Source organism: Macaca nemestrina, chromosome 1, assembly GCF_043159975.1.
Source record: "Macaca nemestrina isolate mMacNem1 chromosome 1, mMacNem.hap1, whole genome shotgun sequence".
Taxonomy (NCBI): Eukaryota; Metazoa; Chordata; class Mammalia; order Primates; family Cercopithecidae; genus Macaca; species Macaca nemestrina.
This window is the reverse complement of record NC_092125.1, coordinates 125,407,407-125,897,614: the sequence shown is the minus strand read 5'-3', so window position 1 is coordinate 125,897,614 and position 490,208 is coordinate 125,407,407. Positions and strand designations below refer to the sequence as shown.

The 490,208-nt window shown below is 38.5% G+C and overlaps 2 protein-coding genes and 3 long non-coding RNA genes across 10 annotated transcripts; 3 read left to right on the top strand and 2 right to left on the bottom strand.

Annotated features, from left to right (window-relative positions):
- Window positions 1-74,043: 74,043 nt before the first annotated feature.
- LOC105489207 (uncharacterized) lies at window positions 74,044-84,214 on the bottom strand. The gene is made up of 5 exons (XR_011607863.1): window positions 79,325-84,214; window positions 78,414-78,511; window positions 76,619-76,703; window positions 75,380-75,431; window positions 74,044-74,573 (listed from the first exon to the last, which is right to left on the bottom strand). It is a non-coding gene; the product is annotated as an uncharacterized lncRNA (long non-coding RNA).
- Window positions 84,215-84,844: 630 nt separating this feature from the next.
- Window positions 84,845-483,251, bottom strand: LOC105489209 (vav guanine nucleotide exchange factor 3). Of its 6 annotated transcripts, none has more exons than XM_011753897.2 (28): window positions 482,736-483,099; window positions 393,050-393,166; window positions 294,193-294,251; window positions 292,037-292,102; window positions 287,451-287,559; window positions 285,328-285,420; window positions 283,123-283,191; window positions 281,139-281,242; window positions 279,740-279,839; window positions 275,192-275,287; window positions 271,695-271,763; window positions 269,881-269,967; window positions 265,640-265,725; window positions 263,967-264,099; window positions 263,473-263,582; window positions 211,400-211,501; window positions 210,981-211,081; window positions 194,775-194,800; window positions 189,840-189,885; window positions 153,504-153,640; window positions 130,305-130,370; window positions 122,705-122,739; window positions 116,452-116,568; window positions 115,801-115,888; window positions 109,629-109,758; window positions 90,095-90,178; window positions 87,766-87,917; window positions 84,845-87,073 (listed from the first exon to the last, which is right to left on the bottom strand). In XM_011753897.2, exons 1-28 carry the CDS (start codon window positions 482,937-482,939, stop codon window positions 87,032-87,034), a joined length of 2,628 nt encoding a protein of 875 aa, XP_011752199.1. In that variant the 5' UTR covers window positions 482,940-483,099; the 3' UTR covers window positions 84,845-87,031. The 6 variants fall into 6 exon arrangements, with proteins under 6 accessions (XP_011752199.1, XP_070925637.1, XP_011752202.1 ...); XM_071069536.1 differs by having other exon boundaries at window positions 90,095-90,136; XM_011753900.3 differs by lacking the exon at window positions 482,736-483,099 and adding an exon at window positions 481,510-482,600.
- On the top strand, window positions 371,934-390,335 carry LOC139356270 (uncharacterized). The gene is made up of 3 exons (XR_011607841.1): window positions 371,934-372,002; window positions 388,851-388,923; window positions 390,208-390,335. It is a non-coding gene; the product is annotated as an uncharacterized lncRNA (long non-coding RNA).
- Window positions 432,521-433,824, top strand: LOC105468676 (succinate dehydrogenase [ubiquinone] cytochrome b small subunit, mitochondrial). The gene has a single exon (XM_071069705.1). The coding sequence runs from the start codon at window positions 432,532-432,534 to the stop codon at window positions 433,009-433,011; it is 480 nt and encodes a 159-aa protein (XP_070925806.1). The 5' UTR covers window positions 432,521-432,531; the 3' UTR covers window positions 433,012-433,824.
- Window positions 435,286-442,700, top strand: LOC139356275 (uncharacterized). Its single transcript, XR_011607851.1, has 3 exons — window positions 435,286-435,379; window positions 441,703-441,804; window positions 442,569-442,700. It is a non-coding gene; the product is annotated as an uncharacterized lncRNA (long non-coding RNA).
- Window positions 483,252-490,208: the final 6,957 nt, after the last annotated feature.

Below are 490,208 nucleotides of genomic sequence, written 5' to 3'. Positions count from 1 at the left end.
AAGGCAGGCACCATCTTGAGTGCATATACCTGGGCACAGGGAGCGGCAAAGGGTGCATCTGTGTGGGTGGATTAGGGCCTGGGGCCTGGAGTGTTCACTGTGGAATTTACACACAAACAAGGAGAAACAACTTACAGTGAAAACAAGAGTCCAGGGCTGAAAAATAAGGGGATGAGGGTAGGAAGGAGATAGACAAGGGCTACCACGAGGCTGGGGGCCAGTACAGAACACTGAACAGTCTAAGAATTCTAAATCTATACCTGGGCTTCCAAGGGTTAAGAAAGCATCATGTGTCAAAGTGGCAGGATGGAAGATAATTTAAGAATTTGTTAGCTTTATGCATGACTTTTAAATACTTAGACATGTGGCGTGGGGTCCTCCATTGGTACTTTTGCACAAGGTCCTGCAACATTTGGGGTCGATCTGCCTGAGGTGCCCTTGAGTCAGATCCCTAAGTTGGCACAAACTGCTCACCAGGTAACACAAAGAAAGGTCCAGGTTGGAAGAAGGCATCTGCTCCACAGTTCAGCTGACCCTGTAGTTAATGCTCTCCTCACCTTCTCTTGGACCTGTGGTCTGACTGGAGTATAAGAAATTTTGGATGCATTGGGGGACAACTGTGAGGAAATCTTGACATCGAATGTTTTGTTCCATCTCCTTTATGCTCTACCATCAATAATCCAATATGACTGGGATGTAAAGACCCAGCATTCTGAAATGGAATGCTCTGTACTATATGGGAAATGGGTTGTTGTACTTTACCGGTTGTTAAACACTAAATAAAATACCTATTTAACAGACTCTCCACTCACAGGATTGACCAAGATATGTGGGAACTACATTTTCTATATATTTGTTATGTGAAAACTCTGTAGGTATTTTTAATCTGGTACAACTCGGAGCTCAGCTTCCCAAATCTGAACTAGAATTCCTTACCTACTTTTCCTACTCCCAGCCTTAATTGAGAAGGATGGCAAGGTGGCATGGCTAAGCTGTATCGGAGAACAATATGAGCCACCAGGTAAAACTTCAGGTTTTGGTTTTTGTTTTTTGTTTTTAAAGGAAGTCCAATTGGAAAGTTTTAATAATATAGAGGAATGAAAATACAGGTAAGGGACACTCTCATGGTTTTGATTTAAGTATCTGGCCATGCACAAGTCTTTCTTTGCCTCAGGAAAGAAGGATTACATTCTAATCAATTTTATTTCTATGAAACATAAAATGTTCATCTGACATAAATATTCTGTCAGTTCTGACCGTTTCCATATAGAATGATTTTATACTTTATGTTTTTACTTTCTTTAACTAAAAGTAGCTTTCTCCTTTAGTTACCTAACACAGATGCCAACAAATTCCCAGAATAAACTGCATATAAACATAATATGATGTCAGAAAAAATTAAGAATGCCAGCTATTATGTTTTGAATTTTCACCAGTAATCTTGGGAACATAGTGAACTTTTACTCTTCTCAACACCTGGTGAGGTGTGACTCACATATTATTATCTTCATTTTGCATCTGAAAAATCAACTAACTAAGAAACAGACATATCGCTTGTATAAAACATATTATTGCATTGAACTAGAAATGAGAAAATAACATCTGTGAAAAACTCATAATGATAATGAATAAAATGCAGTTACTTGAGATCTACTATGACAGAAAAGTTCTGTCCCTAATACATTTTCAGAGTAGGTTTTGAAACAAGTCTAGCAAGAAGGCCTAAATGATGTTAGGGGGTGTTGTTTAGAGTTACATAATTGAGCATTTATTAAGTGCCGGAATCCCCCTCTGCCTCCTCTCATCACCCAAAAGCTGTTTTTCATTGAAGGATGAATTAAAATGGAGTAGTAACATTTAAAATTATGTGATGTTTTTATTAACCTAAAATGATAGGTGGTAAAATGGGCCATTATTCTGCAAAATCTAATTATGTTAACGCTAAAGATTTAGCTTGCCTGGCTGAAGCAAACTGCAGAGGATTGAAAGTAAAAATAATCCTCATTTTCTTAACTTAGTCCCATTTTTTCATAGACATTACTTTTAAGTATTATTAAATTAGTGAACTGTGAATTCTATGGGGAAAAATGACTGGAAAGAGAAAAAATAATTACTACCCCTCCTACATCTATCTGAATAGATTCTGAAACTCCTGCATGGCAAGAATGTGTCAAGTTCCCTTGAAGACATAATGTACCACAGCTGTATCCTCCAGCCGCCCTGATAGTACCACATTACAGCTTTGCTCTTACAAGGGGCAGTCATTCTAATCTAATAAAAGACAGAAAATGGCAGAAAATCACACACCTGAAGTCCTGTTAAGAATAGGTGATTCTTTTTGCCCCAGGCAGGCAAGAACATAATGTCATTTTTGTTCATTTGTATTTGCACTCTGAAGGAGGGCTGCTCCTGTTGGGGAATGGTTTTCCCTCTGCCAGTGTGAAACACCGCAGGAAAGCATTCTCCAAGGAAATCGCATTTTGCTATTTACCAGTCATGACTATCCCATGAAGCCCTGAGTAATTGTTTTGGCTTTCATGGTGTGATAAACACCTAGAGGCAAAGAGATTAGTGTCATTATTCTCCGTCTCTTTTTCTCTCCCTTTGGAAAAAAAAAAAGATTGGGGGGGTGTCCAAATATAGTATGACAATGTTTTCAAGAATCTTTCAGTCAGTTGATGCTTAATTATAAAGACCCTAGCTAAATATTCCATTTATTAAATTAATAGCGTGACAAGTATTGGAGAGCTTTACAACCACTTAAACTCATGTTTACATCCTGTGTAATTACAATTCATAATTGGGAAAGCAATCAAATATAAATGCATTCTGATCAATGGTTCTCAGGCTGCCAAGTAGACCCCACACAACACATTAGAGTAAGTGACTTCAAAACAGGACTTCTACACCTAGAATTCAAACTAGGTTAGGGGAGGGCACTGTGGGGAGTCTATCAGTGAAATGTTTAAAATTATGTGTAAGATTTCCCATATATATGACACTGTTTTTCTGAATAAAGAAAGAAATTGTTTTTTTTAATTTATAAAAGGCCTAAAAGTATAAGAATGACTGCTCGAGATCCTAAGATTATGATTTACCCCAACTGTGGAAAGTCGCATTACATTTTAAATTGTTGTCAGGGGATGAATGATAATGACTCAGGTATATGAAAGCACATGTTTTTCCTACAATCAGTTATTAATTTATTTCATACTAATCTCTACCTGAGCTGCTAAGGGCATCTGTAGTCCCTCTTGTGTGTGTGAGTGTCTCTACATATTACCTTCTGAAAAAGTCTGATATAGTGTGAGCTCTGATTCTGTTTTCAGGGTGGTGAGAAGCAACCCACTCTGGTTTTTCTTTATTGCAGACACTTTGCTAGAAAGGGCTTCAACCATTTTTTTCCCACACTACTCATAAAATTTATAAAAAAGGAAATAATATATGTGTGACACTGGAACACACGTGGATTGAATGGCACAAAGTCGTTTCCTTTTTGACTGGTTTGTTTCATTTGTATGGCTGTTCTAGCTTACAAACATTAGATCAGGAGCAAAGGTCTTTCTAATTGTGTTTATGGCTCCCTGAGTTGTGGGCACTACTCTGATTATGGGAGGACTTACATTCCTAATCAGTCCTCTAGACCTGCACCCGCCACTAGCTGCTAGCCACCTCTGGCCACTGGGCATATCAATGTTGTCAGTCCAAAGTCTTGTGAATTTAAAAGATACACCATACTTCAAAGTCTTCGTACAAAAACAAAAAATGTGAATTATCTCTTTCATAGTTTTCATATCGATTACACATTAAAATGATAATATTTTAGATATACTGGATAAAATAAAATATATTACTAGAATTTATTTTAACTATTTTTTTCCCTTTTCTAATATGGCTACTAGAGATTTTTGAATTACATGTGTGGCTCACGTTATATTTCTGTTGGACAACACTGCTATAGACACCTAATTTTCCCATTGATTAGCCCCTAAAATGGGACTAATAACATTTAAGTAGTAGAAATATTCACTTCCCAGAGTTAGTATGAAAATCAAAATGAGTTACTGAATATGAAATTCCTTAGTAAATTGTAGTTTTTCATGATAGTGATAATCACGATAAAATGTTCAGGCTCCTGTTCCACATTTGCAGATTTTTCTGGAAGTTTCCAGCCAGAGGTCTTGCCATAACTTTCTCTGAAAGTGCTCCAATGCAATAAATGCAACACTTTCAAAGTTTTGAATGTGACACATGACCTGAACGTGGAGCTTACATCAGCAACAATGACAACAGGAGAATACTAATGGTAATAAAAAGATGAGTAATTAACAACCTTTATCAAAAGTCTTGAGCCAGGTACAATGTTAAGTATTTCTTTTTACCATCTTTATTCTAAATAATACACTACACCTCTATTAATGCAGTTTATGAACACATAGTTGACTTGTAGTTTGCTTTCTGAAACTTAATTGCTTCTGATAAGTTATATATGTAAACAACAAGAAGATGGCTAAATGTGACTTATAGCAACAATTAAATGAACAAAGCAAAATTTGAGTCAACCATATGTATATATGTTTGCATAATAGAGATACAGTATGTAAAAGGTGCCTAAATTTCTATAGTTGGATTCAAGTGTTAAACCTTACATTAATTTAAATTTTATCAGTTTAAAGGATAATATTCATGAGATAGTATTACTGTTATCTCATCACCCCGTTTAACAATCTTACAGGATCAACTTATCATTCCACACCTCAGACTCAAAATCCATCTTCACACTGGCCCCAGGACACCTGCCCAACCCATGAGCCTTAAAAATGCTCTACCCATTCTCATCTTCTCGACTGTATTTAGGTCTTTTTGTAAAAACTTAGAATGCCTTTCAACACTCTTCACCCATTAAAACCCTATCCCACATCAGGTTCTGTCTTTCCAAGAAACCTTGCCAATTCATCTCACTGCTTCTATCCCTGCTTAAAGATTTGACTTAACAGCTAGTTCCTCCTATGTGTGACTTACCTTGTGACTTGTTCTCTCTCCTGCTAGATTATCAGTGTTAATACTGACATGACACATACACACATACACACATGCCCACACACACACTCAGAGGACCCTGCATGTAGTAAGGCTCTATATGTGCATTCACAAGCAATTGTTGAGCATCTAGTAACGTACTAAGTGCTGCTCTAGTTGATTGCAGCAACAGAGTCTAATACACATTTGAGACTGTGTGCCCCTCGTTATAGTTAAATAATGTAATATAAATCTATTGCTGTATTAAGTAATATAAATAAGAGCTAAAATAAAGAGAGTTCCTGAAAAGAAAATGTATATACACTCAAGATTTGCAAATTGAATCTCATTTTAAATTCATTAGGGAATATTCCTAATTAAAACCTGTGGTTCATTCTTTTTTAAAAAAAGTGATCAATATATCCCAATTTACCTTTTCTAATGGGATCAATATATCCCAATTTACCTTTTCTAATGTCAGAGTTTGATATATTTCTCCTTGTCTTAAAACAGAAACATCTGCATTTTTCAGTCTTCGTCATATTTAGCCCTTGGCTGGGCGCGCTGGCTCACGCCTGTAATCCCAGCAGTTTGGGAGGACGCGGCGGGTGGATCAGTTGAGCCCAAGAGTTCAGGACCAGCCTGGGCAACACGGTGAAACTCCGTCTCTACTAAAAATACAAAAAATTAGTTGGCCATGGTGGTTTGTGCCTGTAATCCCAGCTGCTGGGGAGGCTGAGGCAGGAGAATCACTTGAACCTGGGAGGGAGAGGTTGCAGAGAGTCGAGATCGTGCCACTGCACTCCAGCCTGAGCGAAAGAGCAAGACTCTGTCTCAGAAAAAGAAAAATATATTTGGCCCTTGAGCTAACCATTTTCAACCTTGAGTGTGAATCAGAATCTCAGAGGGTTGTAGTAAAACAGTTTGCTGGAGCCAACCCCCAGAGTTTCTCATTCAGTAGGTCTGAAATGGAGGTAAAGGGTGTGATTTGCAACAAGTTCCCAGGGGAGGTTGAAAACTGCTGATCTTGACATGACTTTGAGAACCATTGGCTTAAGCTAATTAAAAACCTCACTGCAATTTAACAAGAAGCTCACTGGGTTTAACCTAAACTCCGCTTCCCTAAGGTTAACTAATATTAAAATGGGCATCATTATTCCTACCCAGAAGGGTTGTGGTGAGAATTAAATGAGATAATGTACATGAAACTGTCTCATCTGAAGTTCACATTTATGAAATGTGAGTTAAAACTACACATTTTCAATTTAGTCATAAAATATGGCTAGCACATGTATTTCACTAGATTCTCCCACTCAAGCAATTACAGCTATTGGAAATTCTGCTCTCTAAATTCAACAATTTTTACTGACAAAAATATAAAATAATAGAATCATACAGCTGGCCAAGACCTTAGAGATTTTCTGGAGCGAGCAGTTAAATGTTTTGGAGCAGGTAAATAGTCAAACCTTTTTTGTTTACTTTCTTGATTCAATAAAGCAATCAAAACAATTGAATGGGTTGCATGTATCATTTCTCAACTTGAATATTTGGTTTTTCCTAAATTGAATTATTTGACCAAAACAAGCTACTTCCAGACTAAAAGAAAAATAGAAATGAGATTCTCGTTTTTCTTGTCAGCTCATGGTTGTAGCTTCCAACGGATGCTCTGAGGCCCTGTGAGAGCCCACTTAATTAAAGCCTGGTTCGTTCTAACTCCAGTTTGCCCACTGACACACTCTGTGGCCTCGCTCTGTGATGTTTCTCTACCCACTAGAAGGGCTCAGGGGGCTGTTAATGTAAGAAACCAATGATCAAAAATTAATTTTAAAGCCTGTGGTAAGAGCGCATTAACATGAACAGTGCAGCTTGCCTAGTGGAGAGTCTGAGCAGCACAGCTGACATCTTCCAAAGGATTGGAGAACAAAATTTTGCAGATAGAATATGTCTTGAGAATAATGATGCATGTCACTAATAACTTAGTGCTAAGTTACAAGCTTAAATTGGAGACTCTGCAGAGGAATACACAGCCTCTGTAATTTTCAGTTTGGTGTAATAATATGGAAATGGCTTTTTGGTGCCGGGATTGGATCAGCCTAAATGAGCTGGAATTGATAGCTGCCTGTAATACTAGGGGCAGGAGAGAGTCATCACGTCTTTGTCCTTGCTGACTTAACTAGGGCTCTCCAGACGTGACAGTTTTGAGGAGTGAGCCTTTAAATATGTTATGGAAACGCCCTACAGTATCTTGCAGCACAGAGAAGTTACTTCTAAAATTGCCTCAACAAGAATACAGAATGGGGATCCTCCTTTCCAAGGAAGGAAAAAGCTTTTGTTCCTATTAAAAGTAAAAGGAAATTCTAATTTCAGAAAAAGTGTGATGGAGGTGTTCTGGGGGAACAGAGAATTTCAAGAAGTAGAGCAATCCTAGCTCTCCCCTCAGAGACCCCCGCTCCAAGCCCCAGTCCACTCTATGCCCTGGAAATCATAGCATTCCAGAGGCTGACACCCACACCCTTTCTTTGGGGGCAACATAATGGACACTTTATTGTTACACTCACAATTAAGATGCTGAAACAGTGAAATTGGAAGTCTATGGTCAGTGACATAGGAAATAAAGAGCTTCTTTAGTTTATATATTATGGATAGCATCTCAAAGACTGCCCAACAATTGGTTTCATTAAGAAGTCAGCAGGGCATGAGTAAATTATCAAGAGTGGAGAAACAGCAGCGAGTTTAGATTAACCTGAACGGAACCAAGCCTGATGAAGGCCTTTGCAAGGCATGCAAGTCTCCTTATTATCTGGTCCCTGCATATTTTTTCAGTCTCATCTTTCTTGCCAGCCTGTGCTCCAGCTAAATGCAAGTGATTGCACTTCCCTGAAGACATCAGACTCTGATATCCCATATGCTTTCACGTGTGTTGTCCCTTTGGCCTGATATGTGCTTCCTCATTGTGCCTATCTGATGAGCTTATCCCTTAGGACCTGGTTGAGGAGCCTTCATTTTGATGCCCTGTTCCAGTTACCATTGCTGCATGACAAACCACCCCAAAACTTAGTGGGTAGCAAGAAAGGATGGCTTCTCATCTTCCCTCTGTGATGTCTGGTGACTCAGCTGGGGGCAATTGACATGACTGGCAGCTGGGACTGGAGGATCCACTCTCCACATGATCCGAGTGCCAATACCTAGCCTGGCTGGCGACACAGCTGCAGAGAGGTCAGACGTCTCATTTCAATGATCAAGATGCCTTTTATGACCTAGCCTCAGAACTCCATCACTCAACACAGTCAGAAGCTAACCCAGATTCATGGGAGGGGACATAGATTTTGCCTCTCACTGGGAGAAGTGTCAACGAATTTGGAATCTTGTTCTTTCTCTCACCCCTCCCAGATAGGGTGGACACTATCTCCTTTGACCACACAGTACCTTGCGACCTCTATCAACACCTTCTTCTGACTGTGCTATGTGGCTTCCATACTAGACCCTGATGTCCTCATGGACATTGTATATGCAGGTCTGGCAAAGCACACATATGATATTGGACACTAAGTACTTAAATTAAGTCACCCTGAGCATTGCCCAAATTAAAGGTCTGTACGTTTGAATTCCAAGCACGCAGAGACCCCTTCTATCAAAGGGTATCTAACCGTCACACCAAGCCCAATTTCTGTGCGCTGTGTGGAAGCACACTATTTCTGAATGGAGAACCTGGTGACCCAGAGAATGTACACTCAGACCTCTCAGGGAGATTATCAGTGGTTACAGCAGTCCACCACCTTCCCGAAGGTGAGTGATCAAAGGCAAATGCCAACCATGATCAAGCCAAGGGCCCCAGGCAAGGAGAAGACCACCCACTGCAAGACATCAGGGCCAGAGATAATACGGGGCACAGGAAAAAAGACTGTTGTAGATGGGATGCCATACAAAATCTGCTGTTAGCACAGTCAGGCCTGGGTTGAGCATGAGGGAATAGGCTCCTGTTGTTAAAAGTGCTGTTATACAAAGCTCATCTCCTTGCAGAGGCCAGGGTAAAAAGTCCTTTTTTTTTTCCATCCGTTACAGACTGAATTGTATTCCCCCAGATGCATATGTTGAATCCCTAACCCCCAATGGGACTGGATTTGGATATAGAATCTTTAAAGAGGTAATTAGGTTGAATGAGGTCATATGGCAGTGGGAGGGTGACCCTTATCCTATACGACTGTTGTCCTTACAAGAAGAGGAAGAGGCACCAGGGATGCATGTGTGCTGAGAAAAGGCCATGTGAGAACACAGTGAGAGGGCAGCCTTCTGAAAGCCAAGGAGGCTGGCCTCAGGAGAAACCAACCATGCCAGCACATTGATCTTGGACTTTTAACCTAGCAGTAGTAAAGTAATACACCATCTGAAGTCCCGAGTTCAAACAAGAACAAACAAACAAACAAAAAGCTCTTGTTAAGTTTGTTCGTTCATTCTCCAGTTACTCATTGAGAACGTAGTATGTGCCAGGAATGATTTTGATTCTAGCACCTAGATATAGTGGAGGACAATATGATCCTGTTCTCACAAAGGTCATATTCTGGTGGTGGGTGACTGGCAAGAGCAGAGGCACAGATGGTGATACATGATCCAGGAATGGAGAGTAACAGTAGGTTGAGGCCACCTGAGATAGAGATGAGATGAGGCATCGTGACACAATGGCTTTTAAGCAGAAACCTAAATTAAGTAAGGAAATAGGCATTACCAATATCCTAGGGAAGAACCTGGCAGGCGGAGGATACATCAAGGGCACATGTTGGGGGCAAGAGTGTGTGTGAGGAGCACCAAGAGGGAAACATGGCTGACCAGACCAAGCAAAGAGGAGGGTGGTACAAGAAGTGAGAGAGATGGCCTGGGCTATGTCATCTTTTATGCTGATGAAGTTATGCAAATATTTCAGTGAGGATTTCTGGTGCCCATAGGAAATAAAATGAGGAAACTAACCCCCTTAGAGGGTTCTGCTTTAATTAGATGTATTTCTGTGCTGCCAGTTTTGCTAATAATTACCAAAGTATATGTAGGAGGTGTTCAATAAATGCTTGTGGAATGAAGGAACTCAAAAATGCATGAATTAGCCAATTCAGCAATAATGCATCTGGACATTCTGATCAGTTTCAACTTTGAACTATTGGTGTTTATCAAACCATAGATTCTGGGTTTCGATTCAGAAAACATGGAGAATAAATTTTCCAGGGTAACCGGTATTTGTTACACAATCAAAAGAGAAACTGCAAAGCCTGGAAATTGTGTCTGAGGAATTATCTAGCCTTCATGAACTAGAACTAGAAGCACTCTCCAGGGATGTCAAAGGCATCCTTTCCCTGGAATCAGTCTTTCGTGTCCAGTGGTCTCTGGGATGCCTACCTAGATGTCTAATAGGAGTATTTAACCAATATGTCTAAAACACCAAACTAATATGCTCCCCTCCTCCAGCCCCTACCTGCTCTCCAACTTCCCCATGTCACAATGTGACATCTCCTTTCACTCGGTTTCTCAGACCCAGAAGCCTGAAGATTACTCTTTCGGTCATACATGCAGTCAGCAAGCCCTTCCAGCTCCACTTTTGAGTCACATATCAAACCCGGCACCTCTCCTCGCTGGCCTACTGAGACAGCATCCTTACTGGTTTCATTTCCTCCAGTCTTACCCCTCTTCACTCCATCTCCCCTTTAAATAAGAAAATACGGTCATGCCTGCCTCTGCTCAAACCTGCCAATGATTTCTCCTCACATGTAGATTAAAGTATGAAAGGCTTACTGAGGCTCACAGACCCTCCATATATAGCCCACAGCTACTTCTCCAGCGAAATTTCTCTGAAAATTCAAACACCCCTGCCTGACTCCCCTTTGGACACATTCTTTGCCTTTCCCTCAAGCCCACTCTGCCTCGAGGCTCTGTACCTGCTGTTTCCTCTGCCTGGAATCGTCTTCCCTAGATATTCTCCAAAATTCAACTAGGACTTGGCTCAGATGTTACCTCAGCAGAGAGGCCCCTCTTTCTCACCATCACTTTCTATTCCTTTATCCTGCTTTCTCTTCCTACTACTTACCACCACTGACATTATATTATTTGTTTGTTCATTGCCTGTCTCCTTCAACTAGAATATCTGCTGTGTTCGCTGCTGAATCCCAAGCACCCAGAACAGTGTCTGACATTATAGAAGGCACTAAACAAATATCTGTGGAATTAGCGAATAAATGAGCAAACGCTTTTGATCGCAGCGTGCTTGTCTGCAGAACCCAGAGGAAGCCTTAGGACCCATCTGAGCAGTGCTCCCAAGGACCACTAGCACTGGAAAAGAATTTCAGTTTAAGAAATGAAAATGACATGCCATCCCTGCATTAAACCATGGGATGCTTTTGTTTTTTGTCTCTCCAGCAAGGACTGTTTTATTTGTCTCTTTGTTCCTGGAAACTAATAGTTTCTGGGCCTAACAGGCATTTGTTAACTGTTTGCCAAACTGATGCTCAGTAGACAAGTAAAAGTACGGTAGATGGCTTTGTGGCTTATGTGTAAAACTTAACTGGTGATATGGTAGCCCTAAAATAACTCTTCAGATATTTTATTGACCCTCAATATGCCAAGCACTGTGCCTTACAGTCTGTGTTCCTTCCCTGTATCCTCCATGGCTCAGCTGGGGGTTTGGAAGGAGAGAAAGCACAGTTCACCACTAATCAGCTGGATCCAAGAAGCATCTGAGCCCTATGACCTTCTTCAGCTTAGCCTGCTCCTCCAGCCTCTCGAACTGGCGTGGCCTAAAGTCACTCTGGGCTGTTATCTCCCCCTGGATCACAGGAAGAGAAGAAACGGTGCCACTTTAGCCTGTGTTTATCTGTAACTTTCAAGGACAATATTGTTCATGTTTGTGACAGGAGCCCTTAATTTACATTTGACATTTTCTCTCTCCTGATGTTAACATCCAGTCACTCCAGTCACTCAGGTGGCATGATCATTTGATAGGTCCCCAGAGACTGAGCTTTCTGCATTACTTTGTGCCAGAATGGCACTCTTGTGATAAGTGCTAAATAAGGACAAAATGAGACAGGGAGTGCTGTTTTGTGCTTGCAAAACTTCTTTCAGCCAAGGCTCTCCAAGCACAGTACAAGCATTAAGAGGAATTATTATCTCCACTTTACATAAAGAGGAGAAACATTTGATTTCTTTAGTAATAGCCTCTTATAACTATTTCCAAATGTAATTACATTGGTTGGAAATGCCAACTTATGCAATGAAATTACCAGCACATTACATAAGACAAATAAAAGGAAACGATACTTCATAGAAGGCATCAAGTACAAGAATAGTCTCCTCTAGATCCTCACTCCTCCTCTAACTAGAGTTAAAACATTAGCATCATCATTGTGAGGAAATATAAAGGACGATTGTAAGCATCTTTCTGGGCCATGGTTGAATGTTCTAACATTATTGCATGAAAATGCTTGATGTAAGAGTTTCCCCTGGGAGTAGGGGGAAGGCTGCCCCTTACCCCTCAGACATTCATTCTGTAAGTGGAAACATGAGCAAGTACATTTTTACCAAACACCAGTTATGCACCTGACATTGCACTAGGTGCATTCGTATGCTTGATCTCCTTCAAGTCTCATCACAATTCATCTTACAGAGGAAAGAGCTGTAGCTTAAAGACACAGGGGGAGCTGGGTCTCAGACACCAGGCTTGATGCTCTTTCCATCCCCTACAGCTGTAATCCCCAGGCCAGGGAAGGGATTACCACCCTCCTTTCCAGCAACTCCAGTTCCCCACTATTCTAGCACCCCTGGAGGGTAGAAGGCTGGCCCTCCTGGATTGCAGAGAGTATGCCTGAGTCACGAGATGCTAAGCTCTGAGAAAAAGTCTGCTGGGGTTAGCCATTCTTATTCCAGTAGCCTCCTCACTGCCAAGAGGACTCCAATACCCATCTAGATTTCGAGCATCTTTCCTTGTTTGGCAGAGTGGTTTGGAGTGTGGTCTTTGAGGTCCAATCGCATATGTTTAAAGCCCAGTTCCTCCAGTTATAAGCTATGTGATCTTGAACACTGACTTAAACTTAGTGCCCCAGTTTCTTCCTTATAAAAGAGTTTAGTTATGTCTACATCACATTGATAAAGAAATTTAATGTATCATTACATGTTTTAAGCTCAGAACATAACAAGCACTTACTAAATATTGGATATTACCATTATCATGTGTATTACTATTAAATTCCTTCAGTAGTATCATCTACTCCCATTGTTTTAGCCTCCACTTTCACATGGGCACTCCTCACTCTCTCCCTCTGTGTTACCCCCTTCTCAGAGTGGCCAGCACAGGTCTGATTCAAATGGGAGCCAATAGCCAGTGCTGGCTGACCTGGTCCCATAGGAATTGGGTCAGGCAGGGTGATCCTGGCATAATCTTGACCATAAATGGCCAAAAAGTATGCACCAATTTTCTCTTACAGGATTCTGAAGGATCAAAGTTTGCCCTGAACATTTTCCTTTTCAAGTTTAAATGGGTAGAAAAAACCAATGCCAGTGAAAAAGCAAGAGACACAGGAGCTAATAAACAGAGAAATGGCAGGGGATGTGGGTGGTGGGGAGGATAGGTGAGGGGAGTGATGAAAAGAGAATTATCTGTTCCTCTCAGTCACAAAATTTGTAGTCATGTTTGCTTCCTCCCTCACGTGCCCGCTCAGTTTCAATCAACACGTCCTATTGATTCCATTGCCACCAGGTGTTTTGGGCTTGGCTTTCTCTCATTCATTCTCACTGCCCCATTTCATTTCAGACCTTCTTTTTCTGCCACCTGGACCATTACAATAGCCTGCCTCCAGCTTTCCCCAGCCAGTTCATCCTGCTGCCTGCTGCCAGGGGATCTGTACAAAATGCGCTCTGAAAATTCCAGTTCTACCCTTATAACAAAATTCTTACAGATGCTCATTTTATCATTTAGTAAATCCACAGACCTTATCCTTTTCTAATGTTCACTAGCAAGTCTGGCTGCTCGCTGTCCCCAGAACACATAAGTCTTGTGTATGCATGAGCCATGTATTATGTAGCCTCTCCGTTTCAGTACCATTGCAGGCACTAGGCATGCAAGAATGAACAGCTGGTCCTTGAATGCCAAGAGGTCATGGCATAGCAGGGGAGACAGGCAGGTACCGACGGGGATATGTGTCAGAAAGAAGTGGAAAGGATCCAATCTGACACATCTGATCGGCAGTGCTTGCTTGGAGATGTCTTCTCATTTAAAATGCTAACAATATGGAGCTATTTCATTAATCACTGAATCATTTTATTAAATGGACAAATCTGAAAGAGAATGGAGAACAAGTGGGTCAACAGTAGAAAGACAAATAGAACAAATAGGGGTCATAACTTAAATACCTTTAGCAGTCAGACAAGGAGTGGCTTGTAAAACCGTAAGGAGTGATGGGAACTTCATGCCCTGCCTAAGCTCATTCACAGTCCATTTCCTTTCAAAACTCTGTGGCAAACCAAATAGCTCCGCAGGGCAGGATCAGCCCACTGGAAGCCATTGGCAAACTGCCCCAGTCAGGTGAGAAGTGCCAAGGATCCTGAGCCTTCGCATCCTAGAGGCTGTTCCATCACCTTGAAGGAGCTGCGTGTCTTTGGACAAGTAACACAAATTATTTGAGCCTCAGTCTTCTGCTCTGGAAACCAACACAACAATTGCTACCCCATAGAGTCCTGTGGGATTCACAAATGTAGAATTGGTTTTCCATTACAGGAGTGCTATTAAATCAAGAAAAACCATAGAGCCACAAGAAATGACCATAGAAGGGTTACTGACACCACCTTAATTTCCCAATTATATGCAGAGTTCAACTTTCACATAAGATGAAATCATAAGCAATGGCACTTGGACTCTTTTGGTTTCCAAGTCTTCCCCTCTTTTTATCCAGGCCACGTTCTCCTTGACAGAGCTCTCTACAGATAACACCAATTCACTTTCACTATAGGATGGGAAATTGTTCTGAAGATAACAATCTACTTATGCAACTGCATACACACATTTTCACTTCTTTTGGAAATAAAGCCTTTTAAAAATGTACTTTTTCAACATGTGGCCATAAAACTATTGTGCAGGACCTTATAATCTCGGGGCCAAGAATTTTGTTAATAGCACAAAAAGGGAATTTTAACCAATATTACAGAACCACAGCAGTCAAGAAGCTGTTTCCTGAACAACATAATAGCTAAGCCACGTGACCTTTGCTGCCATGTGAAGAGCGAGAAATTCTCTAAATTAAATCAGTCAGAATGGTGAACCCGAGAGGCACCTCCTGACTGAGACCTCCAGCAGCAGGGCAGAGGGCGAGTCTGGGAAATCAAGGAGAATTGAGGTTCCCCTGAGAGAGCAGTTAAGAGTAGAATCGGGAGGTGTTTCTGAGTTTGCCAAGTCTTCTCTTGCTGACAGACTGTGGCTTCCCAATTGAGTATTTCACTTTCGTTTTGTGTTTCTGCTTCTGTGCCATGGCCTTGTTAATACCACAGTGTAATTACGGCAGGTTTCTGTTCTCTGAAACTATACCTAGAAGGTAAAAACTCCCAGCTATGCATATGTGTCAGGACTGAAGGCAAAATAGGCTCATGGCCTCGTGATACTTAGACGTACTTCTTTTGAAATGGGCCATTTAGGCTAAGCAGGATCTGGGCCTCAGATGTACCTGGGGAGAAGGGGAGGCCACTCCTCTCTAGCCCTGGGACTCAGCTATTGTGGAAGCTATTCACAGATGGTGTTAAGAGGCACCTTCTCCCACTCAGGTTGTTTAGGATTCAGATGCTACCAAGAAGTGAGTAAGGTTCTCGCCCCTCATTCCTCCCCACACCAAGTATACATTTGCATCTCTAATTTATTAGAACACTGACCTGGGATGGATCAAATCCAGGACCAATTACAAGAAAGGACGTAAGGAGCCATAAGAGGAAGGTAACTCTGGAGTCAGTGCCACAGTCTCAGGTGCAGGGGAGAGGTTTAGATTGCAACCTAGTCATCCTCATGGTATGAGGCTACTTTGGGGAAGTGGCTCTGAGTGTAATCAGTGCTCCCACCCAAACAAAAAAATTGGCCAGGCATGGTGGTTCAGGCCTGAGAGGCTGAGGCAGGAGGATTGCTTGAGCCCAGGAGTCTGAGGTTGCAGTGAGCTATGATCGTGCCACTGCACTCCAGTCTGAATGAGAGAGCAAGACCTTGTCTTAAAAAGTTGGGGAGGGCGAGAAATTGAGGAGCATATAACGAAGGGACGATGAATAAAGCTAAGGATTACAAAATGATAAAGTATTGAGCTGGGGAAACAGATACCAGTCCCTAGGCCTAAAAGGTGAGGATGTGAACTGTCACCAGAACCTGAAGAGACTGGCAGCTTTATGGGAACTGTGGGCTTTGGTAGAGAAACCAGCCTATGCCAACTTGCATCCTGGCAGAAAAGAATCCTGGGAAATAAACTCCCATCCTCTGCTCTTGAGTCTCCTGCCAGAGTCTCTCATTGGCCAAACTCAACAGGGATCGGGAGGGCAAAAGAGCCTGCTCATGTAATCCATGAAGAAGACATAAAGGATTGTCCAAGGCTCTCAGCAGGTGGAATCCTAGAGGGTGCATTTCCAGGGACAAATGGAGAATGCACAGCATCATTCTCCTTACTCCTCCAAGATACTGGCCAACTGGGTCCATGAGAGAGTCTTCACCGAAGTCATCCCAAGTGTATTAGGCATATCTCCAAGGGACTGTCAGGGCATGTTCTTTTTGGCTTGCAGCTCCCCATAATGTTGAGAAGTTTCTGGTTCTACCAAATGCAACTAGGTTGTTTTCTAGCATGGAAGCCAGTACAGAAGAGACAGCAAAAGCTATGGCCTGAGTCCCCAAGGCCAGTTGGAGTGGATGATCCTGTTGCAGTGGCACTGATGCAGGATGCTTAGGGGCCGTCAGTGTCAGAGCCTGACCTCATAAGGATACATGCAAACTCCCAGTTCCTCAACAAGGGACTCCTCGGAGCGATGTGCAGGACTGATATGTAAACACTCCAGGGAAATCTCAGACATCGGAATACAGCTCAGCACACTTTTTCTATAAAGGGCCAAGAAGTAAATATTTTCGGTTTTATGGGCTGCTTGTTCTCAGTTGCAAATACTTAATTCTGTCATTGCTGCATATCTATAGCAATAGATAACAAGTAAACATATGAGTGTTGTTGCGTTCGAATAAAACTTTACAGAAACAGGTGGTAGGCTGGATTTGGCCTTCCAGCAGCAGTTGACTCCTGGTGCACAGGTTTAGGGTATTCATCTACTTCTGCCCTCATTTGTACCTGCAAATGGAGAGGCTGGCGACATTCGTGCTATGTGCGGACATTCCAGAATTCTTTTAGACTGTAAGCCACATGAAAACAGAAGCCATGTCTTATTTGTCTGGGCATCCTTACTACACAGGATTGCATAAATGAATGAATCAATCAAACAATAAAGAAATTAGGCTGGGCACAGTGGCTTATGCCTGTAATCCTGCACTTTGGGAGGCCGTGGTGGGTGGATCACTTGAGGTCAGGAGTTCGAAACTATCTTCGCCAACATGGTGAAATCCCGTCTTTACTAAACATAAAAAAAAAAAAAAAAATTAGCCAGCCATGGTGGCGGGCGCCTGTAATCCCAGATACTCAGGAGACTGAGGCAGGAGAATTGCTTGAATCCAGGAGGTGGAGTTTGTAGTGAGCCAAGATGGCGCCACTGCACTCCTGCCTGGGCAATAGAGCAAGACTCCATCTCAAAAAAAAAAAAAAAAAAAAAAAAAAAAAAAAAAAAAGAAGAAGAAAAGAGAAAGAAAAAAAAATCCACAGGCAGACTAATATAGTTTATACCTCCATTTGCAGTTCTTGTTAACCGAAATTAAACCTTATGCCTTGTTCATATATTTAAAATATTGAATGATCAGAAGATACACAGAAAAATGTAAACCCTGTATGGGTCCCAAATTTCTTATAAAAATTAAACCAAATTTTCATGAGCTGACTGGTGCTACTTTCTAATGATGGTAGAATAGTCTAGCTCAAACAAACAATTGTTCAGTAGAAAAGTAAACAGGATCCTAATCAACGTGTTTCCTAATGAGACTCCCTGAATGGGTGTTTAACCATAACACAGGAATTAGGTGTTTGTTCCTAACATATGTTCAACTTATGGGGTTGGATATCTAGTGCTTTATTTATTATATGTGAGCTTCAAAAACTACAGAAAAACATCCTTACAACTCTGTTTTTATGATCTTGCACAATTTTTTCTCTATATTCCCGCCCCCCCCTCAACCCGCCCCTGCAACCCCCAGAGCATCTATGGTACACCTGCTATCATTAGTGATGTCACAAAAGATGACTTTGGAACCGACTGTGAGACACCAGTCTAAACACCCAACCACTAATGCAATGAGACAAAGAACTGAGGAAGAGAGTATCTAGTACTACCTAAGTTGTATAAGGTTGACCATCACCTCCCTTTCCAAGTGAAAATTGCAAAGTCAGAGTTACAGGTAGCTCTGCCTTCCACATAGTCTGATTCTTCTTTATGATTAATGGAGTAGAGTACATCCAAAAGTACAGCCAACGGAACAGTGCTTCTTCTTTTTCCTTAAGTAAACAGCAGTTTGGGTCATTTGACTATAAAATATTGAAGTAAGGAGTTCTCAGCTTTCCCACAGCAGAAACAAACTTTTGGGTATAGTAGAGTTTAGGGGGCACAAAGACTAATAAATGTGTTTCAGCATGAGCAGCTGGAAATATCTATGATCAAGCATCAAGGAAGAGACACAACCTCCATTTCTAGGTCACTGAATTTATTCAATAAATATTTATTGAGCATTCAGCAAGTATCCAGCAGAGACAAATCCGAATCTGGATGCTGCTAGTTCATTTAGTTCCTTGCTGAGTCTACATACAAACTAGATGTTTGTATGTAGGTGTGTATTTGATACTTGCTTTAGAATCATGATGGAATCAGAAGTCAAGTTTCTGACCACTGACACTTGTCTGTAGGTGTTTGTGCCATCTTTTGCCATGCCCTACCTTGACACATCGAGTCAGGAGGAAGAGACTTTTGGAACTACACAATTATTTTTTAAAGCAAATGAGTTTTGTTTAAAAACAAATGGTTTTGTAGCTTATCAACAGGTAGTAGAAAAATAATATTCTTTTTTTTATTTTAATTTTCAAGTTTTGAAGTACATGTGCAGGATGTGCAGGTTTGTTACATAGGTAAATGTGTGCCATGGTGGTTTGCTGCACCTGTCCATCCATCACCTAGGTACTAAGCCCACCATGCATTAGCACTTTTCCCTAGTATTCTCCCCTACCCACACCCTCCTCCAACAGGCCCCAGTGTATGTTGTTCCCCTCCCTGTGTCCATGTGTTCTTATTGTTCAGTTCTTACTAATGAGTGAGAACATGCAGTGTTTGGTTTTCTGTTCCTATGTTAGTTTGCTGAAAATAACGGCTTCCAGCTCCATCCATGTCCCTGCAAAGGACATGATCTCATTCCTTTTTATGGCTACATAGTATTTCATGGTGTATGTGTACCACATCTTCTTTATCCAGTCTATCTTTGATGGGCATTTGGGTTGATTCTATGTCGTTGCTATTGTGAATAGTGCTGCAATGAACATAGACACCCATATATCTTTGTAACAGAATGATTTATATTCCTTTGGATATATACCCAGTAATGGGGTTACTGGGTCAAATGGTATTTCTGGTTCTAGACCTTTGAGGAACCGCCACACCATCTTCCACAATGTTTAAACTAATGTACATCCCAACCAACAGTGTAAAAGTGTTTCTATTTCTCCATAACCCTGTCAGCATCTGTTGTTTCTTGACTTTTTAATAATCGCTATTCTGACTGGCGTGAGATGGTATCTCATTACCGTTTTCCCAGTGAAATAGAATAGTGAACTCAGAAATGAGACCACAAGTCTACAACTCTCTGATCTTCAACAAACCTGAAAAAAAAAGCAATGGGGAAAGGATTCCCTACTTAATAGATGGTGCTGGGAGAACTGGCTAGCCATATGCAGAAAATTGAAACTGGACCCCTTCCTTCCACCTTATACAAAAAGTAACTCAAGATGGATTAAGAACTTAAATATAAAACTCAAGACTATAAAAACCTTAGAAGAAAATGTATGCAATACCATTCAGGACATAGGCATGGGCAAAGATTTCATAACGAAATCACCAAAAGGAATTGCAACAAAAGCAAAAACTGACAAACGAGATCTAATTAAACTAAAGAGGTTCTGCACAGCAAAAGAAACTATCATCAGAGCAAACAGGAATCCTACAGAGTGGAAGAAAATTTTTGCAATCTATCCATCTGGCAAAGCCCTAATTCCAGCATCTACAAGGAACAAATTTACAAGAAAATAAACAAAACCCCATTAAAAAGTGGGCAAAGGACATGAACAGATACTTCTCAAAAGAAGACATTCATGTGGCCAACAAACATATTAAGAAAAAGGTCAGCATCACTGATCATTAGAGAAACAGTCTTAATTTTTGGTGAAAACAAAAAGCAATGTTTAGTTTATTTCAATCTACGTAAAATGTGAATTTCACCTTTTAGTTTTTAAAAAAGCAATGTCTATTTCTTCCTAAGACCTGTTGTTCTAGTATTCCTATTCTGATAAATTATAAAATATCTTTCTTTTCTCCCGCCTTTTTCTTCAGAGACCTGTTTCTTCCCCACATCTCACCTCTGCCCTTTCAACCTCTGACATGTGTTTGTTACTCAGAGCACCAAATGATGGTCAACAAGTTTACTGGAAAACATCATACAAGGAGAAAAAAATCCTTACTGCTTCTCAACTTATGTTGGCCTGAAAGCACAGTGATTTATATCACATCAGGGGGACAAGTTCTTGGTATGTTGGCCTATGTGTGGGCAGATGACCTTTTCCCCAGTAAATGAATTGGATTAATAGAAATGTTAAATTATTTAAATGCATATATGTTTAAAATTCTATGAAACAAAATAGCACGATAGTTATACCCCAAAACATCCTTCTAAAACTATTTGTTGCCTTATGAACATGACATGAACACAGATTGTGAAAAATACTGACATTTTAGAATAAATTATTAATGGAATTGGAGTTGATAAGAGGCAGATAGGTACATACCAAGGAAAAAACTTGAATCAATCACTTTTATACTCTTTCTGAAATTCTCATTTGCTTTTAAAATAATTGTGTAGTTCTAAAGAAACTATAGACTTTTAGTGAAAGAAGACATACTCAGCTACAGCTTTTGAACCTTCAGTGGACAACACTATTGTCACCCTTAGCCAGTGAATTAAGAGCTCTGTTAGAGAGAAAAATGGTATATTTTCATTTCAGTGTGACACTGTTCAAGATGCAGGTATAACTGACATCTCTTTAATAATACTGTATTCAAATATATCACAGGATCCGAGAAAGTGTCTGATACTTGGAGTAAGCATGAAGTCAAACACTGGGAAAAACACGTTTCAGACTGTCACAGATGTTCTCAGCAAAAGTGTGTAGGATGTTTTAGCTGATGAGAAATTCAACATGTAAAGACTGTTTAATGAGTTAAATCCTGTTCTAAAAAATAAAAAAAAAAAAGAGCTTCCAGCCAGGTTTCTTCATGGTATGACTCTTTGTTTTTAATTTGCTAATGGGAAGTAAGATATAAAGTCAGTCTTCATTCAGCTATTATATTACATTCCTGTGGGTCATCTTTAAGAAAGTCATGTGGGAGAGGAAGGATTGTTAGAAATGATTTTAAAACTCTCTTTGGGGGAAATAATGCAATGTCCTAAAGATATGGAATCGACCAAAATTGTTTGGGAATAAGAAAATCTGATCGTGTGATTGCATGAGACCATTCTATTAGGTTGCTGCAAAAGTAATTACAGCTTTTGCACTAAGTTTAATGGCAAAACACTAAAATAGAGATCAGCATTCAGGTGATCAGCCAAGGGCAAAGATTGCACTAAAAATCTGAGAACATGGGAATATGACTCCTACTTGCCAAAGAAAACTTTAAACCACTGAATTGGAAACACTAGCCCTGAAATGACTGAGTTAGATCTCACCTCCAGCCCTTTTACCTCAGCTCTATTATTTCTTAGATAAAGAGACCAAAGGCCTGAGAGTAAAAGTGATTTCTCTGGTCATACTTTTTACTTATTTATTCATTCAATAAGCATTTAATGAACAACTCTGATGAACCCAGTGCAATGCTAAATGGTAGGCAGGGGTGGATCTCTATTTGCAGATCCAGAATCTTATACAATTTTAAGATAAAAGTGCATAAGTAGGTCAAAAGAGGAACACTTTTGTAGAATAATGGAAAAAACAAAAAATGTTAAAGCCAATAATCATCACAAGCATCATAAAATCCAGAAAAATAGCATAATATTTATATGAAGTAACTACCTATCACACACCTCTATAAATACATACCTAATATTATTGTGCTTTGCTTTATTGTGCTTCACAGATACTGTGTATTTTTTACAAATTGAAGGTTTGTGGCAACCCTGAGTCAAGCAAGTCTATTTCCAACAGCCTGTGCTCACTTCATGTCTCTGTGTCACGTTTTGGTAATTCTTGCAATATTTATTTCAAACTTTTTCATCATTATTATATCTGTTGTGGTGATCTGTGGTCAGTGATCTTTGATGCCCCTATTGCAATTGTTTTGAAGCACTACGAAGTATGACCACGTAAGATGGCAAATCAACCCATAAATGTTGTGTGCATTCCAACTGCTCCACTGACTGGTCATTCCCTGTCTCTCTTTCTCCTCAAGCCTCCCTATTCCCTGAGACATGACAATTTTAAAATTAGACCAATTAATACCTTTCAATAGTCTCTAAGTGTTCAAGTGAAAGGAAGAGCCACATGCCTCTCACTTTTGATAAAAAGCTAGAAATGATTAAGCTTAGTGAAGAAAGCATTTCAAAAGCTAAGTCAAAAGCTAGCCCTCTTGCATGAAACAGTTAGCCAAGCTGTGAATGCAGAGGAAAAGTTCTTGAAGGAAATTAGAAGTGCAACTCTGGTGAACACACAAATGATAAGAAAGCTAAATAGCCTTATTGCTAATCTGAAGACAGTTTTAGTTGTCTGGATAAAAGATCAAATCAGGCCTAACATTTCCTTAAGCCAAAGCCTAATGAAGAGCAAGGCTCTATGTCTCTTCAATTCTATGAAGGCTGAGAGAGGTAAGGAAGGTGCTGAAGAAAAGTTTGAAGCTAGCAAAAATTGGTTCGTAGAGTGTAAGAGACCATTTCTGTAACATAAAAGTGCAATGTAAAGCCGCTAATGATGATGTAAAAGCTGCTGCAAGTTACCCAGAAGATCTAGCTAAGATAATTGGTGAAGATGGATATGCTACACAATAGATTTTTGATGAAGACCATAACTTCTTGTTGGAAGAAGATGCCACCTAGGATTTCATAGCTGGACAGAAAATCAGTGCATGGCCTCAAAGTTTCAAAAGACAGACTGACTCTTCTCCTAGGGTCTAATGCAGCTGGTGACTTAAGTTAAACCAATGATCATTTACCATTCCGAAAATCCTAGGGTCCTTAAGAATGAGACTAAATCTACTCTCCCTCTATAATCTACTCTATAAATGCAACAACAAAGTCTGGATGACAGTGCCTTGTTTATAGCATGGTTCACTGAATAAACTCACCACTGAGACATACTGCTCGAAAAAAGATTTCTTTCAAAACATTATTGCTCATTGATAATACACCTAGTCACCCAAGAGCTCTGATGGAGATATACGAAGAGATGAATGTTGTTTTCATGCCTGCTAACACAACATCCATTGTGCAGCCTATGGATCAAGCAGTAATTTCAATGTTCAAGACTTACTATTTAAAAAAAACATTTTGTAAGGTTATAACTGCCATAGATAATAATTCCTCTGGTGGATCTGGGAAAAGCAAATTGAAAACCTTCTGGAAAAGATTCGCTATTCTACATCCCATTAAGAACATTTGTGAATCATGAGTGAAGCTCAAAATGTCAACATTTGCAGGAGTTTGGAAGAAGTTTATTCCAGCCCTCATGGATACATTTGAGGAATTCAAGCCTTCTGTGAAGGAAGTCACTGCACATGTGGTGGAAATGGTCAGAGAACTAGAATTAGGAGCAGAGCCTGAAGATGTGACTGGATTGTTGCAATCTCATGATAAAACTTGAATGGAGGAATAAAAAGAAATTGGGTAATGGGTACAAACATGCAGTTAGATAGGACAAATAAATTATAAGTTTCCATAGCAAGGCAAGTTGACTACAGTTAGCAACAATGTATTGTATATTTCAAAATAGCTAGAAGAGAAAACTTGAAATGTTACCAAAACATAGTAATAATAAATACTTGAGGTGATGGACACCTCAAATATCCTGACTTAATTATTACACAGTCTATGCATGTAAGAAAATATCACATATATCCCATACATATGTACAGATATTTGTATCAATAAAAATAACTTGAATGGATAAGTTACTTCTTGTGGATGAAAAAGTGGCTCTTGAGATGAAATCTACTCCCAGTGAAGATACTGTGAACACTGTTGAAATGACAACAAAGGATTTAGAATATTACATAAACTTCATGGAGAAAACAAAAGCAGGGTTTGAGAGGATTGACTTTAATTTTGAAAGAAGTTCTACTGTGTGTAAAATGCTATCAAAGAGTATCACATGTGACAGAGATGTCTTTCATGAAAGAGTTAATCAATTCAGCAAACTTCACTGTCGTCTTATGATATAGTTTGACTGTGTCCCCACCCAAATTTCATCTCGAATTATAGTTATCATAATCCCCACATGTCATGGGAGGGACCCAGTGGGAGGTAATTGAATCATGGGGGCTGTTTCCCCCATGCTATTCTGGTGATAGTAAGTTTTCATGAGATCTGATGGTTTTATAAGGGGCTTCCCCCTTTGCTCAGTCCTCATTCTTCTCCCTGATGCCACTATATGAAGAAGGACATGTTTGCTTCCCCTTCTGCCATGATTGTAAGTTTCCTGAGGCCTCCCTAGCCCACTGGAACTGTGGGTCAATTAGACATCTTTCCTTTATAAATTACCTAGTCTTAGGTATTTCTTCATAGCAGCATGAGAACAGACTAATAGAGTAAATTGATACCAGTAGAGTGGGGTGCTTCTATAAGGGTACCCAAAAATGTGGAAGCAACTTTGGAAATAGGTAACAGGTAGACGTTGGAAGAGTTTGGAGGGCTCAGAAGACAGGAAAATGTGGGAAAGTTTGGAACCTCCTAGAGACTTGGAGGGCTCAGAAGACAGGAAGATGTGGGAAAGTTTGGAACTTCCTAGAGACTTTTTGAATGACTTTGACAAAAATGCTGATAGTGATGTGGACAATGAAGTCCAGGCTGAAGTGGTCTCAGATGGAGATGAGAACTTGTTGGGAACCAGAACAAAGGTGACTCTTGTTATGCTTTAGAAAGACACTGGCAACATTTTTCCCCTACAAAGAGGCAAAGAGATCTGTGGAACTTTGAACTTGAGAGAGAAGATTTAGGATAATTGGCAGAAGAAATTTCTAATCAGCAAAATGTTCAAGAGTAAACAGAGCATAAAAGTTTGAAAAATTTGCAGCCTGACGATGCCATAAAAAAGAAAAACCCATTTTCTGGGGAGAAATTCAAGCCTGCTGCAGAAATTTGCATAAGCAACAAGGAGCCAAAGGCAAATCGCCAAGACAATGGGGAAAATGTCTCCAGGGCAAGTCAGAGACCTTCATGGCAGCCCCTCCCATCAGGAGGCCCAGAGGCCTAGGAGGGAAAAATGGTTTCATGGGCAGGGCCCAGGGTCCCCTGCCGTGTGCAGCCTAGGGGCTTTGTGCCCTGCGTACCAGCTGCTCCAGCCATGGATAAAAGGGGCCAAGGTAGAGCTTGGGCCACAGCTTCAGAGGGTGCAAGTCCCAAGCCTTGGCAGCTTCCACATGGTGTTGAGCCTGCAGGAGCACAGAAGTCAAGAATTGAGGTTTGGGAACCATCTGCCTTCACATGATGTATGAAAATACCTGGATGTTCAGGCAGAAGTTTGCTGCAGGGGTGGAGCCCTCATGGAGAACCTCTGCTAGGGCAGTGAAGAAAGAAAATATGGGTGTGGAGCCCCCACACAGAGTCTCCACTGGGACACTGCCTAGAGGAGCTGTGAGAGGAGGGCCATGGTCCTCCAGACACCAGAATGGTAGATCCACCATCAATTTACACTGTGCACCTGGAAAAGCTGCAGGCACTCAATGCCAGCCTGTGAAAGCAGCCAGAGGGGGAACTGTAACCTGCAGAGCCACAGAGGTTGAGCTGCCCAAGACCACGGGAGCCCATGTCTTGCATCAGTGTGACCTGGATGTGTGACATGGAGTCAAAGGAGATTTCAGAGCTTTAAATTTTAATTACTGCCTCATTGGATTTCAGACTTGCATGGGGCTTGTACCCCTTTGTTTTGGCCAATTTCTCCAATTTGGAACTGGTGTATTTGCCCAATGCCTGTACCTCTATTATATCTAGGATGTAACTAACTTGCTTGTGATTTTACAGGCTCATAGGTGGAAGGAATATGCCTTGTCTCAGATGAGACTTTGGACTTGAACTTTTGGTCAATGCTGGAATGAGCTAAAACTTTGGGGGACTGTTGGAAAGGTATGATTGTGTTTTGAAATGTGAGTACATGGGATTTGAGTATGTATTTCATTCAGTTTAATGAGGGGACATGAGGGGTCAGGGGCAGAATGATATGGTTAGGTTGTGTCCCCACCCAAATCTCATCTTGAATTGTAGTTCCCATAATTAAATTACCTCCCACATGTGGTGGGAGGGACCCAGTGGGAGGTAATTTAATCATGTGAGCAGTTTCCCCCAGGCTATGCTTGTGATAGTAAGCAAGTTCTCACAAGATCTGATGGCTTTATAAGGGGCTTCCCCCTTCACTTGGGTCTCATTCTTCTTCTAGCTGCTGCTGCCATGTGAAGAAGGATATGTTTGCTTCCCCTTCTGCCATGATTATGTTTCCTGAGGCCTCCTAGCCCTGTGGAACTGTGAATAAATTAAGTCTCTTTCCTTTATAAATTACCTAGTCTTGGGCATTTCTTCATAGCAGGGTGAGAAAGACTAATACACCCCATTTTAGGAAATTGCCACAGCCACCCCAACCTTTAGCACCCACCACTCTGATCAATTAGCAGCCAACATCAAGGCAAGACCTTCTGCCAACAAAAAGTTTATCACTTGCTGAAGATGCAGATGATCATTAGCACTATAGTAATTAAATATTTTTAAATTAAAGTATGTGTATTGTTTTTGTGACATAATGCAATTGCATACTTAACAGACTACGATATAGTATAAACATAATTTTTATATGTACTGGAAAATAAAAAACCTCATGTGACTTGCTTCATTGCAATATTCACTTTCTTGAAATGATCTGGAATGACACCTGCAGTATCTCCAAGATAAGCCTATAGTATCTTTTCCTGATAATTTTGGCTACATACTTCTTGATCACCTTTTCTATGACAAGGACTTGGTAATATCATTTTCTATAGACAAAAAGGAAAGTTATTTTACCCTTCAGCATCATTGATCAAAGTTTATTTCTGCTAATTGGCAGTTTGAAATGGTTTTTGAAAACTTCATCACTCATTTTTGGTTATGTAATTTAAAATTCAGAATTGCTATCAAATTTGAGGGAACATCTATAAAGGAGAGCTCTTCTCTTTTGATTTGATTCCAGCAATGAAAATCAAATCTTCTATGATTTTACACGGCTAATAATTGGAAGAATTTTTCATAAACTAACTTCTGCCACCATAAAGTTTGAACCTTGTTTCTCCGCTGCTTCCTATATACCTCCCCTGCTTGGAGCCATAGGAATGGCAATTTCAAAGGACAGCCTCTAGTCCCCTATCATTGCATCCCAACACCAGATGAGTTGGCACAGGAGACAATATGATTATTTCTGAAAGCTGTTCTTGGACTGAATCAGCAAGCAAAGCAATAACTTAACTATACAAAGTAGTGAATGTGAATGACAGAAATATGTATCATCAAACTGAAATGAAATACATACTCAATTTAATTCTCTCTTAGCCAAATTCAAATAGCACCTTTGGTCACATTAACAGTTACTCAACATGACAGAGAGTGTGACTGAGGAGAATTCAGTGGGGAAAGGCCTGTAAGTTTAATTGGTGGTGGTTAAAATATCTTACTTATGCAAATTTTACCAAAAGTAAATGACCATATGAAGTTTTGTTAAAGATAACCCCCTTCTTCACTAAGTAAAGGGACAGTGCAACCTAGGGACTTAAAAGCTAAACTGCACTAGCTTCATGGTAAATGTACTTCATGTGGCAGGGATTCAATAATGAACATTAAGTAGCCTCTACCATCAAGTGGCTTTCAGTATACATCAGTGAATCAGCTGTTACCATACAATGTGTTATTTGCTGACATAGATAATAAGCATATGGACCACTTGTGAAAACACACAGAAGACAAACCTCACCCAGTATCAAGGAATAAGGGAAATTGGTTATAACTGAAAGTAGAGGCCAGTTGCAATGGCTCACGCCTGTAATCCCAGCACTTTGGGAGGCAGGCAAATCGCTTGAGCTCAGGAGTTCAAAACCAGCCTAGGCAACATGGTGAAATTCTGTCTCTATCCAAAACGCAAAAATTAGCTCAGCATGGCAGCACATGTCTGTGTTCCCAGCTACTCGGGAGGCTGAGGCAGGAGGATCGCTTGAACCTGGGAGGCAGAAGTTGCAGTGAACTGAGATCATGCCACTGCACTCCAGCCTGGGTGACAATGACAGAGAGAGACTCCACCTCAAAAAAAAAAAAAAAAAAAAAAAAAAAAGAGAGAGAAAAAAAGTAGAACCCAGTCCCAGTTTACTAAAGCCAGCAGTTGAGGGCCAAATAAAGGACCTTTCCAAAGGGTATATGCTAGTTTGAACAGCATTTTAGTTTATGGTCCACATCACGGCTAGTAACAAGGGAGAGAGTGAGAGTAATTGGTGAAGAAGTCTTTTTAGATTTTTAGGAACTGATAAACTAGAAAGAACAGTCCCCAAATTTAATCATCTACCAAGCAAATGTTCTAAATATTACAAATTAGAGATCAGCATCTTGTTCCTGAATCTACTTATATAGTCACCAGAACCCTGTCACCCATTTATAACCTACCTGTAACCACCATTTATTGAGAACTTACCATTCACAGGTTCTAGGCAAAGGACTTTACGTGATGTATTGCATTTAATTCATTTGACAGCATTCATATTTGGAATCCTTAGTACTCTATCGAAATATGGAGACTGCTGCTTAAGGAGTGTAAATGCTTTGCCTAGCATGTACAGATATTAAGTAGCAAAGTAGCATTTGCAATAAAGACCTTCTGACTCCAAGGCCAGTTTTGGACTATGTACCATGCACAGTGATCACTGCAGCAGATGTAGAGGTGAAGTAAACAAAGTCTATGTCCTCACAGAGAAAAAATTGACAAGAAACAAGAACAAAATCCCGAACACGTCCTGTTTCATGGATGGCATGTGCTGTGAGAAGCTGTATTCCTCCCAGCTCCTGGCCCATGCACTCATTTTGCTGTGTCACTCAGGCCTCCTTATTTGTTCCTTAAGTATACAGAGTATTCCCATCTTGGGGCTTTTGCATTTGATGTCTTTTTGCCTTGGAACACTTTCCCCCTAGGTTTCCACATGGTTTATTCCTCATCTCACTGAGGTTTCTGCTCAAATGTCATCTCTTTAAAGAGAACCTTGACCAAACTGCACCTCTTTCCATTGTGTGCTTCCTCTGTTTTTTCTTTATAGTGCTTAGCACTACCTGCATGCATGAATGCGAACGGGCATATACCCATCTAGCTCTCATCGCCTCCCTCATTAAATGTAAACAGCATGAAATCAGGGGCTTCATTTTGTTGTCTGGCTTATCTCCAGTGCTCAGAACAGTGGTCAGTGCATTGCAAGTGACCAATAAGTATTTGTGAATGAATGGATGTGCCACTTGTGTGGTCTGATGTCAGGAACAGTCAATGAGATAGGCTGTGCCAGAACAGCAGAAACCAAAGAAAAAGACAAGTCCCTATACACCTGTTACTCCACTGCAGGTCTGGATCTCTACCCTGACTTGTTAAGGTTTCCAGAGAAGCCTCCTTCTTCTACAAGACAGGCAACACTTTTTTTTTTCTTTGTGGGGTAAGCTCCTTTCTCCCTGTGAAAGGGCCAGTTTGAGGCCAAAATTGAGATTCGGAGCAACACATTCAGTCCTCACACAGACTTTCAGTTCTCTGACATGATCACATGTATTTCTCCTTGTCAGCAAGCCTGAATTTTAAGACACACTTATTGTGTTCCTCTAGGAAGTTGTTTGTGATATTTAGAGCACAACCTTATCTGCCCAACTATCAGGCATAGATACATATATTTGCATACATATACTTTGTAAAAATGACTAAAGATAGTCATATATGCTTAGCAGAAATGGGACCAAGGATTTACATGTCTAAGAGGACGGCCTTAAAACTATTGTTCCTTATCCCTGTAATGCCATCTTCTTAGAAATATCTCTTTTAGTGAAGAGGATGCTTTCCAATGTATCAGAGGTGTAATAACTAAGTAAGTTCCACGGTGGGCTCCAGCTTTGGCCACCAGTAAGTTACTTTCATTTCCCCAAATTGTCTAAGACCACAGTGGATTCAGAGAGGTCAGTGTGTATAGAAGCATCCGCATAGCTCCATTCCCCAGTTAAGTCCTTAATCTCAGCTCCTGAAGCCATGGCTGCCACAAATTATTAGTTATTAAGAAAAAAAACTGTACCTTTTAAAACAATGATGCACTTCATAGATACCGGGGATACTCCTGAAATCTTTATTATTAAATTATCACTTCTTGCTGTTTGCTGTAACCTTGGACACATAATAAGGTGGGAAAATGCATTCATATATTAAAAGCATAGATATTGACCTCGAACTTAATTTTGGAGAAGTGTTGCCATCATCCCCACACTAGTTTAGGAGCCTCTCCATGCCCTGCAGTGGCTGGCCTGTGTCTGCCACTTACAAGTCTAGCCGGGGAGATAAGGGAAATGCTCCCCGGGTAGCACTACATCTAGTGACAATGATGGAAGCTGCACATGGTGTCTCGCCTGTGCTTATCATATTCTCATGACAAGGCCAGTGCCTCTCTAAGGACCTACCTTCTCCTCACGCAGGCCAGGACCTAAACTTGTTACTGAGATAAATTCCCTGCATCCTCAGATGCTGTCTTGGCCACCATCACCTCAAACCACAGACATCAGCTGGAATGCAATATTCAGAAAGACTTGTGAAGTCCAAGACCAGAAATTCTCTAAGCCCACTCTAAACCCTGTTCAAAAGATCCCACATCTGAGGGGCTGTTTAACAGCTCTTATGTATTGTGCCCTTTAATATAAGCCAGTATGGTTGGAGCTTAGTAACCAAAGAGCAGAGAGGTATCAGGTGAGGTTAAACAGATAAATAGGGGGCAGATCAGGAAGAAAATTATTTATAAGGATTGGAGACTCCTGTGAGGTCCTCTTGCAATGGGTCACAAAAGTTGTCATTGACATAGCTGAGACTCAAATCTAGGCCTATCTGACCCCACAGACCAAACTCTCACAATTACAATGCATTCCTGATTATTACTAGAAATCAACTCTCTGTAGAAATTTTAACATTTTACTTGTTACTTATTCTTATTTTTTCCAATTTAATTTTCCAATTTTTGTACATCCTTTCACTGGCAAACTTGTTACAATATTCATTTTTACTCATTACCTCCCCATTCCCAATACCTTCTTACCCTATCTCTCAAAATCTATTCTCTGCTCTCAATAGTTTTTCTTGAAACTTTAATTCTAATGAGATTTGTTTAGTCTTCACTCACCTCAATGTCTCCATAACATCTAATACCCTTTCCTCCCAGAAGTCTCTTCTGTTTTAGTTTCTGTGACACAGCATTGCACCTTCTTATGCTCCTTTACTGGACACTTTTCCTTTCCTGCCCCCTAATAAGTTATCCAGTTGCTGTTCTCAACCCTCTTCTCTAGGAAGTCATTCTATTTGCTTCAGCCACCACCTAGAAGTAGGTAGATTCCTAAATCCCAAGCCCAGTCTTGAATGCTACAATTCCACTTCGTTCATGGACCATATTCTTCTTTCCATCCCAACTAATTTCTGCTACTATGTTTTTTATTTCTATTAAGAAAACCACAATTCTTCTAGTACTCCAGGTAAAAACCTAGTCCATTAGAAGAGTCTAAGGGAGATGTCCTTTAGACTATTTCCTCACCTCTCACAGCTAATCGCTCAACAAATCTCGTGTATTCAATTCTGACAATATTTCTCCTAGGTATCATATATCTTCTATTCCACTGCCACTGTTCCAATTCTTACTCTCATTACCTCCTGCCTAGATTATGGAACTTTCTGCTCTCATATTAATTGACATAAAAGTAGTATTTAAAAAATTTAAGCTCTGAGAATATATGTCACCACCGTACTGTTTTTTATAATAACACACACACACACACACACAACCCAATAAGTCCTCATTATCCCCATAATGAAATACAGACTCTACCATGGCTTATGTATCAACCAGTATAGGCTAGGATTTGCTACAAAGCATCCCATCTCCATGTCTTAAAATAGCACATTTATATCTCATTCATGCAGTCAATATAGGTTCAAATGATGTTGTGTCAAACACCATTAACCTCAGTAGGGAAGCTGCCAGGTTCAAGAGGCTGAAGAGTCCCAGAGTCAACAAACAAGACATGAGGTTTTATTCAGGGCTCACATGTAGGGGAGAGAGTCCAGTGGCAGCGGGGTGGGCAGGAAAACATCTTGCAAACAGCATGTGGTTGATACGTAGCATTTTCCCTTAACACCCTCCCCTTAACGACCGTCACCTGGTAATCTTCATTTAACCCAAAACTCAGGACCTCAATCCCCTGTATGGTCAGTGTTCCACAGGGCAAGTCAGGGGGCTCAGATGGTCCTCATGGACAAGGAATGAATCTCTATGTTGACCACTCTTGAATTCCCTAGCTTGGAACACACATTCAGGTGCATGTGCCATACAGGGTCATTCTAAGGCCATGCTTGTTATTGCTATCAGGTGTTTACCCTACAAGTGGCTCTCAGGAAGCCATCTCCCATGTGCTGCCTCAATGTCGCACTTCCATATCAAACACATTTTCACAATCTCATGGCAGCAGGAGAACCAGTTATACAGTTGAACACCAGAAATTAAACGTTTCTTGCCATACACATTCACTGGCCAAAAAAAAAAAAAAAGTCACACGACCATGCCTAATTTCAAGGCATATAAAAGTACAGTTCTCCCAGTGACCAGAAAAGGAAGGCAAGGACTTCAGCGAACAGTAATAATGTTACCAATAAATCTTTTCTGAATCCTCGAAAATGTATTAGAGGCCCTGGTAATGTGTTTGCATAGACTCTGCATTTACTTTATTATCATGCATTTTAAATTTTGTACTGAAATTGTTTGTGTGTGGGGGGGGGTTGTTTTTTTGTTTGTTTGTTTGTTTTTTGAGGTGAAGTTTCCCTCTGCCACCCAGGCTGGAGTGCAGTGGCATGATCTCAGCTCACTGCAACCTCCGCATCTCAGGTTCAAGCGATTCTCCTGTCTCAGCCCCCAGAGTAGCTGGGAGTACAGGCGCCTGCCACCACACGAAGCTATTTTTTTTTTTGTATTTTTGGTAGAGATGGGGTTTCACCATGTTAGCCAGGCTGGTCTTGAACTCCTTACCTTAAGTGATCCACCCATGTTGGCCTCCCAAAGTGCTGGGATTACAGGAGTGAGCCTCCGTGACCAGTCTGAAATTGCTTTTTCAATTGTGATATTACCCTGAAAAACTAAAGCCTCCTTGAGAATAAGTACCATGTATTATTCAATGGGCCACCCATCTAATAGGTTGCTCAATAAAAATTGTTTCAATAAATGCATTGTTTACCACATAAAGCCCAATTTTTTTGGCTTAACCATAACCTAGTTCCCACCATCTTTCTGGCATGAGCTCCCATTATATGACTTCATGAACCTTATTTTAAACAAACAATTCTTATTAAAATAATTCTTATTTCTACTATATGCTCCACATTTTTCCACCTTTGTGCCATTATTTACTGCTTCCTTATCTTGGAAGCCTCCCTAACCACATTTTTCTATTGTTAAATCCTATAGATTTTTTAAAAAGATCTACAGGTATTTCAATGGGCAGTTCTAAAGACAATTCTCTTTCCAGCCTGAAATAATGTCTCCCTCCTCAGATGCCTATCAAATTTTACCTAAAGCCTATATTACCACTTCATCATACGAAGTGCTCCATAAAGGTTTGTGGGATGAATGTTGAATGTATTACGTAGTATAAAATCCTTCCCATTCCCTCCCCACCTCAGGAACAAGAAATGAACTTCTAAGAATCCATGAAATATTCAACACCCTATTCACTCCCTATTAATAAGCTGCTGGAACAATGACTCTAGAGTGTGGAAACACCTGTGTAACTTTAAATGAATTATCAACAATCAACATTTTGCCAAGGAAAGCAATAGGTATGTCTTATTTGTCGTTTTGCCTTATTCTATCTTCCTGTTGGATTTATTAATGCCCATATCATCAGAGCTATAATAAGCCTTAAAATTAATGTCCAATGTCTTTTGTAGCTTAAGACTTAATTTATTCCCCAAGCCTTGGACTCCGGCACAATTAGGGTTTGATACATGGACATTTCTGCTTACTCGGGACTTAGTAGAAAAGGACTCCACATTTTGAATGGCCTCATAAATATATATTGAATTTAATTTCCTAACATGCAAAACCCATTTTCCTGTTGTTTAGAGATTTTTCAGGCTGAGGGTAGAACAAGTTTCCATACGTATTTTTGTTGTGTGCTATTAATTAGTTCATAAATCAACATGTCTTAGAATTGCACAGATTACCCTAAAGCCAATACACTTAGCATCGGAACATGTAACTGCATTCTTCAATCTCACCTTTATCTCACAAAGGTTTTGTTCCAAGCAGTTAAGATTGCTGGGGTCACATGGACATCAATAAAAAGTCAGTGATACTTCAACCTTTCTTACTGCTTTCCTTTTTAAAAAAAAAAAATGTTAATATACAGGGTGGGATAGAAAAGATGCAACACACAAAACTAAAAAAGAGGTTAAGGAACGTGAAAAATTGAAGTGGAACAGAGCAAGAGACATTTAGAGGTATTCAAAAAGGTCAATCAGACACATGGCGGTCCATAGGAAAAACAATATAAGATGATGTACTGTGGAAGGGGTACATATTAGAGCAAAGTATGCCATATGTCAATACTTTTTTTAAAAGGAGGAAAGACGCCAGGCGTGGTGGCTCACGCCTTTAATCCCAGCACTTTGGCAGGCTGAGGCAGGCAGATCTTGAGGTCAGGAGATTGAGACCATCCTGGCTAACACAGTGAAACCCCGTCTCTACTAAAAGTACAAAAAATTAGCTGGGCTCCCCTGTAGTCCCAGCTACTCGGGAGGCTGAGGCAGGAGAATGGCGTGAACTTGGGAGGCAGAGCTTCAGTGAGCAAAGATTGCGCCACTGCACTCCAGCCTGGGTGACAGAGCGAGACTCTGTCTCAAAAAAAAAAAGGGGGGGGGGAAGAAAAAAGCAGAGGATAAAGAAGTTGAAGAGGTTAAGGAAGAAAAATAAGAAGTGAAAAAGAGAAGTAAATAAGGGAAAATTCCCAAGCATTCTGTATACTTCTGCAAATGTAAAATTGGACCTGGGTGGTGCCTTTCACATTCTTATTATGACTTTGAAAGATGAACTTCAGTGAGGGAGAAAAGCATTGGCCTTGTCTTCAGTTCAAGTTGAAGGACACGCTTCAGGAAACTTTCCATGTGGCCAAGACTGTAATCAGTGGAGCAGATGCTGTCATGTCTCCCATCACTTTTTCCATATATTCAGAATCTATTTTTTTTGTAATTCTCACTCTTTAAGTAGAAAAATAATTTCTTAAGCCAGAGAGGCCTACATAATTGAGAAAGTTACATCAAAACAAACAAAAAGCTATGACCTGCAGAGAATAATGAATATTAGTTTATCCATCCATCTATCCAACCAACCGTTCTTTATCTACTTGTTTGTTGTTAGTTTCTTCCTCCTTTACCAATTCCTATTTATTCATTATTTATTCCACAAAGGCATTATTATTAGATATAAATAGATCAATAAAATGAAGATCTTATTGTCAAAGAATTCACTGTCTAGAATATAATCATTTCCAGTTTGGGAAAAATATGCCGGGTCTCTACAGTTTCTTGTTTTTGCATTAATCCTGGGTTTATTTTTCCTAGGTTGGGATCCCAATCTTCAAGTCAGTTACACAAAAAAACTCTCTTCATAGTGCAGCCCAATTATTTTTGTCAGTTCAAGAAAAAAAAAATCTTTCAATATTCAATAGGTTTTCTTCTGCTAGAAAATCCTTAAAAATAAACTGGACCAAGTTCCCAGCCCAGCACCTGGCATGCAGTAAGTATATGACATATGATTTCCCTTTCTCTTGCTCCTTCAAGAGTGTATCTTATATGATGGATCACATCTACCCTGTGAGGTAAGCTCTGTAGGGCTTGATCACTCCTATTAACATGAGGGGGGAGAATGTCCAAGATTATCCAAGGCGGCAGAGTTGACAGATCCATATGACATCTGATTCCTCATCCATTACTCTTTATACTCAACATGTTACTACCTATTTCTAGGACAAATTGAAGTGCAAAAGAAAATCCCCCTTGGAGCGGAACAGTTAGAAGCTATTACATCACAGTGATTTTTCTGAACCTGCTTGAAGATGACTGACCGCGCTCAGCTACAGGCACCTTGATCTCTACAGAACTCTGAGCCTTCTACTGTGGTAGCAGCAAGGACCTGGGCTTGCTGTCATCTCAGAAATCCTATGTCAGATGGTGAGAGAGCAGTTCCTCAGTGACAACCACTGACACTTCCTACTCATACCATCTGCATAAAAGCCAAAGTTCTCATCACAGGCTTAAGACAAAGTTGGACAAGTCTCTCAGTCTCCTACCACACTCCTCCACCCCAACCTGTTCTGCTCCAGCCACACAAGTCCCCCTGCTGTTCCTAAGTTGGGCCTGCCCTTACCTTAGGGTCTTTGCTCTGCCAGTTTCCTCTGCCTGAAACACAATGATAAACACCTATGCAGCTGCCTTCCTTGTGCCCTTTAGTCCTTGCTAAAATGTCACCTTTCCCATCAGGCTCACCCTGTCCGTATTTAAAATGTCAACTATTTCTCCCCAATTCCCCTCACTTTATTTCTTCTGTTTTTGTGCCATCATACTTATCTTTAAGAGTGTAGACTTCCCTTACTTAATATGTCTATTATTTATCTTCTGCCCTCATCTCCTTTGCCTATCTCATTCAAAGACGTAGCTCAAGCAGCACATGGGAGGTACTCATTAAGTTTTTATTGAATGAATGAATGAATGAATGAATGAATGAATGAATGAATGAACATATCCCTAGACAGAGTCAGGAACTGATGAAGATGGATGCATATGCTTCCTATGCTGAGATTTATGGTACAACTAAGCCTTTCAAACTGTTACCAGTTTATTACTATTAGAGTTACTAAAGTATATTTTGTTTTGCTTTTTCCCGCATGGATACTTCTCAAAGAGATCCAGGGGTCCCTTAATCCTGCATTGTCTCCTTGCAGGAACGATTTCCCCCACAGAGCTGCCTGTAATTGTCAAAGCAGCACTAATTGGAGCTTGTTCATGACCCCTGCCTGAGACAGCAACCACCTTCAATTCAAAGGCCGGCTACCTGGTGAATGCCAATTCAGCACCCAGTCAAAGCCGGTTATGCTTGAGCTTTCCTTGCCAGCAGCATGTTTTCCTGTTTAATCCATGTTAACGTTCCAATTCAGGTTCTCCTAACGGGCACACATTCTGTCTGACAAACATTGTCCTTCCCCCTTCTGTCTTCTTTTTCTCTTATAGAAACATTATTTATTTATAACATATTGTAACAAACAACTCTACAGCCGAGAGGGAGGCATACTTCCTCCTAACAATACCCACGTATGATATAAAGGGTGATTTTTCCACTTGCAAGAGACAGTTTAGGAAAGTGGTGTCTATTTGACAGGAATCAGAGATGGGAGGAGTAGGGATGAGGTCCTGGGAAGTCCCTATCCTCAGGATGTGTGTGCAAAACCCTCTCGTCTCAGAGCCTGCTCAGGGTGCTGCAGCTTTTCGAAGCACTCAGACTGCTTCCTCGTGAATGTGACTCTGGTGTATATTTGGAAGTGGGAAATGCTGACCTCTCTGATCTGTTTGATTGGGCCTCGCACCACAGAAAGCATCTTGTGAGGGGAAGGAGGAAGAAGAGCCTTTAATTTTCTTTAATTTGTCATGGTTTTCATTTTCATTTGAACGGTATATGTCAGAAGATCTCAGTGTGGTGAAATGTCTTACCCTTGTCATCATGTCCTCTCCACAGTCTGCCTCAGGCCCATGAACTGCACCCTGCAGTCACTGTGGCAGGAAGCCGTTCCTTCCTCACGTACACGGGGACCACTCCTCAGTCCACTCTTGTTAACGTTATAACAAAAGATTATGTGTGACCACCTTTAAGGGAGGGAACATATTCTTTCAGGACAGTGATTTGTTAGGGATGAAATAAATAATGATTGATCAACTGCTTAACCACCCAAGTAAGACATTTGTAATCTTGCCATTACGTTATGCGATGTCTGGAAAGCCACGCAATCCACTACCAGAGAGAATCCAATCTTACTCTTAGCCAATCACAAACAAGCTTGAGGTCCAGAGAATGCTGCGAATAGTATCTTCATTGTTCTCCTTGGGTTCAGAGAGAGGCCCTGCCATTCTTCCTTCCTCCTTTTTCCTTTTCTCTGCCTCCCACAGTCCTGTTTCCATGTAATTGTGGCTCTTCCTTGTACAAGTCTGTGGGGTGCATTCCCAGATCTACTGAGAGAAGGGGGTGCTGAGTAGGTAATTACATTCTTCAGTATAAAACATTTAAAAGACAAACAAACTCATTTGCGAAGGGCTAAAATAGATAGAACTCTGTGTACGAGAAACTGTGCTAATCACTTTATACTTATTGTCTCATTTAAAGTTTATGAAACCTATAAGTTGAGTGTTATCATTTCTCTGATGATTTCACAGAGTAGGAAGGTAAGACATATAGAGAGAGTCACACAGGAAGTTGCACAATGGAGTAGTAGAGAATTCAGAATCTCAACCCAAGCTGCCAAATTCTTGAGCTGACATACTGTAAGGTATAGAGTAGTGTCAAGAGGATTGAGGGAGCTAAGGCCTGCAAAGCACTAAAAACACTGCCTAGCATGCGGTGAGACTCAATGCAAAGGGGAATAGAACCAACTCTGAGAAAGGAAAGGAAAGCTGAGTCTTGCCATACGTTCATTATTCAGAGACTGTATACACAGATGGAAGTTGGGGTAAGTTGCTTGGGGAAGCTCTCTTTCTCTCATCAAATATTTATAGAATGACTATTCAGGGCCAGACCCTGTGCTAGGTAGACTCAACCTAATTGTTGCCTTCAAAGGAAACAGAGGAACAGACCTGTAAAAGGACAAATCCCTAAAGTGTTGTAGGCCTTACTGGAGCCAGACTTACAGAGAAGAGGGAGTAGTTGATTTTTACAGGGTGTGGGTCTCAGGGTCAAGAAGGGTATCATAGGAGTGCCACCAGTCAGAATAAGGACATCCAATTTATAATACCACTGCTGTAACAATGAGGGATACATAAATCAACGTTTTTCTGAATTCCATCTGCCAAGTCTGGCAACACCAAAAGCCACTCACAGGTGACCGAAGGATATTTCTGGTCTCATCTCCCTTCATCAGTACAATGGGAAGCAGACATTGTTCACCACTGCATCCTTAATGAAGTATAGAGATTAAATCCAAACACACAGTCACATAAAACTCCTTTAGCTTTGATGACTAAATCACCTCTTTTCTTTGTTCCAAAAAGGTCATGTTTGCTGTAGATATACAGATGTCAGGCAGTGAGCTCAGGTTTACATTTCAGTTTTGTTTTGCTTTTATAGCCCCCAAGCCCTAATCATTTTCTGCCGTACACATACTACCACATTTCTCTGTTGTCATTGCACTGAGTTAAATCAATTTACCTCCCTGTCCAAATTGTATGCCTACAGAGTTAGAATCTACCCAGGAATATACGACCAAGTGGAGCAAATGCTGGGCCTGCAGGTGGATGACTTGACACCCAGTCTCAGCTCTGCCATTCACCTGGGTCACTCTAAGGTAGATTGCTCATCTGTAAAATGGGTTTTGTTCATAGATGCAGAGTGAGTTGCTACTCTGGAACTTGGAGAGAAATAAGATGGACTTTGGAAACTTCAACCCGTCACACAGTAGATGTGACACATATCGTGGGAGTAAACCAAGAGATTATCTGCGCCTTGTAGCTTTAGAAACACCCCAAATTCTAGTCAGGGTGATCTTGGAGCAAACCCAGGGATGGCAAACTTGAACATAATTAATATCTAGCCAGTAGAAAAAAAAATCAATAGTATTGAATCCTCTTTGGAGAAAGGTTTTGAATAGATAGTCTAGGACTGGCACCTCGAGGGGTCAGCAAACAATGGCCTGTGGGCCAAGTCCAGCTTGCTGTCTGTTTCTGTAAATAAGGTTTCACTGGAACATTTGGTTACATATTGTCTAAGCCTGTTTCTGTGCTACAATGATGGAGTTCCGTAGCTATGACAGAATCATGTGGTCCACAGTACCTAAGTATTTACTACCTGGCCCTTTACAGAAAACGTTTGCTAGGCCCAATCAGTCTTTGATCTCTCAGTGTTTGATCTCCTCTGGCTTATCTCCAGAAAAAAACCATACTCCCAACAGTTTTCACATTAGGGCAGGGGGGGGTTTGGTGCTCATCAGAGTCTCCATGTGCGGTGCTTAATTGTACATACCCCCTAGTGTGGTTATACTGATGGAAATGCCAAAGTTTCCAAGTTTGGAAATTTCTTCCTAGATTTGTCTAGGACCAGATGCCTGATAAGTCCAAACAAAGAAGTAGTGTTCCTGACAGCCACATTCCCACCTTGGAGATGAATGCATCAAGCTACCAAATCTTAACACCATTTAATATTCAAATGCATAATTCCCCTTGTTCAGTTCCACACCCCTCAAGCAATCTTCTGATAATTTGACTTCCCACATAGAGTGCCCCCCAGAGAGCAGGCCAAGTTGACATATGTCTGCCTGCCAGTAGCTCTTCTAATTACAGATGACTAAATTGGTGTTCTAGCTAATATATGTCAGTCTCTATGAACTTGGTTTATGTGTCCCAGTCCCTGAGGGGCAAATGGCAGAGACACTCTTAATGTAATGACATATCATTCTGTGTTCTGAACCCACAAGATTGTCTTGAGAATATATGAGAAGTGAACATGGACCCAACTTGTTAAACCATAAAGACCCCACTGTGCTCCCTTGATTTCTAGAATGTGCACATTTGACAAAAGCTGAGGACAGGGGTCAAGGAAACATTTAGCTGTTCTCTGTGGAAAAGACTTTGCTAATAATAAAAATACTATCAGTGTGGTTCGTTAACAGTTTTTAATTGAGGTGACCTGTAGAACTTACCAGCCAGTTTCAGTTCTAGTTATGGCTTAAATGTCTCCTAAATCTACTTTCCCCATACCCGTGGCTCTCCTCCTTTCCTGAGAGAAGCCTTCACCTTCTTTCACCTGGGCCTACAATGACAACAGCCTTCAGTCTAATCATTCCAAATGCTTTCTCAACCCTCACGTGCTGGAGTGACTTACCCCCAAACACGAAGCTCAGCATGCCGGCTTCATGAAAAAAATTTTTAGCAATGTACCATTCAAACTGCTCCACACCCTGGCCCCACCTGACCAGTCACATGAGCCATGATCCAGCTACACTGCACTGTGTGCAAGTTCCGCAACACACTATTCCCTTCTACGTGCCTCTGCTGTGGCAAGATGCTAGTTGACCCCCCCGCATAACTTGTTTTTCCTTTTTCTTTTCATGGGTACAGAACCACCTTATTAAAAGCATATTTCCCTGCCCCCATTGAGGCTACACGTGGTCATGTCAAAGTCAATGAAATATTAAGAAGTGAGTAAATTTCTGTCTTCCCTACTAAAATAAAGTAACTTACCCTGGACTGCTTCTCCCTATTCTTCCCACAGCTGGAACATAGCAAGCCAGCTGATACTCCAGCAGTGTGAAAAATGCCTAAAGGACAGTGGAGCAACAAGTTGGAAGGACCAACAAGTTGGAAGGACGATGGTCCCTGAATGACCTCATGGAGCAGGGCAGCCCCACCAGACTGCCTACCTTGAGACTATTATGTGAGAGGCAAATGGACTTCTGTCTTTTCAAGTTACTGTACTACAGATCTCCTTGTCACAGCAGCTTAGCTTTTACCAGAACAGACTTGCCTTCACATATTCTAATTATTCAGGCTGCACCATCCCTGTTCACATTGTGGTACTTCACAACAATGTAAATTGTTGTGAAGTACCACAATGACCTCAGGACCAAGTAGAATGAATCCCTCCTTGCCTGTGCACCCCAGAGGACATTTACTTGATTGCATTGCCAACGCCATACTGCTGTAATATGATTTTTGGCTTGCCTGCTCTATGAGCAAGGTAAGCACCATTTTAAAATTTGTCTTTGAATCTCCAGTCCAAAGTCTAGCACATAGTAGGGGATCAGCATGTTTTCAAAGGTAAATAAATAAAAGCTCATCCCCTCACCTAGCTTGGCAGTAAGAAGCATCTGAAGAGTTAAGACGTAGAACACAGAAAATTAGAAGAAAGAGATAAATGAAAGGGAAGAAACAGTGAGGCATAGGCCATGCCCTCTAGGTCTGCTGCAGCCTCAGCAGCACCCAGCTCTCTGTAGGAACTCAATAACCACAGATCGATTGAGCTCAACCTTTGCTTGTCATTACTGCTTCCTTCTGCCAGACCCCAAGGAAGCTTCTATAGAAAGTCAGTCCAGAGACTAAAAGAATAGTGAGGGGTGGTGCGTCAGATCAGCTGTTAATTAACAAATCATTCAAATCATGGAGTAAACAAATCTACACTGGCAGTATGCACAAGTTTCAGTGTATGGCTTTATTTAATTTAATATATTTTGGTTTATAGAATGTCTCATGATTATGGGATAGCTGTTCACTTAAAACCCACTTCTTTATTTCATCAGATTTTCAAACTGAAACTTTTAAAAGCAACTGATTCTCTGGCTGATCCCATTTCTTTCCTATAGCCATAACTATTCATGGTACTTTGGAAACACAGCACATGTTGCTTATGGAAACACACACTAAAGTGAGAGCTGGGAAACTCAGTGGCCTTTAATTATTCAGGATTTAATCGTGCAAGCATGTACAATCAATATTTGTTGATCTTAATCTGATTACCTAGTCGTGTTCAGCATCTCCATCAACAGGATAACAACATGACACATTTCATAGACTTTCCCTAAGTTCTTCTAACAAGCTTATTGGAAGGATTTTCATCAGCTAATGAACTTGTCAATGGTGTTTTCAGGAGCCAAGGCACCTTCCTGCACCTGTATCCCACGGTCATATTTGCCTGACATCTTGTGGCCACAAGGAACATGACAGTCTATAAACCCAACATCTGTACGCAGGGCAAGCAGCATCTTTGAATGCTAATCCCTGCATCACAGTCAGAGTGAGTACAAAACTGCTTAAGAGATGTGTGACATGTAATTATTTCATCTAATTAAAATGGAAGCCTGGCTTTTCTTTTTATATTTATGAGGCAAGTTGGAACATGTGGGTCATCTCTTCTAAGAAAAGGAATGGAGTCTCTATCTGGGGTGAACATCTGGCTTGATAGCAACTACCTTGGCCACAGAACACCTTTCCTGTGAAAGACCCACAAAAACAGAATATGGCTCACTGGACTGAGAAAAGTAAGAGCATCTGTGGTCAGCTCCTCTGAGAGAGAGAGGATTTTGAACCGCGATTATTGGAACAAAGAAGGCCAAATCCTCCGAGTAAAGGGACTGAAAAAAGGTTTCATCTCCAACACCACAATGGTATATTTTGTGTCTCATAAACTTGATCTTTTAGCAATAGAAACATTTTGTTTAGAGTCAAATTTAGTGTGGCATTATCTAAATATAGCACCAAACAATAAAGGTGCTTTGGTTGAAGCAGAGAGTCTGAGCGCCACTGGTTTAGCTCTTCTCTCCCACCCCCGCCACCACTTCAGACATAACCTCCAAACCCAGACCTTTCAGGGCACAGTCTGACAACTGTTGAAAAGATGGAAATTGTATTATACGTGAAATCAGAAGTCTTAGCTTTGCATCTCAACTCTACTCTTTAGTACCTGAGCATCATATAACAAGTCATTAACCTTTCTAAACCTCAGGGTTTTCATCTCTAAAGTAAGGAGAATAATATTTACTTCACAGGGTTATTGGGAACATTAAAAGAAGCAGTAAAATGAAGATGCTTTGTAATTACTAGACAAATGATCACATTGCCGTCATCAGACAGTCATAATGGGCAGTCACGCAACCAAGAGCAGCGAGCTCCAGACAATGCCCTGCACTATCTTCCTGCCAGATTCCGATTCCTCCACGTTCCAGAGGCATTTACTGGAAGTCTTGTTTCATGACTACGTCTCTGAGCAGCTTCGAATAGCGAAGACACAATGGAATACTCTCAACACAAGCATACAAGGCCTCTAAACACACGTTGGTTCACCATTATTGCCTTGTAGATGAAGCATAGTTTTCCCGTTTCTCTTTTTCCCTGAATCTGTTATCCACCCCACCTTCGGTTATCACCAAATCAGAAGATCTAGATTCGTGTATCTTGAAAGGTGTAGCTACTGAGGCCCAGAGAGGTTGTAACTCGTCTCTGGGCATATAGCGAGTTTGTGACTAAGCTAGACTAGAATCCACTTCTCTTGTCACTTGAATGATCACCCAGCTGCCTGGGCTGCTTGTCTTATAAAGGATGCCAATCTACGTTAACTAAGGGTGGGAGGGGACTAGTGTTGTACTGAAGAAATCCGATGGAGATAATCAGCAAGGCAACTCCAGAATCACTCTCAGAACCTGGATGACTGAAGGATAAAACAGCAGAGAAACTGAGCATTCGCTTCCCTTGGGAATTGAATGAGTGGGAAATAGAACATGTTCTTTCCACTGGGAAGAGGATCAGTTTATTTCTAGGTGTTTCTGAGAGATTAGTAATTGTGACTGGGCAGCAGTAGGATACCACCCCTTCTAGCCCATGACTCTGCGCAACCCCAGCCCCGTGAGTGTGTGATACCAGATGAGAAGGAGAAGCAGGAGGCCTTGCCACCATGACAGCCAGCTGGGTGTTATCAGTGAGCTAGGACGCAGACCGTCAATCACAGAAGACATGGCTTATCCCAGAGCACACCTTTCACACACGAGAATAAATTCTCAAGAAAAGGTGTATCATTTCCAATGGAAGACTTTTACACATAAACTGTCTGATGTGCGTTCCTGACCCAAAAAGAGGAAATGAATAACGCCCAATGCCCTACCAAATCCTCCTTCAAGGCTGAAAATTATGTGGTTCTAATGTGCCATTAAAGATAATTTAAAAGAAAATGGCTGTTTAATTTAGAGATCATTTCTGGCAGGGCTGAGACCTGTCTTCACCAGCATTTGAAGCTATTATATAAACCACCAAAATCAGAACCACAGGCAATCTTGTCTATTCATGGGCCAGGCATGTGTGCCTTTTTCTCTCATGCTCTTTAATATTTGCTATTTCTTTTATTTGAACCCAAAGGAGAAAAATCTCAGCGGCAGAAATAGAACATGAACTCAGTAGAGTGTTTTTTTTCTTTTCTTTTCTTTTTTTTTTTTATTTGAGAGAGACTTGAGAGACAAGATGATAAATGGCTAATAAGAAACAGGGGTGCCTAGGGGCTTGCAAGGAGGGAGCTGACCATGCACATGAGAATTCAGGATTCAGTGATAGGGAGCTGCTGTTTCAGTCCTCAAAGAAGAAGCTATCGATTCATTTTTAAGGCAAACAAGTTGGATCCTGGGGACTGCTGAAGGTGAAGCGGCAGCTTCTCTGAGCCTGCCGCACTGGGTAACCTTTGCATGGGGCCACAGAAAGAACAATGGCAAGGCAACACTCCTAAATTAGTCATCGGGGCTGTTTGATTTGCTCCTGTGCCAGATGTTCCCTCATTGATCCCTGCCTGGCCCATATGTCCTTTCTGAACAGGGGAGCCAGTGGAGCCAACAGCCGCCACTTCAGAAGCAGCCACCAGAGTGGGCTAATGGAGTCCTTGGCAGGAGGTTGCCGTCTGATTGGTTCACCACTGTTTCTCTTAGAAATCAAGGGCATTATACAGGCAGCACACCTGCCCACTCTCAGGGCCAGGCTCCGGGAAGCCATGCAGCCTCAATTCCTGAAGGGCCCTGGTGAGCTCCCCAGCACCCCTCAGCAGCATCCCTGGCCCTCTCCCTCTTTTCATCCCTGTCACAAGAAGCCCCTGTGGCATTTATTAAACAGTCATTGCCGTGTTTAAAGTGAGGCTCAACCTGGCCTACAGTTTTTCTGTTCTCATTGCTGCTGAGTGGAGGGTTGGGGGGCACTCTGCTCTCCTCTGACTTAAGGGTGGAGAGGGATAACAATTTTAAGCCAGCAGGTAGAGGAAAGAGACTGAAGGGCTGCTCATCAGGGATGTTGGCTGGCATTGTCCTTTTACATCACCAAGAACTGCCATGTGGATATAAGAGACAAAGGCACCTTTCCCAGCTTCTCATGAGGCCTGTAAGGGACATCCCTTTTATCTGCCCTCATCATCCCATTCTTGGGGAAACCCTGCCTCCAGCCATTCTTGGGTACCTTGATCAGGCTGGCCAATCAGAGAACCTCTCTGCAATTTCTAAACCACTGCTGGGCAGACAGTGAGCTCCACTCCAGCAGAGGCAGTTGTGGGGTGTGAGGCCCAGGACCCACCAGTATCTTGTGGGAGAAGCCAGAGTGCTCCAGTGAGGATGGGCAGACACCAGCAATGATCCAGCATGGACCTGAGTCAGGGGCCCCTGAGGACCCACTGCAGCTCTACCTTCCTGTTTGGCTGCCAGATCCTTCCTTCAATTACACAGGATGCTCCCATATCCTTCCTGTAATTTACTATTTGTGCCAAGGCCGTTTTGAGTTTCTGTCACTTGCATCTAAAAGAGTTCAGACAAATAAGCGGATCAAATAAAAGGGGAACAGGACAGTACCCTGAATCACCATGATTTTGAAAGCCAACTCTCTGATTAAACCAATTTGACAAAAATAAGTTCCTCAAATAATGTATTTGCCAAAAGAACTCATCACAAAACAGAATGTCCCCACGCCTTCGTTTAGCCATGTCTTGTCTGAGGCTACTTTAGCATTTTTCTCATTTAGCTATGACGTCAGTCAGATTCTTCTAAGTTGAATGTCAATTTCTTCTAGATTTCACTTCTTCAGTGCCTAGGGTGTCCTGAGTGTAGAAGTTCTTTATCAGTTGGATGAGTTTCTCTTTGATGCCATTTGCTCCCTCTCTGATTCGGGAGGTGTGGCCATTTTCTGTCTACTTCTCCACTTCATCAACTCCTAACTTGTGCCCGTCTTTGCCCTTCACCTTGCTTGCCCTTGCCCACAAAATGGCTGTGACAAGCTGTTCTATGTCCAGTTAAAATCCATATCTGACCACGATAGTAATTTTAGTAATTTAGCAAGCTAGCTGTTAGATGAATTAGATTTGAAAAAGTGATTCCCAGTGATTTGACCAAGATGCTAAGCACTGTAACCAACCAATGAATAAGTTGAAAAATAAAATCCAAAGGGAATCTGCAAAATTTCGCTTTCATCTCCCTTGCCGTTGAGTGGACTAGACCATTGACCCTAGTGGTGGGTATCTTCTGACTGACTCCCAAGACAAATTCTACCCCTGATCTGAAGGGTCTGCAGCTATTGCTCTTGGAGGGACAGGACTCCCTCTTGGACTGGGCCATCCTAAGCTGCTGTGGTGATCAGCTCACTGCCCCACTGTGCCTCCCCTACACATTATACTTCTCCTAATATTGTATTGCTCACCTGCATTAATTAACTTAATTAGTTATAATTTTCTGTTCACTATATCCATCTTCACTGGACTGTAAGTTCCTAGGAGCAGGAGTATCATTTCAGCCTGTGTCATCACTGAATCCCCAGTGCCTGGCATGGGGCTGGTTGCACAGTAGGTGCTCTTCAGCTTTTGTAGGAAATCTAGAGTTAGCCAACCCTGTTAGGTAAATGGCACCATTTGGGAACCATCCAATCTTTGACCTTCTGCACTGACTCTGCTACTGCCTCACTTAAGCCTCCTGAGTTGACCAGACCCAGTCAGCCACACCTTCTTTAGCAGCTCTATTCCTTCTGATGACCGTGTGGCTGGAGGAGTCTGGTCTTACCTGCTGGACAAGCCCTGCTCAGCCTTCCACTTTCAGTTATATGACCTCAACGCCTATTTCCCCCACTTCCCATGTCCTTGCCTGTGGGTAAACCATTGCCACTTCTATGGGCTACCCAATAGAAGAAGATGAGTCACCTAATGTCCATCATATGCCATGGCAGGAGAAGGGGACCCAGCAGGATGCTAAGTAAGAAAGAGCAGGCACCTTAGAAACCGGGCAGGGCAAGGGCAGTTGCGATTGGCCATGTTGGGGTCAATTTCAGGTTCTACCATTTATTTGCCATGTGATGTATTATAAAGGAGAGTTAATGATAATTCCTGGTTTACAGCACGCTGTGAGCACAACAAGCCACTCAATAAAATACAAAATTGGGGTGAATTATAAAGGGGTGGCTCGGCCAGGCCAGGCCAGTAAGGAGGACAGCTGTCTCTAACAGGAACTGGAAAGCTGCCAATAGTCCACCTCTGTCTCTCTCCTTCTGTGCCGTCTCTGCTTCTGTCTTTCACATTGACTTTCTCCCCCTTTTCACTGGCTTTCTCTGCACTATTAATGGCATACACTTGTTAATGTGGCCACCTAAAATGGCAAATCAGTCTTCTGAGACCACAAAACCTTCTAACTTTTTTCCCTGAAATTAAGAGACTCAGTTGCTTCTTCCCATTTCAAAGCTTCAGGAGAGTTTCTTATTGGTCCTGTTTAAATAATAAGATTTACATGGAAAATAAAGCTGTCAAGTCCAGGCTTTGGATGTGTGTATACGGGGAAGAGAAAAGAGTGAAGTAAAATAGATTTCAATAAGGAGCGGGGTGCTGGGGAATTAATAGGCACCACTACTCCCCTTCTTCACAGTTGTTGCTATGAAAATATAGACAGTGGCCAACAGAAAATGCCTGGCTCAGGGCAGATGCTCATCAGTTCCCTCTCTTCCTCTGCCACTACTGGGCCACACTTACCAGCGAGCTAAGGAGAATTCACAGTTAGAGTTTCTGCCTGAAGTCACCCCTTGTCTCCTAGGACTTCCTACCCTTCTCTCACCTTATGCAAAAACAAAAAACAAACAAACAAAAAACAACAACATAAAAACATCTGGCTGGATGCAGAAGTGCTCCCTACAGCTTTCCCCTTGACCTGGTGAAAGTGGGCACCCTGATTTCTCCCCATGCAGCACCCCACAGCAAGCCCGCCTCCTGAGCGGAATCCCAGAGGGTACTTCTGAGTGCAGCTCAGCTGCTGCAACCTGCCTTATCTGACATTTGCCTCCTGAATTTAGGGTGTCCAATTTAGCAAATAAAAACACAAAACACCTAGTTAAGTTTTATATAAACAACAAGTAATTGTTTAGTGTGTGTTTCAAATATTCATTGCTTGCCTCAAATTTAAATTTAACCACGTTTTCTATATTTTATCTGGTACCTCCTCCTGACCAGGTCTTTGCTTGTTTGTTCTCTGACGTGACTATCTAACTACACTCCCCCGTTGGACGTACACTCATATTTGCACTCCAAGCACAAGCAGGCCCATGGTGAATGCTCAATAAACTTAATGCTTTTCCCACCCTCACCTGTCTGCTTCACTTGAGAGTCTCTAACCACAGTCCTGTTCTTACCTGTCTGACCAACTTCTAGCCTCAGCTTTATATGCCTGATAATTTACACTGGGCACCAGCCCAGCCCAACCCCATAACAAACCACGCCATTGGCTCTACACCAGCTGTTTCAGTTGCCAGAATGGGTGCCGGTTTCGCTTATGCACTAAAACATAAAAGTAATAACTTAGTCCTGTCTATTTCATGTCCTCATTTTCATTTCCCTCTAAAAGAGTGATCATCCAGCAAGCAAAGAATCATTTAATGACTTGCACTATTTCATTTCTCCCTCTTTTGCACTATTTCATTTTTGGTGTTATAATCCAGAAAACCTCTTCGGCCCTTTCTTCCTGTCTCTGTTGAACTCTTTGTATTGCTTTCTTAAGGTGTTTTTGTTGTGCTGTCTGGCTTGTTTCCCTGGAACTACATTTCAGAGTGCCTCACTGAGGCAAGAATGAGGGAGGCAGACTGCATTAGAAATTCTCAAGTTTGAGAATTGATGAAGGTCTTGGATCATATCCCTGAAGGGTGCCAAGGTCTTGGAGTATATTCCAAACTATTTCATTCCACCTTATGACTCAGGATATCAGTAGCTATAATTTATATCTGAGACTAAAAAAGAGTGACATTTTAAATTGTCAAAGACCCCTAAAACACAAAGCAGGTCCCAGCCCCAAGAACATCATGATTCTGAAGAGTAAAGAGTGAGAAAAGATCATAAAACACTTAGTCAGTGAGGCCTGGCAGATGTCAGAGAGAAAGAAGCACCTGCTCAAGCCACCATGGAAGACAAAACAGAATATCTCTCAAATTAGAGAAATAATAAAAATTGTTTGTCATCACAAATACAATGTTTAGCAAATGAATGAATTTTTGCATCAAACTCATTTTGGTGGCGGTTACGAATACAAACATCAAAAGTCTTTTTCAGGGAGCCCGAGAGAGCAGATGTTAATTAGAATAAAATTGGAGCAAGGCAGACTAAATTTTGTTTTGTCCTGGTGTTGCATTTATTAGTTCATCACATCCCCTTAGTCAGCACTGCAACCTGTGCAGAAATTAATCTATGCAAATAGCTTGGTCCATAGAAGTCATTCTCAAAGTGTAGTCCTGGGCCAAAAGCATCAGCATCACCCAGCAACTTATTAGAAATACAACTGGTTGGACCTCACCCCAGACCTACTGAATCAGAGATGCTGGCGATGGAGCTCAGCAAGCTACACGTGAAGCCCCCAGGTGATTTTGATGTGTTCCAGCCACAACTAGGTTGCCACTCACATGGTTCCTGTGGATAACCCTAAAACACATCCAAAAACCAAGAGAAATGGCTATTCTTGTCAAAACGTTGTTTAAAAACATATCAGGACTCTAGTTTGGCCCTTTCCTTTGCTTAACATCCAAGCCCTGGTGTTAATTCCAGACCCAGAGAGTTATATGATTATTCCCCACCACAAACCTCCTCAATAACATAAGCATTGTTTTGTTCCTCTTTACCCTCATCTAGTATCCTGACAGAGCAGGGAACCAGGCAGAGAGGGAAAGATGGAGAGACTCTCACAACCTGGCTCTGCTGCTTCTCCCAGGGCTGAAGGGGAAATAAGTCCTAATTGTCACTGGCCGGATGCTCTCCTCCCAGGCGAGGGCTTCTAAAATGAGAAAGGAAACATTAAAAAAAAAATTTCAGTCAGGGAGTTTCACTTTTGTCGTCCAGGCTGGAGCGCAATGGTGTGATCTAGGCTCATTGCAATACCTGCCACAACACCCAGCTAATTTTTGTATTTTTAGTAGAGATGGGGTTTCGCCATGTTGGCCAGGATGGTCTCGAACCCTTGACCTCTGGTGATCTGCCCACCTCAGCCTCCCAAAGTGCTGGGATTACAGGCATGAGCCACCGCACCTGGCCTAATTTCTATGTTTTGAAAAATGTTCCATGGCTAGATAAGATGTTAACATTAGGGGAAGCTGAAGGAAGAGTATATGGGATCTCTCTTATTATTTCTGCAACCCTTCTGTAAATCTCAAATGTTTTCAAAATAAAAATAAAATTATTATACAGCATTTTTGGGGCATTCAAAAGCACTCAGTCATTCCTTTGCCAACTGTGAATCATATACCCGAGCAGCTGTTCTATGATGGCATTGCATTCTATCCTAGAAGATGCAAAATTCTCAAAGCTTCCAATATTCAGTTTGACCATCTCTCAAGGGAATATCACATCCTAGGAAGATGGATGGAATCGCTCCCTGCTTGGGTAAGAGAGCAGCTGAAACAGGAATTCTGTCTGCAGCAATGCCCTGCCTGGCTCCATTGTTGAGCTCGCTCTCACATGACTATCCCACTGTGGCATTCATCACACCTTTCCTGTTGGCTGCCCTAGAGAAGAAAGGGAGCATCTGAATATTCAGCCATTTTATCTCTTTCAAGAGAACCCACTCATCCAATCTGCTTAATTCTCCATTTGTCACAAACACACAACAAGGACATTTAAAATCCATTTTTGCTTGGTTTTATTTTTTCCTCCCAGAATGAAAAGAGCTCTTTTACCTCTGAGGGTTTATGTTCCATTATTTCATTGGCATTGATTTCTTTGCCACGTAGCCCAGCTTATTTCAAAAGTGTGAAATCTGTCCTTGCTATACATTGCCACTGGAGTTCATTTTCTATACTAGTTCTCAGGCATCGCTTTTTTTTGGAAAAACAAAGAATCCTGCCTGTACAGTGATCTTGCTCACAAACTATTTCAAGATGACACCTGACCCAGGAGTTTTGCATTCTGGCTCAGTTGTTCCTGGCACTGTTTATTATACAAGATTTCCCAGTGAGCAAAGACTCTTGTGCCCCATGTGGATCATAAAGAGCATACAATCGAATAGATAAGAAGGATAACAATGGCCATCTAGTATCTACCGAGCCCCTCTCCTTTGGAAATCATTGGCATTTCATCTTCATGATCATTTGCAAATATTCAATGAGGGGCCCTTTGATGAAGGAGATGATGAAAACATTAAACAAAATGAAGAAAAACCTGTCTCAGACATTTGATCATTAATTCTTACTAGAGTCCTCAGGCAAATCAGAAATACAGAAACAAATCAATCATGTGTTCAGTCGCCCAAGACTGGAAAGCAACTGGAAGGAAAGATCTGAGGCTAACGGACTGCATCCATGGAAGCCTGGTGGAGATTCACATATTCTCCAAGGTGCTCTGACTTTTTTCTGGTGGAGAAACGAGGACATACCCAGAAATGAGACTTTTGTGTAATTGTGGGCTGATGTGGGAGACGTGATCTTGGTTGACAAAGTCCATCGAGCCATACACAATTATTGAACTCCATGTTTCCAACTGGCAAGACAGTGCTTAAGATTATCTAAGCTGGAAACTTGCTTGCTTTAAAAACAAAAACAAAAGAACAGAATCCTATTTATCATAGTTGTTTAGCATATTTACTCTACAAACAACATTTTAATACATCAAAAAGAAAAATATCACCATAATTCCAACATTTAGCAAGTCAACTCTTCTAGTTTATTCAAGTGCCCTTTTATGAATTGCCCATGTGTAATCATATTTAGAAAATTATAATCAGAGCATAGTTTTCCGAATTTTGCTGTTTAGCTTTAAACCACAAACACTTTTTCTACACCGCTATAAAATATCCAAAATTATGGTTTTTACCCTCTGTACAATATTCTGTTTTGTTGTTATACTACAATTTATTTAACTTTAATTTATTTAACTACTGTTGGCCATGGACATGTTTTCTAAATTTTTGGTATTATAAACTATAACTCAACGCATATGGCTTTTTTCTTTTTCTGGATAATTTATTTGGGATAATTTCCCAAAGATTGAATTGAGAGGTTAAAGGATGGGTTCATTTTTTACAACTTATAAGTAATTTTCCACAGGCATTATTTATGTGTTTCTTTGTTTAAATGAGTAGAGAGAACTGGGGATAAAGGTGTAATATATATGCACCCTTGTTTCTGTTGACCACCAGAGCTATATATAAAATCATTTACTGGACCTCTCTCCCTGGATGTTGCATAGGTATTCTAAATGAAACATTTCTACAACTAAACTTGTCATGTTTCTATCAGCTCCCCAAATCTGCCTTTACTCCACGGCCCCTTGGCTCACTGAAGTGTCACCATCCATCCCATCACTTGAGCCAGAAGCCTGAGAGTCACCCTGATTCCGTCTTTGCCCCCACCTTTCCCTTCATCAGATCAAGCATGGTGCTATGAGTTCTGTCTTCTAGGTATCTGTTGAACCCGACCATTTCTCTAAAGATTCACAGCCTCTGTGCTAGTCTAAGGCACTGTCATCATCACTGTCATCTACTGCCTAGCCACCTCCTGGACCCTGTGCCTCTGGTCTTAACACCCATATAATCATTCTTGCTACACTCAGAGAGATCTCTCTAAAGCATTGCATTCTGGGCTTAAAACACTTTGTTCTCTCATTCTCCTTTGCATAGTTTTAATTTTTTCATCATGGTTTACAGGGTTATTCAGGATCTAATCCTTTCCAACTTCTCCAGTTTCATCACATGCCTCTCCCCCTTGTTTTCTCTACACAAGCCATCCCTCTCTTATTTCAGTCCCTCAAGTCTCCCCTGGTGGCTCTTGCCCTGGGGCTTACATATGTGGCTTTCCCTCTATTACCCCAGCCCACTGCCCATTCAGCTATCTGAATCCCACCCACCCTTTGTGTCCCATCTTAAATGTGTCTTCCTCGGAAAGAACTGATCACTACCACCACCGTGGCCTGTCATAGTCCCCGTAATATGCTCTCAAACACTCTGTGCTTCCCCTCTGGTAACATTTCTCTCCCCTATTTATTTATTAAATGTCTGTCTTCTCCACAAGATTGTAAGCTTCATGAAGGCAAGAATTTTTTGTATTGTTTAAGACTGTATCTTCAATGTCCCACATGCATTTGAGACACAATAGGTACTCGATACATATTTGTTAAATGCATGAATAAATAATGAATGAAATAACATATTCTCAGACCCTATTTAAGATGGCTTCCATAATATTAAACAATATTGCAAAAATCCTGCTTTCAAAGACCTTGCTTATGATTCACATCTCCACGTTTTATACCCAACTCACACTAAATAGCAAGGGGACTATTTTAACAATTGACTTCCTTCTCCCGCATGCACAGATTGTTAATACAACAGCAGGCCGGTGACTAAAGGTAAGACTAATCCGACATATTTTCTTCTCTTCTCTGCCTCTCAGACTTGTCCTTTTGGAGAGGAGTGATAAAGCAGATGGATTTAGTTTTTATGTCAGTCATCATCAGCTGAGTGGAGGTTTTTGTGTGAAAGAAAAGGCTAGTATTAAATTGATTGATGGTTTATTTTTCCTATTTGCTGTTTGGTCATTGGAGTGACACCAGGAGGGCTGTCTAGTTAGAGGTGTGTGAGACAATAGCTATAACAAAGGCTATTCCAGACACAGAATTCATTGCTCATAAATGATCCCTAGAAATGAGCATATTGACACATAGTCACCAATAAACTCGCATGCAGAACGGTTTGGAAAAACTTATTTTGCACTTATTCAAAGGGCCATAAGGAATTAAAATTAGCATACAATCTTGAGAGGTATATTAGTAAAAGATTTTCTCTTTTTTACAAATGGGAGATGACAAATCATTCATACATATATTAATAATTCCACCTTTGAGTTTTCTTCATTTCTGTTCATATAACCAGGTCCTGGAGGATATGCAAATATGTGATTTCCACGTGCTGCTGTGGGTGCACGTGGCACCGGTGTTATGCCCTGGCAGACCTCATGTCTAGATCCTATTGCTGTCATCATTCCTCTTATTAAAACATCCAAGGTTTTGCCCTAGAAGATGAAGCTCCAGGCAGGAAGAAATAGTTTACCAAGTGGATCCAATATTGTCTGACAGAGTTTTACCTTCCCCCTGGGACTTGCTCATATCAAATTCCTCTGCAACCAGACTGCCCCAGAAATGGCTGCAACTCCTTGAATGCTCTGGCACAGGTGGGGACGAAAACCTCTCTCCCTGTTTATCTTTGGCACAGCTTATCCTGGCTAGTTCTGTCAAAAAAAATTAAGGTACAAAAGGTGCACAAAAACAGGATAAACCGAGAAAGTAAGAATCTTAAAACAGCCTACCTACAAAGAACACATATCTGACCCTTCCCTAGCTACCTTGCTCTGGAAGCTCAAGGGCCCTTCTCTTCCTACAGTTTTTCTCCTGAGGATGTTATATTTTAACCTGAAAAGGGGGCAAAGCACCCCACTTCCTTGCTTCTCAGCAGAGGTGTCAGTCGCTACAAAGGAACCTCCATCCAAAGTCTGAGTGAGTTCTCCCTTTGTTCCTCCCCTGCAGACAATATCAAAAGTGTCTCATCTTTCTCCTCCCAGTAGGAAAAGTGAGTATATGAATAAGAGCGACCATTTGTTGGATTCTTTTTCTAGGCCCGGCATTGTGATAACAGAAGGTTTCTCAGGGAACAGGTGTAGATGGAGAGATAATAGGGGAGAGGTTATTTTGTGGTTCAGAGAAAAGAGCAAGTTCACAAGAAATGTAACATGGATTTCATGGGAATCATTAGGAAGCAGGTCTTTTGCTTCTCTCGCTCTCCCTCTCTTCCTTTTGGTATTGCTAACAGGAGTGGAAACAGACACCAAATGTGGAATTTAGCTCATGCCATGCCTACTGGCCTGCTTATTGGAAACACACTCCACACCAGTGCTGCCCAGTAGAAACTCTCTCCAATGACGAAAATAGTTTCTATCTAATAGTCCTGCCCAATATGGTAGCCACTAGCCACCTGTGACCACTGAGCACTTCAAATGTGACTAAGTCACTCTTGAAATGTGTGACTAAGTAAGCGCATTTAAAAACTTTAATTTTAATTAATGTAAAATTAAATATGTACACATGGCTCATGGTTATGGTAGTGAACAAAACAGCTCAGGAGGGCCGGGCCTCGTGACTCATGCCTATAATCTCAGCACTTTGGGAAGCTGAGGCAGGAGGATTACTTGTCAGGAGTTCGAGACCAGCCTGGCCAACATGGCAAACCCTTATCTTTACTAAAAACACAAAACTTAGCTGGGCATGTTGGTGGGTGCCTGTAATCCCAGCTACTCGGGAAGCTGAGCTACTGGGGAGGCTGAAGCAGGAGAATTGCTTGAATCAGGGAGGCAGAGATTGCAGTGAGCCAAGATCATGTCACTGCACTTCAGCTTGGGCGAGAGAGTGAGACTCTGTTTCAAAAAAAAAAAAAAAAGGAAAAAGAAAGGCCGGTTGTGGTGGCTCATGCCTGCAATACCAGCACTTTGGGAGGTCAAGGAGGGCAGATCACGAAGTCAGCAGTTCGAGATCAACCTGGCCAATATGGTGAAACCTCGTCTCTACTAAAAATACAAAAATTAGCTGGGCGTGGCGGTGCATGCCTGTAGTCCCAGCTACTTGGGAGGCTGAGGCAGGAGAATTGCTTGAACATGGGAGGCAGAGGTTCCAGTGAGTTGAGATCACACCACTGCACTCCAGCTTGGGTGACAGAGTGAGACTGTTCCAAAAAAAAGAAAAAGAAAAAGGAAAAACAGCGCTCAGGAGGTTAAGTGGTTAAGTATGACAGTGACCCAATGGAAACTAGGTCCAGCATCTCAGCAACAGAGGTGACGCCCCACACCCACCAGCCTGCTTGCCACGATGACCCATCTAAAGAGATGCCTCAGGCCCCCTGCTTATTTCCTGAGGTCTGCACACACCCTTCGAAATGCGCTTTAATAGTGCTCTGTAATTTCTCCTTTGAGGCTCTGCTCATAGCTGTCCCCTGAAGTCCTCACTTAACATTATCAATAGCTTCTTGGAAACTGTGAGTTTAAATGAAATGACAACCTACAGCAGTGTCTCTGATAACTTCCTTTCCTTCAATGTCATTTTGTTCTAATGTTGATGAGGAAAAAAAGAGTTTTGTTCACATAATTTCACTTAAAATTGCAGTTTCCAGGAACCAATTGATGATGTTAAGTGATGACTCACTGTAATTTAGAAATTATTTGTGCCAATCATTCATTATTTATTTTGTTTAACAGATATTTACTGAGCAACTACTCTGCATGCCCCAGGCACTGTTTCTGGCACTGGGAATGCACAGGTGAACAAGGCAGGCAAACTGCCTGTTCTCAGGATCTCATGTTCTAATTGGTGAAGCCAGAGCTATACTAGTGAAGAAGTGAGTATATAATAGAACAGGGATTGATAAGAGCTCAGTAGCAAAAAATTACAGAACAATGTATGGGTATGGAGCACACCGGGGTTGCTGTTTTAGATAGGCAAGTCAGGGAAGGCTTCTCCGAGAGCCGTTGTACGCACAGAGCCCTGAATGGAAAGGAGGAATGAGGCACGAGGAAATCTGGGGGGAGAAAACTCTAGGCAGAGGCCTCAGTCAGTGCAAGGCGTGCTTGAGGCTGAGCAAGTGTGAAGAAGGAGCATGGCAGGAGCCAGATGCCTCCTCTCAAACTACGCCCTGGATCTTCCCTCTGCTGCCGCTCTTGGAGATCCAGTCCCAGACCCCAGAAGCCCCACCATGGTGACAAGAGACATGCAGCACATCCTTGGGGAAGGAAAGGGTCCAACACCCTACCTGGAGGCAGAAACTCATCTCAGCCGGCACATCAAGGTCAGGGGCCTTACCTCTCCTAGTATCACAAGGAGGATCTCAAAGCGGAGAAGGGAAGCCGGCTGAGGGACACCTGAGAGGAGATCAGGGAATAAATACTTTGCAACAGAATCCCCAGGGGAAACATGACAAAATTAGTAACAGGAATGAAGCCTCCCTCAGAGGATACATGAATCGTTGAGTTGAAAATAACCACAAGGTCATCAAATCCAGCTGCCACCAACTGCCTGAATATTTTCAACAAATTTTTGAACAAGCAGTCCTCCAGTCTGCAACCAGCAGCTCAGTGCTCCACGTGACAGCCCCTTCTGATGGTGTGAAGGCTCAGAAAGCCCCTGTGGGGCCCAGCACATCCTGGGGCAGGCCTCCAGTGGGCAGAGGGCAGCATACTGAGGTCTGGATCTAACATATTCCTCCATCCAGGTGGTATATTTATAGTCCTGTGCTTTACAGAAAAGACTTCCGGTGAGATCAAGACTTTAGGCTGTTTATGTGGCTTCTTTCATGAGCCAAACTTTAAGACATTCCCCAGGGGAAGGGTAATCTTTTGTTGTTGGCTCTCGCTCCTGTAAAAGATCTTAGAGTCATGATTTTAGAACCAGGAGGAACTTAACAGTGATCTAGTGCAACCTCTTCATTTGACTTGTGAAAATTGAAGGCCGTCTCAAGCCTTGAGGTGAAATTCAGAGAATATTCCCAGTGTTCCCTCTGAGGCTGCACTGCCTAGAGCTCTAGGTAGTCCCTGCCTCTGGGCCCTCTCATGAAGCGGCCCTGGGGCCTCTCTTCTCAGTCCCCATGTGACCTGATCCCCTGTATCCATCGTCCTTGTAGACTCTTCCCTCGGTCTTACAATTTTCCTCCCTTGGCCTTTGCAATACTATTCCCAGTTTCTTCCCACCTCTCTGGTTTCCTTTGCATCTCCTTGGCTGGATGTTCCTCTACGTGCCCCATAAATACACTGCTCCCTATGGCATGGGCTGGCCCTGTCTCCCTACTCACTCTACATATTCCTTCCCTTGATTACAATCACTACCTACATATGCATTATTTAGAAATACCCATCTTCAACCCACAGCTAGGTGGTTGTACTTCAGACCCATAGATCCAATGATTTACTGATCATCTCCATCGGTGTATCTTATAAGCATCTTTATTCTACATGTTGAAGACTGAATTCACTATCCACTCCCACAACCCCTGTCCCACTCCTGTATTTCTTACCTCTTTGATATCTACCTCTAATGATCAAATCTCCAAACCCAGAAGTTATCCTAGAATTTTCCATTTCACTCGATTCCTACTCCTAATCTGTGCCTGCCATGAAGACATGATGGAAGGAATACAGAAAAAGATTGCATCATGGTTTGAGGAAAGCAGCTTCCCCTTCCAACCCCGAGGATGCCAAGAATAAGATACAGAACAAACCCTTCTGATAAAGTGAGCAGAAAAAGCTGTGCTCTCACAGGCAGGACAGCCATGACTTCAGTCCATGGACTGTTCCACCAGCCCCCAGTCCATCCACTTTCTGTGTTTACCTCCTATCAATCCAGCTCAGATTCAGGGTCCACCTCTTCAACTACTTTCTTTCCAATAGGGCAAGTCACTTATCTAACCATCACAACAGCTGGAAAATTTCAACTCCCTTCCTTCTCCATGACTGCACCTGGCCTACTGACTGCTGACGGCAGACATTTTTCCACAAGGATATTGGCTTTGCTATGAACTCCTGGTCACCTGACTCGGCTTCATCCGCACATTTCCCGTTAACATTGCACAGTTTCTGTAGTAAGCTCACTCTTCTTTTCTCCATGATAACCACTGCAAAGCCCCTCCCTGCATGGTCCTTACCTCTTACTGCTACCCATACTCCAACCTTCACTTGCCACTTCACAAAGAAAGTAGACCCCATCAGCTAGGAACAGCCTCCAATAGTTGTCACAAATCTGCAAGCACCCATTCTTCTTGCTCCCATCCTGTCAAAATGGAAGAGGTCTTTTCCCCACCTAAGACCAATCATTAGACATTCATTCACTCAACAGTTAATTACTGAGTGTCCACTATGTGCAAGGTTGACCAATACAGCTACTGCCTGATCACTGTCTCCTTCCTAAAATGTTCAAACACAATGGACTCTCACTCACTTGTCTTAGATGCTAGAGATTCAACAAGACCAAACCATCTGCCCTCCTGGAGCTTTAATTTTGGTGGAGAAGATGACAATAAGCAAGATTAAGTCAAATATACAGAATGTCATATGGTAACTAATTGCTACTGCATATTGAAGGTATTGAAAATTTAGATATGGTATTCAGGGAAGGCCTCACTGACACGGTGACATTTAAGTAAGTGTCATTATAAGGTGAGGGAGAGGACCATGGGGATACTTGGGGGAAGAGCATTCCAGGCAGAGGAAACTGCAGGTTCAAAGTCTTGGCAGCAAGAGCTTACCTGGCAAGCATGGCTCAAAGAAAGAAGTAGAAGGAGATGAGGTCAGAGTGGGGCCAGTTGACATTGGGCTTTATGCATCAAAATGAGGGCCTTGACTTTCATAGTCAGTGAGACAGAGATACTGGGGGCTTTTGGAAAGAGGAGAGACAGGAGTTGACTCATGTTACTAGGAACATTTTTTTGTGAACTCATGTGCCACCATCTCAGGGATGGTGTGCTGCTAGTCACTCCATCTACCTTTCCTGGGTGATGTGACCTATTTCCTGTCTCTAATATCTTTCTAAGGCGTGGTATTGAGAATCTCTGAGCACAATAAAGAACTGGAGTTAGACTAAAGGCAGTGTAGCAGATCAGAAGGTGGCATGGACTTTGTTCTGCGGCAGGACAAGGAACGGCTGCTTTCTCTTGCCTAGGCATGCCTAACATTCATTCCAATGCATTTATATCATAAATCCCTGGCTGAAGCCATCTCATGGCTTAGTGTCATATTGAAAATCTGGAGGCCATTATCTTCCATGAAGTAACTCAGGAACAGAAAACAAAATACCACATCTTCTCACTTATAACTGGGAGCTAAGCTACGGGTATGCAAGGGCATACAGAGTGGTATAATGAACTATGGAGACTCAGAATAGGGGAAGGTGGGAATGGGGGTGAGGGATTAAAAAAAATCACCTATTAGGTACAATGTACACAACTCAGATCATAGGTACACTAAAAGCCCAGACTTCAACACTGTACAATTTATTCATCTGTATAACCAAAAACCACTTGTACTCTGAAAGCTATTGAAAAAATAAATAAAATACAGACTTCTTGCCATGGCCATCAGGGCACTCCATGAGCAGCCTAATTCCCCAAAGTTACCCCCATCCCTTCAACACTAAATTTTGACTACATTGATCTTTCAATTTCTCAAATGTGCCAAACTCACTCCCACCTTAAGCCTCAGCCATTCATCTAGCTGGAATACGTCCCCTCTGATCCTTGTATGGCTGCCAACATGTATGCAGCCACTCTGACCACTGCCTCCTCCAAACATAATTAACCTGCTTAAGTTCCACTTGCCTTAAAAGTAATGTACTTGTCTGGACACCATTTTTTTGCTCTGACAGTTTCCATTTCTCCCTTTCACAGATGAATTTCGCAAAGAATGTCCACCCTCTGCTTCCATTTCTTCACCTTCCCTTCTGCTCTTATCATTATCTCATCTGTTTTATGTCCTCGAAGCTCCCCTGAAATTACTCTCACCAATGGCTTCTATGTTGCTAATTATAAAGTTTAACTTTAGGCCCCATCTTACTTGATCTATTGATAATATTTAGTACAATTGACAATACCTTCCTCTGCAAAATCCTCCTTTCTCTTGGCTTCCTTGACACACTGTCTCCTTCTTTCATGATGGACTTTTTTTGCCTATGCTATCAGGCCTTGAAATATTGGAGTCAGGCAATGTCTGTCCCAGACCTCCTTCCTTGTTCATCCTAATTCACTCCTTGTAATCTCATCCATCCTGATGACTTGGATCACCATCTATCTGCAAACTAATGACTTTATTACTCCTACTCAGACTTTCTCCTAAGCAAGATGTCATCGCAGGGATGCTACATGTGTGTATGTCACACTTGATGTGTCAGAAGCTGACTCATGACCTTCTTCCCATTCTTGCTCTCATCACTCTGCATCCCAAACCTCATTTACTGTAGTATGCCTCCCCGGAAATGGCATACAGCTATTGCTCAAGGAAGAACCCTGGGGTTCATCTGTGACTCTCTCACTCCCTGATTCCTCAAATCCACCCAGTCCTATTCAAACAGGCTCTAAGTTCTCGTTCGTCTCTCTAATGCAGACTGCCCCCATCTCTCACTACAGCAATCACCTCCTATCACATCACTCGGCATCCACTCTTGACCTCTTCCCAACCATTCTCACTTCTCACATTGCAGCCAGAGGGTACTTTACAAAATGCACATGGGACAATATCACTCACCAGCTTAAAATCCTTCAATGGTGTCCCATGATTAGGCTGACACCTCAAACCTAAACAGGGCTTGATATCTGTCTCACAATGCTATTTCTTAAACTTTACTCTCCAGCTCAATTCAACATGTTTCAGTTCCTCAAATGCTTCAACTCTTTCTTACTTCTCTGTTTAATTCATTAATTGTAAAATGACCATAGGCCATCCCCCTTAGATTTTAAGATCCATGAGGTCATGAATCTTTATCTATTTTGTTCACCAGTGTGTGTCTAGCAAGTAGCACAGTGCCTGACATATATTTACAAAATATATGATTCATTTATTCAAAAAAATGTTTTTTGACTGCCTACTCTGTCTCAGGCTCTATTCCCAGTGCTGGTGATACAGAAACAATAATAATTGCTTTAAGGGACAAACCTCTCTGTCCTAAGGAGTTACATTCTAGTGAAGAGAGACAGAATATACAAAACAAATAAGAAAATATGTATATATTTATATATATTACATATATACATATATATGTTTGTGTATATATAGTATATTTGTATATATAGTATATTTAATATAATTTAACATAGTATATTTAATGTAGTACACTTGAAGGTAATAAACGCTATGGAAAAACATCAAATGGGAAAAGGGAACTATGTGATAAGAGGTTTTGGGTTGTCAGGAAAGGTCAAAGATAACATTTGATAAAGGATCCAAAGAGGGAGAAGGAGGAGAAGGAGGAAGAACAGGAGGGAGAGAGAGAGGAGACATTAGGTGAATGTCTGGGGGAATAGTGCTCCAGCACATAGAGCAGCAAGTTCAAGGTCCTAGAAGGGTATTGTATTAGTCCGTTTTCATGCTGCTGATAAAGACGTACCCGAGACTGGGAAGAAAAAGAGGTTTAATTGGACTTACAGTTTCACATGGCTAGGGAGACCTCAGAATCATGGCAGGAGGTGAAAGGCACTTCTTATGTGGCAGCGGCAGGACAAAATGAGGAATATGCAAAAGCGGAAACCCCTGATAAAACCATCAGCTCTTGTGAGACTTATTCATTACCATGAGAACAGTATGGGGTAAATCACCCCCATGATTCAAATTCTCTCCCACCGGGTCCCTCCCACAACACAAAGGAATTATGGGAGTGCAATTCGAGATGAGATTTGGGTGGGGACACAGCCAAACAATACCAGGTATATACCTTGGTACCTTGTGAGTTGATGGACCAGAAAGGGGGCCAATATGGCTGGATAAATGAACCAGTGGGAGGTTATTGCAGAGACAGTAGAGACACCAGGGCTTCATCATACAGGGCCCTGCAGACCTGTGGAACTTTCACAATGAGGGCAATAGGAGGTCACTGGAGGGTTTTTAGCAGAAGAGTGACACAGTGGGACATACATTTTAGCACTCTCACTGAGATGGCTCTGTTGAGGATAGACTGAGGAGGAGAAAAGATGGGAGGCAAAATGCCAGATAGGAGGCTATTGTCATAATATGGTTGAAAGATAATGGCAATTCCAACCAGAGTGGTAGCAGAAATGTTGAATGAGGAACATATTTTGAAGGTAGAGTTGACAAAACCTACTGATGGACTAGATGTTCCATATAAAAGAGAGGAATCAAGAAGTATTCCAAGGGGTTTGGCCTGAGCAAATGGAAAGATGGAGTTACTATTAACCGAAATGAAAAGACTGTGGAAGGAGTAGGTTACAACATATTAATTTTAAGCAGGCTAGTAGACATCCAAGACACTTCATGCTGATCAGAATTGCATCTTTTTAAATTAAAATATCACTTGTCAAAATGGCTGAAATGTTTTAGGATTAGCCCCATTCCTTTCAAGCCCAAGACTCTGGTCCTATCCCAAATTTCATAGATGTCGTAAAACTGGCGTAAGGGGATATTACATTAGTTTGGTGCCATCTGTGGCACCAGATCTCCAGAACTACTGCTGTCTAGATATTTATTCTGAGCATCTTTTAAAAAATCTAATAAGCAAAACATTCCTGGTTGTGCAGAAGGCTCGGAGCTACTCTTCACTCTAAAGCTTCCCAAACTCAGAGGTATTAGATAAGGTTTTCTTGGCCAAACCATGTGCCAGGTCCTCTGATGAACCATCTGCTAGGAATCTGTCCTTCGGTAACACTGAGCCAAGAGCTCCAGATGGGGCTGTATAAGGACTCTAGTCTGGATAGAGAAGGCAAAGGGATAACGGTGGGCATGTTTTCAAATCATTGTGCCTGAGCCACCAAGGACATCACCAGATAATGTCCCTTCAGGCCTTCTTAGACCAGTGAAATCACTGTTGACCCAAGGATGGAATACTCAAGCCCAACAAGTCCCTAAGAAAACTCCTGTATGTAAATTGGGAACAGATGTTACCCTATGAATAAAATGAAAAAAAAAAAAATTACCAAACCTCAACCTGCTGAAAGACAAAAGTTTTAACTTTAATCTACAATGCTAAATGGGTGAGTGCATTTTCTTTTCTTAAAATAACTTGCTTGCTAAGGGAAAAGATGTGCAAATTTCTCAGACTCAAAAGTGCATCCAAGGAAAACAGCCAAGCTCTAAAGACCGTCCTTCATCCACCTGCAAGTTCTTATGACAGACCCTGGGGTGGTTAAAACTTTAATGTCTCAATTTGGAATGAGTTGTCCCCTCTTGGAGGACCCATGGGGTAAGGGTTCCAGTTGAATTCCTAGGGCAGTCTTGAACAGTGCTTCACTTGCTGTTCTCATACTGTCCCATGATAGGGACAAGGAGCATCTATCAAGAACCAGCTTGGTTTCTCGGTCTGCGAAATAGCTCTGAAGACTGATCATCAAGATTTTCAACCTCTTCAAAAAAAAAAAAAAGAAAAGAAAAAGCATCATCAGTGAAGTGGGAATAGAGCTCCTGAGGGAGTACTGTGAAGACAATAACATACATTTGAATATAAAATACCATAGGTTTATGGTCTAAAAATTATTTCATCTAAAGTAGATAAATAAGTAAGGCACTAGGTAAATAGGAATAAATGAAGTAATTTTATTAAAACGTATTAAATAGCATATACTTTCTTATCAATCTAAACCTTGAAAAGCAATAGAAATAGTTCAAGGGTTCTGTTCCCTATCAATATCTAGGGCAGAGCTTCAAGTGGGGGTGAGTCTACAGGGTTGCGTCCGAATCTCAGAGAGGGAAGTTACTTGTAGAAACTACACTGCCCTCCCTTCACCTGGAAATTCTAGCCTGCTACGGGTACAAGGCCTGTACCTCCATCCCCACACAGATACAAAGGGAATGAATGGTCAGTTTATTCATCATAAGATAAATTGTGATTGTAGATGGCAGTTACTCTTTCCTGAGACTTACTCTGGAATTGTGCCTGCAGCACTGACATGCTAATGATGTGTTTGGAAGACCAACCAGAAATGTAGCAGAGCATGAGGTCACAGCAGAGGCTGGGGTCATTTTTGGGGCCTTGCTAGTTGTGATCTGGGGCAAGTAAAGAGAACTCACTTCAACTGGTACCTTGCACATAATAAGTGCTATGTAGTGTTTGCCATTGTAATATTACCAGCATTATTGATATAGACATGGGATCTCTGCCCACTCTGCCAAAGAACTGGATTTAAAAACACAAGGAAACAAGTTTCCCATAGTGTCCACGAGCCTGTGATGATTGCCACCATGAGGATGCCCAGGAAAGCAGGGCACGATGGGTTATCACAGAGCTCAGGAGCACATTTTTAGGCTCTGGTGTGTGGGAGAGAATGAACGGGGAGGGCTTTCTGGCTAGAGGACAAGAGGGTATTCAGATACCTTTCTGTATTTTATAGAAATTAAAATATGATTGTATCTTTCTCTCTTCCACCATACTCCCCACCTCTGAAAAAATAAAATAACTCAAAAGATTTTGGCATCAACATGTGAAGTCAAAGAAAAATGTGATTCCCAATATCAATTTCCCCAAATGACTATGCCCCTTCACTTAAAACTCACAGTCCTTGATGTGACTATTGTCAGGTTTGTTTTTCCTAATCTGCTGATGCTCAAGACAAACACATTTAAAAATTATTATAATATCACTAGGTTGACTCTCATGAAATTGCCCATTTGTGGGTAAAGTAAGATAAAATATCAGCAATTTTCATACGTGTCAATTTATAATATGTCCTGGACCTTGCTGTTCTGTGCAATACAATTTATTGGTTTTTTTTTTTTATGTTTTATACTCCAGGACAGATTTATTAAAGGGCATGCTTTAAAAGATGTATATGAAATAAAGGCATTTCAGGGCTGACTTTCAGTTACATAAACATTGAGTTTACATAAAAACTTTGAATGATTTTGTCTTACTAATACATGACGCTGTTAAAATTGAAAGAGTTTATTTCAAACCTTTCTTCTGATGAACTAACAGAGGTCCTGAGGGGTGAATTTATTTACCAAGGGTCAATTAGAACATATCGGAGCCAAGAACAACTCTCTGGTCCCTGAGATCCTATTCAGTTTCTCCCGTGGAAAAACCAAGTATCTATTGTAAATTGATCTTTAAATTGTTTAAATTGCATTCTTCTTTTCAGGGTGGTCCAGGATACATTTATAAAGAAGCCACAGGCATGGTGTGGAAAACCCAGGGTCTGAGCAGATCCTTCCTGCCCTGAATGCAGTGACCTACTTTGCTTAAGTTCTTAAACACACCCCGATTCTGGACATAATAAAGTCACGATCATAGTCATCTGTATCCAAGAATCTAAGAATTCTCAGACCACTCAGGTGAACGACACTGCCATTGCAATGTCTAGATAAGAAATATTGAAAAAGAGGGCATAAGGCATCTACCACATTTCCACTCAAGGTATTCAATGTTCCCCCTGCCTTACAGATGAAGAAAGAGGTTCAGGGATGCTGGCAACTGCCAGCATTCAAGTCTGTCTACATTGTCATAGAAAGATGGGTCCACCCTCCTGCCAGCTTCCAAGTCTCACATGACTGTACTCAACTGGGAGAACTTAATCGGAGAAACTTGTTTTCAAGGAGTCTTGAACATATTAAACACAATATTTAATTTTCTAGCTCCAGGAACCCAAAGAGGGTAGAATAGAGGTAGTGAGAAAGTCAATTCTAGTAGGAAGCCCTAGAGAGAAAGACATTGTACCTATTGGTTTGGGCTTGTTTACCTGAACCAATGACTGTAGTGCAAAGAACAGGCTTATCCTGATTGGCTGAAAGTGATCAAGGCTTATTCCTTGAGCAGAGAGTGTGCTCCTCGACTAAAGTATATGGGTTGGGAGTAGTAGAGGAGAATACCCTAACAAAAGCTGGATACTGTTAGGAAGGGAAAGGAAGCAAATGTACAATAGTCCCTGTTTGGATGCAGCATAATTTATTCAAGTTCACTACTGTTGGACATTCATGTTCTTTCGGACTTTCATGCTTACACCTTGTCCTGTGACAGACACTTGTGGCTCTGTCTTTGTGCCTATCCGGGATAAATTTCAATGCTGAATTTCAGGGTCAAAGTATATGCATGTTTGACTGGTCTTGATACATTTTCTTCCAGTAAGTTTGTTTCCCATAACTAATATCCTCATATACATAATACTGGGAGTTGTGTGTGCTAATTTGATAGGCAAAAGTTTGTTCTTCTCGGATAACATGCCACAGTGGTGTGCTGGCGCTGGGGTGTGTGAGGCTGAAGAAAAATATGGCACATCTCCACGGAACTGCAATTTTTTCAGATTCACAGAAAACTGTTATGTTTACATTTTATGATATCATGACACAGAATACAAAATCCATATAAATTGTATTGATCAATCATGAGAAACAGAAGATTTCCTGTTTACAATGGGATGCACCTGTCTTCTCTTCCTTCCCACAAATCCCAGAAGTACAAGTTCCCTTTTTGCTGCAGTAGGTAAACCTTGGTAGAAATTTTGAGAACAAATTGTTCTTTACTGGGATTTACCTAATATAATAATTCATCAAATAAAGATGTGAAGATGAAATAAAACAATGATGGACCTGAATGTGAGTACGAATCTTATTCAGTGGCATAAAGCTGAAAAAAAGCAAATGGATAGAAGATACTAAAATCTGGCGTGGAGAGTAACTGGCATGGAAGATACTAAAACCTGGCATGGAAGAGAGTAACCAAGTAGTTTCATCAAGGACAAATAAATTACCCCAGAGGTTTAATGATAGGGCAGTGGCCTACCATTGCCAGTGACAGAATCTAGAGATCCTTCTTTCAGCCACAGGAAATTTCAGCCTGCTATTGCCAGCGAATGGCCAAGGAGACAGGCCTGGCTGCTACATGCCCCACTGTTAGAGGGAAAACCTGTTAATTCCCAGCACAAGTCATTCCACATAGACTTTTTGTGATTATTGAATGTCATTTCTCTGATTAAAATGACTTGTTTTGCTCTGTCAAATCATTTGGTATTTGGAATACTGTGACATTCAAGGAAACCTCTAATGTTGAATGAGGATGAGGCAATATCCAATTAAATTCATTTGAGTCACTGTGAAGCCATCATCAAGGTTTTTGTGCTTCTCAATTAATTTTCCTAATGACAATAAAACTATGACTTTTTTCTTGGTAATCCCAAATGTGAAAATCCCAAAACAGGCCTGTAAGTTTTTATACATAGGTCACTGCAGCTAAATTAAAAATCTATGCCTTCATGATTCTTAAAAAAGACAAAAATACAAAAGAGACATTGAAACCTTTCAGCCGAATGATTTCCACCTGAATGAACATTTGTTATCTTGCTCACTTTAATATGCACCAGATAAAGAACTAGACAGTGTCCTCCTGAGTTAATATGCCTTTCAGGCATATTTGTGGCAGGAATGAGATTCCTAATAACATGGTTGTTGCATCTGGAGGAAGAACACTAGTTTACTCTCACATAAATCTGAATACAACAGCCTGGTGGACATTCTCCGTTTGCCCCTCTGTGCACTCTGTACCATCCCATCCCCCTGCTGCAGGCCCTAGAAGGCTGATCTTCATGGACTGTGCCAACCACAGTCCCTTGCCCTCTGACTTATGATTGAATTTGGGCAATGGGAGGCCTTGGCAGGGATGGGAGGATGGGAGACCCTGAAGTCAAGGTATTTATTCCAGAGATCTCTCTCGTTGGGGTTGTGGGTTGGCCATGACTCATTTCAGGCCCTCTCTTACAGATTCCTCCAGCTTTCCAGGTTTCTGAAATTGCTCGGTCCCCTTGTTTATTTGGACTAGGTCTTTGTTCTTCATTGTTCCTAGCTCAGGAGGTCTTACCAAGCCTCACTGGTTTCACTTAATCCTTAACTCTGCTCTAGGCTCTGTAAACAATCCCTTCATTAAACTCTCCATTACGGATGTGCCATGTTTCTCTCATTGGGACCATGATTAACACAGCTTATGTAGTCTATCAAACAGTATGTGATATAATTCTATAAAATACACAGGAAAAGCACTCAGTTCTGAAGAAGAGAATTTCATGTATCCAAGCTCAGAAGTGGCAATGCCAACAACCAAGGTTAGTTGGGAAACTAGAGCCACTGTGACTTTGGGTAAGAGATTTATTATAGAATTATACCTATCTAATGGTGGCAAATACTAGGGAAGTAATACGTAGAGGGGAGAGTTGGAGGAAAGGAGATAGAGTCACCATCTGGTCCTTCTGAAGAACTGGTGCAGGGTGGACAAGCATAGGCTTACAGGGAAATCTAAAAGAGTTTACTGAGACTGCAAAGGGAATGTCCTTAATAGGGCTAGGGGAAACTATGGCCTCTGATTAGTTCCACCTCTGGGAAACAGCCAAACATCTGGCTTTGAAACTGGTTTTGAAGCCAGGTCTAGTAGTCATAAAGAAGAGCTAGACAAGGAATGCAGGAGATAAGTGACAAGTTTGAATCTCCTGGGCACTTCTGAATCTGTCTATTCTCCATATATTTGACTACTAGACCTTCCAAGATTATGACTAATGATTTACTTCTACTTTCTAAACTTTGTACAAATTCCTCCCATATCAATTGTGTTCAGGAGACATAAAGGGAATGGGATTCTGGGAAATGTAGTTCCACTTTAACCAAGTGATATGGCACACTTCAGCAAAGTTCCAGAGGAAAAAGGCTGGTCATTCATTCATTCATTTAGATAAGAAGTACATTGTGCCAGTAACACTCTAGGCACTCAGCTTGCAGAGCTTCAAAGAGACTTAATGGAGTTTAAAACATAGCGGAACAGACATTATAAACACATTTCAAATATTGAAGTCTATAATTGTAAACATGATAGTGCTATGAAGGAAAATTAACATGGGCCCATGAGAGAAAATGACGAAGTAGGAAGAAGTTAGATTGAGTGGTAAAGAATACTTCACTGAGAGATGACATGTAAGCTGAGACATAAAAAATGAAGAGTGCAGGAAAATACTCCAGGAAAAAAAAAAAAAAAAAAAAAAAAAAGCAAGTAGCCCTATCTATCTCAAAATGTCCTGAAAGGGGCTGAGTACACTTGCAACAACCTCTTCCTTACTTGCCATTTTATCTTAAACCCACTTCAAGCAGAGTTTCGTTTCTACTTCTTCACTAAAACTCAAAATGTCAGGCTGTGCTGAACTCCCTAAATGCCAAGTGCAGTGGTTAATTCACGGCCCTCATCTCACTTGACCTCCACCAGTTGAACACCCTGCCTTGCTGAAATCCTGCCTTCACCTGGATCCCAGTGCATCCTCGTTTGTTTCTACCTAATAGAAGGTGATATGTTCCATGAGAGCAAGGGTTTTGGCTTGTTCACTGCTGTATCTCTAGTGCCAAGAACAATGCCTGGCGCAAAATAGGCAGTACATAATTGTTGAATGAATTAAAGGAGTCCAGGAAGAAGCAGCTAGTAAGACAGAAAAAGGAACAAGAAGAAATGATGTTTTGAGAACTAAGTGAAACAACGATCTCAAGAAGGAAGAGGGTGATCAACGATTTAAATGCTGCAGACAGTTGACTTCTGGATTTGGCCATGTGGAAGTTTTTGGTGAAGGTTTTGTATGGAGTGTTAAGGTCAAAAGTCAGATTAGAGTGGGTTCAAAAGAGAATAGAAGAAGAGGAATTAATGGTAGCAACTTTGGTCAGCTGTTTTGAGGAGTGTTGCTTTCTAGGAGATCATAAAATGAACAGTAGCTGAAGGTAAATACAAGAGGAAAGAAGCTTTCCCTTTTTGTGTATTTGTTCTTTAAGAAGGATTATCTGTATCCTGATGGAAGGGTCTGATAGATAAATGAAGTTTGAATTTGCATAACGGAGAGGGGATAATTGCTGAAGTGATGTATTTGAGCACAGGAAAAGAAATAGGATTCTGTGGGTAGGTGAACTGGTGGACTTTGGAGAAGAGCACAGGCCCAGTTTGTGGAGCAAGAGGAGATAAGGATATTGGTGCAAGTAGACCAGTAGGTGTGGTGGGGAATATTTGTAGATAGTCTCCTGTAATTTATCCCCATTGCTGGAGTACTCTTTTCTACCCAAACTCTAAACACTGGAGAACCCCAAGATTCAGGTATTAGCTTGCTGCTTCTCCTATACTCATTTGCTAAGATGGTATCATTTAGTCTCATGGTTTCAAATATGCTACTCATTTCCAAATGTTTTTCTCCTGACCCAACCTCTCCTCAAACTCCAGACCCAGACCCAACTGCTTACCTAATATCTGTTTAATATCTAATGAGCATCTTAAGCTTAATGTGTCTAGAACTGAATAACTGATTTCTTACCTTCCTTCCCAAATAAGCTGCTCATCCTCAACCATGTATGTATAACACCATGCACAGAGTTGCTTAAGCCAAAAATGTTGACACCTCACATAATGATTTTTTCTCCCATTGTCACTTTACATTCAAACCATAAGCTAGGCCAGCAGTAACTTCAAAATACATCTGAAATCCCAATATTTCTTACACATCCCTTGATATCATGCTAATGTGAGCCACCAACATTTTTCACCTGTGTTACCTAATAGTACTTTTGTGGTCTCTCTGCTTCCACTTCTGTCTCTCTTTAGTAAAACTTCCACCAAGAATCCACAGTGATTCTTTAATAAGGCAAATCTGATCATTTCTCTTTTCTGCTTGTTTTAGTCCATTTTGTGTTGCTAGAAAAAATACCTGAACCTGGGTAACAGATAAAGAAAAGATGTTTATTTGGCTCATGATTCTGGTGGGTGGAAAGTCCAAGATTAGGCAGAAATCACATGGTGAGAAAGAAAGCAAGAGAATGAAATTAAGGAAGCCAGACTTTTCAACAACCTGCTCTCATGGTAACTAATCCATTTTCGAGAGAGCAAGAACTCACTCACCACCAAGGAAGGGCATTATTCTGTTCATGAGGGATCCACTCCCATGATGAAAAAAATCTCCCACTAGGTTCCACCTTCTAACACAGCCACACTGGCAATTAAACTTCAGCATGAGTCGTGGCTGCAACAAACCACATCCAAACCATACCACTGCTTAAGACTCTCCAATGATTTTTCAAAATATAAAATCTTTATATTTTGAATGACCTACAAGGTCATCCTGGACCAAGATGATCTGGCTGAAGATTAGCTCTCTAACTCATCTTATGCCAAGAGAGGTCTTCCCTGACTAGCATGTCTAAAGTAGCACTTTCGTCTTATACTCTCCTTCCTTTGCTTTTTTTCATTGTATTTATCATTTCCTGATATTATGTCATGTATATTCATTTATTGTCTATCTCCCTGTTCTTTCCAATATAAAGAAGACTCTGTAAGAGCAGAGAATTGTCTGTTTTGTTAATCATGTATTTCTAGCACCTGTGCCATGAGTTAAGTACTCCACAAATGCATTAAATAAATGGGAGGTGTTGAAGAGTTCTGAAAAAGGAAATGAAATAATATAATCAAAAGATTAGAGGGAGGTGGGAATGGAAGCAGGGATGGTAGTTAGGGGCTCTTGCAATCATCTAGGTGACATGAGGTTGCCTGAGACTAAGGTGAAAGAAGTGGACATATTAAGAAGAGAATGATGCAAGATTTATGCCCTTCAAAGTTGTCCACCTACTTTTGTTTGAGCCTCGGTTCTCTGTTCCATTTACAAAGTTGATTCCATGCAGATGTATCATGGCCAAACATTTATTGAATGTCTTCATGCAGAATAATAGGATGTTAGAACTGGAAGTGGGCTTGCTGTCTTCATTCTTTAGATAAGAAAACTGAGCCTCAGAGAGGTTGGGAGTTCCATCCAGAGCCTCTTGATTCATTAGTGGAAGAATCAAGAACTAGAATCTGGTTTGTCTTATTTTCATTCCTGTGCTCTTTCCACTTCCCCAGTAGTTGCATTGCAAAATGAGTCTGGAAAAACTATATGTACTTATAACGTATTAAGAACTTTGAAACTGCTAATTGTTGTAAAAATAACTTGCCATATGATTTTAAAAGTTCAACTTAGGCCTCCTGCACAATTTTAATTGTATTTTGGGCTGTGCTGCGAAGTCCCAAGAGGACACAACATATTTTCATTTGCATCTTTCCACCCAACAGCTTCAAACTAATAGTGCAGCATTCAATATATCATTCCAGGATTATTAATTTAGGGTTTATCCACTCCCCCTTTCCTGGATGCCCCTCCTAAATATCCACTCAATGGCATCTTTGAGGCAGGAATTTATAAATGGGATTATGTCCAGTATTTTAAGGACATTGTAAAATAAACCACATAATGAGTAGACCAGATAGGCTGCATAAAGGTAAATAAAACAATTTTTTCGCACTAATGTAGATGCATTGCATCACATATTATTAATGTAAACTTCATCCTTCAAACCACCTAGCAACAATATCTCATCATTAAGTATAATAAATGCTGAGGGCATTTCCCACCTCTCTATAAAACCACAGCACATTTTTTTCTCCCTTCTTCATATTACGCAGGCCTAACTTGCACAGAATCCAGAAGTGTTTCATTTATTCACTTAAATAGGTTGCTTTTTCCTAATGAGCTTACCTACACAAAAGCACCTAGGAGCTTTCCTCTCCCGGCGGGAAGACGTGTGATTCTGACACATAGGGTGAGAAAAAAAAAAAGGTAATTCACTTGGGGCTGATGGCCTGAGAAGATGACAAATACATGAGTGGAAATGGTATTGTTTTTCTATCAGCAGCTACTTGAATTTCTACAAAAGTTTGACCTTTGTTTACGCCCCTTGAGGTTGAGCAGGACAGAGACAGGCTGTGGACACATCTGTCCCTAAGTATAGCCTCTCTCTGGCTCGCTTTCCTCTTCCCACGCTGCACCCTGTCCCTAGTAATCTCTGCTGAAGCATTTGTATCATTTAGCGTGGACTCTAATAACACGAGAATATAAGGAAGAGAGCTGTTATGGATTTAATTGTGTCCCCTTCAAATGCTAAATGTTGAAGTGCTAAACCCTGGTACCTCAAAATGTGACCTTATTTGGAAATGGGGTGGTTGCAGATGTAATTAGTCAAGACTGGGTCATACTGGTGGAGGGTGAGCCCCTAATTAAATATAACTGGTGTCCTTATAAAAAGGAGAATCTTAGATGCAGAAACACACACAGGGAGAATGCCATGTGAAGATTACAGTTATGCTGCTGCAGCCAAGGACTACAGAGGCCCAGAGAGAGCCTTGGAATGCATCCTTCTTTAGTGCCTTCAGAGAGGGCACGGCCCTGCAGGCACCTTGATCTTGGATTTCTGGCCTTAAGAACTGTGAGACAATAAATTTCTGCTATTTAAGCCACTGGGTTTGTGGTACTTTATTATGGCATCCCTGGCAAACAAATACAGGAGCTATTATCAAAGAATGGCAGTGTGTTGATTGCACGGGTCTAGCTCTATCTCAGTCCACAGCATCCAGTGTGAGCCTTCTGAAATGTAAATGAGATCACCTCACATCACGGCTTAAAAGCTTCCAGTGGCTCCTGTCACCCTCCTTTCCCCGTCTATAAGATCTACCAGATCTGTTCCAGAAAGCTCTCTTCCTTTTCACCCTCTCCAACCACACTGGGTCCTTGTAGTTCTCCAAACACTAAACACTCAGATATTCACATATTTTTTTTTATTCTCACTTAAATTAGGTCTCTGCTAAAAAAAAAAAAAAAAAAAAAAAAATCATTTCCTCATAAAGCTTTCTTTGATCACCATATTCAACTAACATTTTCCTCGCTTATTTTGCTTTTTTTCCCCCTCAATAACACTTACCAGTGCCTAACATTATGTACCTGTGTCTTGCTCGTCACCACCTGCAAGCAGATAAGCTTTTCAAGGGTAGGAATTGTGTCAGCTTCATTGTTGGATCCTCAAAGGCTAGAATTATAGAGTTTGTAGAAGGAGCTCAGTACACATTTGTTGAAGGAATGAATGAAAGAATGAAGGAATGAATGATTGGCCACATACTCTGGGATTTTAGAGTTTTACATTCCCAACAGCTACTTCCAGGGCATGCCTGGTTGCCGTTTCCACTTTTCCCCGTGATCCTGTGAGATGAAGCATCTCACATATTGGACACTTCTCCCACACTCCTCTCTCCCCCTTTCTCTATCCCAACAATTTGAGCCTCAGGAAAGGCATTTCCTAAATGAGGAAAGGGGCAAAGAAAATGAGTTCCCCTGGGGACAGCTCCTTCTCTTATGCATCCCTTTATTCCCTGCAGAGGCTGGTATAGAGTGGGTTCAGTAAACACTGATTAAAGGAATCAACAGGAAATTGTTTTTTATGAAGAACTGCATTTTAGATTCACCTAAGTTTCTCTGAAGTAACCCATGCCTTTCAGACAGGCCCCATTGTTGGCTCCAATGACCATTCATTGCACCCATCTGTTGTAGGCAGCCAGTGGGATGGCCCCCAACAATCCCTTCATCCTGGTGTTCGTCCTGTGTAATCCCCTCCCCTTGAGCATGAGCTGGATTTAGTAACTCAATGCTAAGGGATAGAATAGAACTGAGTGCTGGGCTGTCACTTCTAAGACGGTTATAAAAAGACTAGCTTTCATCTCCAGTGCTTTTGCTCTTTCCCTCTTGGATGCTAATTTTGGGAGAAGCCAGCTGCCATGTTGTGAGGCAGCCATGTGGAGAGGTCCACAGGAGTGAACTCAGGAGCAGACTCTCCCTGGGTTGGGCCTGGAGATGACTGCAGCCTGGCTGGCACCTTGAAAGAAGCCTCATGGGAGACCTGAAGTCAGAAATACACAGTGAATCTGCTCCCGTATTTCTTACCCACAGAAATGGTGAAATAATAGATGTTTGCTGGACCCAACTGCGAAGTTTGGGAGCACCGAATTTGTCGGGTAGCAGTAGATAACTGATATATGGTGCTCTGGTAGAGCGTTTGATTTGGGCTCCATTTGTGCATCATTTTGAAAGGATTACTAATGTGAAAAGCTAACTCAAGGCCGGGCATGGTGGCTCACGCCTGTAATCCCAGCACTTTGGAAGGCCAAGGAGGGAGGATCGCCTGAGGTCAGGAGTTCGAGACCAGCCTGGCCAACACAGTAATACCCCGTCTCTACTAAAAATAATAATAATAATAATAAATAGCTGGAAGTGGTGGCGGGCACCTGAGGCAGGAGAATTGCTTCAACCCAGGAGGTGGAGGTTTGCAGTGAGCCAAGGTCACGTCATTGTACTCCAGCCTCGTCAACAAGAGCGAAACTCCATCTCAAAAAAAAAAAAAAAATTAAGAGGTTTCTTCCAAAGGCTAATATATATTCAAAGAGAGTTTTTAACATATCTGAGTTTTTAAAATTTGTAACACTTATTTTTGTACGTATATTTAAAGTAGTGGCCAAAATGCAATTTTAAACTCTCTTGTTTACTGAATGTCTACTCTCTGCCAGGCACTCTCCTAAACATTTTACAGCTATAGCTGGGCACAGTAGCTCACACTTGTAATCTCAGCACTTTGGGAGGCCGAGGCGGGCAGATCACCTGAGGTTAGGAGTTCGACACCAACCTGACCAACATGGAGATACCCATCTCTACTAAAAATACAAAATTAGCTGGGCATGGTGGCGCATACCTGTAATCCCAGTTACTCAGGAGGCTGAGGCAGGAGAATCATCTGAACCCGGGAGGCGGAGGTTGTGGTGAGCGGAGATTGCGCCATTGCCCTCTAGCCTGGGCAAAAAGAGGGAAACTCCATCTCAAAAAAAAAAAAAAAAAAGAAAATTACAGCTATTATTATCATTTCATTTAATCCTCACAAAAACCTCCTGAAGTAAGGTGCTATCATAACCCCATTCTAATTATGGAGAAACAGAGGAACAGGCAGTGTAAGCATCTTGCCCAAGGTCATACAAATAAAAAGTGGTAGAGCCAGGATAGTCTGGTTCCAAAGCCTTAACCACTAGTCTACACTGCTTTTTAGACAAAAAGACAGATCATATAGATTAGTAAAACATGTCAAATAGCCTTAAAAAAACAACCCTAGTGTAGAAGTCTTACTAAACTAGGACAAGATTTTTCATGATTAAAAGATGGGATGATGTTAGTCTGTAATGAGGTTCTCAGAAGGATTATATGAGATAAATCAGATAATATACAACAAATACCTAGCATACTGGCTGGCAGATACCAGTACAAAAAAAAAGAACAGTCAAAAGAGAAAAGGAGATGGACTGTAAATTATCCTTGGGAAAAAAAAAAAGTCACTTTCTGTAGAGAGGTCATTTGGATCACTTGAAAATCCACAAGGTTCATCTATGTCTAGGTAGTAGGTTGCTAGGTTCAGCAGTATGCCTATGTAACAAACCAGGATGTTCTGCACATGTATCCTGGACTTAAAGTAAAATAAATAAATACATAAGAAAATCCACAAGCATTTACTGGTCAGACTCCTGAGTCATTACTATTCTTATTGACATGTTTCAAAGTCATCAAGACAGGCTGACGGCAAGAGGTGCAAGGATTGTGACACAGTCATATTCTTACCTGATCTAGGATCCCAGCAGTCACCCAGAACGATTCCCAGAAGAAAGGCCTTAAGAATGGAGGAAATAATTCTGGAGTCAGAAGGTCTTGAGTACTGATGTATGACAGAGGAATAGAGGGCATTTATTTGACTTAGAGCTGAGACACCCATGTTTGAGTCTTTACCTTGACAGTATTTTCTATCATGACCTTGGGCAAGCCAGATCATGAATTGGACACATTGGTTCTTCTGGAGTCCACCTTCCCTCCTATTCACGACTCTCAACGTGGACCCCAACGTCCATTAGAGGACAGGGTGTGGAGTGACTTTTGTGTACACTGTGTTTCTGTACTGAGGCCTCTTCCCATCTGGCCGTGTGCCTGGGTCATCATTTGTAGTTGCATTGTGCCTAGAAATTCAGGGACTTTGAGAGAGCCAGTGTCCAGAGTGCTTCCAAAGGAGTTTGTTTTCTGTCACAGTTTCCCTCGGTCTGGTTTAATCAATGGCACCGAATGAGACAGAATTCCTTTATGATATCCTTTCTGGGACTTGTTCATTACTTAGAATAAGGTGGCTTCCAAACCACCTATTACTTAGAATAAGGTGCCAGATGAGATGTGGGTGCATAACATTTCTAATCAGAGTCCAACCAATCACAGCAAACAAGTTTCAGTGAAAAATGAAGTGACTAATGGACAGAGTCTAAATGATTATGAGCTGAGTAAAAATTCCATTTTCCTAGTCAAAATAATGTAGAGCTGTTAAATTCAACTTCTGAGATTGTTTGTGGGTTTGCATATTAATGTTCCTGAACATGTATACCTTTAACTCTGTCCATAATTTAAGTGCAGATTAAACTATATGTAAAAAACAAAGCATGAACTCTCAATAATATTCAAAATAAAGGCAGCAAGTACATAATTTGGTGCCTGAGTATCTTATCTTTCATAAAGGGAGGGAAATCAACATTTCTTGCATACCTAGTATGTGTGAGGCTCTGTACTAGGGACCTTTCTCATATGTTATCATTTATTCTTCACAACAGCTCTCTAAGGCACTTTAAATGATCCTTCAGTACAGAAGAGGTAGTGGATGCTCATACAAGTTAGTGGCAGGGTTGGGGTTTGAACCCCGGTCTGACTGATGCTAAAACTCTCCTTCTATCTATGAAACCAAATAGTTTAATTCCCATCCTAGAGAGGCTAATTTAGAATCTGCAGAGTTTTTCTCCTTAATCCGATAAATGAGCCTAACTTATGCTAAAGAAATTCAAATATTGAGATGGCAACTATCCAAACTTGTCAGCAAATCCATCTGACAATCACAACAAGGATGATAATGACAAATATGGCTTTGTATAAGTCAGGCATCATTCCACTTCACATGGATGATCTCAGTTGTGTCACACAACCATTCTATGAAGTAGGTGTTGCGGTACTGATTGACAGAGGTTCTGCATGGTACAGATGAGACATAAACCGAGACAGTCAGCCTGACTTATAGGGCCATGCCTTTTCGCTCTTCTATACAGCTGTCAGATTAAGTAGAACAAAGCAAGATGCCTCAAAACTAACTAACGACCAGTGGCTGGGCACGGTGGCTCACGCCTGTAATTCCAGCACTTTGGAAGGCCGAGGTGGGCGGATCACCTGAGGTCAGGAGTTCGAGACCAGCCTGGGAAATATGGTGAAACCCCATCTCTACTAAAAATACAAAAATTAGCTGGGCCTGATGGCGGGTGCCTGTAATCCCAGCTACTCAGGAGGCAGAGGCAGAAGAATTGCTTGGACCTGGGAGGTGGAGGCTGCAGTGAGCCAAGATCCCACCATTGAACTTGAGCCTGGGTGATAAGAGCAAAACTCTGTCTCAAAACAAACAACAAACAAAAAACTAACTACCAGCATATTTACTTCACTTGTTTGGTGGAAGACAAAATACTTGTTACAAAACTATGTTCCCATGTTAACTACCAAATAAAGGGGTCAACGGTGAGTACAATTGATAGTGGTGAGGATGGTGATGAACTGATACGAGGTCTAACAGTCACATGTTAGTATGTCAAAGAGAAGCGAAAAAGATACCAATGGAGTTGGCTCCTCAAATAATGGATTGAGGGTTGTATAACCCACTGTATTATAACGAAAATGGCAGGAATTTTGTGTTTGTAGCAAGGTTGTGATGGTAAAGTCAAGCAGAAGCTACCACCATGGCCGTTCCTGGTCTTTAGAAGGAATGAAGTGATTCCAGCCTCTCCCTAAGACAGACTCCATCACTGTGGATTATCAGCTGGCCTGCTCCACCATGGGAATCTTGACTCCAAGCCTCTCTGGACTAGCAGCCATTTTCTAGTGCAAGAGTGCATCAAAGTAGAAACGAAAATTCAATCTGATACCAATCTCTCTAGGGAATATCTTTTTTCGGGTTTCTTTTAGGTGGCAGGAATAGTGGCATATTTCTTAATTCTGTGTTAATCTTCCTTTGTTCCAACCACTGTATAGTATCAAATAGTTTCTTCTTGGTTATGTAAGTTTAAAAATGTATGAAATCTCTCTCTTGCCCTACAAAGCGTGACAGGATAGGATAGTGGTTATATGGACTCTGGAGCCAGACTACCCAAGTCAGAATTCAGCTCTGACACTTAGCAGCTGTGTGACTTTGGGAAAACTGCAACCTCTTGATGTACCTCAGTTTCTTCATGTACAAATGAAAATATTATGGGGTTCTACCTTTGGGGGTTGTTGTTAGTGCAAATGAAGCACTTAGTACAGAGCATGGCACATGGTAAGCACGCCAATAAATGCTATTGGCAACTACTGAGTTTACTTTGTAGTTCACTGTTCATAACTTAGGCAGCAATCCTGAGCTAAACCTAAACAAAATTAGGGCTTAATTCCCATGTTAATTTTTGGGCTGGTATATGTGAGTTATGGGATTGTGGGGCCTGTCGAGATAGTCCTTCTAAGGTAAAGGATAAGTTGTCGCATTTGGCCCCTCCTACAACCAAGAAAGAGGCACAATGCCTAGTGGGCCTATTTGACTTTTGGAGGCAACACATTCCTCATTTGGGTGTATTAGTCCTGCCCATTTATCAAGTGACCCAAAAGCCTGCCAGTTTTGAGTGGAGTCCAGAACAGAAGGCTCTGCTACAGGTCTGGGCTGCTGTGCAAGCTGCTCTGCCACTTGGGCCATATGACCCAGCAGATCCAATGGTGCTTGAGTGTCAGTGGCAGATAGGAATGCTGTTTGGAGCCTTTGGCAGGCCCCCATAGGTGAATCACAGTGGAGGCCTCTAGGATTTTGGAGCAAGGCCCTGCCATCTTCTGCAGATAACTACTCTCCTTTAGAGAGACAGCTCTTGGCTTGTTACTGGGCTTTGGTGGAAACTATGGGTCATCAAGTCACCCTGCAACCTGAACTGCCTATCATGAACTGGGTGCTTTCTGACCCACCTAGCAGTAAAGTGGGTCATGCACAGCAGCAGTCCATCATCAAATGAAAGTGATATATACGTGATCGGGCTCGAGCAGGTCCTGAAGGCCAAGTAAGTTACATGAGGAAGTGGCTCAAATGCCCCTGGTCTCCACTCCTGCCACCCTGCTTTCTCTTCCCTAGCCTGCACCAATGGCTACATAAGGAGCACTCTATGATGAATTCACAGAGAAGACTAGGGCCTGGTTCACAAATGGTTCTGCATGATATGCAGGCAACACCTGAAAGTGGACAGCTGCGGCACTACAGCCCCTTTCCAAGACATCCCTGAAGGACAGCACCGAAGGGAAATCTTCCCAGACGACAGAAATTCGAGCACTGCACCTGGTTGTGTATTATATACTGATACATGGGCTGTAGCCAGAGGTTTGGCTGGGTGGTCAGTGACTTGGAAGAAGCATGATTGGAAAATCGGTGACAAAGAAATCTGGGGAAGAGGTATGTGGATGGGCCTCTCTGAGTGGCCAAAAACTGTGAAGATATTTGTATCCCATGTGAGTGCTCACCAATGGGTGACCTCAGCAAAAGATTATTTTAATAATCAGCTGGTTAGTGTGACCCGTTCTGTGGACACCACTCAGCCTCCTTCTCCAGCCACTCCTGTCATCACTCAATGGGCCCATGAACAAAATGGCCATGGTGGCAGGGATGGAGGTTACGCATGGGCTCAGCAACTTGGACTTCCACTCACCAAGGCTGACCTGACTACAGCCAGTGTTGAGTGCCCAATTTGCCAGCAGCAGAGACCAACACTGAGCCCTCGATATGGCACCATTCCTTGGGGTGATCAGTCAGCTACCTGGTGACAGGCTGATTATATTGGACCTCTTCCATCATGGAAAAGGCAGAAGTTTGTCCTCACTGGAATAGACATTCCGGATATGGGTTTGCCCATCCTGTACGCAATGCTTCTGCCAAGACTACCATCCATGAGCTCACGGAATGCCTTATCCACCGTCATATTCCACACAGCATTGCCTCTGTCCAAGGCACTCGCTTTAGGGTCAAAAAAATACAGCAGTGGGCTCATGTTCATGGAATTCACCATCATCCTGAAGCAACTGGATCGATAGGTGGAATGGCCTTTTGAAGTCACAATTACGCCAACTAGGTGACAATACTGTGCAGGGATGGGACAAAATTCTTTAGAAGGCCGTGTATGCTCTGAATCAGTGTCCAATATATGGTACTGCTTCTCCCATAGCCAGGATTCAGGGGTCCAGGAATCAGGGGGTGGAAGTCGCACCACTCACCATCACCCCTAGTGATCCACTAGCAAAATTTTTGCTTCCTGTTCACGTGACATTCTGTTCTGCTGGCCTAGAGGTCTTAGTTCAGAGGGAGGAATGCTGCGGATATGGGTACAGCCTGGTGCGAGATTTACACCCTCTTCCCCGCATTTTCAAGGGCCAGCCAGAGCTCATCAGACGCCACTGGAACTGTGACGCTTTCCAAGGCAGGGACCCCTCTCTCCAGGCCAACCCAATTCCAGGGTGCCCTGCCCTTCACAAGGAGAAAAGAACTCTCCCCCGGGCCTTCCGCCAGCTTCTCTGGGATCTTTCGCATTACCGCGCTGGATGCTTGGCGGCGTCCACCTCCGCCACTCCAGATTCGGGGATCAGAACGGGACTCCCTTTCCATCGGCTGAGGGCAACGAGGCCATCGCCTGTCCATTCAGAGCGGCGCTTGCCTATTTCCCAGGACCGACTGATCCACGTTCAACTGCTATTCACATGCAACCCTTCTCCACTTCGGCCTTGGAAGTTCTCCTTTGAATATTTACTACTATCACCAAGATCTGCACCTGCGGCGGCTCTGCCTGGATCCAGCCCTGGGCTTCAAGACTCACCGCAGCGGCCCTCCTACTAGACGCATAGCGTCGGCGGGGCTTGCAGGGGTGCGGGGGTGACCCCCCCACATACACGGCTCCCGTCCTCTCTGGACTGCTGGCAATGACCGGGTACAGGCCCGACGATCCAGTGTCATCCATTTTCAGGGGAACGCTTACTAATACAGGGATCATTCAATAAAAAGACTCCAACTCTTAGAAATCAACTTAGTCACTATTTATTGTATTGACATATTTACAAAATAATACAAAGTGAAATACCACTCTAATTCACCATATTACACAAGGGCTGCATACAGGCAAGACAAAGTATATGGAAAACATTTACTTCTGTCTTTGGTATTAGAACTCTACACAAATCCGCAGCATTTAAAGTTTCCAATACAAAGTATTAAACGTAGACAAAAATGTAATTGGTAATGTCACAAAAAGGAGCTCTAATAGCCTCTGCTAGGAAACCCCCAGGCCCATGAAATGCAATAGGAAGACTAAACACCATTTATAAGGAGAGGGTCTATTGACTAAAATAAACAATACATGCTACAATACCATCCACAGGAGTGTTTCTGCTTGTGTGAGGCTGCTCCCTCCATAACAAAGTTCAGCTGATGGCAACGGACAAAACATTCCCGAGACAGAGTCACAGATAAGACTTTACAGGAAAGAATCCACTCCAAGAGTACACTTTGAGGTGTAACTTTACTGTACAGAACATTTTATAAAATACATTTTTGTGATCATTTACACATATACAAAGACTTAAATGGTTTTAGCAAATAATAATTTTTCTAAAACACAATCACAGTTTACATAATTCTGAGGTAAAGATCTTGAATCTATCCTAGATGAAAAGTCCTAGCCCATGAGGGTCTCTAACAGGGGGATGTGTCCACTGAACCTTGAGTTCTGGCACCCAAACGGCTTGAGGAGAGGGCAGGCCACACCCGCTTCATTTCAGAGATGATTCAAAATTTCATTACGGAATGCTCCTGGTTCAGCTCTACTAAGTTAATGCTTCTTCTTTTTTTCCAAACATGAAACACTCTCTGAATCTTGTCAGAACACAACTTCTGCTGTGGAGGAAATATTTCATCGGGAAAGGGCCAAGTTAATGTCTTAACTTGACTGCCTTGAATGGGGACGCTGGACCCCAGGAAGAATGCATTTAGGCTCCTCACATAAAAGAGTGATGGCTTGGCAAAACAAATGTACTGCAAGACTCATATTCCTTCCAGTTAATACACTCCCAGGATGGGCTGCAGAGGGGGAGACTCTGAGAGAAGCTGGAAGCCCACAAAAGCCCACTGACCCTCTTTCTGTCCCAGAAATGAATAAAGGACCCAGCTGTGCTTTCCTTCCAAAATCCTCAACAAGGTTGTTTGTGCTCCAAGAAAATGTGGGAATAAAAAAGTCATGTCCCAGATCATCTTTGTGGGGGACGGAAGGGGAGGGGACGGGGAGGTGGATGGGAGGAAAAGGCATGTGTTAATAGATACTGCTGCTATAAAATGACATAAATTATAGCCCTTGATCTGTTTCTGTAAACAATGCCACCTTATTCAGATTATTGGCAACTACTCCTAATATACCTAGCCCACATTCTTTCATAAAGTCAAGTACTATATTTCCAAAATAATCCTATGAAATCATGAAGGTTGTGAAGGTTTAATATGAAGACACCCTCTCTTTTATGTGCTTTTTTCACCTTTTATAAAGAAGTTTGCAAATATAATCAGGACACCACATGAATAATTAAATTCCTTCAGGGATATCTCACTTATGAGGCAAACCTGAGCATTGGCCTCATATTTTATAATATCATCAGTAACATCTGAGGGTAAAAGTGTTTGCCGGGCAATGAGTCACCTTGTTGGACAATTTAAGACAAGTAAGGCTGGATCTTTCCAGTAAGCTGCTCAAATGGCAGAACTCCAATTTTTCTTCATGCTGGGAAAATAAAAATTACACTTCTGCTTCTTTGTACCATCAAATAATCTGGTGAATGGCATGTGAGAATAAAGCAAAAGTGTATTAAAGATTTACTGATGACTGGCACTCATGGTATCTGACCGGATGAAGTAAAGGGAAGCATGAACCAATGTGTTTGCAGGGCTCTTCTGGGAAGAACAGCGCTTGGTTTTGCCCTGGTCCCTGACAATGACAGACTGGCAGGCTGTTTCTTGCACAGCTCTAGGCAAGCCATTAATCTGTCAGTACCAGCATCTTTAGAAATCTCAGCATTAAGACTTAGGAGGGGCTAAGGAGGGAGGATGTTGAACAGCCAGAAATGCAGCTTTTTAAACACTTCAGTTAATTCACAACGCTGTGCAGGCTTTAACTTATCCCTTCTCTGAAATTTTTGGTGCAGGGTGCGATGCTGGATTTGAATTTATTCATCCTCTTCCACATACGTGGACGGAAACCAGCCCACCTAAAAAAGAAAAGCAACCAACATAGCAACATGACTTTGTATCTGACACTTCAAAGGATTCTACAAACAGAGCATTTTGTTTTCATAACACCCCAATTAAACTGGGGTTTTATGCCCATTGTAGGTGAGAAGATTGGTTTAACTGCTCTTAGAAGCCTAATAGAGTGAATGATCGAAATGGAGGAATAAAATAAACAGTGTTCTAATCCACTAGCACACAAATAAATATGTAAATTAAGTATAATACGGGGGGCTCTGCTGCATAATGATTCCTATTTCTGCTGTAGAACAGAATGAAAAGACAGAGGTACTATGTCCCATTCTTTCCAATTTAGATCAGCAGCTCTTATAGATATTTTGCAATACACATAAAGTTTAGCTCTATGGCTCAGGGTCTAAAAAGAACTGAAATGCTCTTCAACTCTTTTCCAAGCAGGAAGCTGTCCCACTTGCCCAAGTGAATTTTACATATGTCACTATCATATTCATTTCAAATATTTTCAGCGAGTCCCTGGTATCAGCAAAATATAGCACCAGTTTCCAGAGGGCAGGGGCCTGTGGGCTGACAGCTGCAATACAGTATGGAGGCTTCTCCCTGGCACCACAATAGGTGCCAACAACTGCTCGGTCCCCTTCATTCATGTGCACCAGCTTACCCTGCCGTTTAATTCTTTACTTAAGGACCAACTTACCCTGCCGTTTACTTCTCCTCTCCACCAGCCATTTGCACTCATCTTTGTGTAAATCTTCACCACATCTCCCTTCAACAAGGACAACTCTCGCATATCTCTTGCACAGAAGTCGTACCGAGCGATGGCAATGCCCAGCACTTTTGGACTTAACACTGTCAAGAAATGACAAGGAGTGAGAGTAGGTTTGCAGTTCGTTAACAACCATAAGAACCTAATCAGATGACTGTTATTGATGCTATCAAATGCACAGTCGTGATTTCATTACAGACCAGTGATAATGGCAGAGGAGCTTGAAAGCAGCAAAATTGCTGTTTCAATTCAATCAGGTGCAGGCAAATTCGCTTCATAAGTTTAAAGAATCATTGTCCTGTTTTTCCGTTCTTCATAAGAACTTCAAAGTTAGGACTAGTTTTTATAAAAACGAAACAAAACAGAAAAAAAAATTAAAAAAACTGGTTAATATCTAAGTATCTAAGGAGATAGATTCTAAAAGAATTTCATCATAAATTTCCTATTGATGGCCCAGTAATCTAACTAGCACCTCCAAGGTAAAGCTTTATGATTTCATCCAGTAACTGCTTCAACTAACACTCAAAACAACGAAACAGTTTGCTCTGATGTAAGTCTCCTATCAAATCTATGTTATCACTTCTGGTTAAGTGGCACTTTCTTCCCTAATGAAGCTTTCTACGTTAAAACTATTTGGGGATAAATTTAGTTATTGTTTTCTATATAATTCAGAGGTGTGAATCAGGTCTCACAGAAGGAACACATAAATGCCATCCATATATTTTCTTTCTTTGAAACAAATACTGCCTTACCGAAAAACTTTACTGACGTATCTAATCAAAAATAAGATGTCAGGGTATTCATGTTCAGTTCAGAGTTGAGTTCTCTCTCTCTCTCTTTCTCTCTCTCTCTCTCTCTCTGTGTGTGTGTGTGTGTGTGTGTGTGTGTGTGTCTTTAATTTTCAATGGCAGAACAGGAGCTAACTTTCTCCCTGCCCCTGCTGGCCCTGTTCTGAAAACAAAACTCCATTCCAGTGGTTCATGTTTGTTAGTCTCTAGTGTTTCATAGCACATTTTATATTAACTTCTCTACCTGTTGCTCTTTGGGGTTATAAAGTGTTTTCAATTATATGTTCAGTGATTCTGAGAATCACTCATCGGAGGTTGGTGAAACTTTATAAATCTTAAATGGTAAAGGAACTTCAGTGTGAGAAAAAGAGACAAATGGGAAACACCATCCATCTGTATTTTTAACAGTTCCCAGGGCTCAGGCAGCAGAAGTTATGACCCGTGTTACCCTGGAAGAGCCTGCCCACTTGGCCACAGGGATCTCTGAACCATTATTCATGGCTTTGTAATGACAGAAATGTTTTTAGACTCCAGGTGTCCATCATGAGATAAATGAATGGCAATACTGTAGATTTCAGAACTGTAAAGGGAGTAAAAATAGGTCATTTTATTTTACTGTTCAGGACACAAACCACTTTAATAGCTTTCTCACTGAAAACTGTCCCATTACTGGGGCACTACTGTTAGAGTCGGTGCACATAAAAACACCCCTGTGATGGAAAAAACCAATCATCAACTTAACTGTGTGACCTTGCACAGGTCTCCTAACCCCTCAAGGCCACATTTTTTCTCATCTACGAAATGAAAGGTTTGTACTAGATGACTTGTAAGTTTTTTCTAGTTCTAAATTCTATGATTTTTATTGGGATGTGCAGGTTAATTTTTAAAAATCTATCAGAAAAACAGACTTTATCTAATGTACACCCTAAATGTCATGTAAACAGCCATTAAACTCTCTGGGTAATGACAGAAATCAAGACCAAAATGCCCGTACACAAACTGAAGAACTGCAGAATTCATGGGCGCCAGTCATCTTTTCAAGTAATGTGCACTGTATTTTACTTTTATATTTGAAAACAAACTTGGGATTTTAATTCTATTTATTTTCTTCATGAAAATACATAAACATTGGCTTTTTTTCAACTAAACTTTCTGGTCTTCAAGAAAAATAATGATTTCATAGATTTTCATCCCTCTTTATACTTTCAGCCCCATCCCTCTGCAAACTCTCCCCAACAGATAAATTATAAAATGTCTCATGGCATGAGCACACACACAAACACCAGAGGAGTGAAATGTCATGATGAACAGTGACTTTATGACGGAGAAGAGTAAAGTGCATGGTGGTAATGGAACTCGAGGGAGTGTCTGTGAGGAGATGTATCCATATGAGAAGCCATACATGGAACTCAAATATTTTATATGCAAGCAGAAGCAAGTTGAAGAGACAAATAAAAGTAGTAAAGCAGTACCTGACCAGAAAGGAGTGGAAGAAGGGGGAACAAAGCTGTAGTCTGGAGGAGTTACAAAAGAAAAGCCACAGAACAAAGAGGGGGCTTCAAGAAAGAAAGAAAAAGAGAGAAGCAAAAGAGCATTTAGGTATTGGCAAAAATATCTCAACACAACTATTTTGTGGTCTGTAATCATGAGAAAACTGTCACATCAAAGTTGGAATGCCAAGCTTCACTTTCACCCACTTCTTTCCTATCACCATTTCTAAATGAAGAACAAGTCGAACTTTTACATTTTGATAGACAATAGTATTTTGCAATTCAGAGCTGTCTATCCTTTTATAGGCAAACACAGAGAATACCCACTCCACATTGCCATCTTTGAACCCCATCCATCCAAGGATGGCCAACAATGGCCTCATCCTCTTGAGGTAGTGCCCAATTCCCACTTTGTTACATCAGTGGAAAGGGGTATCCTGTAGATGCTTACTGTAAAGTAATCCTTCACATCAAAACCATTATAAAGAAAAGCCTGTAAGATTGTATCAATGAAACATGCAGAACCCATGGAAAATTCAAGAAAATCATTCATACAATTTGTTAGAAATTACCGCCATCCTCCCAACCAAGCATGCACATGTAAGCTTATTTTCAAAAGGAGAAAAGTGCAATTAGAAATGAAAACCACTCTGGCTCTTATAGCTGGAAAAAAGCAAATATATCCTCCAAATTGTAGAGATGTACAAAAAAGCTACATGTATATGGATGCTCTAAAACTTTTCATTTTACTGTTAATACAAGAGCTAAATCACACTTATCAAATGGTTTTGAAGTCTTAGATACCATGCTGAAAGTGCCATATTCAGCATTCCACTTAATCGTCACAACTCTAAGAGGAAGGTACTAATATTATTTCCCCTTTACATCTGAGAAAAATCTGGAATCAAACTTAAGTGATGTGACTCCAGGGTACCTGCTCTTAGAGACTGTTGGACTACTCTGCAACTGCCGCTCTGCTTCAGGCACCTCCGCAGGCAGCTATATAACGTGACCTGCTGATACCATGGTGCCACTGCAATGGAAAAGGAAGGTGTGGTTGTATACTTTCTCCCAGTATTGATTCTCCCCTTCTTTCATGTCTTAGATTATGCATTGGGCTGTGTTTGCCTAGAGAGAAGGCTACATTTCTCAGCCTCCCTTGCAATTCGGTAGAGCCATACAACCAAGTTCTGGCCAGTGGAATATAAACAACGGTGTCATGAGACAGGTTCAGGGACCTTTCCTAAGAATACAGTGGGCACAGGCCTTTGCCTTTCTTTTTGGCTCTTCATTCTATCCTGCTGTCTGGAATGTGAAAGCTACTATGTTGGTCCATGAGGAGGAAAGCCTCCCTTTCAGAATGGTGGAGTATGAGCCTGAAGGAACCTGGATCACTAAAGGTTTCCTGGAACAGAGATGACCAGCCCTGCTCTCCAGCCCTGGAGTATTTCCAGGATTTTTTGGGAAAGAGAAATAACTATCTTCTTGAAGCCTATTTAAGGTTTTTGGGTTGCTGTTACTTGTACCATGGCCTAATCTGAACTGTGACAAAAAGTTTTCTACAGCCAAGGATGAGGAAAAAGTGAGCTAAGACAACTGGGAATGAGTTCACATCATCTTCCAATATATTCTGCCTCTCTTCAGGTAACCGCTTGACTTGACAGCCACAGAATTCTTCCAGAGTTAATATTCTTGACATGAAAGGGTCCTAAGTATATCTGTGGATAGCAGGGACTTATTAAGGAGATTCCCAGACACCACCCAAGCAGACTGGCCAAGAGAATTGGAGGGAGTTTAGTTATTCTTAGAATCAATGGCCTTGGAGCCCTCATATACACACTGATGCATTCATGACAGACTTTTCTCACAAATGGCCTCATATTTACTTTTCACCTACCATGAAGTATACTCTTGTTGATAATCAAAGTCCTTTTCTATTCCATTGCACATTCTGCAGTACATTTATTATTTTTAAGTATACTGATATATGCCATTACAAGTAATTTTTATAATCAGCCCAAGTCATGTTCAGTCATGCAGTAGAAATGGCACATTTTCATTTTCTTGAGATCATGATACACTGTTAGAGGATAGGATGTCACCTCCATTTTAATGAGCAAATGATACATCTAACTCTATTACTGGTAGAAAATCTGGTGCTAAGATTCCTATCCCATGTCTGTGAAAACTGTAGTTAGAAGCCCTCATTCTAACATTCTAAACGTTACTTCTGTCGGGCATTAGAATTCTCTCCTTGGACTGTTTTCTTTTCTTTTTTTTGAGACGGAGTTTCACTCTGTCACCTAGTTTGGAGTGCAGTTGAGCGATCTCGGCTCACTGCAAGCTCCTCCTCCCGGGTTAACGCCATTCTCCTGCCTCAGCCTCCCGAGTAGCTGGGACTGTTTTCTTTTCTTTTCTTTTCTTTTTTTTTTTTTTTGAGACGGAGTTTCGCTGTGTCGCCCAGGCTGGAGTGCAGTGGCCGGATCTCAGCTCACTGCAAGCTCCGCCTCCCGGGTTTTTACGCCATTCTCCTGCCTCAGCCTCCCGAGTAGCCGGGACTACAGGCGCCCGCCACCTCGCCCGGCTAGTTTTTTGTATTTTTTAGTAGAGACGGGGTTTCACCGTGTTAGCCAGGATGGTCTCGAACTCCTGACCTCGTGATCCGCCCGTCTCGGCCTCCCAAAGTGCTGGGATTACAGGCTTGAGCCACCGCGCCCGGCCGCTGGGACTGTTTTCTAAGTGTCCATCCTTGTGTCTCTCTCTCTCTCTGGTACTATTTTATCCATAAATAAATAAAACACTATATTTCTCCAAAATTTCCAATGAAGGTAATTTACACCAAGAGTCTGGAATATAACAAGAGATAAGTTAGCTCTAGAAGAGAGAAATGATAAGCCAGTAAAAACACAGTTAAATGCAAATTAAATAATTTCAACAATAGGTAGATAAATTAGATAAGATAACCTATCTGTAATCTTAAAATATCTAATATTCCTGAATGAATATGGGTAATGCTTCACCAAAGGACTTGAATCTCTGTTTCAATTACAGAATATCAGGGTGCTAGCCGTCTCTCTTATCTAACTCTAAAAGTCTTATCATCATTTGCATTCCTATCAAGTAGCTAGAATTAGAATCCTCTTAAATCTTATCTAAAATATTATAATTCCATCCAAACAGCAGTTAGTCCCCACAGTTAGGCTTTGGCCCTGCTGCTGTCTTCACTTAAACTAATTTTTTCCCTGATGAATGCAGGAGATTCTTGGATATGACTTGGCTTCTCAACTGAATTTCAGTCAATGGCTTCAAATGTTTTCATGACACTACTACAAAGACTAGCTTTTACGTCTGATTGAATGTGTCTGAAACCAAATTCCTCATCTTCTTCCCTGTAATCTAGCTCAAACTCCCAGGTTTCCCCTCGGCAAGAACTCCCCTGTTCTCTCTGTGAACTACCCTTGCAAAGTTAGTACACCGTTCAGCCCTTCCTGTCCCTTTTCTAAGTAAAGTGCTTTCTTCCTCTGCAATATGAAGTGAATCTTTCAGTACTTCTCAGCCGCACCATCCCAATTCAGGCATCTATATCATTCCTACCGTCAGAAAACTGCCAGGCAAATGGTCTTCTTTCTTCTGGCTTTCTTTCTCTTCTGTTCTAAATACTGCCTCGCAGCAACTCACCTTTGATGTAGAGTCCATCATACTATTTATTAAATTAGGAAATCCAAACCCTTGACCTGAATTTCATAACAATTCATAATCTGGCCACTCTTGCCTCTCTAATGAAATTTGCATACATTTCCACATGTGTTCTCTTTACCCAGACCAGCTTCCTGCTACCTCCTGAGGCCCTCAGCTACATTTCCAACTCCAAATATCTGCTCATTCTGGAATGCTGCTCCTTCTCTGGCCTCTGCTAACCTTAACTTCCCTGTCTCAAAAGTTTAGCCCAGACCCCTCCCAGGAGCCTTCCCTGACAATCCAGACAACACTCTGGCCCCTTCTTTGACCTTTTCTAGCCCTCTGGTAGGCATCTGCATCATGGCACTTCATGGCTCTGATATTTAATTACTGTAGGTTCTGTGTTGTATCCCCAATTAGATGGTGATTCTGGAGGGCAGGGGCCAGTCCTTATATGCTTCTGCATCCTCCACAGGATCAGGTCCAGTGCTAAGCAACTGAGGCTGCTGAATGGACAAGTATCTCGGCAGGGTATTTAATTTTGCAAGTTCCTTATGTCTCCTCCTTCCATTCCTTCAGCTCATCATCTGCTCACTTAAACTGCTCCATAAGACTTCCAACAAAGGCCAGCAAAACACAAAGGAAAGAGTGAAATATGTTCAGGTCCTATTCCCCAGGCTTCCTGAGAGCCACAATCTATCAGTGATATTCCTACAATAACTATTTTATTTTTTCTGAGATGCTGAACACCTATTAAATACTGTATGTCTCATGGCATTAACTATACTCTATGCCTGAGGAATCTTCTTAGGAGTAAAAGGTTAATCAGTTTCTCCTGCCACCCAGTGTATAGCTCTCAGCCAAACATTTTAAGGATTGGTAGGGATGCTTTCTACTTTTCTACACACTGTAGCGTGACTTATTGTTGTCACTCTTCCTATATATCAGTGGTAACTGCCTTTGGGTCCTTAGTTCCTTTGAGCTGGGAAAACAGCATTTGAATGCCTGGCACCTACTGAGACAAGAGTAAAAGATAACATGTTTCTCCAGGAAAGTATAGATTTAAACCCAGATGCAAGCAATATCAGAATAAGGTATTTGATAAAAATATTTTTAGAATGCTTTAACCTGTAAAATATATTTCCATCCATACTGACAATATATCCACATGTTCCTATATATACAGATGCATGGTTTCATCATCAAACTCCTCCTACAATACCAAGAAACTTCTAAAGCAAAAATTATTGGTAGGTGCATGTCCTGGAATAGAATTAAAAAGAGCTCAGTAACAGTGACTTTTAAATGTGGATGTTGAGGTGATTATCATCTCCTAGACTCTTCATTCACTGACTAACACTACAGATAACCTACCTGCATCATGTTATTCTGGAAGTTTCTTGAGAGAACCCTTTTATGCACATCAGTATCCATTTAGATAATATTACACCAATACTGTGACCTTTTTCAATAGATAATCATTTGCAAACTGGATGCTTCATTTAAGGGCCTAACTTTCCGCCTTTTACAACACTTTCAACTCCATATTAGCACAGACAAGGGAGGACACCTTGCTTACAGAGACCATCACACTTAGGTAGGTATCTGGTTATTTTGCATGTGTATGACACCTGGCTCTCAATTGAGCTAACATTCATGGGGCATTATTAGCAAATGCCTCAGTGGCTCATAATTTAGTGACTTAATGTTTCCAATTAGGAACTATTAAGAGCACAGTCAAATATTATTTATCAAGTTTTCCAAGTTAAGCAAAACCTGAAGTACTAACATTACCTAATGTGAACAGAAGTTATCTGTTAAATAAATAAACTGGGAATAGAAGTTATCAGCATAGCCATAATAACTGACTGGCAAATCATTAGTGGTTATTATTCAGTTCTGAGACCTGATTGAGAAGATAAAGCCACAAAACACGAATAATGTCAATTAAAAAGAAAAAGAACACAGTGTTTATGGTAGGATAAAAAAGTACTAGTGACTGGATATTTGATGCCTATACTTTTGTTGCCAAGGCTAAGGACTGCTTTAAAGTATTATGTTCTGCCTTGATCGTGCTATTAATGTTCATGAGCAAATGAAAATTTACTCAGTTTTCAGTAATATTTGAAATTTTTACACATTGGAAACCAACCTCAACTGACACTCTTCCTTCAGGTACTAGTTATCAAATCCTAAGTATTTTTGAACTAACAATTATCCTTTACATGTATCAGAGAACATTACCCTAAGTTATTTGCTAAGTATTATCTGCCATAGACATTCCTCAACACTCAGCTTTTAGTTGTAACAAGCACATGTGTTCTCACTCACTTCGGTAATAAAAAGTTGTTAGTAAGAATATGAGAAGACTGGGCCAATGGTACCGTTAACACAGTGATCATTGCGTTTGCTGCCCAGCAGTGGCCCTAGATGTTTTCCTGAAGAACTGCACTCCTAAGTGGGATGCTTTGATGAGCAGTCTTGGAGGTTCTTTTTGCCAAGATTGTCTACAGATGGCCTAACAGCAGAGAACATGCTGAGAATTTAATGAATGCTTAATTTAAATTTGTGATCCTTACCCTGGTTTTATTTTAGAACTCAGGCATATTGTTTTAGATGCCCTGCAAAATTCATAGACAGAGTATCAACTAACTGCTCCCAATCTCTCCCAAACAAAATGACCTAAAACCCCATTGTTTAGTGCTTATTGTATATTTTATATATTGTCACTGAAAAAAACTAGGAACAATTTAGATTAATTTCATTTAATTGAATGGTAAGTTGACAAATTTCTGTTAACCCAAAATCCAAAGTTGTAACAAGGAAAACTTATGTCTAGGATTATTGTAAAAAATAAACCACTATTTAGTATTCAATGTTACAGAGTATAAACATATAAAGCTATTAACAAGAAAACAAAGTAAGTATAAGGTCTTTCTTATTGCTATGGGAAACTGCCTAGGGATTTCAGATTATTTGTATGCATATGGTTTATCAAGATGTTAATTCTAAATCCATATTTAAAAAATATTTGGCAGACATTTATTATATTGCTAATGTGCCAAAGACTGTGCTAAGATATTACAGGAGATACAATGATAGGTAGAGCCTCTGACATCAAAGGAGCTCAGAAATTAGTGAAGAGATAGACACAGAAATTAGGTAGAGATATGGAAATGATTCATTTTGGATTGAGAATGCTATGATTAGACTTTAGGCTCTACTGGAGCCCTCAACACAAAACAAAACCTTCCAAACTCCAGTTGTTCAGGGCAAAAACCTTAGAGTTATTCTTAGGACTTCTCTTACTATTATACATCACATCTGATGTGTCATAATATCCTTTTGGATCACCCTCAAAATATAAATATAGTCACCTATATGGCTACGCACTGTTCAGGTCACTATCATTACTTACCTTGATTGCTGTATGGGCCTAACTGGTCTTCCTGCGCCTACCTTGTCATCTCTTTTTCATGGTCTTTTTTACAATACAGAGGCTGGAATAATCCTATTAAAACTTTAAAGGCAGACCATGTTTCTCCTTTGCCTAAATCCCTCCAATGGTTTCCTGTTTCTTCAAGGGTAAAAGCTTTAAGGCCTTAAGTGATCTGGCCTCACTTGTCCCTTGAATCTCATCTCCGGCTACTCTTCCTCTTGGTCCTTCTGCTCTGGCCACATTGCCCAGTCAGACATACCCCTTCCTTAGCACTGGCAATTCTCTCTTTCACCTCCTCGAGTCTTGACTCAAATGCAACCTTCACAATGAGGCCTGCTGTCATGTCCTATAAAACAGTCATGGATCCGTACCACTAGTGCCATGTGATGCTGACAGAAACAGAGCTTATTGTCGGAACAACACACAAGCAGAGAAGTAGGTAGAGTGCCTGCAATCTCCCAGACTCCCATTGTCCTACCGCTGAGGTGAGGCACAAATGCTCTGCACACGCTGTGGTTACAGTTTCAGCATCCTGCTCTATGTATTGACTGGATATTTATGCAAGCTAATAATAACAGAAGCTCCCCGGTCACACAAGTGGCCTGTTAGAAAGGGGAGTTTCTAGAGCCAGTGGCTGCTGTCAGCCTGCTCTACCATTGAACTAACTCAGAAGTGATGAACCAGCTTTCTGCTATGATTCCAGAAAGAGGGAAAATGAGACTATAGTTTTATTGACCCAACCAGCCCAGTTAAAAATTGTAAGCCATCCCTCAGCACTCATGAGTACCACTCCTTTAGTAGGGTTTCTTTTTCCCAGAGCACTCAGTAATGCCTAACATAATACACTTAATTATTTTTCTAAATCCATTAGCTACCTTCCCTACTGGCAAGTGGACTCTCCATAAGGGCAGGGAATTTTATCCATGCTATTCACTGCTGTATTTTAACAGTGCCTGCCCTGAAGTAGGCTCTCAATTAAGATTTGTTGAATGAATGCATTAATGAATAATGAATGAATGAATGTGGGGAACTATGGAGGAGGTTAATGGTGAGGATGCAACAACTAAAGAATAAATGAGGAAAGAAGTGCTTAGATTCGATTCAAATGTGTAGAACTGTACCCTTTGAGGAGGAAGGAGAAAGAGAAGGGTGGAAATTAACTGGGGAAGAATGAGTGTTGAATAAAGAAAAATCTGAGCCAACGAGTCAAGCAATATTGAAATTTTTGTGCCCAGTCTGACAAATTGGAGTGCATCTGTCAGAGGATGGTGAGAGATTGACAACCATTTATATGAGGAATTGATTAATTATTTTAGAAAAGAAAAGAAAAGGAAGGAATGACGAGGCAGGAAGGAAGCGTGGGGAAGGGGAAAGAACATACCAGATGAAAGGTTATCATAAGAGGTAGAGTATATAGTATATTTATTTTGAATATACATTATTTTATAGTATATTTGGGGTTACCTTGGTAGGAAGAATATATATTTATTTTGAACTAATCATAGCAAATAGCTATAGCAAATCAAATTTCTAGATCAATATAAGAAAAAAACTTAATTTTGTTCAGAAAATAGCATGTTTTGTGTGGTATGGAACATAAAGTCCCCTGAGTGTTCAAGCAAAGTCTGATGATGACTTCTCAGGAGTGTTATAGAACATACTTGTTCAAAAAAACCTGTGTTACGGCTAATGTGGATGGTAAGTTTGAAGTGCCGAAATACAAGAAGAGTTTCTCTGGCATTCCTAGCTATTGTTCAGATGTTAAGCTGTATTGTATATAACACTTGAGACGTGTGTGTGATAGAGTATTTAGTGCAAGCAGAGGCTCAACAAATGTTGAATGCACGAAGCAATGAATGAAAGCATGACTTAATGAAAGGAAACCCTAGCTGAATATGTAGTCAGTTTATTAATGCTATTAAGAGCAAGAGAGTTGCAGAGTTAAAACCTGCTACCTTATGCAGACTTGGGATTCCGCAGAGAAAGTCAAATATCAGTCAATATCAGGAAAAAAAGAGATATCAGCATTGATCCTCATAACTAGGATCCTGGTTAAATTTTTAGGAAGAAAAAATGGGAATTTCTTCCAATGTAGATGAATTTCTGTTTGTTTTTCAAGCAAGAGACTAGTAAAACCAATTCTTGGATCAGGGCTGCTATATGAAAGCACTATGGTAAATTAGGGAATGTTACATATATTAACTGCATTGAGACCAGTTATGTATGTATGTGTGTATGTATGTAGGTATGTATTTTTGATATTGAGTCTTCCTCTGTCGCCCAGGCTGGAGTGCAGTGGCGCCATCTTGGCTCACTACAACCTCCGCCTCCTGGGTTCAAGCAGTTCTTCTGCCTCAGCCTCCCGAGTAGCTGGGATTACAGATGCTTGCCACCACAACTGGCTAATTTTTGTATTCTTAGTAAAGACGGGGTTTCACCATGTTGGCCAGGCAGGTTTCAAACTCCTAACCTCTAATGATCCGCCTGCTTCGGCCTCTCAAAGTGCTGGGGATTACAGGCATAAGCCACTGAGCCTGGCCGAGATCAGTTTTCAATTTAGAAGATGAGGTTATATGAGACAGTATAAAAGTATTAATGAACAGTATAAAAGATGAGAAATTCTAAGATCATAAGTACTGCTTCTGAGCCTTGAAACATTTAAAAGATAGCATTGAATGAGGTATCTGAATCTGTAGAATTTACACCTATAAGCCATATTCTGAAGGGATCCTGGATACCGGTTGCTAACTTTTAAAGCCATCAGGCTCAGAATAAAAATGCCTTAGAGTAGCTGGTAAAGATCCTGAAGTAAGTAAGTAAAAAAAGAGAAGCCCAGCATCACTTACTAATGAAGATGTACAATTGCAGTTGATCAGTTGCTCAAGAACTGTAAATTCTGTGGGCACCACAGACGTACTGAGAGAGAAGAATATAAAAATGTCAGCAATATGTTATAACTAACTTAGTCCATAGAATAGTGTGTATACTGGAAGAGAGGAGCCAAGCCCCAGGAAACAGAAGTAAAAACCAAAGTATCAGCAAAAAGGAGAAGGACTTTATAAATATACTTAAAAATTGTCAAATGAGGCTAATGTAACACTTCACACTGGGTAACAGTATTGGAAGTGGTAGCAGGAGCAGCAATGGTAATAGCAGGAGCAAAACACATAGCACTTCCCACATGTGAGATGCTATTCTCAGTATTTCACACCTACTAACTCTTTTAAGGCTCCTAACATGAGCATTAAACACTACGAGACAGTGTTGCATGATGAAATAAACTGGGGAAAACTCTAGATAAACTGTCACTTTCCTAGAAGGGAATATATCATACTAGCAGCATTTCTCATATAACTGTTTGACAAAAGAAATATTTTCATGGTACTTGTCACAGGGCTAGAGATTCCTGGAATACTCCACTGGAGATATTGATCTAATATATGTAAAAGGGGTTTGAAAAGTAAGAGTGTCCTGCTAATCATCAAATTATTAAATTTCAGAATTCTTAGGTACTCTTATTCCGTATCAAATATTTAATACAACATTTCAGACAAATGGTCATGCAAGTATTGTTTAGGAGCCTGCATTGGCAGGAAGTGCAGTCTCTCAGAAAGATAACGCATTTCACCATGGAAAAGCGATACAATTCACTGAAAACACTTTTTTTTTTTTTTTTTGTATTAAGGTAGTGTTTTTCTTTTATAAATCCTATTCACTGACTGCCTGACTGCTCTAATAATGTAGAGTCCTCTTATAACTCCAAGTTACAAAAATGACAAAAAGAAAAATTAGAATAAGGATGGAACATTTTAGAGAAAAGTTTAAAATTAATACAACGAAACTGCAGCAGGTCAAATGGTGGCCTTTCAAAAAGGTATTCCCACCCAGAACCTGTGAACCTGTGAATGTGATTTTATTTGAAACAGGGGTCTTTGCAGATGTAATTCAGTTAAGGATCTCAAAATGAGATCAAGTTGTATTTGGGTGGACCCTAAATCCAATGACAAGTGTCCATAAGAGAAAAGAAGGGACAATAATACACAGAGAAGGTGACATGAAGACCAGCAGAGACTGGAGCAGTGCATCTATACTCCAAGCCACGCCAAGGATTGACACTAGAAACTGGGAGAGGAGCCTGGGAGGGATTCTCCCTCAGAGCCTCCGGAAAGAATTAGCCCTGCTAACACTTTGATTTTCAACTCCTGGCCTCCAGAAAGGTGAGAGAGTAAATTTCTGTTGTTTTAAGCCACTCAGTTTATGGTAATTTTATAGCAGTTCCAGGAAACTAATATAATGAGATTAAAACACATATTTAAATTACAGGAATAAAATTAGATCATATCAAACCCAATTGCAAAATGACTGAGGAAAAGATGACAAAAAACTGAGGATACAATAAAATCAGAAAATAAAGGCAGATGAATATGGGAATGCTGAATTAAAAGGGCAAGGGAGAAACTAAGTTAAGTGGATGTTTGGGAACCTGTATGAAGGAGATAATAAATATTGTCTCCATTATATTGTAACTAATAAATAGTAGTTGAGGAATTATTAGGATGTTTAAGGAATTATCAGGAATAAGAATGCTACTTTATGTTCTACTGAGTTAAATAAATATGACACAAATTATCCAAGTTTCTGTTTCTGCCCAAAATACAGACTAAAAATGAAGGATAAGCATGTTGTTGGATGGTGAATAGAATAATGGGGACAGTGGGTGGCAGGAAAGAGACCACACCCAGAGAGGCAGCCTAGGCTCTGTTCTGGCTTCTTTTTTTTTTTTAATTAATTTATTATTATTATACTTTAAGTTGTAGGGTACATGTGCATAACGTGCAGGTTTGTTACATATGTATACTTGTGCCATGTTGGTGTGCTGCACCCATCACCTCGTCATTTACATCAGGTATAAATCCCAATGCAATCCCTCCCCCCTCCCCCCTCCCCATGATAGGCCCCGGTGTGTGATGTTCCCCTTCCCGAGTCCAAGTGATCTCATTGTTCAGTTCCCACCTATGAGTGAGAACATGCGGTGTTTGGTTTTCTGTTCTTGTGATAGATTGCTAAGAATGATGGTTTCCAGCTGCATCCATGTCCCTACAAAGGACACAAACTCATCCTTTTTGATGGCTGCATAGTATTCCATGGTGTATATGTGCCACATTTTCTTAATCCAATCTGTCACTGATGGACATTTGGGTTGATTCCAAGTCTTTGCTATTGTGAATAGTGCCGCAATAAACATACGTGTGCATTTGTCTTTATAGCAGCATAATTTATAATCCTTTGGGTATATACCCAGTAATGGGATGGCTGGGTCATATGGTACATCTAGTTCTAGATCCTTGAGGAATCGCCATACTGTTTTCCATAATGGTTGAACTAGTTTACAATCCCACCAACAGTGTAAAAGTGTTCCTATTTCTCCACATCCTCTCCAGCACCTGTTGTTTCCTGACTTTTTAATGATTGCCATTCTAACTGGTGTGAGATGGTATCTCATTGTGGTTTTGATTTGCATTTCTCTGATGGCCTTCTACTTCTTCCTGCAAGGTCAACCTTATGGCTCCAATGACAAAAGTAGCCTTTGTCAATCTTTGAAGAATTTCTACACTATTTGTCACCACATTGAAAGGAACATGCTGATCTACATTTTGCTTTCAAACTCACCCATATTCCCATGCTTTTCCAGTATCAACTTATCACTCTAATATCTGCTGAGGCCCCTGTGAACCTTAGACTCTGACTTCACTTGTTTAGCCCCTTCTGAGGCTATTTCATGCAAGGCATGTGCAAAAGTACAATTGAGAATGACAAGCAAAGGGTCCTGGCTCCTAGGGCTCCAGAGAACAATGCACCAGAAGAAATTAAGCCTATATACAAATGCCTATAATTCTTACATCACTATATTCTATGTGAACTATGAAATGAAGTACTAATGATTCATAAAATTCTACCTTCAATTCAGACTACTCTCCTCAGTGCCAGCTGCATCCTGAATCATTGAATATCTGCAGGTATCTAAACACTGCAAAACTGAATATATTACCTTTTCTCTTAAATCTGTTCTATCTCTTCTGTTTCCTGGTTTGTCAATGGTTTTATCACTTGCCAGTTGTCCAAAGCAAATACTTATGTACCATAATTGCACTAAATTGATTTCAAATCCTTTATCCAATCAACTCAACCTCTAAGGTATATGCAAACCTGCCACTGTCCTTCTCTACTGTCACTGTGCAACTCATGTCCAAAGCATGCTTATTCCTCTCGTGGACATCTGCAATAGCCTCCTAACTCATCTCCCCTCAGTGCATGCCTCCCTCCAGGCCACTCCTCAGGAGCAGTCAGCAGTCTTTTAAAACAATGTAAATTAGTTCATGCCATTTTCTGTCTGTAAAACTTCAATACTTTCCTACTGCAAATATCAGAATCCACTCACTATACTCCCAACAAACACATTGGTCCTTTTTCAGTTCCTTAAACATACAAAGTTCTCTACTGCTTATGAGCCTTCACACAAGTGACCTCTTCGCTATGCAGGTTCCCTATTGGCCACCACTCTGCACCCTGCCAGCTCTCATAGATTCTTTAAGTTTAGTCTGACTTCACTTCTTCAAAAAGTCCTTCTCTGACCCTACAGGCTAAATGGCCCTGCTCCCATTTCCTTGTACTTATGCTTCAGCTTCATAAGGATGATCAAAATTGTGATTATTGAAGGCATTTGTTTTTGTCTGTTCTTGTTCACCAGATTGTGAATCTTATTCACTATTATAATTCCAGTATCTAGCACAGGGCCTAGCATATGCTAAGTATTGAAAATATTTGCAGGATAGAGGGATGAATGAATGAATGAATGAATGAAGCAGATCCAGTGAGGTCCCAGGTAAGGAACAGATGGCTTCAAATATGATCTGTTCAGTACAGGCTAGTGTTCCACATTAACGGACCAGACCCTTCCATGTCTGAAGCAGGCAAAAGAAGGACACTGTCACTACCTCCCAATTCTTCAGATATAGCCAGCAAACGGGATCATCTCCACAACTGAAAACTTCTATTCTGAAATATTTCAGACTTAAAGTAGCAGGGATAACAAAAGGAATTCCCACATATTTTTCATTCAGACTCCCCAAATGTTAACAATTTATGATGTTTGCTTTATCAACCTATGCATTTTTCCTGAGCCACTTGATAATAAATTGCAGACATAATGCCCCTTATTGCTAAATACTCAGCACACGTTCCCTAAAAACAGAGGTATTCTCTTCTCTTGTATAACCACACTACAATTATCAAAAGCAGAAAATTGCTTTGATGCGCTACTATTTCTTAAGAGAATTTATTCAAAATTTGCCAATTGTACCACATCTTTTATAGAAACATATATACACACGTTTTATAACATATACAAAATATATGTTACTACACACACACACACACACATATACACACACATGTGTGTGTATATATATGTATCTTTTCAACCCCTGTTCTAGGATTCAGTCCAAATCACATGTTATATGTAATTGTCACATCTGTTGGTCTCCTTTAATCTGAAACAGTTCCTCAGACTTTCTTTTATCTTGAATGACATTGAAATTTTTAGAATATAGACCAATTATTTTGCAGAATGTCTTTTAGTTTGGAATTGTCTGACGTTTCCTCATGATTAGATTCCACTTACGCTTTTGGGGGGCAATAATATCACCAAAGTGTTGGTGTGTCCTACTGGGAGCATTATATTAGGAGGTACATGATACTTATTTGTCCCATTATTAGTGATGTTAACTTTGATCACTTGGTTACTACTACTACTATTACTCTTTTGTAATTAATAAGTTCTTACAGAAGACCCTTAGATATTATATAAATACAGTGACAGCTATTTAAAAAAATTACCCAACTCTACTCTGCAGCCCAACTAATTCTCTACAAATAAAAACTAGGCAAAATATTTAAGTTCCGCTTATGGGTCACAAATAGCTAATCATACAACTTTTCCCGATGCATCAATCTGATAACATTACCTTACCTGCTTCTCTCATGCACACAAAGGAAAAAACCTAAGATGCTATTTTTAAAAGAACATTATAAAATCTCTAATCTCATTCCTCATTTATGAGATGAGAAAGCTAAGGCCCAGACAGGCTAAGTGACTCGCCTAAGGTCAGACAGCTACACTGGCAGACCTGAAAATAATTAAGTGTTCATTGTAGAGCAAGAAAGGCAAAAGTCAATTTAATGCCCTACAAATATGCAAGCCCTACAGGTGAACCTAAAGCAATCTAAGGCAGGTTTGAGATGACCATTTTGGAAAATAATGGGATTTTTACAAAGATCCACAGAACAACTTTCACGGAGTCACTGAAGTTTCTAGGGGAAGCCCAATAGCTCCCTGCTATGCCTGAGTTCTCCCTTTGTTCTTTTTCTTTCTCTCTTTTCTTCTCAGTTAGAAATGCTCTTAAGTCATTCCAAAGACAAAGATAAAATCCCATCTCTCTGGGAGACAGGCTGACAGATGGCCTACAATGGGCTCCTAACTTTAAAATGTTATGCTCCTTGCCCAATACTTTGGACACTTGCTTAATTCTAATCAACATCTTTTTAAATGTTATTTTGCATTTGCATAAGATAGTCCTGTCATAATCTTATCACATTGTACATACTTGAAAAAATAATTGGTAAACATTCTAAGGACATTCTAACCTAGAGTAGCCCAAAAGTAAGTGGCCTCTACAGTGCCCTGGGGCTTTCTTTTCCAAGGTGACTAGATTATTTAAAAATAATAAGAATAAAAAACAGCAGGTTTCAGGAGTTGAATTCTATTCTCAACCTCTACTCAGAACACAGAATGGTTCCAAGCTTTACCTTGCCTGCTCTGTATCCTCCAAGGCCTTTTAGAAGTAATGGAGATGCCATTTCTGTCCAACCCAGTATCCCAAGGTAATACTGCTTGGCGAATGTTATTTTTAGATGATAGCAGCATACCTAAAGCTATGAACCAAAAGTAAGCAATATGAAGACATCTTGCACAATCTTTCTATACAAACATGCTACTTCCTGGGATGTATAAAATGCATAAAAACAGAAGCAGTCTTTCTTTAAGGGTGAACTTTTATCAAGTCTTGGTATAAAAATAAGCAAGTTATATTTAAAATATCATAAAGGCAAAGATGTACATTGCTATGAGTCATAATTAGTAAATGTATTCAAGCCTTAGAAATATAGGAAAGTGCTGTGTTAGAATAAGAGTTAGAAGTAGCAGCAGTAGTAGAGGAAGTAGAAGTTGTAGAGTCAGCAGTAACTTTTACTGTTTACCATGTAAGAGCACTATGCTAAGTGCTTTATATAGAACACCTCCTTTAGTTCCCAGAACCATCTTAGTCTTCCTCTAATTTTATACAAAGTTAGTGTAAAGTAAATAAATCATTGGGATGGTATCACAAATTTGATCTAAGATTGTAATCCTCTTTGCAGTAATGAATGACTAATCTTGGAGTGTTAACCACAGTGCAATCATTACTAACCCACTCCCCTTCTTTCCTTTTAAGTCGCTTTATGATGGAGATCTTCCCTGACCACTCTATATAAAAATATGAAACTCCTCCAAGCCAGACTTGCCTGAGTCTCCCCATTAAAATGTAAACTCCATAAAGGTAGGAACTTTGTCTTCTTAATTGCTATATCGCAGAACCAGAACAGTGCCTTGAATGTGTTAGGTGTTTAATATATATCTGTTTAACGAATGAATAATTGATGAACAAAACCAAACTATAAACAAATATAAAATTTTAAATGAATTGTTTCCTTTCCCTTCACAATTACAAAAAAAAAGTTTTAGTGGCTTGACTTAAGTTGTCAGAATCTCTTAAAAAGACTGGGTAGGGAAGTTTGAACTCATGACTTTATTAGTTGAAAAATTTATCTGGGGCTAGCATGGATATTCAAAGACATTCTACTGCCTATGCTTAAAATGCCCTGTAATTCCCTTCTTAGTTATCAAACAAGTTTGAGCATTAAATACTTCATTAAACATGAGACAACATTTTAAGTTAGGCAACTTCATTCATTGCCGGCGACATTCTCTGAGTACTTCCATGTATTAAACACTAAGGAATTGGTTGGGAGTGAACCACAGAGTGAAATATGAGGGTTAGTGACCTTCCTACCTAACATGGGACATCTGTTCTCCCTGTCTACCCACTTCTCCCTCCTAGGTTCTCTAGAACGACTCAAACAGGATTTTTCATCTAACCAAACTCCCTGGCAACTTTCATTATCTCTTGCTGCTGGGAAGGCAAAGAAACAGAGCTTTGAAAATTACATGTTTCGTGCTGGGGGAAATGTCATAGATTCAACAGAGTTTTAAGAAATTTGTAGGAAAATTGTTTTTAGAGAAAACTTCCATTTTTGAATGAGCAAAAATTATGCCTATTTGAGAATCTAAAATAATCAGGTAATCTTGGGCTACAAAATAACAAGATAAAATGTCATAGCTGTTTAAAGTTTTTTTTGTTTTTTTTTTTAAATTTATTTATTGTTATTATACTTTAAGTTGTAGGGTACATGTGCATAACGTGCAGGTTTGTTACATATGTATACTTGTGCCATGTTGGTGTGCTGCACCCATCAACTTGTCATTTACATCAGGTATAACTCCCAATGCAATCCCTCCCCCCTCCCCCCTCCCCATGACAGGCCCCTGTGTGTGATGTTCCCCTTCCTGAGTCCAAGTGATCTCATTGTTCAGTTCCCACCTATGAGTGAGAACATGCGGTGTTTGGTTTTCTGTTCTTGTGATAGATTGCTAAGAATGATGGTTTCCAGCTGCATCCATGTCCCTACAAAGGACACAAACTCATCCTTTTTGATGGCTGCATAGTATTCCATGGTGTATATGTGCCACATTTTCTTAATCCAATCTGTCACTGATGGACATTTGGGTTGATTCCAAGTCTTTGCTATTGTGAATAGTGCTGCAATAAACATACGAGTGCATGCACTGTTTAAAGTTTTAACATAAAGTTCACTCTACTTTCATTGTACGAGCTTAGGCATACACCATTGATCACTGTGAGGAGAACATCTATTAAGTTACTTGAATAAAAAACATGTCAGTTGATGTGACAGATTGTTTGTTTACTTAAATTGAAATGTATAAAACTTCACTGATGTTGTTGAAACCCAGAGCATTACCTGTTCCCCTTTTAGTTTCTGCTTTTAGGGAAAAAAATATTAAGTTATATTAAACTGATGCAAATTCTGTTTTCAAATACCTCTAGATATCCCAGTTTTGCTTAGGCTAAAGATTCTAAGAGTAATGAAATTGTATTAATTTCTTCCCCAAAACACTTATTTAAAAAAATAAAATGATACCAAATTAAGAGAATAAAATCACACCTTCTTGATGACACTTTTCTTTTTCTTTTTTTTTTTTTTTTTTTTTGAGACGGAGTCTCACTCTGTCGCACAGGCTGGAGTGCAGTGGCCGGATCTCAGCTCACTGCAAGTTCCGCCTCCCGGGTTTACGCCATTCTCCTGCCTCAGCCTCCCGAGTAGCTGGGACTACAGGCGCCCGCCACCTCGCCCGGCTAGTTTTTTGTATTTTTTAGTAGAGACGGGGTTTCACCGTGTTAGCCAGGATGGTCTCGAACTCCTGACCTCGTGATCCGCCCGTCTCGGCCTCCCAAAGTGCTGGGATTACAGGCTTGAGCCACCGCGCCTGGCCTGACACTTTTCAATTTTTTTTTTTTTTTGTTACATGCTATCTCCAGGAAGATTATGTAACATTAAACGATGAGAAAAAAGGTTTTCAACTTAGACTCACAGTCCAACCATAACATGCTTTTGTTTGCATGCTAATCTTTTGTGATTAGTTGTGGCACAGGGCTCATTCTGAAAGAAAGTGGCTAATGTATGGTTTTAGAAATACTAGCATCCAAAAAACACATTAGTAATATCAAAATTCTGAAAGTAGTCACTGAAATAGACCATAAGCAGATTTGAGATACTTGGCGAACTGGAGAGCTGTGTACCAGCCCTGCTTAAATACTATTACTCAAACAGAATTATGACCACATACATTACATGTAAGTTAAAAAGAGTTTAGTTAATATAAAAGTCAATGAAAAGTATAAAATGTAAATATTAGCATATCTTTTACATTTCTGATGGATTTTTGAACATAAACATAATTTTTAATTTGCCATAAAGATCTATAATTAGATATGTTCACAAGCCTGTTGGTCCATCTGACTCTACTGAACTCCAGAAAAAAAGTCCTTGCTCATGCATTAGCACATCCATTGGTTACATTTTAAAATCTGGAATGAAGATGTTTAATGTTATTGTGCATCTAATTTTTACATGACAGTAAATTGTATTATCAAGTATAATACTCACAGCTGTTGCCTGCTCTATTAACCCTCTGTCCAGTTGAATGTTCTGGCTCCTTGTATGGAAACTGCAGAGTTGTATCTAAGGTTCTGAACCCTTCCTTGAGAGAATGATGCTTGTAGTACTCCACAAGTTCCTTTGGAAAAAATAAGCAAACATATTTTTGATAAAGATACTTTTGTTCTCAAACACATGAACTCCTCAGCACACAAATACAATATAAGGATGACCAATTTAATGCTAAATTTTCCATATGTATATGGAAGATTAAGTAAATGATAATCTCTCCCTGTTGTCTGGATGTACATGACACCTACCTAATAGCTGTCCTTGTTACTCAAGCCATTAATAATATGAGTTACCCCCTGTTGTTATTCACAGATGGAGAACATCCTGTTAGTCTTCAGTCAGATGTAGAAAATGAAAAGAAACCACACTAAATCTCAGTTTCAGAGTAGTAATTATTGTTCTTATTTATGAAATACTTGCCTTTCTAAACCAAAATAAAAGGAACAGCTGCTTGCTGAATATATAGCAATTTCTAGTTTCCTGCACTTATTTTCTTTCAAAATGGCAGAAAAACAAACTTATACTTTTTCATGGTAAACAAAACTTGATAAAGCACAAATGGTACTTGACATTGTTTTTAGTTTCTGATGAAGTATAGTACCCGTCATAGCTCCGCATATCTGCTACTCACAGAGGTCAATGTAATTCTTTCCAATTTTCTCTCATAAATAATTTGTCTTAAATACATCTAAGCCTAATGTAATAACCACATGCCATCCTTCAAATTATGGTTTCAGAAAATTTCACAGGTTGGTTTCATAGATTCTGCAGAAATCTGAATCTCTCTACTGTAAACTGAAACTGAATAATAATTCACAATAAAAATGTATCTTATCATCAAATGAGTACTGCAGATATAAAAAGTTTTTATAAACATCTGAAATGAAAATAAAAGAAAAATCACTTTTAACTTAATTATTCAATGCTTCTATTGGAGCACCTGTTTAAAAATAAAAAACAGAAAAAAAAAAAACCACTCGATTCTTCTAAAAATCCCACAGCCATCAACTTAATATCTGTGTTCAGTGGTTATGTTCAAAGTTCCCCAAACAAATCAATGAGTCCAGAAATCAGCTGAAACAAGAAAAAGAGAATCATCGATGATTTATTATTTAAAACAAAACTTGAGTGTGTTGCGGAATGCACTGTACCAGGAGCTTCAGGGGTCACAGAGATTATAAAGCTAAGCCTCCTGCCCTTGAGGAGTTCTCATCAAGGGAAGGGAAAGTTCAAAGGCAGGAGAGAGAACTTGGTTTTGTGTATCCAATGAGAAGGATGATGAAAAGTTTTGTAATACAAGTAGCTTGGCTTAAACTGAAGAACTAGTAAAATTACAATAGCCAGGAACCAGGGAAAGATCATTTTAGCTAGAGCAGGCAGGCTGGAAACAGACACAAAGGTGATAAACAAAGATCACCTTTCACAAGCTAAAAGCAGCACAGTTTGGCTAAAGCATTGGATAAGGCAAATGGCGATTTTTCAATCACACCTACAAAATGGGGCTAATAAACCATTTCACAGATGACAACAAAGAATATATAAAGTACCTAATACATGTGAAAAATCGTAACAGCTACCACATTATCCCATGTGCCAGGCCCTTTACATAGTTTCTTATAACCTTCACTCAAGAACATTATGAAATGGGCCTTATTCCCATTGAAGCTCAAATCTCACTTTGCGTGAACTTACGCAAAGTCACATAGCTAGCGTCTTTCTCCCAAGTTTGTGCTCTTAACTACATCATACTATTAGCAAATAGTGCCTAACAAATGTAAATACAAAAACAAGGGCCGGGCATGGTGGTTTGTGCCTGTAATTCCAGCACTTTGAGAGGTTGAGGCAGGTGGATCACCTGAGGTCAGGAGTTCGAGACCAACCTGGCCAACATGGTGAAACCCTGTCTCTACTAAAGATACAAAGAAGTTAGCCAGGTGTGGTGGCAGGTGCCTGTGATCCCAGCTACTTGGGAGGCTGAGGCAGGAGAATCACTTGAACCCGGGAGGTGAAGGTTGCAGTGAGCTGAGACCTTGCCACTGTACTCCAGCCTGGGCAACAAGAATGAAACTGTCTCAAAACAAAACAAAACAAAACACCAAAAAACACATAAAAAAAACAGGGAGGCAAAAGTGAAGTAGTTTTTGCTATGTGTTCATGATGTACCAGGTACTTTATTTTCTTAAGACTTAAGATGTTAGGGTCTTGCAAATATTATATCTATAACTTGAAAAATACGTATTTCTTCCTTTCTTCCTTGGGCCTAGATAATGTGGGTCCTTGTTGAAGCAAGAAATTCGTAATCAGACTGACCTTTAAAAAAAAAAGAGAAAAAGAAACAAAAGACCCTGTAGAAATTTGTATCTCCAAAATGGTTTCAATGATCAGAATATGCATTTGTATTTTGGTGAATTTTAACATGTTTTGCACAGACAAGGCATAGAATTAAATTCTACTTAGTGACCAATATTTCTATTTTTTTTTTAAACATGAAGCAAAATTTTGTGAGGTCTCTGGAAGAAATACACACACACACACACACACCCCCACACACACACACAATGCCACTGATACAAATGATACCGAAGAGTTTTCTCCTAGTCTTATTACTTAAATTGAGTAAAATGTGTTATTTTCTTTAGCAAATGTGAAAACAAACTTGAAAGGAATTATAAGCTATAGCTTTGAACTTCGACATAATTTTGTTATAGGTAATATGAATTTTATGATTTTTGCTATGAATTACAATTTATGTGAATTTGGCTAGAAACCATAGAATTATTATACTGAGAAAGGATTTGGTCATTATTTAACACTCGCCCACTCCCAAATTTTATGGAAGAAAAAATGAGTTTTCCAAGGCCTAGGGTCATGCGGCTTAGTAAAATGCAAAACACTCTTTATCACTTCACTAAGCATGGAAGATATTTTAGTTCCATTTTTACAGTCTTATGAGGGTAAATCTTCCTACATGTTTCTAACTGGGTAGAATTAAATAGTGTCACTATGGATCTTTTCCAATTTGCCTTTATGCTTTCTGTATTTTAGTCTAATCCACCCCTGCTTTAACAGTCATTGACCTTCAGGTACAACAAGTAAATAAGAAGACTCTAAACAAAAGAAATCGCTAAGCTTTCCTTATCTCACACTGACACAGCAGTGTCAACAATTCAAGTCTCTTAAAAATAATGAGTGAGAGCCAGTCATTCCAATTACCAAGGAAACAGGCAATGGAGATGGTTTATAAACAGCATTTGGACATGGACTGTCTGGCATACATGAAAATTAGAACAAAATTAATGCCTTGTAATCTGGATACAGAAATTCATTTAGGATTTGCATTTAATGACTAAGAAAAACAAAGATTCTGATTAACTAAGCTATTGAAACTCAAGGGAAAAAGGTTAGGTCATAACCACCTAAGGTCAACCTTCTCATTGAGAAACCAGTTAATGTAAAAGCAGCTCTGGAGTTTGCTTATGTTTTACACGCTTTCCAGATTTAAATGTAATTCCAGGCCCTGTTGTGTTTCACAGATAGAAGAGTATACTAAAAACAATAATAAGAGGATACTGAACTATTCTTAAGAAACAACTCCACAGATCACTCCTTACTTATAATAGAGAAGTGTGTTTGACTCCAACATGGTAAAGGGTAACTCTTTGAAGTTAGTATGATCTTGATTTTGAGAAGTCTTCACACCAATTAATCATCTTCTACCTCATTCCAGAAGTTCAGGTTGCTAAAACATGAGCCATCCCTTCTGACCAAGTATTCATGTGGCATTTCCCAGCCTAGGTTCCAAGGAGTGGTCTATGGTGAAGTTCTTGGTGTAGACATACTTACCGATTCTTAAAGCTTCTTTTTAGAACGGTTGAGTCCTTTTGAGTTCTCCAGAAAGTCATTTCACATAGTAAGGACTCAATATAAATTTGCTCAACAAATGAACAGAAACAAAAAGGAGGGGTAACTTCAGATTAGTTCAGCTGCCTCTTCAGTAATTTTTACAGTTCTTTGCTAAACCTGACAAAAGTGCTTTTCTGATACTGAGATTTTTTCCATCTCCTTGTTTTTCTTTCCACAATTACATCCTTTGCTAATGTTTATTAGTTTCATTTTGCTTTGCTAACATTCTTAGTCCCTTCCCTTTAACATGCTGTTATTAGTGCTTCCTTACAAAAGATGCCCAGATATGGAGAAAAAACCACATATGCACATGTCTCTAATAGTGACATTGCTGAGATTTTATACATAACATATACGAAAAGCTTACTTTAGTCCCGTGAGAAGTACTTTTAGTTCTTTTTCCAGAGAATATTATTGTAGAAACTTTTAAGGCTCTCTGACACAATTTTTTTTTTTAATGCTAGGTCTCTATTGCTTTCACTATAATCACAGCTTTACATGCAGATAGGAACTCATGCATCTATGTCTACTAATCCAGGTCACTGGTATTACTGGCTTTTCACATCTAACCTTGGCTTCTGAAGAACTTCCTTGAGTTGAACCCAGGTGACACAAAGCTAAATTGATTGGCCCTTTTCAGTGCCTATTCCTTTCATCTTCTTTGCTTGTCTCTTCTGATGGGAGTTACTTTTGCTACTTTCAAAGTCTGCAAGGCTGGCAGTTATCTTTGGCCCTGCAGCAGTTTTTTAAGTCCCATAGTAACTATAGCACTGTGGAGCAGCCTCATTAGCATCCAAGGAAGTTCTGCAGGTGAAAGCTCAAGCTGGTGTGTCTTGCAGAGATGTGGAGAGCCCCTGTGCATGCTTTTATCATGTCTCAGCTGTGTCTGTCATTCATTATTTGTGCATCCACTTGCCACCTCCCTCCAAGTTTTCGTTTTATGAGGAACCTCCTCTGGTCCAATTCTCTCTGTGCTCAGCCTGCTTGTTTCAACAGAATGTAAGTTACTTCCAGCAGGAAGGATGCCTGGATCTTGGTTACAAATTTGACAGAGTTTACATTTTCCAGGACACGACCTTGCTGCCCATCCTTAGCTTTTGAACTGGGAATGATCTTTACATCCATAGAGATTTTATTTTTCTTTCAACTCAGGATGCTTCAATTTCTTTAAAACACTGACACCTGCCTTGAAGGAGCTCTAAATTTTTGGATAAGGTATTCAAGCTGGCCTACTTTGTAAGGCTCCATTACACTCAGTTTAACTTTAAAGTTAACATCTGCAAAGTGCTTTGAGATGTATTCTGGAAGGATGCAGTATGTATCATTTGATTGATGGTTCAGTCAATGAGTGGTCCTTCCCAATGTTACTCAAGGTACTTAGCAGTACAAATGCATCTTATGTCCTATATCCAAACTCTTCATTATCTCAAGAAACTACCAAACTTGAGAAACATACTTGAGACCACTTAAGGAAATGTGAACTTAGAGAGTTTACTGTTAGCAATGCGTACATGATGACATATACACATTGTTTAAATGACATACACAAAATATTCTTATATGCTAACAAAAGTATGAATCAGTTGTATTTTTTTAAAACTGTGGGAATAATCCTTATTCATTTGATGTGATTTGACAATATACTATTTCCATTTAAATATACAATTCCTATGAAATATCAACTGTTAAGTGGCAAAAATGTTACCTTGTTAATGCATAATTATCCAAGGTAATGAATGAGAACCATGGTAGAGATCACTTAAAATAGCAGAAAATACAATAATCTTTTCAATTTGACTTTATATTGCATTTTATAAAAAATGGACCTAAATGTTAGACATATTTTACTAAATACAACTTTTTGTGTTATAATTTAAAATACTGTCCTCTGCCTGAATCAGGACACAGAGGCAAAGGAAGAAAAAAGAGGAAAGAAAGTTATATTAAAAATCTGCTGTGTCATTTAAATACAAACCAAAACTGTATCTAAAACCTGCAAACAATTTACAATGAAGAATATGATTTGAGCAATATAAAACTTAGAGATTTTTAAATTAGAATTTTCAGGATTTTGTTGCAAAATTAGAATACGATTCTCTTTAACTTTTCAGTGAGCAAAATTTCCAAGAAACTATAGAATTAAAATGACCTTTCTAACAAAAGAAAAATAAGGATCCCAGATTGAAAAGAAATAATCAATGCTTACCATTAAACTTTTAAATTTTCTATTTTCTGCAATGTGAAAAAAGCCATCTCTTGTTAAAATCTTGATGTGCTTTGCTTCATTATTGTACCTGTGGGCAATGAATAACTTATGAATATAAATGTGTTTTTAATCAGTAGAAATCAATAATTACCAGAGGGCATGCCCCAATAACATTATAGGAATTAATTCTGCAGACAAAATATATACCTATGCCAATACACTGGTGACAGCTAATTAACAAAATATATTTACTGGATTGGTTGAGGATACAACCAATATTTGAAGTGAGAAGGGAGGTTGGATTTGACTATTCATTATGTGCAATTTACTTAGTAAGTTCAGTTTGAGAATGTAGAAAAATAAGACAAAAATCTAGAAATTTATACTGTTAGTATTTACTAGAAATATACACACATTAAACCACGAAAACACAATATTATGAAAGAAATCTAATATGCCAATTAGCAGCCTATAACACTTTTTACTGTTTTTCAAAGATATTTTCCAGTATTAATGAACTGTCTGGATAGATGCATTATTTCTTCTGCAATTAGAACTTTGGTTTTCAACTTCAGTGTTATACATGTCAGATGGTCTACGCAATTATGAAAACAGGAAATCTATTTCTGTAAAAGTACTTGTCCTACTTACTTAATGCTAATTGCATATTCTCCTGACTCTTTGGTCCTGTGCCTCACAAGGTAAGTACTATTTACCCTATTAATAAGTTCAGTCTCTGCTTGCAATCTTTCCATTGCTCCAGCATACCTGTAAAAAACAATGACACAGAAAATTTGGATAATACACCTGGAAGAGAACAGAGGCTAAAAGTAAGTATCTCTCAATATTTAATTTAGTGGCAGAGCTGAGCTGTTGGTAATTCTGTACTAATTACATTGTTTAAGAAAAATAAATCAGTAAAAGGTCCTTTAATATGTCCAAACACAAATGCTCTACAAAGCTAACAACAGCAAAATGAACAGTGCCTAATACCTCCTAAGCACCTAGTAAACAAATGGGACAAAGAGGAGTCAGTGGGTATTGGGTAAAAAGACAGTTGTGGGAGCTTAAGGATAGGAAGGAAAAAGACTTGTAGGGAGAGACTGCCCTGTATAAGATACACAGACACACTTATTTTAGCTTTTCTATATATACTATGAAATGAAATCTCCTTTAAGTGTCTTTTTAAAAAAAATTCTAGTAATGTTATTTTAAATAATTATTTTTCTGATATGAGATTAATTCATATATTCCACAATTTTGATAACAAATTTTCTTAAGCAATTAGTTATAATGAGTAAAATTTAGTTTCAAAAGGTAGATATTTTTCAAAACCAGAATTCAATCTCCCTAGATTTTGCTGGCCTTAAGCATATAGAAGCTTCATAATAACTATAAAAACAAAAGGCCCAAATTCAATCTTAAAATAATCTTTAATGACCCCTCAAGTCATATATAGGTGTAAAATCTCCTGGCAAGATACATCAGAGATTTTAGTCAATAGAATGTAAAAGAAAAATTCTGTTTAGATTGGTTCTCTTTCAAAGCTAGTCAATAATTAATATACCTGAAAATCCTCTGGTTCACATATAGACTCATGTAACTCAGTATAAACATTCACCTCCAATGCAAACTTAATATTCATTTAAAATGCACATGGCAGGCATTCAATAAAAGTTTGTTGATGGAGAACATGTTAGGTTTCCATCTAGTATAAAAGAGGAATTAAGGGCATTTTATGCAGATGGTACCTTGTGTTAAAAGAAAAGTTATAACAACACATGAACTACTAGGACCTAGTAATAATCTGACTCATTCATGCCTACCTGTCTTCAACCTTATCTCTTATATCTGCCTTCATCACTAGTGTCCAGCCTTCTTTCAGATCCAGGAGTTTCTCGAGCTCCTTTTGAGCTTAGAGTCTTCTCACAGACTGTACTCTTGTCTGGAAATACTCATGCTCTATCAACACAATATTCCTTCTCATTGTTAAAGTTTAGAGGGGTCTTCTCTGACCATACCATCTAAAGAATGTTGTCCTGCATCTTGTACTACCTGCTCCATATTCTCATTACAATATCCCTATTTTCATGACACTTATCACAACTAGTATTTAGTGTATGCATTTTTATCAAAGCTATGCATTAACGTAGTTTTAAAAGTCCATTCACATTATAATAACACAAAAAGCAGCAGTATTCCAACAGACAAGCATTCTACTCCAAGTCCCATTTCAAACATTGTACCTATTTTTTATTTCTACTTGTGTATTTCTAAACAATTATATGACAATTTCTTATCAATTTTCGACATAAGGAAGAAAAATCATCTTCTTCCTACCACCTGTGCTTACTCCTTTATAGTGCTGTTCCTCACTCTTGTCTTTCTGTAACCTCTACAAAGCCAAGCTGTCAACTGGCCCAGTTTTGGCATGGTGTTCATTCAAAGAATATCTGCTCTCCAAAATAAAATTGCTTATGTTTTTGTTTGTTCAAGTTCTTTGTCTCTATCACAGATTCCTTCCAAATATACCTCCCAATAATACATTTTTCAACACCATTGCTATGGTTTGAATGTCCCCTTAAAACCCACGTTGAAATTTACATTGTAGTCAAAACGCAGTCGAAACTTTGTTTCATGCACAAAATTTAAAATATTATATAAAATTACCTTCAGGCTTTGTGTATAAGATATATATAAAACATAAATAAATTTTGTGTTTACACTTGGGTCCCATCCTGAATATATCTCATGATGTTTATGCAAATATTCCCAAATCTGAAAAAATCTGAAATTCAAAACACTTCTGGTCCCAAGCATTTTGAATAGGGGATACTCAACCTACAGCTGCATTAACTGAATTAAGACAATCACATAATCTACCTGTTAATTTTCTCTGGAGCCTTTTCTTCTGAGCCCTCCACACTCTTCTAATTGATACTGCTTGATCTACTAAGCCTGTTGAATTACTGTAGTCCTGGGACTTCTCTTTGCTCCCCTTTCCTGGTTTCTATATCTCCCCCTTCCTTGATTAGCTCACCCTTCAGCTTTTTCTAAACATACACAGTGTGTAATACTCTAAAGTCCTGCATCTATGAAAATATTTTATTTTACCTAGTAACGCATAGCTTGGCTATGAATATTATTGAAATATTCATAGTTTGGCTATTGGGTAAATAATTCTAGGTGAGAAATTATTTTGGCTCTCAAATATTACTACATTGATTCATTGTCTTCTAATTTCCATTCAATGCCATTTCTAATTCTTTGTATGTGACCTGATTTTTTTCTCCTAGAAACCTTCAAATTCTTTCTGTATTCTCTATACTGCAAAATTTCATGAAAATGTGTGTGTGTGTGTGTTTTTATATATATATATATATATTGTCCTGGCCTTTTAGAAGTATCTTCAATTTGGAGTCACATGTCCTTTGGTTCTGAGAAATGTCTGTATCATTTCTTTGATAATTGCTGTCCTTGGTTTTCTCTTTCTGGAATTTCTACTACTTGAATGCTGTATCCCCTGGGTCAATAGCCTAGTTTCCACATCGCTTCTCCTGTATTATCTATCTCCGACTTTTTGGAAGATTTGCTTAACTTTATTTTCCAAGTCTTCTACAATATTCAACCTAAAAGAGCTCCTTTTTGATTTGTTTTCTAAAACATTGAGCTTACATCCAATGAACTTAAGTTTTCTCTTAATTTTGAAGATGTAAATAAAAGGGTTTTTTTAAGTTGTCTGCTCACTCTAATATCTATTTTCAAGTTTCTCTCTTTTTTTTTTTTTTTCAGTTCAAGGGTTTCCTCAAATGTATGGTTGCTTTTTGTTGTTTGTTCCTACTTAAGAGGGATGCATACACCACTGACTGGAAGCTCTGTGTGTGTGAGCACCAAAGTAGGTCCACTGGGTAGGAGTCTGATCTTTTTTTTTTTTTTTTTTTTTTGAGATGAAATCTCACACTGTCACCTGGGCTGGTATGCAGTGGCGTGATCTCAGCTGCCTGCAACCACCATCTCTGGGGTTCAAGTGATTCTCCTGCCTCAGCCTCCTGAGTAGCTAGGATTACAGGCACCCACCACCACGTCTGACTAATTTTTTGTATTTTTAGTAGAGACGGGGCTTCAATATGTTGGCCAGGCTGGTCTAGAACTCCTGACCTCGTGATCCACCTGCCTTGGCCTCCCAGAGTGCAGGGATTACAGGTATGAGCCACTACGCCCAGTTGAATCTGATCATTTGACAAGAACCTGAAGATCGAGCTGGGAAACACCCAAAGGTCTGGATTTTAGATTTTTAACTCTATTTCGTTTCTTTGGCCAAAAATCTTCCAAATTCCTGTCTGAATACCAAGACACAGTAGTATGTGTATATGGGACCCAGCTGTCATAGTGCTAAAACTGAGCTACACAAGAGAACTGGAGAGCATCATCACTCAGTATACACAGCCCTCTGTTTTCACTATGGCATCTCCCCAGTCTCTGCTAGGCTTGATCTTTCCAAATCTAGGCCCTATAGGGTTCACCTTTTCCACATAATACAGCTTCTAACTCCAGTGTCTCCTACCGCTGCAGGAAAGGGCAATTTGTTCAGACGACTATGGGAAAAGGCAGGGACCCTGACATCTATCTCTTGTTCTGTGTACAGATTCTAGGACAGTTCCCCAGTTTGCAGTCCCAAATCTCATTTCTGTCTTTTAATACCCCAAAACATAGATTATTGAAGATAATCATCTTAATTTTCTATTTTATTTCATTATGTATGCAAGAGACTAAATTTGCCTTGTGCAAACAACTTACTTTTAAATGTAGAAATAATGAGTAGATAATATAGTTGGTGATACTTAACTTCTCAGTGACTTGAGAACTACCATGCCATCATGCAAAGTAATTTTCTCTAAATAGTTTAGTATTTCTAAAATTGAAGGTTCTATTTTCTGGGGTAGTTGATCATTTTGTTCCCTAGCAGAAGACATTTCACATCAAAATGCCTGCTTAGTTTAAATAGATTGTCCAGGTTGCTCAAGAAAAAAAGAAAGGTAATTTTAAAATTCTACTACATCCTTATTTCTTGCTATTTTCAAGGCTCTCCCTTTGCCTGAACATCTTGCTTTTATAAGAATAATATTATTCTAACTGGTCATATTTTCAGTAGGATTTTACTTATTGGCAAGGGTACATTTTAAAACTAAGGGTACAAAGCCTACCCTCGGGTGCCCTGAATGGTTCTCAGGTACCTAATAAGTTTATTTCATAAAATCCATGCAGTTTGAGGTATTAGTATTTCATCTCTCAAATCATTACCTTTGTAACTATAATGCCAGTTACATGAAAAATGGTATAAGAGAAGAAACCTAATCATCACACTTTCAAGATTTTTAACAGTTCCTGATGTTTTTCAGTTTGATTGTCAATGCTATCAGCTCTAGTCTCCAAATTTAATTTCTTTCAGGACTATAGTTTAAAATTCCACAGACACTAATGACTTCAAATTGTCTTCAATCAGGTAAAAATGAAGCACATTCCCAGTTCTATCACAAACCTGCTGCAATTTCTTCAGCAAGCTCAGTGCTGAGGCCCAGGGAGGGATATCAGGAAGGGCAGACAGTAACTACAGAAGACAGAGTGACTGCCAGAGGAGGGGAGGTGTAGGAGGGCCCGAGGAGAATCCCATACGTTGCACAATGGATTCCTACACTTTGAAAAGTAACTCAGCATTTTCCATGCTTTTGTTATAGAACAGAAAATAATCAGAATATGTAAAAAATATCAGATAACTCACATGGTAACATGCAAACCCAACTAGTACTATACATTCCCAGGATATTATATTTATATATGTATTCTGATCTCTCGTTTCTATGCATGTATTTTAATATCAAGAAAATAAAAATAGATTCAGTCTTTTTAAGAGGAGTCAAATGCAAAATTCAGGAAAACAAATAGAAATGAGTAATGTGCTCACATTCTGTATTTTGGGGGCAGTATAGCAATGTACAGATGGCATAACTTGGAATTCCGGCTTTACCACTCACTAGCTGCACGCTCTGTTTCTTTGTTTCTCCACCCATAAAAATAACAACAGTCACCACCATTTTTCTTATATAAATGTTGAAGAAATAAAACAAAACATGTATGGTACAAAGCATATAACAAATAGTATGTATTAGTTATTATGATAACCATAACTATACTAAATCCTAAATATATTTTTTAATAGTTGGAGTTATCTAGAAAATAATAATTACTATCCACTACACTTCCTAGGTTTTGTTAATGATACTGCCAGCTGCCAAGTGGTATGGGTGCCCCTATCTTTATGATATATTTTGTTGCTGCCATGTTATATGTTGTAAATTTTATTTTTAGAAGCTATTAGTGTCGGCCACAAGCAGTGGCTCACACCTGTAATCCAGCACTTTGGAGGATCACTTGGGCTCAGGAATTCAAGGCTGCAGTGAGTTATGATGGCATCACTGCATTCCATCCTAGGCGACAGAGAAAGACCCCATCTTTAAAACTATAACAATTTAAAAAAAAATCTACTGTTGTCCCTTTTGAGCTAATTTTTAGTTTTAGAAAATGAAATCATATTTTTCTCTCTGCTTTATTAAATACATAAAATATAAGATACATATGCATATGTTCCATTCCTTTCTGTGGCTGGTATCAACTTTATCTGTCAAGGGCACTGGGTGCTCATGAATGCACACACACCTCCCTCTCAGATAAAGATATGGAAAGGTCAGCAATACAAGAATTCATTATGGTGTTTTGTTACATCTGAAAACACCTTTAGCCGAGACAAATGGAAATGGAATATGGTTTACTACCCCCACATTTAAGGCATCCTGGAGCTAAGGGTATGGTATTTCAACCTAGCTACATAAACATTTTTAATACTTACCAGGGTTGGCAAGAATAATCTACTGGTTTGGGCACCTAGGATATAAAAAGGCAAAAATAGATTAAGTTTACTTAAGGGAAGCTTTTAGAAATCAATCATTAATTCAGTTCAGCTGACTCAGCTCTATAAAACCCTAAGTAGCACAGTCCTGGAACTATCCACTGGCAATTTTATACAGAGTGAATCATAGTATATGTCAGATAAGTAAAAAATAATTCATTTCACTTTAATTCATTCTTTCATTCATTTTACTGCCACTGTAACTCTAAGAGGAGAGATAGCAGGCAAATATGAACTGGAAACTTTTAATATTTATTATCAAGGCAATTTAATCCTATCAAAGAAAATTAAAGTGAAAACGTTATTAAGAAAACCAAATAGCACTTTACTTTTCCAAGACCTTGGAAAAACATGCAAATTAAACAATATACGGTGGATGTAGATATTTAATATTTTAAATATTTTATTATTTATTATGAAGGCAATTTAATCTTATCAAAGAAAATTAAAGTGAAAACATTATTAAGAAAACCAAATAGCACTTTATTTTTCCAAGACATTGGGAAAACATGCAAAATAAACAATATACACTGGATATAGACTCTTATTTTGTAATAAATTCCAAATTCTGATTTAAAAATCTACCAACTAGAAATCTTTATTCAGAAAAAAGGCATGAAAAATACTTATTTTTCCTTTTATTTTCTCATAGAACTTTGCACAAGGAAAAATACTGCATTTTCTATTCAAACAAAGAAAGAAAATTTGTAGCAGCTGATGGTCAAATAGAAAATGAACAAAGACAGAGCAGGTATATTAATGTTAAAAATAAGAAATAAAATACATTGTACAGAGAGGGTTACAAAGTTTAAAAATTCCTACGAATAGGAGTAGAGATAGTTTGTCTCATGTCCAAATCTCTGATATATTCATCCCATGCTATTACTGGGATTTTTATATTAGGTGATTGAAAATATTGTTCCCTCATTTGGAACAGTAAAAACTATAGTATTTCAGAGATTAGCCAAGGTGAACATGTCTCTAGCCATGCTAGTCTTCATAACGTGCTGTTACTATTTTGCCCTTCCAGGTTAAGAGTTATCTACAGGTTGAGCATCCCTTATCTGCAATGGTTGGGACTAGAGATGTTTCACATTTTGGATTTACAAAAAATTAGAGTATTTGCATTACATTCAGCATCCCTAATCCAAAAATCTAAAATCTTACATTCTCCAATAAGCATTTCCTTTGAGCCTCATGTTGGCACTCAAAAAGTTCAGACTTTAGAGCATTTCAGATGTCAGATGTTCAAATGAGGAATACTCAAACTGTATCAAAAATCATCTTTCTAATCAGAACATTTGATTATTAATATTCAAATATTTTTATCCTACGGATTACATTTTTTAAAAAACCACTTTGTAAAATCCTGATAAGCAGCAATTAATACTGAAGGTAAATTATACCCATTCTAATCATTCAAATAGTTTCTTACAAATTTTGTTTTCACAAACAAATTGATCTTCAATAGTTTCCCCTTTGATAATAAGATATACATGGCTTCTGAAATCTGATGGGAAAAATATTTACTCTTTCCCCCTCCCTGTTCTTTAAAAGTATAATGTATATTTATTCTTAAACCAAGCTTTCCATAGAGAGTCAAAAAAAAAAAAAAAAAAAAAAAGGAGACAGGAAGGAGGAGAGTAAAGAATTTCAAAATATTCTGGCTGTGGACTCCTTTGGCTGTTAAAAAAGTTGGAGATCCAAAAAAGGAAACAGTGACATAAGATTCTAAAACAGAACAGGTAACTGAGGCTGTTCCACCCTGAAGTGTCCCACTAGAGCTTTTCTCTCTCCAGTGGGTGCATTATGACATGTGAAGATCCAGGACTACCTTCCCAGCCATGATCCCTATTACTCAGGTGGACCCTATCCTTTTCCATCAGTCATGGGCCCTCTGCACTTTCTTCTGTGTACTATGGGTCTTTGTCTGGACAGATACTTCATATTTAAGATTATAGTTAATTTCCTTTTGGGAACTTTTTCATCTTTGAGCATACGGTTACTATTTTTCCCTAACGCCATTTTCTGTCAGCACCATAGTCTATTAACACTGCTAAACTTCAGCTATGAACATATAGTTTTTAAAAAACATTTTATTGAGAATATAGAATCCATACAAAATTATATATATATATACACACACACACATACACACATACAGAAATATTTATATGGGTCTAAATATATATAAATAAATATATATGTGTGTCTATCTATGTGTGCTTCTTCCTGAAGTATATACCTTATGAAGCTAGATGACACACTTAGAAGTGAACTTTGTGTTTGTTTGAATAAACTCTCACTATTTCATCTTTTTTTTGAGAAATTTCTAAGAGGATAGTAATTTCCTCTCACAACTTCTAACATATTCTTATTGTTTCAGATATTAATCCAGACACTGTAGGTTCACATTGTATAATCTCTATTTGGTTCTTTTTTGTAGTTCCTATTTCTCTTTTGAGGTTTTCTGTCCATTCATTATGAACATGTTTTCCTTTGTGTCCTAGAGCACCATAATAGCTGCTTTTAAGATCTTTTTCTAAGTCATCATATGGGAAATCACAGGGTTGATCTCCCTTCATTCTCTTCTCTGTTGAGTATGGTTCACATTTTCCTGCTCCTTTGTATACTGAGTAATTTTATCCTGTATCTTGGACAATTTGAATGAATGATCTACTGCAGAGGCTCTGGATTTTCTTATGTTCCTACAAAGACCTGGCTTTCCTTAAAGTTTATACACAGAATTTGAGGTTTCCTCTCTCTGACTCTTTTTAAGATTTCCTACATCCTTTTCCAGCTGCTGAGACTGCATTAAACTCACTCCTTAGTCTGGTTCTTTAAGCCAGAAATATCATAAAGTTTCTATCTGAATTTTAGCCACCCTGCATGGTACAATCCTGTGCCTATCTTAGAGCTAGTCATAAAACAAAGAAACTCACCCTAGTACCATTCCTTTTTCCAAGTGTCAGTCTTCTCCTGGGCAGTGCCTTCAGATAGTTTTGTTTTGATATTTTGTCCACAACTTGTAGTTATGTGTGGGAGGACTGGCCAAATAGGAGCTATTCAACAGTTACCAGAAGTGGAAACTCTTGTTGCTTCTATTACTGCTGTTGTTAGCTGGGTCTCATAATCAATCCTTTATAGATAACCTATCTTTTGTCTCAGTTAGTTTTAATATTTTGTCTTTAATGTCTTCTAGTTTCATTACAATGCATCCAGGTGTTGATTAATTTTAATGTATGCTCCTTGACTCTGAAGATTAGTTTTATTATAGAATCTGGGAAGTTCTCAGGCATTGTTTATTTGAATATTGCTTTTCTACAATTATCTATTCTCTCCTTCTATTAAATGTATTTGCATCTCATCACTCCATTTTCTGTTTTATTTTTAATTTCTTAATCTCTCTGAATTGTTCTTTGAGAAATTTCTTCAGATTTCTCCTCCAATTTCCTACACAACTGTGTCTGATATGCCATGTAATATGTCCACTAAGGCTTTCATTTCAATTACTATACCTGAATCTTTTTCATAAATACCCAATTAGTGTCTTGCTTTCCTCTTAGATTTTTTCCCTTTAATTTCTTAAACTATATTAAGTATAAAATTTTGAATTTAGTATCTAAAATTCAAATATTTGCTATATTTGTCAGTTTAATTATATATTTTATTGTTTCTGCTGATCTTGGCATAAGGTGGTTTGTTTCTGGATTCATTTAAAGATTCCAAATTGTGAATGTATGTTCCCTAGGACATTATGTATAAAAGTCCTTTGGGAAATATGTGCAAAGAGGCTCTGATCCAGAGAGAATTTGAATTTTCATTGGGAGAATAATTAATGTGGAATTTTTTTTTAATTTTAATTTTTTATTTGAGACAGAGTCTTGCTCTGTCTGGAGACTGGAGTGCAGTGGAATAATCTGGAATAATTTTAAACTACACTTCCAGCTTAGAATTATTTAGGTAGCAAAGCTGGTATGAATTTCAGCCCTTCATCTAGATGGTTTTAGATTTAAAGTTAGAAATTCTCAGGGGAGACTACTTTCCTTTTTTCTTTCCAATCCTGAACCAATACCAAGGTAGGCATATCATCATCAGTGGGATGGATTTTCTCCTAGTTCATCCACCGAGGGCTCCTGGAATCAGAGGTATACCCAATTTTGCATTGTGCTGCAGTTCCAGGCTTTGTCTCTAGTTGCCATATTGCCAGAAATGAAGTTGACTCATTTATGAACTGCCTGTGTTTTCCTCAGTTTTAGGTTTCTACCTGCCTATTTCAGAACTTTTGAGGAGAAGGATGTAGCACATGTAGGAAAATAAATTTTAAGCCCAGAATAGAACATTCAGCACTACTCATGGACCCCTGATAAACAATATATCCCAGAATCAAAAGCAATACCATTTTGCAAACTCCCTCAAACTATCCTCTCCCCTTCAAATTCCCCTCTATGTATCTTCACTTAACTTGCCCTATAATTAAAAAAATGAATCTATAATTTCATTAAGCAGTAAGATTTTAAGTAGCTACTTACTAATATAAAACAACCATATTTAGTAGTCCTGCTTACAATTAGAAGTTACCCTACAACTCTGTCATCTTAAAATTTCTGAACATATTTCTCCTTCTAGCCACTTCTTGGGTCAGCAAATATCATTCCATAGGATTCTATAGGCTGTCTTAATTAGTATTTACCATTGGCAATGTTCTATATACAGCGAGGGACTTGCATTTGCTTTTTCACTCCTTTGTTCATTCATTCAACAGTAATTTATTAAACACCGACTTTGTGCCAGACTATCACTAAAATTTCAAATGCTCATTTTTCAGCCTTATTCAAGAGGATGTAAACAGAAAACAGTACATGGTATATTCAATGCTTAATATTCTTGATTTGATGTCTTTAGGTTCCCAAACTTCTTAATGTTAGAATGTATAATATCCTGCCACCTGCCTACATATATACATCACTCCTTTACAGATAGGAAGCCTGAATCTTGTTCTTACAAAGTCCAAAAACTAGATAGACAATCATTTTAGCTTATCTAATTAAATAAGAGTGATATCAAACTTCAATAATCTTTCAAGACTGTAATGTAATATAAGACAAAAATATGTAACATTATAGATCAATGGAACAGAATAGAGAGCCCAGAAAAAATGCCACACACCTAAAACCATCTGATCTTTGACAAAGCTGACAAAAACAAGCAATGGGGATAGGATTCCCTATTCAGTAATGGGGAGAAACAAAATTATGTCCTTTGCAGCAACATGGATTGAGCTGTAGACCATTATCATATGTGAACTAACACAGGAAAGGAAAAGCAAATAACATGTTTTCACTTATAAGTGGGAGCTAAACATTTGATAAATGGTGCTGGGATAATTGGCTAGCCATGTGCAGGAGACTGAAACTGAACCCCTTCCTTATATGATACAGAAAAATCAGCTCAAGATGGATTGAAGACATAAATGTAAATCATAAAGCTACAAAACCCATGGAGGATAACCTAGGAAATACCATTCTTGACATAGGACCTAGCAAAGATTTCATGACTAAGATGCCAAAAGCAATTGCAACAAAAACAAAAATTGACAAATGGGACCTAATTAAACTAAAGGGCTTCTGCACAGCAAAAGAAACTATCAAGAGAGTAAACAGACAACGTACAGAGTGGGAGAAAATATCTGTAAACTATGCATCTGACAAAGGTCTAATATCCAGCATCTATAAAAAATGTAAATAAATTAACAAGCCAAAAAACAGCTCCATTAAAAAGTGGGCAAATGACATGAATAGACACTTTTGGAAACAAGACATACATATACACGGCCAACAAGCATTTGAAAAAATGCTCAATTTTACTAATCATTAAAGAAATGCAAATTGAAACCACAATGAGATACCACATCACATCAGTAAGAATGGATTTTATTAAAAAAAAAATAACAGATGCTGACAAGGTTGCAGAGAAAAGGGAATGCTTATACACTGCTGGTGGGAATGTACATTAATTCAGCCTTTGTGGAAGCAATGTGGCAATTTCTCAAGGAACTTAAAACAGGATTGCCATTTGACCCAGCAATCCCATTATTGGGTATATACCCAAAGAAATATAAATTGTTCTACAAATAAAGGTATGCATGCGTATGTTCATCCCAGCAATATTCACAAACATGGAATCAATCTAAATGCCCATATGTTTCTGGATAAAGAAAATATGGTACATATATACCATGGAATACTATACAGCCATAAAAAGAAACAAGATCATGCCCTTTGCAGCAGCATGGGTGGAGCTGGAGGCCATTATCGTAAGTGAACTAACACAGGAAAGGAAAAGCAAGTAACACATGTTCTCACTTATAAGTGAAAGCTAAAATTGAGTATACATGGACATGAAAAGGGAACAACAGATTCCAGGAGCCTCCTTGAGGGTAGAAGGTGGGAGGAGGGTGAGGATCTAAACACTACTTACCAGGTACTATGCTTAGAAACTGAGTGACACAATAATCTGTACACCAAACCCCTATGACATGCAATTTACCCAAATAATAAACCTGCACATGTACCCCTAAACCTAAAATAAAAGTTTAAAAAATGTGATATTAGATCACAGAACCACAGAGTAACAGAGACTTTTCTATTCTCTTTGTTTTTGAAAATAATTAAGCTTGAATGAGTGGAGTAAATTATCCTTTAGGGCACATTCTAGAGCCAAGGATGGCAGATTCTCATGTTTCTAACATTAAAAAGAATGTCCAGTTTGGAAATTCAGTAACTACTGAAATACAGCAAGCAAGATAGTTCCCCTCAGGCAATCATCTCCATCATATTAGTAAACAAATTTCATTTATTCTGGAGTCAATAACTTAAAAAATTGTGTGGAAAACGTCACCCATATTACCAAATGGTGATATTAAAATCATGTTACCCTAAATAGAAATTTATCAGTATCATAACACACCAAGGAGTACATTTTAGGTTACATTCACCCATAATATTAATTGAGCAAATGTTCATTTATTCTCCTTTTAGCTGTGTTTTATATTTTCAGAAAATTCCATTATGACATTATATAAAAAGTAATGACACACTATATAAAATATATGTAGACCTTTGGCTGAAAAATTTGTGGACTTTTCATTTTCTAGCAAGCTTTCAAAGACATCAGCTGAAGTGTAATATCGCCCTATAACCCAAGTGACTGGAGGCAGACCGTACCATTCTCAGTTCAGTGGGAAAGGGGAAACTTGTACAATGCATCTAATTTGTGGCTGTGGTTTATTTCTTCTAAAACCTTTTAGACAACTTAGTTTTATAAATTCTGCTAAGTAAAATTTGCCTCTTCTATATATTTTCTTAATATTTAAAAACACATTCTGACAATAGAACCATAGTGATGTTGAAAATAATGATTCTTCCAGAAAACGGTAATAAAATGAATAATCGATTTGGCCAGCATTCTTTGTAGATTTTTGCACAGTTAATCACAGCGTCAAAAACAAAATGAAGCAAGAGAAAATTAAGATACTTACACATGGGCAAGGCTTGACTGCATCACTTGGAAAAAATCCAACCTCTCCAGATGCTAAATTTCTGCCCTAAGAGAAAAAAAATGCCAGTGTTGAAAACAAATTTACCACAAATGATAACCCCATGATACCCCATACATAGCACTGTTACTTAGGATCCTTAGAATTCCTTATGTGTTATATCTAGTCCTGAGCATTAACTTACTGTGGTTCAGAAAAGGAAGTAAAAGCAGAGATAGTTTTCCTGGTTGTTCAACTTTACAGGTGGTTTCAAGTCATGATCATAAAATAATTCAAGTTTATTTTTCAATCTACCCTTCAATTTTGTTAGCTTTGTATCTCTCAATCCTGTAGAACACTGGACACCAACGTTTTTGGCCCTAGGGATGTGGGCTGAGGTGGGGTAGGTGCTGGGGGCGTGACAGGTGGCTTCGGGAGGAAACTGTTCCACCTCAGGCATTAGATTCTCATAAAGGGAGTGCAACCTAGATCCCTCATATGAGCAGTTCACAGTCAAATCTGCACTCCTATGACAATCTAATGCCGCCACTGATTTGACAGGAGGTGGAACTCAGGTAGTAACGCTTGCTCATTAGCAGCTCACCTCCTGCTGTGTGGCCCAGTACCTAACAGGCCACGGTTCGTGGCCCGGGGGTTGAGGACCCCTATGATAGAGAGATAACAGCAGTTTCTATCTTTCACCTTTATATTCGTTGGCATAAGCAGATCATATGAATTTTGTGAAGGCATATAATTAATTATGAATTCCATATAAATGGATGCTATTGGTCTAACAGAAAACATGAGAATGTCTATCTAGCAAGATGAAATTTCAAGATGTGAAAATAGAAAACAATGTAAGTTTTGGATGATTTTCAAATGTAAAAAGAAATAGGATACTTATTAACAGAAGAAGACCATAAGATTTTGGAGAATAGGACTCTATTAGGTTGGTGCAAAAGTAATTGTGGTTTTTGTCATTAAATTGCAAAAATACTAATACTTATTGAATCCTTAATATGTGCTAGACACTGCTCTGAGAGTTTTATTTAATCCTTGCTATAATCTTTATGGTAGATCCAATTACTATCCCCACATTACAGATGAGGAAAATGAGACACAGAGAAGGTAAATAATCTGTCTATGGTCACAGAGCTAACAAGTACAGAGCCATAAATCAAACTCAGATGTTCTAATTTCAGGGCTCTGCACTGCCTCTCTGTACAAGCATAATAGAGACTCATGAAAAAGGACAGTGGGACTTAAATATAAAAAGTAGTTAGGAAACAATTTGACAGTGATAGCTGAATTCTATCATTGGTGATGGCATTTCTTTAAAGGTGTTGTATGTTTTAGAAGACTTAAACTTGCACCAATGTGGAATATGGCTCCTAGATGAGTCTCACTTTTGGAGTTGTGAATATCACAAGGAAACTGATACCACGGTAAGGAAAGGGATTGGAGGGAGAGAAACACATGCTGAAGATACTATATAACGGAGTCTGCTGAACTGGCCAGTGGATTAGATGTGGGAAGAGAAGATGATCTGTTTCTGAGTTAAAGACTGGAAAAAGAATGAAGAATGGAGGTAGGAGATGACTAGAGAATCCATCCAAACAACACAGACTTAGATGACTTAGAGTGGAATCTGGAAACTGGAGCAAGGCTTCATCACTTGGAAAAAATGTAGAGAGAAGATAGAAGACAGAATTTACAGAAATTAGTGAAATAACAAGGCAGAAAGAAACGATAAGGAGAGAGAGGAATCAGAGACCTGGGAGGGATGGCAGCAGTAACTGCAAGGTTGGAAGAACTGTTTCTTTCATTCAGCTGTGTTTATCAAGTGCTCTATAATAGTTTATATTCAGCATGGCAGTAAGATACAAATAAATAAATATGGTATTTGTGACTATACCACTAGCCAGACTTCTATATATAAATGCACTGCAATGCTACCTGAGTGCAAAATATAAGGGTGTGTGGTGGGAACCACACACTGATTAAGCTCAGAAGAGAAAAGAATAAGAATGCTTTAAAAAACAAACAAGACCTTTGAGAGTACACAAAGGAAAGAAGTCTATTTTGCAGAGGAAAGTCCAAAGAGAGAGCTCTGAAATAGTCTTTCCAAAGTACATTTGAAGACGTATCAACAAATTGGAAAATTATGGCTATTATAAAAATAGTAAACTGCCAACTTCCACTCTTCTTCAGAACAACAACAAAAGACTTTATTCTATAGAATGCAGAGTACACGAGAATAAGTGATATTTTGTGACAGGGTATGTTGGCCAATGCAATACTATCTACTTTCTCAGAGCAAACCTGATGCAGAGCCCCTCATGTACATTGATACCTTCATTCTGTTCCTCCTCCAAAACTCAGTTCGCACATTACCTACTCAGTCATCTCTTCCCCAAGGAGCAGATCCCAGATTGAATCCCATGCCTATTCTCCCACCGCACCTTTCCATACGCTTGGTGATACATAAAGTATTAGTGCTTTGGTAGTATTCACTTCTAGTAGTATATGTAATTATTGTTCAACATGGTCTTCTCTATTAATAGACTGTGAGTTCCTGGCATAAGGGATAATCTCTCAGTCATTTTTGTATAAGAAGATGTCAGACACAGAGTAGGCCCTTAACAAATGTTTCTAAGGGGAGATATAACTCAATCTGAGAGTTCCCTGTCACTGAGGAGCATGGCCCTAAATTCTTCCTCATTAAAAATAATAAAATACAGCCATGTGCCACATGATGACATTTCAGTCAATGACTAACCTTATAATGATAGTGGTCCCATAAAATTATAATATCATATTTTTACTGTACTTTTCCTATGTTTAGATACACAAATGTTATAACTGCCTACAATATTCAGTGAAGTAATATGCTATACAGGTTTGTAGCCTAGCAGCAAGAGGCTATACATGTAGCTTAGGTGTGTAGTAGGCTACACTATCTAGGTTGGTATAAGTACATTCCATTAACACTTGTACAATGATGCATTTATTGTATGTATCACTGTCATTAAGTAACCCATGACTATATGTCACTTTTTTTTTTCACACAGGCAAGCACTGAAAAGGATTAAGCTGCCCGTTTCTATAGGAAAATATTCATACAGTGACATTCTTTGACTTGTCCCTGACATGTTCTATAAGGACAGTGTTGGGGAGTGCAATGTCACAAAGCAGAGAAAAGAGGATGAGAACCCAAAGAATAAAAGAGTGGGAAAAAGAGATGAATTTTTTAGCTGGTGAAGGCATATGGACTGGCATAGTTGTTTCTTTCTTTCTTCCTTTGTAGAAACAGGTGTTACACACAAAAGACATAAACGGGAACTGGAAGCATACTAGACGGTAGAGGAAGAGACGGCGGTTGTATAAGAAATGCTCTAAAACTAGATGAACATATAATTTTCCATTCAAATCAGGACCTTTTGAGAGTAAACGGGTAGTTACTAATAACTATGCCAGAGCAAACGGCATAAATTGAACTGTTCTGGGTAAACAAGTACACATGGTCATCATATCAAAACTCATTTTGTTCTTTTCACCTCGTTTAAAGGACACTCTTGGAGGTCCTTCAGGAGGGAAAAAATTTCACTAAACAGGCTGCCAATGTCATTTTGAATTGTTTTTTTCTTTAATAAAATGCCCTAGAAGTTCAGGACCATTTCTTAAATGGTCATAGGCATTCCTTAGATGACAGAGTGATGAGAGATAATTTAACCTACTTTAATATATGAATAAGGTTACAATTACTTACTAATTCCTAGTCTCATCACTTTTAGCTATAATATGTGCTATATTCAATAACTTCTACTTATTAAAAATATAGCTATCCTACAACATTTGGAGGATTCAAAACAAAGTAGTGTGTAGGAGGGGTTTCTTTGGTTTCTTGGTGGATGTGTGTGGGATGTTGGTATGGTAATTCATTAATACTAATGGATGGAGCAGCTGTCAATCCCCTACTCATGGATGAAATTGCAGACTGTAACTATGAAATAGAACAACTTCAAATGCAATGATTTAGTGCACTTTATGTGATGATATGAGGTTTTTACTAATCTTAGTGAGAGACATGCAACTGAATTTCCTTCTTCTTTACATTACTGTGTGGGCATTTTATTCTGGGTCAGATAATAAGCTTGTCATCCCTTTTATGAGTATTACAAATGCCAAAGATAGGGAATCATCTTTCAGTTATCCTCCTGCCTTGTATTTGTTCTGTAAGTCCCTTAACATCTTCAAGGTCAACTTGAAAACATTCCTCTCTCATACTCACGTGTCATCTGATATACCATACGGTGCTATCTTTATATGCATTTATTCTGCAGGGCATCTCTGTACTATGTGATGAGACTTCCGTAAATCTAACAGTACAGGTTGGGTCATTCTTATGAAAATACATTCTTTGGAAAGCACCTGAGAAAATAGCTTATGGGTAGTATATGGGGAGAAAAAATCCACCTTTATAATTTTCATTCAATCACCTAGAGCAGACATAAAGCCAAAGCATATTAAATTATAATTCATAAAATAATGCCTTTTTCCTGAAAAACAATTTTTTTTTCCTGTAGAAAATGTATCAAACTAAAATTATTGACAACTTCCTCTGACATTCCTGAACATCACAAACATAAAGGCATACTCAGGCACTTATTTATTTCTAACTGACCTTAGGTTTTAACTATTCTTCATTTTTCTTCAATAAGAATCCACACTGAATCATAATGAATTAAAACTACTTCGGTTTGCTGGTAGAAATGATATTCACAATCTACCTGTACAGAGAAATACATTAAGGTATGCCAGGATGCTAGAGCTAAAACCTCGTTTTTAAACCCACAGACAAGGATGGCTTAAAATGACAAAGCATATCTTCTGAAAATCTTAATCGTAAATTGCTTGGCTTCTAACTCTGTAAAAAGGAGAAAGAATTGCTTTGAGAAAAATACAGTGTCTCTTCCCTGTGCCTCATTTATCCCTTTAATACTACCTGGATTGGAGCTTTAATGCACTCCTGGAATAGCACTGAACAATTTGAAACAGATGTGGAAAGCTGAATGTAAAAGGGACAGATTAATGGATATTTATGAACGATTGGAAATTCTCCCAACTTACAATGCTCTAAACACTCTCAATGTATGCACGACGGTGCTGTGGAGATTACTAAGCAATTTATCACACATGGGTAATGGCCAGAGCAACTGTCACCCTGCCCAGTCACTTCCCGCTGTCAGAAATATACAGGTTGAATGTTTGGGGAAAGAAGATGTACAGCAGGGCCATGAATTATAGGAATATAGGTGAATACACTGTACACACAAATTAGTTTATTGATTGGATGGGCAGATGGAAGGAAGGAAGGATGGACGGAAAGATGAACACACAGCTTTTGGAATTATTCTGATGATGTTTGTGAGGACAAGCAATAAAAGAAAAAAAACAGCAAAGAGGAGGCGATCAGGAAAAGACCCAGTCAGAAACTGGCCATTGGTAAGGAGAGATTTTTAATCACAGCTGCAGCCATATTGTAACCATCATCAGTTACATATACATAAGGGATAGTTCTTGGAAAACACAGAAAGGCAGTATCATAGGATGTGTCATCAGAAGAGCTTGTTCTATTTCTAGCTCTGCTATAAAAAGATGCGCAACCTTTTGCAAGTCTCAGTGGTAAAACAAGGATGATGACAAGATCTGCCACACATGCCTCACCAGGTTGTTACAAGGATCAAAGAATTAATATGCATGAAAGTACTTTGCAAATGCTAAATACTTGTTTTATTTTATCCATAATATTGCTTTTTGATTATTGTCAATCAGTTATTTCATTTCTAAGTTTTCCTTTGTTATTTGGCCCATCCATGTGTTATTAAAATAGAAATGTCTAATCCTGTGTATAATCCTACCACTCTCTTCATATTTCAGTAAACTTGCTAAGCCGCAAGGAACATAGACTCTCATATCACTTTCATCTGAACAGGAACTATTATATTCCTGATAGTCCATTCCTTTACTCAGATGCTTTCTTGGCAGTACACATATTCTTTCATTGTTAATTGCCTCCTATATGATGAGTAAGATATGCATTTTCTACCAGTAAACACCTTGAAAACTTGCCAAGCATAACTGCATATGGTTATATGATGGCCACTACCATTAATTCCAAAATACTCATGCACACATACAAAACCATAAGCTATGTATTTTTGTTATTTCTTAGTCAAAAGGGGATATGATCCTTAACTTTTGTCCAATGTATAAACAGTGAAAGTTCATGAGGTTGTTCAAAAGACAATATAAAATATCCATATCTCTGGCATATTTCTCTTGTAAAGTGACTGTCATTGGCTTAGAATTCTGAATAAGTCTAAGAAACTTGTACCTTGGTCCAGGATCTCTGAAATTAAATTTACCTTCAATTTGTATGGGTTTATAATTGCATCGAGTCATCAAAACATATGACAAAGGCTTCAATTATAGTTGATGGTTTTTCCAATTCATACAAAATTGTGTTTACTACATCTCTGAAATTTTGGCAGATGGAAGTGTCAAAAACCCTTAAAAATTAAAAGTTGTGAAATGTATACTGAGAAAAAAAAAACCCACTAAAAGCCATAAGCTGTACATCTACACTTATTAGATTTGAGATGAATACAACACTGGAACGAGACTTTACCAAGTGTTTTTCCTGTTATTCAAAAATGTATTTGGTGAGGTCCCTGTGTAAGACCTGCAGCAAGAAAGGGAATCCTCTGATTATGGGTGTCTGAATGCTTTTTCTCCAAAGTCTCACTGGGTGGGATGTACATGATACAATCCTAAATTATAGTCTTATGACTGTGTGTGTGTGTATGTGTGTGTGTGTATGTGTGTGAAGTAAACAAGAGAATACCTTTAATGACAGAAAAAAAAATTTGGGCAAGCAAAAACCAGTCTACATGTAGGTAAGTCAAAGCCCACATTGTTACTCAATACAAAATCTGGAAAGAACCAGGTTCTACCACATCTTGGTGAGAAGCCATATAACCCAAAACCAATCCAGGCTTAACAAAGGTCCAAAGAAATCTGCTTTTCTAATACTGGCAGACAACAAATGAATGTTTTTCTATCCTTGGCAATTTTAATCATAACTAATCACAAAAGAAAATACTCTGAGTCATAGAACCACACACACTAAATGCTCATGGCAGCATGAGATATTTTTAAAGAATGTTACTTTTCTACTAAGAGCAAAAGTAGTGCTTTAAAGAAAAGTTTACTGACTTCTTAATATGCACAAGGCACTGTGTTACAAACTAAGGAATTAAAAATGAATAGACATGGACAGGATCTTCAAGGATCTCATTCAGACAATGTCATTTCCTTAAATTCACTTTAGCTTTGGTTCTTTCCACAGATTTTTGTGGTATTTTTGATGAGGAAAAAACCTGTGAGGTGATAATTTGATACGACTAGGGAATTGGGTGCCTGGGTTTTATTTTTGGCCTTCTGATCTTGAGTAGGTCATTCAACCCCTCTTGGCTTCATTATCCTCACCTGTGAAACAGAGTGCACGACCTAAGGATTTCCAATGTCTCGGCTACCACCAATGTTCTTTGCTTATATAAGCACTTTTGCAATGCCCCCACAGTACTCCACTCAGTCATGGTTGGTCAAAAAATATTTGACCCACAAATTCTTAATTAGGGACAATGTGTGCCAGTAATTTAATCTTTTTTTTTTTTTTTTTTCTTTTTGGGATGGTGTCTCACTCTGCTGCCCAGGCTGGAGTGCAATGGTGCGATCTCTGCACACTGCAACCTCCACCTCCCAGGCTCAAGCGATTATCCTGCCTCAGTCTCCCAAGTAGCTGGGATTACAGACGCACACCACCATGCCCGGCTAATCTTCGTATTTTTAGTAGAGACAAGGTTTCACCATGTTGGCCAGGCTGGTTTCAAACTCCTGACCTCAAATCATCCACTCGCCCCAGCCTCCCAAAATGTTGGGATTATAGGCATGAGCCACCGTGCCAGGCCAGTAATTTAATCTGATAGCATTTATTTACAGAAGACAAGGACATTTCAGCTTCTTAATGACATTTTTTAACTCAGTGTGAAGCGGTCTATTTTCCAAAGCACATAAAGGTTGATTTGTTAGAAATTGCATTCATTAATTCATTCTTCAGGAATTCAAATTATCATGAATAATTAAAATTCAATATATGTTATAATTTGATAAATTATTTGGCCACAATTCTTAGGGGCATGTGCATGTGCATACTCTACTGAAACCACTTGTGGTGTCAAATCAATAATCATGTCAGATGGAATTCCAAATTCATGGCCCACTGAAAGTATTCTGTGATTGACACAAACTTTTAGTAATTATGGCAGAATGTAGCTTATATAGTAATAAAATAATGGAAGAAAAAGGACCACAACAGAATTTCTCAGAACTTTCTCCCATAATGTTACTCCTTTACTCTCCAGAAAAAAAGAGATAATACTTCATTGTCTGAACTTCTACTTAGATGGCAGTGTCCTCATCTAGGTACATTATAACCTACATTGCACTATACCAAGTATTGGAAAAATACAAGAACTGTTAACCAAAAACATCCATCTTGAGAATTAACAATGAGGACCTCACCCATTTTGTCAGGAGGCCTGCCAATTCCCATAATACAGTCTGTACACTTGGAAACATTCCTGCAAACTCAGTTTATTATCTATTTAATCAAAGCCAGTTGACAATCACCCAGGGAAAATGTTTCTTACAGGCCTTTACTAATGCCTATTATCTTCTATAATCATCTCTCCCAAGGCCTCCCTTGTTCTAGTGCAGTCACACACTGCCTTTTTCTCCTTTCCTGTAATTAGGGACTCTGATTTAACTCAGTATTTACAGGCAAATACCTGTCAAAATCAAGGTCTCATGATTACAGGACATATTAATGCCAACTGCGCCTCTACGCTTTCACAGAGCTTTTTATCCCCATGGCCACAATTTCAATTCTGCCTTGGCTTCTACTGATTTTACACAAGGGATGGGGCTAATACATCAGTGGTGAGAGGCAGTTTAGAAGAAAAGCCAAGATGAACAGTGGGACACCGGGAAAACAAGCTCCAACACTGCCTTAAAAGGATCATTGCCATGATAAAATCTAAGTTTGAGACATTATGAAGAAATGCCCTTGGATAGGAATCTGAAGGGGAAAAACGCTTACCAGTTCCCAGAGACGTTTACTCTCTGGTTTATAACCCAAAGCAATGAGTCTTGTGGTGTCCAGAATCAGTTTTCTTAACAAAGGAGATCTGATTCTTTCTTGCATTTCTGTAATGTTCTTATTTGCCTCTGACTATGATGCATACTAACACTTGAATTTTTAGATCAGAAGGAAAAATACACAGCTTTCGAAAATTCTACTGGAGCTAATATTGTTGTGTGGTCCAGAAAGGATTAGAAGTCTCCTTTTAATGTAGGGCAAAGGAAAAGAATCCTTTGAAGTGACTGACTTCTGAAGCTTCAGGGAGAGGTGCTGGAGGAAAGATCTACTAACTCCACTCAGCCGCACCTCCCTTCTCCAGGCTCAGAGGGTTTCTGGGTTGTGCGTTATTGCACAGATCACTCACATTCTCAGTCACATTCCCTAGGCAACGTTTGTTTTCTGTAAACCCCTATCTCACTCTTTCCTTCCCCATCTCCGTCACTCTCTGTGAGGTATCTTGGGTCTTCCTCAATCAAACCTGCTCTGAGAAAAGGGCTCATGATTTTTACCCTGATGATTATTTAAATCAATCAATCTCTTCAGAATTGATCATTTGCATTTTTATGTCTAATTATGAAGTAAAAAGTTTAATCTCTGATTAAAGAAATTTCAAAAACTGGGTATGAGAATTGGGAAGGCAGAATAGTCTTCCATGAGACCATATGTGCCAGTGAGACTCTTCACATTAAATACGGGGAAGAGGAAACCTAAAAACAAAACCAGAATCAAAAAATACCTGATTATCATTTTCCATTTCTGGAAAATAAAGCATATCTTTCAAAATCATTAATCATTATACCCAAATACACTTTTTTCTCCTTTTCAATCTCTTTTCAACTTTACTTCCTATGATTCTCACAACACTCCATGAGTCATTTAAGAATTAAAATCTCATTTTATAGATGAGAAATTTGAGGAAACAATGTTAAGTAGTTTTAAAATTATTCTGAGAGAAAAAAGACACATTTAAATCTGACAAGATGAATAAATACTTTAATGGTCTTTCAAATGACACCATAAAGTATAATTTAATAAACAACTCATTTTAAAACTTGTAAATAACACTTTACGGAGATCATAACTCTGAATAGACTTATTCATTCCAGACCTATGGACTAAATGCCTATTTCATTCTAGGAACTGAGATAAAGTAATGAAAGTCATAGCTCTTATATTTCTGGAGTGCTCTAACCAGGCAGGAAGAAGGATAAAAAGACCCTTAGGACACAGTATGATGGGTGTTACGATAGAAACCCTTTTGGTTCTGAGAAGACCTCACAAAAGGTGACCCAGTGTTGTGCCTTGATGGTAAAGAAGGATTTAGCTGACAGAATGGGGGCGAAAGGGAAAATCCAGGAAGAGGGTAACATATACACCAATGGTTGGAGCTTTGAGAAAACAGGTCTCCTGTGAAAAAGATCCCCGTAATCAGCCCTTCATTTTTTTTATTCAGCTTAAAATGAAGAAAAAAATACTTGTAAAAAAAGAGAGTCACTCGGACTGTTTGAAGACCAAATACAGCAGTCCCTTGGGAGGTAAAAATTCTTGACAAGGTAAACTAAGACAAGGGCCAGTTTACAGAACATTCATCACCATTGTGTCTGGATGGCTGAGAGGATGGTAGTGGGGAACCCAGCACCTGGTTGCCCCTGGCCAAGTCAAGAGCCCACCACCCCCCAGGTTCATTGCCTCTGAAATCAGCACAACTAGAAATGCTTCCTTCCTCCTGAGAACCTCCAAGTTCTCTCTAAGCTCAACTTACTGTCTGACTTTTTATTTTCTGTGTGACTCTTCCTGTTACACAAAAAGTTATACATAAAGTGATGCTTTGTTTCCTAATTTTTCTACCAAAAAAGAACAAAACTGCCTTTAAAAGTGTGTTTTCCTTAGAGGTGTTAGAGAATTAAATGACTCTCCTAAAACAAAGTACAATGGTCTAACATATAGAACTAAAGTAGGAGACCAAAAAGTCTGAAAAGGACTTTAGTTTTAATTCTACAACTGCAATTTTATAAACAGGTGATAAATTTGGCCCTTTAAAGTCACAGTTCTAGACGGAGGTAACACGATTTTCCATTTACCCTCTTTATGAAGACCTTGTGAATTAATCAGAATGTGGGTAAAAACATTTTCACTCCTTAGAATAAAGATCATGTAGATGCGTGATTAGTAAGCGTGAAGTTTCACAACTATTTTCTAAGTTATTTAACTTTCATTGTGGATAAAAATATATATTATTTTTGGCACTGATTACAGTTCTACTGCTTATAATTGCCTTTTGGTTCCAATTAGCTTACAAAATTCTCCCTGTGGAACATTTGAATATTTGTAAATGACAATGGAGCAAATAAAACCCCATGATATAAGACACAGAGTCCTCATTGTTTCACAGCCTTTATTCTAAGAAGAAAACACATGTAAAGCATTCTATTATAGTAGAAACCATAGATGATGCGGCTTAATTTTACATTTGCCTGTTTCTCTGTCTTGCCCTCTCTTCCTTTGTGATAAGTATAGTTTATCTTTTCTGGAAAAATAAAGTTTGTAATATGAATAATTTCTTCCAGTATGAGGGATATTCTCAGGAGTTACTAAGACTTTATTATCACATATTGTAACAAAGACTTAAAAGCAACATGCTTATCATCATCAATTGGATGACATGATCAGAATTGTCCTGTATGTTGTTACGCTCAGTAAAAACTATGCCTTACACCTGCACTAGAAAATGTGCCCCAAACGGCCAATTTCCTATTTTATATTCATTTCACTCGAAGACAATTTTTATAGAGCTTTCAAGGAAAGAGGAAGAAAAAAAAGAAGACGACAAAGAAGAAAAGAAAATGCTGCCAAAATGAATCCTTCAATGCGAAGATTGAACAGAGTACATTTTTACAGCTCAATTGATAATTCATTGTTTGAAAGAAGTAATAATGAAAATGCCGATAGCCCATTCATTCAATAGCATTAGAAATTACTGTTGTTATAATAATAATGCAGACTAAATTAATAGCTATTCAAAGAAAGAAAGTTCCTGATATATAGTAGAGGATAATTTGTATTCTCCTGACATAGCATATGTGGAAAACACGACAGTCTACTACAAAATCTGACTTCCCACACTAATGAGTGAAGTCATTCACTTGCAAAAACAGAGAAAACAGGTTAGAAGGCATAACTTCTCAAAAATTTCCAAATAAGCCAAAGGACCTAACTAGTACAAAATACATTTTTGAAATAAAATACAAAGCCATTGTAACAGTGCAATAAGTTTTCTAGATTTTTATCTATAGGTTTAATGCTAGATATATTTGCAACAATATGAGTTACAAAAACCTTAATAAAAAAAACTCAAAATGAAAACCAGGTGCATCACCTCTCCTGAGTTCTGATCATTCCTTACATCATGGAGGCCTCCAGGTTAGAAACTGGTTCTCTAGTTTCTGGTTCTCCCAACATGAAACACAGTCAGTCACATAGTAGGCACTTTATAAGTATCTGAATGGATGAATGGTAGGATAAAAGGATGGAAGAATGGATGGGAGGATGGATGGATGGATGGATGGATGGATGGATGGATGGATGGATGGATGGATAGGAGCCATTATTTAATGGGCACTGTGCTAGAATTCCTTTGTGTATTTGTTTTATTTTGTATGTGGTGATTGCTACTTCCACTATACAGATAAAACTGAGGCCCTCTTCAGAGTAAGTAATCTATTTAAAGTCACACTGGTAATAGATGGCAGAGTCAGTAACATTCAGCAAAATAAACTATCATTTCCTAAACACGTAACTGGCTTCTCCAGAGCTAAATATGTACACTCTGAAGATTAGGAAGGAACCAGAAAGAGGTGCTTAAAAACTATGTTCTCGAAAACAATTAAAAAACATTCCCAGTGAGGGAGTCACATATTTTAGGATTCAAGTCATAAAGTACATGTCTTGAGTATGAAAATCAGCAAATTGACATAAAAGGGACCACTGTAAACATGCCTAAAGACACACATGGCTTCAAAGGATCAACCAGTCCATGACTCCACATTTAGACCCAATAAGGAGGAAAGGTTTTTGTTCAGAATTTTTTTTAAAAAACATGGCATTGTAGATCACGCCATTGAGTAAGTGCAGATTCAACCCAGTTTCCTACATGTACCTTCCATATGTCCAGTCTATGAAACAAAAGCTAATTTAATCATGACAGCCTTGAAACACTGTAAGATCTTAAAGTGCTTTTTCAATTAGAGAAGACTATATCAAGTTCAGTACAAAGATTGTTTAGCAAGTGATTTTTTAAATCATGCACTAATTTGTCAAAAAGTTACCCCTTATTTGGTAACTATCAAAGCCAAAGTATTGTAACACCTTATTTTGTAGCTACGCTTAATAATACCAATTATCAACCAGTGAGCTGGGGATAATGTCAAAATTACTATGGAATCTTACCAATTAGATCATCAAATCAACGGCTCACATTAGATTCATCTGGGGTTTTATACAACTTACTTATGCCTAGGCTCAACCAAGGCTACCTGTGTCTTAATCTCTGGAAGTGAGGCTGTGTGTTGACATTATTGCAAAGCTCCCCAGGTGATTCAGTCAGGCGGGTAAGCACTGCTCTGGTATAGCCCCACTCATGTAACACATGAAGAAACTAAGCTATACAGTGATTAAATGTCTTGACCGAAGCCATATAGCTATTTGGCTACAGATACATGACTTGGATTTAGTTTTTCTCATACTGCCAGCAGTTCATTTCAATAAAACTAGCATTTGTTGGTGAAAAATTATTTGATTGGTTTAGAAGTATCCGTAACACAATTCTGATCCAAGTTACATCTGTGTGGGAAACATGAGATGAACTTTTAATATATGTGCAAAAAGTCAAACATATTACTGGCTGCTGGCAAGCAAAAATGGTTCTTCTAAAGACAGGAGACCTAATGACAAACCAATGATAGGAATTGATAATTGAAGTGTGAGCAGTGTCTGAGTAGTGAACAGAGTTGGCACTCAATGCACACTTGCTATCTGAAATAAATGTGTTAATTGGTTTTCTCTGTTCTAAACATTAGCCTTATTTGTTTCTGATCATATACCCCAAACATACCCACATATCTTGTCATCCAAGGGTTCTCATTTGTCCTATGATTCTCCTAAGTGTCTCCAAAATCATTCTAATACTATGCCAGAAAATCTCCAAGTTTATAGGCTGCTGAAAGGAAATGACAACTAATAATGTCTTTCTTTTTGTCTAGAAAGAATAGGAGGCAGTAACATTCAGTAAAAAATGGCACTGGGCTAGTTGTCCCAGAATCTCAATTACAGTTCTACTTTTAACATTATGTGGCTGTGAGGAATGAAGGAAATAATGAATCTCAAAACATGAAAATAATTGAAAGCACCATCTAAACCTAGTGTGATAGGAAAAAATAGTGAATAAATGAAAAAAAAGATACTATACACAATTAAGTTTTACAAATCTAAGGTTTAAGAAGAAAAGATGGAAAGGAACACAGAGCTTGGTTAGAAAAATATGAATTCCAAAATTATCTTTTTAAAGCTAAATGCCTCTAAGCACACATTTGGCTAGGTTCTAGGACTCCTGCGTGACCTTCAGAGTGATCTCAAACATCAAACTTTTCAAGCCACTTATAAGCACCAAGATCTTCAACATTTTGTGGTTGGCTTGACTACTTCCTGTCCCTTTCTTTGTTATGAAAAACTGATTGGCTTTCAGTGCCCTTGGAAGAGCTCAGAAAACCAGTTTATTCTTAGGGCTGCTCATGCGGCTTCAAAATGTTTTCTGTCTGTGGCACACTGTTATTTTGGTATCCTGGTGAACCACATCTACTGGGATTTGATTGGTATGGTCCCCTTCCTCTTGTATCTGGGCTGGACATGTCTTGCTTTAACCAACAAAAAGTGGCAAAAGTAATTCTGCACCAGTTCTGGTGTTTAGGTGTAAGACGGTCCAGCAGTTTCCACTTTTACACTCTTGGGAGCCAGTTACCATATAGTAAGTCTAAGTACCCTGAGATCACCATGCTGTGAGGAAGATAAGGAGCCACTGAAGAGGTCAATGTGCAGAGAGCCTCCACTGAGTTCCTAGACAAAGGCTAACACTAACTGCCAATCCTGTGGACACGGGCATTTGGGATCTTTCAGCGGCTCCCAGCGCCCCAACCATGAACTGAAGCAGAAGAACCACATCATCCATAGCATTATGAGAAATAATAAATTGTTGTACAATAATCACAAAACTGAAACACCGTCACAAGTTTGATGATGACAGTGAAAGAAACTCACAAACCTAGTTTCTTTAATTAGCATAAAGACAGCCACCATCCCAATATCCCTAAGGTGCATGAAGTTTAGGAAGGCAGCATGAGCTTCATCATAAACAACATGATTGTAAAACAAGTGCTAGAGTGTAATAGTAAAGAGCTTGGACTCTTGGCCAGAATTCCTATGTCTGAATCACAGCTCTGCTAAGTTACTAGCTATATGTCTTTGGGCAGGCTATTCAACCTCACAGTGGCTCAGTTCACTCATCCATAAAATGAGGATAATAATAGTAATTCATTTCATATAATTTTCATTAGTATGATATGTATTAATAAAGGTATTCTTAAAACTCTACCTTGTACATAAAAATGTACAGTGAATATCAGTTGTTGGTGCTACTGTTGTCATCATTACTATAAGGAAAGAATAAATAAGAGAGAATTCTGCCTGGTTAGAAGACACTGAAAATCAAAAATGCATTTAATACATCTACCATACTGAACATAATAGTTTAGCCTAGCCTACCTTAAACATGCTCAAAACAATTAGCCTGCAGTTGCTCAAAATAATATAACACAAAGTTTATTTTATAATAAAGTACTGAATAGCTGATATAATTTATTGAATACCGTACTGAAAGTGAAAAACAGAATGGTTGCATGGGTCCTCCAAGTATAGTTTCTACTGCATGTGTATCATTTTACACCATCGTGAAGTTGAAAAATCAGTAAATCAAACCATCATAAGTCAAGGACCATCTGTATTTTGGACTGACTGAAAATGAAAATACAGAGCTTTGCAAAATTTTGGGAAGGCACCAAAGTAGCACTTAGAAAGAAATTTGCAGTACTAACTATATTAGCAAAAGAAAGGAAAGTACACAAATCAGTGAGCAAACACCCTACCTTAACAAACTAGCAAAAGAAGAGCAAATTAAGCCCAAAAGAATAGATAGAAAGTAATAAAAATCAGAGCAGAAATCGATGATACAGGAGAAAAAAACAATAGAACCAATAAAACCAAAAGCTGGTTCTATTAGAAGATCAATAAAATGTATACCTATCTAGTCGGGTTGACCAGGCAAAAAAAGATACATTAGTGATATTGGGAATGAGAGAGATAATACAACCACAGATTCTACAGATATTAAAAGGATAATGAAGAAACATTATGAATAAAAATTCATGCCATTAAATTTGACAACTTAGACAAAATGGACAAATTCCTTGAAAACCACAAACTACCAAACTCACTCAAGGGGAAGCAAATAATCTGAATAGCCCTATGTTTGTTTTATAATTTTATTTTTTTTAACTTCTAGGCCAGGTGTGCTGACTCACGCCTGTAATCCTAGCACTTTGGGAGGCTGAGGAGGGCAGATCACTTGAGGTCAGGAGTTTGACACCAGCCTGGGCAACATGGTGAAACTTCGTTTCTACTAAAAGTACAAAAATTAGCTGGGCAGGCGTGGTGACGTTCACCTGTAATCCCAGCTACTCCTGTGGCTGAGGCATGAGAATTGCTAGAACCCAGGAGGCAGAGGTTGTGGTGAGCCGAGATCCTGCCACTGCACTCCAGCCTGTCCAGCCTGGGCGACAGAGCGAGACTCCGTCTCAAAATAAACAAACAACAAAACAAAACCTTCTACTAAGCAAACTCTAGGCCTAAATAGCTTCCCTAGTAAATTCCACAAAACACTTTGGGAAGAAATAATGCTAATTCTATAAATCTCTTTTAGAAAATTGAAGAGAAGGGACTAGATCCCAACTCATTCCTTGAACATTACATTATTACCCAAACCAGGCAAAGATATTACATGAAAATAAAACAAAATATAAAAAGGGTAATATATAATTGCTATTTGGGATTTAATCATAGAAAAGAAATGTTGATTTAACATATGAAAATCAAATTTGCCACATTAATAAAAACAAAAAAAATTTTATCATCATTTCAATGGATGCAGAAGAGCATTTGACAAAAATCCAACATCTATTACTGATGAAAACTTGCAGCAAACTAGGAATAGAAGGCAATGTCCTCAACTTGATGAAGGGCATTTATGAGAAACTGCAGATAATGTCATACTTAATGGTAAGAGACTTAATGTTTTTCTCTAAGATCAGGAATAAGGCAAGGATATACTCTCTCATGACTTCTATTTGATATTTTACTGGACATTCTAGCCATTGCAACAAGTCAAGGAAAAGAAATAAAAGGCAATCAGATCGCAAAAGAAGAAGTAAAACTCTGTATTCATTGGCAACGTGATGTCTACATTAAAAAATCTGTTGGAATCTACACAAGGAAAGCTACAAGAACTAGTAAGTGAATATAATAAGAGTTAAAGAATAAGGGATCAACATACAAAAATCAACTGTATTTCTATATCTCACAATTTACAATAGAAATTAAAATTTTAAAACTCATTTATAATAGCATCAAAGTGAAATGCGAAATAATTACAGATAAATATGACAAAAGATGTATATGACCTTAACTCTGAAAACTGAAAAAACACTTCTGAGAATTAAAGACCTAAATAAATGAGGAGTATAGTATGTTCAGTGATTGGAAGACTCAATCTTGTTAGGATGTCAATTTTCCAATATTGATCTACAATTCCATGTGATCCCAATCAAAATCTCAACAAGCTTTTTTTATTGGTGAAGTTGATAAGGTGATTGCAAAATTCATAGACAAGCAAAGGACCAAAAAAACTCAAAACACCTATGAAAAAAGGAAAAGAATAAATTTGGAGGACTAACATTGTCTGACTTCAAGACATCTTATTAGCTGCAGTAATCAAGACAGCATCACATTGGTATAAAGATGGAGAAAGAAATCAATGTAACAAAATAGAATACAGAAACAGACCTACAGATATATAAAGATATGTATACACACACACATATAAAGATATATATACACACACATATAAAATATACACACAAAGACACATACACACATATATAAAGATATATATATACACACATATATAGATACATATACATAAATATATGTGTACACACACATAAAGATATAAATACACACATATGTATGGACAACACATTATCTACAAATGTACAAAGACAATCCAGTGGAGAAATAATCGCATTTTCAACAAATGCTGCTGGAACACCTAGATATCCATATGTAAAAAATCCCTGCCATTAGTACCATATTAAAAAAAAAAAACAACAAAAAAAACAAGCAAATGAAAAAAAAAAACTCTGAGGGAGTGAACAGGCAACCTACAGAATAGGGAAAATTTCTGCAATCTACCCATCTGACAAAGGGCTAATATTCAGAATCTACAAGGAATTTAAATAAATTTACAAGAAAAAAATCAAACAACCCCGTCAAAAAGTGGGCGAAGGATATGAACAGACACTTCTCAAAAGAAGACATTTATGCAGCCAACAGACTCATGAAAAAATGCTCATCATCACTGGCCATCAGAGAAATGCAAACCAAAACCACAATGAGATACCATCTCACACCAGTTAGAATGGCAATCATTAAAAAGTCAGGAAACAACAGGTGCTGGAGAGGACGTGGAGAAATACGAACACCTTTACACTGCTGGTGGGACTGTAAACTAGTTCAACCATTGTGGAAGACTGTGGCGATTCCTCAAGGATCTAGAACTAGAAATATCACTTGACCTAGCCATCCCATTACTGGGGATATACCCAAAGGATTATAACTCATGCTGCTATAAAGACACATGCATGCGTATGTTTATTGCGGCACTATTCACAATAGCAAAGACTTGGAACCAACCCAAATGTCCATCAGTGACAGACTGGATTAAGAAAATGTGGCACATATACACCATGGAATACTATGCAGCCATAAAAAAGGATGAGTTTGTGTCCTTTGTAGGGGCATGGATGAAGCTGGAAACCATCATTCTCAGCAAACTATCACAAGGACAGAAAACCAAACACCACATGTTCTCACTCATAGGTGGGAATTGAACAATGAGAACACATGGACACAGGGTGGGGAATACCACACACCGGGGCCTGTCATGGGGTAGTGGGAGGAGGGAGGGATAGCATTAGGAGATATAACTAATGTAAATGATGAGTTAATGGGTGCAGCACACCAACATGGCACATGTATACAGATGTAACAAACCTGCACATTGTGCACATGTACCCTAGAACTTAATGTATGAAAAAATAAAATAAAATAAAGTGGCCTAATGAGTTAAAAAAAAAAAAAAACCTCAAAATGAATCATAAATCTAAATGTAAAACCTAAAACTATAAGGCTTCCAGAAGATAACAAAGGAGAATGTCTTTGTAACTTTGGGGTAGGCAAAGATTTGTTAGATGTAATACCTTTAGCATGATCCATATAAAGAACAAATTAACAAATTGGACTACATAAAAGGTAAAAACTTCTGCTCTATGTATGACATTATCAAGAAAATAAAAAAAAAGCAAGTCACAGGTTAGGAGAAATATATGGAAATAAAATGTTTTATAAAGGACTTTTACCCAAAATATCTAGGGAGCTCTCAAAGCCAAATAATAAAAAAATGCATGACTCATTAAAAAATCTGACAAAAAATTTGAACAAGCACTTCACCAGCAAAGTTATATAGATGGTAAATAAGCACACAAAAAGATGTTCAGCATTATTAATGAATTAATGATTAACAAAATGCAAATCAAAACTACAATGAGACACCACTATATACCTGCTAGGATAAATACAATTTAAAATACTGGCTCATGCTTGTAATCCTAGCTACTTGGCGGGCTGAGGTGGGAGGGATGCTTGAGGCCAGGAGTTCAAGAACAGCCTGGGCAACTTAGCTAGACACTATCTCTAAAAAATTAGCCAGGCATGGTGACACATGCCTGTTGTTTCAACTACTCAGGAGGCTGAGATGGGAAGATGGTTTGAGCCCAGGAGTTTGAGGCTACAGTGAGTTATGGCTGTACCACTATACTCCAGCCTGGGCAATAGAGCAAGACCCTGTATTTAAAAAAAAAAAAAAAAAGAATGACCATACCAAATGTTGGCAAGGATAAGAGGCACCCAGAACTCTCAAATACAACTAGGAGAAATGTAACATGGTATAGGCACTTTGAAAAACAATTATCTACATATGATCTATACATTCCTCTCTTGGCATTAGTACCTAAGAAAAATAAAACCATTATGTCCATACAAAGATTTATATTTGAATGTTCATAGAAGCTTTATTTGCAATAGCCAAAAACTAGTAGCAACCTGAAAGTCCATCAACACGCTAACGGGTAAACAAATTGTGCTAGCTCCACACATGGAATGATGATCAGCAATAAAAAGAAAGAGCTATTGTTATACATAGCAACACGATGGAATCTCAGGATAATCATGTTGTGTGAAATAAGCCACAAAAAAATTATACATACTATGTGATGCACATCAAATTCTAAAAAAATACAAACTCATCTCTAGTCTGAAACCAGAACAGTGGTTGCTGAGGGTTGTTGGGTGAGACGGAACAAAGCAACAGACAGGAGCATGATGGAGGGATTACCAAGGGGCACAAAAACCTTTAGGGATGATATTGGATATGTTTATTCTCCTGATTATACTGATGGTTTCACTTACATATATATGTGTGTGTGTGTGTGTGTGTGTGTGTGTGTGTGTGTTCAAACTTCTCAAATTGTACACTTAAACTATGCACAATTTACCATCCATCTCAAAGTTTTTATATAAAGTTGCACTAATGATCCAAGAAGGAGTAGTTTCTGCAAGAGGTTGGCTTATGACTAGGACATGGAGCGGTAGAAATTGAGCATAGACTACTTCCCCAACAAGCTTAGCTTTGGTTGTGGAGAGGGAGAGGGTGAGAGAGTGTCTGGCATAACCAGACAAAAGGTTGAGTTATGTGTTTAATATGGGAGGAGACTGAGAATATTTATATGCTATAGAAAAGGAGCCAGTGGAGAGAATGAAGTTGAAAATTTAGGAGTCAAAATTCAGCTGATGGAATACAGGACAAAAAGTTCAAGAAGAAAGATAAGTCTTGAATGTGAGGAACCTTATGGCTACAAAGGCAGGTACGTTTTCTGGTTAGGCTGAGAGACACAGAAGTGGTCTGAAGACGACCTTTCCTTTTCTGGGAAGGATGAAGTTCGGAAGGAGTGGGATACTTAAGAAGAATGGTGGAGCTTTGGAAAATTCATTGGCTACCACAGTTGAAATGGTGGTTAGAGATAAATGTTCAATCTTTGGGCATTCTTATATTAAGATGACAGACAATAAAATAGATTTAAGCAAATAAAATAGCTGTCCCTTCCACATGTGCACAGTTGATTATTATCCAACAGTCTTTTCTCTGATTTCTCTCTTTTTACCTCTAACCACATTTCACTCGTGATAATCTGTTGATCCTCACTTATTTTTCCCTCAATGCACAATAGATTTTTTAACCAATTCTTTCCTCAACATCATTGGGAAGTATTTCTAACATACACATGAAATTCAGGAATTTAATGAACAGCTTTATTCAATCTTAACATGATACCATATTTACCTAAGTTCAAAAAAAGTTTCAACCAAATAAAAAGGTCCACGGCCCAAGAGAGATTTCATCATGGGCAAACATCAATATGCTCACTTACTTTTTACATTTCACAGATTTTATGAATAATGCCCAGAGCACCTCTGAGAACTCCAGGTATTACCGTGGGTAGGCAAAAAGCAAATATGGTCAGAAATGGCCACAGGCAAGCTAATTAGGTAGTTTCCCTGAAGTGAACTGTTAATATATTAAAGCCATGCAAATTAGATCATACCCACAGGTCCTAGGTTTGGAAAAAATGCTCTGGTAAAGTAGGAATTTTTAATAAAAATGATAATTATGACCCCACAGCACTGATAGTATTTTTCTCTAGTGTTCCAATTTTTGTTGCCACTTTGGCATTAGTAAATATAAAAAAGGTTAATAAAAAATATTTTCCGCACATCATGTAATTTTTCTGAAGCTGAAAGCATGCAGTTTCTAAAGACAAGAGTCATTTTTCTTTAAGCAGTAATAAATCATGCACTAAATCTGACAAACTGTTGGATAGTGTCAGAGGCGTGTGAACCAGAGCAACTCCATCTTAAATAGGAGCTGGGTAAAAATGAGGCTGAAGCCTACTCGGTTGCACTCCCAGAAAGTTAGGGCATTCTAAGTCACAGTATGAGACAGGAGGTTGGCACAAGACATAGGTCATAAAGACCTTGCTGATAAAACAGGTTGCAGTAAAGAAGCTGACTAAATCCCACCAAAACCAAGATGGCCACGAGAGTGACCTCTCGTCGTCCTCACTACTACACTGCCACCAGTGCCATGACAGTTTACAAATGCCATGGCAACGTCAGGAAGTTACCCAATGCGGTCTAAAAAGGGAAGGTATGAATGATCCACCCCTTGTTTAATATATCATCAAGAAATAACCATAAAAATGGGCAACCAGCAACCCTCGGGGCTGTTCTGTCTATGGAGTAGCCATTCTTTTATTCCTTTACTTTCTTAATCAACTTGCTTTTGCTTTGCACTGTGGACTTGCCCTGAATTCTTTCTTGGACAAGATTTAAGAATCCTCTCTTGGGGCTGGATCAGGACTCCTTTCCTGTAACAATAGTACCTGCCAAAACAGACTGTGTGCATCTCCTCTCAGAAGTTCAACCGTATCCCCGGCCTGGAGGTGTAAAGGGGGTCCTTCATGAAGAGCTGGGGGTGGTGTTCCAGAATAGTTCCTAATGACCTGCATCTTTGGTAAACCTGAAAATAAGCCAAACAAGTTTTAGAATTGAAAAAACAATGATGTGTGAAGTCTACATGTACTTTACAAAAAAAAAGCCATTATTAACATTAAAAGTGTTAATACCACCAAGTCCAAGTAAACATTTTAAGTAACTACAATAGAATGCTTTTCAACTTTCTCATTATACGAGATGGTAATAGAATAAGACACATATTTATCCCGTGATCTCTGACATACTTTTCCTCTCCCTTACCATCAATCTCTTTTTAGTTGAAAAAATATTTCTCCTTCAGCTGATACCTGCTTCATAAAAAACACATCACGTACAGTTTAATGGAAAAGAATCAATTTTTTCATCAACTCTATCCTTTCTGCCTATTACTTTCCTCTTGGGCACTGGCTGATTTCATCACTGAGGAGGCTCACCCTTTCTGTGTATGTATCACATTGCCCAGTATATGTTTCATATCTTAAGGTTATCTTTGTAATTCAAAAGCAAAAAGGTGATGGATGTGCCACTGCAATACTCAAGACATTTATATGGAGAAACTCTTCAGGCTCAAATTTAGGCTTGCAAAACAGACCCAATAAAGGGAACATGTCTAAGCCAATAGCACCAATGATATTTGAAATACAGATCCATTCCTTCTCTTTGTATTTCTTTGAATGCACAATGAAGGCCTCAGTTCAATATTTCATTTTTGAGAGAACAGCAGCTTCAAATGAACATGGGTCTAGGTGCAGCAATACTGGTCACAATGAACAACCTCACCGTCACTTATTCGTTTACAGGTGAAACTGCTCCCAGCTAAGAGAGGTCCACTCATAAACATGATATTTTTTGCACATTAAAGGACTGAAGCCTTTATTATGCTTCAGAACTTTTTATTCTAATGATTAACCATGGTGAAGCTGTAACTGGCTGAAAATGCTGCACTAAACATATAAAGAAGGATGAATGACTGTCATTCGGTTCTACATGTCTAAGTTACCTAGAAAAATCTCAAAAGCTACATGAAATGCTTCAGCAAACAGTTTATTAAAGTCCTCAAAATTCTTTTGAACAACCATGCCAGAGGGAGAAAAACAAGTGTGGTTATAAACTGAACAGACTAGAAAAGTTTTAGTCAACACTTGTTTATCAATCCAATCAGGAGGCAGAGGTTGAAAAACACTGTGCCCTTCACCCCAGTTTAGCTGCTGGGACTGCTGAGGCTTGTCAGGAGTTGCTACATCCTCCTTTGCTTCTGTTCTTGTGCCGCAGAACCCCCAGAGGGATGATTTTAATCTCACATTCAGGGAGTATTTCCCTACCAGATGTCATAAGGTCTCACCCTAACAGCAACAGCAGATTTCATTGACTTTCCCCTGAACAACACTCTATAAGAGAACTCCTCTCAGGTAAATGTTTAACAGACTTGCTCTCAATACACTGCAAATGCCTTTAGTATAGAGAGTTTATTTTACACATTCTATTAAGTTGCTACTGCTAATTTAAAATGAAACCTAAATATCCCATACACACAAGTGATTAAGAACTCCAACAGGTGGAAGAGGACGTAATGTAAAGCAGAATAATTTTTTAAATGGAGTCTGGTTTGCATGATAGTTAACTCCATGTTTAAGGGAGAGAACTGCAGTTCACCTCTGTTTTATTGAGCACATCTAGGGCAAGGAAAGCATCTCATGTGGTAGACTGCCTGGGTAATTTTGTTTTTCTGACAGTTTTAAACAGAGGCGGAAGTCAAGAAAGAATATCTTTTAAACCTCAAACAGCTGATGTGGCCTCAAATACAGGGGCCAGTCCTGAGCCCTGGCCTTTACTGCAGTTTTCCGTTGCCAAGAGCCACAGGGATAAAAGCGAGTAGCGCCATGTGACAAATGATGGAAAGAGCAGTTCCTTTATTGTCAACATGCCCAAGTCAATCATTCTTAAGAAGAAACAACTGAAAATTCATAGAGTGTTTAGGAAAAAATTAACTTTGATGGCATTTCACCACCCAAATATATATTAGGAATTAAAATACAGAAATGCCCAGGCTCCATAAGAGGCTGTAAGGTGTTAGGGATGGAGCAATGCTGCCTCATATGTCTTTTTGTAGATGGACTGGAATGCCCACAACATGCCCATAACATGTAAAATTTAACATTACGAAGGGTACATACGCGAGTATACTCTAGTCAAATAATAGGAGCTAGCTATGCTACAAAAGTAGGTAAAGATATACTGCTTTTGTAGTCCCACTTATTCCTAAGTGTTTTATTTACTCTGTCTCTTCTGGTATTGCTTTCTTCTTGGTTATGAGCTTCATTTAGGAAGTTCACCTAGTAGCACACTACTATAGGTATGTTGCTGACCTCATCCCCAAAGCAAAAATGTGTAAACCGTGCCAAGAATTATGCTTAAGCCCAGGTAATACCCACTAGGACATTGTTATTAACCTCTATTCAGCCATCATCAACTTACAAAGTACAGTGTTTCTTCAACTCATATGGTTTGTCGCAGAATGGGTTGTGAGTTTACGATATAATAGAATTTTTTTTTGTTGTTGTTGTTGTTTTTTGGTCATTTGTTAGGGTTATCTTTGGCAATTTATTTCTGATAGTCAGCACTTCCCATTTCAGCATGATCTGTTGTCAGGAGTACAGAGATCAAAGGATAAAAGGAATGAAACAAGGGCACAGCGATATAATGAATTCCGACACCTTGCCCTTTGCTTCTGATTTTAGCATATAGTAGGTGTTCTACAATACAGGTGGGATAAATGGTTGCTTTCCAAAATGTCCTTTAATATTCTTCCTCTTATGAAAAAGGCACCATTACATTGCTAAGGACGTGAACACACTCGCATTAACTGAAAGATTAAAAATTGCAATTAAAATAAGAGGAAATGGCTTAAACTTGACGTCAGCGCTCAATCATCAATACAATTCTTAACACAATTTACTGCCACAGCAGGCATCACTCTTCACAAATGAGATCAAGAACGGAGAATAAATTAGACTTACAGATGTTTATATTTCGAACAGCCATTTAGTATTAATTCAATGTAGGTTTTCTTCTTCCCTTAGAAAATATGCCTCTGATAGGTTTTAACCTCTGTTTAAAAATGTCCAGGGCAGAACATTTACCACATGCCCCCATGACAACTCAGTTATTGTTGCATAGAGTTTATTAATAAGGTCTTCTTGAAACTTACTTATAAATCTCTATGTAACTTCTCTCCATTGACCTACTGCCTTCCATCTGGAATTATGCTGAAGGCAGCAAATCTCCTTTTCATAGATTAGTCTTTCAAAATTTGGTCAGGCTTAAAATCCCCAGTTCCTTAAAAAACTCCATATTTTCCCTTGGCTACCACACTTCAAGGGAGGCTGAGGTGCAAAGTAGTGTAAACTACAAAAGTTGAATTCTAAATTTCCTCACTGACAGTGATTAATTGGAAACAGACAGTCATATTCCTTAAAAAGGGACAAGAAATACACATTTCCTTATATTATAAACTCACAACTAATCCCAGAAAGTTGCTTCTCTCTTCTGGGGAAAATATAGACCCAACAATTGTTTAGTTTCTCTCCACTCCAGAACTTTATTTACAACAGACATGTTAGCTGAGTTACAGTGTTGCTCACCCAAATCTGAATATTTATATTGCAACTACCTTCAGACATTAAATGCAAAATAGTCACATGTACTTTCAACATATGTATTTGGGCAATCTTAGAAGTTCCTAAAACTTTTATGTAATCAATTATAATTATCCAAGGGAATATGATTAAAATACTAAGCCAAAATTAGATCTCCTGCCAGATGTTTAATTATTTTACCTTGTTTTATCCCCACAACAAAAGCTTTGTTGTACAGCTAACTATGCTCTTAATATATAACTTGACAATTTTGCTCATTAACTTTTGTTCACACTAGTACTTGTGCTTGGTCTTAAATCAGACAAGATCCCCAAGTCAAACTTATGCAGGAGGAATTAACAAACAAATTAGCAATATTAAAATGATAGTTATACTCTACTAATAGTCATGTGTTTCTGGTTGAATAAAACTACAGCTATGTGTAGGTACATAGAATGCTTCAGTTTCCCAAAACAATAGAGAAGTGTTTTTAAAAGGGAGACCTGTAACAAAATTTCCTTTCAAATCTGAATTCAGTACCACTAAGAGTGACACAGGCCAAGTGACACATGTACTTTTTTAAAAAGTTAATTCTAAGTAGAATCCTATTAGAAAATTTTCTAGATATAAACTGTTTCACTAATAATTTTCACATAAATTTTCAAACTTCAATGAACTGAACAGCTAATTGTAGGAGTATCAACCATTGTGTCTTCTAAGCAGGGCAAGAAGAGCGATTGCTACAATATAGATTAGTATCTATTCATGATGCTGATATCACCGCCCTAATGCAATGGGCTTCCCCGAGGCAATAACTTAGAGGAGAGTGCTGCCTACTAGATAAATGGGCTGTCAGTAATATGCTAGCCTTTCACCTCTGAGGCCCAATTTAAAATCTAAACACAGCCACATTAAAAAATAATTAGTTTTACAAGATATCAGAAAATGTAGATGGTTTATCCTGGGAAACTGATCACAAGCATAACATATTCATTCATTCATCAAATGTGACTTCAGCATTCCATAAGTGATAGGCATGGCAGTTTCAGAGGAAAGCAAGGGAAAGTATCCTGCCTTCAAACAGCCTATAGTCAGTCTATGGAATAGACAGACAGGTGAACTCTAAGATAACAATACAACTGGGCATGGACTTCCATCCAGAGGGAACTTTAAAAAAAAAATGTTCATATCTATAAAAATTTTAGGAAATTTTCCTTTTATAATTCTTGGTTAAGACCCTAAAATGTGTACTTTATTTTTTCTATAAATTTCCTAGGTGTGACATCCAAACTCTAGCCAAGTTTGAGAATCACATTCTTGTGGGTACATGTGCAAAACACCATGACCAACACCTACCACTGCCAAATTTGTTTTTGAGAAAATTACAGTGAAATAAGTGCTGCCTGTCATCTTCCCAACTAAAAAACCCTTTATAAGTTAACATCTGGACCTTTCCTGATACAAGTCTACAATCTAAGAATCAGGTCCCCATGACCAGGCTGAGCCTGGGATGCTAGGTGCTGGGATTCCCCTGCCATCACAACTTGCAAGGCTCTTTCTAAGAAAGCATGATTTTTTCATCGATTTGCTGGTCTTCAGAGAGGAGTAAAAGGAACCACAGCATGGAAACCATCTGCTACAACAGAAGCAGGCAATTTGGTGGAAAACAAACTGGTCTAAAGAACTGACTGTTCACAAAGGGAACACTCCCCATCAATAATTTTTAAAATTTTCACCAGAGAAGCCTACATTATTTTTATAAACAACGATGACTCAAATAATGGAAACAGCACTGTCACAGCTCATATAAAAACAAGGATAAGGCAGAGATGCCTTCCTTCAACTTCATAACCACTGACTAGTCACTCTTTGGCACTGTCTACTGGAGTATTAGTGAATCACGAATCAAGGATGAAAGATATGATAATGTCTTTGGAAGATTTTTTCACCTTTATTAAAAGGGTGTTTATAGGCTACCAAATATAAAATAACTATAAAATTTCACGTGTTACTTGAAAATCCATGCAAATTTAACATTCTGTTCTGTTATACATGTACATTTTATTGGAAAAAAATGTTTCCCTAAAATATTTAAGGTCAAAGCTTCAGGAGAAAATGCCATGTACTTGGCAGACCCTTGGCAAACAGCTATTCCCAGGGACCTAAGGAATCCAGTTTCAGAAGCATAGCCCTGAGCTATCTTATCCTCTTCTTTAAAGATAGAAAAAGAACACAACTGCACAATTTTACAGAGTATTATCACCTAGTCTAACTAAGTATTATCACCTTCTCTAAGGAGAAGAGAGTAGGTATTTGGGAGGAAAAATTTAACAGGCAAACTGAGCTCCATGCATGAATGCTCTGAAACTGGAATGAACTTGAAAGTACTTGAGGGACAGAAAAAAGGTCAGTGACACTGCATGAAAGCAATGGATAAAATTTAAACTTGATAATATGCAGTTTTGAGGGTCTGGCCCATTTCCTACACTCCTTTCCTACACTCATTCTGTGAATTATTTGAAATCTATTGAACAGGTCAAGTTTTCATTAACATACTCTACCTTCTTCCTGGCATATACTTGCTGATGTCTGAATATTCAGTTCACCCCCCAACCCAAGGGAAAAAATAATCTGAACTACTATTCTCACTCGTTAAAACTCAAATATAATTTCTACTTATAAACCCATTGCTATAGACTAAATGTTTATGTACCCCCAAATACATATGCTGACATGTAATTCCCAACGTGATAGTATTAGGAGGTGGAGCCTTTGAGAGGTAATTAGGCCACAAGGGTGGAGCCCCACGTGCAGAATTCCTGCCCTTGTAAAAGAGGCTCTAAGAGCTCCCTCACCCCATCTACCATGTGAGAACACTGAGAAGACAGCCGTCTGTAATGGCCCTTGCCAGACACTGAATCCACTGACACCTTGATTGTAGATTTCTCAGACTCCAGAACTGTCAGCTGTCATTTATAAACCACAGAGTCTACAGTATTTTGTTGGAGCAGCCTGAACAGACTAAAACACCTACCAACATTCCCTTACGTGCATTTTAAGTGCCTTAAACATACACTCCTTTAGATACTCAATCTTCTTGCTTCAGTACCACTCAATACACCAACAGTATTTATTTAGCTGGTATAAAGTGTAGGTACCACACTATAGCACCTTTCTTTGTGTCTTGGTACAGAGTTTATATCTACTAGACTGTGACCAAACACCACGGTGCCATAGGTTGTGTTCTTTATCTCAATTATTATTATTATATTTTTTTGGAAAAGGAAGAAAGGAAGGAACGAAGGAAGGAAGGCAGGGAGGGAGGGACCCTTTCTCTCCCAAAGGCCACCCTTCCAAATATGCATGTGCAAACACACATGCACATACACTTGATTATATCTCCAAAATTTCTCTCTAATCAAACCATTTCTTCCCACCTTCATTTCTACCTCCCAGTTCAAGCACTGTCTTTCTAACTGGCTTTTCCTCATCCAATCTTAAAATGTCTGACTATCCTACACATAAGGCCTGATTAAAAAAATAATAAATTATACAATAAGTTTCCTATTAAAAACTTGCTCACTGCACTTAAAATTAAATTTGAACTCCTGGTGATTGCATACAAGACCCTATATATTTTCTGGTCCCTGATAACTCTCCAGTTTCATCTTGTTCCAGCCTCACACTTGCTCACTCTTTTCAGTCATGCTGACTTTCTTATGGTTCCTTAAATACCTGGAGCAAGTAGGTCTGTCACAGACAAGTGAACCAGAGCAACTCCATCTTGAATAGAAGCTGGGTAATATAAGGCTGACACCTACTGAGCTGCATTCCCAGACAGTTAAGGCATTCTAAGTCACAGGATACAATAGGAAGGCAGCACAAGATACAGGCCATAAAGACCTTGCTGATAAAACAGATTGCAGTAAAGGAGCTGGCTAAATCCCACCAAAACCAAGATGGCCATGAGAGTGACCTCTCCTAGTCCTCACTGCTACACTCCCCCCGTGCCATGACAGTTTACAAATGCCCTGGCAATGTCAGGAAGTTGCCCTACATGGTTTAAAAGGGGGAGGCATGAATAATCCACCCCTTGTTTAGCAAATCATCAAGAAATAACCACAAAAATGGCCAATCAATAGACCCTGGGGCTGCTCTGTTTATGGAGTAGCCATTATTTTATTCTTTTACTTTCTTAATAAAGTTGCTTTCACTTTACTCTATGAACTCACCTGAATTATTTCTTGTGCAAGATCCAAGAACCCTCTCTTGAGGTCTGGAGTGGGACCCCTTTCCTGTAACAGGTCCAGTCAAGGCAGTCTACATTATGAACTTGCAATTCACGCAGTTATCTGTTTACTTGTTAGTATCTCTCTCCTCTTGCTTTCATATATATATTTATGTTGCCTAAATTTGTATGATAAACATTTATTTTCATAGCCAAATTTAGCTTTTAATGATACAAATATTCAGTTATTATTGGTATTACAGAAACAAACTGCCACTTGATCATTAGTTTTTACTTGCTTTTAAACTACTTTTATTTATTTGTGTTTCTACCCAACTATCAATATGCTATGTGTAACTGAAAGTTTCCAAAAAAATAAAATTGTTTTTGACATGTAAAACTGCTAATATATTTCTTAAAGGTTCTTACTAAGGCCCCCTTAATTATTTACACTCATTCTGAATACACTTTAAATGAGATGACTTGCATCACTTATGTTAAAGAAAAACACCCAACTTTTTTATTTCCTATACACTCAATTATTTGCTTGCTTTAATTTTTCTCTGTTCTCTTGACCTCCCTCCTTCCTGTGATCATCTTGCTCGAGTAGTAGAGAGCATATTCAGATGCATTCCCAAAAGATTCAGATTCATGCAGACAGGGTTTATTGATTTATAAGCTAAAATGAAGAGCATGTGCAATTGGTATTTCTGACTGGCAAAGTTTCAGAGAACGCAAATGACTCTGCACCATCATTTTGATGTGCTGATTTTTTTTTTTTCTTAAGAGGCTATGGAGCCCTTAGGTCAGAGACCAATTGTCAACATATCTACAGAAAAATGCACATAAATTGAACAATCTCTCTACCCTTCTTACAAACAGTCTTCCGTAACAAACTTCTGAAACAGAACAAGGGAACGCAGAAGAGTAGTCTTTTATTTATAAAATGGTGCTACAATTAAAATATTTACTTGGAAGAATTTCTAACCTGCTCAGTCTTTGAAAACTTCTATGAGTCCACTTTCAAACTCTGAGGATCCACAATCACCACAGTATCTAACAGGTAACTCTAAGGTTTAGTCCCTCCCTTATTTTTACTTGAATTTTTCCTCCTTAACCTTTTTCTGAAGTGAAAAAAGGAATTCAAGTCAGATAGAACCATTTAGTTACAATCTATGGATTCAGACATGAGCAGAGTGAATATATACATTTATCAGTTTAAAATCAAGCAAATGTATACTCAAAGTATTACTCAAATGTATACTCAAATGTATTACTCAAAGCCACCAATGTTTCATAGGAGGAGGCTAACTACGTGTCTTCATTTTTTGAAAATAGGTAAAATTTTTCATCTAAATTCCCTCTCACTGGGGCCAAGTGTCAACCACCAACATTAACTGAAAAAATTGCCCCCTTCCCAGGAACACTCCTTCTTAACAGTGTCTATAATAAAGAGAGGGGAAAACATCAGAAACCACGCGGAGTTGTGTATTCTTTTGAAGTCATACTGTTCTGACCATGAAAACACTATATGCTTACAGTATAGCAACTGTGTCAAAGAAGGTTCTTATTTAGCCAAATATTTTCATTTACATATGAAGCAACTTAAGTCCAGTTGCATATTCTAGCTAAAAGCAAAAGTGGTGTTCTTTCTAGAAGCATTTTATTACCTACTAAGGGTGGAATCCTTGATTGACTGAGAAAAATAAGTTTAGATTAGATTACAGAAAGGTCACAAGTACTTATTTCAGATTTCAATACTTAATGAATGCATCACTACTCTTTTCCAAGAAAGCTGGAAAAGAAATCAGATTCAAAATTTTCTAGTGGGAATGATAGTTTTTATAGGCAACAGTAAATCCTTAAGATTATTACAGGAATTTCAGAGATTTAGTCTCAAAATCTCTACAACCCTGGGATTATAATATTGGAAATATATATTCTGTCTCCTTCCTATAAATTAATTGGGAATACTAAAAATTAAAGGCATTATCCTATAAGCTTTTGTCATCTACAATTTTTCAATGTAAAATGTTTGAAATATAGGTGAATATTAACTGTAGGAATAGTACTGGTATTGCTTTGTCCTTTCGATACTTCAATATTTTTCCCCCAACCATCCATCTGAAAACTACTAACTCTCTCCCTGATCTTCCTTCCTTTTTCCCTTACTTTCTTTATCATTAGTCTAATCATCTCCCCAAATTTTTACTTTTCCATCTTTTTTCTACATAAAGAGTTTATTTCATCAACTTTATTTAAGTACCAAAATTATATTATGGTTTTCGCTTATTCAAATGTAGCATAATAAGCTACTCAAAAAAGTCAGCCTTTCCCTTATCCTCACAAAGCTTAGAGTCTAACAGGGAAAAGGAAAATGTTAGACATACGGTGGCTTCTAGTCATATGAAAATAATAATGAAACAGTACCTACATTCTAAAAGTATAATAAAAATATATAACAATAAAAATGTAAACTGTACACTACAAAGAAAAATAAGAATGTTAAAATAATACCAAATTGTGCCAAGAAGTTATAAATCATCTGGCAGGCAGTTACACTGGTAAAATTAGGGTTATACCTAGAAAAGACACACTGAAATAAAACTTTCAGTTCTGCCTCATTTCTCAACTAAAACACCAGTGACACTTAGCACAAAGTTCACATGCACAACTGTTCAATTACAGTTTATAAAAGCACCTGAACATAACATAAAGTCAAAGCAATCCTGGACAAATAGAACAAAGCTGGAGATATCACACTACCTGACTTCAAAATATAATACAAATCTATAGTAGCCAAATCAGCATGGCACTGGCATAAAAACAGACACATAGATCAATGGAACAGAAGAGAAACTCAGATATAAATCCATGCATTTACAGCCAACTCATTTCTGATAAAGGTGCCAAGAACATACAATGAGGAAAGGGTAATCTCTTCAGTAAATGGTGCTGGGAAACTGGATACCCATATGCAGAAGTAAAAAGCTAGACCCCTGTATCTCAGCATATACAAACATGTACTAAAGACTCAAATCTAAGGCCTCAAACTATGAAACTACTAGGAGAAAACCTCACAGAAATGCTCCAGGACATTGGTCTGGGAAAAGGTTTTTTGTGTAAGACCTCAAAAGCAAAGGCAACAAAAGCAAAAACATAACAGGATTACATTAAGCTAAAAAGCTTCTGAACAGCAAGGGAAACAATCAACAATATAGTGAATGGAAGAAAATATTTGTGAACATTCATCTGACAAGGAATTAATAATTAGAATATAGAAGGGGCTCAAACAACTCAGAATAAACAAATAATCTAATTTAAAAATGAGATAAGATCTGAGTAGACATTTTTCAAAAAAGACATATTAGTAGTCAACAGGTGTATGAAAAATGGTCAATACCAATAACCATCAGGGAAATTCAAATCAAAATCACAGTGAGATATCATCTTACCCCATTTAGAATAGCTTTTATCAAAAACAGGATAACAAACACCAGTGAGGGTGTGGAGAGAGGGGAACCTGCATGTACTATTGGTGGTAATACTGATTAGTCCAGCCACTGTGGAAACCAGTATAGACACTCATGGAAAAACTAAAAATCCACCAATTCCACTACTGGGTATATAGCCAAAAGAAAGGAAATCAATATATTCAATTGATACCTTCCCTCCCATGTTTATTGTAACACTATTCATGATAACTGAAATATGGAAATCAACCTAAGTGTCCATCAATGGATGAGTGGATAAGAAAATGTGGCATATATACACAATGAAATATTATTCAGCCATACATGTAGCCATAAAAAGGAATGAAATCCTGTCATTCGCGGCAATATGGATGGAACTGGAGGTTATTATGTTAAGTAAAATAAGCCAAGCATAGAAAGACAAATATTGCATATTCTCCCTCCTATGTGAGAGGTAAGACTGTGGAACTCATGAAGATACAGTATATTCGTGGTTACCAGAGGCTGGGAAGTGGGGTAGTAGGTAGCAGATGAAGAGATTAATGGGTACAAATATATACTTAGCAGAAAGACCTGATGTTCAATAGATCAGTAGGGTGACTACAGTTAACATTAATCCATTGTATATTTCAAAATAGCCAGGAGAGCACAATTCAAATGTTCCAAGCATAAAGAAAAGACAAATACATAAGGTGGTAGATATCCCAATTAACCCTGATATGACTATATCAGTGTATCAAATTATTGCATGTACTCCAAAAGTATATACATCTATTATGTATCAATACAGATAAGTAAAAATATAAAAAAGAAATTATCCTAGCTCTCTGTGCTGCCTGCAGTGTCCTTTCCTCTCTGACCACCTATGACAGTCTTTCCTGAGAGTAGAAAAAGAGTAAACATTAAAACATTACTCCTGCATATAAGCCTAACTTCTGACCTCAGCATAAGCAACAACACACAACACATTTACACATTTTCCATTTTCAGTCAAGACGATCATTTCTATTTCTTCTTTCTCTTTTTTTTTTTTTTTTTTGAGATGGTGTCTCAGTCTGTCACCCAGGCTGAAGTGCAGTAGCTCAATCTCAGCCCACTGCAAGCCTCTGTCTCCCAGGTTCAAAGAAATTGTACTGTCTCAGCCTCCGAAGTAGCTGGGATTACAGACATGCACCACTATGCCTGGCTAATTTTTGTATTTTTAGCAGAGATGGGGTTTCACCATGTTGGCCAGGTTGGTCTCAAACTCCTGACCTCAAGTGATCCGCCCGCCTCGGACTCCCAAAGTGCTGGGATTATAGGCATGAGCCACCGTGCCCAGCCTCTATATCTTGAATAATTAAAGTAAGACTTCAGCTTATGAAACAAAACAATCTAACAGCAGTTAGGTCAATGTAGTATAAAGGGGACTTTATAAGAAAATTCCACATGTATTAAATCATGGCCTATAAATAAGAATCAGTTTTTACTTTTTAAGAAGAATTTCAACTGTTATGGCCTATGTTCTCTTAATTTCCCCTTTCTGGCTATCTCAGGAAATAATGAGCACTATAGAAAAGGACGGCTAAGAAAGAACTGTTATACACACGAACTTAATCCTTTCTGACATTTTGTCCCGAGAGTTGCCTCTGGGTATATATTGTCTTAGACACCACAGTGGTTCATATCACCTTGGATGTATTACCTCTGATCTAGCATGACACTGCCACAGAGGTCAACTGAAGTTCCACACAGCTACCATCGGGAGAGCAAAACACAGGATTCCATGCAAAGATTGTGGCAAAATATTCTCTGGGACACAGAACACATATTATGATTAAAGTTCTATTAATTATAAACATAGAACAGGATATTAAAACAGCATTTTCATACTTGTTACTCAGTTGCATTTTCAGGTGCTTCACTGGTATTGTGAAAAAATTATGTCCAACAACTTAATCATGAGTACAGTCATGGAAGAGAAATTGCTAACTAATTGCTATTAGTACAGCCACACGAGAGGAAATATAACTAGAAAATCTGCAATGTAGGTTTTAGCTTTGATTTTGGCCTAGAATTTACATGAGGATGTAAGCATTTCAATAAATGCCATTTTGCCTCAATTTACCTACTGGGCACAATACTTCAACATCTCTTTCTAATGCAAGAAAACTGTACTTCTGTTCAAATTAATGGTCTCAGTAAAGTATGTTCAATTTACTGTGTGAAACATACAATAATACTATATTTAGCTAAAGAATAAAAGGTCTGACTTGTTACTTCAAAACCATACATAGGAAATGCGAATGGAGATTAGATAAATTAACGAAAGAAATTCACCTGACTAAATAAATTAATGGCCGCAGATGCTCTTGTTAAAACTACTTACATTTCTATGAATCTTATAGACTTCAGCTCTTTACAATGTCCAAAAAGAGAACCACCTGGGATTCCAAAGTTTATTCTTTAAAGTATGCAAGAGCACTGACAAAGTGATTGTTCTTTTTCTGAGGAAGTGCTTTTATTTTTCTATAACTATATATGTAGATAAACATAAAAATATTTTATATTTTTACATAACCTTCTTGGAATCTACAGAAATATATCCCAATGTAGTCACAGTTTTTAGGAAGTGCCTATTGACTTCTACTATACATCAGCTATTATGTTGGGTATTAGGGACATGCTGTTACCTGCATTTGTTTTTTGTTGAAGGCTTCTTTTTATATATGAGATAAAACATGCAAATAGTTTTTTGTAAAATCTGTTGATTAGCTAATAAAGTCTCCAACGAGAACCAAAAAAGAGAGTGGTGAGGGCTAAACTAGACCTTTTCCATCCCTCGTCCTCATAATCTTCATGAACAAATCACCAGAATACTGCCAAATTCTAAAGGGCAAACATTTATACTTCCCCTTCCCCCACCTCAAGACACAGGAAAGCTTCAGAAATGCCATGATGTATCAGGGAAATCTCTCCTACAACTGAAATGAAAATTCCTGGACATCTAAAAAGTATTCCCACAGATAATCTGATTCACCTTTAATTTACTCACTTCTTTCCCCACTCCATGTTTTTTTTCTTTCCCAGTTTATTCTCACTTGTTCCAGTTGCAGGTCATAGCATGTTGAACCCCTGCAACGCTCAGAAAGGGAGATTCCTTTCATTGCAGACTTTTCCCACAGAGTCATTACGCTTCAGTACCAGTGGCAACAGTGAACACCGCTTTCAAGGTGCCAAACTTGAAGACTTCTTTTCTGCTACACAGAGTTATATAATTGTTATTTTCATCTTAATTATCCAAGTGAGTGGGAAGGCATTTTGAGATTTGGCTCCCTTGGCTTTGAAACAAGGTAACTAGAAAAGAAACTAACTCACGTGCCAGCTCCTATAGACATCCATCTATTTCTTCACAGAAAGAAAGACGGAAATACGCACCAGGCCAAGGCAGACCAGTGGCCTTACAGCCTCCCTGTCTGACAGACTGAAGCTTTCACTTTACACCCATTTTCCCTTTTATGGAACGCATCATTCACTGTGGCTGCAAAGTGAAGGAGATCTTAGGAGATAATTTGTTGGTATTTCAGCTTTCAGTTTCTGTTTGTTCATCTTTACCTAAGGCATTCATTCATCCCTAGGCATATTAATTTTTTTAAAAACCCACCAAATGCTTATTTTCTGCTTAGAATGTGAATAACATAATAAACAAGGCACCCTTTCCCTTATCCTCAAAAACCTTAGAGTCTTACAGGGAAAATGAAAATTATACAGGCAAATATTATAAAGCATTATGTGTTTTACATTAGAAAAATTGCAAATGCTACAGAAGCACAAACCAAAAGGACATAATCTCATCAAGTGTTCGGGGAGGCACAAGGTTCAAACATATTGTTGAGGGAAAAAATCAAGTTACAAGCAGCAGTGTACACAAGATGACCTCATTTTTGTGTGTGTGTATATATATATATATATATATATATATATATATATATATATATATATAAATCTATAAAGACATAGGCCACAATATTAACAATGCTTATATCTGATGTGTAAAATTATGAGAACTTTTTTCCTTATATGGATTTTCTAAACTTTATGTAGTTAACTCTATCATATTATTTAACAAAAGTTTCTTCCCCTGGATAGACACTTTCCCATGCCAGGATCTGCTACTTGGAGCTCAGTCCCCACCAGCCTCCATCACAGGGCAGCTCTGTGACACGTACACACAAGAGGCACCACTCTTGCACTACCCATTACGCACCCAAAGTGCTTGCTACCGTCCTCCGCCAAGTAAACCACTCATTTCCACACTTCCACAGTGCAAAGCTATGCTTTTGGATCATTCTAATCCCTCAAGGGCACCTCCTCTGCAATGTCTTCCCAACCCTCCTAGGCAGATACACCATACATTCCTTTGTTCAATTGTTTCTGAATTTTTATTATAGTTATTAAACATAACTTATATATTAATTGTTTTGTTTTCTCCCCACTTGAACATAAGCTTTACAAGGTCAAGGATCATGAAAATTGTTCAGTTGTTTATCCTAAGTATAGTGTTCGGTGCCCAATAATCTCTCAATATAGTTTGTTAAATAAATGAAAGCATACGTGCATGTTTATCATTATAGATTTTTAAAATAATTTTAACAAAATAATGTTTCTGCATTTCTTGACTAATTTTGCTTGTACAAATATAATGACAATATGGGGCCATTCGGTGTGTATACGTGTTGTCAAATTCTCTATTTCTAATAAGGAATGGCTTTAGATTGTAAGTCCTTAGAACAAGATCATTACAACTGTGGTTCTGTTGTATATCTAACATGTTATGGGACTTGGTGATACCCAATTTCTCTACCTACCACTGAAAACTACATTGGTATTACAGATTAGTTGAGGAAGGTATTTTTCTCTCCTAAATGAACAATTATTATTTAGATTTTCAAGTGATTATGTGCCTATAAGCAAAAAAATTAAGCTGCCCTGTAAGCAAATGGAATTTTAATTCATAATGTGAATAATTATTTACATGGCATAGACCTAAAATTTGAAAACTAGAGCACTGTATTTAAAGAGGCTATGTAATTTTTAAAAAATGAATTGCTATGATTTTTTCCAGCATTAAATCCATTTTGCAAAATGAGACTGTCAACAAATTTATATCCCCACACGACATGAATACAAATGTACCTAGTCCCCTTCCTCCAAGTGATTAAAATTACATTTTAAAATATGACAAATTGTTTTTATAAAAAAGCTATAAAGCTGAAACATTAGGGAAGCTCAAAAAACATGCACAAAATAATACTGTCTCAATTTTTACTCTGCTCAGTTTGGATTTTTCCTGAAAGGGTTTCTATAGGGGAAAAAAAAAATATCTGCCAGAAGTGGAAACAATAATGTCACAGGGATATAAGTTATCTCACACATACACACACACACAGTGCATTTCCAGAGCACAAATGCTGCTGCTTCTCAATGATCAATGTTTTTAGAGGCCCAATAGTTATCTTTTCTATTTCATTAAAAGCACTAAGAGTTGAATGGATTTTATTCAAGGCCACTGGTCTTAAAGCTTCTTATAGCCCAAATCCAACCAGAAGGACAGGTTATGTGCTGACATTTTAGCAAGAACATTTACGAACCAAATGAAAGCTCTGCGAGGTACCATACTTCCCAGAAAAATGCTAACAAAAGCAAATTCTCTGTGGGCCCAATGGGTAGAAAAAGACATAGTAGTCATATGAGTAATGGGCAAAGCAATGAAGCTAAAAGTTGGTAACCCTATCCAATTCCAGCAGTTGAAAGCACTTTCAGAATGGGGCAGGTGTCAATCAGAGAGCAGAAATTCCCCAATACTGAAACCCTCACTATCCACAGCAATGACTTGCACATTCACTTCTTGGGCTGCTCCAGGCTGGTCTTGTCCCCCTGAAGCTTCCCTGGGCTTTCAATTACAGTTCTTTACAAATCTAAGCATATCTTAAATATGCTGAAGAATTTATGTTTTAAGAATATATGTGGTAAATCCACATTCTAGTATAAACCAAAAAATGTATTTAAGACTGGAATATTGTGTTACTCTAGTTCATCTGGTTAGTCAGGATTAATTGGAAGCATCTGAGGGTGATAATTACCTAATGCAAAGTGTATTCAGTGACTTAAAAATATACTTTCCCTTTGCAGATATTCAAATGCAATTTTAAGATACAGACTTCTATACTGTTGTACAGGCTTGTGTAAATTTGGGTCATTAAAAAAACTTTTATAATGAAAGAAAGTTGAGAAATGTCTGTCCTAAACTACGTATTTCTGGTCCAAATATTACTCTTCACAAAATAAATATGCATAATATTTTATTGGAAGGGCTTTGAAAATATCTCTGGGCCTTCTGTAACCTCCATAAACTTTCTCTAGATTTTTGAATCCTAGGTAAATTTGGATCGAAAATGAATATAATGAAAACAAATGCTTTGATAACCTCTTTCACCAAATATATTATAGCTAGAAGAATGTAATAGGCAGACTTACATGCCACATGATTCAAGATAATTGCCTATAAAGTGGTCAGAGCTTCAAAGAAAAAAATGCCAATTTGCAAAATGAAGTGTTTGGTAGTGTTTTACCTCTGCTGAAAAATTTGATTGCCTTGCCTTTTGGTACCAGCAAATTCCCCTTTATAATTTCAGCAACTAATATCATAGTAATATTCTACTGCAGCTACTTATGGAGCCTAAATGAAACTCCTATTGTTCTAATTTGGCTCTAAGTGGTTGATATTAGAGACAAATGATTTTCACTTGAAGATTCCTCCAAAACTTATCAAAATATCACTTTATAAGATATGTCTGTGTTCTATGATGCTGTGGGTTTGAAATATTTTATTAATTGTTCTTATGATATGAAAAAAGTAACAAAGGTGGTATGGGCACACCAATACTCAAATGTAATGCTTTTCATTATTTTTGTACATTAGTCTCAAAAATAAACAATAAGTAAAATAGGACTGACTGCTGGCTCATTAACAAACCATTTTCTTTTTTTTTCTCTTTCTTAATGGTTTAATAAGCATACATTAGCTATTACATAATGTTTACTACATTTTTCACCTTGCTTTGTACAATCACTCTTTGCCCTCCCCTCCTATTTTATTTTTCTCCAACTTTTAAGTTCTAGGGTACATGTGCAGGATGTGCAGGTTTGTTACATAGGTAAACATGTGCCAAGGTGGTTTGCTGCACAGATCAAACCATCACCTAGGTATTAAGCTCAGCATCCATTACCTATGATTCCTGATGCTCTCCCTCCACAACCCCCAACAAAAGGCCCAGTGTGTGTTGTTCTCTGCCACCACCATGTATCCACATGTTCTCATTGTTCAGTTCCTACTTGTAAGTGAGAACTTGCAGTGCTTGAACAAACCATTTTCTTAATTTTCAAAGTATAAAAAGCAGCAGCATAGGTCGACTTTTCAGAGGGTAAAAAATTTTCACACCACAAACCAGTGTTCCCTTTTATAAAGCTGGGCTTCCAATTCAATTCAACATATATTTCCTGATCACCTGCTATGTTCCAGATACTACAGGTATAAATATGAAAAGATGAAACTCCAGTTATTAAGGAGCTTATGAAAGATTGTAGAAAGTAGACGTGTACCCAGATCATTAAAAAAAAATACTATCACAGTGCTGTAATGGGAGAGGGGCCCACAATGCACACCAGATATGGAGTACTATAAAGCAGACTTCTTAGAAGAGGGAATACTAGAACTAAGTTTAGATGGATGGATGATAGATAACTAGGAATTAACCAGATATAGAAGTAGAGTAAATTGAGAAGTAAAGTTATTTTGTTCAGAAACAAGAGCAGGAGCCAAGGTATAGTGGCAAGAAAGAATTCAGTACATGTGGAAAATTACCAGATCTCTGCTATTGCTGGAGGAGCAGAAATAAGTTAGGTATGAATCAGATGTTGGGGGCCTTTTATAGTTAATATACTGTAGACTGGTTCTGAGTATGGGCTGAAGAGTTTAAGTAGGAGAGGCCATGCTGTCTCTCCTTTAGGTAAATCATTCTTCTGATAGTCTGGAGGAGTCAATAAAAGAAGTCAGGATTGGAGGCAAGATGAACAGTTGGGAGACTATTACAACAGTCGACAAATTGAATAATAATTTACTAAATACCAGTGGTGTAGAAGAAGGGTTAGATTGTGGGAACATATGGCGGTTGAGAGCGGTCCATGCCAGCTGGACGACAAGGGGTGCATTGTCTGGGGGTAATTTAAAAACAATAATAAAACTGACTTTTAATCAAAGCTGGTTTGGTGTTTCTTATCACATGGGCCAGCAATTCTCAGCAATGTCAGCGATAAAATATCCTTCCCCACTAATAGGTAGACTACTCCCATGGTATCCACCCTCCTTGGCTCAGCACTGCTGAACACTTTTGTGTGAAGGGTCCTGCACTAAATCTCCCTAGGAACTGTAAAGATAAAGACCAGGTGTTTGTCTTCAAAGGAGCTATCAGTCTAGCAAGGGAGATAAGGCACATACCTCAATAATTAGAGCTCACACACACACTTTCATATGATCAGTCATACGACAAGCTCAAGGGTGGGAGCCAACTAGTTTTACATACCTGACTGCACACAGCCATCCCAGATGAGGGCAGAGCCAGTGTTTCACAGGCCAATGCTAGAATCACTCTGTCCCAACCTGATTCAGAGGGAGGAGGGATCTCTCCAAGTCAGAATTGCTGCATACCTACTAGGTCGTATTGATTATTAATATCACTAGTGGTGGTTTCTCTGATGATGGTTTATGTTAGGATTATTATACACACACACACACACACACACACACAAATAAATCACAACACGGAAAAACAATCATCCTCTATAAATTATTTAAAATAGCGACATCATGCTTAAAACCCTGTTCTCTACACAAATCTTAATGAAGACATTAAGGGAAAAGAGAGTATAAAGAACAAACAGAAGCAGTATTTATTATATTAGTTTGGGGTCATTTCCTGATATTTTGCTATGATTATATTTTCTAATCATGTTAAAATCAAAGGCACACTAATGAAAGATCTAAAACGCTATGTGGAATGAGCTTCCTTCTTTGCTTGGAATCGCAGCACCCCAAGGTTGGCAGAGACCTGAGGGACCATCTGCAGTGTCTGCTTGCCCTTTGCCCAACTGGGCCCTTCTGAGAAGCTCTTTCCCAGGCTCTCCCATCACCTCAGCTGGTCCTCTCTCATCCAGGACCCAGACAGTCATATGATAGCAACCCTGCCTTAAGCCCTCACATCAAGGTCATATTTCTCCTTTCATTTGATATTGACAATTAAGAGTGCTTGTCCTTCTTCAGTCTGACCAAGATCATTTCTCTTTAGTCTCCCTCATCTCACTTCCTCCCTCCACTGAGCATCTGGCATGATCCATAATTGTAGCCAGCCTGGCTACAAAATAAATCTTCTGACAAAGTGCACTGATTTAGTGAATGCATTCCTACAAGACTCCTAAATTAGTTAAGAACATAAAATGCTTCTGCTAGTTATGGAAACACATATACGGAAGTTTTATAAGGATGTGGTTAAAAGCTCAGTTTCAGCGTTTATTACTTACATGAATTTGGACACCTGTCACAATTCTCAGTGTAGCTTCCTCAACCGTAAAATGGGCATAATATCTCTCACAGCTTTGTTGTGAGAATTAAAAATAAAGTATGAGAAACCTCTAGTACAACAAATATCACTCTAATATTCATTCCATGGCTACTTCACCAACGTGCTGATTGACATATAAATCATACGAAGATGAATTTGCAGTCATGGAGTACAATGAAATGTGTAGACTAAGACATTAGCAAACCATGAACTTTTTCCTCATTGTAGTGAGAGAAACAGACCACAGACATGGTGCCAGGAACTATGTTTGGACAGTCTGAAGAGGAGGAAACTCACAATTCTAAAGAAATTTACTATTAAATGAAAGTAGATGTTTCAGTAGGAATTCCTAATGTCTAATATTAACTTTAGTTTATATTTTTAGGTGAAACATACAATTTTGACTCTCACGTGTTAAATGGAATTTCACTTTATTTTAGCTTCCAGCTGGCAGTATCTTATTACAGAGGCATCCCGTAACAGTTAGCTCACAAGCTACTTATCTCAACGTGTTTATTTGAATTCTCTTAAACTCCTTCGTGATGAGGGTGTGGGGTTCAGGATTTCTAAGGGAGTCAGCGCTGACTATACAGAGAAAAATCCCCAAGGGAGAAAGTCAGGAGCTTGACAAGAAGGTCAAAAAGAACACAGGAAAAAAAAAGAAAAACGAGTTAGGCTGGTGTTCTTTAAAATTGAAGACAGAAAAATTCTTGGCTGCCACTTTCATTCTATTTCACCTTACAAAAACCTCCTGCTATTCTACTCTGCTCAGTATCTTCTTTCCAAACTACTTTGAATTAAAAAATGAAGTAATCCTTACTAAGTGTCCATAGGATCTCTTCTTTATCCTTCGCTGCATAAGCAGGGACAAAAAGAGCTACCCAGTATTGTTGCTGGACACCAGCCTTGTCTGTCTCCTGTGATTTTCAGAAACCTCAAGCCTGCATTTTCACCCATGTCCTTAGAATTTCTTGTTCTTCTTTTGGCTTTTGACAATGCTTCTCATAGCAGAGGCCATGGTAATAAAGAAATGAAGGAGACAGGGCACATCTTCTAATAGAGATAAGAAAGAAAGAAACACATTTTCAAGAATGCCTGAAAATTGCACCATGGATCCATTCCTATCTCTGATACTCGGTAGCTGATGGTTGTAAATAAAGGTAGACTGGAGCCTCCTTTTCTTGCACAACAGGTTTTTTTGTTTCTCCTGTTTATGATTGTTTAAATTGGTGTTTCTGTTTTCCAGCATGAGGTTTACATTAGTTCTTTCTTTTTTTTTTTTAGATTGTCATCCCTTTCATCTATTCGTGAGGTGCTGTATTACTCATGAATTTTAAATTGGAAGGCAGAAGAAAAGAGGTAAAGAAAGAGTTGCAAAGAAAAAGCGGTGTACTTTCCAGTGAATGGTAATAAAAAACTCCTTAGAGGAGAGAGTGACACTAAAATATAATCAATACTACATACTGATCACCCAAATAATGGTACAGTTGAGAATCTGAGATACATGGCAAAATAAAGATGATTTCACAACTTGGCACTTTTCAAAATTATATTACATGATTTTGTATGCCATGGCTAGGTTCAGTTTTCTGTCTTGATTAATACATTATATCATTTGTGCCAGCGTATGTGGGTAGGGTGAGTATTTTCATCCCCATTTTACAGATTAGAAAACTGAGGCTTATTAAATTGTCCAAAGATTTGCACAGCAGGTTGGACTGAAAGTCATGTTTTCAAACTTGATGTCCATACTGCTTCCTACCAGTGAGAGTAAGAATTTCCATCACTGATGGCTCTTGGCCAGCTATCCTGTGCCAAGCACTGTGCTTGTAGTGCTTTGCCTGTGTTATGACCACACAGAGAGGAGGTAATAGAGCCAAGAATCTGGATCCAGATCTCTCTGATCCACGGGCCCAAACTCTTAACCAACGCACTCTACTTCTATACCCTACGCCTGGGCATTCTCAGTGCATGTTAAATTTACATAACATTATCACAAATTAAATAACAGCCAAATTAAAGCCTTTTCAAATGAAGATTAAATATTTTTTTTTTTTTTTGCCTTTCAGAAATGTTATTGAAAAAAATTGGCAAGAGACATGAAGTATATTTGTTCTTGTGCTTCGATGGTGATTAATGAACTCCTTTTGGGAGAGGTAAGATCTGTACTTGGCATTAATATTATAAACTTTTCTCATCCCAGTAGCTTCTCTTTAGGTGGGGAAAGCAGTTACATAAGGCAGCGATTAATGAGATGCCACAAATGTTGACTAAGTCCCAAATAGGGATTTTTTTTCCTCCCTCAAATCTGAGTGCTTCACCCAAATTAATTTTAAGTCACACTACAAATATGAGTAAAGTGCCGACTCGAGTTGAAAATACATCATATGCTCAACCTGAGTCCATATGCTTTTTCCCCAATTTCTTCCTGTTTTGCTAGAAAAAAAAAAAAAAATCCTTGAACAGTCTGAGATTCCAAGAAGGTGTTGCCATTTTGTTTTCTGAAAATCACTGGCCAGATTCTGTTCTTGGATACTGCTTGAATTTAAATGAAAGATGCACAAAGTATTTAAATCTGAGATCCCCAAAGCCTGGCATTTCAGTTTTTTGAAATGGCAAAGTTTCTTCCTCTGGGAGTGAAAAGCTGTAATGTTAGCCCTACAATGGTAGGTGGAGGTAGAGAAATACATGTACACTTTCATGTTTTGTTTATCTTCTCATGTTCATGTCCTCTAGACAAACTGAAAGAGTAATTCGTACTCCCAAGAAGGAAAGCTCTGTCCTGAACTGAAGACAACACACAATTTTGTTGGGGCATTTAATATAATAGGTAGCTACGATCACAACTGTTAACATCAGGACATCCAGAAGCATGTTCTGTGAACAGATCATAAGGGGCAACATGACAGGCAGGAATCCAAAGTCATTATTCTACCTGCTTACGACCGAATTCTCCAAGAAAGTCTATTTATTAAACACCTAATATTTCCATGATGACATATAAGACTTTCCAAATTGGAACTTGAAAGTGTAGAATCTCCACACTTTTTGAAATGAGAACATATCTACTGCATACTCCAAATAAAGTACAAGTTGAAATTTTCATACTGTGATGAAAAATTACTAAAACTAAAGCTCTTTTAAAATAATAGTTCTAGTCTCACTCCCAGGAACAGCAGAATAAATTAAGATGAGGAAGATTTGTAAAATTAAGGGAGACATATATGTACAAAAGGAAATAAGAACAATGGGAGGAGCTACTCTGAACTCAAAAGGCAGAGCTACAGAATATTTTTCTTCCTACTTCTAAAAATCCTTGGGGAAGTTAGGCTTACTTTGTCATATTTTACCAAAAAAAAAAAAAACCTGATTATTTCAATATTAAGTACTTATATTTGTTTAAAGTGTAATTTCCTATCTATACAGAACATGTATTGTGACATGCTTTGCATAAGATCAATGGGAGGAGCTATTCTGAACTCAAAAGGCAGAGCCACAGAATATTTTCCTTCCTACTTCTAAAAATCCTTGGGGAAGTTAGGCTTAGTTTGTCATATTTTACAAAAAAAAAAAAAAACTGATTATTTCAATATTAAGTACTTACATTTGTTTAAAATGTAATTTCCTAGCTATACAGAACATGTATTGTGACATGCTTTGCACAAGATAACTTATAATTTTAGCAAGCCATGTGTATAATAAAGTACAAAACAAAAAGTACACAATATAATTGTGGTTGTTATGCAACAACAAAAGAGATAAATTTAGACTGGGTGCAGTGGCTCACACCTGTAATCTCAGCACACTGCAAAGCCAAGGCGGGAGGATAACATGAGGCCAAAAGTTTGAGACCAGCTTGGTCAACATGGTGAAACACTGTCTCTACTAAGAATGCAAAAACATGGTGGCACACGCCTGCAATCCCAGCTACTTGGGTGGCTTAGGTACGAGAATTGGTTGAACCTGGGAGGCAGAGGTTGCAGGGAGCCAAGATCGCGCCACTGCACTCCAGCCTGGGCAACAGAGCAAGACTCTGTCTCAAAAAAAAAAGATAAAAGATAAATTTAAATTCCGTAAAATCTTGTAATATAAATCCTGAAAAACATTTTCGTGTACATTTGGAATTATTCACAGAATTAAAAGCTATTCCTTACACAAAAATAAGTTAAATAAGTAAAATAAGTTATTACTTAAAAATAAGTTAAACAGCCAGATGCTACAAAAATTAAACAATAAAATTAGAAGTAGGTACTTAATAGAAGTCAGAGGAGGGAAAACTTTCTAAGCATAAAAGCAGTAAAAGAGACCATAAACAAAATGTCTGTAACTTTGACCCCTGGTAAATTTAAAACTTTATATAGAAACAAATAAGTCAGAAAAAAATATAAAAATATTTTCAATAAATGTAAGACTGATATCTCTCTCACACACACATATACTCTTACAAGTAATTTAGAAAAGCACCAAATCTTGAATAGAAAGAAGGGGGAAGCATAATAGATAATTCACAGAAAAAAACACAAATAGCCAAAAATATTAAAATAATCTATCTCACTAAAAATCAAGGAAGTTCATGTTATGGTATCAACTACTATGATATGATAGTAAGATACTATTATTTGCCTATCTAATGACTTATAGTGAAAAGAACAATACAAGGTTGGTGGGCATAAGACATATTTTCATACCCAAATAATATGTGGGGATATAATTCAATGTAATATTTCTAAAAGGTTAACTTGGCAACATCTACATCCAAAATCTAGGAGTTCATATGCTTTGACCCAGATATTGTACCTCTATGACACCATTGTTAAATAATAATCGGCCATATGGAAAAGTATGTTCATGCACAGACGTTCCTCAAAGCATTTATAAAAATAAAAATTAGAAAGACTAATGTTCAACAATAAATTATACTAAAACTCACTTCCTTTTTTCTGAACAATATTTAGTGATTCAAGATTCAAGTATGGCTAGGATGATCTTTTCAACCAGTCCTAGCTGCCCATGTCGCTCCTCTGGATAAAACCTTCCAAAGGCTCAATCTGTTCTTCAGAATAAAGTCCAATTCCTTGATGTGCATCAACCAAGATCCTGCCTTGGTTTTCCTTCCATTCTCTTCGTGAATGGCTCTCCCGCTCCAACCCTAACCATCCTGTGCCTTCTCCAACTCAGGGCCTTCCTTGGAGTTGTTCCCTCTGCCTGCAACCCTCTTCTCTCCATTCAGATGCTGTTGATCCCTGCTCATATCCTGGATTCCAGGTTAGACATCATTTCCTGATGCCCACATATGTAAAGTCTATGCCTCTTTCAAGCATACCCTCTGTATCTCCCTGATCTCAAATCTTCACCATTACCTTTGCTCCAGGACATAGGGAGCTGTGTGAGGGAAAACGCATCTTGTTCATTCTTGTACACTTAACACAAAGTCAGTATACTTGTCAAACAGTTGAAAGAATAAATGAATCAACAAATATGCTCAATTAAACAAAATTAAGTGATAAAAGGAGAATATCAAATTGGAAACACAGGCATTTAATAAACAGGTGGCTGCACATAAAAAAGAAACATATGAGGAAAAAAGTGTATAACAAAAGTATAAAGGGTGATTAGCTGAGTGAGAGGATTATAGGTAATTTGTCCAGAGAACTTTTCCTATACTTCCTTATACTTTCCGAATATTTTACAATAAACTTTTAAAAATGCAAAACTCTAGCAAAGAAGCTCAAGTGTTATATTTTAAAAAGTGTATGCTGCCTCATTTTTAAATAATACCTGGAGGACAAATATCTATTGTATTTCTGTCACCACTGCAGTTATCCAAAAGTCAACACTGCAAAATAATCTGAAGGTAGTTTTTCAGAACTGCATGATATTTAAAAATTATACATTGATTTAAATAGTTAACTCCTTAAGACAGCTTTTAAAAAATTCAACTGCGTTCAAGTTTAATATTTAGACTGCCAGAAATTATTCTTTCCATTTCCAAACTGTTAAGCAGAGTGCGTTCTGCTGGGTGTCATCCACATGGCGTGTTTCAGTGCCAGTGTCTACAGTTGTTTGTTTCAGAACCTCTAATTAGCTGCCTTATCTTCTGGTAGGGATTCTTCTGGTGCTAAGTTTTAATCGCCCAAATTAATTGAAATACTGTAGCAATTTCAGATTAACATTTTCAAAATTAACAATGCATAAAATAAAATCACCCATAAATCTGCTTGGTAACAGCAGTCACTAATGAACTCTGAAAATCAGACCAGATCCCACTGCTAATTTGCACAGAACTGTAGCTAGACCACAGGAAATAAGCTTTTCTCTCTCCAAAGCTTGACATAAATAAAATATACAGAAGGTGTCTAGAAGGATAAGGTCTCTAAAGCCAAATATGCTGCAATTAAGTTTGGCACCCACAGAGTGCTGTGTGACCTTGGTTGAAGTACTTAACCTCTCAGAACTTTGGTTCCCTCTGCTGAAAAACCCCAATGATCCTGGCCTCCTGGTATTAACATACTTAATCCCTTCCCTGAATGTGGGTAGCTAAAAAAATACGGCAAAGGTGATGGGATGTCACTTATGTGATTATATTATACAACATTTTAATGTTCACCTTGCAAGGAAACCCTATCACCTTCTTGGTGTACATATTCTGATGAAGCAAGCATCCATGGTGATTAGGTCCATGTAGTAAAGAACTGAGGACAGCTTCTGGCCAAGTGTTCTAGGTCATAACGCCCTCAGTTCAACAGTCCAAAAGGAATGGAATCCTGCCAAAAGCAGTATAAGTGAGTTTGGAAGTGAACCTGTCCCCAGTTGAGCCTTCAGATGAGATCCAGCCCTGGCTGACATCTTAAGTGAAGTACTGTAAGAAACACTGAAGCACAGAACCCAACTAAGACATGCCTCGATTCCTGATTCACAGAAACTGAGATAACACATGTGTGTTGTTTTAAGCTGCTAAATTCATGGTAAATTGTTACATAGAAATAGAAAATACAGGTATCTATATGTATCAATAACCACCACTATCATCATAATTTTCAGAGCACTTAGTATGTGCTAAACTTGGTTGATACTTTATTATCTCATTAAATCTTCATAATAATACTAGGAGATGGCTGCTACTATTACTTCCATTTTAGAGATGATAAGCAGGTTTATTTGCCTAAGATTACATAACTAGTTAGTACAGGGGCAGGACACAAATCCAGATCTGTGCCACTGCAGAACCCTCGTTCTATACTACCACGCAGGGCTGCCGCTGGAGATTAAAAGTGCTGTTATGCATGAATATGTTTTATGTTTAATACAGATAAAATTTAAAAAGATCTTTCCTTCTCTTTCTTTCCTCATTACTCCTTTATTGCTGTGAAGCAGGTTGTGACTTAAATTTAATGCCTTAAGAGCTGTATTATCTGGCTCTCCCACATTCTTACCCTGACCTTTCCTTTAAGGATGGCACCTTTCTTCAATTCTGTCCCCACAAAACATGCTGTTATTAGGTTCTGCTTCCTCAGTTCTCTAATCAGATAAACCAATCTATACTAACACGTGAGTAGACAACAGTAGAAAAAAAGATGATCACTGTCTAAAAACAGTGAGGTACCATGACAGGGCTAAAAGAAGATCAAATACGTGGCAAGAAAATTATTGTTTTATTTTATCACTGCAAACTAAAAGCTTCCAGTTGGAATAAACCTTTGTTCGGAATCTCCAGTTCTTATTTTAGGTTCACTTCTCCAGATCAACCATTTTAGATACCAGAGAACTATCAGAGGATCCTACACATGGAAAAAGGACAAGGTAGGAGAGGTGGAAAACCTAGCCACAGTATGCCCAAGGATGAAAACTGTCTGAAACTTGTTGCACACAATAATAGATGTACATTATAATCTGAGAAAACCCAGCTTCTTTTTCCTCTCTCCTATTCATTTGTAAACAGAATTACAGAAAACAAATTCCATGTGGACAAGCTAGTTCAGTCCCACTTCCCATCTCAGAAGTGAGCACAGAAGCCAGGATGGCCAATCAACAGAGCACCCTGGCTGCAGTGATTGCTTCAGAGAAGAGCACATGGTCTAGGCCAGGCCAGTTAAAGCCCTCCTTGGGATTCTGCTGGATTTACTGAGAGAAAAGGTGTTTTATTTTCTCTGAATTAACCAGCTGTGGGGACAATGTACACGAAAGTTGCTAACCGACAACTTTGCCTCCACATGAGAAAAACCTCTGTGAGATGCATGTTGACAAGAAGCCAACAGAGGAGAAAGGAGAACTGAGACACAAAAAGAAAATTGAACACTAATGATATCAGCTGGAGTCCCTGGATCCATCTCTGCCTGAAGTCAAAATGCTTTGGAATTCCCAGTTACCTAAGTCAGGAAACTCTCAATTTTTTTTTTTTTTTCCTAAGCTAGTTTGAAATGGGTTTTTGTCACTTGGTAATCAAAAGCATATTGGTTGGTATATAATTGAACAGATCCAAACCTAGGAACAGACTGATAACTTCATTCAAACATATGTAGTTCTAGTAAATTTACTTTTACTGAAGTCTGTTTTAGATATTTTGTTTCCTTGTCCTGTGTCCTTCAGTTTGCAAAAAATTCTCCCTCATCTGCCTTCACAGTCAACCAGATCATTCATAACCTATATGACACACTTTGGTAGTTCATCACGTACTATACAATATTACTTTGACATGTTATGTTTGTATGTCTTAACTCCCCAGCAAAATTCCAAGTTCCTCAAAGGCAGAGGAACTTCCACATATTTCTAATACCTATACAGAAGAAAATGAATGAGTCTCAAAAGAAAAATGATCCATAAAAGCAATTATAAGAACCTAAGTTTTTATTTTCATTGAAATTAAAAATTTAGAAATCAACTTGATTTGAATAAACTGAAAGATAACTAATTGCCAGTATGAATCATTTTTACAGAAATTGCACAAAGAGCACTCCAGGGTTCTAATTAATTGGATAATAATCTTGCTATTTGTACACAGAACTGTAGTATAAATAAGATCATAAATTAGATTAAGAATTACTTTATCAATGTCCTCTCCTGAAACCAATTGGATATCATTTGCATCAAATATTATTATAGAAAGTCAATATGTTTTGACCCAGTTGGTTCCTTTCATTTAAGTTACTTCAGACCTAAGTGCTGAAACAAAATTATCTGCCTTTCAGAGGTTGCTGGCCCATAAGAAATTACTGAATTTTCTTTATCTACTTTGCATTACATGGCACATATCCTCCCTTTCCTGAAATGGAATGGTATTCAACCAGCATAACCATACCTATGGCAAAGGAAGTCCACTCCATATCTGATGTTGTAAGTAGGGAACAGTTTATTGTGATAAATGTTCAAAGTAACTCACTAGGTTCATTACTTCTTTTTCAGGATTTTCTTCTGATACACACTTTTCAGATACACACTTTATCTTCTAAAACATAACTACTACAATAATACAAATTGTTAAAAGTGCATAAATGGCCCAGAGTAGGTTCTAAATATAATTCAAACATTCTATTATTTCAGTAGTCATATTACTGATGTGTATTTTCCATCTAAAAGCACCCCCACGCACATCTCCAGATATTCACCTCACCTTTGTTCTGATTCTGAAGGTGCCTGACCAGTATAAAAGTCGGGCTTGGCAAGGCATGCACAGACCTGCCAGACAACAGCAGTAGTGATCCTTTGTGAACTCAGAATGAGCCGTGAAGGGGAGAAATAAACCCTCCTCCAACCAAGAAAGATGTGAGCAAGGGGCTGCGGTGCTCATTTCAGAAATCTGTTATCGCGGTAAAGCGAATCAGAAAGGTATCCTGAAAATAACTACAAGAAGATCAACTGTCCTAGTGCAAACTAGTCTTATTGTCCATGGTTTAATAGAAGCTTGAAAAGAAGTCAGCTGTTTTAAAAACCAGAGCATGCTCCTCAGCATTTGTTCACAGCTTGGATTTCTCATTTCTCTGCAATGAATCTTAATCACTGGGTTTACTGTCCCAGTTTTTTCAAGTTCATTTCTTTCAATGTGAAATATATTTTTACACATTTACAATGATGCTCCCAATATTTAGATTAGGATTTATATTTGATGAGAAATTAGTTTTGGAGGTGACAGAAAAGACAGAAGCAGGTTTGACTGATTAATATGGAAATATTCTAATCTATAGAAACTTTGTTATTTATTATAGACAAAAGCTCATGTACTAAAACCTTCAGGCATATGCATTTGTCTCCCGCATAAAAAAGAAAAGAGATGAAATGTATTTTTAGATAAGTGCATTTAAAAACACTGTGCTGCTATTTTTCTCAATGTTTTCTATTTGGAAACAAAAATATAAAATTTCTCTATTGAGCATATTGATATTACATTTAAAAGCAAATCTAAAAGAAAGCAACAATTCTGTTTACACTTGGAATACATTTCACAATCCTTTGAAATTAAAACACTAAAAACTATGGTATTAAATTGTAATTCAATACAGTAAACCAGTATACAAAATTTTATTTATATAAAGGAAAACATTCATATGTAACCCAGCTTAAAAGCAATTTGAGACATTTATCTTTCCCAATTTGTTTTGCTTTCTTGTATGTATTGTGTAATCCTAGATCTTTTTATATGTTTATCAAACTACTCAAACTATTTTAAGACACTGCTATACAGTAATAAATATGCATAAAAATAGTATATAACATTAAAAAAATTTACATGTACATTTATAGACATGCATTTATGCAATCAGAACTTTGTGTCTGTATCTATTCCTTTCCTAGGAAGAATATAAATTCTTCCGTGGAAAGGGGCCATCTTTTATAACTAATGACAATCCTGTCCTTAATGTCATATTAAGAAATGAAATTGGTAATGAAAGAAAGATTTCTTAGATTCCTTTCTTCACACAAGAACAAATAAGAATGGCGTTATATGTTAATCCTATCCACCTGAAAGAGGAAGTGACCATCTTTGAACATGTCTCTGCTACGAAACAGTAAGACGTCTCCTTGGTGAATAAGAAAAGAGTTTTTCTAAGCCACATGCATCTCTTTGTAATCAAGAGTTTAACAATGAGCATCTGAAAAACAAGAGTTGTCAGAAAGGACTCTTATCAATTTGACCATTATCTATTCATTTATTACTCAAGGTTATCACAAAGCACAAGAGTAACTTAAGATCAGAAAGGGTGTAAGCTATTTAAACATTTCCCATCTACTCCACATAATCTTTAGGCAGCACAACACAGAATGATGGCCTGAAATGTTTAAAAGCTAGTGACTTCAGGCTTAAATGCAGGATGCTATGAGTTCCACAAATATAAGACAATTTTGCAATAACCTAAAAACATGGAGCCAGTGAAAACAATACATGCCCTGGTATACAGATTTGCCACATGCAAACTGAAATTAATCTAGTGTCTCCTGCACTGAGACAAAAGGAAGTTTTTAAAGCTCAGAATTAAAATTTAATTAGTAACTTTGACCTTGACTGCCACTTTAGGTGAAAAATATTACATCAGTGCTCAGATTTTCTTGAGATTTATGATCTCATGTTCTTGAAAAAGGCCTAGCACCTCTGTGTTCCTGAAATAATTGATATGTCTGTTACAAGTGTTATTTTCCTGATACCAACATCTGTCTTAGGAAGAATAGTACAAACTGATGAAAATTCCCTGCTATATTTAAGAAATTCAAAAGAGCTACCAGAATTTGCATCTAATACATTACTATATTTATAAAAGTCAAGATTATAAATTGATACATTTATTAGCACACAATAGAAGACACGAAAATATAAGGAGCAAAGCCAATTGAAATATTGTCAATAAAGATTAATCACAATTATTAATAAGGAGGGAATGATTTAAATGTGCTAACGAGCTACAATGCAAACCTATAGTTCACCTCTTTCTTGGATTTGAATAAACCCCACAATATATGTTTTCAATATTGGGAGTTTTTCTTTGTTTCTTTATTGCAATAGCAAACAGTAATAATTTCACCAAAAAAAACTCTCAACTATCACAATTGACTATGTTTATTAGTAAACATAAGCAAAAGATCATGAACGCCATTAGATTAACGGGGAATAACAACAAATCTGAAAATGACTGTGTATGTAGTTTTTTGTTTCAACAGAAATTCATCATAAAATTCAGGGTCTGTTTAATATTTTTCTCCTTCACATGACAAAATGTCCAATATTAAAGAACATGCTCTAATATAAACTAGTTAATATAGGAATTGCTATACTTAGCATTTACTATATACTGGGCACCTTTGAAAGTACTTTACATGCTCTTCTGTTTCTTGAGATAAGGTCTTGCTCTGTCACTCAGGCTGGAATGTAGCGGTGCCATCACAGCTCACCAGAGTCCCAAGCTCCTGGCTTCAAGTGATCCTCCCACTTGGCCTCCCAAAGTGCTAGGATTACAGGAATGAGCCACCATGCCTGGCCTACATATATTAGCTCACGTAATGCTCACAACAACGTTGTAAGGTAGGTTCTCTTATTAATTTCCTTTTACAAATGAGGAAACTATGGCACAGAGAGAGGAGGCAAACTGCCGAAGTTCAAACAGCAAGGAAACAGATAAGGACTGTCCCAAGCCCAGGCAACATGGCTCAGAGCCATGCTTCCTACCACTAGACTATGCCGTGTTTCATTAGTGCATCAGCAGGAGTAATTTAAAAAGAAAGAATGCCAATGCATACATAAAAAACTGTATCATCACTTATTCATGTAGCATTTATTAAGCACCTACTACCCATTAGACTATGCATTAAGTTCCTTTCCAATGCAAAAGGGCTATGGAGAATATATATAATATACCTTTGAACACGGCTCTGAAATTTGGACCTGGTGAGGTGGTTACACCTGGCCTCCTAAACCCTTTAATTAGTTGCTTTTATAAGCCACTTTAAGTGAGGCCCTACAAAGTCATGTATTGGCACTTGGAGATGTTAAGTAAATTAACTATAGGATAAAAAAAATCAAATGAACTTCCATGGTAGAAATACTAACAGCAAATAATGCATCGTGGAAGCAGTTTGTCTATGCAGACTCAACTTTACTGATCTCTTGTTTAAACATTTTGTCTGAAAATCTCTAAACATAGCCACATGAGGATCAAGGCACGCTGGTCATCAAGCAAGGGTTAACTTTGAACAAAGAAGCTTTGCAACTAACCAGCAGAAAGAGGCAAAGATGCAAAAGTCAAGCAACTTTAAATACATAAGTCAAGCCTAAATCAAAATACAGCTGTGGGAAGAAATAGCCTTACTATATCAGCAGCTTCAACAGGCAAGATCATCAAGTGTTTGCTTTATTTCCAAAAATATGGAAAAAGGAAAAATACACTCACATACATTTATTATACTTAATGGAAAACTATTACCTATAATCTTTTTTTTTTTGAGATGGAGTCTCGCTCTGTCACCCAGGCTGGAGTGTAGTGGCAGGATCTCAGCTCACCACAAGCCCTACCTCCTGGGTTCTCGCCATTCTCCTGCCTCAGCCTCCCATATAGCTGGAACTACAGATGTCTGCCACCATGCCTGGCTAATTTTTTTATTTTTTTTTTAGTAGAGACGGGGTTTCCGTGTTAGCCAGAATGGTCTTGATCTCCTGACTTCGTGATCCACCCGCCTCAGCCTCCCAAAGTGCTGGGATTACAGGTGTGAACCACTGTGTCCGGCCACCTATGTTCTTACAAACATAACATACAACAGCATTTCTCCTGTAAGTTTATTCTTCATGAAGTTCTAAAGTCTTTGGACAAATAGAAAAACAAAACAACAACAACAACAACAAAAAACTGTACCTATGCAAAGCCATCACCTTTAGGATAAAGGAGTATAAATTTGTTTTATTGTTGTTCTACTTTGCCATATTTATAATCTGTGAATTTACTAATCTAAATAATGTAAAGGATTCTAGAAAATTTTGGCTATAAATTGTTGAGTCAAATATGTTCCTATTGACACACTACAAATATAAAAATGCATTTCCCTGAGGGGTAAAGAAAAAATACATTTAAAAACTAAAATTTATAAAGGTTAAGTAATTTTTCTGAAATAGCAATACTATAATTCACACAAAATAAGACAAAAATATTATGTTCACAGTCATATATCCCTACTAAATATAATAGAGAAAGTCACTTCGAAATATTGCAGGGAGTCCTCTGCAAAGGATATTGTCTTGGGAAAGTCAGAACTATTAAAAAGTAAACCAGAACCCCTGTTTTTTTTTTAATGGCTTCAAATATGTTCTGTAGTTAAAAGATTTAAATTAGTCTCAGGACACAAGTGAGGCAATTTCTAGCCAGAGGCAACAAAGCTCCTATAAATCTTAAACAGCTCATAAATTGGCAAGGCTACCATGGGTGTGGTTTCAGTTATAAACTATAATGCTTTGAAAACTAAACTTTACAACTAGCTGAATACCACTTATGATGGGAAAACAAAATGAAACACATAGTCCAGGTTATTTTCCAGCAAAGCTACTCTATTTTTCATGTTCCCCTTGGTGTATTATCAAGTTTGTGTATTTGGAATCCTTTAACTGTGAATACCTTTTACTCACAACAAAAGGATCACATACATAAAAAGTCTTTGGTAATTAAACTGTGGAAGGAAGGCATTGCATAATGGATGAAAAATAATTATGCTAACATAATGACAGGGCAAATCTCACAATGCTAAATAGAAAACAACTGAACGTTTTCTGCAGACAAATAATTGGTCTTGAGAGGAAACTTGTCACAAAGTCCCCCTAAAAATGCTGCTATTATAAAATAGTATAGATATAGAATAAAAAAATTTTCTCCAATGGGGGTGGGTACCAGTTGCCTGGTTTATCCTCTCCCTGACTTACTAAGAAAACAGTGATTTTTAAGTGCCAGCTAGATGGTTGGTTTTCGTACTGGATTTACAAAGGAACACAGGGAGGGTGCTGGATATGTGAGCATTAACCAGGCACCCTGAGGCTGCTCAGTAAGCAAATAACCAGCTCAACTGCTGACTGTGGAAAGAGTGCAAGGCTGGTGGTTGCTGGTAGTTACTCATCCTGTGAATGATTTACACGTTAGACCGTGACCTCCTGGTCACCAAATTATGAGGAACAAAGGCCAACAATATGCCTGACTTTCCACAGCAATTCCCATATACTTTCATAAGCACTTAGCTGAAACCATGATTATGGGAGGTTTAATCAGAAACACACCTGGATCCACCTGCTTGGGAGTTCTTCGCAGTCCATTGGTCCGTTTCTGTGCAGAAAAGTAAAACAAAGCAAAACAAATTATGTGTTGGTAATTTTGCACTATTAAATTATATTGCTATTGGCACTTTGGAAAGCAAATGAATGTTGCACATTTTCCAATTAAAAGCATGACTAAATTTGATTAGAGTATGATTTTAAAGTTTTTTTTTTACAATTTAACCTTTTTGTTTTTCTAGTAAGTCTTCCACTTGTATATCATTACACTTGATAAGTCGTTGGTACCTTATAACAGTAAGAAAAAAAAATCTTTTTGGTTGCCAACTCCAAATATTGGGACTAAATTTTTTAGGTCATAGTGACGATGGAGAGAACAAAGCCCAGCAGCCACCTTGGTTAGAATATGTTCCCAGCCAAGACATATGAGCAATAGCTTTAAACTGATCTCCTAAAACTCTAATTCAGCTATTTATGGGGCCTCACAGACCAGACTGAAGAAGGTATACAACCTCAAAACAAAGATCTGAAGCTCTGATTTTAGCCAACACTTAAATGAGAAAAGTGTTTTAATTACAGACCAGTTGTATCTGAACACTTTAAAAAACAAAACAGACATGCAGTTTGTGAATCATAAAAATGAATTCTTATTATAGAAAATAAAACTGTAAGAAAACAACTTTGCATTACAAAAATTACAGATGAGATACAAAACAAGAGATTTTAAATCTATGAAAATGCATGGTTACATATTTTATTTCTTAAGCATTAAACTCATTCCCACCTAATAACTACAGCAATCTCACTAATTAAGAAGGGCTTGATTTCACTTCTTTATTATGCAACTGGATGAAATGCTTAGTCTATGACTATCATACAATCTAGATTTTTCATAAAAGCAATATTTTATTTTTGTATGTGTTGGGGTTTGTATCTGTGTGTGAAGACTTGGTTTCATTCAGAGCACACTTGGCTGTGCTAAGCACACATTAGCCATGGATTTCTCTCAGGGTTCTTTCTGTTGTTTTCATTCACAAGTTAAATGGATGAAATGTGTTTTGTTTTTTTTTTCCAGCCTTCCTAAGGGCCTCAAAGTCATATCCAGCAGACTTGCAGGGTTCTCAGGTGAAAGCAAATTGGAGAAATTTTTTAAATGTGATTTTTGTTTTTACCCCAACTACTTTCAACATGGATTTGTAAAAGACTGCTAGGATCATTAAAATCAGCATTGAAGCTATGTGAGCAAGATGGATAGCTGCACTAGAAAAGTTATAACAAGAGTCATTGTGAGTGAAAGGAAAATTTTGCTCTAGATTTGTTGGTAGGCAAGGCACAAAAATTGGAAGCATGATGAGTTACAGACTCATGTCTGATAATGTGAAAGAACACTAATTTAAAGAAAACTTCTTTTCTGTCTGAAATTTTATAATTTAGAGGAACTCTGTATAATTCTATATATACAACATCGAACAACACAAAACTGACAGTATTTTCAACAGGAAATTATTTAATGACAGGCAACTTGCTATTTACTTCCTACATATCCCATCATCTTCTCAATGCACAATAGAAGTTGTCTTTCTTCTGATCTTATACCTTCTACTATCAAAGTACTAGGAACGCAAAAAAGGAATTTAACTCTTTGGTTTGATTCCTAGAATCCCTAAATTAGTCCCATGTAGGAACTATAAACTTAAAATGTGAAAAGGGGACCCTGACTTCAAGAGCAACTCTGTATTCTCATACCTTGAATTTAGAATTAAAATAGGCTACACATTGCAAGTATTAAGAGAACGGATTCTAGAATAATATTCACTAAGTTCAAATTCAGTTTGAACACAGTTAAGTTTATATCTCTGTGTCTGTTTTCTCATCCATAAAATGGAGACAATACTAAGCACCTATTTCACAGGTTTTGTGGTGAGAATTAAATGAGTTAATTTACCTTAAATGCTTGGAACAGTTACAGCCACATGGTAAGGATTATTAAGTGATAGGTTATTAGCTTTTTGTTATTTTAAATGTTTAAATTCACACAAAGTAATTCTACTCTGTTGGTGCCTTACTACTTACACTTTAGGTTCTTCCTCCTGAAAATCCACTGAAAATCAGTCACTCTGAAAACAGAAACCTTTCTACAGGAAGGGCGTGCAGTGGAATAAACTATGATCTGGTGTATTTAAAAAATAAACATAGGAGGAATTTTCAGCTCCCTAAACCAAATGCAATTGGAGAGGCTAAGATTTTTTTTTATACTTTAAAAGAACCTAAAAAGTATTTTATATTGAAAAACCTGGAGATGTTTAACAGATCATATTTTGAACAATTTTAAAGTGCAAATTTCATTTGTTATTCTGTCATCTCTGTGCCTATATTCCCCTCCCCAATCTATATTCTCAAAAGTCTAGGACGGAGCTGGACAGGCCCTCGTCCCCAGCAGGAAAAGAAGGGAAAGGAGGAGAGGACATATCTAGCAGCCACTCCTGGAGCTCTCAGTTACAGCCTCACACCACCATGAGAATAAGTCTCCAGGACCTTCTCAGTTTCCTTTGATTTACCTAACAGTGTGTTTGTGTGGGGAAGGATCAAACAAACTCAGCTCTATAAGTACTTGGCAGTTATTTCTTGCCTCATTACCTATTACCTTATCTTTCTTTACCTCTTAAAAATGGATTTAAAGTAATTAAATATGTATGCAATGATAAACTTGCTTCTTGGAGCCAGAGGAGCTTTCCGAAGGTTCACTCCAGAATGGGATGTGAGATGAACAGCCCAGGTAGGGTTATGGATGCCCCCACAGATCCTGCGACTAGTGAAAACTGACATACCTTGCAAATAAAGTGCAAAATTAAAAATAAAAAATTCACAATCATAACAATTGAAAGGCAAGCAGAGGAGGCCTATAAACTGGTACATGGAGGGAAAGAAGGTCTTCAGGAGAGGAGAAAAAATAAAAATCACAGAGCTTACAAATTACAGAAGTGCTTCATTATTTACTTATGAGAAGATTCCTAAGCAGAATACAATCATCTGCCTTGGAGAGTGAACACACCTGGTATGGGGTGAGAGCTGCTTCTTAATATTAGTTTGCTATACTGCTCCCTTAAAACAAACTCAAGTTTCCAAATGGATTGACTAGCCTCAGAGCTTACTATAATCCTCCATCCACACAAAATAGAGATTTTTAGTACAGTGACACAGTAAATAAAAATTATATTGATGAGTGAAACAAGTCACTAAAAAACTGATATTATATATCTTAAAAAATCAATGTGAAAATTAATTCCTTGCATCATAGGCTTATGTGTAATTTAAAAAGTATAAAATTGCCTGTGAGAATTATTTAGTATCACATGAAAATTATTACCCACTTCTTATTAGCATATTTTCTTTCTGTAAGCACACCCATTTCACATGACTTAATTAAAATAAAATGAAACCATCTTCCTTGGGAAAAATAATACATATATCTAAAAGGATAAGTGTTAAGTAACACTGAGTTAAAGTTCAGAACTCTACAAAGTTTCTGTCTCAATAATATAATAATAGCATGAGAAAGCGAAAGAAGGCTGCTTTGCAAGATCCTTGGCACTGCTGGAAGAACCCTGATAGCCCTAATGAAAAATCTTACCTGTCAATGAAACACTAAAGGAACTCTTTGGTTAATTTATTTTAGTTCTAAAAAAACTCACAAGGCCTATTAAAAAAAAAAAAAAAAAAAAAACCACCTTGTTACACATTCTTTGGTCTAGACTTTAGGTTCTAAAATATAGTCAACAGATGCACTGATTAGGTACATATGAGCCTCTTTATATCACACTCTTGATATCCTGTATGTTCAAATTATGTACTTAAGCAGAAAGTAGAGACAAGCACCTCTTATATTTTGCTGTACTTTTATTATTTTACTAGATGTTAGATTAAAAACATACTATTATCACTTTTAAAGAGAGGTTTTAATTGTTAGATGTTAATTTACAAATCATAATTTTTGTCATTGTTATTTTGAAATTGTCAAATTACTGTACTTTTGGTTCATATAACTAATCACACATAGTTTGTATTTTATTTTTCTATGATTTTAAAAAATGTTTCACTATGGGCATTTGCCGGGGCCGGGGGGCGGGGGCAGTCAGGTAAGAAATCTGTTATTTTTGGTTGAAGGCCAAGGCAATGATTGTTTGGGAACCATTAAAATCTTTTCTGTCTGAAATTTTATAACTTTGGGGAACTCTACATAGCAACATTGAACAACACAATTGACAGTATTTTCAACAGGGAAGTATTTAATGATACGCAACTTGCTATTTACTTCCTACATATCCCATCATCTTTTTGGTTTTTTTTTAAATAACTTTCTTTTTTGTATTTTTTAAGTAACTTTATTCTGAGAGGTAACATGGATTACATACTTCTAAGCCATTAGGAGACTCTGTGTTAAACCAAAAGGAAATGTTACCAGATCTTGATTTGATCAATAGGACGTGATAATCATCATCTTTCTGCTCTAATGGAAAAGTACTAGAAACATGGAACCACAATCTTAGATGCACAATGTTAGAGTTTGCAGTAATTCTACGAAATTTCAGTAATTCAGCAAATGTCGGGCAGTGACACAACATTTCATGACAGGGGACGCATCTGCCAACTTCAGGCGATAAGGGCCACCCTTCCCTCTGTACTTACAGTCCCATTTCATACACAGTCTTTGATTAAATATTCACATTTTTTCTCTACCTAAGACCTTCGGACAGTGACTGAAAATTCCTTGGATTTAACTTTTGCATTTTGTTCACAATCACTTGGTTGTTCCCTCTGTTTCTGTTTATTTCTATTTCTTTTAAAAGGTGCATTTAACAGTGTAAAAGCTCAAGCCTGGTTCAGTTAGCAAACAACTTGAAATGCAAAGGTTATAAAAAATATTTAAAATGTTAATCTTACCTCTGGTAGTTTGAGTGTCCCTTGTTCTGAAAGAAATGTAAAAATTGGCATTGTCAGTGTAAAGTTATTTTGTTTGGTTAGCAACCTTAGCTTGTTCTCTGCAGAGTGGTAAAACACCCACTGCTTTGTTTTCTTAACTGATACCTGTAATATATTTCCATGGTCCCTCAGGCTGGGCTAGTAATTATTTTGCAACCTTGGTTCTCTTACCCTATTGGCTTGTCAGGAAAGTGATTCACAGTTTTAAATGACTTCTAGGTTATGCTTAACTTTTCCCATTGTTTATTAAGCAATGTCAATTCTACCACATAAAGCTCCTTAAAACAGGGGCTTGCACTAAATTTATATGCATGAGAGAAAGATAAATGTAACCTTTCTTTCAATATACCTCGTTTTAAGAATCTAAAAACACTAAGCTAACAAAGGCACTGCATTGACTATGTAGTACATAGTGTAACAATTGCAAATTATACACAGTACAACATTTTGTGTGAATTCTTTTTTGTTAAGTGGCCATAACTTTTATTTTTAATTTTGGGAGAAATACAGTTTGATTTAAAGATGGAACTTAAAAAAAAACTGAGTCAGGATTTATTCTAATGCTAATTTCCTTTTCGTATTTAGTTTACCTCCAGAAATAGGAAGAACAATTCCTTCATTACATTTCAGTCCCTGTAAATGCCTAACGGTTATAAGGGCCCTGAGATTTTCAGATGTGTGCTATGGTAGAAGAGCAAAGGATCGTTCTGGGGATAAGGGCGCACACAGCACTTGGAAAACTGGTAGGCAGCGTCTTTGCCTCCTTTCCCCACACCCAGGAGCACTTATATATGTTCTAGCTTCTCCAGACTGACAGGAAATCCCTCATCATCATAAGCCCAGGCCTATACTTTCCCCATCCAAAATGATCTTCTAAAAACGCATCTGAAAAGATGCCACAGAGAGACATCAGGAGAGAAAGAGCAGGCCTAAGTGGGAGCTCTGCAGGATGTTTCTTTAAGAGATTCTAAGAAGCGCCCAGCCAGAGTTGAAGGGGAAAACTCCTGCCAGGACACCTGACTAGCTGCCACAGATTGCTTTACACAAGAAGATTGCCTGGGGCATGGAACAGGAGGTTGGTTTGTGTTTTTCTTTTCTCTCCAGCTTTTTTTTTTTTTTCTTCTTCTTTTTTTAAGGAATACTTCTGATTAATGGAAATGGAAGATCCATGGGCAGAAAGTCACCTTCAAAAGAAAAGCTAAGTCCTCATCCCTTCGTCAATTTCAAACCCCATCACCTCGGCTTTCACAAATAACTGCCTTCTATGAAGGCATCTTTGCTTTTGAAATCAACCTTTACAAAGGAGTATTCCTGGACAAAAAGTTACTTCATTTCTTCTTTTCCTCCCTATCAGAAACACATAATGTTTCAGAAGAAAGATTGCCCAAGAGCACTGGTTTGGGAAGAGGTTCTATACAAGTGCCATTTGCCTGGCCCAGGCTTAGAACCCAAGTTAGGGGAACTTGGGTTCTTAAAAGAACAGCTGTGAGACTTGCTTCACTGGTTTGCCCAGAAAGACCTATATATACCAGAATATCCCTATTCCCCTACTGGTGAGTTAGAGCCTGAATTGAGAGTCATAAACTGCAGGAAGCACTAAACAGGGGGGCAGTTTAAGTTTTCCATCCAAGGAGACTGAGGAAAACTTTTTACATGAGCTCCAAAATTGGGGAGACCTCAGCTCTTTTGGGTTCAGTGCTCATAAATGAGTGTGCACCTGAATTTCAATTCAAAAATATTTATTTTTTCTGATTCTTCCCAAAGAAGTGTTTTTAGGTCCTTGCGAAGTAAGTCTTTTACACATACTTTAAATGTATTGTTTGTGGCATAAAACCTATGATAACCCCATGTGTCAGTAGTTGTCACACCATGTTCCATGAGGGTTCTCTGGGTGACCTCCAGGAAGAGGAAACAATGGTATTTACGGTGGTCAAGTAGCTACGCAGACACTTGCACCTCTTCATCAGAGGAGCAGATCCAGGAACAGAAGTCCTGCATTTCCAGGCTCTTCGTATCTTGTGCAGGATTTGGCTGCCAGGTAGCCAGCTCTTGGCATAAATGAGGATCCATCATAGAACACCAGAGGTTGTGAGACCCAGACACGGCACTGATGAGATTGGTACAACACTGGGATCAAACTAGACTTAGCTGTCTACCTTACTCACCTATCCCTCTTTTATTTCCTCCCTTGTCATTATCTCCTGCTTTCTTCCTCTAGTGTCTCATCAAGAGGAGTAACTTCCGTCATATTTCTGATTGGGTGCATTAAGAAATGCTCTACACAAAGCCTCCTCTGTGTAACCCAGACAGGAAAAATTGAAAAGGGGCTTTGCGCTGCATGCAACTCCAAGGGCATGAGTCCTTTAGTAGGGCTTCCCCTTTGCCTTTCTCACTGCCATACCTTCCTGTCCTCATGGCCACCACATTTACCTTCTGCCAAGGAGAGACCTGCTGCATTCATGGATATGGCATAGAGCTGTTTGTACTCTGATCTGATCATGCTGAGTGTACCACATAAATAGTAGCTCCTGGAAGTCTGTTTTTATTCAATCATGTTTCATGGTAGGGTTCTGTAAATTTTCTAAGAATAAGGCAAAAGCCAAAGGAGTATCAGTAACTCTTACAATCTGCTGAGTTCAGAAATTCTCAGCCAGGCTCCTGTATTTATGCTTTTGTGCTTGTGACAGTGGCTATACCATTAAACAGACTGCCTCCTTTATAAACACAATCTAAACTGTCATACCCACACTAATGCAATAGCCTGTTCACTGACACTAAAATAATAGTAAGGAGAGAAAGGAAAACCCAACTGCAACACTGAAAATACATATACGTTTCAAAGTAAAGCTTCATTCTGGCTGGGAAAATGGAATAAGAAACCTTTTTATATGAAGTATTCTATGGAAAAGTTGCTCTAAGTTTTGCAGCCTGCAACCCCATTTTTACTTCCTTTTGGTATCCACCCGAAACTACTATAGTGGGCACTTGGATCTCTAGAAAACTCTGTTCATGCCTTAGTTCTGCAATAGCGCTGAGATAATTAAGGCTGATTATCATCAAATCTATTTTGGCTGTACTCTGACCTAGAACAAAGGTTGGCTGCTGGTTGAGATGGGATGAAAAAGTCTCTTTCTGTATCTCTCTTTTTCTCCTGGGAACTTTCTTAGGATTATAATTCAATTCTTCAAGTTTCCAAAAGTTTTTAATCCTCAACTTACATTTACACTGCAGCCTACTTCTCAGGTTCCTATTGATCAAACTATAAAACATTCTTCCCCTTTCAAGAACCTTTCTAGATGGTGACTCATGGGCCCTCAAGGGGTTTATACCTTGCATTCTTTCATCATGCCCCAACTGGCTTAACATAATTCTAAGAAGTGGTGTTACTGAGGTGCTTGGAGCCTTTGCAGAACTCCATCTTCAATGCCAGCACAGAGTTCAATGTACATTATTGGTGCAAGAGAAACAATTTTCACAGAAGCTTTAAATTTCAAGTGAATATTTAAATAATTTTCACTTGTTTAAATATAAAACTCAGTCCTATTTTGTTTTTCAACACAAGTGGCTCTCAATTCATACATTATTGCATAATTTGCTTTGTCTCTTATCTGAAGTTCTATTCAGGCTAAACAAATCAATGTCCAGTAAGACCGCCTGTCTCAACAGGGGCCACAGAAAAGTAATTACCAGAACAGTTTTTGAAGGTACCCTATCATCATGACTAAAGTGCTATTTCTCTGAGACATTACAACTAAAAAACGGTTGGACTGATCAAATTTTGGAGAAAGTTCACTTTCACAAATGTTATGTTCACTACTCAGATACACAGCAATGTTTCAAAAAGAAAATAAAGCAAACCATAAACTATACTTGGAATAATACTTGGAAAGAAGCTTTGATTTCAAGTTTTTTCAGGGGCTCTAATAGGAATACAACCACATAATAGATTCCAGTTCACATTAATAATTATTAATGTACCATTAAACTGACCCAAATAGATGGAAGGAATAATAACTACTCAAGTATAAAATTGTCTTTATGAGTTTTAAGTAATATTATGCAGAACTAAAGTCATTTTTGGTTATGAAATCAATGATCAATCTTCAGTTCACGTAAAAGTACTGTGATAAAATGCCTAGCAGTAGAAGTCTGAAATAAAATTGTATCCTGAAAGCTTATCTTTTATGCTAAAACATACAATGCGATTTACAAAGCAGCCCGATTCAGATACCAATGTGGGTGCAGGTTCTAGGTAGCAGTCTCTCAGTTTTAAACCACCAGGATACCAGAGCAACGTCCTTCCAATTAGGAGTGGCTATAGCAGCAGCAGGAGCAGCAGCTGGCCTAGATAAAAGTGCGATTAAACAGATAAGCAAATGGGGATCTGCTTCAGTTAAATATTAGGGCAGCTGAGGCTTGCATTCTTACTAAAGGAAAAGATGCATTATACCAAAGTCTTTTGCTCCAGCAACATTTGCCTTCCAATGTTACTTTGTTTAAACTGAGAGGATGCAAATCAAGCTATATTGGTCAATGTCAGAGTAAGAAGGGGGGATCAAAGGTGCTGAGTCATGTAGTATAGTGGGGGAAAAAGCAAATGTCCACAAAGGTTGCTGTCTGGGATTAGACCTTCACGGTGGTATACTGTGAGAAGGAAACGACACCCTAAAATTACATTAGCTTTGCATTGACTTGTTCAGAGAAGCTTGCATAGTGGAGTTCACACCTATTCATTATTAACGTTGGAAAGTTTTGGCATGCACTTCAGAGCTCCTGTATGTGTTGATCATTGAGGTTGCCATAGTGAATGTGAAGAAGTCAACTCAAGTTCAGGGAAAAGGAGAGTGGAACTGCCTGCCCTTTATATCCATGCAAATCCTCAAATGTTAAGACATAAACTAATCACCCAACCTTCAAATTTGTTTCCAAGTTGCACAGTTTGTCTTATTAACAAAATAAACTTAACGTATCTTTTTTTCATACTTCAAATGTACTTGAGTTAATAATCTGTCATAATCATATTTTAATACAAATGAGATGCTTCATTCAGAAATGCACTGCATTTTTGTCAAGTAATTATCATTTCCAGGGTGAAACTAGATGGATCTAGTTTCCAGACTAGATAAATTTAAGGGATATAGAGCATGAAATATAAAAGGTTTTCCAACCCAAGGAAGACAACATCCAAAAAGGGCTAACTTGTATAAAAAGAAGTGTTAAGAGGTACTTCAAATGCTTAATAATATTTAGTCACATCCTATAACACCATTAAAAATTATATTCTGGTTGAAATAGTCCTATTATGGGAAAAAGCAACAACAACTTGATATTAAGTGCCACTCCTCTGAACTTGGTACTAAGGCGTGGACACAAAAGATGAGAAATATATTCCAAACAGCAAAGGAGCATATAATCTAACAGGGGTAGAGACAGACACCAAATAGTCCATGTGTTTCATTACATTGCCCAGCTTCCTTTGTAGTGAGGTTGAAGCCATGTGACTAGTTTTAGCCAATGGACTTGATAAAAAATGGCACTGCTTACTTCCAGGCTACGGGTCTGTAAATCAGCAACCCTAGAACCCATGTGTTAAGTTGGCAAAGTAAAAGATCAAACTGATCTGGGTTCCCTGATTAGAAGGGAGCTACGCTGAAGGGTCACTGAACCCGCAGTAAACAGTGCATGTGTGAGAAATAAACTTTTATTATCTTAAAGCCAATGGGACCTGGGGTTAGTTAGTTGCCACAACACAGCCTAACCTTGGCAAATGTGTAAAGCCTACACAGAAACTAATTAGAGAACAATTTAATTCAGGCTACCATTGGATGGTCAAGGTAAGGTTAATGATTGGCAAAGAGTTTGGACAGAAAGTAATGAAAGGATGGTCCTTGGAACTGTTTGGAGAAAAGGGAGCATGTTTCAGGGAGAGGAAATAGCAGGAGCCAAGTGAGAACTCTAACAACTGGATCAACTGGATGAGGAGTAGATTTTTTCTGAAAGGGAGGCATTTTTGTTCTGTGAATTGCTTCATTTGCTTGCTACTTATTATCCTAACCCAGGTGTCTCCTCTCAAAGGCCTAACGATCGATGCTTAGGCCATGAGCCTTTCCTTGCAAAAATACTAAAAAGGAATCTAAAAGGTCCACCTAATTTTCTATCTTTCATTCTTAAAGTACCAGCCAAGGACTCAGGTAAGGTTTTTATTCCACTTTTCCACCATCTAGTCAAGCTCTAGTCTCTACGAAGGTGGAACCAAAACCTGTACAATCCCCCACACTCTCCTGTTTCTGATTCTAAGATTATAGTGATCTTCAGGGCCCAGAAGCCCTGCTGCACTACAATTCTACTCATTTGTCTGTCCATTTGTTGATCCATCCACTCACTCAACCATTCCCTACTACTTCCTTGACGTCAAAACACCAATTATGTATGGTTCCTATCATTGAGAGGCCTGCAGTCTAACTGAAGAGATGAACATAGAGTCAATTATAATAAATGTGATAAAAGTAAATATATGATGTCAGGGGAGCACAGAGGACTGACAGACTAATAAAACCCAGGCATGAGGAGTGTCAGAAAAGGTTTTCAAAGTGGGGGCAACATTTGCATTAAGTTTTTAAAAATGAGCATTAAGTTTACTAAACAGAAAAGAGAAGAAAAGACAGTAAAATAGGAAAACAAAATACACTTAGATACATAGACATGAAAAAAAGTGGCTGGAGAAGTGTGAGTAGTTAAACAGAGTTGTGTTATAGGTTGGGGGGATGGGAGGAAGTGGTAAAAAAAAAAAAATGGGCTGTACAAATTACTCAGAGCTTTGTAGGCCATATTGGAAAGTCTGGACATTATTCTGGTAGAAATATAAACTACAGTATATGAAAGAGTGAAACCATCAGACTTAATTCTAATGAAGATAATTTTATAAATTACATAAGAATAAGATTAACAGCAGGGAGTTAGGAAACTTTTGAGTTGTTCAAGCAAGAGACAATGAGATTTTCTGTGTATATCAACACCATTATCAATGCATTCTAGAGAGACTTAGGAGGAGAGCTAAGAAGAACAGAAAGGTGAATCACGATGAGGAAGAGGCTGACACCCAGGTCTGTGTGAGTGTTTGGATGGTGGGCCTTTAACCAAGACAAGGCATAGGAGAGGGAAGTTTGCAGGAATAACTAATGAGGTTGATTTTAGTTATGAGACATTTGAGGTCACTGCAAGACGCATGGGAGGGGATATGTAAGGAGAAGATGGAAATTTAAAATCCACACTTCAGGAAAGAAGTCTTATGCACAAATGGACCTTTATCTACTTCGAGTGTGGGGTGTAGCTAAGCCAGGAAAGTCAATCAGATTTCCAAAAGATGGCATGGGGGCATGATGGGTTGTGAAGGATAGCATCAAGGAGGATGATTAGCAGTGTTAAATGAAAGAGAAAGGTCAAGTAAGATAAGGCCTAAATGTGATGTCCTATGGATCTGTCCATTAAAAGGTAGAGTAAAAGACTATCTACCTCTCATTGAGCCCCCAGGTTACCTCGTCATTTTGTACAACTAGTGCCTCTTCTTCATTTGACCATCCCTTTGTATAAACAAGTCTGATGTTGAATAAAGATAGCATGCTCCCCCTCTTAAATTTTTTTATTATTTTTAATTGACACATTCAAAGCCAGTGGTTTTTAAATTTTTTGTCCTGCTTTGTAATCAATTACAGAACAAAGTTTAGAGAATGATGCTACTTTTTAATCAATGATATCTGTATACATAAGCATTATCTACAATCTGCAGGGAACTAACAGTATGACACGTATTTATGGGGTACAATGTGATAGTTCAATATATGTATACAAAGTGTTATGACCAAGTCAAGATAATTAGCATATCTATCACCTCAAACATTTATCATTTATTTGTGTTGGGAATATTCAAAATCTGCTCTTCCAGTTACTTGAAAATATACAATAAATTGTTGTTAATTATAGTCAGCCTATAGTGCTATAGGACACTATAACTTATTCTTCCCATCTGGGTGTACTTCTGTATCCATTAACCAACCTCTGCCTACTCCCCTTTTTGGAACTGCCTTTCATGCCAACTATCCAATGTTTATAACAACTCCTACTAGTCACAGCTTTCTGGATCACAAGTGGACTCCTGACCCACATTGATCCAATAAGGATCTCTTTTTGTTGCTTGAGAGTATAGTTAGACTATGTTAAACGTTATTGCTATAAAGTTCTGTAAAGCAGGGGTGAATTTCAAACCACCTATGATTTAATGTTATGAGGGAGTCTGAACTATGTAAACATTTGAGTTTGTCTTAAGTCAGTAGTACTTACTTGCTTTCAATTTGGCTGTTGAAATGATTTCCCTCAAAGTCAAGTTCTGCTGAAATCATATTACACTCTTCTCCATGCAAAAGCCCTATTCAAGTAAACTATGTCTCCATCCCCTGGATATATCTTATCCCTTTTCCTGCCTTCCCCTAAACCCACATTTCCCCCAAATCCTATGCCAGTCATGAAACACTATATTACTGAACTGCAGCAAGCAATTATTCCTGGATGCCCAAACAAAGGATCACACAAGGCTTAAGTCAATGTTGAGCTTGAGAAGCTGAGAAGCAGCTCATAAAGTCTAGCTTGCCGAAGACTTCAAAATAGTACCTACTTTACCACACTCACATCAGACCTACCAAGCTCAAACTCACACTTTCCCCACAGTTACCACCTATACCAGAGTGAGACAGGAATGAGTGTGAAGAGAAGATGCCATAGCTTCCAGTTTTCAGAAGGTACAGGCTACTGATGGAGCGACACAGAGATTCTTCTTCCCCTTGAAGACACGGCCCCTTATAAGGGCTACCCAGCAAACCCCGATCTGACAGTAAAAAAAGGAAGCCTCCTAGGCAGGTCCTTACCATTTCATACCACTAATGAACTATAAGCATTCAGTGTTACTGGTCTCTCAAAATCTTGAGCAGGAAAGAACTTAAAAGAAGGAGAGAGGGAGAGAAAGGGCACCAATGCCCTTGGTGGGAATGGAGGTCAACGGAAATATGCAAAGCAGGGAAAGAATCAAAAAAGCAAGGGGATATGTTACAGACTCCAAAAAACAAACTTAGCCAGAGGTTTAAAAAAAAAACATTTTCCTGCTTTGTAATGAATTACATAACAAAGTTTAGAGAATGATGCTACTTTTCAATTGATGATATCTAAGTAAGCATTATCTACAATCTGCAGGGCACTAACAGTATTATTCTTAGTTATCTTATTTTCATACATTTATGACTTTGTTTCTTCATCTTAAAATAAGGGGCCCTAGAACTGAATGTGTCTCAAGTCCATGCGGCCTTGAGAATTTCCATGGGAAGAAGGTAGGTATGGTACCCAGGGATGCACGACTTCTTGCAGCACTATAGAACATTCAAACCTAAAAACATTTGGTAGTTACTAATTTAATTTAAAAGTGTTTTGCCTAAAAAACCATTAGAAAATCACTCCCTTTCACTGAGAAAGGCAAGCACATGATTACTTACTAGGATTCAGTACTGAGCTTTTGACACATCTGACATATTATCACCACAGCTTATTCACATAACTGGTAGCAGAGCCCAGTGGTAAGAACAAACTCAGGGGCTGGTCTGCCTGGATTTGAATCTTGGTTGTACTAAATAAGCAACTTAGACAGATTGCATATTTCTCTGTGCCTTGGTTTCTCATCTGTAAGATAAGTATATCAATAATACCAACTTCACAGAATTTACATAGGAGTAAATAAGTTAACAGTGGTAAACTTAGTACAAATGGTCCCCAATTTTGGATGTTTCATTTATGATTTTTCCACTTTACAACGGTATGAAAGTCACATGCATTCAGTAGAAACTAGACTTTAATATTTGAATTTTGATATTTTCCCAGGCTAGCAACATGTCCAATGAGACTCTCTCATGATGCCGGGCAGCAGCAGCTAGCCACAGCTACCAGTCAGCCATGAAATCACAAGGGGAAGCAAACAATACAGTGTACTGTGTTGCCAGATGATTTTGGCCAACTGTATTTCAAGTGCTGTGAGCATGTTTAAAGTAGGATAAGCAAAGCTACAATGTACAATAGGTTAGGTGCACTGAATGCAGTTTTGACTTACGATAGTTTCCACTTACAATGGCTTAATCAGGACATAACCCCATCATTAATGGAGGAGCATCTGTACTGAGAATAGTACCTGGCACTAAATAGGGGTATTTATTTTAAAAGATTTTAAAATCTAAGTGCTATTATTGGCCCTGTTTTATAAGGTGTTAGTCCATTCTCACACTGCCATTGGGTTATTCATAAAGAAAAGAGGTTTAATTGACTCACAGTTTCACATGGCTGGGGAGGTTTCAGGAAACTTACAATCATGGCAGAAGGCAAAGGAGGCAAGTCTTCCATGGAGGCAGGCAAGAGAGCAAGCCAGAGCCGGGAAAACTGCCTTATAAAACCATCAGATCTCCTGGGAACTCGGTCACTATCATGAGAACAGCATGGGGAAAATGTCCCCATGATCCAATCGCCTCCCTCCCTTGACATGTGGGGATTACAGGGATTACAAGTTGAGATGAGATTTGGGTGGGGACACACAGCCAAACCATATCATTCCACCCCTGGCCCCTCCCAAATCTCACATCCTCATATTTCAAAACACAATCATGCCTTCCCAACAGTCCCCCACAGTCTTAACTAATTTCAGCATTAACTCAAAAGTCCACAATTCAAAGTCTCATCTGAGACAAGGCAAGTCCCTTCCACCTATGAGCCAGTAAAATAAAAAATAAGTTAGTTCCTTCCAAGATACAATGGGGATATAGGCATTGAGTAAATACACCTATTCCAAATGGTCAGATGGTTCCAAATTGGTCAAAACAAAGGGCCTACAGGCCCCATGCAAGTCTGAAATCCAGCACGGCAGTCACCTCTGACTCCATGTCTCATATACAGGTCACACTGATGTAAGAGGTAGGTGCCCAGGGTCTTGGGCAGCTCTGCCCCTATGGCTGGGCAGGGTATAGCCCCCCTCCTGGCTGCTCTCACGGGCTGGCAATGATTGTCTGCACGTTTTCCAGGCACACAGTGCAAACTGTGGGTGGATCTACCATTGTGGAATCTGGAGGACCGTGGCCCTCTCCTCACAGCTCCACTAGGCAGTGGCAGTGGGGACTCTGTGTGGGAGCTCCAACCCCACATTTCCCTTCTGTACTGCCCTAGCAGAGGCTCTCCATGAGGGCCCTGCCCCTGCCGCTGCAGCAGACCACTGCCTGGACATCCAGACATTTCCATATATCCTCTGAAATCTAAGCAGAGCTTCCCAAAGCTCGATTCTTTCTCTCTCTCTCTCTTTTTTTTTTAAGTTGTGATAACAGCTTTTATTCAGGAACAATTGCAAAGGAGAAGGAAATCCAGGTTCAATTTCAAATACATCATGGACAAGTGGAGATTTATAACCAAGGAGCAGGGTGAGGTCAGTGGATGGAAAATTACTGAGAGGAAACATCAGATATAAGGGGGATTCTGGCTAAACTGACTTGACAGGATTCTTGGTGAAGGTGGGTCAGAATGATCACATACCAAAGGTTATGGGGATGAGGAATTTGAAAAATCACCTTCGGTTCTTTGAAAATCTGCTGTCTATGTCACTACATTTAAATTATAAGTGCAAGTGAGTTGTTGGCAATGCAGCATGCCAAAGCTGAGTTAAATAGCTAGGAAGACTCTAGAGATAAGAATCCTTTTTTTAAAATCAAATTTTGTCAATAAGTATTCTTAAAAAGGTGAGCTTACAAAAGCCAAAGTGATTGAATATTGTTTCATGGTCTATGCAGCCAATTTTCATCTTCCTTGTGGCCTGAAGACAAGTAGCCATGAGCAATGAGCATTTTTTAAAGTTTTATTTTATTTATTTCATTTTATTTTAAGTTCCAGGGTACATGTGCAGGATGTGCAGGTTTGTTACATAGGGAAATGTGTGCCATGGTGGTCTGCTGCACCTATCAATGCATCACATAAGAATTAAGTGCAGCATGCATTAGTTATTTTTCCTGATGCTCTCCTTTCCCCTATCCTGCCGACAGACACCGGTGTGTGTTGTTCCCCTCCCGTATCCATGTGTTCTCATTGTTCAGCTCTCACTTATGAGTGAGAACATGTGTTTGGTTTTCTGTTCCTGCATTAGTTTGCTGAGGATAATGGCTTCCAGCTCCATCCATGTCCCTGTAAAGGACGTGATCTCATTCCTCTTTATGTCAGCATGGTATTTTATGATATATGTACCACATTTTCTTCATCCAGTCTATCACTGATGGGCATGTGGGCTGATTCCATATCTTTGCCATTGTGAATAGTGCTACAGTGAACATATGCATGCATGTGTCTTTATAGTAGAATGATTTCTATTCATCTGGGTATATGCCTAGTAATGGGATTGCTGGGTCAATTTGTATTTCTGGTTCTAGGTCTTTAAGGGATTGTCACAGTCTTCCACAAAGGATGAACTAATTTACATTCCCACCAACAGTATAAAAGCATTCCTATTTCTCCACTGCCTCGCCAGCATCTGTTGTTTCTTGACTTTTTAATAATTGCCATTCTGAATAGTGTGATGGTATCTCATTGTGGTTTTGATTTGCATTTCTCTAATGATCAGTGATGTTGAGCTTCTTTTTTTCATATGTGTGTTAGCTGCATAAATGTCTTCTTTTGACAAGTGTCTGTTCATGTCCTTTGCCCACTTTTTAATGGGGTTGTTTGTTTCTTTCTTGTAAATTTGTTTAAGTGCCTTGTAAACTCTGGATATCAGATCTTTGTTAGATGGATACCTAAACGGCAACTCTTGACTTTTGTGCACTCACAGGTCCAACACCACATGGAAGCTGCAAAGGCCTGGGGCTTGCACTCTCTGAAGCAAAGGATTGGAGCTTGCACCCTCTGAAGCAATGGCCTGAGCTGTACATTGGCCCCTTTTCACCATGGCTGGAGCAGCTGGGAACACAGGGCACCAAATCCTTAAGCTGCACACAGCAGTGGGTCCACAAAACCATTTCTCCCTCCTAGAACTCTAGGCCTGTGATGGAAGGGGCTGCCATGAAGACTTCTGACATGCCCTGGAGACATTTTCCCCATTGTCTTGGTAATTAACATTCAGCTCCTCATTACTTATGCAAATTTCTACAGCAAGCTTGAATCTCTCCCTAGAAAATGGGTTTTTCTTTTCTATGGCATCATCAGGCTGCAAATTTTCCAAACTTTTATGCTCTACTTCTCTTTTAAACATTAGTTCCAATTTCAAATCATCTCTCTCAAGTTCAAAGTTCCACAGATCTCTAGGGAGGGGCAAAATGCCACCAGTCTCTTTACTAAAACATAGCAAGAATGACCTTTACTCCAATTCCCAACAAGTTCCTCATCTCCATTTGAGACCACCTCAGCCCGAACTTTATTGTCCACACCATTATCAGCATTTTGGTCAAAACCATTCAACAAGTCTCTAGGAAGTTCCAAACTTTCCCACATCTTCCTGTCTTCTTCTGATCCCTCCAAACTGTTCCAACCTCTATCCATTACCCAGTTCCAAAGTAGCTTACACATTTTCAAGTATCTTTATAGCAGTGCCCCCAACTCCTGGTACCAATTTACTGTATTAGTCCATCCTCCTACTGTTATAAGGTAATATTTGAGACTGGGGAATTTATAAAGAAAAGAGATTTAATTCGCTCATAGTTCCACATGGCTGGGGAGGCCTCAGGAAACTTAAAATCATGGCAGAAGGTGAGGCAGGTACATCTTACATGGTGGCAAGCAAGAGAGAAAAAGCAAGAAACACTGCTTATAAAACCATGAGTTCTCATGAGAACTCACTCAGTAACATGAGAACAGCATGGAGGAAACCCCATGATCCAATCCCCTCCTACCTGGTCCCTCCCTTGACACGTGGGAATTATGGGGATTACATTTCAGGATGAGATTTGGGTGGGCACACAGAGCCAAACCATATCATGAGGGAAGAAACTAATACTTACAAAGGGTAAGTAAATGGAGTTCAAAGTCACCCAGGGAGTAAATTGTGAAGCTAGGATTCAAACAGACCAAGACTCCAGAGCTGGTAGATTTTACTGCCATAGACAAAATGACTAATGTAAGGACAGAGTACATTGAAATAATTACCTAGGAACAGACACTGGGAATATATGACTCCTCTATTTGACTAGACTAGGAATTTTCAATGATTTCCTATTGACTTTCATAATGTAAAAGTTAAAAAATTTTATGTTCTTTCCATGCCATACTTGTATATTATTTTAAAGTTTGGTGCTCATTAACTTTCCCATCCACATGTACTCCAGATCATAAAAACAACAAAAATACTACATAACCCCATGTCTTTCAAAAAAAAAAAAAAATGACTTTTCACTATATCACCTTAGATTAAAATAGTAAGTTCTTACTTTGCTCAGGTATTGTGTAAGAATCAACATTCTCTCACTGGATCCTCATAATAATTGTCTAATTTACAAGATGAATAAACAAAAGCTCAGAATATTTAAGTAAATTCCCCAAGCTCACATAGCTAGCAAATGGCAAAGCTAGGCTTTCAACCATCTCTGCTCGACTCTAAACTATTCTCCTATACTATTTCCTTTAGAACCATGCCAACTATGGGATCATTTTACATTCTTCACAGGCATCATCTCATCAAGACAGGGCCTTGGGATTTACATAAACATTAGCCTACTATAAGCAAATAACATGTTAACTGTCTCCAAAGAGATTAAAGAATGGGACATATAAAGATGGAACAACAAAAATTCAAGTGATAAATTGTATCAGGGTGACAATTAAAGAATAACAACAATAATTTTTATTTCTATTATATTTTACAACATTGTAAACTGTTTCTGACCTTCCCACAGATGTAAGAAGTAAGTTTATTTAACAGCCCTTGAGTAAACTGCATAAGCAATCTGACCCCCATCAGTAAATGTGCAGGGCCATTCTGAAGACGGAATGAGTTCATGCAAGAAGATGCCCAGTAGAGCACCCAGGCAGGACAGGTACAGTGTAGGTGCTCAACTCATGCCAAGATCTGTCACTTTCCAGCTGCTCATGCCTAGCACAGAGAACGGCACACAGGGTCCTTTTAAAATGTCTGAGAGGAATATGCTATGATCTCAGTCTTCTCTTAGGATTCACCTTTCCTACAATTGCCTATTTTCTGAACTCAGCTCTGAAATGAGCTATTCTCTGTTTCACTCTTTTTCACATTATCCAAAATAATTCAATGTCCACCTTTTCCTTTGGGAAAATCAAAGGTTGACATGGCTACCTTTTGAACTCAAGCTGTTAAAGATCCCTTTTTGTGTTCAAAAGTTTTACTGATTTTGAAAGGTCTTATTGATAAAAACACAGAGAAACTCAGGGGAAAAGGACAAAGAGAAAAAAGAAGAAAGAGAAAGAATAAAGAAGCCAGAAAAGAAAGAGAAGGAAGAGAGCCCAAGAGGAGCAGAGAGAGGCAATAGGCTACTGAATGCATAATTGCCAGCAGTCTTAGAAACTAGCTCATGTAACAATCATACAGCATTATTTTTAAAAACCAAGGGGAAAATATTTACAAAAAATCCCAAAAGATATATGCTCTTTGTTAAGTGCTGCAAAATGACAATGTATTCAATTCATTAATTCATGAATTAGTCTGTGTGATGTTTACTTCTGGTGTCATTAGCATTCCTGAGCTAAATATTTAAAAGAATAGAAAGGAAATTTAAGAACTAAAGACAGAAGAATATATTCTTTCTGTTGTTTTTGTTACTCTCTTTTTTTGGCTATATTTGTATGGTTTTAGTTATTTATTTAGGGCTTTTAATGAAATGAGTGACATGAAACCATCCAACTCCCTCTTGAAGACCTCTGTCTCCAAGGTATGTATGAAAGTCACACAAATTTTAAATAATTTAAAACAAAGTTATGTAGAAAACTCATGTAAATTTTAAGCATTTTTCTAATTGTGCTTATAAATAATAGTTTCAAAAGCAGACATGTTACAATAAACACATATTCAGAGTAAATTAGGCCTTAATTATGTTTAGCAAATTTTATGTCCTCATTAAAAACAGAATCGCAACAATAAACATGACTTACCACCAGAATTAACTCTGCCACAATTGTCTACTCTTCCCAAACATTCTTTGTGTGCTCTCGCTCCACACTTAAAACATAAATAGCCTTGATAAAATGTTCCCCTGAAAGGTGAAATAAGAGAGTGGTATATTAAACGGTGCAAAATTCTGCCCATATGAAATTAGTGCAAGAAGGAGAAAAAAAGAGAAAAAAGTATCAACAGTGTTCTTCAAGATACTCCCTCAGTAGAGGGAGAGGAGCTTGCCAGAGCTTCTGAAAGGACTGTCCAGGCAGAAGGCCTGGCAAAGATTTGTGGGATCCAGACTGCTAAGGCAAAATCCCCACTTTCGAACCTATTGGCTAGAAGGTTAGAAAAGTCTGAAACACTTAGCAATTATAGCACTTGCTTTAAACTGAAAACCAAGACTGAGCAGGCTTACCTCAGGAGCATCTGGCAGACTTTGCAGGATGTGACTCGAGTGAAAGTGTGCATCTTGAAGTCGTGGAAATTGGAGTCTGCATAGTCTGGCCTTATGTTAGACCTATAAAAAGGATAAAAACAACTTTCTATAGAAAGTTTCATAACAAAGCTGCAATTTAGTCATCTAAACCCTAAATTCATCAAAATGACATCAGGTAGAGATCTGGTTCAAGCAAAATGACTATTAAATGTGCAATGTTTTCTAAGCCAAAAGTATGCTATGCATTAAAATATGTACCAGAATCTGGTTGTGTGGGAACAAGCAACCTGGAAGGGCATAGCAAACTAATCCTCCTCAGAATTGAGCATTCTCAGAGAACTTTAACAAATGGCCACGTAGGTCAACCTGCCTGGAAAAAAAAAAAAAAAACCCGCTGGATACTCATGCTATCTGATAGTTCCTTGTCTGTAGCCTTGCAACTGAAATACAAACTAGCAGGTGAGGGTAGGAGGGAGAAGAGGGTCATCTCTAAATAGATCTGTGGACAACATAATGGTCCATAACAAGGAATACAGTAATTTTATAGAAAGTTTGAAAATAAAGCATTAGGGTGATCATTAAAAACTTCTTAATATTTCACTTTACTCACAATCTAAGTAATAATGAAACAAAATAATTTTACAATTTATTTTATATTTTATGTATATTATATATACAAAAGTTATTTTGCACACCACAAACTAATATTCTTTGTATATTTTCTCTGTGCCAGATACTGTGACAACCATATGACATTCATTACTTCATTTAATCTTCACACCAATCCTAACTGCCTGGCAAGAATAATATCACTAGCTTACTCTAAAGTAAAGCTTACCCTTAAAGAAAATGGCATGATTGGGAACTCTATCTCAGGTCTTTGCTCTTGGCCACTGAAACTATAGCTCAAGGAGGAGATCAGCAACGTTCATATTAACATAATCAAATTTTTGTGCTTAGCAGGTATTTTGAAAACATTTAACTGTTTTTTTTTTTAAACATTATTCTTGGCTTAGCTATTTAGGTTGCTGCAAAAGTAACTGAGGTTTTTGCTATTCTGTTCAGTGGCAAAAGAAGGCAGAAAAATTAGACTGGGATAAGTTAAAGATGGATACAAATCAGGGGTACACCTAGAAAGCTAAAATGATATGCTCCAAGACGTTACACGCAATTTGAGAGATTGTAGGAAAAGCTTGAGATACTGATGAGCCAGGATTTCCCCTTTTATAGAATACAGCAACTCTCAATCACACAGAACCCTGGTGAAATGAAGCATAACACAGGCAGGCGACCAGGCATCAATCTCTGAGGTACCAGGAGAGGCCTTATAAAAAAACATTCGCAAAGGCAATTGGAGTAGCAGGCAGTGATGCAGAAGTGTCAGAGAGGTCAGCCTTCCAATCCATCTGCTGAATATGAGCGTGCTAAAAATGAAATCAAATATTAGTGCCATCTGGGATTTCTCTGCTCTGTGCTTCTGGTGACCTCACTTTTTCGGAAAATGTTCCACTGCACGCTGAGAATTATGGACATTTCCATAGAGGCATTTTTGTGTTACTGATTAAAAATTACAGAGCTTTTCTACAGAAAAGGAGACACAGAGAAAATATAAGGATCTAGAAACAAAACTTTCTTCACATTGTTCAGAAAATAGTTTGATTCTTGAGTTCATAAAGCCATGCATTGAAAACTCCATCAAAACTTGTTTCCTTAGTCAGGAACGGCTGTTGGTTCATTTGTTTCTGAGCATCAAGGTGATAGGGTCATAGATGATTTGTCAAATAAGTTTGAGTCCTGGCAACTCAAAAATTCATCAACCTGGAGTTTTCAAACATGAGTTTCAGGCAGAAATGCATATAAATAAGTTCCAAACAGGTAAGAAGTTAATTTCAAAAATCTGCCTCGGACACAGACGGAACATCCACATGCACACACACAAACATGCCGGAGTTGTGTTTGGACCACCAGTATTTAAAACTTTCACAAACTAAGAATAAGCTGAACTTTCAGAAACAGACAACTGAAAGGGGGAATCACAAAGCTACTAAGACGTTTTACAAAAACAATTATGATGAAAAAGGTTCTGAAAATATTGTTGACAGTAGCTGCCCTATGGGAATAAAGACTTAAAGTGGTAGGTAAAAGAGTAGAAAGAAACTATTAGAATTATTTGAAAACTATAATGGCATATTATTTTTAAAATCTAGAATCAAACACTAAAGAATAGATGTTAATTCTATGACCCCGAAACTGCTGCTGAGGCAGTCAGTACTGAATAAAAAGCATAGGTAAGGACAGGAATCTGAAACTAGACCACCTGGGCTTACATCCTAACTTGCAAATCAGTAGCAGCGTGATCTTAGGCAAGTTAGTGAGTATAAAACAGGAATACTAATAAAGCCAAACTCATCAAGTGATATATGTAACGTGCTTAAAACACTGCCTGACCCATATTTGGTGTTCAATCAATGTTGGCTACAATTTATGAAGTGCTGATTCCAAATCCATATAGTAACAGTGTGATCATGATAGTGCTTTGTGAGTGGTAAAGAGTCCCTTTTTAGGTCTGTGTCCAAGTCCCCAGAGGACACCCATTCTTCTGAGAATCTCCAGCACGACTTATATGCTCAGTGTCCTTGGGACTAGGAATCCATACATAATTATTTAAGTGTAATAAGAAGGTTACTCAAGAGATGACATGTATGAAAAACTCCATGTATGAAACTGTGATCGCTTCAGTTCGCACTGGTATGGCTTCATTCATTCAATGAAGCCATACCAAGTACAAACTGAGGAGATCACACATAGTCCATGGCCTGTGGGGGTGCCGAAACCAAAGATAGTAAGCTGGCTGGATGCGAAGGGTTGGGAAGGTAGATTGCATCAGAAGAAGACAGAAATGTTAGGATTATGGATTTGGAGAAACAAAACATTAAAATGGTCAAGAGGCATTTATTTCACATCTCTAATGTACCAGGTACATCACTAGGCTCTTCGTATACTTTTTCACATTTACTTCTCAGAACAAATCTACAAGGCAGAGTCATTCATCCATTTCGTAAGTATTTATTGAGTAACTACCATATGCACAGGCCCTTGGGCAGGAACAGAAAGAAGCCTCCTTCAGCTGGAGCCACATGAGCAAAGAGATGAGATAGGTTGGCAGGGGCCAAGGAAAGAAGTGAGATTTTATACAGGATTGACATCACATTTAACTGAGGAAGAACAAAAAAAAGTTCTGCTGCTACCACATAGAGATTTCCTTATAGTAAGACAAGCGTGGATAGAGTAGGACCAATCACGGGGTTGGGTTGTCTATAGATGGGTGCTGAGTGTCAAACAGATTAGTTAACTTGCTCAGTTATGCTAATATACATAAAGAATTCCATTTTAGTAATCTGCCTTAACATATGACCATTTACTTTTGTGAATGTCAATGGAATCTTGTAGATTAATCAAGTGTTCCCATTTCTTTTGCTTCACATAGAACTCATTATGAATATAACTAATCAGGCAATCAAATATTTATAGGGCAAGGAATGTTGACACACTTAGGGCTTCATATAGCTTTACATGTTGTCTTTAGATGTTCTCTTCCTCTTACCTGGCTCCATCACAGGCCCTAAGTTGAACACCCTACTTTCCCCCTAGCCTGGACCTCTTCGTTCTCCAGATATGCATTCCCAACTGCTCCTCAGGCATCTCAAATGCAGCACATTTAAAACTCAATTTCCATGCATTTCCTGACTTATCTGATTCATTTACTCCATCTTCCAACCTGGCAACTTCAAAATCACAATGAATTTTTCCCTCTCCCTCACACCCTCTACATATTCACTTTCTCTTAACCTTTCCTCTGATTCAATTTTTTCTTCCCTGAAATTATGATCAATTTCGGTCAATTCAGGCTTAAAAACACCTCCCCAAAAACTCAGGTTCCATACAAACACATATACACACCTGTACACCACCCTCCACACACACACCCACATACACCCTATCCTATTGGTTTTGTTTCTCTAAAGAATCCTAATATAGACACACTGGAAAATAATGTTAGATAGGTTTACTGGGGGCACTTACCAGAGAAGGAGATGGAAGCAATGCTGAAATTCAGATACGTCAGCCTCCATAACACTATGCAACATCTGATGCCCAGTTAAGTAGACCTCCTAGGCTTTCAGTAACTTTGTACTGACTTAAAGTAGCATTAAAAGTACTTGTATGTCCGCCTCCCCACTGACCTATGTGGAGGGTGCATCTTCTCCTTTTTCCAGTCTCCTCTTTATAATCATCAAACATTCTAACAGGAAAATTAATGCTAGATATTCATAGCTGATAGACATCAGAAAAATATGCTTTTACTGTAGCATTTTCTTCATTTGTTTTCAAAAGCTGCCTTTCGCCACATTATCAGAAAGATGGAAGAATTAAAGAAAAGATAGAAACATTTTACTAAGCCAAAAAAAAATTTCTTATGTGAAAGAACACTGAAGATAAACATGATTCACTAAATTTCAATTAAATCTCAGAATTTATGTTTACTTACATATATCCTCTCTTTATTGTGAGAAAATATTTAACCTCCGATATGGTTTGGCTGTGTCCCCACCCAAATCTTATCTTGAATTATAGTTCCAATCATCCCCACGTGTTGTGGGAGGGACCAAGTGGAGATAACTGAATCATGGGGGTGGTTTCCCCCATCCTGTTCTCATGATACTGAGTTATTTCTCATGGGATCTGATGGTTTTATAAGAGGCTTCCTCCTTCACTGGGCACTCATTCTTCTCCTTCCTGCCGCCATGTGAGAAAGGACATGTTTGTCTCCCCTTCTACCATGACTATAAGTTTCCTGAGGCCTCCCCAGCCATGCTGAACTGTGAGTCAATTAACTCTTTTTTTAATAAATTACCCAGTCTCAGGTATGTCTTTATTAGCAGTGTGAGAACAGACTAATACAATATTTTTACAAAAAACTGTAATCGTACTCATAGATATATTTCAGTAGTAAGTATGATAGTGTAGTTAGTAATACCATTAAAATAATAATATTATTTTTACAACATACATGCTTAAAATGAACTGTAAATTTTAAAATCCCTATATCATTTTAGTAATATAGTTAGAGAATAAAGGAAGCAAATCCTAGCAAGATGAAATCATCCATAATGATCACGACCAATTACAGAGGAAATAAGATGAGAACCAATTTATGACTTCATGCTGTCTCACGCTCTATCAGTATTAACAATCAAGTATTACCAGTATGGACATTGTGGCAATTATGTAGGATACGTAAAATGGTTTATTTCATCATATTACATTGAAAGTAAAAGTAAGAGAGCTGGAAGCAAATGTCAGTGCTTCAGAAAAAACTATCTGAATGCAACAGGCTTTTTTGTATCAAGAACACATAGATTTATAAAAATGTATTCACACACATAGCTCTCTGTGTGTTGCTAAAATACAAAAAATATACATTTTGGCAAACAGATACCAAATACAGATTACTTATTTGAGAATGTCCTTTAGAAACATGCTAAACAATCTTATTTTTATGTATTATTATTAATACATACAATTATTTTTTCTCCATGATACAAGTTGGATCTCTTCTTGCATCCTTCTATTAACCTCTATTATTTAAGTGGCAATAAATTACAATAAGCATACTACTTAAGTTAATTTTATTTTCCATAGCAAGATTTTAAAATCATTTAAAATAATATGGGTAGTTTATCATCAGGATAGTTAGCTATATCATGACTCTTTTAAATAAGGCTTTTAAAATATGTGTAACAATTTATCACATTAATAAAGAAACAAAAAAATTGGGTTGTCTCAACACATATCAAAAAAGACTTAATAAAACGTATTGTGTGCTTCTAATGAAACTAAATAAACTAGACATTGAGGGTTAGTTTCTTACTATGATAAAGAATATCAAACTAAAGATAATAAAAAACATATCTAATATAAAACACTATCACAATTATATTGAAAATAAAGTTTCTGAAGTCAACTATATTTTTCAATATTGTTCTGGAAGATCTAATCACTGTAATATGACAAGAAAAATGAATGTGAATGATAAACATTGTAAAAAAGAAGTACACAGAATTTTCATTTGGAGATGACAATATTGGGACTATTGGGAAAAACTAAGAGAAGATACTTAAAAGTGATAAAACTAATGAGAGATGAGGACATCAAGTGGCACCTGAAGAGATCTGTGTGTGAGTTTCTAATGCTCTCTAGCAAAGAAATGCAGTAATGTGTGTAGCATCTGTCTGGAAAAACCTCTTGAGACTCCAACTTCAAAGATTTTGGAGGGACTGGTCACACACTCTCTGCCTACATACTCAGACGCAATATTTTAAAAAATCTCAGAAGGAAGTGAGTGCTCACTATAAATCACATTTTTTTTTAAGTCTAGGCAGATTGGCACAATGAAATTCAGTACCCTTGGTACACCAAATAACCTTATCACTTAGTACCACAGGGAACATTCCAAAGTCAAGTTCTCAGATGACAGCCAAGGACAAGCCAACCCTGCAAGCAAATCCTTCTAAAGATAGCAAATTCAAGCCTGCTATGTTAACAAGTTTCTGCATGAAAATGTCTAAGAAAAATCCTAACATGAAATGTTTAGGTTCTATATAAATAAAGTTTTTAAATTAACTGAGAGAAATAAACACATTCAATAAATTAAAAGCCACATAAGCAAGCTACTAAATAAGAAAATGGAATATTTTATTATAAATACACAACCTCTCTCCAATTTACAAATTTAAAACAATTCCTTTCCTGCAAACCAACACACAAACATACTCTCTCTCTCACACACACACACACTTATAAATATACAATGAGAATTTTTGAACTTGACAAATGATTATAAAAGATAACTGGAAGATAAATGTGTGAGGATAGTTGGGAAATGTTTTAAACTCTGAATTAGTGTAGAGCAAGCTTGCCAGCCCATGGCCTGCAGGCCACATGTGGCCCAACACAAACTTGTAAACTTTCTTAAAACATTATGAGATTGAGATTTTTTGTGTGATTTTTTAAGTTCATCAGCTATCGTCATTGTTAGTGTATTTTATATGTGGCCCAATACAATTCTTCTTCTTCCAACGTCGCCCAGAGAAGCCAAAAGATTGGACACCCCTGTCGTAGAGAGTATATGGGAAGTCACTATAACCTAAGAAATACTAAAATGTTTTTAAAAGTATAGTAATTAAATTTGTATGGGACTGATAACAAAACAGACAGATCAATATAGCAAAACAGGCAGATTAATATAAAATGTAAAAGTCTTGAAGGGGACCAAATATGTGCAAGGACTTCGTATGTGATTTTTGTGGCACTTTATTAGTCTATTCAAAAAAACAAATACTCATTTTAAAAAACTTAGTAATTAATATGTGCCATGCAGTGGGATATGATGATGAACAAAAATAAGTAAAGTCCCTGACTAATGTTGGGTTGTAGGGCGGAAACAGGGAAAAGAACATTTAAATAATTCCACAAACAATCGCGAAACTGCAGCTATGACAAGTGCTACAAAGAAAGATCACGTTAGGAAAACCTGAAACATAGAATATGACCTTGTCAGTGTATTACCACAGAAGGATTTTCCACATAAATAGGTGGAAAGCAAGAGGAAGAATGTCGGGACAGAGGAAAAACAGCAGGTTTAAATATAACTTAAAAGTACATGTCCAGCTTTCTAAAAAGGTTAAGAAAGTTAGATTTCTACCACATTTTTATAACAATATAAAGTTTAGATAAAGATTTATACTATTTGAAGAATATATATTACATGCCTATGATGTGCCACGAACACAGCCAATGACAAGGAGTAAGATCAACAAAACTGCTGCTTTCATGAGGCTTATATTTTGTATTTAAATGTAAAATTTAGATAGGAACCTGATATTTATTTTAAACAAAAATCAAAAATACAAGTATTTGGAGAAAATATTGATAACTACTTACATAATCTTCAAAGGAAATAAAAGCAAACAAAAGATGGCTGGCCTCATTTTCACTTAGAAAAACAAATCCAAAGTTTTATTTAAATAAAAAAAAAAACCAAAAAGTTAGAGAAAGCAGAAAAATGTTTAGAATATGTATGGTAAAAGATTAATCTCTTTGCAATACACAGTGCTATTGAAAGTCCACAAGAAAAAAATGAACACCCCAACTGGAAAAACAGCAAGAAAATTATCAGGGCAATTTGTTAAAAAACAAAAATAAAAACAATCAATACATAAAACATGTACTAGCAATCAAAAGAAATGTACATTTAAATAACAAGACATAATTTCACGTGTCAAATTGGCCAAAAAAAAAAAAAAAAAGGAAAAGATAAAAGAAAAAAGATACTCTGAAGGGTTTTCATAAAAGGGAAATTATGTGATATATAACCAATGTCTTCAACGACATCCTTATAAATACAACTGTGTGCCTTCCCTTTCTATCCTTTCTTGATTTGAGCCAAGGACATAGTACCAAAGTATTACTCAGTAAAAGTAATTCTATGAGAGGCCTTTCAGGCCTTTCAGGACATATTTCATTTATATATCCTCACTTAAACACTTATCATCTCCTGAAAAGTCAGACATCACGTTCAGGCTAGTCAAATATCTTTTGAATTTAAGAACTAATTATTCTAAACATATGAAATTTAACATTTGTGGCAAATGTTCAAATACTACCTCTAGAAGTATCAGGCCTTATAATTTAGGAGAAATTTATAAAACAAAAAGCCATTATCTTAATAGATGTTCGCTTATACACATTATTTTTCCATCAAAACTAAAGATAAAACAGATAAATACGCAAATCCTGGAGATCAAAGGAGACCTGAAGGTGTTTGAAATAGAAATTGATCTTGTGAGACCAATACTATGATGGACAGGAATCACTCCCCATATAGTCCCCAGCATGCAAGACAGATGATTAAGCTAGCTGGACCATGCACCTAACTTACCAAAGTATTTCTTATTCCCTTAGAATTACCAACTAAACATTAAAGAATATCAGAATAGTCTATCCCAGTTGTTTCTGTCAAGTCATAGGCACTCCTAAAATTTCCAGCTCTGAGAAAGTAATCTTTAACTAAGTAAAGTCTTAGCCAAAAATCTCAAAATAAAACTGATCATTATATACCTCAAAGTTAGACTTTTCCATAAGATACAATCTTAAAGCACTCATTAAATAGGTTTTTCTTTCTTTCATTAATATGAAAATGTCCAGAATAAAACCCAAGTATTTATTTTTAAAATATCTTATATTGTGAAATTAAATCCTCCAAATAAATAATTCAGTAAACTATCCTAAATCCTTGTTTTTTCATAATTTGTTCCCATAACACCATAGCATTCTAATTATGCTGCTGGTTATTTGAAAGGGCAAGAAAATGAAAAACAAACAGGTCCTTCAAAAACCAAGTTTAAAGAAAACAGAGGTCAGAAGGGACATCTTCACCTATTCCTAAGGAGTCATAAAAGGAATGAAAACAAAAGAGATTTATAAATCACAACCAAACCTTATTCCTTATATTCCAAATCACGTATAGTCTTTTATCTAGGGAAATGAATAAATACTTTCAAAATACTGATAAAAATCAGATCGTGCTTGGCTCTGAAAAACAGTATTTTCTTATCTACTATATATTACACCTCTTTATTTCATTCAACATTGGCTTTATAGTAATTTTAAATATACATCCATCACTGCATTTCAGTGACATTGCAAAGAAATTATTGAATGAAATGTAAAGTCAGTTAAATCTATAATAAATTTAAAGTGGAAAAGATGTCAGACTATCTGTAACTTAGGTTTATGTTTATTACAAACTTAAAGTGTGGCTTTTGGCACAGAAACTATTCTTTCTATTTTTAGTTTCCTCACCAATCAAAGAATTATATCTGCCCTTCCTGCTGTACAAGGCCAACATCCAGGAGTGGGAGAAGAGGGATCTCACATTTGTTTAGAACCTGTTCCACCGAGCACTCAAATTTGTTCTGAAGACAACTGAGAACATGTATGTGTGCATTTTCATAAACAAATAGTATTTACTAAACGATGAAAAGCATTACATAAATGCTAGATGCTACTTCTATTTCTGTTATCGCTATCAAAAGTGACAAACATTTAGTGGAAAGCTAGAGGCCTCATCAAGGTAGAGAAGTATAAATGATCATCTATCTATTTCTATATCCTGAATAAATTGAGATAACGCTTTTCTTCTATTAAGCATGTAATAAATATATTAAAACTTCTCTTGGCTTATAATACACTTAGTCATGCATTCAACAAATTAATTGAGTGCCTATTATGGGACAGTCGTTTTCAAATACTGGGAATACAACAGTGAATTTTTCTGGAACCAACAATCATGGTTCTCCAGTTAATTTGAACTATCTTGCTTTGCTTCAATTTTTCCTTTAAAATGTATTGTTCATTCTCTTATCACTGAATGGGGGTGGGGAGGTCTCAAAGTTCTGTTTTAAACAGCAACATGTCTCCCACTGTGTCAGCCATTCCATGTAAGAAATCGATTCTAGAGAATTTGGATTATCTCATTCTCTGGTCCAATAAATCTGAACTATAATTCAAACACTGCAGATAACATGAATTAGGAATGCTGAGCTGGCACCGTGAATTTAAGTTGTATCACATTTTAAATTATGTCTGATCATATGAAGTTTGCTGTGGAATTAATGTGTTTTAGAAGCAGATGGAGATGGAGATGGTATTGTTACAAGGTAATATTAGGGAACAAAAGAAAGAAATCTGAAAGGTAATCTGACAAGCTTCGTGAAGTTTTCCTCTTCAAATTCTAAAATGATTATGTACAAAAAAGGGTTTTAAATCAACATTCAATCCTTCAAATATGAAGTCTCAGTATTATATAAAACTCTATGTGCAGAAGCTCAGTATAAACTGACCAGGATTTCAGTAAATTTGGCATGAATCAAGGCCACTATCAACCATCAAAACCAAAAATCACTAGTCAGAAAAAGAACTTTAAAATGTTAAATGTATTTATTAAAGAAAAAGGCATATTCACTATAAACATTATTGTGAACAGCCAGCCAGCCAGTAAAGACTTTTAAAAGTACTTTGGTGGGCTGGGCCACCGTGGTGACTCATGCCTGTAATCCCAGCACTTTGGGAGGCCGAAGCAGGCAGATCACCTGAGGTTAGGAGATTGAGAGTTTTTAGCACGAAGCTGTTCAATTTTGTCAAGGTCTTTTCTGCATCTATTGAGATAATCATGTGATTTTTGTCATTGGTTCTGTGATGGATTATATTTATTGATTTGCATATGTTGAACCAGCCTTGCATCCCAGGGATGAAGCCAACTTCATCATGGTGGATAAGCTTTTTGATGTGATGCTGGATTCGGTTTGCCAGTATTTATTGAGGATTTTCACATCGATGTTCATCAGGGATATTGGTCTAAAATTCTCTTTTTTGTTGTGTCTCTGCAGGCTTTGGTATCAGGATGATGTTGGCCTCATAAAATGAGTTAGGGAGGATTCCCTCTTTTTCTATTAATTGGAATAGTTTCAGAAGGAATGGTACCAGCTCCTCCTCTTACCTCTGGTAGAATTTGGCTGTGAATCTCTCTAGTCCTGGACTTTTTTTTGGTTTGTAGGCTATTAATTATTGCCTCAATTTCAGAGCCTGTTATTGGTCTATTCAGGGATTCAATGTCTTCCTGGTTTAGTCTTGGGAGGGTGTATGTGTCCAAGAATTTATCCATTTCTTCTAGATTTTCTAGTTTACTTGCTTAGAGGTGTTTATAGTATTCTCTGATGACAGTTTGTATTTCTGTGGGATCAGTGGTGATATCCCCTTTATCATTTTATTGCATCTATTTGATTCTTCTTTATTAGTCTTGCTAGCAGTCTTTCTATTTTGTTGATCTTTTCAAAAAAACCAGCTCCTGGATTCATTGATTTTTTTGAAGGGTCTTTTGTGTCTCTATCTCCTTCAATTCTGCTCTAACTTTAGTTATTTCATGCCTTCTGCTAGCTTTTGAATTTGTTTGTTCTTGCTTCTCTAGGTCTTTTAATTGTGATGTTACGGTGTCGATTTTAGATCTTTCCTGCTCTCTCTTGTGGACATTTAGTGCTATAAATTTCCCTCTACACACTGTTTTAAATGTGTCCCAGAGATTCTGGTATGTTGTGTCTTTGTTCTCATTGGTTCCAAAGAACATCTTTCTTCCTTCATTTTGTTATGTACCCAGCAGTCATTCAGGAGTAGCTTGTTCAGTTTCCATGTAGTTATGCGGTTTTGAGTGAGTTTCGTAATTATCAGTTCTAATTTGATTGCACTGCGGTCTGAGAGACAATTTGTTGTGATTTCTATTCTTTTACATTTGCTGAGGAGTGTTTTACTCCCAACTATGTGGTCAATTTTGGAATAAGTGCGATGTGGTGCTGAGAAGAATGTATATTCTGTTGACTTGGGGTGGAGAGTTCTGTAGATGCCTATAAGGTTAGCTTGGTGCATTGCTGAGTCCAAGTCCTGGATATCCTTGTTAACCTTCTATCTCACTGGTGTAATATTGACAGTGGGGTGTTAAAGTTGTGTGGGAATCTAAGCTTCTTTGTAGGTCTCTAAGGAATTGCTTTATGAATCTGGGTGCTCCTGTATTGGGTGCACAAATATTTAGGATAGTTAGCTCTTCTTTTTGAATTGATCCCCTTTACCTTTATGTAATGGCTTTGTCTCTTTTGATCTTTGTTGGTTTAAAGTCTGTTTTATTGATGGAACGTATCTCAAAATAATAAGAGTTATTTATGACAAACCCACAGTCAGTATCATACTGAATGGGCAAAAACTGGAAACATTCCCTTTGAAAACTGGCACAAGACAGGGATGCCTTCTCTCACCTTCCTATTCAACACAGTGTTGGAAGTTCTGGCCTGGGCAGTCAGGCAAGAGAAAGAAAGAAAGGGTATTCAATTAGGAAAAGAGGAAGTCAATTTGTCCCTGTTTGCAGATGACATGACTGTATATTTAGAAAACCCCATTGTCTCAGCCCAAAATGTCCTTAAGCTGATAAGCGACTTCAGCAAAGTCTCAGGATACAAAATCAATGTGCAAAAATCACAAGCATTCCTATACACCAATAACAGACAAACAGAGAGCCAAATCATGAGTGAACTCCCATTCACAATTGCTACAAAGAGAATAAAATACCTAGGAATCCAACTTACAAGAGATGTGAAGGACACCTTCAAGGAGGACTACAAACCACTGCTCAATGAAATAAAAGAGGACACAAACAAATGGAAGAACATTACATGCTCATGGATAGGAAGAATCAATATTGTGAAAATGGCCATACTGCCCAAGGTAATTTACAGGTTCAATGCCATCCCCATCAAGCTACCAATGACTTTCTTCACAGAATTGGAAAAAACTACTTTAAAGTTCATATGGAACCAAAAAAGACCCCGCATTGCCAAGACAATCCTAAGCCTAAAGAACAAAGCTGGAGGCATCATGCTACCTGAGTTCAAACTATACTACAAAGCGACAGTAACCAAAACAGCATGGTCCTGGTACCAAAACAGAGATATAGACCAATGGAACAGAACAGAGTCCTCAGAAAAAACACCACACATCTATAACCATCTGATCTTTGACAAATCTGACAAAAACAAGAAATGGGGAAAGGATTCCCTATTTAATAAATGGTGCTGGGAAAACTAGCTAGCCATATGTAGAAAGCTGAAACTGGATCCCTTCCTTATGCCTTATACAAAAATTAATTCAAGATGGATTAAAGACTTAAATGTTAGACCTACAACCATAAAAAACCTAGAAGAAAACCTAGGTAATACCATTCAGGACATAGGCATGGGCTAGGACTTCATGACTAAAACACCAAAAGCAACTGCCACAAAAGCCAAAATTGACAAATGGGATCTAATTAAACTAAAGAGCTTCTGCACAGTGAAAGAAACTACCCTCAGAGTGAACAGGCAACCTATAGAACGGGAGAAAATTTTTGCAATCTACCTATCTGACAAAGGGCTAATATCCAGAATCTACAAAGAACTTAAATAAATTTACAAGAGAAAATCAAACGACCCCATCAAAAAGTGGGCAAAGGATATGAACAGACATTTTTCTTTTTTTTCATTATTATACTTTATGTTCTAGGGTACATGTGCACAATGCGCAGGTTTGTTACATATGCATACATGTGCCATGTTGGTGTGCTACACCCATTAACTCGTCATTTACATTAGGTATATCTCCTAATGCTATCCGCCCTCTCCCCCAACCCCACAACAGGCCTTGGTGTGTGATGTTCCCCTTCCTGTGTCCAAGTGTTCTCATTGTTCATTTCCCATCTATGAGTGAGAACATGTGGTGTTTGGTTTTTGAACAGACACTTTTCAAAAGAAGACATTTATGCAGCCAACAGACACATGAAAAAATGCTCATTATCACTGGTCATCAGAGAAATGTAAATCAAAACCACAATGAGATACCATCTCACACCAGTTAAAATGGTGATCATTACAAAGCCAGGAAACAACGGGTGCTGGAGAGGATGTGGAGAAACAGGAACACTTTTACACTGTTGGTGGGACTGTAAACTAGTTCAACCATAGTGGAAGACAGTGTAGCGATTCCTCAAGGATCTAAAACTAGAAATACCATTTGACCCAGCCATCCCATTATTGGGTATATACCCAAAGGATTATAAATCATGCTACTATAAAGACACATGCATACGTATGTTTATTGTGGCACTATTCACAATAGCAAAGACTTGGAACCAACCCAAATGTCCATCAATGATAGACTGGATTAAGAAAATGTGGCACATATACACCATGGAATACTATGCAGCCACAAAAAAAGGATGAGTTCATGTCCTTTGTAGGGACATGGATGAAGCTGGAAACCATCATTCTCAGCAAACTATCACAAGGACAGAAAACCAAACACCACATGTTCTCACTCATAGGTGGGAACTGAACAATGAGAACACTTGGACACAAGGCAGGGAATGTCACACACTGGGGCCTGTCGTGGGGTGGGGGGATGGGGCAGGGATTGCAATAGGAGAAATACCTAACATAAGTGAGGAGTTAATGGGTGTAGCAAACCAACACAGCACATGTATATGTATGTAACAAACCTGCACATTGTGCACATGTACCCTAGAACTTAAAGTATAATAAAAATGAAATACAATAAAAAATTAGCCATGTATGGTGGCACATGCCTGAAGTGCCAGCTACTTGAGAGGCTGAGGTGAGAGGATCACTTGAGCCCAGGATATTGAGGCTGCAGTGAGCTGTGATCATGCCACTGCACTCCAGCCTGGGTGACAAAGCGAGACATTGTCTCAAAAACAAATAAATAAATAAAAGCTCCATCTGTTAATATTGCTTGAAAAAAAAAATGGAGTTGGAGACCAGTCTTACTAACATTGAAAAACCTCATCTCCACTAAAAATATAAAATTAGACAGGTGGTGCGTTCCTATAATCCCAGGTACTAGAGAGGCTGAGGTAGGAGAATCACTTGAACCCAGGAGGCAGTGGATGCAGTGAGCTGAGATCACACCACTGCACTCCAGCCTAGGCAGCAAGAGCACAACTTCATCTCAAGAAAAAAGTGCAGTGCTTTTGTAACATTCTAGGCCCAGTGGGACTTACAGGTTATGAAGATACATGTCCTCTACAAGCCTGCCATAAAGTTGAAGAGACAAGACTCACATACATCAACAATCTGTGAAGGAGCTAAGAACTTGAGCAGGACTTGGGGAGCCATGTGGCAAGCAGTCGCAGAACTGCCTTCCTCAGTGGAGACCAAAATGTAAGAACTCTGATTTCTCTGTCAGAGAAGATAAGCTATGAGAGGATAATCAGCTATCCTATTCTTGGTGTACCCACGGCAGAGTTGATACAAATAAAACTTGTATTAGAGTAGGAGAGAAGAGATCTGTGTTTATAGGTATAAGCTGAGCACAGCACAGGCTTGATATGGATGAACAGATTTTAAGTTAATGTCCAGAGTTCTAGGGTAGACCAGAGAATCATTTATGGTTTCATGCTTCAAGACTAAGTTTAGGCATAAGAGATTGAATCAGGGCATGAGAAAACATGAAGTTAATGGAATTCAAATAGATTTGGACAGGTATGGTGGGGGAGGAAAGTGAGGCGAGCATATGTCCATTCAGCAGAATAATTAAAGTAAGAAGACTGATCCAAAGATATCAGCTGCACTATATGGCTGTCTTAGTATTCCAGAACTGCTCAGAGCAGAGCAGGAGCGGACAGACGAGAACAACATGGCCAATAACATTTATCAAGGTCTAGGACTTCTGAGACATTTTCAGCAGTTGAGATGGAAGGAATGGATGAAAAGCACTGAGAAAACGAGGTATTCCCATGTTTAGAACCAGAGCAGGGTAGGCATAAGGGCCACAAGGCTGGATACAGAAGGAAAATGGGTGCTTGTAGAGGCCGCAGAGAAACATATCAGACACTTAAGAAGGAAAGAAACATGATGAAAGCTGTGCTTTCCACCCAACAGCAGATGGGGAGAAACAGGCCCAGAAGTTTGTTTCTCTCCACAAAGGAAATCACACCATCTAGGTATTAAGGCTACCTTACAGGAAAGGAAAACTTGAAGTTTCTAAATCCTGTTCCTGGGCCTGAAAAAAAAAAACATGATGATGTTTTGACATCAAACTACACACATTAAGTAGTAATCTCAGCCTAGCTTTCCGCTTCCTCCAGACTCAGCATGACTGAGGGCCACCATTCACTTATCCTGTTGCTTTGTGTCTCCACCTCACAATATGGGGTGATAGTAGTCCCAAATACTTCCCTTAAGAATATGAATCCATCCAAACCTGAGATGGACCCATAATTGCAAATGACTTTTAAAATATCTTCTTGGCAGATGAAGGCAAGTATTAATGGAGCTAACTAGTATTACAGTCCAGAAACCCTGAGATTTGGGCTGGACTTTAAATATTCTGGTGAGGTTACTATCTGGGTGTCCAAAAGAACTGACAGTAAACGGGGGTTTGAGACAGATGTATTTTCTGCAGAGTCAGTTGTGCTTAATAGTTTCAGAGTATGCAGAATGGCCTGAACGCAGCCTCATTCTCCCCCGTGAAGTATTAGATTGATCCTCTATTCCTGCCTTTGTGCTGAATGTTGGGTTTTCTTCCCCCAACAAAACAAATTACATTAGAAAAACTCACAGTAAAATATTCTGCAGAGCACACTTTTCTCACTATCCTTGTCAATGAACTTCAATTGTCCTGTGACTTTGGGATTCTCTATTCTACAGTCTCTATCCATTTTGAAATAATGTAAACTCCCAAATGAGGCAAAAAAGCATACAGAAAGTAAAACTCAAGAGGCTACTCCTAAGACAAAAATTGGAACAGCCTCACTGACTTGAAACAGACACATGTGCCAGTCTGTCTCAAGAAAGAAAAGACAACCACCCTCAAAAAATATTTTCAAGACATTCTAACAAATGGATTTATTTCAAAAAACATTTACTGAATGCCTACTATGCTCCAGACAATGTCCAATAAGAATACAAATGGAATCGCTGACCTTGAAGGGTTGTTTTCTGAGTATAAGAGGACATGCCTGGGCCCGCAGAGCTTTCCAAGCCCCGGCATGAGGTGAGGTTCTATGACGAAGAGCAGCACCAAGGCGCTGTTTCTTCCTTTAAGATACCTTGGGCTTGTTTTTAAAGAGTGATGAGATAAAGTAGATACCCTCGAATCTGGAAAAGTAGTTGCAGAAAGTCCTATTATCCTCTGTTTTTTTTTTTTTTTTTTTGTACGCTTACTAAGTAGTTCTAATCATTGCATTTGTAATGACCTTTCCCACTGGAGAATTCCTGTTCATTCCTGAGGACCCAGCTCCAATGTTATCTCCTCTGAGAAGCCTTTCTTAATTCTCTCAGGCAGGATTTTTAGCTTACCCCTTAGTGTTCCTGTAGTCTTTTTGTTTGGCTCCACTATAGACTTTGTCATATTATTTGGTAATTATTTGTAAATTTTGTTTTGCTACCTGTATCCAACTTGAGGACATCCTCTTATTTGTATTTTGTATCCCCATAAATGGTACTTGACACATAATAGAATCTTAAAAACTGTTGTAGAACAAATTCATCCATGAAGAGCAAAACAACAACAGCAAGAGAGCTACTCCTGTGGACCTTGCCTGTCCTTCCAGCCACAAGCATTCAGCGCCCACCTGATGTCACAGCCTCCCCTGACTTGTGCTTATGCTGTGGTGGTGCCCTTCTGTGTTTTCTCTCCACACAAACTCACCTTCAGGGTTGTCTTCCCACACAAATAGGGAACATCCCCTAAAAATACTGCAGCCACAAGTTCAGCCTTCAAGTAAGTTCTCCACAGTCTGCCACCACCCTCTAGTTGGACCTACCCTGTTTTTTGCCAACATACACCTGGATTCTCCATCTGGGCCTGGCTGCTTGACACACTGTCAGCTCAGTGAAATAGTTGTCAAATAATAAGAAATATAGGCTGGATGTGGTGGCTCATGCCTGAAATCCCACTGCTTTGAGAGGCCAAGGTAGGGGGATCACTTGAGCCCGGAGTTCAAGAGCAGCCTAGACAACAGAGCAAGACCCCACCTCTACAAAAAACAAACAAACAAAAATTATCTCGCATGGTGGCATGCACCTGTAGTCCTAGCTACTCAGGAAGGTGAGATGGGGGCGGGGCGAGGGGGGGGGGGCGTTGCTTGAGCCCAGGAGTTCAAGGCTACAGTGAGCTATAATCATACCACCGTACTACAATTTGGGCAACAGAGCAAGACCTTGTCTCAAAAATATTAAATTAATTAAATTAAAAATTTTAAAAAGAAATATATACATTACTTCTGCCCCCAGTTCCTGACATAGAGTTCCTAAAATCCTTGTAGATAGGGGTTCTAGAATAATTTGTTGTAACATTTGGTCTTTGATTCTGGTTTGTGACACAGAGCTCCTAAGACCTTTTAAACTCCCTGAGTGATTGGAGTATCTTTTATTTTAATGAGACCCTGGATAGCCCAGGGATGGGGCTGACTGCCAGGGGAACAAGAAACATGTAATTAGAGGGCTAGAACTTTCAGCTCTACCCCGCTAGCCTCCTGGGCATGGAAAGGGCCTGAAGGTTGAGTTGATCACCAATGGCCAAAGATTTAATCGATCATTCCTAATGAAACCTCCATAAAAACCCAAAAGGACAGGGTTTGGGGATCTTCCAGGTTGCTGAGCACAGGGAAGTGCCTAGAAGGTGACTCACAGATTTGGGGCCCATAGGTGAAATATTCCATTTTAAGTGATGTGTAAGAGTACAAAATCGGCTGGATGAGGTGGCTCACACCTGTAATCCTAGAAATTTGGGAGGCCGAGGAGGACAGATCACTTGAGGTCAGGAGTTCAAAGAAGAGCCTGGCCAACATGGCGAAATCCTGTCTCTACTAAAAATACAAAAATTAGTTGGGCGTGGTGATGGGTACCTGTAATCCCAGCTGCTCCAAAGGCTGAGGCATGAGAATCGCTTGAACCCCAGAGGTGGAGGCAGAATTACCTGAACACCAGAGGTGGAGGTTGCAGTGAGCCAAGATCACATCACTGCACTCCAGTCTGGGTGACAGAGCAAGACTCTGTCAAAAAAAAAAAAAAAAAAGGAAATTCGTGGAGGGCGCGCCCAAGTTAGCCGAATAGGAACAGCTCCAGCCTCCACCTCCCAGCATGAGCAACACAGAAGACTGGTGATTTCTGCATTTTCAACTGAGGTACCGGGTTCATCTCACTGGGGCATGTCAGACAGTTGGCGCTGGTCCGTGGGTGCAGCCCGACCAGTGAGAGCTGAAGCAGGGTGAGGCATCGCCTCACCTGGGAAGTGCAAGGGGGAAGGGAATTCCTTTTCCTAGCCAAAGGAAATTGAGACACACAACACCTGGAAAATTGGGTAACTCCCACCCTAATACTGCACTTTACCAAGGGTCTTAGCAAACGGCACACCAGGAGATTATATCCCACACCTGGCCCAGAGGGTCTCACGCCCACAGAGCCTCCCTCATTGCCAGCACAGCAGTCTGAGATCTAACTGCAAGGCAGCAGCAAGGCTGGGGGATGGGTGCCCGCCATTGCTCAGGCTTAAGTAGGTAAACAAAGCCTCCAGGAAGATCAAATTGGGTGGAGCCCACCACAGCTCAAGGAGGCCGGCCTGCCTCTGTAGACTCCTCCTCTGGGGACAGGGCATAGCTAAACAAAAAGCACCAGAAACCTTGGCAAAGATAAATGCCCCTGTCTGACAGCTTTGAAGAGAGCAGTGGATCTCCCAGCATGGAGGTTGAGATCTGAGAATGGACAGACTGCCTGCTCAAGTGGGTCCCTGACCCTGAGTAGCCTAACTAGGAGACATCCCCCACTAGGTGCAGACTGACACCTCACACCTCACACCTCACACGGTGGGGTACACCCCTGAGACGAAGCTTCCAGAGCAAGAATCAGACAGCAGCACTCACTGTTCAGCAAGATTCTATCTTCTGCAGCCTCCGCTGCTGATACCCAGGCAAACAGGGTCTGGAGTGGACCTCAAGCAAACTCCAACAGACCTGCAGCTGAGGGTCCTGACTGTTAGAAGGAAAACTAACAAACAGAAAGGACACCCACACCAAAACCCCATCAGTATGTCACCATCATCAAAGAGCAAAGGCAGATAAAACCACAAAGATAGGGAAAAAGCAGGGCAGAAAAGCTGGAAATTCCAAAAATCAGAGCGCATCTCCCCCTCCAAAGGAACGCAGTTCATCGCCAGCAATGGAACAAAGCTGGACACAGAATGACTTTGACGAGTTGAGAGAAGACGGCTTCAGTCGATCAAACTTCTCAGAGCTAAAGGAGGAACTACGTAACCAGCGCAAAGAAACTAAAAACCTTGAAAAAAGAATGGATGAATGGATAACGAGAATAATCAATGCAGAGAAGACCTTAAAAGAACTGATAGAGATGAAAACCATGACACGAGAACTACATGACAAATGCACAAGCTTCAGTAACCGACTCGATTAACTGGAAGAAAGATTATCAGTGACTGAAGATCAAATGAATGAAATGAAGCGAGAAGAGAAGTGTACAGAAAAAAGAATAAAAAGAAATGAACAAAGCCTCCCAGAAATATGGGATTATGTGAAAAGACCAAATCTATGTCTGATTGGTATGCCTGAAAGTGATGGGGAAAATGGAACCAAGTTGGAAAACACTCTGCAGGATATCATCCAGGAGAACTTCCCCAACCTAGTAAGGCAGGTCAACATTCAAATTCAGGAAATACAGAGAATGCCACAAAGATACTCCTCGAGAAGAGCAACTCCAAGACACATAATTGTCAGATTCACCAAAGTTGAAATGAAGGAAAAAAAGTTAAGGGCAGCCAGAGAGAAAGGTCGGGTTACACACAAAGATAAGCCCATCAGACTAACAGCAGATCTCTGGGCAGAAACTCTAAAAGCCAGAATAGAGTGGGGGCCAATATTCAACCTTCTTAAAGAAAAGAATTTTCAACCTAGAATTTCATATCTAGCCAAACTAAGTTTCATAAGTGAGGGAGACATAAAATCCTTTACAGACAAGCAAATGTTTAGAGATTTTGTCACCACAAGGCCTGCCCTACAAGAGATCGTGAAGGAAGTACTAAACATGGAAAGGAACAACAGGTACCAGCCATTGCAAAAACATGTCAAAATGTAAAGTCCATCGATGCTAGGAAGAAACTGCATCAACTAACGAGCAAAATAATCAGCTAAAATCATAATGACAGGTTCAAGTTCACACATAACAATATTAACCTTAAATGTAAATGGACTAAATGGTCCAATTAAAAGACACAGACTGGCAAATTGGATAAAGAGTTAAGACCCATCAGCTTGCTGTATTCAGGAGACCCATCTCACATGCAGATACACACATAGGCTCAAAATAAAGGGATGCAAGAAGATATACCAAGCAAATGGAAAACAAAAAAAGGCAGGGGTTGCAATCCTAGTCTCTGATAAAACAGACTTTAAACCATCAAAGATCAAAAGAGACAAAGAAGGCCATTACATAATGGTAAAGGGATCAATTCATCAGGAAGAGCAAACGATCCTAAATATATATGCACCCAATACAGGAGCACCCAGATTCATACAGCTAGTCCTGAAAGACTTACAAAGAGACTTAGACTCCCATACCATAATAATGGGAGACCTTAACACACTACTGTCAACATTAGACAGATCAACGAGACAGAAAGTTAACAAGGATATCCAGGAATTGAACTCAACTCTGCACCAAGCAAACCTAATAGACATTTACAGAACTCTCCACCCCAAATCAACAGAATATACACTCTTCTCACCACCACATCATACTTATTCCAAAATTGACCACATAGTTGGAAGTAAAGCACTCCTCAGCAAATGTAAAAGAACAGAAATTATAACAAACTGTCTCTCAGACCACAGGGCAATCTAACTAGAACTCAGGACTAAGAAACTCAATCAAAACCACTCAACTACATGGAAATAGAACAACCTGCTCCTGAATGACTACTGGGTACATAATGAAATGAAGGCAGAAATAAAGATGTTCTTTGAAACCAATGAGAACAAAGATACAACATACCAGAATCTCTGGGACACATTTAAAGCAGTGTGTAGAGGGAAATTTATAGCACTAAATGCCCACAAGAGAAAGCAGGAAAGATCTAAAATTGACACCCTAACATCACAATTAAAAGAACTAGAGAAGCAAGAGCAAACACATTCGAAAGCTAGCAGAAGGCAAGAAATAACTAAGATCAGAGCAGAACTGAAGGAGATAGAGGCACAAAAAACCCTCCAAAAAATCAATGAATCCATGCGCTGGTTTTTTGAAAATATCAACAAAATTGATAGACCACTAGCAAGACTAATAAAGAAGAAAAGAGAGAAAAATCAAATACACGCAATAAAAAATGATAAAGGGGATATCACCACTGACCCCACAGAAATACAAACTACCATCAGAGAATACTATAAACACCTCTATGCATATAAACTAGAAAATCTAGAAGAAATGGATAATTTCCTGGACACTTACACTCTCCCAAGACTAAACCAGGAAGAAGTAGAATCCCTGAATAGACCAATAGCAGGCTCTGAAATTGAGGCAATAATTAATAGCCTACCAACCAAAAAAAGTCCAGGACCAGACAGATTCATAGCCGAACTCTACCAGAGGTACAAGGAGGAGTTGGTACCATTCCTTCTGAAACTATTCTAATCAATAGAAAAAGAGGGAATCCTCCCTAACTCATTTTATGAGGCCAACATCATCCTGATACCAGCCTGACAGAGATACAACAAAAAAAGAGAATTTTAGACCAATATCCCTGATGAACATCGATGCAAAATATCTCAACAAAATACTGGCAAACCGAATCCAGCAGCACATCAAAAAGCTTATCCACCATGATCAAGCAGGCTTCATCCATGGGATGCAAGGCTGGTTCAACATTCGCAAATCAATAAACGTAATCCAGCATATAAACAGAACCAAAGACAAAAATCACATGATTATCTCAATAGATGCAGAAAAGGCCTTTGACAAAATTCAACAGCCCTTCATGCTAAAAACTCTCAATAAATTCGGTATTGATGGAATGTATCTCAAAATAATAAGAGCTATTTATGACAAACCCACAGCCAATATCATACTGAATGGGCAAAAACTAGAAGCATTCCCTTTGACAAGTGGCACAAGACAGGGATGCCTTCTCTCACCACTCCTATCCAACATAGTGTTGGAAGTTGTGGCTAGGGCAATCAGGCAAGAGAAAGAAATAAAGGGTATTCAATTAGGAAAAGAGTAAGTCAAATTGTCCCTGTTTGTAGATGACATGATTGTGTATTTAGAAAACCGCATTGTCTCAGCCCCAAATCTCCTTAAGCTGATAAGAAACTTCAGCAAAGTCTCAGGATACAAAATCAATGTGCAAAAATCACAAGCATTCCTATACACCAGTAACAGACAGACAGAGAGCCAAATCATGAATGAACTCCCATTCACAATAGCTTCAAAGAGAATAAAATACGTAGCAATCCAACTTACAAGGGATGTAAAGGACCTCTTCAAGGAGAACTACAAACCACTGTTCAGTGAAATAAAAGAAGACACAAACAAATGGAAGAGCATACCATTCTCATGGATAGGAAGAATCAATATTGTGAAAATGGCCACACTGCCCAAGGTAATTTATAGATTCAATGCCATCCCCATTAAGCTACCAATGACTTTCTTCACAGAATTGGAAAAAACTGCTTTAAAGTTCATATGGAACCAAAACAGAGCCCGCATTGCCAAGACAATCATAAGCCAAAAGAACAAAGTGGAGGCATCATGCTACCTGTCTTCAAACTATAGTACAAGGCTACAGTAACCAAAACAGCATGGTACTGGTACCAAAACAGAGATACAGACCAATGGAACAGAACAGAGCCCTCAGAAATAATTCCCCACATCTACAGCCATCTGATCTTTGACAAACCTCACAAAAACAAGAAATAGGGAAAGGATTCCCTATTTAATAAATGGTGCTGGGAAAATTGGCTAGCCATAAGTAGAAAGCTGAAACTGGATCCTTTCCTTACTCCTTATATGAGAATTAATTCAAGATGGATTAGAGACTTAAATGTTAGACCTAAAACCATAAAAACATTAGAAGAAAACCTAGGTAATACCATTCAGGACATAGGCATGGGCAAGGACTTCATGTCTAAAACACCAAAAGCAATGGCAACAAAAGTCAAAATAGGCAGATGGGATCTAATTAAACTAAAGAGCTTCTGCACAGCGAAAGAAACTACCATCAGAGTGAACAGGCAACCTACAGAATGGGAGAAAATTTTTGCCATCTACTCATCTGACAAAGGGCTAATATCCAGAACCTATAAAGAACTCAATCAAATTTACAAGAAAGAAACAAACAACCCCATCAAAAAGTGGGCAAAGGATATGAACAGACACTTCTCAAAAGAAGACATTCATACAGCCAACAGACACATGAAAAAATGCTCATCATCACTGGTCATCAGAGAAATGCAAATCAAAACCACAATGAGATACCATCTCACACCAGTTAGAATGGCAATCATTAAAAAATCAGGAAACAACAGATGCTGGAGAGGATGTGGAGAAATAGGAACACTTTTACACTGTTGGTGCAACTGTAAACTAGTTCAACCATTGTGGAAAACAGTGTGACACTTCCTCAAGGATCTAGAACTAGAAATACCATTTGACCCAGCCATCCCATTACTGGTGATATACCCAAAGGATGATAAGTCATGCTGCTGTAAAGACACATGCACACGTATGTTTATTGCGGCACTATTCACAATAGCAAAGACTTGGACTCAACCCAAATGTCCATCAGTGACAGACTGGATTAAGAAAATGTGGCACATACACACCATGGAATACTATGCAGCCATAAAAAAGGATGAGTTCATGTCCTTTATAGGGACATAGATGCAGCTGGAAACCATCATTCTCAGCAAACTATCGCAAGAACAGAAAACCAAATACCACATGTTCTCACTCATAGGTGGGAACTGAACAATGAGATCACTTGGACATAGGAAGGGGATCATTACACACCGGGTCCTATTGTGGGGAGGGGGGAGGGAGGAGAGATAGCATTAGGAGACATACCTAATGTAAATGACTAGTTAATGGGTGCAGCACACCAACATGGCACATGTATACATATGTAACAAACCTGCACGTTGTGCACATGTACCCTAGAACTTAAAGGATTAAAAAAAAAAAAAAAAGCGATAATCTCATGAAAAAAAAAAGTACAGGGTATCACTTTGGTTTACTTCCTATCTTGTATAGAATACTTAGTTTGATTTATTTTTATTCCCAAGAGATTGCCTTTCGCCTCATGCATTAGACTCTGTGGCCAATGACCAAATGGGTGCCCAATCACTGCACATTAACTGGGGCCAGAACCCTGGGCCTGCATTCACCTGGGAGGAGAAACTAAAACTATCAGCACCAGCCAACTCCAAGTGTTTGGGGTCCCTGGAGCATGGTGACATGTTTTACATGCATTTTCTCATTTAACTTCACAATGACTCATGAAATAATATTCTTATCCTCATTTGCAGATTATGAAACTGAGGCTCATGGAGTTTCAGTAATTTTTCAATGGTCATCTGAATAAAAAATCTAAGTACCATGATTCAAATGTCGCCTGTTGAATTCCAAAGCCAATGCTTTCCAACTCTATATTCTATGACCTTGCATTCAATAAAAAAGAGGTAATTTTTAGGGGTCTTGGTTTCTGGGAATTTCCATCTGGCCCATCCATGGGACACTGATAAGAAAAGCATCCCCAGCCCACAAGAACATTCTACAGCAGGGCATGGCCCTCAGCTCAGGCTTATATTCAACCCACTGAGCTCAGAGCTCCAACCATGTGATGCCCTCACTCTTACTATCCCATCCCAGTTTCCAGAAAGAGGTACTCAGTTTTTCACAGGATTCCAGAGTAATGTTTCCAGCTTCTGAGTTAAAGCTATGTTAGATCACAGGGCACCAAACAACTTCATGGATGAGCCCACAACTTAGCAGACCCAACTCTCCCTTGAACCCAAAGCTGCACTAGTACCATTAACTACTGCTGCCAGCCACCCTACAAAGAGGAGCTGTTCCTTCCCAACCTCCAAAACAATTTGAGATTATGTCTTCCATATTTCCATATTTCTTTTGGTGGTACCATTATTTTTCCTCTGTTGTAAATTAGAACACAACAATAACCTAATTAAAATGGAGCTGACATAAAGGTTACAAGAGTTAATACACATTAAGTGTCCTGTACTATATCTGACATTGGATAAATAGAGAATAAATGGTAAATGCTACAATACATATTTTGAAGTAGATATTATATCTCCATTTTTCATTTCTAAATTGAAGCTCAGAAAAGTCAAGCAACTTGTCCAAGGCTCATGAAGCAATTAACAGAGTGAACTTTGATTTGACTCTTAGCCCGATATTAAGGAGTATGGAAATTAATATGTGAGTCATAAAGAACAACAGCAACATTTTAATTAGGAAAATGGCATCTCCAATCTTAGTATTTCATCATAAGTAAAGAAACCCATTTATTCAAGGTACTCTTTAAATGCTCACCTCAGTCTCAGCCCCAAACAGTTATTCCTAGTCATGAATAGTCTTCCTTCCCTCTACCACTCCAAATGTGATCCATCCCTGCAACATAGGTCCCCACTTTTTCTTTGAGACCATCCTAGATTACTGTAGTGTATAATGATCTGTCCTTTCTCTGAAGTTATATGGCACTTACAATCTGAAAATTGTCTTATACTATTATTCTGCTGCTTCAGACGTTCTTTTATTCAATAAGTGTTTACTAAACGCCTGATGTGTATCAAGCATTGTACTGGGACAAAAAAATACACTGCTCCTGGCCTTACAGTTTTTTCAATCTAGGATGAAGATAGAGACATGAAAAGAAGCGAACCTAATAAAGTGATCCCCAAAGGTATAAGATATGGTGGAGAATAAAAGAGAGATCAGTCAGTCCTATATTACAGGATGGGGGGTGGCACATGAAAAGAGAGTAGCTGCTTTCAATCTGAGTCTTAAAAGATAAATAGATGTTCCCTAGAAGACCTCAGCAGAGAACAGATCCCAAGCCAGTAAAGAACACTGTGAAGAAAGGTGCAGAGGTATGAAGGAGCCTGGCATGTTCTGGAAGCTGCCAGGAATTCAGTCTGATTGCAACACTGGATATGGTGGGGGACAAAAAAAAAAAAAGGCTAGAGTTGAGCACAGGCCAGGCAGTAAATGCCATTTGTGCAAAGTCCAGAAATCTGATCTTGTTCTGTGGCCGAGGAGTGACTACTGAAGGACTGAATGCAGACAACCAGAACATATTTGTATTTAGGAAACTCTAGCAGCCATGCTGAAGGGGTGAGATGAGAGACAGGGAGACAGAGAGATGACCATAGCAATCTCGGTAGAACAGCCTGAAGACCTAAAGCAAGACAGTGACATCAGGAGTGAATAAAGGAGTCAGAAATGATAAAACCATGGAGAGGTGCATATCAGTTTAGAGATAAAACAGTTTAGAGAGGTCACTCTTACAACAGTCAGTTGGGAGTCAGGTGGCTACAATGGCAGCAGGGAGACCAGGTAAGAAGCTAACAGTAGCCCAGGAGGAAATGGTAAAGACTTCCCCATATATTTCCTCCTCATGATTGTTCTGTGTGACTGGCGTCATCACTAGCAGGTCCTTAACATCATGCCCTCTGAATCAAGAAGATTGCTGATCCTGAATGGAGCTTTCCATAGAGATGGTGATAACAAGTGGAAGTATGCAGCCGAAAGTAAAGAAAGCGAGAGGGACACTGGAACATCTACACAATACTCAGCATTTACTGGCTTTTGACTAAACTTTTGAAGAGCTGGTTATGCTAGGCATATTCATCATCATCATCATCATCATCATCTTATTATTATTATTATTATTATTATTATTATTATTTCTGAGATGGAGTCTCACTGTGTTGCCCAGTCTGGAGTGCAGTGGCACAATCTCGGCACATTGCAACCTCTGCCTCCTGGGTTCATATGATTCTCATCCCTCAGCCTCCCGAGTAGCTGGGATCACAGACATGTGCCACCACACCAGCTAACTTTTGCATTTTTAGTAGAGATGGGGTTTCACCATGTTGGCCAGGCTAGTCTCCAACTCCTGACCTCAGGTGACCTGCTTGCCTCGGCGCCCCCAAACGTTGGGATTACAGGTGTGAGCCACCACGCCCAGATGGCAAATTTCAATAGCTTATTGAAGGCCTGTTTCCTGGGTCTCCTGGGCAACTATAATATCTAGCAGTCACAGTAGAATGTTTTAAGCCAATGACAATTTTTACTGACATACTATTCCCTTTCCTGATAGCAACAAGGTAACAATACTGTCCTGGGTAGTAGGTACTTTTAAATAACAATTCTGATAGATGAAGGTAAACAAAACTCCTTTGAATTTAGGTTATTGCTAGACCAAAAAAAAAATTATCTAATGAAAGATTTTAATATTATGCTATCAATATCCGTATCTCAGAAATAAATAATAATGTGTGACAGTCTACCTTCAGGGTGCTTGAAAAAAATCAATGCTCTTTTAAAAATCTGAGCTGTGATATTTGCAAAGTACTTTTGGTTCAGATGAGGAAAAGCACTGAGGAATACACAAACAGATAAACAAATCAATCTATAAAAAGAAAGAAAGAAATTGCTCACAGAAGATAAACAAATCACTCCAAAGTAGAATTTCATTAAACTCTGCTTAGGTTTGATCCTCACGCAAGCTACAGGAATTCCCCCAGAAAGTCCTCTGTGCTCGGGCAGAGACGCTCTGCAGGTACTTTTCATGGAGTGGTGCTGACCGCCAATGGCCAGCTGGCTCATTTCAGTTTTCCCAGTCATGTCTCAGAACCATCTTTGAGAAAGTCATTGATTAAATTAATCAATCAATTCTCTACATAATAATGCTCTGGCTTCTTGTACTTGTAACATCAAAAAGCCTTCTTCACTAAAAGCTAGCAGTAATCAAGCTCTCTGGATCACACACTATCTGTGCTTTTTGATCAAGGGTTTACAGTTAATTTCTTTGGCTTTGCAAGATACGATGTGTTTTACTGAATCAGCATAGACTACCAACCTCATTTCCCTTATTAAGATTTTGAATGTAAGCAATCTCTTCATTTATAATGAAACTGATTAAATAGATTTTGATTATTATTTTAGCATCATTGTATTTCCACAGATGGAATAAACCCTGCTAATTGAATTTTCCTGATAGTTTACAGAGTGGGTACACAAAGTTTAAAGCATATCATCACCTTTAGGTCATGAAAACCTTAATATTCCCAAAGGGACCATGCTATCATTGTCTAGTGTGTACATCCACAAAAACAGATGTGTACACATATACACCCACACTCACACAATGAGTAATAACCATCTAACATTATTTTTGAGAACAAAAAAAGAATAAGCCCAAGAGAAAAACAACATAACAATGGTTGGGTAGAAATAAAAGAGGATTTGATTACACCATTATTTTGTATCACAATTAAATTAAATTAACCTCCACACTTCCTCTACCTTCTTTTGCCATGCAAAACAAAAACAGATTACCAATAGTTTTCAAACCCCTCTTCAAGTATGGATGAATTATGTTCCGGAGAAGAAGAGAGGCCTGCCTGGGTCCCAAGGCCAAGTCAGTGATAGGGCTTGGGTTCTTTCTTAATTTTGTTCTCCTTGAACAATTCTTTAAGCTCCACTAAAATGTCTTTTCCATCCAGTTTCCTATTCTGTTTTTAGGATGATGAATATGATCTCCACAATTAAATCTTGGAATCCTGAAGCCTTCATTACTTTTCATCATTAACATTATTCTCAGCTGCCTTAACTTTCCTCCAAATTATTAAAAATATTACTAAAGCATAAATTAATTATTAGGCATTTAACCTCCAAACACCTTTATGAAATCAGGTTTACTGGCAATTTTAAATAAATATGAATTCCCATTTTCCAAATGAATTTATAAACCAATTACAAACAGTCTACTAATGAACATTTAAAATTAATATTTGACTATTTCCCAATCAGTCAAGTATTCAGATTGTCAACCTAGCAAGTATATTCAAAATGGCCAGCTAGCCATATTTTAAATTAAATATAAGCCTATGGGATTTAGCCTTTGTGGGTTTTGCACATTTAGACTTGTGTCAATATCAAGAGTCAATACAAACCTAATACTAAAACACTCAATCCCTTACACTGAAATTTTATAAAACCAAGAATTCTCTTAAAACATCAATACCCTTTTTAGAGTCACCATCAAACCCCAAGACAAACTCAATCTAAGGGGAGTTTCATTATAATTTAATATGGAATTGCAAGTTGGACTGTGCGACACATTAAACAATTAAACAAGCAAGAAATTTAATTAAATTTCTAATTCACTTTGGATTTCACTGTATCCTGCAATTAGAAGGTTTCTTGCTAGTATCAAGTATTCAGGAGTCAGGAGTGGCCTGCTGGAAATAAATCTGCAATGTCAACAGCAAGCAGTACATTAATGTCAAACATGGTGGAAAAACAGGTCCTATTGCTAACATCCACTGGAGGCTAGTTGAGTTTTCCTCCTCTATGCCAAATCCGCTGGCCCCTGGACAGCGAACTGGCAGGTTTTCATGACAAAGATATAGAGCAAAGAGTCAGACCCCCATTTTAGGGAAAGGTACTCATTAACACAAGATCTGTTCTGAATGAAGAGGAATCATCAGGGATTAAAGGACCTGGTTCCTTTAATAGTCTCAGTTCCACTAAACTACTCCTGTGGCTTTGGGCAAATTACTCTGTAGAGGAAGTTTTCTGAGTCTGACTGGATGCAAAGTCTGAAACCATTCAGTATAGTGGCATTTGAGGGAAAAATAATCTGTTAATTATCTATCTACAAAATAGTGGGAGTGAAGATAGGTGGGTGTTGCTCATGACCTCCCCAATCTGGGGCTCTTTCTATTACACTGCCCTACAGAAAAAATCTTCATGAGGACAGTCATATGTATATGTATATGTATATGTATATGTATATGCATATGCATATGTATTGTGTAAAATTATGTCCCCAGATCAACTATACAAAGGGAAAGGCTTAACCCACATTACTTATAAAGTTGCATGAGTCTAATGCCACAAGCAAAAAGACTGCTTAGCTAATAAAACCTGATACAAAAGTGTTTTAAAGACAAGAAACAATAATGCAAGCCAAGGGCACAACTATAGAATTATAATTGTCACCAAGCATCATTTTAATCTTGATACTCTCCTATCTTGAAGGATTCAGAATAGTTTTAAATTCATTATTCCTAGCTCCTACAGTATGCAGAAAATCCATTAGGTTGCTCTGTGGTGCTTCTTCTAGTAAATCAAAGCCCTGCAAAGCAGTTTAGTTTTTTCTCAGTCTGAAAGATGTTTAGGTCATGATAATTGGAAAACTCTATGCAAACCCCTACTACAATTAAACAGGCCAGGCATAGTTTTGCCTTAGTAAACTATATATGACCTCAGATCCATTTTGTTATGTATGAAACACTATTTCGAAACTATCTAGTTTTTAAAATGCACTGACAGCAACAGCTTTAATTTAAAATGCCAGTGTTCAATATGTCAAAGCTCAAATATTCTCTGAGAAGAAGCTTTAAGGCATATATATTATTAATGTACTATCAGAGAACAGATCCCTGAGTTTATTCTGACCAACAAGTCATTAGTCAAAGACTACATAAGGCGAATCTGGTATATGATAATAGATGAGAGAATTGTGTTTCTGGTTGCTGTAGTTATCCAAGGGAAAAGAAACAAAGAAAATGCAGAAAGTCTATATTTTCGGGTTAGGGGATAGAAAACCTGAGCTTAAACAAACATGAGTTTTATTCCTTACCAGCAATTTGGACAAGAAACTCTCTGAAGAAAAGGATGGAAAAAGCATGTCCTACGACATGGTGCACTGAAGGGCATGGGCAGAATCCCTGTTCGGCGATGAGCTGTGTGGTTCAGGCAAGTTTCTTACACTTTTGGTCCTGAGTTTTCTCATTTGCTAAAACAGGATAAACTGCTCCATCATAATTTTGTGAATATTTAACAAGATGAGCATCCAAGGCATACCATTGTGCTTGGAATACAATGCTAACGTCAGCAAATATGAATTATCTCATTGGACTGATACAAGAAAAGATTGGAAAAATAATAAATACAAAATTTATTTTTTGTTGTTTACCATAACAAACTATGAAGAGTGTTGTTTTTAGTGGAAAATTTTATTTTAGAGATCATTAATGTAGGGCACTGTGGCTTTTGAAATTACCTTTCTTTATTCAAAGAGCCCGCTGCTTTGTACAGATAGTGATGTTACAGATAAATATCAATATGTGGACAGGGCTAAACAATCAGGGACCACCATCGACCAGTGGAATAATCTGGCTACTTTGAGGGCAAAAACTTGAACTCCCAAACTTTAGTGTTTTCTTTGAGGAACATTTTAGAAGAAAGTCTACTATTTTAATAAGTGACGGGTCAAACCGGTGGTTTAGATAACCACTTCAAATCTGGTTCTCCCCAGGAAGGAGAAGCTAGTCAATGGTCGGTCTAAAGTTTATCCTGAAGGAGAAGGATGACAGCACTATCATACTGTGTCCATACCTTCAGCAACTTATGTAATAAACATCCACTGTTTCCAAACTTTCCAGAACTGTTACCAAAGTTCTGGAAGAAAAGAAACACACATATTTATTTAACACTCATCTGAATCCACCCTGATAATTGGCCAGGGCTTAAGTCTCAGACCATGAGGTTTTCCTTCCCAGTTCCTTTACTTCTAAAAACAAACTTAAACACTGAGACTGAAATCTTATCTAAATAACTGCGAGAAGAGACCACCACAAAACCCAATAAAATCAAACCGTTCCATTAATCATATTAGGCTCAAACCTGTGATAAAATAAAGTGATCAAAAAATATTGAAATAAATTAACTTGTAAATTAAGATTTGGTTTACTTTGCTCTAAGGAAATTCTGTGAAGCAAAAATTATCCTTACAGATGGTCGTTAATAATATACACAATGTTGCTTATTATTTGATTTTGTAAAAATATCAAATTCTTATCCAACAGCAATCACTGAAAAATAAGTGTAAGTATTTAAACTCTAAATCATATTTTTCATCTAGTGAATGAATACGCTACACAGGAATACCTCTTGCTTATAAAACAAACTGAAAGGGAAACTTCCATCTTCAGAGAACAATAATAGGTGTTCTTGCTACAAATGAGGCAGTGTGGTATGACAGAAAAAGCCCCACATTGAGATTCAAGCTCAGCTTCTGTCACTTGCTAAGGAAATGAAAAAATACTTAATCTCTCTACTATTTTCTCATTTTTTAAAAGGAATAATACCTTCCTAGCTACCTCACCAGACTCTTTAAGAATCAGATTGGGCATTATCCAGAAATGCTTTGGAAACTGTAAAGCACTACATAAGAGCAAAGAATTATCGCTACATGTCCTAGACTCTAAATACTCTAACATGAGAGTATTAAAATCTGAAGTCATCATTTAAATACTCAAAAGCAGAATATTAAAATGCTATGCACAATTCAATCAGAAGTCTCCAAACTGATTTCCGAACATCTCAAAAAGATAAACTGTTCTATTTACTTTTTGTGTGTGTGTGAGGACAACAGTGTCTAACATTCATTGTACCCTGCCTATAATTCTGAAGTGAAATGAAACTTTCAGTGTATCCACACTTTTACCTGATCCTCATTAGCACTGGTAAGCTATGTTAATGAAAGAATCTTCCTAAGTTTCTTTTCATTTATTCATAAAAATATGTTTTAACCCTAGACTTAGAGGGATAGCTATCTTCATATATCTGAAAGATTTCCAGGTAAGGAAGAGTTAGACAGGTTCTATTTGGGCCTAAGAAGTGATATTAGGAAATTATACTTTAACAGACAGAGATTTTTACTCATTATAAGGAAGAATCTTCTTCAGTTATTATAAGGAAGAACCTTCTACAATGAAATCTTCTTCATTATAAGGAAGAATCTTCTACAGTGAAAGCTAACCAAAGATAAAACAAGCAATTTCAGAGGTAGTTAGTCCCTCATCACAAGAGGCATCCAAGCACAGGATATACTTGGAAAGAAGTTGTATGAAAGACTCAAGCCATGAATTGTTAAAAAGGAGGAACTTTACTCTCCTCTTCAGAGAATGTATGAATTTATAAAACTGTATAGTTTCTGAAGATTTTGATCATTATGAAAAGGTATTCAGAATCTATGGGAAAAAACAACTATGACAAATTAATTTTTCTAAATTATATATTGGTGTCAAATGGCATCTTTTTTCTAATTACTTGAAGCAAAAAGCACATATACTTAACTTACAGCAACTTCCTTCTAAGTGAAGAGAAAAAATATTCAGTTGCAAATGCCTTTCTTAGATGCCCAGGAGCCCAATAACTCTGAAAATTTGTCCATCAGCATCACATGCATAGACTTTTCTACACTGAAATTTCTAATCCCATTCTCCACAGATCAAAATAATGTGTAGAATAAATTATTTCATATACCTTGCAATTTATCACTGCTTTGCATTAGCATTATAATGCTGACTTGAAAATATAAGTCTTGGGCAGCCGTTCCAAGATGGCCAAATAGGAATAGCTCTGGTCTGCAGCTCCCAGAGTGATCAACGCAGAAGACGGGTAATTTCTGCATTTCCAACTGAGATACCTGGTTCATCTCACTGGGACTAGCTGGACAGTGGGTGCAGCTCACAGAGGGTGAGCTGAAGCAGGGCAGGGTGTCACCTCACCCAGGAAGTGCAAGGGGTCAGGGGATTTCCCTTTCCTAGCCAAGAGAGGCCATGACAGACTGTACCGGGAAAACCGGGACACTCCCACCTTAATACTACAGTTTTCCAACGGTCTTAGCAAATGGCACACCAGGAGATTATATCCCACACCTGGCTCAGCGGGTCCCATGCCAACGGAGCCTTACTCACTGCTAGTGCAGCAGTCCAAGATCAAGCTGCGAGGCAGCAGACTGGCTGGGGAAGGGGCATCTGCCATTGCTGAGGCTTGAGTAGGTCAGGAAGCTCGACCCGCATGGAGCCCACTGCAACTCAACAAGTCTGCCTGCCTCTGTAGACTCCACCTCTGGGGGCAGGGCATAGCTGAACAAAAGGCAGCAGAAACGTCTGCAGACTTAAATGTCCCTGTCTGACAGCTCTGAAGAGATCAGCGCTTCTCCTGGTATGGTGTTTGAGCTCTGAGAACACAGACTGCCTTCTCAAGTGGGTCCCTGACCCCCATGTAGCCTAACTGGGAGACACCTCCCAGTAGGAGCCGACTGACACCTCATACAGCTGGGTGCCCCTCTGACACGAAGCCTCCAGAGGAAGGATCAGGCAGCAACATTTGTTGTTCTACAATATTTGCTGTTCTGCAGTATCTGCTGGTGATACCCAGGAAAACAGGATCTGGAGTGGACCTCCAGCAAACTCCAACAGACCTGCAGCTGAGGGACCTGACTGATAAAAGGAAAACTAACAAGCAGAAAGGAATAGCATAAACATCAACAAAAATGACATCCACACCAAAACCCCATCTGTAGGTCACCATCATCAAAGACCAATGGCAGATAAAACCACAAAGATGGGGAGAAACCAGAGCAGAAAAGCTGAAAATTTTAAACACCAGAGCACCTCTTCTCCTCCAAAGGATTGCAGCTCCTCATCAGCAATGGAACAAAGTTGGATGGAGAATGACTTTCACAAGTTGATGGAAGTAGGCTTCAGAAGGTCAGTAATAACAAACTACTCCAAGCTAAAGGAGGATATTCAAACCTATTGCAAGGAAGCTAAAAACCTTGAAAAAAGATTAGAATAATGGCTAACTAGAATAAACAGTATAGAGAAGACCTTAAATGACCTGATGGAGCTGAAAACCATGGCACGAGAACCACGTGACACATGCACAAGCTTCAGTAGCTGATTCGATCAAGTGGAAGAAAGGGTATCAGTAATTGAAGATCACATGAATGAAATGAAGCGAGAAGTTTAGAGAAAAAAAGAGTAAAAAGAAACAAACAAAGCCTCCAATAAATATGGGACTATGTGAAAAGAACCAATCTATGTTTGACCGGTGTACCTGCAAGTGATGGGGAGAATGGAACCAAGCTGGGAAACACTCTTCAGGATATTATCCAGGAGAACTTCCCCCACCTAGCAAGGCAGGCCAATATTCAAATTCAGGAAACACAGAGAACACCACAAAGATACTCCTTGAGAAGAGCAACCCCAAGACACATAATTGTCAGATTCACCAAAGTTGAAATGAAGGAAAAAATGTTAAGGACAGTCAGAGAGAAAGGTTGGGTTACCCACAAAGGGAAGCCCATCAGACCATCAGCAGATCTCTCAGCAGAAACTCTACAAGCCAGAAGACAGTGGTGGCCAATATTCAACATTCTTAAAGAAAAGAATTTTCAACTCAGAATTTCATATCCAGCCAAACTAAGCTTCATAAGTGAAGGAGAAATAAAATCCTTTACAAACAAGCAAATGCTGATAGATTCTGTCACCACCAGGCCTGCCCAACAAGAGGTACCAAAGGAAGCACTAAACATAGAAAGGAACAACCAGTACCAGCTACTGCAAAAACATGCCAAATTGTAAAGACCATCGATGCTAGGAAGAAACTGCATCAATTAATGAGCAAAATAACCAGCTAACATCATAATGACAGGATCATACATACATACATTCATACATAACAATATTAACCTTAAATGTAAATGGGCTAAATCCCCCAATTAAAAGACACAGATTGGCAAATTGGATAAAGAAACAAGACCCATCAGTGTGCAGTATTCAGGAGAATCATCTCATGTGCAGAGACACACATAGGTTCAAAATAAAGGGATGGAGTAAGATCTGCCAACCAAATGAAAAAAAAAAAAAAAAAAAACCAGCAGGGGTTGAAATCCTAGCCTTTGATAAAACATACTGTAAACAAAGATCAAAAGAGACAAAGAAGGCCATTACATAATGGTAAAGGGATCAATTCAAAAAGAAGAGCTAACTATCCTAAATATATATGCACCCAATACAGGAGCACCAAAATTCATAAAGCAAGTCCTTAGAGACCTACAAAGAGACTTAGACTCCCATACAATAATAATGGGAGACTTTAACACCCCATTGTCAATATTATACCAATGAGATAGAAGGTTAACAAGGATATCCAGGACTTGAACTCAGCTCTGCACCAAGCTGACCTAATAGACATCTACAGAACTCTCCACCCCAAATCAAGAGAATATACATTCTTCTCAGCACCACATCACACTTATTCCAAAATTGACCACATAGTTGGAAGTAAAACACTCCTCAGCAAATGTAAAAGAACAGAAATCACAACAAACTGTCTCTCAGACCACAGTGCAACCATATTAGAACTCAGGATTAAGAAACTCACTCAAAACCGCACAACAACATGGAAACTGAACAACCCGCTCCTGAATGACTACTGGGTAAATAACAACATGAAGGCAGAAATAAAGATGTTCTTTGAAACCAATGAGAACAAAGACACAACATACCAGAATCTCTGGGACACATTTAAAGCAGTGTATACAGGGAAATTTATAGCACTAAAAGCCCACAAGAGAAAGCAGGAAAGACTAAAATTGACACCCTAACATCACAATTAAAAGACCTAGAGAAGCAAGAGCAAACACATTCAAAAGCTAGCAGAAGGCATGAAATAACTAAGGTTAAAGCAGAACTGAAGAAGACAGAGACACAAAAAACCCTTCAAAATACTCAATGAATCCAGAAGCTGGTTTTTTGAAAAGAACAACAAAACAGACCACTAGCAAGACTAATAAAGAAGAAAATAATCAAATAGATGCAACAAAAAATGATAAAGGGGATATCACCACCGATCCTACAGAAACACAAACTACCATCAGAGAATACTATAAACACCTTTACACAAATAAACTAGAAAATCTAGAAGAAATGGATAAATTCCTGGACACATAAACCCTCCCAACACTAAACCAGGAAGAAGCTGCATCCCCAAGTAGACCAATAACAGGTTCTGAAATTGAGGCAATAATTAATAGCCTACAAACCAAAAAATGTCCAGGACCAGACAGATTCACAGCCGAATTCTACCAGAGGTATAAGGAGGAGTTGGTACCATTCCTTCTGAAACTATTCCAATTAATAGAAAAAGAGGGAATCCTCACTAATTCATTTTATGAGGCCAATATCATCCTGATACCAAAGCCTGGCAGAGATACAACAAAAAAAGAGAATTTTAGACCAATATCCTTGATGAACATCGACACGAAAATCCTCAATAAAATACTGGCAAACTGAATCCAGCAGCACATCAAAAAGCTTAACCACCAAGATCAAGTTGGCTTCATCCCTGGGATGCAAGGCTGGTTCAACATTCGCAAATCAATAAACATAATCCATCACATAAACAGAACCAAAGATCAAAATCACATGATTATCTCAATAGATGCAGAAAAGGCCTTTGACAAAATTCAACAGCCCTTCATGCTAAAAACTCTCAATAAACTAGGTATTGATGGAACGTACCTCAAAATAATAAGAGCTATTTATGACAAACCCACAGCCAATATCATACTGAATGGGCAAAAACCGGAATCATTCCCTTTGAAAACTGCCACAAGACAGGGATGCCCTCTCTCACCACTCCTATTCAACACAGTGTTGGAAGTTCCGCCCGAGGCAATCAGGCAAGAGAAAGAAATAAAGGGTATTCAGTTAGGAAAAGAAGAAGTCAAATTGTCCCTGTTTGCAGATGACATGATTGTATATTTAGAAAACCCCACCGTCTCAGCCCAAAATCTCCTTAAGCTGATAAGCAACTTCAGCAAAGTCTCAGGATACAAAATCAATGTGCAAAAATCACAAGCATTCCTATACACCAATAACAGACAAACAGAGAGCCAAATCATGAGTGAACTCCCATTCACAATTGCTACAAAGAGAATAAAATACCTAGGAATCCAACTTACAAGGGATGTGAAGGACACCTTCAAGGAGGACTACAAACCACTGCTCAATGAAATAAAAGAGGACACAAACAAATGGAAGAACATTTCACGCTCATGGATAGGAAGAATCAATATTGAGAAAATGGCCATACTGCTTAAGATAATTTATAGATTCAATGCCATCCCCATCAAGCTACCAATGACTTTCTTCACAGAATTGGAAAAAACTACTTTAAAGTTTATGGAACCAAAAAAGAGCCCACATTGCCAAGACAATCATAAGCCAAAAGAAGAAAGCTGGAGGCATCACGCTACCTGACTTCAAACTATACTACAAGGCTACAGTAACCAAAACAGCATGGTACTGGTACCAAAACAGAGATATAGACCAATGGAACAGAACAGAGCCCTCAGAAATAACACCACACATCTACAATGACCAGATCTTTGACAAACCTGACAAAAACAAGAAATGGGGAAAGGATTCCCGGATTCCGTATTCAATAAATGGTGCTGGGAAAACTGGCTAGCCATATGTAGATAGTTGAAACTGGATCCCTTCCTTATGCCTTATACAAAATTAATTCAAGATGGATTAAAGACTTAAATGTCAGACCTAAACCCATAAAAACCCTAGAAGAAAACTTAGGCAGTACCATTCAGGACATAGGCATGGACAACGACTTCATGACTAAAACACCAAAAGCAATGGCAACAAAAGCCAAAATAGACAAATGGGATCTAACTAAACTAAAGATCTTCTGCACAGCAATAGAACCCACCATCAGAGTGAACAGGCAACCTATAGAATGGGGAAATATTTTTCCAATCTACCCATCTGACAAAGGGCTAGTATCCAGAATCTACAAAGAACTTAAATTTACAAGAAAAAGTCAAACAACCCCATCAAAAAGTGGGCAAAGGATATGAACAGACACTTTTCAAAAGAAGACATTTATGCAGCCAACAGACACATGAGAAAAAAACGCTCATCATCACTGATCATCAGAGAAATGCAAATCAAAACCACAATGAGATACCATGTCACACCAGTTAGAATGGAGATCATTAAAAAGTTAGGAAACAACAGGTGCTGGAGAGGATGTGAAGAAATAGGAACACTTTTACACTGTTGGTGGGAGTGTAAACTAGTTCAACCATTGTGGCAGACAGTGTGGCGATTCCTCAAGGATCTAGAACTAGAAATACCATTTGACCTAGCGATACTGTTACTGGATATATACCCAAAGGATTATAAATCATACTACTATAAAGACACATGCACACATATGTTTATTGTGGCACTATTCACAATAGCAAAGACTTGGAACCAGCCCAAATGTCCATCAATGATAGACTGGATTAAGAGAATGTGGCACATATATGCCATGGACTACTATGCAGCTATAAAAAAGGATGAGTTCAGACATGGAGGAAGCGAGAAACCATCATTCTCAGCAAACTATCACAAGGACAGAAAACCAAACACCGCACGTTCTCACTCATAAGTAGGAGCTGAACAATGAGAACACTTGGACAAAGGGCAGGGAACATCACACACTGGGGCCTGTGGTGGGGTGGGGGAGTGGGGGAGGGATAACTTTAGGAGAAATAGCTAACGTAAACGACGAATTAATGGGTGCAGCAAACCAACATGGCGCATGTATACATATATAACAAACCTTCACGTTGTGCACATGTACCCTAGAACTTAAAGTATAATTTAAAACAAGAAAAAGAAAAAAAGAAAACATAAGTAGTTTTACAATGCAAACTTCACAAGAGAAGTGAACTTGTCTATCACTGTATCCCTAATGCGTAAAACACTTCCGGGGCATATATTGTGAAATGCACAATACATAGTCTTACTGAAAAATTGTTTCAAGTATGACTTCCTTTCCATCTCCCCAACTAGCTTGCTATTGCCTACTCCCCCATGAAGAGGAAAAACTAAGTTTCTCCCATTGTTTCCACTGCAAGGATTGCCAGTTTCCAATCACAGCTTATTTTGTGTTGTATAGCCCAAAGTAGTAATTCTTATGATCTAATCATTTCTTATCAAGAAATAGCATAAAAACAGTATATGTCACACTAACTGTTAGGTTTAGACTTATAGGTTAAAGCTTGGTTATTGTCATAGAATTCACTGTAGTGGAGATTTTGTCATATACTTGGAGGAAACCATATACCAAGTTGACTTAGTACAACAAACAACTCCAAAACAATCTTACTCTTTGAGTAAATATCTACACCACCCGGACAAGCTGGAGACAGTAGCACAGTGACCACCACTGCCAGGTTAAACTCTCTGGCTGTACTATTATTGTTCATTTAAAAAGAAGGAAAAAAAAATAACAGATGAAAGGCTCTGTTATAAAGCCTCAGGGAAACAAACACTAATTCAGCTTACTAATTTTATTTGCATTTAGTTTTAACCAGGGTAATGCTTATTTGCTGATGGAAATTTCAATATCTGTCCTTTGCTCTTCACCTGCCTGTGACTTCTCCTTTCTCATAAGCATGTTCAAGAATGCCAAAAAGTGTCAAATACGTATTAAACATAACCAGAGAAAAAGGAGAGAGCTTGATCCTCACTAGGCAATAACAAAACAAGAATACTATTTAATATTTACTAATGCTTTGTCATGCATGAAATACTTTTGCATGTTTCTGGATCAAACAGGCTACTGAAAGACTCCATTTCATGACAGCTGTGAATTTTCTGAGCACTGTCCCGTGTCCTACTTCCTTTTATTGCTGCCAGTATAGTCCCCTATTCTGACTTAACTGCCAATTTTGAAAGGTTATAGACAATACATTAGATTCAGGGAGAGTTGAGCTGGCTTCAACTTGGGAGATTAATGTGAATAGGCCAGCACCATGAGACTCAGCACAGCCCAGAGGCAACGGATGGTGCCGGCATGGATTCCGCACCCATAAACAAATTCTTCACATTAAAAACTGGTCATGCAAGCCTTTTAAGGAGGAAGAATGTGAGGTTTTTAGAGAAAATAATTTCTCAAGAAAAAAAAACAAAAACAATCCAAAAGGGCAGACAAATACAGAGACAGTTTATAGACTGATATTTTGGCCATTATGCCAGTAAGGCCTCCAGTTTCCAAACAGACACTGTCGGGCTTTGGACACTAAGAAAATGCCAAAGCAGGTGACAAAATGTCATCCCCACATCCAGCTCATCCAGGAAGGCTCCCCCTCTGGCCAACTCTTGACACCACAGGCTTCCTCTGCCCCTTCCGGTTTTCCTTAGTATGCTCTCCAGGGAGGAAATTTCAGAATAAATAACAGGCACAAATGGTATTGCTGATGGGAAGAAAATGCATCAAGAGCACAAACAGCATCACTGATTAAAAAATGCTTCTTCGCTGGGCATGGTGGCTCACGCCTGAAATCCCAGCACTTTGGGAGGCCAAGGCGGGTGGCTCACCTCAGGTCAGGAGTTCAAGACCAGCCTGGCCAACATGGTGAAACCCTGTCTACTAAAAACACAAAAATTTGCTGGGTGTGGTGGTGTGTGCCTATAATCACAGCTACTTGGGAGGCTGAGGCAGGAGAATCGCTTGAACCCAGGAGGTGGAAGTTGCAGTGAGCTGAGATCTCATCACTGCACTCTAGGCTGGGCGACAGAGCGAGACTCCATCTCAAAAAAAAAAAAAGAAAAGAAAAGAAAAAGAAAAAAGCTTCTTGTTGATGTGGCTGACTACTGAGTAGAGAAAAAGTTACCACATAGCTGCTACTGGCCTGGACTCTGTGGGACCTGTCCTTTTCAATAAACCATGTAATAAAACTTAATGAAACTGGAAATTGAATAGATACAGTCTGTTCTGTGAGCAGACATTTTTAATATTCAATTAGACAGTAAAATAATAATGACAAATATAGATAATTCATCCAGGTTTATTATTTTCTTTTTTTGGTGAAGTAAAAAACATTTTGGAGCTAAATCATCATGATAGCCTAAACAGGAATCACGGATACTAAAAACAAAAGAAAAAAAAATCACACTTCTACAAAAGGCCACATCATGGTTTCATTATAGCTGAGATCATTTTGTGGTAACATATATTGACTAATTCTCTAGGCGTAAGTCATCTTATTGTGCTGTAAGACAGAGGTCACTAACTACAGCCCACGGGCCAAATACAACCACCAAGTGTTTTACTGGAACACACTACACTCATTCATTCATGTGAATCTATGGCCGCATTCGTAGTTAACTATGACAGAATTGAGTAGCTCTGACAGATACCATATGGCCCACAAAGCCTAAACCATTTACTCTCTGGCCCCCTACAATAAAATGTTGCTGGCCCTTGTTCTAAGAGAAGAAATCTGTTGTCTCAACAGAAACTTATTTATACATTTGAGAAGATCCAAACAAACCTTCTGATGAAGAAAATGAAAGAGAAGAGAGAGGAGGGGATAGGAAGGGAAGACAGGCCTAGCAGTACTCATAGTGGTAGTAGCTGTTGTTTCTTAGGCCTGCTTTAGAACTCTGACAGCTTCATGCAGATACTGTAGGCATCTCCATCTGGGCAAAAATATTAACAAAGTGAATCTTTTAAATTTTCACATCTGAATGTCAAATTTGTTGCCAAACCTTTAATAATAGAAACAGGGGTCTTTCAAAAATTAACAACAAAGACCAATTTCTTCTGAAACACTCACTGGAGAGCTTAATTTTGAATTGATGGGTAACATGACATGGTTTTATCCTCTAAATCCCAGGACAGGTGTGGGAGGCACTCCGTCTGGCCTGACCAGCCACTCCCTAAAGGGGTGGTGAGGCAAGGGGCGCTCGTCCTCTGCAGGGAGCAGTGCTGGGTGGGGAGGGTCATGCTCCAGGTGCTGCTGAGGGTGTCAAAGACCAGTGAAACAGCAGAGGGAACAGGTGCATGACATAAGCGCCACTGTGACGCCTGTTGGCATGACAAAAAATAGACTGTGAATGGATTTCAGGTGGAAAATGGAAAAGGCGTAGATCTTTTCTCCTGGGTCTGACAGGTGGGAAAATTAAAAAAGAAAATACACACACACACACACACACACACAAACCAAAAAAGCCACAATGAATCAAGAACATGGAGAGAGAGAGAAATGTGAGAATGTAGGTGAGCCTTGAGCACCTCAGACCCTAAAACTGGAATCTGGGCTAACCTCTGTCTACATCTCCAAGGAGCAAGGAGGCCCCACATAACATATGAGTTGCATATTTTTCTACAGTTTTCAGTATATAAATGAATGAGATCAGTGCTACTTAAATGACAGGCTAGATAAAATGATAATTGCCCATCCTGTTTGGTTCCAAAAATTTTATCCAAGCAAGCCAGACTACTAGAAAGAAACATCTGGAAGGGCTAGCATCAGGTTAGATGTCCATAAAAATGCCTTAGCAAAACTGCAATTACATAGTTGAAGGCTTACATAAAAGAGAAATACTGATCTATGTCATCAACTTCAAGAATTTCAACAAATCTAATGTTGCTGGTAGAGAATGTTTTTCAATGTCTCCTACCTAAGGATCCACACTATATAGCCTTCTTACCATACTGGAAAAAGTTTCTCCCGCAAAGGGCCATTGTAATATTTTGTCAGATAATAAGAATGCCACAACTCATCAAGTCTTTTTTTTTCCCTTGTCTTCATTGTCAGAAAACTTACAGAGTAAAATTTCACATTTACAACAAAAATATGATACTATGCTAGGACAGATCATGCATTTGAACAACAGGGACAAGATCCCTGCCCTCATACAAGAAACAGACATTAAATAGGCAAATAGATCTAACGGCAATCCCATATTCCATGGACCCAGGCAGTTCAGCCTTGGGCCGCTAAAGGTACATCAAAATAAACAAAAAATAATTTCATACTTTACTTAACATTTCAAAGAACATAAAGGGAAGCTAAATTGAGATTCCAAACACCTGCATCTCAAAAGGCCTTTTCCCCTTCTCAAATCCCTCAGACTCCATAGCTATCCCAGAGCCTCACTCACACCAAACACACACAATACTTTCTTTCCATTCCCTGATCCATGAGGCTTTCTTTTCCCCTTTCCTACATCTCTAACCATATGGTTCAACTTAACTTCTCTTCTAATAAACAAAACAGAATCCTTATTCTTTAGGAGAAAAGAGAAGTAAAACTGAGTGGACATCTAACAGATTCTAACAGGAAGAGGGATTGTTGGATTAAGAGAAGGCAGTAAACAGGAGGCTTGGATAATTTCTGTCTGGCAATATAAATACAATTGTGAGAGAATATAGAAAAGGTGGTATTACTCACTTAGCATAGGGGTCAGGAGGGATCTCCCTCACAAAGTAACATTTACAGCCAAGACCTGCAGGATATAGAACCACGTATTCAAAGAACAGGGGGAAAGATGAGGCCTGGCAGGGAAAGCTTATGTGTGAATATCTGAGGCCTGGGCATTCTCTGAGAACTGAAACACACAATTTAACTAGAAAAAAAAAGAAACAAGCACAGGAAAAACTGATGGGAGATGGGGCTGGAAAGATGGGTGGGATAAAACCAGTCAGGGCCTTCTTCCATCCTAGCGAAAACTCTGATGTTATAGCAAGTACAATAAATATCCAACAGAGCTTTCTAAGTGGGGTAGTCTTAGCATTGGATGACTCTGATGCTTGTGAAGAAGGACTAGTGGGGAAGAAGTAGGGAATGCAGAAGCTAAAGAGACATGCAGAAGATGTAACCCAGGGGTGGCAAGAGAGAGTTCAGGCAGGTGTTCAGATTTGATGTGCAGTGATTAGTGAGAGATTGATTACAAGTGGCGAGAGGGAGCTGTATCAAGCGCAATTCTTGTGACTCCATATGTTGATCCTTAAGTAAATGGAGGTTAAAGGAGGAGATGATTTGAATAGAAATATCAAGAGTTCAGTCCTGAAACTTAATCCATTATATACTAACAGAATATTATTATATTTAGAAATAATAATACTTAAATTCAATTGCAACAGCTCCCTCATTGTTATAAGCCCAGGGCTTCCAACAGTGTCTGGCATCAAGGCAAGCACACGATAAATATTTGCAGAATGAATAAAATTTCCTCTGGTAATTCTCTCTCTGGTATTCAAAGTATCTGAGCATATCTTTAGATTAAAACAAATTATGTTTGATGAAATATAACTCTAGGTTTGAAATGTGAGAAACATGCTTTTTGTTTTTATCATATAAACTACAGAAACTAAACTTCAAGAAAATATTCTTGTCTAGTGGAGCCTGAGTTTGAAGATAATACTTGGAAACACTGTTCTATTTGACCTCTGATTATTTAAATTTTTCTTTTTAATTCTGCAGCATGTGTGCTTTTTATTGTGAGTGACTTCAAATTCCTTCTGGAAGTAGATGGGGAATAAATTAGAAAGAAACACTGTGCCTCAGATTAAATGTGATTTGTGGAGCTTAACGGCTACACTCTCACTCCCTGCTCCATCCCAACAGGGAAGCTCCTCTCAGGGCTCATTCTGGGAAATGCAAAGCGCAGGCAGGGGCTGCCCTTCCGGATGACCAACAGGATAGTGCATCCTGGTCCCAGAGTCCCTCTGGAGCTCTAGAATCTCCATCCCCCATTCTCATTCTCTTCTTTCCACTACCATTAGTCCTTGTGTTTAAAAGATAAACATCCTGGGCTAATATTTCAGTAGACAATGCCTGACCTCTATGCTATTTTCTCTTAGGTAATTCATGTAGAACTGTGCCAGGCACTTATTACACAGTCAAGACATCTTAGATACTCGCAGTAGTGACGGCATATGCATCTCAAAGGGTCTTTCTTCATTCAAGGGGGTAAATGAGAATTGTTAGAATTTCAAGAACTGGGCCAAGGTCGGTCAGAAGAAATTCTAGGCAAGAGCACCTTTCATTTCCCTTCAAAAAAGCACTACAAAGGCTAATTCTGAATCTACCCGTTACTACCATATGTGATGCTTATGGTATGCCTCTTATTTTACCTATCCTTTTGCTAACTTTTCTTTTTAAAAAAAAAAACCTTTTTGGCCACTAAAAGTAATGGCAAAGCCCCAATTACTTTTGCACCAACTTAAATATAATTATACTTCTTTATTTTTTATTCAGGTTTAACTTACTCCTGGGACATTTAAGAAAACTATCTGATCGCTAGATCCTATTCACAGTGAGGAAACAAAAACAAAAAATACAAAAAACCCAGACTCCAGTTTTAGATGCCAAGATCTGAGTCCAGTTGCTTATTTTAGCATCGTTATGGATAAAGAAACTCCTGTGAACTGAGATCTTCAACTGTACTGTAAATGACACAGCATCAAACTTGTACGCATTTGCTCAAATGCTCCTGTGACTGCTAGTTTCCTGAGCTACAAAATGGGTATGACAAGGTTTATTAATTTAAATCTTACAGAAAAATTCATAAAAGCACAATGGTTATATTGGATTTGGAGAAAACATATCCATAGCTTCTTAACAAAATTTTGAACATTGCTATAGGCAGTTATATCCATATTTTCCAGCATCATTATGAAAACCAGCTTAACCCAATAAAACTATTTGCCATTCTGTTTCACAGATGACTAAATGGAATTGTGAGAGACAGTTAGTGACCAAAAAAAAAAAAAAAAAAAAGAAAACCCTTTTGGAATAAATAAAAGTAAGCAAGGCATATTGATCAGCCTCTTAAAGATTTAAATACCTTATTTAGATTATGGCCCCCAGAACTACAGCCCTTGCACTCTATTTGGTATATTTTGTTAAGTAATTTTTCCAACAACCTCAAGAACATATCAGTCCTGCTATCACTTATCACAAAAATTTTTAAAAAAGGGAAAAATATCCTCCTGCCCTATCCAAGTGGGTCACTGCTACTTTTCTCTTTGTTCAGCCTTTCCTATGGAGGTTTGCCAGGTTCTAATGTGGTTCACTGTGTATTTTAAATGCTGGAAGTGGTTATGGTCAAAGAAGGTCAGAGAACATGACTGCTGAACAAGGATGGGGATGTGCTTGGGAGAGACAGAGGCTGAGATTTAGGTCACCTCTGGGGAGAATATTTGGGTTCACCAGATACTAATTGTTCATTAGTGTTCATGCTTTTCCATGGCCTTATTTAATGTTCTAAATTAAGAGCCTTAATTTAGAGGCTTAACGTAGTATTTTAAGTGCCTTAACAGTGATTTGCAATAATTTTAAATAAAAATGATCCAATCATCCTATAAACAGAATTGCCATCTTCTGTAAATAGAAATGGCAAGCATTTCAACACTCTTAAAAATATCAGCTCCCTTGATTTCCCTCCGCCCTCTCACCAATGCCTCCCTTTTCTTTTCAGAATTCCTTAAAGCAATAGTCCAGAGTGCTCTAAGGGAACTCAAGGGACTCGTGTTGATGCTAAAGACACTGGGAAGAAGCCATCTGTGGAGATACACAAGGCTTGCTGTTCTTCATGCATTGTCACTGATGCGCAGGAGTTATTTTCTTTTATTCTCCGTGACTTATCAAAAAGGATTTAATAATGAATACAGATTTAATACAGATTTAATACATGGATAAAATAATGGATAAGCAGCAAAATTTGAACCATAGGCAAAATCAAACTTCAAGATTTACCTACATTATTCTATTTTTATGAGCATCAGACAGGCAAAATCTGTCTTATAAAGCTGGAAGCAGACATTATCAGGGCTTTCCTACATGATGAACTTCAAAAAAGAAGGAAATAAAACAATGGAATATTCTGATGCCTGCTCAGATTTTATTTTACCATATATAATATAACCCTTATTTATAGAAGCCCTCAACTTCAACTCTGAGCAATTCTCCAAAAAGATACTTCTACCCTCTCACTACCTGCATGGACATTCAACAGATCTCTAAAATAACAAAAACTACTTCTACTGGTGTGTTATTATATTGCTGAGGTGCTTGGAAAATAATCAAAGATTAAGAATCCCAGGTTCTGTGCATGTGCTTCAGCCATCCTTATTGTGGTGGAACAATTTAAATCCATACGTACTATATGTATAAACCTGTAAGGCGGTGGCTCCTGGTTGCCTACAACTACCTATTCCTCCCTTCTTCCATAGTAAAAGAACCTTAATTTTTAGCCAGGAAGAATCCTACCCAGAATAAAGGTTTTATTTGCCAGCCTCCCTTGGCAGGTGTGGCCACATGACTACACTTTGGTCAGTATTATGTAACAGAAGCGGGTGGTATTTCTACAAGGAATCCATAAAAGTGGGATTACTTTCTGCTACCTAGAACATAGATTTTATACCTAGAGCTCTAGCAGCTATCTTAGACTACAAGGTGACCACGCTTAAGGAGAGAAGCCAAATGCTGACAAGAAATTTATCTTGTCAAATTTCTCTCTCTCTCTCCCCTTTTTTTTTTCAAGACAGACTCTCAGTCTGTTACCCAGGCTGGAGTACAGTGGCACAATCTCAGCTCACTGCAACCTCTGCCTCCTGGGTTCAAACGATTCTCCTGCCTCAGCCTCGCAAGTAGCTGGGACGACAGGCATGCGCCACCACACCTGGCTAATTTTTGTACTTTTAGTAGAGATGGGGTTTCACCATGTTGGCCAGGCTGACCTCGAACTCCTGACCTCAGGGGAATCGCCCACTTCAGCCTCCCAAAGTGCTGGGATTACAGGCATGAACCACCACGCCTGGCCATCAAGTCTCTCATATCTAGAAATTAACTGTTTGTTTTATGGCAACTGAACAAAATAGTGACTGATATATCTATCATACAGTCCAAGGAACCTGTCTGCTCTGGGACATGAAATTCAAGTTTTCTCCTCTGCAGACATTCCTTCACTCACCTGAAGATTATAAAGGCAAACAAAACCCATCAAAAAAATGATAGCCTAGCATATAAGAGTAAAGGCTCGAGATCAGCTCTGTCTTTGCATATTACTACTAACCCCAGCATCCTACCACTCCAATTCAAATTATTCAACTCCAAGTGACTTCCTAAAAAGAAAAATTAGTATATTGGAAGATGTTATGTAGTTTTATAAGTATTCATAAGTATGCTAGAATCCCAAATGCAATCATTATTAATAATAATAGCAATAACAATAGATATCACCTATTGTACAGGATCACATGGCTGCTATCGTACTATTTGGCTAGCACTCTGCTGATACATATTACCTAGAATTTGAAGTAAATATCATCCCTATTTTACAGATGAGGAAACTGAGGCTGTGAGAAGTTTAAATAACTTAGCTTTCATCATGCAGCTAGTTCATGGCAGGGATAATAGATGAACGCAGAACTGACTATAAGCTTAAACATTTTGGCTATAGAATCCTGTATCTCAAAATGTTAGATAAAATAACCTTGAGAATCTTTATTTTCCTAATTTCAGAACCACAATAAAACATCCTATTCCTACCTCTAGTTTACATTAACATGAGCATTTCTTAAAGAAAAAAACTGATAGAATTTGTCAACAAATGGTAAATAATCTTAGAACCCAAATGAAACAAATTCCAAATGTAGTTTTCCTTAATTTCACATTTTGCTAACAGTTTTATTTCAGGGCATCCTATATATTTCCACGAAAAGGGTCATTGTGCACCTTTCAATCCTTAAACATCAAAACTAAAAAGAAACACCTATAATGGCATGTTCTTGGTTATTACATCTCTGTATGCCATTCCTTTTGAAACAGAATTGATTTATTTTCCACCTCTTTGTTGAGCTTCCTCCTCAATAGAACTAAAAACCACTTAAAGAAATTAAGCCCATAAAGCATTCCTTAAATACATGAAGCATTTTAGCCAAGATTCAAATGATAAGTGAGTGAAAACAGAGCATAATTCAATCTTTCTATTAAAAATAAGATATATACATTTACATGTCTGTTTGTGTAAGTACACATGCAGGTATGTCTATTTAAAGGTATATAATTTTTAAAATATAGTTATTACATAAAAAGTTTATCATTAGAATAATTAATATTTTCTTGGGCTGCTGACAGCTAAAGAACTAAAACAGGCCTATAAGAAAGTCAAACAGAAGATTAGAGCTCCCTCTTTCTTCTTTTTGAAGGAATTCAACAAAACTCCTCTCCTAGGAGACCAAAGTTATCAAGCAGCCAGCAGCCTAGTAGCACTCCTGATCACAGCAAAACATTTCCCCTCTCTCTGTACACATGACACATGCTACAAGCATTAGAGCACACTTATTGGTTGTTCATTATTCATAAGTGATTTAAGTAGTAAAAATAAAAGCACTTTTAAAAATAGAAATACTCACAAAGCCATTTCAAACTGTTCTAGCCATTTCTTCTTTAAATCTTTTGTTTTGCAATAAAATTCTAACCCATTTTGTCCTTGGGTATGGATGAGGTAGAAGCCATAAGACCACTGTTAAAATTAATATTCTTCAGATTAATATGTGTCATTAACAACATTATGTTTCTAAATTCACAAGAATACCACCATAACTATCCAAAAACCCCTCACAATATTATCAATGTACAAACTGCACAATCAAGCTGATTGTAGTCAACTTCATATCTATAACAATTTCTATGCCAAATGCCTTTTACTATCTGGATCATTAGGGCATTAGAAATGATCAGATCTGGCATTTTCCAGTTATTTCTCACAAAGGTATGTACCTAATCAATCTCTAGAAACAAAAACATCTGGATTGATAAGCCACATCTCACATTAACGTATTATCATACTTTTCCTTAATATTCAAGATTATAAGTAAATTACAGTTATTAGTTTCCAAAAAGTCACCTTTTTATTTTCTTTATCGGTTGTAGGATTATTGGCTATCTTGTACTGCTGAAGATCTATTATTTCCTTCATTTCATAGTTATCACCTTTTCTCTTACATACGATCACTGCCAAATCAAATAAGAAGATATGCCTGTGAAAGAGAGACTGATTAATTGATTGATTTTAAATGGTTTAGAAGGATGTGTATTAATTTTTTTTGGTAAGATAAAATTAAAGCAACCAGTGTCTTTTTCTTTGCATTAAAGACAACAGGTAGTATCACACATTGAAAACAATGGGGGATTTGTGGTTATAAGAACTGTGTGTATCTTGGAACTTCCCTTTACTTTGTAAATGGCCTCAGTGTGCCTTTGTGCCTTGGTTCCCTCATTTTAAAAATGGGCAAAATTCATAATAAGAGTAAAACGCACACTGCAGAGTTGCTGAAATGGCCAAATGAGATAAGCCATAAAGTTTGCTCATGAGCAATTACCTTCTTTTTTAATTTAAAAGCTAAAAACGTATAGAATAATATTAATGACATCAGTAGCAGCTTCTACTGAAGTTACTAGGGATCGGCCAGAATGCCTTGAGAAGTGTTGTTCATCCCTTTTACAAACATGACTCAATTTAAATCCCCAAGACTACATGCTGGGTAGGTACTGTTTACCATCTTCATTTTACTGAGGAGGAAACTGAGGCTTAGAGAAGTTAATTTGCTCAAGGTCACACGGCTAGTGACGCATGTAACGGGATTCACAAACAGGTCTAATTTTGGAAACTGTGCTTTTACCCTCTATGTTGTTCCTCATGATTTAACTGACCACCTAAAAACACAAACTGAATGGTATATGAGCCAAGTGTAAACTGAAGAAGTTACGGTGAAATTTCCATGTTAATACTTTTTTCTTATTAAGAACAACATAACTTGGGGGAGAAAATAAACCTTATAACCGCATCACCCAGTACCAATACTTGTGTATTTTTATAAACTCTCAGAGATTAACACACTTTTTTTATACACAATGATAATGACACATTCACAGGGCTGTAACACTTGCATCACTTTTAACGTCTATTAAACCAGAGAGGTTTAAAGGACCTGTGGAGCCAGGGTTATCGAGGTGGAAGCAAGAGCTGATGCTGCCCCCTGCTGGCTCTTGCTTCTCCAAAGATTCCAGAAAATGATCACTGTCAACCACAAAAACCTGTTTGACGATCCCATATATACATAATTAAGGACTCTGGGCCAAGCTTACTAATTTTCGAGAACTACATCTGCAAATTTCCCTCAAGAAAATATTACTACATGATTCTCACTTGGTCTTCTTTCTTAGGGCATTCTTCTATTATTTTCAGTTATTTAAAAATATATTCCAAAAATTCAATGATGTTTTTACGGTAGTTACCTGTTCTTACTTTATCGCTCTTCTCATTTTAATGTATCCCAGCTGATCACCTATACTTGTTACTTCCTTCTTAATAACTTAGACAAATTAATAGATACCAGAACCCAGGTGGGAATGCCTAAGATAAACTAAATTTTAAAAATTTAGAAATCATGGGTTGGTCTCTCTCCCTGTACTTCTTCCTTTTTTCCCCTACTTCACACTGGAAGAACTGTCTGTAAGGTTTTCTCCGTTTTCTGACACTAATTACTTATTTTCAAAATAGAATTCTCCGTTTCTTACCTTTCTTGTTTTGTATGCTTGTCTAGAGTGGTTATTCGAATTTCACCATCTCCCTGAGGTCGTCCAAAAAGCAAAACTGGTTGGTTCTAAAATATAAAATGTACATGTCAGAGTTTTTCATAATCACATTAAAATAGAAACAAATGTCAGTAGAGATACTTACTCAAGACAACTACCTTATTACATTAAAATTTTATCATTTTTTACACTTTTAAAGCATATTTACTCTAAAAAGCTCAGACCTACATGATAAAGAAGTCTGTCCTCTGTAATGCCAGGGGGTATGTCAAGGACATCAGTTGATTTTAATTATTATATATTCATAAAGGGGAAATTAGCTATGAAAAGAAAGACTCAACTGGAAGGGTCCAAATTACAAGACAGTTGGGCAACTAATATTTATTGAGCATCTTCTGTGTGCCAACCACCATAACAGGTGTACAGCAAAATGATACAGACACTGCCCTCGTGAAGCACACTGCCCAGTGGAGGGACAAATATTCACAGAAGCAAGAAATTATAAATGCACCACTGCCATGAAGGAGTACAGAAAGGGGTTGGGTGGTGGGGGTGGGTGCTAATTTGGTCTATAAAGTCCAGACTGGCTTTCTTGAGCTAGGACCTCAAGGATGAAAAGCTCTGACTTAATGATTTAAAATAATGAGCTATTTTCCCAGAGGCTGATAACAAAATTACTTTTAAGTGCTTATGAGCACTTCCTGTACATGCTAGGGGAAAAAAGAACTGACTGAAAATCACTAACATCCAGAAATTCCATTTTAAAAAAGGGCAGAGATGTGTGATTAACACTATAAATATAAAAATAAATGTTTCTAATCAAAATCCCAGTGATGTTTTCTGCACAAATAGAAAAACTCCATTCTAAAATTCTTATGGAATCTCAAGGGATTCTGAACAGTCAAAACAATCTTGAAAAGGAACAAAGCTGGAGGTCTCATACTTACTGACTTCTTTCCAAAACTTATTGCAAAGCCACAATAATCAAAATCATGTGGTACTGGCATACAAACAGACATACAGACCAACAGAATAGTACAGAACCCAGAAATAAGCCCTCACATATATGGTCAAATGAAAAGACCACTAAATGGGGAAAGAATAGACTTTTCAATGAATGGTGCTGTGAAACTGGATATCTACATGTAAAAGAATAAAAGTAGACCCTTCATTACCTACACCATAAATAAAAAATAACTAAAAATGTTTCAAATACCCAAACATAACAGTTAAAACTATAAAACTTTTAGAAGAAAACAGGGAAAAACCTTATGACAATGGATTCAGCAATGATTTCTTTGAGATTGATAAATGGGACTTTGTCAAAATTAAAAACTTTTGTGCATCATAGACAATATCAACGGAGTGAAAAGCCAACAGACACAAGAAAATATTTGCAAACCATGTGTCTTATAAGGGACTGATATCCAGGATACAAAAAAAGAGCTTCTACAACACAATGACAAAAAACAACTTGATTCAAAAATGGGCACTTGAATAGGCATTTTTCCAAAGAGGATATACAAATGGCCAAGAAACACACAAAGACAATATTCAACATCATTAATCATTAAGAAAATGCAAATCAAACCCACGATGAGATACTACTTTAAAACCATTAAGATGGCTGTTATCCAAACAAACCGAACAGTAAGTGTTGGTGAGGATGTGGAAAAACTGAAACCTTTGTGCATTGGTAGTAGGAATGTTATGTGGTGCAGCTGCTGTGGAAAATAGTATAGCGATTCTTCAAGAAATTAACATAATGACCATACAACCCAGAAATTCTCCTTCTGAGTACATAACTAAAAGTGAAAGCAGGCACTTGAATAGATATTGGTACACCTGTGACAATAATAATATAATAGTATTATTCACAATAGCTGAATGAAGGAAGCAACCCAAATGTTCATCAATGAAAAAAGTGAGGTATTTATATAAAATTAGATATTATTCAGCCTTAAACAAATGGAAATCAAAAAAATAAAATTTTGACACATGGCTACAACAAGGATGAACTTTGAAGACATTATGCTAAGTAAAATAAGCCAGTCATGAAATGGCAAATATTGTATTATTTCACTTGTATAAGGTGCCCAGAGTAGTTAAGCTTATAGAGACAGAAAGTAGATTGGTAGTTTCCAGGGGCCAGGGAAAGAGAAGAACGGGAAGTTCATGTTTAATGAGTACAGAGTTTCAGTTTTGCAAGATGAAGTTTCAGAGATGGTCACACAACATCATGAATGCACTTAATGCTACAGAACTATAAATTTTCAAAATAATTAGAATGGCATATATATACATACACACGCACACACACACACACACATATATATATATACACACTTTTTTTTTTTTTTTGAGATGGAGTGGGAGTCTCGCTCTGTTGCCCAGGCTGGAGTGCAGCGGTACAATCTCAGTTCACTACAACTTTCTGCCTCCCAGGTTCAAGCAATTCTCCTGTCTCAGCCGCCCCAGTAGCTGGGACTATAGGCACGCGCCACCATGTCTGGCTAATTTTTGTAGTTTTAGTAGACATGGGGTTTCACCATGTTGGTCAGGCTGGTTTTCAACTTCTGACCTCAGGTGATCCACACGTCTCGGCCTCCCAAAGTGCTGGGATTACATGTGTGAGCCACCACACCCAGCCAATGCTATATATATTTTACCACAATTTTTAAAGGCTACACAGCTGTCCAAGAAATATGCTATGGAATTCTAAAGAGGAAAAATAATAGATTAGGAAAAGGGATTTATTTTAGATGCACCTTGAATAAATTTGATAGGGAATAATAGGAGAAAACATACTAGGCTCTGAGATTACAATCGAAGGCAGAACTGTAGAAATGTATGTCAAATTGGAGATCTTATAATACAACAAAATATCCACAATGTAAAGCGCAGGGACAGTTATCAGCTGGAGGAGTTCAGGAAAATAGCTTAAGTCCAGATCACTGAGGACCTTAAATATCATGCCAAGGAATACTGACTGAATCTTGAAGACAATAACAAAAAAAATCTTGATAAATTTGAGAAAGAAAGTAAATTGAGAAATCCACATTTTGGAACTGCAACCATGTGAAGAGATGATGAGAGGCTACTGTGACTGGAAAACCGGCAGATGATGGTGTCCTGAAATGGGTATGTGGCTGCATGTGTGAAAAGAAAGAGACAGGTTCACAATGTTTCAGAGAAAACAGCGATGAAATTGCTCTACCAAAAATGTATCCTAAATTCACTCATCTCTATTTGCACTGCCCACAGATTAATCCAAGGCTGCATCCTCTCTTGAAACCACTTCAACAGCTTGCTGGCTGGGCTGCCTGCTCACAGGGTCTTTTTGAAATGTCAATCAGTCTGTTGTAATACTCCCTGATAGAAACCTTTTAATAGCTTCCCACTGCAGTCACAGTAAAATCCCAATTCAGCATCTTGGCCTACAAGGCTGTGTTACGCAATTGCCCTGCCCATCCCTCATGGCTCAGAGCCCACCATCCTTCCCTTCACTCTCCATTTCCCACCACTCTTACCTTTCAGCTTCTTGAATACACCTGTTTTTTTCCCAACTCTGAGCATTTCACCTGCTATGACTTCTGCCTGGGTCACTTCCCCCTAGATCTTCGTGTGGCTGGCTGCTTCTTATCTTCTAGGTCTCAGTTCAAATGACTTAAAAGGACTTTTTCCAACCAACTTATCTAAACTAGGACTCCCCTTATAATCTTCAGTTGTAGCAGCCAGTTCACAGCACTAATCTCAATATGGCATTTTTAACTCTTTTTTTTTATTTTAAACTGTCTCCTCAATCTTGAGACCATCTTGTTCACAGTTACAGTCCCAGACCCAAGCAAAGTGTCTGGGTCATAATAGTCACAGAGCAAATATATATAAAATGAATAAATGAATAGGAATCAGCCGTGAGTATGTATGGGGATGAGGGAAAGAAAAGAAAAAAAAAAGTGGACTCCTATGTTTAGATTCAGACTGCTGGGAGAAGAGGCAGAGTGTGACTAAGGTAAGAGGGGCAAGCCATCACACAGTCCCTAGACACGAACAGGTCGCAGGTGCCCTCAGACACCCACATGAACACTACCAAACAAAGGGATTGGCAACAACATCCAACAGTAGAAACTTGAAGGTAAAAACTATGTTTTCTTCAACAACAAATCCTAGAATGTCGTTGATGTGGGGGTGAGGGGAAGCGAGATGGAAAGATAATTACATACCAAATTCTCTATAGATAGCTGAAACTGTTTAATTTCACGAAGGGTCTCATTATCTCTTTTCACTTCATTCACATATTGTGCCAAGTCCTAGACAATAAAGAAAGGGGTAGAAAAAGAAGGCACACTAAGATTAGAGATGCAAACTGCTTTGAAAGAAAACACATCATTAATTCCATTAGTGGTAAAAGTAACCACTGTAACTTTTCAAAGACAATAAAATGAATGCCCAGTCAATCAAAGCTGCATCACAGAGGCAATTTTAAAATGTCTGAAGTACAGCTGGGAAGACTGAAGAGCTGTCATTTGCCACACCACTGAGAAGAGTCAGGATGTTGTTGCCTTAAAAGACAAAACAAAATATACCGCAATAGAGCAACAAAAAGGAAACTAGGTCGGAAGAATAGAAATTCCAAGCACGTTAATTACTGACCTTGAGAGCATGATATTTTTACACAGGTTAGAAGAAGGGCAATCATGAACGATTAGCAGGGAGAAAAGTAACCAAAAGTTAGAAAATGAATCTAGCAAGACTGTTTTATTTTTGCAACCAGCTAAAGTCTTCTTAGTTCCTGAGAGCATTCAGTCAAGGAAACCAGTTCAATTTTAAAGAGTTAACCCGAATATGGATTCAGGAGAAGTAAAGGAGAGGTGAGGAACTAAATGGCACAACATGCTGGAACTAAATTTAATTCATGAATTAAAGTGAATAAAAAATGCTGGCCGTGTCTCTCCATGTGCCTTCACCTATTTTAAAATGTCTTTTCTCATATTTGAGGAAACATTAGCTAATCTTTCCATACTGTAACTAGCTATTTTTGTTACATGCGCTCCAGATTTTCCTGTTTTCTGAGCTCTTTTTCTTTTTTCTCTACCCTCTTAAATTCATCTGCAACAGTAGGGACAGAACTCTGCAAAAAGCAGTTCCTAACTTTGTTCTAAATGGAAGTCTGATTTTTCATAGGATAGATTCATAAATGACTTCTTTAAAAACTGGAACTTGGTTTGACTTTTTAATAGTAATAATAAATAATTGTGTGGTGTTTCCTGTTAGTGACAGACAATCAGCTAAACAGCAAAGCTAACACGAATTGGTACAAGGACACAGCTAAGTAATTAATGCACTGCTCTGAGCAGGGTCACCTTGCCATTTTGTTTTTAAGAACAAATATTTCCCTACACTTTAAGTTATTGGCAAGTATCTCATTTCAAAGTCATTTTTATTCAACATAATGTGGAAACTGAGGTTTTATATATTCCCCAGTATGTTCAAAATGTCTGTCTTTATCTATTCATAGTTCTTAATTTTCATATTCACCTGAAAACCGAACAAACTGAAATTCACTTGTATTAAGTCATAGCATCCACAAGGATAAACCTAGCAGATATCCTCATATGAAGAAAATAGTCACATGGGGTTCTGAAGCCACCAGCTGGCCTACGACTTACACAAGCCAACGTTTTCTATTAGTCACCATGAAAAGAATGGGAAAAATACCATGATATTAAATAATTCCTCATGGTTATGAAAGTTGTTATACTTGTATCTAAGTGATTTTAATACACTTCTTGTTTTATGTGTTGTCTAACAATTAAATCCATGCAAGGATACCTATTCCAGTAAAACAAACAAACAAACAAAATATCCAGCTGTCCCCACTAAAAACAAATGTGTATTATACATTAGGATATCATAATATTATTCATATATATTATTTTATACATATATGTTACCATATATATATTAGCAATTTGAATTCCATAGTCTTTAGACAAGAATAAAAAATATAAACAAGTTACTGATGAATCTGCCCTACCTTCATGGCATCAAGAGCCAGTTTCAGATTTGCCTTCTCAGTCGCATCAGTGGTATGTTTGACCAGTTCCTATTTGGAAGATATGGTTTAGTACTACTTTCTCAAATTAAAACAAAGACATACTAAAGAAAACATTTTTACAAATAAACCATTATTATTGGTTTTCTCTCTATAATGTGATAAATCTAATGTGTCTGGGCTCCATTTCCATCAAAAATTTCAAACTGTAAGACCAACTAGACACCAAAAAATCATGAGACATTTTCTTTTCAAAGATGAATCTGAATTCTATCCACCACCATTACACTGACATTGATCCCTACTGTTATGAAAGATTCCATAATGATTAAAATCATACTTTTTACTCATTATTATTCTTGGCTTCTCTATAGCTTTGGATTCTTTTGACTGCATCCCTCCTTTCATTTCAGGGACATCGAGATGTTCTATTTGTTGCTGTTATTGCTGTTACAATTGCTTGTCTGTCCATCCTAAATTTCTGCCTACTCCTCAGTCTTTCATAGTTTCTTCTTTATTTGCTTCTTAGAAAGTTATTGTTCCTTAAGTTTTCACCCTAGTCCTCTTTATTTTACCTTATTTTACATACTCTACAAATTCTATCACAACCACTGTCATAATGTCAACTATCACCTCATGGGCCAATCACTGTCAAATGTACGTGCTCAACCCAAAATTCACACAGTCCCGGACTCATCCGTCCAACTAAATGGTTCTACCTCTTTATTTCAAAGGCTCCTCAAATCTAACATTCCCCAAACTTAATCCATCTTCACCCAGAATCCTATTCTTAGATCCTGTTTCTGTTTTATTGAATGATGGCACTTCCATCAATGTAATCACTTAAGCCAAAACCTAAAAGGTCCCAGACTTCTCCCTGTTCTCTCTCCCTCACTATGTCCTATTGATGCTAACTTTGATCCTGCCCCCTTGGAACCATCCTCACTACCACTAATTAGGTTCAGATCCTTGCCGTTTTTCAAACAGATAATTATTTGCCAAGCATGGTGGCTCACACCTGTAATCCCAGCACATTTCCAGCCTGAGATGGGAGGATCACTTGAGTCCAGGAATTTGAGACCAGCCTGGGCAACATGAAAGACCCCATCTCTACAAAAAAAAAAATTAAAAATTAGCTGGGCAAGGTGGCATGAGCCTGTAGTCTCAGCTACTCGGGAGGCTAAGGCGGGAAGACAGCTTGAGCCTAACTGCAGTGAGCCATGACTACACCACTGCACTCCAGCCTGGGCAACAGAGAAAGACCCTGTCTCTTAAAACAAACAAACAAACAACAAAACCAGGTAATCATAATGAGCTTCTGATTGGCCTTCCGACTTGCAGTCTCTCCTCACTACAGTCCAGTCACTCTATTGTCATCAGGGATAGGTTTCCATAATATGAATCAGATCCTGTCTCTACCCTACTCAGACTTCTGTGATGCCCCACGAAAGCTTCAGGTTGTCACCCATACCTCCTAGATGCCGCATGATCTGAATTCTGCAAACTTCTCTCAATTTCTCTTTCCACTTCCACCCAAACAACTTATATTCTATTCATACTAAATTAATTGCAATTTTAAAATATGTTCTAATATCTGATCCCATTAGAAATATTATTTTTTCTGCTTACAAATTTCTTCCCTTCTGATTTACTTATTGACCCCTTACTCTTCCTTTAAAGCCCAACTCAAGAGTTACTCCTCTGGGGTGTCTTCTATGGCAGAGGCCTCTACTCAGGTTCCCAGCTTCCTTATACATTATTATTTAGGCCTTTATCTGTGCCGGTTCTGTACCTTATATGTTCCTACCACATTGTGTTATACTTGGCAGTTTACACTTCATTTTTCCTTTCTAAATGATGAGCTTTGTCTGTCATATATCATGAGTGCCTAATACTATGTTTGGCACAGAGAAGCCACACAAAAATCTTTAATGAATCCAATACTAGCAGTGTTTCTGCTATAAACAGGACCCAAAGACGAGTCTATTAAGTATAATAAATCCATCAAAATTATATTCTTTTATTCCTTAAAAGTTACTTTTACTTCATTAAATAAAAATTGTTATTAAAGTTCCCAATCACCCACTATAAAATATTCTACCCTTATGAATCTGTGATTTCAAATCATCAAGCATTTCAAGTGATTTCCCCACTAAAGTACAGTAGTAAGTAAAAAAGTCCAAATTGATAACCACATTTGTTCAACAAATTTCTAGACAACAAATAAATTTTACTCCATAGAATTTTGAGAGGGAAGAACATTTCTAGAATTTTTATCTATGTGTAGAATCCAAAATAAAACTTTTCCTATTTTAAAAAGTCATCATGGAACTAAACATACTCTTAAAATTGTAAATATAAAACCACCCAAGGGAAATTAGGGGGAAAAGTTTACTGAATTTCAAAAAAGTATGGTTGTATTTTATACTTTTATGAGTCTGTGTAAAACCCTGTAAGGACCAAAATAGGTATTTTCTAAAAGCTGTACCTTCTAAAATCTTCAATCGATACTTGACTACACCAAAGTTACAAAATAAATTATTATCTTATTTTGGACACATTTTTAGTTCCAGGATGCCTTGGAAACTGATTGCCTGAGTCGTCCTTATTATTTTTTCATAAAATCCAATTTGATTAAGTTGCCTTGAGTTTAGGTCTCATAAATGTTTTAATGCATTTTTAAGGAATAATCAGGGTTTGAATTTTTCTGATTTCTCAGTAGAACAAAAATAGAGATGACTAATAATTTTGCAGCTACAGTTCAAGAAATTTAATATACAAGATATACAAAGCACAGGCAACACAAAATTGTATTTCACATACAGGTAGTAGATCTTTTTAAAATGACATTTCACAAGCATCAGCAGAGTTGACAGACTAATACAGTAAGACATTTCTTTGGAGCAGAACTAATGAGTCTCCTGGTATAGCTATCAAATTAAATTTATAAGACTCTCCACCCTCATTAGAAGACTAACCGTGGAAACCATAGCTTTGTGGGTTATAACAAGAATCACTTCAAAATAAATGTAGTCTTATTATAATTTAGTATAGTAGAAAGCAATATGGAATGTGACACAATTCTCTTTAGCTGTTATAAGGCAAAAGTTCTAATATGATTAATCTGCCAAAATTCAAGTGCACTGCAATATTGAGATGCTCATAAATGAATACTGATAACTATAGAAGACTTAGTTGAAAAAATATTTTTATTTGTTTTGACTTGTTTTTAATTATTTTCTAGCCAGTCCTGTTTTAAAGACACAAAATATGATTTATGGCAGCTACTGAATCATCTTTGTTAAAAGGAAGAAAAAATGTCCAGCTGTTCTGTTATTTCCCACTTAACTATAATAATAATTCAAAATGTTAAGGGTATTGGGCCCAACACATGGAATATCTGCAATGTAGTTGATGCTTCGTTAATATCTTGTTGAGTGAATAAATGGACAATAAACAAACTGTTTTAAGTTACATACCTGGAGGAGAAGGTGGTACTTTAAAACACGTTGCATAGGAACCACAAGCAAGTCTCGAAGAGTAAATTTCCCATTATTTGCTCTTTTGGAACATTCCTAATGAAATGTTTTTAAAAACACTTTGTTAGAGAGTCATAAACATTAAAAGATGCAAAGGCCATAAGCAGAACAGTTATTCTACAGTAAATGAGTGTGTCTGTTTCCTTAACAATCCTTCTCTGTAAATAACAGAAAGTATCTTCAATTTAAAACAAAATCTTGTAGTATTTTAACTCCAAATATGAATCAAATAGAACTATTTTGTGTACGAAAATTATTTTCTCAGCCGGGCGTGGTGGCTCATGCCTGTAATCCCAGCACTTTAGGAGGCCAAGGTGGGCGGATCACAAGGTCAGGAGATCGAGACCATCCTGGCTAATATGGTGAAACCTCATCTCTACTGAAAATGCAAAAACAAAATTAGCCGGTCATGGTGACGGGTGCCTGCAGTCCCAGCTACTCAGGAGGCTGAGGCGGGAGAAAGGCGTGAACCCGGGAGGGAGAGCTTGCAGTGAACCAAGATGGCACCACTGCACTCCAGCCTGGGTAACGAAGTGAGACTCCGTCACAAAAAAAAAGAAAAAGAAAAAAGAAAATCATTTTCTCTAGTGCAAAATCATGGCCTCCCAGTGTCTTCTTCAGTTTATCTTTATTGCTGTACCTCCCACCAATTTCCCCCAGTGGACTTACAGAACAGGCATCAAGAACACATCCCTACTCATCAAAACTGTCATTAGTCTTCCCACTCTCATGCCTTGGTTTATTCAGTTCCCTCAACTATGATGTGCTTTGTCCAGCCTCCAGCAAAATGCATCTTCCTGTTTAAGAACTATAATCCTAGGCCTTTCATAACAATTACAATCAAAATCGTGTGTACTCTCTGTCGTGTGGGTCTTTTAATTATTATCATATGTAATATCTACCCCAACATAATTTGTGCTGTATGTCCCTAAGAATGTAGTATTTGCTTAATAAGTATTTTACTGAACTGAATGAAATGGAATATTTGACTTTAAAACTTTGCTCAAGTATAAACCTACTACGAAACTCCAAGATTTAGAAGACTCAGATTGTATTTATTTTAATTTCACCCTCTTCTTTGCTAAAGGTTTATTTTAAAATAGTATTGACTGGTTTGCTCTTTTGATAATAACTATGACTTTGAAAAAATTACTTTGACATGTCAAAGAATTCACTTAAAACCAAGATTTGGCAACTGTTGGCTGTGTGACTTTAGACAAGTCACTTTTCTGATTTTACCGTTTCCCACATAACTGGTGTTCTTCAAAAAAAACAAAGGGCCATACAAATATTATTATTAGTGAGCAACTTCATAAGTCCAAAATCCTCACACAATTGTACTCTGTGTTCTCTCTTTCTCTAAGATGAGAGGGACATCTGTGTCCCTGATGTCCTCTCTTTCCCTAAGATGAGCACTGACTGCAAAAACTACGTATTTAGAGTCCCAGAATATGGTCATTGGGCAAAACTTTGACAACAACTCTGAAAGAAGGAAGAACAACATTCAAACAAGACTGAGAATATAATGGAGATGCGATTGACAACTTGCTGACTCCTATCTGGAAGCACAATTTTATATCTTTATTTTAAGAAAAACTGCTTTAATGTTGCCCTATTAGGAAGTATGTGTATGAGTTGTAAAATTTAACTTTATCATCAATTGTACAAGGACCTTTCCAGTTCAGAGATGGAGCTGTGCTTTAAAAAATACACTTTTGCTCATACGTTTGTTTCTTCTTTGCCCACACTTAGTTTTTCTGGCACGTGGAATGATATATTATCAGGAGCTCCAAAACAAACACCATTAACTCTAATGATCAGTGACTAATCAGGCAAAATGAACTGGGGACACATCCTGACATGTTAGCTGTGTCATCAATTACTGCAGTTCATTAGAAGGATAACTATTTCAACCGGTTTCTTACTTCTACAGATCACAGAGAGCTCTGGATCAAGGATCTCAAACAGGAAGTTAAATTGTTAATATTACTGTAATGAGTGGATCTTATCTCCTCAACTGCATTTTAAGGCCCTTGGAATTAAGGTGTAGCTTATATTTCTTATGTTATGCCATCCCAACACAGTGTTAGGAACAGAAATATACATTTAGAATTCACTGTATTATGGAAATTAGTGTCCAAATGTTGAAGGAAAAAAATGAGTTCCTTTACATTCTAAGTTACAGGCTCAGGAAGTAAAGAAACCAACATTGCTGGCATTAGCTACACCTGGGAGATAGAGACTGAAGTGTAAAATGCTTATTCGTGTTGAAAGTAAATAATGGCTAGAAAGAATCCTTCCAAAACATCCAGTCACTTGCTTAGCCTCAATTCAATTGTAAAGGAAAATAAAATGGGGTAGGATGAGCCAGGCTTACAGGGCAAGATAAAGAGATTCATCGCCCTTCACCCCATGTTACCTTGGTTCCAAAGTAGAGAAGAAAAAGACAAAAAAATCAACAAGAACAAAAATAACCACAAAACAGAAGACACAAAGAAGACAGAGAGACACCAAGAATAAGGCAGTTTTCCTTCTATCATGCTGGGGCTTGTGGCGGGCAGCTCCAACTGAGCATTTGTTGAAGTGTTAACATTAAGTATCCGACTTAATACTTCCAAATCAGGACTATGGTTAGAAGTGGGAGCTTTCAAGCTGAGGAAAGGACAGCAGGGGCAAGTCACCCTGTGCCTTTCAGACTCAGCCTGATGTCCTTTCTTTCCCTAAGATGAGCACTGACTGCAAAAACTACATATTTAGAGTCCCAGAGTACGGTCATTGGGCAAAACTTTGACAACAACTCTGAAAGAAGGAAGAACAACATTCAAACAAGACTGAGAATATAATGGAGATGTGATTGACAACTTGCTGACTCCTATCTGGAAGCACAATTTTATATTTTTATTTTAAGAAAAACTGCTTTAATGTTGCCCTATTAGGAAGTATGTGTATGAGTTGTAAAATGTAATTTTATCATCATATTTTTAGTCACTGGTTCACAGCTCTACACTTAGTAGGCTCTATTCTCCAAAGAGGAGCAGGAAGTCTTTGCACCAACAATGTTACAAGGATGATATTTAGTGGTGACTCAAACTACCTCCAGTCTTAAAGTCAACATAACGAAGGAATATTAAGATATAAAGCAAAAAGATCATGTATCTAGTACAGTTATTTGGTAGCCTGTTAACGTGAAAACTGTCTAAGCAATAGTTTCCCTTTGTGGGAGTTGTGGGCTATGAAATCATGCCAGAGAGGCAAAACAATGAAGGGCTTCTGATTTGAAAATCACCTGCCCCGTCCCCCCTGACCTCAGTGCTACACTGAACAAAGAATAGGAAAAGGGACATTAAAGAGGCAAATAAGCCACACACTGTTATTTAAGAGCTCACTATATATCTCTACCTGAAATTTAATGAAATTCAAATACATGGATAATACAACAACTAAATTCAAATACATGGATAATACAGTAACTGATATAACAAACATTCTTCAAAAGTTCTTTGAAAGCATGAACTCCTCGAACTCCTCTTCAGAAAAAAAAAAAAAAAAAACATGACTTAACATAGGTTTCTAGACTTATATTCTATTGTGATCATGCACTCTTGATTATACTGGCCTACGTGCCATTTCTCAAACTTCCCCAACTATTCTGGTCAAGACATACCAATTGTTCGGGAATGCTCTCCATAGAATCTCATCTGTCAAAGCTCATCCCATTCTTTGGTGACCTATCTCAAATGCTGCCTCTTCAGATGAATCCTCTACAGTCTTCCACACTGAAGTGGGTAGATTCAGTCTCACAGAGCCCTATTGTACAGGGCTTATCACATGTTATTTAATCCTATCATATTTGTGTTTGTCTTCTCTTCCTTCTTGTGGGCAATATCCATGCCCTTTTAATACATCTGACTCTAAATGTCATATTTTTAGTGAACACCTTTTTAATTTTGTTGTTTTTGATACAGGGTCTTGCTTTGCCACCCAGGCTGGAGTGCAATGGTGCAATCATAGCTCACTGCAGCTTCAAACTCTTGGGCTCAAGTGATCCTCCTGCCTCAACTTCTCAGGTAGCTAGGACTACAGGCATGAGCCACCCCGCCCAGCTAACTAGTAAACATTTTAAATCTACATATACGTTATCTAACCTGTCTTACTCGTCCTGTACTTCCTACCGTCTATGCAAGTTACAATCTCTCTGAACTTCTGCTTTCTCATAAGATGAGAAAATTAATTGTACCTATCTCACAGAGTCAGAAGGACCTAATGAGATAATGCACGTAAAACATAGGACCATAAATGTTAGATTTTTACGACTGTTACTATTACTACCATATTACTATTTTATAGAGCGATTTAAATATTTTATAAAATTGACATGAAAATGTATTTAAAACAATGGGAAATGTACTGCTGCACTGATCATAAAGAGAAATACATTGCTTTTAGGTTTATTTTGCTTTATATCATAAACAAAAAATAAATAGGCACCTCTAATTTCAGTTTGACATCTTCTTTTGTCTTAGAAATGTAGTCTAAACTAGAGATGGCCGACTCTACTCCACTGCAGTACTGCCCGTAAATAACTAATCTGAAAGGGAAAAAGAGAAGAAATCTGTAAGACAAAAAACAAGAAGGAACTGGAGGGGGAAACAAGCAGAATTTTCATCTCTTTAAAACCATAGTTAGGGATAACCAAAATAGCAGTAAAAATTATTTTTAATACATATCACATACATAGTCCTAGAATGAGGGTCACTCATTTTTATAGTAATGGAATTTTTAGTTCCAACTTTGAGATTAATTCTATGTACATTTTTATAGCAGGTAGAATTTACAAACTGGCTTGATGACTGTTAATGTTATTTGAGTAGACATAAATGAATTCCAAAAACAAAATTAAAAATTTCTGTTAAAGCTCTTACTAGAAATAAACTTCATCTCTAAACACTCAGAAAGTTTTATTTTCTATTACAATTTTATGCCAATCAGTACATACAACTCCTTCATTATTAAACCTCCTACTCCTTGCTACTTTTTAATTAAGGAACATAAATCATCTGAAGAGAGGAAAATGAGAGACCGGAACTGTGCTGGACAGAAGGTAACTCATATCACATGGAATCTGACCCACTTCAGGGAACGTATCTCTGTAGTAATACAAATATTTTGCAAAGAGGTCAGTTGGTTTATTGTTTCTCTTAACTCTCCACTGGAAAAAAAAAAACACTACTAATAAGATATGAATATTTATCGAAGACTTGATGCAAAGCAATTCATTAGCCACTTCTTAGTACTAGGAAATACATTGCTTGATTTGAAAAGAGAGATAATTATATTTTAAGCAAAATTTCTTGATACTCCAATTCATATAGGTTGTCAGGAGATTTTTTTTTAACTTAGAAAGGGAAACCGACTCTGTGAATCTAATATTCTGAAATAGAGTGTCATAAAATACTAGAGTTGGAAGAAAAGTGGAAGAAGCATTAGGTACCAGCTAATCTATCTCCAGTGTTTACAGATGGGGACATAGAGGCTCAGAGAGTTAAAATGACTTACTGAAGATTACATTGCTCAGTAATGATAAAGTCTATAAAAGAACCTTAGTCTTTTGATTTACAATGCAAAAAAATAAGCACCATACTAGGTCCTTTCTTCCCCCCTTTCTTCTTTTTTCTTTTTAAATTACATATATAGAACTCAAACTACTACTCCCCTCAAACTAAACTCTCTTTGAGAGTTACTACTCAAAGTAACTCTCCCATGTTCTAATTACTGTTCAGGTAGTAGTGTAATCAACAGTAGTAATAGCTATTTGTTAGCTATTTTAATACTAATCCTCACTATAATTACAAACTAAGATCCACAAAACTTAAACTTCAAAAGTTACCTTTCCTTGTAGTTAATAAAAACTTGGTACAAGTTATGGTCATTTTTATTTACAATGGAATCATGAATCTCTTGCATTAGGTTCCGATGCAGTTTTACAAGTTCCTAAAAAAACAAAACAATGTGAAAGGAAAGTAGGAAACACAACCAAAAAATACAGCCCAAACCCAGAATCCCTTTTGTCGCTAAATTTGCCACTTGGGATATGCTGAATGCTTTCAATATATAAAACTGCTTCCACCAATAAAGAGGGAAAAGGAGAGTGGAGAGAGAAAGGGGGAGTAAGGGGAGGAAGCAGAGGGAGAGGACAGGGTAGAAGAGGAGGAGGGAGAGCAGGGGATGGAAGGGAGAAAAAAGAAGGAAGATAAGAGGAAAGCAGAGGAGAGGGAGGAGAAGAGAGAGAGACAGGCCATGTAGATGGGAAACAGCAATTTCATATCTCACTTGAAATGTCAGTGTCCTGTGAAAAAAGACATTATCTCACTAGTTATTAAAGGATAATTTATTCCTTGTGTAAAAATATGTATAGCTTATTTTTGTTTTATAATCACTGTAAATTTTTAAATAAAACTGTCCAAGTGCCTAATGTTTTATCGACAGTAAAAAATAATGACTCATGTCCTTGTGACACAGAAATGTAGATTTGTACTTTGGTCAATTAGTGGTGTCCTGGTGCTAAGCTAACAATAATCAGACTAAATTACTTGAAACCAGACAACTAATGGCATAAATAAGGAGCAAATAAATTGTATTCGACAGTTTACTGGAGCAACTCAAAATGTCAGAATTTCACATTTTTCCCGATAAGCAACTAATTTTCAGTCAGGCAGTAAATACATGTCATAGCCAGGATATGAGGCAACTTGAACTAGGTGCCAATTTTCCCATTATCTCATCCTGTGTACCTTGGAGCACGCATTGACTCCACAGCATGTTCTTTCCTTAGTGGGGTAGAAAGTAAACATGAAGATGTGGGCTCTAAGTTATAAAGACCATACTGAAGTGGTTCAAGATCCTTATCTTCCCCAAATGTGCAGTTTATTTAGTGCTAAACCTTCATCAGATATTGTACATGTTATAAATCAACAAGAATGTCTTTCATTCGGCCAAAATCGGGATAAGGATGACATGCCATTGCTTACCAACTGCTACTGAGCAACACAGAACACAACAGAATCAAAATATAAAGAACTGCTCAGGTAACACAAGCAGGTCTGTGCGTAAAAGCTTAAATACATGTATCAGTGTATGTGGACGCACGTGCATGGGGGTGGGGGTGTATAAACCAAAGCAAGTCCTAGAGGTCTGAGAACTTGAATCTTGCCTAGCATTACCTCACTTGGCATAGCATTTAGCTTGCTTCTAGATTTCTGGGCAAATATCCTTTTAAGATTGTAAGGTTCTGGTAAGGTGCCCTGAAACTTACATAATGTAAACAAAAAAAATCTCCTCAAATTTTACAACTAAAATAGTCTGGTAAATCATAAGGAAGTAGTCTATTTCAGATATGGGAGTTACATTTGATACAACTGGAAGTAGAAAGCACCAAATAGTAGAGGCCAAAGATGTGGAGGAATGGAGGAAAGTAGGGGAAACTGATATGGTGAGGACATCATCTACAAGACAAGGTCTGAGGGGCTGGAAGAGCAACAGAGCTCCACAGGGAAGTGTGGGGATGGAAGGGGACCCCGGATTAGTTTAGACTACCTCCTCATGACAAACAGTTAAGAATAACACATGAAAGTTATTTTTCCATTTGTGTTCTTCACACGTGTTGACTGACTTTTGGTTGAAGACAGGATACATCAGTTATTTCAAGAAATAAGGATATAAAAACAGGAAAAACAAATAAAGAAATAAGTAAATAAATAGGGCCAATATTCTTAAAGACTACAAGAGTGTTAAAAAAGGGATCTGGAACCCCCTAAGGAAATGAGGATTTTATTGAAGTACACCACAGTTTTAGCTAGCATATTTTTACTTACAGGAATGTTCATGAATACCGAATCAAATTCTGCTGCTGTCAGAAATCTTTTTAGTGGTGCCATGAAATACTACCAGGAAAGAAGAAGAAAACAGTAATTAAGTATAGCTTGTCCTAATCTATATATAATAGTTTTTCGTCAACCACAAATATTTTTTGAAAGTCAATTGTTGATCAGCATTATAAACACCAAAATTGTAGAAACTATTTTCTCTAACTTAAAGACTTCACACTTGAATAGATATATAAAGACACGAATACAAGCTAATATTAATACATTTAAAGTATAAAACAAAATGGTTTAGACAACAAATGCTTCCAAAAGGAAGGAAGAAAAGAACACTATTGTCTGAGTTGGCAAACAATGGCAACATTTTGGAGATGTATATGAAGACTTACACAGTAATATCTCCCTAATGTTTTGTGGAGATTCTAGATCGCTGAGGTCAATAATCTATGTGTGCAATTTATGAATTATTCCTCAAGAATTTTAGTTTCTGGCCTACCGTATCTCTTTCATTCTCGGCATTCTCAGTATCTGTGCAGAGGATCCTTCCAGTACTGGTCTCTCAGTTCCTTGACCACAAATAATCTTGTGCTCCACTCTAGCTCAAATCCTAAACCTTATAGCCATACTCACAGGCCTTGTCATTATCAACAACTTCATATGCTCCATAGCACTAATTTCAAGGAACTGGGTCAGCCAGTCCTGTAACCGTCCCACCTCCATCATGTCCTCATTTCCCTCCTAATCCAGTTTATATTCCATGAATCAATTCCCTCTAAATCCTCTTTCTCTTCTTCCATTGCGCTTTTCTAGAAAAACAAACACCCTGATCAAGTCTAGCTTGCCACATATTTTGTGACTGTATCTAAGAAGTTAAGCATGGACATTACTGATTGTCTAATTTTAAATATGACCACAAAACTCAACTGGGCCTGTAATGCTACATAGCGCTACTACAGTTCCCTAGTCAATTTACTCTTCTACTCTTCTAAACAATGCTGGCATACCTTCACTTCTTTCCCTAACCTCTAAATGTGAGAGTCTGGAGAGGTGGCCTCAAATCTCTTCCCTAACATGCATTCACTAGGGTGATCTCACTTAGTCCCAGGGCCTTAATGCCATTGTGTGATGATAATGGCCCGGTCTATACGTCAATTCAATCTTTCCCCTTAATGCCAGATTCATATACCTAACACCTTTCTCAACGAATTCCATTCAAAGTCTAATAGGTATCACAAATTTCATAGGTTGCAACAGACTCCTGATTCCCAAGCCTGTTCTTCCTCATCTGTATAATCTTCACCATTCATGCAGTTGCTCATGCCAAAACCTACCAGTCATCCTTGACTCCTCTCTTTTTTTCACATCCTTTACTTAATTCATCATCCAATCCAGTTGGCTCTATGTTTAAAATTTACTCAGAATCTGACCACCCATACCACCATTTCTGTCATCTTGATTAACACAATTTTCTTCTAATTCTTCTCCTAGTTACCACTCTTGCCTCACAAGAGCCAGAATGAGAGGTTAAAGACTTAAATCACTTAAAAGACTTAAATCATGTGACTCCTGCTTACAACACTTTCCAATGTCCCTGCATGGCCTGGTGGCCCACCGGCTCTCCCACCTCATGCTCAGTCCCCTTGCCTTGCTCTGCTCCAGTCACACTGGACTGCTGTTGTCCTTGAAGCACGTGCTGAACACTTTCCAATCAGAGGGCCTCTCTCGCAGGAATTATCTTCATTGGCATATGTACACAGCTTACACCCTCAGTTCACTTAGCTGCCTGCTTAATCTTGTCACAGAGGGCTTCTGCACCCACTCTTTATAAAATGCCACCAGCCCTCCCCAACATCACTCTCTATCTTATACTCCCACCTTATTTTTCTTCAGAAAACTTATGACCATCTGGCATATTTATTTGCTTACATTCTAAACCCTCCCATGGAAAAAAGTGTCAAGAGAATCAGAATATTTTTGTATTTATTACTATATCCTTAGTCCCTGAAACAGTGCCATTCAGGTACTAAGACATCCATAAATAGTTGTAAAATGAGTAGATCTGCTTTGAGATCTTTAAATACAAAGTTCTCCTAAAAATTATAATACACATACACACATTCAGAAGAAACAGTGAGTCTAACACATTAGCTATATCAGGCAGTATTTGGGCATCAAAAATAATACCTGATGACTTACTTTTTCTATTGACTCCAAAGTTTCTGTATATTTTTCTTCTGTCTGCTTAATTTCTGCTAGACAACAACTTCGTATATCATTTTCTGGACATTTCTGCAGTTAGAATTATCAAAATAAAGTAATTTAATAAAATCATACATTAACCTATCAGGAAGGAGAGATCAAAAGCATTGCTGACTTTCTTAAACTTTCCTTTCTAATAAAACACATAATTGAAAGACATCTAACTGCATTTGTGAGGTAGCTTTGCTGTTTTTATAAAAATGTTGAACAATGTAAATGAAAAAGATTTAGATGATTAAAAAATAAGCTTCTGAATGTGGACACTCTCTTTAAGTTAAAACATCTTTTATTAAAATGTTCATAAAGTTGGAAACACCATAAATGGTGTATGATTGTTCCCTTAATGTACAGCACACTTAACAAATGCTATAGAAATAACTGCAAAAACAATAAAAAGGGTATTTGGTAAAGTAAGTAAAGACCTTCAAATATTTTTTCCAACATTAACATCTTACCGCTTGACTTTTTAACTAAGTATTTAACATTGGAAGTCGTAGAGCACAACACTAAAATCAAAGATTCTGGAGTCTGATGGAATTGGGTTCAATACCAGTTTTGTTGTTAGCTTTTCTTTTCTTTTCTTTTCTTTTTTTTTTTTTTTTTTTTGAGGCGGAGTCTTGCTGTGTTGCCCAGGTTGGAGTACAATGATGCCATCTCTGTTCACTGCAAGCTCCACCTCCCGGGTTCGCTCCATTCTCCTGCCTCAGCCTCCTGAGTGGCTGGGACTACAGGTGTCCGCCATCACACCTGGCTAATTTTTTGTATTTTTTAGTAGAGACAAGGTTTCACCGTGTTAGCCAGGATGGTCTTGATCTTCTGACCTCGTGATCTGCCCACCTCGCCCTCCCAGAGTGGTGGGATTACAGGTGTGAGCCACCGCGCCCGGCCTGTTGTTAGCTTTTCTAACTGTGAATGAATCACTAAATTTCTCTGACTCCATTTTCTTATCTGGGAAACAGAGAGAATCACAGCGCCAACCCCAAGGAATGGTAAATGAGATAAACAGTGTAAAGCGCTTAGCACTTTTCCAAGTACGCAAGAAGAGTCCTGTCCATCTAAATTATTATCACTGTTCACCCCATCAACTGAGGACTGCCCTTGGGGGAGACAGTGAAGAATGCGCTGGCACTCAATGCAGTTAACAATTATAGGAGGCACACATGATATTCAGTCACCTAAAAATGTTCTGAAAATGCTGCCACAGATGAGCTGTCAGCCTATGAGATGGTTAAACCACACTTTCATTTTATTTCCCAAACATAGGCAGGTAACTTGTTTCCATTCCACAGAAGCTACTGGACAACCCACCAGCCTTTTATTAAAAGTAGGAACATAGAGCTAAGCACATTCATCAAAGCACTGCAGAAACAAAAATTACCAAGCAGCTGGTAAAGAAAAGTCTTTAATATACAAGAAAAATTTATTAAGAACCTAAGCAACTGACTTTTATTTTGTTGTTTCAAATTGTAAATGAGAAAATAATCCAAAGTAATCCTTTCTGAATGTTCTGGATATATTAATGGCAGATAAGGTTTTGAGGGCTCATATTGGCTACGATGATATCTGAAACTAAATTTATAAATGAGTAGGAAAGCCAGGAGACTTATCATGAAACAAAAGAAAAATGGTACCTCGTATTAACACTTACCAAATGTGAAGAAATACTCTTTAATATATATTTTATCTTATATCAAATTTAAAGGGAAAAATTTACCTGTGTTGTAAGAAATTTACTTTTATAAGGGCATAATTTCATGATTCCCTAAAATTCTATTCTACTACCACCCTGCCATTATTTAGCTGGGTGGCACTTCATTTCTCTCTCAGACTTTGTTTCCTTACTAGCAAAATGAAAAGATTAGACCAAAGATTCCCTATGGTTGTTTTGAACCCTGAAAGGCCATGCATATGTCTGCAAATGCAGTAACAAGTCATAATTACATAGTTATAAGCAAGCAAAGGTTAAAAAAATCCCAGCAGAGGTTACATCAATGATTATGTTAATTAGTCTTTCCTAATAAAATATTCAGAGTAACATTAAAAACAAGTAAAAGTCCTACGGGTTGATGTGCTTCCTCTGCCTTCATTAAGTCCTCATAGACTTCTCCACCTTCATCTTCCCCATAAACACAGTCATAGAGATCTTCCTCATCTTCCACAAGGGTTTCACTACAACAAAGGATATGATATAAGGTCATTTTCTATTATGCAGTAAATGCAAGAGCTACAAATAGCCTACTGGATTTTAGTAGAAAATCCAGAAAGGAAATAAAATGGAATTAGTGGGAAGAGTTCAAAAGGTTTACATTACAACTCTGTCCCTCTTAACAAGTAAAATGATAAGCAACTCGAGAATCTAACAATGAGGCCAGTGGCGGCTACCATTTACTGGGTAGTTACAATGTATAAGCACAAAAATAATTACTCACATATATTATCTTACATAATTCATCCAACATTAATTATCAGGTATGCATTATTATTTAATCCATTAAAGAGATGAGGAAGTTGAAAGACCAAAAGGCTATTTGACTTTAAAAATAACCCAGGTAGTCACCAGCAGATCCAATATGTAAAACCGAGTCTCTCTTAACTCTGAGTGTTTTACCCACTCTATCATACTGCCTCCCACTTTTTGTATTTCAAGACCTTAGTTTCATCAACTGTATTAAAGGGTATAATATGGAGAAGATAGGAGAGTTACATTGTATCTAATATGTCATAAGTGGTCTTATAAAAGCATGTTACTGCAGTGTTATAATCAGCATCTAATCCAGTGGTTTTCAAACCATGCTCTTTCAAGCCCATTCAGAGGAAACCCACCAGTCCCCCCATCAACCAGACCCTTCCTCTATCTGTTTTATATCTCAGAGCCATAACTAAGGTAACAGACAGACATAGGATACTGGAGCAACCAGACTTGGTGAACACTGAGAATAAGGGGAGAGAGAAGGAACAAAGAGGAACGAACTTTCTACTTTGGGACACTAGGAAGATGGTCAGCCATATTGGCAGTGACATAATTTCCATACTGAGGGGTTTAGGCAGGCAATCTGGCCAGAGAACACTAGGGCAGGTAAATCGGTTTGCACATTCTCTGTACCACATCAGAGGAGGAAGGTCTGGTGAGTTCATGAGGGAGCTAAGATATAAAATGATGAAAAAACAGCTTCTGCATTGGAGGGGATCCTGTTCTGAAGAAAAATAGACTGAAATTCATTTATCTGGCACTCCTAATCCCAGCACTCCTGCTTCTGATCCCTAATATCGCCAGCCCTGCAAAAAAAGTCAACCTTGCTGAAGCCCTACATTTGACTACTTCCCATGACAGTAAAGGAATGAATCATAAATTCACACAGACTTTTCTCTATTTTTGTTGTTGTTGTTGTTGTTGCTGTTGTTGTTGTTGGGGGAGGGGCGTGACAGAGTCTCACTCTGTTGCCCAGGCTGGAGTACAGTGGCGCAGTCTCGGCTCACTGCAGGCTCTGCCTCCTGGGTCCCGGCGATTCTTCTGCCTCAGCCTCCTCGGTAGCTGGAATTACAGGCACACGCCATCATGCCCAGCTAATTTTTGTATTTTTAGCAGAGACGGGATTTCACCATGTTGGCCAGGGTCTTGAACTCCTGACCTCAGGTGATCTGCCCACCTCAGTCTCCCAAAATCTTAGGATTACAGGCGTGAGCCACCGCACCTGGCCGACTTTTCTCTGTTTTAAGACCTGTAAGAATGACATGCATGTCTGAGTGCATGCGTGCATCCAAGTGCACAACTGCAAACACACACACAAGACTGGTCTAGAACTGTTTGGCTTTTGTTATTCAATCCTATACTAAAGCTGCTTTTCTTGCTAATAGCTTAGTCAACAATTTCTGATTTCTGAGCCAGGAAAGAAAAAAGCTGTGATATTTTTCAAATGGTCAATAAATCAGCAACAATCGACATTAGCTTTCCTGTCTTAGGGCCACCTACATACGGGCATGTCTGGCACCCTGACACTAAAAGGACACTGTACAGTGTGGTCATTACCTGCCCTCTCCACTCCACCATGTGGCTTTCTCTCCAACTTAGGAAACAATGATTGCCTCCACAGTAGGGACCAGACCAGTATTTATTCCAAGGGCTTCCACTTGGGTGATTTCAGTCCCAAAAGTTAGAGTTAAGTATATTTACCCATAGAAATTGTAACAAAGCTGAGAATAAAAATCAAGCTGTCATGGCAAACTCAAAACCAAGCATTTCTACGGATAATACATTTGCTCTTTTTTTTTTTTTTTTTTTTTTATAACCCTACTTTGCCTTTTATCCTAGAACTTTGGGAGGCCAAGGTAGGTAGATTGCTTGAGCCCAGGAGTTGGAGAACAGTCTGGACATATTAAATAAATAATTTTTTTAAATCCTGCAAATACATTTGGACCTTCAGCCACCAAGTAGAAATTTAAAGCAGACTGCCTCTCACAGAGCAAGGGCTGGCATCTCAGAGCAGCCAATTCAGGAAACCAATTGGCATCTCAGGAAGCCAATTCAGTTTTCTCCAAATTTAGCTAGGAACGCATCCTCAATGGATTTATCCTGACATCAATTCTGCCTAAATAACATCAGTGAAAAGAACAATACAGGGAAGCTATAAAAATTTATAGGTGTAAGTCACCACTGGTATGGGTTAAAAAAGAATATTGGCTGGGTGTGGTGGTTCATGCCTGTAGTCCCAGCACATTAGGACACCGAGGCGGGTGGATCACCAGGTCAGGAGTTCGAGACCATCCTGGCTAACGTGGTGAAACTCCGTCTCGACTAAAAATTAAAAATTAGCTGGGCGCAGTGGCAGGCACCTGTCATCCTGGCTACTTGGGAGGCTGAGGAGGGAGAATCACTTGAACCCGGGAGGCAGAAGTTGCAGTGAGCTGAGATCATGCCACCACACTCTAGCCTGGGTGCCAGAGCAAGACTCTGTTACCAAATATGTGTGTGTGTGTGTGTGTGTGTGTGTGTGTGTGTGTGTATAGTATCACAGCACTAGAAATTAAACATTTTTCCTTAAACAATCTGAGTACATTATCAATAATCTTAGTCACTTTATGAAGACTACAACCAATTCAGTAAAACAACTGGCACTATCTTGCTTACTATTGGTGAGTTCTTAGAGATTTTAAGAGATAAGAAACTATTCTTAATAGATAATTAAAATATAAGACTGAAAGGTCACTCTGAAGACCACCTACCCTGGAAGGAGCTGCTGGCCATCCATCCGTGTGGCTGCAGTAGGCATGCTCACCCCCTCTGCTCTTCTACTAAAAGCTCTGAGAGGGGCAAGTCAGGGTGTACCTGGAAGTTGGGACTGTGACTAACAAACTCCGCTCTAGAATAAGAGGTGTCTGAGTTCAAATCCAAAGATTATAATTTACTAGCAATATTACCTTCAGCAAGTAACTAGACTTTTCAAAATTCAGTTTTCTCACTTTCAAACTGTGAAGATATAATAACAACCTAGTAATATTGTGGTATTACATAAGATAGTGCATATAACCTGGTTAGCATACAAATGGAAACTCAGTAAGCTCTTATTATTATTGCCAGGTAATCCCTGGCAAACAGTAGATGCTAGATGCAGTTTTGACTTGTTAATTTAGAAAACAAATACTTATTGAGTACCTACTATATGCCAGACACTGTGAAGTTCTAGGAATATAGCCATGAACAAAGCAAAGTCCCACACCTCACAAAACTTTACCTTCTAATGAGGAGACACAACAAATGAAGCAAACCAAGACTGTCTCAGGCATTCGCAAATGCTGTAAAAACACAGCAATGTGAGTTGGTGGTGGCAATTTTAGACAGGGTAGTCAGAGAAGGCCTCTCTGCAGAAAGAAATCTGAGCAAAGACTTGAATGCTGAGGGGTCAGTCAAATAGGCAGAAAGAATAGCAGGTGTAAAGGTCACAAAGCTAAGACAAGCCCAGTGTGTTGGGTGTATGAGGAAGGATCAATGAATGAATGGATGAAGTTCCATAGCATTTGAATCTGTTTTGGGGAATAATCTATTTCTTATTATGATTCCGTGCAAACATGCCTGATCTATGTCATCAGTTCCTTGAGGAGTAAGGATCACGCTTATATTTATTTGTAATCGGTACAAGTCACTCAATCAGCAGAAGATAATCGGCTGCAAGGACCTTTTGCCTCTCTTGACTATTAAATAATAAAGCCCAAAAGGATTCTCTGTTCAGAATAAACACCATCTACTAAAACATCCCGAATAGCTCCAACCCACACTTATCTCTCCCTTCCTTGAACTTGTAAGGCATGCACTGTGTGTCCCACAACTCCAGCAGCAGATTCTGTTTCTTTTAAACTGTTCCCTAATTGTCCAACTCCAATTTTATCTACTACTTCTGTTATAACTTTGAGAAACTTTGAAATTTTACTTCATTAGAGTAAGTTTCTTTATTCTTCATGCGGACACAAAACAGGAACTAAAGACCAGTTGAAGTACATTTTCTTGTAAAGCTTTCCATCGCCAGTTTAAGGTTAATCAGGAATTAAGCCACTTTTCCTCCTTCAGATAGCTTACTTCAACATCCACAGTTAAAACCCACAATGGACACATAAATTGGCAGTGGCTAAATTTTCCTCAAAATGTTCAACATACTCTATTAAATCAGGAAGGCCTTTGTAGACGTCTTCATCGTTAATGCTTTCTTCTGTTGGGAAGGGCCTAGGAAGTGGGGGAAAAAAAACGTGAGTCAATGAGCAACAATCAGGCTAAATATGTAAGTTGTCTGATGCCAAAATGGTCAGATCAGTCACCATGTCTACCAATGCCTAGGGCTTTCCCTAAAGTGCCTGCTCAGTGGCTGTGTCTGGGGTTCCCCGAGGGAGGCTGTAACACCTGCCACCTGAAATCATCTGAAGCAATTACAGCGGGTCACCACAGTCACATGTGCAGGGGGTCATAATAACGTGCTTATCTGATCTCCCACTTGCCACATACCTGCAGGGTCATCTCACCCACTGAAGCACCCCAAGTCAGACAACAAACAGCTGTCCATGTACCCTTGCCTTCAGCACCCTCTCTTTTCAGTTATGGGATCTGACAACAAATAATTTGGTAACAATCATCCTTCCATGGCTCCGTTCACTAGTGTAAATGAAAACTAGTGGAAGACAAAAACATTGTGCCCTTTACATATATGGTCATTGACCCTGACATTTCTGCTCAGACTTTAGGGTATTTAAGCTGTATTTTTTATTTTCATTTCTTAGACAAATGAGTCAACCAGACCTTGGGGAGAACAGAGTGTTTTCTTTGTTCCCTATTCAAGAAAATCACACTTTAATGTATCTCCTATTCCCACTGTGTGGCTTCCCTGTTTGCATCATGGTACTATGTCCTCTGTTCATAACACCGGTATACCGCCCTAATTTATGTCTAACAAATCACAGGAAGTATACTGTGCCAAAAATTCTACTCTTTTCAGGCAGCCAGCGTATCACATGTTTCATTAAAACAAGAGGATCCATCAAAATAATAAATAAGCTTTAAATAATTACTAGTTATATTAAAAAGCAGAGTTTCACATTGACTTATGGATTAATTTAATACTGAAGACATTTGAGGAGACTAGGTTTTTCAAGTCAATCAGCGTGTGAGAAATGTAGTCTCAAAATCATTTTTTACAAATTAAGGCACATTCTACTATGCAAGTTCATCGTAGAAAATATAGAGAAAAATTAAAAAGGAGAAAAATCTTCTGACTTACATTTTTTCAGAGTTGAGAATACATAAAAATGTGATGCTTTTAAAAAATGTTTACATATAATAACATAAAATACATATTCACATGGAAGGTATGAACGTACTGAAGAGCAAATTAGAAGGAGTTGAACACTTATCCAGCTGACAGACCACACACATAGAAAGCTGCCAAATTCATGGCCCATTTCTGAGAAAGGTCCGGTACCAGCAGGGCATCTTCCCTGAGCTCACTGTGCTTTGTAGCCAGTGCAGAGAATCCCGCTAAGTCTTGCTTGGACCCTCTCCCTTAGAATGTGAATGTGAGCTGGACCCAGAAAAATGACTGTGATGGCTAGAGACAGAAATATGGAGCACTGCATAAAGAAGGTAAAAAACAAATCCATTCCATTTCCATGAATCCTGGCTGTGTAGAGACTATTTTTCCTTATTTCCTCATGTTACTTATACAATACATCTTCACTGACTGATCTAACTTAAGTATGTAATATCTGAAACAGAAAAGGCTCAACACAACATACACATCTATATTTTTATGCTTATCAACTGCATAATACTCCATTGCAAGGAGATGCCATACTATATTTAACCAATTTACGTCCAGGTTTTTAATTTACTACTGAACTTTCAATACACATTCTTGTACACATGTTTTATACTTGTCTGATTATTTCTTAAACTCCTAAAAGCTATGAGTTATTATGTTCTACTCCATAGGAAAAAACAAATTACAACATCTTTTAAAATATTTATTTACTTAAGCATTTGTGTCTACTTCAATGAATCATATGTACAGAAATGTTAGAGGAAAGTTAAAAAAAAAAAAAAAAAAAAGAACCACACCAGTGACAGTCACCTGTGAATTTAGAACAATGTTTAGCCAATGCGTTATTCAATTAATTTCAAATGTGTACGGGATACTTAATACCAGGCACTCTTCATGAATGAGACATAGTACCTGTGTGCAAGGTGCTTCACAAATAGTAACCATTTAATAATGAATCATTATACTGAACTCAGTGGGACACATGAACAATGAAAACAGAGCTTACCTGATTCCTGTGGCCAAAGCTATAGGTGTTCGAGAAAGTCGTGATAATGTTTCTATAACCTGAGAAAAGAGGAAAATACTAATTAGACATGTAGTTCAGAAAAGATAAGATTTCTTTTTCCAAAACTTTTTCAATCTAATATTAACCATAGCAGCAGAAACATAAATTTGCAGATGTCAAAGACGTCCAGAATGAGAAGGGCAGTGATTGGGAAGTATAAACATCTAGATTATAATTTTGTTCCTTTCTTTATTACTTTAAGCAGATTACTAACCCATTTGAGTTCCAGATTCTTTATGAGTATAACACAAAGTTAGCCTGGGTGACCCCAAGCAACTTCTCTCTCTACTTTTACAGAATCTGAAAGATTCTGGAAAGCTGTATTCTCCAGTATAGTACCCACTAACCACATGAGGCTATTTAAATTAATTTAAATTTTAAAAACAAAAATCCCAGTTCTGCAGTTGCACTAGCCACATTTTAAGCGTTCAGTAGCCACACACATGTGGGCCACTGTAATGAACTACACAGTGATAAAAAATTTCCATCATCACAGAAAGTTCTGTTGGACAGTCCTGCTATATAGCAAAGCAGGTGAGAGTGTGGGTGGGCTCTTGGGCCAGACCACCTGAGTCTAAATTCTCAGTTTACCATTTATTGGCCAGGTACCTTTGGGCAAAATACTTAACTTCTCTGAGCTTTTGTTTCATCATCTAGGTAATGCCTACAATAATAGGTAGATTATTAACAATCACTACATTATCGTGAGGATTCAATAAGCTAGCACGTAAACTATTTAAATAGTAGCTATTCTGTTTAATCACCAACTTTAAGGAAATTGCCTTAATTTAATTCTGAGTGTTTTCAGAAAAAGTTTTCTAAATTAACCTTAATTCTGCTTCAAAGATTCCTTATAAAGATCTTCAGTACCTAAACCTAAATGTTAAATGTGCCCTGCTAGCAACTTCACCCTTCCTTCAATCTTTTGTCCTAAGATTGTCTCTTTCAAAGACTTAGTGAGAAAGCCATTTATCTAAAATGTATTTTTCTCATCAAGTTTGTTCTTGTTTATTTCTTTTTTGAGACAGAGTCTCACTCTGTTGCCCAGGCTGGAGTACAGTGGTGCCATCTTGGCTCACTACAACCTCTGCCTCCCAGGTTCAAGCGATTGTCATGCCTCAGCCTCTCTAGTAGCTGGGATTACAGGCACACATGACCATGCCTGGCCAATGTTCGTATTTTTAGTAGAGATGGGGTTTCACTATGTTGGCCAGGCTGATCTCGGACACCTGGCCTCAAGTGATCCACCTGCCTTGGCCTCCCAAAGTGCTGGGATTACAGGTGTGAGCCACCATGCCTGGCCATAAAGTCTATTTTTAAGATAATAGATATAATGCATCCTAACTCTCAAAATTTTAACAAACAAAACTTAAAGAGGTTCTACCATAAGGCTTATTCAGAACGATAGTAAAAAACGAGAAAAGGCAAAAATCTGTTTCCAAATTAAGGTAATCTAATTCCTTACTTCAGAGACAGGAACATAAAAATGAAGTCTCCAGCACTCTGTAGAAGGTTCATGAGAGTACTAGCCACACATACACTTATATCTCACCCACTTCAGGAAGTGGTACCATATATATATGGTTGTAGTTAGAAACTCCTGGCTTTGGAGTAAGAATACTTGGAACCCTGACTCACGAGTTTTCAGCTATGCTCACCTTTACAAGCCTTTGTAAAATGCAGACAATAGCTAACTGCTTCATGGAGTCACAGAAATAATTAAATGCAATCATGCCCATCATATGCTTAACTCAGTAAATGTGAATTTTTATTACCATGTAAAATAAAGTTATTATACAAAGATAATACTTAATTGAATTACATATAGATGATAATGTATTGCATTCTTAAAAACTGCAAAAAGGGTACATTTTAAATGTTCTTATTACAATAAAAAATATGTGATGTAATGCATATGTTCATTAGCTCCAGTTAACCATTCCACAATGTATACATATTTCAAACCAACATGTTACACAAGATCAAAACATACAATTTTTATTTGTTAATTTTTTAAAAAATTAAGAAAATTTGTTACACAAACAAAACAGAAGGGAGCAACACTCTTTAGGATGGTTCCAAAGGGTTCGAAAGAAGCAAAGGACATGGTGACTAGATGAGCTAATTTACAGACCCCAAAATTCTATATTCTAACTCTAGCCCCCTGCTGTGACACTAGAAAAAGAAAAGGGAAATACAATTGAAACCCTTCATGCAGTTTCTTCCTGGTTAACTATGTTGAACATCTAATGTCAAAACATACACAACCAATCAGATAAAACTTGATATCCCTTAATTCCCCATAATAAAGACAAAGCATTGTCAGTGAGTTCGTAAATTCAGAAGATCAAGAATGAATACTAACACATTTATCAAAATTCGCTAATTCAAAATAAAAATAGTTGCTTGCTAAAATACCAAGATTATTCACTATTAGGCAAAAAGTCTAACTTTGGGGAGGTTCTGGAATAATCAGTACAGTATCCAGACCCTTGAATTAACTACATTGCTTTACTTTAGCATACATCTTATCCTAATATATCACTATTAGAAAGCTATGGGGTGAAATCTGCCTCTGATTTTAGTTTACACTGTGATCCCAGCATATATCACTACTTAATAACAAGAAAAATAGCAATAGCAGTACTACAGCTATGTCTTTTATTATTACTATTCTATTACATATTTTATATAGCAATGCATTTTACTCCTTAGGGATATTTTCTACAATAACTACGATGTATCTACAAAATTAGAATGCATTTTCTATTCCTTTTCCCCCACCAACAACCAGAACAATAACAACCCCTCCCCTACACACCGCCTCTCTCAGAAAATTATAGCTTGATTTTTTTCATGAGTGTCCACTAGAGGGAGCCAGATGATAGTCTATTAGTTTAGCCCTGAATGTGTTTTATAAGGACAAACATTTCTGAAAATCAACAAACTGAGACCAACTCCCATTTTCTGCTTAACAGGGGTTATTTATTACTATTCACTAATAGAGAAATAACAAATATACAAATTCAGCAGATAAGGAGGAATGGAAAGACAGCATGCAGTATATCCTAAAGTGAGTCTGAGAACTGGCACTCAGTTTTGGGTCTATCCTATCGTACATTGAGTCCATCCGTTAACTCTACATTTAGCCAAAGCAAATAAAGACTGTTTAGTCAATGTGGTGTTTTTAGAACAATGTGTATTCTATAAAGGCGGAGAGTATCCGGATCTGGAATAGACAAGTATACAAACTAATGCCAGATTCTTAAATCCTCTTTGTGGGGATTCTGACTTGTCATTGGAAACACCCATTCAAGAACCTTTACAAAAGAAAACATATCTAAGGACACTAAGAAGACTATTTTCCTGCAATGTATTAATTTCTAACTTGTTACCACAAAACAATAGGAAATTCTGAGGTACATTAACTCCCAGAAACAGACATAGCTAGTAAGAATATCTGGAAGTCAATAGGCCAACAATCAACTAGAGGAAATCCATGTCATGAATTTTCTTTCTTTCCCTTTGTCTATCCCTTGGTGAGTAAGAAGAGTGGCAGCTGTCAAGAAATGAAAATGATCCTGGATAACACAAATAAGAGCTATTTTGTGAGGCAGGTGGGAAAGGTAGACAAAGGGCTCTGCAAACCTGTGTTAGAAGGGTGGCTTACATTCCAGAAGCTAGGAAGGACCATTGAGAAAGTGTGGGAAGGACAATCACAGGGTCAAAACTGCATTTTTAAAGTAAAGTGAAGGGTAGACGGGGGTAAGAGGACATAGGGAACAGACAAGGGGCCAGGAGACCAACCGAGGGGGCTGTCTCAGCCATCCAAGTGAGAAGTGAGGCACTGGAACCAAGATGGCTACAGGAGAGACAGGCAAGTAGTGGAAAGGAGAGGAGCGTTCAGGAATAGTAGCTGACGCTGTGTGAGGGCTAAAGGAAGAAGAACCCAGGATGACCTGGGCAAGCTGTTAAGGCTCTGGAGGTGGCCACCCCCAAGGTCGCCTACCGGGAAAGCCTCCAGGATGCTTGCGAGCGAGAAGCCTTTGTTCTCTCTGTGTCTTCTACATGGTGGACACGTACCATCCTGAACCAAGTAAGGCCACCCACTCCTCCAGGGAGCCTTCTCCGGCCCCTGGTCTGTGTCCCATTTGTGTCCCTATAGGACCCCGGACATAACTCTGCTGTAGCATCTATCACCTCATTTGAAATGAAAATTTATTGGCTTTTAAAAATATTTCAGGCCAGGCTTGGTGGCTCACACCTGTAATCCCAGTACTTTGGGAGGCTGAGGCAGTTGGCTCATGAGGTCAGGAGATTGAGACCATCCTGGTTAACACGGTGAAACCTCGTTTCTACTAAAAATACAAAAAAAAAAAAAATTAGCCGGGCATGGTGGTGGGCACCTGTAGTCCCAACTACTTGGGAGGTTGAGGCAGAAGAATGGTGTGAACCCGGGAGGCGGAGCTTGCAGTGAGCCAAGATTGTGCCACTGCACTCCAGCCTGGGCGACAGAGCGAGACTCTGTCTCAAAGAAAAAAAAAATTATTTTTCAAAGGAATACATGTTTACTTTGTCAGACTGAAATAACACAGTAATACATAAAATATGCCCCTCCACACAACTCCTCTCTCTTCTGCCTAAACAGGACCACAGCTAAAAATCTGGTGTGACTCTGGCATAATTTTTCTTTTTTCCTTTGCTTTATTAAGTGATGTATTCCTACTATACAGATTTTTCTATAGCATGCTTTTGTCATTAACAATAAAGCAGAGTCATGTCATATGTATACATCTACTTTATTCATTTTAGTGCTATGTAACATTTCAGTGTATATAAATAGCAATGATTTAGCCATTCTCTTGCCAATGAGCTTTTTCAACATTTTTTCTGCAAAATCTGCAATTATTTTTCTTGCCAAAGATCTTTTCAATTACGTGCAGGTATTGCTGTATGAAAGACTTTTAAATGACTAGGACCAAAGGCATGATATTCAATATATTTACATAAATATTGCTTCAATATGAAAAATATATGCATAAATTTAGACACCCCTGAAGAGTATATAAAAACATAAGCCGTGCCAGTGATCTGTTCGTTGGTCTTTCAATCTGACAATGGAAAATTCCTTAAGGGCAGGAAAATAAAAGTGATTCTTCACTGTTGTATTTCCATCACCTAGTTCACAGCCAGGCTCACAGCAACCACTTAACACAAAAAAATATTTCTGGCTCAAACAAATAAAAGAGTAATACCTTGCTAAATTGTTTTAAAGATTAGGGATAATAGGTGTCCAGATATGTAAAGGGTTCAACCTGGCACAAGTGGGGAATGAATAAATAATTGAAGAATCCATTGTGAAAATTAAACATTAAATATGAGAAAGTGTTGTTTATTTACTCAAACCGAGAGCCAACAAACATACTGACATGTTCCCCTATGAAACATTTTCAACCAATGATGATTTTTATTTTGTTTAAGCTCTTTATTTTTATCGTCCCTTAGTCAATTTAAAAACCACAAAATAAAACAGTTTTTGAAGACAGAATGGTGATACTGTACACTGATAAAACTACCCATTTTAAACTATTCTCTTCATGAGACATTCCGGCAAATGTCCACTCTGCCTCTCTAGCATATCAGTGCTGTTGATGTTACTGTAATTAAAATAAGTCATCTATGCAGGAGCAGTATGTTATAGCTACTTTTAAGGTCCTGCGTTAAGAAAGCTACAGCCATAGTAACCAGAGGAAGCCATGAGACCAACATGCAGGTCTGCCAAAAAGTTGCTAATCAATTATGGATTTATCTTCTTGAGTTCTCTATTCTGAAGTTTCACCTCTTAACCCAAACCAGACCCAAATGGAAAGGCTGGGTTCAATAACAACAACCTGGGTTCAGAAGGAATTCCGAGGGAAAAGGTACTTGCAGGGAGGTGGGCTCTGCAAGGGCAATCACGCAGCTGCATGCTTGAGCCCCAAATGCAAGATGAGCTTAGGGGTTCAAGAAGGGGTCCACAGCACCACATCCCTACAGCATTAGGTCGCCATCTAGCAGCAGAGGCTCAAGGCACAGATGCTGCATCCTGGTTCCTGAAGGCTCAGAGCAAGTACCCTGTGGGGTTGTGGAGAAAAACTTGGGCCCCGGAAGAGGAAACCGGGAGTGTGGGCATGAGAGTGCTGGGTGGAGAAATTCAGGCAGAAGCATAATCTGTAGACCAGGTCAGCTGCAAGTCAAGCCAGAGGCATCCCAGAGACTTGGTACTACCCGGGCATCCCAGACATGAGGTTCTCTGACAATGAAGCCTAATTCTAAACCAGACCAGATGGTAAATTTCAGAGTAACAACATGTTTCACCTTAACTCTCCTAGGAAATCAACAGAACTCATTATTGTAATTTTCTTTGAAACTCTAATTTCACACAGTAAATTACCCCCATTAGGACACACTGCAGCTTAGTGTCACTTCCAGCAACACATCTTAGAGATTTCCTGAAGCACCTGCTTGTTGCTTTGATCTGTGGGATGCTGTTGAAAAATGTCCTTAGCACCTCCTCTATGGGCAAAGCAAAGAAGTACAGCCAGATAAGATCAACAAAACATTTCTATGTCAGGAAAACTGTAAACTATGGGAAATGCATTTCCATTGTTCAAGAGAGTAGAGTATCTATATAGCTTAAATGGATCCAAATTATAGTTTGTGCTGTCCTTGGTTACAATTGTAAATTTAAGAATTATTCTATACTTACTATTTTTTGCATCTTCAAAAGTGAAACTACAGAGAACAAGAACTTCCTTTTAAAAAAAGTCATATACTGGCGCGATTAGAAGTGCAGGCTCAGAAGTCAGATTTTCTGGGTTCAAATACCAGCTCCATCTCTTACTAGCTAGGTAAGGATGGGAGTTAAGATGATCAATGCTCTGTGCCTTCGTTCCCTTACCTAAGAAATTACAATTAAAACATCACTTATCAAACAAGTTTATTTTCAGAGTTAAAGAGGTGACAGACAGACAGATATATGCACACAGAAGAACGTCTTATACTTCTGCTGCTATTTCCTAACGTCATCATCACCTTTGTTGTCATTGTCATCAGCCTCATCATCATCGGTAAAGTCAGATTTGGTCTTCATAAAGTACTTCAGAAAACAAAATGTGAGTGTGACCTCACATAGAACTGAAAGAATTCTAAGAAGGGATAGTACACAGGATGGGCTCAGAGAAGCCACACCTCTCTACTCCAAATAAACACAAAAATCTGTGTAACTAGGGTGTGTTTGTTCACAGCAATTTCCAGACAAGTCCTTTAGCTGAATGCCTATGCCCAGGCCCCACAACTCTATCCTATACAGAAATTCTAAAGATACCATGTTTTATTCAGTGGTGATTCATTATTTTAAGTTATAGATCCCTTTGAGAGTATGATGAAAGCTCTCACTCATTTACTCAAAAAATTAAACCCACTATTTACACACACACACACACACACACACACACACAAAGTCTGCATCGAATATCAAGAAATCCAGGGACCTCTGAAGGACCATTTATGGACTTTCCAGATTCTCACTAAATCTCTAAATCTCTTCCTTTGCTTATCAGAATACCATGGCCCAGAAAAACTGGCCTGCCCCACGTCAAACAACTGATAGTAGCAGGGTTAGTATCAGGTCCCTTTTCTTCTGTCCTGGTTATTGCTCTTTCCACTTCACTACCCTTTCTATAAGTTTCTTGTATTTACTGAACACTTCATTCTGTGCTAGATACACCAGATACACATTCCAAAAGCTGCACGGAACAAAATGAAGATACAATGCTTCCTGCTCTCAGAAAAACCAACAGTCTATTAGGAAAGACCATAACAATGAAGGGTACTGAGGGAAAACACAGACTAGTATGACAAGCAACATCTGAAGCCCAGGGGAGACAGCAAGGCCAGTTGCACCCCTTGGTGGGCAGAGGCAGCTAGAGAGGTTCAAAGGCATCTTTAAAAGAGGTGATCCTAGTCTGCATCTTGATGGGCACCTGGACATTTGCCAGACTCTCTTTCTTCAGGTTAATATAGGTTTGATGGGCAAGAATGACCAGTCTCTGGCCCACCCCTCCCATCATCATATCGCACTCCAGTGAGAATACTTGTGTATTCTAAGCAGATTCACTTGCACCTTATTCTCTGAGAAGCTTTTTGTAGTTGCCATTTTCTGAATGATATATTTCTTATTTGATTAAAGGTAGATATTTTTCAGATTCTGAGAGAAAGTCATTGAGCAAATTTTTTCTACAGCAAACAGACCTGCACTTGCCTCATTAGGCATTTCCACACCACTATGGTCCTGCCATCTCTGCCTTCTTGACCTCAGCACTCTGCCTCTGAAGACCCCAAACAGAGCATCTTTTCCTCCCAATCTGCTTTCCCCCCACATTCCCAATGACCCCACAATCCCACTCCTCTCCTGCACTTGGGGAAACTTTCTGGACATAAGTGCCAGGTCTAAATCCTATCAATCAATTCATCCTTTTCAGACTCTTTCAGATCCAATCCCTTCTCTCCTCCCATGCCTCTGCTATGTCTCGGCCCTCTCTATTTCTTGCCTCAATTATTGCAACAGCTTCCAGTATGTCTCCAGGCCTGCAATTTCACTCCCTTCAATTTCATCCTCTACTTGGCTACCATAGAGGTTGTATGACATTTCAAAACTATTAATGTGATCATACCACCATTACCACCATGCCCGCCCCAAAATTCTTAAATGTAGAGTGCCAGTTACTTAGCAGTACACTCCGAGGAGTCCCCAGGAGCTGCTGCCCTGCCCCTTCCACCCTCACTCTGCCCACTCTCCACACACTCCCATGTTCAGCCACACCCAACTGCTTTGCCTGCTGTGCTCCAGACAGACTCCAGGCCTACACATAGAAACTCCAGCAGAGCACAAAATTCACATAAGTAAAATTTACAGATGCAGTTTCAAAATTAACACTTTCCCACTAAAGAGCAAGCAGAAAAAGGCAAACTGGGACCAGCAATGCTAATTTTCTCACACCAAGTAAAAGATGGTAAGAAACTTTCCTCATACACTGTTTTACCATCCCCTGGTCCGAACAGCAAAGTAGATAAAACTTGGAATTCATCCATGCAGAGTTAGCTGCCTGAAAGCCCAGTTTTCTAGTTAGAAATATTCCCTGCTCTGCCTAAATTTATGCTGGTCTGTTAGAGTGTGTTAAACTTAGTAGGCAAATGATAAAGAATTGTTTGTACACAACCATAAAAGAAACACTTTCATTTTGAAAATGTAATCATATTTGCAAATCCTTCTCTGCCTTTAAGCAGAGTAGACAGAATAAGCTACAAAGATTACATGGCAATTTTAATATGTTCAATACCAAGAATGGGAATTTATTTACAGACTCTGTAGGTAAACATCAGTTACTCACTGAACCATTACAGTAGCAACCCCAGCAGAGTGGCTGGGAATACAGCAGACAGCATCATCACCAGCTCATTGGAAAGCCACTGTAACTTTCACATGAACTCCCTTTGAATGGACATGCCCCATGTGCTCATGTCAGGCCAGAGGAGAAATTGTTGATGTGATCCAAAATAGAACTGGAGAGTTCTATATGACTTCAGGGACTTAGAAAGTTTAATGAATGCTCAGAGCTGCCCACAAATCACACAGCTGGGGCAAAGTCAACACATTTTCCAAACTCAGCTTGCTGTCAAAGTCACACAACTCACTGGCAAAGATCACTGCTTCCTGAATGTTGTCCATAGCTATTACCACTTTAAAGGATGAAATGCAGAAAGTCTCAGAAAGAAAATAGGATCTCGTCGTGGGGAACATTCCACAGATTTCCAGCCCAAAGATGTTCCATCTTTTGTCCCAGCCTCAGGACTGCTCAAAGAAAATCATGAAGCACCTGCAAACATTTCAAACCACCTAACAGAAGTTATGACTGCCTACCAGACTAGGAGAATACAATGACAGTCCTTAAAGTCTCTGTTCTGGTTGGTTTGGCAACAGCAGTCATTTCATATACTGCTTGAAAGTGCTTTTATATGTGACTGAACAAATGAAATGCACATAAATGAATTCATGATGCAAGAAATGTAGTTTCTAGACCAGAGCTAGTCAATAGAAATGTGTAAGTCACATACATAACTTAATATTTTTAAAGCCATATTAGAAAAATATAAAACCAGGTGAAAACAATTTTAATCATATATTTTAATTCAAGATACCTAGAATATTATCATTTCAACATGTCACCAATATAAAAATCAAGATATTTTAGCTTTTTTTATATTAACTCTTCAAAATCCCATGTATCTATTGCAGTTACAGCTCATGTGAGTACAGACTAGCGACAACGTGAGTGTTCACTAGCCACATGTGGTTAATAGCGACCATACTGGATGGTAGAAGTCTATACAAAACCCTTCAGAGTACCCAGAACACAATGGGAAGCAAAACAGATGCACACTGTTCAGGTGATAGAGTACAGCCTTGGTGTGAACCCAAGGCAACACAAGGTAAAGGAGGAGATACATTCAAGGGCATTTCAGAGCATACTCAACTAGGGCAAGATAGATAACTGCACAAACATGGTTGTCAGATGGCAAAGACCCTGGCTGAATGTTAGAAACACCTGTGGAGCTTTTGAAAAACACTAATGTCTAGACCTTACTTTCAGAGAATATGACTCAAATAGTCTGTGATGGGGCCTTAGCATTAGGATTGTTTTAAAGCTTTCCAGTGCTTCTAGTATGCAGCCAGGATTGAAAATCACAGGCTTGAATAGAATCCCTTTTTGAAACCCTGAGGTCCAAGACAATCAGCTTGTTTTATTCCATTCTTTTTGTTTGTTTTTTATTACACTTTATGTTTTAAGGTACATGTGTACAACGTGCAGGTTACATATGTACACATGTGCCATGTTGGTGTGCTGCACCCATTAACTCGTCATTTATATTAGGTATATCTCCTAATGCTATCCCTCCCTCCTTCCCCCACCCAACAACAGGCCCCAGTGTGTGATGTTCCCCTTCCCGTGTCCAAGTGTTCTCATTGTTCAATTCCCACCTATGAGTGAGAACATGCGGTATTTGGTTTTCTGTTCTTGTGATAGTTTGCTGAGAATGATGGTTTCCAGCTGCATCCATGTCCCTACAAAGGACATGAATTCATCCTTTTTCATGGCTGCATAGTATTCCATGGTGTATATGTGCCACATTTTCTTAATCCAGTCTGTTATTGATGGACATTTGGGTTGGTTCCAAGTCTTTGCTATTGTGAATAGTGCCACAGTAAACATACATGTGCATGTGTCTTTATAGCAGCATGATTTATAATCCTTTGGGTATATACCCAGTAATGGGATGGCTGCGTCAAATGGTATTTCTAGTTTTAGATCCTTGAGGAATCACCACACTGTCTTCCACAATGGTTGAACTAGCTTACAGTCCCACCAACAGTGTAAAAGTGTTCCTATTTCTTCACATCCTCTCCAGCACCTGTTCTTTCCTGACTTTTTAATGATCGCCAATCTAACTGGTGTGGGATGGTATCTCATTGTGGTTTTGACTTGCATTTCTCTGATGGTGAGTGATGATGAGCATTTTTTCGTGTCTGTTGGCTGTATGAATGTCTTCTTTTGAGAAGTGTCTGCTCATATCCTTTGCCCACTTTTTGATGGGGTGTTTTTTTCTTGTAAATTTGATTGAGTTCTTTATAGGTTCTTATTTTAGCCCTTTGTCAGATGAGTAGATTGCAAAAATTTTCTCCCATTCTGTAGGTTGCCTGTCCACTCTGATGGTAGTTTCTTTTGCTGTGCAGAAGCTCTTTAGTTTAATTAGATCCCATTTGTCAATTTTAGTTTTTGTTGCGATTGCTTTTGGTGTTTTAGACATGAAGTCCTTGCCCATGCCTATGTCCTGAATGGTATTGCCTAGGTTTTCTTCTAGGGTTTTTATAGTTTTAGGTCTAACATTTAAGTCTCTAATCCATCTTGAATTAATTTTTGTATAAGGTATAAGGAAGGGATCCAGTTTCAGCTTTCTACTTATGGCTAGCCAGTTTTCTCAGCATCATTTATTAAATAGGGAATCCTTTCCCCATTTCTTGGTTTGTCAAAGATCAGATGGTTGTAGACATGTGGTATTATTTCTGAGGGCTCTGTTCCATTCCATTGGTCTATATCTCTGTTTTGGTACCAGTACCATGCTGTTTTGGTTACTGTAGACTTGTAGTATAGTTTGAAGTCAGCAAATAATTATTGAGTGCTTATGATTATCAGGCACTAGGTTAAGTGATTAGCTTTATATAATATCACAAAACCCATGATTTACATATTTTAATTTTGAAATGAGAACTTTCTAAGGGTCAGAGAAGTAAACTGACTTCTAGGAGGATGGCAGGCAAATGACAACCTACATTTGAACCCAGCTTTCAATACTCAGATCTGCTAAAAGCAGACAATGCTGCCAGCACCTTTGGATTTGAACCTTTAATTATAATTTGACTTATAGCACTCATTAATCCTTGGATATCTTGAATTCCAAGGAATGTAAGTATTTCAATAGCTAACATTCCCCATCGTTCCACTGAACTCTCTGCTGGGTCTCAGGCCCTGTAAACAACTACAGCATCTATACTCATCTGTTGCGGACTTCACCATCACACTGCTAAAGCAAGTGTTGGGTTTTTTTTGTTGTTTTTTTTTTTTTTTTTTTTTTTTTTTTTTACATTTTGCAAAAATAGAAACCTTAACTGTATTATTATAAGAAAATTTTTCAGTGTTAAAATACATTAAGTATTATGGAAATATAAATGCTGACCATTCACAGCCTAAAATAATTCCTTTAAAAATACAGCTCAAATCAGTGGCACACTGTAGCCTCAAACACATGGGCTTAAGTGATCCTCCCACCTCAGGCTCCTCAGTAGCTGGGACTACAGGTGTGCACCAGAAACAGTTACTATTACTGCAGCTACCAGCAACTATGCATATAAATTTCAACAGGTAACAAAGCCAGTAGTACTGTTTACTAGAGTGGGAAGGCCCATTACGTAATAGTGTTAATTGCTTAAGAAAACTTTATTAGTAAGTTGAATCTGTAGCATTTGGGTACAAATTTATGTAAAATAAAATGTCAAAAAATTCCTATGATCTCAGTTAATTCTAATCTATTTCCACATCGTATTTGCTTGAAACTTAGGGACTTAGTGTTTAGGAGAAATAACTAATATATAATGTATATGTAAAATATTTTTGTACTATCAAATTGAATATGAAAGAAACAGTTAACACAACTGAACTCAGAAGTGTATGGTTGCTCCTAGAGGCTACCAGCTTGTACCCTCCTTCTGGTTTGCAATTAAGTAGACTGTAAGGAAACAATAATGTATAATTCAATTATACATTATAATAATGTACAGGACATTACAGGACTGTAATGATATTCTGGTTTAAAAGTTATCTCTCTATCAGTACAAATATTTATATTATTTAAAATTTACCTCACCCAAACAAAAATGACAATGATAAACAAGGCTCATTATATGTTATACACACGCATGCACACATGTACACACACGCGCCAGAATCAGTGCTGAGCATTTTACAGACACTACAGAATGCTCAAGACAACCTTAAGAACAGAATAATGACATTATCCTCATTTTAGAGACAGCTAAACTGAGAAAGAGAAAAGAAACTTGCCCATAGTCACCGAGGCAGTGAGTAGTAGGGTCAATACCTGCATCAAGGGTGATCTGCCCAAGAGTGTGTAACTAAAGCCACAAAAACCAAAACAGCCTGTCATGAGTGCTACATAAATTACAGAGCCAGGTAGGGCTATGAGAGTTGAAAGGGTGTCTGCATTCCACTCCATCACCTTTTTACACTTGTCCTAATTTCTGACATTTGAAATATCACCTATCTATCTATTGTCTCCTAGAACGAGAGCACGGGTTCCATGAGAGGAGGGAGTGTGTCAGCCTTATTCACTGCAGTATATGCAGCACCTAGACCACCACACGGCACATAGATGCTCAGTAACTACATCTGAACGAGGGAATGGCTGAGTGGCAGACACAATGCAAGCAAATACTTGGAGGTAAGGAGCTTGGATTTAGGATGAGGGATGTGACATAGAGTTGAAGTTGCAGGTTGGAGGTAGACAGCTTTAAACACCAGGCTAAGGGGTCTAGATTTTGTTATTTATATTATGATGAGCCAATAAAGATTTTTTTAGCTGGAGAATGAACTGTCAAACAGGAGTATGTTGAGAACCCTAATCTAGTAGCTATATCAGAGAAAGAAGCCTAAACTGAGGAAGTTGTTTTAAACAATAGTCAGCTCTCAACTGATCGGGGGTAAATTTGGGAGATAGTAAAGGAAGCAGGTAGGACAAGCATTATGAAAAAAGGGATCAACTTGACTTGTGTACTGCTGGACACACCAAATTCCAGAGAGGCAGATCTAGCTTGAGCAAACTTTAGAAAATCTGATCTGACTCTAGTTAATTACTGCACAGAAGGTGCTTTGCAGGAAGAATTAAATCCAGGCATTATTTAGAAATTTCATTCTGTTCCAGACGGGACCAAATATAGCTCTGGCTGACAATGGTTGATCTCAAAGATCTATGTCTAAGTGGGACATGCCACATCAAGTTAGCTACCCTGAACTGGTATCAGGCAAGATCCACAAATCTGGGCTGCTCCAGGAGTAGCCTGGTTTCTACTGAGGAATTTGAAACTATTTGTGGTTTGTGTGTGCTGTACCACCCATGGGTCAGTACTAATAAAATCGGATAATGGAAATTGGCTTGATTCATCATTTTTTTCCTTCATCTTGCTTTTGCCCTTTTCAGCCTTTGCTGAGGACTATGGCCAATTATGATACATTTTTTCCTTTCAACCTACATACATTAAATTTAATCAGCTTTAAAAAATTCACTTGATTTTGATTAAGAAAAAAGCTTAAGAATGACTTTTATTTTGATTAATTTCATGTTGAGATTCCCTTCTCTCTTTCATTCTAAGTCTTTGCTGATTTCCTCTTAAGGAGTAACTGCAGTTGAATTACATAGCTATTTTTTGAAACAGTGTGATAAAATCTACTGCTTTAGGACTCTGTTACTTGTGGCCTTAAAATCCTAAAAGGAATTTCTACATTAGGAGCCCTGGAAGACTTCTTTTTCTAGGTCTTTGGTATTTGCAACAAACAAGGGACAGTTTTCAGTCATTAGCTCCTCTGAGTGTATGTGGTTAATCCAGGATAATTTGAATTTCCCTTAGGGTCTGAGTATTTACCAAGAACTAGAACAGAGAAAATAATCCTCTCAACGGATGTAGATAAGTAGCTCAGCCCTGATGGGCAAAATGACACCAATGAGTGTGGGGTGTGACACTGTTGCACTAGGCCGGGAAGAGTACTCAGCATTGTTCTCTGACAGTTTTCCATGGTTATTTCATTTCAGCTTAACCTCAGACGAAGTATTGCACCTAGAAGAATGGATACAGTTTACTTGACAAAAAGAGAGGAGGTCACTAAAGTTCCAAATTCTTTCATCAGAGTTATTTGGGGGCCACCATCCCCTTCTTCAGAAACTGCTTCTGAGATACTCTCGCCAGCCACTCTCTGAAGGCAGACAACAATGCTTGTTCTCATCCACCAAGCCAATTTGCCTCCTGCCAGTCTCCAGGAATGGAACAGAAATCCTGAATGAGGAAATATTTGTATACAGACGAAGTTACCAAGATAACTCACGTCTAAATAACTTAGTAAACTATGTCCTTTAAACCCTTGCCATAATGGCAACTTTAACATATCCTCGGTGCTATATAAAAACTCTTACAGGACTATCAAACAATGAAATTCTTTGGACAGAAAGAACCAGGGTAGATCTACCTTATATTGGCTTCTGTGCAGTGATATGTTGTGATCTAATTGTTAATACAATGTTTCTGTTTTGCTGCTATTGTCTGTTTTTATTGTCTTCTCTCTTAACCCATCTGCCCCGCCCCCAACTCCCCACCCCCAAAAAAAATGAATGCCCTGTCAAAATAGGGCATATGTAAGATGTTTTGGAATCTGAATCATCTTTTAAGGTTATTTCCCCCAGAGAATACTTGATAACAACCTGAATCAAGAGGGAAAACCCCCTACAGGGGCAGCCCAGACTCAAACACTTATACCCAGTTATAAACATTTGCATAAGTCATTAGGTCTTTAATAGTTTAGAAACAGAAATGTGAGCTGATGCAAAGAGCCCTATATAAAGAATATTTGAATCCTTTTGATTTGGCCAGAGGGACATTTTGACTTTCAAGTTTCAAAACAACCATTCTGATGAGGCCAGGTCAAAAGAGTTGAGCTTATTAGAAAGTAATGAACCGAAAGATATTCCTGACCCCATCAAATTCCTGATTCCCATACTGATCTCACCTCATTGCTAACGCCCATCCCATTAAATCCTAACTCTCAGAGTTGAAGAAGACTGCGTAAAAGCTCAAGAGTGGGGTGACTGATTACTTGAATTACAGCAAAGTAAAACAGAAAAGCTTAATTTTCTTTTTTTTTTTTTTTTTTTCAGGTCACATGAAAAAGTCCCTAGTATCAAACAGTATAACAAAGTGACTCCTTGGACAATTGCTTTGCCAATATGACTGCCTCAAAATGCCATGCAACCAGCATGAGACTGCACAGAGGTTCTAATCTTTGCTGCAGCCCTGACTTGCAGTAAGACAATGGCCAGGCCACATGCTCTTTGGGCCACAGGTTCTCATCTCTAAACTGAGTGGCATGGGTTATTTGGATCTCTAACCTCAACTCTACCCAACCAATTTGCACAGCTGCCTACTCCTATCAGTGAGCAAACAGCGAACCAGCCTCATTGGTTATTATTTTTATTTTTAGGGATCAGTTCTCTTAGAAAAACTAAGACACGTATACTGGGGCCAAGGCATTTGATTGTCTATATATACTCATATTCCAGAAGTTGATGATAGATTATAGATTCCATCCCTAATATGATGGAAAAGGCACTATATTTTTTCCTACTAAAATGTACAAATATTAAATTTTCTCAATATATGATGGCAACAATTTTCTGACACCTGGCTCCTTTAAAAATATATGCATCTGTTTTGGGCCTAAATAAGGATCAAATATTTGTAAGAGTACTTATGCTCACAGGTATAAATTCTTTTAACTCACAAAACAAATTCCTAGGAATCATGACAGACTCAATAAGTTATGTGGTCGTCTCACAAGTAGAGTTCAAGAAATGGACGTGCTGTTATTTGTAAAGAATATATACAAATTTACCATACAAGGACCTTTTAAAATCATAAGTGCATACTGATTAAAACATTTGCCATCCATATATCTGAATCATTTTGTTACTTTCTCCTCAAAATATTAAATAGCTTAATTCAATCAAGTTGGTTTGGTTTGGTTCTAATGAGTAAAATATTTTTTTAAATAAGTGAAAATTACTCCTATAATAACTATATGACTTCAAAATAAGATAACAGTCCTCAAATTACTAGAATATGCAAGAAGTTACTATTTTTTATTTTATTATCAGCTACCATTTTTCAGTGTTAATTGTGTGTCAGGAACTCTACGTGAACCTGTGAGGTAGGAACTATGCCAATTTTATATAGTAAAAAACTATATAAACTATATAGTGTCAGAAAAATTACCCAAGCAGTCTAACATACAGTCAGTATAATTCAAACCCAAGCCACTTCAGCTTTCTTATAACACTAGTTTGCCTCTTAGTAATTCTCAGTCTTGGAGAAGTTATGATTTTATTTTCATTTCATCCTTCACTTAAACATTTATTGAGTATCTGCATATGCCATAAATTCCACTAGGTGTCAGGGATGAAAGGGCAAGGAAAAGATGTAGTCCCTTTCCTCAGGGAGTTCTCAATACTCTGGAAAAGAGAGAGAGGCATGTAAACAAATCACTGCAATCAAATTTGAAGAACTACAAACAGGTATTCATAGGGCTCCAAAAAGCTTAAGACTCAAGTCCAACTGGATTTCTGGGTCAAGGGAGGTTCTCCAGTGAGTTATGCTAGGATAAAACTTTAAAGAATGGTTAGTAATGTGTTGTGCAGACAATGGTGGAGAATGGCATTCTAACAGCAGAGATGTAAAAAAAATCTCAGCTCTTAAGAAAAATCATGTTATGCCTCAGTAACATCATGACCTTTAGGTTGGGGTAAAAGTTAGCAGAGAATGAGAGAGGAGAAATACCAAGTTGATTTTATTTTTAATCTTTGACTTTTATATAGAGCAGTGTCCTCAAACCTTATCCTGCACCAATATCACCTGGAGGATTTGTTAAAACAGATTGCTGGGCTTCAGCACCACAAGAGTTTCCAACTCAGTAGGGACCAATAATTTGTACTTCTAGCAAGTTCTCAGAAGCTGTTGATGCTGCTGGTCCAGGTACCATATTTGAGAACCACTGACGTAGAGCAGTAAGCCATGAAGAGATTAACACAAGACCATAGATTCAAAGTTTACTTACTTTTAGCCCTCTGCTTTCCCCTAAATATTAATCTAGTTAATACCTTGACTTTAAAAAAATAAAGAGTAACTTTAATAATACATACAGGTTTATTAGATGTAAATAATCTTATGGAATGAACACAAACCGACAAGGGAAAATTCTAACAAGGCTGAATTCATAATTCATGAATTTTTGAATATTTATTCTCATTTCAACATCCAAAAGCTAGACTGTTCAAGAAAGTCTCTTGGCCTTCCCCCGCTCTGTACAGAGGATGACGCCTGTTTAAAAATGGGAAGGGTGTTCTCACACCTGGCCACTGCCCAGGGTGGCCCCTGCTCCCTGGGGCCAATTCCCAGGCAGGTGGCTGCCTGTGCCTCCAACAAGCAGGAGGTTCAAGAAGAACATGCATCAAACTGTGAACAATGGTGGCTATCTAGGAAGTGAAACCTCTATGAAATTGCACTTTTCTATTTATTTTTTAACATTTCTATACTGTTAGAAATTTTACTGATAGGTATACGTAAACTTTTATTCAGAAGAAGATTTTTTTTTAACACAAAGATGTTTTTAGAGTTGTACAAGCAGAAATGATTTTCAATTTTTTGTCTTTATTGCTCTGTGGAACCAGCCTTTTGTTCAAACAAAATACTATCAGAAGTCCAAAACTTAAGTGATGAAAGCACAGCTTATCAGGAAAAAGGGTAATGTAGAAATAAGAGACCCCAAAATTCTTTGAGCAATAGCAACCTTACTCTTTCCTATGATAATTACCGAACTTTGGAAGAGTACTTTTCATTTAGCTATGGAAATAGTGGATTTCACTTTTTGGTTACATCTTTTCGTATTTGTACCTTGGGTAGTCCCCTGGCATATACTAAAAACTCAATTAATTGTAAAAAGCTTCCTAATTCAAAATCAGTTTCTTTATTTGCCTTTTCTGTTTTTAGTGTTCACATATCAAAAAAAAAAAAAAAAAAAAAGACACCAGGTTCTATCACATAGAAAAATATCTAAAATTGAAGTAACATAAACATAACTTACAAAGTTCCCCAATTTAATTCTTTTCATATCCATATTTGTAAGAATGGTAACTAAATACGAACCAAGTCAAAAAAAAGGTGGGGGAGTGTTGTCTGGCATAAACATAGAATAATACATAAATTAATATAGTAACTTACTTTCCACCAACATTTTTTCTTGAAAAAATTTTTATTGTTGCATATTAGATGTATATATTTCCAGAGTACATGCTGTAATTTGATACATTAATATAATTTGTAAATATCTAATCAGAGCAACTGGCATATACCTTACCTTAAATATTTAACTTTTCTTTATGCTGGGAATGTTCAAATTATTCTCTTCCAGCGATCTTGAAATGTATAATAGAGTCAAGTTAACTACAGTCACTTTAGTGATCTATCACAGGCTAAGATCTATTTTTTTCTATCAAGTTGTATATCTGTAGCCATTAGGCAACTTCTCTTCAACCCTCCCTCCCTCCTTCCCTTCCTGGACTCTGATAACCACCAATCTCTCTCCGTCTTCATAAGACCCACTTTTATAGCTCCCACATATGAGTGAGAACGTACACTATTTGATTTTCTGTGCTTCGCTTACTTCACTTACCATAATGATCTCCAGTCCCATCCATGTTGCAACAAGTGACAGGACATCATTCTTTATGGTTGAATAATATTCCATTGTGTACATATACCATGTTTTCATTACCTATTCATCTATTGTTGGCATTTAGGTTGATTCCATATTTTGGTTCTTGTGAATAGTGCTACACTAAACATGGGAGTGCAGATAGATACCTCCTCAATATATTTATTTCCACTATTTTGGATATATAGTCAGTAGTAGAAGTGCTAGGTCATATAATAGTTCTATATTTAATTTTTTGAGGAATCGCCAAACAGTTTTCTATGAAGGTTCCATTTTCTCCATATCCTCACCAGCATCCATTATTCCCTGCTCTTTTTATAAAAAGCCCTTGTAACTGGAGTGAGATGATGGTTCATTGTGGTTTTAATTTGCTCTTCTGTGATTAGTGATGCCAAACAGAAGACATATCAGAAGACATATAAATATTAACCATCTATATGTCTTCTGATAAATTTCTACTCAGATATTCTACCTATTTTTTTGTAATTTCAATTCATATTTTAGATTCAGGAGGTATATGTGCAGATTTGTTACAAGGGAATATTGCATGATGCTGAGGTTTGGGGAACAAATGATCCCACCACCCAGGTAGTGAGCATAGTACCCATTTACCTATTTTTTAAATCAGTATTTGTTCTTTTGCTATTGAGTTCCTTATATATTCTGGTTGTTAATTTCTTGTTATATGGATAGTTTGCAAATATTTTTTCTCATTCTGTGAGTTGTGTCTTCACTTTGTTGATTGTTATCTTTGCTGCGTAGAAGCATTTTAGCTTTATAGAATCCTATTTGTCTATCTTTGCTTTGGCTGCCTATGCTTTTGAGATCTTACACAAAAAATCTTTGCCCAGACTTATGCTCTGCAGCATTTCCCCAATGTTTTCTTCGAGTAGTTTCACAGTTTCAAGTCTTAGATTTAAGTCTTTAATCCATTTTGCTTTTTGTATATGATGAAAGATAAGAGTTTAGTTTCATTCTTCTACATATGGTTATCCAGTTTTCCCAGTACTACTTATTAAAGAAACCACCCTTTGCCCACTATATATTCTTGGAGCCTATGTCTAACATGAGTTGACTGTAAATGTGTAGGCTTGTATCTGGGTTGTCTATTCTGTTCCATTGGTCTACATGTTTGTTTCCATGCCATGCTGATTTGGTTACTATATTTTTGTAGTATATTTGGAAGACAGATACTGTGATGCCTCCAGTTTTGTACTTGTTGCTCAGGATTGCTTTAGCTATTCAAGATCATTTGTGGTTCCAGATAAATTTTAGAACTATTTTTTCTATTTCTGTGAAGAATATCACTGATATTTTGATAAGGATTACATTGACTCCACAGATTGCTTTGAGTAGAACTGTCATTTGAACTGTTAAAGCAAACTAAGTATGGCCTGAGAAGAACTTCATACTTCTATATTTGAGTCCTTGTAGATGAACTGCAAGCTAAATTAATAGGTAGATAAGATGGAAAACTTAACTTAGAAGTATGCACCTATAACAATAGCTGAGTGCGGGCCAATCCCAGAGGCCACACTTCAACCACTCACAGACTATTGAGTGTTCAAACTGTGTTCAAATAAGGCAAATGCCAACCTGTAACCAATCCAGCTGTTCTGTACCTCACTCCAATTCCTGTACATCACTTTACTTCTCTTGTCTATAAATTTGTTCTGACCACAAGGCACCCCTGGAGTCTCTCCGAATCTGCTGTGATTCTGGGGGCTGCCAGATTCACGAATTGTTCATTGCTCAACTAAACTCCTTTAAATTTAATTTGCCTGAAGTTTTTCTTTTAACAGAACAATATTAATTCTTCTAATCCATGAGCATGGAATATCTTTCCTTTTTTGATACGTGCCTCTTCAATTTCTTTCATCAGCTTTTTTTTGTTTGTTTATGTGTTTCTTTTTTTTATTATACTTTAAGTTCTGGGGTACACGTGCAGAACATGCAATTTTGTTACATAGGTATACATGTGCCATATCTTCATCAGCATTTTAAGGTTTGTATTATATAGATCTTCCACTTCTTTGGTTAAATTAATTTCTAGTTCTTTTATGTTCTTTGTAGCTACTGCAAATGAGATTGCTTTCTTGATTTCTTTTTCAGATTGTTCACTGTTGGCTTATATAAATGGTACTGATTTTTGCATGTTGGTTTTGTATGCTGCAACTTTACTTACTCCTTTTTTGTTCTAACAGGGTTTTTTCGTGGAATCTTTAGATTTTTCTAAATATATGTTCATGTCATCTGCATAAAAGGATAATGTGACTTCTTCCTTTCCAATACGGATGGCCTTTCTTTCTTTCTCTGGCCTCACTGCTCTGGCCAGGACTTCCAGTATTATGTTGAATAAAAATGGGCATCTCTTTTTCCAGATCTTAGCAAAAAGGCCTTCAGTTTTTCACCATTCAATATGATATTGACTGTGGGTTTGTCATATATGGTCGTTATTATTATGAGTTATGTTCCTTCTAAATGTTTGTTGAGGTTTTTTATCATAAAGTGATGTTAAATTTTTTCAAACATTTTTTCAGCATCTATTGAAAAGATCATATAGTTTTTGTTCTTGGTTAGGTAAAGAGGATACATTGATAAATAACATTTATTAATTTGCATATGTTGAACTATCATCATATCCTAGGATGCATCCCACTTGATCATAGTGAATGGTCTTTTTAATGTGTTGCTAAATTGTGTTTGCTAATATTGTGTTGAGGACTTTTATGTCTGTGTTTATCAGTGATATTGGCCTGCAGTCTATTTTCTGTTGTGTGCTTGTCTGGTTTTGGTATTAGAGTGATGCTAGCTTTGCAGAATAAGTTTGAAAGTATTTCTTCCTCTTTAGTTTTTTTTTTTTTTTTTTTTTGGAAGAGTTCAAGCTGAATTGGTATCAGTTCTTTAAATGTTTGGTAGAATTTAACAGTGAAGCCATCAGGTCCTGGGCTTTTCTTTAATGAGAGACTTTTTATTACAGCTTCAATCTTGTTGCTCCTTATTGGTTCGCTAAGGTTTTCTGTTTCTTCATGGCTTAATCTTGTCAGGTTGTATGTGTCCAGGAATTTATCTGTTTCTTCTAGTTTTCCCAATTTTTTGGCCTATACCTATAATAGTTTCTAGTGTTTCTTTTTATTTCTGTGGTCTCAGTTGTTATGTTGCCTTTCTTGTTTTGGATTTTATTCATTTGGGCCTTCTCTCTTTTTTGGTAGTCTATTTAAAGGTTTGTCAATATTGTTTATCTTTGCAGAAAACCAACTTTTCATTTTTAAGGCTGGCTTTAGTTTGTTCTTGCTTTTCTAGTTCCTCGAGGTGCATTAGTTCATTTGAAATCTTTCTATTTTTTGATGTAGGTATTTATTGCTATAAACTTCCCTCTCAGTACTGCTGTTGCTGTATCCCATAGATTCTGGTATGTTGTATTTCCACTTTAATTTGTTTCAACAATTTTTAAAATTTATTTATTCATTGACCCTTTGGTCGTTTAGGAGCATGTTGTTTAATTTCCATGTGTTTGTCTCATTTCAGAGAGGTTCTTCTTGTTATTGATTTCTAGTTTTATTTCATTGCAGTAAAAAATATATGTAATATATTGCTCTTTTAAATTTGCTGAGACTTGTTTCCTGGCCTAAGATACGGTGTATTTTGGATGATGTTCCATATGCTAATGAAAAGAATGTGTATTCTACAACAGCTGGGTGAAACATTCTGTAAATGTCACTCAGGTCTATTTGGTCTAGTGTAGTAGTTTAATTCTGCTGTTTCTTTGTTGATTTTTCTATCTGGATGATTAATCCATTATTGAGAGTGGAGTGTTGATGTCCATGACTGTTACTTTATTACAATCTATCTCTCCCTTCAGATTTACTAATGTTGCTTTATATGCTTGTGTGCTCTAGTGTTGGATGCATATTTATATTTGTTATATTTGCCTGCTGAATTGACTCATTATATTATTATATAGTCACCTTCTTTGTCTCTATTAGTCAGAGTCTAAAGTCTTTGACTAATAATGTATTTTATCTAAGTATAATTATTCCCCCCATTTTTTGGTTTTCACTTGCATACAACATATTTTTCTATCCCACTACTTTCAGCCTATATGTGTCTTTATAGGTGAGGTGGGTTTCTCCTAGGAAGCATAGAGTTTCTTTATGTATTCATCCAGCCTATGTCTTTTAATCGGAGAACTGCATCCATTTATACTCAGTGCTATTACTGATGGGTAAGGACTTACGAGTACCATTTTGTTGCTTGTTTTCTGGTTGCTTTGTAACTCCTTTCTTCCTTTTTTACCGTCTTCCTTTGTGGTTAGGTGACTTCCTCTGGTAACATGTTCTAATTCATTGCTTTTTCTATTTTTAGCAAATCTATTATAGGTTTTAACATGTAAGTTACCATGAGGCTTACAAAAACATCTTGTAGACATAACAAGTCATTTTACAGAGATGACAACTTATCACAGATCACCCAAAAAAAGAAACAAGAGAGAACTTTAATCTTTATTTTAACTCCATTCTCTCCACATTTTTGTTTTCTCAATTTACACATTTTTGTAGTGACTATCTCAACAGAAATAATAATTTCTGTAGCTATTACTCTTTTTGATAAATTTGGCTTTCAGGATTCATACTAAAGTTAAGAGTGTATTGTACATCATAATTGCAGTATTAAAGTATTCTGGGGTTGTATCTGAACTTCAATTTTACCAGTGGGTTTTATACTTTCAAATGTTTTGGGGGGTTTTTTGTTTGTTTGTTTGTTCCTTTGAACATTACTCTTCTCTTTCAGAATGAAAAACTCCCTTTAGCATTTCTTGTGAGACAAGTCTGGTGGGGTCAATTCTTTAAACTATTGTCTGTCTGGCAGATTACCTCTCTTTCATATGTGAAGGATAGATGTGTTGAAACAATACTCTTGGATGGCAGCGGGGGTGGGGTGGGAGTTGGATTTTTTTCCCCCCTGGCAGCACTTTGAAAATGTATGTTTTCTGTTGAGAATTCTGTTGCCAGACCAACTGAGGTTTCTTTATATGTTATTTGCTTCTTTTCTCTTTCTGCTTTTAAAATCCTTTCTTCGTCCTTGACATTTGAGAGTTTATTATGCTCCTTGGTAAAGTCTTATTCGGGTTGAATCTGTTTGGTGTTTCTCTGATTTTTGTGTACCTTAATTTACCTCTTTCTCAAGTTTTGAAAAGTTTTCTACTATTTGTTTGAATAATCTTTCTACTCCTCGCTCTTCTTCAACTCCCTCTCAAACACCAATAATTCTTATATTTCATCTTCTGAGCTAATATTCTATATCTCATAGGTGATCTGTCATTCCTTCTCATTCTTTCTTTTTTCTCCTCTGACTATGTAATTTCAAATAGCCCATCTTCAAGCTCACTGATCCTTTCCTCTGCTTGAGCTGTTGTGCTGTTGAGTCTCTCTCTGATAAATTTTTCAGCTCAGCAAATGTATTTCTCAGTTCCAAACTTATGTTTGATCTTTTAAAATTATTTCAATTTCTTTGTTAAATTTCTCTGGTAAATTTATGAATTGCTTTTCTGTGTTATCTTGGAGATGACTGAGTTTCCTTAAAATCGCTATTATGAATTCTTGTTCAGAGAACTCACATATTGCTGTTTCATTAGGTTGGGTCACTGGTTCCCTTCTTTGTCCATTTGGGGAGGTCATGGTTCCCTGTTTGCTATTGTTTCTTGTGGATGTACCTCTGTGTGTTTATTTCAGTCTTCTTTGTCTGGCTTGTTTTGTTTTTTGTTGGGCATGTTTGCTTAGAGATTCTTTGTAATTTACCAGTTACTTTTTTTTTTTTTCCTGCTAGGTTGTAGCCTCCTTTTCAGCATTAGATGGCACCTTAAACCCGGGTTTTCCTTGGCTCAAGCAAACAATTAGTGTGCTACTAGTCCCAAATGGGGGAGGTCTCAAAAAGGATACCAGCAGTGTGGGGACGCTGGCTGAGGGTTTGTGCCCAGGATATCTGTGGAATGTACCGCCTATAGCATGGTACTGAAAAGCCACTCTGATTTGGCATCTCCTTTGGCCAAGTTACAAAGCAGAGTTTCCAGGGCTACAGATGGTAGCCCTGCCTCTGCCTTTTGTCTCCAGTTGTCCTCAGGCATATTTCTCCCTTTAGGCCCTTGCGCTGCTTTCTGTGGGTCTGGCAGGGCAGGTCTCCTGTGAGGGAACACAAGACAATAGGGAAGATGGCTGTCCACCTCAATCTCACTTTTTCTAGTGTTAGAAACTATGAGTTGTGGAATATTTTCCATGTGCTTGCTGCTGGGCTGACCAGGGGAAAAGGCATCACAGATATGGAAGTTATAGTCTACCACCTGCTAGGAGTGTCTTTACTTCTCTGTGGCCCCAGGAACTCACTCATCCTCATATTGAGTTCTGGGGTATTGCTGATGTTGGTCTTGCTGCTGTACATTTGTTTTTGGTTTTCTGTGGGGTCACTGAAGCCAGTTCGCTTCTATGCCACCATTTTGAAACTTAAGTCTCCAATAATGGCTTTTTACTATCTTCAACCCTTGAGGGTAAGAACATACTTTGGCATATTTGGCACAATTTTTCTTGCTGTGAAAATACCAATATTTTGAGTGTAAATCTTCTATAATAAAGCACAGTGAACAATCCTAACCACCACTGTTTCCTTCGAATGAGGTGCTGCTCAGTCCAACATTGTAGACCAAACCTAACATAACTACAAATGTTGTAATGTACAGTGCATTTTATTTTCTAGTGCTCATCACCCCCCCAAAAAAAAAAAAAAAAAAAAAAAAAAAACTACAGTCATTCCTCAGAATGCATGCAGGATTGGTTCTAGGACCTCCCTCAGATAATAAAATCTACAGATTCTTAAGTCCCTGATATAAAATGACATAATATTTGTATGTAAGCAAGCACATACTCCCATATAGTTTAAATCATCTCTAGATCCCTTATAATACCTAATACAATGCAAATGTAACTACTATGTAAATAGTTGTTATACTGAATGGAAAAAGGCCATATATGTTCAGTACAGATGCTTTTTTCCTCATGTTTTCTACCTCTGGTTGGTTGAATCCATGAATGCGAAACCCAGAGTTCAGTATAGAAGGATGACTGTACATTAAAGCCACAGAAATTCTTGGTTTCAGGTGTCAAAATGATCATTTCAAATCAGGGTACTTCTCTAAGAAAGGTCATTCCACTGCGAATTCTAATCCTTTCCTCTTGATCCTTTGTCAAATATTTCATTTAAAATAGGTATTTGAAAGAGTAGAGCTGGAAGCCACAGCAACTTTCTTTCCTTTGTAGTTAGGCTCAACATTTAGAACCCAACTCTGCTGCTTCTTCTCTTATACAGCAGAAAATGTTATTACTCTCCACATTAAAAGAATCTGATTTATCCTCTGCCCTTACATTTGAAACAGGACTTTTAGAGATACTCATAAAAGATTTGATTAGCAGCACTGATTTGATTCCACATAACACACTCACTCCTCAAGGGGAACAAGCCAGAAACAAGAGCAGGGTCGGAGTGCTCCAGGGCCACTGCATATGGCCTTATGCAATGTGCATGTAGCAAATCCCTGCACAGCATACCCCTAGAGTTTCATAGTTTATAACCAGCACATAGCCCAGCCCCACTCTGCTTCATACACACTCCTACCTCCTACATCTGACTCAGCTTTGCAAACAACTGAGACCGAAAAGATACTAGCAATACATATACATCCTTGACCTTTTAACTTTACCTGAAATTCAATATAATGACACGTTACTTTAAAAGCAATGTAAGATGCTTGTTACATCTTTTTTCCTATTTTGCAGTGAAGGCCGCAATATGTTGAGTGTACAAGTCCAGGATCAGCAGGAACAGAAACTGATCAAATGGCACTGTTCCTCTAAAGACACTTGTATGTTTACAAATAAGTAGCAAGTATTGAGATTTAACAATTTACAGAAACATAGTGCTCAGATTATCAGACAAAACATAATAATTGTGGCTATTTTCATAAACCTGACCCATAATGGTTGATTTTGGAATCCAAATGCTTGCATAGAAACAATGTTTCCTACATATGTATTTAATGAAGTCTCAAAACAAAGATATTTTATACAATGTCCTGGGAAGCTTTGCTGACATATTTCTCAAGGTTTTAATGCTAAAATTTCCATCTTTAGTAGAAATATGGGATACATGTGGGCTAAGTAATGCCAATGCTTAGAAACTGCTCATGAAATGGGCTATTACTGAACACAGAAATGACAAATATGAATGAAGTGAACATGACAGGTCTAAGAAGAAAGTTCTTTTAATGAAATGGGATTAAGAAAGACAAGGCAAAAGTAATGAATATGTATAGAATACTAAAACTCAAAAGAGTCACACCCTTTTTCAAATTGCTTTTCAAACTCCAAACATCATTTTCTTGCAATATAATATTTGTGTTGGTATATATATTTTCATGACTACCAGAAAAAAGGAAATTTTATAGACTAAAAACTAAGAAACAATCTCTTATTTTAATTAAATTGGAAGGTTACTTTTGACCCTAAATCTCAATTCATGATCCAAATACCCATCAAAGATCAGCTGCCCTCACAAGTCACCTTCAAACCCAAAACACTAAAATGCAAGACAAGACACTAAATCTTCTATAATCTGAGGTGTTGCCCCAATGACTCACAGTATATTTGCCACATAAGATGATTTTCTAGTTCCACAATATTCCATAGTATAAGAGGCTACAATGCATTTAGTCAATACCCTGTTATTGAACAAATGAAGTTATTCCCCAACTTTTAACAATTACAATCAATGAAAATAATACTTCTGTATTGAAATACTTATCCATATGCCTAATTACTTACTGATAATAAATTCCTAGAAGTGAATAATTTTCTGGACCACAGTATGAACATTTTTGAAGTTCCTGATAAATAATGCCTAACGTAACCAAAACAGCATGGCCCTGGTACCAAAACAGAGATATAGACCAATGGAACAGAACAGAGCCCTCAGAAATAATACCATACATCTACAGCCATCTGATCTTTGACAAACCTGACAAAAACAAGAAATGGGGAAAGGATTCCCTATTTAATAAATGGTGCTGGGAAAATTGACTAGCCGTAAGTAGAAAGCTGAAACTGGATCCCTTTCCTTACTCCTTATATGAAAATTAATTCAAGATGGATTAGAGACTTAAATGTTAGACCTAATACCATAAAAACCCTAGAAGAAAGCCTAGGTAATACCATTCAGGACATAGGCATGGGCAAGGACTTCATGTCTAAAACACCAAAAGCAATGGCAACAGAAGCCAAAATTGACAAATGGGATCTAATTAAAGAGCTTCTGCACAGCAAAAGAAACTACCATCAGAGTAAACAGGCAACCTACAGAATGGGAGAAAATTTTTGCAATCTACTCATCTGACAAAGGGCTAATATCCAGAACCTACAAAGAACTCAAACAAATTTACAAGAAAAAAACAAACAACCCCATCAAAAAGTGGGCAAAGGATATGAACAGACCCTTCTCAAAAGAAGACATTCATACAGCCAACAGACACATGAAAAAATGCTCATCATCACTGGCCATCAGAGAAATGCAAATCAAAACCACAATGAGATACCATCTCACACCAGTTAGAATGGCAATCATTAAAAAATCAGGAAAGAACAGGTGCTAGAGAGGATGTGGAGAAATAGGAACACTTTTACACTGTTGGTGGGACTGTAAACTAGTTCAACCATTGTGGAAGACAGTGTGGTGATTCCTCAAGGATCTAGAACTAGAAATACGATTTGACCCAGCCATCCCATTACTGGGGATATACACAAAGGATTATAAGTCATGCTGCTATAAAGACATATGCACACGTATGTTTATTGTGGCACTATTCACAATAGCAAAGACTTGGACTCAACCCAAATGTCCATCAGTGACAGACTGGATTAAGAAAATGTGGCACATATACACCATGGAATACTATGCAGCCATAAAAAAGGATGAGTTCGTGTCCTTTGTAGGGACATGGATACAGCTGGAAACCATCATTCTCAGTAAACTATCGCAAGAACAGAAAACCAAATACTGCATGTTCTCACTCATAGGTGGGAATTGAACAATGAGATCACTTGGACACAGGAAGGGGAACATCACACACCGGGTCCCATTGTGGGGAGGGAGGAGGGGAGAGGGGAGAGGGAGAGCATTAGGAGATATACCTAATGTAAATGAAGAGTTAATGGGTACAGCACACCAACATGGCTCATGTATACATATGTAACAAACCTGCACGTTGTGCACATGTACCCTAGAACTTAAAGTATAATAATAATAATAATAATGCCAATTGATGAGGGCATTTTTTTATAACTTCCCTAGAAATAAGTTATTCTAAACTATTCACGAGGCTGACTGCAACCTGCCCAAAGGGAAGGGTATTATTATATTATCAGATTATGCATCTGCTCCTTAAGAAGAATTGTGAGATGCTCTTGTGATTTTCTCCCACCTAAAGAGATTTTTATGTTATTCTTGGCAACTGAAAAATAAGCAAAGCTTATCATTTTTTTCTTTGAACTACTTTTTGAAGGTTTCCTTTGACCACTGTCAGTTCAGCAATATTTTGAGGTGGAATCAGCACTATAATTAGACACAACCTAAGAGTCAGAGAAATCAACACTACCTAACTCCCAATGAGAAGAACACAGAATGAATAAAATATTTAACATGTTCAACAAGGAAGATCACATTTCCAGAGAGAAAAGAGCATTACTGTATCAGCACCCATTTCTTTGTCCTTGGATAGTACAGTCAGCATGGCACAGGCATCATCTGGATTCTGGAGATCCTTAATATAGCTCTAATTTATCGTCAAGTCAAATTGCAAATATTTTATGAGCATTTATAATGTGCAAAACCCTGTTATTAATATTTTTGAGAAAACAAAAATTTGTAAACCAATGAACTTATACATTAAGGGAAAGGACCAGAAAAATATATTCAAAATGCACTGAAAGATGAAAGAAGATATTCAAACAACATTCCAAAACAACAGCATAAAATCACTATGCAAAGGCACTACACTGTGCAAATTGTAATGCATTTTTGTAGGCAAACCCCATTTTATTCTATACCTTAGAATACCAAATTTTCACTCATACTGTAGTTCTTTCTCAAATAATCCAAACATTATGACATTGAGAATGACAGAATTTACAAAACAACTTTTTCTTTTTGTACATTATAGCTAAGAAAACTAAAAATTTTAAGGATCTCAATTTCCTAGAGAAACATTGCCAGGAAGGTTTCAAGAATAGTCGAGCTACAGCATAACTTACTGCTACTAGAAAATGATATGTTGTAGTAAAAACAACACATTTTCCATTATAAATGTTTCTAGAAGTTTATGTGTTTATAAAGACCATGTATTCTGAAATAACTTCTTCCTTTTTAGCAAATGATTTTCAACAAAAGAAAAGATTGATTAGAATTCTGCTGATAAAATGCCACTGATTAGGTAAATCCTAGAGATACTTGGACTTGAACAGCAGCAGCCTAGACCAGGATTTTCAACCTTGCCTTTGGGGACTGGGAAGATTCACTATAGAGGTGGGGTGTCACTCAGGTATTACTGCTCTTACGGGAGAGTTCACATCTCTCCATCAGCATTTTCTACACATTCAGAGCCACACAAGACCACAAGGCAATGAGGACAGAAGAGACATACACAGAAAGGAGTGACAGGAGTTGTATGTTTACTTCTCAGAACCAGAAGAAAGTGAAGTTCTTGCCCAGGGAACTAAGCAAGTCCCTTTCCAGTCATACTTTCAATTCCACATACTCTATTTATATCTATAACTATAGAAATTATGACGATTTTTAAAATTGCTATGAGACATGGGAGTTTTACTATTTCATGAAAATTTATAAAACATCACAGTCCCATTTGAATTTTGCCTTAGTCATTATATTCTTAGGACAAGATTAAAATATGTTTCTTATGATTTGGGATTTTTCAGTAAAGAAATCTAGGAGATAGTTTTTCCCTCAGGGTTTCAGCTGAACGATCTTATTTTTCTACCCAAGCATAATCACCCAATAGGTAATCATGTTACAGCAAAGCTCCAAACACATCTTTTCCATTCATCCAGGATATCCTGAGATCATCCCACAATGAACAACAGTAAGAAGACAGCAGAAGACTGGGTGAGAAACAGAAACAATAAGCAACAGGACCAGTTGTTAGGAAAGGAAGATGGAAAGTAAGGCAGAGGCAGCATAGAGAACCACCAAGACAATGGAAGAAAATTAAAAGAAAAAGGAAACATTAAAGGTCAAAAAGTGGTAAGAAACAAACAATCAAAAATAACAGACTAGAAGATATTCTCAAAAAGGTCTTTTCATTTTGGGCACGTATGGATAGTTCAACTTTTAGAAGTCCTCTCTCTACTCATGAAGGTGCTCTAAATTAACAGACAGTCTAATTTCCTTCTAAAACAGACACAGAAGGCACAGAGAAGATGAAAGAAATAACGCTGACAGGTTTTGTTGGTTTGTAATCACTTTCCACACTCAGAAAACAAAGTTGTATCATTCTAAAGCTGGTTAGAAGTTGAACAGGTATCTCTTAGAGAGGATCACCTCAAGTGATGCCTACAGGACTCCTTTGATGCTTTACGCTCACAGATGACCTGGGCAACGGAAGAATGAGCCCGACCACCAGATCTGTACAGGGTATGATACTGGGCATGCCTGGCAATCTGCAAAGTGAAAGAAGCAGGCTGACATTTTATTTTAAAATAGGATGATGCTCTGGAAAACCCTCACATAGAAAAGCAAATGAGGGGAAAATCTTGCTAGGCATCAACCCAAAATAAGAGAACCGGGAGTAATGCTTACCAAAACTGGCTGAAATTATCACATTTTTAAAATCAATTATTTCCTTACCTTACACCAGAACAATTCTAGGTTATTAAAAATTTTTCAAAAGTTGTAAGATTTAAAATATGGGAAGAAAACACAATAGATCATTTCGATAACTGGAGTTCAAAAAAGCAGAACTATTATATAGCAACATAATAAACAAAAGTAAACATACCAAAAACAGTTAATGCTTTTTAATATCTAAATAATTCTTACAAAACAAACAACTGCAAAGCAAGATGAAAAAGAACAAATGAAAGGAAAACACTAAGAGGTGATAAACATTCTGCGACTCAGGGCTCCTCTGAGAACTGCCTTTTGACTTCTAGTAGGAATTCCTATGTAAGAAGGATAATTGACAGATTAAATAATATGGCCTGAGATTTTGGTTTTAAGGTTTTTCAAGTTGCAACAGGCAGCCATAAGCTCCCATCATTTTCTACAAGTGGACAAATTAAGCATGCCACACCTCACAATAAGGTCTAGTTTGGGAAAAAATAACGGCCTCTGTTAACGGCAAGCACTGAAGTAAACAAAATCATATTTTCTTAGAAAATTTAGACTGAAAAAAGAAATGCTTAAATAATATCATTAACAAAAGTTTAAAAGGAAAGAAAGCTTTACAAGTTTTGGCTTACAGGAAACTTCCTGAAACTTAACACAGCAGCTGAATACATTAAATTACAATGCTGTTAGATGCTGCTGGCAGAGTTGACACTCTTGTGCAGAGACAGATTCATGCACAATGAGAATCCCGATGGAGAGATGCCACAGAAATATATAATGGAAAAGCCTACAATAGACACAAGGAGAAAAATATTAGGAAGAGCATCCTGCTAACTCCTATTTGTATCACACGTGTGCCCGTTTTTATTACCTAAAAAACTCTGATAACTTCAGTTTTATTTATTATCATTTTTAAGCTGATTTCCAAAGAATAGGAATAGTGGAGGTTAACTATGTACCTACTCAATACTAGATGGAAACAGTTGTGGTTCAAGTCATATATACAGGACTATTTTTAATGTACTCAACAGCATTCAATTCCGTATGGAGAATAATGTATAGTGCTCAGAAGCCCAAGTAACGATTGGTCTAGAACTGTTCAATCACATTGCAAAATGTAACACCTACTAGAAATCTACATCCAAGGTTTATTGCCCATTCAATTAATCATCAACCAAGAACCTATTAAGGGTCAAGTACTAGGAATAGGATAAAAATAGGTCTATGTCATGTTTTGTTCCCTTAAGGATTTGGCATACGGGTTGAAGCAGGAAAGGATATAAGAACACAGGAATTAAAAACTCTTGATAAAATTAGAAAATGCTACTAAATAATAAGCTATGAAATGCATATTACAAATAATTAAGTATCAAAAAGAAAAATCAATAAGTAAGTCTGGAAAGGCAGGGGGACTTCATGGAAAAGGAGAGACAAGCTACACTCAAAAAAAGGTAGAATTTGGACATCTGAAAGAACAGAGATGGCATTCTAGACAGGAGACAGCATGAGCAAAGCAAACTTACTCCTCCGTATTGCCTCTTAGCAGCAAAGGGATCCAAATCAGAAATGATCCAAATTGGCATATTGGCATATTAGTTACTATAGGTCACTAAATCCTGAATAAACCAATTGCTATGATTAACCATAATAATTTTTAAATGTTTTATTGATACATAGTATTTTTACATTTTTATGTATGTGATATTTTGTTACCACCATAGAATGGATAATGATCAAACCATGGTATTCAGAATAAACATCACCTCAAACATTTATAATTTCTATGTGTTGGAACATTTCAAGTTCTCTCTTCTAGCTATTTTGAAAAATATAATGCATTATTAACTATACTCACTGTAATTTGCTATTGAACATTATAACTTATTCCTTCTATCTAACTGTATGCTTGTACCCACTAACCAACCTCTCTTCAGTCCCCACCCCCATACACCATTCCCAGCCTCTGGTAACTATCATTCTACTCTCTACCTCCATTAGATCAACTTTTTGGTTCCCACATAATAGTGAGAACATGTGATATTTGTCTTTCTGTGCCTGAGTTATTGCACTTAATGTAATGATCTCCAGAACCAACCACGTTGTTGTAAATGACAGGATTTTATTCTTTTGTATGGCTAATACTTCATTGTCTCTCTCTCTCTCTCTCTCTCTCTCTCTCTCTCTCTGTCTCTCTCTGTGTGTGTGTGTGTGTGTGCGCGCGTGTGTGTGTGTGTGTGTGTGTGTGTGTGTGTGTATTTTCTTTATCCATTTATCTGTTGACGGGTAAACACTTAGGGTGATTCCATACCTTGGCAATTGTGAATAGTGCTGCAATACACCTGGGGCTGCAGGAATTCCTTTGATATACTTATTTTCTTTCCTTTGAATAAATACCCAGTCAGTAATGAAAACTATCACATGATAGTTCTATTTTGGGGGAAATCTTCATACTGTTCTCCATAATGGCTATACTAGTTTACATTACCACCAACAGTGTATAAGACTTCCCTGTTCTCCACATTCTCGCCAGCATCTGGTAGTTTTTCTCTTTTTAGTAACAGCCGCCCTAAATGGGATTAGATGGTGTATCATTGTGGTTTTGATTTGCATTTCCCTGATGATTAGTGATGTTGAGTATTTTTTCATGTTCCTGTTGGCCATTTGTGTCTTCCTTCGAGAAATGTCTATTCATGTTTTTGCATACTTTTTAATGAGATTACTTGCTGTTGAGTTATTTGAGTTCCCGGTATATTCTGGATATTAGTCCCTTGTGGAATGAATATTTTGCAAATATTTTCTCCCATTCAACAGGTTGTCTCTTCACTTTGTTTTCTTTGCTGTTTGGAAGCTTTTAGGTTGAATATAATCCCATTTGTCTAGTTTTGTTTTGTTGCCTGTGCTTGAGGTCTTAGCCATAAAATTTTTGCTAGATTAGTGGCCTACAGTATTTCCCCTAAGCCATAATAATTTTGAGCAATGTAGAGGTATGATGAAAACAGTGCTTATGGAAGAATATTCTAGCAGCAATTTGCAGGACATATCCAAGAGGAGAAACGCAGAGAGAACAAGGAGAGATTATTGAGAAACTCCAATTTCCACATCTTGAAAACTCAAATTGGGTTTATATCCTTAGTAATAGAGAGGAAGTGGTATACCTGAGCCTGATTTATAAGCATCAATAGAACTTGGTGACAATTGATTCCAGAAACTGAATGAGAGAGTCCCCAAAAGTTCCTAGCCCAAAGGAATGGAAAATTCCATATCAGTTTTCTTATTTTTAAATGAGAAAACTCATGTTATTGAAATGAACTACAATCTATACATAGATGCTACAGCATCTGCCGTTCACTTTGGCTCCTGTGTATCTGAATCACCTTCCCATGTATGAATAGTGTCTATCTTAGGAAGAAAATCCCATATCCCACTCTAAAAATAAAAATACCCAACATTTACATTCTAGATTCCATTGTAGCTATGACCTTGGCTCAAGACCTGCTTTCTGTCAATCAGGCATACCAGCCCCAGACTTTAACTTGGAAGTTAGTGAGGTGAAAGGGATGTAAGACGCATTCTCACAGCAACTGGCAGCAGCATCTAAATCTAAGTTCCACAGCAGGGGCTGGAGTACAGGATAATTGCCAAGTGACAAGGACAGTGCCCCTGGCCAACTCTCATCACCAAATTCAATGATGTGATTTTAGGCACTATTCCTGGCTGCCTGGTTCTAAGGCCCTTGCAGAGATTCTGTAAATTACTCAATGTGCTCTAAATTACTTCCTTTCCTATTTAAATCATCCAGTGTCTGTTTCTGTGGCTTACAACTAAGAATCCTGATTGACAGAGATGCTAATGAGAATAGCTTATAAAACAGTAGTAAACTGCTTCTTTAAAGAAGATAGGATACTTGGAATGAAATTCAAGCACTATCAATAATTAAGGCACTATTTGTTTAAAATATGAGGTACCTAGTAGCAATACCTCCCAATTCCCAGTATCTTCCTTAGCCACATATATGCGCTAATTTAGTTGCCTAACACAACAGTCTCTAACCTTTTTGGTACCAGGGACCAGTTTTGTGGAAGACAAGTTTTCCAGACCTGTGACGGGGTGTGGAGGGGGGCGTGGGGTGATGGTTTCAGGATGAAACTGTTCTACAACAGATCATCAGGCATTAGTTAGATTCTTGTATGGAGTGCACACAACCTACACCCCTCATACGTGCAGTTGACAATACACTTTGCACTCCTATGGGAATCTAATGCTGCCACTGATCTGAGAGGGAGCAGAGCTCAGGCAGTAATGCTCGCTCGTCCACCCCTCACGTCCTGCAGTGTGTCCTGGTTCCTAACAGGCCATGGACCTGGTGCTGGTCTGTGGCCCAGGGGTTGAGGACCTCTGGCCTAACAGAAAGGCAATGTGATGTATTAACAAAATAACATGAGCTTTAAAAAATGATGAATCTATACTTGAATAATGACTTGCAAATTGAGTACTTGGATGACTTTGGACAAGTTCCTTCACTTCTCTGAGCCTATTTTCTCTTATAAAGTGATAACCATGCCAATTCCACAAAGTGATTTTTAAGATTAAATGAGATAGGTGATGCAAAAGCGCTCATCTAGTGCCAAGCATATAGCGGTGCTCAATTAAATCACTATTTTTGTTGTTGCTGTTGTTTTGTTTTGTTTTGTTTTTTTGAGATAGAGTCTTGCTCTGTCATCCAGGCTGGAGTGCAGTGGCACATCTCCGCTCACTGCAAGCTCCGCCTCCCGGGTTCACACCATTCTCCTGCCTCAGCCTCCCGCGTAGCTGGGACTACAGGTGCCTGCCACCACGCCCCACTAACTTTTTCTATTTTTTTGGTAGAGACAGGGTCTCACCGTGTTAGCCAGGATGGTCTCAATCTCCTGACCTCGTGATCCACCCGCCTCGGCCTCCCAAAGTGCTGGGATCACAGGCGTGAGCCACCGCGCCCGGCCGATTTCTTAATTGATTAATAGTGGCCACACGCAGTCTTACACAGTCTTCAGCAGTCCTGGCTTACACAATCTCATTTCCGTCTTTTGACTCATTTATTTTTGCTCTGAGTTATAAGAACTTCAACCTGACAGTTCAAATTTTTAAAGTAGTAAATTCTCATTGTAGATAATTTGGAAAATACAAAACGTACACAAAAGAAGGAATATACGAACCTTTTAGAGCTAGAAGAAATCTATAATAATGTTTACTCAAACCCTCTTCTTTTCCAAATGAGCAAACTAAAACACAGAGAGGTTCAGGGATGGTCCTCAAATCACAAAGAATACCATTTCATCATTTCATATATCAATAAGCCTTTACTGACCATTTGTAGGCAACAGCATCATTGAATAGGGTCAGAGCCTTGGCTTTAGCCTGGGTGTCCGGACTCCAGTTCAATATACCACACACCCTCACACCAAGCACCCACAACAGTGTTCCTCCAGTAACAGCTATTCAATCCTAAAAGATGCAAGAGACTCTAAAGATGCTAAGGTATCTTTCCAAGGACATATTCATGGCTCTTGCTCTGAAGGAGTTCACTACTTAATGGGGAAAGACACATATCTGACACATCACGATAGTAGGCAGACAAAAAGTTCTAAAGATCTAAAGGAACACCACTGCGCAGGTGGTTAACTCCTACTGATGGTACTGGGGCACCTCACAGAGAAGGGATCATGCATGCTGGGCTTGAAGAGAGAGAGGAGGATTTCCATTATCAGAGGAGGGCATTGGGTAGAGAGGTAGAGGGAAAACTAGATGCATGAGGTGTGCACAGCAGGTCTGGGGAGCAAGGAATCATCAACCACAGCAAGGCTGTGTGTTAGAAAAGATAAGACATGAAACTGGACAAGCTGGTTACAGTCAAATTATAAAAAATCATCCAGGCTATGTTAAGGAGAATAAGCCGTTTTCTCTGCAGCATGGAGAGCCATCAAAAGTTTATGAGGAGCAGAGGAGAGGCAGAATCAGGTTAACCTTTGAAATTACTCAGATGGAAGGGAAACAGACAAAAGGAATCAGGGAAACCAAGTAAGTTAAGTGATGCCCAACAATGGCCCAGACTGCAAGAGAAGAGGGATACCCACAGGCAGGGGATGAGGAGGCAAGGAGGAGAGTCCCTCCCATGTGGCTGGCAGAGGATGAGAGGGTGCTGACCACCAGACAGGACCACATCAATCAGAGCTACCATAAACCTATAGTTGTGCCAAGGCCAAAAACTCGAGAGAAGAGAAAAAAAGGCAAGAAACTCACAGTAGGCAAGTGGTTTTCAGAGTAGAAAAAAAATGCAATTTACTGCTCTGAGTTTGCTCTCTGGACTCAACTTCACAATTTCATCTGGCAACCAGAGACTAAGGAGACTAATTCCCCAAGGCCACCTCCACAAGCTGTAGACACCATTCACACAGAGGAAATTAATTTGGAACAAACACCAGGGAGCACACTTGTCATTAAAGGGCACATGGGGACTCCTAACTGGGCCAAGTGCTCTGATGAGATTCCCACCTCAGCCAAGTTTCCAGAGTGAGGAGAAAAGGGTAGGTTCATCTGGGCCACGTGATAGAAGCAACCTTCCCCTAGAGCTGACGTGAATGTGGTGCTAATTCAGCAGATGATGGACACACCCAAAGGCAAGACTCCCAGAGGAAAGACCATCCGCCTCCTGTTTAATCTAGCAGTCTCCACGGGCCCAATACCAATCAATCAGTATCCACATGGAGCTCTACTGAGTTCCCTCAGATATATTCTCTATACGTTCAGTGGAAATACGCCCAGCACAGATTTTATTTATTTATTTTTTTTTTTTGACCATAAAATGCTGATCATGCTTTCAGTAATGATTACCTAGGAATCACACAGACACAAATTCCGGAAAAGAGGGAACGAGAGGAAAGGAAACAGGAAAGGAGGGGAAAGGAGGGAGGAACGCATGTTAGAAAAACAAACTATAATATGTTGGTATTATTTAGAACAGTTAAAATAAATTAAAGTTATATGTACCGCCAGGGATTCATCTCCAAAAGGGATTACTCTCAAAAATATTTTTTTAAAAAACAAGCTGGATTTTGTCATTTATGTAAATAATAATACATGAATGTAAAACACACAAATGGCATAAATAATGTTTAAGACCATATATATAAGTAGTAAAAATATAAAGCAATATCATATAGGTGAAAGCTGACAACATTCTCATGATGCCAGGTCTCTAGATAACTGGTTATTCAGTCTCCCCACCGGATCCAGCCCTCCCCTGTCGACATGCTACCATCATTTAGAAAAAATTTAAAAACTTGACAGTATAGGCCTCACTCAATTGCCTGACTTTCCTGAGAATCTTGATTCTCATAGTCAAAATTACATATTTTCAATTATATATTCAATTCAGTTTTATGACACAAGAATTGCCGAAAAGAAAAAAGTATCACTTTGTAGGGTTTTTTGTTTGTTATCTTAAATATTAGTGAGCCCTGTTTTTAACTCAAGTTTGGAAACAATATATAAGCTATGAACTTTTCTGAACCTTTCATATAGGGCTCCAGATGAAACAGCAAAATAGATTGCCTCCAGGAAACCAAGTATTTTGTCTTTAACAACATTCTATCTTTTCCCCTTCCAATTATATCAATGTCAACCTCTTAGAAACAGAAATTATTTCTTCCCTTGCTATCATGCAGATTAAATATATATATTCAACTCTGGGGAGGGAGAGAAGAAACAATCATGGGTCAAAACCTCATATAATAACAAATGAAAGCTTCGGTTACATATGTAATACATTAATTCTTATTTTTAAAAAAGAGAAAATGATATTAGAGATAGGCACAGTGGCTCAAGGCTATAATCCCAGCTACTTGGGAGGCTGAAGGTAGGAGAATTGTTTCGGGCCAGGAGTTCAAGACCAGCCTGCACAACATAACAAGACTCTGTCTCAAAAAAAAATCTTTTTCAAAAATGATATGACACAAATATGACAAAGTGTTAAATATCTCTTAAATCTTGGTGATGAGAATAGGAATGTCTCAAATTGCACTTTTTGAAAAAAGTGAAAATATATTATTTTTCAAACCTTTAAATGGAAAAATTTGATTAGGGGAATTTATGTAGCATTTCATAATGCCTTTAAAAATATATACACTGCCGAGTACTTCCTTCAAACTGTTTTATCATCAAGGAAGTATGATGATTGTGGGATTAAAATCTATGATAACAGTTGTTATAAATAACAACTGCTTTTTTCTTTTCTCAAGTCTGGGGTTGCCATACAAAAATAACTGACCTCTGCTCAACATCACTGATCATTAGAGAAATAAAAATCAAAACTACAATGAAATATCATCTCTACCCAGTTAAAATGGCTTTTATCAAAAGACAGGCAGTAACAAATGCTGACGAGGATATGGAGAAAAGCGAACCCTCATACATTGTTGGTGGGAATGTAAATTAGTATAGCCAAATATGGAGAACAGTAAGAGGATTCCTCAAAAAACTAAAAATAAAACTACCATATGATCCAGCAATCCCACTGCTAGGTATATACCCCAAAGAAAGGAAATCAGTATATCAAAGAGATATCTGCACTCCCCTGTTTATGTCAGTACTGTTCACAGTATCTACGATTTGGAAGCAACCTAAATGTCCATCAGCAGATGAATGAATAAAGAAAATGTGGTACATATACACAATAGAGTACTATTCATCCATAAAAAATGATGAATTCTTGTCATTTGCAACAACATGGATGGAACTGGAGGACATAATGTTAAGTGAAATGAGCCAGGCACAGAAAGATAAACTTCACATGTTCTCACTCATCTGTGGGAGCTAAAAATTAAAACTATTTAACTCATGGAGATGGAGAGTAGAAGAATGGTTACCAAGGCTAGGAAGGGGAGTTGGGGGGTAGGATCTAGGGATGGATAATAGGTACAAAAATAGAGTTAGATAGAATGAATAAGATCTAGTATTTGATAACACACAGAGTGATTACAGTTACTAAAAATTCATTGTACGTTTAAAAATAACTAAAAGTATAATTGGAATATTTATAACACAAATAAATGATAAATATTTGAGATGACAGATGCCCCATTTACCCTGATGTAATTATTAAGCCTTATAGGTCTGTATCAAAATGTTTCATGTACTCTATAAACATATATACCTACTATGTACCCATAAAAATTAAAAATTAGGAAAAACTGACCTTCATTTCTCTGATCACCCACTTTTAAAAGTCTTTCCAATCCATATTCTTAGAAGAAAAAATAGTAGCTTACCCCCTCTTTAATGTATAAGAAGGGGCAAGTTTTCTTTAATACCTATATAACCAAGAGAAAAGAATGCAAACTGCCTAATGACCTAGATAACTGAAGGTATAAAAAGGCAGTTGACAGTATAAATCCATTGTCTTACGTGAGTCATATATTGACAGGTACCTCTGACTCATGAAGCTGTCTCTGGATAAATACAATATAAAAAAGCAAGCTCCTCACTTTAGATTTACTATAGAAGACGATATTATAGAAACGTTACTAATCTTGTCATTCAAGTTTCCTTAAATAATCGTTGTTGTTATTATATCCTTAGAAGACAAAATTCTGAAGACAAAGTATTTTCAGATACCTAAGGAAAAATATAAATGTTATAGCATGTGTATTCACCGATTTGGCAAATAAGTGTTGATTGTCCGGAAGTATGATAGACATTGAAATACAATAAAGAGTAAGAATGTCCTTCCTCATGAAGCCAAAAATGGGAAAGACAGTAAACGAAGATATAAAACAATTACAGACAATAGTTCTGTGAAGAAATTCTTCTTGATGCCGGGCCAATGAAGAAGGGAAAACCCAACTCAGATGGAAGAAGCCTCTCTAAAAAGGTGTCATTTACACTGTGACATAAAAGCTTCAAAGAGAAGGGGCCAGTCATGTGAAGATCATGAACAATCCAGGAAGAGCACCAGCAAAGTAAAAGACTCAGAGGTGGGAGAAAGTGTGTGGTGTGTTCTAGGAGCTGGTAGACACCTGACATGTCCACGGTAAAATGGATGAGTGGAAGAGAGAGGAGGTTGGAGTGGCCAGGACATGCAAGGAAAAGCCAAAGACAAGCTTCCAGCTGGGGAGTGCACAGTGTGAGATGCACTGTTGGAGGATACTTTGGCTGCTCTATGGAAATAGATTGCAGGAAGGCAACAGCAGAAAAGGGAGACCTGATTAGTTAGTAATGTAACCGAACTGCAGGTTTCCTCACTCTCCGCTTGCAGAGTCCGATTAACAACAAGGTCTGGTATAAAGAAAGTGATTTATTCCAAAGCTATCTTAGGGGAAGAAGTACAGGTTGCCTGCCTTTACGTGCACTGCTTTGCTTTTGGAGCAGAAAGTAGGCACTTTTAAAGAGAAATGGCATGCAGGGGAGGAAGTCGGGGATTAGGGTCCTTGTGTCAGCTCCAGTGCCATATCTACTGACTGGCTGAGCTGGTGACTGCTGGTGCCTTTGTGGGCAGGACTAGGGCAAAACCCCACCAGGTGGGAGAAAGCAGCAGGCATACTTTTTGACTGTTACCTCTTGAGGCAAAACTCCTGGTGGATGAGGGTTCCATAGTGGGCATGCTTTGGTTTGTAAATTGTTAACTCTGGAGGAGAGATCAGTCTTGGAGTCCATGGTTAGAAGAACTTGCCCTGTAGGGAATGTATGGTGAAGGAAAGGCAAAGGGCTATATTTGCATTTCCAAAAGGATAAGTGGGAAGTAAGGAACTGGAGGAATGAGAAAAAAGAGGGAAAAAAATAATTAAATGATCTCTTAAAAAACTGGGGGTACTTGGTTACTGTAATAGTCCAGGCAAAAGATGATGCTGGCATGAACTAAAATAGTAGCAAAAGAGGTTCATTCCTTCTATAATAATTATGTCTCGAACACCTACTACATACCAGGCACTTTTCTAGGTAATGTGGACATGGGAAGAGGGAAGTTAACAAGACCCTTCCTTGTTCTGTTAATATTACATTCTCAAAGGAGGAGACAAAAAACAAGTAAGCAAATAAATAGGCCATAAAATTTTGGATGAGAGGATACTAGGAAGACAATAAAACAAGTTGATATAATAGGGAAGACTGTGGGAATGGAGATCCAGAGATGCTACTTAGGCTGCAGAGTCCAGAAAAGTAATCTTTTACCCACTATCCAATTGATGAGAAAGTTCCTAAAAGCCCAGAGGAGAAGGAGAAAGGTGAAAAAATTCAAGGTGACTCTTGAAGACAGAATCAGAAAAACTTGCTTACAACAGTGATGACAGACATGAAGGAATCAAGAATATTGTCCAGGTTTATGATTTTAGCAACTGCAGACAAATAAAAAATTCTTCCATTTTCTAAAATGAAGGATGGGGATTTTGAAATTAACTGTTCCATTTTAGACATACAAAATTTGAGTTCATATGAGATGTGCATTGACTGTGAGTCTGAAACTTAGAGAAGGGACCTACCGTGCAGATTAAAATCTTGGAGAATCTGTATAGAAATAAGTGAAGCAATGGGAATGGCTGAGACTGCCCAAGTGGGCTGGGTGGCATTAAAAAAAAATAATAAAGATTAGAATAGAGCCTGGAGAACTCCAAATTTTAGAGATCAAGCAGTGGAAGAAAAGCTGAGCAAAGAGACAGAAGAATGGCCAGTGAGGTAGTAGCAAAGTCAGGAGACTGTCTGTTAATGGACCAAATATTTGTATCTCCACAAAACTCCTATGTTGAAGCCCTAAACCCCAGTACCATTGTATTTGGAGATGGGGCTTCTAAGAAAGTAATGAAAGTTAAACAAGGTCATAAGGGTGAGGCCCTGATCTGACAGGATTAGTGTCCTTACAAGAAGAGGAGCCAGAGAGCTTACTTGCTCCCTGTTCATGCCCATGCATTGAGGAAAGGTCATGAGAAGACATAGTGAGGAGGTGGCTATCTGCAAGCCAGGATGAGAGCTCTCCAAGAAACTGATTTGCAAACACCTTGATCATGGACTTCTAGCCTCCAGAGCTGTGAGAAAATAAATTCTTATTGTTCAAGTCACTCTAACTATGGTATTTTGTTATGGCAGTCCAAACAGACTCATCCACTGTCATTGCAAAGCAGCAGAGGAAGAAGAAAGTTTCAAGAAGCAGGGAGACGTGAACTGAGTAGAATACTGGCAAACGGCTGATTAAGATGAGGGCAGAGAAGTGTCCCAGTATACGGAATATGAATGTCATGAGTGATGTTGATAAAAGTAATTTTAATGTGATGATGGGAACAAATGCCAGATTGGAATAGACTGAAAAACAAAGGAGATGGGATAAAGTGGATATGCACATAGCGTCACTATTTCAAGAAATTTTTCTGAGAAAGGGAAATGAGAATAAGGTGATAACTAAAGGGGAAATATGGAAGGAAGGAACTTTTTTTGTTTGTTTTTACAATGAAGGAAACTATTACACATGTGTATATTGATGAGGATGGCCCAATACAGAGGTTCAAATGGATAATGGCATGTACATTTTCAGAATCAATACAAGGTATTCTGCTCGGTACTTAAAAGGATCCACAGATAAATATGGCCAGCCTTCTCAGGAAGCAAGCAAACCCCAAAGAAATAAAACAACCTACAGGTGTTCCTTAATTTAAAATACTGGAACATATATACTATCTATATCTGTACTTACAGCAAGAGGACATTTTATGTACACAGCATTTTCAGTTAAATAAAACAGTCAAAATTTTGGCTTAAAAATATTTCAATATATTAATTGTAAAAGGTAGTATGGCTCAACTATAAACATATATAATGTATTCCTTATAATCACTAGTAATAACTAAGTGGTTAGCCACAATGATTTATTAGGCTCTATGCAGAATCTTATTAAGAATTGGAAATAATATAATAATATAAAATGCAACATTAACCAAAAGAAATAGAAGAACAGGAACACTATTTTTTAAGAGTAAAAGAACCCACAGATGCTGAGGAAGGTAAAAAATCTAGGGTCCCGTTATTTGAAATGAGATGATCCCATATGTCTCTAAACTAAAAGTCAGTAAACTACCACAGGTGGGCCAAGTCTGTCTTACCATTTTTATAAATAAAGCTTTATTGGAACAAAGCCATGCTCACTCATTTATATGCTGTCTATGGCTGCCTTTCTACCACAATAATAAATGTCAGTAGCTGCAGCAGATACCATATGGCCGAAAAAGCCTAAAATATTTCCTGTCCTACCTTTTACAGAGAACGTTTGCTGACCCTTGATCTAAATTATATGCAAACAGGCGGGGCTGCCACGTACAGATAGGTTGATCTAAAATGGCTGTGTAGCAAGTAGCATCACACTTACGGGTCTTTATTGCACATGCTTGTACCTTTTCTACAGGTTTTAATTTGTTTAATACAATTATGGAATGCAGAAACAGAAAGAAAAAAAAGATAAAAACCAAAATGATCTATATGATTACCCTTTACCAAATATTTGGATTAATGTCAAAGATAGTACCCTCGTGGGAAAAAAACTGCCTGACCCTATTCCTCCTTAACAAATTGAAGAGGAAGGAAATATAGGCAGGCTCATGACAGAGAAAAATCCAGTACTTTCTCATTCCCATATGAAGTAATTCCCATATGAAGTAATGATTATAACCAGTCTCCTACAGAAATATTCTGTCAAACTGGTCTATCCCCTACCTGCAAATGCTTTGAACTTTCCTACCTCAATGCCTCTGTCCAAATAAAATCCTCTGCTTTCCATCACAATAAAATACCCTCTCACAAAATATCTGCCTATCCAAATCGCAGTCACCTTTCAAAGCTCAACTTAAAAATTACTTCCTACTTGAATTTCTTCCTGCTTATTCAGGCCAAAGCTGACCCTCCATTTTGGATTTCTCTGGACAAACCAGGTTATTATGTCTGACACTGTCAAGACACTTACCAAATACTGCCTTACAATGCTGTAAATTTACTGTGTTGTAAATTCCTATCTATACCATTAGGTTAGAGGCAAGCTGGAGGAAAGCAATCATTTCTTATAATCCTTTATCCCCTTCAGCAACAGTGACAGATGAGACTGCATAGAGAGGTGTAGGTACTCTTAATGAAATGTGGAATCAACAATAACAAGGTCTCCACTTGTACAAGTTTATCTTGTGATTGTCTTAAGGTTAATAGATTTAACTTACGGAGCTAAATCTACTAACTTCCACTACTGACCAAATACTGCCTTACAATGTTGTAAATTTATCTACATGTTTACTATATTGTAAATCCCTATCTACACGATTAGGTTATAATAGGCAAGCTGGAAGAAAGGAATCATTTGCTCCATTATGCTACTTGTTACACAGATTTGAAACCTGTAAGACTGAAAATACTTACTTAACTGTAAGTTATAACTCACATTCCTAAGGCTGAATATTTGTTTCTCTTTACCTCATTGCTTACTAGGCTTAGAGAGTCATCAATCCTTCCGAGTTGAGCTTTATATTTGTAAACAGTGATAATAAGAATATGAGCCCTCCTGCCTTATAGTTCACAGTAGAGCTCAATGCAAAAAAGTGTCATTTTTGGAAAAAATGAAAATTGCCACAAAAGGTGTGAGGTCATATTTTCATTATCGCTCTAGTGTACTGCAGTTCACTGGCAAACAGTTGGCAAACTGCTCACTGATGAACTCCCAATGTTAGTGAAAGTCAAGGGCTATTCCAGGCACTTAAGCTTTATGATACTCAACAGCCAGGTCAACTGATCATTACAGCCAAAGTGCTCTCACAAAAGGCCTTGTTACAGAGGCTACAAAGGTGAAGTCTTCGAACTCCTGTCTGCAGTAATCAAATTGATTTTGCTGATAGAATCTGAAACCAGTATTAATGTAAAGAAAGAAAGAAACAGAAAATAAAGGGCGTAACGTCAGACTGAGTCTATATTTTTTAAGGCAGACAAACAGCTTAATATCTAAGCACTAAATACTATCACTTGTGTCAGTTTTTATATTAAAAATTGTAATATTTTAATTGTATCTACCATTTGCTGTATAAATCTTATAAAAATGTTTAGTAAAAAAATATGAATGACCTAAAACTTAGTATGCCATCATGGTTTCTCATACTTCCTTTTGTGTATTTCTTGTCTTCTCCCCAACATTTTAATATGCATATATTTTTAGTTTTATCTACTTGTTTTCTACCTGAACTATCTATGACAACATTCAGTCAAGGGTCCTCTCAGCTCAACAAAATTTTCTGTGACTAAGCCAGTGAGGTAACGTGAAAGAACTACTTACTACTATTAAGGAATGGAAAGAACAGCACTATTTGACACTTAGTTCTTGCCTTCTCTCAAATTCCTCTTCCTTCCTTATTCCCCAGGTGTGAGTTTAAAGAACAACTTACAAATGAGGTCACTGTTCCCTGTACTTCACATTTTCAAACTTGCATCACACTGCTCAGGGTGTATATCTCCCACCTAGATCCTAGGAAAAAATGTGAGTGGGATATAGTTCATTTAGATGGATTTATAACTGGCTGAAATATCACACCCAAGAAACAGTGATTAACAACTGATCGATACAAGGAGAGAAAACTCTAGGAAGTAGATTAGCATTGCCCCAGCTGCCCAAATCAGACATGATCAAAGAACTCATTTTACTTGATCAAGAACTTGGCCACAGAATCCTTTCCAATAATGTTCCAGAAAGCTATTACCAACAAATCAGCATTGGCAGATGACACCAAACATATCTGAAGTTCCTGGATTAGGTTTTCTGAGGAATTATGTCCTTGCTCTTATCCGATTTCAGGTTTTTTAACCATTGATTTTATTTGAAACAGTCTTATTTCTGTGAGTGATTAAAATTTTTAATAAAGGACCTTATGAGAACTCAGAATCAAAATTCAAACGGGAGCTAAAAGATGTTTTTATTAGTATCTTGAATTTATTTCATACTAGTTAACGGTCAATTCCTATTCTAGACCAACTAGAGGCTTGAGAATTACTTGGAAGGGCCTAACAACTGTACATCTACCCAAAGATTATCTGGGACACAGGAGTCAAGACCAGACTCAACATGTAGCAGGACAAGCCTCAGACAAAACTCCTCAGACACCGAGTTAAAGAAGGAAGGGGTTTATTCGGCCGGGGTATCTGCAAGACTTCTGTCTCAAGAGCCGAGCTCCCCAAGTGAGCAATTCCTGTCCTTTGTAAGGGCTCACAACTCTAAGGGGGTGCGTGTGAGAGGGTCGTGATTGATTGAGCAAGCAGGGGCAAGTGACTGGGGGCTGCATGCACTGGTAATTCAATCGGAACAAAACAGGACAGAGATTTTCACAGTGCTTTTCTACACAATGTCTGTAATCTACAAATAACATAACCAATTAGGTCAGTGGTCGATCTTCAACTACCAGGCCCAGGGTGTGGTGCCGGGCTGTCTGCTTGTGGATTTCATTTCTGCCTTTTAGTTTTTACTTTTTCTTTCTTTGGAGGCAGAAATTGGGCATAAGACAATATGAGGGGTGGTCTCCTCCCTTAAACACACCCCAAGACACACAGTCACAAAATTGCTGGGCATTCAGGGCAGCATTCTGGATACTCCTGAATCAAGACAGTTTTGGTGAGTCAAGTTGAAGGGCTAAATAGCACACAGCAAGATTCATTCTGGCACTTAGTTCCTCTCTGGAACATCTGGTGCTTAGACATCAGCTAAAAAGCACTCTCTGGGTGGCTCTCTTTTGTCTATTCTTGCATTAAATATTGGGGAAGAAGACTGAAGTTGTTTCTGCCTTTCAAGGGTACAAGATTCAGTGACATAAAGGGCACTTACCACCTGAGAAAAGACCTAGGCTATAAGGCAGAAGGTCTGAGGTCTAGGCCTGGCTTATCCTCTAACATAGTGAGTATATTAGTTTTCTATACTGCTGTAACAAACTACCACAAACTCTGGGCCTAAATCAACTCTTATTATCTTACATTTCTGTAAGTCAGAAAATCACGAATGTTGAAATTTTGACGTACAAAAATCAAAGGGTTGGCAGGGTAGTATCCCTTTCTGGAAATTCTATCAGATCATTATTTTCTATGCCTGTTCCACCTTCCAGAGACTGTCCAAAATCCAGATATTATGGACACATAGTCCTCTTCCTCCATCTTCAAAGCCTGCAATGGAGCATCTCTCTCTGAGCCAGGTGGAAAAGGTTCTCTGCTTTTCAGGACCCATATAATTACATTGGACCCACCCAGATAATCCAAGATAATCTACTCATCTCAAGGTCCTTGTCTGTATCACATCTGCAAAGTCCTTCTGGCCATGTAAGTTAACATATTCATCAGTTTCAAGGTTAACATATGGACATCTTAGGGAGGCCATTATCCTGTCTACAAATGATCAATGTCGAAAACATCTTACTTCTGGGATACACCTGCAAAATGAGAAGTCTAGACTACATCATTTGCAAAGCCCCTTTCAGCCCTATTTTATGCAGGTGAGTAAATGTCAAGAATTCTAACAAGAAGCTTCTCACATAACAAATTACAGATGCTGGAGAGCAGCATGCACACTCTGCTCTCCTTTCCAGCCATGTAAATTGGTCCATTTGCCATGATGAGTCAATTACACAGAGAGATGTTAGTAAAATAAACTAAATGATTTGTGAAAAGAATTACAATAGGACAATTACAAATCTACTGCTAGTCTCCAGAGCAAATGAAAGGGGATGATAGTGCTGCTTACTACAGCACTATTGTATTTTAAATCTGGGTTGACTCATTGTATGATATAATTAAAGTCAAACAATTGTCCCTCAACCATCTGTTCCCCTGATTTATATAGCTTTTATGTGGGCTCCTCTCCTAGCTGCATTCTGTCAGCAAGCCGTATAAAAATAAAAAGTCATTACCATGCTCTACATTAAAGTATATTAGAATTAATTCTGAACATAAAACCTAGAAGAGTAAAGTTTATTTATACCAACTCATTTTTACTTCAAGCATAAAGTACACCATTAAGTACTAACAGTATTTTAGTTTCTGTGTGGGCATTTCCTTTGCACAGACCACAGTCCTGTACAGTATTTCCTGTAAAATAACCACAGGTTTTTTATTTTCCTCATAATGGGGGCATTTGGCAGCTGCAGTCACAAGCCTAACAAAGTTGACTTTATTTACTTTAGCCTAAGACATCCACCTAGAAAGTCAAATGCATGTATAAGAACTAAAAAATGTGAAACCTCAATTTTTAAATCGTAAAATCAAAATTTACAATGTCAGTCTGGCTTATATTGCTTTTAATTATGAACATGTTCAATGTCAAAATAGATCACAGATTTGCTCCATATCATTTAATCAGAACAAACAAGGGGCCTTTCATACATCCCTTTGGAATGATTTTTCCCACAAGCAACTGAGAGATAAGATATCTGCTATTTTACTCAGTATATAAAAGTTTTATTTCATTTAAAGAACTAAATTTAAGTGAAACAGTATATAGAAGCACTCCATGTTAATGAGCAAAACTACTTAAAACTCCTTAACCAAAGATTTAGATTCTCCTTTGAAGAAAAGTTCCTTTCACCTTTTAAAATTCAGCAGGCTTTAAAGGCCATTGTCACAAAAGTCTGACAACCAAAAAAGAGGTTCTAGAAACTATGAGTTTCTCATGCACATAAGACCATGCACTATTTAGTGAATAAGACAAAAATTACAGACTTTTTTTCTTTCTTTTTTTTTTTTGAGACAAAGTCTTGCTCTATCACCCAGGGTGGAGGGCAGTGATGCAATCATAGCCCACTACAGCCTCCAGTTCCTGGCCTCAAGAGATCCTCCTGCCTCAGCCTCCTGAGAAGCTAGGACTACAGGCATGGACCACCATGATCAGCTAACTTTTTAAAAAATACTGATGGGTTTCACTTGTGGAGTCCTGATGATATAAGTAAGCAACAACGAGGTAGGGGTTCCAGGTGGGGAGAACAATTGCTCTGAGAGACAGTTTATCACAAACAACCCACTGACACAACCACCTCTCACTCCACAGGTAGCCCCAGCAGCATGACCTCGTTCTGCACACAGCCCCTCCAGCATGACCCTATAAAACATCCCTCCAGCCCCTGCCTCTTTGCAGACATCCCCTTCTCTGCTGTGCTGCCTGTCATACCCTTCGAACATACCTTTGCTCTTTCTCTAATAAATCTGCTTTTCTTTACCTATGATTGTCTTGGTAAATTCTTTACCACCTGCAATGCTGGCCCCAGGCAATCAAAGGGCGACAATTATGTTACCAGGCTGGCCTTGAACTCCTGGCTTAAAGCAATCCTCCCACCTCAGGAGGATCCCAAAGTGTTGGGATTACAGGAGTGAGCCACCGCAGCTGGCTTATACAAATTAAGTTTAATTTGTATATCACGTTATATCTTTATTAGTTTAAAACTAGCTGATTAAAACTAACTGATTATCCCAAAACTTGTGATAGTGACTTCCACTTAAAATCTTCACTCAATATAAGTAAAGCTCAGATGTGAGGAATAACCACAAATACTTCTACAGGTTGCGTATCCCTTATCTGAAATGCTTGGAACCAGAAGTGTTTTGGATTTCAGATTTTCTATTTTGGATGCTCAACCAGTAATAAGGTCTTGCTAAAACAGTAGGTAAATGATAGTAAAAATTTTAGGTTTTTGTGAGGTTTTTTTTTAATAATATTAGGACTTTTCGGTATAGTCTTTTAAATTGTTTTTATAAACAATACATGAAAAAATATGTGGAAAATACTTTAAAATAATATATGAAATATACCTCTATACAATAATACCAATTTGATATTACCAACTCGATGTCAATGGAACTGAGTGAATTGAAACTGTTTTAGTATCATTTCAGAAAAGGCTATCAAAATTGACAGAGAAATGCAAAATGAGCAAAGATAAGTACAGTTTTACAGGCAAATCTGAGTAAGTAGAAATTTTTCTTCCATGTTTATTACAATGTTTATTCCCAATATTATTCTCTGGAATGATCTTTCCTCTCCTCACAATTCATATTTAACCTTAATAGTTCATCTCAAGCTTTACTTCATCTTTAATCTCTTAAATAGTTTTCTCTCCATTGCTTTTCTGCCCTTTTGTTCATGTTGTTCATTTGAGTATTTGGAGATATCCTTCCTTGCACATTTATGAGTATATTTTATCCACAATGAGAATGTACACATGTTCAGAGCAGACCTTATGTTTTAAACCTCTATTTTGGGGGTATTCTGGCTCCCAGCATCATACTATTATATAACAGACCTCAATATACACTTAATAGCTTTACATTCATTTTAGACATATTCTCATGTAACCACAGTAAAAATCAGAATTTGTTTTCACAATTCAGTGGAAAGGTTCTGCTGAGATTAGGTATGTAAAATCACCCCACATTTGGAAAAGCTCCTTGTGGAATCTTGACCAGTCACTGATACAGAACCTAAACCACAGCCTTGCCTACAACATCTATTCAACCCATAAGAACGTATTGAATTGGATCACAGGATTGACTTAAAACAACAAGATGAGCTTGGAAGCAAATGCAATCATCCAGGTGTGAAGTAAAGTCAGTCTGATCCGGCAAGTAACCATGGAAGTGGCCGTGAAGGGATGGCAAGGACTTGGCAGCCATGGGAACTGATCTGGTTATGAGAGCAACACAAGAATGGACAGGGAAACGTTGCTAATGATCGAATGGACTAATGGACCTTAGTTCTCTCCTCTTGGAAATTAGAAGATGGTAATTAAAGATGTCTCTCTCCTTCAGCTTCTAAATATAATGCTGGAGGAAGCATATAGACTGCCTGTGAACAAGCGGGTGCCTGGAGAGTCATCAAATGCATCAGCAGAGCAGTTAGAATGATAAGAACACGAAGAACCTTTGAAAATGTTGGGAATTCGTGGACTGGGTCTTTAACAGTATGAACAATGACTTGCAAGTCTCACAGCAATCCAAAAGGCAGACCCACTGACTGCCTCCTGTTTCTTCATGGCAGCATTTTCAAAATAATCATTTTCATTTTTATCTGAGTCTTTTATAAAATAATTTAAAATGCAAACTCTAAATTACTAAAGTTTTTTTAATTTATGAACTCTTCCAACTGTCTAATATCCAGGATATAGTATAATAGGTGTCTTTAATACCTCAGTAGAAATGGCTTCCCTTGTGTCTACCTTGCAATTAATTTATGTTTTCCAAAGTGTTGATGCTTTGACATTCATATTTAAGCTATGGAAATTTTAAAAACAGTAACGCTGTAGAAAATGTTAGCCATTGGTTACATTGCACAAAATGTAAACTGCTGAATCATAAGTTAGGAAGAGTATATAACATACATAAATCGGTAATTGAATGCATTCATGCTAGAAAAAGGACTATGATTCAAAGAACCATACTATTCTATTTTGTGTGCTTGGAATTTTCACTATCAAAAGCTTTAAAAAGTTTGATGTAACAGTGAAAACCTAATGAGAAATACATGGTATTTTTTAGCAACTACAAAATTGTAGCAAAAAATCATAAAGATAAAATAATTATGAAGATCAAGCATTAACATTTACATTAAGCGTGGCGAGGAAGGCATGTCAAAAGCTGAGGCAACTCAAAAGCTAGGCCTCTTGTGCCAGTTAGACAAGGTGTGAATGTAAAGGAAAAGTGATTGAAGTAAATTAAAGCTGCTACTCCAGTAAATACACAAATGATAAGAAAGTGAAACAGCTTTATTACTGACAGAGTGAAAGTTTTCGTGGTCTGGATAGATCAGATCAGCCACAACATTCCCTTAAGCCAAAGCATAACTCAAGGCCCTAACTCTCTTCCATTCTATGAAGGCTAAGAAAGGTGAGGAAACTGTAGAAGAGAAGTCTGAAGCTAACAGAGGTTGGTTCATAAGGTTTTAAGAAAGAAGTCATCTTCATAACATAATTTTTAAATGATGATAGACCAACCATTTTTAAAGAAAATATTATCATGTATTTGTTTAAATCTCTCTTCTATACTTCTTCACTTATATCTGAGACTAACAAAATGTTAGAATTTTTTTTTCTAATTTGTACTTATGTATATCTATACTTACCTACAACATTCTAGGTTTATCTTTTCCAAAAGTTCATACTCTGTTGCAAGGGATGAGTTCTGAATATCCGGGAATCAATTACACAGTGTGTTTATTATGTGTGGTCAGTGCCTATTTCACTCTCTGTAACCCCACCAAGCAATAGTGAAACATTCTTGTTATTGTGAAGCTAGCAAAGGTCTAGGGAGCCATTCGGATGACAAGGGTGGCTTCAAAAATGGTGCTAGAATTATTACATGACTCTTAATTAATAATTCCATTCAAGTTCTTCCTTGATTACTACAAGTAATCAAGCACTAGCTATGGCAATGCTTACTCGCATGTAATTTTGTTCACTGTGTCCACTCTTCAGGTTCATTGCTCACATGAGACAGTATCAGATCTCAATAAACCATAATATACTTTTAGTTCTTTTTCAAAAGTAAAACACTTTCACTCACTTTAAGATATTTAGAAACTATAGGGAACTAAAGAAGAACCAGGTGTTTTAACTATAGTCAATAATTTGGTGTAAATAATTCTTGTTTTCTCATTATGCAATTTTGTGTGGCCATATATAAACCCATTTTACATTTAAAAATTGCACCCTTATGGACATACACAAAACAAACATCCCTTAAAGGGAAATAAATGCATGATACACCTGTAAATGATTCAAACACCAATATACTTGTTGTAAATGTCTTTCGTACCCAATGTCTCTGATGTTCTCAAGTCATAAATTAGCCCCTTTCAGGATTAGCTCTCATAACTCTTAAACCACTGGGCCCTGTGCAGTGCTCTAAGGCAGGAATTTTTAAAATGTTCCAATGCATAAAATCAGTAAGAACACAGGAAAATAACTATAGGAAATGTGGAATAGTCGATTGACAATCTGGAGTATTGTCAATTAGATCAAGTTATTTGATAACTCTGAACAATAGCAGAATACACATTCTGATCAAGTTCACATGGAATAGTCATCATGACAGACCACATTCCAGGCCACAAAACATACCTTAACGGGAGGAGTAGGGACAAGAAGGCCAACGTGATGTAGCCAGGAAGCCCCTCTCCCAACAAGAGAGACCAAAATATTGAGTAAACCAACATACTTTGAACAGATCTTTGGAGAGAAAGCACTGAGAGTCAATAGAGAAGCAATGCAGACACCAAGACTGATGAGGAAGGAAGCTGGGAACCCTGCATGGGGTTTCTGAATGCCAGGACTAGTTCCTGGCCTGGAATAGCTCCTAAGGAAGAAGTGAATGAAGTGACTGTGGGACAACCTACTCTCACCATGGACCTCTGGGATCCTAGCTACAGGAGATCCTATGACCCCCACAGGCTTCTGAACTTACAGGGGCATCCATCCAGGGAGTAGGAACAGACAGAGCTCCAGCCTGCATGGAACGCAGGGGTTTTGCACATATGGCAGCTACAGCAAAATGCTCTAATAGGCACCCATCATTCAAGGCTCTCCATCTTCCTCCAAGTAGCTGTAACCCCTGCTGACTGCTAGGCCAGGAGAGAGCAGGGCTATATGTTCTGCAGGACTAGGGCACATCTGTACTGCATGCTCCCCTGTTCACCAGCCCCTATCAAGGCCCCTGCCTGGCTGCTCCCACAAGAGCATACACACAGCACAGGTTCCATTACCCAGCCTCAGTGCCTTGCCAGTGGCCCCACATAAGTGCTTTCCTGGAGGCCTAGGAGCACTATGGCTACCCTAGACACAGCTGGTGCCAACTGGCTAGAGGACAAAGCCTCAGACCTGTCCCAACCCCCCAGGTTAGAGCAGATGGCTCAGGAGTGGCAAGCTGAGATATATGGCTGTTCTTCAAGCAGGGAAAGAGCACCCACTCTGAATACTGAAAAGAGTGAGATGTGCAGTTTGTGGGCTGGTGTGAGAGCTGGGCATGCCTCCCTCTGCGGGCTGGTCTGGGAACAGTGTGTCCTATCTGCTAGCCGCAGCCTCTGTCCAATGTAGCCTCATGGCCTAGAACACTTAACAGCCCAATGATCTGGGCAAAGAAAGTTTGGGAAAAAACTAGCAGGTAGGGACAGATTCTGCAGCAGCCACCAGAAGGAGACCAGTCAATGGAGAGCAAGCTGGAGGTCCCCACAGTTGTCTGTGGGGCAAAAATCCCTGGGCCATAGGCACCATACCATCTGCATACCCACAGCATCACTGCTCTGCCCAAAGATCCCCCACCCTTGACCTCTTACATCAACAGACCACCTACAGACATACTCCACAACCCATTCTGACTGTGCCAAGCACAGAGGACCAGCAGACCTCCAGAGTTCTGCAGGTCTCCTGGCAATCTAACCTTCAGCTCAGGCTGCCTCTAAGGGGAAGCACAGCCCATTAGGACATCCCTTAGGGCTAGGGAAACACAGGCATGGTGCCTAAATATATATACACTTAACACTGGAGCATCCAGATTCATAAAACAAGTTTTTAGAGACCCATGAAAAGACAGACAGGCACAAAATAATAGTGAAAGATGTCAACACTCCACTGACAGCATTAGACAGATCATTGAGGCAGAAACTAACAAAGAAATTATGAACTGAAACTTAACACTTGACGAATTGGACCTTATAGACATCGACAGAATACTCAACCCAACAACCACAGTATATACATTCTTCTCACAGACACACGAAACATAATCTAAGATTGACCATATGTTTAGCCATAAAGCAAGTCTCAACAAATTCAAACAACTTACTCCTGAATTATTTTAACACAAAATGAAGGCGGAAATAAAAAAAAAAAAAACTTTGAAATTAATGAAAACAGAGTCACAACATACCAAAATACTTGGGATGTAATGGAAGTAGTGTTAAGAGGAAAGTTTATAGCACTAAATGCCTACATCAAAAAGTTAAAAAGATCTCAAATTAACAATCTAACATTGCACCTAGAGGAACTGGAAAAACAAGAACAAACCAAGCTCAAAACTAGCAGAAGAGAAGAAATAAAATCAGTGTAGAACTTAATGAAACTGAGATGCAAATACGCATCTAAAGAGTCAACAAAAACAAAAGTTGGTTCTTTGAAAGAATAAATAAGATTGTTAGACCACTGTGTCGATTAACAAAAACAGGGAAAAGATGCTGATAAGCATGATCAAAAATGACATTACCACTGATCCCACCAAACATAAAAGAACCTCAGACTATTATGAATACCTCTATGCATACAAATTAGAAAAGCTAGAGGAAATAAATTCCTAGAAAAATGCAACCTCCCAAGATCGAACCAGAAAGAAATTGAAAACCTGAACAGACCAATAACATGTTCTGAAATTGAATCAGTAATAAGAAACCTACCAACAAAAAAACCAGATGGATTCACAGCCAAATTCTTCCTGACATACAAAGAAAAACTTGTACCAATTCTGCTGAAGCTATTCCCAAAAAATCAAGGAGAAAGGACTCCTCCCTAACTGACTCTACAAAGCCAGCATCATCCTAATACCAAAACCTGGCATAGAAACAATGGCTGAAAAACAAAACAAAAGAAAACTTCGAGCCAATATCCCTGATGAATATGGATGCAGAAATCCTTAACAAAATACTAGCAAACCAACTCTAGAAGCACATCAAAAAGTTAGTTTACCATGATGAAGGAGGCTTTATTCCTGGGATGCAATGTTGGTTCAACATATGCAAATCTATAAATGTCATTCACCACATAAATAGAACTAAAATCAAAAACCATATGATCATCTCAATAGCCACAGAAAAAAACTTTCAATAAAATCTAACATCCCTTCATGATAAAAACTCTCAATAGACTAGGCACTGAAGGAACATTTCCTGATTGGAAAAATCAGTATCATTAAAATGGCCATACTGCCCAAAGCAATTTACAGATTCAACACTACTCCTATCAAACTAGCAATGTCATTTTTCACAGAATTAGATAAAAACTATTCTGAAATTCATACAGAACCAAAAAAGAGCCCAAATAGCCAAAGCAATCTTAAGCAAAAGGAACAAAGCCAAAGGCATCACATTACCCAACTTGAAACTATACTACAAGGCTACAGTAACCAAAACAGCATAGTACTGGTACAAAAAGTGACACATAGAACGATGGAACAGAATACAGAACCAAGAAATAAAGCTGCGCACCAACAACCATCTGATCTTTGACAAAGTCAGTGAAAATAAGAAAAGGGGAAAAGAATCCCTTTTCAATCAATGGTGCTGGCATTACTGGCTAGCCATATGCAGGAGAATGGAACTGGACTCCTACCTATCACCATATACAAAAATCAACTTGAGATGGATTAAGACTTAAATGTAAGACCTCAAACTGTAAAAATCCTAAAAGAAAACCTAGGAAATACTCTTCTCAATATGGGACCTGGCAAATAATTCACGGCCAAGTCCTTAAAAGCAATTGTGACAAAAACAAAAATTGACAAACAGGACCTAATTAAACTAAAGAGCTTCTGCACAGTAGGAGAAACTATCAACAGAGTAAACAAACTACAGAATGGAAGAACATACTCGCAAACTATGCATCTGACAAAGGTCTAATGCCAGAATCTATCAGGAACTTAAATAAATCAACAAGCCCAAAACAATAACTCCATTGAAAAGCGAGCAAAGGACATGAACAGACCCTTCTCAAAAGACAACATACAAGTCTCCAACAAACATAAATGTTCAACATCACTAATCAGAGAAATGCACATCAAAACGATGGTGGCTTTTATTAAAAAGACAAAATATAACAAATGTTGGCAAGGCTGTGGAGAAAAGAGAACACTTTTACACTGTTGATGGAAATGTAAACTAGTCCAGCCACTGTGGAGAGCAGTTTGGAGATTTCTCAAAGAACTAAGAGTCAAGCTGAACTACCATTCAATCCAGCAATCCAATTACTGGATATACAACCAAAGGAAAATAAATTATTCTACCTAGAGACACATGCACCTGTACGTTCACTGCAGCGCTATTCACAATAGCAAAGACATGAAATCAACCCAAGTGCCCATCAGTGGGAGACTGGATAAGAAACTGTGGTACATCATGGAATAATGTGCAGCCCTAAAATAAAAAGAATAAAATCATGTCCTTTGCAGCAGTATAGATGGTGCTGGGGCCTATTAGCCTAGGTGAACTAACACAGAAACAGAAAATCAAATAATGCATGTTCTCACTTATGAGTGGGAGCTAAATATTAGGTATATGTACACATAAAGATGGGAACAATAGGCACTGAGGACTACTAGAGCAAGGAGAGGAGAAAGGCAAGGGCTGAAAAACTACCTATTGGGTACTATACTCACTACCTGGGTGACAGATTCGTTTGTATTCTAAATCTTGGTATCACACAATATACCTCTGTAACAAATCTGCACATGTACCCACAAATCTAAAATAAGTTTAAAAGAAAAGGAAAAATTAAAAGAATATTGCAGTAGTAAAACGCGTGAGCTAGCATTTCTTGCCAATTTACTCAGCTCTATAGGGCAGAGGCTGATTTAATTCATCTGTGTAAACTGACTTTGTCTTCTTCAAGCTTATAAATAAATACAAAACTGGTAACATATTTTGTTATAAAAATAATTACTGAATAAAACATACCTTAACAGAATAGAAATCATATAAACTATGTTCTCAGACAATATGGAACTAAACTAGAAATCAACAACAGAAAGATAGCTAGAAAATATCCAGATATCTGTTAATTAAACAACACACTCTTAAGTAACTTATGAGTCAAAAAATTCACAAATGAACTTTGAAATATTTTAACTACATGAAAATCAAGCTACAAATTGTCTAAATGCATGAGATACAGCAAAAATCCATCCTTAAAGAAAAATTTATAGCATCAAATGCATATATTAAACCAGAAAAAATATCTAAAATCAATAATCTAAAGCCTCCACATTAGGAAACTAGAGAAACAACAATTTAAGGTTAGAGCAGGCAGAACAAAAGAAATACTAAAAATTAGAGCAGCAATCAATAAAATTGGAAACAGGTAAACAACAGGAGGAACCAATAAAACCAAAAAATGGTTCTTTGAAAAGATCAGTAAAATTGATAAACTTCCAGCTAAGCTAACCAAGAAAAAAGAAAGATGACACAAATTGCCAATATCAGAAATAAAGGAGAGATCATTACTACTAATTCCATGGACACTGAAACGTTAACAAGGGAATACCATGAACAACACTATGCCCACAAATTTGATAACTTAGGTGAAATGGGCCAATTCCTTGAAAGACAAACTCACACAGGAGAAACAGACAATACCAATAGCCCTGTATCAGCTAAAGAAGTCAAATTAATAATTAATAACCTTCCAAAAGAAAACATCAAGTCCAGATGGTTTTACTAGTGAATTCTACCAAACATTCAAGGAAAATATAATCCACAATTTCTTCCAGAAAATAGAATCAGAAAGAATACTTCCTAAGGTTCTCTATAGAAACTTGTAAATGTTTTGCTGTTAAGAAAGTAAGCATCACTGCTTTAAATTCAATCCATAAAAAGTTGGTGCTTCAATATGCTAGAAAGCATTCAGGTCACTTTTTACTTGCTATTAAACAACATGTATATTTTAAAGAAGTTGTGCAAAGACCTTTCTTGATTGGTACCACTTAAAGACAAGGTAATAAGGGAATAGGTTATCAAAGGATGTTTATTAATAAAGTGCCTTTTTTTTTTTCTAGACAGTCCCTGCACTTCAACAGATATACACATTTCCCTCTCGGCCACAAATGCTCCATTCCAGAGTACTTAACCATCGGCACACATGCCAAGGGTCTTGCTTTGAGGACATTTCATTGTCTATCCATATTTCACAGCCTTTCTATGATCAATCCACCAGGAAGTGCTCAAAGTTAAAGTTCTTAACGTGGCCCAAAGAAAAGTAAAGGAAGCAACAAAAGCTGAGTCAGGGGTTCTGGTCAAGGCAGGATAGGAAAAAAAGTGTCTAGGAATAAAGCACAGTTGATACAAAGGAAAAGAAGAGGAGAAAGCACTGACTGAAAGCATTTTAAAAATAAAAGGCAAACTGTCTAGTTGGCCACAGACCAAGATGTAAGTACAGCGTATTTCAGAGACTCCTAAAAGCAAGTGTGAAGAACTATAAACCACTGGGAGGAAGTGAAAACTCTGAGCAAGGGATCAACATGTTCAGAGATGCTATTTAAAAAAAAAAAAAAAATTCATCTGGCAATCAAATAGCTCATACAGGAAGGCTGGAGGCAGTGAGACCACAATGAGACCTACTGACATGGTCTTAGCTAGAAGAACTGAGGTTTAAGCTGACTGACAGCAGTGTGGTGGGGAAGAGTTGGCCAGTACCAAAGGGACACCACTCAGGGGAATGATGATGGCAGTTCCATTACATACACCAATAGCGAATGCCATATGGTCTTAAATTCATTCATTCATGCACTCAGAAAACACTAAGCACCTTCTGTGTGCAGTACTGTTCTAGGATGTGGTAACATAGCAGTGAATACAGCACAAAGTTCTTGTTCTCAACAAAGCTCATATTCTAGTGTATACAGGGGGCGGAGGGCTAGAAAAAGAAACAATTTTAAAAGTATAAATGGTATATCAGATGGATAAGAAGAAATATGGGGGAAAAAACTAAAGCAATATAAAGGGCACAGAAATTGTCAGAAGGCTGAGGAGAAAAGGTAGATGTTGCTATTTTGTTTCAAATGTTCAGAAAAAGCATCTATAACAAGGATATTGAACAGAGATCTAAAGGAGGTGAGAAAACAATCTGTCCACTCCATCACTGCTTGTGGTTGCCACAGATCAAGTTATAAATATGCCCCAATTTAAAATAGGTATCATTAACATACAAAAACACAAAATAAAAGCATTAGATAGGGCACACTTTAACTGTGATGGGAAGTAGAAATAAAACACATTTTAGGATTCAAGTATTATTTTTCATTTATTAAGCTAAAATGACTAAATGACTGTTCCTCTCTTTAGGTCTGAGCTGTCCATCACTTTAAACACTTGAAATGAGGCTAGTCTAAATTGCTATGTGCTATAAGTATAAACACAACTGGGTCTGGAAGAATAAGGAAAACAACAGAAAATATCTCATTAATACTTTGTATATTGATTATATATTTAAATGATAATTGGGGTGCATTGGGTTAAATAAAATATATTATTAAAAATTTCACTTTTTAAATGTAGCAACTAGAAAATTTTAAATTACATGGCATACATTTATGGGTCTCATATTTCTGTTAGATAGCATTATTCCAGTTTCATTACCCAGTAATAAATTTTTCTATACTACCATTGCTCATGCCCCAAATTACTCAAAAACAAAAATCAATTTAGTGAGAACATCAAAGAGAATACTGAGAAACAATTTCTAGCAAATGTTTACCTTAATACATATATTGTCTACCTAGTACCTCCCTCTTCTGAGTCTGGAACCCCTCTTCTTTAAGACACTGCTTTAAACATTTAGTTCCCAAATTCTAAAACGAGTCCACTACCTTGGACATAGCTGAAGGGCAAGGGAGTTGCGAGATGAATAGCTAAAAAAAAAAACAAAAGGCACTCTACACTGTTGGCCACAGTTGAGTGGCCCAGGAGTAAACAGCTGACCCAAGGTGAGGCAACTGCAGTCCTTCCCACTGATTTTTAGTACCTCTGAATCATTTTATTTTAGGTATGTCTCTTATAAACAGTGTATAGTTGGGCCTTTCTGAGCCAAACTGGCAATTGTTTCAGTACTTCCACCCATCTGGGGAACTTCTGTGGTAGTAGTTTCACTTTAATCTTGGGCACCTCTTTTCTCTCCCATGCAGCTTTTTAAACTGTTCTTGTTCATGGCAAAAGTTTGAGGCAAGGTATGAGCAATAGCTCAATGCAATTTCATTTCTTCTTTTTTTAAAACTTACAGTTAATTTGAAGTTTGGGGGTCCTTGGTTTTCTGGTTATGCAGAGGGTGTCATTTTTACACATTTTCATTTTTCTTCTTGTTCTGTATTGTATGGAGGATATTTTGGTGGGGGCAGAGACTTAGGCAGATATCATTATCTGTCTAGAAATTTCTCCCGATTTTTATAACTGTAGCTGAAAAACAGTCTCTCCAATGAGAGAAATATTAACATCATTAATATGGAAATTAATGATGGTTCATTTCATTAATATGGAAATATTAACATCAAGTATTTGTATTCCTATCGTGATGAGGAACTTTGTCTATGATGAGAGCAGAAGCAGACCTACTGAGAAAAAAGTAGAGATAAAAGAGAGAATGCTATTTGAATTCCTGGTTCCATTTGTTCCTGAAGTCCACCTTTACTCTGCCCTTCCCAATAGTTTGGCTGTTCCAATTTATAGTGAAAACTATAAGTCAAATTCTCCACATTATGCTCAACCTAAGGCATAATGCTCCTGGGTGAGCATTACAACCGACAGCTCTGGAATCAGGCTACTTGGATTCAGATCCTGACCCTTAAACACACATCCTGAGTTAGTTGCCTATAAACCTTTGGTGCTTCCGTTTTTGTATATATAAAATAAGGATGATAAGAGTACCTACTAATAAAATTGTCATTAGAATTTGACTAGATATGTGAAGCCCTTAGCATAGCACAAATACACACACACACACACACACACACACATATATACAGTTAATACTTAATAAACATTAGTTTATTAAATAAACATTAGTTATTATTAGCTCTAGTGGTAGCTCAAATTGGATTTCTATCACTTACAACTCTAAATTCTCACTATTCATCCATAGATTCAGACTTTTGTCTTAGAATTACACTGTTTGAGATTAAAAATGTGTGTATATATACATATACACACACACACACATATATATACACACACACACACACATATATATATGAGGAAGGTGGTTCAATTCACTAGCAATCTGCTGAAGAATGAGGAGGCATATTTAAACCTCCACATTACCAAGGAATATTCAGAAGGGGCTGGAATATAGAAAGCCAAACTTCATCCCATACTGTCTGCACCAAGTTTTTTCACCCTCTCCCCCTGTGGTGTTATTCTAGACTGATAAAATCAGACACAGAAAAATGCATTATTGGGGGAGTCTTGTGCCTGTTCAATTGTGACAGATAATCCTAGGGTAAAACGGCCCCCTACAGAGTGTGGAGCTTTCCACTGTGGGGGGTCAAAGAAGAGGATTCTTCCTGGAAAAGGGAGAAAAGAATGAACTTCATGACAAAGAAACAAAACTCGCAACTGAGAAGTATTCATGATGGGACTATCTTAGAAAAGACATAATTTTAACTAACCTATAAGAGACTTTAACTTTTAAAGTTTTCTTTCTGGATTCTGGGCAAGATGGCTGAATAGGAACAGTTCCAGTCTGCAGCTCCCAGCGAGGCCAATGCAGAAGGCGGGTGATTTCTGCATTTCCAACTGAGGTACCCGGCTCATTTCATTGGGACTGCTTAGTGCGTACAGCCCACAGAAGGCAAGCAGAAGCAGGGTGGGGCATGCCTCACCCAGGAAGTGCAAGGGGTCAGGGAACTCCCTCCCCTAGCCAAGGGAAGCCTTGAGGAACTGTGCCATGAGGGACAGTGCTGTCCCGCCCAGATACTATGATTTTCCCACTGTCTTCACAACCCACAGAACAGGAGATTCCCTCTGGTACACCACCAGGGCCCTGGGTTTCAAGCACAAAACTGGGTGGCCATTTGGACAGACACCAGCTAGCTGCAGAAGTTTATTTTCGTACCCCAGTGGTGCCTGGAACACCAGCGAGACAGAACCATTCACTCCCTTGGAAAGGGGGCTGAAGCTAGGTTGCTGAGTGGTCTTGCTCAGCAGATCCCATGCCCATGGAGCCCAATAAGCTAAGATCCACTGGCTTGAAATTCTCACTGCCAGCACAACAGTCTTAAGTCGACCTGGGATGCTCCAGCTTGGTGAGGGGAGGAAGGCTTGAGTAGGCAGTTTTCCTCTCATGGTGTAAACAAAGCCTCCAGGAAGTTCAGACTGGGCGGAGCCCACCACAGCTCAGCAAAGCCCCTGTAGCCAGACTTCCTCTCTAGATTCCTCCTGTCTGTGGAGGGCCTCTCTGAAAGAAAGGCAGCAGCTCAAGTCAGGTGCTTATAGATAAAACTCCCATCTCCCTGGGACCGAGCACCTGGGGGAAGGTGCAACTGTGGGCGCAGCTTCAGCAGACTTAAAGGTTCCTGCCTGCCAGCTCTGAAGAAAGTAGTAGATATCCCAGCACAGTGCTTAAGCTGTGCTAAGGGACAGGCTGCCTCCTCACGTGGGTCCCTGACCCCCATGCCTCCTGACAGGGAGACACCTCCCAGCATGGGTCGACAGACACCTCATACAGGAGAGCTCCGGCTGGCATCTAGTGGGTGCCCCTCTGGGATGAAGCTTCCAGAGAAGGAACAGGCAGCAATCTTTGCTCTTCTGCAGCCTCCACTGGTGATACCCAGGCAAACAGAGTCTGGAGTAGACCTCCAGCCAGACCTGCAGCAGAAGGGCCTGACTGTGAGAAGAAAAACTAACAAACAGAAAGGAACAGCATCAACATCAACAAAAAGGATGTCCACACAAAAACCCCATCCGAAGGTCACCAACATCAAAAGATCAAAGGTAGATAAATCCACGAAGATGAGGAAAAACCAGCACAAAAAGGCTGAAAATAGCAAAAACCAGAATGCCTCTCCTCCTCCAAAGGATCACAACTCCTCGCCAGCAAGGGAACAAAACTGGATGGAGAATGACTTTGACAAATTGACAGAAGTAGGCTTCAGAAGGTGGGTAATAAGAAACTCCTCCGAAGTAAAGGAGCATGTTATAACCAAATGCAAGGAGGCTAAGAACCTTAAAAAAGTTAAAGGAATTGCTAACAAGAATATCCAGTTTTGAGAAGAACATAAATGACCCGATAAAGCTGAAAAACACAGCACGTGAACTTCGTAAAGCATATACAAGTGTCAATAGCTGAATCGATCAAACAGAAGAAAGGTAATCAGAGATTGAAGACCAAATAATGAAATAAAGCATAAACACAAGATTAGAGAAAAAAGAATGAAAAGGAACAAACAAAGACTCCAACAAATATGAAACTATGTGAAAAGACCAAACCTACATTTGACTGCTGTACCCTAAAGTGACAGGGAGAATGGAACCAAGTTCGAAACCACACTTCAGGATATTACCTAGGAGAACTTCCCCGAACTAGTAAGACAGGCCAACATACAAATTCAGGAAATACAGAGAACACCACTAAAATACTCAACAAGAAGAGCAACCCCAAGACACGTAATTATCAGATGCACCAAGGTAGAAATGAAGGAAAAAATGTTAAGGGCAGCCAGAGAAAAGGTCGGGTTACCCACAAAGGGAAGCCCATCAGCAGATCTAACAGCGGATCTCTCTGCAGAAACCAGAAGAGAGCGGGGGCCAATTTGCAACATTCTTAAAGGAAAGAATTTTCAACCAGAATTTCATATCCAGCCAAACTAAGCTTCAAAAGCAAAGGAGAAATAAAATCCTTTACAAACAACCAAATACTGAGAGATTTTGTCACCACCAGTTCTGCCTTCGGAGAGCTCCTGAAGGAGGCACTAAATATGGAAAGGAAAACCCAGTACCAGCCACTGCAAAAACATGCCAAATTGTAAAGACCATCGACACTATGAAGAAACTGCATCAACTAATGGGAAAAATAACCAGCTAGCATCATAATGAGAGGATCAAATTCACACATAACAATATTAACCTTAAATGTAAATGGGCTAAATACCCCAATTAAAAGACACAAACTGGCAAATTGGACAGAGTCAAGACACATTGGTGTGCTATATTCAGGATACCCATCTCACATGCAAAGACATACATAGGCTCAAAATAAAGGGATGGAGGAATATTTACCAAGCCAAGAAAAAAAAAAAATGAAGGGTTACAATCCTAGTCTCTGAGTCTCTGACCAAACAGACTTTAAACCAACAAAGATCAAAAAAGACAAAAAAGAGCATTACATAATGGTAAAGGGATCAATGTGACAAGAAGAGCTAACTATCCTAAATATATATGTACCCAACACAGGAGCACCCAGATTCATAAAGCAAGTTCTCAGAGACCTACAAAGAGACTTAGACTCCCACACAATCATAGTGGGAGACTTTAACACCACACTGTCAATACTAGACAGATCAATGAGATGAAAATTAACAAGGATATTCAGAACTTGAACTCAGCTCTGGACCAACCGGACCTAATAGACATCTACAGAACTCTCCACCCCAAATCAACAGAATATACAATCTTAGCACCACATTGCACTTATTCTAACATTGACTACATAAATGGAAGTAAAACACTCCTCAGCAAAGGCAAAAGAATGGAAATCATAACAAACAGTCTCTCAGACCACAGTGCAATCAAATTAGGACTCAGAATTAAGAAACTCACTCAAAACCCCACAACTACATGGAAACTAAACAACCTGCTCCTTAATGACTACTGGGTAAATAACAAAATTAAGGCAGAAATAAATAAGTTCTTTGAAACCAACAAGAACAAAGAAACAATGTGTCAGAATCTCTGGGACACAGCTAAAGCAGTGTTGAGAGGGAAATTTATAGCACTAAATGCCCACAGGAGAAAGCAGGAAAGATCTATAATTGACACCCTAATAACACAGTTAAAAGAACTAGAGAAGCAAGAGCAAACAAATTCAAAAACTAACAGAAGACAAGAAATAACTAAGATCAGAGCAGAAATGAGGGTGATAAAGACATAAAAATCTTTCAAAAAAATCAGTGAATCCAGGAGCTGATTTTTGAAAAAATTAATAAAATAGACTGCTAGCCACACTAATAAAGAAGAAAAGAGAAGAATCAAATAGACACAATAAAAAATGATAAAGGGGATATCACCACTGATTCCACAGAAATACAAACTACCATCAGAGAATACTATAAACACCTCTATGCAAATAAACTAGAAAATCTAGAAGAAATGGATAAATTCCTGGAAACATACACCCTCCCAAGACTAAACCAGGAAGACGTTGACTCCCTGCATAGACCAATAACAAGTTCTGAAATTGAGGCAGTAATTAATAGCTGACCAACTATAAAAAGCCCAGGACCAGAGGGATTCACAGCTGTATTCTACCAGAGATACAAAGAAGAGCTTGTACCATTCCTTCTGAAACTATTCCAAATAATAGAAAAAGAGGGACTCCTCCCTAACTCATTTTATGAGGCCAGCATCAGCCTGATACCAAAACCTGGAAGAGACACAACAAAAAAAGAAAACTCCAGGCCAATATCTCTGATGAACATCAATGCAAAAATCCTCAATAAAATACTGGGAAACCAGCCAGATGCAGTGGCTCATGCCTGTAATCCCAGCACTCTGGGAGGCCAAAGCAGGTGGATCACAAGGTCAGGAGATCAAGACCATCTGGGCTAACATGGTGAAACATTGTCTCTACTAAAAACATAAAAGATTAGCTGGGCGTGGTGGCAGGAGCCTGTAGTCCCAGCTAATCAGGAGGGTTAGGCAGGAGACTGTTGTGAACCCAGGAGGCAGAGCTTGCAGTGAGCCGAGGTCATGCCACTGCACTCCAGCCTGGGTGACGGAGCAAGACTCCGTCTCAAAAAAAGAAAAAAAAAGAAAAACTAGCAAACAGAATCCAGCAGCACATCAAAAAGCTTATCCACCACAATCAAGTCAGCTTCATCCCTGGGATGCAAGGCTGGTTCAACATACGCAAATCAATAAACACAATCCATCACATAAACAGAACCAACGACAAAAACCACATGATTATCTCAATAGACACAAAAAAGGCCTTCGATAAAATTCAACACCTCAAAAACTCTCAATAAACTAGGTACTGATGGAATGTATCTCAAAATAATAAGAGCTATTTGTGACAAACCCACAGCCAATATCATACTGAATGGGCAAAAACTGGAAGCATTCCCTTTGAAAACTGCCACAAGACAGGGATGCCCTCTCTCACCACTCCTCTTCAACATAGTGTTGGAATTTCTGGCCAGGGCAATCAGGCAGGAGAAAGAAACAAAGGGTATTCAATTAGGAAAAGAGGAAGTCAAATCATCCCTGTTTGCAGATGACATGATTGTATATTTAGAAAACCCCATCATCTGAGCCCCAAATCTCTTTAAGCTCATAAGCAACTTCAGAAAAGTCTCAGGATACAAAATCAATGTGCAAAAATCACAAACATTCCTATACACCAATAATAGACAAACAGAGTGCTAACTCATGACTGAACTCCCATTCACAATTGCTACAGAGAGAATAACAAACCTAGGAATACAACTTACAAGGGATGTGAAGGACCTCTTCAAGAACTACAAACCACTGCTCAAAGAAATAAGAGAGGACACAAACAAATGGAGAAACATTACATGCTCATGGACAGGAAGAATCAGTATCGTGAAAATGGCCATACTACCCAAAGTAATTTGTAGATTCAATGCTATCCCTATTAAACTACCATTGACTTTCTTCACCCAATTAGAAAAACTACTTTAAATTTCATATGCAACCAAAAAAAAAAAAAAAAAAGCCCGTATAGCCAAGACAATCCCAAGCAAAAAGAACAAAACTGTAAGCATCACACTATCTGACTTTAAACTATACTACAAGGCTGCAGTAAGCAAAACAGCATGGCACTGGTACTAAAACAGAGGTACAGATGAATTGAACAGAGGCCTCAGAAATAACGCCACACATCTACAACCATCTAATCTTTGAAAAACCTAACAAAAACAAACAATGGGGAAAGGATTCCCTATTTAATAAATGGTGTTGGGAAAACTGGCTAACTATATGCAGAACACTGAAACTGGACCCCTTTCTTACACCTTATACAAAAATTAACTTAAGCTGGATTTAAGACTTAAATGTAAGACCTAAAACCATAAAAACCCTAGAAGGAAACTTAGGCAATACCATTCAGGACATAGGCATAGGCAAAGACTTCATGACTATAACACCAAAAGCAATGGAAACAAAAGCCAAAATAGTCAAATGGGATCTAATTAAACTAAAGATCTCTGCACAGCAAAAGAAACTATCAACAGAGTGAACAGGCAACCTATAGAATGGGAGAAAATTTTTGCAATCTATCCATCTGACAAAGGGCTAATATCCAGAATCTACAAGGAACTCAAACAAATTTACAAGAAAAAAAAATCAAAAAGTGAGCAAAGGATATGAGCATACATTTCTCAAAAGAAGACATTTATGGGGCCAACAAGCATGAAGAAAAGCTCATCATCACTGGTCATTAGAGAAATTCAGATCAAAACCACAATAAGCAATAAGCTACCATCTCACGCCAGGTAGAATGGCAATCATTAAAAAGTCAGGAAACAATAGATGCTGGAGAGGATGTGGAGAAATGGGAATGCTTTTATACTGTTCGTGGGAGTGTAAATTAGTTCAACTATTGTGGAAGACAGTGTGGCAATTCCTCAAGGATCTAGAACTAGAAATACCATTTGACTCAACAATCCCATTACTGGGTACACACCCAAAGGATTATAAATCGTTCTACTATAAAGACACATGCCCACGTATGTTTACTGCAGAACCATTCACAATAGCAAAGATTTCAACCTAAATGCCCAGCAATGAGAGACTGGATAAAGAAAATGTGGTACATATACACAATGGAATACTGTGCACCCATAAAAAAGAATGAGTTCATGTCCTTTGCAGGGACATGGATGAAGCTAGAAACCATCATTCTCAGCAAACTAACAGAGGAACAGAAAACCAAACACAGCATGTTCTCATTCATAAGTGTGAGCTGAACAATGAGAACATACGGGCACAGGGAGGGGAACATCACACACCAAGGCTTGTCAGGGGGTGGCAGGGCTAGGGGAGGGATAGCATTAGGAGAAGTACCTAATGTAGATGATGGGTTGATGGGTGCAGCAAACCACCATGGCACGTGTATACCTGTATAACAAACCTGCATGTTCTGCACATGTATCCCAGAACTTAAAGTATAATTAAAAAAAAAAAAAAAGAAAAAAAAAGTTTTCCTCCTTTTAACTTATAGAGCCGGACTGATCACCTATTTTTAAGGTTTCTCTTCCTAACTGTCATTCCTCCCTATTATCTGCAAACATCTAACAAAGGCTACCACACATACACATATATATATATATATGTATATGTGTGTGTGTGTGTGAATATATATATTCCTCTTGGATAGCTGCATAGTGGGAAACCAAGCAACAGTAAAGGTAAGTGTGCCCTTGGCATTGCCCTCCACACCAACAGAACTTGAAGGGAGAAAAGCTGTCCTGAATTCTAGGTGGCGATAAGCAGCAAAAGCAGCAGGGGCCCAAGGTGAAGCTGAGAACAAGACAGAGCTGAGAAGTGCAGAGAAGCAGCTGCCACACGAACAAGAAAGCTGGCCCTCATTCCCAAAGCTAGAGGAAAGGGATTCATGAGAGGAGGGAAAGGAGAAGAGCTATCACTTGGCTTACAACCATTTGTAATCATCTGTATCATCTGGCCTTAAACAGATGTGTTATAAAAGCATCACTGTCATATCTATTCAGTTTTAATTTGACTGCTAACACCCAGCCTACTTGAAATAGAAAAACATTCAGAAAAAAAAAAAAAACACAAATTTTTGTTTCAATAGCGAATTTTCATTTTATTTTCATTTTCCCTTTAATCTTAAATGTTCTTGCCTATTAAGCTGGAAAGCATTTCTTCATTTTATCCTGAGCCACAGAACAAGATTTTCATATTTATTTGCAAGATAAAAAAGTCACCACATACCCTATACTTGTTAAGAGCTCTTTAAATACACAGGAAGTCAAAGGGAAACAGAAGTGCTCCCACAGGATGCTGTCCCCAAAGGGAACAGGCTCTGAAAAATAATTCTTGCCAAATCAGGATGTTGCTAGAAATAAACATATTATAGACAAGATTTTTTAAGATGTATCTAATGTCACCATTAGGCATAATCAGCTAAATGTGTTTCAGCAAATATATGAACCTACCCACTTAGAAAAATTTGTGATCAATTCAGTAGAGTGCTTATATTTTAGAAAATAAGAAAATTTGTTTATATTTTAGAAAATAGAGTAACTGATACTATTTTATGAGTTTGCTGATTTTTTTTTAAAAAGTTTTTCAAGAGTTTCAGGTTTTACTAGATGCAATAAAATGGAAATATAATTCTCAATTTCAATTACATTACAGTGAGATTGTTTTTAATCTGTAATCCTCATTGAGGCAGAACTGATTCCTGGAAAGGCTATGTTCAGAGGCACAAATAAGTTATCATACCTCCAACTAAGGATTCTGAGGCTAAGCAACTGAGGCCAGAGGAATGACTACTAGAGGTTTGAATTGTTTATTAAAATGGAACTAAGACCGTACCTGTATCTTTCATACAAGTTTTCAATGGGACTACATATTTTTCCCTTATAAGGATGATGAAATTCCCTTTTTAGTTTCCCTGTTCCTTTCTATGCATAATTCTCAACCTTCCAAAAAAACAATTTGAAGACACAGGTATGTTCCTAAAGGACTCTTCAAAATCTTAAGTATTTTTAAAATAAAATGAGTCTCCAATTAAGGAAGACAAAGTCACTGTATACAAAAATTTGTAAAATAGAAAAAAAATAAAAATAAAATCAACTCGAATCTAGCCACTGAAAAACAAACACAGTTAACATTTTGGTAAGCTTCCTTCCAGGCTTACTTATATAATCTTAATAAATCTGGGGACCATGGTTTACATACTGTTTTATTAGATACTTTTCATTAATTGTGAGGATTTATTTCATTTCATTATTTTTCAAAAATATTTACATGGCTACAGAGTTCTCCATTTTATGAAGTTCTGAAAACTCACTTAACCAACTTTCTTCTATTGAATGGGTGTTAGTTTTTATTGCAAATTATTAAATTAACATTACATATATCAACCGATATCTTAAGTATGTAAGACTCTCTGAATATTTATTTTATTAATGTCTTAAAAGCATATTTATTAGGTCAAAGATGATAAACAATTTTAAGATGTTATATACACCATGGGAAATCCTAACCAAAAATGGTTTATCAGCACTCTATTCGTGACCTAAAGAGTGTATTTCACCAGGCAAATGCTATTAAAAGGATAGGATCACCAACATTTCACTCACCTTTATCAATTCTCAGTATTTTCATAGGAAACAAAAGATTTGCAAATCTAATAGACAAAAACGAAGGCTTGTAGTTTTTTAAAAAAAATTGTATTGATTTTGCCATCATTTTCAACAGGTTTAAAAGCATGTTTACTGGTCACTCATATTAATAAGTGTATGCAAGTATGTGCACATGGATGTGGGTGAAAACTGTTTTATGAGCATTCTTCTTTTGAGTTTTCCATTTATGTATTGATCTAGGACAGCAGCGGTTAAGAGCTTGTGCTCTGGAATCTGACCACATGGGTTCAAAATTCCTTCTCTACCACTTAATAGTCACGTGGCTATGGCAAGTTACCTAACCATCATCTGTGAAACCGAGATAATAACAGAATGGATCTGGGAATATTAAATGCAATAATCTATGCAGCAACATACAAGACAAGTGTTTTCTATTGTAATCCATTATTTACCCTTTATGGAGAATAAAACTTTTAACACTATATTTTCCATAAATAATATGTATTTTGTCAGAGTTTGCCATATGTGCCTTTTATTTGGGGGAACTTTTTGAGATACATAAGTTTTCCATTTTCATAAATGAAAATGTATCACCTTCTGTACAAGTTCTTGTTTCTATACTCAGAAAGATCCTCCCCCATCCCTCAAGAACCAAAAAAAAAAAAAAAAAAAATTCATTTATAGCGCTGCAAGTTCTTTTAATGTCTTTTTTTAAAAAAAACAAAAAGTTATTTTTGATGACAAAGCAGGACACAGAAAGACCATCACAGAAAGAGAAAAGCCAGAGAAACAAAAATAGATCAAAAGAGAATCAAGATCAATGAAGGTTATCCAACATTCTATTTCCTAAACACAATCCTATATTAGGGCTAATTTGACAATGTCCTTAAGTAAACCAAGAAACAGTATTTTAACTCCTTCATAAGAGGTAACTAAAGAATATTCCACAGACAACTTATTTATAAGCTGACTTTCTATGTGTTTAGCAGCCACTCTTTCAGATCTGAACCCCCTGTGTATGCAGATTAGGTTGTCACAGTGTAGGGGTAACTGTATTTTTTTTTTTTCCTAAGCTGGGATATTGCTAAGAGTGAAAGGTCACTGTGAATAACTATGCTAGGGGCCGGGCGTGGTGGCTCACACCTGTAATCCCAGCACTTTGGGAGGCTGAGACCAGCAGATTACTTAAAGCCAGGCGTTTGAGGCCAGCCTGGCCAACATGGCAAATCCCCGTCTCTACTAAAAAACACAAAAATTAGCCAGGCATGGTAGCATGCTCCTGTAATCCCAGTTCCTCTGGAGGATGGGACACGAGAATCGCTTGAACCTGGGAGGCAGAGGTTGCAGTGAGCCGAGATTGTACCACTGCATTCCGCCTGGGTAACAGAGCAAGACTCTGCCTAAAAAAAATAAAATAAAATAAAATTATGCTAGGTTAAGACATAAGCTGACACCACCCTGGGCAAACAGATACATAGTTACCTTATTACTACATTGCTGAAGATCCTCACCTTAAAATCTTTTAACAAATGGCTTGAATAAAACACAATCCCTTGTTTTCCACAAATTTTGCAATCTTATGATTATGTTGATGAAATCTAATATATTAGATAACTTCATTCACTGTCTCCATGTGTTCATCTACCATTTACTTCTCATGCTTCTGCAATCTCACCTCCTGCTACTTCCACTCTACTGAAACTGTTTTAACAGAGCTCTCGATGTTGCTAAATCTAATGACATTTCTCTGCAATTTTCCTGCCCAACCACTTTTGCAGTGTGTCATTATAATGACCTCCCTGACCTTCTTGAGACTATCTTTCCCTGCCACAGTGAATCATGAATATGATGGGACTGTCTCGTCTCTCAGGTATGTGAAGGTGAAAAAGATTGAATACAGCTGAAAAATGATGTGAAAGCCTAACACTAACTGCAATAACAAACCCTAAAATTCTGTATTTTAACATGCTAAAGTTTAATTTCATTCACATAATAATCCAGCAATGGTGTTCCTGGTTAGCAGACGAAATTCCCCTACATAGCGACCCAGCATTCATCCCTTTGTGCCTTTGCCATCTTCTAAAGCCAAGACCTCTGTACTCAGTTGGTGTTTGGGGAAAACACACAAAAACAAAAGCATGGAAGATAGCACATCGAATGTTTTTATGGGCCAGGTCTGGGAATGGTACACATTACTGCTACACACAATCCACTGGCTATAACTTGGTCACATGGCTAAGTCTAACTGCAAGGAGGCTTGGAAATATAATCTGCCTATGTACCCCGAAACAAGAAGAAATGGGTTTTGGTGAACAGCAGTCCACTGTCTGTCACAAAAAAGGCTCTTCAAGAAATCTCTGGTATTGGTTAACTTCATTTATTTTATTTTATTTTTTTGAGACAGGGTCTTGCTCTGTCACCCAGGCTAGAGTGCAGTGGCACAATCACGGCTCACTGCAGCCTCAACCTCCTGGGTTCAAGTGATCCTCCCACCTCAGCCTCCTGAGTAGTTGCAACTACAGCTGCATGCCACCACACACAGCTGATTTTTGTATTTTTTTTGTAGAGATGAGGTTTTGCCATGTTGCCCAGGCTGGTCTCTAGCTCCTGAGCTCAAGGGATCCACAGGACCGGGCTTCCCAAAGTGCTGAGATTACAAGAGTGAGCCACCCCACCAGGCCTGTTAATTTCATTTATATGTTAAATTTGTTAAGAGCAGGGGCAGGAATTGTGTAACAGCTGGAGCCTACCCCAAATCTATGCCTTTCAAATCTGACCGTTGTCCTTGTTAGGACTGGTAGGGTGACCCACAATAAATCTAACAGTATGAGGGACTACAAAACCTAATGAAAAAGAATTCAGCCTAATAACAAAGCAACCAGGGGGAAAAGAGGCAAGATACAGCAAGACGTCTCACAGCTCTCGCTTTGTGTTAACTCTAGAAAAACACCTCCTGAGTCCAGGGAAAGGAAAATGTGCGGAGAGAGCTGAGAGCACAGGCTCCTTCCACTTCTACCCAGAAGACAGAGCGGCGCTGGAGGTCCAAAGGCTTCACTACCATAGTAGTGCCCAACAGTCTTCCCTCACAGAGGCTGCAGAGGCAGCTAGGAAGCAACAGAAGCACAGCCGGGCATGTTCTGAGTAGGAGACCACCCCATGCACACTCATAAGCAAGCTCACAAATGACACTGTGACACAGGTGGAGTGGGTGAGAAGCAACATGAGAGAAAAGCCTATGGCCAGCAGCAGGACTACTCGAAAGCTGACATGAAATCTGGGACTCCAAAATACAAGGTAAGACACTGAAGGAAGGTGATGGTACTGATGGCAGTCATAGAAATATGATTAATTATGGGTTATGTCATTCCAGTGAAAATATCCCACATTGCTATGTTCCTGAAAACTGCTTACATTTATAATATTCTTAGTAGTTGGGAGCTATTGAGTAGAGGGTATTGCATTATTCTGTAAATTTTGACATAGCAATTTTCTGCTTTGAGCCAAAGTCAAACCAGGATATAACATTTTTTATGAGTAGATAGCTGAAATTGCTATCCAATATGCTGATTTACTGATCAAAAGGAAATTTTAAATGGTACTTTTCCCCCAGGACAGAAATATAAAAAAATCAGTATTACTGTTATAAAAGTTAATTTAAATTGCCTATCAAAGTTATGATAACTAATTGATAGCACTTTATTTGTTCTCAAGTTTAATTCTCTTGTTAATAAGCTTCTCGAAAATTGGCTGAAACCTATCTAATAAAGCAAATATGAGATTTTTGGTTTTTACTATAAAAATATGATGATTCATGTAATTTCTAAGTATGAAGGAAGGCCAGGCATGGTGGCTCACACTTGTAATCCCAGCAATTTGGGAGACGGAGGCTGGAAGATCACTTGAGCACAGGAGTTCAAGACCAACCTGAGCTACATGGTGAGACCTCATCTCTACAAAAAACTTTAAAAATTAGCTGGGTGTAGCATTGTGTGTGCCTACAGTCCTAGCTAAAACTTGGCAGGCTGAGGCAGGAGGGTCGCTTGAGCCCAAGAGTTTGAGGTTACAGTGGGTTAGGATTGCACCATTGCACTCCACTGTGGATGACATGGTGTGATGGTTAATACTGAGTGTCCACGTGATTGGATTGAAGGATGCAAAGTTCTGAACACGGGTATGTCTGTGAGGGTGTTGCCAAAGGAGATTAACATTTGAGTCAGTGAGCTGGGAAAGGCAGACCTACCCTTAATCTGGGTGGGCACCAACTAATCAGCTGCCAGCATGAGCAGGATATAAAGCAGGCGGAAAAACATGAAAAGGCTTAGCCTCTCAGCCTACATCTTTCTCCCATGTTGGAAGCTTCCTGCCCTCAAACATCAGACTCCAAGGTTTTCAGCTTTGGGATTCAGACTAGCTTCCTTGCTCCTTAGCTTGCAGACAGCCTACTGTGGGACCTTGTGATGGTGTGAGCTAATACTACTTAATGAACTCTCATATATATCATATATATGATATATATTGATATATATTCTATTTGTATTAAAAATCCTAAGTTAAATATAAATTTTGAACTTTGTTATAACTTTTTAGACTGTAGTAACATTTTCCATAACAATGAATGGTACACATATATCTGATGTATCTCTGATACATGATATATCTCATATATATCTCATATATTTGTTTCAAATATGAAATAAATTCATATGAGATATATCATATATGATATATATATGAGATATATATATCCTATTAGTGCTGTCCCTCTAGAGAACCACGACCAATACACATGGTAAGATCCTGTATCTAAAAAACAAAAAAGTAATGAAGGTAAATATGCAAGTCATTTTTCAAAAAAATGACATCCATTCTAAAGATGTATAAAACCTTGTCATCCACCATAAAAATGGCCACAAATTTCTCCCCATATTCTGGAGGTCAATCAACAGTCTCAGAATTGTCTTTCTAAAAAAATACATGCTAAAGTGACAGGAGTATTAAGTAAAATATTCAACAACCTAAACAAGATTAGTTGAGCTGATTTTTACAATGCTAAAAAAGGAACACCTGTCAACTTCACGTTCTCCCCATGAACAATCAAGGTAACAGAATTAAGCAAAGGGAATGTTTATAAACTTATGTCATTACCTTCCCATGCACTCATGAGGTTTATCTTCAAAGAAGAATAAATCATCATTAGATTTGCTCTTCCTAGACTTTCTCAAAGACTGTGACAGACTACTACGGAATGCAAAACCATAAATTTCTTTGCAGATGATGTTGATATATTTGCATGAGATTTCAAAGACCTGTAGAATATTCTTCATTGATTTTCAGGGTTTATTTGTTTTAACATCATCCTTTGAGGTAATGAGTAATGTCTGATCTTTGCAAAATGAAATGTGTTACTAAAAAAGGATGCCAGATATGAGCTACTCCAGATGTTACTATTTGTGAACACAAGGAGCAACAACAAAAAAATGTTTTCCCAAGTTCTTATCCTCAATTCCTATCTTCAGATATTTTTTATTTTCCAGAAATTAAATAAATGTCTAAAAAAAACTTACATCTGTCTAGCTTTACTACCACAAATTAAAATTCTTGATAAAATTAAAATGCAGTAAGTCAGACATAACAATATTAAGCAGTAATTACTAAGGACAATCATTTACCACTATAGAAATATAATTTTGCAAAGAGTCAGGCAGATGAGTACAGACATTATATTAGTTAGCACATATAATCTGCTGAAAGCAAGTCCAATTAATGATAATTCAGACTTCCAAATAGTCAACACTAAATTTTTGTTGACCTGTCAAAAGATAATTAAACAAATGAGAAGTCAGGCAATCAGAGACAGAGCTGAAAAAGTCTGTACAGTTATTATGCAAACCCTGGTCCCCTGACTCATTCCAAGAACCTTTTCTATTACACGCAACTCTGTTTCTAATTCCTCTTTGGAACTTAAAGGAAAATGTTTATAGGAAAATCTGACGCTCTACAATATACACTCATATGGCTATCGTTTTACACACACAGGAACAAAAAATGCCAGGCAGAAACATCAACTCCACCATCCATACTGACAGATCTTCTCATTTTAGGACAAATACTTTGTCTTCTTAGTAAGCCAGAGACAAAGAATTGGGTTAAATATGCAAGTCATTTTTCAAAACCACAAAAAATTACGATTTTTGTCAAATATTAGCAATTTCATATAGTACAGCCTATTTATCATCTAATTTTAAAAGGGTAATAAATTATTACATGACTACTGATAACTACTGAGCAATCAGTAGTAAATATTTTATGTATTTTGTTTTTTCTTTATTTCCATCCCTCTTTAACTCTTATTGAGTTCCTCAGAAAGATTAAGTATCTTTAAGCTGAATTTGATGCAATTTATTCAATACAACTGTAGTGAAGAGAGGTTTCATTTTAAGATAGAAGAAAAATATGTAAGTAGAAATATGCAAAGAACTGCCTCTGTTCCATAAATCCAGTTTAAACACATATTTTATAAACTGATACTTTTCTAGCACATACTCATGGCAGGCAGTATGCTGAAAACCTTACATATGGCATTGTCTGTTTTAATCCTCCCCAAAACTGTACAAAGTAGATAAAATAATTTGATTTACAGTGAATAAACTATGGAACCATTCTTTTTCTCCTTAAATTGATTTTCTTAATTAACTGAAATCATTACTGAAACTTTGACTGCTTTGAGATTTTATGATCCTATGTGCCTGTGTTCACTCATATCAAAATCCAAAAAGTTAACCATTCAGAGGTATAAACATATGTATCAAAGAGAAGCTATCCGTGAAAGTAAAGATTTACTTGGTATTGTTACATTGCTAATATATTACTTTTAGCCAAAAAATAAATCAATCATCCCCTAAAGGAGTACTAAAGTACGTAAATAATATAGTAACACCATCCCTATTGTTTTACTATCCTTATTAAAAATCCTAAGTTAAATATTAATTTTGAATTTTGTTATAACTTTTTAGACTGTACTAACATTTTCCATGACACTGAGTGGTACAGATTTAGGGACAATGGAGAATATGAAATAAGGAAAAAAATTCAATTTCAACATTTTTCAACTTCTGTTTTACCACCGTAGACCTTCTTGTGGGTAAGGTCTTTTGGAAAAATCTGGGCTTTGTATCTTTTTCTGTAACAAAACTAAAAGCTTTTGTCATAAAATATTCAGAATGAATGCAGAATGAAAGGGGGGAAGTTATCGACTGACTGTGCCTGATTCCTGTCTCAGAAAAAGAATTGTCAACTTTACCAAAAGACTTTGCTGGGCCTCTTAAAGGGTGAATGAAGAATGCTTCCTAGATTCCTTTTAGATCAGCTGGAGCTTGAGAGAGAAAAAATGTGGAATAAAGCTATACCGACTACATGGGAAATTTTTCATTAAAAAGAGGATTAAAATGTTATATTATTTACAAGACCCAACTTTGGGGCAGATTTTATTTATGTAACAAGTAGTATATAATAACAACACAGGTAAAAAAAATGTTATCCTGAACAAACTACAACAACTCTGGCAATAATAAATGTAATAAAGAATATGCCTATACATTTTATACTTTTTGAGTTTAGGGAATTCTTGTCACTCTTAAGTGAGTTAACCACTCTTAAAGATATAACACCACCACAGTTTAAACTAAAGGAGGAAAATCCACTCAACTACAAGAAAATCTCCTTGCTTTCTTTCCATTGCTTTTCTATTAGCGGGCTAAGATTAAAAATGTGATCTTCATTTTGAGATCAACATATTGACAGCACTGAAAATAATACAAGATTTTCTAAAAACAGTTTCTTCCCTTCTAAACCATCCTTCAAAACTATTGCTTTTGAAATTTTAACTATATTTCTTAGAACAAAACTCTAAGAAAAATTTAAGTCAGATACCATCTAAGAAAAATTTAAAAAGCAGTGAAACTTCTAGAACAGGGGTCCCCAACCCCCAGACCAGTACAGTCTGGTACACAGCAGGAGGTGAGCAGTGGGTGAGTGAGCATTACTGCCTGAGCTCTGCCTACGGTCAGATCGGCAAGGGCATTCGATTCTCATAGGAGCACGAAACCTACTGTGAACTGTGTAGGCAAGGGATCTAAGTTGTGCACTCCTTGTAAGAATCTAATGCCTGATGATCTGAGGTGGAACAGTTTCACCCCCAAACCATTCCCTCAATATCCGGTCCATGGAAAAACTGTCTTCCATGAAACCAGTCCCTGGTACCTAAAAGGTTGGGGACTGATGCTGTAGATGAGAGTATCCTGGAAATGTGAGTCACAGCAAATAATATTTGGGTAAATGCTCCACAGAAATGAAATCCCATGGGCAAGAATATGACATCTCATTCTTTAAACATTCTTGAAACTATACAGTTCTTTTAGGCAGGGATAAATCAGAACTCTAACATTTTTGACAAAGTAAAAATGGCTTAAATACTGTCTAAATAATTTGTTGTTTGGGGTTTGGGTGTTTTTGTTTTCTCTTTTTTGTGGTTGTTTAGCCAGATAAAAATCTTAGCGTTCAATCACCTAAGACTCCAAAACTCTCAAAGACTCTTGAGGAGTGTTTTTTGTTTGTTTGTTTGTTTGCTTTTATGGAGACAGAATCTTGTTCTGTCACTCAGACTGGAGTACAGTGGCACCATCACAGCTCACTGCAACCTTGACCTCCTCCCACCTCAGCCTCCTGAATAGCTGTGATTACCGGTGCACACCACCAAGTCCAGTTCATTTTTTAATTCTTTGTAGAGATGAAACCTCACTATGTTACTCAGGCTGGTCTCAAACTTCTGGGGCTCCAGTGATTCTCCACCCTCTGTTTCCCAAAGTGCTAAGATTACAGACGTTGAGTCACCACACCTAGCCCCTTGAGACATTTCTTTATTAAAAACCATGCTTTAGGATCTATTTGTCTAAAAGAGTACATTCCTTGGATTTAAACTCTGTATGAAAACATGGAATAATTCTAGATAATTGATTTAGTGCTTAGCTGGTAATAGTCCTAAAATACTTGTAAACTGTTTAACATCATAGGGCTTATTTAAATCTTAAAAATATTTACTGAGTCCCTTTTACAGTGAATGCAAGCCAAGGCTTTTAAAAATCCCCTAAATTATAGAAAACTAAAGCTTTATTCAAACCCAAAGAGGAGCAGTATAAATCCAATATAAATACATCAAAAATGATCATCGCCTTTGGAAGATCATCAGAAAATTAAATTCAAATCAAGATATGTATAAAACTGCTAAAGAAAACATTTTTCTTAGACTCACGAAGACATGGCAACCAAAAGTAATGTCTGAACCTTTATTCAATCATGTCAAATTCAAAGAAACTAGCTATAAAATCCATTATGGGGAAAACTAGTAAAATTTGATATTTTAAATATCTGGATATTAAATAGTATCAGGGAAGTATTATTCACTTTGTTATATGTGATAAAGATATTACGGTTATAGAGAAAAATATGCTTATTTTGAGAGCTGCATTGTTTGAAGTATTTAGGAGACAAAAGTCATGATGCCTACCTATATTTACTTTTAAATTGTTCAGCAAAAATGGTGGTATATATGTATTTATAATAGATAGTAGATGAATCAAACATGGTCACATGTTAGTTTTTGGTTTTGACATGGGGTCTCACTCTATCACCCAGGCTAGAATGCAGTGGCATGATCCTGGCTCAATGAAGCCTCCACATTCTTGACTCAAGCCATCCTCCTACCTCAGCCTTCCAAGTACCTGGGACTACACGTGCATGGCACCACACCTGGCTAATTTTTGTATTTTTTTATAGAGACAGAAATAATTTTTCAATAGTAGGTGTATGAGTGGTGATTGTGGTAGTTTTCTAGGTTTTATATGTTTAGGTATCTATGATAATTTAAGTTCTTAGGCTTTTAATTTAGCATTTACCAAATTACCACTGGGAACAAAGGCTTTAAGCTAGTTCATGAACTCATTTCTGGATTAACCTGGTGGATTTCTTTTTTACTTGACTCAAGGCTGCTGAGAGATCACTGCAATCCTCAGACTACTTGGTATGATGACAGTGTTCCTTTCTTTAAATGGCTTCTATTCTCCTTCAATTTTAAATTTCTCGACCTTTAACTGTACTGTTTCATATGTGTTATCATAATCAGACATCTCAAATGACCCACAGACGACAAAGTTATAATCAAAAAAGAAAGAACTGAGGAGACTATGTTTATTTCATTTTAAGAAGAGAAGCCGAGCACGGTGGCGTGCACTTGCAGTCTCGGCTACTCGGGAGGCTGAGGCACAAGGACTGCTTGTGCCCAGGACTTTGAGTCCAGCCTGGGCAACACAGTGAGACTCTATCTTTTACAAAAGAAAAGAAGGCAACGAAGAAGAAAAGACTTACAGAAACATGATAACAATCTTCAAATATTTGAACGATTGTCCTACAGAAGGTGTAGAAATTCTGTGCTGCTCTAAAACCAATGTTAGAAAATTTAGAAAGATAGATTATGCTTTATTATTAGTGATGAATTTCTAGACAATTCATTACCATAATTGGATCCATAATTGGAACTGTTGCTACTTAAGAAATTTCTGTTATATCTCTAGGAATTGTTCAAATACTACAGAAGGGATTCCAACCGTGAGTCCAAAATGGTATAGAAAAAAAGGGATATATGCGTTTGATTGCTTATTTATCTTTCTACACATCTATTTATTTGGAAAATCTTGGGGGCAGTCTACTGAACAAAATCCAAGTAAACAAAGCTAAAAATACTTCAACGATTTTTTGTAAAAGCCAATGCTAATTAATGTCATCTCCCTTTCATCATTATACTTCATAGTAACTTTGCTAAAATTTTAAATTGCTGTCTCCCCAGGAAACTGTACTTTATCATCTAGCAGCCAATAAATTCTAATTTTTCTGCTGCTTCTTCCCAAAAGCCTAAGGGTATTAGGAAAAATCAGCAGTGATTTTGGTAAAGAATCCTTGTTAAATTTTATAGATACAAGGAACAGATGCATAGCTAATTCTAACATGAATCTATAGCCCTCTATGTATGTTTTTATTACTCTACCCAATCCATATCCAATGCTATCAATCATCATTAAAATTTGACCTAGACTGACCAATAAAAATAGTGTCCAGTGTCTGCCCATATCCTAATACAACCATTCTAGTTTGATCATCTTGTCTAAGATGAATTATAAATATGCAGCTACTTTAAAAGACAACTCAAAGAGTGCAAATGATTCAGCACACAATCTATAAGGCACCTGCTTACTCAGAAGCAGCAAGCAGCATCCTTCATTTCCTCTACACAGAAACAAAGAATGAGAATAGCAAGGTAAACCCTACACCTAAGGTCACCAAGCACATTGCTGTGTAAAATTAATTGTGTGTACACATGCATACACACTTCAGTGGGGAGTGTTCTGAAAGATGTAAAAACCATTCACTTATTCTAACCTAATGATTTTTGACCGCTCTACGCACTGGCCTGTCCTGACACCACTGGTCCTCAGACACTATATTGATTTAGCACAACTTTTCATGTCCAAAGAGCATTATAATTGGCATTGAGGCAAATCAGAGAAAGGGCCGTAATCGGCTAATATTTCTTCAATGCAGTTCTCCAAAGACACAGGTGCTTTAGGTGGAAAACAAGTGACTCAGAAACTAAACTCTATCCAGAGGAAGCCTGCGCAGCCAGACTCCACACAGCTGCAGTGACTGCCAAGCATTGTTCCCTGTAGTTGTTTGGTGCTCATACCACTACTGGTGCACACTTCCTCTGCCTAATCCTGTGCAAATGAGAGCATTCATCCAGTTCCACCCCCACACTACCCGTCTCACTAAGCATGGGAAGCAAACACCAGCCTCCTTTATTCCTACAGATGTGCATAAGCCATTAAAAAAAAGAAGACACAGAAAATAAACATGGAAAGTGCCATCCTCCTTTTCTAGGAGATCTTGTTGATAGGAAATACACAAGCACAACCGTCAAAGGCCAAGAGTTCTGCCTCGCTGCTGTTTGTATAGAAAAGTAAATTGGCTATTAATATTTCATGCACTGGAATTAACCAGTTCTCCTTACAGATTTCTCATCCATCATATTTACAATAACAATTTATTGTAAGCAAATGAAGACGCAATGACCTCCATACATAACTTGGATAAACTACATCTTACCCTTAAGCCAAAGTGACAAGGTCAAGGATCTCTGAACACAGCTCAGATAGGATATGGCCCAACAACTAAGGCTAGGAATTAGAATATGTGCATTAGTGAGCATATATGTACCATAGCCTTGGAAATACAGACAAATATTCCTAGAAGGTTTCCTATTACACAGAAAGAAAATATTTTCCATTTTTAATAGAAACTATAAACCCACAATTTCTAAGTGTTCTACCAGGGACCAAGCTTCCACTAGATAATCAGTAAGTACCAAAAAAACCCAACCAAGCAACCAACTGAACATCAAAAGAAGGAACAAAGGGAAACTTTAGGATGGCACGATACAGCAAAAATCATAGAAAAATGAAACATACCTACTTGGTTGTAAAATATATTTACAGAAATTGAGAGTACATGCCACTAGAATTCTCCTACATTAACTTGAAATACACTGTAAGTTACTCTTGCTCTTGCTCCGTTATTTCCCTTGCAATAAACCCTACTTTCCCTGCTCCCCCGCCAGGTTTCCCGGCCTCACTGTTCTCTCTTCTCATCCTCTCACCACTCACTTCAATTCTTAAACATCCCAAATCTCTCAAACTCTAGGCCTCTTTTATAGTTGCTCTAGTAAAAGTCTGCATCAGTTTTTAACCAGACTGCCTCAGTCTCAAGCCTGCTCCTCCTACCACTGGCATTACAATTGTCCACTATAGCCTCCCCCACTGACAGAATGCTTAGCTCAAGCAAGCACTCAGCAGGTCATCTCCTGTCTATCTGTTAAAAAGTACTCACTGGTCCTTTGTCAAAATCAGTGCAGACCCTGCAAGACCTCAAGGGCCCTCATACTCCGGCCCCAATCTCTGTTGGACCTCAAGATCCAGCTTGCCCCTGCTGCATCTGATGCTCAAGCTATGAGGACTATCAGCGGAACCCCAAAATTCCACGTGGATTACTTCAGCATCTTCCTAAATAACTTTCCCTCTACTTACGTATATAGATACGTATATTAAGGAATCCTTGAAACAGCAAAGAGAAGTTCGATTTCAGTTCTCAAACTAGATTTCCAGTTTTGGAAATACACTCAGTAGCTATGCCAAATGCAGACGTAAAATCTAGGTGATATCTTTATCATGCTTTTAGCTCTTTATGATGCCTTTTTCTCTCCAGAAGTACATGTACAGTCAAGTTTTTTCTCTCTCTAAAAGTTTACAATTTTAAGGGAATGTCAATATTACCAAAAATGAAGCATACCCAGGTTTAAAAGCCCCTGCAAAAGAGCCTATATATAAACAACCTAAAATGTATGAGAGAGCCTAAGCCTTGATGTTTTCAGAGAGGATTACACAACTAACAATCATCAAAGCAAAACATTACTTAAATGCAATGTATACGTATTACATCTACCAATAAGTGGCATTTTAGAATCAGAAGAATATCAGAGTTGAACAAACTGAGGCCAAGTTAAAGGACTAGCCCAAGGGGATCTACTGGAAGAGGTAGGACAGAATCTACTTAAATGTGCTTTATAACTTATTGAAAACTTAATTTAAATAAGAGGGCAAGGGCCAGTCATGGTAGCTCATGCCTATAATCCAAGCACTTTGGGAGGCTGAGGTGGGTGGATCACTTGAGCTCAAGAGTTTGAGGCCAGTCTAGGCAACATGGTGAAACCCTGTCTCTACAAAAAATGTAAAAAATAGCCGGCTGTGGTGGCATGCATCTGCAGTCCCAGCTACTCGGGAGGCTGAGGTGGAAGGATCGCTTCAGTCAGAGAGGTGGAGGGTGCAGTAAGCCAAGATTGCATCACTGCACTCCAGCCTAGGCATGGAGGGTGAAACCCTGTCTCAAAAAATAAGAAGTAAATGCGTGGTAGTACTAGCATCCTCTTCCCCCTGGGCTGTCAGTATTTCAAATGGTTTTCCTTTCTAGTCTGTCTAAAGTGGCTTCTTCCAGCTGCTCATCATTGTACTGTTTCTTTCCTCAGTGGCACCTATCACTGGTTGTAATTATCTTGTTTGTTTATGTTTTACCAATTTGTTTCCTTAACTTGGACAGTGATGGACAGTGACAGTGCCTTGAGAGCAGGGGGTCTTGACTACCTGCTCCTCCACCCTGATAAAGCAGCACGTGGCATACAAATACTTGTATGAGGAATCCAATGAGGAAGTGACAGGTGAATTACTCAGGAGTTACCTCTGACTGAGCCTTACCCCCTACCCCACACTGCATTGGTTGCTTTTCCCACAGAATTCAGTTCACAGTCTTCACCACAATTCCATGAAGCAGGGATCCTCATCAGGGCCATTTTACAGATCAAAACGTGAAGGCTCTGAGAGGCTAAGCAACTTTCCTGTACACAGGTGGCTGGGGGCAGGTTAGGGTGAAAGTCAGTTTTACTTGATCTCAAAGTCTCAGGAGGAGCTGAGGAAAAGAGCCAATGTAATGTGTCAAGGTCCAATTTCTGTGGGGCAGAGAAGTAGGGGGAAGGTCCCAGTTGAAACTGAGGGAATGAGCAGAGACAAGTAGCAAAGCCAGGCTCAGAAGACTCAATATATCCAAGAACCAACTAAGTCCAGAGCTCTGGATAAAGCACATATTCTCAGATTTTAAGCAGTGTGTCAGTGTGTGTATGAGTGTAATGAGTGTACATGATCTTGAATTGAGTCACTGCCGACAAGAGACTAAAGGGAATGAAAAGAAAGGGCATTCCAGGCAAAGGAAACAATATTAATAAATATTAATCTGGTGAGTCATGATGATTTAGTAATTTGGAAGGACTTAAGCAAGCAAGTTTATGGGAGTAGGAAAGTGAGAAATAATGTTAGAAAGGTAGGCAGAAGCCTGATCTTGAAGAATCTTGTGTGGCTTGTAAAAGAGTTTAGATGTTATTCTCTTATAAAAAACAGGGATCCACTATCAAGTTTTAAACCCGTTACAGGTAGTTAGACAGGCAAGAGTGGGCAGGAAAGGGTTCTCCCAGCCACTAGGACTGTCAGGTGAAGGTTTGGCAATTATCACACTGCCTCTCTAAAAGTGATAATGTGGCAGCTGATGCTGGGGGGGAGTGGTGGGGGAAGCCACTTCCTGATGGTCCACACCTGTTGCACTAAAGTGTTAACTGAATGCAGGCACCAGAGAGAAGCAATTTCCTGGGCGTGTGCAGTAAGAGACAAGATGGCAGAGTATGAGTTTCCAGGGGCACTCCACCAGAAAAAGGAAAAACGTCTCAGATGGGCATGCATACAACATCCTAAACACAGTGTGTGTGCTCACTTCCCAAGGATAAGGAGGGCACTGGGCTCGCAGGCAACCCACCCTAAAGGAAGAATTATGGGAAAGGGGCCAGCTTCTAAAGTCCTAGGATCAAGGTTAAACACCACACTTGACCTCGGTGTCTGCTTGGGTCTCTTCCAAGCATACTTTTCTTTCTTTCCTGTTCTAAAGCCTTTTAAAATAAACTTCCACTCCTGCTCTGAAACTTGCCTCGGTCTCTTTTTCTGCCTTATGCCCCTCAGTCGAATTATTTCTTCTGAGGAGGCAAGAACTGAGATTCCTGTTGACCTATACAGATTTGCCACTGGTAACTCAGATACCTTCCCCTGGTGACAAACCCACGAGTAAAATGATCAGATCTACATTTTTGGAAGATTATCTTGAAAATTAGCTTGAAACTATTCAAAACTGATGGCAAGAAGACACCTAGAAGACCATTTCAATAATCCCAGTGATAAGTACCTCAACTAAAGGCAAAAGCAAGGAGGGTTAAAGAAAAGGCATTTAGGCTGGGTGTGGTGGCTCACGCCTATAATCCAGCACTTTGGGAGGCAGAGGCAGGTGGATCACCTGAGGTCAGGAGTTCAAGACTAGCCTGGCCAACATGGCAAAACCCCGCCTCTACTAAAAATACAAAAAATTACCCAGGCTTGACGGTGCACACCTGTAGCCCCAGCTACTCGGAAAGCTGAGGCAGGAGAATCGCTTGAACCTGGGAGGCTGAGGCTGCAATGAGCCAAGATTGTGCCACTGTACTCGAGCCTGGGCAACAGAGCGAGACTTCCATCCCCCAAAAAAAAGGCATTTGTAACCATTTAGTTCCTGGCAGAGTGAACAAAACAAGGAACATTACCAAAATAGAAATAAGTCTCCAAAGGAAAAAAAAAAAAGTACTTCAGTTTTCTACATAATAAGTTTGAAGCAATCATGTGATACCTGAATAGCATGACACCTAAATACCTAATATCATGTGCAAATATGAGAAATTCTGGAGTAAACAAAAGTTTGTTTTTCTCACTGCAGGACTTTTCAGTTCCTTTACTATGCTGTATCTCATAAATACAATATGCAGTGTTTACCGAACTCCCTGGAACAAGAATATTTTTCTCCAGTCTTCCTATTACCATTTCTTAGGACAATAGGATTCTTTGCAAAGTTATCTGGGAAATATTATTCTAGAAGTTTTCAACAGTCTTTAGTTTAGAGAAGAGTAAAGAGTTTATTGAACTGACTCAAAAATAATTAGGAGCAGACTAAAAAATGAACTTGAATAATCACTAAGGTATAAAAAATGTCTTTGCATGGCTCGGGTACTAAGGTTCTGTAAGAGGAGGTAAGAATGGAAAAATCTGCCAAGTATTAAATACCCCTACAAAAGGGAAAAAGATGAGAAGGTTGCTAAAAAGGTCAACTCGATCCAAAAACAAAGGAGGGGAATAGTGCTAATGATCCGGGAATTGTGTTAACAGCCAGCCAGACACATATATTAGGGAAGGCTAGAAAGTTGTTCCCTCCTCCTCTGCCTAAAAAAAGATAGCCTTGGAACAAGCTATCTTTGTTCAGGGAGGAATCACTGCAGAGCTCCCCCTTAGTTATGTAAATACAGGCAAGCCTCCTACTGCTGAAGGGGACAAAGCAAAGGAGGCCTTGGTGAGTGGAGGTTGACTCCTGACAGTACTCCTTGCCAAGCTGAGCCAGCTCTAGGCTGAAAGTTGGCTCATTTGTGGGAAAATTCCCGACCCTTGAGGGAGGAAAAATACTGGGGATCCCAAATGCCACTCTGACACTGGAAGTTGGTACCCTGTAAGGGCTGAATGAGGAGGACGTGACCCAACCTCGCTGACAGAATACAAGGAGTCCCTGAATAGAATTCATCACAGAGCTAGGGAGATATGGCCTGGCCAGGCTCAATGCAAAAGCGAAAATGCTATAGGGATGAAGGAAAGTTGTGTGGGTAGTATGGGGTTGAGAAGGGATGAAAATACAAGGGCACTGCTAGCATCAGAGAACTAAAGCTGTCCCACAGAACCAGTCTTGTGCAGTAGCACCACACTAGCAGACAGAGAGATCAAGCTTCCGTGGGGCTTTAAGGCAAGGCTGATTTAAGCCCCATGGACTATAGAAAGCCCAGAGATTTCTGGATAATTTGAGTGGGAAATACTTCAAGAGAGAAATGTCAAACGTGTTTTATGTCAAACAAGTACCTAGAAAGATTTACACACTAAAATTCTTCTTCCTGCTTACATATGTATATATGAAAAAATGTTTCCAGGTGTTGATTAATGTGTGTGTACTAGATAATAAGGATCTTTCAAGCCATGCCAAGGTGAGGTCCCTGGGGCCACCTGTAGCCAAGAAAGGCTCAGGAGCCTTTGCTTGGGAGGGTTTTCTTGTGACAGGGAAAGCCAGGCAGATTTCACAAAGATTAGACAGGTAGTAGTAAACCACTGCAGGCTCTCAAATAGCTTGTCAGGATGCCTGCGGTGACCTTCTCAACCTCAAGATCTATGATATTTCTGGAATCAACGGTAAGGAAAAGAAAGCATTTACTATGAAACTGGGACTGTACTTCTTATTTACATGCTGCAAAATAGGTTCTGGGACTTTGTCTTTATTGAGACTTTGTCTTTACTGAGTATAAGGTAGAAGATGTAGAGGCTTAACAAATGGTCTCCAAATTACCTGGAACTTTGGTAATAAAAGTTAACATATCTACAAACCTGAAATCATTTAACTGGTGAAACACAGTGAATCACTTAGATTTCTCTCACTCTTGGTTGAGAGAACCAGTGAAAACTGGCTCAAAAATGAGGAAAGGAGGAATGTATTGGTTCATGGAAAAACCTATAGATATATATTCAGCTTTGGGCACAGCATTGATTCCCACTTCACATGGTGTCACTAGGTTCATCTTCAACCCTATTTCCTCTGAACTGGGTCCATTTTGAAACTCCATATGGTACCCGGATGGCTACAGCTCCTCGAAGCCTCAGACTAGAGAAAAATAAAACTACCCTTGCAAATGTCTTATTGGTCGCAACTGAGTGACTCACCCCATTCCTGAACCATCACTATGTGGTCAAAGGCATGGGATATAATTGATTAAACCATCCAAACTCTACAATTGAGAAGGAGGAAAGTGCGGTTTCTCAAAGAAGATCCAAGGCCACAGAAGGAAAGAGAAAAGATGATTGTGCAAAATAAACTAGAATAGTGCTATACAGCATTAGAAAGAATAAATTTTATTTCTTATCTCACCCTTCTAATATCATTAGATCTCTTGCACTTAATTCAAAATTCGACACCTATGTTTACCAACGAATCCCACAACCATTAAAAATAATAACAGTGGTAATAACAGTAACAACAAGAGTACTTACCTTGGACCTTGACACTCTGTTAAGCACCTGACATACATGATTTCATTTAATACCCACCTAAACTCAATACACGGATGAGGAAACTGAAGCTCAAAGAAGCTAAGTTACTTGCCCAAGACTATCTACTAACAGAGAGCTAACTGGATTCCAAACCAAGATCCAACTCAGAAACCATGTATTGTTTTGTTTTTTAATTTTTTATTTCCACAGGTTTTGGGGGAACAGGTGGTATCTGGTTACATAAGTAAGTTCGTTAGTGGTGATTTGTGAGATTTTGGTGCACCCATCACCCAAGCAGTATACACTGAACCCAGTTTGTAGTCTTTTATCCTTCACCTCCTTTTCACACTTTCCCCTGAGCCCCCAAGGCCACTGTATCATTCTTACACCTTTGCATCCTCATAGCTTAGCTCCCACATATGAGTGAGGACATACAATGTTTGGTTTTCCATTCCTGAGTTACTTCACTTAGAATAGTAGTCTCCAGTTCCATCCAGGTTGCTGCAAATGCCATTAATTCATTCCTTTGTATGGCTGAGTAGTATTCCATCATACATACAATTTCTTTATCCACACTGATAGATGGGCATTTGGGCTGATTCCACATTTTTGCCATTGTGAATTGTGCTGCTATAAACATGGGTACGCAAGTATCTTTTTCGTACAATAACTTATTTTACTCTGGGTAGATACCCAGTAGTGGGACTGCTGGATCAAATGGTAGTTCTACTTTCAGTTGTTTAAGGAATCTCCACACTGTTTTCCATAGTGGTTGTACTACTTTACATTCCCACCAGCAGTGTAGAAGTGTTCCCTGATTACCACATCCATGTCAGCATCTATTATTTTTTGATTTCTCAATTATGGCCATTCTTGCAGGAGTAAGGTGGTATCCCGTTGTGGTTTGGATTTGTATTTCTCTGACCGTTAGTGATACTGAACATTTTTTCCTATGTTCGTTGGCCATTTGTATGTCTTCTTTTGAGAATTGTGTATTCACGTTCTTAGTCCACTTTTTGATGGGATTGTTTGTTTTATTTTTCTTGCTAATTTGTTTGAGTTCCTTATAGATTTTTGATATTAGTCCTTTGTTTGATGTATGAATTGTGAAGAATTTCTCCTACTCTGTGGGTTGTCTGTTTACTCTGCTGACTGTTCATTTTGCTGTGAAGAAGCTCTTTAGTTCAATTCTTAACTAAAATACAACTCTTTCTCTCTCTCTCTCACAATAATTTTCTTACCTATATCCCTGACTCACCCCTAAGCTGATGCTCTGAATTCCTTTTGACAGTGCCTGTGCTGAACCTGAACATGATGAAACTATCCTATTGCAATTCAAATCAACTGGACCTACCACTGGCCAGGTGTGGATACTCTTTGATTTAAGAAAACATATCACTTTACACTGTGTGTCACGGGAAGCAGGCCCTTTACACTCACCCAGAGGCAGGGTAAGGAGCTGACTTTAGTCACTCATCTGGACAGTGTCAGCCTGACTTCTATTACCCTCCAGAAATTGTCTCATTAAAGAAAAAAATCCCATGTGCTTCTGCACGGTAAATGTGCCAACAGACGGCTCAGTAGGAAACATTTCCAAAAAGTGAGTTAATCATAAAATGATGATTGAAACAGTTATGGGAAATTATTTATATACCGTATGGAAATGAACAAAGTTACAGATACTGTCACAACGTCAAAAAAAATAATACAGCGTATTTCTAATATTATTCCAGGAAAAACATTTTAATTACATTTCTTAAGCAAATAAGTTAACTAACAAGACTTTCCTTATTTTTGTTAAAGCCAGAAAGAGATTCATCTTTTTTCAAAAGTAAGACAGTAAATGGTTTTTCAAAACATAAACCCTCAACACCCCCCATCCCCCATTCCCCGCTCTGCCCCGACTAGGCCTCAGCAGTCTTAGACAAGAAGTCTCCCTCTTTCAGGAACTTTTTTCAGTATTTAACAACCCTGAAGAGTGACAGTCGTATTTAACTTCACGGCCTCTGCTGACTCTTCAATAAGTTCAAGTTACTAAACTCACTCCTCTTTCCTGTATGATTAAAAAAAAAAAAAAGTGTAGAAAGCATTTCAAACTATTCTAACTTTTGTTGATGTTGGTGGAGTTGGAAGTGAATTACTACTGAGGAAATAGCTCAATGCTAAGAATTAAAGGTAGCACTGAAAGGCAGATTTATCATAAGCTCTTCCAGAGGAGCCCAAATGGATGCTCTTCACCATCTCACAAAATACAAATTATTATTTGTGTTAACACTGTTTCCAGGATTTTCCAAAAGAAAACACATCCATATCAAGCCTAAGATTCAAAACAAATTTCCTAAACCCCAAACAGAGGGAGAGCTTGGACAAAGATTAGTGAGCAGAAAACACCACAATGAGAAAAGGGGGAGGAGAATGTAGCTAAGAATTGATTGCATGTGTATAGATGAGAATCGGTGAATCACATGCCTCTTTAGAGTTAACAACTTTAACCACCACCGGGCTGCAGACTCATGCAGTATCCTAAATCTTTCCTTTCTTTCTAAAGTATAATTAGATGCCAAGTAACACATCACCTGTGTTTTTTAATTTTATAAATTCCTTTAATTTTCTTCTATAAGTTCATCCTTTTCCCTGACCATCCACAGAGCAGTGAGACCCAAAACACAGACAGTGGACAAGAAAAACAGGACTGAGAAGCCAGAGGCCTGAGCTCCAGATCTTGTTCCTCTTCCCAAGCAAGGAGACCCTTGAATCACTATCTAAGCACTTCCTCATGTCTTAGCTTCCTCATCTGAAGAATGTCTTCACAAGATCATGAGAATCAAATGAAGTCAGTAATATTAAGCACTCTGAAAACTTCAAATGCTATAAAAACACTAAGTGCTGCTATCATAATTAATACATTCTTTGGCAAAAAGGTGCCAAATACACATGAATTCCAGATTTACCAATGTAGGAATTGAGGCAGACAGAAGAGCACACATAGATGTTTTTCATTTTAAGTTAATAGAAAATTTAATTAAATCCTAAGGAATGGAGGAAAATAACCTATCCACATCCTGTTAAAATGTATATATTCACGACATCAGAAATCATTTTTCTGCTGAATTAACACTCTATTCACACTTTTTCAACTTCAAAATTTAAAACTACAAGAATTATTTCAGTTCCGTTACCCACAAGCTAGGACCTATAAATGGGAAAAATAATAGTACCCACATGTTGGGATTGACGTGCTGATTCCCTCAATATACGCAAAGCACATGTTATGTGCTATGTGAATGTTTGCACTATGGTACAGTAGTAGTAGAGAATCAGCTAGACTTGAGTTCAAACTGCTGCTTCAATCCCCAATAGATATGTGATTTGGGATGCAGATTTTCTCATCTGTACAATGAAAACAAAATGTAATACCTACCTCCTAATGATGTCACAATTTTAAAAATTATACATGAAGACTGAAACTGCATATTTTAAGTGTTAAATAGTGTTAGTATTGGCAGTTTTTACTTAGAGTATATAATGCTTAATATTATCAGTGTCGGTAAATTATGAAGTGATATCACAAATTCTTAAACTTTCAGTGTTTTCTTTAGATCATACAGTTCTAAAGAGATAGCTACTCCAATCTTGGCAGTAGCAAAATGTAAGTGACTATAATATAGGTTCAAGTTCTAAACCACAATCTCATGTTTAATTCTGTTTCAGATCTACCACTGCTAAAATATTTTAAGCAGTCAAAAATACATTTATCCTTGAGAAGCATACAGTTTGTGCTTTCACATTCAATTTTTTGTATTATCAACTCTCCTACAAAGCTTCCATTTTCTAATCAATCTGGCATGCAATCTCATTCCAGTAGAACAATACCATGCATTTTAAAGTATTTATATATTTTTCCGACACTTATCAACACCATTTCTTGCAAATTTAAATGAAAAATAAATAGTTCCTTAATGAGCTTTAAAAAGCCAAGACTTTTTCAATTTTCATTTCCCCAATTCATTTTCATTTTTCATTTCCCCAAAAGAGAGGGTGAAAATAAAGGAAAATCAAAGAAGAATTTTTTAAAGGTGCAGGAGGAATAGGGGAAGGATAAAAGAAAAATAAAGCCAGAAATATCTCCAGTGTTTTTCAGGGCCAACAGCTTACAGAAGTGTCCACCTCACCCATGCTTCGTGACCACAGACAAGTGTGCTCCCATTTCCTTACTAGGTGTTTGGCTTTCAGTTCCTTGTACTCATTATCATCTTCTATCCTCCATCACTTTTTGGACCCCAAGAACCCCAAGACAGTTAAATCACAGCTTTCCAGAGATTAAAGGAATCTTAGAAACCACATTCTTACCCCCTCCCCCTTCCTTTTGTACAGCTTTCCAAGCTGGCAGGCAGCCTGATACCCGAGAAGGCTGGTGACTTCTAGATCGCAAAATGACCACAGGTTAAGACCAGAGAGAGAACCAGGGCCTTCCCCCTCCCCAGGTAGAGTGGCTTCCCCATATGCACTGTATTTCAGCATCAAATTTCTTATATTTCCGTCTCAAGTTTATGCTGTTTAGCAAAGAGCAATCCATTGGTTATTTTCTAATGAAAATATTACATCTCAGAGATCAAAAAATGTGTACTCTCAAACAGCCTTTTGATAAGACACTAGCACCTGAATTACAAGAGTAAGGACAAACTTCTTAATAGCACTAGCTTTTTCCTCCTTATTTGCTTATTTTCATAATGCAATTACATCAGCATGGGCTAAAGTCCTGTCACCTTAATTACCTATTTTATGGCTAGTTACTTGTGAGAGGTTTATGTCCATTCACTTCATAATAAATGACCGTAATTTCTGAAAGGATGATTTGTTTCACTTATTATACACGTGTTTAGTGTGCATACAGATAATAACAGTAAATATTAAAACAATTTCCATGTGAAAAATGTCCTTGAAATCCAACAAATATCTGCTGAAATTCAAGCAACAGAAATTATTCAACAATCTCGAACACTTGAGATTCATGTATTCTCCGAGTCACCTAACCAAGTGTCAAAATAGAGAAAACGACAACATAACATTCTCAACTTCCAAAAATTAGGAGCTTTCAGATATAGAGAAGACTGGAGGAAGAGAATACTGGTTCTTAGGGCTGAGCGCCCAGGGATCAACCTAAAGGGCAGATAATAGTAACCCTACCCTCTGAGGTGACCGGCAGAAAAAAATTATCTCTGGAGAAAAGATTCCCTCCTGTGTATGATTTTAATTACAAAATAATTCTAATCTCATTTGGAAAGCAGATGCTAATTTTTTGGTAGTGTTGTTGTACGTGTGTGGTTTTTTTTTTTTTTTTTGGTTTTCCTAAGCCATCTACATGTGAAATTTAACTATATAATGCAGATACATAAGCCACTTAAGTCACATGCCCTACCTCTAGATTTGAAACGATTTACTTATATGCTTTCCAGTGAAAAAGTAATATTAAAAATGAAGTATAATTACCTTTCCAAAGTCACGAACATCAAACAGGTCAAATGCCTCGAAGAGTTCACTTTTCCTCATTCCAAATGTCTCACAACAGGCCATGAGAAATGTCCTTATGTTCTTCAAACAGAGAAACTGAGGAATGGAAAAGAGCTGTTAGCACATAGTTAATTATTCTGAAAGCTATCTATCCTCTGGAACACTCAGACTGCTCTAAAAATGACAAGAAAGCATCAAGCAGCCTTTGAGGTTACTTTTCAATTACTCATTCAGCAGTACTGACTGAGCATGCAGTCCCTCTCAGGCACAGGTGATACAGCTGTGACCAAGGCAAATTCTACTCTCATGAAACTTACATTCTAATATGAAAAGACAGACAAAACAGACAGAGCAACAAACACAAAAAAAGTATTTTTACTTTCATATGACGGTAAGCGCAACAGAGAAAAATAAAGCCTGGAGGAGGGATCAGGAAAGTTGGTGGGGTTGGGTGGGGGAACTTAAACAGGATGGTTAGAGAAAGTCTCACAGAGAAGAGAACGGTGGAGCAGAGATCTGAGGTGCAAAAGGAGCAAGCCATGGAGAACCGTAGCACACAACAGCCCAGCCTAAAGAAGTGTCCCATACCAAGGTCCTGACATAGAGGCCTCTGAGCGTGTTGAGAAAGGGGACGATGCAGCAAGGCAGAGTGAGTAATAGGGGAAAAAGGAGGAGAGATGGAAAGCTAGTGGGGTCAGATGATGAAGATCCTTATTGGACAGTTTTTACACTGACTGATATGGGAGGTCATTGGAGGCCCTGGCCAAAAGGAGGACATAATCTGATGGGTTAAAAAGATCTTTTTGGCCTGTTGTGCTGAATATAGAGTGAAAGGGGCTGCAGCTAGGGTGGAGGCAGGAAAACCAGACAGAAGGCTCTTGCAATATCCCAGGTGAGAGACAACTGTGGGAAGACCAGAGTGTGGTCACTTTTTGACTGTGTTAAATCTGAGAGGCCTATTAGTCATCCAGTAAGTGTGGAGTTCAGGGGATAGGTGTATACTTCAAACAGAAATATGGGAGTCTTTAGTGTACAAAGAACTGTTTAACCATGACACTGGCTGAAATGACTTTGGAAAAGAGCAAAGAAGAGACTACCTGGGTCAAGAACTGTAAAGGATCAGGAAAAGAGGAGGAGCTCACAAAGGAGTCTTAGTAAGAGTGACCAGTGAGGAAGTAGGAAAACCAGGAGATAGGGTTTTCCTGAAGCCAACTAAAGAAAGTGTTTCTAGATGAAGGAAGTGAAAAACTATATCAGATGCTGCAGATGGCCAACTAGGATTTAGACTAAGTGCTGCCCGTGGATTTTGGCAGTGTGAAAGTCACGGGTACCTTGACAAAAGCAGGCTCTATATGGAGGAGTGGGGTGAAAGGCTTCTTGGAGCTGGTTTCAGAGACAGAGAGAGAAAAGGAAGTGAAGACAGAATATAGACTCCTGAGTTTTGCTGCAGAGGAGAACAGAGAAATGGTCAAGAGTTTTAAGAAACAGCTGAAGATGCCATGACATGTTTCTGTTTTGATGGGAATAACTCGATAGAGAAGGGAAAGTTGGTCACAAAGGAAAGAGGGACAGTTCCCCAAATGTAGTCTTAATTAGGCGAAGTGGGGAGAGATCAAGTGTTGAAGTGCAGCAGCTGATCTTAGAGAAGAGCATGGTCAGCTCATCCACACTATTAACAGGGAGACAGGAGGGAAGGCAGATGCTATTGACTACTTAAAAAAACAAAATTTAAAATTTGCTTTCAGTGTCTAAAAGACTCAGATCCACCTAAGCAAAATACACACATACCCTAACTGCACTGGCACATATTTTTAAAAATATACACATGTGAAAACTTTAAATAAATGCATTTTATTATATGTAAGTTATACCAAAATAAAGTTTAAAAAATGGAAAAAAACTACTAACCATCAAAAAGTGAGCAACATATTAGCTAATTATTGTGTCTCTGCTTTTTTAAAAGTGTTGCCAGTGTCTTATTTCATTGTTTTGTTTATCTTGTTTTTATTTTTTTTAATTTGCAGAAAGCATCTTTTTTACTTCATCTATTAATACATTTGAAACATTCGGATTATTCATAGGCTTAACTTAGACACACTTTACCCTTTACAGGAATCATTCTCAGAGGCTTAAATATTTCAGGAGGGATTAAAACCACAAGGGAAGCATCATAAACCCTTTGAAACACAAAGGCAGCAGTTAATCAGCACATGCAGTTACTGCTTTCACTTTAAAAAATTCATAAGAGACCTTTAAGACACAGAATCACTCTGCATGTAGCTCTTCCACACAGAATTGCTTATTTACAGATTAAGAGCCTTGCATTCTGCCAGGACAGATAATAATTACTCTCTTGGGGATTATGCAACTGCTCTCTTGCAATATCGTTTACATAATTAAGTGCCCAACTCATAGCTCACCAAGGAACAAAGCATAATTGCACATGCCACCCTCCGAAGATTTCTTACCAAACTCAAACTATCCCCACCTGTAGGGAAAGCTGCAGAGGACTTCCACTAAAGGGCTTTGATCACTAATTCAGAAAAGCAAGTATTATCACTAAAAGTTAAAACAATCTGAAATATTACATGCACAGAAGATTTAAAAAGAGGCCTTCCCCTTACTTCTGGAATTCATCTTAAACTTACTTGTCCCTTAACTAGTTCAGTTCTACTAAATTCCACAAATATTTACTGAATTTGAAAGTCACTTATATACTCTCACTTTTCCAGGCAATCCTCAAATTTGGTCACCCCTTTATTTATGTATTTTTCAGTCAACAGTTTTTGAATTCCTACAACATTACACACATTAGAAATGTTAAAAATGAACAAGACAAAGCTCTTCCTCGAGCTTCTCTATTAAATGTATCAAGAGATTTTCCCAGTGCTCCAAAATGTGAGTAATAATACTAGGCTCACACTTCACTCAATGCTCACAAGTGTTTGGCTCTGCGCACATACAGGAGCAGAGCTGAGGAACAGAGAAAGTGAGCCTGCCAGCCTGCCAGCAGTCCTCTCCAGGACTTTTCCTTTGCTTTTACCATACTGATTTTTTTCCAGTTTATTCATTTTATTTTTTTGAATTTCAGAACAAAAGTTGAAAGAATAATACAATGAACATTCCATCTACATGCAACAATCGCAACAGTGCTATATATGCTTTTGCCTCTATACCCTTTATATATTTACAAAATTTATTTTGCTGAGCTATTTGAAAATGAATTACAGATAACACTTGACTCCTAAATACTCTGACTCTACATGCAACTCCTGGGAATAAGGACATTTTTCCTACAGATCAACAATACCATTATATCTAAAAAAATTAACAATAATTTCATATTATGTAATATCCATTCAATATTCAAATTTCCTCAATTGCCCACTTTTAGTACTATTTTTTCCCCAGCCTAGGATCCAGTCATGTTTTACCCACTGCATTTGGTGGTTTTTCCTTTTCAGTATCTTTTAATCTAAAAATCCTTTTGCCTTTATTCTTCTTTAATGACACTGACTTTTTGAAGAGTCCAGGCTGGTTGTCTCACAAAATGTCCCAAATTCTGCATTTGTTTGGTTGTTTCTTCATGGTATCATTAAACCTATTATTCTTTCACTTGTATGTCCTGTGAATTGAAAGCTAAACCTAGATTCAAATTAAACGGTTTTGATAAAAGTACCTCATACTGTGAACTTCATATTTCATCACATCAGAAGACACAAAATGTTAGGGTGCCCCATCGTTATTGAGGCTAAACTCAATCATTTAGTTAAGATGGTTACTGTCACATCTCTCTATTGTAAATGTACGTGTCCCCCCTTGATAGCAGTAAGTAACGCAGGGGTGAAGATGTGGTACCATGTGGCTGTCCTATTTCCCAATACTTTTTCACAATGGGATTAGTATTCCTTGATCATCCTTGCTTCAATTATTCCACATGAGACTTTAAAATAGTGATTTTTCTAACTCTATCATTCTTTTCTCATTTATATGCTAGTATTCTTTTGTAAAAAACAGAAAAAAAAAAAGCTTCCCCTGACCTCCCTTTTTTCTCTTTGTGTAATAATCAATTGCCATGATTACTTTTTTAATGCTCATATTGTCCCACATTCGGCCACTGGGAGTCCCTTCAAATTGGTTCATGTTTCCTTTTGACATAATTAATAATTACATTAATCTTTGTTTAATTGCTTTCTTATATCAAGTTGTCCCAGGCACATCTCACATTTTCGCTACTGTGGTTCTGGAATCAGCCATTTCTCCAAGTGAGTCTTGTTTTCATTTATACAATAAATAGTATTTGGAAACCACCACACTGCTCCTAGAATACAAGAGCCAATTACATGAGAAGAACAAATACCTCCACCATTTGCTTAAGCAATCTATCACTTGCAACAGAAAGGCTCATATACAAAGGATTGGCCTAAGTGGCATCTAATGTTCCTCTCAGAAAATTCCATAATTTTCTTTGTGGAGTGCATAATAAGCCAACTCTTATCTCACTGTGTACAGACAAAAAGGAAATTGAGATAACTGAAGAAAACTGATGAATGTATGATTTTATGGCTACCCATGGTGTTTTGGCACAACATTACTCGAGTGTAAGTCTTTTTTCCAGTCTATTCATTCTTTGAGATTAGAAGCTATCTGCTAGACCTTTGAATCATCTGAAGCAGCTTCAAATATACTGCCTTCTGAGACAGTTTATGACTCACAAGGGCAAATCCAGCTCACTGTTTCATAACCATATCTATTTTTGACACAAAAAAAAGTTGTACAACTTTGCTAAATCATCTAACTTATTTACATGAGTTAACTTTAGAATTTGTTAGAATTTGGAATTTCAGTACTTAGAATTAAATAACTTTAAATTTCTTTAAATATTCAATGTATCCATATAGGAGTTGCCAATTAAGGATACACAAAAGTTTAAATAGCCATGCATCCTCATTTAGCAAATATTGATGAGGTGCCTCCTCTGCACTAGGCATAATGAAACTCCATAAAACAAATCCCCAATTGGGTAGTGATTTATTAATATATTAAACAAATGTTAATTGAATAAAAATGCCAAGAACTGGGTACAAGAAAAACAAACACAATCCAGACTCCACCTTCAAAGGCTTATTATAGTCCGACAGAACATACAGACAAGTGAGTCCATGGTTACACAACAGTTTGGCAAGTGCAATGAAGAATACATTCAGATGCTCCTTGAGAGCCCTAGGGTATCAGGGACAGCTTTCCAGAATAACTGATACATGAGGTAAGAAAGGATGAGTGGGAGTCACCTACACAAAGAGAAGGGGTGGCTGGTGTTTAGAAGGCAGAAAGGCAATTTCCAGACTTGTAGTGAGAGGGTGTTCCAGGTAAATGGCAAAGAATGTGCATGAAAGCATGGACCACTTGGGGCAGTGGAAGTGGTTGAGATGGACACGTCTCTGGACAAGAGCACTGAGAGAAGGAACAGGAGAGGGGAGTTGGGATGTCCATGGCATGCCAAAGGGATCTTGGCTTTATCCTAGAAGTGATGAGGTTAAAAGGTCTTAATTAGAAAACTGGAGGCCAGGCGCAGTGGCTCACATCTGTAATCCCAATACTTCAGGAGGCTGAGGTGGGCAGATCACCTGAGGTCAGGAGTTCGAGACCAGCCTGGCCAACAAGGCAAAACCTCATCTCTGCTAAAAATGCAAAGATAAGCTGTGTGTGGTGGCGCACGCCTGTAGTCCCAACTACTGGGGAGGCTGAGGCATGATAATCTCTTGAACGTGGGAAATGCAGGTTGCAGTGAGCTGAGATCACCCCCACTGTACTCCAGCCTGAGCAACAAAGTGAGACTCTGTCTGGAAAAAAAAGAAAAGCACCAAAGGAAAGTGGAATACTCAGCTTTGCATTTTATGATTATTGGTGTTGCAGTGACGTTTAAGTGCTTGCTGTGTGTCAAGCTCTATGCTAAATGTTTATGCCACTCAATCCTCACAACAATCCAATCAGGAAAGTTTTAATTTTTTTTTAATACATACTGAGGCTTAGAGATTTATCAACATTTACATAACTGCTTTTGCCAAAGTAATGGAGTCAGGATTCAAATCCAGACATTCTGGCTACAGAGCCCATATCCTTAACTACTATGTTATACTAACTCCATTTTTGCAGCATATAGAATTAAATGTTTTTCTTCTTACTAGAGAGATGATGTGGCATAGGAAGACAAGACAAGGACAATCAGGACATTATCATATAATTTAACAAGAAATGATGGGATTTAGACTAGGATAGTAGAAGGAGAAATGGGAAGAACTCTAGGAGATTACATGGAAAAGAAATATTTGGTAATTGATTGACTGTGTGTGGGGAAGCAGTGGGAGAGAAAAGAGAAGACCTGAGAATTATAACTGCACCTCTCTCTGCCTTGGGCACTGGATGGACAGCAGGGCATTCCCTGAAACTGGTAACTTAGCAAATTGGGGGACATAGTGTGTAAAAAGGAGGCCAGGGAGTCAGTTAATTCTTGTCTCCACATAAGCGAATTCCCAGTAATTAGATGTTACCTAGCCTCTCTCTCAGGTATATCCAGTGAAAAGTGATGTATTCTAACAACAAAGCCATGTGTCTTCAACAACCATGCTTAGCCTCTCTGCCTCTTCAGAAGGGCATGAATAGCTTGCTTATTTCAAGGTGAGGAAGGAAAATGGTAGAAAAACACTCAATATCGATGCACATAACTTATGAAGAAGAAAGTTTAACACCATCAAGGTCTAAAACATCCTAAAATTATACATCAGGCCAAAGCTCTCTGGATTAGAAAATGTTTCATAACCAGGTAGCTACTGCAACAGACAAGGCATGAGTAGCTTTTCAAGGTGCAGCCTCCTGTTACCACTTTAATGTTAGCAATACTGATGCTTAAAAAAGGAAACATTTGAAGGTCAGACTGCTAAAGTTCACTACAAAACTCTGATTCACTCCTTTTCCTCTACCCCTTAAAAGTGTATGGTTTCCTTTTTCTCTACGTGCAAAAGGCATCTTGACTTTTCTCGAAGATATGAATGCAAACAGGATGGCTTTCCTTTTTTTATTTGAAAAAATAAACACCAACTTCTCCAAAATTGCTAGCAGTAATGGACTAGTTGTGTTAACTGAGGCAATGAAAGAGGAAAAACCTCTACAGCTTATTGTGAGATGAGTTATTTCAATCCCAACTGAGAAATGACATTTCATGAGAAGGTCGGTGAGTCCTAATAGACCTTCACACCATGTAGATTTTCTAACTTAAATTTGATGAGGCAAGGACCACCCAGAGCCAAGCTGTGTGTTGAAGAAAGAAGTTCTCAGGGTTTCAGAAGAAAGAAGTTCTCAGTAGGACACTTGCTATTGCATTTGAAGGATGGGCCCTGAATTTGAGGGTCTGGCATAATTCAGATTATGAGTGGCCATTATAATAAAATATTTGGCAGTTTTGAAAGGCACGGAAGAGATGACCATGAAGCCAATTTACAAACATTAAGGTACAAGAAGAATTCTCCTTCTTAGCCGAGTCCCAGCTTAGACTTTATCAAGCCTCTCGTTAGTCCTCTTCTCATCATAACTCCTCCTCTATCCCTCTCCAAAGGGCTCAGAACATTCTTTTTTAAACTGGTAAGGAGGAAGGGGAGGAAGGAACATAATAACATCAAGCTTCTCTCTTACTGGAGTTTTCTGTTTCTGTCCCTTTCACCATATCTTCTCTATATCTCTCTTTGAAAATTAGGTGAGCTAAATCGTACATCTCCTAGAAATTTAATAAAAGAAAAGGAATTTTTATTTGTATGAGGACCTTATTTGTCCTTTTCCCCTGTGAATCAGTGGGTCCTAACAGAAGGGGCATCATAATCCTCATTCTAAGAAATCATATCTTCAGATGTCCCCTGAATTACAAAATAAGTATGTTACACGTGCTATCAGTTTAGGACTGCACAATATGAAGCTTCAAATTATTTTCATACTGATGCTCATATCACAGTAAATGATGACCCTAAAGGATATGCAGAGAGGACATAAATGGAGAAGGGTTGTTCCTTAGCGCTAATCTTGTGATCAATTCACTAAACCAAAACCTCCCTATTCTCAGCAAATTAAAAGCCAATATTTCTGTTTTGATTATTGTCCAGGCCACAACTCATTTCTAATGGGTAATTTTTTAAGTCATTCGTTCAAAAATACAGTAATTTACCACTTAAAGTTAACAGGTTTATTTTTCACAGTATTCAATGATAATGTACTTTCATGAGTTATATGTAATTATATTGAAATGGCTAAGCTCATAAATGCAGGGCTAAATTGTAAAAACGCATGCACCCTCTTTGCTCTGCAGCACTTGGCTCACACCTGCTATGGTAATAACTGTACTTGACTATAATATATCTGTCTGACCACATAGTGCCCTATGATATAGTAAATATTTGAGAGTAAAGAATACATCTATATTGTCTTTGTATCCTAAAGCTTTTATAGCACATACACGTTTTCAAATAAATTGATGAATGAATCCCGATGCAGTTTATCTCTAGGAAAAATTAAATGCAACCATTCCTTAATAGTCAGGGAACTCAGTAAAATTTCACATTAAATTGTCATCATATCCTCTTATTTCAATGTTAATAGAGCAATGTGTCTTTTTAAAGTTATCTAAGAACATTTTTAGAAGTGATGTTAATATTGATAAATAATATCAATAAAGATTTTAAATTATTAGGCAATTACATTCATAAGCATGATCTTTAATCTGTGTTTCCTGCCTCTGGTGTGTGTTCAGTGGGAAGTTGCCAACTGATTTTCAGGGGCCCTTGGCCAGCAGTCACCATAACACACACACACAAGCCCTCTGCTGCTTTCAACAGCCCTTGTCCTTGTAAGAGGGAGCACTGCACCCCTCTCCCTTGGCAGAAACTTAGAAACTCAGTTTCAAAGGTTTTTCTGTCAACCCCTGCATTAGCCTCTGGACACAGAAAAGGAAAACAAGGAACATCTTTACTCCTCCTTTTGTGTTTTCAGTCTTTGCACTAAAAAACTGAATACCTGGGAAGTGCAGAGGTCAAAGTTAGCCTGAATCATCTATTTTCCTAAGTTAATTAACCTGCTAATGAAAGTGGTGCATATCACTGCCTTTAGTGAAAGAAAGTAGCACTCAACTATTTTGTTAGCCGGAAGACAGCTAGCTCAAAGCAAGCCAGAGATGGGGCCCAGTTTAGAAAAAAAAAATAAAAGTTAAAAAGAATAAGACCTAGTATTTGATAGCACAACAGGGGGACTATAGTCAATAATAATTTAACTGTACATATTAAAATAACTAGAAGAGTACAATTGGGCTGTTTATGTCACAAAGGATGTTTGAGAGGACAGATCCCCAATTTTCCATGATGCCATAATTATACACTACATGCCTGTACCAAAATAACTCATGCACCCCATAAACACATACACCTACTGTGTACCCCCCAAAATTAAAAATAAATTATTTATTATTATTATTGAGACAGGGTCTTTCTAGCTCTCTCGCCCAGGCTGGAGTGGCGGTGCAATCTCAGTTCATTGCAGCCTCAATCTGATCTCATGGGATCAAGTGATCCTCCCACCTCAGTCTCTAGACTAGCTGGGACTACAGGCATGCACCACCATGCCTCACTAATTTATTTTTTATTTTATTGTAGAGATGAGGTCTCACTGTGTTTCCCTGTCTGGCCTTGAACTCTTGGGCTCAAATGATCCTCCCACCTTAACCTCCCAAAGTGCTGGGATTATAAGCCATGCCTAGCCCAAAAAATTAAACAATTTTTTAAAATATAAAAAATATAAAAATTTTTTTCTGTATACTTTCTATGTAGAAATAACCAATGAAACCAGTGTTTAAACTGCTGCTCAGATCAGCAAAACACGTAGCACTAGACTAGGCAACCTATCCTCCCCTCTTCCTTCCCCCAACTACAAAGGAGAACACCACTTTCTTTCTCAATGCCTTTCAGCAGGCTTCTTCTCTACCCTTCTACCCTGAGTCACTTTAAAAATATAAAAAATATAAAAATATAAAAATTTTTTAAAATATGGTACAATCTACATTCCAAAGAAAGCTTGCAAGGTTCGCTACTTAGGGTATGGAAAATAAGCATTTCTTTCTACACACGCGATAAGGAAGTAGTAGAATACAGTGACTAAAGTGAGGATTTTGGTATCAGTGGAAATAGTGGTGGTTTAACAATATTAATGTCAGCAGTAAAAATAACAGTGGAATAGAAGTAGTGGTAATAATTGGACTAGCAGTGGTGGTAATAATTACTAGCAATAGTAATGTCAGCAATAGACATAACAGTGGAATAGAAATAGTGGTAATAATTGGACTAGCAGTAGCAGATTAATGCAAAGCTTTTAATCTGATTTTTAAACAGCCATAACAGTATATATAGCTCCTTCTGCCTAAACCAGTTTTTTTCCTGTAGGAAGATCACTGTCCTGGTTCACCACACATGGTCCTGGTTCAAGCCCTGTTGTCTTACCACAATTATTGCTAGTGTCCTTTTCTTTAAAAAACATTTGTTTTGGACAATAAATTATATAGTCATTCTTCATTTCTTTTTTCTCTACCTGGAGTATTTCTCATTCTTTACGCCATTACATTTCTGTGTTAAGCCTTGCATGGCAACTATGGGTAGTGATAGTCATTCTCTCCTCTCAGATGTTTACTACTTTTATCAAACATCTTTCATAAAATCTACCCAATTGCATACTATTATACAGTAACAGATTTCTGAGGTTTTTTGGGCATTGTTATATGCCCTGAAAATAGCCTGCTACATGGCAAGTGACATACACATACACATACACACACACACACACACACACCACACCACACCACACAGGAGAACTTGGAACAAAAGACCTGGATGCAAATCCTGGCTCTGCCATCAAGAATTGTGGGCCATAAGGAGGTAATTTACTGTAGTCATTAAAAATGAGCCCAGTAGTCAGACCCACCCACTGGTGCTGGGTAGGTGAATTTAGGAAGGTTACTTACCTTCTCTAAGCCCCAGATTGTAAAATGTAGATGGTCCTATCTTTAAATTTACATAAAATTTGGAGATGATGTTAAATTCAGAGGCGTGTGCATGCAGAGAGAATATCAATTAGGTAGAAATACAGACAGAAAATAGAATGTAATTTAGTACAGAGAAACAGTGACTGATATATATGAAATAATTTTGTTTCAAAGTGAATCACGGTAGGCCGGGCCCAGTGGCTCATACCTGTAATCCCAGCACTTTGGGAGGCCAAGGCAGCTGGATCACTTGAGGTCAGGAGTTCAAGACCAGCCTGGCCAACACAGTGAATCCCCGTCTCTACTAAAATCACAAAAATTAGCCAGGTGTGTTGGCGGGCACCTGTAATCCCAGCTACTCGGGAGTCTGAGGCAGGAGAATTGCACGAACCTGGGAGGTGGAGGTTGCAGTGAGCCTAGGTTGCACCACTGCACTCCAGCCTGGGCCACAAGAGAAAAACTCCATCTCCAAAAAAAAAAAAAAAAAAAAAAAAAAAAAAAAGTGACTCAGGGTAACAGGGTAGAGAAGAAGCCTGCTGAAAGGCATTGAGAAAGAAAGTGGTGTTCTCCTTTGTAGTTGGGAGAAGGAAGAGGGGAGGGTAGGTTGCCTAGTCTAGTGCTAGGTGTTTTGCTGATCTGAGCAGCAGTTTAAACACTGGTTTCGTTGGTTATTTCTACATAGAAATTATACAGGCCAACTTTTTCTGAAGTTGAAATCACTTGTGGGGAATGTTGCACTTTGTTTTTAGTTGACTACAGATTACCTCTTTCAATAAAGAAGATATCACAGTATAGGGTTAATAACAGCATTCTCTGATGTATTTGATTATGCCAGTAGGCATAATAATACAAGATTATAAAGTAACTATTAATCCTTTCATTTTACTTTATATAGAAGAATTAACATAGTATTCCTAAGTCTGATCTTAATGATACTTTACAAAATAACCACCCCCCCCCCTCAATTTTTGGATAGAACCAAAACAGCCCAGCTGGAGGCCAGAAAAATTGTTATTTTGTAAAATTAATAATTATTTCAAGTTTAATGATGCATCTTTCCAACTTAACTGTAACAAAAATGACAAAGCAGAAAATGAACTAGAAAAAATTAAATATGTGCCAGAAAAATTATTATGTATTTAGTTTGGGTAAGGAGATCAAAGCACCTGTGGGTCATGAAACATCAGAGAGGGCCAAGTATCTGAGCAGGGGTTGGTGTTGGTGTATGGGTTGGGGTATCATAGTGGTACCATTCAGAAGTGGCACTTATACACCCTGGCTTTCTGTGAACAGTAACCGAGGGTTTTGAACTGAAAATTAAGACACATGCTTAATAAAAGATTTTTTAAAACTTTCTGAATATGAAAGGCAATATGAGGGATGTAATTTGGATATTCAAATATGGGTATTCTGGGGGAATTTATCATGGAGATAGAAGGACCAAACAGTGGAATTTACATTTCATAGAAGATTCATAAAAAGCCAGAATGAATGCTTGCTGATTTTACGTATTGGGCAGATTTCTATCCCAAAGAATAATTCTTGTGATATTTGATAAAACTGTGATGCAATGATTTAAAATCAGATTACATTTATTTATGAGAGTATTATTGATATTGCTGTTTTTAACAACATGCACTGGTGGGTCACTGTAGCCAAAAGAAAACACTAAATTCAGTCCATGATTGAAGCCATTAAGATCAAAGTTGACTTCCTGGAGTTTGACTGAAGTGTGTCTGCCATGCGGGTAAGAGCGCAGTCCTCATGGCTACTGCTCCCTGCCAGGTTGGACAGAGTCTCCACGAGTAAAGGGTGGGGCCTGGGGCTTGGGTTGGCCCACAGCCTTAGAGTTGAGAGCAAACCATGGAGAAGTTCTCTTTGACTAGTGAAAACATACTAACAAGTGTTTCATCTATTTCTAGTTTAACTTAACAACTTATATTTACTTTCTTGTTTTACTTTACAGACTTACTTTGTTTCCTTGCCTTTGAATAGAAATACAATTGGCAGAACGTTTGTTAATGTAATGCTTTTGGATGTGTTTTTGTTGTATTGAAAAAAAAAAAACAAAAAACTTTTTCTAATAGTTTTTCTTTCCCATGACAAATGTAGGTTTTCGTTTCATTTTTATTTTGCAAATTTGAGTTTATTCTAAACACTGCAGATCAGCAGCAGATATAAAAGCATGAACTCCTGGGTGGGGGTGTGCTGCTGGGGAGAGCAAAGGGTGAGGAATGGAGGAGTTTGACGGACGTTTCCAGCATGAGTGGAATTGAAGGAAGAAAGTACAAGTTTGTACAAACCTAGATGAATAAGATTCACAGGAAGGGAAAAGCTATTTTGGAAACTACCCACTATACAGAACCCATCCACTTAGAATTCTTAAAGCTTGGGGGGTAACACCAAATAAAGGAAGTCCTCAACTTTGTTTGTTCCAACAATTTAAGTTGGTTGTAGCACGTTTTCCCAAGCAATGGTGCCCTGCCAGGCGTTTCTTAGAGTGGAACACAAGTCTGGATAAGTGGCAGGTGCCTGCAGTCCAGTCCTAAGGCTGCTGTAGAACCCCTCCCTGAGAGGCTGTGTAGCATGGCAGGGAGGGGTGCCGGCAGGGGCAGCGGATTTGACTCTACACTTATTAGCTCCATAGCTTTGGGTTATTTGTGGCATCTCAGTTTCATTATGGACAGAATGGAATAATGGCGTCATCTTCATCGGACTATGTGTATTAACTGAGATACTCCATGGCAAGTTCTTAGTGTCATACCTGGGACATATGTCAATACTGTAAGTTGTTTGCAGGAGGCAGGGTCATTGCTGTGAGGCATTACCTTGTCCTTATGGAGAAATTAATTCTGACTTCCAGTTGAATTACTGCATTTCCTCCAAAATTTTGGCCAGGCCTTTGCATGTGTTAGTCCCCTTGCTTCTCAGCATACTGTTTCTCATGACCTTTTTGTTCTTCCTTGGATGTGCAGTTCAGCCACTTCCTTGGAGATATGAATCTTCCTTCATTGGAACTAAACCTAGTGTTACACTGGGATTGACATGTCCTGCTCATGTGTTTCTCTCCTTCACAAGATTATCATCCCCTTCAGGACAGAACCTGTAGCTCCCAGTTCCCTAGTTTGGGACAGTCTGCCATATAGGAGACATGGTTGTTAAAGGCATGGTTTGGGAGCCAACAGCCTGGGTTAGAACCTTGCCCCATCACTTACTGGCTATGTGACGTAGGGCCAATTGTTTTAACTGGCTGTGCCCCAGTGGCTTTGTCTGTAAATGGGAATTGTAACAGTACTTACCTGATACAGGTAAGTACTGTTACAAGACAAGGGCAGGTTAAATGAGGAGGAAGAGACTTAGGTTTGAAGAGGTGGGTAGGCAGGTAAATGTACCTCCTACATTTGTAGATAATTATCTTTCTGTAGGTTTGTTATGCTTGACTATTCCATGTTCTCCCAGTGATGATTTTCCAGTTACTTATCAATTTACTCATGAGGAATTAAAATGTAATTTTTTACTGTATTTTTCTTTTTTTTTTAACAGTACTTTTTAAATAAGTTGTGGTGAGGAGAGTTCAAATTACAGTATAACAGAATTCATTTAGTGAATTGATGTAGCATTAGCATTAGTCTGCTGTTAGCATATCATATAGCAGTATTATCCAGTTAAGGAAAAATATTCCATCTCAAAAAATAAAAATAAAAGAAATAAAAGCAACAGACTTATGTATCACCACAGACTTTTCCCTCATTTTGAATGTTGTACCCTAATGAGTAACAACCCCACTAATGAGGAACAACCCCAGCTCCCCTCCTCCTGGGGCGAGGCATGCATGGCGATTCTTGTTTCCTGCTTCATAGGGAGCTGTTTTCTTGGCTGGTGTGCCGTTCTGAAGCTCCTCTGCCTTGGAAGGGCAGTCCATTTCTAGCCTAGATACCCTCCATGCTTGTATTATCAGTTGTTGCCACTGTCCCAGTTTCCACTGATGGTCCTGGTTCAAACCCTGTTGTCCTACCACAATTATTACTAGTGTCCCTTTCTTTAAAAAAAAAAAAAAAAAAAATCTCATTTGGACAATAAATTGCATAGTCATTCTTCAATTCTTTTTTCTCTACCTGGAGTATCCCTTATTCTTCATGCCGTTACATTTCTGTGTTAAGCCTTGCATGGCAACTCCAGGTAGTGATAGTCATTCTCTCCCCTCAGATGTTGTATCATTTTAATCAATATCTTTCACAAAATCTACCAAATTCTATACTAACAGAATTGAGGTTTTTGGTCATTATTGTATGTCCTGATCATGGTCTACTACAAGGTAAATGAGATACATACACACACACACAACATACAGGTGAAGAAAACTAGGAACAAAAGACCTGGATGCAAATCCTGGCTCTGCCACCAAGAACTGTGTGACTAGAAGGAGGTAACTTAGCGTAGTCATTAAGAAAGGGCTCACTGGGGGCGGGCACGGTAGCTCGTGCCTGTAAACCCAGCACTTTGGGAGGCCAAAGCAGGTGGATCACCTGAAGTCAGGAGTTCAAGATCAGCCTGGCCAACGTGGTAAAACCCCATCTCTACTAAAAATACAAAACTTAGCCAGATGTGGTGATGTGCACCTGTAAGCCCAGCTACTTGGGAGGCTAAGGCAGGAGAATTGCTTGAACCCAGGAGGCAGAGGTTGCAATGTGCCGAGACCGCACCATTACACTCCAGCCTGGGGGACAGAGCAAGACTCTATCTCAAAAAAAAAAAAAAAAAAAAAAAAAGAGCTCAGGGGTCAGACCAGGCTGCTTTCAAGTCACTCATGCACTAGCTAGGTAAACTTGAAAGGTAACCTATCCTTTTAAGCTCCAGACTATAAAATGTAGATGATTCTCTCTTCCTTATAGGATAGTATTTAGTCTAGTGAAATTACGAATGTCAAGCGTAATTTTAAGAAGCAGTAAGTTTTCACTAAATATTACTTATTGCTAATGATAATAAAATGATAAATCATGAAATAAAAATATATCTCTAATTTTATGTGACTAATATGTCATAATGGCATGCCATTGTTAGCAGAATTGTCACTATTTGGCAATCGTTTAACCCATGAGAGTCTTGGTTTATCCTTTTATAATATGGGGAAAATTACATTTTCCTTAAAGGACTTATATTAGGTGAGATAACCTATGAGAAATCTAAGTTTCATTAATTGATTGCATTCATTAAGCACTGACTAAGTGCCCATTATGTACTAGGTGCCACTTTAAGCATAGGCTGAGTACAAGACTAGATGCTAAAGATACAAAGAGAAGATAGGTCATTTCCCAAGGAGTTCACAGTCCAACGAGCAGCATTTAACCTGAAGGAGTTGTACAAATGCAAGTATCATTGCCATCTCCTCACTCCCCTGTAAATTTCCTTTTCTGATTTTTTCTGATTCTCCTTGCCCTTTTTTTTATTTTTTTTATTTTTAGTTTCTTTAACCAACATTTCATCTTAGATACCTGCATTTAGGCAAAAACTAAAAAATTAGTTACCAAAAAAATGATGTAGACTCCTCTATATCTATATATAAAGACTACAATAAATTTGCTACATCATCATGTATCCGTTAAAAATTATAGGCATTCTAAAATTATTTTGTGAGTGAATATTTTTCCCTGAATTTCTGAAAATCAAGTATTAAGTTTGCTCATGTCATAGTCTCCATGCCCTCAAGTCTAAAGAAGACAAAGATAACCTTTTTCTTGGCTAGATTTCCCCCTATTCCTATATCCATTTTGAATTCAGCAATAATATTTCAACAATAACTGCCCACTCCTTTCCCATGTGCCCATTTGTATGGGGTTTAACATCAGGCTGAGCACTAACTGGCCTCCAGCTCATGACTAATAAAAATCATCCTCTAGATGATTCTGGAAACAGTTAAAATAGGTCAACTAAAATCAGAGAATGCAAGAATTAAAAATATACACAGAGTAAAAAACTTGGTCAAGTTGCTAAAGCTCCAGTGTCAACTTACAAAAATAACAATACACAGTGAGATGTTCCTATAGCCAGTTATTCTGTCACGAACATTTTCATTTTTAGCAGTATAACTTTATTTAGTGACTTATTTTTCAGCAAGATTATATAACATTTAAAATGATTTTCTATAAATACTTTGCTACACTCAATTTTAAACATTTGCTCCTTTTTAAAGTTTGATTTTTACACATCTAGGAAAATACTTTTCCCCAAAGAACCCATCTCCAACTTTATAATAAAAATCACAGGGTTAAAGTGTTTACTTAAAACTAATCTACTTTTACAAGCCTGTGTGTTTGTATTAGTCCGTTTTCATGCTGCTGATAAATACCTGAGACTGGGTAATTTATGCAGCAAGAAGAGTTTAATGGACTTACAGTTTCAAGTGGCTGGGGAGGCCTCACAATCATGGTGGAAGGCAAGGAAGAGCAAGTCACGTCTTACATGGATGGCAGCAGGCAAAAAAAGCTTGTGGAGGGAAACTCCCCTTTATAAAACCATCAGATCTCGTGTGACTTATTCACTCTCATGAGAACAGCACAGGAAATACCTGCCCTCGTGATTCAATTACCTCCCACCAGGTCACTCCCACAACATGTGGGAATTTAAGATGAGATTTGGGTGGGGAAACAGCCAAACTATATTAGTGTTCTTCTGAGCAAGGTTATAAGAAACTTATTTTTTAAAGATCAAGCATTAAATATGGCATTGTTCTTCTTCACCATATCTAACTTTTTTCCTAGGTAGGCTATTATGTTCATGAATATCCCCATAAGATCCCAAAACAGGAAAACTCTTTCATGAAATAAATGTCAGGGCTACCTCTGTGCAAGAACAGGGCATCATGATTTGCCATCAACACATCAGTTCTGTAAAGAAAGACTCCTGGCAAGTGAAGGTAAGTAGTATCACTCAAAGCACACACAGAATACTGATTGGGGCTGCAACAATCAATGACTACCAATGCCATCCCTCAAAAGCATCCTTGTAAATAGTTACATTATTTCCTATAATTGACTGTAAATGGACACTCCTTACCTAGGCAAGAATTTTCATTAAAGCTCATATTCCAAATAATGGTATATGTTTATTAATTTAAATTTTCATGCAGATCACTTTGAGAAAAGATTTCATTCAGTAGATCTCGCTGCAGAGAGCAAATTTTAAAGCTAGATAAAAATGCAATTTTCACTACTCAAAGAAGAAAAGGTAGAAGGAAACAAGGCAGAAATGTAAACTGGCAACAATTTATTAAGTAAAATGTCTTTCTCTTAGGACAGATATCTTCCTGACTACAGCAAGTTTCAGTATAAGTTCTCAGACATCACAATTAAAACAAGTTGAAATCTCATAATAAGGGAAGTGATACAAATCTCATTAGACAAGAAATGTCATTATGATGAAATTAAGTGTTTAGAAAAACAACATGATTCCTAAATCTTGGCAGGCAGCTCCCAAAAAGAAAGACATAAAGAGACAATATGGTTATATTACTCTCTCTATAATTAAAGACAATAAATGCTTTCCTAATAATTCTTAACTTTTAAAAATGGCAGATATAAATACTACAGGGTGTTACCTGCAAACTGTAGAACAGTGACTGAAAGACAAATTTTAAACTATTTGCTCACTATTTGATGCAATTATCAAATGTACTTCCCCAAACATTTCCCACATAGAAGTACCCCTAATAACAGAGGAGAATAAATGCGCATTCCTGGTGTTCTGGTTGCCTGAAGTGGCCTAGTCTATCACACAGCTAGAATTTCTTTATCATATGTAAATTCTGCTTACTATTCTATCAGGTAGTCATGTGTGCTTTAACACAAAAGGTGCTGTAAATCATTTACAACAGATCTCAGCCCCTCTCACCTCCACTGCCAAAGCCTCCCATGAATTCTGCTGTCCACCCAAATGCTTAATGAGAGAAGCTGGGGAAGTGAGGAGAAATCAAGAGGAAGAGACTGAGTTTCTTGTCCAAGTCAGTTTGGGACCAAGAGGAAAAAAAAAAAGAGCTATGGGAAGCAGGAGCAGGAACACAGGTCTGCAATGACCATGACAATGTAAGCCCCAAGCCTTCAGAAATTTGTTGGAAAAGGAACTGGACTCTCACCCACGGGACGTGAGTGGGGAACAAAAGTCAATTTTATTTCCTCAAAGGTGTAGAAAACCATGGCTAACGTTTGTATTCCACTTACATTGTACTTATAAAGGTACTTTTTCACAATGCCTGTCATCTGCTGTTATAAAAAATAATGCAGGAATCTGAAAAATAATAATTAGTAGAAATAACACTTATAAAGGTGTTACTCTGTCAGACACTATTCTAAGCAATCTTATCCAGTTCTCACAGCTATCCCCGTTTTACAGATGAGGAAACAGGGGCAGAGAGATGTTAAATACTTGCCCAATGTCATACAGCCAATAGTTAGAGGAGGTGGGATTCAAACTGAGGGAGCCTGGCTTCACAGTTACTAAACTATGAAGTTACTAAACACCTCACTATACCTTTAGACTACCCAATGACACAGGAAAGAAAAACTGGTATTATGGGCCATGTCACTGATTTCGGTATACTTGTAAAAGATTTACAATAAATAATAGAGTAGCATTTTTATTAAATAGTAATCCCACCCCAATATTGTGTCCTTGCTCAAAAATCAATTATTTATAAATTTTGCATATTTTTACACAACTGTGAAATTTTATACTTAATAAAGATGAATCATATAGCAATATAAAAATTCTTTATTGTTACTATGCATAAGGAACTCACAGGAAATTACCTCTGAAATAATTCAGCAGTAACACCAGGAAACTGCTGCTACACAGAAAGTGTTCAATGAAGTGGCATCAGAAACGTGGCCCAGCGGGGATCCATTTTCAGCCTGGACTTCTTGCAGGAAGTAACTCTCCCTGCGAGAGGTGCTGCTACACACTTTCTTCCATGGCCACAAGCACCTGCAGGACTCTAATTCCATCAGGACAGCACAGATACATAATGTTCAATTTAGGAAGCCAGAGCACTGCAGAACCATGGAGCCATTTCTGTAAATTACTGGTTGACAACCTACGTTTGGCAGAACATACTGGACATATATCAAATGTTAAAAAGAAATCAATTGATAAAGCTCTCCACTTAGAGACAGACTTACTTTGAGCAAGTCCTTAAGAACTGGCCTTAAGAAGAAGAAAAGCAAGTGGAGTGCCTCTCCCCATCCCCACCCCACCCAAGAACTATCAATCTTCCAATCAGGATCATCACTGCCCTCTTTCACCAAATTAATCGCACAGCAGCCATTATTACCAACTTGATATCTAAAATGTCATGTACATTCTCTGTATTTATTGTACTGTTATTATTGTTCTATGTTAGTGAATTTAACAACAATAAAACTTATATAAAGACTTTAAGGTATTTACTCACAAATTTGCTCTCCTGCATCTATGTTTACTAGAAAGTCCTTTAGTTCCTCAAACACAAAACCTGCCACAAGAAATCTAAACACAACCCAAGCCTAATGTACTAAGATCAAGATCAGCAGAAGTTGGAGGTGTGTGATTCTATATGGTCATTGTAATTTCATCTTTTAAAAGACTGGCATTTTGTTATTAATCAGGGATATAATCTCTATTTAAAAAAACAATGGCTACAGGAATGTCATGTTCTGTTCCATTTATACACTTTTCAGACTATATGTTCTTGTTATGTATTAGAGGGGAAATCTGAAACATTTGCCAGTTAGTTTACAAACGACCATGTGGGACTAAAGAGTTTGACTCCAATCATTGATCAGATCTTCAAAAAAAAGCCCCTCTCCAGAAATAGACAGGAAAAGAAATCTATTCTGTACAAGACTCTGCTCAGCACTCAACAGATAGAAGGGTGAGAAAAACAGACTCTCACCAAAAAAAATCCACAGTCCATAATAAAGTTTAAACAGTACCCAGATGGCAACACAAGGAGTCAGAGCAGCACTGACACCTGCCATAAGTGCTAAAGACCCAAAGGAACTGCCACTGTCCTGAGAATTCCCAAGGGAGGAGGTTTGGCTTGGCCTTGCATCTGTTGCCTAGAGATACAGCAGTAAATATATATTGAATGAACAACTAAATTAATAAATGCCATTGACTACTATATACATATGCCTACTACTACTTTCATATGTAGGTATATGTATGTAGTAGTCAAAGACATACTTCATACCAAAAGATGACTGTGTCTTAAAAGATCAGCTTTTCTCTACAGAGAAAATCAAGAGAATTGAAAAAGCAGAGGGAGAAAGAGAGAAAAGACAAGAAGAGGTGAGTATCAGAAGCAACAGGAGAGCGAACAGGAGCAACCAGGACCCGGCAAAAGCATATGGAAAGCTGAGAATGCCACGAGGGAAGGAAAGGGAGGAAGTGAGGCAGGAAAGGAGCTACCCACACAGCACCAGGGATCCCACGGTCGCAGTTAAGTCAAGAAGGCTTTATCCTCCTCTGGAACTTGTAGTTACACTATTTGGCCTCCTGTACCACCTCATGCGCATTCATCCTGCCCATGACACCACAGTAACTCAGTAAGTGCATAAACCATGGACTGCAGTTCCTCAGAACCGCTTATCTGAGACAGCATGCTGGTACTTCCTGAATGGCAGCCTGGCATTCTGAGATTACACTCTTCCTTCATGTATGATGCTAGAATCCGTCCTCTCCTTTATGAAATGAAAGGTATAGTACACGTTAAGATGTATTTTATGAAATTTTATCGCTGTCCTTACTTTCTAAAATCCCCTCTCACTCTTTCCCCTACGCTGTTCAATAAAACCCAGTCTCATAACCACTAGAGTGTGCCACATCTTAAAAGATTTCTTATTAAAAGCTAAAAAGTTTAAAATATGAGTATGAAAACCCTTACCTAACTTGAGAACTATTAGGTAAAATGTTTTGTTCTCCAGAGATTTTAGATAAAAAATAGCTTTTATTACTCCTTTGGTTAAAGAATGTCATTATTAAATTGAAAAAAAAAAACAAGAAAGCAGATCAAAACTCAGCACCTGTTCTATGACCTCATTTTGGAAAATATGGGGAAACAAGTGTCATCACGTGAATACATATATATATATTGCATGTATACATTTAGGGAATTACACACAACAAATTCAACAATGGTTATTTCTGGGTAGTGAGATTTCCTCTTATTTCTACTCTCTTCATAAGTAGAAATTACTTTTATAAATAGAAGAATTCTACAAATATGAAAAATAAATGTTTTTACTTTGAAAAATAAATGTGAGAAAAAATCAGATGAAAAAACATTTGTCATCAACTCCATTAGGAAACAGCGAGTTTCCACCATGGCCAGTGGCCCTCTGAGTGAAGCATGGTTTTCTGCCCTACATACCCAGCCTTTAGACAAGGATCTCTTTATAAGTGCTCTGTTATTTAATATGTCCATTTACATTATTACCATAAAGATGACTTTTCCACAATAAAGCTTTCAATCTCTAGGGTCCCTGCAGGGTAATAGGAAGCATTCAGCAGATTACTGTTACTATAATACGTTTTATTACACTTAATGACACAGATACTTCACAGTACTGGGAGTTTTGTAAGTATTTAAAAATGTATCTCCTATAAAAACATATCTACTGAAAACACATCTCCCATAAAATATGTAAGTGAAATATTCATGCAACAGATTATATACTATACATGAATATAAAAAACAAAACACCTTTTAAACTATTCTAAGCAATGTAGTTCCATTTAAAAACAAAGTAATTTAAGTAATGGAAAGATTCTTCATTCTAAAAAATAATAACATTTCAGTCTAAGAAAGGGATACATCCAGTCCGTCAACGAACACCTCTGAGTACTAAGGATGTAGAGATGAACTAGATGCAATGCCTTCACTCAAGAAGCTTACTATAAATTAGAAAAACAAACAAATGAGTTCAATAAATGGCTCAAGTATACGATGAAGATGATGAAAGTATGTATGTGGTTGGTTCTGAGAGGGCACAAAGAATAAAAATGGTTGTCCTACCTAGAAAGGTGGGGCCAGAAAAGTTCTCTAGATGACTTTTTTCACAATGTAGTTATTATTTCCTAAAAATAAATTATGAAAGTACCTATTTATTTTACTAAACATCTAGAAACATAGAAGAGAGTGTCAAGGGCACAGTCATAGAGATATATTAATAACAAAAAGTCTGGACTGAGCCAACAGCAGTAAGCGGCCATCCAATCATCTCATTCACTGCATATCAATTTTTGAGCACTTATTAGGTTCTGTGCAAGGTGTTGAATAAGATGTGGTCCCTCATGTTCAACGACCTTATAGCCCACTAGGAAAGAGAAGCAGGAATAAATAATACAATTTGGTAAGTGCTATAATGGGATACATTGCAAATGGCTACAAAGCCACAGATGATGGCACAGTTAACTACACATTGAGGGAAGGTTTAATAAACAAGGAGCCAGCCACACGTGAGCTCCATAGGACAGGAAAGAGAATGCATTCATTGGAACTCTCTAAGGCAGCATGATGTACCAAGGCTGAGTTACGTCCTTGGCAGTGTTACTTCATCTAGTCTTCAGGATTATTTTATGAAATAGGTATTGTTCCCATTCCCACCTGGGTATTGTTCTAGGTGAGGTACATGTGGTTAGAGGATGAAGTAACTTGCCTAAAGCCAAACTAATAATAACCAGTGAATTAGGTTTTGAAAGCAGATCAGAAGTCTTACTTGGCTGCCTCTGCTTCTCCCAGAACAGACAAGCAATAAACATAAGGCTTACTTTGATTTGTATCTTGCTGGGCGGCTCTTTAGTTTCCTGAAACCTGACCTCTTCAAGAATCTCCTTAGGTCTTTCAACTATTCTTTCTCCATAAAATTCCTGTTTTCATATTCATACACTTTCAGCCTACTTAATATATATCAGCAGGCATTTGTAACTCACTAAAATTATCTCTTCTTCCTCACTTTCCAAGGAACTCAATCCTGCACTAAAAACATTACAAAGTAAAGCTCAAGGCTCAAAGTTGGATATTTTCAATAATTTGAAACAGTTATACATGGATAGAAATACATTTGCTACAGAGACTACAAGCTTCAACACTTAGGAAATCCACTGAAAATTAACAGGATATGAGAAGTGAAAACATGGTACAGTGCAGTCACAAAGTATATCCATGGTATACTTTGTAGCCACATGTCAAGAGGAAGTTACCTTTATGCACCTCTCACCACTGCATGCAAATTTGATATTTTCTCTACATGCTTTTGGAAAATATGTTAATAACTAAATCATCAACACAGTACTTGCAAATTGTTTTTAGGCCTTCAACTCCTAACAGGGAGAACATGAGAAGTTTCTCTTTCACATGCAAAGTGAAATGTTACACCTTATAAAGTCTAGACTTTGAGGAGGCCATATCATATCAGACCCATATTCAATCCGGTAAATCTGCTGTCAAGATCATTGTAAACCATGAGAGCATGTTGATAAGTGCAGTCCAGTTACAGAGAGATCACTGCCTCTAAATATGCTAAAATAAGCAGTGTGATAGATACTGTATTTTTGCAAATGGTCCTATAAATGATCTTCTGAAATAGCTGTCCTCACCAGGACATGGAGAAGATGTGCTCAGTTAACCGAGGTTATAGCAAAACAATAGGGACTTTGTGGTCTTTGTGAACTTACCAGACGTATCTTATACAAAACTATTTGTGGTAGTGGTGGTAGTGGTGTATAATTTTTAATTATACAAGAAAATAGTGTCCACAAGTTATTCTTTACTCACTCAGTCTTCAGTTGTGAATGAATGCATTTCCTCACCTTGTATGTTTTATGTAAATAAGGTTTTTATAAAGAGACTCAGTAATAACTGTGTCGTCCACTTCCACATAAAATCAAACAATTGGCAATAAGATATGCAAGGCTGTACTTACTAAAGATTACTGGACTGTAAATATAAATCAGACCACCATGGAAAGATATGGCTATAAAAGCTGACAGTATGGCAAGGGAAAAATAATTTACATCAGCTGGGGAGCTGCTATGTCCCAGGTATTGTGGCTGACAATTTACCTATGTTATTAAAAAGCACTAGGAAGCAAACAATTTCTAGTCTGTGTCCCATAATCTACTAGTTTAAGAGTATTGGTTTGTGGTTCCTAAATTATGTACCAAGGTATCCTGGAACACCATAGCAAACTCAGAGACACTGCAGGATATTTTAAATTTTCACCAGAAAGTCACAGGAATATTCAGCATCTGATATTGCATGAATTACTAGCTCAAATTACTGTGTAGTTTTAACATTACATCCCACTAAGTTCCTTTCAATAGTGTATCTTTGTGAAGCTAGATATTCAGCAGATGCTATGACTAACAACACGGTACAACAATCAATGTAAAACAAAAAATGAGGGTGTGGTGGTATGTAATCTTATTCCAAGATTTGAGAAGTTATGTAGTGCCCAACAGGAAAACACATCCCATTAGTAATAATTGTGGATATTTAAAAATAAAATAAAAATAAAAATAGTTTTCCTTTCAATGTATTTGTATTATTTTCTTTCAACCAACTACTATGTTGTTGGGACATAAATATTTAGTAAATTGTTTAGAGATAACTACTTAAAAACAAAACTGGGCTGACACAGCGGTTCACATCTATAATCCCAGCACTTTGGGAGGCTGAGGCGGGTGGATCACCTGAGGTCAGGAGTTGGAGACCAGCCGGGCTAATGCAGTGAAACCCCATCTCTACTAAAAATACAAAAATTACCCAGGTGTGTTGGTGTGCACCTGTAATCCCAGCTACTCGGGAGGCTGAGGCAGGAGAATCACTTGAACCCAGGAGGCAGAGGTTGCAGTTAGCCAAGATTGTGCCACTGCACTCCAGCCTCGGCTACAAGAACAAAACTTCATCTCAAAAACAAAACAAAACAAAACAAAACCTGTTACTGTTTTGGCCTGCAAAATAAAAAATAAAAAAATTCAGAGAAATATTAACCATGCCTTAAACTAAGAAAGCTTAAGAACTTCTGCTAAAGATGAATTCTAACTTTCCAAGCCAAAGGACAGGAGGCTGGACCAAGGGTCTCTACAGACTTTGCCTAGTTTTCTGTGCTAAGTTTATAAAGTGATTAAAAGGCCATCTGTGATTGAATGTACAATATCTTTTTACATTATCAATGTAACAGATGGAGATGTAATTGTTTCAATTTTTTTTTAATCTTACATTGACTTTACTCATCTTCCATTCTGTGTCATTTGTCTACATATGATGATTGCTTTGTAAGCAATTATATAATGTTTCACATTCAGGAAGAATAACATACCTATTTTTGGTACCATCCCCTGTTTTCTGCCCTTTCACTATTGCCATGCACCTAAGAAGTACTGCTAGATAGTCTTATGTAGGGGATTTTAGGTGAATTTTCTCCATAGTATGCATTATTCTTTACATTTACTTATGATTTTGTGGGTTTTTTTTACACATTTTAGAATAACCCGAGGTCCTACATGTTTAAACCTTTAAGAAAATATTTATGAAGTTATACAAAGTATGACACCTGCCACGAGGATATAAATCTTGCATCTATGTATCAAGAAGAGAGGGGAGGTAGAGTGAAGGCCAGTAGGATACCAATAAAATTAAAGAATTAAAAAAAAAAAAAACCTTACAGACTTATTTGTGGAGTCTCTTGATATAAGGCAACTCGTTTATCTATATCTATACCTGTATTTGCCATAACAAATAGAGAACCTAATAATTTCCCAGCCATGGATACTGATGTTATTATACCAAAGGATAAATCCCAATGGCTAACATTGCTGGATTATTAAACTAGGTTTCGGTTAAACCATAAGGGCAGAATTGAAATGAGATAATCTGCTAGTGTGAAAGAAATAATTTTAAGTGACTAGGAAGGGCTTGAAATGTATCTCCAGCCTTCTCAACAAAGTCAGGTGATACACAAAAAGGAAAGAAAAACATCAAAGTTAAGACATGGGAGTGTGATATAGAGAAAAAAGTGAGGTAACAGGATATTTGATTTAAAAAAAAAAAAATCTGAACAGTTGGTTTGTAAGAAAAAAGCACCATAAATCTTTCAGAAGAAAACCAGCACCTCCAAAAAGGATTCAGACAGTAGGAAGCTTCTGCAGCTGGAACAAATGTTTGACCCAAGTAGACCAAATAATCTTTGAAGTAATGAATGTAAAACAAAGGCTATAAAAAAATACCATATTTGCCAGAATGTGCTACTCAATCCCAGACTTCCTAGTCATCCCCAAATGCGACCTCTGAAGGTGCAAGCAGAAAGTAGAATGGAATATGGGTTAAGAATGAGGGCTTTGGAAGCAGAGAGGCCTGCATTTGACCTCCAACTCTATCATTCATAAGCTGCAAGATGCCAGATAAATGATGAGATCTCTCTAACCTCAGGTAGAAATGATAACAATACCATTCTCACAGGGTGGCAAAGAGAGTAATAAGGGCATTCACCTAAGATACTCACTACAGAAGCTGAGTATGCATCTTTATCCGCACTGCATGATTTTCACTAAAACCGAACAAAACTGAGTCCTCCCCTTTACGTTTGTTGAAAAACTCCATCTACCAGAAATTCCTATCTTAACATTCCCCAGCCATCTTAAATTAAGCATAGTTAAAACTAAGTTTATATTTCTGAGAACTGACACCTCCATTTGTGTAAATAATCTGCCTCACCTCCCACCCTTATGGCCTTGAAGTCATTCTTGACCCCTTGTTCTCTTGGTCACACCCAATCCATCAGCAGCTCCTCTCAACCCTCTGCCGCCTGTCTCATACTACTCCTTTGCCTGCCATTCCCATGCCCTTGTCAATCTGCAGCTGGATACTCTAATACTTGGTCTCTCTGTCCTTGGCTTCTTACTGGCTAACCTATCCTACCCATTACCTGCTCTATAACTTTCCACCTTACATCCTCCATCATTTCCTCTTCCTCCTCCATCAAACATCAGTTCCCAAAAGAGCTTGTGGAATTGCCTCCACTCAGGGCCACTAAGTAGACACTGGCCAAATGACCCTTTTGTATCAATCAAGAAAGGCACCCTTCCTTCCTTCCTCAATTGAGTTAAAATGCTGATTTCGTTAAAGAATGCCATGTTACTGCTAGATGCCAAGCGGTCACTCTAGATAAATGTATATGTATGATGTGATTGAATGATGTCCAGCAGGTGGGTACCAAACATGAACAATCTTATGTAAGAATGATGTCTTCATTTCTTTGGTTCTTTTCTAGTATGCATCTCATCATCTACATTATCCAACTGAAACAAAAATCACCAATGACCTCGCAACTGCCAAATCTGATGACTGAATTTTTTAATTTATTTTCTTATTTGACTGCTCCATGTTTCTGCATTGTGGTCACTGTCTTTTTCTACAGTCTTCAGATAATATTTTCTCCTGCATTTATTCCTGCCCCCAACTACTGTGTGACAGTTTTGCCTCCTGCCCTTTCTGTTCTATAAATGTTACTCATCTTCATTCATGCACACATTCATTCAGCAAATATCTGAGTACCTACTATATAGCAAGGTGATATTCTCGGCACTTGGAATATAGATCAGTAAACTAAAAATGCATAGAAGAAAAATTTCTCTTCCATCATGAGACTTTATCTTTTGGTGTAAGAGGGTGTAGAGAGAGGCACACAATAATGAACTTATTAATTACATGTAATTATCATTATATTCAATATTTATTGATAAATGCTATAGCATGGTTATATGCAGGTGAGGGAAATAGTTATTTTAAATAGGGTACATTAGGTAAGTTTCATCATGAAGGTGACATTTAAGCAAAGGCTTGAAGTAAATACGAAATATCTGAGGGATGAATATTCCAGATAGAAGAACAAGCCAGTGAAAAGCCTTAAGGAAGAAATCTTCCTGGGATAATCAAGGAATATCAAGGAGCCAAGGTGGCTTGAGAAGTCAGATTATCTATCTGAAACTGTTACAAAATGTATACAACTCTGTGGTATCTGGCAGGAATGAGAACATTTCCATATTTCACACAGGACCTTTGTGTACTGCACAACCTGGTAAGTCAGCCTCACCTAGAATTCCTGCTTCTCCATACTTGCCTTAGGTTGCCCTTCACTTCATACACCACTTCCTCAAGGAATATTTCCCATTCCAAATAATGGCCATCAACAAATTCTCTAAACTCCTGTTTGCGCATGGTTAAAGACTGGTATATGCGACCATATATTTACAAGTATTTGTTCCTTCTAACTATGTGTCTTGCTTGTATATCTGACCAAATTGGAAATCTCTCTAGAGCCATAATGCTTCCCCAATGCCTGTCAACATGCCCTGTACGTAGTAGGCCCATGGTAGCTGTTTATGGAAGCCACTGCTAAAGGCCTCTGACATCTTAAAAAAAGAAATCTAGAATACTTTTTATGAATGAAACTTTACATTGCCACCCAGATTGCAAACCTCTGAGCCAACATTCCACAAAGACATGGGGAATACTTTAAAAGGCATATTTATATAGCACATTGATTTTTCAGTTGATTCAATTTTATTGATTTTAGGAAATAATTTAATCATCTGTATTTCATTTCAGATAATTAAGTATTGCTGCTGGCTTCAATATTGCTGTCTAAGACATAAAATCTTTTATCTTTCTAATAAAACTAAGCCATTTCTAAAAGAAAAAAGTATTCTATTCTAGTTAGAAAATGTTAAAGATACATGTAATAATCAAAAAACTAATAAATAAATTCAAAGTCAAGCAGGACCACCCATATAAACACTAGATAAAAGCTGGTATTTGTAGAATTGCTTTCAACACAAGTGAAGAGTCTATTAAATAAGGTCAGAAGGAAAGGGCACCACCAGAATGTTGAGATTACCAAGGAACTATTCCTATATTGTAAAAGAAAAATCTCCTAAATTTAAAGTTGCTCATCATTTTCCAGTTACCTAAGGTCTTCCTGCCAATGATGAAATCCTTATTACTGGCGGATCCACTGATGATCCCCCAAGGAGGAGATCTTCCAGCATCGCCTGTTTATCACAGCCACTTACAGAAATGCAGAAGGCTTGTAACTGTAGCCAGAAGCCAAAACCCTAAGCCAAGGCTTTTTTGTTTTGTTTTGTCTTGTTTTGTTTTGTTTTGTAAGAGACAAGGTTTCACTCTATCACCCAGACTGAAATGGCCAGCAAGGAACACATGTCAACTTAAGCCTCAAAACTGGGAAGTCTTGTATAAAATAACAGATCATCTCTAAATACCAAATACCTTAATGATTTTTTATGATCACAACAGAATGGAATGAAAAAGGGAGAAAAGCAGGGAGAGAAGGAAGAAGGAAAGAAGAAGTGTAAAATCAAAGAGGTAAAGTCTCTAGAGACCCTTGGTCCAGCCTCTTGTTCTTTGGCTTGGAAAGTTAGAATTAATCTTTAGCAGAAGTTCTTAGGCTTTCTTAGTTTAAGGCACATTTAGTGTTTATATGAAGCATGGGTGGAGGTCCGAGTATCTTATATGATTGAGGATTAAGGACTCTCAACGCAAAAGGGCCTAAGAGTTAAAACCCTGGATTTTTGTATCTCCATAACAACTTTCTAGTATCCAGTTACCCGAGAAATGGAAGTAAGCAAAAAGAACTCAGGAAGAAGCAAAATACAAGTCAGAAAAGGCCATGGACTATGCCATAGGAGTTGGAAATTATATTTCTTGGAATTTTCTCTGAAGAATAAAAGAGCATATACAAAGTTTTAATCATAAAGATGCATAGCAAATTACTGATATAATAGCAAGAAGTTGGAAACTATCTAAATTGTCTAGCACTGGGTGCTTATTTAATAAATCCAACAACCGAATTCTAAAGAGCCATTCAAAAAGATGTTGACAACATCATAAGTGATAAAAGCAGCTTACCAAAAAAAGATTAATATATTCCTTTTTAACACAAAAATTTTAAGATATATGTATAACTGCTATCATTTAAATGTGTCCCCCAAAGTTCATGTATTGAGAACTTAATCCCCAATGCAACGGTACTGAAAGGTAGGAACTTTAGGAGGTGATTAGGTCATGAATGCTTTGCCTTCATGGGTGGATTAAAGCTGTTATCGAAGGAGTGGATTCATTACCATGAGAGTGGTTGTCATAAAAGCAAATCTGACCCCTCTTGCTCTCGTGTGTGCGCTCTCTCCCTCCCTCTCTCTCACTCTCACTCTCTTTGTCTCTCTCATTCTTACTCTTTTGCCCTTCCACCTTCCACCTTCCACCATGGGAAGGTCCTCACCAGATGCAGCCCTTTGATCTTGGGCTTCCCAGCCTCTAGATTATAAGAAATAAATTTCTGTTCTTTAACAATTACCCAGTCTATGTATTCTGTTACAGCAACAGAAAACAAACCAAGACAGTAAGAGAGTTTAGAAAGATAGGCATTATACTAAATCAAGTGATAAAAGCAAATTACCAAACAGCATCTATCTAGCTATGGTCCTGATTAAGTGTTCAGTTGTAAGTAGCATATGTGTGGTGAGGAATGAATTTGGAAAGATGCTGCAGGGGATATTATCTGTTGATGACAGAATTGTCAACATCATCCCTATCCTTTCAAGCTCTTTCACAGTGCCTGGAAGCCTGGAAACTACATTTCCCAGATTCGTTGTAGGCAGGATTTTGGCTTAGGCTCTGTGGATGAAAGGCACTCATGTAAAAGTAAGAACACTGGAGAGAAGCAACCACATTCTTCCCCCAGCAGTGGCTGGTAGAAGTGGAGATAGATGTTACAGTGATGTATACATGGCTTCTGGGTAAAGCTCCTAGTAATCACCCACTGTAGGGCTATAGGTGGCTGATATCATAGGTGGTGGCTTCCTATGATTCTACTATTTCTTGATATCCTCAAAGTAAGATACGTTATTACCAATCTTCTTTCCCTATATCAATGCTCTTCCTGCTAAAATACTTGTAGCAATTTATCTTTTCCTGTTTTAGCTCAAAAAAGACATGATCTGTAGTATGTGAGATGATAAGTGACCTTTTTATTCTTATTAACATATTCTGGCTTTTTAAAATGTGTACTGCATTTGTAATATGAGAGGAGGTTTCGAGATTTTAGTTCATTCTTCAGGCCTTTGGTAAACACTAAATTATGCATACTTTCCTTGCACAATTTTAAAAACCTTGATTCCCTGTTTTCCATGTTAAAAGGAAAGGGCTACTGAAGAAAATGTAACAACAGGAATAAGATGTGATAGCTGATAGAAAAGGAGTAAGAAAAAGCAGTTTTTAAAAAAATTTACATAACCATCACCCAACACCCCCGCCCCACTCAAACACACACACACACACACACACACACACACACACACACTATAAAACATTCTGGAAGTATTCAGTATAGGGAGAAACTTCTGTACCTCAGCAAATTAACAAATACTTGCTACGTAAGTACAACAACTGCTATACACATTAATTATTCCATTAAATTATATACTTTACATCCCGTTAAAGACATGCGGGAAAAGCTTTGATAGATTGATGTTCCTATGAATAACTGAAAGAAAAATATTTATCTGCTCTCTAAAAATAACTGCTTTTTCAGATTAATTCACGTGTTGCCTTTTAGAAACCTTTCACTGAGTAACACCTTTAAAATCTTGCATTCAGTGGTTATACTATCTTGTTCATTTCTAAGACTTTTAGCAAAAAGAGCTATGGTACTGATTAAGTGAACATGTAACACATAGAAAACTATCCTCCAAATGGTTAAAAAGGAAATATGAGTACCTCATAGCTCTTCCGGCTACTCCAAAAGCAACTGTCATGGTAAAAAATTGTTATATGAGTATTTACTTCAATAGACTTTATAATAGCAGTTAACTGCACTAAAGGATTTTAAATCAATAAAAGTTAAATGAAAGATGAGTAGACAATGGAAAAAAAACTGGCCACAATTTTTCCCGAGCTTTATATTTCCATTATCAACAATAAGTTTAAAAACCTGCTGAACCCATTTTAATCCAATTGCTACAGATTAATGACAAATTCCATACCCGTCACCTACAGCAAAGTATAGAATTGACAATTTTATTTAAAACATGGGAAATTTCCTAAAAACTTATGGTGTAACCTTATTTTTCTTGCTGCATTTAACAAATGACCAAGTCTATATATTTATAAACTCAGTTTTAACCTCTCAGGATTCTTCCAGGTAGTTTGCAATGATTCCTTTAAATATCATAATGTAATGTGGGTATCCAGATTCTCTGCCATATATAGACACTCTTTAATTGTGTTACCTTCTTTATGGGAAGCTGAGAAATCTTTCTAATCAGTGAAAAATACGTTAAATAGTTCATAATAATCTTTTCTTTCAACTATCAAGCTTGCTCAGCTTCACATTCCAAATTAGTTACAGGTTATTTGAACAATGAAATTAAGAAGTGGCAGGCATCAGTCAAAGCCAAATTAATAATGAAAATAGTTATCATTATTGATAATATTGAGCAATTACTATGTGCAGACACTATGCTAGCACATTGCATGAAATCTTCATCTAATCCTCACAACAACTCTACAATAAAAGCATGATTATCCTCATTTTACAGAAGAGGAAATGAACTTGAAGAGGTTAAGCTGAAAGCCCAAGATCACACAGCTACTAAGAGGTATCAGTGGAATTTGTATCCAGGCCTCCTATCTAATTCCAAGGCCTTACCAATACCCAATCTAAGCTTTTCCATACACGGATAAGAACATAAAAGCAAAAATAAACATATGCCATGGGTCATCAGTTATTAAAACAAATACAGGAACATAAGTGATAAAATCCCCTCTTCCGTGTCCTGAAGAAGACAACCACATACTTTTCACTCCAAGAAGGAAGCTTTCAGAAGAGTCTTCAGAATTTAGTAAGTCAGTCTACATAAAATAGTATATGCTATTTGTTTTCACTAAGCTACATGATTAAAAGCCCCAATTAGCATTGCTGCAGTGACAGGTGACAGCAAGGGAAAGGCCAAAAGAACAATAATGAAGGTCACAGTAATGATCCTGATTCCAGGATAAGGTCAAAATCAATTCAGTATACTGTATTTCATCACAATGGATTTTAAAACATGTAATACTAATAACATAAGGTTTTCATCCCAAGTTTGAAAACTTTAAAATCTCAGCTTTTAAAGGGTAGGCTGGAGGTCAGGCATGGTGGCTCATGCCTGTAATCCCAGAACTTTGGGAGGCCAAGGCAGGCAGATCACACGAGCTCAGGAGTTCGAGATCAGTCTGGGCAATGCGGCAAAACCCCATCTCTACTAAAAATACTAAAATTAGCCAGGCATGGTGGCACACGCCTGTAATCCCAGCTACTCAGGAGGCTGAGACAGGACAACCGCTTAAACCTAGGAGGCGGAAGTTGCAGTGGGCCGGGATCACGCCACTGCACTCCAGGCTGGGCCACAGAGAAAACTCAGTCTCATTAAAAAAAAAAAAAAAAAAAAAAAGGCAAGGTAGGTTTGAGTCATATTAAATTTACTTAGGCAGAATCTCTCTCTATTCAACACCACCAAACAAATAAAATATTATTCAATTGCTTAATAAAGGAGACTCCATTTGCCTCCCAACTTCTACAAAAAAAAAAACAGCACATAAGGTTAGAAACTTTAAACAGTTATTTTCTTATTATGAGAAGAGTATTTCTAAGCTTTTAAAAGTTGGAAAATACAAAGAAGAAGCATCAATTACAAAACAAAAGTTACCTGTAACCTTACTCACAATAACATGTATATATCTGTGTATTGTATTCCTTTTTCTTTCTTACGAGCTATGTATAAAACATAAGCTTAATACAAGTAACTTGCAGACAAAGAAATAATGTGTTCAACACAGGAGAAACATTCAAAATGACAGTAGGTCACCCATGTAGTGATGCTTAATAGAATAAAAATGCTGTGTCTCCCATAAACACTACTGGAGACAGTCAAATTTTGAATGTGTTATATAGCAGGGTATTAACCCACTCTGAAAATGGTTTGAATCATTTTTAAATCTACAAAATAATTAAGATAGATAAATACATAAAACATAAATCAAGTCATTTAAACGTATGCTCAGTATTTTCATTCTATTTTAAAGAGAAAATGTTCTATGGGACAGTGGGCCACCATAGAGACTGCTGCTAGAGCAAGAGAAGTAGCATTATTATCTCTCAGGGGAGAATTAACTGTTAGCAGATTGGCCAAGTGAGAATGAAACAGGTTCTCAACTGGGATATAATATCAAGGGGAATGTAAAATGAAACTTCATATCAGCCTGTGTTTAAATACTCTGACCCACAAATTTAGCACAGACAATTGGACAGGTCCTTTAGATTCCTCTGTCCATCAATTACATTATCTAGAAGCAAACAAAATAGACTTACTGCAAACAGCACTAATTTAAACAAAAATATAGTGCATATAGATAAAGGTGTCAAGTGCCATGATGTAGTAATGACACAGAGCAGCCAGGCAGAGACTACATGACTTGGAAGTTTAAAAGAAAGTAAATACCAAGTGTGTTTTGTTTTGTTTTGTTTTGTTTTTTTCACATTAGTTTCCTATGAAGAATGAAAGCTTTGTGAAATTTGTAGAACATACAGAAAACATACCTAGGACTATCACTTTCTAAAAAGCAGACATTTGACAAAAATCTCTGACACACAAAAAAAACTTCAAAGGCAAACTAATGTTTTCAAAAGAGAATGTATCCGTTAAAAAATACTAAACAAAACTACCGCTTTTTTGTTTTGTAGTTTTGAGGAAGAAACCTCCAATAACCTCAGGTTTTAAAAATGCATAAGAAAATACCACCAAAGACAGATCGTGATTAATATTTAATATTTGCATCACTGATTTTTTTCCCTAACAACCCTATACCAGCAACTTAAAGGCTTAGCCTCTGATTTTTGAAAAGGTCTTAGAAAATAAAATTGTAAGAGTATTAAAGGCATGTGTTGAGAGTGGACAGGACCTCAGGACTCTGGCCTGCGGGGACAAATGGCAGAGAGAGAAGCCTGAGATCCAGTTTCCCAACCTATCATTCTGGCTTCTCCTCCTACACTACTCTCTCCCTTCTCTGATCTCTCACTTCACCAACATTAAGCACCATGTAAGTTAGATCTAATTTTCTTAAGTTTTTTCTCACCAAAATATAAACTAGGTCCTCCAGGTCAGGGACTAGACACCTGCATCTGCACCTCTTCTGGAATAGCAGGTGCACTACTGGGCAACTGCAAACTTGATTGACCCTTAGGAACCACATCTGTCTAGCAAATTCCTTTATGGAAAAGAAGTCTCAACTACTCATCTCTGGTTGAACTGAAAAAAAATCTCAGACACTTTTTCCACAACCACACTTTCCACAGCATCAAAACCACTTGGTACAGTGGTCATATCCTTAGGATCAAGGAAGTCAGCATGCGTATTTCTTGTTTATTTCTCTCCAGGGCTAATATGAAGATGGCAATCTCATGTTTATACTACCTCTAAACTAAGCTATTGTAATCTTTTTCATGTAGGTTTTTTAAAAACTATAAAAAGATTATATCCCATCAAGAGCACAAATATAAGACTGTCTTTTCTTTGGAGAGTCCATACTGTCTACAGCAATCCATATCTATATTTAAAGTTTTAAATTTTTAATCATATTGTAAATGGTTCTGGCATCAGGTTATACAAACCAAAAGCAAAGGAAATGTTTAAGATGAGTTCCACAAGCTAATGTTCCCCAGAGAAATCTCAGAAGGCCACAGACATAAAATGCCCATATGGAAGATGTAGTCAATTTAAGTGTGAACTATCCAGTTTGACGGTCCTCTGGCATGCCATTGTGCCCAGGGTGTATACACAACCAAGAGTACAAAACTGAAAGTACACTGCTAATCACTCATAGCAACAGCAATAAAAATTTTAAATGCTCTAAATTATAATCAGATAACTGGAAAAATATGTTCCTTTCCCATAGCAAGAACTCAATCCATGAGGCAAAAGGAAGGAAATGCATTGACCTTAAAAGTATTCATAAATTTCCAAGGACAAATTCCAGAGATGATCAAGGCTTTTAAACAATCATGAAATATATAAGTACACAAAAGAATCTCTTTCTCAAAATCATACTATTTGAGTTATCTAGCCCAATGCTGCCAATACACTTATGCACCAACATATACACAGGAATCATCAACCTTGGCAGAGTGGAGTATTAAGGAGGCACTAACAAAAATTTCAATTTACAACATCACAAATAATTATCATTATTATTATTATTTTGAGGTGGAGTCTTGCTCTGTTGCCCAGGTTGGAGTGCAGTGGCATGATCTTAGCTCACTACAACCATCGCCTTCCAGGTTCAAGCGATTCTCCTGCCTCAGCCTCCCAAGTAGCTGGGATTTCAGGCACCTGCCACCACGCCCAGCTAATTTTTGTATTTTTAGTAGAGACGGGATTTCGTCATGTTGGCCAGGCTGGTCTCAAACTCCTAACCTCAGGTGATCCGCCCGCCTTGGCCTCCCAAAGTGCACAAATTATTTTTAAGACTTCAGATGGTTGGTTTTTATATGACTGCAAATGTCTTATTGTATATATACAAGCATACAAAGAGATGATAGGCAGACCAATGATAGACAGATGAATGTAAATGGTTAATGGGTAGAGAAATCCCAGCAATAGAGGAGACAAACTCAACTGTGCCAGCAGAGCCAGACAGAAATGTACACATGAGAAAATTCAAAGGGCAGCTCACACAAGAACCTCAATTTTATCTTGCAACAGTGATGTGCAATAAGCATTACTGGGCCCTGCCTTCTGGAACTCACAGCCTAGTTGCTCCTGTCTCTCCTGTGGCAGGGCACTAGAGTCACACGAGTTGGCACCAAGTCCTAGCTCCAGCCATGTGATTTACAGGCAAATTATTTGAGTCCTAATGCCATCACTCCTCAATGAGGATTAAAGAATTTCTCTCCCATAAAATTAGATTGAGGATTAAGTGAGCTAATGCCCATGAAAGCAATCCATAACCTGTCATGCACAACACAAATGGGAAGTGTCTCTGTTCTCATAGAAGACTGTGCCTCCTCCAGCTGCCTTTCTCCAGTGTGCCATAATGTCTGGAAAACACTGAGGTTTGCAGTTATAATTAGGAAGTACAAACTCCGTAATTAAATTTACTTCAACCAACATTTTAGTGCTTACTTAGTAGGCATGGTCCTATGCCCAGCACTCTACTAAGACACTCTGGGAGACAGAAAAGAAAAACAAGATTTGGTCCTTTTGCTCCAGAAATTAAAAGTCTCACTAGGGAACAAAACCAGCACACATAAAGCAGCAGCAAGGCCTGGAGGCTAGCACAGGACTAAACTCTGCAGGTGGAACTTTGAAACCTAAAGGGAAGAACTCATTTTTTTTAATTAGCCAAAAGTTTGTGGAAGGCATTACAGACAGAGAGAGCCTAAGACAGGTATAAAGGTAGGAATGTATCTGCAGGCCTGACTAGGGACTCACTTGAATAGTGAGGGGTTAAAAGGAGCAGAAATTGTTCAGACTATGGAGAACCCAAATACCAAGAAAAGATTTTTTAAACTTAATCCAGTAGGCCCAAAATATAGACTAGTGAGTTTCCAAAGTCAAACAAAAATATCACCATGAAAAATTGTGGTGATGGGAAAAGAGTCTCAAAGAAAAGAGGATAAGACTGACTAGAAAAGGTTCAATGAAATGCAAAAGCCTCAGTCAGTCGTGGGCTCATTTCCAAATCTTAATTCCTTGCCCCATTTTTTAATGCAAACCCAAAAACACATGAGCCAAGAGAAACAGATTTAATTTCTGATAAGCCAGGTGCAAGTTACAACTATCATCCCCATGTGATTTACTGGCGGAAGTAGCACAGGTCACAGGTGAAGGATTTGGAGATCAGACAGAGGCAGGTTCCAATCCTGTGTGAATCTGAGTAAGTTACTTGATCTGTTCCTCAAGGTACTCATCTAGAGAGGGAAACGATACCTCTTCACAGAGTTATTTTGAGGCTTAAAAAAAAATCTAGAAACTTTAAGCAGTATATAAATGTCAGTTAAATAAGAAAGACTTAGCACATTTTGCTAGTTGATGAGCACCCTGTGGACAGGGGCTATGTTTTATTCTCCAGTGCAAACCCAGAGCCCAGCCCAGTCCCTGACATCTAGAGGCATGCAATAAGTCTTTGATCAGTGAGTGAATGCCAAATTTACTGCAATGCATCTTTAGTGAGCACTTGTTATATGTGCTGTGGACTTACTATGTCCTGGCAATTGAGTCGTGAAGAAAACAGAAAGAGGTCAGGAACAAGATGGCGGTTGTCTGGAGGCTGAGTGCCCTTTGCGGTGCCCAAGGAGGCCGAGCTCTGTTGCTGCGAACCCCAGTGGTCAGACCTGCTCATATCTCAGCATTTCTTCAGGACCGACCTATCCCAGAATGGCGTGGAGTGCAGCACATTCACTTGTCACCCAGGCACCATTCTGGTTCCAAGGCTGCGTCTCTCCACTGGACTAGCGAGAGGGTTGTCAGTGTTTTGCTCCTGGGTCTGCTTCCGGCTGCTTATTTGAATCCTTGCTCTGCGATGGACTATTCCCTGGCTGCAGCCCTCACTCTTCATGGTCACTGGGGCCTTGGACAAGTTGTTACTGACTATGTTCATGGGGATGCCTCGCAGAAAGCTGCCAAGGCAGGGCTTTTGGCACTTTCAGCTTTAACCTTTGCTGGGCTTTGCTATTTCAACTATCACGACGTGGGCATCTGCAAAGCTGTTGCCATGCTGTGGAAGCTCTGACCTTTTTGACTTCATACTTTGAAGAATTGATGTATGCCTCTTTGCCTCTGCTTTGTCATGCCATTCAGCTCACAATAAGGAAGAAAATAACAGATAAGTCCATTTGTGGACAGCCTTTTTCTCTTAATAATCTTAATCTTAAGATTATTTTCAGAATTTAATCTTTGAGGAAAAGGTTTGAGAGGAATTGTGTCTAAGAAATTGTGAGACTGAGTTCTGTATTCTGGTGAGTTAATGGGGTTGCCTCCCAGCTTCTCATAAGACTCACAGTATAACTAAACATGATATATGAGCTTTTGCCTTTTAATTTATCAATCTCTTGAAGATAATCCAGCTTTATTACTATTAGTATATGATCAAACTTCCATATTTGCCCTGGCAATAATGGACAAAGGGAAATACTCTTAATTCATGAATAAAAACTTTGCAGAAAATTAGACAGTGTTTAATTTTTGAAAACTTCCCTCTCTAGTCAGTAGATACCACCTACTGATGGTTACGTATACTAGGGAAATTTTAAAATTAGGAAATGCTGACATCTCACATTATAAATTTCTAAATCCTAGGAAGAAATGCTTGGAGTGCTTCTGAATATAGAGGAGTTCCATTTTAGGGCAAGTTTCCCCTTGTAGATGTATCAAAATATTTCCAATTCTAAACTGAGATTTAATTCTCAAATGTGTTCTACTTGTTCTAAAACAAATATAAAACTCTTAAGTAATAAATTGTTATTTTCGCACAATGGGAATCTCTAATGTGAAAATGTATTCTATGAAGATAATTTTTTAAAAAATAAAATGTTGTATAATAAAAAAAAAAAAAGAAAACAGAAAGAGCTCCTGCCCTCATGAAGTATGTGGTCTAGTAAGAAAATGAGACACTGTACAAATCATAATAACTCTGGAAAGTATCACAAAACAGGAAGCACAGGGGATGTGCATGTTAACAGCAATGAGGGGAGCATTTAACTCAGCATAGATGGTCAGAGAAGGCCTTCAAGCCATGCAAGTAACAATCATCAATTACTTCTATTATTTTCCACAGTAACAAAAACTATTAATACTTAACTGCCTGTTGCTCTAAATATAGAATTTTTTTCAAATGTTGATTCAGACATCACATTAAAAGGGAAGGGGAGTGTTGCACAAAAAAATAAATAATTAAGAAAAGAAGAAAAAAACTTCCTGGTAAGTTCAAGTGATACCAAATGTGTTCTACCTACCATTGGTAAGAATAGAAGCATACTGTTCACTCATGGCCAAATTTTGATCAGAAAAATCTTAATTACTACAATCAATCTATGCTGTTACAGATCTTTCTTTAAAAAGAAACATATACCTAAAGCATAACGTACAAATCTGATTTCAAATATATTGCAAGTAATATTTTTTACTTTGAAGGTGTAGTTTCAAACCTCAAGCCATGAATGTGACCCTCCGAAGTTAACCAATATTTGAGTTCCTTCTCTCTGTAAAATATCAAATAAGACATTGAAGGAAATATTAAAAGCTATAAAATGCCTAGCTATCAAGTAATTTATAATTTGTACAGGGAAAAAAATTTTATAGGAGTTCAATAAATAAATGTATATTACACAAAGATGTCACAAAACATGATTCCCTGTAAAATAAATATTGGCAAACAACATAAGTTCTGGCATGGTTGGAGTGTCTCTTTTTGATCACTAGTGTATCCAAGTGCCTATGACTAGAACAGTGTCCAGAATCACTACCTTACAAGGCAGTGAGTTAATGAATGAATGAATAAGATTCATGGATTAAGTAGGAAGAACAATGTCACAAGAAAGGGTTCAGGGGAAACATCATGGACAGCAAGAACCAGGGGCCACAAACGATGGTTAGAGAAAACTAGACACAAAGGAGAGGAGACAAAACCATGTGACGCACAAGACAAGTTGAGGAGATGGAAAGTGTGAAGACAGTGACTGGAAATTCATGCAGAGGAGACCAAACTAAGGCTAGAAATGTTGGTGAAGATCAGATTGTCCAAAAATTTAAATATCAAACTGAGGTATGCACAGGCTTGATCAACCTGGGTGCAGAAAGTCATTATGGTTTCTGAAGCGAAGGAAATAATCAAATTCTATTGGTGGAGTCCTGCATGGGCCAGAGCAGAGGTCACTGCTGCAAGAATCCACGCAAGAGATGAGAACCTGTACTCAAGCATCAGCAGCAGCCTCACCAAAGTAGTGAGGCAGTTGAAAAGCATCACAGAAGCCCCTCATGACACACTGGGAGTCACAGACAGCTCACTCAGCATTCATCACACACCAGGGACCACGCTAAGCACTTTCATGGACATTCTGGCACAATCCTCAAAACAAGTCCAAGAAGCAGGAATTTTATAGGTAAGGAAACTAAGATTCAACAAGTTAAGTAACTGCCAGAATTCTAGCCATCGGTCTATCTGACTCAGCTTACAGATCTGACCCACCATACTCCTGGATCATAAAGCGGCACCACAACTTTAAAAAAAAATACTAGACTTTTTCAAACCTGACTGACTAAAAGAATGATGATATCACCAGTAAAAACAAAACACCAGAAAGACATTGAGTCTCAGACATGTTATAAGTTACAGAAGAGTAGTCAAGGAGAATTGTCCGGCAGACAGTCAAAAATGAAAAAGTCTAAGATCAAAGTTGGAATATAAGCTGAGTATCCCTTATCTGAAGTGCTTAGGCCAGAAATGTTTAGAATTTTGAATTTTTTTTGATTTTGGAATATTTTCAAATTACATACTGCATGGGCTTCCCTAATCCAAAAATCTGAAATCCAGAATACTCTGATGAGCTTTTCCTTTGAGCCACATATTGATACTCAACAAGTTTCAGATTTTGGAGTATTTCAGACTTTGAATTTTCAGACGAGGAATGCTCAACCTGTATGAATTAAGGGCTGAGATGCACAGACCCAGGAATTAACTGAAAAGGGGTAATAATAGAATAGAATAACAGTTAATTATTTAATCAACAAATATTTTGTGAATACCTTTCCCATGTGAACCACAAAGCTAACTTGAGAAGGAAATAAAACAAAGGTTCTGCTCTCCAATAGCTTTCAGACTGGCCAAAAGGAAGGGAATTAATATATGTCCAGGTCTGAACATACAGTGTGAAAAGCGCCTTTGGGGAACAGGAACACTCACAGGCAAGGTTGGGAAAAATAACACAGTAAGAAAGGGACATGCTGGAAATGAAAATATTACAGAATGAGATGAAAAACCCAAATACCATGATTTCAACAAAGCAGTGGAACTAAAAACCAAAGTGCAGGTGGCAATGATTTTACCAATAGCAGACCTGGTAAATGGGACTGTGGAGCTCAGGAGGTCCCTACAAATCTGAACCCAATACAGACAAGTCTTTAGCTCTCTGAGAGCATTTAATGTTTCAAAAATGTAAACCTGGACTGTCACAAACCAAGCCGAGGTCAATGAAGGTGGGGGAAGGGGGAGGGACTGTGGATAAATGATGCAAGAGGCAGAAGAAACCAAGAATATTTTGACACATTCTATTTCAGAAGCATTTTCTCACAGTATCTGAATTAATTAGGTATTTTGATGGAAAAAATAAACCACTCCATGAAAATGAACCATAAAGTAAAAAATACTTTTTAAGGGGTGTGTGTGTGTGTGTGTGTGTGTGTGTATTTTTGTTTTGTTTTGTTTTTTGAGACAGAGTTTCATCTTGTTTCCCAGGCTGGAGTGCAATGGTGCAATCTCAGGTCACTGCAACCTCCACCTCCCGAATTTGGGCAATTCTCCTGCCTCAGTCTCCCAAATAGCTGGGATTACAGGCGCACGCCACCATGCCCAGCCGCCACCATGCCCAGCTAATTTTTTGTATTTTTAGCAGAGACAGGGTTTCACCATGTTAGCCAGGCTGGTCTTGAACTCCTGACCTCAGGTGATCCGCCCACCTCAGCCTCCCAAAGTGCTGGGATTACAGGCGTGAGCCACCCCGCTGGGCCAAGGCATACTTTAAAATATATTTTCACAGTTACATATGCCAAATGAAAAAATACCAAAATTATGCCTCAAATTACCTGTATCTATAACTGAACTGGATATAGTTTACCACTCAAGTTATTCTCTGATGTATGTTTTATTTACCATTCATAAAATTAATAAATCATTAGTCACTGGTTATAAATTTGTAATTAAGAAAACAAATCAATGACTTGAAATATACTTAATAGTTATTCTAAAAACAAAACATATCTACCTTTAGATGACAATATATTAAAGCTTTTTTGAATGGATATGAATTTTTGTAGAGAAAATTTAATATAACTATTGCTTGAATCAAATTCACTATGGAATTATTATACTATTGCTCATCAATTTAAGCATGTGATTACATTTAGAGGAAAGTAATATAAATGCATTGAATCTGGACTAATTCTATTACATGGCTCCAGTGAGCCTATTTTAATGAAATTTCCATGTGGCTGATAAGTTCTGATAGTTTACGTTTTAGCCTATTCTTAATATAAATTGGAAAGTTGTCTAAAACCCTGGATAAATCAGACAACTCGAGTACAAAAAGTCTAAGAATTTATCTTCTGCAAGACTATTGTTTTAAATATGAGAAAGCAAGGCCAGCAGAAGTTAAATGGCTTGCTCAAGCTGACAGACCTGAACTTTGGATGGATGAATGGATGGATAGATGAATGGACGGACGGACAGACCGGTAGGAAGGGAAGATAGAGATGGGAATATATACATTATGCATAATTTCCTCTGAGTATTATAAAACATTGCAAGCATATTTTATCACAGTTACAGAGGTAAATATATAAATACTAACATGTTATATAAAGACCTATAGAATATTTACATAAATATGGAAAAACAATTTCTTAGCAGTTAAACTATCTTAAGAAATCACCATAAACCATGTGGTATCTAATAAGAACAGGAAGAAAATTTTTAAAAAACAGAATCAATGTCCCAGAAACAGAACTCAGAAACATGAAAAACATTACCTTAATAAAGATAACTTTAAAAAAAAAAGAAAGAGGAAATTAACACTGGTTTTCATCAGTTGAGGTGACTTTCTTACTAAATAATTCCTTGAAATCACTTGAATAAAAGGGAAAAAATCAGCGGTAATCTTTTCTTTCATAATGTCTGACCTTATCTCTTTATTACAGAAGCAGCTGAAATATCTTTAGTTTGCATTTCAACCAAACAGGAAACAGTTATACTTTCCAGAACATAGTGTGTGAAAGCTTCAAGATCCATAATTCACTGAGAAGGGAATGTAGCATAATGCTCTGCTGAAGTAGACTTAATGTATAGCATGTGATAAAATGGGAACAGGACCGGCACAATGCTACCATCTAAAGATTTTCTTAAACCAAGCTTCATTTAATAGTTGAAAAGCTAGATAAAATGCATAGGAGTTCATCATTACCACACACAGGATATAAACATGACCATCCACTAACGAAACTTCGGGGCAAATAGGCACAAAATTCTTTTCCCCTAAATGAGGCTAAAACCAAACCAAACCAAACAAAAACTTAAGAGTGGTAAGCATGTCTACCAACTATTGCCTTGGAGGGAGAGAGAGGGCATTTTGCTCATCTAAAACACTATGAAATGATGATATCTCACAAATGTATATATCGCTGGATAATCTGTTTCCAAATCAGGAAATTCTACCCTACTAGTTTGAATTCTCTAAACCCTTTCTTTGATGAAAAAGTTCTCCACCTATTCCTTATATTTTCTTGCAAAATTGTTTTATGTAATTTCTTAAATACTTTTTTAAAAAATCAAAGTGAGCTCAAAGAAAATACAAACATTTCCTTCTCCTCCAGTGACAAGGGATCCTCCCCCTACTGAATTTCCTAGAACCTTGTTTGTACCTTTTACAGTGATCAACATATTTTCCCTTACGATTATTTGTGTGTGTGTATAAATGAGGCGCATATATATATATATATATCTCCTTTGTAGCTTTTAAGATAGCTGAGAACAGACAAAAGGTTTATTTACACTTGATTCTCCTCACATCTCACATTGCGTTATATACAAAATAAACAGATAAATAGCATAAAATAAAACTTATTAGTATTTCAATTAATATTGTATTTTGTACAGATACTATCACAAAACTTTTTAACTGGTTTCCCTCTCTACTGCAATTCACCTTCACTCTGCTCCTTGCAAGCTTATTCTAAAACAAAACTCCAATTAAATTATTTTCCTACTTAAAATCCTTCAGTGGCTTCCTGCTAGTTCATCTGTGTGTCATACATGGCTACTGCAATCCCATTCGCTTTCTCATCTCTTGCTGCAGATATCCGAAAGCCTGGCCTTAAGGATCTATGTATCCTTCCTCTATGCCTTCACTCTCGACCTGATCCACCAGGCTAATTGCCATGTATCAACACTCTACTCCAATCTTTAAACTGCATCACACACTTTTGTGAAACACACTCCATAATACTTCACTTACGTCTGCCCTATAGCACTTCTCATACTGCAGAGCGTAAGGAACTGGGGAAAGGTAAACATGGCTATTTTTCCCCCTCTAAATTGTAAGAAGGTTCCTGGTGATAAAAAGTTAGAAACCACCTACAAGAATGTTTGCCTAAAAAGCTACATCCCAAAACTACACATAAGGCTAGACACAGTAAAGTTCTGGAAAGTGGTAGGAAAGTTTATTCTACCCAAACATGAAACCTGCCTGACAACCAAGTCATCACTCCATAACCAGCCATCCCTTAGAGATGCATTTCCTAATTTCAACAAAGCATCCAGAGGAAAATGTTTCAAATGGAAATTATGGTGGTAAACATTCTTAACATCTGAAATTCCTTATTATTTAAAACTCCTCCCAATCTTGAGTCCTAAAGTGAAATTACCTACTGTAACATTGTAAGAAAATTTGCAAATAGGAAGGCATTAAATATATGGTTTTGATTTTCTTAATCTGTAAAAAACAGGAAAAAAAGGTATTAAAAGTATGAGAAATTAAAATATTAGTGCTATTGCTTGCTATTACACTAGTTCATGGAGGATAACCTTAACCTAGTTATTTAATGTCTTCTCAGCTTTTTTGTGTAAACCAGGCCTTCAACCTGCCTCACAAACATGACCCAAGGAATAGACACTAAGTTCTTCTGAGAAAGATTCAGTACTTGTGAAATGCATGAATTAGATTATATTTCTACTTGATCTGTCAAAACTGTATTCAGGAAAACAACCAGTCCCTCATATGTCACATCACCCCACTCCAGCCAGAGTATTGACAGTTTCCTCCTCTGGGCTCATCCATCACTCTACCTTACACACACCTCGAGTACTGTCCACATCAAGCTGTATCATAATACATATTTATATAACTGACTGCCCAAAAAAACCTCCATAAGGAGGAAATTAATGTCTTGTTCTGTGTCTCAGTATCCAGAAAAAAAAAATCACTCAGTTTATCCAGGCAGTAGAAGGGATTTTTAGGCACATTTTACCGAAGTTAAAAACTGAAAGTCTATTATCTCACAGAAATAGCAATATCCTGAGTACACTGTGAGATTTATATTGTGACTTTCACTTTTTAAAGTTTTATATGAATACATATCTATACAAGTTATATTGTATAAAGTATACTAGCTTAGCTTTTTGCTCTTGCAACATGGCCTAAAAAACAGTAATTTCCTAACCATCACCAAGTTAATTTTTAAGAATATTAAGAGGAAACATTTTACATCATTGCTGTTTATTAATAGAAGTGTGACTCAGGTACAATAAATTGCACATATTAAAGAGCACAATTTGATGAGTTATCTCAGGTGCATACATTTATTAAACCACCGCCACAATCAAGGGAGTGAACATTTCCATCACCCTCAACAGCTTCCAAAGTTTTTTATGTTCTTTCGTCATGTCTGTCTTCCATCCATCCCTTCCTGTCCCCAGCATCTACCGATCTACTGTGTCACTGTAAGTTAATTTGCATTTTATAAAGCTTTATCTAAATGTACTCATATGGTATATTTCTGTGTGTTTGGGTTCTGTTTTGGAATTGCTTAACCCCCAACTAATAACCAGTCCCAGTGCATCAGGCCTGATCTTCCTGCCCACAGAATTTGCTATGGTTTGAAGGTTGTGTCTTCCTCCCATCCTAAATTCATATGTTGAAATCCTAACCCTGAAGGTGATGGTATTAGGAAATGAGGCCTCTTAAGAAGTGATCAGGTCACAAGAACAGAGCCTTCATGAATGAAATTAGTGACCTTACAAAATAGGTCTGTATTAGTCCGTTCTCACACTGCTATCAAAGAAAACACCTAAGACTGGGTAATTTATAAAGAAAAGAAGTTTAATTGACTCACAGTTCTGCATGGCTAAGGAGGCCTCAGGAAACTTACAATCATGGAGGAAGGTGAAGGGGAAGCAAAAACATTCTTGACATGGTGTCAGGAAAAATAAGTGCAAGCAGGGGAAATGCTAGATGCTTATAAAGCCATCAGATCTCATGAGAACTCACTCACTATCATGAGAACAGCATGGGTGAAACTGCCCCATGTTCCAATCACTTCCCACCAGGTCTGTCCCTCAACACTTGAGGATTACAATTCAAGATGAGATTTGGGTGGGGACACAGAGCCTAACCATATCAAGGCCTAAGGGGACTCATTTGCCCTTCCATCTTGTAAGGACACACTGAGAAGGTGCCATCTATAAATGAGGAAACAGGCCCTTACCAGACACCACATCTGCTGGTATTTTCATCCTGGACTTCCCAGCCTCAAGAACTGTGTAAGTTCCTGTTGTTTATATGTTCCCCAGTCTATTGTATTTTGTTATAGCAGCCCAAATCAACTAAAACAGTACTGTTTGGGACTTTTCACTCTGGAGCTTTTAACAGTTTTTAGAACATGTAATTCCATACGTTGGAGAAGGGATATAGCCATGGATACAACCTCTTTCTTCTCTCCCGTTCCTTTTAGAATCTTATTGGTGAGAAGTGACAGAAATTTGTCAACAGCCCATTGCAGTTTTGAAGGCAAAAAATTAAAAAATAAGTAAATCTATGTCATTGTTATTTTAAAACTAAATGTTCATGCCTAACTTACAAATCAATTGTTATAAATTCTTTCCACATAAAGAATTTTGAATGTTACTAAATGGTGTCAGCTTGATAACCAATTTTACCCTCCAGTTAATATTATGACCAAAAAAAATAAACCCTGTAAACACTCAATTAAAAAAAAATAGCTGGTTCTCTGGGTTGCTGACAGGGCTTTAATGACATTAAAGTGGCCACATCAGCAAAAAAGAAATATTATCTCCTGGTTACCTCTCAACTTCTGTCAACTTCTCAGCATATCACCACCAAAAATATCTATGGCATTTAGAATTTCTGATCATGCAAATACAATATACACTAAGAAAATTTAAGAAGCTGTAAATGTATTGCATACATGACCAAACTGATTTAACTGACAGTAGCTAAAAATAGTGCCTTCATATCTATTTGAAAGTTGATGCTATGGTGAAATGTTTATCCTGTTTCTTTACAGATGCCATTGGGGAAAAAAAAACTGTGACCATACGTTGAGAACCACTGGCATATTAAATATGAAACACAGAACAACACAAAGACATTAAGAATATTTAGGGAAACTCTAGCAAATGCTGTGTAATACAGCTAGAGTGACACAGTTAAAAGCCACTCTTAGTTCTACACACAACAGAAATGTGTCCCAAAAGATATGTATGCATTCAGCAAGAGATATGTACAGGATGGTCAAGGCAGTATTATTTGTAATACTAAAACTTGGAAGCAGAAAAATGGATAAAATATGGTAGATTTATAAGATGAACAAAATATTGCTGCATGGGACAATGTGGATATGTCTCAAAACATGATATTGCAAAAAGAAATCAGAAAAACTAATCTATCGTGTTGAAGGTCAAGAGAGAAGTACCTTTGGGGCCTGAGGGAGGGAACAAAGTGGGATTCTAGGGTGCTGGTAATATCCTATGCTAACTACATAGGAGAGTCAGTTTGTGAAAATTCAGTGAGCTGTATAATTATTTAAAGAAGGTACGTACACCGATATTATACTTAAAAAGTTGAATTTGTATACTCATGTTCAGAACGGCATTACTCACAATGGCCAAAAGATTAAAGCAACTCAAGTATTCATCAATACATAAGTGGAAGAATAAAATATGGTGTATACATACAATGGACTATTATTCAATCTTAAATTTCAGGAAGGAAATTCTGCCATATGCTACAACATGGATAAACCTCAAAAGCATTATGCTAAGTGAAATAAGCTAGTCACAAGAGCACAAATGTATGATTCTACTTACATGAGGTATTGTGTATAGTCAAATGCATAGGCACAAAAAGTAGAATGGTGGCTGCCAATGGCTAGAGGAAGGGGGAATAGGAAATTACTGTTTAATGTTACAGAGTTAGAGAGTTTACATTTGGGAAGATGAGTTCTGGAGATGAATGGTGGTGAAGACTGCACAACAATGTGGACACATACTTAATGCTATTGAACTACGTAAGTAGAAATAGATCAAAGAAAAATGTTATATATACCATATATGTATATATAAATGGATGTTATATATAATATATAGAAACAGATATATACATTATATATAACATATATATGTATATATAAACAGATATGTATCTCTTACATCTTTTAAAAACTAATGTAAAAAATTGTTACAAGAATCAACAAGGGGTCAGGTGCCGTGGCTCACGCCTGTAATCTCAGCACTTTGGAAAGCCTAGGCGGGCAGATCACCTGAGATCAGGAGTTTAAGACCAGCCTGGCCAACATAGTGAAACCCCATCTCTACTAAAAAAAAATACAAAAATTAGCCAGGCTTGGTGGCAGGTGCCTGTAATCCCAGCTACTCAGGAGGCTGAGGTAGGAAAATGGCTTGAACCCAGGAGTGGAGGTTGCAGTGAGCCAAGATCGTGCCACTGCACTCCAGTCTGGGTGGCAGAACAAGACTTGGGTCTCAAAAATAAAAACAAAACAAAACAAAAAGAATCAACAAGGGGCTCCCATTGGCCAAACACAGGACAAGTTGAACTTCAAAAAGAATAATGGGTAGGGGGCAGAGCAAGATGGTGGAATAGAAGGCTCCACTAACTGTCTCCTTCAAAGATATTTGAATTACCCATTTAACAACTAACTACACAAAAAAATCACCTTCATAAGAACCAAAAATCAAGTGAGCACTCACAGTACCTGGTTTTAACTTCACATCACTGAAAGCAGCACTGAAGAGGATAGGAAAGACAGTCTTTAATCATGGATGCCACCCCTCCCCCATCTCCTGGTAGTAGCAGTGTGGTACGGAGAGAGAATCCGTGCACATGGTAGAGAAAAAGTGAAGCAAGGGCGAGGCATTGCATTTAACTCAGTGTTGCCCCATCACAGCAGAAATCCAAACCAGGCTGAACTCAGCTGAAGTCTGCCCATGAAGGGAGTATTTAAACCAGCCCTGGCCAGAGGAGAATTGCCCATCTCAGCAGTCAGAACCTGAGTTCCCACAAGCCTCACCACCACAGGCTAAAGTGCTCTGGGGCCCAACATAAACTTGAAAGGCAGTCTAGACCACAAGGATTGCAACTCCTAGGTGATTCCTAGTGTTGAACTGGGCTCAGAGCCAGGGGACTGTGGGGGAACACGGCCTACTGAAACACCAGCTGGGCGACTAAGGGAGTGCTTATACCACACCCCTCCCCTAACCCCATGCTGCACAGCTCACAGCTCTAAAAGAGAATCCTTCCCTTTGCTTCAGCAGAGAAGATGGAAGAGTCAAGAGGAACTTGTCTTGCATCTTGGATACCAGCTCAGCCACAGCAGGATAGGACACCACACTCATGAGGTCCCCTTTCCAGGCCCTAGCTCCTGGACAACATTTCCAGACACACCCTGAGCCACAAGGGAACCCACTGCCAAGAAGCGATGGGCTCAGTTCTGGCAGGACCAATCACCTTCTGACTAAAGTACCCTTGGTCCCCGAATAGCCAGCATCAGTACCCAGGTAGTACACCATGGGCCTCAGATCAGACTCTGAGACTTGCTAGCTTCAGGCGAGACTCAACGACATTCCCAGCTGTGATGGCTATGGAGAGAGACGCCTTTTGTTCGAGAAAAGAAGAGAAAATAGCAAAGGCGACTTTGTCTTGTACCTTAGGTACCAGCTCACCCACAGGGGGATATAGCACCAAGTGGGTCTCCAATTACAGGCTTAGCTCTGGACCTGCCCTGAGACAGAGGAGAGTCCACTGCCCTGTAAGGGGACTCCCAGGTCAGGCAGCATTAATGACCAGCTGTCTGAAGAGCCCTTGGCCCTTAATGGAACATTGGTGGTAGTCCGGCAGTACTCCCTGTGGGCCTGTGGTGCTGGCCACGGGGTAAGGCTCTGCTGCGTGTGGAAAGGGGAGGGAAAAGTAGGAAGAACTGTGTTTCGTGGTTTGTATGTCAGCTCAGCCACAGTAGAACAGAAAACCAGGTAGACTTCTAAGATTTTGGACCCCAGTCCCTGGCTCCCAGATGATACCTCTGGACCCACCTGGAGCCTGGGGGAACTTGCTGCCCTGAAGGGAAGGACACAAACCTGGCTTCGCCACCTGCTGATGGCAGAACACCAAGGCCTTGAAAGAACATAGGCAGTAACCAGGGAGTGGTTACAGTGGGTCTTGAGTGAGACCCAGTGTTGTACTGGCTTCAAAGTGCAGTCCCGGTGGTGGTGGCCAGAGGGGTGCTTGTGTCACTCCACCCTCAGTTCCCGGTGGCTCAGACAGAGAGAGAAACTCTATTTGGGATAAAGTAAGGGAAGAGAACAAAAGCCTCAGCCTGGTGGGCCAGAGAATGCTTCCAGATCTTATCAAAGACCATCAAGGCGGTGCCTCTACAACTCTACAAGAACCACAGCGTTACTGGGTTTGGGGTGCCTCCTAACGCAGATACAGCTTAGATCACAGCAACCAAGTCCTTTTGAATACCTGGAAAGCCTTTGGAAAAAAGACAGATACAAACAAGCCCAGATTTCAAAGACTACAATACCTAACTCTTCAATACCCAGCCACAGACATCCACCAGCACCAAGACCATCCAGGAAAACATGACCTCACCTAATGAACTAAATTAGGCACCAAGGACCAATCCTGGAGAAACAGAGATATGTGACCTTTCAGACAGAGAACTTAAAATAGCTGTTTTGAGGAAATTCAAGATATTCAAGATAACACAGAGAAGGAATTCAGAATTCTATCAGGTAATTTTAACAAAGAGATTGAAATAATTTTCAAAGGTTAAGTAGAAATTCTGGAGTTTAAAAATGCAATGACACACTGAAGAATGCAACAGTCTTTATCAGAACTGATCAAGCAGAATTAGTGAGCTTGACAACAGGCTATTTAAAAATACACAGAGGAGGCAAAAGAAAAAAAGAATAAAAAAACAATGAATCACGCCTCGAGGATCTAGAAAACAGCTCAAAAGGGAAATCAAAGAGTTATTGGCCTTAAAGAGTAAGTAGAGAAAGAGATAAGGCAAAAAGCTTATTCAAAGGGATAATAAAACAGAACTTCCCAATCTAGAGAAAGGTATCGATAACCAGGTACAATAAGGTTCTAAAACACTAAGCAGATTTAACCCAAAGAAGATTACCTCAAGGTATTTGAAAATCTAACTCCCAAAAATCAAAGATAAAGAAAGGATCCAAAAAGTAGAAAGAAAAAAGAAACAAATAACACTCAACGGAATTCCAGTACATCTGGCAGTGGACTTTTCAGTGGAAATCTTACAGGCCATGAAGGAGTGACATGACATATTTAAAGCGCTGAAGGAGAAAAACTTATGCCCTTTAGCCAGGCATGGTGGCGGACGCCCGTAGTACCAGCTACTCGGGCGGCTGAGGCAGGAGAATGGCGTGAACACAGGAGGCGGAGCTTGCAGTGAGCCAAGATCGTGTCACTGCACTCCAGCCTAGGCAACAGAGTGAGATTCCGTCTTTTAAAAAAAAAAAAAAAAAAAAAAAAAAAAAAACTTATGCCCTAGAACAGTATATTCGGTGGAAATATCCTTCAAACATGAAGGAGAAATAAAGAAACAAACAGACAAAGCTAAAGAATTTCATCAACACCAGACCTGTCCTACAGGAAATGTTAAATGCTTCAATCAGAAAGAAAAGGACATAAATAAGAAATAAGAAATCATCTGAAGGTACAAAACTCACTGGTAACAGTAAGTACGCAGAAAAATACAGAATAGTATATAATACTGTAACTATAGTATGTAAACTACTCCTAAGTAGAAAGACTAAGTGATGAACTAATCAAAAATAATAACTACCACTTTTCCAGACAGACAGTACAATAAGATATAAACAGAAATAATAAAAAGTTAAAAAATGGAGGGATGAAGTTAAAGTGTAGAGTTTTATTAGTTTTCTTTTTGCTTATTTGTTTGCTTATGCAAACAGTGTTGTTATCAGCTTAAAGTACATTTGGAAGAAACCTGTATGCCCATCAACAGATGAATGGATAAAGAAAATGTGGTACTTATACACAATGCGGTATACTCAGCCACAAAGGAAAATAAGATCCTGTCATTTGCAACAACATGGACAGAACTGGAGGTCATTATGTTAAGTGAAATGAGCCAAGCACAGAGAGACAAACCTTGCATGTTCTCACTTATTTGTGGGAGCTAAAAAATTAAAGTAATTGAACTCATGGAGATGGAGAATAGAAGGATGGTTACCGGAATCTGGGAAGGGTAGTGGGTGGTTGGAGGGGAAGTAGGGATGGTTAATGGGTACCAAAAAAAAAAAAAAAAGAATAAGATTTACTATTTGCAAGCACAACAGGGTAACTATAGTAAAAAATAATTGTGCATTTTTTTTAATAACTAAAAGAGTAAGGCCGGGCGCGGTGGCTCAAGCCTGTAATCCCAGCACTTTGGGAGGCCAAGACGGGCGGATCACAAGGTCAGGAGATCGAGACCATCCTGGCTAACACGGTGAAACCCCGTCTCTACTAAAAAAAATTCAAAAAACTAGCCGGTGAGGCAGCGGGCGCCTGTAGTCCCAGCTACTCGGGAGGCTGAGGCAGGAGAATGGCGTGAACCCGGGAGGCGGAGCTTGCAGTGAGCTGAGATCCGGCCACTGCACTCCAGCCTGGGCGACAGAGCCAGACTCCGTCTCAAAAAAAAAAAAAAAAACCAAAAAATAACTAAAAGAGTATAACTGGATTATTTGTAACAAAAAGCTTAAATGCTTGACATGATGGATACCCCATGTACCTTGATGTGATCATTATACATTGCATGCCTATATCAAAATATCTCATGTAATCCGTAAATATGTATACCTATGTACCCACAAAAATTAAAACTAAGATTTTTTTAAAGAATTATGAGCCTTGATGAAAAAACACATTGAATATATAAAGACCCACTGGCTCAGAATGAGACTTAAAACAATAGAAAGTCTGCCCCTGCCCTCCAAAACAATTGATTAGTCATTACTAGAAATGACGTACTCTGAAAATTGGTAAACAAAGGAAAATAATTACCTAACTACATCTGCCCTTCCCATATGTATTACACTTTCAGGGTTACCTACTTATAAGAAAAGATTCTTCTTTACAAAAGAATTCCAGTCAAAAAATGTTAAATAACTAAGGACGTCTTTTTTGAACCACCATATTGCAAGTCCTAAAAAATTGTTTTAGGCAAAGATTAATAATAAATGACACGACTGATGAAAAGTCAATGAAAAACTTTATACTGAAGAGATGATACTGTCACCACCTAAACCTACTGATCAATCTTAGTGAATCTACGTGTGGGGCAACCAGCCATTATTTACCTCTGATGTGGAACGAAATGAATCGCCTATGATGTATCTTAGCAAAAATAGTTGAATATTAATCTGTTCATGCCTTCAGAGCTAATATTCAATTTTAAAGTATTATAATATAGAGAGAAACAAGTTAATGACACCATGAGAAAGCAAGACAACAAATACAGAATGTGAGATAATCTACGAGAGGTGACCAGGTTTCCTGATCACATTACTACCTAGAGAAAAGGACCACTAGATTAAAAGTGACTCACAGGTAAAATTCAAATGCAATCAGGATCCAAATGGACTTTGTTTGGATTCTTCTTTGGAGCCAAATGTAGAGGAAACATTTTGAGACAATCTAAGAAATCTGAATATAGACTGTATGTTAGATTATAACAAGAAATTGCTCCCTTTGTTAGATGTGATAATGGCATTCTGACTATTTAAGAAAATGTTTAAAAATTTAAAGATGCATATCAAAGCATGTAAGGACAAAAACAGCATGATGCCTGGGATTTGCCTTCACAGGCAGAATAATAATTATACATTGAATATATGCATCAAAATATCACATTGAACCCTACAAATATGTACAATTATGTGCCAATTAAAAATAAAAATATGTACATTTTTAAAGAATAAAGGAGTATAGTTGAAACAAATGTGATAAACTAGATAACCGTTGAATCCAGGTGATGGGTACATGAGAGTTCATATTCTCTTTGTGCATGTCTAAAATTTTCCAGTATAAATAGCTTTAGACTATTCAAATGGTACAGATTATACTTTACATATTTTAGATTATCCATCGATATTAAAACACATTATTGAAATATTGTCATAAAGAATTTTAGTCAAATGATTCCTTACTTAACAAATAAAGAAAATGAAGACCAGAGAACTTAAGTGGTCTGCTCAAAATCACACAGCCATTATTAACAGTCAGCTCATGCTGAGAGTAAAAACAACTAGCATTACACCATAGAAGTAGCCTTAATTCCATACCATTGATTCGAGGGTTTGCTGAAGGGACTAACTCTCAGTAATTCAATACCTCACCATTTTATTTCAAATTTGTGCTTTGAACATTAAACACTGTCCTTATGTAACTAATCTGAGAACAGTTCTATATGAAAAATGTAGAAATCTTAACAGTACAGCTAATAAATGTTTTTCTTGTGGCCAACCAGCACAGCACAACGATGGCTCTCATACCCATACAGGCAACAAGAGCCAGCTTGGCGCACTGCACTGGGCATTCCTGGTGCCCACACTTGTATTTTCCTCGGCTTCAGTGGCATATGTCAATTGGTTCATTGACTTTATCTGACATTACTTTATGTGCTGGTAATAATGTTAATTCATCACAACACCTAACAAAAGGCACCCAAATCACAGCACGAGAGATGCCACACAAGTTCAAGAGTGGGCATGAAGACATACTTCTCAGGAGTTCAAGGTGAATGACACCTTAGAGGCTGTAGCTGAGAAGACTATGATTCAGTGATTTACGCAGCAGTCATGGAGAAACTGGCAGAAGTCCTCTGCCCAGGAGTGAGCGACAGTAGTTTGCATGGACAACACCTGGAAGAGACTATGCAGAAACATGTCAGACTTCAGGTGATTTGCTGGGAACAAAGCAATAACTATGCAGTATGATTTACAGAACACAGCCCCACAGGGACTATGCTGCAAGGACCTGGCAAAAGTACTCTAGTACGTTGAATAATGGCTTCCAAAGATGTCCTCATCCCAAACCCTGGAACCCATGAATAATATCTTACTGTGGCAAAAGGGATTTTGCAGACACAATGAAAGATCTTGAGATAGGAAGATTATACTGGATTATCTGGGTGTGACCTAAATATAATCACAACTGTCTTTATAAAAAGGAGGCAGAGTAAGATTTGACCACAGAACAAGAGAAAGCAATATTATGATGGAAACAGACATTAAAGTGATGTGGTTTGAAGGATAAGGAAGGGGCCACAGGGCAAAGAATCCAGGTAGCCTCTGGAAGTTGAAGAAAGCAAGAAAATTAATTTCCTCCTTGGAGTCTCTAAAAAAAACTAGTCCTGCCAACATCTTGACTTTAGCCCAGCGAAACTGATTTTGAACCTTTGGCCTCCAGAGCTGGTAAAATACTGAATTTGGGTTACTATCAGGCACTAAATTTGTCACAATTTGTTACAGCAGCAATAGGAAACTAATACATATCCCAATGTTAACGAATGTATCTCCCCAGTAAATTTCTTATACATAGGCATATTTATGCCAAATAATGAAATGTGTGTGAATATATTAAAAATCTCCTACTATTCTGAGGCCTAAATGACAGTACAGTGTAAACAATTTCTAAATTATTCAGTTTTGTGGGTTATTTTGTTTATTGTCTTGTTTTGCTTACAACACTCATATTTGCCAGAGGTTTAGGTTTAATTCGGTTGGTGGAGGTGTGGTGGGGTGTTTTGTTTGCTTTTTCACTACAAAAGATAATCTTTCTCCAGAAACTATTTTGTCCTCCTCTACACTTTATAAGCAAAGGTTATCTTAGACTCATTGCTCTTTAAAATCTGACCATTTCAAATTCTGAATATGTCTTCAGAGTCCATCTACATTAATTAGCTCACTTCAAACTTAGCGATTAGAAGGAAAAAAAAAAATTAAAGCTCGTCTACCCATTTCCTGCAATTGGATTTGCAAATTCTGCAAATTTAATTGACATATGAAAATTGAATCTCCCCAGCACTTTGGGAGGCCAAGGCAGTAGGATTACTTGAGCCCAGGAGTTAGAGACCAGACTGGGGAATACACTGAGACCCTATCTCTACAAAAAGTTTAAAAATTAGCTGAGTATGGTGACACATACCCAGTAGATCCAGCTCCTCAGGAGGCTGAGGTGGGAGGATGGCTTGAGCCCAGGAATTCAAGGCTTCAGTAAGCCATGATTGCACCACTCCATGCCAGCAAGGGCAACAAAATGAGATCCTATCTCAAAAAAATAAAAAATAAAAAAAATTAAATCTCATTACTTGAAAATTGTGATTTTAAAAAGCTATCTGTAGGTAAAGCAATGTTTCCACAATCCTAAGAGGAGCGCAGAAGTTACAGTTTCTTCTTTGGCCCTTAGCAGGAGCTTGGCTCACAACAGTGATCAGATCAAAATATGAAAGCACTACCACTGGTCTCTGGCCTGCTTTGTTGAATGCAAAACAGTTTTTGACATTATCAGTGACCATACTCAAAAAGCTGTTTCTTAATTCTAATCCAAGATATTAGGATTTATTCAAGGAAATTTCAAAACAGCCTTATACGCAAATTATCTTGGAATTATAAGAATGCTATGGTTTACTCTTTAAATATTTATATCCTTTAGAATAAGGAAATAAATTCTCTAAAGTTATTCTGTGAAATGGCTAGACAAAAATATTGCAAAACCCAAGACTTTCCTGGATGTCATCTATTAATATTACAACAAGAAACAGATGCACCTCTACTTAAACTCATAAACTTTTCTGCTACTAAGAATCCTGAGACTTGTGGTCTGGACCAAAACCCTTAGAACACAGCAGAAGATATATTTTGCCACACTTTTTCTTCCTGTGAAAACAGAAACAGAACTAAACAGGCTGTGTGTGTGTGTGTATCTTTCATATGTGGAATTGGTTTTTAAGCCATTTAACTGAGTATTAGTAACAATTACTTAAGAATTCCTAAATATTTTAGACAAAGATGTGTCTCTCCAGGAGGAATGGCTCCTATGAAAAGTATAGTTGTAACCAAAAAAAGTATAGTTCTAACAAACACAGATAGTTCTGTTAAAAACTGTACCCTTTTACACATCAAAAGTCTCGAAAAGGAAACTCTAAGTTCCAAAAATAAGTTATGATGAAAACGTAACCACTGAAATTTTAATTATATGCTGCATTTAGCATTTTTATCTATCACATTCAGAAAATTTCAGACTGAACACACACTCTGGGGAATTTTGTGAATCACTGGGTTGTTATTAAAAGAAAAGCACATGCTAAACAAAATACAGTGGCACACCGAGGCAAATGAGAGGAGACATGCTACAAGAAACAAATTCTTACATGACCAGGCTATCTGTGGCTTTGAAGAGAAGAGTTAGTAGTGCATGAACCACCACACACTAGTAACAATAGCCTCTAATTTCCCTCTATCACTTTTCTTCATAAAATATATTCACCTCCCACAGATTAAGTGAACCGACAGGGCAAGTTTCCGGTTGGCAAACTTTCATATCAGCCAATTTGCCAATGAGAACAATTGGCAGTGTTCTACTTTCAACATAAATTCCTAAGGTCTTCTCCATTTGGGGGCAATTACAGCTGGAGGATTCCAGTTTCCTATAGTTCTCCAAAGCAAAGCAGTTGCTTCTAATTATTCCTTCATTTTAAAGCAATTAAGCCAAATGTTATTTGATTTCATTCAAGTTGATAACACTGAGCTCTTCCTAAGATAAACCTCTAGAAAGCCAGAGTTTACACTGCCAGTCAGCAAATAAAATTCACAGTGATAAGGTATATCAAAGAAGTAAATATATAATTCCCCAGGAAGAAAGGAGCAGCAGCACCTATCGCACAGAGACCACAGAGTCTACCCTCTCCTACAGTGTTACAAGCACTGAAATGTTCAGTGGTTGGAGGAAATGAAAAACCAGGGTCTGACAAATACACAAATTTGGTTCTCAGTCCCTAAAATCAGAAATAAGTTTCCTCATCAGAATAATGAGGACGAACATTTCATTCACTCACTTACCGATTGCAGTTACGGAAATGTGTAAGAAACCATCTGTGCCCCGAATAAGTTCACAGCCAGGTAGGGAGAGGCAAAGGGACAACAGGGTGCAGTGGTGTGCACCATGACAAAGGGGGAGTGCTAGGGAGGCACACAGGAGAGGCACCAAAAACAGAGGGGCCAACCAAGGCCATTACCTGTGTTGCATTTTGGAGAGAAATAGGAGTTAACCAGCAAAGGGAAAGGTTTTCCTATTACAATGACAAGGAGATGAAAGAAACCATGGTATATCAGGCCGTGGCCTAATGGAAGGGAAATAAGGCTCTGAACTACACCCACGACAGAGGCACACAGACATCAAAGAGGTGAAAATACCCGATCAGTTGAAGAATTTTGCTTTTTAGTGTGTGAGAGATGAGGACACATTTATGCCCCTTTTGGAAACTTTACTGTAATTTTATGATTTGGAGAGAAAAGTAAACGTAGGACATTTATTACAGTTCCTAGATTTGATTAATAATTTTTAAAATGTGAATTGAGAAGGGTGAGGAGGGGCTCAAAAATATGAACTGATAGATAAAACATCCTGAAAATATACCCACAATTTTTTTAATACTTGGAAAATAAATCTGAAAATAATTTGAATAATCAACAATGCCTCAATGCAACTTGTAACACTTTTGAATAGTGGAAAACCTCTTACAAATTTGAGGAAAGTGCATTTAGCCAATGAAAAATTCTATATTTAATACATAAATTAGCTGTGCATAGTATTAGAATTACAATATAACTAGATTAGAACCAAAAAGGTAAATCAGATTCTGGGTCTGATTTTTAGATTATAAACAAGAGATCTAAAATCAAACACTAACAGATTTGTCTTACCGAGTTTTTAAAGATATGACAATCTAGAGAAACAACAGTGACAGTAGACAAAAGTTACTGTTGCCCTTTGATTAGCCTTAGTCTGCAACTTCTGTTTTTAATTGTTTTCATTCACTTGCTTAATTGACTGTAAAGAAACCAAAGCTGGCCAAGTGACTCAAGAATGAGTCACAGCTCCCCTCCTGGAGGAGCCACAAGCCTGACTGTGGCATATTGCATGCACTAAGCCTGAATTTCAAGTCGGAGAAGAATGCATGACAAAATGCCAAGGGCTGCTGACATTGCCAAAGAAGTTGTCAGGACCATAAGGATGTCCTGAGAGTAGGATTCCCTGCACTTCCTTTCCTGGCTGGAATTTATGCACCTATGCCTCATCCCAAACCACAGAAAAGATACACCTGTGTCACGCTGCTCCTTCCCCAATTGATCTCGTGACTTGACACACATCATTCCTTAAAAGGAAGGGACATCTCAGAGGGCACCCCTTTTACTTACTTCTCAATGCTGCCGGTCAGATTTCCAAAGACTATGGGAAATGGGAGGGCCAGTGTGACTACTCAGATTGCCACACCTTACACACAGTCAGACCAAGGATGCCTAGCAAGAGTGACAGAGTCTAAACATAACACCCTAAACCGCCACCCCAAAAAACAGCTCCATCATTCACACCATAATCCTGTTTTAACAAATAATGCACATGTGACACAAAATCACAGTACCTGGAGATCTGAAAAACATACCAAGAAATATGTGTGATTATTTAAATTCAAAGCACCACCATGACTATTGAGGTGTTACTTCTTATAGAGGCAAGGATGAAACCCACGCATGACTAATCGGTCCATTCCATGCTGACTGTGGAATCCTCCAGCTTTTGCACAATGAATGTGGCTACTGACTGCAGCAGCTGTAACATCAGCACAAAAGGTTTTCTTCAAACCAAACTTCCATCTCTGCCTGCCAAATACCAGCATGTCATTTCCTTCCTGCTGGACTCTATGGTTTCTGGAGGACAAGAACCATGTAATTCTTAAACTGACACTATTGGTATCCTCTACTATTTGAGATAAGTACAAAACATTCAATGAATGTGTGATGAATGCAAAATGAGCAGGGAATACCTATAACTGCTTCTTGGCTGTTTATGTCCTCACTACCATGTTGACATAATGCTAAAGAAAGTATGCATAATTATCCTAATTACAGTCATTACAGCCAAAAACCCCTTAATCACAAGGTTTCTAGTGGCAACCTGAAAATAAAATTATAAATTAAAATTCATAAAATTCTAAGACTCTGGTTAAGGCTTATGTCCCAATTATTAACACAATATAATGATTGCATTAATACCTATACACTATAGGTAGGCCCCAATTTAAGAAAAATTTTAGAATGTAGTACACTAACATGTCTAGTCCTTAGAACTTAGAACACATTTTTCCAAATAAATAAGGCTATTGTGATCAAGTTCATAGGCCAGCAGCCCTCACCTCAAAAAGCTGAAAATAGAAAAATGAAATCATGTTGGCTTTACCTCCTTGCTTTGAAGCATCATAAAATGCGCTCTGTCACACAGAACATGTCTGCAGTCTTCTCAACATGCCTGGCATGGAATCGAGCCTAACCTTCTTGGGGACCCAGGGAGGATGGACTCAGGGCTACAGGTATTCTGGACCCTTCATATATAAACAGGTGGTGGGAGAGACAAGAATGAAAATGGGAAAACATGATCCTACAGAAGAGGCGGCGATCACTGAGCCAGAAAACTGGCTACCAACTTGGAGAAATCTCCCCACCTTCTATCCTTCAGGCACTAAGGCCAAGGGCCAGCCCTAAGCTCAAGGAAAGCTGAGGAGGAAGGAGCTGCCAGATGGGACCGTGAGGGCCAGAGGCAGGAGTGTTCAGGGATCTAGATTCTCAAGGGAGGAAACTATCAGGAAAATGGGGGTGAGTTACTGGGGGACCAGGGAATAGGGATAAATTCCCAAAGACTGAAATATCTGTTCCCTGTAGAAGCAGGGATGTAGATAAGAAAGGGGGAGAAATGGAAGAGGAAGCAGGCATGGAGGGAAGAGCTTGCAGCCTGGGGACATAATTAGGATGTCAGAACAATTCAGATGTGCCCAGTGGATGACTTGGTTGTCCTTTCTCTCCATGTTTCCTGTTTTGGTTAAGCCCAGTTTATGTGCTATTATCTCACGACACTAAACCCATGAAGTACTCAAATATTCTCACGTAGCCAAGTAGCTTGGATTACCTCAAAGGCTCTTAATGTACTGGGCATTTAATGAACACTTACAGAACAAAAGAACAATGAAAAAGGAATTTTTGCCTAAAGATTTCTTTGTACATATGGACAGAGTGAACTGTAACCTAACGGGATGTGTAAATAGACCACAACCTACTCCTGTACCAATCACAGAGTTTCAGCCAATCACAGGTGGCCAGCTGTTCAAACTGTGTTCAAATAAGGCAAACACTGAGCTATATCCAATCCAGCTGATCCAGCTGATTCTGTACCTCACTTCCATTTTCTGTCACTTTCCTTTTTCTGACCATAAATGTTATCCTCCCACGTGGCAGCCCCAGAGTTGCCGTGGACCTATTTTGGTTCTGGGGGCTCCCCAATTTGCAAATCGTTCTTGGCTTCATTAAACTATGTTAAATTTGTCCAGGTTTGTTTTTTGTTTTTTTTTTTCCTAAACGCTAAGATAACAGCGCCAATTTAAAAAATAAACCTTAGTTTTCCACTAAGATATTAAAGACTAGAAACTAAATCTCCTTGCAAGTTAAAGTCCAGAAATGTTAAATTCTAAAGGAATTAAAATCTGGACTCAGATTTTCTTGCCTTTACGCAGATGGTCCTAGGCTTACTATGGTTCAACTTACAACTTTTCCACTTCACGATGATGTGAAAGAGGTACACGTTCAGTAGAAACTGTACTTAGAACTTTGATCTATCTCCAGGCTAACAATATGCAGTTCCATACTTTCTGGAAACGCTGGACAGCGGCAGCAAGCAAAAACTCCCAGTCAGCCAAGTGATCATCAGAGTAAACAACTGATACTCTACAATGTAACTGTGATGCCGGCATTTTTTGGATATAGTGTTTTTTGGTTTTGCATCCCATCATGTCTACAAAACACCCAGTCTTGACTTACAATGCTTTTAACTTATGATGGATTTCCCAGGACATAACCCCATCTAAGTCATGGAGCATCTTTACATAGTCTGTCTTAGCCTGAGTTTCCCAGAAAGTAGAAGTTGAGACAAAACCCTGAATGCAGGAATTTAGTTTGTGAAGTGATCCTAAGGAGCAGTAGATTAAAAATGGGGAAGGAAGGAAGGAAGAAAAATACAAAGATGAATTACTAAACTGACCATTGCTATTGGGGGAATACTTAATATCTTCCCCGAGGCCGGGCGCGGTGGCTCAAGCCTGTAATCCCAGCACTTTGGGAGGCCGAGACGGGCGGATCACGAGGTCAGGAGATCAAGACCATCCTGGCTAACACGGTGAAACCCCGTCTCTACTAAAAAAATACAAAAAACTAGCCGGGCGAGGTGGCAGGCGCCTGTAGTCCCAGCTACTCGGGAGGCTGAGGCAGGAGAATGGCGTAAACCCGGGAGGCGGAGCTTGCAGTGAGCTGAGATCCGGCCACTGCACTCCAGCCTGGGCGACAGAGCGAGACTCCGTCTCAAAAAAAAAAAAAAAAATATCTCCCCCGAACCCATGCACCAGAGAGAAGCCCAGAGGAGGAAAAGTAAGACAGGACAGGTAGAGAGTGTGGCCCCAGGTGAGGTGCTCTCCAGGTGTACCTGTGAAGTTCTTGGAAGCTTGCACCGAACTGGCTACTGCAGCTGTGGTTGCAACAAGAGGCCAAGCAAGAGGATTTTGAAGTGATGTACAAAAGATGTCCAATACAAAGTCCAACCATATTAAAGGTCAACTTTACTCTCTCAAATTTCTTATTCTATATTCTCAGCTGGAGGAGCTCTTGATACCTGCGTAGAGTTGTAGAGGTTTTTGTTGTTGTCGTTTGTTTGTTTTGAAACAGCTTCAAGCTGTAATGAAGACAGTATAGCTCCTTCAGAGCCTCAGATGTTGATTCAACTTTATCTCAAGTCTTTGACATCCTCCACTTTTAAAGAGACCAAAGAGTTACATGGGCAGGCAAGACTATCATCTGCCCTACACCCACCATATTTAAAAGGAAAGTTAATCCTCAGGCCATGAAGTAGCTACCACAACAAGCAAGACAGTGTTCCCAGAATCCAGAATTTGACATAACCCAGAGCCATGTAATTGCTTCCAAAGACAACAGCAGAAACTCCAGGACATTTGAAAGACACAGAAGGCTCTACAAATAAAAACAAAGTCCTCCTGGTTTCAGCCGTGCCACAATGCCTGCAATACTATGCCGATTTTCTAAAGCTTAAAACTCGATTAGGAGACAAGTATCCATCAATGAATGAAAAAGCAAACAAAAAGTGGTGTCTGTACAACGGAATATTATTTAGCCTTAGAAAGGAAAGAAATTTTGACACATGCTACAACAGGGATAAACCTTCAGGACATTAAACTAAATAAAATAAGCTGGTCACAAACTGCCAAAAACTGTATGAGTCAATTTATATGCAGTATCTAGAGTAGTCAAATTCAGAGAGACAAAGTAGAAAGGGGGTTGCCAGGGGCTTGAGGGGCAGTTGTTGCTTAATGTATAGAGTTTCAGTTGGGGAAGATGAAAAGGTTCTGGAGATGGATGGTGGTGATGATTGCACAACAGTGTGAATATACTTCAACGTGGTTAAAACAGTAAGTTTTATGCTATGTATATTTTAGCACAATTTTAAAAAGAACCCTCAACTAGGAGACATCTTCAAGCAGGAGGTTAACTGTGGCCCCATGCATACTGGCAGGAAAAAATCTAACTTTGCAAAGTGTCTTCTCTCTCAAAGTCTGGCATTTGGGGCATCACTCACTTCTTTCAAAATTCAGAAATTTGCAGTGGTGGCAGCCCTAGTCCCTCCAGGCTCTATTTGTAGAACCTTTCTTTCCCAGCCGCATGTTCTAAATTTCCTGTCTTCTACTTCTGAGTCCCATGTTTCTAGCACTAAAGGACTAAACTGAATGTGGTCTCTGCGTAGTACAGTCATCATCTTCACAATCTTTTACAAGCAGAAATTTTTAGTCTTGGGCAACAGCATCTGTTGCAACGGCTTTTTGCCGTGTAATTGCTTTGGGCTGTAAAAACTGCTTCCTGAGGAAGGTCATCTCTTAGTCTTCTCCTTTTTTCCAAGTGAACTCCAGAAGATTCGAGACCTTCTTTTGATTCCAGAACCATTTCTGAGGTCTACATCCTTGGGGGCCTGTGACAATCTACACCTTTTTATGGACATTTGAAGAGATTAGAGTTTCTGTACATTTTAATGACCAGGTCCTCAGTACTTTTGTTTTGTTTGTTTTGCCAGAAGTAGGGTATATCCCTCATGTTTAATTTTCATACACTGATCCCATTTTCTTTTGAGAAAACTTCAGAGGCTCCTCCCATCTTCCCATCTCTTCCTCTTTAGAGCTATTACTGTTGGGTAGAAATAAACGGCTTACTTTCTCTTTAACTTCCTGCACCAGATACTTGATTTTCTAACATACTCCTCAATGTTTTATCATAAAATCTCCCAGATGACAGAGAATTTTAAGATTTTGAATATGATCTCCCCTACCAAAAAAAAAAAAAAAAAGCATTCATTATTTAAATAAATCTTGTCAACCTTCACTTCCCAAGTTACATAATCCCAGCCAGGAGGTGACTCTCATCAGGCCACATCCAGCCAGCCCTAGACTGTCTCCTCCTAGAATGCCCCTCATCTTTTCCTGCCTCCCCTTAGAGTCTGAACTCCAAAAAACTCTGAGAATGTTCCTTCAGGGTGCAAGTGACACCTGCCTGCCCAATCACAGTAATGTTAACACCTTGAAACTCAATGAATTCTTCAGTATGTTATGCTGGCATCTCTGGACTTTCCCCTGCAAATGCAACTTTTCTGTAGCCACTTGATATTGCTATCCAAGGGTCACTACCACTAGCCTAGTGAGATGATGAATATTTTATACAAACTAGAGAAAGTATCCCTCCAGGGCAGATGTAAACCCTGGTGAGATCCCACAGCGAGAAGAGAGCAGTTGCATTCAACCTCTACTAGCAGAAATCTTTACTCAGTGTACAAAATGCAAAACCATATCCAGCCCTTGGTCTTACAAATCATACTTCAGACTCTCACTACATCTTTAAAGGGACACTTGTCAACATTTTCTGAACCTGGTAAAAAAATTTCAGATCTTGTCTCACTTCTTCAGGCCCATCACACTTTATAATTGGTAATCATTAGAGAGAATTTCTTTTCCTTTTTATATCTGTGTATTCTGTCTTAAGATCTCATTTTTCCCTTCATACCTCTCATGAAATGTGAACATTTCTCCTAGCTCAGTCTTTTCAGTCTACCACTGCTTCTTTTCTGATCATTAAAAAAAACATATTTTTCAAACCAATTCTAGTTTCTCCCTGATTTTCTAAGAAAACCTGATCTCTACAATCCATACCAAGCCCAGGCCTTTTTACTCACCTTCTTAACTTTTTAGTTTGCAATAAGTTTACTGACTTGTTTGTCTACTCAACCCAAGAATATGCCATATATTTCTTAAGGGTCACCCCCATTCCTTTGTATCTGCTAAATAACAAAATCCAACAATTATTTTACAGCTACAGTTCCATGATCTAATGGCCAGAACTTAGTTATCAAATCCAGAGCAAATAAAACTCATGTTTTCTTGTAGAGGAACTTCTGTTGGGGTATGAGAACAAATGCTTCTGTCCCCCTAGGCAATATAGAGTTCAGCTTCTCACAGGTCTTGTCTTTGAGACCTGCTTATCTGCAGAGAGGAAGCATTCCTTTTTGACTTAGTTCTGATTCAATTCCTTTTTCCTTGGCACACCAGATCGCCTACTCTTAGAGTCTTGGTGGCCAGTCACTTCTGGCCATCTTTTTTCCCCCTTTTATTTTTAGATCGTATGTAATAATTGTACATATCTACGTGATACAGAGTGATGTTTTGATATATGTATACAGAGGATGCTTTCTTGGTCTGCTCTTGGTTAGTCAGTTGAGGTTGGTCATATCACAGGTGGCCTATTAAGATCTTGTAGATAAACTACAAAATTACATAAGATTAGTCCCTCCAGGGCCTTCATTTGGCCTAGAACAAAATTAAGTGAACGTGGTGAAGCCAATTTATCATTTCCTTGGCTTGTTTCTCACAATTTAAAGAAAGAACCTCGCACAATAGCACTCTCAAAACTTCCCAGCACTTTGGGAGGCCGAGGCAGGCAGATGATGAGGTCAAGAGATTGAGACCATCTGGCCAACATGGTGAAACCCCATCTCTACTAAAAATACAAAAATTGGCCAGGTGTGGTGGCTCACGCCTGTAATCCCAGCACTTTGGGATGCCGAGGAGGCAGATCACGAGGTCAGGATATCGAGATCGTCCTGGCTAACATGATGAAACCCCGTCTCTGCTAAAAAATACAAAAAAAAATTAGCCAGGCGTGGTGGCAGGCACCTGCAGTCCCAGCTACTCAGGAGGCTGAGGCAGGAGAATGGTGTGAACCCGGGAGGCAGAGCTTGCAGTGAGCAGAGGGTGTGCCACTGCACTCCAGCCCGAGTGACAGAGCGAGACTGTCAAAAAAAAAAAAAAAAAAAAAAACACCTTTGTGGCTTTTACAGTTTGAAGTCCTGGCCTAGAGCCTTGACTGAAATACAGTAAAAACAGCAAATGCTATTCCACCCCAGATGACTAAAAATGTCAAACCCCTTCCTCAGCCTCACCTGTAACATGAGTCTAGTCTAAGCAGTACCCACAAAACCCAAAAAGCCGACCCACAAAGCCCAGCATGGCTCCACTTGCCAGGACCAGCGCATCCTGCACTTGCTAAGGCCTGAACACCCATCACAAACAGCTGGGCCTGGTTTTGACAGTCATCTGCCTGTGGGCTAGGCTGCCATAAGCTTCACAGTCTCCCGGGGCAAAATAATAAATACTCCTCTTTCCTACTGAGTGAAAAACCCAAGGAGCAAAGATACTGAAAACAGATTGAAATGTAGGTGTTTTTATTAACAAAACTTAACATATATTGGAAACCGTGGCTTAAGGATGCAGGACCCTCTCTCATCTTCTACTACCCTCTCCCCATGTGGTAAGCCTTTCCCTTGGAGACATGACCTACTCTGCTTAGCTTGTCATACAAATGAAAACCACCACCCTCTTTGCAGGTAAGTATGTCTCAAAGAGAAGACCCAGAAGAAACTAAGTAACATATACATACCCAGGTATATACTAATACTCTAACAAAAGTTCTTCCATAGGTAAACATGAGCTATAGGGAGAGTGTATCCTCCAAAATATACCTCTCTTAGAACCTGAATTCTTTGTTATATCTTCAGTGCCTAATACGGGCTTTGAATACTGTAGGTGTGAAATAAATGCTGAATGAATGAAAGAATGAACTCTATTTCTGAATAAACAAAATGCAGTTTTTTGTTTGTTTGTTTTGGGATGGGGTCTGACTCTGTCACCCACACGGGAGTGCAGTGGCACAATCTCAGCTCACTGCAAACTCCCTCTTCCAGGTTCAAGCGAATCTCCTGCCTCAGCCTCCCGAGTAGCTGGGACTATAGGCGTGCATCACCACGCCCAGTTAACTTTTTCTATTTTAGTAGAAACACGGTTTCACCATGTTGCCCAGGCTGGTCTCAAACTCCTGAGCTCTGGCAATCCACCTGCCTCGGCCTCCCAACGTGCTAGGATTACAGGAATGAACCACTGCGCCCAGCCACAAAATGCAGTTTGGAACCTGCAGAAGAGTGGAATATGAAATAGCTTGCACTTTTGGGGCATGCAAACCAAAAATGGTAGGAGGTCTCGGATGAAAGGAAATGTACCAGGCATAATCTAATCTTTTAAGAATGTTCAACTTCATCATTAAATCCTTCTGCTATTTGGCTCAAGATTGACTCTGTGCCCAGCCACCTGGATAGTTTAGGTAAATGTTATTATAGGTCTTGGGTGAAGAATGTTGGCTAAGATGAAAGACTGCCAGATATTAAACTATGTTTATTTGCCCTCTCTTCAGACTTGCCCTCATTAACATGAAAGATTATATAAGAAAAAACCAAGATCTTATTTAATTACAAGATACATTTGAATTTTTAGAGGCCCTTGAAAAACACCTACATATTTAATTTCAGAGCAATTTAAACTTACAAAGGCATTTAACAAATATCTAAAATTATTTCCCTCTTGTTTATTGCTACTAATAACAGTGGTTATATAGTTATTTATACATTCTTCCATATTTATTGAGCACTAGTGCTGATCATTGTGCTGATCCCCAGGAATCAACAGTGAATAAAAATGTAAGTGGCCCCTGCCATCATGAAGCTTAGATCTAGTAGAAAAATCAGTCACGTCCAGGCACGATGGCTCACGACTGTAATTCCAGCACTTTGAGAGGTCAAGACGAGCGGACCACCTGAGGTAGGGAGTTCGAGACCAGCCTGGCCAACATGGTGAAACTCCATCTCTACTAAAAATACAAAAATTAGCCGGGCATGGTGACAGGCACCTGTAATCCCAGCTATTCAAGAGGCTGAGGTGGGAGAATCACTTGAACCTGGGAGGTAGAGGTTGCAGTGAGCCGAGATCGTGCCATTACACTCCAGCCTGGATGACAAGAGTGAAACTCCATCTCAAAAAAAAGAAAAAAAAAGAAAGAAAAGAAAAATCAGTCACAAAAACAATATTTAAAAGGATAAGATGTATACAAGGGGTATTTGGAGACCAAGAAACAAAAGAAAATGGCAAGTTCCAACTCTAGAAGAAAAAAATTGTGTGATAAATTCTGGGAATGGCTGTTTATGGAATGAGCAAGAGGAGGGAGTTGAGGCTGGGAAGGGCGGCATGGTCCACACTCCAAGCATGGGGAAGCATTCTAAGAGTTACAAAGGGGTTCCCTCAATAAGATTAATGTTTTGGCGGACATGGACAGTCATGCTATCCATAAAAGAGAAGAACTGGAAATAATCCAAATAACTGATTCCACAAACAGAGAGCATATTAATAAGATAGACTATTCCTCATTTTTACAACTACATGCTACTCCATTATCACTTCCTATGTGACCTTGAAGAAATTGCTGAGTGTCTTCTAAAATTCTTCAGCTATAATAATTATGTTCTATTACTGGATCCCTCAGCTACCTAAGGGAAATAGACATTAATAATACTAACCAGAATAGTATTTAGTGAAAGGTGTTTTGCCACTCTTTTATTAAGAGTTTACAACGTTCAAAGCTCTGAGGCAGGAATTTGTCATATTTTATCTTATCAAATCATGACGGCAGCCTACAGCATAGACAGTGGTGGCCTCCAGAGGAAGCCAAGGGAACCCAGAAGTAAAAGAGCCTGCCCTGGATCATCCAGCTAATTAACAGCAGATCCAAAATTTGAACTCTAAAGCCTACATCCTTTTCACTATAAAATGCCACCCGTGATCACAGAAAAAATGGAGACTTAGAGATCACTGAGCTTATCGGCAACGGAGCCATGTGGAATGCAGGTCTCCCAGTTTTGGGTAGAGTGTTACACATATGAAATTGTCAACAGACAAATCGACAGATTAAAATATGCCAATTATATCATTTTTTAAAGCCACAGTATTTCAAGTCTTATATTCAATGAGTCTAATAAAACATCTGCACAAAGATGACTACAACAGAGAAGAAAAGTTTGCCATAGACCAGCAAAGTCACAGAGTTCCAAAAGAACTGTGGGGAACGCCCTGTACTATGAGAAGATCAGGTAATGGAGTGGGAGAGGAGAAGGGAAAGAATCTCATATGATTACTAACTGTCCACTACGTCTCTGGTGCTGTGCTAGGTATCTGGCCCATCTGAGCTCACTTACTTTTCACAACACTCTGCAGTAAGAATTATCCCCACTTCATAAGAAAGACAATTAATATGTTGAGAGATTAAGGAATTTGCCCACAGTCATTCACCTAATGGTGCATGATTTGAACCCAGGTCTGGCCAATCCTAAAGTCCATATTCTTCCAATAGAACATGCTGCCACCCACTGCAGAACAACTGGCAGAATATCATAATTTTTTCATCCTATGATTAAAAAATAACATCTAGCATTCTCATGCAACCAACATTAAGGTCAATGTGAAAGACTCATTAAATATTCACTCAATGGCCATTCATGGGAGCAGTCACTCTGTGCCAGGTACTGAGCCAAGAACAGGAAACTGACAAACAAACGGTCCCTAATTTCATGGAACTCACAACCTAGGAGTAATAACTTATGGTGACACTTAAACATACATGAATACTCATACTCTTGGGAATTTGGGACACATTTTTGTTATCTGGCTTAAAATAGCAAAACAGCTCTCTTAGGAACTGAGTAATGCTGAATGGCCAAGTTTTGGATAGCTGCGGAATTACTCCTTTAAGCATCAGATCTTTGATTTCATAATTTTCATTAATCATTTTGCAATGCTTTTTCAATTCTCCCAGGACATTCTAAGCTCCAAAGTCTGAGACCCTGTACCCCCACCTTTACAGATTCCCCTAAAATACTGCATCCAAAAAACAAAAAACATACATGAGTGAGAGAAAATAAGGTCTTCATAATAAGTGCTTCACATGAGAAATTCTGAACTGAAGTACTTCCTAATCTTGTAACACACACACACAAAAAAAAGTTTAAGAGAATAAACATGATTTAAACTTCTCTTGAGGGCCCAGGTCATTAGTGTTCTGTAATGAAAACCTGCATTTAGACTGGTTCTGGCAAACCAAGTGACCTTGGTCAAACCATTATATACACATCAGAGGACTTAGACTGCTCATTTTTAAAACCAAGTTGCTGAACTAGAATTATCTGTAAGATTTTTTCAGCACTATAATTGTATATCACTCTTTCAACAATAAAGCTGGCCGGGCGCAGTGGCTCATGCCTGTAATCCCAACGCTTTGGGAGGCCGAGGTGGGCAGATCACCTGAGGTCAGGAGTTCAAGACCAGCCTGGCCAACATGGCAAAACCCCATCTTTACTAAAAATACAAAATTAGCTGGGCATGGTGGTATGTGCCTGTAATCTCAGCTACTCAGGAGGAGGCTGAGGCAGGAGAATCGCTTGAACCCAGGAAGTGGAGGTTGCAGTGAGCTGAGATCACGCCACTGCACTCCAGTCTGGGCGAGAGAGACTCCATCTCAAAAAAATAAACAAACAAAAAAAACAAAACAATAAACTGAATTGCCACAATGGTTCATTCAAATAGGACCATTCTAGTCCAAGATTAATATGGTTTTTTAGTTACTGAACCCATGTTTTACAATATTTACTACTGCAAACTTAGCTTTCAACTATGCTTCATTCCCATTTTAACTTATGACCTATATCCCCTTAGACTTAAACAGGCTTAATGAAAAGGAATGGAAACTACAATTTCTACTATAACATGCTGCCTCACAAGCTTATTAGAATAGCATATTAATTAAAAGTCCTTAGGCTCAAAGTCATAATCTAGAAACTCTCTAAACATTTGCATAAATGAAATTTAGCTTGTTGCATTTATATGTAGTTTAAGAAACATTTTATGTCACATTCCCTTTTTTTTTCATCTAATTCATTTATTTTTCAACAATTACTTATGAAAAATCTTTTTTTTTTTTTTTTTTTTTTTTTGAGACAGGGTCTTGCTTTGTTGCCCAGGCTGGAGTGCAGTGGCATGATCATGGCTTACTGCAGCCTTGGCCCTGCAGGCTCAAGAGATCCTTCCACTTCAGGCTCCCAAGCTGCTGGGAGTACAGGCATGTGCTACTGTGCCCAGCTAATTAAAAAAAAAATTCTGTAGAGATGAGCCTCTATGTTGCCAAGCCTGGTCTTGAACTCCTGGGCCCAAACTATCTGCCCACCTTAGCCTCCCAAAATGCTGGGATTATAGGCCTGAACATTCTTTTCTTAAACAGTGTCTCTGGAAGCACCCAAATCTTTTGTGTTACCACTCATTCTGAGCTCCAGAGCTCTCAATTCCTGCTTCCCCCTTACTGAGGATGAATTAATCGCTATATTTTATGGAATCCCAAAGTACACGTATGGACACACACACAGTTCTATTTGTCATAATAATCTGAACTTATGCATTTCTTGTGTGGCTGACTGAACTAAGTTTACTAACTTTCCTTAGCCAACAAATGCTTTCTCATATTTGAAGGTTTTCTGCTAAACCTACATTTTGGAGTATTGATAAGTGATGGAATTACACTAGACCAACTTTCTCTATGAGGTATGGCCTATATGATTAAGAGAAAGTTGCACTAGTGAACCACAACATTACTGAAAACAGGCTTGCAAAAATAAGCAGATGCTGTGAGTTGGTTGCAAGAGGGGACAAACAGCCTGGGTGCTGCTGGGAACTGAAAAATGTGACTTGAAAGCTTTTGGTTCATCGAAAATGCTCCCCAAGCATACCACTGGTTTCTGGAAACTAGAAACCAAAAAAAAAGGTACTTCTACTCTATAGTGTCCAACTTCTGAGAATCAGAGTTCTCATAGCACCTGGTTCTGAGATTCTAATTTATTAAACATCCACTTCAAGACCCAAAACTCTCTCTGGGAATCAGAAGGCAAAAATGTGCATACAAATGTAACTTGTAAAGTTTGGCACAGTTGCTACTGCTACTTCTAGTAACAAATAGTCATCATTGTAGCGTGTGGAATGGGGTGAACTGAGGACAAGTCAGGGTTCAGGAGGACTGGGTGGTAATGATGAGGACTAGCTGAGCTTGCTGGTACGAAGGGAGAGTTAGGGATTCAGGGTGTCTGGGATTTGGAGGGTTGGAACATGACCAGGTGAATGACAGGAAGCCAAGAGGGTGTTGTTATGAGGCACTGCAAAGAGGTGAATGAAAGCAGCGTCAAGTTGCAGTGAACATGGACAGTAAAAGCCGGGTGGTGAGCCACCTTCTCCAACAGCTCTCTGCTGCTCACGGGCAAGGGCAGCAAAGCCTAAGAAGGAGAGTGCTCTAGGAGTCCGGTGACTGGCATATCTCATGTTACAGAAGGTGCAGGGAATTGGAGTAAAAATGGAAAGGCTGACCATAAATTCTGACAGGACTCAGGAGTATAGTCAAGACCAGATGGACCAGGAGAGGAGAGGTATCAGTCAACTAAAGAGCATAGGGAGGATAACGGCTCAGTAGGTGTGAGGGAGGGAGAAGTAGCAAGTCTAGAGGTTAGAGAAGGGAGAGAGAGCAAGCATCTTTACTTTCAGCACTTTAGATGCCCATTAAGCATTTTGATTCTATAGTTTTTGCTCCCTGAACTTTCAAGATATTCAAGAGAATAGAACATCATCTCATGCTCCAGCCTATCCACCAAAGACAGGTACTTTAATATCTTTCCTGACAAATGCAAATGGTACGGCCAGATTTCCAGTACTGACGTTATTAAGGGTCCTACATCATTGTTCAGAATAGCTTTTTGTTAGAGACATCACTGAGATCTGAATATCTTTTCACATTCTTCATCTCACATTAACTCTCTCTCCACTCAGTTTTATTTCTCAAACCTTCTTCCTCTGTAGTAACCATTCATGTCTCTGTCCTCTTCTTGGTCTCATCTCTCTCACCCAGCTGCATGTACTTTTGTACCAGTCTTATAACATCCAATAACTTTATTTTTGCATTCTTGCAAAAGCCTGACTCCCAGATGAACCCCATTTTCTCTTTGTCCCCTGAAAATGGGAATTTCATATGATTTATCTCTATGCTTTTGTACCCTGTACAAATGTCTACAGAAAGGAAAGAAATACAAAAGCAAAAATTGACAAATGGGATCTAACTAAACTAAAGAGCTTCTGCACAGTGAAAGAAACTCTCAACAGAGTAAAAAGACAACCTACAGAATGGTAGAAAATTTTTGCAAACTGTGCATCTGACAAAGGCCTAATATCCAGCATCTACAAGGAACTTAAACAAATGTACAAGAAAAACACAAACACCATTAAAAAGTGGGCAAAAAACATGAACAGACAATTCTCAAAAGAAGACATACATGCAGTCAACAGCATATGAAAAAAAGCTCAACATCACTGATCTTCAGAGAAATGCAAATCGAAACCATAATGAGATACCATCTCATATTAGTCAGAATGGCTATTATTAAAAAGTCAAAAAAAAAAAACATGCTGACAAGGTTATGGAGAAAAAGAAACACTTATACACTGTTGGGAGTGTAAATTACTTCAACATTTGTGGAAGACAGTGTGGTGATTCCTCAAAGACCTAAAGAAAGAAATACCATTTGACCCAGCAATCCCATTACAGGATATACACCCAAAGGAATATAAATTGTTCTAGTATAAAGACACATGCACACATATGTTCACTGCAGCACTATTCACAATACCAAAGGCATGGAATCAACCTAAATGTCCATCAATGATAGACTGGATACGGAAAATGTGGTACATATACACTGTGGAATACTATGCAGCCATAAAAAACGAATGAGATCATGTCTTTTGCAGATACATGGATAGAGCTGGAGGCCATTATCCTTAGCAAATTAATGCAGGAACAGAAAACCAAATGCCACATGTTCTCACTTATAAGTGAGAGCTAAATGATGAGATCACATGGGCACATAGAGGGGAACCACACACACTGGGGCCTATCAGACAGTGCAGGGTGAGAAGCGGGAAAGGATCAAGAAAAATAACTAATGGGTACTAGGCTTAATACCCGGGTGATGAAATAATCTGCACCACAAACCCCCATGACACACATTTACCTATGTAACAAACCTGCACATGTCCCCCTGAACTTAAAATAAAAGTTATATATATATGTGCGCACACACACACACATATATATAGTGTGTATATATATATAATTCAACCTAAAAAAAAGAAAGACAAGAGAGAAATACCTTGAGCCATGCACTCACATAAAAAAATTCGTTTTGTGACATTAGTGGCATAATGTACACATCAGCAAAATTAACTATGTATCCAGAAAAGCATTACCCACCTACCAAACTTTAGCCATGCCCATTCACTCTAACACAAATGGCTCCATTCCCATCCACTCTTTTATAAGGGAAAATATGAAGTAAAACCCATACTGTATAGCCTAAAAGGAACACAGGGTCAGAGATTGAGTTTCATTCACATTTGAATACCCAGCATCTACCGCAAAGTCCAACATTTAGCAGACAACGTGATGATTTAAATAACTGCTTCACTTGCACAAATTTCCATGAAAACAGAACCAAACAGAAAGTAGAGGGGCTATAAAATTACCAAAAAGCAAATAATCCACAAACTAATCAGACTATAAAATAACAGAAAACAGGTTTTGTTATTTTAGATGTTTCATTTTAATAGAACAACTTTCAGTGCAAAATAATACAATCTCATTTTACATTTCCAGGCCATGCCTTGTTTTTTGAAAGCACTCTTCCAGTCATTTCCTCATGCAATTTGCCATCTATCCACTGAATTTGGCAGCAGGAATGGGAAACTTCGCCGAATTTGGAATTAGGACAGTTGGACTGAAGTCCTGTCTTCACCACTTCCTGTCGGTGTGACCTTGAGAAAAGCCCTTTAGCCAGGGCACATCTCCATTTCCTCCTCTGTAGAGCAGTGATAAGATCTTATTCTTCCTGTCTCATAGACATGAGGACTGGGGAGGCAGTGGGGAGAAGGAAGGAAATAATCTTACCAAGTACCTACCATGTACCAGGCATTTAAATATTTTCATTCTCACCACAATCCTGCAAAGAAATTCCACAATTTCTTGCCTATCAGATGAGAAAACAGATTCAATAAGTAAAGTAACTTTCCCAGGGGCAGTGTTGTTAAGTGCCAGCGCTGGGATTCAATCATTTCTGCCTGATCCCTGATCATGAAACCATAATGCTGCCTAGATGTACAAAACATTTTAGTTGCTATTTGGTGTATTATTGCACATGTAAGCATCCACTGCTATTGCTATAAGTACAGAAGCCAGAGGCAAAGAGAAGGAAACACGAAGGTCACACAGCCTGTCAGAGACAGAGCTGGAACTAGAACCCAAGTCTCCTGACTCCTGACCTTAAGTGTTCCCATTAAACCATGCTGCCCCCATGCTCCCAGGAAAAGGCATAGGGAAGCACAACGCTTGTTTATTCACACCAGCTGTTACAGATCTATTTTAAGATGGGCACTTTGAAAACCATGGAAGGTGAGTATCAAATGTATCATTAAATATTCCATATTAATTGACCCTTTAAAGAACTCTTATGTGAGTAGCATGCGCTGCTGGCTTCCTGTTAAGCAAGCAACTCGAAAGCTGACTACGCTTCTTGCAACACAGATTTTGAAAGTACATTCAGACAGCAGCACAAAATACAATTTAAAAATAATTTTACATGGAAATCAAAAGGAACTACTTTGCTGTTGATGGTTCTATCCACTAAATGCCCAAGATTAAGGAAAACCAGAATGTCAACTTGTGACTGGCTTTAACACCATGCAGGGTCTATGTTAACAGAGGATGAAAATATGATAAAATAACGCTCCAAATAATAGCTAACAATAGGTTGTCTGTGAATTTACAAAAAAAAAAAAATTATAATAGAAAAAAATGCCATATCAAAGCACATCATTTTAAACAACAGTGTTCCTGCTTCCCAGAGAAATGTAGGCACTCCTAACTCCAGAATAGAGCATTAAACCATGTGCTTGAGACCAGCTGTCACAACGCACAACATTAAAAGGCCAAAAAGGAACAGCTACACTCACTTTGTCTCTTCCCCTCATTAACTTTCCGTAGTTTTCCTGATTTCCTTTCCTTTTCCCATTACATACCTGTCAAAAGTCTAACACCCATTTTATACTGAATAGTGTGATAAATGTGTATGAAATCATCCAGATCAGTATCCTGAGGCAAATTTTTGGTTGTTGTTGTTTTGTTTTTTGAGATGAAGTCTTACTCTGTTGCTCAGGCTGGAGTGCAGTGGCATGATCTTAGCTCACTGCAACCTCCACCTCCCGGGTTCAAACTATTCTCCTGTCCTGAGGCAAAATTTTAACTCAATATCCGACTAGTAAGGAGGTGCTATTAACAACAGCCACAAGGCCAATCAGAACACTGCTCCAAGGGAGCCCCACATGAGAGCAAAATACAATGCAGGGGAAAATTTCATTTCAGTCCTCATTGCAGTTCACATTCAGATGTGCCGATAGCCTTGTGACAAGAATTCAGTTCACTCTTAATGTTCTAAGTTTGGCTCTACTACAAACCATTTGTTAGTGCAAGTTACTAAATCCCTCTTAGCTTCAGAGTATCCACCACATGGGGATAAATAACAGTGCCTGCCTCATGGTGTTGGACAATTAGATGAGACAATGCATGGAAGGTTTTAGTAACTGCCTTGTATGCTTCCACAGAAGCAGTGATAATCATTATAGTAAAAAATAGTTAACATCTATTGGGCACTTGTTTTAAGTCAGTCACATTAATTAATTCAGCTAGCCCTCACAAGAACCCTAGGAGGTAGGTTCTTTTATCTGGCCTATTTTAGCAATGAGGAAGCTAAAGAACAGACAGATAAGACAGGTTTAGTCACTTTCTGAGAGTCACTCAGTTCGTAAGTGGTGAAGTAATGTTACCTGCTATTATTAGTAATGGCACTTAACAAGTATTTTTGGTTTTTAATGACAGTCAGTGCTGACTGTGTTTTTTTTAAATTTGTATACGTTTGAAAAAGTAGTAAATAAAGTGTCACCATTTTCATCCCATTGATGAATTTAATCTATGCCTATTTACGTACGCCTATTAAGTATGACTCCCTGTGTCCATTTCTACTGCTGTATATAAAGGAATTAGCCTATGGCATCCTCAATCAAGTCAAAGCCTGGAAGGGAGACAGATAAGGAAAAAAAACTGCAAAACAGCAAGAAATGCTGCATTCCACCAGACACTGTGGCAGAAAGCAGCATGTGCTCAGCCACACCTGGGAGAAAAGTCAGGGAAGACAATACAAAGATGACTCTTGAACTGAATCTTCGAGTAGACAAATGAAAAAGGAACTTCAAGTACAGAAAAAGGTATATGCAATAGCACAGAGACATTTAACAGCATAGTGTTTTCAAGAAACTGCAAAAAGGTCAGGAGCACAGAGTGGAGAAGAGGTTTGAGAGATGAAGCAGGACAAGACCATGAGCTCTTGCATACTAAGGAGGCTGGATTTTATCCCATGGTCCATCAGGAACCACTAAAGTTATAAGGAGGTTGTCTGATCACCTGCCCCAGTAGCTCAGTTCAAACCCTAGGCATCCTTAGTCACTTTCCATCACACTCAATGTTCATCCACATGTTTCTATCTCTACCTTGAAAATATATCTTACATCAAATGAAGGGGAGAATGGTATACATGCATGCAAATGGGAAAGATCCAAGAGAGAAGTGATGATGCAGAAGAGCATCGGGGTAACAGTGAAGGAGAAACTTGCCTTGGCCAGGAGCACTGTTAACTAACTCATAGTGCAGGAGAAAAGGCATCAACTACGAGCACAGATGCAGGAAGGTGGGAGCCTGAGGAAGCTCTCCTCCAATTTTGTTTTTTCTCAGTGGAATAGGAAGTAAGGTTACAAGTTGAGAGAAAGAAGGGAGAAATGGGTGATGAAGGTTTAAGGAAACAAAAAAAAGGTACTACAGAATGACCTGGGAGAGTCAAAAAGTAAATGGTCTCAGGCAGTTCTCAAACTTTTTTTTTCCTCAGGACCCCTTTCCACTCTTAAAACGTGATTGAGAATCCTCAGCAGCTTTTGTTTGAGGTTTCATAGCTATTAATGTTTAACTTATTGGAATTCTAAACTGATAAGCCTTTGAAACATACACAAGCATATATTCTACAGTCAACCACAGCAACGGCATGGGCACTATCACACAGCCTTTGGAAAACTCCTCTATACACACATTACAAAATGAGAATGAGGGGAAATAATCTATTATTATTAAATTATAAATAAAACTATAAACAGAGTTTTGAAATTGTGGGACCCCTAAAAGCATTTCAGGGACTGCCAGTAGTTCTAGACCATTTGAGAGCATTAGAGAAATGTAATCAGATGACTGGATGGCCCAAGATGCCCACTTGAGGTTAGGGATCGTGAACTTAAAGTGTAATGCGGGTTTTCCTCCATTACATTCAGCAGCTCAGTTGAAAGCAGGAAATAAGTAATTCAATAAGTTTAATTTAACCAGGGTTTTGTTTATCCAAACAAGCAGGACAAATCAAGGGAAATCAGGGAATTATAATGGCTATAGCATTTAAGCTACATAGGAAGAAAATGAAAACTGAAGCAGGCAGTTAAGAGGTGGTAGAAGCAATGAGTTCAAAGGATTGTTGGGTTTTAGATATTAGTAGAATAAACCCGAAAGAAAGGGGTATTAAGAGAGTGGGATGCATGAAACTGAGAAGAGAGAGGGTAACTGGTAATAACTTCCAACTCAGAGTCCAAGACAGAATGTGCTCCCTTTCTCACTAAAATGTGCCCCTTCTTTATGGCACTCCTGTCACCTGATACTGAAACCTGGGTCTCAGCCTAGATACTTTCCAGTCTTTCCCTGTATCTAAAAGGTTGCAAAGTCCCATCCATCCCAACTCATAATTAACACTTTAATCTTTTTTGTTCCTCATAATCCCTCTATTCGCCTCCTTTCTCTGGCCTCATCTTCTGTTGAATGACTTCAGTACCAATCCTGCTCACACCTACTTTCATCCCATCCAATCCACCCCTCTCTATTGGGAGTGAACTTTCTACAATGATCAGACTTCATACCTATGGAGCAACTGTAACTATAGAGGCAGAGGTGTAAAACAGGCAGACTGAGGCTGTCAGTATGAATTTGGGATTCAGCAAGGTAGGTACTACCACAGATGTCATGAGATGCTACAGGGAGGCGAATATGAAATGAAAACACAACTAAAGAGAAAACTCTAAAATGTTTAAGACATTTTTCAATAAAGAGAAGCTAGCAAACAAACAAACAAAAACTGAGAAGGAATAATAAGAGGTACAAGAGAACCAGGAGAGTATGGTGTGGTGAGAGTAAAGGGAAGAGAGAGTTTTAGGAGAAGGGGATGATCACTAACGTCAATTGCCACAGAGGATTCGAGAATAATAAAAACAATCCACTGTATTTGAAAATTAGAAAATATGTGGTGATCTATACTAGATCAACTCCATTTGTATTGCAAACATGATATAATTTTCTCTATCTTAAAAAAAAAAAAAGACACCGTCTCATTTCCTCACTCTGGCAAGCCATGGAATTGTACCTCACCAAGAGGGTTTCAGTACTTCAGGCCTTACCCCAGGCTGTTTTCTAGAGAATCTAGGTTAAGCTAACCATCGTGCAGACAGAACAAGTGCTTAAGATGCCTAAAGATGCCATAACTACTTTACATGAAAAGATCCTGATTGGTGTTGAGTTTAAAATTATGCTGGCAGATTATCCAAGAAAATAACCTAACAAATTGCAAAGAGGTTACTGACTTCTGAGAAGACTAAGGAATGACATTACTCTGAACAAACTGACTAAAAATGTTACTAGGCACACCATTCTTTTTGGAAAATAACAGTTCTTCCTCCTTCCCTTTTGTATAACCCAAAAATCTGTAAGTCACACCACCTTGTATGGGAGGAGGGAGTGTGTAGACATGTATTTGGAATGCATACCTCAATGCTAAAACTAATAATCATAGTTGTTTAAAACAATGTATGGTTGTGTATAGCAGAAACTATTTAACCCTTTATTTAAAATAATAACAGCAGCATCAAAACTCAATTTAGAAGGAAATCTCACAGGCAATAGTGATTAATCATTTTAGAAATGCTGCATCACCAATACTAGGTGTTCAAAGGGCAACACTATGAAAACACATGGCAATCAATGACTCTAAGTTCCAGTGGTATTCAGAATAGTCGCAATCTGAACAAAAAGAAGATTTTAAAACACTTTAAATTTTACTTATATTTTCTTTATTATTATACTTTAAGTTCTGGAATACATGTGCAGTACGTGCAGGTTTGTTACATAGGTACACATGTGCCATGGTGGTTTGCTGCACCCATCAACCCGTCATCTCCGTTATGTATTTCTCCTAATGCTATCCTTCCCCTTGTCCCCCAACCCCCGACAGGCCTCGGTGTGTGATGTTCCCCTCCCTGTGCCCGTATGTTCTCATTCTTCATACACAGAGATACCTTTTCACACACATACACATATACACAAGAGCACCAGATGAGAAAATCTGTCCATCTAAAGGAGCTCTTTTAATAGGTATAAAATAAGAATTGTGTAACAAGAAAATAAACTATATCTAGGCTGGGCACAGTGGCTTACAGCTGTAATCCCAGCACTTTTGGGAGGCCAAGACGGCCTGATGACCTGAGATCAGGAGTTCAAGACCAGATTGGCCAACATGGTAAAACCCCATCTCTATTAAAAAATATAAAAATTAGCCAGGCATGGTGGCACACACCTGTAATCTTAGCTACCTGGGAGGCTAGGGCAGGAGAACTGGTTGAACCCAGGAGGCAGATCTCGCCACTGGGTTCAACCAGTGAGCCAAGATATCGCCACTGCACTCCAGCCTGGGTGACGGAGCAAGACTCTGTCTCTAAAATTAATTAATTAATTAATTAATTAACCCATATCTTGATTTCTTTTCCCCTAGTAGCCACTACCCCATTTTCCTGTTCTCTTTACAGCAAAATTACTCCCTAAATAGATGTCTATATTGCTGTCTCAACCCTCTCTTATTATCAGGTGTTTGCCCACCACATCACCAAATCTGGTTTTGTCAAGGTCACCAAGGAACCTTACATTGTTTAAATCTTCTATCCTCAGTCCTTATTTCACTTGATCAGCAGCATTTGACATGTCATCACTCCTCCCAGAAATACTCTGTTCACTTGGTTTCCCTCCTACCTCATGGCCACTGCCTCTTAACTCCTTCACAGGTTCTCCCCATCTCTCTACCCTCAAGAATAGGCATGCTCCAATGGCTCACTCAGACTTTTTCTTCTTTCTTCACTACTTCCTGCATGGTATCACCCAGTCTCATGATTTTAAATACCATCTTCACCTTGATGATTTCAAACTTTATACCTACATCTCCAACTCCTTGCTAGGCATATCCATCTAGATGTCTACTAGGCATTTCAATCATAACTAGCTCCAGATATTCCTTCCCATCTCCCCACATACACCCCAACACCATACTTCCTCTAGTCTTCTCCATCTCAGTGAATGGGAACTTCATCATCCAGTTTCTCAGGTCAAAAATTCTGGAGACAAACTTGACTCCTCTCTTCTCACATCCCTAATCTAGTCCATCAATAAATCCCTGCTGGCTCCACCTTCGGAATATATTCAGAGCCTACTCTTCCCACCATCTGCCCTGCTATTGCTCTGGTAAGAGTTGCCATTATCTCTTGTCTGAATGATGTATTAGCCTGGCCACTTCTATCCTTGCTGCTCTCCAGTCTGCTCTCAATGTGGTAGCCAAAGTAACTGTAGGAAAGGTAAATCAGGGCTGGGTGCAGCAGCTCATACCTGTAATCCTAACATTTTGGGAGGCCAAGGCAGGTGGACTGACTGAGCTCAGAAGTTGGAGACCACTCCAGGCAACACAGTGAAACCCCCTCTCTACTAAAATACAAAAAAGTAGCCAGGAGTAGTGGCACGTGCCTGTAGTCCCAGCTACTCAGGAGGCTCAGGAATGAGAAACACTTGAGCCTGGGAGGCAGAGGCTGCAGTGAGATGAGATCGGGCCACTGCACTCCAACCTGGGCTACACAGTTAAGACTCCATCTCAAAAAAGAAAAGAAAAGAAAAGGTAAATCAGGCCATGTCACTCCTCTGCTCAACCCTCTGTTGACCTCTCCTTTCACTCAAAGTGAAATCCAAAGTCCTTAAAGTGGCCAACAAGTCCTAAAAATCGAGCTTCCATTTTCTCTCTGACTTCATGTTTCCCACTCTTTCCCACACTCACTCTCCTCCAGCCATACTGACCCTGCTGTTCCTCCAGTATGCCTGCCATTTAATGACCTCAGGAGCTTTGCATTTGGTATTCCCTCCGCCAGGAATATTCTTTTTTCCAAACATTGACATTCCCGTGTTCCCTCACTCACTTCAGGTCCCACCTAATTGTCACTCCCTCAGAGAGGACTTTCTTGACTACCTTCTATAAAATTGTATTACATTTCTTTCTAGCTAACTCAGCTTCAAATGGGTTCATAGCACATTATATACAAATATATATATAATTATATATAAAATTATAAATATATAAATACATTATATAGTCATTTATTTATGGTTCAACTCTACTAAAATCCAAATCCCTTTAGGGCAGGGACTTTGTTGAGTTTGTCCAAGACAGTGCTTAAAACAGTCCCTGGAACATAGTAGGAACAAGTAAATATTCATTGAAGGAATCCTTGAAGTCTGAATTATTCATTTAGACAATTCATAGTTTACATATACTGTCCACAGTGGCCAGTAAACTCACTGAATGTATTACCCCTACTATAAAGCATAGTATAAAGCAAAATTTTAAGTTTCAAACTAAGACTAAGGTACTCTCATTCATGATAGATCTAGGGGTGGTTATAGGCATTCATGAAGATCCTCTTAAACACTAAAAGTGACATCAAGCCAATAACTCATGTTCTTCCACAGGCACACCCCCCACCCTTCCCCAACCCCAGCATGTGCCGCCCACCCAGTACAGCTATCACCAGTAGGCTCTTCTCTTCCTGAATCATTCACGTGCTTTGTGTCCTGGCTAGAATACTGTTTGGGATGAAAAATAAATCTCAAATATAGACACTAAAATCTAACGTATTCAGACACCAAATTTCTTAGATATTTACTGGCCAACTGCATTTTACTTAACTGTATTCTATAATAAGAAGAACATGTTAAATGTATAACTAAATGTGATTAATGTTTACCTTTTTAACCCATCATAAATAAAAACAAAAGCTAAATCAGCATGAAAACAAATTATTATTTTTGAACTGAAGATCATCCTCTTACCAGGATGGCAAGATCAAAAACAAACTGATGTCCACAGCCAGAAAGAACAATAAATAAGAAAACTGGGATCCCATCCATGCTTTTATTTTGAAAGATAATCAACTAACTTGTTAAGATTCCAAGAATCAGACCTATAATTGAGCAGTCATTATTTGCAGTTATTTATTTTTTTAAATGCAAACAAGGCAGAAGGCTAACAAATAATAGAAAGGCATCCCATTCACTGGAATAAATACTCATTTTAAAAGCCTGGTCATTTTATAGCCTCTTTCAGGAAAGCTAAACAGCCTACAAACAAAACATCAATAAATTAAAATTTCCTTTGTCAACATCTGCTCTTTACAGTCTCAATATGTCACAAAAGTCTGAAGTGACAGCTTCCAGTTATTTCTCAGCTTAGGAGATCATGTGCTATAAAAAACAGTCTATTTCAAATTAATATCTTCAACAGAACCTAAGTCAAGTAGACAGAATGACTCTCAGACACACCAAAAAGCCACAACTACTAGTAATGACATCTCTAATGCCAGGGGAATACATTCTCCTGGGACATGACAGGTTTGTACCAGGTTAATAGCTTATTCACTACAGCTAGAACCTGTTCCAAGAAAGCTATGAGTAGTTAGAGGCAAAATGTTTAGGGATATCAGCCCAAAGGAACCGGTAGGCCTCTACAATTCTTTTAAAATTTCTATTGAAATCTATCACTCTTAGTATAACAATAGCAGAAAAAATGTTTTACATAATTTTGCTAATAGTAAACATTTATTAAGTACATATTAAGTACATGTGCTAGGCACTATAAGCATGTTAAATATGTCAAGTTGTTTCATAAAATCATTTCATAAATCTCATTTAAGGATTTAATGAGAACCTGCATGATACAAACTCATCTGCCTAGCATCCACTTGTTCAGCAGCCTTGCCTCTCTGCAATGAGGCCAAGAACCAAGAGGAAAGCAAAAACAGACATCACCAGGTTCAGGTACTAGCCTTCTAGGATTCACATTTGAGGGAAGTACCCTCTCATAGGACATTACAGGAGAAACTGTACTTAATTTGGAACCAGAAACCTCAGGGTTGAACAAACTTAAGAAATCAAAAGTGCAACGGCACAAAGAAGGTCATCAGCTGTCCTACTTACCTTATTATAACCCAGTGATTTATCATCTGATGGCATAGTGTAATAATTCCTTTAGGGCAAGTATCCTGGTTTGCTCATTGTGCTACCTACCCCCAGTAGGGAACAGAACCCTTAGAGCATTGTATGTGCTCGATTTTCATTAATGATGCTTGTAATGACAACCTTTGGTCATCAGAAAGATTAAATTGCATCTAACATACTATAAGATGAGAAGAGCGAAACACATTCAAAACAATTCTCATCCATTGTTAGCATTAAAATAAAGGCTTCAAGGTTTAAAAAGGGCTCTTCGGCTGTCCAGAAAACGTGATTATTGAGAGCAACTGCTGAGAGTTCCGGGAAACAAGTTCCAGGAAATGTGCACAGTACTGTATTCCCTGCTTGGTGGGCCAAGGCATCCTGACCCACGATGCCTCCTGAGGCTACAGGCCAAGTGGAAAATGGGAATGTGTAAGAGTAGCTAACTGATTGCAGCTCCCACCATAATAGAAAAGTCTGCTAAACCCCTCAAAGGAATATCCAGAGTTGAGACAACTCTGAAGAGGTACAGAGAGGTAGCAATCACCATGGAGGTTTACGGGCGTATAAAATAATTTATCTCACTTTTAAATACATATGGCTCTCCCTACTTCCATGCTTGTTCTTTCTTAGGGACTGCCCAGCAGCAGGTTGAAGGCAAACAGGCAAGGAATGCAGAATCTGAAGTGCAGAGACCCTGATGAAACACTGACACCAAGAATCAGAGATGACTGTGTGTGCTCTAACTTTAAATACATACTTATTAAATCATATAAAGTCCGTTCCTTCTTAAAAGGCACTGCTCTGGTTGCTAAGTAGCTGAGGCTCTGCGTCATAGAGGATTAGTGCTGAAATGTGTCATGGAGAGGGCTCTGTCCTCTCCCTTTTAAGTTGAAAGCGGTTTGGTTTTTTTGTTTTAACATTCTGAAAGAGAAAGAGGCTGTGAACCAAGTTTAACATCCTTCTCTACAAAAATTTTCCGACAGGAAAAATAAACTACTTTTCCACTGAACTGTGACTTCTGAGCTGACTCTAGGGTGCACCCAACTTTCCAGAGGTGCCTGGCTTAGCCCTCAAAGAGGCAGCGCCAGTCCCAGGAGCCGACCGGCACCACAGCACCTGAGCAGGGCACTGCAGGAAGGAAAGCGGAATCTCTAGTGAAACTTCTCATTTCCTGTCGCTGCTGAGAGAGGCTGGACTCGCTCCTTCTCACATGGTTTAGGAAGAGCTGTAAACCGGAGCTTGCCGTCTGGCCACCAGCTCAGGGGTCCTGGGGGCGGCCTCTGGGTTCTGCTCCCTGTTCTTCCCTTTGACCAGCGTCACTCCTGGACAGATAACGGGACCAAACGCCCTTCACTTCCTCGAGTCCTCATTTATGTCATGGTTCCTCTTTCAAGAAAACATGAGTACAAGACGCAAAGCAAAAGAAAAGACTAAAAGCAAATTACCCCATCACCTCCCCTTCGTTATTATAGAAGAGCTTGATCAAATTCCCTTTGTCGCGCCACACACACACAGAGTAGGTGAAGGGCACCCTAAGACAACTTATTTCTTTCCCGCCTCACAGAAAGCCTTTACGAAATCCTCACACCATCTCCTGACGCAAGGCTTTCGCATTCAGCTTGAGGAGCTAAACCATTTCAAGTCAAGGTAGGAAAAGCCAAAGTGGTGCCGAAGTGGTCCCAAAGCAGAAGGCTGGGAGGCAGAGCAAGCTCAGCGCACCTAGACGTTTGCATTTACACAAAGAAATTAGCCGCATGATTAATGGGAGCTGCCGGCTGGAGGCGGGGCGCCCGCGCCGGCCTCCTCACCTGGGACATCTGCGGCCTCAGGTTGATCTCCTTCAGGTTGATGGAGTGCGCCCGGAGGTTGTTAAGCAGCTGGCAGAGCAGGACTCCATCGCGGAGGGTCTGCGCCAGGTCGAATACCTGCGCCGAGTCCCAGGTCACTCGGTGGTTGGCGGGCAGCACCTTGCAATGGATGAGCCACTGCGCACACTGCTTCCACGGCTCCATGCCCGACGGCTCTGGGACGCGGCCCGGCCGGGGCGGGCGGCGAGGATGCGGCCGCCGCCGCCGCCGCCGCGGTTCCTCCGCGCCCCGCCGACGCCAGCAGCCGCCTGCCCTTTCCCCGAGCGGGATCGAGGGAGCAGGCGCCGCGGCCGGCGGGTCGCGGGCGCCGCGCTGGGCTCGGCTCCGGTCCCGGCCCGGGTGCGCCGCGACCCGGCCGCCGCTGCAGCGAGTCCCGTGCGCTCTCCGTGCGCCCCGGCCGGCTCGGCGGCGGCTGCCGCGCACAGGCTTCCGACTCCAGCGCCCGGCCCGCCACTGAGCATGCCCAGCGCGCCGGCCGGTCTCGCTGCGGTCCGCGAGTCCCCAGAGGCGCGGGTGGGAGCGCGCCGGCGGCCAGGGCTGGGGTCGGTGGCCGAGGGCGGGGCGCGGGGGAGGGGCCGGCGGAGGGGGGCGGCGGCCACAAAGGGGATCCCGCGCCCCCGCCTGCAGCTTCACGGGGCTCACGCAACCCCCGGCGTCCTGGGGCTTCTCTCGGGGCGGTTTCCCGGCTTTGAGGGGAGTGTGGCTGAATACTGGAATAGGATGGGGTCCCCCAGGAACCCCTATAAACAAATGCTCAAAGGAGCGACCGATTAATTGGTGCACCCAGACTCCCCAGAGAAATGAAAAAAGTGCCCAAAGCATCAGTAGAGCACGGCGCTTAAAGTTTTAGAGATCGTCGCCCCCTCGCCCCTTGCAGCTCTATCCCCTCCATTCTCTATAGCTGATTCCTCAACCTATTCCTCCTAGTTGCCCCTGGTGGTGTTTTGGCACCCTAAAAGTGAGTGAGAGTGCGTGTGTGGAGACGCCTGCAGAAACCGCCCCCATCCCTGAGCCTATTTCCTCGCAAGGTGATTTTCACTTGGAGCTGGTTTCCCCCTCCCCTGTCAGGCTCGGAACCGTTCGCCGTTGCAGTTCTGGCTCTTTTGCTGACCCCACAAAAACCTGCCTGAGAAAGGCCTGTGCCACGGTGCTAAACTGCGCATGCGTCGGCGACTGGCGGCCGGGTTTGAGAGCAAAACGCCCTGGGCAGCTCCTGGCGGGCAGTTCTGGGATCTTTAGTGAAAGTTGGAAGTAGACCCCGAGAACTTTTGCGCAGTACACAAGCAGTGCATTCGTGTTTCTTAAGTAAATCTTTTGGAGACTCTAAACCGTACCCCTTTTACTCCCACTGCACACTGCCCCTCAAAACCACAATTAATGTTTAAATTATTTGTGGCAAGATATTGCCACATTGAATTCTTGCTGTGCGATATGAATGTGGTCCTTCGTCAACCTTTTGAGATGCATTCACTTAAAATTACAAAATAGGCCGGTGCAGTAGCTCACGCCTGTAATCCCCGCACTTTAGAAGGCCAATGCGGGGAGATCACGAGGTCAGGAAATCAAGATCATCCTGGTTAACACGCTGAAAACCTGTCTCTACGAAAAATACAAAAAATTAGCCGGGCGTGGTGGCACGCGCCTGTAGTCCCAGCTACTCGGGAGACTGAGGCAGGAGAATCGCTTGAACCCGTGAGGCGGAGGTTGCAGTGAGCTGAGATGGAGCCACTGCACTCCAGCCTGGACGACAGAGCCAGACTCCGTCTCAAAAAAAAAAAAAAAAAGATGGGATTTTGGATAATTTAATTATATTTCTGTAGCCCAACTTTTTTATTACGAACCATACTTTATAAGCAGGCCAAAATATTATTTTTAAAAGAATGATCTGTTCAGGACCGGGATTGCGTCCTTTTTCACTTGGCTGTGACAAGGATAGCACACTGTGTACACTCAGCACTGAACAATAAATCAGCCTGAGGATTTCCTTTCCTCACACGCATCCTTCCCTAGCAATTTCCTCTTGTGTTCAGTGCGGATTCCATCAATAGCACGTCGTTTCCTAGGCCATAAGTTTGGCAAGTAAATCATACTAAACTCTACATACCTTTAGAAGCAAAATCCAACACATCTGAATCACCATTTAACAGAGTCTTTCATAAAGAGAAATTAGAAAGAAATTTCATTAATTGGGACGAAATTTACACTAAAACTATGAATTTTGATTCAGGTAGCATCAGATCACCTTTGGATATTGGAGAGTATTTCCAAAATCCAGATTATATACACTATCCCAGGACGCAAATCTGAATTTAGAGCCGGAGCTGTACTGCTTTCTAGCAACATGACCTTGGATAAATTCTCTACCCTTCAGTTTCCGTAGATATGAAATAAGAATTTTTTTTTTTTTTTTTCCTGAGAAAGAGTCTCGCTCTGTCGCCCAGGCTGGAGTGCAGTGGTGCTATCTCGGCTCACTGCAAGCTCCACCTCCTGGGTTCACACCATTCTCCTGCCTCCACACCATTCTCCCCTCTCAGCCTCCTGAGTAGCTGGGACTACAAGCGCCCCCCACCAGGCCTGGCTAATTTTTTTTCTTTTTTTTCTTAGTAGAGATGAGGTTTCACCATGTTAGCCAGAATGGTCTCAATCTCCTGACCTGGTGATCTGCCCACCTCGGCCTCCCAAAATGCTGGGATTACAGGCGTGAGCCACCACGTCTGGCCATAAGAAGTAATTTCTAACTAATAGGGTTGTTGTCAGGATCAAATGATACAAGGTCTTGCTATTCAAAATGCAGCCTGTGGACAGTGGCATCACCTTGAACTTGTCAGCACTGTAGCCATTTGGCCTCTACTCTCATACTGAATGAACCAGAACCTGAATTTTAAGATCTCCATATCCCCTGTATTTCCATCAAAACCTAAGAAGCACTGATACAATGCATAGAATGTGTGGTGCCTGATAATAAGAGCTCAGTAAATATTACCCAATAGTAGCCACTTTTCATTCACAAGTGGCAACAATGACCAAATATTCTATTTCACTTCTCTATATATAATATAATATATGACTTCAAAACATAATGCTTCTCAAATATAGTAAACCACAGAGCTGATAGAAGGGGAACAGGAAAATATATGGAAGGCCTAGAAGAAAAGGAGGTTAGTGGAGACACGGGATTCTTCACGTAAACAAGGAGCTAAGTGCCAATAGGTGACTCATGTGGAAGACATTTAAGTGTCAGAAATTGGTGCAATAAAAATGCAATGGGCTTCTCACCTGAGTTATCCTTACTAAAGGAAAAAATTGCAGTCTTTTCCCTTTACCTTTTTTTTTTTTTTTTTTTTTTTTTTTGGAGACAGAGTCTTACTCCGTCACCCAGGCTGGAGTGCAGTAGATCTCGACTCACTTCAACATCCACCTCCCGGGTTCAAGCTATTCTCCTGCCTCAGCCTCCTGAGTAGCTGGGACTACAGGCATGCTGCCACACCTGGCTAATTTTTGTGGGACCTTTTGGGGCCCAGCCCTTGTCCCAACAAACCACTGACCTTGGCCTCCAGGTCTGCCCTGGCTGGTCATCAGAGCAGTAGGTGAGAGCAGGAGGCAGAAGCTGGGGAGGACAAGGGAGAGAGAGTGGGGTCCAGTGCAGGTAACAGGGCTCTGTCACCCAGGCTGGAGTACAGTGGTGCGATCTCGGCTCACTGCAACCTCCACCTCCTGGGTTCAAGCGATTCTCCTGCCTCAGCCTCCTCAGTAGCTAGGACTACAGGCATGCACCATCACACCCAGCCAATTTTTGTATTTTTAGTAGAGACGGGGTTTCACCTTGTGGCCAGGCTGGTCTCGAACTCCTGACCTCAAGTGATCCGCCCACCTCGGTCTCCGAAAGTGCAGGGATTACAGGTGTGAGCCATCGCACTGGCCTCCCTTTGCAATCTTAAAGGAAATGTTCCACCTAGTGAAGGCAAGTTGGGAAATAGAGACCAACTCGTCAGTGGCAACTCCTCGCTAATCGTAGTACCTAGTGTTCTTGTGGCGTGCAAGAGGGCCTTTCTTGCGTATCTGACGTGGACTTCAGGACCCGTCCTGTGGTCCTACTGCCCTTGAGTCCTTCATAGCCCCTGTAGCACATCCACCCTCTATCATTTGCTGAATGCCCACTATGTGTGAAGCACTCTTCTGGGCACTTTACACGCACTGTCTGCGAGTGAGAAGATGCTCTCCCACCCATTTTAATGAAGAAGCTAGAGATCAACAGAGTTAAGCATATTGCTCTTTATTAGGGAACTCGATGAAAGGATGAGCTTGTGTCTCCACATCTGTGCTTCTGTTCAGAGCTGTGGCTCACCATTAAAATAATTGCCTTATCAAGCTTAATTACTGGTTTAAACATCGTTCTCCCTGCTAGACTGAAACACCTTGAAGGCAGGGGTGGTAACTCATTCATCTTCAAATTCCCAGAACCAACCTTGGTGCCTGTCACATAACAAAAAATAAATATTAGTTTGGTGAGTAAATAAATGAATAAACTATGTTAACCCTCTTGCTCTCCCTCCATCCCCTGTCTGCCTTTCTATCCTGCCTTTCTGGCAGTGAAAAGATCAGGAAGGATTTGCCAGCATTACCTGTACAAGGCATAAGAGCAACATGAAAAAAGATCTGCTTTTTTTTTTTTTTTTTTTTTTTTGAGCCGGAGTGTTACTCTTGTCACCCAGGCTGGAGTGCAGTGGCACGATCTCGGCTCACTGCAACCTCTGCCTCCCAGATTCAAGCAATTCTCCTGCCTCGGCCTCCTGAGTAGCTGGGATTACGGACGCCTGCCACCATACCTGGCTAATTTTTGTACTTTTAGTAGAGACAGGTTTCTCCATGTTGGCCAGGCTGGTCTCAAACTCCTGGCCTCAGGTGATTCGCCCACTTCGTCCTCCCAAAATGCTGGGATTACACGCGTGAGCCACCGTGCCTGGCCCTGCTTTTTTTGTGTGTGTCTCACTGGTCTTTCTGGGCCCTCCAAGATGAGCAGGCTGCCCTCTGTTTCTCTGTTGTATCACAGTGTTGTTTGGATCTTGGCTTCAGCTCTACACTGTATAAAAACGGGAAATGGAGTAAGTGGCATCCTGAGCTGCAGGAAGACAAGCACAACAGATTATGGATATCACATACTAGGTCCCTTGCCATGTTCAAAATTATGTCCTATGTCATAGGATGTTCCACATCAGGCCGAATGTACCAAAAAACTGTGAAGTAAAGGATCTGAAAGCCACATCAATTCATTGCCTGCTCCATGTGTATTGTCACTCCAATCCTTACTGATTTTTTTTTTCTTATTATTCTTCCAACTCTTGAATTTACAAAGACATTAAGATCTACCTACCACCAGGAAAGTCAGAAAAACAATTTTTTTTTTTTTTTTTTTTTTTTTTTTTGAGACGGAATCTCACTCTGTCGCCCGGGCTGGAGTTCAGTGGCGCAATCTCAGCTCACTGTGACCTCCACCTCCCAGGTTCAAGTGATTTCTCCTGCCTCAGCTTCCCCAATAGCTGGGATTACAGGCACATGCCTGGCTAATTTTTGTATTTTTAGTAGAGACAGAGTTTTACCATGTTGGCCAGGCTGGTCTTGAACTCCTGACCTCAGGTTATCTGCCCGCCCTGGCCTCCCAAAGTGCTGGGATTACAGGCGTGAGCCGATGCGCCCAGCCTTTTTCTTTATTACTCATTGTATTTCTTATTTTATGTCATAAGTAAATCATGGATGGTACATAACCTATCGAAGATAAATCAGTTTATGAAAGAATTAAAGATGCAGAAATATAAATATTGTAAACTGCAAACTGAAATCCAGACTGCTGGATTAATTTTCTTCAACTACAATCAAATGTAGTTTGGTTTCACATAAACATTAGGGATGTGGGCTTTACATTTCTGGTCATTTGATACTGTCTTTAGAGTAAATACCAGAAAAGTATTGGAGGGATAGAATAAGATTTCTATAACATTCCTTTAATAAATGTATGCAAATCAGTGTGAATTTAAAGATTTTGGAATTAGGTACAACTGAGCAGGGTCTTGTTAGGATCACAGGATTTCTTTTCTCTTCTGACATGTTCAAGTCCTTGATTATAATAATAACAGTAACAACAACAGTGACAATAACCTTTACTCTAAATGGCACTTACCATCTAACAGAAGAAATTTACTTGAGATAGTTTATGACACAAAAAGCTTCCAATTCTGGAGGCCGAGGAGGTGAATCACCTGAGGTCAGGAGTTCAAGACCAGCCTGACCAACATGGTGAAACCTCGCCTCTACTAAAAATACAAAAAATTAGCCGGGCGTGGTGGCAATTGCCTGTGGTCCCAGCTAGTCAGGAGGTTGAGGCAAGAGAATCACTTGAATCCAGGAGACGGAGGTTGCAGTGAGCCAAGATTGTGCCATTGCACTCCAGCCTGGGCGACAAGAGCAAAACTCCATTAAAAATAAATAAATAAATAAATAAATAAATAAATAAAAGCTTCCAAAGAAGCAGCTTTAAAAGGAGGATTAGAACATGACTGTAAGTCTATGTGTTACAAAGGATGGATTAATAAAAGACTGATTAACTGATGTCCAAATAAATGAAATAATGAAATAAAAGGAAATACAAATGTTCTTCCCACTCTGTGAGTATATTACCGCCCCCCCCCCCACACACACACACACACACGCACACAGAAAATTAGGCTCCAAAGATTTACTTCATGAGCTAATTGCACCTCAGCTGGGTCTTTTCAAAGTCTGGTTCACATTTAACATTCTGCAGCTCTCAAGCCATGATTAGATATTAGTCCATTTTCAGAACATTAGCGGTGATACACACATATGTTATGTTTTAAAGATAAATAAGGAGGTTAAACTTACAGGGAAAAGCTAAAGAGCTCTATGTATTCCTGTCAACAACTAAGGACCTTAATCTAATTTGCAGAATATTTAAATCCATTTGCATGTTGGAATAAACAAATTACCAAGGAGAAAGCTCTTTATACAGAGATTGTGAATTTTAAAATCCAATGCAAAGAAACTTTTGTGGAAAGTCCTTGATGTCCCTTTTTCCACATAATCCTGTGTCTATCACAATCATTATACTAAGTTTTTTGCAGAATAATTATCTCTTTAAGAGTCTGAGACCACAACTACCACCATCCTCCTTGCTCCAACCCTGACTATCTTTGAGGTCCTTGGAAACAGAGATGGTACTGTATTCATGTCATTACTCCAACGCCTGGCACTTAGTAGAGGATGGATGGATAACTGGATGGATGAAGGGGTGGGTGGATGAACAAATGAGATGAAAAGGGATGTAAACCATGTTATTATAGTAATGATGAGAGAGGAGAAAATTTCACTTACCATTTTGGCATGTCACTCAGATTTATT

What these genes read in the sequence shown, in the direction of transcription:
- LOC105468676 (XM_071069705.1), top strand. Translation starts at nt 432,532, where the DNA reads ATGGCGGTTGTCTGGAGGCTGAGTGCCCTTTGCGGTGCCCAAGGAGGC.
- LOC105489209 (XM_011753897.2), bottom strand. Translation starts at nt 482,939, where the DNA reads ATGGAGCCGTGGAAGCAGTGTGCGCAGTGGCTCATCCATTGCAAGGTG. An exon ending in ATGTCAAACTGAAATTAGAG is followed by an intron (nt 275,288 to 279,739) that starts GTGCCTATTTAT and finishes ACATTTCATTAG; the next exon opens with GAATGTTCCAAAAGAGCAAA. An exon ending in AGCTATCTATAGAGAATTTG is followed by an intron (nt 265,726 to 269,880) that starts GTATGTAATTAT and finishes TTTATATTTTAG; the next exon opens with AACCAACCAGTTTTGCTTTT.